The sequence below is a fragment of the Xiphophorus couchianus genome, chromosome 18, assembly GCF_001444195.1.
Source record: "Xiphophorus couchianus chromosome 18, X_couchianus-1.0, whole genome shotgun sequence".
In the NCBI taxonomy this organism is placed as follows: Eukaryota; Metazoa; Chordata; class Actinopteri; order Cyprinodontiformes; family Poeciliidae; genus Xiphophorus; species Xiphophorus couchianus.
Window position 1 is genome coordinate 18,162,865 of NC_040245.1, and position 576,716 is coordinate 18,739,580.

A 576,716-nucleotide genomic window follows, 5' to 3' on the forward strand; every position below is an offset into this window, starting at 1 on the left:
CACAACATCATAAAACAGGAGAATACTACTTCACAGTTATTAAAAGGAGATCTCATACAGCAGCTTCCCTGCACATATCCTCATGAGTTAACAAAAGAATCCATCTCCTATGAACCCACTGCTGAAATGCTAACACCACTGACATCCCATAATTCAGCAGAGCTTCAGTTGACTAGTAAAACGAGTCCAGTATGTAAATTAAAGGAAAGTCCCCTCTGACACTCCTGTAGCTTGTGTTTGTGTCTGATTTCCATCAGCAGGTTTGCCTGTTTGATGTTAATCCCAAGTGTTGTCCAGTGAAATATGCAAAAACATGCAACTGTTAGTGTAACGACTTGTTTGTCTGGATGCACGGAGGGCGAGAGGGTAAAGAGACAACTGGAGGATGTGCCGGGGGGAATGAAGCAATGCAGAAGGGTTTGAATAAATTAAAGACTGAGCTGCATTAGAAAAAAACATTTCAGTGTGAGGACTAAATCGCCATGTAAAAGATGTAATAAAACATTGATTTGATTAGTTTGCAATAGAGCCAAAGACAAACATGGTTTGGAAATATAACCTGCAGTCTGACAGCGAAGTGCTCTGTTAGGAACTTATGGAACAATCAGATCTCTGATGTATGATGGAACTTGACTATTAAGGGCTCCATATATGAGAAGGAGAATCTTAACCCCATATCTCTGGATTTAGTCTTTCAAGAAACATTAAGACTTTTATCAGAACTTTTTCGACCTTAAGTCTTTGTATGCAAATTCAATATGTAAAATAACTGCTGAGTGTCTCAAAAATGTGGTGACAAATGCATTCAAAATAAGAGTCCAAAGCTTTTTTGTAATTGTAAAGATACTCGGTGTTTTCTTTTTTTTATTTACAGCATGTAAGACAGAAGATGTGCCCTAAACGTCAGCTGTCATCAAGCACCCTAAAACACAGCAAACACCTGATCCAAACAGCAGGGTCAAACACAATTTATGTCCAGATGTGCCTTGAAACAAACCAAAAAAAAAGAAAAAAAAACAGAATATGAAGATTTGTGATTAAGTGTACTGTTTCCAGAAAAGGAAAACTTATCAGAGGGAGCAGGGCTGGATATTTTTTTCCCTCTCTGTATGAATGTGAACATTTCAGACATTTCAGAAAGTTGTGAGTCATGTTGCTTTCTGCTGTAGGAACCAGGCAACCATTGATCAAACTGATATCGGTTTCTAATCAGCTCGGACTTGTCGCAAAGTGAGTCACTGGGAATATAGTTAATCACGGCAAATAGATGTATTTTATAACATTCAGACATAAACAAAAAATAAAAAGTTAACTCACTTTAAATGAAAATGATGCATATAAAGCAGGGAAAAAAAGACATTTTATCAGTACATCAGTAAAGAAATCAGCTTGAAATATAACATGGAGTGAAAATGAAAATACAGAGAATATTTTATTCATCATAGTCATAGGAAAAGACATCACTTGAGGGTGCAGGATGCTTATGTGTGATTTGGGACAGTCAGTTTAATAGTAGATGGTTCAAACACTGACATAAATGATCTACCTAAGCAAGGAAAACAACTGAAACAGGTTACTGGATCTTTTTTTTTTTTTTTTTGTGAACTAATTTTGATAAGGCTCAAACAGAATTGTAAGTTATTTGACTTTATAAAATGATGGTGTAAAATAAAATCCTTATTGATTTGGCTTTTTGTTACTGGACACTGAGGCCCTCTCACACTTGACTGTAATGGTTTGTGTGAATATTTACTGCAGTGTAATAATCCATGACTCTGCAGAGAAACAGCACCTGCAAAACCTCTTTGTCAGAACAGCTAGAATCACAAGATTTCCTAAATGTCTGATATTATACAAGAAACTGGAGAATTGGACACAAGTTGTGTGGGTGTGATGCTAGCGTAATCCGCTTTATTTAGCCCAGAAACAGAGTTTAAGCTCCGAAGCTCAGTGAAAACAACACCTTTAGTACATACAAGGCTACAAGAGTTGTATTTGTTATATAATACTGCATGTATGCAATACTAACCTGTAATATCAACTCATAGTATGTTAACATATGTACATAGGACTGCTTATAAGATTTCACCCTTATGTATCTGAAAACTGATTTGTCTCCCTACATACATATTATTATTGCTTCACGTGGGTGCTGCAGGTGCTGCTTCTCTGTTATTACCTTGAGCGTGCATTGTTGTTCAAAAGCAGCTTTATGCTTTGCCACTATCAAACAGAAGCATGTTAATAACATTTCACTTTCTTTCAGTTTGACTAATGTCTTCACACAAAACAATCTACCAGCCCTGATGCTGAGCAGCAACTTGTCTAAGAAAAATTAATGCACACTAGACACAAATACTCACTGCTTAAGATTAGATCTTCTTACTGAACAATGGCACTAGTTTTGAGTTAATTGTCTTCTTGCAAATACTGGCATTACTAATGTCTAGATTTTTTTTTTCATCTGTGCTCACTTTTTCCTCCAATATGTCAGTTTCTTAAGTGTAATTTCATAATACAAAGCAATTTAAAAATAGATATGAGAAGATTTTTTACAGTAAGTTTGGATAACACAATTGGTATGAAAAACATTTTTAAATACTGTAGCATTTATTTAAAGCAAGATTTATTTTCTGCTTCATATAGTTCATGTAGACAAATATGAAGTTAAACCATTATTTCTTTATCATTTGGCACATACAGGAATGATAGATGATATGTCTTAGAGTTACTGTGGAGAGAAAAAAAAATCAATCAAAAATATAATATATATTTTTTAGATATTTTAAAAATACTAAAATTATCTCTATTTACTACTTACCAGAATGATAGGAGAGATTTTTAGAGTTTTTATTTCAGCTTTCCTCAAATTCAAGTTAACATATCTTTCCATAGTAAAATGTCAAAAGGTTTTGGTTCTCCTTTCATAAGCTTCTCAGATTAATTTGTCCCATTTTTCCTGACAGAACTGGTGTAACTGAGGCAGATTTGTAGGACAAGTTGCTTGGACCCAAATGCACCACGAATGTTTTACGGGACTGAGATCAGGAGTTTTGATGGTCCTCAACCCACTTAGTAATTAATTTGGCTGTGTGAGTAGAGTCATTGTCTATTCGGAAGTATTCGCAGCAAATGGGTCATTTTAAGGAAAATCCACATCACGTAATGTATTTTATTAGAATTTATTATTTTTATTTTTTTACTGTGTGTCACATGTATTTGTTCTTTCTCAGTAAAACAAATGTTGATTTTTGGACCTAAAGTATCCTCTGGAATATTACCTTTATTTTGATACCTGAACCAGTCAAATAAACCTTGTAGTTCCTGAGATATATGGAATTCATTTTGGGGCTGTCATTTTCGAGAACTCTCCAAAAAAGAGGCTCTGTTAGGAAGAGATTAAATCAATGACTTGTCTAAAGTCATTGATTTAATATTTACACATCATGATGTCATCTATTTTGTGAAACAACATGATGCTGCCATCCCCATACTTCACAGAGTGGACTATGTTTTTAAGCTTGTGAGTTTAGACATCCTTATGGTGTTTGAAGTTGGATATAATTGCTTGGGCAGACAAACATGGCACCTCCAGAAATCTGAAAAGTCCACTCGAGAAGGTACCAGCCCAGGGTTCGTTATTCTCTTCCCCATACCTCGGCCAATTTCTTTCAATTTTTTGCATTATGTTGCACAAGGAAGCAGTGTTTTTGAGTTGTAGCCATAACTACATCGACAGGTGGCCTTCATTTAATTAAAAGTTTATGAAATTATCTGTCATAAAGCCATGCCATTATCATCAATGATTTCCAAGTTGTTTAATTTGGAAACAATTTTAGTTTATGATAACTTTCATAAAAAGTTACATTTACTTCTCTCTCCCACTATTCTTGCATTATTAAATAGTAGTAATTTTAGTAACAGTAACTGATGCAATACAGGAAAAGTTTAGTCAGATTTTATACCAGACAGTGAAGAAAGAAATATTGTATATTTTTATACAGTATATGAAAATATATGTTTTCAGCTCTAAATGTAATCCATGGAAAGTCTTTAGATTTAAAGCTAACAATTTCCCATTTCACCATGTTTTACAAAAAATGGCTGCATGATCACATTTACTCACAACAATGTCCCTTCAAAGTCCAAATCCTCCTTACGCAAAGCTGTGTTAATGTGTTGATCCCTGGATAACATCTGTATTTTCAAACTCATCTGATGAAAAAGAATTAGAATACAATAAGCCGACCACTGCGGATAAACCACTGATGAGATGCTATGACTTTGACCCAAAACTGAAAAGTAAATCTCACACTAGAAAACATGAACAAGTCTGTATTTTTTAAATCTACTCTCACTTGCTCTATTCTCTGTTTAGTTTTATTAATAGTATAATTTTTTTTTACCATCTCTTTAATAAATCTGTATTCATCTATTTATTTATTACGTTATGTATGTATCACTGACAATGACATAATTCACCGCTCAGGTATGTTAAAAGCAGACACTTTTGTTATTCATTATTTCTTCTCTTCCAATAAAAAGTATTGCATTTTAAAGCTGGTGTCACTTTCCTTTACATTACTTGTGAAAAAGGAGCATATTAACATTGGTATTTTTTTGCATCCAACATACAGTAAGTGATTTTTCATATGGCATGTGTTTCAGGCTCCTACAATTAGCTAACGATCTTCCAGAATGACACACAGAAACCACGCTGTTACTTAGAAATTATGTCTAACCTGTGCTGGTGGCATCTTTGAAACAAACTGGCACATTTAGTTTGTTATTTTAAGTCCTGCTACATAATTTTGCAAGTTTATTTTTCTTTCAAAGCATGTATGAAGGATTATGGTTGTAGAAATGACTTTCAGAGAAAAAAACTCAAAGTTTATTTTAAACTACAACGTAAGCAAGCACAGAGGAATGCCTTATTTAAACCTATTTAACCACTGTCATTTCTGAACTTGTTATGGGCAAGTAGTGTGTTAAAAACAGCTGTGATGGGAATGTTTGAGTAAGTCTGATTACAATGAAAAGGTCTTCCTCTTCAACCAACTTTTCAATTTGTAACATCTGGGCTGAATTTCACAGGTCGTGAAAAATAGCAATTAAATAAATGCTAATTTAGAACACAACACAAATCTGTAAAGTCTCCAGTAAAATACTCTAAAGCCAAACTATCCAAAACCAATATTTCCACTTTATGATGACCAATTTTTAATAATCATGTTTGGATTTGTGTAGCACAGCCCGGGTTATTAACTCAGCAAGTTGAACTCAGTTTGCCAGCAAACAAGTCAACTTGAATTTTATTTACAGTTATTCCCAAAATGTATTCATAGCTCCACAGATTTAAGTGCAAAGTAATTTTTGAATTACCAGCAACTTCTTTTCCTGACTCACAGTAGTGTTAACATTTTGGTGTGGTCCCGCTATTGTCCAGAGTTGAATCTAATGAAAAAAATAAATAAATCATTGAAGGGAGCTAATGAGCGAATGACCAGAACGATGGCAAGGTGACCTTTCAACTTGAAAGACTAGGAGGTCATGAAAATTAAAAGTCTAAATCTGTGAGGGGCATGAATCATTTTGGGCTTCTGTATCTTGGTTAAATTTCCACAGGGTAAAACATATGCAGGATTTTTTTCATTAGTTTTTATAAACACTGCAATTAGAAAAAAAAAGTACATCTTTAAGTTGGCTGTATGTTCAGTAAAACCTTTGATTCAACGTTCTTTCATATCTGGACTGAGGAACTGTGAACTGTGTCTGATTCCTCCTGTCAGTTCTACAAACTAAAACACACAACAATGTTATTCCTGCAGACATGAAAAGGGACATACCTGCACACAAATACCTGTTAGCATTGATGTCACCTAAACAAGATGCAGACCAATCTGGGAAGGTCCATCCTAAAAGCAAAGCTTTTCAGACAATGCTACATGTAGCTAAAAATGCTGATTAGTTGAATGCAAGTAAGCACAAGCTGGTAAATGCTGACAACAGCTTATCTTATTAAAAAGAGACTAAAGCATGTAATACACTAAAAACAAATAATCACAGGTATAAAAAAAAAAAAATTAAAGAGTAGTTGCTGTGAGACATCTACATTTCTGTGTTATTAGCATTCTGTTTATCTCCATTATTATAACATTGTCTGCTATAGTTTGCTGAGGATCCAAAACAATCAGGGCTATAAGTTTGGATTAGTATGACTCTAGTTTGCATTCATCTTCCAACGTTTACCTTTTCAAAGCAAATCCTCTTGTTGTTTCCTTGACAAATCCCAGCCAGCTGGCCGCCTGTCAACAGTTTGGAGGAGCAGCTCTTACGTTTAGTAAAGCATAACATGACTTACAGACAGATGAACATGAAGGAAACGGAGAGTTGTATCGTTTTCCATTACAGGTCTTTGTCGCACATGAGGGCATGATGGACAGCAAGTCATACAAAATTCATTCTTCAGCACCCACCTTATAAATGAAAAGGGGTTTTGTTCTGTTTGCAAATGGCTAATGAGGGCAACAGTGGTCATGAGTGTGATCGCTGTGAGTTTTAGCTCAGTTCTGTTTAATGTGGACAAGGGTCTGGGTGTTGTCTGAATGTGAACCGCTGCAAAGAGCCAGTTCTGCAGCCGAGACATCCAGCTAGAACAGAATTTTTGTCCAAAGGTTTTTCCACAATTTGCTTATATCAGTCCACCTCTTGGAGGATAGATAAAGGACTACTGTAGCTGCTGTCCCTTAAGTCATTTGAAGAATATCTCCACTGCTCAGGGAAGAGATGGGGACAGTTGTTCTCTTTCATCTGTGATGAAAGCATATTTCACCAATCAGCTGTAAATTCCACTTTTTACATAGTGCATTTGCATAACCACAGATCTGCATGACTGGTTTCCTGTATGTTCATGTGATTCAAATCCAGTTGCTTACATTTTAAACATCTGTGTATGATTCTACAAACTGGTTTCTCTTAGAAACATTGTCCCAATGCTGTAGGAAACCTTCCTCATAGAGGCCGGAGGAGCCGAGCGAGAGCTGGTAAGTGAGGCGTGGCTGTGCGAAGTCCCTGCCTCCAGGAAGTAACACGTCCCTGGGATCTCTTTGGGAAAATTCTCTGGGAGCTCCAGCCGAGAACGGGGGATGAACGAAAAGGAGCGGTCATCTTTCAACAACCTATTGATAAAAGAACAGAATCAGCAGTTGTAAATAGTGTAAAACAGAATACAATAACATTCATTAGCTGTTTATCATGATAATTTCAGTAAATATGATCATTTCTAACCTTGAATTTCAGAGCATCTATTAAGTTAAGAAAAATAAATCCCAAATTAAGAATAATTTTTTCTAATGACCAGTGCCACCATTATTTGAAAGCCTAGCCAATCCCTTTTAAATACATATAACTAAACTTTTTCTGAAAGCCACTCCTCAAATTTAATTAATTATTTAATTTCCCTTTGGGATTAATAAAGTATTTTTGAATTTAATTGAAAATGGAAAAATCAGCAGAACTTGAGCTTCAAGTAATCGAGATGTGAGCAGAAACGAATGTTGCCTATTTCTGACCAAAGCAACAACTTATCTCATGTTTTATTGTTGTGGTTCTAATGCTGAATGCACCAGGATTCAATTTTGGGTGCATATATCTTGCAGTTCTGTACCCACTCAGAATAAAGAAAATAATAGAAGTCAGAACAAGGCCATAAAACTCCGTCTTTTGCTTGAGACACGGAAGTTTTGATAAACCTGTAGTCAGTTTCTCTGTCCTGCACACAGACTTTTATTTGCTAAGAAATCTATTCAATTTGAATCATTTTGTGATTCACAGTAGCTTTAACTACTAATAGAGACTGTTTTTGTGTTTGTTTTTTTACCATTACTGCAAAGCTAGTTTTGATGTTTTAAGGTAGAGTGTTGTTTTAAAGGGATAAGGAGATTAGAAGATTTTCTGAGGCCTTCGGGGAAAACATCTTTACTTTTTTTTAAAGCCTAGTGAGGGCTGTCACTAACACATTAATTTGAGTACCCACCATCTGGCATATCACTGATCCACATTTTTCTATGTCCCCCACTGATTCGAGCAGTTCGTTGGACACAGAGATGTGTGTGAAGCTTTACTACCAGCTAAGCGAGATATGCCATCCACAAGTACCAACTGATAATCTGATGCCATTGAGACTTGCCTGAGAAAATGTTGTGTTTCCGTCAACGTTAACTAGTTGTCTGTCCCAAAACACTGCTGAGAGGCTATTTGTCTCTGCAAACTCAAGAGAAACTGTATTTTCACACCAATTCTGAAGCTGAGCCCAGGAAATAGCCCCTTTCTACTACCTGCTGTTATTCTGACACTCAGTCCCGACTGGTAACCAGAAGCTCATTCATCCAGAGACCAAAGCCTGTATTTGGCAGTACGTGTTACCTACTCCCTCAAAGTAACCCAGGCTGGTCCTCAGTGAGCTGAGGCTCCTGACGAAGAGAGAAAGATAAAGAGCATCCTTTTTTCACTGCCTGCTTACTGTGAACCAGATACCCAGGCAGTGAGTAACTTGTGTTTCTGGTGGGAGAGGTGTGAATAAATCATTTATTAGTCCTTATTTTTCTTGTTTATTACTTTTTATTTTAACTAAATATAAGTAAAGACACATTAGTATTAGTTTGACTACTAATAGATTTGCATATAGATGTGATAATTAGTTCATGGTTATTTTCCTATAATATGAACACTGCATCATCACTGATTTGACAATAAATTGGAGCAAAGAGAAATTAAAGAAATATCTTGGTATTTTAAGTGTGAAATGGAATTATTACCTTTAAAAAGGAAAGATTTCACTTCAAATCGATGATTAGATTGATTAAGTCCTACCAACAACCTTTAGGATGAACTGAAAAATGGTTGCAGAAGAGAGGGTCTGTAACTCTGGTTGATGTTGAGAGATTGTGCAGAGGAAAGGTCAGAGATCCCACTCTATGTATGATCCATTGGAATGAACGCGTTATAGTAGAAGACAAATTGGTAAAAAACGTGTTGTATAAAGTATTAAGAGTAGGATTTCATAACGTGTATTAAAAAAAAAAAAGCATTTATTTCTTAACTTTTGAAATGATTCCATACTGAATAAATGTAATCATAGTAAAGGTTAGTTAGCTTTATGTTGTTTAAATATAGTACTGGAACAAAAGATTCATTCTATGGGTTTTTGACTCATCCCTACCAAGTACTTAAAAATGGCAAGCACCTTGTAACAGATGTGATCAAAAATGTTTCTTTATAATTTACCTTTAAATCTCTATGAAAAACAACATCAGGGCTTACTTTGTTTTATTAAAAACATGCATTTGTATATGCTGGTACTTACTGGTAGGTTGTTGGACTAACATTGATGCACCTTGGATGGCTTCCTGATTCAAACTTGCTGGCTAGAGTGACGTTGTTCCCAAACAGGCAATATCGCGGCATTTTAACCCCAACCACGCCTGCCAGAACCGAACCTGTGTGGATACCTATTCTTAACTAAGAGAGGGAAGGAGAAAGACAGAAGGGAAGAGCAATTAGACTCATGACATGTCATGAAACTCCTGTTGAAGTTCCTTCTAACAACTAGAACAGAATATTGTCCTTGGGTTTAGATAAGAAGGCCAATCATACATGAGATCTCATGTTCAGCTCAGAAAAATTAAATTAGACAGATATCGAAAATAGAAACTGAGCCTCAGTGTGTCATGTCTGCAGCAGAGAATATGGGCAAACTCATTTAATTTAAGCCTGAATTCAACCCAACCTGGCCTCTAGAGTGACATGACACCAGGCACTGCAGAGCGCGCTCACAAATTAGTTTTCCGAGCTGAGCTGAACTGATGGAATTAATTACTGTACAGTACAAAAGCATTCTTGTTTTGGGGCTAGAAGTACTGTGTATGCTTTGGGATGAGTAATGGACATTGTAGCGAAGAGATCATAACTACATAATAGCTTGGATGTTGTTATCTAATCTCATATATACCCTGCAGCAACGGGATTTAAAATAGCATGAGAGTGAGAGGGAAAATTATCAATTCCTTCTCCCCCTGGTAACAGGTTTATGGTGCTCAATTTGTAATCTAGTGTGAATCTATACATAACTGCAGGCAGTGTGAAGGCCATCCTTCCAATTCAGGGCCACTTGATCAACTATTGATTTATAACAATTAGTTAAAGTTTGCATGCTGCACATCACAAACCAAACCCAGAGGAACCCAGTAGATTGTTAACAATTAATCTCAACATGCATTCATGGCAACAACAGCTGAGGGTTGTAGTGAGATAACGCTAGCAAATGCAAAGGCAATGGAGAGAATGGCAAAGTGAACCTATAATTAGATTGTTGGACCTTGACGGTTCAGGGGGAGTGATAAAGAAAATGAAACAGACAGCAAGGGAGAACAAGGATGGCAGGTGCACCATTGTGACCTATTTTTGTGGCTAAATCGCATACAGACGGCTGTATACTCGCCTGTCTTTACAACAGACAACCACTCAGACAGACACATAAACATACACACACAAATCTGCATCTGTGCCCACTGTTCTCTTTATTTCTGAGCCTTAAAATACAAACAGTAATAGCCGTACACTCTTCCCCTCTGTTTCGCCGTGAGTCAGCATCCATTGCACATGGCCCTCATTGAAGTCGAAGAGCAAATGCCGCAACGGCACAGGCAGCCAATCACAGCATAGCCTCTGGCCATGCTGACAAACAGATAATAGATACAGAGATAGACTGAAAGGCATGCTTCTCCGCATCCACATGTGCCAGCTCACACGCTTATATTCAGACTCGAAAGCTGCACCTCAGCTTTCGAGTCTGGTGTCTACAGCTTTCACTCCAACTTTGAAGTGGCAACGTTCTGCTGCAGTGTTAACTGGCTATTTACAAGCCAAAAGAAAAAAACATAAATAAATAAAAGAACATGGGAAAAATGGGTGTGATTTAAGTCCTTCAGATGGCTGAGAAATAAATTACCCAAATGTACGTAGATAGCATTACATTCATTGCTGATCTTGTTTGTGCCTCTGATAATTGCTTAACCAGTAAGCCTTGCATGGTACAAAAGTAATGATAACATTTAAATCACAGAACCAAACATAAAACAGTGATTCAACGAACAACTTGAATGATCAACATGTTTGCATTATGTTTGATACTCTACAGTAAACATAGTTAGCTTAGCACAGAAGGGTGACAAACAAAAAATTGGAAAAAGATTTGTTTCTGACTTTTGAAACACCTCGTCCATAGAAGAACAAAGAGATGCAGAGTGACAAATCAGCAAGAATAAACTGAAGTACAGACAGCAGATTGAAAAAATGTCAAGTGGGTAAATTAATCTGCGACGGACTGGCGACCTGTCCAGGGTGTACCCCGCCTCTCGCCCGGAACGTAGCTGGAGATGGGCACCAGCAACCCTCCCGACCCCATTAGGGACAAGGGTGAACAGAAAATGGATGGATGGATGGATGGGTAAATTAATTTTCAGCTTTGAAAAATGAAACAATGCAAACCACCAATAAGATGAAGATCCTGCTGTATGTCTGCTGCCAAGGGAAGGTTTGGTCCAGGGCATTTGGAGCTCAAATCTATACATGTCAATCAAGCAGAAGTCTAAGATATTAACAATTTAGACCCCACCAGGTATGGAAAGCCACAAGTGCCACAATTCACAATTTAAAGGTCCAAAAATTCATATTTATGAATGTTAATATTTAGTTAAAACTATAGATGTTAAATTAAATAATCTTTATTTACCTTAAATAATAAATTCAGTATATAATTTGTAATTATTTAATCCTTTATAATATTATTTTATCTATCCACATCACTGATGACTCAGTCACTCAGTAGGGCAAACACTGCTATGGAAATGGTTATTGGTCTGCAGCAGAGATTTTGTGCAGGTTAACTAATCAGATGTTTGACTTTTTCTTCACTCAGACAAAAGAAGCAATTCAAGATTAATTATCCTCAGCGGTTTGTAAATATTAATTGATTCTCTGTAAGGTTATAAAGAATAAATCAATACAATTCTTTCTATTAACTTGCATACAGTAAAATCTATATTTAGCTCCTGGAGGGACAAATGTGGTGCAAACTTAAAATTTGTTGCTATGGCATAAACAATCTGTTAATCGCTTTGTCACATAAAAATGTATCTTAAAATGAAAACTATGGCCTTAATTCTCCAACCATGTCCTTTAAAAAGTTTCTTGCAAGACACAGTGCTTGACTGTACCGATATCCACTTGTTATGACATGTTTTCATGGAGGAGATGCAGATGTGTCCTCTCTGCAGCATGGACGGCATGCTATCTTTACAGCTTTGTAAACACTGGAAACTCTCTGTTGGACCAACTGAAATGACAGCACCTACAAATGCATCGTTGTCTGTATGTTCGGCACGTTTTTATAAAGCATTATGTAATAGCAAGTGTAAATGTGTTTCATGTGCTAGTATAGTCCCTTACGGTGTTCTTCATATTGTTACACGAGCATGTCGAATGGTGAGTTGTTAATGGGGTGAAAAGATTAGACTTTGCACTGCACAATCAAAACCTTTTGCTGCATACAGAAAGGCTGCAGTTGTTGAAACTGCATTATGACAGAAAAAATACACAGCTACTTTCGGTCAGCATGATCAGCCTCTGATCCTTTCTGAATGCAAACTGCAGCAGATACTGCAGATGTCTGGTAGATACTTTTACAAGAGTTTACTTATGAACTATTTTGTAGGCATTAAATTTCCTCGCCCCATCTAGAGGAAAAGACAAATGTTTGGCTCTGTTTTTGCTCTCTTAAAGCCATCTATCCATGCACTCATCCAGACAAACAATAAATAAATAACGTCTCATACTTTATAATAATAATAACATAGTGGAAGCAACATACAGTGTCTGATTACTATCCATGTTTTCCCCTTGACATTTCACACCTCAATATATTTCAGTGTCCTTGAATCACTCTGTGTCCATTTGTGTCTCACAAAGCATTTTCTCTCCATTCTCTCTCACATCTCTCATGCTAGTTTGCATAACAGTGAAACATTGGCTGGGCTGAGAGCACTTGCTGAACAGCATTTATCATCCTGAAGTGTTGAGTATCTGTATATCTCTGCTCTATGCCAGCACAAAATGAGTAGGATGGAAAAAATGGCAAAACAAAAATTCTAGGAAGGCAGAACAAGAACAAAACCCAGGGAAAATGTGTGAAAGAAATTGAGGGAGTGAGACACAGAAGATAAAGGAGCACCTTTTAGGAGGAGAAGAAGATAGAGAGGTAGAGGGAAACCAGAAAGAGAGAGAGCAAATGTAAGGGAAAAAGAGCAGGCCAGAAACGCTTGGCAAGGGCTTTCTATTTTGAGACAAATGGACCATGTTAGGACCACAGCGGTACACATAAAAGTGTCCTGTCTCTTTTTTCAGCAGCTCCCTTGTCTCACCTTCTTTCACACTCAGTTGTTTGGTCCCTAACTATGCTATATAGATTTTGTGGGAAAAAAAGACATAAATAAATGTTTTTAGGAACCAAATATCTGCATTTTCTTGAACATGTGGCAAAATTAATCATCTAAACAAAGACTGGACAAAGGTGAACATCTGGACCCTTTGTATCTTTTATGTACCTTGTAAACATGTTCAAAACGCTAGAACTGAATCACATTTTATCATGTTACATACACAACTTTCAGAGTACTAACAAAGCATGCTGGGCAAATCAAGACCAATATCTTTTCACAATACCTCAGGTTTTGTTTGACTAGATGAAGAGTATCTGCAAACAGAATTTCTTAAGTCTTGCTTCTTATTTGAATTTCTGACCCGATCTAAGCCATTCCATTGTAAATTTGGCTGTAAATTAGTCTCTTTCTCAAGTCATTTGTATGACTGGACCGAATGGCTATCCAGAATTTAGATCCATACATCTTCACACAAGCTCTGACCAGGTTCCCTAATACTGCAGCAGAAGGGCATCCCCAAAGTTTGATGCCACCACCATGTTTTACTCTGCACCAAGACCAAAAAAATTCAGATTTTGTCTCATTTGACCAGAGTACCTACTTCCACTGAGTCGTATGCTTTTGGCTTCTTCTCAACTCTACCACTGAGCGTTTTTTGGTCTTCCTGCTGCTGTTTGCTCACTAATTTCCTCTAATAAATTTCTGAGGCCTTTAGCTATTAAATTAGCTGCACTACAATTGCACTATAATGCAGACTAAATTATACATAGGTGGACCCAAAAAACTAATACAGTAAGGTGGCTTGGATACATATACAGTATAAGCCACAATTTTCAGATTTTTATCTATCTTCATGTAGTCCTAAAGAACATTTCAGCAACTTTCATAAAGTCAGAGGTTAACTTTGTATTTACTTGCATTAAAGTTTTTTATCAGCTGACTGTTAATAAAAGTCAGTGTCTTACATGATGACCAAAAACAACAAAACAAACTCCAGGACTATAGAGATGTTAACAAATGAGCTAATATCCCAATGATCACAGGACTAATTACTTATATATCATATTTACATAAGACTGCATGAGAGCCTGCTGAGCTTCTCAGGCTCCTTTCAAGTTTCATATGACCTTCAGGGGAACCGAACTGAGGACAAGCATTAATAAATCATTCTGTGTTTCTTTTATGTTCACCTAAGCTAACATGATGAATTCCTCTCACCGTGCTGTTTTATTTCTTCAGTAAATAAAACAGATGTCATTTTCTGCAGAGCAGCTCTCCTTCTGTAGCACCACAAAAATGGAAAAATATGTAGTTGTATCAACAATAACTTGAGTACAAAATGAAAGTGCACTCTGATTATCTGATCAGTGCTTCAGAACTATAACATGTTTAGTTTAGAATGGAGTTGACACAAAATTTCTAATAGGAAGTCTTTCAGAGGATCCTTTATGGTTGTTTGCTGGGCAGAAGCTCAAAGAAATTATTTTTGTGATAAATCATTACATTGAGGAAGCAATCTAGTCTAGTTACAAGGCAACCCCAAAACAGAACTACTATAGATTATTCAGCATGATTGACAGAACCAAAGTACTATGATGCACGCTATTGAGTAGAAAAAAAACTATGGTTTTACTTTAGGCTGACGAAAACAAAAAACCTGAGTTTCCCCAGATCAGCATAGATCTGATCAAAAGCAAATTACAAAAAAACATTGAGCCTGAAAACAACCAATATTTTACAGTCTCTACCAAATTAAAAATCTATCCAACTGCATCCACATTAGACAACTGTAAACATACAAACAAGTATGAATCAGTCAGACGTTTTTCCTACCAATAGGTGAAGTGAAATGAAAATTAGACCAATCTCATCCTCTATTTGGATGTTGTTCTACTTTGGAAAAGCAGTCTTCCTCTTAACAGGAAAGTAGGAAATGGGTCTTTCTTATCGCAGTATATTTTTTTGTCTGCGTATTAATTCATTTATTTACATTATCTCTTAGTTGTCCATATCTCACCATCAGTTGTTTTTCAGGTATTCTTTCCTATTTTGTCCTTTCTGTAATATTCTGCTTAATGTGTTGTATTATAATTTTGAGCCATACCAAAGTAAATATCAGTTTCACTTGATTGTACAATAATTCAGAATAGTATTTACCCGCAGCTGGAAAATTACTAAAGGAATTAAAGGTTCATGAACCTTAAAAATTAAATAATGTTGTTATCCTTAAACAAACCAAGCAAATACATTATTATACATAAACCTTTCATATTCTCAAAGTGCTAGATGGAAATCATTTTAAACTGCAGGATGAAACAATGTCTCATCTAGTTCAGTTATTTAACAACTCAATGTACGTGCATGGTAAAGGAAAAATGAAATTAAACTCACCTTGATAGGCTTCCCATCAGGCGTTAGTACTTCCTCAGAAAGCTCTATCATTTTTAGAGCCATGAGTGCAATTGGTTTTGCATGGCTTTCAACCTTCTTATGAAGTCCACCGGCCACACAGTAGGCATCACCTATTGTCTCAATCTATGTGGGAGAAGGAGGAGCATGAGCATTCATTATATGCTCTTTGTTAAGTCTGTTTAATTTTGATCAAAGCATAATGATGTGAAAAAGTTGTAACAGAGATGCAAACGTTTGTTTTAGTAGTAAATTGTGTAGAAAAACATTTTATTCCATTTTTTTTTATTTCATTCGCTAAGTATGTCATGCTCCTAGCATACATCTTACTGAGCTACACATAGCAGCACTAAAAGCTACATGTTCCTACCATCTATTAAAATATTTTAAAACTAAAAATAAAAGCGAGCTTCTTGGATTTATTATATGCAAAAAATAAAGCTAGAAATCAATACCAATGACAGACTCTGTAAAAAATAGATTTAGAGCAGACAACCAAAAAAAGGAAATCTGGAAATACAAACTGCTCTCATTAAAGCCTGCCACAGGCTAAATCATTTCGACAGTAACCATGACAATGGCGACATATGGGTGATTCACTCTCCTCTGGTGTCCTCCTGTTCCTGCTTGACACACAAACCAACTCCTCCATCGCAACACTCAAAACCCATCCTAATCACAGCCACTGTCTCCCTCCATCTCAGCATTTTCTCTTCCCATCTCTGCTATCTGCTATGTCACAGGTTTGACAACTATTACAAGAGAAGCCCATTTTTGTAGGAGAAGATGTCAGGAAGGTGCCAGAATCTTTGATAAGCTTTCACAGACTGGCTATTATTCACATTTCCAACACACACACTCACACAGTGCTTAAAAAGTATTTTGTCCACTCTACACTGACACTCCTAAATAAAATCAACAATTTTCCTGCAGAAGTCAAATGATTAAAAAGTAGACTTGTTTGTAATTTTAATCTCCATACAGACAAAGCTGTTCTATGAAGGCTGTAAGCGTTAGTTGGAGAACATTAGTGAACAAACAACATCAGAGGTCTGTCTGGTATAAAACAACATATCAAGCTTTAAAGATCTCGTGTACCACTTCTCAGTTCATCATTCAGAAATGGTTATAGCATAACTAGAAACATACCAAGACCTGGATGCCCAACTAAACTGAAAGGTTGGAGACCATTATTAAAGTGAAGAACGTGGAAAAGATGCATGCGTGTCCATTCACTGACCTTGTAAACATCCAGAATGCCACACTGGTAGTCGAAGCGCGTGTAAAGCTCGTTCAACATTGAGATAACCTGCATAGGTGTGCAGTGGGCACACACGGCTGTAAAACCCACGATGTCCGAGAACAGCATGGTGACATCATCGAATTTACGCGCTGGCACATGGTGGCCCTGCCACAGCTTCTGCGCCACATCACCCGGAAATATGGAATACAGGAGATCCACGGTCCTTCGTTTTTCTTCCTCCAGAGCCTGGTGTGTCCTCTCTAAGGTGGCCTGAGAAACGAGAGAGCGAGGTCAGGAGACTTGTTTCGCTGATGAAGCAGCAGATGACAAGAATGGTAAAAGCTAAGAGTAATGCGCCAAATGAAATCTGCCGCAGTACGTGTATACGTTTATTTTTAGCTGAGTATATCTGCTTGATTCTAACTTTTCTGAAGATCTAATGCTATAGTACTGTTCAAGCATGCAAAATATGATAGTTATTTATAGCTACAGCCTAGGGAAGGGAGGAGGGGTTGTTGCAGAGCCTGATGCATTGAGCATCCACTGAGTTGTTACAAGAAGCTTTGAAACCACATTTTTTACAGTTAACATGGCCGATGAATATCAGTTTAGTTTATTAAGTGAATTTACTGCGTATGCATTAGTGAGGTATGAAACATCATACTGTCATCCCAGTTACAAGTTGCAATCTGCTGCTTATTTCTTAGAATTAAAGTCAAGAGACCAGATCTTGTCTTAAAGAGGTGATTAATGTGCAGACTCCAAAAAGCTGCTATGTGATTTGAATAATTTTAACTCCTAATGCTGAGAATTCAATGAATATTGGATGACAAATGGTCCTACTTATACAGAACCAATGTTACACAGAAGGATCCAATCATCCTAAATCACTCTTTGCTTAGGAGCCAATAATTTCATTATAAGTAATAACATTTACAAGTTATGGTAATACATCAGATCTTAAAAATACAGCAGTCTGTATTATTAAAAACTATATCGCAAGAAGCTTAATGCTAACATTTCTTTCTATGCTTTTGTTTACCTTTAGTTTGTCCATTCTCTTTTTTAGGCCATCCTGGGCCTTGGCTTGCTCCCCTACCAGGATAACGTCTCGTGTGGCATCATGGATGGGGATGTCTGACAGATGGAGACCTCTGCCCATCAGCTCCTCTAGCTTATCAACACGCGGCGAGCCCAGAAACATCAAGGAGCAGGACTCAGGGACATGGATCATCTGACCTTTTAACTCCATAACCTGGCAGAAAAACAAAACAAGGAATAAAACTAATGCATTCTCTAAGTTACATTCACGTATTGGATCGTGGTTTGTGTTTAATGTTAACCTCTCGTTATAAAATAAACAATGAGGTCATGAATAGTTGTGTTTTGACTGCTTGCCTCCTACTGAAGTGTGAAGACAGAAAATTGTGGTCATTTTTTATTCAGACAATAAATTCATATCATGACTTATTACATGTAATACAACTGGTTTCAATTTTAACTTCTAACGGTCATGCTGCGTCAAGAACTCAGATATTTATAACATAAGTAAAATGACTTAAATCTGATTTTTCTTTTTTTTTTGACAAAGCACAAGTGCGAGCCTTATTTTTCTAAAGAATATTCTATGCTAAAAATATTCTCAACACAGAAACACAGCCTTGGAGGCTGTCTTCCCAAAGTTAGTTTTCTGACATTAGCTACTTTTATAACAAGATAAGGAGATACCGATAGAACCTTGCCCTCAAACATGCTAAAGCACTTCAGCAAATTCCCTTCTTGCTCCGTTTCATGTTTGATTGTGATATCTTAGTATTTGTTTGCAATCAGAGAAGCGGGACTCTAGGTATTGATAGCTTAAGTTGAAATAATGAATTATAAGTAACTCACAGCAGATTAACACGGTGATCACAAGCAGCAAAGTGTTAATATTTGAGCATATGCATTATACATAAGCATAAGTATTATTTTCAGATGTTTCCTCTGAGGGGGTTTTTGATGTGACAGTTTGCATGTTCCATAAGAAAAAAATACTGAAACAAGCATGTCTTATTTTTAAAAGGCTTGTCTGTTTTGCGAGCTGCTCTCAGAACTATAAATGGAAGACTTTTTAAATAGATAGTGATGTTATTCTAAAGCTTTCTTTTTTGGGGATCCAATATAATTTTAGAAGTGATAACACATCAGTGGAAAAATGAAAGAAAAATCGATTTAGAAGACCGGATCCTGGACTCTGCATGTTGACATTAACTTGTTTCCAAATAAAGGCGAACCAGCTGCAGTTTTTTTTTGTTGTTGTTTTTTATCCAATTCCAATTTTCATAATTTGTGAAACTATTAAACTAAGACTGTGCCACTCATCAAATTGATCTTTGAATTTAAAATTGGACTGCAAATGATCATACAGGCAAATGGACAGAAAATTTTAATTATTTTTGCTACATTCTTATTTTCAAGTGTATTTTTAATTAAATTTTAATAAATGTAATATGTTTTCTAATTTCAATATTAATCACTTTTTTTCCAATAATCAAGCTAGCAACTATAAGCTAAGCACCATGACTATAAATAATTTTTATAAGTTAGATCAAATTGAAAATGCCAATAAATAATAACCAGTTGTCTAATTGTTGGCATCATGGATCATCTTTGTTAAAAAAAAATAAATAAATAAAACATCATCCACTTGTCCAGAAGGATTTATTTTAATTAGCCATGTTACTTGAATGGCCTATTAAAGCATCTGCATTTGATTTAAGTCTGGACTTTAACTAGGCCACTGCAAAATTTGATCAATCATAATTCTGGGTAATTACTTTTTCACATGGAACCAAACTGGTTTGAAGGTTTTTTCTTGTAATAAATAAAATTAGAATTTCAAAACTGCATTTTCTATTTATGCAGAGTCTGATCTCAATGTTTGTTTGATGATGTGAAGCATAAGTGTGTCAAAAAAAAGTAAAAACAGACAAAATTTGTATGTAAGAAACACGCTTTCAAAGCACTGTACGCATAAAAAAAAAGATCACATCAGGTCAAGCTGAAAATCCGTTGATTCCGGTCACCACCCTGGAAATAGTTCATCCTCGCTACAGACTGTGTTTCTTACAGAGGGGTTTTCCCTTCGTGCTCAGTCAGCAAATATTTTCCCCTGAGAAAAACGTCATATAGAAGCATCCCCTAGAAGTTTTGTAGGCTAACATTTAGAGACATTTATTAAAAAACATTACATACAGGAGCGAGGAGCTCAAAACCAACTTTTATATTTTTGCTTAACGTACATGGAATAGCCTTAAACTACTAAACTAACAACATAGTCTACCTACATAATATCTTATTTTCTTTTACTTTCTCTCGTTGTCTTCTCAGTCCCCCTGTTTAAAATCCTTCATGAGTCTCTGTATCTATGCTCTTTTCTCCATCTCCTCCGTCCCCTCTCTCAGGCTTTCTTCATAGTGTCAGATAGATTATTCCGCAAGTGAGCACGCTGCAGCCCTGTTTTATTTATAGCACAAGTCTCTCCTATGTCTGCATAAAACATCCAGTCTACAGCTTAATGTGCACAGTACCTCTCTACAAACATCCAAACATTACTAAATAGTGTCTCTTACTGTGTTTCTTTTTATAGAAATGTAATATAAGTATAATTAGATGTGCAGCCTCCAACCCACTGGGTCTGAGCTGACCTAACCCAATAACCCCACATGCACTAATACCTTTACAGAAAGGAGAATTGAGAAATCATTTTACCAGCTTTGGTGATTTGATTTGATTTTACATACACTACTGGAGTTTTAGGAAATATTCCCAAGAGCAATACAATATCCAAAACACAAACACGCAGAAAACATATTGCTGACACGAACAAATGGCAGCGTGAGCAGCTGTTTCAGGAGGTTGCGTCTGGCCGAGTGGGAGGGCCACACGTCTGACATACTGAAAGCCATCTCCATGGAGACGGTGAAATCAGGGGAGCTAAAAACAAATTGAAAAACCTGCTTCAATGCTGCTTGGTCAAATAAATTAGCTCTCTCTGTTTTAAAAAGCTTTCCTCTGTTGGACATATGTATAAGAACAAAAAAAAAATACAAGATAAGGGGATTAATGCTGCTGTGGTTATTCATAGGAAAATTCAAGATTTAGATAACAGAAGTTATGTAAACAAAAATGTCCAGAAGAGCAAGCTAAATCACAGCAGAACTGAATCATTTCTGTGTAAGGAAATTCAAATATCTTAGGTGTCAGCTTACAGGTCATAGTGTGTTTAGAATATAATCAATGTCAGTTATTAGGTACATACATTTGATCAGGGATCTCTGACCCCTATTGCAAGATGTGTTTTTAAAAGAGACTTAAAAACAGAAAGCAAAGATGTCTGTCTAATACTTAAAGGCAACATGTTCCAAAGTTCAGGAGCCACAATAGAGAGGCTTGATTTTCTCTCAGTTTCTGTCATGTTCTGGGATAACTAAAAGCAGCTGGCTGGCTGATCTAAGGATCTGAAAAGGTAAATATGCAAGAGCATTTATGCATTTATAAGACAACATCAAATTAATTCTGAACAGGAGGCCAATGAAAGGAGGACATATTTGGTTGAGATGTGTTCATGTCAAACAAAAACATGACTGTTAATTGGTCTCTCCACATTGTCCTTAGGTGTGAGTGTGTGCATCGTCTCCCAGTTGCTGGACTGGTAATCTGTGCAGGAGGTAACCCATCTCTCACCCAATCACCACTGGAAACAGGCACCACCCTATTTAAAAGCAGAACATCATTACTCAACATTTTGAAGGTGGTTTTCCTTGGTTAAGCCTCATGTGTTCTAACTACTGAAGTGAGTTTGATGTTCTAAGCTGGAGGGGACAATTTTGTGTAATAAACAAGTTCAAATGTTTTTTTTCTGTACTTAGAAGTTATTCTAACAGTGGACTGCGTGATCTTCCAATTTGCATGTGCTGATTACCTGTCTAGGATGTGGGTATTTTTCATTAGTAGTTTTGTGATTCTTTTCCATTACAAATCTTCCCTTCTAAAATAGAAGTTGCTACATGATTTTAAAAATGCCTAGAATTGTTCAGTTCCAGAAACTTATTAAAAATGTTCTACGGTATCCAAAATACTAGTTTAAATACCCACATGTGTTTAGAAATGATAATTCAGAAATGTCACGTCAGTTTCCACACTAAACACTTGCCATCCTCATTAAAACTTTTAATCCCAATTGTCTTTCCTTTTTTGATGTATGTCCAGCAACATTTGTAAAACAAAATTATGCTTCAAGTCAAGAAAGTGTTTTTGTCACACAATATAATAAATTATTAATTTTAATAATTAATAATGTAAGAATGGCATCCTGCTTCGCAGTAAGATCCTACCGGAAAGTCAATGCCTCCTTTATTAACTGCTACAGGACTTTTGTGATTTGTCACTTTGTCTTTTGCTTACTGATGTGCTATTTTCTTTGTCTGATTCTCATACAGAGCACAGGATCTATTTTCCCTCTTTTGATCGCTGTTTTATTTATTTACAGTAGGCATAATTATGCTAGTGTCTCCCGACCTTCCTCTCAGTAATGGGTGTCTATTTCTCTTTGGTTCCCATTTTATAGCTTACTGTGTTGCAAACTTTGCACATTCACAGATGCACACAAATACGCACATCCCTGGAGGCAGTTGTGTTGGCCTAGTTGTGCGTCTCTGTTTAACTCGACACTCTTTTCTACTTCTGCCTGCGTCTCTGTCATGACAGCATGGAGAAAGAGGAAGTAAGTCAACTGTGAGATGGGAGGGAAAAGACACACAGCAGTGCAAAAAAACTACACAAGGAGGTGGAAAAGATGGAAGATGGGGTTGATAAATATAAAAAGAAAGACGAAAGTAATAAAAGCAAAGTGACACATAACGTGTCAACATTTTTAGCAGTAAATATAGTTCTAATGGGCTATTATTCGAAATTCAATAACAACCCAGGTGATGCACATATGTAAAGACATAAAGCACAGCAAGTCAAAAAGTTACTTTGCTAAAGTGGAATGACAGAAAGAAGGTGGTGCAAGTTAAGAGAATAAATAGCAAAGAGGCACAGAAACCAAGAATATAGCTGGAAACTATCAGCTTTTAGAAAGCTATCCTTCCTCCTATCATTACGCAGTAGTAGCAGCTGGTACTCCTAATCAATTGTCTAAAAAGAGCTTACTTATTACCATGGCCCGTGAGGAATGATGGGTAAAGCAAGTAGATCTACCTAGATATATACTGTACATCCTTATTGCCGCAAAACATACTGACAGATGATACAGAAATATTTCTAAAACTGTAAATGTTCCAGTAAGTTTCCTAGGGTCTTAATCGGGAAATTAAAAGTACAGGATTTGACCTTAATTTTGAGCAATGACCTCTTTCTCCTCAGCAAGACTCCGCTGCTGAAGAAAAGGTTTGCTGAAACTAATTTAACCTTTGATGCAGAACATTTGAGTCTTTGGAATACTGTGGTCTGCTCAGATGATACAAAATAACAGGAATATCACTTTAAATCAACCCAAAAATACAACACCAATATTTAGGTCTAGAGGTGGAAACATCACAATGTGGGGCAGTTTTTCAGCATTCAGACCTGGCAGGCTTATTCTTCCATATAAATCAAGGAAGAATAAAGGGAGAAATGTACCAGGACATTTTTGACAAGAAGATTAATATGGTGAAAGCCTAGAGAAGTGCAAAAAAAGAGAACCACCGTACTTTCAAAATTTCTGTAAAAACTGATATAAAATCCCACCTGAACGATGAATGTGGCTAGTGTCTCTATTTAATAACATCTAGGGGGTGGCCATAGCTAAAATCAATGTAATGGAGCAGTTCTCTGCTCCATTAGACTTTACTACATATTAAATATACAAAAATTCATTTGGATATCTTTTTATGTGTAGATTACTTGGATTCTAACCAACATCTGGTGTGGATTTAATGTTAATAAGCTAATTAGAAAAAATAGTTATGGAAAAAAGTGTGCTCAATAACTTTTTCCTGAAAAGAATGGTTGTTGGGTTTCATTTATATGAAAACATGCAAATATGCAATAAGATGAAAGGTCAGGATGTGGCCTTCAAGTCATGATATCTTTGAAACAGATTGAAACAAATTAGCAGTGTCTCATCTCAAGGACTCTGCTTAGTCATCAAAATATTTTTTTCAGGTTGTTCTGCACCAGTATGTCTAAAATCCCAGGTAGTTAAAGCAACTAATTCAGCTCTACTGACACAAGACAAAACTGCAATCAGTAAAGTGCAGCCAGTGGGACTAATGCTCAGACAACACATCTCTCAATCATGATGGGTTCACATTCTGCATGCATAAATGTTTAAAATGTTCCGATTCAGATTGCTTTTTCGCATGGCAATGCGGTAAGACAAAAGCAAATGGGAAAGCATGAAAAAAATCTGAGAAGGCGAGAGATGGAAGTAGTCAGAGAAGGAGAATGAGATGCAAGGACACAGGGAGAACAGACAGACATGAGGAGAATGAAACACACTGTACTTGATAAACAGGAATAAGGGACAGCAGGAAAGAGGAGGAGGAGCATTCCTTTTTCTAAGAAGATTCTGGGAGATGTCAACAGACTCATTCGCATGAACAGGCACTCAGCAGCAAACAGTCAATGAGTCAGCCTTTTACACACACAAACACACACTGCATACACACAAAGCTGTTTTTGTCTTATCTTGTCAGACTTTAGTGTGCAATTCCCTTACATCCCACTCTCTGCTTGAAATCCTGTTGTACACAGAAAACACACAAGCTCACGTCACGTACACTTTGTTTATGCAGAAAACAAAAAAACGCACACATAAAAGGGACCCCATCAGGACAGTGGTTATCATAATAATATCAGCAAAAATATTCTTTACATTAGCATTATTTGCCTTATCAGCCTTTGTTATATTAACACAAAAGATACATGTAAAAAAAATGTAAAAACTACAATCTATATTTTACTTTGTCTTTGTCAAATTGCGAAGTGTTGATTTAAATCTAAGAGTTCCCCCCAAAATACACTTGTGTTTCTACATGAAAAATTATTTTGACTGCGATTTTATTCAATTAATATGCAAAAAATATATTTATAATTGGCATTATATTTTGCTTTAATGTTGGTTTAATGGAAACTGAGCATTATCATCACCTGTTTTAAAGAAAAACATGCATCATATCCTCATGCTCTTTTTGTAGCTTTGGATTATTCTATTATTATGTGTTTGTTTATTTTCTGACATTTCATATGCTTTATAATCTTTTCTTGATTTGTAAATTTCTTTTCATTTATTACATTTTTTGTTGATCTTTCTTGGATGTGCCACAGGGAATGCTGAAGAAAATCAGCTGAAAAACAAATTCTTTCTTTAAGCTTATTTTTTTCTGTGCATGGTCCAGGAGAAATAAAGTAATACGGTTGAAAGCAATTAATATTATTAATGTGCTTAACAGATATAACATCTCCTTGTAGTCCTTCTGACTTTTCTCACGCTTCTTTGTATTTTCAAATAAAGACAACAGAAAGAGGGAAATGATTTTCAAAGCCTGCAATTCTGAACAAGCAGCAGCAATTTATCTACCTCAGATCAAAGATGGACACTGCTGACATCAACATTTTCTTTGTCCGAGACATGCAGGTGCAGAGATGACACAAACAAGCAAACCTCTTTCAAGGCTACAATTGCATTTGTTAGATAAAGGCAGTTACAGTGCAGACTCAGTAATTTTTCTCCTCTATTTTCTACTTCTCAGTCTATTATATAGAGTTTTGAAATATCTTTGCCCTGCCCTTCTGTTTGCTCCTGTTCACAACTTTTACCACCAGGCAAAGTTAACTGCAAGTCATCTAGATCCTGGAACAACAAAGTAGAATCAAACCTTTACACTAATACCACCATGTTTGGTGTCGATGCTCTGTTAGCTTTATGTAAGACTGATAGAGGGTAATCATCTATTGAAGAATTTCTTTAGATCTGGGGTATATACTGTATATACATTGCTTTTTGGAATCGTTTAGCTCACTTCATGTTGCCGGACAGGTTTTACTCAACTGAATTCTTGCTCGTGTTCTCACTAAAACCAGGAAGATAGAGCACATAACACCAGTTTTAAAGTCCCTACATTGGCTCCCTGTAGCTCAAAGAATAGACTTTAAAATACTGTTGTTAGTTTACAAATCACTGAACGGCTTAGCACCACAATACATTAAAGATCTGTATCAACCTTCCAGACCTCTCAGGTCTTCCGGTTCTGGTTCTGCTCTGCATCCCCAGAACCAGAACCAAACGAGGAGAAGCAGCTTTCAGCATCTATGCACCACAAATTTGGAACAAACTTCCAGAAAACAGTAAAACAGCTGAAACACTGACTTCTTTTAAATCTCAACTAAAAACCCACCTGTTTAGAATTGTATTTGAAATGTAATCAATTACAAATTTGTTGATGGAACTTGACTTAATGTTGTGTTTTGATTATTGATTCTATGTTGCTTTGTGTTTCTGTGTTTGATATGATGTAAAGCACTTTGAAATGCCTTGCTGCTGAAATGTGCTATACAAATAAAATTAGATTGATTGATTGAACTGAATTCTTGAATCATATTTCTAAGTCAAGTCTTTGGGGGCAAGTCCAACTCTTGTCCTATTTTCTGCACCAAGTCAGACTCTAGCTGAAAGTCTTATCAAATCTGGTGCACCTTGTAATGCCACGTTATGCAATAATGCCACAATATGTGATAATGTAATAAAATCTGGCTTCAAAATGTAACAAAACATAATTAAAACCACATTATGTAATAATCAACACAAAACGTAATAAAATCATTGAACACATTTGCAATACTGTCTGCCAAATATGTAATAACATTATTATATTTTGAACTGATTACTACAAAATGTGGAGTTAGCTCATTTTTTAGGAATGATAATGTAATAACGTGGTGCATTATGTAATAAACAATCACAAACTGTTTGTGTTCATCCTAATTATAATGCTTCTAATAACAACCATGTTTTAGAGCCTATGCACATTTGAATTGATTGTTTGGTCAATAAATACAGACTTTATAATAATTTAGTTGCCGTTTCAGACTCAAAGCTAGACCCCTGGTATTAACCTACAAGTCGTTCAAGGCAAAATGATTCAAAATGCATTCAAGGATTTTATTGCATTTTACTTCTATTGTTACATATTGCAGTTTTAATGATGTTTTATTACATTTTACAGCCCATTTTTATTACAGTATTATTTATTGCGGTGTTATTACATAATGCAGTATTACACACATCTAACCCTACATCACTGCAGGTTCCAAACATGTACTGTTTGACCTTAGGCCTAAATCAACACCTAAAAATGTAATCTTTAAATGATAGCTAAAATTGCGGATCAAAAATTTTTACAACAAAGCACTGTATAAACTAATAATTTCATATAGTTCATGAACAGTATAGGGTTAATGTTATGGAAAATAGCAGAATTAGTACTCTGCAGCTAAAAATCAGTGCAGGCTCCGACTAGCATCAGACACCGCACACACATTATTCACTTGTAGTTGGACTGACTCATCTTAGACAGACAATTGACCCTTTAACACTAAAGAGCCTGAGAACGCTGAGATATCTACAGGAAAATCCTCACCATGTAGGTGTTTCATGATTCACTGATTCTGTCTTGGTGAGATTACAAAAAAAATTAAATGTTGACTGGAAGTGAAAGAGAAATGTTAAAATACTAAAAACTACATCTTGTTTTTTTATGTCTGACAAACTATTGAGATATGTGAAGAAAAAAATAACACGACATACAATATCATGCAGAGCTTGGAGGAGAGCTTTTGACTGTACAACCTCTGTACCCTCCCTTGTGTGGTGGCCACCCTGTTCACACAAAGAGCAAAGAGACAGCCAGAGATGCAATTTGCCCTTTTCTGCGGGGCTCTAAATGTCTCCTGCACAGCAAATATCTTCAGGTGAAGAGAGGATAGAAGTCAAACTGAAAAGCCACCACAGGTCACTCAAACACACACTTCCAGTGCTGCGCAAGAGGAGTGTGGCCTCCTACCCCCGGCCTGTGGCTTTCTCTCTCTGCCTTTTCTCTTAAAAATGTCAACCAATTCTATCCTGGCTCTCTATTTCTTTTTTCTTCTGCTTCCCATTCCAGGTGACACAGGACTCGCAGTGAAAGGAATACGGAAAGCTATGCTTGCCCTCCTGCTCCACAAACACACGACGGTTTAAGCGCAGTCCCATTTCAAAAAGAGAGCCCAGACTGTGTGAAATATAAAGGCAAAGAGAACGTATAAGTTGTAATATTCGTTGCAATATTCACTTAAGATGATTATATACACTTTTAGCCATAATCAAGCTTTAATGTTTTTAAATGTGATTTTATGTGACCAACACCAAGTTGCACATAACTGTTCAATGGAAAGAAAATGCTACATGTTTTAAAAATATTTTTACAAACTAAAAATTTGAAAAGTGTGACTTGAAGTTGTATTGAGCTCGCTTTACTTGAAAACACTAAATAAAATCTCATGTAACTATTTGCCTTAAGAAGTCATTTTTTTATTTTGTGTTTTGTATCTAGAAATAGGAAGAAAACTAATTGCAATTTTCTTTTAACAGTTTACTGCAATGCATGAAGGAAGTTCAACAAACATGCAAAAGAAGATGCTCTAGCCATACAGCAAAACACTATATTGTTGGAAAACACTGAAGATCGATAGGAAATCACCACCCCACAGTGAAAATGGTGGTGGCAGCATCATGCTGTAGGGATTTATTCTTCAACAGGGAAAGAGGGGTTGGCAGAAGTAGAGAAAAGTGTTTCTACAAAGTTTTGACCAATGGGGAATGAATACAAATGAACATCACAGAAAATTACAAATCATGCATCACTGTGTGCTGGTCTGTAGCAAAGATCTTAATAAAAAGCAAATAGGTATGTCGTTGTAACATTATAAATTGTGATAAGGCCTAGAGTGTGAATACTTTTGTAAGTGTTGGTACAAATGGAAGGATTTTTAATATTAAGCACATTTGACTTTTATATGTGTCAACTGGGAGTCAAAACAGATTTTTAAAATGAAACCTGAGGCATACAAATATATAAATCACAGAAAGACTATCACTACTTAGCAGTGTTCACACATAGCAAATTGTGCGAGTTGATGTTAAAAATATTGTGCATTGAAAAGCTTACCATCTAACTTAGGAAAAAAAAACCCTAGCACTAGACCGATCCGTCTCCTCTCTGTCAGTACTGTTCTGTGTCGAGGTGTTGGGTTGTGTCACAGACATCCTGCGGATACCAACCAATCGATAAAGAGCAGGATATAGCACAAAGCTCCAATTGATTTGTTTTTCAGGCAAATTGAAAGCAATTCAATCTTCACTCCTCTTGTGAAAAAAGATCTGCAGGTTTCAAGAGTGTCATGATAACATTTCATTCAGATGCTACCTCCCCCAAAGTGGTGTAAGACTTTTCTTAATTTCTGTAAGCTCAGTGATTACATTTTGTTTACTTCAACAATACTGACATTCATTCTTCAGATGCTGAAATCTGGCTAGACATAGGACAAAGTGTACTTGGTGAAGAAACTTGTAACAAAGTGTGGCCTTCTTGCACATATTTAGTTGAGGATAATGTTTCACCTGATAGATAAAACAGTGCAGAGATGGCATATTTTTTTGGCTTTGAGGTGCATAAAGTTCGTGACAAAGTCTTATCCACCGCTTTGGTCATCAAAAGTGGACTGGGTTTTCATTTAGCAGAAATCATATATCTTAGGTTCCAGACAGCATAGCTGCTTTGAATACTTGAACACCAGAGACGGTCTGTACTTTTGGCGCAGCTATTGCTCACACATTTCTTTTACAAAGAAGGTGTTTCAGGTGAAGATTTACTCTTAGAGCATGAAATATGAGAGAGGGTGTGAAGAGAAACTTCTGCCAAGGGTGCAGAACATGGACCTAAAAGTGTAGTGTGTAGACAGAGCTGTGTTTCCCCTGAAGAACAGGAAGAATGTCAGATTAAGGTCCTTGCTTGGCATGGGTCAGTCAATTGACTGATGAGCGGATCTGGTTTTTGACTTGACCAGTCACCAGCTGGTCTGACACTACACTAAAAATAGCAAACCAGTCTGTGAACACGCTGCATCGGCAAGAGAATATCTGCATTCTGTTGGTCTTTCTGAGTAAATATGACTCAGAGTTACCTATTTTATTATTAAACAACTCTGCATTTTCTACAATATGTCTGCTTGTCCTATAGGTGACCACTCAAATTGTTAAAAATCCCCTCTACAAAGGTTACCATGGATTTAAGATCAGCTTTGGATGCACACACAGAAAAAGTCTTACTGATATGGCATAAATATTTATAAATCTGAACTTAAGTAGATTTCATACAGGTAATACGGAAGACCTGCTGTCGGTCAAGAAGGCAATAGGCAGACTGGACTGTATAAAGCATAAGGTTTAGTCCAAAGGAGATTATGGTATATGCCTCTTTTTCAGAACTTTGACCCTACTTCTTAGTTCAAGTGAAAGAAACTCTTAAGGTTTAGAAAATTTAAACATTGCAAGAGCCCCAACTTTGCAGCATATGGATCATTCCTAACTATTGAAAACAGTGGTGATTATCATTATGACTTTACCTTCTCCTTGGTGCCAGCCTGCATGGGATCGGGCTTAGTGCGGATAGTAAATGGGGATGCGAGTCTCAGCAGTATGCCCTGGAAAGAGGGATCCATCTTGGGTGAGACAATCTCAAAACAGTCCCTAAATGAAAGGATCCGGTGAGGCTCAATACGAGCCTGTTTCCTAAGTCCTTCTCCAAGCTGCAGGAGTTCCATCCGATGCCCCAGGACCAGGTGAAACGGGAAGGCACGGCAAAACGTAGCCAGGGAGATGCGAAGATCACTGGGGTTAGTTGATAGCTGGAGTGGGGGACGGTTAGTGCTCACAGATGCTGAATTTGGGATGGAAGAGAGAGGAGAAGGGCAAGTCTCTTGGAGTAAGAAGGATAGACAAACTGTGGGGACGGAGGTTGGAAAAAGAGATGGAGGGGACGGAGATGAGGAGGGCGAGGCAGTGGGGGACGCAGTGGGAGTGGGTGTTGTAGAATCACAATCTGTATGTTCTTCATTTGGCAATAGAGGAGTTAGAGGTGGCACCTCTTCCACTTCAACCTCTGAATGAAAGATCCGCCTGGCGACAGCTCTAATCAAACCTGGCATAACTAATCCCACAACAGGTGCAGGGTTAAAGCAATGAAGAAACAACACTTTCCCTCTTCCGTCTCTGCTGCCACGGTTTCCAAGTTTTTCCAATTTCCCTCTACCTTTCTCCTCTTCGCGGGGATCCTTGCACTGAAAGGAAGGGCTCTCGGAGGAGGCTCGGCGCCCCGTGGAGGTGCGAATGTGTTCTAAAATGGCGTCAAAACCATTGAAGAAATCCTGAAGGTTGCCGCCTACAGCCCGCAGTACTCGCTCATTCTCTTCGAAGCAAAGGCCAAAGAACTCTTCGCCAAAATGCTCTCGCAGTTCGCAGAATGGAACTCCTGTGAGAAAAGGGATGTAAAACGTCAGCGTCAGCAAGGCGGCTCTGCAGAATGAACTCTGCACACAAATTAATGTCGTAGATGACCTTTAGTGCCCACATGCAGGGAATCAAGTGAAACCACAAAACAGAATCAAGGGTGACGTGACATATATATTATTAGACTTTAAATAAGAAAACATGTATATTAAATGCTAAATTATTGCATGTTTGTTTTCTCTTATGTATCTGCCATGAACCTTGGTGTTTCAGCTCTTCAATTATTTGTTTACACCAAAATGAATGAAATTAAAATTATTTTAAGCAAATCGACCATAAAAAGTCACAAGCATAATCAAACATCAAAGCTTTGCTAAAATAATGAATATTGATAGGATAAAAAGATCATGTGCCTACTGACTAAATAATATCAGAAATAAACAAGATTAAAGGATTACAGGAAAACTACACATGCATTTTCATATAAAATGATATAATCATGCAGAATCATTGCACACTGGCATCAAATATAGAAATTTCAACATTAACGCTGTTTTAGGGAGGCTGAGGTGCTTCTAAGGCTTTCTTTACTTCTTCCTATGGATAGATTCCAGTCACTTTCAAAAGTAAGATGTTGGAGACCTCTAAAACGCTGCAAAGTAGACTAAAATAAATAGTATCAAAAGAAAAAATGACAGCTAAATCGCTGCAAAGGATTCAGTCCTACTTCACTGACGCAGAGAAGGATCGTGTTAGAGCAGAATGTTTAACAAGAAACAGCATTTTAAATAATTGACTACTGAAGTCAAATATATTTTGGTAGTGATGGTGTAATGTTTTCCATGTGAAATTATGTTTATTGATCTATTTTTGGAAACCGCTTTAAAAGAAACACAAACAAATCGGTGGAAGGTGCTTTTGTCTTATTGCCAACTGCTGCAAAAAGATCTTGAAAAACAAGGTAAAAAATGTTATACAAAAACAATTATTTTAAAATTAAGACATTATATGTACAGGTCATAGAAGACACTCCATTGTAAGTGTCAGGACAGACATTCATCAGGAAAGGTGAAGCTGGGGGGGAGTCTAGGCAAAAAGCCAGGGCAACTTACAGAATTTTACTAATCTTACTGCCAAACTTGTTAGTGGTCTAAAAGCTTGATGAGGCCCTTTCCACACTTACATATTTTTCCCATTTGTGATTTTATGTTGTGTGTGTACCACCTGTTCTAATTCAAACAATGTTTTGTGCATATTTTTATATACCACAAAACAAAACAAAAATCTTTGTATCCATAGAGAATACTCTATGGAACGGGTATTCTGAGGTTTTGAGAAACAATGAGGACCATATTATGCGTACCCAACATAATGTCTCTGATTAACTTCAAATATAAGAAGCAGAAATCCACAGTAAGAAGGAAATTTTTAAAGTTGTTATTGAAGAAGCTTTGGCCTATTTGTTTCAGCAAAGTACCAGTTTAAATTTTTTTTATCACGAGTAGTACAGCTGGGCCCAAGAATGTGATAGCCTCCATTTGTAAAGTGAATCTTTATAATTATTGGAAATTTAAGCAAGTTATTGATCCCAAATAAATGACCATATTAAAGCATAGCTGATAAATTGTTTCCATTTCAAATCACTGGATTTTAAATCCACTAAGTTTGTTTTTTTTATCAATTAAAAGATTCAATTACGGTACCCAGCTGTCTGTTTTCATTCAGGGGTCAAAGTAAATTAGATGCCCCTAAAATAGCCAAGCTTTACCCTAGGAATAAATTAGTTATTTTCATGTTGCGCCTTAGAGACAGAACAACCTTCCCCAAAGAGTAAAAGATAGCCTGAGTACATGCACATGTGTGCATCTATGCATAAACAGTAACATAATAGTTACTCCACTTAGTTTAAAGTACCTAGTATTTCCTATTTTCATGAAATGTGCTACAATGTATAATAACAGCAAGGTCTCGGATAAGGGCTTTGGTGTGTGACCAAACAAATGAAAATAATAAATTTAAGTATATAGAGAGGGGACATTGTACATGTTGTGCTCACCCATCAATTTACAATACAGATATTAAATTCAAAGCAACCAAGAAGTAGAACAAAAGTGTGAAAGCAACACACTAAATAGAAATGAGGCTAGATTTTTTATATAAAGCTACCTTTTTATATCCTTTATTTCTAAATGTCAAGCTCAGAACAGTGTTTTTTTTGCTCACATTACATGCCTACCCAATATTGTGGCCATGTACTGCAGAATCTGTAGGACATCTTCCTCTGAGCCAGAGTTTTCAAGAAATGGGCACTTCTCCTCTTTCTTTTCACGCTGCCTTTCACTACCCCCAACATCCTGGCACCTGTGAGTCACACAAAGCAAACAAGCAAATGTATAATCAAATCCTGGAATCAGTAAAGAAAAAAAAGAAAACCCAACATGGTGCTGAAACTGATAAAAAGCTAAGTTTTTCTCATCTAAGATGAATACATTTGGAGTGACATGTGGGTAGAGCAGAGAGGAGAAATAAAACATCATGCAAAATGCACATGTGGTGTAAATGTGCTGGTGTAGTTCCTCTGCTGGTGGTTGAGAGCTGGGATTAAGAGTATATTTGGATGCACTCATAATTTGAAAAAAACCTGACTAGTAAAAGAGATAAAAGATAAAATGTTGCAGAAACAGTGTTGTGAAAAAGTATTTGCTCCCTTACAGATTTTATCTGGTTTTGCTTTCCTGTCACACTTACATGTTTTGGATCATCAAGCAAATGTTAACGTTGGACAAAGGCAACCTGGATAAATTCATATAGAGTCAGGTAGGTTTGGGTTGATTTTACCCTCAATTATTGAAACTTCTGTTTGACAACTGCTTCTTGTTTTTACTCACATTTACAGTATATGTGTCTGATGTTAACATTTGTCCGATGATCTCAAACTTATGTATGACAAAAAAAGTCAGAGCAAAAGAAATTTGTAAAGGGGTAAACACTTTTTTCAAGGCGCTGTATTTGTTTTTCCACAGTAAGATGCTCCGAAGCACAGAAGTTACACCGACTGAGGCCAGAGTGTGAGATACGGAAGACCAGCTGCAGCATTTCTGCATCTTTATGCAGTATGTGTCATGTGAAGGTTGTCTGTAAGTGTTGTGCCTGGCTGAAAACCCTCCACTGAGTTTTGCTGTTTTGACAGGGCACAAACAAGAGGTGAAAGAGTGAGACTAGGTGTTTGTCTATTTCTTTGGAAGTGTGGCTGAGGGCAAAACAAGAAAGGGAAAAGTGGCGGCTGCAAAGCAAACAAGAAGTGGTAGAAACGGTGAAAAAATTGAGTGAACAGGTGTGTGACGTGTGACAGACAACTGCGAAAAGTACAAGGAACTGGATGGGAAGTGAACGACAGGGATACCTGAGATAGACAAATTGTGGAGAGGAGAAAAAAGCCGCAAGTAGTTAAAAGTTTATACCTCATTTCTTGTTGTCTGTAGAACTGCAGAGTTCGTTGAAGAGCCTCTTGAACAGTCTGTGTCTGCAAAGAAAGATGACATGATTAAACGTGTTTTTATTTACGTTTGATGAGGAAAGCTTTAATGATTTTCTTTTATCTTTTATGTAATTGTAAAACTGGTCCATTTTGTACATTTCTCCCTTTTCAAAGACATTAAGGATTGCAGCTGATTTTAAAGACGTGGCATTTACAAGACTACTGCTGCTACGCAGGCAGTGCATCAAAGGCACAAGCTGTTTCTAACAGCAGAGTATACCCATTATTCTGACTAAAAGAGGACTAGAAAGTGCATCATTAACTCCTTAACCCTATATGTAATACTTTGTAAAACATCTGGAATGCCAACTTATGTCTTTAAGTGCAGTGCATGTTCTACTGGGATTTTGCAAGTTCTCAACATGCTGGTGAAAATCCTCCATCCTTAAGCAGAAGACCAGTTGCCTTCTACTATTCACCATTTCTGGAATTTCTCAAAAATAAACTCATACCAGCAAAGCTGCATGGACTTTGAATATTATTAAAACAATAAAAATATTTAAAAAACATCACATTTAAGGAAAGAAAAAAAATAGCACATCACATCAATCACTTTGCTCCTGAATACCCTCCAAAGGCATTCACATTTCCTAAAACTTGAGCAAAGTCTATACAACACAAGAAATAATGCAAGATTAGGTCGTTTAAAAAATTAAAAATATATAGTGTTGTTACGGCCAGTGGCCTTGTATGTTGTCTTTTGCTCTTCCGTATCTGTATATCTGCAGCTTTCCAACCAAATTGACTCCACTGGGAAGTGGATGCAGCCCTCATCCTCCTGTGCCACTCCCTGAGGCCTACAGCAGAGCTCATTGGATCACCAATTGTCAGCTCCACCAATCTGTGATGACGCCTCCCTTTTTAAACCCAAGACTTCCTGGGAGAAGGCACAGCTGATTCTTTGTTGAGATAGCTTACTGCTTTGTTGGGTGTTTGACTGCTCTGAATAGCTTTGTCTTTCTGTGAGCTTTTGTAACCTTTGATAGCTTTTGTCCCTGTGTGGGTTTTGTGTCTCTACTAGAGATTTGTAGTTTGTTTAACCTTGTTTAACCTGGACAAAAGGTGCAGCTTTGCTTTGTTAAGATCTTTGGTTTACACCTCTGATTGTTTTGTGGATTTTGTTTTATTTAGCACTTTTGGTTGTAAGCCCCTACCTTTTGATTATTGTTGATTTTTACCCTTTAGCTCCTGGTCTTTCTGAGACTCTCCCTTCAGCATGTCATTTGACTTTTGCTGTCGCCGCTAGTCTGGTGGAGCTGAGTAACTAGGGAGTCATGAGGAGAAGGTACTCTGTGAGGGGGAAGCTTGGCTGGAGACTGAAGCTCTGAGGAGGAGCTTTGTGGAAAAGACGGCACTTTGTGGGAGAAGATTGAGCACCCCCAAATGGCTACTAAGGGACATTAGAGGATTTCTCAATCATGCATGAAAGAATCAAAGAAAAACTCCAGATATATTTTTGATGAGGGAAACGCATTATAGCATGATATAAGGATCAAAAAAGTGGATTTCATGTAGTACTGCCACCTTGAATTTTTTTCACCTTTTGTCACCTGTCTATGCCTATTCTGTATTTTGGATCAACCTTAATCTCAAAATTTTAATGGAGTCCCATCACTACTTAATTTATCACCCTGGAGCTTCTTTTGGCTTCTCGGCTTGGTAAAAGTGATGCACATAAGCCACCCAAAAAACCCTCATCACCTAACACAGTCATATTTAATGGGTACATTTCTCAAGGGACACTTTAACAAGTTACATTGAAGTAAAGGTGCGAACAAAATTAATCATGACTAAAGTCCATTTAGCAGTTCTGTTCTGAAGCTTTTTTTAATGAGCAAGCCTTTGTTAATATCGGTGAAGCTCTGAGTAACATAAAAAAACAGATCCATATTCAATTTTCACTCCTGAATGCCAGTTTCAAAGGAAAATCAAATTCATTTCCATAACAGGAAATGCTTTTATGAAGTGGTTTTTTTTTATATATTTTGCCTTATATTTGTACAGAAAATTTCCAAATGACCATAAGACACAAACCACTTGAATGCTTGTGTGCACAGCTGGCATGTTTAGCGCTGCTGGCAGTCTAAGCTTTAGAGGGCGGGTCCAACACGATTATCTGAGATACGGCTGAAATGCACGGCTGTTGTGACAATACTGGAACACAGTGTACCAGCTGGAGAGGTCATTCTGGGGTCACCATCCACTCTGGTCAGATACAGGAGAGATTCTTTGAGTCTGTGTCCATTTGTTTGCATTACTGTGTTTGTGAGAGAGAGCCAGAATGAAAATAGAGAAGATATGGGAGATTTTGGTCCAAAAATAACCCCAAGAAACCTTAACAGACAAGATGCAGAGGAACGTTTTTTTCTAAATGTTGATTTGCTTTACATGCACCACTTCCTGACACAAAGTTAAAAAAAAAAAATGTTTTAAATAGAAAGAAACATCGATGATTTTTTTCAGAAAAGACTTTTTATTACATACTGTATGTGTAGTCCAGGTGGACAGCGTGTCTGATGAAGTTGCATTCTAAGATTTGTGCATGTGAGAAAAAAACTGCTGCACAAACATACTGTTCTCTTACATCACAATTAGTCTGAACTGTAGCATCTCTGCTCCTTAAATTAATGTGCAAAACTACAAACTGAATACAAGACAATCAAAGTAATGGCCTCTATCAAATTTTAAGGATAACTCCAATGCCCTTAGCAACAATAAGAAAAATGTAAAACATGTTGCTGTCTCTTTTATTTATATGAAATGCTGGTTAGTCATGTTCTCCTCTGCAGAAGGAGAATCTGCCTTTTCAGCCTGTCAGTGTCCCTGATTTTCATTGAAACAAATGCATCGACACACATCTAACTAGATGTGTTACTCCCTTCCTGCTTTTATTACAATAATCTTATTGTATTTCATAAGTAGGTTGTAGGAACGTTGATTGATTAAATACAGTGCTGGAAAAACTACTTCCACTGTTATGAATTTCTTAAGTTTTTACTTCTTTTCTCACACTTTCGCAAACAAACTTTAATTCTGGATGGTTTGGATAATTATTTACCTTAATAACTGAAACAATGATAAACTATTTTCTCAAGTTTCCTTTGTCTGGTATTAAAATGACTGATTATATAAAACAGAAGACCTGTTAAAGGCTCTTTTAAGGCCATGGATTAAATTGCTCAGTTCAGAGCAACATTTTAAATTGAATTGTTATTTTAAGATCATTGTTGTCTTGGTCATTTATTAGGAAACTGATGTGGAAAAATTACAGTTAGGTTACACCTGCTAGTTGTATTGCTATATACAACGACAGAAACTGAACTACAATACATTATTTATTAAAATTTGTAATCATTATATTAACAGTTATTGTCAACCATAAAAGTGTGATCTGTTGCCTTAGGAAAGTTGGAAACGTCCTCGACTTTCCAAATAAAGTAGAATCTGATCCAGCAGAAAGGCCCCGTAGAGCTCAACAGTAATAACAATGTAACATATTAATGTCAATTACAAAGCATGTCCAGTTTCACCAGCATTTTTAACCCATCTATAAGCAAGGTCCAGGTTTTACTGATACAATAAAAGAGCTTTGTGAGTGAAACCAACTTTCTTACTATAATCAAAAAGTTTAAACCATGTTTTACACAGTCCAGATGCAGGAGTTGTTTGAAAGCCGGCCTTCTTTGGTTTTTACTTTTCTGTCTTTTATTTAACATTTCCTTTTTTCATTTGAATCTGACCAGAGACAAAAAAAATAGCTAATTGAAAAAACTAAACTCTTTTTCATCCTCATACATCACTAGGGAAAATATGGAAGGCAGTGATTCTTAAGTGTTAAGAATCACTTAACAATCACTAAAGCCTAACACTAAGATGGTAGGCAATAACCGTGATTCTGGTTTCCCCTGAAATGTCAAATCACAAAGAGAAACAATCTACTTGCGTTTATAAATGAAAGCAAAATAATATTCACAAATATAGTTAACTAAATAACACCCTGCAAATCAAACCACAACCTATTTTTAGTTACCAAAGGAAGAGGGATGGAAAAATACAGCATGTGCAAATGTGAAAGTTACAATATCATCATCAAAGCACCAGCAGACCCAGCTAACTACAAAATGAATGGGTTGCTTTACTGTATTCTTGACTTTGAGGCTATTTTCACTGTAACATTGTAATCGCAGACATATCAAATCCATGTTGAAACAAATAAACAATAGATTATGTATTAATGATTTAAACTGGTAAGAAGCTTACAAGGTCAACAAACACAGCTTTGGAGCTTTTACAGTATCGCTGATTTCAATAAACAATATTTTCTAGACAAGTAGGTCAAACATGAGCCACGTGGCAGGCAAACATCGTAACAGAGTCTTCCTTTATTTATTTGTGTAAAACACTATCTTTGCTATTCAGAAATATCCAAAACATGTGGATAGTCATGTAGTAGAAACTACTTGAGCCACATTCATCTCATATTAAGATTACTCTGTTTTGCAACTTCTGCTGGCAACCCAACTGCAGGCTGGCTTCTTCAGCAGACAGTTTGAATAATTAACCAGCTAATATAGGCTTATTAGACCACCAGTGTTACTCTAAAAAGAGCTAACCAGTAAACCAGTTTAATATACTGCGCAAAACCTCTACCATTTAAAAACTACAAATACATTTCTGTGCTTTTTATGCATATTTTGTCTGAGTCTACACCAAAATATAAATAAATCCTGTTACCATAACAGTACTTATCAATATGTTTGTTTAGTCTTGCCTTTCAATTGTGCATGAAAGCAGTTACAATTGCTTTCATGTACTGCTTTCACTACATGAAAGCAATTTTTTTAAGCACTTTTGTTTGCTTAAGAAAATTGGAGTCCTGGGATACTGTTAAAGCATATCTACTGTGAAATAAAATCAAAATGTGTCCTTCACTAGAGTGACATAAATCTGCTCTACAAAAAATGCACAATGACAATTGGCAAAAACAAGTCAAACATAGATGAAACCAGATATTTAAGTGCGCTGCCTAAAACGCATTTCCATTTTATTTTTCTTGTTTGGATATCAAATCTGTTTTAATTTGGTTAGGCTTTGAGATGTCTGAATTTCAAGAAGCTATGAAGCTACAAAAATTCTCAGATGAAATTCCTCTCTTTCTGAGGATTCTGGCATTTAGCAAACAGAAATGGTTTCCAAATGGAACTGAAACAGGAAAAGGTTATTCGGATTTAATGTCAGCTAGAGAGAGAAAAATTAAGGGTTTTTTTTCTTACACAGTGCAAGTAAATAACTTATTTAAGAGAGAATACAGTGAAACCGTATGCAGAAAAGTCTTACAAAGTGCAATTTCCATAAAAACTGTCAATACTGCATCATTGTGCTCTGCTAAAACACTGTGATCAAAATGCATTCTTCCCTAAAAACTACAGTGACCTGCTCTAAAATGAAAACACAAAAGGCGATCAGCCTAATGAGTAAAAACATACATGACTATAATCAAACATGAAACTGAGAAAAGAGAGCAGAAATGATTGTTTGGGTAGCTGCTAATGAGCGTAGGGGTGTGTGCACGTGTGTGTTGCTCCTGCTGGGCCAGTGTGGTCAGAGTTCACACAAACAGAGGCTCTGCTCCTTCCTGTCAGTCACAGTGAGCTGCTGTAAACATGCCAACTGTTTGCACTCCTATATGCATTTTGTCTGCATGAGTGGCATCTGTGCATGTGAGAAAGAGAGGTCAAGAAAAGACTATGTGTTGCTTGTTAAGACGGAGATCGTATTCATGGAGCTAGAAGCAATAAGACATGGACATTGTTAGGTCTATCTTAGGGGGATCGCAGCTCCTCTTAATGTTACTTATTAAACCAGCGATTCTCAACGCTGGACTTCAGGACCCACTGTCCAGCTTGTATTAAGTGTTTTCCTGCTGTCACGCACCTGACTTTAATGAATGGGTGATTAACAGGCTTATGCAGCACTTGATGGCGTGCTGAGGAGATGATGCAATCCTTTTAATCAGGTGTGCTGGAGCAGAGAGACATCTACCACATAAAGGACAGCGGGCCCTGAGGATGAAGGTTGAGAATCACACCTCTATTTGTTCATCTATCAATAATTATTATTTCATATATAATTAATCAAAGCAGTTGTGATCTTTGCATGAAGAAGAACTAACCCAAAATTTCTAATATAATTTATAGCATTTAATTAAAATTAATTATTATAACATTAAAGTTATCTTTATGGGAATTTCTCCTCTGGTAGACAGGTGGACAGCACTCTATTAAAACTGTGCTAGGAGAAGAACACAGGAGTGGAAGCTTTTTGAGTATGAGAAGATAGGAGAGGAAGCAGAGATGGATCCAGGGAAAGTTAGCGCTAAGAAGTGACTTCTTAAAGCAAATGTGCAGACTGTAAGCTGCAGCAATAAAACTATGTCACTAGGAACAGAGAGACAGAGTTTCCTAGTGACAGAGGAACTCTGTACAGAGAGGAACTCTGTACAGAGAGGAACTCTGTACCATAAACAAGTCAAAGACAAATCTGACTTTAATTCTTAATTTTATTTATCACTATCTCTATCTCTACTCTATCCTTATAGAGTCGATACTCTGTTCTGGGACTCATGCGCTGAGCATAGTTGCAAACTGGAGAAGCAGTGAGATTTACTACGATTGTACGCAGAATCAAGGGTAATGAGCAACACAAGTGCTTGTTTTTCACTAGGAGTAACCATTGGTAAATTTGAGGAAAAACATCCCACATCACACAGTAAAATAAAAACTCACTACTGCTATTGAAGTCTAAATCTTAATAGCTCTGAAACCTATCTAATAATAAAACTGCACTGGTTGGTTTATTTATGAATGAGCTGATATAACATCTATCCAGCTGTCTCTATCAGTAACAACATAAATGACTCAGATCTGTTAAAGATGAAGTATAGTTGTTGTCTCAAATGGCCTAATCAAAGCCCCAACCAAAATTTGATCGCATTTGTGCAGCAGATCTATAAACTAGTTACATCTGCTAGAAAACCCTCCAAACTGATAGAACTGAAGTAATTCTGCATGTAATAGATGAGTTACAGTAAATGCTTAATCACAGCTGTTGCCAAACAGGTTGGCAACATTGGACCAGTTTGGTTTAGATAGCCTTCTTCCCCTTTTGTGTTAATAAATTATAATAATTTGAAAACAACCTTTTTGCTTTTCTATTTTTCATCTAAGATTAAAATTGATTTGATCATCTGAAAAATATGAGTGTTGTCAAAACAAGAAAAACCTCTGAGGCAAATAATTGAGGTTGTAAAAACTAACCCTTGTTTGCTAATTTTACACCACTGCCGACTTGCCATAATAAGTTTGTGCAATGTAATTTCTAAATAAATCTAAATCAGATTTTTGATAACATTCTTTTATAATGGCTAAATATTAAAAAATAAACATGAAATTAAATATCTCCAGAACTCCAAGCAAAATATCTAAAACTTTTGAAAGTCCTCAATACAGCCCTAGGTTAAAACAGTCATAGTACAGTATAATAAAATCCTCATTATGAATGTATCATTTAACGAGTGAATGTTTCAGAGATTATGAAGTTCTAGCAAAACCTTGGAAAGTCACGTTCCGCGCATCTTAATAGTTTTTAAAAAACCTTAATTTAACCACCAAAGAAAACCTAACTGCAAACTTCCTTATCACACATCATCTATCACGACACTCAGTTGTAACAGCAGCTTTATAACATTACTGAGGCACAGATAGAAGATGCACCAACAAACACAGGTCTATCTGTCACAATCCACACATAGTTAAATATATACAGACAGAGGCCGGGGCATCTCTGACTCTGCCTCACAACAACATATTTAGTATTATATAATCTGCCAGATGATTCAGGCTAGCAGAGCAGAAGGGAAAAAAGAGGGGTTTTTCATGGACAGCACAGTGCACATCACATCATTGATGAAAACAGGGTTCCAAATGGGCCGAATATCTCTACATTCCTGGACTTACAAATAATATGGAACAAAAAAACACTGGATGGCTGGATAGGTGCACAAATGCATGGATGGATAGATGGATTCATGGATAGATGATGGCTGGATGGAATCATGGACAGATAAATACATTCACTTATGGATGTATGGATGGACTAGACAAGAGACAAGAATTAAGTGGAAATGTTTTTTCCCTAACTCTTCTTTTTTTCATACTTATCCAAAAAAAATTTATTAAATTCTTATTTTTCTTGAGTATATTACATAGTGCTCAAGAAATAATAATTATATATATAGCGCTCATCATGAGCTGTGACACAGTGCTACACATGTAGGCTAAGAGCTGTAAGCTTACCGTCGGTGAAGTGAGTCGTTTCAGGCTCTCCCCCAGCGAGTCCAGGTTCACCCTCCGCCGCCTGGTAGCCCTCTTGTGGGGTACACAGGGTCCCTGCTGCTCCTCGCCCGCCGGGCACGCCGACCTCTCAGCGGGGCTGCGGCCGTTCCAGAGCAGCGCTCTGTGGGACGATGGGAAGGAGGAAAACGGGCAACCCCGGCTCTCGTCGGCCGGCTCCAAAGCGCCATCCCCTCCGTCTCCTCCGGGGCTTTCAAGCCCGCAGTCCGAGCCCACTGAGCTGCTAAATGACTCGGATGAAATCTTGCGCGACGACGAGGACATGGTGGTGTTGAGGAGGAGGAGGATGGTGGTGTTGGTGATGGTGATGATGGTGGTGTTGTTGAAGAAGATGATGCTACAGTAGGCTCCGTACCACGTCCACCTGTGCGCGGGGGAGTCATCAGACAGTGGGGTGAGGAGAGGGGCTGGGTAGGTGAGAGGGGGTGAGGTCCGTCCGTGTTATTAGGACCGCATGTGTGACTGACAATGTCCACGTCTTTTCAGTGTGCGTGAAATGCGTGTCTGTTGTGGAGAAAAGCAGGAGCGCTCTAATGGCACGCAAACATTTATGTAAGGAGGAGAAGGTGGCGGTATCTCCTTTTAAAAACAGTCCTCCTCTCCCCCTTCAGTCAATCCACTTTGCTCCCAAAGGTGATAAAAGCTCTCTATGGTGGATATCTACAGAGAATTACAAAAATCTTCCTAGCATCCGGTTTTTAAGCGTCTATTTATAAAGCAGGCGCTTTTTAAAAAAATAACTAAGATGCAAAGAAATTGACAATATGGCAGTCCCACGGCAAATTATTTATTCCGCTTACCCGGGCTAGAAATGCTGGCATCATAAGAATGTTGCGTATCCCCCCTCTCACTAAGCCGAATCCCCCAAGTCGCCGCAGATGTGTCTGCTTCCCTCTCTCCTCCTCCTCCTGTTCCTCTGCGACAGCGGCTCTCCTCTTTGGCTGGTCTTCTCATCCCCTGTCCGTCCTCCTCTCCTTCAGCGTCCCTCCTCGTTTATCGCCCCGTGTTTTTTTCCGGGGTGGGAACATCGCTCGCACTCGGACTGAAGGTAGATAGACAAACAGCTGGAGTTGGAGCTGCGCGAAGAAGAGAGCAAGCGAGAAAGCGCGCGCGGGCTGTCAAGTATCGCCAAGTGCCGCGTGCACTGAGCTCGCGGTCTGAAGTACGCAGCGACGGCTTGATCAATTTTGATAGTTCGTGAAAATGTATTTACTATCAAAGACATGTTTTGTGTTTGTCTTTATTTTTTTTTTAAGCGTTTATTTTTGTTTTCAGATCACAAATGTTAAGCGAATGTTTGATGATCTGAAAGGACCGTCTAACAGACTGGAGAAATTAATTAAATGGAACCTTTTGGGCAACAAGAAGTAGCCTGAAGCTTTCCACCTCTCTACCTTCTATTTATCGGTATATCTTTTTTTTTTTTATTGGTTTAAGTCCATAAAAATATCATATCCCTTCCAGTGGAAATGGGGTCTGAAGGGCTCTTAAATGGTATTAAAGCTGAACATCCTTTGTTCTTGGTAATCCATACATTGTTCAACATTGTCCAACATCTACTTACACCTACTCTGGGACATCTTTTTCTTGTCCACTATTGATATACGAATATCTTAAACAGCAACGAAGAGACTACACTTAATAAAAAGCATTGATTTAAGAGTGACAGTTATGAAACTACAGTCAGGATAAGATGGGGAACATGCTTCTAGGGTTAAATACATAGAAAATGTCCCTCCAGGGACAGCTAATAGAGATGGCAGTGGCTTTTTGGCCCCTATCAGAAGACAGAAAGATGCTCTTGTCTGGCACTAATAACCACCACGACCTTGACCTCGACTGGCACAGCATGTCTGTTAATTAAGTGGCCCTGAGGGACCAACAGAGAGATACAGAAATAGACATGATGCATCATGCAAGTGCATGCATGTAGTCACACATGCATCCCAGTGTAATTTTCTGAAGGTTCCCACTAATAAATTTGACTCTCTGGAGCAACATGACCCCAATCCACTGCGCAGACATTCACTCTAACAAACGCCCACACACACTTTCTCTCACACACACTCTGCCTCTCTTCCCTTATCTAGTTGCTTGCTCTCAGCAATCAGTCTGCGGTCCACCGGTAATAATGTGGGCATTTAATAAAGTCAACACTAGAATAGAATAAATAATGTCCCAGGGAAGATAAGCCCACAGGCACAAGGGGCTGTCTCAAGCTGGCTGTCAGCCATGTACAGCCGAGTGCTGACAGGGCAACAGGATATAAAGGGCAGTTCTCTGTGTATTGTGGCAATTTCATTCTGGACACATATATCATAGATGACATCAAATTTTAATAACTTACAGAAACACAAAATAAAGCAATTGAACCCTGAGTCTCACTGGCGTAAATTAAAAAGAACTGTGTCAAAGTTGAAGAAAAACTGGATCCATATATGAAATTAAATACCATAATACAAAACAACCAAAAAATATTTGCTGCAAGTCAGAAAGTTAAAATGAGAATTTATGTCACAGACAAACCAAACATCAGTCAAACTGATTAACCTACAAGGAATGTTAAATATATCCAGTGTTCTTGACATATCTGGTCATTGAGATATTCGATATTAAGCTAAACAGGACATTTTCAGCAACAAGGAACTCAAAGAACTCTAAAAGTTGAATTTTCATGAAAAGTGTTAAATGGGAAAATGTTTCATAAGAAAAGCATGAAGGCCAAACTAAAGTCTACCAGGGAAAACAAAGACAAGCTTTCAGGACAATTGGAATAATGGTCTTTGCTCAGATGAGTTAAAAAAAGTAATTATTATGACACCAGAATAGAGGGCCTGAAAACAATATACCAGGAAAAGAACCTGAATTGTGAAGCATAGAAAAGGAAGTATTACTGTGGGATGCTTTGCTGCGGAGGGACCCGGCCAGCTCACCATCATAAACTCCATGATGAATTGTACAATGTATCAGAAGGTGCTTGAGTAATATCTGAGACCATCTGTAAAAGATTTGCCCAGAACAGAACTGGATCCTGGAACATGATAGGGATCTAATGCCGGAAAATCCACCAGCTGAAGATTAAGAAGTGGGAAGCCCTGGGATGACTCGAAGCCCAGATCTTAATCTGTTTGAGATGTTGTGACTTGAAACTGGTAGTACACACCAGAAACCCCTCAAACATCTCTCAATAAAGAAATAAAAAATTGATTGGATGTTCCAACCAATGAAACCAACAATATTTTACCTTAAAGACGATTCATTAATAATGAAATGTTTACCTATCAGGTGAAGTGCATTACAGTGGTACAATAATCAGGCTCATAAAAATGAAGAGCAGGAAATTGTGTGTGCGTGTGTGTGTGTGTGTGTGTGTGTGCTGTCGATAAATATATGGCATATTTCGTATTATGGTATAACATCTGTCTGCTTCCATCATGTTTTTCCATGAAGTTATTAATCAAATTAAATGCTCAATAATAAAAAATATATGTTAGAGTGAAGTTAGAAGTCCTCATCAACTGTACAACAAAAGAGAAATTGACATGCCTGTTGACGCCTGCCGTGAAAGTACACAAACAAGGCAGAAAGACTTCAAACTGCAGATATTAAGAGTGAAAGCACAAAGTACTTGTTGGCCTTACAGTTTAATGCCAGGGTCAAAAGAAAAAGGACGTGTGAGCGAGAGACAGAGATGCAGACAGGAAAAGACGAATGACTGACTCGGTCATAAATCCACCCCCAGCCAATCTAATTGGCCATCACCATACATCACTTCACACCATTGTTATTAACCACGAACCTGCATCCTCTACAGTACTTGTGTCATATAAATAACCGACATTGCTTGTCCACAGGACAGTGTCTGAAGCACAAGCAGGGTTAAAGTCTCTCGCAGAAATTGCAAGAGACTGGTTTCCTGCAAAATGGCAACCTTTCTGCAAAGTCATTTGCTGGAAGGGTTCTGACCTTTGAAAACACAAGTTGACAAGAGGAAAACAAAATAGAAAAGCAAAACAAAAAAAACTCTTACAAAGTTTATAGGACTGCAAATAACATTAAGTTTTGCAAAGAAGAAATGTGTATGTCAAACTAGAATATAATCGAAAATTTTATTTTTAATTATTTCAAAAAGTTAGATTTGAAAGTGGAAGTCACAGTCAACATATTTTAGGGGGACATTTGCAATAGTTTAACAAAGTAGACAATATGGAATAACTACACAGGTCTGCATGTACAAATAGTGCAATAAAAAACATCGTAGTAATCCTCTTCCATTACTCACACCAATTCACCAACAGTCAGCTGCATCCATGCATCAAATGGGAGTCCGAGATTAAACCTAGAAATAAGATCAGCCTCTGAAGTTGTGAACTAATCAAAGAGCCAATAGCTTTGCTCAAATTGAAAAATAAAAAAAGATGATGAAGTTGTATGTAAGGTCATCGTTTCAGATTGCTCAGGAGAAAAGGTGTGAGGTGGAGACAAATGCTTGTCGATATCCCTGCACAAGTTTCAGGGATGACACTTAAACCTCAAATTATTAAGTGACAGATGTGGAGAGCATGAGACCAGAAAGTAAGAAATTAATTTTATCGGATGGAGAGTGGGGAGCAGCAGACTGTAAATAAGGTTTATGACACAGAGAAGCCCTCTTTAGTTCATCATATCTTATCAAAATTACAAAAACACAACATTTAAAGTCATTTGATTTTCTTTTATTTGAGTAAAAGTGGATTACATTACACAATTAAATTCCTAACATCCAGGTAAAGCTGTGTGCTGCAGCTAGACCTCAGTCTTGGTACAGTCATATGGTTTCCACCACTGTGCAAACTGCAGGACTTTTTTTCTCTGATCATCAAAATTTTCTCTGATAAGCTTCCTCCAGCGTCGTGGCTCCAAGTCCATCATCCCTCCAACAACTTCCTATAATGGAAAGAGAGGTCAGTGCTTTTAGATTTCATTCAATTTAGTTCAATTCAATGTAATTCATCTATACAGTGGCAAATTCAAAACAAATGTTACATCAAGGCACTTTCTGAGATAAACAGTTCTGACTCCTTTCCAGAAATATACAGTGTTTCAATCTTAGCCAAAAAACAACTGTTAAATTCACTTGTTATAATTTCAACTAAGTAATTTATGATTTTTGATTGCATCAAATCTGACCTTGTGAGAAAGAAAACCTTAGATTCGATTATAACTACAACCATTCCCCCCTCTGTAAAGATGTGCAAAAAGCTTAAGAATAAATTGTTTTTTGCAGTTGCATAATCTAACAGCTAATTTTAACTTCTAGTTTATTAAGGTGTGTACATTTTTTTCTTACATCATAGTAATCCTCTACCATGAGTCTTTCTGGACTCATAAGAATTAACACTTAAAAATTACCATCTACCATTTTTGACTGTCAGGCTCTCTTGCCAATCTCATTTTGAAAAGTGGAGTACATGTCTTGTCATGCAACTTCTACTTCAAGGAGACAGGAAGTACTCCAGGAGTTCAGTTAAATCCATCATGAATTAGTAATATGGCACATGGGCAATTCTGTCTAGATTAGGGTGCTCTAACATCCTAACAAACTGAGTGGCCATGTAAGCAGACTAGTGAGAGAGACACCATGACACTTCTGACTACGCTGAAGGAGTTTACAAGTTTCAGCGAGATGGGAGAGACTGCAGACAACAACTGTTGCCAGGTTCAGAGTGGCAATGAAAAAGCCACTGTTGGAAAAAAAATATATAAAATCTTGGCTAGAGTTTGAGGGACTCCATGGTCAAGTGTAAGAAGGTTCTTTGGTCTGATGAAACCAAAATTGAGTTTTTAGGCCATCAGACAATATGCTGTTTGGTGGATACCAAAGACTGCACATCATCACAAACACACCATCCCCACAGTCAAGAATGGTGGTGGCAGGATATTGATAGGTAAAAAATTAAATAAATGCAGCAAAATATCAGGAAATCCTGGCATACAATGTGTGTATGCAAGAAAGCTACATTTATTTTTCACCTTGTAGCAAGAAAGCTACAAGGTGGATGTTCTGTCAAAGCCAAGATCTCAGTCTCATAGAATTTGTGGCTGGACTTGAAAAGGACAATCCACAGCCAATCGCGAGGCAACCTGAAGACGTTTGAACAGTTTTGCAAGGAAAAATGAAGTAAAATTGCAGCGTCAGGATGTGCAGCTTCATTGAGACTTAACCACAGAAGACTTATCCACACAGACTCTGTACTGTTTAAGGTGCATCTGCTAAATACTGATTCAATGGTGTGACTATTTATGCAATCACTTATTCTATGTTATATATTTTTATTTAGCTATCATTATTTTGTAAAAAATACGATTTCACTTTGACATTAAAGAATATTTTTTGACAAAAAAGCTGAATTTTGTTGATTATGACTGATTTGTAAAGCAATAAAAGAGTAAAACATCAAAAAAGGCTGAATACCTTTTTCGGCAATTAACTGTTACTACTTCACAAGAACACTTGCTTGACTAACACACTCCTGTTTTGTTTGTTTTATCTCGTATCTATACTAACATGACAAACTCAAACAGACTTGACAATACCTGGGATAAATAAAAATAAACTAAAGATTATGTGACAATATAAATGATGTTTAACAACATTTATACAACCAACCTTGCCAAAGTAATGAGGAAACTTCTGTTCATTTTCAATGACATGAGCAAATCCTCCTTGCAATCCAAAATCTACAGCAAAGTATGGCAGACCCCGAGGGACCTAGAAAGACCAAAAAAAAAAAAAGTGGAAAAAAAATACAGATGAGAAAAACTTGGTCAGATCTGAACAGAAAGGGAGGGGAATAAAGATAAAAGAGGACAAGAAATCAAAGGGGAAATGACATACAGCTCTCCGGATGTCTTTTGAAGAGAGGTCAACGAGCTTCTTGTTCATAGCCCACTCCTCATCACACTCCATGATAGCTTTCTGGAAAACACCAAAAATAACAACAATATCACACCTGAAAAACACATTAGAGAGGCTTAGAAAACTTAAGACATATCCTACACAAACCTTAAAGTATATGGGTGCCATGTCACCCAGCTCTCTGGGCAGTGGGATGCACTCTAGGACCATGTGTTGTTTTCTGCGAAGGTTCATGTATGTTTCCATAAACACACAGTCAAGCTCTTGGGACTCAAACATTCGCACCAAAGCACGCCGGAACAGCTGTGGACAGATAAACTTAGATTTTTAGGATAAAGAACCACATTACGACTGGCTCAAAGTCATAACAAAACGGGAGACCATGCAGTGCTTAAAGTGCATAAAAAGGAATATTTATTAACAAAAAACAACAACAATGGATTGTGGATGTCAGTATAAGGGGTGTAATGCAAATGCTTGGATGTGTTGTATGAGTGCATATGGAAATGTTGAGGTGCAAAAACATAGACACAAACAAATGTGCAAAAGGAGGGGAGATGAGGCCTAGCAACAAAACACCACAAGCGTCAAGCGGCAGAGCAGACGCCAAATGAAAGTTACTACTCTGACTTGAGTAGGTTGGATTGGACCTTTAAATGCCAAACCTGCATTTCTGACCAGACATCCTCATCCAATCCGGTGGCACAGGTGTGATGCTGAAGAGGACAGATGAGACAGTGGCCTTCCGTCATTGACACTCCTGCAGGCAGGCTCAGGTACACCTGCATTAAAGACGACGAGTGTGTGATTAGTGAGTGAGAGTGCTGGATGACAAATCAAACACGTATTTGAAACTAACTGGATAATAATTAGAGAAAAAAATTTATTTTGGTAACAACTGAGAATGCTTTTGACAAGTTGTATTGTTCTTAAGGGTGTAAATACTGTATTTGAATTTTGACCCATTTGCAATTTTTAGAAATAGTATCATTATTATACATGTTTTTCTGATATCATGTAGCCCTATTGCAAAATTCTCAATCTTATTTACTAAAATTAGTTACTTTTGGTCATACTGAACCCAAATTTAGGTGTGGGCTTTGATTGGACCATCTCAGACTTTTCTTCAAGTATTGCCCTGTATTTAGCTCCATTCATCTTCATATCAGCTCTATCCAGCTTGCTCGTCCATGCTGAAGATCAGCAGTCCCACAGCATGATGCTGTCACTCCCATGTTTCATGCTAAGGGATTGCGCTGGCAGTCATAAATTAAATGTCCTCCACACAGACTCTACTTAATAACTAGGTTACCTTTGCCATTCATTGGACTGGATTTAATTTAGAGGCAATAGGATTAATTGGGGTGAACAGAAAAGCATGCAAGTCTTTTCAAATTTTAATTTCTAACAGAAAAAATGTTTTAAACAAAGAATGTTTCTTTCCTCAGTCCTGTATACATACTGGCAACCATGTCTTACCTTGCTCCCTATGGCCACAATAAGATGCTTTGGGAGCTCTTGGCTGCTGAAACAGTGAGGACATTTTTCCATGGACACAGCCAGCCGTCTGCTCTCCCCAATAGCTCTGTTCCTCATCCTGTCCTCGTCCTTTCCCTCGCCCTCCCGCTGTGCAGCGCTCGACACAAACATGTCGTCCAGTGTGTAGTTGTCGCCGTCTGTCTTTCCCATCATCTGGACAAAGAACAGGGGAAAAAACTAAAGTTCATTTTTAAAAAACTAAATAAAGTGATGATTTATCAGCTGAATTGTTGTATTATTTTTCTATTAAGAATTTTTTTTGTTGCAATAAATTTAGTTAATTTACTGCCTGCAACATAACTGAACTGAAAAGAAAGCCATTGTATTACCAGGCAAGGATACAGTAAAAATAGCACTAAAAGAGCATTGTTTTAAAATGAGTCTCATAGAGCCAATGTTGCGAAGCGGGATGCAGTGTAGCACTTAAGTCTTGTCACTATGGTAACCAGGCAACAGGTTGGAAGGGGTGTGCATGTGAATGTGTGAGTGCATAGCTGTAGTGAAGAGTGTGTGTGACTCTCTGTGTAGGAGAGAGTGTGTGTGAGAGTTAAAAACTGGATTAGTTTAGTGACAGTGTAGGTGGGAATGTATGTCTGTGTGCGCACGTGACATATTGAGCATAACTAAGAATACACCCAAACGGCATTGTTTAATAACATACCATATTACTACAATTTCTATAGAAATGCCTTTACACAGACTTTCATGCTTGCAGAATAGCATAAGAAATAGATACCTTTCTACAACAGAAAGCCCGCGAGCCTTCACTTAAATGTTTCACTTAAATGTTTCATTTAAATGTTTCATTTACAGTAGTCAGCAACAACACACATATTTCCTGTCCAATTGAAATACAGTACATGTGAATTTAACAGCTAGGTGTAAAGAAAAATACATTTGTTTATCTGGTATGAATAAGATTTTAAAAGAACTTGCAAAAAGAAAAAAAAGAAAGAGGAAAGGAAGGAAAAACATGAAGGTAATAAACAACATTTTTACAAAGGAACAGAATTCTGGTAATATAAACGTCTTCCACAGTTGTATCCTTTTCCACACTTTGAAATTTGTAAGAAAGCCAAATCCAATTTCACACTTTTTCAGACTGCATAAGAACCCTAAGTTCAGTTCATTTTTCAGTAGAACAACCACCCTAAATATATAGAACAGATATAAATTGACAAGCAAGCAAGAAAGAATGAAAAATAGCAAGAAAGCAAGGAAGGAAGGGTGGACATTTATAGTAAGTCTTTTTTCTTTTTCTATATTTTTTCAGGAATTAAAATATTTAAATACAACCTTATCCATTTCCAGACTGTATATATGTGAAAAGGTTAATCCTCTATGTACACAGGAACACTGAATCCACTACAGCAAACATTGGAACATTATAATATTTTAGTCCTGTGAAAATTAAAAGAAGAAAAGCATGCATCAAAAACTATTTTATTGTTAATCATAAATGGATGGAAAAATGCAAAATAAGTAATAATTCCCTAATAATGGAACATTAGACAAAAATGGATCCAGGTACATTCATTATTGAACAATGCCAATGCCATAACAGAAAATGAGGGGATCAATAAAGTAGGGAAAATAATTGTCAACGTGTTTTCTTCCTTTTAATCTGAGACCAAAACAAGCAACCTTTTTTTTCCATTCAGTGGCTGCTTTGTTTGGTCTTGCGTAGCTCTCCATATAACTCCAGCCTTCCAACACAGAGCACATGGGACGCACCATTACAAGCAATCTGGCTACAATTGTGCTGAAAGATGGACAAGCACAAGAAAACAATCATAAGGGAAGGAGAGCAGTTGGTGGAAAAACAAATTAAAAGGGAATGGAGAAGCAACAAATAACACAGGGCACAATAATATCAGAAGCAAGGAAAACAGAGGGAAAATGGAAGCAGCAATTAAAAAACCTCAAGAAAATGCTAAAAGGTAGAGTGGAGGAATGAATTTGCAGCCAACAGCCCCACAGCTGCAGCATGACAATAGGGGACGTTATCATTCACAACACTGATAATCTTGTTTGTCTGAATTTTTTTTAATCTCTTAGCCTCAACAAAATTGTATCCAAGCATTCCTTTGTCAATGTTATGCTACACATATTGACATGATGACGAGCTTTGCAATTTGATGTGCTGAACAAAATCAGAGATATACATAGAAACTGTCTGGTGATCTGGATCAGTGAAATTTCAGCTCGAACTGCCCCGACTAGTGACCAGCTGTACTGAAACTCAAAAATCTGACTCTTTTCTGGTGAGTAAACACACTGTACCACAACTGGTTAACTTTTTTTTTTTATCAAGGTCAAAAAAATAAATAGAAGAAATTTGTTGGAAACATTATTCATATCTTGAGGTAAAAAAAGATAAGTGATAGAAAACTAGCAAAGAACATAATGTATCTAACCGCAGTTGTCGCTCCATTTATAATAGGTAAGATGAATGAAAAAGTGCTAAATAATATTTCTTGTAATGCATAAAAAACAAAATGTGAATAAGTTCAAGTTAAAAATTCACAATGAATTTAATATTAAGTTCACCTACTTTTTAAAAAAGTCATACAAATGTAAATTGAATTTCGGGAAATCTGCTTTTTATTTCCCAAAGAAATGTTAACAACACTGAGGTGAGTTGGTTTGAAGATATATAGTTGGCTCAGCAGACACACAAATACATTTAAATAGGACATTAATTTACATAGGTCAAAGAAAAACAAAGAAATTTCTTTTGTAACATTGATAAATGACTAAGAATGTTAGAACAAACACTGATTGACAAAACAAAACCATTTGAACAAAGGAATAAAGGATGAGATGATTAATAGTAGAAAAGAAGCCTGGAGAAATAAGAGCGTCCGGTGATGTTAGAAATCCAGTTTTCTCTCCCTGAACTCATCAATCTATAGTTATGATTAGTAACAGTATTTATAGCAGCCCTGCCATGGTAACTGTAGATTTATTTTTAGTCAACCTTTATAGGTGCAGAATGCCTGTTCACTAATACGCATGAATGTGTGGCTGAATAGAAAAAGGAGTGTGTGTTAATGTGCTACATGTGAGTGAATGGAGAAAAAACTAGGACAGAGATTAAGGGCTGTTTTTAATACTATGACAACTTACCCATCCAAATCTTTACTGAAAATTTCACTTTGTCATACAATTTGTAGCCATTTTCAAACTGAGCAGAGGGAGAAAGTAAGCATGTTTCAAACAGAAGAAACAGGAAGGATGTGACTTAGATTATAAAGAGGTTTAATCTGTCAAACTGCTGACAGACTCCCATAAATACACACACAAACAGCCAGTATACATCTACTCCTGGATGTGTGTTTTAAGACTTAGTGGATGAGAGTGAGAGTCAAACAACATCACAGGCAGCAATAGAGAGAAATGAAAACCCCATAAAACCTGATATGTGGCACAACAAAAGCTGAATGTGCATTATGGATGTTTCCCTGGCTGGTATGACAGAATAGAAAGCTTTATATGAACAGACAACTAAATAGTACCTAAGCTCAGCTGTTCAACAGTACTAAATAACACAAACAACTGCATTAAGTAAGCATGTAACGAGTAATTGGAAATTGTAAGTGCACCCCAAAATTCAATAGTTTGTAGTAGCCCTGGGTTCTATGGTTTAAAAACAAAATCTTCGATTTTTTCATACCAAATTCAATTTCCGATTTTAATAGTTTTTTTATTTGTTTGTTTTGTTTTTTCTGGCTTTGTTTTCTTAATAAGAAATTTAAAAACTGGCTTTTATTTCAATCATCCCTTCTGTGTTTTTTGTTCTTTTCAGTTATTCTTTTGTAGATTTATTGCTGTGTTTGAGAGCATTGCCCTGTTGGTGATTATTTCAATCAAGATTCAGTTGTCAGACAGATACTGCCACATGCAACTAAGAAAGACTCCAGTCAATATATTAGTTCATGATTCACTAATGACTGAAAGAATTTGTTTCTGAGGCAACAGAAAAATGTTGTGTCATCACCTCGCCACCACTATGTATAAGAATTGCACTGTAACTTTCCAAACAAGCAATACATGCTCAGTTCTTTTTTTTGTTTTTTTACATTTTACTGTCGATGACATTAATATTTAACATTCTAACTAAGGCTGGTAGAGTGTGAGATGGAGCTGTCGTTTCTTTGCATTTTCTTTTATACCAGTCTGACGTTGGAGTAAATTTGCAGGGACATTCCACACTGGGAAAAAGGTTATGTTATATAAGGTAATATGTTATTCTTTGACGTTTTTAAGATTGATGGATTTCTAATGATTAGGCATTACAATGGCCTTACAAACCTTTCAAGATTGAGGGGCTACAATAATTGCTTCTCTCAAGTTGGTCTTTTTGTCTTAGCACAAATCTGTTAGTATGCTTCAGAGCAGCAAACTGTCAAAACACCCAGTCACACTTGTTCTTCAATAATGAAGATAATTTGATAAACAGCAACTTGATTATTATTTTCCTCTTACATTTCGGGAAAGCAGGGTGTATTTCTTTTGACTGTACATATTAGGTTCAGTACACATCAATCCTCAAGTCTTCAGACATGTAAAAGAAACTACAGGGACCCCTCAGGAAAACGCATCTTTAAAGCAGCATGGTTAGAGGCAAGAAAATGACAAGAATACACACTGATAGCTCCAGGCTGATAAAAACTCTCTATGATATTTATTTTTAACTTATCTACAATAAAATAAACATAACTGTATGTATTCTACTGGTTCTTTTAGCATTACAATAATTTTTTTAATGATTCAAACTGCCCAATAAGATTTACATTCTCATAATTCTTTTTAAAGACCTGAAAAACTAAACCCTGAATTCAGATTAATCACAGCAGTTTTTATTTACAGCTACATAAATGAATTGTGCAAAAATGAGGTTATATCTTTAAGTCTAAAACCAAACGTCATTTATTCTAACTTGATTCTTATCAATCAAAAAGGGACTCGTTCAAAGATTTTCTTACCTTTGCTGCCATACGCGAATAAAGGGCATGTTGATCTTGTGCAGAGCTCATCTTCTCCCTCCTCACCATCTCCTGCAGTCCGATGCTGTCGTCATCCTGGAAGTAGCGAACACGCTCCCCATCAACATGGGTCTCAATCTGAGCGAGAGGTTGGAATAGAGACAAAGAAGAGAATTGTGATGAGGGGTAAAATACTGGAAATAAAACAAAAGACCAATTCTTCATATGAAAATAACAAGGTTTTTGATTAAAGTATGTCAGATGGGTCGGACTTTGTGGTACAGTACTGACTGGTCCGAATCTTACCTAAAGAACAGGGACTTCTTTGTATCAATAGGCAACTTCTCATCATAATGGACAGAAGTCACATTTGAGGTACCTCAAGGTTCAACCCTGGGACCCCTCCTATTTAATATCTACATGCTCCCATTAGCTCAGTTTATAACAAGACATAAGATTAACTATGATAACTACGTAGCTGATACACACATCTACATTACGATGTCACCAGGTGACTCAGAACCCATCCAAGTTCTGAACAGATGCTTAGAACATATAAATGTCTGGATGTGCAAGAACTTGCTCCAGCTGAACAGAAAGAAAACTGAAGTTATCATCTTTAAACCTAAAGAGGAATGATCAAGAGTTATCGGATTCAAAGTGTAGTCATAGTGAAGATGGACTCAGACCTGAACCTTCAGTGACATAAAGATAATTATAATGTCGGCCTTCTATCTCCTGAAGAACATTTCTAAGATTAAAGGACTAATATCCCAGAAAGATCTAGATAAATGTATTTATGTGTTTATATTTAGTTGACTCAATTACTGCAACAGCGTCTTTACAGGTCTGGCTAAAATACCAATTAGTTTGCTGCCACTGATCCAGAATGCTGATGCTCACATTCTCACTAAAACCAGTAGCTCAGAGAATAGATTTTAAAATAGTTTTGTTAGTTTATAAATCACTGAATGGCTTAGCACCAAAATACATTGAAAATCTGCTGTATCAATCTTCCAGACCACTCAGGTCTTCTGGCTCTGGTCTGCTCTGCATCCCCAGAACCAGAACCAAACATGGAGAAGCAGCATTCAGCTTCTACCCACCACAAATATGGAACAAACGTCTAGAAAACTGCAAAAATAGCCGAAACACTGAGTTCCTTTAAATCAAAGCTTAAAACCCACCTGTTTAGAGTTGCTTTTGATTCATAATATCTGGAAAATAAATTAACTGTGGTCTGAATTACAACTTTTCATTACCTTTTCATCACTTCTCTTTGTTCTGTTACTGTAATATGATAGTTCTTTTTCTGTTTGTTATTTGATTTATGTTTTTGTTATGTAAAGCAAATTTGAACTGCCTTATTGCTGAACTGTGCAATACAAATGAACTTGACTTGACTATGGATACACAATTACAGACTGCCAAATGTAGAGATATCGAGAAACTAACTGGGAAAAACATAATATGGACATTACTGCTTATTTTACATATAATTCAGAGTCAAATGGATTTGCTGCTGTCTTTTTACCATTTAACAAACCTAAAAAAACATGAAGTGATACTTCTATCCCCAATCTGCATTTCTCCTGCCTGGTTATATTAAGATCACAATGTTACATTTCCCCACTATTCTACATCCATAACACATCATCTTTACCGCTTTCTTCTTCCGGCGTCCGCCATGAGGCTCCTGGGGTCCAGACGGACCCTTCACGGGCCAGGCCCGACCGGACTCATCCGTTCTGAACAGTAAAACTTCCTTTTCTTCTCTTGAATGACTGCCAACCTAAAGAAAGAAAAATCAAAATGCACCAGGTTACAACAACGTGTCTGTTTATTAACTTATCTTTCAGCATTTCAAAAGATCAAAAAGGAGACAGAGATCAGAACCATCAACACGTCAGTAACGCGTTACTCTAATCTGGCCCCTTGTTTCAGTAACATGTATTCTAACACGTTACTATTTACAATCCAATAATCAGATTAAAGTTATGCATCCACATAGCATAATGACTGTCATTCCAGGACTGAACACTCACTTTATCATTTACCTCACAACTAGCAAGCTAAATACTCTGGTAGTACACACAGGCTACCAGATTCTAATATATTTTATTGGTCAAAATGCGTTGATATAAGTTGACTGGCAATTGAACAGGTTCTGCCTCTTTCTAAAACCGAAGTAAAAAACAGCTCATAAAATAGGACTCAGCAGTTTTAAAAATAAAGTAGTTTGACCAACAAAAATAAAATCTAAAAAACAAGTTTTGTTCTCCTTGAACAACTCTCTACATCAGTGCAACAGTTTGATCTACAAAATAAATAAAAATGATACTTTACACATCTAACAGACACCTTAGCTCCTCACTGATAACTCATTCTCACTTTCCAGCCCTGCATTCAGTAACTTACCAAACATGAGCCATGAAAAACACTGAGGCAAAAAGCCTAAATGTTTTTTTTTCTCCTGTCATTTTTCTACTGATATGTGTTTCTGTCTCTGCTTCCCTTTGACTCTCTGCAGCCTGATGTCCCTGCAAGGATTCATGTATTTACAACAGACACTACAGTAATGTACAGTATCAGAATGTGAATTAACTAAATATAAAAAAGTATGTTTTTATCATACAGAATGAAAATTTAAACAACTTAACAATTTTCAGATGTATACATTATTATCGATCTCAACTCTATTTACTGTGTAACCTGTTTCTGATAGCAAAAACTTTCACTCATTTTGTTTTAAACCTCTCCTCAAGCGCTTTTCTTTTCATGTCTCCTAACCATTACCCTTATAATGTGGAAATACTGAAAAAAATATTGAAACGTTGAAAGAAATCAACCTGACATCAGTCCTCACCTGTTCTCCTTTCTGGTTCTATTAATATAATTTTTATATCTTCACACCCTGAAACTCCACTTGGCTCTCCTATGCCTTCCCTGACCTGCTTTTTCTCATAATAAAATAGTTTAGTTTATTTAAAAATTAAAACTGGTTAATACATATTTCAATAAACTAAATGAAGACCTCACCAGAGCTTCTTCACCTTTCTTCAACATCATTCTAGCACTGCCACTCTCCTGAATATATAATATAATATAATATAATATAATATAATATAATATAATATACAGTAATATAATATAATATACATGTTAAGTGGTCGAGTATGATCAGGTGTTGTGTAGCCATTGCTCACTTTAAATAACAAAAAGGCTCATTTTGCTGCTGTTTCAGTCTCATTCTGCTGAAATAAAACATTGGGGCTAGAGTAGCTAACATTTAGACAAAGCTAGTAGTACAATTTTGGACACGTGAGTATTCCAGAATTAAAACTGCTTAACCAAAAAGATTTAGGACTAATTAATAATTAGAACTAATAATATATTTAGATTTCAGCTATGCTAAAGGCGCTGTGGTGCACCTTCAAAATAAAAGCACGCGAGAGAAAAATTTCAAAATTCTTCGCAACTGCGGTGAAATTATTGGGTGGGACGAAAGCGACTGTCTCCAATATTGGAGGGGACACGTCTGCCCCGCCCCCCCCCCGGTTCCTACGCCTATGCATAACGGTATGTCTAGAATGACGAAGCAGGACACACGAGAAAAAAAAAGAAAGGTCAAGAACTGAGGAATTGGTGAGCCAAAGTAGAATAGAATAGAATTCAACTTTATTGTCATTGCACTGTCACAAGTACAAGCAACGAGATGTAAAGGTGTGATGTGGCAAATTAAAGATAAATAATTACGTAAATGTTGATTACTGCTAAATATTTATAAAGTGCTAGCCAATAATGTTAAAGACAAGAAAAAGGGAAAATCCAACATTTTTCAGTCTCAGTGTTTGTTCTTTCTGAACTTTTCCAGACTTGGAAAATGGTTAAGTAAAATTTGAAAATACATGCTTTTTTGTCAACTTGTCAGACTTTGCCCAATGAGAGAAGGGTGAGAGATGGCAACGGATATCTGCCAGAATTTCAGGATGTGTGAAGTTTGAATGACTTTAAGAACATGCATACCCAGAAAAACACACATTTCTAAACTTTTCAAACACATTCAACCAGTGTCAAAGTAGTCTAAAATTGTTACAAAATAACTGGAATTAATCTTCTATAAATGTTTTCTGTTTATTTAAGTCGGGAAAAATGTGACTTGTAAAAGAACGTGAGCCTAACTTACCCTCCTTAGTTAAGATGTTCACATTCTGATCTAATTTAAGCTTCACTATGAATATAAGTCTGAAACAAAAATAAATGATTTTAAGTTTTAAAGAAATCTGGTTCAAAAGCGTGAAATGATTTATGCTTGATTTGTAAAAGAAACACATTTACAGCCTTTCTCTGTCTCTCAAACATTCTTCCCTTTGATGGAAGCTGCAAATCAGAAGAAAAACGGGCTTATGTAACAGCAGTTGGTCGGGTAAAAAGTGCATGGAGCAAACGGATAGATGCGTAAAAGGGAGGTGAGAGTAGCAAAGTATGGGAGGTTGTCTCATAAAAATAAAGCTGTAGTGTCATAAAAAAAGGCACAAAAGAAAATTTTCTGTACTTCAGTCAGACCTTTAAAGGATAAAAGTATTCAGGAAAAACAATAAATATTAAAGAGCAGAAAAAAAGAGTTAGACATTGAGCACTGAAGATGAGCCAAAAGGCCTCCAAAATAAGACACAAATGTTAAGTTTTAAAATGAACACAAATCAATGGACCTCCAGGCTGGACTGAACAAATACCTGTCAGCTGATAGGGAAACCAAAGCCAAAGAATTATGACATGTCAAGTGAAAAAGGTCTTTACATTAGACCTTTTGACTGGGAGAGAAAGATTATTGCCCTCCAGCTGTAAATGAGATTCTTACTTTAAATATAAAGGTCTAATAACATTATTATGATTTTTCTGTGTGTTTAGAAACATTTCTCGAGTCTCCTGGCAAAGTGCTCCATTTTCTCTGCTCTTTTAAAGAGCCCACCACACTTATTGGCACCCCTAGTGAAGACATGCCCAAGAAGCTTTAGAAACAAATTTAGATTTTATTAGCAAAGATCTCACACTGAAATTTTTATCACCCTTCTACCAACTGTGGCAACTGAACAGAACTGAGTCCTTCCCTGTAACATTTCACATAGCTGGAGAACACGGAGAGGGATCTCTCCCACACACACGTGCACAGGTTTTTAAAAGGGGGTTTTAGTAGGCTGGGAGGGAAAAGGTAGAGGTTGTGTCATGTGAATGGCTTGTGTTGATTTGGCCGGATCTTTTAGAACATTATCAAAGGTTTTTAGGAGATCCAATTTCTGTTTTCTATCACAGGGCACTAGATCTCTATTTTTATTGCTGTGGTGGTTTAAAGTGCCTATGATAACATTTAGTCTTGTAAGGGTCCCAGAGATTTTGGAAGACAAACACAGCATCACAGATCATCCAAAGTTCTTTGTAGTGGCTATGCAGTTTAATATTCACCCTCTCTTTCAACCTAAACATTGGAACGCTTCTGAAACTCTTGGACTAATCTGAGCAAAGCATAAAGTTCCAGTAAAAGCCTCAATAGCAGCAACAATCAAATGCTTATGTTCATGATAGCAGTAAAGAAATTGATGTTTCCTGTCAACTCCCAAATAACTCACTGTAGATTCTGGCTGGTTCTCAATGTGAGCCCTTCCTTATACTTGTGAAACATCACTGATGGTGTCACAAGTGCTGTTACAATTCTTCAATCAATTGCATAATTTTAAAGCTGCTCATCATCTAATATTATTTGTTAAGACACAAACAATTTCTAAGAAAATAGTCTTATATTCCTTTTCATTTTTTAGTAGATAACCATGCTTTACTGGTAACAATTTGGGAAAATTAACAGAATGGTAAACCATCATTATTTACTTAGTAAAGCTTTTATAAATCAATAATGAAAACTATAGTCCATCATTTTAAAGGTTTTCTACTCTGTATTAACATTTCTTCCTAATTATGTATATTCGATGTCGATCAAATTAACTACTTATTTTATTTGACTTTCTATTGTAAATGTGAAAATAATCCCATGCGAGAGTAAAACTGGACCATTTATTGAAACTTTGTCACAGATCTTAGCTGAGCGGCGACATCATCAAGTACGCTCCGCTCCAATTGCCGAACTACAGACCTGTGTCCTTGTGCTCGGTAAGAATGGACCTTCAACTGCAGCCAAGTACACAAGAAGATATTTGCGTACTTGAATATTGAGAATGACCCATTGTCTAATGGTTGTTATAGAAACCAGTGACCCTAAAAGGCTTCATCCAGCCTTTTTTGTGACAGTTCCAGTTGCTTTAAACTTTTTAAAAAACATATATCTTACGATTTATTTATGTTTAGCTATCACTGAGACAGTGGGTTTGGGAAAGTTTACAGTCAAACCCAGAAATTTGAAGAAATAATTTTTTTTGTCCTCCCTCTGTGACATTAAATGACAATTAACATTTTTAGGCCAGTTAGGATTGCCAACATTATTTTTATTTGCTAAATTCCAGAAAAATGCAAGAAATTAAAAATTAATTTAAGTCAATTAAGAGACTATTTTCTGTTTACTTTTCAAAGTCAAAAGTTTACATAAATTTCGTTAACAACAGCCCTTTAAAGCACAGGACATTGGCAAAACAGTTTGGGTATCAATCCACAAGCTACAGAAACTCTTTAAAAGTATAATTCTTAAAGTAGAATTTACAAAACCTAGCTAAATTTATTTCATATGAAACTATAAATTTATTTCATAATCTTTATTGTTTTCTGGGTTGGGAATATTCTACAGCAATGAGAGTATTTTATTTTATTTTTAAATATGACGTCTCAATAATTGTGTCGGAAACGGTCTAAGTGATGTCTGTCTAAAAAGATGTCATGCTACTGCTTCTCAATTTTTCCTTTAAAAAACACATTAAAATGAGGACACTCAACATTAGGAAGGCCCTGGTGAAAAATAAAGGGCATTTGCTGATCATTAGGGGTTCACTGAAGTGCTCAATAAAAGCAGTTTCAACCCAGACAGAAAAACAAGAGACCAAACTCACTTCAAACGGACTCCCTTTTAGAAGCAGACAGACATTAGAGTGGAGAGTTTAGTTATGTTTGAAGCAAAACTTGTGTGTCAGGCTCATATCTTAACAGCATGCTGAGTGTGATTGATGTGGCAGTTTGTAGCTCTCTTTGGATCTGAGGTTTAAAACAAATATAGGTTTAAGGCTTTCAGATTCGCATTCAGACTTTTAGCGGTAGTAAAAGATAAATCTGTGAGTGATGAGAAAGCTTATTTGTTGCCTGTGTGTCTGTCTACGTGGTTGGATAGGAGTCGGTTTTTCGAAGTGTCTGCACATACGTGAGTGTTAGCTGATAACTGCACTCTGCTGGAAACAGAGTATCGTTATCAGCACAAGAAGCAAAAGCTCTCAGGAACAGCTTGCATTCAGAAATAATAAGAAAGAATAGAACACGTTTAAAAGAAATATGTCCTGTCTTTTATTTTACCCTTTTCGCGTATTCAGTCATCGTGTCTATCGGTGGAAAGTTTTGCTTATCATGTTTTCTAATTCACAGCAGACCCATAAACACTGCAGCCGAAGTGAGTAAAAGGAGTCGCTAAGGGAGATTTACCAACCTGCTTCGACTTAGCTGCTTCATGTTCCTTCTTTCTGACAGCATGACTCTCCTTTGCTTTTTGAGCTGCTTCCAGCTGTGACTTCAGCTTCTCAACCATAGCCTGAAAACACACAAATCAAACAAAACAATGTGACCGCATACCAAATAGTGAGCAAGTCACTGTATCATGGAGTAAACTACTATAGGGCTGCGGTGGCATCAGTCCAGTCCAGCCCTCTTCATATTGGACTAGAACCACATTGTGACATCAAAAGCAACACAGAACAACACATGTGACGGGTCGTATCAGAATCCCAACTGTTTGAGCATCCATAAAATATCCTTGAAGCTTTTGGCATTGCAACAATTACATTCCGGCTCGCGCATTGAGTCTAACAGGCAACTGTAACAAACAATCCACAAACTCAAGGAAAAAAGAAAAATAAATCCTAAAGGCGCAAAGTTTGGGCCTCTGAGGCAGACATAGCACAAAGATCTGCTGCAATCCCCAAACATAACAGATCCCATCTGCACACATCTTCAAATTATACATATAGGCTGATTGCTGGGAGGCCAAGGGAAGCTTTATTTAGACTGCCGTTCTTCTATTTGCTACTCTGTCCAAAACAGAGTGTTGAGGAAGGCTGCAGATGAAGAGAAGGAAACTCTGATAAGGTTTAGAAAATAACTTTATGATACTTGCTGCTCAACCCAGTCCTTGAAGCCAACACGTGACAAGCTGGCTCAGTGATAATAGTTTGGAATATGGCATGTCATACCAAGCACACATGTCTTCAAACGGTCATGGGAATCCTGGACATGGTACGGTTGGTCCTCCCTCAATGTGAAGGCTGACTGAACAGGGTCACCTGAAGACCACTGTTGTGCTCCTTGAACTGTTTGTTTAACAAGAAGCAACAGTGATGCTAGAAATAAAGAGGGACAATTAGATGTGCACCAATAAATCAGCCAGCTGACAAATCGTCTCCAGTTTCCTTAATTTCGGAGATAAGTGATTGGTCAATACTTCCTTTTCCACTAATCTTATCTACCTCAGTAAAGGTCTAAAACTCAACCACTGTACTCTTCTGCTGTTAAGCGAGAGAGGTATGACTGATACATCCACCCACTAGGTAATGTCTGCCCATTCTCTGTTAACCACAGTCACCCCAATGTGCCAATCAGTGATTTTCTTGCTTTATTTAGCAACATTTCAGAGAAAAAAATAAGAATGTCAGGCTTTTTAAAGATCGGTAATCAGCGATCAGCCAGAGAACTGCAATCAGTGCATCTCTAATTATCAGACTAAAAGAGGCGACTACCATCAGTGGATGTAGAATCCAAAATTTCTCAACAGAACAGTAAGAATTCCCCATAGAGCATTCTCAGACCAGGTTTTTGCCTACAAGGATAAAAAGTTTTTCATATACTTTGGTGCACTCTAAAAAAAAAAAAAACAGCTAACCTTCCAGGACTTGTACAGATCTAAAGTCAGGAAAAGGTCAGCAAACATCTCTGCAGACCACACACATCCTGGACACAATCTGTTTATACCTTTACCCGCTACAGAGAACAATTTGCTTAAACCAGCTGCTATAGAGACAATTTCTTTCCCCAGACTGTCTCTGTGATGAACAGCCAGCAGTCGTCTCTTAAACAAAATAGGTGTATTTACACTGTCACATTTGCACATTTTCCCATTTTTTATTTCTAAAAAATAGATATCTTTACATACTATTCTTTATTTTATTTATTTGTAGCTTATATATTTATGCTTTATGTCTGCACTTTGAAAATCAAAGTGAAATCCCTTGTTTATGCTCGCAATCTTATCCAAAAAAACTTTGTCTGATTCTTTTTAACTAGGAGAGAAAACAAATTGAGAATACAGATAAAATAGAGAGATTATGAACACTTGAAACAACTGTGGCACAGCTTGTTCTCCATTAAAGCTCTTCTAGTGTTGCAGTGACCAACATCAATAAAACATTTTAAAACTCACCATATTTCCCATGATCTCTGCCTTTATCAGCTTTGACCCCAGTTTGTTCATCTCTTCCTCTGACAGCAGTGGAATCTCTTCTTCTGCCTCCTCCTCACTATCATTCTCAGTCCTATGGAAACTGATTGAAAAGGAGGTCAAAGGGCACAAAGAGATAAAAAATAACATTGGATTACACATCTACCTTGCTGACTCAGAAACATCCCCCCGCCCCGCCCAATAGTCTTCCATTCTCAAAATTGCTTTTGTAAACTTTTTAATTTAACCGTTTAGTTGTGTGCTTCTTCTCCCACTGTATATCTGATCTGATCCATTTGAGTTGTCGGGCCCCTCCAGCGATAATAAGAGCCTTGCCTGGGAAGCGTCGTTCTACGCTATTACACCCCTCACAGGATCATTTCCGTCTGCTCCCACCATATAGGCTCATTTCATGCTGCAGGGGGTTCTGACTGCCCGTTTACCAAAACAACTTAGTCTAATGAGGCGAAACATAGAAGGTTTTACAAAGCAGTGACACTCCGACATCTGGCCCACATGTAAGACCAGAACACCATGAAAACCTGAATCATTACTTTTTATTTTTAGGTTGTGTGTTTTTTGCTTTGAAATGTTATTTTCATTCTTATTGTTACCTTTAAAAGGTCTGTAAGCCAGCACTGCGATCATCTAAGAAACCTGAAATCTGTGAGCAGCAGAGCATTTTTGCGTTTGGGGAGTCAATGACCATTTACTTTTGCAAAAGAACTCAATGAAATAGACGAGTTTACCATGAAAAGTCACTAAATCGGTACATAAGAATAAATAGGTGTGTGATTACGATCTCAGCTCATGCCATGAATCTGGCCTTTAAGGAAAAGAGTCAAAAAAGCTGTTCTTGAAAGAGAGACAGTAAATTTGTGGAAGAACTCACTTCAGTCAGATCAGAGCTAAACTGACTTTGTTAGACCCATGTAAAATGCCACCTAAAACACTATCCCCATGCTGAAACATGGTGGTGGCAGCACCATGGTGTGGGGATGCATTTCTTCAGCAGGAATATGGAAGATGTTCAGAGTTAATGGGAAGACAGATGGATGAAAGAAAACTTATTAGAGCTGCATAAGTCTTGTGTCTGGGAGTTCAACTTTGAACAGGACATAAACATCTGGCCATGGAGGCAATAGATAAGTTCAAAGGAGATTCATTTTCCTCCTTTAAATCACGAGGGAAGAATTGTTTTCTGCAGCTTTCGATCCAAGAATCTCACTAAGGAGCTGTTCTCTTTATCACTGAGATTAAATATTAAATTATGGAAAACTTCTAAGTGTTAAATATTGAGCTCTCTTTTGAAGCAAAGTTTAAAAGTTTTTGTTATTTTTACTATATTTCCTTCGATTTCCTCTAGAGCACATTGGATTATATGTATGAATGATGCCAACTAAGTCTTACCTATTGGAGTGTTAGAATGACCCAGCTGCAGTCCTGACCAAAATCCACTTAAATATCTGTGGCAGGACTTAGAAATCAATATTAAATTGCTCTCCATCCAATCTGGCTGAGCTTTAGTTATTTTGCAAAAACAAATTAGTAAAGATTTCAGTTCAACAAGCAGAAAACCTCAGACCTTGCTGAGGAAGCAACATGAAGAGTGTCTCCAGTCCCTTCTGGCTGGGTTTTGTTTTCTTGAGGAGTTTCAGTCCTGTCGGGTTCCTGGCCAGATGTGCCGCGTTCTTTCCAGGCTTGGATACTACTCTGCTTCTGGGGAGAGTCTTCATCATCAGCGCTCGGTTTCAAAAAGCCGACGGATGGACGAGTTGGAGGAGGACGCTGATAAGCTGCAGAAAAGTATAAAAGAGGTTGATCTCACAGACAAAGACACATGGTATGATTAAACTGGAATAAAAAGTTTTCCTCTTTATTTCTAGCATCCCTGTTGCATCTTGTTAAAACATTTCAGATGCAATAACTTTATTCAACTTAAATGAATCAATTTTTACAGGATTCTATCAGACATCTGAAAAAAAGCAACCTCACCTTCAACACTATCATCATCCTCTGATGGTTTGAGGAAACGACCTTTTAGTGAACCAAGAGAGGAAGAGCGCTGATTCCAACTCTCTCCAGATGATGATGAAGATGCTCGTGTGCCGAAGTCTTTTTCTTTATCTCTATGCCTATCCCTTTCTCGCTCTCTGTCCCCATTTTTGTCTTTTTCGTCATCTCTGCCTCTGTCTCGTCGACTCCCTCTTTCCCTCTCTCCGTCTCGGCCTCTGTCATCCTCTCTTCCTCGATCCCTCTCCTTCGAATCTCCCCTCCTGTAACTCGCTTTTTCCCAGGGTGACAGGTCTCTTTCACTTTTTCTCCACCGATCTCGATCTTGCCTATCATCCTCTCTTGCTCTCCACCTCTCCCGGTCATCCTCCTCTCCTCTCCTCCATCCTTCTCTCGCTGAACGCTCTCTGTTGCCTCTACTCTCACCATGAACAGCTTTCTCAGCGCCGGCGAGTCTCTTCTGAAATTCCTCCATTGACTGATAAAGAAGAAACACAATAAAGACTTTACATATTTTTGGAGGACATCAAAAAGCTCTTCATACAATGTTCAAATCTTTCACCTCAGCTATAAAACCATCTGCAGATTGAATGCAGATTTGCTCCTGGTAGGCTGATTTTTAGTTCGCTTTAAAACTTTATACTTTCCAAAGTGCCGACTAATTTGCGCCTGTGAATGTGCGAGAGTGTGCAGAAGTCGATCCTCACCCCGTATCTCTGAGCGACAATATCGCTGAGGCTACGCTGCTCCCGCTCTGCTTGCTCCTTCATCCTCTGGTAGCTCTTCCTCAGCCAGCTCAGGCCGCCATCATTCACTACAGGGCCTGCTGGAATAAACACAGCAGAAACATGAATATTCACAAGAACGCAAATAAAACCGTTTTCATACCTGCTATTATTCGTGTGATATTATTTTTTTTCCATTTCCCACCCTACCACACTAAGGCCACTTGATTTCATGTAAAATAGATCCAAAGGAGGTTAATTAGATGCCACTTCAGGAGAGGATGTATCAGCTATTCCACCAATGTAGCACCTTAAAATGGATTAAAGGAGATTATGTATGGAGCAATCCAAAATAATCCTGAAAATTGAATTACCTCATATTCTGTAGTTTCAGAAATTTAGGTCGCATACCCATATTTGTGTATTTATAAATATGGGGAGAGAACAGAAGTGTTTTCTGCGTTACGGTAAAGAGTGAAGTAAGGAAAATATTGGCTGCTCTGGCTCACTTGCGCTGACAAACATTTCAAGTAAAAACCAACTAAAATCAGGCAAAATTTAGAACTCCCTGGGATTGGGCTTTGAGAAAAGGTATATTGCTAAACATTTTATCTTTATATCTTAAAGAAGCAATGTTATAGTTGTCTGGTTTTATCTGATTTATGAAAATACAACATAGTAAATATTGTGACAGTGTGTTAAAAATATAAAAATAAAAAATATATTTAATATAAAACTAAAAATCACACGAAATAAATAAAAGACAAGAGATTCTAAATAAACTTTTTTGTGAATTTTATAAAATTAGGATAAATATATCTTGAGAATGAAAAAGCGAGGAGAATATATAAAATGCACAACATGACATTTTTATGGACAAATCTGATTTGAAAATGTACAAGTATTTCGAAAAGTGAAAACTTCATTTTTGAATAAAGATTAAACAAGTTCAAAACTGAGAAGATGATTCTAAAACAGCAGGGTTACTGGAAAACTGAAAAAAGGGATGGAAAAGAAAACAAGAGGTGATTACAGGGGATTAAATAAATGTGTCTCATCGTTTTTGTGCAATGCCCCGTGAACCAGAACAAGACCAGAAGCAAAAATAAAATCGTATTTTTTTCTTATGTATAATTTTTGAGAATAATGAGTGTAAAAGAACACTAAAACAAAATGAGCGTACTCTGCTACCTTTCTTTGCTGCAGAATGAGCAACGGCCTCTGGAGGCAAACCAGTCCCTCCATCTTTCCAGTATGGGTTTAGCTCCAATTTGTGCAAACCAGCCTGGAACAACCAATACTACGTAAATACCACATTTACAAGAACTGGAACATGCTTATGTAAATAATCTATTCGAAAGGAAGCAAAAACAGCAGCATGAACAACACAAATGACAATATGGTGTTTTCCTTAATTCTCTTTAACAAACACAAATCAACGCTCCTCAGTCCCAAATACTTTTGGTTCATCTTAACTTTTTACAAGCAGAAAATGAAGCCAACCCATCAGTAGAAGAAAAATGCACCTGTTCAATGGCCTGAGCCTTGGCTCTCTCTTCTTCCTTCTGTCGGTCTTTCTCTGCTTTTCTCTCCGCTGTGGACGTCGTTTTCATAGCCAGGAAATCAAAAGTCATCCACTCGTCTCTCTTTGAGATGGAGACACAATCAGAGAAAAAGAAGCTGAATGAATTACTACGATCAGCAGAAAGAGAAAGAAATATAAACTGAAGAGGTAATAAAATGCAGAAATCACCAGTGACCTGGTAATGACTCCATGACAGTGTGTAAGCTGCTATGGAGTTTGTAGTAAACATACCTGGATATTCTCTGCTGGGCTCAGGCCGCCCTCTGAAGCCTTGGGCAGAGCTGGAACCTTCCATGCTTTCGCAGGCTGAGTCTGAGCCTCAACCCATTCCTCCTCTGAGTCCTGAAATGACGACAGGGGGGGAGGGGAGGTACAACATGAATTAACAGCAAGCCAAAATTCCAACCAAATGTTAAAAAGAAATCACATAAAGAACTGCTTTAGAACCGCTAAAAACATAGGTTTTAAATCTGAATAAAATACATTGCCACACTTATTAATCACAAGAGCCTAAAATATTTCAACTACGGCATAACTTTAGTCCAGAAAAGCTGAATTCCCATCTCTCTTTCAGGAGCAAATTTTGGTCATATGTTTCATGCAGGAGCAAAAAACAATTACCTGGGAACTTTCACTGGAGCCATTTCCTTCTTCAGCTTTCTTCTCCTTCTTGACTTTTTTTTTCTTCTCCTTCTTTTTCTTGGATTTTTTCTCTTTCTTCTTTTTGCTCTTAACAGAACCCTCCTGTTGGATGTTCACATTTTGCTTTAGTTCCCCTTTTTTGTCATTTACATTTATAGAGCTGTCAGACACAATAGCAAATATAACAGCCAACAAGCAAATCTTTTCATACTAAAACTGCACACCAATAATGCAATAAAGATGTATTTTTTCATATATCGTGCAGTGCAATATCACAGAGCAGGACACATTAATAACATTGGCTTCACAACAACAATTTCTGACAAATGAAGGTGTGGGCAAAAAAACCTGGAGATGGTTTGTAGTGTAGCTTCATGATATTTTCTTGCTTTTATTTTCTACCCAGAGATCCTACCAGACCCAGTCAGATTGGATTCAGGGTAAACACTTCCAACTCTTTAACTCATTCTCTCAGCACTGGACATCATTGCAAAAGATGAAAACAGCAGGTCTTCACTGGTTGATTATTTATTGGAACAAAATACAAGCACAAATCATTTTTGCAATTTACATATCTGGTAAAACAAACTAATCTAACAATTGACCAAGTGGTTATCCTTACTTCCTCCATCTGCTGCAGCCTCTGGTCCACTTCAGGAAGAATCCATGTGTCCTCCCCTCTCTGCCTCTTCAGCTCCTTTCTTCTCTCTTCTCTCTCATACTGCTGCTTTGCCTGAATTAAATTGGAGGACGAGAGGGGAGATTATAGCCTACACTAGGTATTTATATCAGCATCTAACATTCATCCCTAAACAGTAGTTGCAACCAAGAATTCAGTTACATATTCTTTGTGGAAGTCTGATAGACCAGATTGCACAAAGAAAAACTGGATAAAAGAATCACTATTAAATAGAGATACACCATTAAGATGGCAAGAAATCATAATCAGTCTATTTTCTCTTAGATCAAATCTTGTTTTTTTTTTAAAAAAAAACCAAGAACTTCCACCGAATTCATAATAAATACATTTCATAGTAAACATCAGCCATCAGCCATCCTTTTTTACATTTAGGAATATCAGATAAAGGTTGCTGCTTTGGTGCATAAATCAGGAATATATTATAATTAATTCATATTAAGGCAGATTTAAAACTACCTGTATCAGAGAACCTGTAGTGCATTTTTCTTTCCATGTTATAATGGGAAAAAATTGGAATTAGTCAAAATCACCATTAGCAGATAAAACCTTGAAGAAAATATTAGTCAGAGAAATGGGGCAAGTGGCACACTCTACGACTAAATGACATTATATTGTGATTCGTGAGTTGTTATTGTTGCTTATTTAGTTCAAACGGGAAAATACACATCACATTATAAGCCACAGAGTTAGCTACAGAGGCTAATTTTAATCTGTAGCCCATCCAGATGAAAACTTAAGCTTCAAAGTTCCAAGCTTATTGTTTAGAAATCAAACAGTTAACATCAATAAAGTCTTAACTCATTTTGAGCCAATCACACTTTAGCCTTAGCTGACATATTTCGATCCCGGTGTCAGATCAGACACCTGAGCTGAACAGATTAAGGCGTTCACAACCCTATAATGTCCCTCTACAGGAAGCAGCTACTGGTTTGAGAGGAGGGTAAACAAAGCTGCACTGCACACAGATAGCCTTCAGCTGTGAAGCTGTGTACATATGTGATTACAGCACTGACACTGGCCTCAGCATCAAACTGGGCACGATGGATGAATGTGGCTGAGGCATAAAACAAACGCTAAAATATAGCAACAGCTCTGCTATCTGCCTCATTCAGTGTTTAGCTAGTAAGTTCCTTCCTTTAGTCTGGAGTTATCTACAGATCCAGAAATGGTCAGGTCACACAAAAACTGTTAGCTTTACAGGGCAACAGAAAATTTCATAAAACAGACCCCACATATTAACGTTATGGTGTCGTCGTAGTTATTAGCCGTGCTAGCTGGTTAGCGTTTATTCGAACAATACCGGTATGGTTTAGACAGTACATGTATGCGTGATATAACTTGACTTTAACCAATATTGTTTTTCTCTGCGCTCACACCTTTTACCTTATCTATAGCCTCTTGTCGTGCCTGACGCTTCTTTTCTTTCCTTTCTTCGATGTTGCTGGAACACTCAAAACTGACCCCGTGCGTCGCCATGACACTGTCGTAAATGTTTTTGTCAAACGTCGTGACGCGTAGCTGTTTACGTTAACTATTGACCTGTGGTTGTTGTAGTTGAGGAAGACAGTCTAAGAGCCTCACAAAAACAGACGCATATGTTTGGGCCCCCTTGTAAAGATGTGCAACAAGTTTTAAAATGAATTAATTCTATATTCACCTTATTTGGTCCTTGTATGTGGTTAGAGGCTTAATTTGGCCTGTGTCACATCTTATTTGTACCCCAGGGAAACAAATTATTAATAACCATAAGACCTTACGAATCTCATCACAGGCTCAACTGACCAATTTAGAAAAGTAAATGATATATTCGTTACATTTTAATCAGATTGTTGGGGTACCAACAATAATACAATGCTGTTTTTATATGTTAAACAGCAATGACTTTTAGGATGGAAATCTGATAGTATTTGATAAAAAGAGGGCCCTAACTTTGCATCTTCATGTTGTGAAAAAATTATAAGAGATTGGTAAAATATCACAATTCTGTATTTTTTGTAAAATATTTTATGGCTATGCTCCACTTCTATTACAATAGTGTATTCAAAAGATTATCAGTGAGTGAACAAGGGCAGGTCCTAGAGTTTCTTAGGAAAACTGCTGTGAGTGAAACTACTTTGTTCTATATCGTGCATCTCATACTTGGAATACGATTCCAAGTAACATCAGAAACTTTTCAATTTCTATTTCATTTAGAAAACATCTTAAGAATTAGCTCTTGTCAAGCCTAAAATTTCAACATTATTAATATGTAAATATGTATAAATTTTATGGTAATTTTATGCATTTTCTTATTTAGTAGTGTTGTTTTGTGGTTTCATTGTTGCTTTTATAATATGTTTTAACATCAACCTTCCAATGAGATTAGAGATGCAAATTAGCCACTTGGAGATAGCTTTCTGTATTTATATGTAAATTGTCATCAATACTTATTGTCCCATTTCAAAAATATACATGAACTTGAACTAGACAAGGATCAGTAAGCTACAGTCTGTGCTTACACCCACAGCCCTGAATCCTGGCTTATATTGCACTTCATAATGATAAAAGAAAATGAAAATTACTGAATCTCTTAACAATTAGATGGCAAGCTGTTGTGTAATACATTCCTCTACATTTCATCACCATCCTAAAATAATGGCCTAAGTAATTTTTTGCCAAAAGTGACTCTTGCCTAATCATCTTCAGGCAAAAAAGAAAGCAAAAACCTATTTTTTTAGGAAGATGACAATTTTCCAAAAACAGCTCTGAAGTTAGATTTCTGGTTAGATAACAGAAGGTAAATTTGACAATGATCTTGTAGTTTTCAACATTTTCTTACATACTCTTCTTCATCCCAGTCAATATAAGCAACTGGGCCATGTATAATTCAGACCCAAGATTAGTTTGTGTCTGTTGATCCCAGAGGAACTACGAGCTTCATGGGTGATTTGACCTGAGCCTGATGACAAAATACCCTCTTGTTCCAGAAGGGCAAAGCTGGGACACACACATCACATTTGTGAATAGCCACATACATAATGTATGTTTTACATTTTGTGCTCAAAATTATACGTATTAGGATTAACTTAGAAGACGAAAGCAATCCTACATGACATTGTTTCTTTAGACCATGATTTGAAATTCAATTTTTATAATAATCATTGGTATGTTGATAAATAATAATGAAAAACAGCTCACCCTCTTGACACTGCAAGAGGATTGATTTAATTTCGGCTTTAGAAACATTCTTACTTAATACGTACATGTACAAATATGTTAGTTCCTCTCTGTTAATGACCAAAAAGCTCGCAATGATAACTGAAATAAGTTGAAAACGAAAGTAACATTAATTAACATTTTACTGAAAATTAGCAAATGAAAAGCAGACATTGCTACTGAGTTGTGGTTCAACAGATTCATAAAAAAAAAAAAAACCCTAAAGAAATAGGACTGGACAAAAGCAATAGTACCCATAGCTTAATATTGCATTGATCACCCTTGAGGCAATCAAGCAACAGGTATTGTGGTGGACTCTGTGGACAAGGTGCTCCTGCTGTCTCATGTTTGAATGGTGCCTTGATGGCTCCTTCCACAAATGCTCTGATTGATATTTTTACAGATATATATTTTTTTATATATATGTACAGAACAAAGGTGTTTACATATAGCAGGGTGCAATAATGTATAGCATAAACATATTGTATGCATCATTAACTTCAAGATGCATAACAAAAAATGTATAATAATAGTAATAAATAACTAAATTACAGCACCAAAGAACCCAAAATAATAATAACATAATGCAGGTTAGGTTTAATAGGCAAAATTTGTTAAAAAGCTGCATATGCATGTTACAATGCTCAGACTGTGAACTGATCCGTAAGATACAATTTAAGATATTTTCTAAAAAGAAAAAGTAGATTTGACTTATTAAATATGAGCAGATCATCCAGAGCCAGAAGCAACACCATATACTGCAGCCCTTTAACTGGAAAAGGTCTGGCAGAAAGTTTATACGGCTTAGTTACAGCTCAGTGATTTCAGAGCAGACGCTGACCTCAAAGACAAATTAAAAGGGAGTGGGGTACAAAAAGTAATAATAATAAAGTTGAGAGAATTATTGAAAAGCCTGTGCACTATGAAGAATAATCAAGAGATTAAGCTGGTTTCTGCATGAGATCTTCCAGCGCAATAGAAGTCTGCTTGAATTAGTTCCATTTATTGTCAGGATTTAGCATAAAAGAACTCTTCAGGCCATATACCCTTAAACCTTTATAGTTCTGTTGTTTTCTGTCACTCTAAGCTCATGTAGACTTAATTATAACCAGTAATAATCCTTGCAAATAAAGATGCACATTCAGTCACTGGATTAGTCAGCCACCACTAGGATTCAATGACAGCAACGTTATTACTGATCGCTTGAGAGATGTTCTAATTGCAACTCTTTGCCAACACCTATCTCTGTTTTTAAACAGTCTGAGGAGCAGATTTCGTTTTTCTAAAATAGGAAGAAAATAGCAGGATGAACAATTCTTTATGGAACTGAAATTGAGATTGTGGAATCTTAAGTACCTGTGTGATCGTCTGAGCAATAAAATGGACTGGAGTCAAAACACTGATGTTTTTTACAGGAAGGGTCAGAACAGATTCTACCGCTAAGGAGCCTGATATCCTCTGGAGCGCACCTGAAGACCTTTGACTCTGTGGTGGCATCAGCCATTTCCTATGATGTTGTGTGGTGTAGCAGCATCCTATCTACAGCTTAGAGGAAGCTGTTAGATCAGCTCATAAGGAAGACCAGAACTAGAGAACTCCTACAGCGAGACTGCGCAAAGAAGAGCTATTGCAGATCCCCACAATGTTTACATCCCTGACGTTATTGGCAGTTTTTCACTTCTTGTATTGTCTTTTTATTGCACAAATATATTTTTTTCTTTTTAAACTATCCTACTTAGTTGCACATTTCTTTTAATCTGCCATCTGTGAGTGCTTTGCCACTAACATTTTCTTGAATAACCTTGTGCACATTGTTGCCATCGATTCACATTAAATCCACACCAGATTACAAGACTTATGCATAAAGCATTCCTTGAAAACTTGTCTTTTATTGGCAGGACAACTAAAACCGATGAGTATACATTTCCACAGAAGCAAATATTCAGCAAGATCCTCCTTTCACTTATTTAGAAAGCCTCAGAGATCATTTATCCGAGCTGATTAATTTCCAAAATTGTTCAATTAAAAACTGCGTATGAGCACTTAAATTTAGTTTAAGATGTTATTCCTTCTGTAATATAACACACCAGTTTCCTTGGTCATGATAGCTGGTTTGCACTTCGACTCCGGTCACCTCAATGCAGAGCTGCTCCAGCTCCCCCTGCTGGAAGACATGGTAATAGCGATGAAAAACAGGGACTGAACTCCCACCAGGAACCTGAGAAGTGTCAACACTTGGACTGAGTTTAGAGTCTGGACAGTTTGTGGTGTGCAAACCAGAACTGAACTCTTCTTCCCCTCGTGTTTTCCTCCCTTTAAGGTGCCAGGGAACCAAAAGGTCCTGGGAATTAAAGGCTGTGCGGTTAGTGTGAACACTAAGCTTGCTTTCGGTCATTTTGCTGTCATCTTTTAAGCCTCCAATATAGTTGTTGTCCAAATGGCTGGTGGTGAGGACACTGGGCTCTTCATGCGGTTCCTGGCCCTCCTCTGGTTTGTCTTTACTTTTCTCTCCATTCTGCGGTTTGTTGTGGTCTTTAAGGTATTTAGATTTCTGCTTGTTGTACTCTTGTTCATAGGCCCAAACATAGATGAGCGCCTGACCTCCAGGTTTTAGAAGCCTGACCAGCTCCCTCACAGCTGCCAGCCGACGCTCCTGAAACACACACACATACGTTTAAAGAGTTAACATTTCAAGAAGTGGGGGAAAAAAAGGTATGTTGGTGAAGGATTGCCGTAGCAATTCTAAATTATTAAAGATATCAGTTGCAATATTTGTCTACTGTCTTCTTTCTTCTGTTTCTCATCTGTGCTTCCATCACTCTGTGACTTTTAACATTTTGGCCAACATCATTGTCTCATGACAGCATACTGGCCAAATATTACATTAGCAGAAATTCTCATGCAGAATGTCAATTGTATTTCAGTGGGATAACTTTCTGCCTAGTAAAGTTGTGCCCAATGCATTTTATTTGTTTGTGTTGATCATTTTCATACATTAAGTGTTTGAATGTGCTGCCCATACCTGTGTGGAAAAATGGTGTATAACAGCTATAGAGATGCAGGCGTCACATGAGTCCGTTCGCAGGGGGACGCTAAGAGCATCAGATACAAACGCGTTGAAACCTCTCTCTGCACAGATTTGGACCAGAGAGCTGCTGCGGTCACATCCCACCTGAGATCAGACAAACACAAGGAGAGCTAATGAGCTCAGAGCACAAAATTTAAGCATGCCATGTATGTAATAAAAACATCAAAATGATGGAAGACCTGAGGAAGTAGGGATTAAGATGAGAGAAAGCAAAGAGGGCTGGAATGAAATTGAAAAGGAGAAAGAAGTCTGGCTAGACAGTTCTGATAATATTTTAAAACAAAAGTCAATTCAATCAGGCTTCATGTGGTCTTCTCATAAAAAAAAACAAGGTGAGAAAATATTTACTACACACATGCACAAGAGCAGCAATTTTCCTTTCAATTAAATTCGAAAATGTTTATGGTTTCAAACTGCAGATGAGAAGACAGGAGGGCAGCAGGCCAGAGAGCCAGAGAGGAAAGGATTACTGAGCTGAAAAGAAGAATGCTGGATGAGGAGGAAGAAGACTGAATCAAACTCAGAAAATTGGTGTGCGACCTGCATAATCACAATGTTCTCACTGATGATTTATTACAGCTACGGTCTGAGTCAAGATAAGCCGCTTACACGCTTCTCCTAAATCCCCAAACATGAATATCCTCGTGTGCATACGTAAACAGAAAATTTGGATATTACCATGGAAACCGAGCGAATGCGAAGGATGGCATCCTGCAGAGACCGGAGCAAGAACATTGATCTCATTCTTTGCTTTGTTGCACAAAAATCTTTGCATTTCATGCGTTGAAGAGCAAAGTAAGATATTCTGTGTTACTGAAGGATTTCCTCTACAGCTTGAACTTGAGACAGCTTTTCTGTTTTGTTTTTTTTTAGATCAACAGCAAAACACAGGAGTCAGAAAGATCTCTGCTGACTTCTTAGAAGCACTTTCTAGGCCTCTTCTGCCGTGAAGCTAAAGAGTCACTGTGGGCTTCTGAGCTTTTGATAGGTGAGGAAAAATACAGGGAAAACCTTTAAAAAATACATTTTTGGAGTGTTTATAAAAATTCATAAAACTAAAAAAGAAAAAAGAAAATTATGCACAGGTTTTATCCTGATTTAAGACTTAAAGCTCATTAAACTTTCCAAATGTTATCTTCAAAAGAAATACAAGTAAGTTCTGTAAGCTAAGTTAGATAGCTTACAGAACTAAACATAAGAAAATTTTTGCGTGAAAACTAGAATTAACACAAATCACCACTTATAGCAGAAATATGAGGGTCTATCTGCCAATAAAATCAAAAACTGAGCAAATGCCTATAAATAATTTACACAATGATGCAGTTCTGCCCATGTGAATGACACACCAAACATACCAGCCAACCAAAAATCATCAAAATAACAAAATATTGAAAATAAAAATATGTAAAGCATGTGCCAATGCCAAAATAACATTTTTACTCAGGGAATCTCCTGCACGGCTCTTTCTCCAGTCTCCATGTGGTGCCTGCCCAAAATAGACAATTTTGTTTTTAATTGTTTAAAACTAATTTAAAATAACAACCATCCTTAATAACATGTTTCAAGTTTCTCAGGAAAACAAGCACCTTTAACATCCTGGGCAGTTTGGCTTTGTTTTTGATTTCAATGATACTTTTGGCCAAGTTAACAAAAAAATGGTTTGAAATAAGAAATCATGACTCTGCTGCTCCTTACTGGATATCTTCAAATTTCTGGATTAGTGAACGCTTTCACATTTTTTAAATGGCAACATAAATAAATCAATACAAAAGCTGTCCATTCAGGGGTCACAGACTCTTTCTTGAACTATGTGCATACCCACCGTGATCAGCTGCGGGTTAACCCCCAGGTACTTCCCGTTTCCACAGCCCACATCGGCCAGCACGCTTCCAGGCTGGAGCGCGGACAGGAAGTGGCAAACGCGGGGCCATGGAGTGTGGCGAGTGCTGCTGAAGTGAGAGGCGATGGCGTCATACACCCGGTGCACGTACTCCTCCTCCAAACGGGTTGCGTCAGCGTGGCAACTAGGAAGAGAGGGCTGAGATGGCGGGCATGGGGAGGATCCTCCCTGACTGTCACAGGCAGAGGGGAAGGCTGGAGTGGGGGGAACATGGAAGAGTCCTTTAAATCCATATGATATTCAGCTACAGTTTCAAACAGCAATGCTGAATGAAGCTTAGATTTATGAAAAAAGCTGTTATACATCTTTAAAATTTTGCTAATGAGAGACAACAAAGTCAGCTACTTTGTTCAAATTTAATTTGTCACAATACATGTGTGGAAGAACTTTAAAATTTGCTATTCACAGATAATCTCAACTGGGAATTGATATCCGTGAGTGTCTATTCTTAAATGACTTTGACCGGAATCCTGAGCAATATCGACACTGAATGCAAAGACATGCCGCACTTTTTAGATTTTGATTTGTAAAAATGTTTGAAACCCTTTTTCCTCACCCATCTCAGGTACACATTGCTTTAGGTTAATATGTCAGATAACATTTAATAACAAATATGGAGGTCTGTGGTTGTAACTTGAAAATACATCAAAGTTTAAGTTAATAAATAAACACTTAAAGTATGTCACTGAATTTGTAATGAATCAACATAGTAAAAGAGTTTAACCTTTTAAATTGAACATTTACTAACTTTGCTAAATTCTTTAAAAAATTTTAGCTAGACATCATCTGTCGCAACATTGCCATATCAGCAGTGTGCCAGTCTCACCACAGCAGCAGGGTTTGTGTCTGATTTTGCGGAAAGTGAAGGAAGTGCGGGTGCCCCTCTTGCTCAAAGTGAGACCGCCGTGGGAAACGAGGTTGGGCTCAGAATGATCAGCCGACTGTGTCTCACAAGCTGGCACCAGGTCAAACTTCCGTGGGGTAATCCTAACAGAGAGAGAATTATCCACAAACTAAAAAACCAGAAGGCACTTAAGTGATCAAGTGCAAGAAATTCAATTGTGGGAAGAAAAAGCCGGCACACTGAGAAACCAGTGAGAAAAATAAAAACACCATCCAGCTCACCCGTGTGTCCAGAGGTATCTGCTCTCCCCCTTCATCACCAGCAGGCTGCGTTCAGGCAACACAACAGGAACAACTCGGCCGTCTGGGTGACGAAACTCCATCACCGTCTGCATGAAGAGGCACCCAAGCATGAACAAGAAGCGAAAACGTTTTAACGGCTTAAAAGAAACTATTAATCTAAAAAAAAAAAAAAATGTCACGAAAAAGGCGGGTAGACAAAGGATGCAACTCATGTCTTCATCATGCAGATTCAAAGCATCAGGCTAACATAAAGTCCAAAGAAGTTAACTATTTTAATTATGTAGGATTTAAACCAGTTGATCTATGTCCTGCTGCAGAAACGTGTTATTCATTCCTTCATTCATATCAATCAACCAGACTTTATTTTTTTAAAATACTTTTGATAACTTTACTAGACCACTGAACCGCTCCCTGACATGACATTATGTGCTTGTTATATACCGAACGTCCAGGTATATTCCTAAAAGCTCATATTAATTGCCCTAAAAAGTCACCAATTTTGCAAGTTCCTAAAGTTCCATCTATGATTTTCTTGTAGCTTCCTTTGGATTTTCTCAGAGGCTGTAAAACTTGTAGAAGAATTAAACCTTAATTTTCCAAGGTACATTATTATTTATTTTGTAATGTTAAAATGAAAAGCACCATGTTTTTTTATGTCTCTTATTAGGAAAATGTAACCCAGGCATGTTGCAAACAGAATGTTTGAATAAAAATCCAACATCAGATCATCTTTACCCACATGTCCCGCATAAATCTGCCATCAACACATGTAGTTTATGTCTGCCCTCTGTTTTAACCAGCGGAGTCACCTTCATCCCGGCGCCTGTGTTTGATCCTAATGTTTCCGTACAGCACGCAACCGCTCGCGCTCTGCAGGGAAATTACATTCACACAACTTCAAACTGAATCTCTCCAACTTCTGACAGGAGGAAAATTGGATTCTGTGAAGTGATGGCGTGTGTGCGTGCGTGTGTGAGTGTGGGTGGGCAAAAGGGAGAAAGAAGGACATGGGTTTGTGTTTTCCTGTGAAAGAGCACGAGAGGCTCCAGCACATGATCAGATCTTTCCCTCGGACCACAGCTGAACTTATTCCTTCTTCCCCCAGAGAGGCAAGAAAGGTCTGCAATGTTCTCATCTGAAAGAAAATTAGCCAATCAGTGAAAGCGGTGGAATGTGACTGAGTCGATGATGATGCTGGAAGAATACGCTTTTCGATAGGACTACGGTACTCATCCTTCTCCCTCAGTCTCAGATACGCAAGCACACAAGTTCCTATGTGACATTTGAACATATTTTATTGGGATTCTGTTTGACTGATTTCCACAAAAAAGTGCATAATTGTGAAGCGGAAGGAATCTGATATATTATGTGTAGAATTCTTCAATTGTGGAAAAAAAACCCTGAAAACATGTGGCAGATGGTGCTCTGGTCACATGAGACACTTAACTATTTTGATTGCTACAAAACTGTAGCTGTACCTAAAAACAACACACACACCATGTCCACAGTAAAGCACAGTGGTGGCAGTATATTACTTATGAGATGCTTTTCTCCAGTAGGGAAAGGGTATCTGGCCATAGCCAATCTGAAAATGGATGGAGCTAAACAGATGGCAATAACTGAAGGAAACCTGCTAAGAGCCTGAAAGAGATGTTGATACCATAAGTTTTGATGTCAAAATGTCAGACTTTTTCCAGTCATTTATGATCATTTTAAAATATAAAGCAGTAAGATGTTTCCAAAGTGGGCAGCTTCGATCATGCATGTTTCATGTTTCAAAGTGGCCTAGTCAAACTCGAGACAGAAATCTGACTGAAAACTTCAGGTAAGAGTTAAGAAATGATGTTCACTGATAGTCTCCATCCAATCTGACGGAGCTCAAAGATGAACTGGGTCTAATGTCAGACTGTGGATGTAGAAAACAGGTCGAGACAAATCATGACTTTCATTTGGAAAGACATTTTTTAAAAACCACGTCTAATTTTCCTTCTACTTCACAATTATTCACCACTTCATGGTGATTTATCACATAAAATGCTTAGATACAATCCTGAAATATCTATATTTGTGGCTTTAACAGGACAGCGATGCAGTATTCAATTCAATGAACGGCTCATAGTGTATAAATACTTTGTATTTATATTTAATAATAAATAAATAAACAAACAAATAAAAACAATAATCGTAATAATAATTTTCTTTGGGACCAAAACTTTCATTCTCTATTCAGACGGGGTCTCCTTCTATAATATATCAATAACATGGAGTGGCCCAAATTCACAGCCCTGCAGCCACATAAAGTCTGCCTATCTGGTTATGACATTGTTACAGATGAGAGCAACTGCTAATAGATTAGCCACTATCACTCAAACAAGTGGGGTCAGTTGGGAGTCAATGTGCCACAATCAGCCCAGAGACAAACCCATAAAAAAAAATCAATACATCCTCTAAAATATGAACCATTCTTGCAACCATTAACAAAAGCTTGCAGAAAGCAAGTCATGAACCACGTTGGCAGAATGCCACAAAAACTATGATGGTGTGCCAGAGGGAGTAAGAAGAATGAGACTGAGCAACAAGGTAACAAAATGTTCTCAGCAGAATCAGAAGGAGAAGATCCAAGAATCAACAGCAACAGCAGCAGTCTGGGGAAAGGAATCACACGTTGATGAGCTGCTGTTTCATTCATGTCATTATCCCTGGAAACTAATGACATAAAATGTATTCCTACATCTTAAAGTTTAGAGCTCTTCAAATAGATCACTGCACAAGCTGAAAACCAGACAGAAAAGTTGGATCACAGGTCACAAAGGAGATTATTAAAACATGAGTGATTTACCTTTGCCCCGAGACTCAGAGATAGGATGGTGTCCTCAAAGGCAGAGTGGGTGTCAATGTGAGGGGGGATACCTGAAAATCACACAAATATGACAGACTTGAAAAGTGAAATGAATCCAGAACATTTTAATTAAATCTGGTGTGAGAAAAGCCAAGTATTGTAGACATTTCACAACAAATCAGACATTTCAGGCTAACAAGGTTTTTAAACCTTTAGGACATGCATTAAAAGAGCTCGGGATCCAAAGAGGAGAAACTATATTGGCGTGTTAAATACGCCACCTGGTGGTAAATAAAAAATATATGTTTTGTGCTACTTTGATGGAATTAATAGTTGCATGAATACAGTGATGTGGGAAAAAACTAGGACATCCTACAGCAGCCTGCATGTTTCTCTAAAATATTGGCATAAAAGAATATTTAATATAAATTTTAGTAATACTAAAAAATGTAAACATAAACAACACCACTTCCTTCTATAACACTGTGAAAGTTTCAAGAGGGAATCAGAGCTGCATACAAAAGCAAGAAATTGTATCAGAAATGTGATACTTGACAAGTGTGTGAATTCACAATCAAATGTTGAAAAATAACAATGTTGTTTATTACATCTTTTATTTTTAGTTGTAAAGACTTCCGCAGTGAGAAGTACTTACACTCTGTTTTTATCTTTTATTTTTGTTGTGTGTTTCTTATTCAGAAAATGTCAGACACACATTCTCTGAATAAGAACAACTTTCATAAAAAAATTAGGGAAAGATAGTAGTTATGAAATATAGTATAAATAATGTTTAAATAAATACCTAACTGAGTCTCGTGTGTTGTTAATGCAACCCATAGTTGCAATTGATAAATTGATAAACATCAAACATTAACCGGAAACTGAACACACTCACCCTGTCCAGTCTCATACTGGTTAACAGTCAGCTGGTCAGGCAGGACGTTAATGTGTCCATCCTGCAGACATCGATGCAAAACAGGCAGACACTCCTCAGGAAGACCTGGACAGATAAATTATTTACACTAAGATTTATCTGAGTCATAATAATGAGAATTATATTAAAAAAAAGACCTTTCATCAACTTCTTGAAATATAGACAATGGGATGCAACAAACTAAAACTAGAAACCATGCAAAACATGACAATCAAGTCATATTAAGCTGCTAGATTCTCCACCAAGGCTAATCCGTCGAGAATATGGATCAACACTTCTTCTTTATGCTTTACGGAAAGTATTATATGGATTAAAATGATTACCTGCAGGTAATGGTTTGTCCTTGTCCACATTGTTGTTGTCGTAGCGAAATTCAAAGCCATAATGCTTCACTCTCCTGTGTTTCAAAGCTTTCTGAGCTAAACAAACAAAGCATCAAAATATTAGATTAAAATTGATCAAATAAACATGTGACCCTATGCCAGAATCTGAACAAACTTTACAAAAGTTATGCATAGCTATTTAACACTAAACACTCAACAAGGTAAAGGAACCATACTTTTCCTACTTGCAACACTGATCTTGTTCTAAGCTTTTAAAGAGTTAAGGTTTGTGAAAGAGCAACGCGCTTCATTACCTTGGTTAGAAGTTGACCAGTCCACAGCAGCGAGGAGCAGAATCTCCTCCTCTGGAGACACAAAATCCTCCACTAGGGCTAATTCTTCAGGAAAACGGACCAACACTTCCTCTTTATGCTTTTCTGCAAACAAATATTAGTAACACATGCAGTGAAGTTATAGACACAGACTGCAAAATCAGGTTGCCTAAAGTAGATGATTTCCGGAGACTCCTTATCTAGTCTGAGTCATCACTTATTTCTTTGAATTTTGCTCCTGAGTCAAACTTTCTAACTACAAAGCAGTTTCTTCAATCTAATGAGAGTAAATTAAATGTTTTCTTTGGACTTTAGGTAGTTCTATGCCAAATATCGACATAAAAAATTAGGAAATCTGACAATCAGGGGTGAAAAGAAACACGGACAGTGCAAAAAAAAAAAATCTTTCTGCTACCAATGAAAAGCAACTGAAAGTCATGTTTTCAAGAAACAGGTGTAGCCCAGTACACACCTGATAAAGGGTTGTCATCCTTCAGATGATCATCTGCTTAATACCAGCATTTTTAGCAAATAACTGTATTCCTAAAAATAGTTATTAGGTTTTGGGAGCACTGAAAAACAGAAAATGTAGGATTGCCTTCTCAAAAGTGAAACAGAAGGATTACTCAAGGTTTTTTCACAACACTGTACGTCTGAGATACATGTAGCTACATATGTGATACTATCCAAAAATACGTACCTGAATCAACATAACTGAGATAAAGAGTAACGCTGTTCTCCCCAGACTGGAGCTTCTGCCCGTTAAGTTGGGTGTGAGCTTTCCGAGCATCATCTTCTGATCTGGTAGAGACAAAGACAATAAAACAAGAGAAACCAAGAAAACATTTGGGTCAAAGAGTCAATTTATTTAAATCAGACAGGATTTGGTAGACCTGATCAACAACAAAGATATCAAACATGAAAAAAACTGACTATATATAACATTTTCAAGAAACTGGTCAGAGTTGTTGGTCAAAATATGTTATTACATATTTGTAAAACAAGTTGACACTTGGAAATAAAATGAGAAGCTTTAATTTTAGTTTTTGTTGGATAGGTCTCAGTATTTAGAATTTGGTTGCTTTCTTTTTGTTTTCTCTCCAATTTTGTGTTTTTAACTGTTCATGTTTTAACTTAGTCAGGAAACTTTAATAAAAAGCTTGAGCTCGTTTCCAAGTTTTGATGAAGCTGTTACTTCTTTTCAGCTTTAAATAACTTCTTCACTGGAACAGATTGCTTTAATGATAAACAGCAGATTCTTGCTGCGGTGATACCTGTACGTGACAAAAGCATAGGGCTTCTGAGGAGGCATAAACAGACTTTCCACGTCTCCAAACTGCTTCATTGCGGCAGAGAGGTCCTCACGGCTGACACCGTTTCCCAAGCCTCCGTTAGCCACCACCAAATTCTGCAGGCATGACAGAAGAAGAGGATCAGCAAGTTTTCAGCCGTCCAGTGAGCTGAATATTTTACACATTTGTACACATAATATACACAATGGCTCCAAGTTGATTAGGCTTTCATTGGAGAATGGCTTACTGGAAGGTTACCAAAGGTTAGACTAGTTCAACAAGAATTACTCAGAATCCCCAAAGTGTATTGCTCAAAGAATATTAATTGTGTTGTTTCATATTGATGTTTAAGTCACTGATTTTACATGTATTTTACAAGCTACAGGGTCCCTGTCAGAGCTCCCAACACATAAAAGTTCTGCCTTAGTAAGCAATAAAGTTTAATTCTACCAAAAAAATATCATGGAAGGAAATAGAATTGAACTCTACTTAAGAGAGAGATGTATTAATCTTAAACCACCATAATGGAAAAGACCAAACCAAGGCCATAATGTAACTTTATCCTACAAATACGCAGGTATTTACTGACTTCTTGATCTTTTCTGCAAAAAAAAGGTTCTTCATCTTTAATAGAATGGGTTTTGGTTGAACAATTGAACAACTCTTCAGAAGCAGTTGTTTAATTGAACAATAGTTTTTTTTCTCACATTTTGTGGTCGGGTTTGTGTTATGATTCAAAGCAGAGCCAAAGGCAAAAATATCTAGTAACTTAAAACGGCACTTCCAACTTTTACACATAATGTCTACGGCTCCATATCGGTATTAAATTAATTCTTTTAATAAGCTACTTTTACAAATGCTAATGCATAATACCTATGTTAATTTAAACTATCCGCCCTTCGTCTGAAAGTAATGATTTCTCTTTGGGTGTTTTTTTTCTTTCCTTTTTCTTCACCTTGGTAGGCTGCGATGCTGTACTGATGCCTTCATGCTTTAGTAAAGTGTGACTGGCCTTCAGCTGTTTTCTCAGCACTTTCTTGACTTCTTTGCCTCTTCTAGCGGCGGCTTTCACGTTGTTTACCACTGTACAGTCCATGTTTCGCCTACCTAATCTGTCCGGGTACAACTAGCACCCTCAAACTATGGTTCCGCCTGTGACGTGTGATCTGTATTAGCTGAGATCAACCAAATAAAATAAGAAAACTTAATGTAAAAAATTTGAACAATATTTATCCTGGTAAGAAAAACCCTCAATGTTTAAGGACTTGGGTGAAAATGTTACTTTTTATCGAGTTAAGTCAGCGACTGTAATGCATCCTTTACAATTCTTGCTACTGTTTTTTCAAGGGACATCGTGTAATTTCTCAATGGAAAAACTAAGCATTCTATCGAAATCATACGTACAGATATCACAGTCAGGTTTGAATGTAGTGATGAAATGTTGTACTTCATACTTAATCTTATGATTAGGATAATTGCACATACATAAGGTAAAGTTCCTTCCAAAAGTCTGACTTCTATTAATAGACCTTGAGATACTGTAAATAACTACAAATAGAAAGACAGAATTCATACAGCTGCATCTCCAGAGCTTACTTTTGAATGACCCTGAATGGCAAGAATTATGCCATTATTGAATGATTATAACATGCTGTACTTTTGCATTTTTGTTGTAGAATATTGTTTGTGTTTGTGCTGATAAACGTTTTTGTCTTGTGTTTGTAACAAACAATATATAAATATGTAAAATAAATAAATAAATAAATAAAGGCAAAGAGCAATTTGTTCAAACATATTCTGGTCAAAGGCAGCTCAACAACACCATTTATTAAAATCACCAAAGAATAGCTATTCAACAATAAAAGTCACTACTGGTTTCTCACTGTTTTTATTTCACCAAGAATATAACCCCTCCTAAACTTGTAGATGCCCTTACATATAGGCTAAATGATCATTCATTATTTTAGTCAAATCACAAAACTTTATATGACCTGATGAGATGAGCTTCTCAGCAAAAGTAGTGACTCTGGGATCCCTTTTGGCATTAAAAAAAATCCTACATGAGTCTTTCACTTGTGGACATTTGTCCATCTTTGTGTCCAAATACATTAATAGATTGGGGTTAGTTGTGTAACTAAGCCGTCACCTGTCCAGAGTCATCTTATGTGCCGGGCGGTGAGAGCCCTTCGTTGTTGAAACAACCCGCTCTGTTTAGTCTGCAAAACAACAGCTGGTATGAGGGGAGACCACCCAAATTCCCTCTTGAACACAATAACAATACTCTGCATATCTTTCCTAAGCAGGCTAATAAAATTCTCTTTTGTTTGTCTCCATTTGTTGACATTGTTGATCATTACAGGAGTTAAGAGGTGCACAATCAACAAACTCCAGCTCACCGCATTTAGACGCATTTCACTTTATTTATTTTTTTTGCAAAGATGAAAAATAAAGTGTGAAAAAAGAGTTTGTATTAGCAAAATATGCCGAATAAATGTGCTTTGTTCATTCCCTTAGTATTGACATCAGGGCAAGCTGATTAAAATGGTTGTTTTGCAGCGCTCAAGTGCAGCTTCACCTAAAGTCCCCACCAAGCTCTGAAAAAGCTGTGCAACAGAGAGAAGTGGAGTGAAATCCCCTGCATAAGCTGATGTATGTCATCACCTTCTGGAATTCAAGGTCAGCAGCCAACCAGGCATCTTTGTATCATAACTGGCTTGGCCTGCAGAACAAAGATGGACAGACAAAGAAACCAGATACTCCCTTTTGAAATTGTAAACATGATCTGACTGTCTTCAATGACTGACTGTAGGAAGATATCAACATAAAGAGTAAGAAGAAAAATCAAATGAAGTGTTGAAATAAGTTGATAGAGAAAGGAAGCGAAAGCAGGGATGTGATTCTGAGGATGATGTGATTTGTGGCACTTTGGTTCCGTTGGTAACTTTTGGGGATTTCAGTTTGTCTCTAAAATGTGACAAGATGCCAGTGGCAAAGTGCCCAACAATACAACCCAGAATCGATTCTTTTCATTGTTATCTGCAATGTGTATAGAAGATCTATCCCTTCAGTTTTTGCTTGATTGATTCATAGATCAGCTATGTAGATTAACAAACAGGAAAATAGATCCTTCTGTTTAAAGGATAGTTATATTGTATGGGATGTTCATAAACACACACACTTTTAGTGACCTACAATGCATGGAATGGTGTCTATGAGGCTTTGTTGACACTCTCCATCTCGCCACTGATTTAGACAGTATCTCTGCCAGCTCACGTCTGTCTTAGATACGCTCACACCTGTTACAGTGGGTGCCCGCTCCACTTTAGTCAATCACCTTAGCACCGGATATCCATGACAATGGGAATCCCTGGGTCGCATACTGTAGTTATCGGTGTGGGGCTGAAAGAACAGGAGCAGGATAAAGTTACATTTATTTTCATCTGTTAAATCCTCTGGGAATGACCTTGGTATTCTTTGATGGAAGAGATCAAGGCAGCTGAGCCGGCGCCTTGTCCTGGTGTGCCCCTTCTGCGAGCAGAAAATGGTGACCGTTGAGTGCTAACACTCGTTCAGAGATAACATGGTTGTTAGCAGCTGTTGAGTGTGAGATGAGCTAAGAGGTTTGTTGTTGTAAACTGTCAAAGCTCAAGTATACAGAGGAGGCAATTTAAGGATGCAAAGAGAGGAGGCAACTTCTACATATGAATTTAATTGAAATGTCAACTTTTAATCGCTTGATCAAAAATAAAATTTCCATGCATTGAGCATTTAAAAAAAAAAAAAAAGCATCTGAACCATTTGCTTGTGTTGGTTGTTTTATACCTCCTTCTTTGGCTGTCTGTCAACCGGTTGCCAAGGAGATTGTTGGTCCAGGAGTATTTTCTCAGTTTGCAACTGGTTGCTGGTTAAGATATTTTCTTTCACTCCCTCAAGTTTCTAAGCCAAATCAAATCAAAGCTGCTACTTACTTTTAACACTTTACTGATTCATTCTGCAGTTTGAAAAGTAAATTGTCATGAGAAAGCTAAATAAAAAAATTCAGGTAATAAGGTTTTACATTCTTTTTATTTCTCTTTACTAATAATCATAACCCTAGATAACATGTTGTGTTGAATAGCTGTTGTTATTCAGTGATTTGTGACTTCAGAAGTCAGATGGTAGTTACGGTCGTCAGAAGGTGTACACCACACTTTCCAGATTTTTATTTGCAAATAATCTTTCAAATTAATCAGAACTTTGACCAGTTGTAGACTGGTATGGTTTGCAGCTTGTACCTCTACTCACACCCAGTGACCCAACGCCAAAAGAAGTGTATTCACACAAATGCGCACCACACACTTAAAATTTTTTATTGTAAAAAGTGTTGTAAGCCATGTATGATTTATTTTCCACATCACATTATCCAATTGTAGTTTAAATTCGCTAAGTGTGAAGAAGTCTGTTGGGCATGAATGCATCCACAAGTCACTTTGTGTTTTATTTTGGAGTCGTTGCTCTGTCATTCTCCTCTCCTCAGAGTATGGGTCTGACCTAGATACTGTTACACTTTCCAATATTCATCAGATGTTACAAGGATTGTTTTTGGAACAACTGCGACCCACCAAGTATCTTCAACAAGGCTGCCAAAATAACCCTCCTCTGTTGTGTGTGGAAGGAAAGGGAGACTCTGTAAGGTTATAGATGGAAAATAGTCCAGTGGACGATACTGTGGAAAATAACAGGCTCTGTTGGTCTTTCAGTTGGTGTGTGACATCAGTCTGTGTGTATTTGAGCCATGGGCGGTCCACTGAGAGTGGGCTACTTTAGGAGCAGAACCTATCTCCGACTGAAGCAGAAAACTGGCCAACAGTGAGCAGCAGAAGCTAACAAGGTACAGCAAGAAGAGGGAGAAGCTTCCAAGAAGCAGAGGACAAGGAGGCTGTATCAACAATCAGGCAGGACACAAAAAGAAGAAAAACATCTGAACAATTCCTACAAACATACCAGGTAATAGTTGGTCAGAGTATTAATTCCATCCACTTTCTTAGCAGTGCAGTAAAATCTGACTGTGATGTTTAAGACCTTTTGAGGAGCTAGTGCAGAGAAGATTTAATCTGATTTCATCAAAGCTACTGCAAAAAGTAATACAAATTTACTTCAGAAAGTTATGTATTAGGCTAATCATTTCTCCTAGAAGACCTCAGTTTGTGAAAATCAAGGACGTCTCCTCAATCTTTCTTCATGTAGCAAATGGTGTCTTCAAAGGATCAGTCCTCAGGGCTATTAATCATATATATCAACAATATGTATAGAGCAGTATCAAACTCAAATTTCCATTTTTATGTTGATGATATTGTTATGCATTGCTTTCCAGCTGCACATTAGGACCTGTAACAATCTTTAAAATTTCCTAAAAGCAAATCTCCAGCTCCAATTTAAAGTTTGTGAATCACCCATTTAGCTTCACCCACCATGTTTTGAGGGAGTCTCTGAAAACAAATACCCACAAATCTCAAGTGATGATTTTCTGAATGATCTTGATTAACTCCTTCTAGTCTCCCATTGGGAAACTGGTAAAAAAAAATAAATACAAAAATTTAAAAAAATAAATCAATCCTTGTTTTTCCCTTTTCTGGTACAAGTCTTTCTTGAGACAAAAGAATATCCATTAGTTTTACATAACTGCCAGTTTTATGCATTCCTCTTCACAGTGCATTAATGGTCTTGATTATAAAAACCACAGGGATGTGAATTTATGGCAAAGATTAAACCTCTGACCCATCAATGTACATCTCTGACTGTCAGTGTCAGAGAAAAGCAACTCAAACAGCAAGTTAAAAATCAAAGACATGCTTTATTTGCTGTAGATTATTCTTGCATTCAATGACTGGTCTGTTGCATGATGTTCAAACCACTGACATATCCTCAGTTCTAAAATCTTGCCCTTTTCCCTTCATATTTGACATCTTACATCCTCCAAAAAAGTGCAGCACGATGCTTGTTCACATAACCTTTACATAGTTGGGGGGAAAAAAAGCATTCATGTATGTTTGCCTTTATTTGTGGAATCAGCTGCAAAATCAACTGTAATCAGAGAAAATTGTCTAAGTACACCTGAAGAAATTTTAAATATTGTCGAAATAATTATTAAGAGATAGCTTGGCATTAATGTCCTATGGTTTAGTTTGACTGGGGTGTTGCTGTTGCACATCTCAATTTTTAAACAATGTTCTGTACTTGATAATTTGCAAAGGCTTAATGCAAGTCTTGTATTATGCTGCCTTGTTCCAGTGTTATTTCTTCTTGGCAAATTCACCGACTCTAAAACTCTTTCCAAGTTAAGCAAATATAGATTAAGTTGTTTATCACCAGGATTAGTGTTTCAGTGTTGTATCACAAACTTGGGATAATATTGTGGCTCTGCTGAGAGACAGTAACTGCATATCTGAGAGCTAGTGAGCTCTCTGACCTTTCTTTCCAAGACAGCAAACACTGGCACACACAGACACACACACTGATTACATGCTTATTTTTAAATGCCAGCTCAGTATATTTCCACCTCTCCTTTCTTCTAGATCTTGTAAGTGTTCTAAAAGAAGCTTCTTGCCCTCCTCTTCGCTCACCATGGACCGCTCGGCGCAGGAACTGTTTCTCAACTTCATGATCGTCCTTATCACTGTGCTTCTGATGTGGCTACTGGTGAAAACTTACCAGGACTGAAACATGGAGTCACGAGGCGAGAGGAAAGCAGGAGGCGGAGGGAACAAAGGGAGAGATGGAGAGAGCTGGTTCTTGCTAGATGTCTAAATACAGCGTTTACATTTTTTGAGTCTTTTTAGTCTATGAAATCATAAGAAGACCTATGCACAGTTCCAGTCTTCATTTAGGGTCAAATATTCTATTTATGTATCTGCTGTCTGAGATACATGAAGTTTCTAAAGTTATAAAAAAGGTGGAGAAGCACTAAAGAGATGGGAGTGTGATAAAAATAAAAAACAACGTACAAGCAGCATATGTCATAGACCTGGTCATATAATTTTAGGCACACTAAGGTATTTTTGTCATCTGTTTTGTTTTATTGACATTATGTGTGCTTACATATGTTCCTTAAACTCTTCCACTTGTGGGTTTTTGTTTCATTACACCAGCTAGTTATATCTCATTAATGATGTTTTTATGCTTGTGCTTTCTTAAACTAGATTTTATTATTTTTTAAAAAGTGTGTTTTGTTTGACGGGTACAGACAGAGCAGATAATACAGATCAGATCATTTTTATCTACCAAAAGCACAAGAACCAGGGCATGCATATCACATGAATATCCATCCATCCATTTTCTAACACCCTTGTCCCTAGAGGGGTCAGGAGGGGTGCAGGTGCCTATCTCCAGTTCCGGGGGAGAGGAGGGGTTCACCCTGGACAGGTTGCCAGTCTGTCACAGGGCAACACAGAGACAGACAGGACAAACAACCAGGCACACACTCACACATAGGGAGAATTTAGAGAGACCAATTTACCTGACAGTCATGTTTTTGGACTGTGGGAGGAAGCCAGACTTCACATGAAAGTGATGGAGCAAAACAAAAGCACGTTGTTTAATGTCAATGCTGACATGACTTTCTCCCCCCCAATCATTTTAAATGAACCATTTCACATCATTTTCTAACTGCCCAGAAAATGTTTTATAGCAGAAATTATAAGGAGCATATATGACTAAGAAAGACTCAATGTATAGATATCTATTTTCAGTGATTGTTAGATAAATTCAGCAGTTAGTATTTGCCTTGTGTTTAGGCCTTTAGTGCACGTTATGAACTGCTGCTAGTATATGAATCACTTAGGGCTGAAAAACAACCAAATGATAGCAGAAAAAAGCTATCCGTTATTAGACTAAATAAAGTTTTCTTCTGTAGGAGAGCTTATGGTGTCATGCAGTGCCTAAAATTCTGTTCTCTATTTGTTTTCTTCATCATGAAAAATAATCTGTTACTAAAATAAAACTTTTCACACAGCTTAGCAGGGTTCCTCCATAGGAGGACATGATAAAAATTAGGTGCTTTGGAAACGCAACTCTTATGATGGCTTACACATGATAAACAAAAATAATCATTTGGCTCAGGTGTGATGATCTCTGAAGAACACCAATTATCCTTCCTTTTTGAGATGTTTGCCATCCACAATGTGCAAATGTTTAAAATGCAGACATGCACATCCAGTAACATTTTCCTCCAGGTGTGTATGTAAAACGAGTTTTGTGTGGTGGGTATCATTCTGCATCACCCCATGGGTCTCTGTATCGGTTGAAGCTGATGATCTGGCAGTGGAACTCAGTGAGTCCTCTGGGCATGGGTGCCACTTCCTCCCATTGACTCCTCCCACTGTAGTACACCTGCACAAGTGGCACCAAAACAGGGATGTTGGGAAAAAATGTCTTACTTTAGCAAATTTTTTGATAATGTCAGAGAATATTCTAGTTTTAATTTAGTAAATTTATGCCTTTAATCATTGAAAATGCACCTTTTTTATGCAAATTGACAACTTTTTGACATTAGAGAACATCTTTTGTTTTCAAATAAATACATGAAATGAATCTAAAAGTATCAATATTTTTCGCACAGTAAAATCTAAGATAAATCTCATAAGATAAACATAAATTCTGAAATCTCAGTAAGATCCCAGGCATATTTTTCTTTCATTTTTAATAAGAACAATTCTGTCCAGTCATTTTGAAGTTTGTTTACACTGGAGATTACTCTTTAGCAAAAGTTAAAGTATAGTAGGTCCTATAATTTAGAGGTTGGAGTTTACCTGAACTTCGTCTGTGATCTCGTCCGGTGAATAGTCTCCACCCAGAATGTAGATTCTGTCCCTCATGCCTATAGCTCCAGCGTTGAACCCTGCACATTCAAACGATCCCTCGCCCTTCCACACACTGGTTTCTGGGCAGAAACTGTAAACCTGAATAGTAAAAAAGGAACAATTTCAGCCTAATAACTAAACTATCTGACTAATTCATACAAAAAAATAACCTAACAATGAGTCACACTGGTCACCTTGTACGTCGACAGATCGCAGAGATGGAGTGTATTGTTTATTGAGACTGCCTTAACCAGTGTAGCATGGAAAAACTGCCCAAACTCTGCCACCAGGCGGCTCCACTGGTCCTGCTGGGCTTCATAGCAGAAAAAACAGTCGAGTGAGGGATTAAAGGAGTCTGTTATCTCCACCTCAGACCCAAGCGTGTAAATCACACTGCCACAAGCACTGGCCTCTGGGTAGAAGATGGCAGTCGGCAGAGGGCTGACAGAGGACCAGCTCTGAGTCAGAGGATTATAATACTCCACCTTCAACACAAGATGGAAAAGGTACAGATAATGTTCGCCCTCTGCAATCTAAATACTTAACATTAAAAAGCTATGCTGATCATGGAAACACTATTATACCTCTAGCAGACTCGGGGCCTCTCCTCTGGTTCCCTCGGTCCGTCCTCCAATGACATAGACCCGGTCCAGGCAGGTCACGGCTGTGTGCATGGTTCTGGGCTTCAGCATGGCTGGTGCAGGCGTGCAGGTTAAAGTCACAGGGCAAAAACACCAAACCTCATCAATTGCATTGTGGTAGGGTTCGGCCACATGGAGGCGGATTGACCGGCAGCAGTTCCCTCGGCAACCCCCGGTGATAAACATCTTAGAGACAACAGATGCCAGAAATATGCATATATATGCTTTAAATGTTCATAATATTTTAAAAAGAATCAGCAACATCCAGGATTATGATTAAAGATGACTAATCCTAATTTTTTTAAAATGCACCAAAAATTTGATCACACTCACAGACCTAAACAAGCTCTGCTCTGAAGAGTACCTTCTCAGCATAGGTGGTCAAGTAAGACCCAGGTGGATCTGGAATATAAGTTTCCCCCAGCTCTGTCTGAAGCTCTCTCCACTGGTCCGTTTCCAGGCAGTAGCAGAAGGTGTGACGGTTCTGTCCATTCTCCTCTGTCTTATGAATGTAGATGTAGCTCTGAGTGGTTGCAGGCCTCGCATCACTGAACAGGCCGTTGTACTGAGTCTGTCTTCTCTGGGCCTCTGATAGGAGTGTGAGACAGGAGTCATCACTGCCAAGGAGCGGTTCTGACTCACGCAACTTCTATGAAGGTAACAAAAGCAACATAAAATAATGGTCAGATGGCAAACTTAATTGCAGGAAAGTCACCAGCTGAGTAAAATGACCAAGAAGTGTAGACATAGTTGTTAAAAGTTCTCTAGAATGACAAATAAATGCATCTTTTAAAATGACAGCATTACACTCAGTCAGACTTTATTTCAGTAGGAAGATGTAAATGTGAACAGAATTTTTCCACTTAAAAACATCGCAAGACTCCATCTATCTCCCTCTTTTTCTATTGCTGGAACCCTGATATATGGCTTTATCACTTCACACCTTGAGTACTGCAACAACCTCCTCCATGATCTACCCTCCATTGACTTTGCAATTTGTCACCTCTAAATTGGCCTTTGTCTCTTTAAGAAGCTCCAAATGTTGGGGATTATTGTCCTGTTGCAACATTCCATTGATTCCAATTTTCAACCATCTAGCTGTTGATTTGATTTGAAATAGAGTTAGTTTTCTTCATTTAATGTTACATAATATGGACCTTTACCACTGATGACAAAACAGTCCCACACCATAATGCTGCCAACCACAGTGCTTGATATTTGGTACAATGTTCTCAAGTTTGAGAGTTTCAATTTACACATCCAAACATGTTTCTATTTTCTACTTGACAATAAAAACAAATCCAGATGAAATGTTGCTTTTCCATTTGGTAGCTGAAACATTTAGTCAAGCTTAAATCATGGGAGTCATGATCCAATGCATTTTTAAAAGACCAAAATAAATATGACTCTTGTGTTCATGGTGAAGGGAAAGCAGAGTATTACCGGTAAAGTGCTTGAGCTTAAAAAACAAAACAAAACGCAAACAGTAAAAAATATATATGTCTAAGATATCTAATAGATTTTTAGTTGAAAAGCTGAAACGTTATTGTTAAAGATCACAACACATACTGTGTGGTTAAATCCTTAACAAAAAAACATCTAAATCTTAAAGACAGTATGAAGCATGAACCACTGTTTTTTTGGCTATGCCCACAGAGACAGTTTTTACCATCAGGGAAGCTGCAGGCAGGTGGTGCAGTCGGGTCAGAGACATCAGCTCTGAAAGCAGCTTCTGTCTCCCTGGAAGATCATGGTGAATCCATCTAAGAAGAGACATCACAGTCGCCTCCTCACTGGGAATGTTCAGAGCATCTGATCTCAGGCAGGCCTTTAGGACATCTTCCTAAAAACAACAACAGAAGCTGTAAAAATCGTGTCACAACAAGCAAAATACAGATTCATTTTGTGACGCATGATTTTTAGGATACAAAGAGAAAGACGAGCCTTTCTATGTAAAATATAATTACACAGTCCATGAAGGCTGGATTTAAATTTAAGAATTTTAACAAGTTTCAAGTATGTTAAATCATTGTTATGTCACTACAACAGGCAGATGGATAAATAGACTAAATTATAACACAATGTACAAAGATGAATGTTAATAAATTGACTTAAAAATAACATACTACAATTTGCAGACTATATGGCTAATGTTATTCTGCTTTAGCAGAAAAGCATACACATGATCACCTGCATGTCCAAGAACTCCTGTGTTTTGGACAGGTCAGAAAAGTTCCCAACCACAAACTCGCTGGCATTTTGAAGGAGAGAAGCTGAGCCGTATGCCTCGGCCAGGGACAAGAGGGCAAGACAGTTACAGAGTTCCATTGTTCTCACAAGGAAGTCACTGCATGCCCTGAACAGGACAGGAACCTAAGGAGACAATGACAATTGAGCTCTAAACATGATGTGCTGTAGCATTTAAGACACAACATCTAATAACTGCATCGTTACCTGCAGAAAAGAGGCGAGCTGGAACAGTATGTCAACGTTGCCATCAGTAATGAGTATCTCCCCAGAGTAGGCAAAATCCAGGAAGGAACCCACAGCCTCAGGGCACTGATTAGCAAGCGTTACTGAGCCATCTCCACGCTCTCGCATGTCAACCTCGAACATGACCCTGAACACAACAGGAGCGCACGCTGTCATGTTAAACCAATCATTAAATGGATATACATAGTGCCTTGTAAAGTATTAATGCTCCTTGAACTTTTTCCACATTTTATTATGTTTCTGGGGTTTTGTGGGAAAGGCTAACAGGAAAAGTGATGCAGGGTTATAAGTTTACAAATAAACAATTGCAAAGTGTGTCATGCTTTTGTTTTAACCCCGTTTACCTTGACGATCCTAAATAAAATCCTGTTGAACAAATTGCCTTTATTGCTGTATCAACTGTACCATAAGGAAAACTTAAATTGCTTACAAGTGATTTAATATCGAATTATCAGGACCATCATAATATCAGCGCCTGCGAATATGCAATGATGAATTACAATGATGCACTGAAAACTCCGTGTTCCCAAAACACTTGGAAGGACTTTTACTTGACCAACTTTCCCACCACTAGTCATCTATCTTGGAAAGCAGTTTAAAAATCTAAATGTGGAAAGCCAGCAAACCAATGCAGCAAATATCTTGCAACAGTATTTGTAGCAAAGGGTTGCCCCATAAAGTTTTAGCTCAGGTTACAGAACACATATGAACAACTAAATGTTCAGATTTTATTTCCTTTTCACAATCATGCATTACTTTATGTTGGTCTGTATCACCTAAAATCCCGACAGACAGACAGAGAGACAGACAGACAGATACCTGAAGAAATCACTACATGCTGCAAGAACACATCTGTGGCAGGGGAATTCATGCTCCTGGACTACGATAGTGAAGTCAAGCAGCAGACCTCGCTCCCTGAACGATCTGAGCACACCAAGGAGCTGCAGTCCCTGGGACTCAGCGACCCGCAGCTGCGTCCGCCGCTCTTGGGCCCCGTTGCATTCTGGGGTAATCCCAGGCTTACTACCAGCAGGGCTACCGCTGTTGGGGGAGGAGGTCAAACTTGCACAGACCCCTCGATGTTCATCCATATTGCCAAAATCTGAAATTATTTTTTTAAAACATAGATAAACAAGATTTTATGACAAATAAAAAAAAGATTGATAATATATTTTGTAATTTTAAATGTGTGCGTAAGCAAATCATATTTCAAACTTGTTTAACAGGTTTTAAAACATATTAACATGTTATATCTAGTATAACATATCAGAGATTCCAACGACTTTGGGCCTTACTCGTTCTGAATAGAATAAAATAAACATAACATAACGTACAAGCACACATTACTTATTTGTACACTATCTCATAACTGAATTCCTGTGGAAAAAATACCACAGGATGATTAATCTAAAGAAGGAAAAGCTTATCTTACAGTGTCAGCACCTCGGACAGTTCTCTTCTCATGCCGCTCTAACTTCCGGAAACTCAACTTCACGCGATGATTCAATAGGGCCTTTTTAAAAAAATAAAAATAAAAAAAAATCATATTTTATAATCAGACCTTTTGTTGTTAAAATTTCTGCAAGAATAGGGTTATTTTTAAACAGATGAACGTTTCACTTGTGTCAGCCGGCGAAAGCTAGCTAAAAACGTTTAGACCAATACATTGCAGTCGGTAAAATTAGAGACCGCGACGGCCGCTGGGAATTGTTGTTCTCTTTAATTAGCAGATCTACTGACAGTGACCGACAGGAAAACGCTCTGTTTATACTCAATTTGTCTGTATATCATTTAAGTTTGCCCTTTAACCAACCTAAAGAGTTCCCCTCTAATATGATAAATAAAATCAAGAAGTATATATAAAAAAAGTCCCGCTTGCCGTTTGCCACAAGGAATAAGGAATTTATTCATGTATTTTAGCAGTTATAAAAAATAATAACGCCAGGTATTTCTTTAAAATTATTATTATTGTTTATTTACTCAGCAGCATGAAGAATGTGAAAACCCAAAATTGCTCTCGAATGCAGCACATTCAGTAATCTGTCGGACGTTCTCTTACGAGCTGGTCCTTTACCACTTGATGGCGCTACTTTACTGAGTGCAAAAGTGTTTGGAAAAACTGAACCGCTCCAATCTAAACTTCCGATAATACTGCAGTTTCATTTGACCACCTGATCTCATTGCTATTTCTGACTGAAAACCACACTTTCTGATGTTAAGATAATAAAACACATTCCGGTAACGAAATTGTATAGCCACTTAAGAGCAACATTAATAATAATAATAACAAAAGACTAATGACGATAATAATGATAATGCTAATATTTGTAGTAGTGTATTTTATGCATTACAAATGTATCACCTTAATAACTCTTGTATATATTTTGTGATTTTGTCGAAATCTTTTTCTCACAGTTTTTTTTTATGAACTATAAAATACATTGATAAGATAATATCAGCCTATTAGACACCATCCACTTTTTTTACGTTATTGGTGGGTCATGCCCCCTCCTCTCTCCTCGCATCCCTGCATCCCTCCGTCCCTCCCTCGCCCGCCTCTCTCCCTCCCGGCAGTGCATCCCCATCCCCCACACACGGTGGCCGTCTCTCCGGGTGAAAGCTGTCTTCCCAGCGCTACTGGCCCCGACAAAGACGTTGCTGTAGCAGAGCCAGTCCGCAGCGATCCGAAGCTCAGCAGTCCCACGAGAGAAAGAAACACACAGAGTTTGTCTTTCACTGTTCCACCGAGTGGTTTTGGTAAGTTTAAGTGGCTGATTGTAGACGGGAAGAATGTCTCGTGTGTCGACTTTTTAAAGTTTTTTCCCCCTGCTTTTCTCTCTCCTCCGTATCCCTTCAATTGTCCTCCGCAAGGAACTAGCGGGCTATGCTAGGCTAAACGGCTAGCTGAAATAGCGGGATCATACACTTTGCGAATCGATTGCGGCTTTTCACTTTCAGTTGTTCTAGACCAAGGTTTATCGCTGCCACTTTCTTCCCCTGCGAAGCGACTGTTGCCAGTTTCTATTGTCATTTTTCTAATATTTCCCCCGGCTAGGTGGCTAATTAGCGTTTTGAGCAGATGGATGCGGGGATGCAGCGACTGGGCTAGCGCTTGTCTTTTCAGTTTAGCTTTCATGCTAAGCTAACGCTAGTATTATATGACTCGCAGTTTCCTGCGTGGACTGCTTTCGGAGTGGGTTGGATCGCCATTCCAGCGGTAGCCAATCTAGTGATAATTGGCAAGATGGCATCTCGGGGTTGTTATCCAGAAATCGGTGGATTTTTCAAAATGGTGTCTTAAGCTTGTTTGAGTGTGACCATTTTTGTCCAACCGTTGCTGTTTGGGCTTCTCTTTGCTATTTCTGGTATGCAGCGCACTGCCAGCGCATGCCACGCTCCGATATATAAACATGTAAACCACTGATGAGGTGGTAAACATAAATGTTTGCAAGCTACCCCGTGTTCCCCCCAAGGCTACAGGCTTTGTTTCTTATAAATAGAATCGTGTTTTGGAGTTTGATTTACGGCTTTCTAATATCCCTGCGTGCTCAGATCCGTTTAGTTAAAACTGTAAGCTGCAGAGGTACATGACTGCAGACTGCTTTCTAGCTGTTTTCACCAAAACGCATCATTTGGACATGCTTTGTATGCAGAAGATTAGGTTTGAAAGAAACGAGTATTTCAACATTTGTACACTCTTCGTGTCAAGGCCTGTTTAAAAAGAGACTGCTGAAATTTCAACATGAACGTTTCATTTTTAGCAATGCGAGAATCTTCCCCTGCTTTAACATGAGTCCTCTTAAGATTTCCTCACACAGGTGTGCAAACAACACATCAAGTCACCTGGGATTTCTCAGTTTTAAAAAAAAGTAACTATTTAGACAGATTAAACAGTGGACTGTTACATTACATTTTAATAACTTTTTGCAGACCTATTCATATGTCAGTACACCCCACATCTTTACCATCAGTGCTAATTTAATAAAATGTATCTCCTTTGCCAGGCTTGTATGATTTTCACTGAATAATAACATTGATTAAAAATACCACAATGTTGCATGTAAGTATAAATGTATTATGAGAATTCCGAGACATCTGAGCTCAATATTTCATTAACTGTCCATTGCGATTTACCACATTTTCCTCCGATTTCTCCATAATTACAGTATCTCCATATCTCTCCCTGGGCTGTCTGATCTGGATCACTAAGATCTTTATCTCAGTGATCCACTAAGGTGCAGTGAAAGTTCATCCAGGTACCAAATATAAAATTACCAAGTAAAATTGTAATGTATGCCACCTGAAACAGTCCAAACATTTCTTTCCGGTTGAAATGCTGCATACGCGGATGTTTTGAGTTAATGCATTGTGCAGCTCTAAAATCTATTTAAAAATAACAGAAAGATTACCATTATTTAGAAAGATTGTGCAATAACTTCACTAATACTGTTCTGATATTATGATATTGTCTGGTTAATTAGTTGGTCTTTCTGTGTGGGTGATCAACTCAGCGAGTGGCAAGTGCATTAGGCTTCCTAAAGCCAGCTGACTTGCAGTGCACACTTTAGCACCTTACGAGCCATATTAAACTATATAACATGAAATTAGATTTTTTATTATTGTTATTTAGTCTTGATACTTTATGTTCCTGGCAAGCAGCTTTGACCTTTGCCTGTATCTCTTTTTTTGTATTAAGGATTTACTTTTGTACCAAATAGTAACAACATTTAGTTCAGTTCTTTTGATTCCTACTCAGTGGTGTCTGCTTTTTCATTTTTTACTCATAAAATAAAATCTCTTCATCATGAGCACCAGAAGTTAATTAATTCAACTTGATAAACAAACGGTGGAGGGCTAATTCAATAGCTCATCCTCAGAATTGCATTTAAACGAAATGCAACAGTATTGCTTCCTTCTTGGAAATCGACTTTATCAATTTTTGCAGAGAAGGCGGCGGAGTCAATAAAAAGGCTGGCATATGTGTTTAATGCTTGAAGGTGATGAAGTGGTTGATTTCAATTTCAGCATCACCCTAAGGTGACCCCCGTTTGCCGCATGAGAAAAAGGGGGTGGGAGGTACGTGTGTGTGGACTTGGGTTTGAATGGTTGGTGGGATGGACAATGTAGCCGTAAAAATGTCAGACCATTGAAAGATGCAGTCGCTTCATGTTTTGTCAATCAGTGGCTCTCTTATAGACTTCAGCCTTTATTCTCTGTGTGATTTGAACAATTTAGTGATTTACTCATTACTGGTGAGTAAATAAACAGATGGCGCTGAGCTAAATTGCGCTTCCCTCTGGTTCACCTTGTCCAACTCGCACTCACTCAACCAAATCTTTTTTTTTTCTTTTTTTTTTTTAAGCCGCCAGATGGGAGAGTCTGCATTGTTCTACACTTGGTTAAGAAGTGTTATTGAATTTTACTGAAATTGTTTGTTGTGCTTTATTACTTGAAATTGAATATATAGACAAATGATAGAAAAGGAACAAAGGAATGTGATCGTTTTGTATTTTGGCTATATATTTTTTAGAGGACATACAGAGATTTCAAATTTGAGAAAGACATTCTTAACTGGTTTAAAATCACATACATCATTTTCCACACTAAAAACACAGACGACAACTAACTTTAAAAATCCAATTTCTTTTTTTTTTTACATCAGGGAAAATTGATACAATCTTTTTTGCAGAAAAGTCAGGTCTGGTTCTTAATACCTTTGTGAACTACAAATAACTGGCCATCTGTGAGTTGATTCCAATCATAACTTTTGAATGATTTCTAAATAAATATGTCAATACTGCTATTAATGGAAAAAGGGTAAATGTAAGGCAATTTACCAATTTTCATATAGAAAATATTTTGCAAAGTATTTTTGATCTATGGGCAAATAAACCTTTGTGACATCAGACATGTCTGTAAAATAATAGGCTGTGACATCTTTAAATAAACCATAATTTCTCATTGAATATCCACCAAGCAGGCTTTTCCTGGGCAGTACCAATTTCAATTCAATTTCATTACAGCTGCATACATTCAAACATTGTAATCAACTTAGAACAGTTTTGAATCCAACTTAGAAAATTTATGCATGAAAAGGTCCAAAATTATTTATATCTGGCCTCAATTTAGATTTAAAGTTGTCATTTAACCAATAATCTTGTTTCATCTCTCAAAATATGACAAAACCTTGTGAGAGGCCTAGTAATTTTGAGAAAAAAATGATCTCACTTTCATAAAAGTACATGAAAGTAGTTGTTTGACATATTTTTAGATTATAGTTTTTTTTTCTTCTTTTGGACATGTTTCAGTGTTTCCCTTAGGGACATGGCCTTGCGAAGCAGGGAGAGGGTTTTTAGGGGAGCGCAGATTGATCACTGTGATTTCTTTAATTTTGGTTGATTGACCATCACTCGTTTTACTTGATTGGTTTCACGAGTGAAACCAATCTTTTCTGCTACCACAAGTTTCTGGGAGGGGATTACCAATAGTTAGCCTGCTGTTGCCAACTTTGCAACTTTTTTTGCCTTTTTTTGCTTGCGATTTGTTTGTACAGAAACAAATCGCTGTAGGGCAAAATCAGTCAGGTATTTTAAATATCAGTGATCAGCCAGGAAACTAAAATTGGTGCACTCTTATTTTCTTTTAATAACATCCATAATAACAGTTACTCTTGCTGCTGCTTGCAGGAGAGCAAGCTACTGCTATTGAAAAGAAATTCAGCATGTTTAAAGAAATGCAGATATCCTTGTCTGCTTTGCAATTGTTTTTCTGTGCACTCTCTGTCTGCTGCTGTGAGCTAGAGTGTCGTTGACAGAGTAGAAGTGCGTGTTTTGGGGTTATTTTTTGGTCACATTTGCTTTTGCTTGAAGAACCATTATTAGTGGGATAAAATGATCTATTGTGATGAATCAAATAACTATAATCTAATTTAGTAACTGATTAATCGTCAACCGGAGCATATAGACTCTGAAAAACCCATTTGCTCAAAGAACACAATCAGAGCAGTAGTTAAGACAAAACTGTACAAAGCATTGCACTTAAGATAAAAAACCTTCTTTGTAAACATTTTACTCAGAATTTCTTTAGTTTTCACATTTTTATGTTTGAGATATAGTTTTCTTTAGCTAGACATGCATTCTTTTCTACAAATGATCAAACGTACACTAAAAGAATGCTATATTTTTGTATTTTAGGCAATACATTGTAAGCTTTTCTCTCTAAAAAAAGAAATGTAACTGTTTATTTAATGCATTTGAAATATTTAGTTGGTTAAATGAAAAATATGCCAGTTTGTTTTATCCAATATTTCATCTCAATAATCGTTAACTAAAATAATCATTTGTTGCAGCCCTATGATGTATACATATTGGTATGAACCTACAATATCCGACCACTGAGGAAAGTCTTTTGTTGATCACAATTTTTTTTTTCAAAACTGTTGCTCATTAATGAAAGCTGTATTTGTGCAAAGTTGAACACTGTTTTATATGCAATAAAATGCTCTTATTTTACCTTCCTCTGTGTGCTTAGTTCCACTTCCACCAAAAGCAATATAACCCGTCTTCTGCTAATATTGCTCAGAGTTATTGATTATTTATCTTGGATTTATCTCTTAAGACCGATGATGATGGTGGTGAAATGTGTTGCCCCCTTTCACTCTTGGAAACTATTCAGATTGTCATTTGCAATAGAGACACTTTTTGTACAGTCCAAATGTGGAACCTGTTGAACTGGTTTCAGTGTTTTCTGTCAATATTTACTATAGTAATAATGAAAAAGATACCTTTGCAAATTGTTTGCATTCATAATTGAAATTAGCATAGTCTCCTATCATCTTTCCAACAGTTTGTTGAAACAGTCTCTGAGATTTTAATAATTCTCTGCAGTTAAATATTTATTTAAATGATCTGTTTCTGCAAAATGTAGCAGAAGCGGCAATTGGAAAAACAATGTCCTGCTTAAGACCTCACATAAATAAGGAATCATCAATTTGCTAGTGTTTATTTACTGCTTTATTTTAATTCATTTTTAAAATTTCAATCCAATCTTAAGAAATTTAATGTGGAACAAGATTTGTTTCTCCTGCACAAAAAAAACCCCAAACTGCTGATTAAAAAGCAAACATGTTTGAAGATGCCAGCGTTGTTGCTTTCTGCTGGTGTATTAAGATGGAGTTGATTTATGCAACTAGAACCTGAAAGTTGCCCTATATTTTTCAGCTAAGTGTCTTTCTGGGTCAGGAAATTGTACCGATATGTGAAACTGCTCATCAGTCTAACGCTCCTAAGAATGGTTGTAAGTGGCTTAATGGACAGATATTGTTGTGATGGTTTTCTGAAGGCAGTGTGTCAGAAGGAGCAAGGAGCTTCTTAAAGTTACAGAGGCCCAATTTCCAAGGGTCAAATTGCGAAGTTAAATTTCTTATAAGTTGTGTTTGATATGGAACTGAACAGCTAAAGGTAACATAGTTATTTTACTGTGCTGTAAAGTGGCACTATGTGACCGGAAAATACATGCCAATTCTTGTAATATTGTTATATAGCTGATGATGACACTCGCCAACTAAACAATTAGATGCATTTCTCTATGCGTTTGTCACCACGAAAAAAAAAAACAATCTCACTGTGGACATTACTTTTTGCTTCAGCTAAAATGAAACAAGAGTCTACTACATCTGCTAGGTTTTGAGCAATGCAGTTTGAGCACTGGCAGTGCACAAACAGCTACCACAAACAGCTACCTCTTTCCTCCTTCCAAAATGCAAATGACGCAATTAATCACTTGTTTTCATCCGCCCAGTTTTACTTATTGGGTCAGTAAATATTTCAAAATAACGACCAACCTGATCTGATACTTTATTGCCGGTAAATTCTGCCTCCCCAGTCATCAGTTTTATCTAGAGAAGGCCCGATCAAAACAATTTCCAAACGCTGGTTTTGGATAAGTTCTGTCTTGCCTTGTATTGACTAATTCTGATTTTCCTTTTGAGAATAACAAAGCATTGATGGTACACAATCCAGTCAATGACTTGGACCACCATTATTATTATTATTTTATTTTATTTTTTTGCCAATGGAAAGGATACTTTAAGCCTTAAATATGGTTTTCTGAAGTCCAGAGTGCGGTATGTATGCTGACGGTTTTTATTGTGAAGGTTTGAATGAAATTGTCTCTCACTTCACTTTCTGTCTCTACTTTTATCAAATAGACGATTGTCTTTTCAGACTGGAGCGTAGGCAGACCCCCGCCAACTGTAGGCAGACCCACATATACAATGCTGGTAGTTCAAGCTAGAAACCAATAAGCAAGACTATTCTGAAAGTGGCATACAGCCGGCTAAAAGCGAACTTACTTAGCTTTATATGTAAGGCATCTAGTGGCTGCTAGAGGCTGACTCATGTTTCTTCTTTCTGTGAGGACAAAAGCACATTTTAAAAGCCTCCATGCACTTACAAAGTGCTAGATCGTAATGTATTTATAAATCATCCCCACTGTTCCTTTACTGTCTCGTCTTTGTGTCTGTTATGATGGATCTGCGTTTGATGGACAATCAGAAAGCGATACATAGTTGCCGAAGTTTTTTTTTTATTTTTAATTTCATTTTAAAGCAGTGATACTAAGTGAATACAGTGATACAAAAATGAAAACCAGTAAGCATTTCATCCCTAAAACAAGCTAGATAATGAAGTTAAGGAAAGGGAGAAAAACAATACTGATACATTTGAGCAAGACTGTGTCCCTGTAGATAACAACCTCCTTGCTTTGGTACATTTTTAGCACATTCTAATCCTTCATAATCTATAAACAGTATATTGCTCTCTTCTAACTTCTAGTGTTAAAGAAAGTTTCTTATTATTCATTGAGTTTTTTTAGTGCTTCTCTTCTCTACGGTTTTAGTGGCCATTGTGTTTTGTGACAGTCTGTTGTAGTAAACTTTAGAGCAGTCAACATTTAATGATTTTTGGATTTAACACGATTGATTTCTTTTTTTTTTTTTAGAAAGACGTGCAAGATCCATAAGAAAATGTGATTTCTTATAAGAAGCTGTTTTGTGATGCCACATCAGAATGTTGTCCTGAAAATGTGATAACATTGCTCCAAGGAAATATTCTTATGGTTTGATCCACTTGTTATTTTACACAGTATTCAATTATTCTCCAGAAGAAATGAATGAACTATAAATACTTTATCAATGTGAGAATTTCTAAATAATACAGAATTTGTTTGTAGCTTTATGGCTCTTAGTTATCAAGAAAAACAACATCTTACTCTCTTTATATTGATTTTGTAAATATAAGAATAAGCAAAAAAAAAACCCAAATCAGCAGCTTTTTAACATAAACTCCCCCTCACTGTTTACCTTTTCGTCACTGACTGGCATTTTATAGTAGATGTGGATGACTGATACAAACATCTTTTATGTCTCTTTGCTGGTTGTCATCCATCCAGCCTTCTTTGTTGTCTGCTGTCTAATGACTGCAAGGATATCTTTGTTGTTCACATCCAGGCTTTTGTTGCCAGTTAGCAGCATGTTTTCGTAATCAAATGATCATATTTAATCCAAAGTGGCGTGAGAGCAACGTTTTAATTTTCTTACAGACGTTGTGTTTTGACAGAAGAATCAATGCATCGTCATAAAAAAATGAAGAAAGTGCTTTTCTGTCATGATATATCTTAATAACACAGTTACAGAAGATGTAATTATTCTTTACAGTAATGTAGAATAGTAATCAAGGACCACAGCAGGGATGAGGAACAACATAGGCAGACTATGCATCATACTTAATGGTGCGAGCGCTATGTGTGCGTTATTCCTGTCCTGAGTGAAACGGCACAGAGATGTCGGTTTAATCCAGGAATGGAGACCCCAGGAGGTGTGTGAGGGATGAGATGATTTTATAGAGGAGAATAGAATGAGAGGAAGCCAGATCGTAGAGAAGTGGGAGGCAGTGTCCTAGATTGAAAATAGCCCAGAAGTATTCAGAGGTCCTTGTTACAGGGCACGTCTGACTGCGTGAAAAGGAAGAAGGGATTTATCAGGGAATTTTATCACACAGGGATGCGATGCAGTGGATTTAGTCTTGGACGTGTTTGTGCATAACCATAATGTAGGCGATCAGTAGCACACAAAGTCTGAGCTGCAAGTCTGTCTTATGGTGTTTGCCAATTCAGCTGATGTTTACCTAAAGGTTTGCAGATGCACAGATCATTTAACCAGAGACTCAATTTTCCCCTTTTCGACTCAGATAGAGGTAAATACAGGTACATTTTGAAAAAATTAACATTTTAATAATTGACGGCTAAAAATAACGACCATTTCCAGTCAATAAATGCATGAATTGATATCAAGTATTTTATCCTTTTGTCTTAATGTTTATCAGATTAAGTCAGATAAAGTTTAGGGAGATATGTTTTGATTCATAAATGGCAGTGATTTAGTAAATTCTTAATTTCTATTTAATTTAAAACTGCAACTTTGTATCAGAGAATGTTTTTTGGTCTGTTCTGTGTTTTTGTCTTTGTAATAAAATTGTTGGTCGGAAATTAGTTTTAGATCAGACCTAAAAAAAAATAAAATAGAAGTTTCTGTCGACTGGGAAAAGCATCAGTACAAAATAAATCTTGTTTTCTCTTAGTTGTTCTAAGTGAACAGGTCTAAAGACAAAAAAAAAAACAAAGCTCCAACTAATTGACCAAAACTTGCATTATTGTTAACCAGAACTGCATTGATGCACTGCTCAGTATCATCACATAGGCTGTAAAAGGTATATTAATAATAAAGAAAAGCAGAACAAAGGATATTTGCTGTTGACACATCGGATTATGCTCTCCAAGCATGTCTTTAGATTATTTTATCTCCCGTTTTCTCCTCATCTAATTCAAGTAAAACTCTTCTTTTTTTTTTCTGGAGGGCTGAAAATATAAAAAAGGCTTTCAATTCTATTCTCTCTCCCCATGTAGGAGTGTGATAACGCCCACCGGTTTTGATTTGTTGCTTAAAGAGTAGATGCCTGGTGAGGTATTATGTGGGTGGATAGAGTCGATGTGGGGGTTGTGTTGAATTGTATGCGTTCTTCAGGACTGGTAGATTTCTTTGTGTGTGTGTGTTTTTTTTTTTTTTTTTTTTGCGATTGTTCCCGCCTCATATTTTTCACCTTCTCGGTTCCCCTTGAGAGGCTCCTTTTTTATGTACTGAAACGGTCATTAATATTTCTGTTGCTGAACTGTGGGTTTATTTGGTTTTATATCCACAGATTATGTTCCGACTCATCAGCTTTACAGATACGCATGGTATTGAGTTACACATACGTTTTAGTTGTGTTGTTCTACTGAGGGCCTTCAGGCTACAAGCCTGTGAGTTGAGCCCAAATGAAGTCCCTCTAATAGAGTTTGAGCTGAACGAAGTCCCGAAGAATAAACCTGGTAAAGTCAGGCAGCAGGAAGGTTTCCTTAATAATGCCAGTTGTCCCCCAGATGAATCTTTGACATGTGAGAGTGTGTTCGTAAGGCGATGCATGTAAAAGCTTTCCTACTCTACCTAAATGTCATTACTATACCAACCTGAGTTAATAACGGCTTCAAAATTAAAACGGCTATTTATTTCTTGAACAATATGAGGTTGTTAGTCATCCTGTTATGAATACCTATTTTTATCCCTGCGATCTCAATGCTGAATAGTTTTCTTTCTTAGCTGTAAACTTTTATTGCCTGTATGCAGAGGAAAAGAAGTGATACCTGAATATAATGCAATCCCAGAATTGCTGATTAAATTACAGCTTGACATTAGAGAGAAGATTTGTCTTGTTGGAAGTACATTTTTGCAACAATTGAACAAAGATTTTTAAGTAAGTTGCCAAGGGGACATTTTCTTCTAACAACTGTAGGATAAGAACAATAGAAAAATGTAAATTTTCAATATACAATTTCACAAATATAGAATAGGTAAGAAATGGCCTTTATTGGAAAAATTCAAGTGAACAGCAGCATCATCTAGGTTCATACAAAAAACTTCCAAAAGTGTTAAAAAAAATATACAGAGAACAATAACAATAATAGTAGTAGTAATATATACTTTACAAGACATAACATAAATATGCAATTTATTTTTTAAAGCATGTCAATAGTGCACTTAAGAACAAGTTATTTCCACATGTTGCACATCTGGCTCACCGATTTCCTAATGAGTGATTCTAGAGGGAAAGGATTGAGACGAAGCTTCAAGTTTCATGGTTTTGGCAAACACCAAAGACGGGGACACACTGTATTATTATTTATTTTATGCCATAACTTACCCCAGTTCTAGTTGTGGTCAATGGAAGAGTGAGTTGGCACTAAACATCTGCTAGTGAGTGGTGGTGAAGACTAAAGTTTGCAAGTGGTCCGCCTTCAGCAGCAGGCAAACAAGTGTTTGATTTGACTTTTCTCAATCTGAAAGCAGTACTTTGAACTGATCACTGACCAAACTGCGTATTCTGATGTTGCAAACAACTTTAAAATGTAGTTTCAAAAGCTGTTTCTTTTCAGTCAAGTAGTTTGTTTAGGAGATGATAATGTTTCTTGGTACCCAATAGCCATGCTTTTTCCCCCAGCATGATGCAAACAGAAAACTTAACCATTTCTCCTTTTTTTTTCTTCCTGTGAGTAATCCACAAGCAACAAAACTCATTGGTTTACTCAGATTTTATAGCTCTTGGGTAGAAAGATTTTTTTTTCTTTTTCTTTTTCTTGCCCTACAAACACCATTGTTGCTTGAGAGAACACTGCAACGTTTGTGTGCGAAGCAAAACAAAGTAGGATCAGAAGAAGATTCTGATTGCAAACTGGAACAACAGATTGTAGAAGAAAATCTGTATTTACACCACAAACCTCTTTCACCCTCAGTAGGGGTGCACTGATTTGTCGCCGCCGATTTCCTTAATTTTGGGAGATGGGCCGATACGTACATGTGGAGCCGATCTTATTTACCTCGGTCTAAAAATCAGCTGTTGTCCTATTTTACTCTCTGGTGAGACGAGAGGTTTGATTGACACCAGGCCCATCAGGTCATGTTTGCAGTTAACAATAGTCGCCTCACTGTTGCCAACTCAGTGACTTTTGATATTTAGTGACATTTCAGACAAACATAAATTGGTACCAGGCAAAATCAGAATCGGTAGGCCAGGCTTTTTAAAAGATTGATAATCTGTGATATGCCTGAAAACTGCAATTTTTGCACCACTAACCTTCAATTTTGTTGGACAGTGATTTCTCGCACTCCGAGACAAACTCTGTTTGTCTGATGGCATTATACAAAGCCTGCCTGCAACTGTACTATGCTAAACCTGTGTAGACATGGGTGATATTAATGTCTACACAGGTAGACAAAAACTGACTCAAAAAAGCCCGTTTTTTGAGTCACATTTCCACAGGAAAAAAAAAAACTAATACTGAACCGCGAATAGGGTAGTCCACTTCATTTAATCAGGAGACAAAATTGTTGCTACTTTTTTCAAGTTATCCTATGAGCCACAAAGTTGTATGTTAAATAGAAAGAAACGCTCTGTTTGCGTTTGTTTCTACAAATACACAATAATCCCTTCTGCCTTTCCGCTGTGAATGATCTGTGTAAAATGGTCTTATCTGGCTGCAGCACAGAAGTTTTACTGGTTTAAAAAAAAAAAAAGAGAGAATTTTTATGAGTAGAGACTGTGACTGTTCGTCACCCTCCCCCCCTCTTAAAAAGGAAAACGCAGTGAGTTACTGTTGGACTCTCCCACTCAACACATGTTTCTGTTGTCCTCCTTTCCGCACATACTCCCTCATTAAAAGCATTGTGGAGCCCCTCTTGTTCTCACCCTTTCTCTTTTTTTCCCTTCACCTTTTTCTGCAGTCCAACTCACTGAATTAGACGAACACACCCGAGTCTCAATGCTCTATTCATGCACAGCTGTAATTGGGTATGTATGTGTTGGGAGGAGAAGACCTCTGGGTCTCTGTAGCCACCTGTCCTTGTGTTAATGGGCTTTGTTGCCTCACTTAGCATTTTTATATTTTTGTCTGAGAAATAACATTATTAATGTGATGATCAGATCAGTTCTCTTACTTGTTATGACATTGACTTTCTATCAGTTTTATTGGAAGCTTTATCATTTACCATTCCAGGAACAAAATAAGGACATCTTAAGCCTTGACTTGTTAGTTGAAGACAATAGAGGAGGACAATTTTATCACTTTGATCATAACTGTGATGACCAGATCTGTAGCTGTTGCTTGGTTATGAGTGCCCCAAGTGAGGTAGAAGTATGGGGTTTTGAAGTTTATGAATTATTGTAATACACTTATTTCTTTACTATTGAATGGAATCAGACAATTTTAATGTATTGTGCCAAAAATATATGTCAATCATGGCGTATGTGGTGTATTTTAAACCTGTTTAAATGAGTTAGAGGTTGTGGTGCTGTGTAGCTCGTCTGCTTGAGGAGAAACTCTAGTTCTTCACGCTGTTGTCTTGGATTCGATTCCTGGTCACATGTCTTTCCCTTTCTCTCTATCCTTTCAGATTACTGATCAGCAAAGGCTACTTGTGTTAAAATAATTGCTTAAAAAATATGCAAGAAGTTGCTGTGTTTTTTTTTTGTTTGCTTTTTTAAATTCAGACAAGTGACTTAGCAAAAATATTACATTGAATTTTTTTCTATAAAGCTACGGTTACGATTTTTCTCACAATTCCATCAGGTGAAAGGTCAAAGAGCATTTCTAAACAGATTTTAATCAGTTTGCACAATGGTGTCAAAACGTTTCAAGCACAGTTGAAATTAAGATGTCAAAACACTAAAGACTTCAAGTGCTGCGTCTCAGACTGTTCTGACTATGAAAACTTTGCATTATGATATTACAAATTCATCCAAGTTATTAGTCTAACTATAATTAAGATGATACTATGAGCTGTTGTAATTAGATTAATAGAGCTCAATTTGAAGTTCTTTATACAATGGTATGTATGTTTTCATACTGATGCTAGAAAACATTGTTTTGACTACCCTGGCAAAAAAAAAAAGCAAAACAAATACAGATAAGTCCTATAGTCTATTTTTAAATCACACAGTCGAAAAGTTAAGCAGACAAGTCAGGCCATCATAAAAAGCCCAAATATCCAACTTGGTCTTAGTAGAAGCATTAGCCCTCAGTCAGCTAGTAGTAGGTAGAACAGAAGTGGTCTGGTGGTTTCCTTCTGGTTGTTTTGTCACGCTGTTGGACCTCAACCTCAAAAAGACTCGTTTGCACATTTATAAAGTCCAAAGCTGCACTAAACACCTGGTTCCCTGTGGTGCCAGAAACATACCTGTTATATGTTTACTGCCGTTTGCTTTAAGCTGGAGCAACACATCTGAAATGATCATAAACAATCCCAAAATGACCAATCTGTAATCCGCAACATTTTAATTTGGTAGGTCAGTACTTAATAATAATAAATTGCAACTGACATTTGCCAAGGACTTGGTGTATTTCTCTTAATCTGTATCATTGGTCAAAAATGTGAAACCATATAAAAGTTAAGTTTATGCATTATACTGCATATTTTGTGCGTTTGTCATGAACATTTTAGTATCCTTAAGTCGAGGCCAAACCAGAGCTGTGTAGAACTACAACTTTTAGTTTGACTTTGGAAGCATTTGCATGTAAAAACGCACATTAATGTAGGCGGGGAAAGTAAACGATAAGTTTAACAAAGAAGAGCCGCTCGGGGGGAGATGAAAGGTGGGAGGCTGAGCAGAGCTAGAGGAAGGAATTAAATCACAAATGATGCAGTAGATTAATGAGGATTGTACTGCGAGATGTGTCGAAGCAGGTTAATCATCTCCCCTGAGACGTAATTTCAGTGTGAGACACCAGTTTAAGAGGCGAAATAGAGCTGGTGTGTTAACGCTCTTGTTTTACAAGAGCACTGGCACGCAAGTTTGGATTTTGGGACTTGTATTCCACCATAAAAACACTTTTTAAAAAAGAGCTCAAGATACATTTTAGTGCTTTTCATGTACTATAGTTTTTTGGATTGATGCTGGTGTTTCAGGACTTCTATAAACCCCATGTGTATGAATTGACACACTAATAGGATTCAATGGATTTGTTCTAATTAATGGACTTTTTTTTGTAATTATTTTTTTATTTAGAAAGACAGATTTCCATCACATTTGTTAATTACAGCTTTACCCATTTAAGATCGTACATGAGTATACAACCAGAGAGTCCAAGTGATTTTTGTCCATACTGCCTTTCTGGTATTTTCTTTTACAGACTATCACTAAATTTTGTTGTAAACGATAACAAAAATGAACAGAATTGAACAATAATGGGGATTGCACCATCTTGAGCAATAAAAACCACAAGAACATACAAGGGCAGGGCACATAATTCACAAGAACAATCAAATGAAGTCAGATCTAATTGGATTTACATACTCAGTCCATTTAATCCAGATCTTATAAAACTTTCCCTTTTCAACTTGGAGGGAAAAACAAATCTTTTCCATAGCATAAATCTGGTAAACAATTTCAATCCATTCATCGATAGTGGGTGGATCTGGTTTAGCCATTTCCTTGTGATGGCTTTCTTACCAGCTGCCAGTAGTATAGCCAGCAGTTTTTTGTCTATATTGGTCCATGTGTCCAGTTGTAAGTTGCCCAAGTACAACGTTTCACATTTGAATGGAATTTTTACATTGAATATATTTTCAATGTGTTTGTGGAACTCTTCCCAATATGGTTTTATTACTTGGCAGTCCCAATAATTAATGGACTTTAAAGCACAAGCTGAGGAAATAGCTCAGAAAAGACTTTAAAATACTTCTATTATTTTACAAATTACTGAACAACTTGGCACCAAAGCACATTGAAGACCTGTTGTTGTCTGAACCTTCCAGACCACTGAAGTCTTCTGGTTCTGGTCTACTCTGCCTTCCCAGAACCAAACATGGAGAAGCAGCATTCAGTTTTTATGCTCCAATAATCTGGAACAAACTTCCAGAAAACTGTAAAGATGCTGAAATGCTGAGTTTATTTAAACCAAAGCTACAAATGCACCTGTTTAGAGTTGCTTTTGATTAGTTATACGTGGACCATTGGTCAACACATTGGATGTGTATTTGCTTGATTTGATAAAATGCAATGTTTATTGCTTGTTTCATAATTAGCAACTGTACCGTGTTTTTATGGTGTAAAGCACTTTGATGTGTCTCGTTGCTGAAATGTCCTTTACGAATAAACTCGACCTGAGGGTGGATCCATTAATTTTCATTTAATTCAGTTTAAAAATGTGGTTTTATAAAGTGAGAAACCATTGACGGAGTACTCCTGCTTCTCATAAGGAACTGCTGAGGTTTGTGGTGTTAGCCACAGGATACTCAGCACCCTCTCATACACAGCAAATAACAGAGCTACTTTTTACAAGCACACTTCAAACGCCACGTCCCGTCTGTCCTGGGAACACATCATCTCGAATAAAACACACATTTCACACACAGACACGCACACACATTCCCCTCCTTTTTTTAATTTAGAACCCTTCAGTCCTCGCTCGGCGTCTTCTTTCAGCCTTGGTGTGCTGTGTTTTGTTTAGTTGTTGTGCTTGCTGTCACCTGCCTGCTCACTGGGTTCGTTGTGCTTTTTCATGGGCTGGTTCCGTGTTTGTATCGCCGCTTGTGTTTCTTGTTAAATACAGCACGTTTCATGTGTGTATACTCATACATAGTCATGGGTTGCTATCACTTTGATACACATTTTATAGGTTTTACAAGTAGCAACTGAGGAGACGGTTTTGGATCAGTTGTTATCAGCCGTTATCTTTAACTCTCACTCAGAAAGGCACTCGGCTCTGCTGCTCTCACTAACCATTTACCGTTGCACTGGTGCTTGCTTTTTTTTTTTACCCCGTTTTTCTTTGCTGTTTTTTTTAATTTTATAATTTCACTATGTTTTCCTGTGTTCATTGTAATCATGACCTCTCGCTGTTTTAATTTCAGATTTGCATATCCACTTCCACTCCTCCCTCATTTGCATACAGCAAGAATGGCGAGCGGGCATCCCACAGACAAATTCAGTTTCATGTATCAACCAGACACGCACAAGAGGTACGGGGCACGCATGAACACACACTCACATTATCACTAAAACACTTTCAGAATGCCCAAATTCATCTTCGGCAGGTAAGTTGGACAGAACTGAGGCGGAGTTCTTTCTTTTCTTTTCTTTTTTTTCTGCAGGGCATGCGGCATTAACAAAACCTTTACCCTGAGCCGGTTCTAGCACCTGAATCCATTAATAGGTTGCTCCATTTTTTTCCCCCTTCCAGTTGTGAAAGTCTGGCTGTGTGGCGCATTCAAGACCGCACAGAAGACGCTAGTTCTCAATGAATCCACACCTCCTTGTGCTTTCCAGCCAGTACTTGTGCTCCGTGTTATTTCAATAGTCTGAGTGTATTCTTACGTTGAGCCTACATAAGGGCGATGAGTCACAGGGCTTGATGACTTTCAGATTTGTTTTTTCCTCTTCATGCCGAATACCTTAGACGAATGTAATGTTAACAGTATGTGTGTCTTTCATCAACTGACATGAATTACATGTGTTGTTTCTGTTTTCCTTTTTCTATTTCAACCCTCTTCCCTCTGTTCCACCCCCCTCCTGTCTTTCTTCTTAGTAAAAGCAGGTTATCTTCAGCCATGAATCCAGTCTACAGTCCTGTTCAGCCTGGCACTCCTTATGGAAACCCCAAGAACATGGCCTTCACAGGTGAGACAGGCATCCACTGATGTGCTGGCTTCTTATGCAGTCTGGAATATAATGGAGACAAGTATAGAATTAGATTAAAGGGGCAGTATTATGTAAAATTCACTTTTTTGGGCTTTACATCGCATCACAAATGAGAGCTGCAGCTTCTGAGCCTCCGCCTCACAGAGCACCTTGCCCCACGGCTCCCACTCCCAGCTCTTTCAAACTAGCCAGCAGGAATTAGCAAACACTGCCCATCTGATGAACTCACTATTTGAGATATATATATATATCTCATATTTGATATATACAGCATTTCTATAACAACTGAATCAACTAACATAATTAGTTGATTGTGCTATAAAATGGCATTGTAGCTGGAAAACACATAATACTGCACCTTTAAACACATTTTATGTTCTGTTTGAAAAGAGGTATCCTATTATCTAAAGATACTACTTTCCACCTGTTTCTGTTTTTTTCCGTTTGGCTGTCCATCAATCTGTCATCTATACATGATTCATTCATCCATTTACTGTACATGGGTCACTTTTAACATTAGGTCTCCAACTGATGTTACTATAGAGTCAGCTAATCTGTTCAAGTTATGCTGATTGAAATTATTTCATTTCCTCCTTTTGTTGTGGGCTCACTTTCTGTTATCAATGCCAGTATGTGATTCACCCTGATAAACCCTCACAGTTAATTAAAATTAGCCCTATATGTAGTTTGTGATTTATAGCCCCTTTTCTCCGTCTGTAAAATGATATGAATTAAGGTTTTTGTTTTGCCATGTGAGATCAAGTCAGACAGGGAAGCTGCAAAAACGACTAGTTAAAGCCAGACTGGTCATTCTACTAATAATTTATGTTTTCAAAAGCAGAATAAAATGTTTAGAAAGAATCACAAACTGTTTACAAGACTGTCAAATAAGTAATCAGTTTAGGTATTTTAACTGTACCTATACTGGTACTGGTAACTGTATTTCATATTTTGTTTCCACCCAAAATATGAGATACTTTAGGTAGGATAACCTTGACTAATAGTGAACCATTTTGGTCATTTTGATGTTGATTGTGATATGTGGACACACATGTAGAGCTTAAGCAGCACAAGTACTGTCAGGAGGAGAACATAAAATGGCTGACAGTGAATAAAAACTTTCATGAGTACATAAGCGGGTGTGGTTTTTTTTACAATTTCCTCCAGCTTAAGACAAACGGTGAAAACTTCAATACTATTTACTGAATTTTGAAACCGTTTCAAATTAAATGTTTATTGCAACAAGCTGTAACAAGCCATTAGCTGGTTAATTAGGCTAGCTATTTGCAATATTGTACTGTTCTTTCTTGATTCTTTCCTTCTTGGTGTTTTTACTTCTTTCCTTTAACCCTTCCATTCTTCATTTCCTTTCTTGTGCTGCATTTTCTTACTTTTTCTGTTTTCTTCCTGTGTTCTCCCTATCATTCTTTCCTTCCTTTATTGTTTTTTTTTTTATTTTGTCCTCTTTTCATTCATTCTTCCTTGCTTTGTTTCAGCCCCCCCCCCCCCCCCCCCCCCAGCTTCCATATTTAAAGCATGTCCACTGTTCATTGCAATCCTTGTACTGTAAAATATTGCTGGTGTTTTAGAATTTAAAACGAAGACAATGAACAGAGAAGTCTGAAAAGTTGAGTATCAAGTCTATATCTTTACATAAAAGGAACTCTGTTTCTCTGTGCTTAGCAGTCTGATCACAGAGCTAGTGCGTTACTTAGAGTTGATGAGCTGGATGATGGACAAACTGTCCATAAGTATATGTTGGCTGGTCAGATTCCCCCAGCAGCCCATCCTTGATTAAATAAATATTACGAAGTTGTCGTTTGACCACTACTTCAAGTATTTTTCCATTAATAATTAATGAAATCAAACGGCATGTTAAGCAGTACTTTTAGAAAGACTTTTATGTCCCTCTATTACCTGTTTAAAAGGGAAATTGCCAAAATATAAAGGACAAATAATTCACATTATTTTTTACATTGGTCTTCTAGCAGAATTACATTTTCACATTCCAAGGTTTCTCTAAACCCGTAATCTTGGTGTTATTGACTCAAATATTCATTCCCTTTGTACACATAGGCCTTCACTCAGACCATTCAGGCAGAAAATTGAATACAATAGAACAAGATACAAAAGCAGACTGTTTTCCATTTCCTAAGCCTTGGTAGGCATCGCTGCACATATTAAACCATCCCTCTGAACTATTTACTTAGGTCTTCACCAAACCTCTAAAGACGCCACGAGTTAAATTCTGTGAGATTGAGGAGTTCTGGCTTTTAACTAGGTCATCAAAACCGCCTGGTGTTTCATTGAGTTTTCCTCTACGATCCCAAGGATCTGGTTTTAATTATTGTGAAAAGAATAAAAGTTGATTGAAGTGGGTTGCAATGCAAAGCTTTTTTCCCTTCTTTTTGGCAAACTTTATTTTAATGTAATGAAGTTTTTCCACTATTTATTTAACAGTTCACGCACAATTAAGGTGTTGCCTTTGCTTTATGATTTCAATCTGTGATCAGTCATGTTACAGGGTTTCCTTTAAGCTTTTTCCAGTTTGAGTGGGAGCCTCTTCAGATATTTTTATCTATGTTTCTTAACCTCTTTATAAAATTAGTTAAGGGGATATCGGTTGCCTCTCCTCTTCGCTCCTTCAGGGTTTTTTCACCAAAGTTGCTTCACTGATTGCTAGTTTGTTCTTCACTGGCTCTGTAAAACAAAACTGGACATTACAGAAAAAGGCTCTACAATGAGCATATGTTAAGTTTCTGTAGAGAACCACAGGCACACTGTGACTACACAAATCACAAGACTTGTTTCAGTTTCCCTACAAGAACCTTAATATCTCCACCTTAGCTTACTAATGTTGTATTAAACGATCTGATTGAAAGCTGAAGCTCTTACCTGTAATGTCCAGCCATACTGGAATTATTTAAAGCACCTGGTGATGATAAAATATAGAATGTTTTACTAAATGGATTTGGAAACGGCACTTGTCAGTACAGCTTTTTGCTGTAGAGAAATTTACCTATGTAGTAGTATGTGGCGAATAATATCCAAATTGAGCTCATGTTATTCTGCTGCATTTTGTTAATGTCATAGTCTAGTAGTTTTGTCTTTTTAATTGGACAGATTTGAACTGATAGAAACCCTGTGAGTTTTAAACATGGCACTCAACATTTTGATTGGTTGTTGATCCTCATGAGCTCAACTTTAGTTCTTTACTAAACTGATTCTCTTCTCCCACCCAGCTAAAAGTCACAACCGAGTTGGAATCAACAAAGTGTCACAACTCCCAAGGAATATATTTGGCATCAACTGTGGTGATTCCTCAAAATATAGAACATTTCTGAGATTGGGCCAAAAACTAGCAAATGGTTTTCCAGTTCAATCCTCTAAGGCTGTAGATGAGAATTAATTTGCCAGTAATTATACTAATTACAAAACATTTCAACATACACAACAAATTTTGTTAGATTCTTTGTTGCATGACTTTGTGTTTTTATGATGTAAGGCACTTTGAAATGCCTTGTTGCTGAAATGTGCTATACAAATAAAGTTCGATTGATTGATAGAATTAATGCTTCCTTCAATGGATTAACCAACCAAACAACCAGTTAACGAATGCTAAATATTAGTATCAATGGTTGTTCATGATCATATCTATCAAAACCGGATACATTTTAAAATGTTAAAACACATTTATTACACCTTTTTCAATTTAAGTTTAAATCATAAAGTAAAAATACAGTAAAAATTTAGTTAAGACATTTTTCGAGTTTTTGCACCTGGTGGGTTTGTACAAATTTCTAGGAAACCTGTTTAAAAGACATCCCAATGCATTGTGTACAAGACAAATTGATCCACTAGATATGTGAGACCCATAGAGTCAAATTTTACATAAATGAGCTCCTATAAGACCCCAGACCAGTCCAGTTCATTCCAACACAATCCAGTCAAGTTACATGCAGTCCAGGTCAGTTTTAGTTCTAATAAAATAGTCTGATTTAGTTAACTATTTAATGCCCTTTAATCAGAGAAATGTTTTAAAAACTATCTTAGATTCTATTGATTCTAAAGCAACACAAATAATCTGCATAATATAATTAGAATTCTACTGTATTTTGAAGCTTGCTTGTTTTGCTTCCTGTCGTTGCTTCTTGGTATCTTTCCGTAGCTTCACGTTACATCCCAGAAAACTCTTCATCATGTCGGATCTTTGTTGCTTTGCCCGACATGTGATTTATGACGCACAGCAGTGTGTGTCTACCCCCCTCACGTGCATCCTTATGCACGGCTAATGCTTCTGAATTTATCTCCTCCCACAGCATATTGGCAGGTGTGCCTTGTCTGCCTAATCGGTGAATGTTAGACACATTCAGCCGACTGTGTTATTGTTGCAGACGTTTTAGATTTTTTTTTTTTTTAATGACTGCCATCTGTGCACATCCTGCTTCAAGCTAAATACTTTGTTGTACACTCGTTCGTATGTGTGTTGTGTGTTCCCTGTGCTTATTTAGAGGGATTTTTGTAACATTTTCTTTTCCACCTGTGTTCTTCCTCTCTCAGCCTATCCAGGAGGGTATCCAGCCACAGCTCCCACCTACACTCCGAACCTCTATCAAACAGGCAGTCCTGGGTATCCACCAGGTGAGCTTGAACTCTCACTGTTCTACAAAGAGATAATAAAGCTGTCAGCTTTTATTGCTTTTGTTAAAGACATGTTAAAGGAGTTTTCTGCAGAGAAAAAAATCCAATAAACGGGTTTTGATGAGGTGGGGTTAGAGGGAAAATTTATTTTTCTCTGGTTTAAAAAGAAATAAAACTAGAACAGGCTGTTTGGAAAGCTTGTTACATTCTAATGTTTTTTTTGTCAATTTGTTGCCTCTTTTGTTAACATTTGTTTTATTATAATAATCCCTAGTTCAGCTGGAACAGATTCATTACATGTTTAGAGAAATTAAGAATAACATACTTGTTCATTATCTACTAGTTTCTAACTAGTTGAAAGTAGAGAAAAATGGGAAAGTTTGTAACACAGATTCTAACATTTTGTCCAAATGTCATAAGTAATTATTACGAAACTTAATTAATACTGCAAGAAGGCTTGCATGCCAGTGTCAAAACGTCCACTTAAGCTGACTGTTGTATTTGCTTTAAGGAAAATGTAATTTGACAATAACTGTATCACTCAAAGTATTTTTTGTAAACTTCATTCAAGTTTTAAATTTAAATCACAAGGATCGTAAAAAGGATACTTTCACTTACTGGAATAAAACATTATGTAGTTATTCTCATAAGCATTTAGAAGATTTTGATGGCTCTATTTAAAGCTAGAGCTGCACAATATATCTGATTACATTTGTCATGGCAATATTTAACAATAGTATTGCAACTGCACATTTTCCTGACAGCTTTTCTTCAAACTGAGAAATCATCAGTCGTATTCAACAAATTACTTTAGTTAATAAAGTAAATTTAGACTTGTTTGCCGTTTGCACCTGTTGATGCTAGACTGAAATAACAAGCAAACCTGCAGGTTTCCTTCAGTGCCTTTAATCAGTCTTTACACAGCATCTTACTGTGCTTCTGTTTTATTCAAAATGTTTCCGAGAACAACTTACCACCCAATGGGCAAACATGGTGGGCGTTGTGCAACAATGGGTCTGACTTGGCTGTGAATCACTAAACAATAGTTGAGGGTAATTATTAACAAAACCAGTAATTTAGATCAAAATTGCCAAGTTGAGGCACCACCTGAGCATCAGAAAAAAAATAACAGCCAAATAGTTTAGACTGTTATTGTTTTAAACAGCCAATCTCTATGTTCCTTAGGAAAAAAAGTTTAATTGAAACCTTTGTATTTTTTTTAGATGTCACAATTTATGTTTTACAGTCACTACACTAGTCTGAGCAATCTCTATTGTCAGATCACAAAACAAATCTTTAACCCACCATAAAAACCTTCCTTCACCTCTTGGAGGGACTGATTTTATGGAAGGAAATAGAATTAATAAGGATTTTAGGAGGAACTCTTAATTCTTCTACTGCTTTATTAGGCTTTGGCACTCGAATCATCAGATATGTTTTAGTTTCTTCAAATTCTTTGTGTGACTATGTGAGAAGGCCCAACCTCCTTCCTTGTATTTTCTAATAAAGCCAAATGCAGAGAAAGATCTGGCAGAGTTGATCCCAGACAGTGTTTTACAGCGATTTGTCGCGTCTCGGATCTTCCCTCCTATTCTGCAGAAAAGACAATCACGACTGGTCTGAATCCTTGCTAGATAGGAATTAAATAAACCTATCAGTTATTGTCTATGCAGTCCTGCTTGATGAGGTTTAGGTATTGAAATAATAGATGGAGAGATAAGCACAGTACTGACAATTTATTTGAGTTATTTTGAACAGGAGTACACCATAAATTCATGAGGGAACAAAACAAATAACTTATCTCTAATATACAAGATTACCAGCAAAAATAACTTAACATTAGAATTAAAGGGTTGTTATTATTGTGCTGTAAAATCACGCTGTCAACTGTTACCTTCAGTTGTGATGAAAATGCTGTATATCTTAAAATAATTTAGAAGTTTCACTTTGCATCATAGCCATATCTGACGCCTCTTCTCTTTAAGAACCTCGAATTTGGAAATGAGAACAAAATAATTCTCAACAAATTCAGATTAGTTTGCGCAATAATATACTGTGGGTTCTTCATACAGCATCACCAAAAGCATGTAAGAATGAAACATGAAGTGACTCAGAATTATATAGAAATACCACAGTTCAATATGAATATCCATGCTTGAAGACCAAGGTTTGTATTGGAGATTTTTTGAAAATGAGGCCAAATTAACACTAAACTAATTAAAATTAGTTTAAGACTAAGTTGATAACATCATTTGGACATGTGTTCAACCAACCATGTTACAATGCACAACTATAGTGAAGAGAAAACATTATTTTGAGAAATTAATGTGTAATAATTACCTGAATTATTAAACTTTTGAACTATTGATTCTTAGTTTACTGATCGTCACCACAGTGACTGATTGCAATGGATCTAATTTGGTATTTTGGGATACCAAGATGGCAACATAAACTGACATAAAGAAGTTATTTTAAACTCTCTCTCTTAAGTCCATTTATAACAATATTAACTGTTGTTAGACAGGGCAGCTATTATAGGAATGCGGCCGCTCTGAAGTTGCCTTAAGCCTCAGTAATTACCTTGGGTTAGCATTTACCTTTTGAGAAAACTGACATTTAACATTCTTAGCTGTATTTTACATTGACTAGTGGAAAGAGAAAAAGTAAAACGCAGGTAAAACAGAATAAACTTGCACGTCACGATTAAGACGATACTTAATCAGTCAGTTACCTTATCAAACACTGTTTATATCATAGACTCCATGGCCTGCTTCTCCACTGCTCAGCTCCTCCAGAGTAGCCAGCAGCAATTGGAAAACACCTGGCAGAACTGTGCATCATTATAGGAGCTACTTCTCAGTGCAATGCTGGTAAAAAAAAAAAAAGGAGTTATTAAAGGGTTAATAGATGAGCACTATTATGATGACTTCCTGAAGGCGGAGTTTCAGAAAGAACAGAAGTTTTTAAAGAGGCACGAGGCCCAATTTCAAGGCGTTAAATCAGGAAGTAAAATTTCTTTTAAGTCATATTTGATATACATAAGATTTTTATTACAAATGATTATGCTTTAAAATGACATGTGCCTGGAAAACACATTTCGTTGCCCCTTTAAGAACAGGGAACCTCCTAACTCAGAGGTTCGGAATAATCTACAGATCTTTAATTATTAAAAGAGATGAGTAACGTTGGAAGAATAAGCACACCCTCACATTAAGCAGCTGCAGGCCTGCTCCATTAAACCTTCAGGTGGATAAATGATCAACAACTCTGGGCAGTTGTAATTGTTTCAATCTGAGTCTCAGATCATAAACACCGAAATATTTTAACTTTACCGTTTAAAATCTCTCCAAGCATTACTCTTTCAATCCCCATATCCAGTTAGACCCTGAAGCAGATGTCCGACCTTTCTTTTAATTTCACCTTTCAAGTAAGGTTGGCTCATTACATCAATGTATTTAAATGCGAACGATGGAAAAAAATTTAATGTTGGTGTAATTGCAACGTAACAGAAAATATAAACTTCAGAGGAAATGAAGCTGGGAGGTGACTGAAATGCCAGCGATATAAGCCATGGTATAGCATTTCTTTGTTAAAAAAATTTTGTCTCATTGCAATATTCATATATTTTAAGAAACTGATATGTGGGTTATTTACTGTAAGTCTTAATAACCAAAATTAACATAAATAAGAGCTTTAAATAAATCCCTCTGTGTGTGAAATGAATAATGTTCCTGAAATCAATTAACTTTTTTTGACATTACCCTGTTGAAATGGTATTTATATACAATGCGATTTGACTCTTGGGTTTCTAAAAACAAAAAACCCAAATGGCTTCATTGTTCAAACATAGATGTTAGAAAATAATCATTTAAATACAATATGCTGTTCATTTCCAGACTCTATTAGTAATCATAAAAAGTAAGGATTTTAATGACAAGAAGTCTGGTTGTTATTATTTTTTTCCATTACTGAGCAGACCCAATTATGTGAGCATTAGGGGGTGACGGAGAGAGAGAGAGAGAGAGAGAACAGAGCAAAGGGTCAGTGATTTATATTCATATCTTATAAGTAATGAATGTCCCTCAATGACTTGATAAATTTGCCAAAACTGAATTCTATTAGCAAGACGAAATCAGTGTTTTCCCTTCAGTGTTTCGGTGTTTTCCTGTCCTCTTGGATTTGGTTTGTAACAAAGGAAGGAGCAGGTTTTATAGACTCCTCCTTTGCTCCTTCTGAAGCTGCCTCCTCTCTTCCTCTGCCTGAGCTTAGGCTCATCTTTTGGAAGTCGAGCAAAACATCAGATCTGCTTTTGTTCTCACAGAAACCTGAGCCTTTCTGTTGTGGCTGTGTTGTCTGATTGCCGACTCCTTTCTGCTGGGCTTGATTCATGAGGGGATTAAAATAGTTCATTTTCTTTTCCCCTCAACATGAATGAATCGCTAGATAAAACCAGTTGTGGTCTGATTAAAAACGCGTCTCGGTCGTTATTCATCGAGACCATTGACGGACAGTTTTTTTTTCTGTCTGCGCTTCTTTTGTGCGTCTGTCTCATACCATGGTCTCTTAATGCCCTGCGTGGACATCAGATCAGAGATTGACCGTGAAAGCATGCACACACACCCCCAGACACACACACACACGCTCCAGCATACAATCACAGGTAGCGAGAACAGCTCCAGCATCTCTTTGTTCCCTTGTCCTTGTGTAAGAGAAGGGCTTCTCAAAAGCTATGCAGCAGCTAGCTAGTAGCATGTTTGACCTTCAGGCTCCATCCTGTGGCTGCTCAGAGGTACTGCACCCCCTCAGAGCAGTCTACATAAGAACACAGCCCAATGAGACTAATACCATCTTTCAAAGAGTGATGTAATCTTTGTGAAGTGAGGATTCTCTGTTAAATTATTTAATGCCTACCATGTTTCCCTACAATCAAAGTGATGTCTTAAATTTAGCCCATAGTCACTGCTTACACAGCTTCTTTCTTCTTTTCTCTGCATACTAAAAGAAGGCTTTGATTCAAAGCTCCAGTTTAAGCCTGCTAAATCTGATTTATTTTTTTCAGGATAGATGGGTTTTTCTCTGCTGATTGTGAGGCTGTACTCTTCTTTAAATACAAACAGTCCCCATCTGGTGGTCTTTACAGGAAATGCAAATATTAATGTGGCAAAATTGATATCATTCATGGTCTTGAGACGCATCTCTTTCAAAGTTTCTTGGGGAAAATCTGTTTAATATTTGACTTTTTTTTTTTTTTTACTTTTGACAATTCTTTTTCTTAAGTTATTTTGACGTAATGGATTTATAGCAGCGTCTGAGCGGCAACAATGGCTCATTTCAGGAGCTATTTTTTATTCACGCTCAGCTCATAGTGAAAAGCCTGGTATAATTATCTGACTCTGCACTTCCATTTTTAGCTCCCTCTGAGGGTTTCAGCATCTTATCAGCAGTTACTGCTTTAGGTTTTATTGCTCTTATCAGCTTAGATTGAAGAAGCAGTTGGCTGCTGTTTTTATCTGGAAAAATGCTTCCGACTCCACTGAGAAGGAAAAAATAGAAGCAGAAATATTCAGCTCAAAACTCGAAATAACTTTTAGGCGCCACACGTGTTAACTTTGTTTACAAGATCCTCTCAAAGATCTCACGATGTTTCACATTTCCAGGTTTTCCCCTAGAAAAGATGGAAATGAAAACAGAATTTGATACACTTGTATAAATTGCTTTTAGTTGCTTGAGTTTTGTATTTTCATTTTAGTTTTTGTAGAATTCTCCTAACTTATTTTAATAATCAAAAGTCTATTTATACATAAAATTTTGAACTACTTAGCATTTGTTTGATTAATTTAAGCTGTTTTCTGGATATTTGCAGGATACACCCCAGCGGGAACCCCATACAAAGTGCCCCCCACTCAGTCAAATGGAGCACCGCCTCCCTACACCCCCACTCCCACCCCATACCCCACAGCTATGTACCCCATCCGCAGTGCCTACCCTCAGCAGAACATTTACGCACAGGTAAGGACATCACGGATGACATTGCATTGGAAATGTCTCTGTGTTTGCTGGCCCACCTGTTTGGCTGTCTCCACCATTTAACGTTTGTTTTTCCTTGCTGGCAACATCGTTTCTCTGGCTATTAAAAAACTATTTGTTGAAGCATTTTTGGCAAACTTGCGACCAAATGGCGTGCAATCTGTGCAATAGCTTGGAAATGAGACTTTTTGCAAATCTTGATGTTAAAACAAATTGTTAGAGGAGATTTAAAGCCTCTCCTGATTCGTTTTTCTTGTTTTAGGGATTTGCAGAATGTGTTCTTTAAATGCGATTGGATTTATTCAGCCGTTTATCTCTGTTCATATCACTTTCGTCATGCTCTAGCCTTCACATGAATATTTATTTAACGTTTAGTTTCAAACGTTGCCTTCAGAACTGTGATGAAGCACTTTAATACTGTTATAATTCTTCCACGCTGTACATGTGGCATGCCCCCATCGCTAGCATCACTAAGAGCTCTTTTTACTTGTTTTCTTTGACAGGGAGCATACTACACCCAACCAGTGTACGCTGCCCAGCCACATGTGATCCATCACACCACTGTGGTGCAGCCCAACAGCATCCCCTCCACAGCCCTCTACCCTGCCCCAGTCCCTGTTCCTGCCCCTCGTAACAACGGCATGCCTACCATGGGGATGGTAGCCGGGACAACCATGGCCATGAGCGCAGGTAGAACCAATACTCTCTCCGGAATGTGTACAAAGTGAGACCCTGCAACTGTCAACTACTATTCCTTGTAAAACCATTAATCTCCCTTATGCTTCTTCCACATTTTGGTCACTTTGCAACTACAAACTTTAAAGTTTTCTATTGAGTTTTTATGTGATGAAACAACTCAAGGTAGTGCATGTTTCTAATTGTATTCCAATAATTCTAAAGATTAAAGATTTAGTTTTCTATTAGAAAAAATATAATTGGGAGTATGATGTGGGCTGCTGAAAAGTATTTAAAAGTTTCCATTTCAGAAATGCATTCCGTTTTTTATCTGGACCTGGTCAGAGTGGTCATTTATTACAAAACATTTGAATTCAGGAAAATACTGCCAAGTAAAACAGAAATTATTCACCAGAAAGCGAGCATATGCTTATGGTTGTATTCAGACTTCACATTGTGAGCTGTCGTGGCTGCAGGTTAGAATGTGTGTTTCAGTGTGTGCGAACTTTAACAAGACATGCTATGGCTTTTTTTTTTTCCAACGACGGTTCTCGTACATTAATACCAAATTTGCGGAAGGCACAACCAGTAGTTGTTGTTAACGGATTCTCCCAGCTGAGCTGTGTCTCTCTGCAGCTCCTCCAGAGTGAGCGTGGGCGTATTGGCTGCTTCTCTGAGTTGTGCTCTCCATACCTGGCCTGTCGCCTTAGATGCAGGCTTTTTTGTGCTTTTTATAGTTTCTAACCTAGCCCTGCTTTCGAGAGCATTTGTGGTTTTCAATAAAGTATACTGAAGTTGTGGTTGTAACGTGACATAAAGGTTAGCAGGGTTTCAGTACTTTTCTAAAGCCGTGTATGAGAGAGGAGCTTCTTTCACATTAATGCTGGTGTTAAATGTGTGCAGGGACTCTGCTGACAACACCCCAGCACCCACCAATCGGAGCACACCCAGTTACTGTGCCAACCTACAGGCCCCAAGGGACCCCCGGTTACAGCTACGTACCGCCTCACTGGTAGAACCCACCCATCATGTGAGTATCCACAGAGGAAATCCCTCCGCCTCCTCTTCTCCTGCCATTTAGTCCTGTCCTCCTCCCCCACCAACAAACAAACTCTGCAGCCTCACGTCAACCCATGCTCTTCTTCTCTGCTCACCCCACCAGATCTGGAGTCCACCATCGTATGCAACTGCTCAAATGTTACACGAGCTCCCAGCGGTAACCACGAGAACTCGGCACCTGTCTGCAAGAACAAAACTAAAGTGCAACAGCCACTTTACTATTATTATTATTATTATGCGACATTCTCTAATGTTTATACAAAGGCTGCTTTTGTTTTTATTATTCTCTCTTCTGTTTATTTGCCAACCAGTCATTACGGTCTTATTTTATTTCCTCTCGATTGTTTAGTTTGAATTCCTCTATTTTTTTTTTTTTTTTTTGCCGCGTCTCTCCTTTGAACTCCAGAAAGGACTCTCGACCAATCGCAGGTGTCGGTCGGTCGCTCCTGTTTTTGTGTTGTGCTGGTGTGTGTGCTCCCCGCCTGCTGCTGCCGCTGCTGCTCAGTTTGCTGGAAAATATTGGACATCATCATCATCATCAAAGACTATTGACTAATGCTGCCAAATTTTCTAATAACTAGATATCAGCACAGGGTTTTAACATCATCTGATCATTTTTTTCCTGCTTTTAAGGGGGGTAATAATATTTCTAAATGTCCTTTATACTACCAACCTCGATTGCTTCACCTTTTATTTTTTCCTGCCTTCCTCTTCATCCCTATTTTTTGCCTGATTATGTTTGATTCTCAATCCGATCTCACTTGTCTTCCAACGCGTAGTAGCTGTGTGTCCGTCATCCCTTTTGCCACATTAGTTGGTGCTGTGAGCACTTTCAGATCACGACCCGTCGTGTTTTCACATTAACGCTGTACCTAGTACACACTAACGAAAAGATTCTCCGACTTCATGCTACTCTCTATGCAGGCTGGCATGTTGGGACACTATTGGAATCTTAACCTAGCTAGTTTGGGTCATAACAGTGACTCTTTTGTCTGTGGGTTTTTGCATTTAAACAAATTTAGGGGTTTTGGGGATTACACTTAAACACGCTCATACTTAGTGGCACTTACTGGACAGTACCTCCAGTTGTAAAACACACAAAAAGAAACATAGCTATCTGGCAGAAACTGCCAGCACAAAATGAGTTTAAAGAGATTGTGGAGGCGGGGGGGGGGATGTAACACATTGAAAGGCAGGCGAACAATTTCAAAGTACAAGACATTTAAGTGTGTGACGTTTCTCCTTTAAAGGCGGACGACACATTGTGGCTATTTTTGTACTCTACATCGATTTTCTGTCTTCTCTTCTGGCTGTGATCGTGCTATCTCCTTCCACTTCCCAGGCGAGGACTAATGAACAAACACACAACAGCTGAGACAAATTTAATGAAGGCCCAATAAAGTGAACGCACTTCAGCGTCATCCACTGCTGCTGAATGATGGGGAAACTTTTGTAGGTCTAACGGGAAACGTGACACACTGACTGTTGTGATTGTTTCTTCCTTGTTTGTCCTCGTCTGGGGAAAATTTGTGTAGAAGGTTAAAGACTGATTGTGGGGTTTTAATACTTGGATAAGGCCAGTGGCATTTTTTAGGATTTACTCTGAGGAAAATAAATCCCACTAGCATCTAGGCATAGGCCGGTTCCTTGCATCCAGGTGTAACCGGTGTTTGAAACCGCCAAAGTTTCCTGTCGTACTGTTCGTAAGGTGTAAAGTTTTTTACTGAGATGCAAGAGAAAGTGGCAGAGTCCCCAGGGTTTTTCTCTGATTGCATGGAGCCCCATGGAGCTGTGGATGTGCACTGCTGGCCAGCTGGCTGAAAGGAACCTGCTAAATCGCATAGGCTGTCTTGATTACAAAATGACAAAGTTGGCCAGTTGGCCAGGGATATTTGTAGAACAGGGCTGTACAATTTAGTGAAAAGATTAAATTGCAACATTAATGTTAAGCATTAGGATGATAATGACTAAATCACATTTTTGTTTCTCTTTGTCATTACAACTTTGTTTTTTTTATATATCTTTATGAGATTTGTATCAGGTGTGGGCATAAAAGGCGGCAACAATTTATCCAGCTGCTCACATAGCATTGGCAACAGTTTTGAAACATCGCCGCATACCAAATATTGCAATTCACTATTTTGTGTAGCCCTATTTTGAATATTTCCTGTTGCTAGCACTTGAAAGCATTTCCTCAAATATTGCTGTTCTCAACTTAGTTTGTGAGCGTTAAAGTTTATAAATCTAGTAATCAATATGTAATTAATAGCAGAAGGAATAACTTGCGACATATTTTAAATGAAAGCAATGACGCCATGTTTTCATTTCAAGTTTTTGTTAAAATTCAGAAGCTTTTTTTTCTTTTTCCTTTTAACTCGAGGTTATCATACAATCAGGATCTTGTGCCGGCCCATGCCTACTCGCATCCTAACTCTTGAGATCTGTACAGTGCAGGTCGGTATTACAAGAAGCATTTACTGCTGGTGTGTGGATGTAGTGGTTTGATTATTGCAATAAATGAAGGGCGTGCGCACTCCATCTGTTGACAAAGTAATTATTTTGACAGCCTTTTTGAGTTTGTTTAAAAAGAAATCGTGATATCCAAATAGGGAGTTGAGGCTGCCCGCGCTGCCAACGTTCAATAAGTAATACTGCAAAGAAGTCAAGAACATATCAGAACTTTGGGGTATTGAATAACCATGCAAGGAATTATTGCACAACATAAGATAAAAGGAAAAAAAACTTGACTATACTATAATTTAATGCTAAGTAACAGGTACTTAGGCTTTGTAGTGCAAAAAGGAGGAAAAAGCAATTTATATCATAATTAAAACAATAAGGTGGAGTGTTTGAATTATTATTAGTCAAGATGTTTGTACACTAGTAGGTTAATTCTTAAGACGATATTGCATAATGCCGCTGTTGGAGGAAAATAAAAATTTCACTGAATATGTGGTGGATAATATTGGAGTTTCGACCATGACCAGATCCTGTATATTTAAAATTGATTGTGAGACTGGATAATATAAAAAAAGCAGGATTTTCTTGCGACAGCAGCAATGTTACTCTACATTAGGATTATTTAACCAACCACTACTTTTGTCAGTATTTCTGAATTAAAATCCTCTTGTTTGCTTTGTTTCTTTTCCTTCTCTCCCTTAGGTCAGTTGAACGTAATGGGTTTGCATAATATTCAGGTGTCTTTCACTATAGCATTGGTTTTCTAGGTTTAAAAAAAACAACATGCAGTATATTTAAAGAGCGAGTGGTACAGTAATGTATTTCTAGCTAAGCATGGTTGCATTAATGTGGCAGCTACTGTTTGTGCTTTTTATTTAAGGGGTTTTTTTGTTGTTGGTTTTTTTACTGCATCCCTGTCCTCTACATATCTTTCACTTTGAGGGGAGAAGTTACCACGGTGTCTGTAGATTATTGGAAGTTGTGGAGTCTGGCACCAGATTCCCACAGGCTTTTTTATTTTATTTTTTTTAATACCTGCTGCCTGAATTCCCAGACACGCTGAGGGAAGTAGAGGATGAGTGACAGAGCTGAAGTGGAGGATAAATGTGTCCAATTGTCTGTCTGTTTTAGCTCCATAGCTGCAAGGATGTATTGAATGATTTCTGAAAAAACCCTCAGTCTCCATTCTTTTTTTTTTTTTTTTGTTTAAATTTAATTTTCCTGTGCCATATTTCACCAATTGTTATTCAGTAACTAAGTTTCTTCTCCCTAATAACTGGTGAGCTCTGAGTCCTTGTTACGTCTTGCTTCCCGTGGAATCTGTGTTTTCCTATTGCTGTCCTTTTTTTCTGTCGCGTTGTTGACTCTTATTACTTGTCTGACTTTTTAGGCTTACTGTACCCTACGTGTCTAACTTGTTTTTACTCCATGCCATTTTGCATCTCCCTTCGGACTCTTCATTTCTCCAACCTCGGGGATGCAAAATGATGTCTGTCCCCAGTCTTTTTCCACTCTTACCTCGATTGAACTTTTTTCTCTTGTTTTGTTTTTCCTCAGTTTGACCTTTGCTACACTCAACACCCTCACCTAAACTGCAGTCTTATTGAATTACATCATGATTGCTGCCATTTTTGTGTCAGCTGACCCTGTTTAACACTAGATGTCACTAGTGACAAAGTCATAAAGTGGCTTCGTAGTGGTTGAAGGCTTTGAGCCAACATGCATAGAAGAATTGGGTATCGTACCTTGAGCACTGGCACATTATGATCCAAATAGTCTTTTAAAGTAACAAAACAGGACTCAAGGTGATGCCTCTTATTTGCTGCACTTATAAGAGTTTTCTGAGCTGTGGACCAACCTGGTCTGTGCATGTTGTGGTAATTTCATTTTTCTCTTCAGAAACTAGAAAGTGTTTTTCTCTTTTCTTTTAATATGAATTTGCAGTCTATTTTTAATTTTGTCTTGTGGTCAAACAGATGAGCAGAAATTATTTTGTTTTCATATTTAAGTTTATATTAAGACATTGTAACATCAGTAGCAAAGAAAAACTACAATTTGGGCAACCTCAGAGGGGCCAACCTTTTTTTTCTGATCTACCATCCCATTTAAAATTCTGACTTGATTTTTTTTTTTTATCAGTTTAACTTTCCTCACTCAAACTCATCAAAATTGTATGCATTTGTTGTTTAGTCTGAGAATATAGTTTCTGTCTAGGAGTATTCAGAAATATTTTCATTTCCTTTTTGCCAGTACAGCAATTTTATCCTAAATATTAATAATAAAAAAATTATTTCTACTCATTTTTTTTAACCACAAAAAGAAAACCTATTTTTCTATCTAATACTTAAGGAAAATCTAATGACTGTGCTTTTAGTTTTTATCTTTATTGGTTTTTGATGAGAACATCCAATTACCAGGAGATGCACGGTGCCAACGTTACAGAGGCAGATCTACAGAGCTAAGAAACAGGACAACTTTTCTCCCAAGTATTCCTGTTTTACAGGGAAAGCAAGCGTGTGCCTGCCTATTTAGTTCGCTCCATTCCTCGTCTCGTTATTTTTCAATTTGCACTGAAGTGAAAAGTCGGAGGTTGGGCATTTTTGGTGTGTTCTGTGAGGAGGAACGTGTGCAAAGTTGTCTTAAACGCGAGTCTTTGATCATCTCTTCCTCTTTCCGTAAATCATCCTGTCCGCTGTAACATTTCCAGACCTTTAAAAGGTGAAAAAAAACAACCTGTCTAACCTTTTTCCACTTTGACAGTGAAAACACGACCAGAACCATATATTGCCTCCTGCATCCATTTCCCTTCACCTCTTCTCTCCCTTTTTTTTTCTGCCTTGCAGTTTGAGTCTTAGTTTTTCATGGGTATAAATTACAACACTACTATCAAAACGAATAGTAGGCTTTTAATTGTCCTTGATGTTCTTGCTGCAGCTTTTTATTTCTTAGTTTGTCAGAGGTCTCTCTTGGTTTTGATTTGACACTAAATGTGATGCAAAAAGTGGAAAATTCCTTGTCTTCCAAAAGAAAAAAAAAATGGAAAAAAGAACAAACACGTGTCCTCGTATTGCGCTTGGATCGAGTAATAGGAACAACCCCATCTTTGGAAGTTTTTAGTTTGGTACCCAGTTTGCACATGCTATGGTATCTCTGTTACCGTAAGGTTTGTGTTTGAAACTGAAGCCCAACGTCTGTTCAGCGTTGAGAGAAGTGAATTGTATGTTAGCTATTTGGTCCGGAGTGAAGGACCAGCGTCAGGCTTGTGATATGAAGTGTAAATCTGTTTATTTTTTTTTAAATGTATTTTTGTTGTTGTTGAGGGTTTTTTTTTTTTTTTTTAAGATCAGTTAGTGATCTTAGTACTATAACTAAGCCAAGTTTGTAATTGTATATTTACTGTAAAATGTAGAACATTGAATAACTATTAAAATTTTCCTATAAAAGGAAGACTGTCTCTTGAGATTTTTTTCAAAAGCTGTTATCACGTTTGTCAGCTCTAAATGTAAATTTGAAATAAAATCTGAAATTGCAGAAGGAAATGTTCCGTTGTTCATTTTCTACTGTCGTATTACACATATTGAACATGGATCTGTTATTCCCCTTCTGGTGAAAGGAAACCAAGTGGAGAGGAACACTTCACTTTCACTTCTCCTGTAACTGCAGACATCCGATCAACTTAAGCAATATCAGCCATTTCTCTGACAGATTTGCACAATGTTACACACTAATCCCATATTTTTGTGCACAAAACACAATGTTAAAGGAGGCTGCTAGTCTAGCGGTATGTGTAAAACGAGAAGGCAAAAAATGTTCAGGTTTCACAAGTAGTCTGGAAAAGTTTACGTATTTTTAAGGTTTGGGTGAGAATGGGAAAAGGAAATTGGAGAGAGGTTTTTGTATTTACAAACTTTATTTTCTATCTTCCCTCTCTATCCATAACTTCTTTCCTTTCTTTCTTCCTTATGTTTGTTCTATTCTTTTGTTGCTTCTACCCTTGTCTTTCTTCATTCCTCATCTCCTTCCTTTGCCATTTTTTTCTTGTTTCCTTCTTTCCTTCTTTCTTCCATTCTTTCCCCTTCTATCATACTTTTTTTTGTAAACTTGTAGTTTGTGTGCAACTAGCAGGTGGTGAGCATGCAGTAACAAGTTAAAACTAGTTGGCATGAAGTTAAACCTCGAGGACGAACCCCGTCTCATTATGTTCAAAGTGGAGAGTTTTAGATTATCCTTTGAACATTCTGTCAAAAGGTTTAAACATCCTGCTTTGGTTGACTTTTAAGAGCTCTCCAAACTTTACACATAAACAGAATTAACTTTGTCAGGTTCTACACAGATGTGACTCCAGTGGACAATCTAGAAAAACCAGAATCCTTTGGAGGCAGTCTTCTAAGGGCAGGCATTTAGCTGCTTTTGCTTTGAGCAAACAGTTTACCGTGAGCTTGAAGATCTAGCTCAAATGGTGCTCAGTACACCTTTTTTAAATGTTTTTTTTTTTTTTAATGAAATCAAAGTTTGGTTAAGTTGGTAATTTCTTTATTGGAAAAGCCTCTTTCAAAGAAAACCTTGGCAGGAAGAGTAAAAAGTTTGACAGATTTGAAGGTGTAAAAAGATGCTGTTCTTCAGTTTTGGGAGGGACAAGATCATGTTTATTTGCTCTTATCTTGCACGGCATTAGCAGGTTAATTTTTTACATTTTTTTCCTGCCATTAATGATTTTGTGAAACAGCTCAAACTATGGGTTGGGCCTAACATGACTGAGGTTGTGGTGTTGAAGGATCAGAAAGACAGACTTCTTTCAAAACTACACTTCTCTGTCCATACACGTTTCAATTCCAACATGACTAATGTTTCATCCTCAAACTTGTTTTGACCTCCAAATGTTCATTCTTGTGCACAAATAAGGCCGGCTCTGTTCTGGGGACGACAGAGAAACCTCTGGAGATGATGGTACAAAGAAGGGTTCTACATAAAATCAAGAAAACTATGGACAACTCTGACCATCCTCTTCACGAGACTGTGTTGGGGAAACAGCGGTCAGAGGCTTCCTCAAATTCACTGTAAGACGGATTGTGGCAGGAGATCTTTCCTGCCAATAGCTATCACTATCCACAATAACTCTTTGAATTTAATAAAATATTTTTGAATTTGAACTTATGCTGTTGTAACAGACAGCAACTATATTAATGTATCAAAGTTCAATCAGTCTCAACTTTTGGTGGAAGTGGAAATTTTATAAGCACTAATAATCACATTAGACCTGCTTACTAATTTAGATAAATAGAGTCAAACATTACTTAGAGAAAAGGTTTTCTGAATTAGAAATGAATGTTTAAGATATATCAAACTAATTCTACATGTCTTTCTTTATCTCTACCAAAAAAGGGTTTTTGCAACAGGAATGATTTCTAAAAAGAAGAGATAGAACTGGGAAGAGGGCCTTACTTGGGTCAGAAGAGACGATTTCTTTCTCTCTCTGAACCAAGTTTCATTTCTGCTCTGGAGTTCCACCACCCCTTGCAGGACATTGAGCAGCTTTAAAGTGACACTGTCAGCTCAGAAGTTATTTAGAAAAAGGCAAGCTGTAGTGCTCTCTCACCCAGACCTTCTTAATATCTTGATGTCTCCTCTCTTTGAATTAAAAACCAAATTATTAAAAGAATAATAAGGAAAATTGCTGGTGGAGCTAGATCTGCAGTCTCTCCAGTTGTTGCCAGAAAAATTAATATAAGAATCTTGCGGGAGTTAATAGAGTTTAAGTGAACAACGTAGCCAAATAGTTAATCCCAACCAAATCCTGACATGGTGATTAGTCCCTTGGTTCTGATTCTTTTGGTGTCTGAGCCCATTCCTCAAAACCCAGGTGTCTTCTGGCAGGAGAGGACATGTCCACAGGACCAGTCAGCCAACCAGAGATGGAATTGCTAATTTTTTTTTGTTTGTTTTATACTGTGGTTTTTAATATGTGATCATTGTATTGAATAAAGCCTACTGTCAGGTTTGACACCTATTAAAGACAAATTGAACAAACACAGAAAAGACAAGAGAGTTAGATTCTTTTGTACTTGCGAGGAGAACGGACAGAGATGTGTTTACAGTTACAAATCTCCAACAGCTCTGAAACACATTTGTCCGCTCCTCTCTTTTTATTACTTTCAGAGTCCCTATCACAGAGAGCACTGCAACTCTAAAGGGGTGGGGACAGAACATTTAGTTGCAGTGCTAATGACAATCACTAACTAAACACATGTTATCTTGCATTAAAACACAGAGTAAAAACAGAACAGGTCGTATATCTTCAAGGCGACGATTCGTCAGCTATCTAACCGTTCAAAGGAAGAAGAAGTCCTGGTGAGCAATGAACCCCGTGAGCACGGTTATCACTGCTTCTCTTCAGGGAGGCCCTCTTGTGAAGACGGAGATAAAGTAGATCAAAACATACAGAAACAGTCTTTATGTTGAGGGAAAAGAAAACAATCAAGGAACATCATATAAGTAACACTATCGTTATAAAGGAAACTACAAATATATGATAATATATACATTTCACCTAACACCTACATTCCAAAGTGTAACACATCACTCACTTTTTAAAGTTGGAACTAGTCACGAATAAACTGTTGTGTCATTCAGAAACGCTAAAAATAAGATCATACTTATAGAGCATATCGACATGTGTAAAAAGGCATCCAAACAGTTTAAGATCATTCAATCATAAGAAGGTCATAAAACATCTGTATCTTGAAGATTCCTGTTTGTAATCAGAAATTTTTAAGATAAAAACCTTGGTCCAGCAAAGGCCTTTTCCTAAAAGACCTTTCCTAAAAGAATTGAATAAGTAGGACACTACACTATCAATGTTGTGACTACTGTACATGGGTGGCACATGGTCAGGATAACCTGTAGAGGTCTGTAGCAACATGGGTCTGAAGGAATCTCCAAGTGAAGACACTCCATTGTTGTAAAGCAATCTCACCCTACAAAGTGGTTACTTTTACTCTACAGCTACAGAAGATTTCTGCAACGATAATAGTTTAGTGGAATGTTAATCATCAAGACAACCCCATCTTTTATATCCTGGGTTCTCACACTAACAAGTGCACTCTGATTAATGATACGTAACTGCAGGCAGCCTCTTGGGATAATGGGAATCATCCACTCTACTGGCTTCCCAAGCTCTCTCTACACACATGCAGACACACACTGTGAGGTAGGAAGCTGTAATTTAATCTACAGAGTCAATAGAAACCAATAAACAACTTTACAGCAGCTCGATACACTGACATTTAAAGAGTGATGGACAAAGAGAGGGAATCGTCTGTCTTCATAATCATACTGCTGTGGAGAGTCGAAGCCCACTCCTCTTGCGTGTGAAGTCAATTTCACACTTACCGAGTCAGAAATTAAATCTAAAAGTGACGACTCCCGATTTAACTGCTGACACGTTTGGCAATAATGAGTGATTGTGCTCTGAAGGACAAACACTAGTAAAAAAGGAGCAGACCTGGTTATGACTTGGTTCCTGGAGCACTGTGGACAAAGGCACTAAGAACAGTGAGTTACTCAATTATCATTAAGTAACAATTAAAGCGTAGGGGAACAAACTGATGACTTTTAGTTTTTACTTTTCACTCCCCAAACACTCAGTAATCATCACAATTATGTATCCTTTAACAAGATGCTTCACCTGTATTTCAGGAATCTAAAGAACAGATGGAAGGATCTTGTTTTCAATATATTTAACAGTTCAATCAAGCCACTGAATACAATCAGTAAGTGAGGGGAGAGTTAATTAACTCCCAGCAAAATGCAGCAAATAAACACTAACTTTTCTTTTTCTAAAGCATGTCTTAATTTGGAAAAACTTTGCTGGTATTCTGATGTCAATCAAGCTTTACTTTCTGACCATTTTTCACACAGCTAAGTGTAACACAAGGCGCTTTACAGAGGTTGAATGCAGACAGACATAAAACCATGACAGACACGCATTGGAAATTATCAAGCTAAGTAATTTGACAGCCAAAACAAATAAGATGAAGCAATAATAAGATGAATGAGAATTGTGTTTTTCACAACTGCTGACAATTCCTTTAATGTCATAAGATGTAGTAACACCAACCAACTTTACATTTATCCTGTACATGGCAGATGACACAGGATAGCAGCACTTGGTGACCCAGCACAAGTTCTACTTCAGATTGCCTTTAGCTTAACTCCAAAAGACTCACTGATAAGTTATGTTTTCTTCCAGGAAATCCTAGTCAAAATGTTGAAGTAATTATGGACTAAATTAAATTAAAATCATGTTAATGTGTTTCTGGGTTATTTCCTCTGTGCAGTCTGGAATATTAACTAACCAGGGAGAGGTGGCAGATCAGATCAGGCAAGATAAGAAAAAACAAACTCAGTTTGGTAACATCCTGTGTGTATTATCTGAAATAGTCTGGGCTGTGCTTTGGTCTTTGATTAACTGCCTGTTGCCGTCTTATGAAGCTCATATTGTTTCCACCTCATTTTCCACTGTCTGTTGTTATAGCTGCATTTATCAGGAGTTATAATAGTATGAATTACAAGTCTAGAGAATAAACATACATACATACATACATACATACATACATACATACATACATACATACATACATACATACATACATACATACATATACTGTACATTTGTATATTTAAGGCTGGCTGACCCTGAGACCAAAACTTTTCATACTCATCGTTTGTTTGTTTTTAGTTGGAACTATTTTTTGTAACTTTAAATTATTAGATTTCTGCCACAGTGCCTAAAAACAAATCTGTCCATTATCAAAGGGAAATGGAAGGGGCTCCGGCACCAATCACCACCCATTCAGTACGTTCCTGAATGGTTACTCAAGCTGTTCGATGAATGTTCGGGGGGGAACAAATTCGTTAACCCGTAGAAAGTCCAATAACCAGTCAAACAAAGGAACAGCTCTAAAAGTATTTGGCGTCTTAAAAGTGTAGCTCTAGGCTCATGTTTAAGTTAAGAAACTGTCCGCGTGCTTGCTGAACCGCGGTGTCGTAACTCTTAGAAAGCGCGCGCGCTGCTTCACGTTGTGGTGCAAAAACAACAAAGCGCGAAGTGCAGCAGGCAGGCAGGCAGGTAGGTCCGGGAGAGAAAGACAGATAAAAGACCTGCTCTCCCTCACTGCGGCTTCCACTGTGTTCACACTGACTTGTCTTAAGCGTCGATTTTGCGCCACGTTGTGATTCAGAAGAACCTCGAGAACGAAGAAATCGCTCATGGATAGTTCGAGTTCTTGTTAAGGTTGTTCAGGGTAAGTTCTGCTTAGTTACTTATTCTTTTCTCTTACTAATCCAAAGAGGAAGTGGCCTGATTCTAAGACATAAAACAAAAACAACAACCCCCAAACAAATTAATGCGTTAAGTGTTGCCACTGGTGAATTGCACAGAATTGTGGTTAAATACTAAGTTTTTTATGGGAGATTATTTTATTGCATTAGAAACTGAGAGTAAAAGTAACATGCATAAAGGAATACGTCTCAACTGAGATGAGCTGAAATAGCTTTTTTTTTTTTTCTGACAGACTCTTGTGAAATCACAGGTCTTATTCAGCACTATGCGAGAGTATTTACACCCTTTGAACTTTCACATTTTCTCACATTATAAGTATCAATTTCAATGAATGTTTTTGGGATTTCATGTGACAGAACACAAAGTAGAGTCAATCCCTGGAAGGTTTTAGTTGTGCGATACCCTTCATATTTACAGACAATGTATTAAAACAGAGTTTTGTGAAATGGTCAAAGCCTGGACAGTTGTTTTATAACCTAAACCCACTTAAACGTTTCCATGATGTTCGCCCTTTTGACCTGTCTGTCTGGATTTACACTGAGACTAAGAAGAATTTGATAACAGTGGATTTTATTTAGAAGTATAAGAGTAAAGGGGGCGTGTACAACTGACACATTTTTACAAACAAACAAAACAAACTTTTAGACTATTCTGTGTTGGTCTATTACCCCAAATCCCAACAACATCTTTTGAAGTTTGTGGTTAGAGTGTAAATTAAAAAATATTCAAGGGTTATATTGAACACGGGAACTTATGTGTGTTAGATGATGGCATTTTGTACAGAAAACTCTCTCTTGAGAACCTAATCCCTGTAGTCTGAGGCAAAAGAGTTCATTATTTAGCGAGCGCTACAAGTTCTGAAGTTAGACTTAAAGGTGTGATGACCTGAGAATGGAATGAAGCTTTTAAGGTCAGCCAGTAAAATCAAGCCAAAAAATTACACAGGAATGTCGCCATACAATTATCTCAGGTAGTTCTCATGATGTTTTATTTTTTTATTTTTTTACTGCTTGACTGGTTGAAAGGTGACTCGTATGCTTAACCCACTTTTTAAAAATACAATAACACTACTCTGTACTTACGCGTAGTAAATGGACTTGCATAGCACTTTTCTTGTCATTTAAATTTCTAGCCAATTAAACCTGCAACTTTCCAACTGCAAGACAATTACCTTTCCCATTTAGCCACAATCCTCATAAATGACTAAACTGCAATGCAGGGAAAAAAACATCATGGAGATTATTGGGAACTTCCATAACCTTGACAAGTGACTTACTTCTATGTAGTGTTCACAAAACAGCAATATTTCTTTCAAGCCAGAAAGAATGCAGTGCAGAGAGCTACACATAAATTTCAGTATTTTTATTATGAGTCTGGGAGAGTAATGGCACAAGGGAATAATTAAATTTGCCAGGATTCGAGAGTGTTATGGAATTTGAAATTGTCAAATAACTAGATCTTTGAAAAACTTTGTATTCCTTTTTTTCCCATATGAAATAATTTGATTATTTAGGGGTTTCTTACATTCTAAATGCTTTCATTGCATAAACACATGCAAGATTTTCAGACTACAATATATTTTTTGGGGTGTTTCATTGTAACAATAAGATGGGGTTTACTAAAGATAAGTTTTCACAATGCAAATTGTATAAGTGAGTAGTTTACATAGGCTAACATATGTTAAGAACTTGGCAAGCACTGTGGGAAACATTGGCATGCCAGCTATGATTTTATTGAAGATTGCTTTCTGCTTGGCAGTGATTGGGCTTCTGTGGGGGGTTTTGTCTGGGAGACGTGGATGAATATAATGCAGCTCTGGTTTGAAGGTGCTAAATTCCTGCAAGTGTGAGAAAAAAGAATAGTGACTATACTTGGTGAGTAAATAGTCTTAAGCCCATTATGCAGATTTATAGTCTTCAATGAGGACTAAGAACAAAAGTTGGTTTAATTCTCCAAGACTGTCTGTCAGATATGGACTGAGGAAGCAGTCAGAGTCAATGTTAAAGAAAGTTTCTGTGTTTTTTCTCTTTACACTCTCTGTTTTCACATTTGTCTGCTGTCTCTGCAGCAGTTTCATGACAATATCAACCACACAGCATCTATCTGGAAGCCTGTTAAGCTTCTGATAAGCTGTGTGTCTGGCCAAATGTGTTTGTAGAAAAGCTACAGCAACCCACAGCAGCAGACGTTAGGCAAAACATGTTTTTACCACTAGATTACATTCTGAACAATAATGATTAAGACAGAAAATAAAAACAAGTTCCCAGAAGATGATGGACAAAAGTATTTGTGGACTATCAGCAAGCCAGTAACGTATGCTATTATTTCTAGAGATTCACCAGTCAGTCGCAGATCAAATCGCCCAATTTTGCTTAAAAAAACCTATTTATCAAACGCAAAAAGTGTAAGAACTGAGAGTATTATCAATGTGTCAGTGGATCAATCGATATCATGTATTTTGATGCATTTTTTTTTTTAGAGTTTTTGTCCAATTAAATGGAACTATGCTTAAATAGCTAAATTCTTAATTTTCTGTTGGATCATGGAGATCTGCTTTTGATTAAAGTCAATTGTAAGGACTTAGCACTGTGAACAGCTTATCCAGATATTTCTGGTGTCATTGTGCAATAGGTTTGTTGTTTGACATAATCGTTTCCACAAAACAGGGCAGTGTACTTGTAGATGGCACTTTATTTATAAAAGTAGTGCCTCAGGGTTATTCCTGTGTACCATTCACTCACCGTACAACAAACATTAGTCATCAGATTCTAAAGAATAAGCGTGCGTTCTCTTCTGATGAACACACCAGGGCTACACCCACTGCACAGCATGACTGAACACATTTTAAATGTGTTGTAATTTAGAGAATGGAAGCCAAACTGTTTTGTGCACGTGTACATGCACAACATGTATAAAAGCTGTAAAAGTCCAAAGCAAACAGATTGATTAAAAAAATCCTAAAATGCAACCTTCTTGCAACTAAAAGGCATTTTCCAATGTAGTCCAGAAAATTATGGAATTTGAATTGATTTTCCGAGACTCTATTTATATCGGAAAAAGAAACTTGAATTTTAAAATATGTTTCAGTGTTTATTATTAGATTAGATTTTTAATATCAAAAGGATACATACCTGAGTCTCTGAAAAAAAAACTGAAATAAAACAGATCTCAGTTTGTACTCATTAGAAATAATTAGTGGAATAGTCCTTTTACACACCACTGAGTGATAATTCAACATTAGCGTAGTGCTGTTGTTATGATTCTGAGGTGTTAGTACTTTAGTTTTCATTGCTTATTCATTGTGTTAGTTCTCATTATTTGTGCTTTGAATTTGTTTCCTTAGATTGGTGTTTCTTTTTGTTTGCTATTTATGTCAGTTTCAGTTTTTTTCTTAAGTTCTGCTTTGTTTATCTTTCAGCTTTCCCACAGCCTGCCAGCTTGTTCCCCTTCTCTGCTGTTTCCTATCCCTTCATTTCCATCTGTCTGCACTTTCACTCAGCTTCTGCCCAATATGATCTGATTAGCTAAGTTGGTTTCTTTGTCACTTCCACCTCTCGTACGGCTTTTAAGCTCTTCGGCACATTTTTGTACTTTGAATAGGGTCTTTACTTCTAGAAACAGACCAAACACTTGAAAAAGAACCCAGCTGTTTTCTAGCAAATAAGTAGAGTGTTTTTTGATGCCTGGAAAATGAGCCGTTTCAAAAACCTCCCAATTATTAAGTCACAATCAGCTGTCACTTCCCCTTTTACCTAGCAACTTCAAGCCAAGCACAGCCGATTACCTAGAGTACAATGGCTGCAGGACAAGACAAGTATTTTGTCTTGTCCAGCAGCCATTTCTGGATGGTTGTTGACTTACCATCCAGAAAACACTTGTTGCATTCTTGTTAGTTTTACAGAAGGCTCCACCTCCTTTGGTTTTGGATCTTAGAGTCAAAGATATACAGCTGAGTGGAGCCATTTTCAGCTTTATAAAGTGCAAGCATAAACATTGTGCTTAGGGGTCGTGGATAGCAGCAGCTTATTTGGATTTAAAGTGACAAGAGGTCCTAAAACAGATCAGTTTGGAAAGGAGCTCAAAATAGACAGAACTGATCAAAGTGAAATCTCATTATGCAAGAATAATTTTATGCAAAAAAATTGTAATTAAGCATGTTTTATATTACATACAGATCTATCCTAACGTGTTCAATGAAAGATAATGTCTTAACATAAATATTTAAACTTTGGTGCTTCATTCCTTCTATGCCAGGAGTTCTGCATCGTACAGAAAATCTAAACCTAAAATGGTAAAATGTTATATACTTAAATGTTTTATAATGTTACTAAGTCTGACAAAATTCAAGTTTAAAAATACTTCTTCCTCTGATAATCTAAGTCAAATGTAAATAACAAGCTGATTTACTGTGCTTTTAAGCAAGACATGCTGAAAGGAGACTTTGTTTTGGGTGCAGATTTAAATGTCCAAGCCATCCACTTAAATACAACCCCAAACATTTGCTTTATCTAAATCTTTCTTAAGACTGCTGGTTTTAAAAGAAACAAAAGGCACCGTTTCCCATGTACGCTATGTTATTGAGCCCAAAATGACAATAAATGTTTTAATATTTAAAAAACAACTAGCACTTGATTTTCTTGTATCAGTGCTTCAGCCTCTTGTCAGTTAGAACTGATTTGGGTCGAGAAGCATGTAAACAAGTAATTAGGGGGAATTATAACAAATTAATCCAATGTCTCCCAATCTCTGCAGGAAATGAGCTAAAATGAGCACAATATCCTACTGAATATGAACCAGAGGCGCAGAAGGTTGATTATCGCAATAGAGGCATCATTGTGACCTGTCCACATACTTTGATCTTTTGTAGTTTCTTGTTTGCAGTTCATTATGCATACCTAAAAACCTGAGTTTTCAGACACATGAGCTGCTGCTTGTTATTCTTTCCATGTGGAATTAAATCTGTCCATATTCCAACATTGACAAGCATGAACGTGTTTTTTTTTTTGTCAACAAGTTACCATAGTTGAAGACATTTTGCAAAGGGACTTCTAGGAATGTGTCTCAATTCTTTGTGCATTTAAGAACTGGGTAAAGACAGGATTTAATGCGCAATATTTGTAGTCATCGAGGAAAATATTAACTTTCATGCTTTTAAATTTAGTCCTTAACAGCAAAACAATTCATGCAGATTCTCAGTCCGACGAAAACAGGAAGAGCACGTGTGCGACTTACTTGGATGTGATTGCTGTTATTTTTGGCAAACCTAGAAATGATTTTATTACTTTGATAACTTATGGTAAGCAGTGTGCTTGTGTCAGCACTCCAGCCCTCCTCATCACCCGTCCGTCTATTTATGGAGCTGCTGATTCGCTTAAACTGTCCTGCATAAAGGCTACATTGGCCTTCCTCACCACTGCCAGCATAGCGTTCGCTGTTCTAATCGGGGTGTCTGTTTTTCTGATTGAAACAAGAAACGGAGGCATGTGCCACATACAGCCTTGGGTCTGGTTTCATTTGCTTATTTGATTACTATAGTCATGTGTGATTCTGCATGTATAAATGAGTCTTTTGTGCATTTTCTAAAGTGTTTTTTGTATGTCAGCTTTATTCTAGATTAAGAAAAGACAACACGTGTGCCAGGGCGTGCATAGCAGTGTTGTTTAGTCAAGATTAATAGAAACAGAGGAAAGTCAGTAAAGGCGAAGACTTCCTGGCTTGCTTTTATGACCTCTTTGTCTTCCCCCTCTGGTCATTTACATTTCTGGCTCTGTGAAATTACGGAGAAACAGAGTCTCTGAGCACAAGGTCATAATTTTTGTGGCCTAACGGGTCTGTTGTTTATTAGATAACGCATGATGCAGCTGGTTAGAGGGAGGCTGCTGAAGTTTTGTATGTCTGGTATGTTGGTTTTTCCAGAAGATTTTACAAATTTATTATGTTTTGCTTCAAATGTACATTTGTTTTATAGTCTGACCACCTTCTCTGTTGATTAGTCACATTTCTGCAGATCTTGGAAATGTTTTAAATATTGTTTCACTTTCCAGTAATCAAAGTTTGAAAGTCATCATTCTAACACAACCACATATTTAGTAATCTAAACAGTTTGAAGCACTGCATTTCCCACCCGGTTATGTTTAGTCTTCAATCTGCCATATTTGTACTAACTTGCTTCTCCCCCACTTGCAACTCTAGTTTAAAAATAAATTTGTGTCACTCTTAGCTGTGTCTGCAGGCAACTCTCAAAAGTCAGTGCAGCATGACTCCTGTAGGAGTGTTTATAAGTGGATGGTAGAGGTCAAAATAGTTCAGGGAAAGACAGCGACCCTGGCATTGATTTGTGATGTTACCCTCCAGACATGACTCTTGTGGATCCCTCACAATCCTGCACATTCAGGTGTTTTTATTTGCAGGCTTTGCTTTGTGTGGGTGAATGAGCAGAAGGCTCAGTTAGCATGTTAGACCGGAACTTTGAATTTAAATCCTTTGTTCGAGGCAGAAAGCAGTAATTAAAGCAGCACAGAAGCACAGAATAATGCTTTTTCATCCTTGATCAAATTAGATACATTATTTTTGGTTTAGTGAAAATTGAGAACAGCACTCCTACTGTGAATATTTTCCATGCACTTTCTCAAAATAAGAGGAAAAATATCTTATTATCCATGTGAAAACCAAAGCTATTTTTATGTGAAAGCGCATTATTTCGATGGAGTACAAATGCTTTATTTAGCTGACTAGATGATTATGGTCCACAAATCAGTACTTATTTGATTTTAAGTTTGATCGTTCAGAATTGCTTTGCTTCAGACTAGTTATTAAAATTAGTTTTTCATGGCTGCACATGTTTACACACTTCCTGTTGTTTTCTTATTGAAGTTTTTTCTGTTGTAGCTATTTGTATTTTTGATAAATAGATGTCAGCACTAGGCAAGGCAAGTTTATTTGCATAGCTCATTTCAGCAACGAGAGAATTCAAGATGCTTTACATAATGAAAACATTAAACATCAGATCAACGGACCTTAAATTAATTGGGGTAAGATTCTAACTCTGCCTTCCATTTTTCATGCGTCCTGAGTACTTTATGCCAGATATTGAGATGCAAATGTTCACTCTAAACAGCTATATAAATTGCTACATTTCTTCCTGGAATACTGCCTGATATCACAGTCTCTACCGATAAGGCAGCCTCAGGAGGCAAGATTGTTTTTGTTTTTGCCTCTATGATGATAAAGTTGCCAAATGTAGATTCTTTCCGTTCTTTCTGCCGAATCTACAGGCTAAAACTATTAAGCCTGAGAAGCACTGATTTTGCACTCCTCTACTTGTTCCAACTGTAGTCTCTCATGAAAAGTTATTAAACCCTTCATACTGATGCACGGACTTATTACTGAACACAAAACTGAATATTACTCTCCTCTGTGTTGTGCTATTGCATAATAAACATCTGCTAAGTGACTGTATGTAGAAGTAAACAAGAAGTGAATGGTGGTGCATTTGGTACTATGTGCTCATGTGGGTCCATTTTGGCCCATTAAGGGCTGTTTAACCAAAGTTGCATATTAATATAGATTATAAAAATGACTAATTATAAACCCAAAAAGCTAGAATGCCATTGACTGTACCTTTTGTTAAAATCTATTTCTGCTTGATGGTTTACAGAAAACATGTGTAGACAATTTTAAACCTGACCCCAAAAATTTATGATGAAAACATTAATCATAGAGCAAAGACATAACAATCATATGGGGAACACAGATCATTTTTTGCACATGTTTTGAGCAACATTTTAGTAGTTTGGCCTGTCTTGAGACAATTTTATGTAAATTTTATTTGTATAGGTCATTTCAGCTACAATGCAGTTCCAAGGGCTTTACATCATGCAGTCACCAAGTGTGAAACAAGCAATAAACATTACATTTTGTCAAATGTCATAATCAAAATCATCAATACACATGTACATCACTGAGTTTATGTAGACGTAAAAAAATCATGAGTTCCACCAATGATCCTTCTTCCTTGCATTACTCTGCCAACAGAGAAGTAAACAATCGACTGAATCGACACAGTAGCTTAGAGCTCACATTAAAAGAGGGAAGTATTCTCACAAAATACAATCAGCTCTGCCTTTTCCTGTATACATTGTCCGTATTTAGGAGTCAGTTCAACCTATTGTCCAGATGTAGACCCAGATATTTGTATGTGCTGAGCACCTCTACATCATTACTATTTATGGTAATTGGCTGGAAGGGAAGTGTTACCCTGAATAGGTCTAGTATATCATTTGTTTTAGTGATATTGAACTGGAGTTTATTTCTCCTGCATCATGCCACAAAGTCCCCCACCAGTCTTCTGTACTCTCCCACCTCCTCCGCCTCCCTCCTGATGCACTTGCAGCATTGCCAGAGAAATTCTGGATGTATATCAGAGTTGTAGTTGAAATTGGTGGTGTACAGGTAAAAAGTAGGGGCGAAAGCACATTGCCCTGAGGCACCCCTGTACTGGTGGTTAGTGTAGTGCACCTACAGCCCTACATCTTAGTGAACTCTTGTGTTGCAGATGTACAATAAAAGTTCTCCCAGTTTTACAGCACTTTCCTTTGAACACCCTGGAAGCACACCCAGTCTGGATCTGTAGCCTTCCTGGCTTTAAGTCGTCTCAGGAAGGGCATATAAAAACAGAAACAATCCAACATAAATCAAACAAACATGCTGCAGATTTCAGAAACACCCTTTATACATTAACTTTCTGCTGAGGGCAGACTAGGTCATCACACAGAAATAACACAGTGCCGTCACTGGCAGTGTAACATGAGTTTATGTCCTGGATCTGTTTTCCTCCAGTCAATGTTTCCATTTGAACACATGTGAGGCTTACTGTAAACATTGGCAAAAGAAACCAAACAAACAGCAGATTACATCTTGTTTGTTTTACACGTTACTTTCAAAACACATAGAAACAATGTGTTAAAATCCTTAAAATAAACCATTATTATGGAGACCAAGTGATCCTACTAGACTTTTTCTGTAGTTCACTATGTGAAATGTGGAGATTTATCTTGGGTGGCTAGATAAACTCTGGTCTTCCAGCATTGTCACATGATTCAGCTTATAAGTATTAAGAAAAGCTTTATTCCAGAGATTGTCTATTGAAAAATGTTGATAAAAATGGAACAAGTCTTGATGCAAATTACGTACTTTTTAGTCATATGTTTTGAAATCCTGCCACTCCACTATGTTTTTCATCATTTTAAGACCTAAAAAAATATATAATGTAAAATAGTAATTCTTTAATGTAAAAAATGCATTCATCCTGTAAATGTTGAGATTGCCAGTTTTTTTTTGTACCCCTCCAGGGGGTCTTTTGTGGGCTCTAGTGTCCCTTATATTAAAGTAGGCTGACAGGAAAGGGGGAAGACATGCGGCAAACATCACCAGGTCCGGGAGTTGAACCAGCGACAGCCACGTCGAGGACTCAAGGCCTCCAAACATGGGTCACGCTATCCCCTACGCCACCACGGCATGCCCAGATTGCCAGTAAATCTAACGTCAGATACATATACAGTACAGACCAAAGGTTTGGACACACCTTTTAATTCAATGAGTTTCCTTTATTTTCATGACTATTGACATTGTAGATTCACACTGAAGGCATCAAAACTATGAATAACACATGTGGAAATATGCACTAAACAACAAAGTGTAAAACAACTGAAAATACCCCTTATATTCTAGTGTCTTCAAAGTAGCAACCTTTTGCTGTGATTACTGCTTTGCACACACTCTGCATTTTCTTGATGAGCTTCAAGAGGTCGTCACCTGAAATGGTTTTCACTTCATAGGTGTGCCCTGGCAGGTTAATAAGTGGGATTTCTTGCCTTATAAATAGTCATGAAAATAAAGAAAACCCATTGAATTAGAAAGGTGTGTCCAAACGTTTGGTCTGTACTGTACATATTAAATTCAAAAATAGCAACTTATTTTTTTTATATGGGGTTGCTTTCCCTCTTGAATACAATTACTGAAGTCAAGTTGAGATTGAGATTATGCTGCTGCAAGTTAAGGTTAATATCAAACATCTTATTAAAAGTTTTACACATATAAATACTGAGATCAGGATCTTTTTCACAAAGGTGATTTGGCTGAGAAAGGTGGCAGCGCAAATATGAAAGGTAACAAAGCAAATGTTTAAAAGTATGAAATATGAATAATTTTACCATACTTAGGGTTGCCAATAAATGTAAGATGTGCTGTAAATTGAAATAGCGGGGACATTTGGATCATAGAGCAAACATAAAAATCTATGTCATCCCTTTATGTTGTTAAAGGGATGAGATAACAACATATCTTAGTAGTAATCGCTCTTAGTTGTAATTTTAAAACAGAATTTCTCAATTTAAAATCAGTTTTCTTTGGGTCCTCATAATTCTCCACCTTTAAAAATTAATGAGGAAGATAAGCATCACCTTGTGCCTTTTCCAGTCAATGAATCTCTGTTGATATTTAACCGTAATTTGTTTACCGGTCATTTGTTGGAATAATTGTTGGAAATCCTGCTGGACTTTTCATTCTTGTTTTCCAAGTCAGTGTAGATAAGTGATTTCCTTTCTTTGTACTCAACATGCCTGACCTAGTGGTAAACGTTTCTTTGGAAATGAAGACAATACATCAGGTGTTAACTCTCTCCTTGACGACTTTCATTTCACAATCTGAAGGGTGGACATTTACAGTAAATGCAGTTTGATCAGGAGCAAATTTGCAGATTAACGCTAGTCGAAAGGAGAGATATTTTAAACTCCAGTGTATTAGTAGAAATGTGTTCTCTTTTCAATTCAAATTTGTCTCAGAATTATTTGAGACAAATTTGTCTCAGAATTTATCTCAGAATTATTTGAGACAACTTTGCTCTCCTTTTTTTGACGTAACAATTCATTGATATGACAATTTATGGTCTACCGGCACACTTCTTCTTGCCTCTTCCGGCGTTGCCAGAAAACCTGAAGTCAGTCGTCACTGTTCTTGCACCCACTCAGAGGGATGGGCCCTGAGGAACCCACAACCTCTTGAAAAAGTTTTAAAACACACAAACTCAGGCAGTTTTTAAAATGTCTCACTTGTCCTTACAAATACCATGTTGTGAAATGGCATGAGTAATGCTTTTATGGAGTTAGTAGCTTAAGTAAACCACTTGCTCAACTCCTTGCTTCCCTGGAAGACTTGGATGTGTCTGATGCTGGAATCCTAAATAATCATTATTTAGGATTATTTTATTAATTCCTTTTCTGCTCCAGACTGTGTGAGGTCTGAGGAAGAGTCTAGACAGACTATTGTGGTATTTAGTCAAAGAGTTTTGACACAAATTAAGGTATCATATTTTATACACCCAGGTTAGGTTTACTAGATTTAGTTTTTTCCATTGGCAATATAGAGCTTGCAAAAGTTTTCATAACCCATGTAATTTTTCTCATTTCCTTTACATCACAATCACAAAGTTTAGTGTATTTAAGTGTGATTTAGGTCCAGACACAAACACACAGTGCATAATTGTTAATTGGAATAATAATAATAATAATAATAATAATAATAATAATAATAATAATAATAATAATAATAATAATGTTTCTTTCAAAAAGGTGTATTGTGCTAGGAAAAAGCCACTCTGGTATTTTTTTTTTTGAAGAACCACCTTTTGCTGCAGGTACAGCTTCAAGTCCTTCAGAATATGCATGTGTTTACCAGTGTTGCAGATCTTTGGTGTAAAAATGTATAATAATAATGAGGCATGTGTGGTACACAATGATTTTAGTCTGTTTATTTTTGTTGGATTAAGTTTTGATACCAAAGAATCATAAATTAGAATCATGCACATAATAATTTTTATCTTTTAAGGCCCTAAAAGAAAGACATAGCATACAAGTTAATCAACCATATTTACCTCTCCTTTTCAACTCATTTTGTTTATTAACCACTTCAACATTCTTTCAGATACTGTTAGAGCTTGCTTTATTTTGCTCTATATTCTTTATCGTCAATGTAGTTCTTGTCTGCCCTCTGGTGGAATGTTGCTGTATCTTGAATATGGAGTCATCATCTGACCTCAGAGGAACTTTAAATGAATCAGTTCATATTGAGTTTGTTGTTTGTTATTGTAGAGGAACACAGAACACTGATCGGTTGTATAAAAGTAAATATCAACTCTGATCTTAACATTTCATCCTGTGCCTGTCTTGCAGGATGTGAAGATGCAACATTTTCTCAACCCCCCTCCTACTGAGTCGCTAATCTCAAGAGCGATCACTTTGGACCTGCTCTCCACCCATTTAGAATCAGAACCAAACACCACACATATCTATGTCAGCAGCTTCAGCAACGCCAGCTCCTTACGCTGCACATATAAAGAAGACTTTAAGAAGATTTTACTCCCTGCGGTGTACATTGTCGTTTTTGTGCTCGGCATTCCTCTCAACGCCGTCGTCATACTGAAGATATGGAGGACGAGGCCCCACATCTCCCGGAACAACATCTACATGCTCAACTTGGCCATAGCTGACTTTCTGTATGTGACGTCACTTCCTTTACTCATCTACAACTATGCCAGCCATGACTACTGGCCCTTTGGGGAGTTTGCCTGTAAACTGGTCAGGTTTCAGTTCTACAGGTAGGTTATCTGTTGCATTTTGGTTAATTTTCACTCTAGATAGAAATTTGCTGTGGTATTATTTAGGATTGATCTTTATTAAGTTACTATATACTAAGTAGTTGAGAATACTGTATGTATATTGTGGTTCTGTGTTAATGAGATAAAAGTGCTAATCTTCTCTATCAGTCTATGAAACATAACTGGGCAGTGCACTGTTGGGCACATTTATTTGCACCACTTGTAAAGAGAATGGGAAATTAGTGTATCTTCCATTGTTTATACCCATTAATCTCTCAGTATGGAAGAAATTCTGTGTTAAATAAATATAAAAACTAATTGCTTTTAGCAAAATCTCCTGCTAATTCTTTGTGAAAAATACTCTTGTTAATAGCTTCTCCTAGAGGAAAAGCTTCTCCTATGGAGTTTTTTTGTTTTTTTTTACAAAGTTTTAGCAGGAGATTTTGCTAAAAGCAATTAGTTTTTACCAAACCACATATTAATTCCTTATAAGTCATTAGTCATTTATAAAGATGCACAGTCCAATGATACTGACACATTTGTTCTCCTATTTCAGTAATCTGCATGGCAGCATCCTCTTCCTCACCTGCATCAGTGTGAATCGCTACGTTGGGATTTGCCACCCCTTCGCTGTGTGGCTGAAAGAAGGCGGCCGAAGGATGGCGTGGGGAATCTGTGCAGGGGTGTGGGTGGTGGTCCTCTTCCTTTGTGCACCAACTTTTAACTTTGCTGCAACAGGAATCCAGCGCAACCGCACCGTGTGTTATGATCTGAGCACGCCGAAGCGCTCAGTGGATTATTATCCCTACGGCATGGCTCTGACCTTCCTCGGCTTCTTACTTCCTTTTCTAGGCGTGATGGTCTGCTACTGCCGGATGGCCCACATCCTCTGCCGCCCCGTGTCCTACCACGGGGTCTCGGTAGCCACGGGGGAGAAGCGAGACAGGGCTGTGAGGATGATCCTTGTGGTGGTGGCCGTGTTCTGTGTAAGCTTTCTGCCCTTCCACCTTACTAAAACTATGTACCTCGTGGTGCGTACTTTGCCCAGTGCCCCCTGTGAGATGAGGAACTTGTTTGCAATCATCTATAAGAGCACACGGCCATTTGCCAGCATGAACAGTTTCCTGGACCCTATATTGTTTTACTTCACCCAACCGCGATACCGCAAGAGCACTAAGAGGTTTATGCGCAAAGTGACCACCCTCGGGGACAAGGGAACCTCAGTGTGAGCACATCCCATTTGACTACATCTGTCATTAGCTGTTATTTCTCCATTTTAACAACCATTAAGTAAGAAAGTCCTTGAAGACTGAAATGAATGGAATCCAGTCAAATTTTCAGCTACAACCAACAAGACTTGGGGTGTGTTCCTGATTTTCAAATGAAGAGACTGTAACCTGTAACTGATCAGCATTAAACACAAAAAAATATGACAAAGTGGTTATTTTGTCATTGCACTTGCTGTAGTAATACAGATTGAAATTTGAAGTCTTTTTTTGCAACTTAAATCTTTTTTTTTTCATTTGAAGATCTTTACATTTGTTCAGCACAAATATGTTGAAGCTGTAAAGCGTGTTGTTTCATGTTTTCACCACTGGAGGTCGTGTGTACTCCAATGCACCCAAACACTGGCTCTGTCTTGAATGTAATCAATATGATTTATTCAGCATGGATCACATTATCTGCACTGCAGTTAATTATGAACCAGTTACAACCAATATTCAGCTCGTAGTGCACTAACTTTGGCAGTTTGGACATTGTTTTATTGAAAGTACATTTTGATGTTGGAGGTGACATTAATACGTCACATATACTGTTAATCTAGCAAAGAACTTTTTCAGAAGTAACAAAATGGCGATTTATGGGCCTAAATGTAAGGCCTAAAGTAAGTCTAACCCTTCTGCTTCTAAGGAGTCTGTAAGAAAGACGTACCTCTGTACAAATACATATTTACCCCCCAACTTATCAACTTAAAGGAAGATATAGTTTTAAAAATGCTTCTGTTAAATATGTTTTGTAGGAAGTATTATTTGTTTCCTCACTGAATGAAATTTCTAAAATTACCTTGGATTTCTAAATGTTTCCATATGTGAAATTATCTTGGAATTAAATATGAAATCATTTGAAGGATTTTTTTCACATCTTTACCAGGGGTGCCTTTCAGTGGAGATGGTCCTATGTTACTAAGAGTTTCTTTATTTTACCAGAGGTAGTAGAAGAAATGCACTGCTTAGCATTGCACTGTTTTAATAGCTCTTACTGGACACAGTCTAAAATCCATTTGCATATAAAATTGTTCAATTTTCATGGTAAATTCCCGTCATACAGCATATTACAGTTTGTTTTTGCTTGTACTGTGTGATTTTCATTGCGAGCCTCTTTGTATTTCTTTTATCATATTATGTGTTTTTTTTTACTCCGTTTTGTTTGAAAATGCCATTGTAACTGCAGAAACTGTGAATCTGTGTCTCAATGAACAGTATAAAAACAATGCGAACAATGCATTTGCTGTACTTATGTTTTCCCAGCGTTTTCTTTTTTTTTTTTTGAAAATCCACAGTTTTAAGAATCACATTAATAAGGTAATGTGGTAATACTTCAGCTCCATCGTTTGCTTTCTGTGTTTAGCTGAGATAAACACAGAAAGCTTATTAAAGCTGGAGCTTTAATAGTAAAGCTCCAGCCAACTTAGTGTTTGACAAATATGTGTTTCACTGAATGTGAAATGTATGCAATTCATACGCATAAACATTTAAAATACAAATATGAAGTAATGTGCTTGAAGATTTGCATGTGGACAAAGTGTATTTTTAGTTATTAAATTATATAACTTAAAAAGTGCCCCCTTCCATGCTCTAAATATGAGCCACCATCACATCATGTGATTGATGTGATGGTGGAAACTTATTAAATCTGTACAGTGCCAATTTTATTGTGGCTGTTCGTAGTGTTTTGAAAAGTGTAAAGATTTTCATTTTAGAAAAACTGTAACATGTCAAAAAATGTTCGGTGTCAAAAATGTCTCTGTGTTGTAAACATTTTAATTTTTTAGACTCAGTTTTCTGTGAAATTGTTTTTGAACAGTATTGCCATGATTTAAAATAACTTGTAATAGAAGCAGCTGAAAAAGCAAATAAAAACAGATGCAAACTACATAACTTCTATGGACTATGATTTAAAGTGCTTCCATTACAGGCGTGAATCTCATTTATTTGAATTTGAATGTTTATACAAAAACCTGAATTAGTTTTATAAACAATAATTATGTACATGCAAGTTGGGTTTATTTTTTTTAAGTTTTTCATAAGTTTCTAAGCCTCACTGGGTCAAAATTACACATACAAGCTCAAATACTTGCACTACTATTTGGATGAATCTTCCATAATCCTGTAGAAGCCCAAATTTCTTTTGGAGGGCATTAAAAAAATGTATTAACAATACTTGAAAGTCAGGCAAGGAAACCAGGCGGTGTTAATTCTCTCTGTTAACTAATAAAATTTATCCAGAATTATCATTTTGGTAGCTGTAAAGCCTGTAATTTCTCTGCAACCTCCTTTGGGGCATTTTAGTCAAATAGTATTTGGGGTCCAATGTATTTATTCAAGACATATGTAAAATGTTAATCTTTATTGATTAGAGGGCTCTCACACATTGTGAGTGCTTGTCCTTACAGGGTCAGAGTGGTATCTATCTTAAGGAGTCAGGGGAGTACATCCTGTACAGATCACCACCCCATCACAGAGAACTACAGAACAAACAAACTCACTAAATCATAAGGGCAAACTATAGTAACCAAATAGTCTACTATTTTTTGACTGCAAGAGGATGCCTGAGTACCTGCAGAGAACTCGTACAAAAATGGGGAAAACATGCAAAAAGAATTGAGGTTACCAGACTTGCTGTTTTTAAGAATCATTTAAGTTGTATAAAAACCTCATTCTTGTGGGGGGGAAGAAATCTATTCACATTAGGTATGCAGACTCAGTGTTGTTAAAAGGCCGTAGTTTTGGCTTTCACTTTAAAACAGTAAGGAACATTTAACAGTTTAGCAAATTACAACCCAAATTCAGCAGGAGTCCTTTTAACACACGCAATACCAGAGAAAGGTCATTTAACATTTCTACCTTTGGAGTCCAGAGACGGGTCGACTGACCTGAAAGATTTTAGCTAGCAGGCGCTTTTGTTCTGTAAATAAGGCCATTACCCTGGTAATTACCCTGGTAATGGCCTCAACACATCTCACAGTTGTACAATTGTTCCTTAGACTTAGACTGACTTTATTGTCATTTTGCATGCACAGGGTGTATACAGAACGAAATTTCGTTGCATACGGCTCAGGACAGTGTTTTGAGCTTCCAATGTTGTGAGGTTACTCCAGAATAAAATAAAATACAGTATAAAATATGAATATAAATCTAAATATAAAATATAAAGTGCAGGACTGACAGTAAAATAGAAGTTATTTAGCTCTGTACATGTGCAAGGTATAAAGTGGAGACCAGTTTTTGAATGCAGTCCAGTTAAGAGTTCAGCAGTCTGATGGCAAGTGGGAAAAAGCTGTTTCAGAACCAGGTGGACCTGCACCGGATACTGCAGAACCTCTTTCCAGAGGGCAGCAGGGAGAACAGTCCATGGTGGGGGTGTGAGGGGTCACTGATGATGTTTCGGCCTCAGGACACGCATCCTGCATCGATGGTTGACCTGACACTTCGCCCTTTTGCCTGAGCTGGGTGTGGAAGGTTGTTGCCGAAGCAGTTTCTCCTTGTGTGCCTTCTTCTCACTCACATGAGTTACCGAACTCTTTTGCAAGCTCAACCAGGAAGTCCACCCGTCTCTCCTGCACCCCAATGCATGCCTGATAAAGCACATGTGCATTCAGTGCTGCCATGTCAATCATGTTTGCCAGGTTTGCTGAGCAGCTGTCACATAGTGATGGAACCTTGGTCACCCCCCGCAAGATTATGACTGAAATAAATGCCATTAGTTCTTGTGAACTAAATAGGTGAAGCAGTCACCTATTTATCCTCCACAGCACAAAAGGCTGCATGCAAATTTGCATGTGCAAAGTCTCCCAGATTTCTTTTGCTTACACTTTTTTCATGATTTTTTTGAGGTGGATCAACACAATTAATTTGGTTAGTTTATTTCTAAACTGTCATTTTAAACCCACTTAGCTTTATTTAAAAGAAAAACATTACTAATTTCTTTTAGAAAAACCTTTGCATATTTTTTGAAACAGATTGTATGTTTTGCAAACTCTATGTACATTTGGCAAAATGACCTGGATAATGCAGCACAACATCATGGATCAGCTGCAAAAGGTCACATCTCTCCAAAAACACTTCATGTATGCTTCAAAACTAAACTGAAGAGCATTACCTACAGGAGACCTGATCTCCTGTACGTATCATAGATACCCACCCCCAACATGGACTATTCACACTCCTACCTTCTGGCCTGACGGTCAATGGCCACATTTACAATTGAAGAAGGGATGCTAATTTGAGCCATCAGAGTCATCAGTTTGGACTCAGGGTCTTTTGACCCTCTTTCGGGACGTCAGGGGAGAGGTCAAAAACCCTGGTAATACCAACTTTCAACAAGATTTATAAATCAATAGTTTTAGTTTTTATCTTTTACTTTTTCATGTTGTTTACATCGATTTATTATAAATTTTCTTTCCCACTCTCTTTTTCCACAATACAAAAGAAAATAAATGTTTGACTAAACAAGCAAAATTAACTTCAAAATGTTTAGATATTGAAAAAAGTCCTATAGATTATCATATATGGCACGTGTGTCAAACTCAAGGCCTGAGGGCCAAATCTGGCCCGCCATAGCTTTTTATGTGGCCCTCTAGACTCCAAATCATAGCAATGGGCCCCTCCAGTTTTTACAAATAACCGCAAAATTTACACAAAAATCAACAGATCCCCTGTTTTCTGAGTTTATCAACATGTTTTCTGAGTTTATCAACATGTTTTCTGAGTTTATCAACATGTTTTCTGAGCTTATCAACATGTTTTCTGAGTTTATCAACATGTTTTCTGAGTTTATCAACATGTTTTCTGAGTTTATCAACATTTTTTTCTCAAAATTGACCATAAACATTTGAGTTCAAGTGCCTGCTGTCTCAGCCTGACCTGATGTCAAGTTATAGTCCATGACCGATAGAGCGATTAGTAAAAGATCACATTTAACATCATATGTTAGCGCAAATATTGTAAAAAATTCCTTACAAATATTTCTAAATTAGCGCCACAAAATCTGTGATGTTGATTGCAGAAAAGCACAAAAACAATCCTGGATGAACTGATTAGTGTGAAAAGATGTTCAATATTATGTTATTTTAAGAAACACTTATTGATGCTGAAACACCTATTTATTGATATTTTAACAATTTAATTGGTTTTTATCAATATGTTCTGGCACAACAGGCCCTTTATGAACATTCAGGTTTTTGATCTGGCCCAAAACGGAAATGAGTTTGGATAAAAACGAGTGAATCATGGACTATTTTGAATGTAAACAAGAATAAAGAGTGAGATATTTGGTGGTGGAATGATGTCACACCGCCAGCAAAGGAAGATTCTGTGATGTCACTGGCGATGCAGTCTGTGATGTCATCAACTCAGAATTGTATGTGACACAATTCTGCATATTTTTCATTGCTTGCAATATCACTGACCAGTTCAGACGTGCGCAAAGCTCTTTCAGGTAGTTTACCAATTGACAACTTTAGTGATTGTATTGAGGAGAAATGTTTCACTTATTTCAGCAGTACTGCAACAAAATGATGGGACCCCAGGCGAGAACGGGAGTCCAGCAAAACCCCCAAGGCAGCTTCGCTCCTGCACATCTGGATATCTTAGATGAGGAAACCCAAAGACTGGACTCCGGTCTGGAAATGGAGAGCGCCAGGTCAGAAGACAACCAAAACATGGCCGACCTGGAGGCGGAGCTGGAAGAGATGGAACTCCGGCTAAAACAGCGTGAAGCTCTCAGAGAAAGATTTATCAACGAGGTCAAAGAGGCAAAGAGAGAACTAGAGAGACTAGAGAGAGAAGAGAGGGAAGAGATGTCCAGTGATCCAGGAGACCTTAACTCTGATGTCACTGCTTCCAAGGTTCACAACGATGTGAAAGACATGAAGGAGAAGCCTTTGCAACAAGACTTTGAGGATTTGAAGTCTTGTTGCAAGGGGAGGTTAGAAGACGACCAAAACCCGGCCGAGCTGGAGGCCAAACTGGAAGAGATGGAACTCAGACTAAAACAGCAGGAAGCTCTCAGAGAAACGCTCATCAACGAGGCTGAAGAGGCACAGAGGGAACTGGAGAGACTAGAGAGAGAAGAGAGAGAAGAGATGTCCAGTGATCCAGCAGAACTTTACGCTGCAAACACTGCTTCCAAATTTTACAACAGTGTGAAAAACATGAAGAAGACCTTGCAGCAGGAGTTTGAGGATTTAAAGGTGGCTCACCTCCTCAGCCAGGAAGCATTTGTAGCTGGAATACAGGCTGAGAGAAAGAAAACTGAGGCTGTCCAAGAAGAACTGGACCAACTCCAGACTTCCTACAAGGAGCTGCATTGTAAATATGAAGCAGACATTTCTCTGGTAAGGCAGGAGGTGAAACGTGAGAAAGACGCAAACATAGAAAGAGAGAAAGAGAGTCTGAAGCTAGTCAACAACCTGAGAGCTGAGGAGGAGCTCTTTCGAAAAATGGCTAGAGAAATCATAATTCTGAGAAAGAGAGAGAAGCAGATGCTGAACAAACTGGATCAGGTTCACATTTCGCACGAGGAGCTAAAACGTAGGTTTGAAAGAGACAATATGGATTTACAGCAGGAGGTTGAGACATACCAGCAGCAGGTAGAGCAGGAGAGAAAAGCTCACCTGGAGCAAACAGAGGAGGACAAGAAGCTTCTAGACCATATGAGAGCTGAGAAGGAGGAGCTCCTCCACAAAATGTCAGGAGAAATCGAGACATACCAGCATCAGGTAGAGCAGGAGAGAAAAGCTCACCTGGAGCAAACAGAGGAGGACAAGAAGCTTATAGAGAAGCTGAGAGCTGAATATGCCATCCTCCAAGAAATCACAACAACAGAGAAGAAAATCCTGCAAGACAAGGAAAGAAGTGCCAAGGCTGAGCTGGAGAATGTTAACGGTTTGTACATGGAGCTAAACAGTCGGTTTGAAACCGAAGTAACTGCATTAAAACAGCAAGCAGAAAAACACCAGGAGGAGCTCATTTGTGTGAAAAATGATTTACAAAGAGCAAGAGACGATCTACTGCTGGCCGACACTCTGAGAGCCGAGGAAGAAGGTTTCCAACAACAACCCATCACAGTTTCCCAAGAGAAGGAAGAAAACTCACAGAACCAAGTTAAAGTCTTAAATCAAGAGGTTTCTTCAGAGGAGGAACTCTCAGGAGAACCTTTATCAGGTTCTTCCACAGATCCAGAATCCTCAGAAGAGACCGAGGTCGCTGGAGAAACCATCCTGGGGGATTTGGACAATCCAGATGGTAAAAAGAAAAAGTCTAAAATTTCGTTTTGGAAGAAAGTACGAAACACTCTGCGATGGAAGAAGCCAAAAAAGAAACAAACAAGTGAAGACAATCAAGAACGTGTCTAAAGTTCTTGATTTTGATATTTAGAGAAGGAGAAAGACGTGCAGGAGACGAACCGAGGACTGGAATCAAACGCATGGAGGTTGTACGGGGCTCCGTCAAGACCAAATTTAAAAAGTTTTTCCCCCCATTGACAAACTAGAAAATAGATCCCTTCCCAACCCAATTGGAAAAAAACGTGGGCAGCACGGTGGTGCAGCGGTTAGCGCTGCGTCTTCACAGACACCATCTGTGTGGAGTTTGCATGTTCTCCCTGTGTTTGCGTGGGTTTTCTCCGGGTGCTCCGGTTCCCCCCACATCTCCTAAAACATGTCGGTCAGGTCAGTTGGTCACTGCAAATTGCCCCCAAAGATTTGAAGAAACCCCAAACACATGTGCAGCTTTATTGTTAAACTTTAAAATTAATTGGATTAGCCGTACGTTAGCCCTTTTCCCTTCGCTGTTTTAGTGCCGCAGCAACACTGGGCTCAATTTTTATAGCAACAGCTATATATCATCACCCAATTCGCCAGATTTTTTGTGCGTCGTCATAGAGCACTGCCGAATGCGTAGGTGCATATCGCCTGGTGGACGGGTGCGGGAACTGTGCCAGAGGGTCTACAGTGGCTGGCGGGTGGCAGTGCCGGCACCCCGCGGTGGCCAATAGGCCGGAGCGGTGCTGATCTGCGAGGGCTGCACGACGCCGCTTGCAGCATTAATTTATTTTATAATTTTTTTATCCAATTACTCGATTAATCATAGGAATAATTGATAGATTACTAAACCACAATATTTGTAAACAAAATATTTGTTGTTCGGAAAACAATTTTGAAGAATTGCCTAGTAACAGAGTTTTTTCACTCTCTCCTCAGACTGAGTGGCTGTAACCTCTCAGAGAGAAGCTGTGAAGCTCTGTCCTCAGTTCTCAGCTCCCAGTCCTCCAGTCTCAGAGAACTGGACCTGAGTAACAACAACCTGCAGGATTCAGGAGTGAAGCTTCTCTCTGCTGGACTGAAGAGTCCAAACTGTAACCTGGAAACTCTCAGGTAAAATGTTTTCAATCCTAGTGAAGCCATATTTCTGTCCATTAACTGCTGCTATAGATGATGCAAATGTTATTTCAATAGTAGATTATTAAAATAAAAATGTCTGACTTTGATGAGGCTAATCATGCTAAGTCTTGACACATAAACTCAGCTGGTTTTCATTTACTCCAGGCTGAAAGGACCAGGAAGAGAGGAATGTAGAAAGGTGGGGATCAGGCTTTAACTGTTGGTGTAACGCTGGACACTTGACAGATTGCTGCATCCTCAGTGTACAAAGAAGCATTATTGCAGATTCTTCCTCCAACCAGTTGTTAGACTTTCTCGTCCCTTCTACAAATGATAAATGTTGATTTCTACTATCTACAGAATGAAATACAGCTTTATTACTATTCTATGTTATTAACAGGTGAATCTCCAGTTTCTTGAGTGTTTTCCTCTCGTGAAAATGATCAGTTCAGACCTTGGGTTCTACCTCAATGTTCTCATCATGTAATGAATTGTGTGTCTGCAGCTTATCGGGCTGTTTGGTCTCAGAGGAAGGCTGTGCTTCTCTGGCCTCAGCTCTGACCTCCAACCCCTCCCATCTGAAAGAGTTGGACCTGAGCTACAATCATCCAGGAGACTCAGGAGTGAAGCTGCTGTCGGCTGGACTGAAGGATCCACACTGGAGACTGGAAGCTCTCAGGTATGGAGGAACCTGCTGCAGGAGCAGAGAAGGTCTGATAGAGGAGGAAGAGGGAGAAATGTCTTTAGTCAGTCTGCTGGGAAACATTTAGAATGAAGATGAATATTTAGTCTCCAACTGAAATATTTTCTCTGAAACTGTGGTATTAATAAATGGATGAATAACACGGTGAAAATATAACTTGACATTCTGAAACCACTTCTGTCTCTTATGACAGTTAAATAAATCAAATTATTACTGAATTTTAATCCCACCAGCAAAAATTGTTGCCAGACATTTTTTCTAACTTCTAGAAGCTTTAAATGAATTATTTTGACTTTTGGCAGTTGCTTAATGTTTTACAATAAAATAATAGTGTGTCTTCTCTAAACAATATCAATTTCATGTATCCAGTGTGAAAGGTCACATGACCAGACCTCTTTACTTCCTGTGTGACGCTGGACATAAATGTTTGTCACAATCCTGTACAAGAGGAAGTCAGTAAAATATTTAAATAAACAAATATAAATAAAATATTTTGAAAAGATGTTCTTTCAAGTGTTTACTGCTGATATATAAAGAAAATCGTATCTTTTGATCATAAGAAGAGTGAATGCAAGCGTGGCAACAATTGTTTCACTGCAGACCTTCCACTTCCTGGTTCTGCTGTTCTGAAAGAAGAAACTACAAACCAGATGGTAGACATAACTGATTATGTACACCACATAATCAGTTATGCAACATTTATCACACCTTGACTTTGAACTCTTGAGTTATTCAAGTCAGGTAAAAGTCCAGTTCTGTTCCCTCACATCTCTGTGCAGGTGTGGTACCAGTCTGGTTCTGCTGTGGTTCAGTTGAGTCTCAGTTTGTCTCTTTATCGACTCTTTGGATCATTTGAACAAATTTTAAGTTTGATTTTTTCCTTCTTGAACTTTGACTTTAGGAATTTTCCTGCTAGTCTTTGCTCTCTGATGTTTAGAAAACATGTTCACTTCTGATTTCAGTTGAAAGTTTCATCTCTCTTCTGTTGGAAGGTTAATCTGGAGGATTATTAGATTATTTAGAACTGGAATGATGAACAGCTGATGTTTCTTTGTTTTCTTCTCTGAACAAACTGCTTCATGATTTCATTTCCTGGAATCAAACTCTGGCCTCCACTGTTAAACTCAGAAACAACAGTGTCTTGTTGCTTCTTTTAAACAAGATTGCATTGAAAAAACACAAAATTTTACCAAGGAGTTTTGCTTAGTTTATGGTGCAAATATCTTAGTAACTTAAAAATAACTTTTCAGCAAAATATAGGAGCTTGTTTTAAACCAGCATGCAGTGTCCTCCAACTCAGAACTGAAGTCGTAGGGAATCCACCGGTGGGGGGCGCTGCAGTGATAACCCCCTCTTTTCTTTGTGAGAGACTGGAGCACAGAATTCCCCTTTGGAACAAAAGGACCTGTTAAGCAGACAGCCACATGGGAAGCACCACAGAGAGGTTATTGTGCAGGAATGAAAACTTTTATCTTTGCCCCCCCAACCCCCTTCCTACAAATGCTGACATGCTGCTTCTGGAGCTCCTTACTGTGCCAAAGCTGTTGTAAAGTATGCAATGATCTGGCTTTTCCCCCCCTTTCTTTCTAGCACAACGCTGTAGTCAGAATAATGGTAGAGATCTGTTCTGTTTTATAGTGGCTACTTATTTGAGAACTTTCCCCCCCCCATGTTCTGACAGTGCTGTTGTGTTTTTCACAAGGGAAGAGGCTATAATTACATCCAGTTAGTCCACTGTATCTCCCCTCTATCAACAGGGGAAAAAAAAGCTTTTCCTCTCAGTTCCCCAGGGGGGTTATGACAGCCCCTATACCCCCTTAGTCCCGCCCACCCCCTCTGCCCTATCTCAAGTATTAACATGCACACGCAAAAACACAACATAAGTCACGGAAAAGCAAATGATGCCAAAATAAGGAATCCACAAACAGTTTTGGTGGAGTTCAGCGTGGTCGGTGTGCTGGGCCCGTGCAGGAGGATGTGCGCAGATTTACAAACAGTAGGAACAACAATGGAAAAGTTGTGTTTGTGAGGAGGTTGGCTGGGGAAGTTTTTGGCCAAACCCCCCCCCAGTTTCGCCTTTCTTTCTTGCACGGATGCGGTTTCGGCATTCGATCAAATATGTAAGTTTTTGATCAAGAGGTCTGCCCTCACCTTTTTCCCCCCCACTGCCTAGTCGTTTTTATACACCAAGGAGCAGCTTGGTGTTTTACAAACAGCTTCAATGAAAAAGTGGTTGTTGTTTGGGGTTGGTTGAACTGTAAGAAGAGGGGAGAGAAGAAGAATGGAGCAACAACTAGGAAAGGAGCTTTGAAGTGTAACAAAGAAAGACATGAACAATGGCTGAAAGAAAAAAGAAGAATGCGGCCGGGTATCGCAGCGTCTCTTTCAAAAAGTTGGGCTGCAGTAGGAGTGAGGAGCAGCAACAGAAACCAGAGGGTTCGGAGTCTGTCGGCGTCGCCCTCCCCCCGGAGCCCAGCCGAGCAGAACAGTCCTGGGCGACGCGTAATGTCAGTGTGTCAAGAAAAGTTTCCAAAATCTCCGCCACCGCAACCGCAGAGCCAAAGAGAGGCTCCTCCGCTCTTCCCTCCTCTATTTCTCCATCCATCCGCCAGCTCACGGAGAAGTTCAACAGCAGCAGCAAGAGGAGCGGCGGACCCACCAGGACGCAACAAGCCTCGCCGGGAGCCGGTGCAGCGGGGAGCAGCACTCTAACCCGGACCCGAGTCGACAGGATAGACGGATCTCCAACTCGTAAATCTTTCCACGAAGACAGCGGTGAGGGGAGTTTCTTGGAGAGCGATCCAACCACTGCAGAATCTCTCTCGGACAGTAAATCGCTGAAGTTTCACTCTGGCACCGATTCTGTATCGGGTTCAGATTCGGAGAAGTGGATTTTTAGGCGTTTCTCAGCTGAGAGCAACAAGTCTGGTAAGAGAGATTATTCTCAGATCTCTGCCGCCGATCTTAGAAAGAGTTTGACTACAGATGAAGAAGAGGATGTTGGTAGTAAAGAGGCTTCACTACCCTGCAAACCCCACAGAAGCTATCGCCACATCCCCACGCATTCTGAAAGGTGGCCCAGTGTCACCAAAATCAGACAACTTTTCGATGAGAAAGCTTCGCAACCACTCAAAACTGACACATGTGAGAGCTTAAAGGCAGCTGGCAGAGGCTATTTACATGACTCCAGCTGCATTGAAAGTGACAATCAGTCAGTATGCATTTCTGTTTTTGATAAATTCGTATCTGGAGAAGAAAACAGGGAAACTAGCTCTGCTAAAGACACTTCTTGTTATTGTGTGGACATTTATTTCAAAACTGAACATCCTCATCCGTCAAATGACGAAGAAGGAGATGTAGAAAATTCAGAATTATCTTCCAGAAGTCATTTTCACACTGAGTGTAATTATCACAGGAGTAATTCATCTACATGCAGATCTCATAGTACCAGTGCTGAGGCAGAAGCTACCTGTAAGTTCCCCAGAAAAACTGGATCAACACCTGACCCTAAACCTGACCTTCAACCCTGTGCTGCTCCGTCTTCGAGGCGATCAGTGGGCTTAGACACCTCCTCCTGCTGCTCCTCTCTACAGCAGCCAACAGAGAGGGAGAGAAGGGATATACAGGGGGTCGGGCTGCCCAGGGATAGTTTACATTCCTCACATAGCTCTTCTAGAGCACCAGCCCCCACCACCTCCTCCATCTCCTCTGCTCCAGCTCCAGATAAAGCCATTACCTCCTATTCCTCTACTATAGCTCCCCCCTCTGAGCCAGGAGCCCCTACAAAAGTTAGTTCTCCTCTCAGCTTCCATTGGAAGTTAAGCTCTGGAGACGAAGAAGAGGTGCACAGCAGGAGAAAGAGAGGAGGGGCTTGGGGTTATCCCTCATGTCCTGCTTCCTCTGTCACTTGTAGGGGGGGGGAAAGGAGTACCACTGAGAGAGGGGGCAGCTATTTATCCCGCAATAAAAATGGTCGTTGGGGTGCAAAGGTCATTGGCAGGTCCTCAGGCAGCGAGGAGGACAGCCCTGCTTCTATAGGCACCCACTGTAGAGAAGCAGTGCGCCGTCGCTCTCTAAGAAAAAAGAAGAAGATCAGCGGGGCTGCTCTAGCAGCAGGCCGTGATGATTACAATGATCAGTATGGTGAATCAGAAGACAGTGACAGTGATCCAGCCCTGACCATGGATCACACAGAGAGGCAGCAGCAAAACACTGGAGAAGTTACAGGGATGATACATCGGAGCGACTCAGCACGAGACCCTGGTGGTCGTAGCAATAAAGCCAGGGTGCAGCACTGGGAACGCCTTTCCTCGCCTACTATGTCCACCACACTTCCTGCTGTATCACGAGTGTCAAAGGTGAAGATACCTCCTTTTGTTTCTAGTCCTGGTGATTCATGCTGCAGTAGCAGATACTCCAGTACTGAGACTCTAAAAGAAGAGGACCAGGGGAATGATGGCAGCTGTGGAGATAACATGCTCTTTAACACCAGTGGATCAGAAGGCAGAACAAGTAGAACTGCTTCGTCGTCTGTGTTGAGTAAAACTTACCATGGGAATTTCACCATGTACCGGTCCCCTAGTTTTGGACATGGAGACAACTTCTCCCGGGCACCTGTCCGAGTGCGTCCCAAAATCTTGCCGACAGTAACCTTTATACCAAGTGTAACACCCAGAGAAAGTGGAGGATCTTCAGGAGTAAGAGGTCTTGACACTGTTGTACTAAGGAAAACAACAGGGAGAGAGGTTGCAAATAAGGCTAACAAAATTTCTATGTCCAACCCTGATATTGCATCAGAAACTATGACTCTCTTAAACTCACTGAAAAATGATGTGCCAAAACTCAAAGTGCGAAGACCAAGTGGAGGGGACCGAAACAGGGCTGGGGAATGTTCGTCGGAGTACTGCAGGGACTTGGGCCTTCTAAGTGGGACCATCTTACCTTCCGGTCACCGCCCTTCTCTGAAAGACCTCACAGCCACTCTAAGGCGAACAAAATCATTCACCTATTCGGACAAACTTACAACAGGTGCAAGATCTTATTTGTCAGGTGGTACAACAAAGAGGAGTTCCTCTGAGCAGCAGCTTGACTTGGATGAAGAGAAGACTGAGGGTAGGGTGGTGGTGTCAGACAGAGAAGTAGAAAGTGATGGTGGAGATTTTCGATTTGGGCAAAATCTTAGGACTTATGGACTAAAGGATGAGAATGATGATGGAGAAGTGATGCCAACTCCACTAGAGGAGAGATGTGTGCAGGAAGCCAGGCAGGTCATCCAAGATATCTGCCAGATGTGCAGTAGGGATGATGATGATGATGATTTAGCTTTAATGTCATCTGATAGTATTTTGGGGAATGAAGGTTTACAGGTCAAGCAAACAGATGAAGGGAAAGAAGAGACAGGAGGTGTTAAAGATCAGATGAGCACAGCTCAAGAGTCTGAGAACACAAAAGACAAAGATAAACATGAGCAGGAGAGAGAGAGCAAGGAGAGAGAGAGAAGTGAACAAAGTATGCAGCTGGAGAAACTAAACAGTAGGGGTACAGACTGCTGGAAGAAGTCCAATAGACAGACCAGAGAGATTGAGAAAGCATTACTGAAGGGCGACTCGGAGGAAAGTATGCTCTATGACCGCTCCATGGATGAGCTTTCAGGCCATGACTCCAGCTTAACGGATGAGGGGATTGTGACAGAGCCTGAATCGGGTCCCACTGACCTCTCAGAGAGATCTTTCCTGGGATCAGCTGGGGTTAATTTAGGGTCAAGAGTAGCAAAAGATGTTCTAGGGCAGCCACTGACTGGATGGAAGCAGTCAGCTCTTCATGAGATGAAAAGCTTCAAACAGGAGGAAAAAACAATGCCAGAGAGCAGCTTGAACTGTATAATCCATCTAAATGAAACTCGTTTTCCGCAGTCTTTGACCTATCCAGTATGTACGGCTCAGACTGACAACCATATTGTGGATATGGGTGCTGCTACTTTTATGAACAAACTTAACTTTGAGGGAATCAACACCAGCAGTGCAGTGTCAACAGAGTTAACATCAGCTGCAGCATCAGGAGAAGGAGGATTTGAATCTCCTGCAACCCCAAGTACAGTCCGCCGAAGGCGCAAATTCTCTCCGTCTGGTAACAACAACACAGGGTCCGATTCCAGTAATGGAAATCATGCAGATTCAACAACAGCAGCTGTAGTAAATGGTGAGTCCACTGTCTATCGCTCTCTTAGTGACCCCATGCCTCAGCGGTGTTGTTCTCTAGCGGAAAAAGGAAGCAACAATTTTTCTTCAGTCGACAGCAACCTTTTGGGTTCCCTGTCTGTCAAGGGGGGTGCTTCTCCTGAAGCCTCTGTTGCATCTACTCTATCAGAATACATAGGCAGCGTGGCAAGTGATTTGTCTGTTTACAGTGATGGCGGTTCACGTGATGACTGTATTCAGGATTACAGCAGGGTCATCAGGAACATTGTAGCTGAACCAGGTGCAATGGACAGGTTGATCACAGATGATCATGGCAATGGCAAGGCCCCCAAGAAGAAGTCTTTTAGTGACCCCAGTCGCCGTAGTGAGGCCCCTCCAGTGTCCCAAACTGACCCTCAAACTGGCAGCACACATCAGGTCAGTGAGTTGGATCAATCTGGACAGATTCCACCTTCTAGCAGTGAACCAATCCTAAGTGAGCAGAGAGAGAAACTTTGGGATTCAGAGGCTAACTGCACACAACCGCTTCAGGCCAAGATTGCTGCCTCCCAGTCAGAATGCAGTGCTGTTTCTGATAACCCTGATGACGACGATGATTCAATAGACCATGATCAAAAGGAGAAGTTTAACTTAGATCTCAAGCTTGCTGAGGTTCTGTCTCCTAGAACAACACGTCGGCTGGCTAAAAAACGTCCCAGCAAGTTACAATCTTTTCCTGACAATGTCCAATTTCATCCCATTGAAATGGGTTCAGATGACCAGGAGGAGCACAGCAACCAAAGTAAGCTAATATCGTCTCTTCCTGCATCACCACTGAAATCCAAATCCAAAACTAAACCCAAGCACATTCGCAACACCAGTGAACCCGCCTTCATTCCCATCTCCCCACCTGCACAGCTCCGACCCCTGAAAGAAGTGAACTTCCAAGCAGTGCCTCCAGAAGATGAGGTCCCATCTTTGGAGGATGTTTCACAGAAATACAATCTTGAGGACATTGAGGCCAGACCTGCTTTTGTAGCAAGTAATGGATCTCAAGGATTAATTCCTAGTGCAGAAGGCTCAGGTGTGACCAGTAACATTGGACTTACAAACGCTGGACCTCAGAAGATTGGCACAGAGGACACGTTATCTGCTTCTGCTCCACAGAAGACCAAACCCAAAGTGGTGAGTTCAGATTTCCCCCCCCTCCTTTAGTGTGCTTGTTATTGTGTCTGCTGCTGTGTGTTCTGTGTTTTAGGTTTTGATTGCTTACCTTGAAATATGCACACAACATGCAACACAGATATCCATGTGGTTTTCTTTTGTTTTTAATGACAGGAAAAAACTATGAAATATTTGGATATTGTGTTTAATATTATAAATAAAAAACACAGCAAATCTAATTGTTATGGTTTTACGGCACCATTCAGCGCTTGTGTTTATTTTCTCCCAACAAACACTTGCATGGCTATTTTCAGAGGCCGTTTGGGTTTCAGGATTACATGCCAGAACCTATTGAAAGGTCGAGGAGTGTTAAACAAACATTAGTGGATGTTATTAGTTTAATTAAACAAAACTCATACAAAAGATATTAAGGGGTAATCCAAGGTCTGCTGTTTCTTTTTTGTTTGTTTTGCCCAGAATCAATTATGACTGTGTTAGGGTTAGAGTCATAGAGAAGGCATACAATAAACAGTTCTTCTAATCAGAGTATGTTATGTAATGCTATGTTTAAAGGCTGAGATTTATTTTTGTCTTATTTGCAGATATTAGGTTGGCATATCCAGTGTTTGTAGTTCATAGTAACATAAATAAAGAGATTCTCTGTTATGTTATGTTGTTTAAACTTATGTTGAGCAGTTACTTGTTTAAAAGTGAATGGAAAGGGAATACAATTTTTCTGTGTGTATTTCTAACATCTCTATATAGAGATAATCTTTCCTGCAGATCCCTGACTCAGGTCAAAGTTATTATTATTTGCAGTTGTGGATGTGGCTGTGAGGTATGAAGAAAGTAAAAACAACTTTGGTACATCATGCAGGAAAGCTGCAACCAAAACTCAGGACTTTCGGTTCATTACATCATCACTGGGATAGCTATGTACCCCTGTGCTCACTTTTTGTTTTCTGGTGGGGATGCTTGATGTTGGTACATGGAATATTTTGAACGGATTATGTGAGACCAATAGGCTCTATGGTCTCTCAAGATTGCCTTTATGGTATTTGTATGTGCATCTGTGGTTGTTTTCCCTGTGTGACTTTTGTGTTACAATTTTGCTCATTAATTGCAAGACAGGGTCTAGTCACCCCACAACCCTGAAAAGATAAGGCTTATCTAGAAAATGGCAATCTGTACTCACTGTAACATCTCTTTGCTATATTATGCATTTGCAGTCATTCATCTGACTCCCCTGGAAATGGAGCCATCTGGCACTGGACTTATTTTTTTTTAATCTGCCATTTGTCAATTTGTCCCCGCAGCGGTGAGGGATGGGTTTAAAGTAGTTTTCTGAGAATTTACAGTAATTTTCTACAATCTACTCAGTCTAATGACGTTATGGGACTCCAGTGAATAATAGCTGCCAGCAGGAGGTTGCTCAGAGCTGGTTTAGTTTATTTACGAGTGAGAAACTGGAAACTGTAATATTTCATAGAAATCCACATTTATATATGGACCAGAACTCAAAAAATTTAATTTAAGGTTCTCTGAAAATAATTTACAAATAAATTACATTTTGTGAAACATTGGGACTAGTTATCTCCATAATGCAAGAAAATACTGAAGTGTAAAGAAAAAAAATAAGCTGATCCTCTATAATTTAAGTACATGGGTAAAACATGATCTGGATCCTTGATCAATCCCAAGCTTGCTGGGTTTTAATTTTTTATTTTCCTGAGCAAACACATTGGTTTTCTTGTAATTTTGCTTAACTTTATCACAAACCTAAGATGCTCAGCTGCTAAATTAATTCCCTTTCGTTACCTTGGTGCTCATTGGTTTTCCCTCCCTGTTGCTGCAGTCACGGAAGCGGTAGCTGGCAAGCGACCTTTCCGAGCAGGAAATGGGTTAAGGGAAATGGAAAGTTGTTGTGGTAACTGGAGGGTCTGACGATGTCCAGTGCGACTGGTGCTCATTGTTCTGTGTGTGTGTCATAAACTGGTTTCTCTTTTCCTCTGCTTTGTGTGTGTGTGTGAGCCTTTGTGCATATTGTTTGCCTGGAACATGTCAATGTCTTGTTCAAACGTTTGGAGCCAGCACATTAGGTTTAGAATGGTGTCCTGCAGTTCTGGTGAACTCTGACGGCCTGTGTGATTTGGACTGAATGGGATGACAATGCCAGGCTATAAATGAACCTTGACAGGTTTAGAGAAGCACAGAAAAAAATGATGAAATTGTATGGGGTTAAGGGAGGAATATTTTTCCTTCTTCCACTTTTACCTTACTCAGTTTTACCTATTCTTTTTTTTCTCTGCTCTAGTGTTAGTTATCCTTTTAATCTAGATACACTCTCCCTCCCCCTTCCAGATGTTTTTGCCAGTCTTTATTGTTTGCATGCCTGTAATGTTGTGCCAGCGTGTTGCCTTTTCACATCTCCATTTCAGTCTAATTCCCATAGCTCACGTTATCTTATTCTCTCTGCTATGTCTTTGGAGCATTGTTGTGAAGTGAGGTCATATCTTAGTGTAGCCCATGCCGACAAGCCAAATGTCAGGTAGATGGAGAGAGAAAGCAAAAAGAAATAAAAGGAGTTGGAGGGAAGTGTACTGGCTTAAAAAAGTAACAGGATTAAAATAGAACTGAGATGGAGTTAAAGAATGAAGCAAAAATGAAGGGAAGGGAAAGGAGACAGGCCTTTAATAGAAAAGTTAAGGAAAATGTTTAATTTTTGGTCATTCTTATGATCCATTAAAAATAATAGTGCAGTACTTCTCACATATCCATTACTATGAAATTAACTTCACAAGGACTTAACAAGCAGGTTTGAACAAATAGTACCATGAGATGTTACTGTAACAAGCAGTGTTTATTTGCTCAGAAAAAAAAATTAAAAATCTCAGTGCACATGCTGTTTTTGTGACATTACTGTGACAGATGAAGTTTTCTCTTGACCTTGTATGTGTGCATGTCTTCTGCTCATTTAAGCAGTCTTCACTTTAACAGGCAGCAGGAATGTGGTCCATTATCAGCCTCTCCTTTTGTTGCATAACAGCTCTCAACTTCCCAAAAGAGATAAAGATTTACAGTGAGTGTGTGGCATAATGACCTAATTTGGGCTATTTCATACTCTAGAATCAGAATTTCTTATGTTCTAATTCAGAGGTCTCAAACTCCAGTCCTCGAGGGCCGATGTCCTGCAACTTTTAGATGTGCCTCTGCTGCACCACACCTGAACAGAATATTAGGTCATTAGCAAGACTCTGGAGAACTGATCTACACAAGGAGGAGGTAATTAAGCCATTTCATTCCAGCATCTTGTACCTGTGGCACATCTAAAAACTGCAGGACAGTGGCCCTCGAGGACTGTCTAGAACATGAAATGTTTCATTTTATGAAATTTTGTTTGCTACCCATAATCATATCAGCCCACTCTAGTGACTTGATTTTTTGCATACTCTTTGCCTTGGACCAGGCATAACTGTGTACCATGTTGTTTAATATGATTTTAGTAATGAGGCCAGGACATGTCGACAGAAGCTATGAGTTGTGGTATTTAAGGAAGACAGATGGAAGAAAGGACATAACTGGAGAGGGAGAGAAAAGCTGGTGTAGATAAACTCTTCATGGATTAGGTCTAAAAGCAAAGTGTTTATGAGTGACTTTGTTTTATTTGACCACCCACATAGAATCAAATACTTTCCATCTACGTTTTCTACAGCCACTCTTTTATAATCCTTTGTTATGCTAACCAGACCTAAACAAATGAAAAGGTAGATCTAGGCTAGAAGCTCATTTAATGTTAACTTCATAGTTCTGTTGACTAAAACCCTTTACACACAATAAAGAGAGAGACTGACCTGCACTCTATAAGGACATCAATAATTATTGTTTTAAGGTAAATTAATACTTGCATAACAGTAAAGAAAACCTGCAGCTGTATACAATGTCTTTACGATGATTTTGCTTGTCTAATATGATGTACTGTGTATTTAGCTTAGAATAAAAAGTTCTGGTGCAAAAACAGGGACAATCATGCGATTGTCTAAATTTAGCCTTAATCAGTAAACTTACAAAACTTTTTTTTTACAGTCAATATTGCTTTTTTTGTTTGTTTTTTTTAGTGAAAAACAAAACGACAATGACAATCCATTGAATATACATATCATTCAAAGATATTCAGCCTAAGTGGTTTTGGGTGGCTGAAATCCACCACACACACTTATTTTTCACCAGAGTTGACAACCAGTCAACTCTCCTTCCGTTTCTCCTTTAAGGTGTGACGCGCTGCCATTGCTGCATTGGGGTTTTTTCTTAACTGAAGGAGGCTTTTTGAATTTTGTTTTTGCTTTGTTTAGCTTCTAAAATGCTACAGAATTTTTCAAAATTGCCTTCAGTTGCTTCTATCTGCTTCTGTTTTCTTTGTTGCTATTCACAACATCATAAATGGGAGACACAAACTCTGCATGAGAGGCTGAAATGACGGCAGCAACTTGGGATAAGGAATTATTGAACCGTTGTTGGTATTGTGAAAGAAAACGTTATAATTGGAGTTCAGATTTAGTGGAATAATATACTTTAAAGATTGAAAAAAAAAACTGACAATATGATTGGCATTGTTTGGCTCAGTTTTATAGGAGCTTCATTTAAATCACTGTATTTAGAAGAATGACTGAATGTATTTTTTGTGTACAGTTATAAAGAAGCCTATTAAATATTTGGGTAACAGTGTTTGTGTTTCTTAGACTCTGGCCACATGTGGTGATACCTGTATTGCCAATATACAATACTTTTATCATTATTGCAATAAATGTCAATGTGATAAAAAATTGAAGTCAATATTACCCATCTGCAGTAGCTATTACTTTGATTATTAGAAAGAAATATGATTGATTATTGTTTTGTTATGCCTTTAGGAACAATTAGTTTTATATACACCCTCCCACCAAATTCAGCAAAAGGGAAAACTATCTCTAATCCATTAATCAACTCTTTTTAAAGGCCAGCTTGAAAGTTGAATGAAAGGCCACATCACACGGAGAATATTGAGCTGGTGCCTGGAGCTCTTCCTTTACTTACAAAGGTCAGCGGAGGGTTGTGGTGGTCTAAAAAGTCGTGCAGCTGAGAGGTTAAAATGTGCCGGTGAGATGAAAGGTTCAGGATATGGTTTGTTCTGGCTCTGTGGATAAGTGGGAGGAGGTGGGATGAATCAGAAGATAAAAGATGCTGCTGTGAATATCTGGGCTATCTATGAGACATAGCTGGTGTCTGCTGGGGGACCTTTTACTCTGAAAACTGTTCCAGAAAATTCTTACCTGGGAGAATGAATCACCAGACTAGCTTTTGACTGGTATGTGCAAGACATTCTGACGCCACCACCTAAAAACCTTTGGGGCTTGATAAAAACCGTCTGATGAAATCTAACACATATCTGTATGTGCATAATTGTTTTTTTTCAAAAATCTTTGGGGCTTAGTTGTCCTTACGGAATAAACTTATCCCGTACTGAACAAGACCTACATTAATCCTTTTTTTGAAGTATGTGTTTTAAAACCAAGCAAGACACCATTCTTTCAAAATGGAATAATCTGTGATAATTGAAGGGCAACACATACAGTACATCATAATTTTTTGGAAAAACACCTTCAGTCAATAACTTAAAGTATTAAAGTGGCCTTACAGAGGTTAGGAACCAAAGCTGCCAGCAAATATCTGAAATCCATGATTACTTGAGATCGTCTGTAAAATGCTTGTAACTGTCTGTTTTAATAGTAGAAAAACCAAATATGCATTAATTAGCTCAGTGGAAAGCCAATATTTACAGTCTTTCTTATCTCTGCTCTTAGGGGTACAAGCAGTCAGCACCAAGGAAGAAGAATGGCACTCTTGAATTGATTGCTTTTGCAAATGCCAGCCGGTAGCGTGTCAAGTAGTCTAGACATTTCAGCTTCCCAAGCTGGATTTTCTTCCCAAATTGTATATCGACAAAAACAATCTGTGACTACAAAACCACAAATAAGCAGTGGGACTACTGGAGGTTTCTTTAGAACTCTTTCAGCCATATATTGCTATTGAATAGTGTTGGCCCAGTCTTTTTCACTAAACCTATTCACTTGGTTGAGGATTGTGCGTACTCACTCGGAAATCCCGCCACATAGTATCAACCAAGACGAGGTCTGTGTTTTGCAACTGGGACGTTGCAGCATGTCGATTCTTTTCTTTTTCCATCAGCTGGTAGATTTGCTAGTCTGTTTGGAATCATCGTCCAGTGCTGTGTGGGCCAAGCTTTGGCTGTCGGACAGATGACGTCACTTCTGATGCTAGAATACGTTGGCAAACAGAGACTGCAAGGTGCCAAGGTCCTGTGGCTGCAACATGAGCCTGAATAATAAGTTTTCCTCCTCCATTCTTGTCAATTAGAATGAGGTGTTTGTGCTATGTTATATGGCTGAACATGTCCACTTTGGTCTCTTTTGTTAAAACGCCGTGTTCTAGAAGGTTTTCTGCTTCATTTCGATTCAACTTTGTAGAATGTGCCATATTCTTTGAGCTTGAAATGGGGAACTTTTTTTTCTCTCTTGGGTCTACACCTGAGATGATGGGCAGCTGTCTTAATTTTCTTTTCCCTTGCAGTCCCTTTTAGATTGATGGATAGCTTTTTAAGGTGATCGCTGATGTCTTTCCTTTTCTGGGCAACACAAAGACATGCAAACCGCCAGATCTCCTGCTGATGCAAAGGCACAGAAGATCATTTATTTATGAATGTTTAAATAATAGCACCAATGTACTACCTTCCCTTCTACTAAATGCTGTGGAAACAGCAAGAGTAGACTTAGTTGTATTATGCACAACTTTACTTGGGATGCATCTTCTCTTTCTGCTTTGGCCTGGAAGTTTTCCAGCTTGACTAAAAGGTTTCTTTATACTTGAATCTGTTCCTGTCCAGACATCCCACACGGCCTTGTCACCTCTCTCCTTCATCGCTTCCTCTTGGCTTTCCTCTCGTCTGGTTCAGTTTTCCTCTACGGTACTTACACACAAAACGGATCCCGTGAGAAACATTCATATAATTGTTCTTTTTTTATGTATAATATTTGCTACTTCTAGTCTGACGGTTTTGCAGAAACTTGACCAGAAGTACAATAGGTAGTAATTGAATTGAATCTTTGTGTGGACCAATCTTTTGTTATCTAGGATTGTGGCAACAATGGTCTTTGCTTGGCAATATGAACATCAGTAATGGAGAACCTTTACAAGTAGTAGTTTGCTTTAAGGTATCAACTATAGTAGCAGCCTTTGGCCAAAGCTGTTATTTAAGATAACAAAGTTTCAGGTGGTAATTTTGAATATTTTTCAACCATTTTCAGCTTATTTTTAGAGTTCTAGCACTAACAAGTGGATGATTAAAGTTTTCTTAAGACATTAAAACGGATGTGTAGTGTCTCTCTGTAGTGAGGCTCCATCTGGTTTCTCACAGTGTCCATGTATATACACACACACACACACACACACACACACACACAAAAAAACATCTGTGGGAAAACACTGCTGAATGTCCTTGCTGGGTAAGTCACAGTTGTTCTACGCTTTGAAAATCTTTAGCATTGCCTTTTAAGGAAAGCCTCCCTTGGTTTTTGTTTTGTTTTCTGTGTTTTAGATTTTTTAAAATTATTCTTTTACTGTTGCCCATGTAAAAAAGAATTTGCTTCAGTTTGGTTGCTAGTCGTTGTCCATCTTGATTTTCCTCCTTGTTCCTGACTCCTGTCCCTTTCTAGCTCTCTTCTCTCGGCTGATGTGGATCCACCCAGTGTAATTACAGAGCAGTTTGCTTGTGTAAGGAAAGCCTCTCCTGAACCAGCACTTTCTAAGAGACTTGCCAGTTCAGCCGTTCTGTGTGCACTGAAAGATTTTGGCACAGTTCGTGTTTGCAACGTAAAAAAAAAAAGAGGCGTTTTTACTTGATTGTGATAAACATGTTCACCTTTTGAAGACTGTTTTTTCTTTGGTTCAAGTATGCAGGACATTGTGGACTATCTTTGGTATGCCCAGTGAAATTTTAGCCTTCCTTTTTGGTTTCTCTCTGAATCAGACATCTGCTCCCACTGTGGCTGCAAATATGCTAACGTGAGAAACATAGTATTCAGTCCTTGGATAACTGATGTAATGCTGACTAAGTTGTGCCAGCTGGAGAAGATGAATTTTTCCAACATATTTTAAAAAATATCCCCAAAATTCTGATTTTTTTCCCCTTTTTTCTTTGATCACTGATAACAAATATTTCAAATTAACTTTGTTAGATTAAGCATTACATAAAAAATGGTGGTAACTTCTCTGTTTTTTTATTCCCTCAGCTTATCTTTCTTTACTGTAGCTAATCTCTATATGCAGCTGGGATTACTAAGATTAACCTAGCTTTATTTATTACAAAGTTGCACGGCAAAGCTGCACCAGGTCTCATTTCTGAACTGTTATAATGTTGGATCTATTGTACTCAAGTTTGGGGTTTCAGTTTGAGTTAAAAACTGGGGTTGCACGGATCACCATGGGCAAGTGCGGCATGATTTCTATCCACCCTTTACTCTGACATCTCCAAATAAAATCCAGTATTATCAATTGTTAGAACCTGGACTTTGGGGTGATTCCACAAAGTATTGATGTAAGGATGTCAAATAGAAACACAGTGCACACTTCTCAGATTTTTATTTAGACAAAAAGTAACATGCATCTATGGACACATCATAAAATGAAATGGTAATTATAAGATACATTGAAGTATGGATTTATTATTTGACAAAATATAAAAAGCTTTGAATTACTGCATATTTACCATATTAGTTGGAAGGGAACCTTACCATAACCAACTAATCCACAGTGTCCAGCAACAGGTGGGGTAGGGGCAGCTCTGATATTTAATGCTACACCAGCACTTACTTTTGCATCTACTAAATGTCATACGGTTCATATGAACAGTATGATGTGAAATTTTCTTCTTTTATAAAACAAATGATAGTAACCAAAGAGTTCGGTGACAAGCTTTCAGAATGTGGGCATCTAGTTACATCACCATGCATCTATGCATGTAAGATGGGAATGTGCACTTATTTCTACAGGAAGTCATTGTTAAAACTTTCTGCCAGTTTCTCTCACACAGTGCTACGACTGTGCTCTCCTTGCATCATGCTGCATATTACATTGCGTGTTTCAATGCGTGGTTGGATGCAGGCACAGCACAAAAACGTTCATAGATGGACTTCAGGCCCCAATGTAACTGTGGGTTGGTTTGGCCACTGAGCATTCCCTCATAGCTTTGTCACCCAGAGAAACATGAACTATGCAGCGCTCCTCTTTTTTTTGTCTCTTTATCTTTCACTCACCTTGTCCTTTGTCTGTCTTATGGCATCTATCCGACGGTTCGGCTCATGCTCTAGCTGCAAGTTAAGAAATGTGCACAAAAATGGGAACGAGAGGCGGCGAAAGTGTCATAGTGCTGTTCCCGAATGGCTGCTGGGCTCACGGATCAAAGCTCAGGGAGAGGATGGTGGCGATGGAAAGATGGGAGCACCTAAGACCAGAGATACCCGACAGGCAGGTGGTGTTTGCTCTTTGTCTCTCCAGAATAGATTGAGTTTCAAACGTAATCATCGGCTTCTGTCTCACTTTTTGATTTCTTGATATTGTTGTGTAGGATAAATCTGGTTGTCTTGATCGCTGAAAACTTCATCAAAGGCTTTGCGGCTTTGTTTAAACATTTGGAGCAGCCTGAAAAGTGGACTTTGATATTTTATTGGAAAAATGTCTTGTAATATTTTGCTCTATGCTGCTGTTGTCATATTACTTCAACACTGTCATGTGGATTTTACATCTGTGCTGTCACAACATCATTCACAGCATGTGGCTTACATTACTCTAGGCTTGTTCATATTGTTCTTGTGTTTCTTTTGATCACTGTGATCAAAGTCACCAGAACCAATGACATTAAACACGACATTTTAACAACATTGATTTTAACATATACTCAGCTTTGTACTCTGCAAGCCAGTTTACTTTTGGTATGAATTTATGGACTATAAATTCATGAGTCACATTCTTAGTTTTTAATCTAAACTTTTAAGTTGTTATTAATATTTGTCTGAGCTCATATAGATCATTTTTAAGTTGGATTGAAATATACAAGTTGTTGAGGGTCCTGCTTCTCTTTTTATGTTAAATCATAGAAGTTTCAAGTTATTTAGTTCCTTAGTTTCTGGAGACAGAAACTAAAGAAAAATATTTCAAATGATCAGGAAATCAATTTCTAGTAGTGAATAAATTGGGACAGCCCCATATTTAAAATCACACAGGTACATCACCTCAGTACAGTCTGAGAACATTAGTTAGTATTCACCATTTCGCAGGAGGTTTGATTTATTTTAACTGCAGGACAATGATTCACTCTGATGTGGTCCTGACTGACGGTCATCACCATCTGTAGATCAAAACACCTGCTGGAGGCCATCAGAAATAACATTGTAGTGGCAGATAAGTTAAGGGAGTTCAAAGAAGTCTCAAAAGAATTTAAAATCAGCCATTTCTTTGTTCAGTCTATTTTCAAAACAACTGCTAACATATTTAGGACCTCCTGGGCGAGCTCAATCTCCAAAAAACCTAAATGTCATCTTAAGACATTTATCATCTCTTGCTACTCTTGAAATGAAAGTGCATGGCTGCACAATCAGAAAAAGACTTTATAAGTATAGCTTTAATGGGAGGCGTGTATGTACATATACATATTGGGCCACTTGGATGGACTTTCACCATCCTTCATGCTTTGATTTAAATCATCACACTAAGATCAAAAATCCTAGTGTGGTGGGCACATTGTGAGGATAAAAAAAGAGAATTGTGAGGAAAATCTTAACGTCTCCGTTAAAATTGTCATCACAAAAGTTGTCATACTTAATATCACAATGTTGTGCTAATATTCTGCATCCCAGCTAGAATGTGTTTGGTAAAAAATATTCATTCCATTATCTTTGCTTCCTATACCAAGTAGCGTGTGTGAGATTTACACTTGCTGTAACTGCACGACTTTTTAAAAAATTGTGTAATAATAGGAAGAATAATAATTGTTACCAATACCATATTTAGTCAATTCCGATTCCGATCTTTCTGGACTATAAATGACAGTATTTTTCTTCTGTCTGAACTGTGAGCAGTCAATTGTTAGACTGGAAGCAGAGGTGCCGTCTCGCTGTGTGAGTAAGGGACAAGTTGGGATGAAGCAACTGTTAGCTTTACATATTCTGAAATTACTTACTAATGATTTTGTTCCTGGTTTCACTGTGTATTAAATTCAAGTTTCATGAAAATAGATAAAATGTTATGTCAATTATATATAGCTTTGATATATTTTCCATATGGTGCAGGGTAAAATTGTTTTTTTTCACATCTTTTTTTTCATAATTAACATTAGACATGATTTGAAAACTGATTCTTTTTTTTTTGCTCAGGTTACTTTTTTCTAATATAAAATATTTTACATAATCTGGAACATTAAAGCATGGCAGAAAAGTAAAGAGTATAAATGTTTAATCAGGTAAATATTCATCTTTTCATGGCATGTTCTATATTTGATATATCTCTCACTGATTCTTTTTATTTTCTATTTTTTGAGTCCAGTGTATCTGTTTTGTTCCTCTGTCCCTTGGCTGTTTCTCACACCCATCCAGTGAAGTGGATATCTGGCCAAAAATAACAGCAGTAATCGCCATGGCAATGATGATGGTTAATGATGATGACTGCCATTTATCTGACCAGAGGAATGCGCTTGTGTTTGCGTGTGTCCCCTTAGACCTGCTGGAAGGGTTCACACGAGGCTCCCGTCACCCGGTGACAGCAGTCAGGGGGTTGTCGCTAACAGTTTCTCCTGAAACAATGTAGTCCTTCTTCACTGCTCAATGGGCTTTTTATTTTCAAGAAGACTTCAGGTTTTTTTTCCCTCTTCAAGTATTTTATATGGAATATTAACTTTGCAGTTCTGTTGTTGTTAAGCATAGAGGAAAATGATCTAGGACAATGTACGTCAATCACAGTTAAACTCTTCCGGAAAGCAAGGTTTCCAGTAAATGTCACAGAAACACTGTTGTGACTGATCTCCAGTGCAAAACAAATGGATGATTTTGTTTTTTGTCATCTATGGATATTTAAAAGCAATTCTTCAGATGAGACACCTGAATCAAGAATGAGTTGCAGTCTCTTTTACTGTGGTGATTTATTTTCTGTTTTGGGTGTCTCTGTTATGTTATTCATAATCGTGCAGCTACACCTTCAACTAAAATGTTTCAAGGCTCTAGTTAAATGTTGAGCAGGCAAAAAGTTCACGACAGGAAGACGCTAAAATTCTAAAAATAGTTCCAAATCTGAATTGGAAGTAAAATCTTATTTCTTCTGGATGATAAAAAGGGAAGATGTGTGCTTCTATGTCCATCAAGGCATTATTTACTCCTTTGTTCATTATCATTGCCTTTCTAGTTTCTAACTTGTTTTTTTTGTTTGTTTTTACACTCTTTGGCTTTTTTGTGCCTGCCTCCATTACAAGCTAAGCAAAATTAGATTATTTTATTTAACTAATATTTGCTTATTTGATTGCACAACGGGCTGCACAGTGGCGCAGTTGGTAGCTCTGTTGCCTTGCAGCAAGAAGGTCCTGGGTTCGACTCTAGGCTCGGCGTCTTTCTGCACAGAGTTTACATTTTCTCCCTGTGCATGCGTGGGTTCACCCCGGGTACTCCGGCTTCCTCCCACAGTCCAAAAAACATGACTGTTAGGTTAATTGGTCTCTCTAAATTCTCCCTAGGTGTGAGTGTGTGCATGGTTGTTTGTCCTCAAGGGCCGGTGTCCTGCAGTTTTTAGATGTGCCACAGGTACAAAACACTGGAATGAAATGGCTTAATTACCTCCTTCTTGTGTAGATCAGTTCTTCAGAGCCTTGCTAATGACCTAACTATTCTATTCAGATGTGGTGCAGCAGAGGCACGTCTAAAAGTTGCAGGGCAGTGGCCCTCCAGGACTGGAGTTTGACACCTGTGCCTTAGGTGATGCGCCAAGACTGCAACAGTTGGAGGAGAGTCCAGCAGTCCTACAACCAGGGAGCTCCTCTGTTTAAAAGCTATATGATGCAGAATTTTAACATTTAATTTGGCATACCTTGACGCAAAAGAGTCATGAAACGGCTAGTTACGTATATGAACAGTTTTCTGTCACTAGTAGTATGGGTAAAACTCATTTTTTACAGAATAAACTTACCAGGTGAACTTAGTTGACAGTAATTCTTAAATTTTTAAATTTTTTTTTTGTCCATGCATGTACAGTTTTCAAGGTTGCCGATTTAGTTTATTTTTTCCTGCAATCACAGCCTCTCATTCACATATATAATTTTTTTTCCAGAAACTGTTAGCCGTATCCTGAACACTGCCTAGTTATTTTTGCTTCAAATCATATAATAGAAAAGCCATCATGGAAATTGCAAAACAATTGGAAGAAACAGTGATGGGAAAACATTATAACCTATTAAATATTTAGTCCTCCCAGAAGAAATATTTACATCTGTTTTTTAATGTATTAAATTCTGAAAAAGTCAATGGGTTCTTTACAAGTTAACACCAAATATTTGTGTTGTTTTATTCATCAAACGAAATAGTATTTTACCCACTTTTAGTTGAAATAGCTTACGTGATTTCTTGTTTCTATGTTAAAATCATCCCACAACATCTCAATGCGATCAAGATCTGGGCTTTCACTCTGTCCAGGTCTTTCTATTTGTTAATTCTTAGCCAATTCTTGATAGATTGTTTTGAACCATTGGTACAGTTTAGCTCTAGTTCTGGATCAGCTTCAAATTGTACCATATTTTGTCACATGCTAGAACTCATAATAAAATCTATGATTGTGAGTTGACCTGGTGCTGCTGCAGCAGCAATGGAGTCTGAAACCATGAGACCCTCAGCTTCACGGTTAACAGTTGTCTAGAGAGTCTTTTGTTGGAATGCTGGATTTGGTTAATGCCAAACATGTTGTTTGTCCTGGCGTCAAAATGATTTAATTCAGACTCATCTATTAAAAATACATCATTCCAGATGTCCTGGTCTTCGTCTGTCACTGTTAAACGTTTGTCCGGTCTTCATTTTTATTCTTAGAGAGCAAATGATTCCTTTCCCATTAAAATTTAACGTGCGGTCTGTTTCTGACAGTTCAGGCAGGTACTTTCCTATCAGCAGAAGTAACAACCTGCTGGTTCTGAAAACTTCCTCTAGCCTCTTGCGTTCAATGTTCAGGGTGAATGTGCTTGGATGGTTAGATCCTCTTTCTCTCATCAAATACCTTCTTCGATCTCGCAGTGATGTTCACTCTGTCTTCAACAGACGGGAGTATAGCTAAATATCTGTCCCTCAAAATGCTGAATAATAATGTCCTTAGCATGTGAGAGTGATTTTAGCTATCTGAAATGGGAATAAATGTGGAGGGTTAGTAACTCTCACCAGGAATTATTTTTTTTATTTTTATAACATTTCATTGTAAAATTTCAGAATTGTTTATTCCAGATTTTGTTTGTTAATTTTTTGAGTGAATTAACATTATGTATGTTGAATAAACCCAGATGTTCTTATATTTTTACATGCCTCTAAATGCAGCCTGTCATCCCTCTCATTCTGTAGTATTGATAATACCAACATGAATGACATAAAAAGGCAGCAGAAAAGCAAATGTAAAATGGGATCCAGCTTGTTAATAACATGCAATTTCATGTTAACAGGCTTTCTGTTGGCCTCGCGGTTTTGCAGCTGGCAGCTTCTCACAAACTGTTTAACTCATCATCTATAAATCAAGCTGTGTTCACTCTCTAATCTGGTTGCACATTTTGATTAGTGCAATCTGTAGTTGAGTTTTTCACTAATTATTTCACTCTCAAATAAATCAGAAATTGCATTCAGATTTACAGCAGTGAAGCGCATATTTGTGTTCAAACTGAAGGCTGTGCTTTTGTCTTTATAAGTCCTCGTTTTCAATGCTCAGTTTTGTGTCGTTACTCAGCATCTGCAAGAACAAAGAACCTAATATTTAAAAACCTGCCATATTGGCTTTTAATTTGAAAAATGTGTGTGGAGGTGAAAACGACATGAATCCTGCCTTTTATGGAGCTATTTCTTCTGTGTTATCCTTCTAGCAAAAACCATAATTGTCTTCATTGAGAGGGCAGGGCAGGAAGTGGGTTTGGGGGAGGCATTTTCAGAGCATCGTGGACACACTTATGTACACACACACACAAATGCACACTAAATGGTTCTTGTGTCTGGTGAGAGGAAAAAGGAGAGAGGGGGTTTGGGGGAGCTTTTTTAAGAGTCTATAAGAGCTGTGTGCTTTTTTTGGCTGGTGAAAGTTGATGGTCACCCTTTTGTGTATTTTTCATCATCCATGGCATCGATGTTTTTTTTTTTTCCTTAGGAATGTGGTGACATCAGAGAGGCTAAAGTTTCAACTTAAGCTTAATGGAAAAGAAAGACATTTAGTGTCATTATGATAACTTTGTTTTACTCTTACTTGCCTTCAGCATTCACCTTTTAATATTATTGTTTCTGTTTGTTCAACTTGTTTCCTTTACCTTGTTTTGGTCTTTCTCTCTCCCCTTTCCTTTCACCTCTCTTTCTCTATTTTTAACTTCTCTCCTACTACGTTCACATCTGGATCTTATATACAGAGGGAACAGGCTTTCAGCCATAAAAGACTTTGTGTGCATGTGCTGGCGTTTGCCTTACAAAACATGTAGAGCTCCTAACATGAGTTATGTACCAAAACATAGACGGCCATATTTAAAAAGAAGAGTTGTTATGTACATTAAGAAAGAAATGAAAACCATGTCTTCTACTTTTTTTGCTAAACCTTATTTCACGTCTTGCCTTTTGAAGGTGGTCAAAGATCCAAATGGTGCTGGAGCTTCTGTCAGACTCTTCCAGGGCAACTATCACCACAATGTGATAGTCGTCACCACCATCAGTTTGTGACTGGTTGAATGTAATGTGAAGCTCTTTAGGATCCTCTGGACCCAACACATTGCTACACAAATACAGAACATTTACATTTTAAATTACAGTTGGTACCTTCATGATAAAGCAAGACACATTTTAGACTTAATCATACTTTTTCTTACTTTTATTTTTAGCTCACATTTGTTTGCTAATGTTTGCACACATCTAGTTCAAGTTTTCAGTGGGACCTTGTAGCCCAGCCACTTCTCTGGTTTCGGATGGGCTTATGTAGGTTTTTAGCCCACAAAAAGAAGAAGAAGAAAAAAAGAGCAAACATACGACAGCTTCAATGATTTCTTCAAATGTAAAGTTTTTCACCCCAGGTGAAGAGATTCCTTATCTTTTGGTGAGAATGAAGGTCAAAGGACGCATTCAGCTTCATGGTTTTTGTTTAAAACACTTTGACTCCTAATAATGCACAAGTCTGAACTGGAAGTGATCCACGTCATCTTTGTAGGCAAGCGCACCTCAAAACATAGATGGAGCATGTCTTCGAGACCAACAAAAAAAAAGTATAAGGACATTCTTGACCAAGGTGCAAAGAAATGTATATCAACAAAATCGCTGCTGTCCATATTGCCCCGTATGAGACAGAATGAAATGTCTTTAGTGTTTTGTCATATTTATCATTAGATCAGGTTAGCAGTAGGATTTTGCTATAACAATTTATGATTTTTATTATACGTCAATGGTGTTTTTGGGGGGGAGCATTGTCTTGTTGTAGTTATAAAAGTTTTTCCTCAACAAACATGAGGAGATTATACCAAATTATAATAAAATCCAGTATTGACTATCACTTCACAAATGAACAGATTAGCTGAATAATATACATGAATCCATGGTGAACTTATAATCAGTTTTCTTGCTTTCTTCACAGTTTAGCTTTATGGATGCACAGCCAATAAATTCCAGTTCAAGTCACAATTTTGTCACCAAAAGAAATAAGTTGCTGTCTCAGATCCTCATTGTTGCTGGTTCAAATGTCAGCTTGAGGCTTTATTGCAGGTTCTCCTCATGCATGACCGTCAACCTGTTGTTTACTGCAGTTTCCTCACACACTTTTCAAAAATCATAATATGTGAACTGGAGCAGTCACGTGACTACAGTGGACTGTGGACCTGGCCTTGACCCGAAGCTTAAGTTTTCTACCTTACCTCAGTTAATTTATAAATGTCTTCCATCTCAGAGTTGTTTTTGTAATTTTCAGTAAGCATTGTTGTCTTTGACACTGTTTTATTTTAAACATGCCTGGTCCTCCAGATCACTCTTGTAGCGATCTTTTCTTTCATCTGCAGGAATATTCCTGACCTCCTCCAAGACCTGTTTTATCACACGTTTTTGTGAGAAAACCAGTTTGTTTTTTTTTAGTGAAATGTGTTGTTGGCAACAGCCTTACAGAACAAGAGTGCTCAGAGAAATCCACTTTCATGAAGCCTGGCAACTTATTTAGCAGCTTCAATAAAAATGACCTTGGTACAGATCAGAATTTAATGGGTTATTTAATGGGTTCTTCTTTTGCCATAAACTTGACTTTGAGTGTTTTATGCAACAAGTTTCGTTTACGCATAGACTAATAATTATGCTGTTGTCTTTTTAAACATTTTTTTTTCAATCTTTGAAGTATAGAGACTGTCAGCCTTCAACTTGGTGGTCCACAGAACATCATCAATTTATCGTCCACCTGACTTTTGAAAAACTCTCCTCATTGCTTTCGGAGTGTAATAGGCTCCTCCAGATCTTTTAAACTCTTAACTCTGAGAGTGCTGAGCAAAGCACTGTTCTTACCCAAACTATGATTTAAGAACCATTGACATGATGACCTCTAATCTTGCTAATGGTAGGCTGTATTTCTGACAAGAAAGAAAAAATGCCTGGTTCCTCCAGAAGGCAGGACTGAAAACGCCCTGACCAGCTGACAGATTTTTCTACAGCTACATTGACTCTGCTTGTTTCAGGTCCCTCTTGAAAATGAGATCTAGATCTCAACGGGGTTTACCTGATTAAATAAAGGAATATATTTTGCTGGCTGTCGTTTTTAAAGTGTAAAAACATCCTTAAAGAGCTGACATGGCATTTGTCATCTTTTATTAGCAATTAGCATTATTAGCTTATTTAAAACAATCAGTAACTCAAAGTGTGTGTTGTGTGCTCTGGCAAAAAGCAACGTATGTGCTTTTGTAAAATGCTGTTGAATTTTGTAGATATTTTTATTTTATTTTTTTTGTCTGTTTAATATGCTCCATGAATAGAGTTTACTGTCTTGCTATATCCCCAATGTGAGAGTTACAAAAATCTGCCAACATTTGCAAATCCAGCATGTTCCAAGACAGACAGATTTGGACTTTTCAAAAGGATGCAACTTTTATCCTTTTGAACAACTTTGCCGTTTGAGTCGTCAGCTAAATTCCTTGTATTTTGAGAGAAAATATAGATTTGCTTGTGCTTCTTCTGATCTGACTTTTAAACTGCTCACTGATATCAAATAGCTCAGTCTTCTCGCAGTAAAAACATCTGCATGGAAGAATGTTGTCATTAACTCAACATGATGACGCTTTGTATTATATGTTGACTGTTAGGAAAAAGATCAGAGCTTTCGCGTGTGTTTAATTGAACTCTAGATTGTTTGTTTGGAAAGTCTGGTTTATTTTGGAAGGTGAGAATGTTTCATGGAACTGCAGATCTAAGAAGGAAACTCAGATCCACCAAAAAAAAATATTGGTCTTGGTCTGGTTCAGCTAACCAAATACATAAATCTAACCCAGGGCATTGTGGGTAAACACAACCAAAATCAAAAACAGTACAGCGAGATAACTGGGAGAAATGATTTTGTTGAGTGAGGATGAGGCAATAACACTGAAAGAAATGCATCCAAATCAAAATATATGGCTGGTAAATGCATGTTTGTTTTGCAGGAAACATTCTTAGAAAAAATAGCAGTTCAGGAGACAAAAAGTGCCAGATTCCCCAGATTTCCCTGGTGTGAAGAACTAGCTGCCATTATTTGTACTCAAAGCATCACCAAGTCGGAGACTACATTATTCAACAGGTCCAGTCCGTTTGACAAACTGTTTCATGAAAGAAAATTTGGATCAGCAACTCAGTGGCAACTCCATTTGAGTTGAGTCTCAAATCATAATGGGCCTTCAGGACTTCCTAGCTTCTATCTGGTGGATGACCAATCAGGGCCAGGCAACCATAAGAATGTCCGATTCTGATTGTCATCAGATTTTTCTTCCTATCTCTGGCTGTCAATGAATTAAATGTAACTATTGTTATCTGTTCTGTGCGTTGGGAGATCTGGCTTTAATATCCTGTAGTAAGTCCAGTGATTGAGTGAAGAGCTGTTGTTTGTGTTGGATATGCGTGTGTATGTGTGTGTGCTCTAATAATAGAGAAAGGAATGGTGCAGGCCTGGGAATGTTGTCCCCTCTGGAAAAACAAACTTTTCTTTCCTCCCTTTCTGTCCCCCTTTCTGTCCGTTGCTCTCCATGTGAGATGGGAATGACACGATGGGGAGGGAAGGGAAAAGGATAGTAAGATGGAGAAAGACTGCATGAAAGTAAGCAGAGCATAGATGTGGTGTTTGGAAAGAAATGATAGTGGTTTGTTTTATCACTGCTTAGGAGTTTTTCACAACAGGTGCTGTTTTAAAAAGTGATTTCAGGGTTGAATTACTGACACCAGTCAGGTAATCTGAGAAATTAATTTACCACATGTCAGAATCCAAAATAAACTCATGAACTGAAAGGATCTTAAATGGCCAATTAAAAATATGTGGCTTTTTCAGAGCAGAAATAAATATGACATTCTTGAGCCTAAATCATTAGAGATGATTAGAATAGGACAAAATGTTACCGCTTTAATTACTAGATTGGTGCTTTAAAGTACGACATGTTTTTACTCCATGCATTTTTCCATTACCTCTGACCAGCTTTACTGTTAAAGAAATCAGCCACACAGGATGATGCCACCACCACAATGTTTCACAGTTGGGTCAATGTCTTCAAGGTGATTTGGTAACATCCACACATTTTTTCTAAATGGGAAAAGATTTTCATCCTTTTTCCACATTGCACAAAAATGATATTTAGGGCACCCTCAACACATTTTTTTGCTGTTTTGTGAATGGATTACAGAGGGAAACCTTCACCCTCCTGCATTTGTGTGAATTTTTGGTGACATTTCCGCAACCTGTAACTTGACTTATAACCCCAAGAATGTCATATGCATCATACATAGCAACATTGGCGGATTCCATTTTTGTGATTGTCATGCAAGACTTTTAATTAGGTTTTGTGGTTTGCTGTTGTTGTTTTCTGCTTGCCTCATGTGGAGGCTTTATGCTCATGTCTCATACTCCATGTTTACAGTTCTAGTGGATTAAAAGCAGCATTTTGGGCTGTTCTCTGTGCTTCTGTGTAAATTAAAACATTTCTGAAAATAACCCCATATGGATGCAGGTGTTGTGAAAATGGCAACCTGTTCTGAGGAAAAAATGTTCTTGTGTGGACAAGACCTTAGTTTTCATCCACATGGTTGCCAACTTGTCTTGTAGCAATCTCCAAATGAGACTTCTTATTATCTTTTTCTACAACAGCTTTCTTTTCTGTAAATGCATACTAATGGAGTGCACAACTAACCAATTGAGGTGCAGATCTTAAAATCATAATGAATGATTTTAAAGTAATATCAGAGGTAACGGACATAAAGATGAGCAAGTAGGATTTCGGGGATAAGGTTTTTTCAGAGTTAGTTTTGGTTTTAGACTCCAACTTTTCAAAAATGTGAAGAATGTCCAGAGACATGTTTCTAAACTCTTCTGTTGCCCATAGCACCTGCTGGACTGATTTCTGCATGAGGACATGTTCATCCTTGGTCCAGTGTGCCTCTGTGCCTCCACCTGAAACTCTTGGAGTGGAAGAAAGTTTCTCTGATTTATGGTGAAGGAGCAAGAAGTTTGCAAGAGTTGCTTAGAGAGAAATAAAAGCATACAGGATCATAAAAATTCTGCAGTGTATTTCCAGCTGTGAGTCTCCCTGTTTTTGTTCCCACTTATGGAAATCTTCTACTCCAAAGTAACATCGATCACCTTGTTTGCTCAGGTTTTATGTCTGGGCTGGGGTTACGCATGCAAACGCATTCCTTTTTGTGCAGTATGTGTGGATGGATGCATTGTTTGCGAATGTGTTTATGCAGACATGCTACCTGGATTCCTGCATTCCAGTCCTGCATTTTGGGCTCAGACTACAACATTCTGGGAAGTATGGAGCAGGGAGGGGTTGAAATGAAAATATAAGGGAGGAGAAGAAGGAGTGAGAGGAGTCTTGAGTTGAGTTCCTTCCATTCTGAGGCAAATGTCCCAGGGGAATTATCAGTCCCTTAAACAGACTGACTGTGATGTAACTTCCCATGGTTTTTGTATTTTTATTTTCCAGCCTGTGCCCTGGGCCATGGGCATATTTTGTTGTACTTTGTTAGGTTATATTTAGCTACAATCCTAAAATTATAATCTAGATTCGCTCGCCTTGATTAAAAACTACAACATTTTAACCATGTGTGTTTTTTTTCTTTTTAGCTTAAACGTCCGATGTGCATGCAACAGTGATATGGAGAGCAGCTTTGGTTTGAATTTGGTCAGCAATTGTTTGCTGATCTAATCGCTCAGTTTGAGAGCAACGCTGGGACTGAGCCCGTATAACACACATTAATGCTGAGAGGCACACACACGTAACACTACCATATAAGGAGAGAGCAAGAGAGAATGGGACAAGGTTGAAAAGGAGGGTCTTCCTTTCCTTTCTTTTCACCACCTCTTTCTTAAACTAATGCCGTCCTGAAGTTCATTTTGGTCTACAAGCGTTCACTTTCACTCATTCATCCCTTTGTGTTTCTTTTATATACCCTTCTCTTTCATTCTCATACTTTCCGGTCGGAATCAGTTTCTCTCTCTCTCTCTCTTATCAGATGACGGCTGCACACCAAGTTTTTTGGGAAGTGCTTTTGCTGGCATTAAATGCTTTCTTTCCTCCTCAGCCTTTGCTCAACCTTATTCATTAACTAAATGACCGTCATTGATACCAACTGAGTTTAAACACATGGGCTGCCTAAAAATACATTTCTTAAATTTGTTACATTGACGATGAAGCATGAGACTGAGTGAGCAATACTGGAAGCCTGATGTGAACTTGACATTTTGTGTTTGAAGTGATTTGGCATAATTTAAATTTTATATTTGACCTTTTGCTTTTTAGCTATTAAACACAGTTTTAAGGACACTTTTTCTCAGTAAGAATCATTTTGTGCCAATTTTCCCTTTGCCATTGTTGGTTGCTTCTTAGCTGAAAAACTGGAAACCGAAATGTCTTCTGCGAGTGACTTTTCATATCCTTCTTGACAACCTGTGATTTAAAAGTGATAGAAAAATCATTTTTTTACTGAAAACAAATATGCTAACATCAGTCTGATACATCACGTCTATTATCATGGGGGTTATTGGGAGTTGTGGTAGTTTTAAAATTTTACAAAATTAGTCAAGTTGTATACCAGAATCAAAACCAGACTTACAAGAAAAAACAAGGAAACAAAGTTTCAAGAGCTCAGAGTAGACATTAAGTATAAATATATAAACTTTAAAAGAGTAAAAACAAAGTAAAGCATTTGACTCCACACTGTCTAAGGTTCAATTTGACAAACACCCTCTTAATTATGGATTATGGGGGTGGCATCATTATAATGTGGTGTGTTTTTTCTCTAAAGAACGACTGACTGGAGCACTTTACAAAATGAATGACATCATGATGACAAACATTATATGAAAATATTAAATCAGTATTTCAAAACAGAAACTTAAAGCTTGGGGACAAATCGGTCTTCACAAATAGACCATGATCCTAAAAATGTCACTAAATTAGTTGAAAAGGTGGTCGGAGAATAACAAAGTCACTGTTTTAGAGTGGACATGCCAAAACCCCGATCCCAGTATACAGAATTTAGATCTGAAAAGGTGTGTATAAGCCAGCCTGCAGACTTGACTCTGTTGTCCCATTTCTGTTCAGAGGAATGGGCCACAGCTCCAGCAAACTATTGAGAAACTGGTGGAACGATACCCAAAACATTTGACCAAAGTCAAAGGTAATTCTATCAAATATTAGAGAAATTTATCTAAAATATCTAAGTTGGATGAACGTAATTATAAAGTTTCTTTAAATGTTTTCTCTCATTATTCTGGCATTTAATTGACTAAAGACATTTTGGTATTCCTACTGATCCAGAACAGGAACGTTTTCAGTCTAATTTAATGTCAGTAAGTAAAGAAAATGTGTTTTTAACATAATGTGCAATAGTTTTGACCGTAATTGGGAATAGAGTGCAATACAAACATCCCCAGCAACACGCAAGTTGTATATGAGCAATATAAACTGTTTGTGAGGTACAAGTTAAATTAAATGTGAGATTTAAGCCTTTTGATTACAGTTTATCTCCACAGTACAAATAAAAAAGATTACTTTAAGTGCGGGGATTGTTTACAGGTCTGAAGTGAATGCTTCATTGGAAAGGTTTCGTCTACATCAGTGTGATGTAATGCAAAATAATGTGTAATATTTTTGTTCTGGACCCCACAGTGCCTTGAGGAGGAGTTAGAAAGTGGAGTGTGACACATTTGGTGAATATTTTAACAAGGCAGTAGTTAATGTGTACAGTTAAGGTGACTCGGAGCACCCCCTGCGGATCATATCCAGTTTCTGTGTGTTTGTGTTTGGAATGCAAGTGTTTCAAGCTTGGTTATAAACAGCTTCTTTTTCCTGGGAGTATCCGGTGTGTGTGTGTGTGTATGTGGGGGGTGGGTGTGTGGGGATGTGTGTGTGTATGTTGGTAGTCGAGATACAAAACAAGTTTCCCTTTTTTAGTTTTGTCCCACTGGGAAAATAACGTAAAAATGGGAGGGGGGCATTCATCTTTGGTATGAAGATCCTCCTCTGTTCACATAGACAGTGGGCTCTGAAGTTTGACTGCACTCTTCCACAAGCTCATGTAAAATCTAAGTGCTTGTTTACACAATTGCTGCTGTTAAAGAATAAGCCAAAGCACAGGTTATTACTTTAGCAAAGAGTTTTATTATTGCTGGTTTCCTCGATACCTACCAAATATTTTTATTTTTTGTTAATAAAAAACCTTTAAGGAATAAAATTGTCTTCATCCCTTACCTACTGCAATCAGTGATCAATATTGTGATGTTTTTGAAAAACTAAAACATTTTCCTAATCTTAACCAAACATTCAGAGTTCCTTGATATTATTAGGCGTCAAAGTAAAGCAAAGCTAACCTGGACGAGATCTGCAAAAGCTGTGATTTGAGCAGGAGTTTCACTATCAGTATTATTCTTATCTTGTCCTGTAGGAAATAATAATGATGGGTTTTTTTTCTTTATGCTATTATGTGTGACAAACTGGGATTATTTGTTTTGTTTAAATCATGCTGGACTTTATGTCAGTTGGAGCCAATTTACATCCACTAAGGATTTTTTTTTTTGGTTGACTTTGATTCCTTATTTAAACCGTTACTTAGGATATTAAATGACAGATCACTTTTTGTTGTTTTTAACAAACATTTAAAGAAAAATAACACTTCTGAGGTTGTTTTGACAGCACAGAGTAGTTTTTATGTTAGGGTTTTTTATGTTAGGTAAACAGCTGTTATAACTTGCATGTCAGTCTGGATGAAACTACCTATTATCTTGTATATTATATGCACTTGTTTTCAAAGCCATGCTAACTCATAATTAGCTTCATATTCTTCTGACTTTATTTGTCACACGTTGCCACTACGTTATTCAAAGAAGATCTATTATGCAAAATTTGCTTTTAGTGTGTTTTTGTCCAAGTACCTGGACTATTTCTAGTCCAAAGATTCAACTTCAGGATTCAACTTCTTCAGCTCTGCCTACTTTAAGCTTCTCTGAACTGTCGTAGGACGTCTTCATGCCCAGGTCTATTCAACGTTTACACTCGCACATGAAAATGGCTGCAAAGAAATGTGCAATTATGATCAACAATTTGAAGTGCAATTGCAAACATTTAGATTGATAGTGCAATTAGATTGCACATCTAATTGCACAGATGTGCAATTATGATCAACAATTTGAAGTTGATCTAAAAAAAAGTGAGACTCTTTTTTACGTTTTCTAACTGTTTGCTAGATTGCAATTGTGATTATTAAGTCACAATCGGCGAACACTGCCCCATTACCTAGTAACCCCAGTGAAGCTCAGCCCCTCACAAAGCAATCCAAGCGGTGCTCCAGCACATTTCGTTTTACCACTGTATACACTGTGCAATGGCTGTTGAATTCAGAAAGCAGTTGTTGCTGCATTCTGGTTGGTTGTGCAGCAAGCTCTTTTTCTGCTTTTCAAAGATGTATGGTAATATAATTGCACACCTGAAGAGCTGAAGAAGTTGAATGTTATTATCTAAGAAGGATTTTATGTAAAAAACAAACAAACAAAAAAAAAACCCATAATGACCTTGTTTTGTATTTCCCGTAGACCTATCCTAGCTTTTTCCAGGAAGTATAATGGGTCCTCTGTAATGACCTACCTCCTTCACAAAGACTTCTGCCACGTATCTGTTTCCATTCACTTACTGTATCTTTTGTATGTGTCAGACCCAGTTATTGGAACTTGACAATGGGACACATGTTGTTCCTTGGAGATTTGTGATGCAGCTGCACTTCCTATTTAGTGTTTTTCTGCAGTATTGTTATATTATATTGTTTGGGTGAGTATAATAATAACAGGGTTTTTTTTCCTTTTTTTGCTGTTTGCTGTCTCATTCATGCTTTTTGTACCATTTGCCTGTTTCTGTGGTAACTGGAGTTGCTGACCTGCCTGTAGGAGATGTTCATTACACAGATTTTGTTTTCTTTTAATCTTTAAAAAATCTCTCCTGTGGTTACATTTTCTTGCGTTTAAAAGGGAAGCATGTAAACTAACTCCTTTTTGCACCAAGTACAGCAGCATCTGTATTTGTGAAATTTACATTTTTGAACATGCCAACATGAGAAGTGACTCTCTCTTATCAATCTCATCTTTAGCTGCCAAGACCTAATCTTTTTTTTGTTACTGAATTGTGTCCATCCGTCTGGCATCTGGTTTACTCTTCCAGTTTACAGCTTCTTCCTTTCTAAGGAACTCTGTGGGAACTCTTCAGCTTTCCATTCACTTCCACACAGAGGTAAACTTCTGCAGTTGTGCTGCCCAGCTTTCAAATGGATGATGAAAATAAGAGGAAAAAGCTGATGACTCTCTAAAGCTTTTGGCATTTTGAGAGGTTAAGACAGAGAGAAAACTACAACATCCAGTAGGTAGTTTCATAAAAATGTGTCCCGGTTGGTTCTTTTACAAATCTATCAGATAATTTCTCAATGTTCTTGTTGTAAGATAGCTGCCACAGATAATCTGGAAATCTAATCTACACAGTTGACAAACATTAAGGATGTTGATGACATCTTCCTTAGTTTTGCTGTTTTGTTCTTTGCTTATTGCCACGGCTACAAAAACTGTCCCAGGGATTGTTTTCCGGCTAACCTAGTTGCAACTTTTGTCAAAGCATTTTTAAACAAAAGACATCAGAGGCTTAAACTTGACATCTTTGTCAACTAGGATTAATATTATGCTATTCTTATGCCCTGGGCTATGTTACTATTTTGGTCCTTTGGGGGGTTAAAGTTTTCTCAAATTTGTTCCCTTTTTATAAAACCCAGGTGTTTTTAGTTACCCTAGCTGAACTGAAACAGTAAAGGCTGAGCTAGAATTACAAATGATGATGGGTGTCTCATTTTCAAGAAACCATGTTTCTTGAAAATCATGGAAACATGGTTAATTTTCAAGAACCATGTTTCTTGAAAATGTGACTTTTCAAGACATTGAAATAACCATTGTACTCCTAAATGTAACCTCACACTTTTAAGGTCAAAGTTATGTGCTATTTGTGAAGCTCTTCACAACACAGATTTCATTGATCAGCTGAGTGGATTCTTTCAAGAATAGATAAAAATGGAGATGTAAGGTTTTTGCCCAACAGAGATAATGTGTTATTTAAGGTTCCAAGCATTTCAGTGATCTAAAAGCTTTTATTTTGAAGGTTTTCAGAAAGATATTGTAGTTTATCTGATATGAAAATTTATATTATTTTGACTTTCCCGTACTGCGGCTACAGTAGTGATACTCTAAGAACTTTCTGCATGTTGGCTTCCTTAGTATCAACTTGTATGAAGCTAATGGCTGCTGGAATAGTTAGAAACATCTTTTAAAAGCTAATATCCAATTGGTAAAAAATGTGACTTGTTGCTTTTTGATGGTTGAAATCCACCTTCTCTTCTTCATTTGCCGTCTGCTAGTTTCATTGATGACATGCTTCAAAATTGCATTCTTGAATAACCAAGTTTTACTTCCAATAGTGCTGTACCCAAATATGTTTAAAAAGTAATTTCATTTTAAGACATTCATAGTAACAATCAGCTTTTTTATTTTACTTATTTTATGGTAATTGTAAAATGGTTCACTCCTAAAATTGGCCGAAATTTGCACTTTTAACCCAGGAAGTGCATGCAAGGGAACATCTCAGTTTCACTTATTGGTTTCTGCTTGTTATTTGTTATCAAATATTCACAAGCTGCACAAATCTGAATGAGTAAAAACTGCAGACCCTGTATTTCTCATTCATTTTATTTCATTACATCACAAACTTTGCTTCCACGTTCACACAACTTGACGCAAACAAACATGACATTAAAACAACTTGGCCTTCTTGATAGCGCCAAAGTTTTAAAAATAATGTGACTGAAGTTTTTCTGCATCTAGCAGTTTTTCTCAGTATTGTATCTCACAAGATTCAAATCACCAGGCAGTATAAGTTTCGGTTGGACAGGCTGAAAAACCTTCTTCTAATTTGTTGTTTCTTCTCTAGCTGCCCTGGTTTGCTCTGACAGTGAGGTGTCTCTGTTTACATCGCTTTTAAATATTTTTCTCTTGATTAAACAAAAGCAAGCCTCTCATCACTCTCTCTTCTGATTCTTCCTGTACACCCTGAGACATCTTCTCATTTAATCTTACTTTGATTTGTCACAGGCCAACTCCCACTCTGTTTTATTGCTGGAGGTGCACCAAAGCTCTGTTTTAGCCGCCTTTTTAAAACCACAATGTTTGCATGTCTAACGACACAAGAGAAATAACCTCTTTGCTAGATACACAGGATTACAGGAAGCAAGGGGTCAGGAATGTTGTGGAAAGTAGGATAATGATGGAGAAATGGAGTTAACCAGGAAAATGGGTGAGGAAGGGGTAAAAGAAAAAGGAAGAAAGAGTGGAAAGTAAAGCATGAAGAGAGAAAAGAAAGTGATTACAAATACAGTACACTTTGGTGAAAATCACACATATGTTCAGACTGGATTGATAACTCCTGAATCAGCATTTCCTCCTGTTTCATCTTATCGCGTTCTTATCTCTCTCTGTTTTAGTTTCGAATAAATATTGCTGTCCCTGTGTGAGGACAGGCTAGAACGCTGTTGAGGAGCCACTGATGAGAAATTCAGCTGATGGTGCCTTTTAAAACTTTTTGCACCACTTGGATTTTCAAAAATAACTCACGACACGCAGAATAGAGATTTTGTTGTGTGGGAGGAACCGTGACAGGCAGGAGGGAAGTTCTTGTAAATTTGAAGAGAAAGGAAAGAGGCAGAGGGCATCAGAAAGGACAAACTGGGTGGGAAAGACAGATGCAGAGAAGGTATTTCCGGAGTGGTGTTGGGGTTAAAATTTCTTTGTGTGGCTGATGGCTATCGCTGGAGCCTGTTGCACTGTGGGACGGGGTGCCGGACAGGAAGTGGAAGGGATGTCAGATTACAGCTTGCTGTAAACCTTGAAACTGAAGAAGAAGATGCTGCAGAGTGGATCAAAGGCTCCTCCTGGTGTTATCACAGCAACGCTGTTCTCTTCAGAGGAACTTTATCAGGATCTTTCCACCCCTGTTCGAGCAAGACAAAAACTGTAAACTTGATTGTTTTTGATTTAAAACCAAATTGATAAGCTATTTTTGACAAAAGGTGTTTGGTTTGAAAATACTTTGACCATTTTTGATGTATTTAAATGGATGGATGTTTAATTTTTCTTCCTCAAAAACTGCGTTTTATGTTTATATAATAATGTAATAAGATATTGATTTATTGTTAACAAGATAGGAGCATTCTTTTTTGTGAAGTGTTGACCAGGTGATACCACTGTTAGGCTAAATATTTTATTTTCAAGTATTAGTCCCAACACTCTCTCAAACCTAATTTAAGGACATGGTTAAAATATGTCTTTGAGAAATGGGAGACTTCTTCTGGAAGCAAGATCAGTTTTTAGTAATTTCTTCTGCATATGATTTGAAATGTTGTAAATACTATTTGGTATATGGTTTTACCCCAACAGCAAGTATAACATTTTTTAGAGTACTTTTATTTTCTAGAAATTTTACTCAATTATTAAATGACAAATAACAAATACTGCTAGAAACTAAGTAGATAAATTGTTGCTTTGGTATCACTCTAGTCTTGTGCTTTATTAAGACATAATATCAGATGTTCACATGTTTGGACAGGAGTAAGGGAGCGTCCTTGTTCTGTCTGTCTGTGTGTTTGTATATGAGCGTCTGAGTCCTGTGGCTAATGCTGTCCTTGTTGAAGCCTCACCTCTCAGGGACAAAAGGCTCTTTTCACCACATCTCTCTCTGCCATACACACACTCTGATGCATGCCATCCCATAAGGGCGTATTTAGAGCACAGGAAGATCTTATTACCTGTGAATTCTCTGTAATGTGCAGATATAAGCTATTGTTTCTATAACTGGGGAAGCTCTGGTTTTATACTAGCCTCCATCATTTTAATCCAGTTTTCTCACAGTCAGTGATTTGCTGACTTTGGTGTTTTTACATTAACATTGTTTTCAAATGGGAACCTGACAAAATGTTTCCCTTTGGTCTGTGCTGGTTCCTTTTTTACTCTAAGTTACTTTTATCTTTAAGAATACCTTAATTTGTCACACCAGCTGGCTGTCATACTAAAGAATAGAAAACACAGCCAATTAGTAAAGATTTGTTCTTTTTATGAATGCTGCCCTCTTGTGCTTGTGTGTATTTTTCATATTAAGGAACATAGCACACAGAACCTCATCAGCTTTTTAGTGAAATGTCTGACCCCATCTCTGTCTAGGCAGAGATGGGATAGAAGTTTATTTTCTTTTATATAGAATGAAGAAATCCTTGCTCAAATATTTCTGCTCCCAACATCAACATTGGGAGCAAACGGGACCACCGACACACCAACACACTCACATGGTTCAAGCTGTAAGCCTGCACAGGTGCAGAATGAAAAATCTGTTTTGATCTGTTTGGACAACCCTCCGTTGACCTCTCCTGAGGTAACACTCAGTGTCTCCCACTCACACACCCACAAATGTGGGACCCGTGTGTGTGCTGACAGGTGCTGCATTTTTGTCACATGCTTATTGATGATTACGACGGCGTTTTATGGGGGTGACGATGACGGGTCAGGGGTTGGGTAGTACTGACTGACGCGATAAGGACACAGATTTCCAAACAGGGTGGAGACGGAGTCTGAGGTCTCTCTGGTGTTTTGTTATTTCTTAGTGCTGCTGATTTTGCTTCTCTGTCTACCATACCGTCAACACAGTTTCCTTAATGAATTTTTTTTCTTGTGAATGTGTTAATCTAAAACAAACTGAGTGCCTCTAACTCGTCTGGCTTTTTTATGTTGTTATAAACCCCCCTCCTCACCCTCGTCCTCTAGCATGCACTTGAAAGTAATTGGAACATCCTGTTCGCTTCTTGAAAAGGATGCAGTGATCTTCATTCAGCCATGTAGTTACAGTCTGCGTGAAGGATATGTGTGTGAGAAAGAGAAAGAAAGGGAATACACACCTCAGGGATATCTGGGTCAGCTCGCCACGTGCCCGCAGCACAGACTGTGTTCCCTTTCTTCATCTTAGTTTACCCACACACGTGCTCACATGCATACCTCTTTTCCCCTCCATCCTTTGTGACCCAGCAACTACATTAGTCCTAAGCTAAACAGGAAATGCTGATGAGTTGCTATGGGAACAAGATACCGCTGCTGTTGACATGTGACTCAGAGGACACATATGAGGATGTCCTGTTTGTGCAAGTTGGATGCAGCAAAATCTCTTTAAAGATGTTTTAAAAATGTCTTAAAAGTTGCTCATGGTTACTGGACAAAAAAGTATTGAAGTAGACACAAAATAATTTCATTTTACTCAGAGCCAGATGATCCAGCAGATGTACTTGAAAACACAGGAACATTGTTAACCCAAATTATTGCCCTCACTAATGATGATTTGAAAGAGAGAGTCTTAAAGAGCCAAAATACAAAGTCCACTTGCTCCTTCCGCACCACAAACTTGCACCTTTGAACTTTGTAAAGACAGCTACCTAACATGGCAGGGAGATCCCACTGGAGATGTTTCCAATGGGGCTCAAAGAAGAGAAGCATTTGTTATCTAGGAGATTTTTCCTCAATAAAAAAAAAAAACATCTACTCATGCAGGGGCAACAAATTGCAACTGCCAGTGTCATGTTGCAGCAACCATCTCTACCAAAAAATGGTGATTGGGGATCACCTGACCTCTTAACTGGAAATTGTTGTAGTTTAAAACAGTGGTGTGAAAAATTGGCTCTTTTAAGGATTATAAACTTCCTTCTATTCCTTCCTTCATAAGCTATTATGCATACTCACTAGTCCAAGTCCCATTGAAACATTTGGGGATGGATGTAAATAAAAGAAAAAAACATATTTGTGCTGGTGAACAAATACCCAGCAGACTTAAAAAGTCAAAACTGGCACAGGTAGGATGGTTCACAAAAACTTACATCAGTTCTGGACAAGAGATTATCTTCAAAAATCAATCTTTACCACACAGAGCAGCATTTCTCCATCTCACCTCATGTTGCTCAGACCTTATTTGATATCATCTTAGGACTTCTTATATTTTGCATTGCATAACGTAAACTGAGTTTGTGAAATGTTGTACTTCAGTAAATTCTGGATTCTTTTTTTTATAACACTTTATTTTTACACTCTTGCTATAGAGAAAATAAAAGAAGAATCTGACATGAGGAAAGAAAGATTTACGGGTATACTCATATATTCATTGGAAATAATCATGCTGGTTACCATTATTTAATGTCATGTGTAGTTTTGTTCAGACAAAACTACACATGCAAGCTGTAAAACTACATGAGCTAAAACTTAACTTTGGGCCAGATTATTAGTACAGAAAAATTGTCACCAGACCTTGAAAGCTGCTCTGATGTTCCTATGGCGACAGGGATTAAAGGCTATGTTTCCTGTGATGAACTTGACCTTTAAATGTCCCCCAGTGACCTTTTTGTTCAGTCACTGCCTGATCCCAGCTGGAGGAAAGAGTACTTTTTCATGTTAAAGTAGCTTGAAGCACAACAGAAAACTTAGGATTTGCTGTTATTTTTAGGTGACTCCAAACTTAAAGACCAAATGTTTATGAATTCAACTTGTAGTTTTTTGTAGGGCTCTGCAATGTGACCAAATCATGAAATGGCAATGTTTTTGGCTCATTTTGTGATGACTTTGTTGGTTCTAAATCGATATTTGTCTCCCTTCTTTCTCTCTCATCTGTGTTTCCAGCATTGTATAGCTTTTATCATCTCAGACACCATCATCCGTTTTAGGTGTGGGCATCTGAAGTGACCACATTTCATCCAACAGTCTGAAAATTGCATTAGCATCTGAAGTTTTAACTCAAGACACTTGACATATAATACCCAACAAATACTGCATCCCAAATGCCCATACATGGTTATTGTGGGGTGTTATTTATTATTTAGTTTCAAGGTCTTGGTGAGTGAAGCAAATAGCAGACAGGAAACGATACAAAGCATATCTTGTAGCAGTATTGCTGGATTGCAGGGTAGACATAAGCATAAAATATTTTTAAATATAACTTTATCGTAGAATAATCTTATTCTACTTATTTGCCTATGTTTTGTGATATTTGTTTGATATAAATTAAATATGATGAGAAATCATGTATATAGTGTATATAAACCTTTATATAAACCTTTGTCTGATGCTGTAGATGCTGGCTTTAAATTTAAAGCTGAAGTTTTTTTGAGTTCAGAGTGACTTGCATTACTGAAACTGCATGGAAGCAAAAGAAACAGATGTATTATAATGAATCTTTTTTTTTTGTAAGTTGAAAATTTCATTGAGGTTGAAGAAAAAGATCCTGAGACAATAATATTTTGTGTTTGTGAGCTTGAAGAAAAAGATCCTGAGACAATAATATTTTGTGTTTGTGAGCTATCAGGGCATTAGGGAAGGATTTCTCAGACTTCCCCTCACCTTTCGGTTCTTTATCCCTTTCCTAACTCAGTAGATCCATTGTGTTTCTGATGATTGGTCGAGTCTGGCTGGTGTGAAGCGGATCTAAGTGCTGCGAGCGTCTGCCCTGCTTGCTGCCTCCTATTATACACACACCCAGAGGGAGGGCTGTGACACACTCGCTTACACCCACACACAGACTCACATGCTGGGCGTCTCAGCCATAACACACCCACACACACGCGCAGACAGACACCTCGATGTGCGCTCCGACTCTGCTTACATCACTCATGCAGTAGAAGCAGATCAGACATGCTGAAGTGCGCTCCTTTGCCTGGCATTCGGGATGTGTGTGTGGCACAGGATACATGATTTGACGAGCTGCACAGCTGCGTGTACCTCCTGCAGAACAAACCCATAGTTTGAGGCTCACTGAAGACTCAAGACTTCATTTATGGAAGAGTGGACAGTATATAGAGAAAATGCTTTCCTGAAGGACTGAATTATAAGACTGCAATTGTTTTTGAGAAGAGAAAACCGAAACAGGGCACGGTGAGCTGTAAATACTAGTAGAGGCGTTAGTTCCTTGAACCCTCAGGTGTCTTATTTTTCATTTTACCTTCTTTTCTACACATAATGGCTGGAGCTGTGTGCATAAACAGTTAGATCAAAACCTCATTGCCTCGGTTTGTTTTAAAGTCTATGTGCCAAGCAGAGGGTGCGTTCGGGCACACGGAGCGGTCCGTATGCTGCAGATGGTTCGGACCCTAGCCCAGTTCAGCATCGCTCTGGAAGAAATGAACGAGAGCGGGGAGAACACAGGAGATGAAGGAGGTGGTGGAGGAGAAGGTGGTGGAGGAGAAGAAATGGTGGACAGAGATGCAGCGGATCTGTTCAGAAACGGCAGCAGTGGGAGCTCAGGTGGGAGTTTGAATGGAAACGGACTTTGCTCCTGGACCCCTGTTGGAGAGGTAAACCAGATCGCCCATTAGGATTTATTTTTGTTTTATTAATTTTTTTCCTGTCTGTGACATCCTCCTCTGGTTATCTGGGACACCATCACCTGCCTGTCCAGTTCAATTTAGATTGTACTCCATCCGGCATTCTCCTCCCATTAGGTCCCGTTTCTCCTCTCTTTAGCTTTTCTTTTCCTATCGACACTCAATTTCAGTCCCCTTCTTTTCTTTGCATCACTGTCTCGACTGGCTAATGTCTGTCTCTCTTTGGGAGTTCTGTCTCTTTTCCTCATGCCTGTCCTTTATATGATTAGAGCTGAGTAAATGAGATGATAATCTCCAGCACCTAAACACAGAGCCCTCACTCTGTAGTCTTACAGTTGGTCTTCCCATGGTGCTTCATAGATGTTTTGAGTTTTTTAGTCAACGCTCACACAGGTGGCTTTTTCTTTTTACATCAGGGTTGATTTGTGTGGGAAAAGGAACAAACTACAACACTAGTATAATTATATTCAAGATTTTCCAGTCTTGACCGCGGCTTATTATGCTGCAGTCAGGATGGGAGTGAGATAGAAAAAATACTGTCGCAGTATTGTTTGTTTGTTTGTTTGCATGAGGTAGCCAAATTACTATGTTAATTAGGGGTTTGCCAACACTTTTAAATGTTGTACTGATTGGTACTGCCTGTGATAAATCCACATTTATCACAATTCTAAATTCTAAATCCACATTTTCCTCATATTTTGTTTCCTCTCAAGAACTCATTCATTCCCTGTGATATATTTCCATTTATAATAATTTTAATCCAACCTTTAAGTTTGTTTAGGGTTAGATGAGAGATCCACTGCTTAAAAAGATAATTAAACAATACAAAAAAAGCATCTATTAATAAGAAGTTGATTAGAAATAATGCTACTTCTAATCAGAAGAAAACATGATGGTGAAATTAAAAGACCACTTCAAACCTAAATCTTCCAATGGTATGAATGGTTTAGGGCTAAACTTTATGTTCATTCAGCTGGTCAAATTTTGTATATCATTTAAACTTGAATGCATGCCAACACATGCTGTCCAAATATTACAACCAGGCAGTCCTTTGTCATCAATAATATCTGATATTGATAATAATAATAATAAGTGGGAGTGGATATGTTGCACAGTTTCTGTGTGGCTCAAGATTTCTTATGTAAAAGCAAACTGTCTTTGTTTTGCACAGTTCTTTATTTATATATATATATCTATCTAACTTTTCACATATTGAATACCTCTTTCAGCATGTTAATATCCTATTAAATTATCAGAATATTTGCAGCATAATTAAGGAGAATTAATGTACAAAAGTCAGGTGTAAATTTTGAATAAGAGTGGCAAAATCTGAGGCATACTTTTTAAGATAACCTTAAAAAATCCAGCATTTAAATGCTTCATCCATAAAACATGAAACATTTTGTGTAAAGACTGAAAGATGAGTTCATAATTTTGTCATAAGTGATATGACAGTTCACAACATTATGTTCAATTTATTTTATTTTGCTATAGTTAATTAAGAGCTTAGGGGATACAAAGTTGTTGCAGGATTTATGGTGAGCTTGAGCTGATTTGTAGTTTGTGTTTATATTAGTGTTGATCGGTACAAGTAGGAGGTACATAAATTTTACCAGCTTAAATCTCCAAGTCAGAAACTGAAGATGGAGTTATAGATTAGGATTCTAACTTTTAGATGCTTCCACCTTTGACAGTCCAGGTCTGAGTTTTTCAGAGGCAGAGCGGTGCTACATGGTAAATGGTCTGTACTGGTATAGCATTTTTAACAGAGAAAAACAGAGAAAGCTGTGGTTGAAGTGTTTCACATTGAACTAAGAGGCTGCCTGTTGCTGCTTTCACCAAGCTGTTGCCAAGGGATACAGTAGCCAAGAAGGGGAGGATAAAGGAGAGGCCGAAGGCGGAGGTGGGAGATGTGTGACGAGAACAGTGACAGGAGGACGGAGTCTTGTTTTAATCACTAAAGCTTTTGGTAAAATAACTTTAGTCAGAGTCTGTATTCCTAAAAGGATTCTTCAGTCAGTTCCTCCCGCTTTCATGTGAGGTTTGTTGATTATATGGAGTGTTTGCAGTGTGATCCTCTGCCACAATGATGTTTTTGGTCCTGGGTCTAGCGATGTGCAGCAGAACAGATAGTCACCAAATATTTAGCATCTTCAGTTGTATCATTATGTGGGTGTCTGACAGAATCAAACTTGCTCTCCCATGTGCATTAGGACCATATCGCCACTGAAGACTGCGGGCAGTGTGGAAGCAGGAACTGATTGATTTGTTGAAAGACTATATTGCATTTAAGTTGTAAAATTACAAAAGGATTAAATACATACTCTTCTCTTACAGAGATTTTTCCAGGAAAAGAGCAGAAAAAGGCTTATTGCAAAGCGACTCATAATAGTGCTTTTGGATATTTTGTCAAGAATTACTTAAAGGGGTACTATATATTATCTGGATGGTAATTCTTATTTTATAAACACAGACATGGAACCCTCCTCTCCTGTATTATACCATTAGACATAGTTTGGTGACTTTTGTGCTGTATGACTGTCACCGATTTGAGCTTTGTCACCCAGAATCGGTTAGGTGCTTGAACACCTGCTCCTCTGTTTAAGTATTTTATTGAGTTTGGAAACCAAGAGACAGATAAATGAAACAAATTTTAATTATAACCTTGTATGTTTTCAGCTGGTTTTGGAGAGATAAAATGCAGTTGGGATTTGATGAGAGACAACTGGTTACAGCGGCGATGCTCACAAAAATGTACAAGGGGCTTCAGGGCTATTATGTTTTAGTATACCTGTTCATTTATTATACAAGGGAATCTAGTGGGGAAGAAAGGATTTTATTTTTGGTAAAAGAAAAGCCCATTCAGTTTTGAGAAGTGTTTTTTTAAATTATTTTATTTTGTCTTATGCAGATTATTGCAAGCCATCAACATTTTAGGAATGACCATGTGAAAGTGGCTTTGTCGCTCATGCTGTTTGGCTGAGTAGAAGGGAGGCACACCTCTGCATGTATTTCAAGGAAACACCTCAAATACACTCCCTTCCTATTGGCATCATGGAAAACTCAAAAGAAATCAGCCAAGATATCAGGAAGAAAATGGTGGACCTCCTCAAGTCTAGTTCATCCTTATATCCAGGTTCTTGAAGAGTGAAAGTGCCACTCGACCCTGTTCAAATAATATTCAAATACCAACAATTAAACAGTTTTATTAAACAAAGATTATTCAGAGACAAACCAAATATTCTAGGAAGATGTTGATTGATTCTGGTAAGACAAGAGTGTGTCATTATGCACAGTAAAACAAGTCCTGTTCAGCATGGGCTGAGCGACCACTCATAAAGGAAGAAGCGGTTTCTTTAAAAGTAAGATAAAGGGCCAGATTTTAGTTTACAAATGAACATGGGGGGTCGTGATTGACAACAGACTGCTCGTCATTGCTGCATTTACACAAATCCATATAAATACATTTTGAACAAATGTAATGTAACTGGAGTCTTTTGACTTGACAGAGCATACAAATGCAGGTAATTTACAATGTGAGAAGGTCGTGGAAGGATCTGCAAAATATTAAATCCAAGTCATGCAATTTGAAGGGAATTTATACCAAACATTAAAGAACTGTATGGTAACTTTTGAGTTTGAAGTAAAATTATAAAGTAACAGTGAAAGTTTAGTCTGATTTATTGTCAGGCAGCAAAAAAAGGTCAAAAGTCTTTTTGTAATGTGCATGTGGATTTCTGGTTTAATTTGTAAAAGCTGTCAGAGATTATTTTCCTATGTTTGTCATGCAGTGTTCCTACGGTCTCTTTTGCCAGGAATATTTGTGATAATTTCTTCTTTTTTTTTTTGACCGCTGTGTCCACATTATCACTAAAGCTCATAAGAGGACATGTGTAACCTTAGGAGAACATGATGTTCTAATACACACACACACACACACACACACACACATGCAGACTGCTGAATAAGCTTGATGTTAGACACTGTGAACGTATTGGAGGAAAGAAAAATCCAACCTGCAATGTTTTATGGCTCTACGTGTGGATGTGAATCCCCTCTCACACAGACTGTGATGTACGGACTTGTCTGGCCAAAATGATTACCCCTCCTCTGTTTGTGGGGCGATTGAATTACACAAACAGACTCCATCTTTAAAACCACATCATTCCTGAGATATGCGGTGCTGGCATAATGAATGCTCTCCGATTTCATTTTTAAAATGAAGATGACTCATTAGTTCTGTTGGGTGTGTTTAATTTAGATGAGGCTGATTTAGTCACACGTATCCATTTTTCTCTTCAATTTGCGGTAATATTTTTAAATATGTATTTGTGTCAGGCATTCAGGAGAAGATAAAATTGCCTAAAATTGAATAAAAATAGGACTATGACTGTGTAAATCAACCTGACACTGGTGGGCATAAAAGTAATCCTAGTTCTTTTGAATTCAGTAAGTAACTCCAAATTTCAGTGTTAAAAAAACAAAAAGCCTTTATATTTTTCTAATTGTGTCATTTTTTTTTTTTTAGCTTGGTGAGATGCGAAGTGCAAACAGTGTGAAGCAGCTCCACTTAATATTGGGTGGAGAAAACTTACAAAGTGAGGGTTTTTTTTTTCCTGCTTCAGAAACTTTGCTTTGAATGTTCTATTAGTCAATGTCAATTTAATCACAGCTGCTTGGAAAAGTGTGTCAGATGTTTAAATTCTCGACATTACAGAAAGAGAAAAAGACATTTGTTGGAGGCTTTGCCACAGAAGGTTCTGATTGGATCCTTATATGTGTTTCCATGGCTGATGGATCAGTGGTGTTCTAATGGATCCTGTTTTTTTTATTAAGTAAGTTTGGTCTCATTTTAAAAAAAACAACAACATTGTTGGGGTTGAGTGTCAGTTGAAACTAGAACAAAAGATACAGATTTTATAAGCTTGATTATACTTTTGTCTCCTGTTTAATAACTGGCTTCATTTCTTTTTAAGTATGCACTACTCACACATGCGCTGCAGTTTATAGGTGTAATAATCAGGTCTGATTGTTCCCTTTCTGACAGCTTCACAGAGGATCTTATCTTGTTTTTTGTGCTTACAATAAGAACAGAGTAAAGCTCAAATGAATCAGTGTTGAATAGAAATTTTAAAATATTACAAAATGTAATCATGTTCATCCAATTATATTGTCTATCACAAATATTCTCTCTTGTCTCTTTGTATTGAGCTATTTTTTTTGGTTCTATTCCTCCTTAGCTTCGTGAGCTGAACATTGATTGTCTTACTGTAGTGGTTCCAGTGTTTTGTGCGGACGTTTGACAGAAACCGGACTAAACGTAGGCTGACTTTCGTCCCAAACTACTGTCAACTTCACAGCGAATCACTTGCCGTCCCATGATTGTTCAACCTCTCAGCTGGGGCTGCTATGGTAACCTGGCTCATGAAATGAAAGTGACATTCCTAGCATTATTTCTCCATGTTCTGATATGTGTGCGTGTGCGTGTGTGTGTGTAATCTAATAAAGACAACCAAGGGAAAATAGAACAACATTCCTGTCTTTAGGGAAGTTCCCCTCTTTTTTTCTTCATAGCTAAACGTATCTTACTGTATCACTCGTCTTCCTGCCCGGTCATTCAGAGAACATTATCATCTCAGCACCTCTTACAAAAGATCTGCAAATCCTATAGCAGGACTTGCAAATTCCTTTTATATATTCTGACTCTGAATAAACAGCAACCAATCTAAGTTGTTGATTTTAGTTTAGCTCCCATGAGGAAAACGAGATTTGCAATTATTATTGTAATCATTGTAAACGAGGCTTAATTCAAATTAGAAATTCACACAGAGGCAGCTGTGGTCCTGCACGGAGTGTATTTTATGCGTTTGCATTTTGCATGCGTGTATGCCGTTGTTATGTTTAATAAGTTTAAGAAGACAGTTTGATACTCCGTGACATGGGTTTGTCCTCTGAAGCAAAGCTGCTTTTGTTACCATGTGATGTTCTTTTTTTTATGAGGTGCTGTGTTTTTATACTTGATCTAACTGGGAGCACATTGACTGACAAGTTCCACAGTTTTCTCTCCAGTCCACACATTATTTTCCCAGAAGTCTTGGGGATCAACAGAGTGCTTAAAGTATTTACTCAGGCTGAAACATTTAAGAGTGCCAGAAAAGAAAGGAAAAAATAAAACAAGATGTCTGTGATGGAGAAAATCCTTCTTTACCACACTTTGAGTGATTGTTAAGACGAAGACGTCTTAATCTTTAGTCCTGCTGCATAATATAAGAAGGTATTGGAGCACAAAGCATTCAGAATAACTCCCCACCTTCAGGGCAATTACGGAAAATAAAGAGATGATGATTACTCTGTATAGTGTGCTTCACCCTGTAGCCTTGTTTAGTCCTGCTGTTATTTCCTTCACTGTATGTTTGTTTTCATATGAGCAGACTGAAATGGCAACATTTAGGTAAATAGAAATTAACCTGACAAAGGAGAGAGTTGAGTACAACTCTTTCAGCAAAACGTGTTAAGTACTTTCTTCCGTATGGTACAAAGTAATTTTCTCACTCACTACCCCCGCACCCACAACGATACACATTCCTCCCATCCAAACACCACCTTTCGGCCTCACTTGGAACCCCTCAGTGCCCCTGGGACCTCTTCAAATGCCAAACACTAAACATACCCTTTCTGGGAAGTTATTGTTAAGGTTATTTATAGGGCAAAGAGCTGCTGGCAGAGTAGAGCAGGCGAAGAGGGGAAAAAAAAGTCCTCCTTAGTGTAGTTTTATGCAACCTCTCCTTCTGAGACGGGGAGAGGGAGAAAGAGCCACTGTGGTTGGACAAGCACCACACGGTTCTGCCTGTGGCTTCCTCTGATATTTATCTCCTGTTTGGTACCAGAATATTTTGGGACCTCCCCTGAGATCCACCCAGATTATTCATCTCACATGTTCCTCATATCCCTCAACCTCCCACCCCCCACACTCCTACCCCTTCACACACACACACACACGCGCACACACGCCCACCCACGCACACACACACGCCCATGCCCTCTTCACTTGTCATTGCATGTTGTAGTCAAATAGCCACAAAATTAAATGGTACAAGTAACACAATTATATTCATCGAAGCAGATTATTGGCAGATTAGATTATTTACATGTTATCTGTGATTGAGAAACACAAGTACAGTTCCTTTTAGTTTTCCTTTAGTTTTGGTCATTGTCTTTCTACGCAATTTCATTTCATTCTCATCTCTCTTCATCGCTCCATCTGGGATTTCTGCCTTTGAGCTGGATTTCTTTAATAATTGAATTTCAACCAGGCCAATTAGCGAACAGAAGGAGTTGTGAATGATTGATATCAATTTTCTGCATTGTTTTTGAATTGTAGTCTGCCTATATTGGGTTGATGTTTGGGAATAGCAGCGAAGGAAGTGAACAAAGCCTTTCAGTCTGTACTGGCCACGCTTCCAAATATTGAGCAATTGAAATCGCAGTAAGAGGAGCGTGTAAGACATTTTATTGCCTGGCAAAGATGACGTAGCCTTACTCCCTACGGTGTTGTTCACAATGCACACATTTTCCGTTAAACTTCATTGAGCTTAAACGGGCCTGGTTTGTTATCAAGTTTTGACAGTCTAGGTAATCAAATCTGACCACATTATCCTTGCTGTGTCTTTAAGTAGGTATCTTCCGAGGTGCAAGTCTTCTGGGGCAAGACTCTACCACTAACTTTGCACATTTAGCGACTGCAATTTCTGGCCGGCTTTTGCAAAATAGCTCAAATTTATTCAGAACCGAAAACATTAGCTAACAACACTTTCTTAAGTCTTCCTACACTTTCCCTAACAGATATTGGTCTGCACTTAAAGCTTTGATATGAACCATTTCTTTGTTGCTCTGGTTGTAAGTCCAAAAGGAGTCTCAGTTTCTGCCTTAGCTTTAGGTATACCATGTTTTCTTATTGAATTTCCATGTGTTTAATAATATCCATATTAAAATCAACTCTGACCAAGTTCCTACTTCTTGCTGGCCAGAAGTATTCCTCCAGCATGATGCTACCACTATCATGTTTCTCAGTGGGATGGTGTTCAGGCATATGTTCATTTATAGTTATGTCACACACAGCATTTTTAAGGTCTTAGTTGACTTGTATTACAAAATAAAACATTAGAATTATTTTTCAGCAGGACTCTTATATTCAGTTACAATTAATAATGGATAGAAATTGATGGGATGAGAATCTCACAATATGGTCAATTTATAATAAGTAGGAAAACAATGGGAATGTAACAGCATTTTGACTGAAGTATATTTTAAATACAATATGCGAAATTAACAGGGAAGGTATATTGTCATCTTGATTCTTGCTCTGTGGAAGAATTTCCTGCATTTCTTTTTCTTGTCCTTGCACTTTCCGTTCTTTTTGTTCTTATTTCCTTCCTGATGTCTGTATGTTGGAGAGCAGGTTGTTAGCTCACATCCACATATCGTCTTGAGTCACGGCAAGAGTTTTTAGCTGAGTCAGGCTTTCTTGTGGGCATTTATGGCTTCTGTCACCTCTAATCTGGAGAGTTTTTTTGTGCTTGCTGTGCATCTGTATTCTTGCTATAACTTTTTACCCATGAAATCTACAAGAAATAGAAAACTATTCATCTTATATATTTCTAGCAGGAAGAAGATTAATTTGCCTAAGTTACAAAAGCAAAACTTTATTTTATTCAGCCTTTTTGATTTCTGCATTGACAGCTCACACCAAAAGAATCGAGAATCGAGTCCAATGATGCATATGGCTGATGTGGTGTTTGAATATTTGGGCATCTAAAAGCACTCACATTTTTAAGTTATATTTTACAGATTTACTAGTTTTTGCATATTAAGGAATATTTTAACATCAGTTTCTTATGAGCTGGAAAATGTGTCGACATGCCACTGTTTGTGTTCCCTCGTGTTTTATATTCTAAATTGATGGTTACAGTTACATAAATCAGCATTGATTGTGTTTGTAAGAAATGAATGCAGTGACTAATCTTCATTTATTCACCTTGTCTCTTTGTCTTTGTAGGACATGAGAAAGCATGTAATGATGACCCTCCTGGACACAGAGCAGTCATATGTTGAGTCTCTACGCACTCTTATTCAGGTGACACACTCAAACACTCATCTGCTGATATTTCTCAGCTCATAAGCGAGCATTGTTCTCAGACGCACATTATCTGTACACACAGAAGGCAAAAACTACCAACCTGCTTGTAAACTGAGGCTGAGGCAATGAATAACAAATGTAGGTAGCAAAGATGTTATGTAATCCACTTACTGTCATTCATTGGGCCAGGATTATCTGCTAACCTTATCACAACTCCCTGTCATCAGCAGTATCTGCCCACACACACACACACACACACGCACACGCCCATCCACACACACACACACACCCACGCACACGCCCATCCACGCACACACACACTCACACACAGTAGAATGTCTGGAAAACCAGAGAAGTAAAATCATAACAGCCTTTTAAATTTAAAACACACTTTCAGTAATATTCTAATTTATTAATGTAATATGTACACTGCCTTCTGTACATAATAAACCTGATTTCCCCAAAACTGATGAAAGTGCTGATACTATTTAATCAATTCGAGCAATGCTGAAATCGACTCTGAATGCACAGAAACATCACAGACGCGCACACGCAAATCCACTCTCCTTATGCATCTCATACCTGTCTGTGCTTTACCACCTAACTAACCTTTACCACAAATCTCCAGCAGTACGATCTGTATGTCCCTGTAGCACAGTTACACACACAGATTCAAGTATAAACCTCAATCACTTGGTTGAGCAGCCCATCGCTGTTTGTTGTATATGTTTGTTTAAGTGCCCTGCAGTGTGTGTGAGAATTGTTTTTGTAGGGACATGTTACATCCCACATGCACGCTGACCGCGCTCTTCTTGCTCATGTACTTCTGAGTTTGTGTGTGACCACAAAATGAATAATCCTCAGCTGTGTTCCCATGACGACACTGGGAAAAAGATGCGTTACCACGGAGACTGCAGAGTGCAGATCCTTGAGGGAGGGTTTCTGATGTGCTCCAGCTTAGACCGCTCTGCTGGTCTAAGCTGGAGCACTGCCGCCCAAGACTCAAATCGGACCTTTATTTCTTTATTTGGGACGTTTTGGAAAACTTTTTGTGAATAGCATATTTAGTTTGAGTAATGTGGAAAGCCACGATTGGTCAGACGTCTGCTCTGACATAATCTGTAACCAGGTGCATTCATTAAAGCTGCTCATCTTAAAGTGTAACTAACTCCCAAATGAAATGCATTAAGCAGTACTTTTGGAGGTGTAAATGAATGCTGGAGAGCACATGGATTAATAAGTGAATTACGTTTATTTTTCATCACACATTTTCTTTTTGTGATCTCTGAAAAATTGTTTTTGCATAAAAATTTTGCTCACATACTTAACTACTTTGTTCAACATTATCATCTATTATGATGGTAGGTTGCAGATTGATAATTAGCTACAACTGGCACTTGAACGTTTCTTGAGAATTATGCCATCTGTATAAGAAAAATGTTGATGCAAATCTGAAAAATAATCAAATGGTAAAGCAAACTTCACAGTTTAAGTTTTATTAAACAGTTAAAGATACACATGCTCTAAACCTATCTTACATAAGATTATATAATTCACAACCTGATTCTCTCTGGGTACTCCGGCTTCCTCCTACAGTCCAAAAACATGACTGTCAGGTTAATTGGTCTCTCTTCTCCCTAGGTGTGAGTGTGTTCGTATTTTTTTTCATTATAGTGTCTGGAGATTGAAAAAATAATGAGATCTTATGTTACACACAATAAAAGCACAAGCTGAATCAGTGCTGCATTGAAAGAATCTCAGTCCTGTCTACATTTGAAATGGAGTAAACTGCAGATTGCCTTGGTCATAAGCTATAAGGTCCAGTTTCTGTTTGTGGTGCCTGGAGGTAAAATCCGGCTAAGTCCACTTCTGCTTAAGTTGAATTTCCTAAATTCCCTCATGTTTACTGGTTCACAGCATTTGTCTCACTTCTGGAGTTATGGTGTCTGACTCAGTTACCAGTTTGACCCCACAATCAATAAAAGTGGGAGACAAAAAAAGACAACAAAAAAAGGAATTCAGATAAAATTCAGGATAGTTTAGTTGTGGAGGGGTTCTCTCAGTCCACACTTTAGACTCAAATGATTAGCAGTTCTGACAACAAAAGTCAGAACTACGCATCATGTGGCTGTTCAAACCTTCATTGATGAAAACAAAATAAAACCCAGTATTTAATATGGTAAACCTTTTCTACTGTAATCCATTTGAGTCAGTAAAACTCCAATAATCTTAATGTGAATTCTGCATCTTTGTTCAAACCGAATCATTCAGATTGAGTGAAGAACATACTGATGTGAAGAAATAGAGACATGAATCAGTTTATGTGTGGATGGGGGCTCACCGTAACAATCCCCTGGTTTAACAAACAGCAGATTTAGCCCATTGATCTGTTAAAACCAAATGAAAGCACCCTGTGGCTTATGCTCAGCGCTGCTGTGTTGGACGAATGGTGATGGGAAATAGAAAAACTGATCCCAGAAAACAAAACAATGGAGATCATAACAGAGGTACAAACAATGTTTATTTGGGATCTTGCAGATCCTGTTGTGCTGATGTTCTAACTCTGAGCTGAGTTGGTGTTTATTGCTGCCTCTGACCAGACATTTTGGTGAACCTTTAGCTACGTGTCATGACACTTGTCATCACATGAGAATCCCACTGAATGAGCTCCAGCAACAATGCTTTGCAATGGGGTATAAATTTCATACCCAGGACGTTTTCTACATTTTATGACATTAGCCACAAAATGTGATTTTGGACAACTTTGTAAGAGGGAGTAATATAAAGTAGCACATAACTGAGAAGCAGGATACGTGGTTTTTGTTGTTGCGACTATAAAATGGAAACATGCAATTGCATTCAGGCCTCCTTTTACTCTCACACTTTTAAATAAAATGCACTGTAGCAAATTGCTTTTAAAAATCACCTTACTAGTAAGTACAGTGTACCTGTGTTTATTTTGATCTCTATAAAACAGTGGTTCTCTAGTATCTTTCCTGAATGGTACACAGAATAAAGCTTAGTGCACATCATAGTGAACATGTTACTCCTGCAGAGGAACGCAGACATTAAGAATATGTTCAAACTTCTGGCAAAAGTGGCCTAAATCCGCCAATTTTCCCCATCTTACTCGTTTCTTTAAAAAACATTTTTTATTTTGTGACTGTGTAACGGAGCCCCTTATGGGACGTGGAGTATTTTTTTAATTCTTTTGCATTCCCTCACAATACTTTTACGTTCCCTCGCAATAATTTATTGATCAGTTCATGTGGCTTAATTGAATACCTTAAGCCTTTCTTACGGTGGCCATTGTATTTTCTGCTTTAATATTAGGTTATTGGAAGGTTTTTCCATGTTAATATCTTGTTGTGAAATATCTGAAGTTTTATATCTTTTTCTTTAGAAAAAACACCACAAACTGTCCGTTATCCTGCAATAGCTAGCCCCGCCCACTTCATCACAACCCTCCGGGGCTGACTACTGACCAGTTCTCTGTCTAACAGGTCCGGAAAATCTCTAAGACCTGGGTATTACCCTAAAAGAGATCTATAAGAGATAATCTATTTAAACTGGTGTCGAAAGCGATTCGTCTAGCTCTAACTACCTCCAATCCAGAAGTTACGACCCTTTTCAGTTAAGAAACAGTCAGCTGAGTAGCCCTCACAGCTGCGTAATTCCAATAACCACTCTTGTTAACGGTAGCTCGCTTTCTAAAATATAACTTGCTCTTGGAACCGGCTAGATTAAATTTAGTGACTTGGATGTAAGTCCCTGGGTCATTATTTTACTCTCGCCAAAGGAAATTATGAAGCCTCCTCTTTACTAGAACCATGTACCTTAGTTTTACCTTTATTAAAAGAACTAAAAAAATGATTAAATGACTCAATTAATTCCAATGTCCACCAACCTCATTAGAATCTTAGAGTAAGAATTTATTAAGCAAGCTTAAGCAGGGATATGTGACATACAAATCAATAATCAATTGTATACAAGTCAAGAGCAGTGTAATAAGATCAACATGTATAATCATACCTTCCTGTCTCTTTCCCTAACCTATGTCACAGATTCTGAGATAGCTTTTTAGGAAGCGAGTTTAACTCATACCCAGTTGGTGGTGGATCTTTGGCAACAGGATCGTCCGAAAACCTTGGTCTGAATCTTTATCCTTTGTGTGAAAAAATCCTCTTTAGAATGGAAGCAAAGTAGAGAGGGTTCAATTGCTTTTGAAAACCCAACTCTTTAATCCCTCCGGGACCTTTGTCCTTTCTCCAAGTCTGTCGCAATGTTTGGGTTGAGGTGAGACCGACGATCGAATCAGGAACCCGGGTTGGACGATTGGAACTTGTCTCCCTTTGGTGGCACGAAGCTTCAGCTTTCCCCGTGGCTCCAGGGTGTGGTCTGCTCAATCTGCTTCTTCTGTTAGCTCTACTTCGGTGCCGCAGACAAAGAACCAGAACTTCTCCTTTTCCGTCTGCTTATATACAGTTCTCTGCCATATGTGTGTATGGGGAGTGTTAGTTTACGTGGTTTCGGCCCCTCCTGTCTACTGGCTGGGATGGAAAGTACCGTCCTTTCCTCAGCGTGTTGTTCTTAGCCAACCATACCACCCCACCCATCCTGTGCGTCTGGCCATCTGTTCAGAACTGCTTGCGACAGCAGGAACTCACAAGTTTCCCTTCTCCTTTTAACATTAAAAACTGTGTGCTTTTCTCTGATTAACTTTTAAACACAGTCAAATTTTAAAAACTTATGTGCTGATTTCCATTAAGCATTAATCATAAGCATTAATCACCTCTTTCACTTATTATATATCATCAAACCTTAATCATTTCATTGTCGTCATGCTATTACAGATCATGATTCGTACACCTCAGAATCATTCAGTAAATCATTCAGTGATTACTTACATACAGTCATTTTACCTATTGTATTCATCCATATTCAACTTAATCATTATCAAAACATTCAATCATTATAAATCAAAACACAAGATTGCTTTATTTCCCTCAGGCTTTCATGCACCTGTTTCTGCATGTACCTGGATAGATCTCAAACCCCCTACCAGTTTTCTTGACACCCCCTCCTTGAGATCGGACGGTGCATCGCAGAAAACACAAAGTCCGAAGTTAAAAGAGGTCAAGTCCATCACCGCAATCCGCAGTCAAGATGTCCTGTTCGTAGCAGGCAACCGGAGATGATGATGGTGTCCAGGTATCCACAACCTCATACTCTGTCAGATTGGACGGCGGAGAAATCCAGCATTCGGCGTCCAACTGTGGAGGAAGTGGAGATCCTGCTGATCCGGGAGGGCTAATGTCCTCCAGGGAAGACTGCAGAAGCGAAGACAGATCCATCTCAGAGTCTGGCAGTGTTGGTGGGTTGTTACAGTATCCCTCCAACTCAGTCAGTAAATCCTGAAAATCCATATCGGTGGAAGGCGGATCTGGTGAAGGGGATGACACGAAGAGGGTGTCTTCTGTCTGGCACGCTTGGTGAGATGAACTGAGAATCTCAGTTTGGGTACCTTTTCTGTGAGTCGCACTGCTGGTTTGGCATCCGACATCGATAAACATATCCGGCGACACGGGACACGCTGGTGGAAGGTACTCGCCCACTGCCACAACTCGTCCATCGAGAAGGTGTAGAGTTGGCAGGCATTGTCGAGTAAGCTGGTGCTCCCATAATTTCTGGATCACGGGCAGCAGGAGTCCCGTGTGCATTGGAGATGTTGTAAGGTCGTCGTCTTCTTGGCCAAAGGCAGAGGTCCACACTATTTTGTGCACCCGTTCCAGGGATCGAGATGTGGAGGCCGCTATGTAAGGCAAATCTCCTTGCCCTGTGGCGCAGAGAATTGCCGTTACATCGGTGATACGGCTGCTCACGCAACGGTGACACCAGCGGGAGGACGATGCAACCCATATGAATCCATAGGACTCTGCGGCGATCCCACATCCCACACAGCAGGTTGGTGCCTGAGAAGAAACAGCAACCTAGGTAACTTCACGATTAGGGTTTCGGATTAACAATAACACAACGAATATGCAAAAGCGAGAGCAGGGAGTGTAGCTGGTTTAAGGTCGTGTGCCTGCTTGGGCTGCCAGCCAGGGAGAATTAATCACAGGAACCGGAATGTCGTGATCTGGAGCTGGTTCGCCCCAATCATAGACATGAGCGGAATCATGGAATATTGCAGCGTAGGTCATCATCCATACAACGATGGCTAGGTCAGAGGTTTCCTGAAGCCAGTAGAGGACCACCAAGATCCCCCAAACCGTTGCCCAAAGAGCCAGAACTATCCACTTTTGTAGCCATATGCGCCTGCTCCGACCTTTGATGGACAAGGCTTGGCGCGCTAAGTAGACGAGGATAGATACTGCAAAGAGCCCTTCTAGAATAGCTGTGAGGATCTTAAGTGGGGCGGTTCGAGTTGCTTGACGACCCCCAAGGACCAACTCCATTATGAGGGCTGTGGTATCGGTGACGAGCCATAGACAGACCACAACGCCCCTGCGCCAGTTGATGCGGGTACGGCCCATCAGGTAACAAGCGAAGAGGGATGAAGCTAACCCCCACTTCTGGAGGATGATGGGTCGTAGGATAAGCTTGACATATCCTTGTAGCGCAACGAAGATCCTCATAGGATGTCCCCTGGGCCAGGAACCAGTGTGGCAGTAGAGTACCCAGGCCAGGGTAACCCCTAAGTGCTCAAGGGTACTCACTTGAAATGGAGCAAAAAGTGAGTTGGGGTTCGATGTGTTGGTTGAAGAGTTAGATGCCATGATGTCCGATGGTGGTTCTTTTGGTTCCGATGTTGTCGGCAGCTGCAGCGAGGATTGAATGGCTCGCAGGCACACGGCAGCTGTCTTTTATGCAGGAGCAGGCTCCTCCTTCGGGGGGAGGGGCTGGTACTCCCTCTTCTTGCAACGACAAAGTGCTTTCAGCCACACCTCCAGGACGACTTTGCCGACGATTAAAGCCACGGCCACGCCCAGTAGGCCCAAGATGTATGGCCACAGCAGGCTCAGAGCATCTAGCAGCCACTGTCCGACGATGTGGAGGCCTCCCTCTACAATGTTAGCAACGCCTTCCACGACGTCGGTAAGGGTGGTCACGATAGCTGATCCCAACGTCTCGAACCAGTAACAATCATGTTGGTCAGACCCTTTTCCACATTTTTCCCAAATTTCCTTGGAGATTTCGCAGGTGAGATTGGAATACAAAAGGTTAGGCCCGACCCAATCAAACCCTGGGTCTGTGTGCCCATCACACAGATTCTTGCGGAAAGCATGTCCTTCGGCGATGGCCACCAGGGGATTTGGGATGAACGGAACAGGGAGACCCAGAATGCTCTTGCGCTTCTGGAGATGGTATCCCAGAATTGCGTCGGTGCAGGTCCGTCCGCTCACTATGGCCCTCCGCCAAGTACCATTGATTTTGCGCCAAGTAACTTCAGAAGAGTGAGTGTCATACTCGTCGGCATAATGTTGTTTGCAGTAGCTTTCCCAACCTCGGACCTCGTGGCAGGGTCTTCTGGCCAAACTGATGACACATTCAAGGACTTGTCGTGTGTTGTTTTTACAAGTCATGCGCCAGGGTCTCGGGTTGACGTAGTTTTCAGGTCTCCAAAAAATTCCAGGCCAAATCGCGCGGTCCTTAGAATAAACTGTGGCGAGGTACTGGTACTTGATCCAATAATTGGTGGACTCACTAAGACATGGTATAACCCAGGCTTGAAGTTCTTCCTGTTGGAGTCCCCACCATTCCCATTCGCAATCTCGATAATAATCCTCATAGCAGGCTTGTAGAGCCCATTTAGCGGTAGGAAGGGTTTCGGGATCAGGGCAGTGATACTTCCATACGGAAAATAAAGTATGGCTTTCTTGTAAGAGGTCACATCGTGGTGAAGATAGGGTGTTCCTCCAATAAGTATCGTTGAGGCTGTCAAAAATCCTCTTGGCGACACACTTATCAATCTTTGCAAAATCACCCTTAGGAGCATGAAGAAGATCTTCAGGAGTTGGAAGGCGTTGGGTACGCAAGTTGGCAATGTGTAGCTCCTCTAATCCAGCAGGAGAGCGAACCGCCCCCTCTGGGAAGTCTCCCACAAAGAACGTTTGGTCCGTTGCTATATATGTCCATGGGAATGTGTTATTCAGCCAGACTTCAATTTCTGTACGTACTGTGCGTACAGAATGCCATAAATCCGTCCAGTATTCTTCTACAGCTGTTACAATGTAATTTTGGCCCCTGCATTTGACGAACTTATTCCAGAGGCAGGCATTCAACCACCTAAAGTGGTGCGTATAACAATGTTGTTGGTCAGCTTGGTACATAAACCGTGTCGGACCTTGTCGAATCAGGAAAGCCGTAATATTAGCCAAACTATTGTTGGGGGGCGGCCTCGTGACCCAGTCACGAAAGTCGTTTCGGGAGGTTCTTTTGATCCGCGCTCGCTCTGTGATGTTGGCATCTTCTCTGCAATTTAGGTGATAGTCTCCCCAAAACTCCCCTCGTGGGAGCCAGGTTCGACAGCCTGAGGACCTGTGCGGGGCCGGGTATATAACTTCGGTATCCCAGTATCCCTGTTCAGGTAAAAGTAGTAGCGACCGACAGGCCATATTGCAATGCCATTGTGGAAAGCCTCGATCCGGATGAATCCAATTGCATCTCACGGTCCGTCGCTCCTGGCGCTGTAGAACCCGTATCCAGCAGAGCGCTCCGGTGTCGAGGAAGTCATAGGCGTAGATCTCCCAGGTCCGATTCAAGAGGTCGTCTAGGGAGGAGTCGTTCAATTTGTAGGCTCGGCGTTCCACATACTTTTTGCCGTTGTCTTTGGCGAATAATGCGGTTCGATTCTGGGCAGAAGTTTCGTTGTCCCATGGCATAAAAATAGCCGTGGTGCTTGTATTCCAGCAGTTGAAGGTGGCATACTTGGAATGTCCATAAGTGACCTTTGTATGCGTAAGGTACCACGGTCCAACTCCGATGAAGTAGAAGATCGTAGCGAGAACAGCAGCAGCAAATAGCAGAGCAAGAAGCGTCAGCAGCCCTTTCAGGCAAAGGGATTTTCCTGTTATCGTAGTCGTTTTCCGTAGCAAAGGTTCGTTAGAGGTGTCCGAGTCGTCGTCAGTGTCAGAAGAGCTGTCCGAATCCGATGTTGAGTCCAGCCAACCCTGGTCTGTAGGCTTGCGCCTCATGCCGATAGCATCCATTCTGGCCAGATTAGTGATTCTCTGGGATCCGGTGCATCAGGCTTTGTACAAATTTTTCTCAAAGCCTTGATACAGCCTTGGTGAGCCGGGTTCTTTGCAACCCGTCTGGTGGCTCTTCTTTGTTGCAAGGCTGTAAATATAGGAGAGGGGTAGGGTAAGTCGGGCTCCAACCCCCTCCACACCCACTTCCAGTGGAACACCCTCCAATAGTGCGGCCGAGGAAACGGGCCTTGGGCGGTGCCGTTTTTCAACGCCTGGTCATACCAAGATTCGTGATTGTACCCTATTGGGGCGGGTACTGAGATGTAGGTGTATAAAGGTTGCCCATGCAAAGTTAGTCTGGTGCGGTACCCCCAGGTTGACGGGGTAAAAATCCTCTGGTGTGGTGGGTTGGGGTAGACCCTGTCTATTTCCAATTTCAATGGAAGCCTGGTGTTATTAAATATATAACATTCTGGATTCATTTCCCTCTTTACTATGGTTTTTGCCATACTTGGTGATGTGGTCCAAATAATCATGTCATTAAGTGAAATCTCACAATACAGTCCTTGCAGTGGTTCAAGGTAATGGGGACCCCACCTTATCCGTAGTTCGATCCCCTGTACCCTGTGATACACTGTATTAAAAGTCCATGGCAGAGATCTTGGGCTCATAGGTGAAATTGATGCATAATGGACCGTGTTATTGGACCCTCGTCCTTGCCAAGCAGGCGGTGCGGTGGGGATGAATAAATGTGGCTTCGTTGGAGGGGGTGACGTGTACTCTTCACTTTCCCCCACCTGTTTGGTGTTCTGAAAATCAGTGGGTCGAAGATATATGAGGTACTTGAGAAAATATGCTTCGGTGAGCGGATTGGAAGGAGTGAAATCTTCTCTTGGCATATCCAGGAGAATAGAGGTAGTAGGGAGTCTCAGGAACGGACCTTTATCTGATAGTCCCGACGAGACTCCAGCTCCTACTTTGAACATTTTAGTTACAAAAACCTTTGTACCTGTCCGTCTTGTGGGTTTTGATTGACGTTGGGACTTGACGACTCGTTTTCCCCCTTCCGGTTTATCCGTTAGTCTTGGTTCTTCTTCCTCCATGGAAATGCTGAAGCGAGCTTCTGCCAGGCGTGGGTCTTGGGTTTCTTCTTAGGAGGCTCCGGTTCGGTGTAGGACACGGTGGCGTAATTCTGCTCGTCTGGCACCACTTTGATGGCTGCTCCGACGGAGTAGATTCCTTTAAAGGGGACGGTGATCATGCGCACTGACAGCTGAATCTGGCAGGAGGTGCTAGGATCGGAGGGCGTACCCGCTCTGTGGGCCACTCCTCCCGCGTGTTGCAATACTCCATCCCGAAACTGGGACTCCGCTGTTATCCAGTACAGGCAAGACTTTTCCTTAGGTCTTACCGCATTGCTGCCCCACCCGTCCACCTCAGTGGTGTAGTAATACATATCTGAGCAGCGTACTCCATCTTCCCTTGGCACGTCCGGTAAATCCACCACAGGAATTGTGCAGTCATTGATGACTTCCAAAATCAGATGTGACCATGTGGTCAGCTCCCAGGGGCCTGTCCAACCCCCATTAATGGCTTGGTCTCTGGCATCATCTGGGAGTGCACTTAGCCCCTCAGCTGATGGTTGGTACGCGTGAGGACGATGTACCCGGAAGATCACAGGGGAGTGGCTGGTGTTCAATGGTGGAAATGACAGGGATGTTCCGGCAGCTTCATACGGCCAGGCAGCATGAACAGAATCCCACAGGACATCATGGGGCCCTTCTTCCCTCCTCCACACCCATGGATCCGCTTCTTCTGGGGTGTTTGGGGGAGCTGAAGGTCCTGGTAATATTATTGGTATGGGGCTCCCGTGATTTGGTTGTACTTGTCCATATGTTCTGTAATATCGCAGCGAGCTGTAAAACCTCGTCACCTGCCATCCCTCAGCCTGACCTGTCAAAGTCAGTTCTCCTCTCCCCAGCTGGTCTTCGCAAGTAGAACAGTGGTGGAGATCGTCCCCATCCCAGACGCAATAACAGCTTTTTGGTTCTTCATTCTGCCAGCTCCATTGGGTCTCCAACTGAAGTCGGGGCAGGTAACCTACCCGGCAGTTCCCACAGATGGTGTTGTTCAAAACCGTAACCGGAGAGACGCGGAGATGTTGTAGTATCTCTGCGGTGGCTCCTTGTTGCCTGGGTTTCTCACGGCCCGGTCCCTCCCAGGTGATGGGGAGCGGGTTGTTTACTAAACAAACCGGACAGCGACTTTTAGCTCTTGCCCATATCAGCATCTCTCGCTCCTCCGACAGGACTCCCTTTTTAGCCCAATCCAATTTCTTCAGGGCTCGTCCTGCCCAAATCCCTGAAGGTGTTCTTCTAATTATAACCACCCCTTTCACGGTGGCCAGTCCGATATAGGGTGGAATGGTACATGATTCACTGGCCATTTCACCGGCTTCTGTTTCACTTTAGTCAGGAACTGGCTTGAGCTGCTCAACTCCTTGAATCCCTTTTCTTTTCAGCAATACTGTGTTCCTATCCAGTACTTGCTTGACGATGTCAGTGGTCTCAAACTTGGGTTTTACTGCTGCATTTACAGGTTGCTCTCTTGCTTTGACCCACACGCGCTGTCCCTCTCGGAATGGCACTCTGGGCGTCGGCTTCTCCTTTTTGTCGCTGGAGCTCCGCCCCACTTCCTTCGTGGTGAACGGCCGTTGGTTGAGCTCCATTGCAGGGGCGGGCCTCTCGGCTCTGCTTCTGTCGTTCAGGGCCTGCCCTATTTCCACCGCCTGTGTGCTCCAACTGTTGGTATTAGCATTTTTAGCTATCCAGCTTTTCACTAACCCTATGGCTCGTTCCACCACTCCGTTAGCTTGTGGGGTATAGGGTGGAGAGTAAACTCGCATTACTCCAAACTTCTGGCACCATTGGTCAACCTGTGAATTACGGAAATGAGTCCCATTATCCGTGCGCAGCTCTTTCGGGATTCCCAGGGCACTGCATACTTGTTCCAGCATGCCGACAACACTATTGCCGTTTGCTTTCCTGGCTGCTTTAGTAGTTACAAACCCCGACATAGAATCCACCAGCACTAAGAGGTACTTCTCACCTCTTCTTCCTGTTATCCCCATGGGGCCTGCAACATCCATGCAGACTGAACCCCAGGGGACCGTGCTTTTGATGGATAACCCCTCCATCCGCTGCCCTCGGCGACCTGCGTTGTATTGTCCACATACTCCACAGTCCCTTAGCACGCGTTGGACTTGTTTCACTGGGATCCAAAGATCCTGCTCCTCCAGCTCCTTACGGGTAGGTCGTACGCCTGCATGTCCAAGGGCCTCATGCACGCTCCGCACGACCTCGACCACGTACTCTTCTGGGACCTCCCGTCCTCTGGGAGTACTGTCCCACTTCTCGGTACCGACAAAGACGATCTTTCTTTGCTGGACATAACAGTCTACTTCATCATTCCCACGCCAATGAGCTCCCTCATGCGTGTGTGCTTTTTGATGCTCAACATCTATTTCCAATTGTAGTTTTAGCTCAGCAATCTTTTTCCACAAGTCCCTGTGTGCCACTGGCTTGCCCTTCGCTGTCTCGAAACCATTTTCTTCCCAAATGGCCAAGTCTTCTCTAAGGGCTTGAGCGCAGTAGTAACTGTCGGTTACTAACCTGGCATTCTTGATTTTCCTTTTCACCAGTTCCAGCAATCCTTCCAGTACGGCCGTTACTTCTCCGGCTTGAGCACTACCGGGAGTTTTTCCTTTCTGACGGCATTTTTCTTTGCCGTCTTGCTTCAAAATAAATCCCCAGTATGCCGACTGGTCGGACCCCTTTCTGGATCCATCGGTGTAGATTGTCCATTCTGGTTGTTTTGGCTTCTCAGATGTCTCTGGCGGTTTCTTCTTACTGGTGGGTTGTGCTGGCCCAATCTCAAGCTCCGGGTCCAGCAGGATGTCTTCCCATCTTCCCCACCGTGTGTTAGTTGCTTTAGTACTTTCCACGGTACCTTTTCTTAGATACTTATGAACTTGGCTCTGTGTGATGACTTTAACTGGTTGTCCTTGTGCTAGATCCTTCAGCACACCCCAGTAACGAGCTAACACCGCTAGTTCTTTCTCCTCCTGCGGATATTTCCTCTCGACAGAAGTCAGGGTGTAACTCCACAGGGTAACCAAGCCTCCATTTTCATTACTCACTTTGATCATGGCATCGTCATTCTCACAGCTGATTTCTGCCACCAGTCTTTCCGACAAACTTCTTGGCTCCAGTCTCACAGCTGCTTGAATGGCTTTTCTCAATTCTTCTAGGTTCTGTTGATTCGCTGCTGTCCAAACCCAGGGTCTTTTTCCATCCTTCTCGTCCTCCTCACTCTTTCTCAGGCATTTGTACAAAGGCTTGGCATACTTCTGATAATTGGGTACGTGGTCCCGGACGTAGTTGCATAGTCCTAATATTTTCTGTAAGTCATTCTCTGACTGAGGTGGTTGAATGTTCGTCAGCTTTTCTCTGTACCCGTCTGAGAGTCCCAAGTCCGACGTGACTTGGAAACCCAGATAATTCACTTGGAACTGTCCAAATTGACATTTCTTGAGGTTTAGCTTCAAGCCTGCCTTGGTGAGGTTTTCTACCACTTTTTGTAGTCTTTGTAGGTGTTCTTCTTCTGTGTCATCAGCAATAAAGACATCATCAATGTACACAGTTGCACCTACGTCCCCCAGTACTTCCATCACTGCTGACTGGAACACGTTTGGGGAGTTCTTGTATCCCTGGGGTAACCTTTGCCACACATAGCTCTTGCCTTTGTGGGTGAATGCAGTTTTACCTTGCGATTGTCTGGCGAGGCGTAGAGAGAAAAATCCATTGGCTAGGTCGATGCATGACTTGAACTTCTTGACTCGAAGAGTTTTCAGCGCTCCTTGGGGATTGATTAGACTGGCTCGGTTTGCTATTGTTCTCCGATTCAGGGCCTTGAAGTTGATAACTGGTCTCCAACCCCCTCCAGCCGATTCAGGTTTCTTCACCGCCTGGATGGGGCTGTTGGTGATCGGGTTGAGCTCCTCTCTGATGATTTCCAGGGCGCTCAGCTCCTTCACTATCTTGTCCATCTCCTCGACTGCTCCCGGATTCAGCGGGTACTGCCGAACAGGTGGATGAACCCCACCTTCGATGTGATGAACAAACTTTGGACCCAAATCCCCACAATCGTTCTTGAACCGTGCCACTTGCGCTGTAACGATGATCTCGCGCAGCTTCTCTTTCCCAGCCGGGGAGAAGTCACTCTCTGCGATCTTCTGTTCTGTCACCGTTGGTATGTCAATCGGTTTGTACCAGTCCTGCTGCCCGGATCCGGCTTGGGTCGGGCCGACTTTCACCAACCTTGCTTTCAAGCTCGTCAGCCTTCGCTCTAGTCGGCGATGTGTGCCTTTCTTTTTACTGAGTTCATCTAAGTCTTTTACTGTGAGTAGATTGTAAGGACCTTTCACCCACACTACTCCTTTCCACGTCCCGTATGGCATTTCTTCTATTTTCCCATTAGCAAACTGAACCTTCAGGTGTCCTGCTGTTTCTAGGTCTTTGCGGGTCATAGACACCTCCGCTCCGGTGTCCACCAGGTAGGGTACTCCCTCCACTTTGGCGTAGATTTCGTCCCCTTCCCAGTAGGCATTTTCTAAAATGACCCGCGACCTGGACGCCATTACTTTGGTGACCCTCCGGCCCCGGCTTTACGGGACTCACGGAGGGCCGTCCTTTGTTCTGGGCTTAATTTCCTATACTCCTCATCCGTCAGGAACTGACCTTTCCCTGGCTGATTTTGCGAAGCCGGCGGGTTGGTCGGTCTTCCTTTTGGTCCTGGTGGTTTCTGCTGGAACGGCCGGTTTTGGAAATTGGATGGTGGTGCTCCCTGTTGAAACGGCCGGCCCTGGAAGTTGGATGGCTGTGTGCCCTGCGGGAACGGCCTGTTCTGGAAGTTGGATGGCTGTCTGATGTTGACCCTTCCAGGTGGCTTGGCTGGTTGGCTAGCCTCCTTCTTCCTTTTGTCCTCGTAGTACTGCTGCTCCAGGTCGAATCCCTGCACTGCCACATCCATCTGGGCCACGGTTGTGCTTCTCACTGGTAGTTTCACAAACACAATCTCTCCTCTTCGTCCCTTTGTCACCTCACGCAGTACCTTCACGTACCTCGCGGGAGAAACGGTTTGCTTTAGTGTATGCCAGAGCGGCTCCAACCGGCTTCCTTTGTCCAGCCGTCCTCTAGCTCTCTTCACCTGGGACTCTTCGTCGTCCATGTCCTCCAACACCAATCTCTCATAGTTGCTCTGTGCTGACTCTGTTCCAACCATCGGGTCCGCAGTCACGCTGGTCAGCCACAACTTTTTGGCCCCTTCGTGGTTGGTGGTAGATAGCACAGTTGGCCAGACATCTTTCAAATACTCCTCATTATTTTCATCTGCGTTTTTACTCCGAATCACCAGCCTTAGATTCTTTAGTTCTGCGTATGCATCTTGTCCGGTAGTAGTGGCCGGTGGCTGGGCTGACACTCCTTGTGGTCCCCGCGGGATCTGTGGTCCTGGCTCTGAAGACGTCGCCTGCGGCTCTTCTTCATCAGCCGATACCTCGTCCAGCTTCTGTCGAGTCTCCCTGGAGTACTTGTAGGCCGCTTTCTTCAGTCGTCGCAGCATCACATCATACATAATTCCCATGTATGCGTTCCTGAAGTTGGTGGTCAGGGAATAGTGTGCTGTCAGGGTAGAGCAGGATGGTGTCATCAGGATGTTAGCCCACTCCCCGACTGTCGCTTCTACCTCGAGCAGCACCTTGTCTCCCAGCCTGCTGGCCCATCCTGCCGGAATCTGGTACTCTGTCTGACCGACCTCTGGTACATACGTACGCCGTCCGTCTTTAGCCTGTACGGGGCCCCAGGTCACGTCTCTCGCCAGTCTCTCAGAAGAACTCTCGATGTCAAAGGTTTCTATTTCTTTCTTCTTTCCTCGGTGCTGTCCTGTTCGGAGTGTCTTATGCCCTGTCGGTGGTTGCTTTGGGTCGGAGAAGATGCTGCCGTGATCACTCTCTTCTTCTTCTTCTTCAGAATGTTCGATCTCCTGTTGCTCTTCTCCTTCCTCCGAGTCGCTGATGTCCTCATACTGTTGTTGTCGAAGAGGTTCCCTCCTGGGGGAGTTCAGCGGTTGAATCTTGGCTGGTTTCATCGGTCCTACTTCTCTCTGGACCGTCAGCTGCTCATCCTTGACTCTGTCCGCGTTGGGTTGCCTCAGTTCACTGCTGCTTCCCTCGAATGAGAATTCTTTGACGTATCTTGCTGCGTGGGACTCTGGCCCGACTGGTGCTTCCCTTAACTTTATCCGGAGTGGCTCCATAACCTTGGCCTTGCCGGTCTGGGTGGTGTTCGAAACTCCACTCTGGGGTATTTTTAAGGGATATTTCTTAATCTCCTTCGCTGGGTGGCTGATGCGGCACTGTTCCTCCATTTCAGTTGCCATTCGCACACCTTGCTCCGTACGGAGTCGATGCATACGGGGGTCAACCACCACCACCACCTCTTTGAACACAAAGAAATGACTGTTGGTCTTGGCTATGTTCACCACTCCGTTCTCTGTGACCGCCCTGGCGGTGTCCCCTGGCAAATCTGCCGATCTTAGTCCCTGCACGCTCACCATCACCCTTCTCATGCTTTCGTTGCTGGCGGTCACCAGGCCCCTTTCGAGTCCATGCCACATCTTCTTCCGATATTCCTCCAGACTTTCTCCTTTCTTGTAAACATCAATTGGGACCAGGATTACGGCACCATAAGGAAGACTGTAGCCCTTCATCATCACTACGTCTCCCCTAGTTTTTTCACTACAGGAAGCTTCCAACACCTTTGAATCCTTTTTGTAATATTTCCCAGCCTGGTTTTTAAGGCTGCGTCGGAACTTTCGATTGTGGATCTTGTATTTGTCATTGGTGAACACAATCAGTCCGTCACCTTCAAGGTCCCATATTCCTCCAATAAACTGATAAATTATGAGCCCGGATTGCAGCCTTATGCTGATGGTTTCTGATGGTATTTTGGCCAGCTCTCGGGCCATCCTCCATACATCCGATTTCTGGGTCTTTTTCTTGGGGCGGCCGGGGTCCCACAGCTCCTCCTCCGATTCCTCCTCGTCCTCGTCAGAACTGCTGCCCGCTGGAGTCTCCGTAGGTGGCGGTGGCTGCCTTCTCTCCGTGCTGTGGACTCGGGGATGAAACCCGACCCCCCGATCCCGTTGAGGGGACCAGTCCCTGGCCGCTTGCTCCAACTGCTCCTTGGTGAAGCCGTCGATGAGCGATCCCTCATGATCTTCCTCTCCTGACTGTTCAGAGGGGATTTCGTCGTTTCGCGATGATCCCGGTAGAGCTGGGATGTTGTCGTCGTCGTCCGTCAGGTCTATCAGGTCCTGCGGAGCTTGCTTCGGCTGGTTTGTCGGTGTTGTGGCTCTGCTGGGCAGTTGAGAGGGGGCCTCAGCCACCTCCGATTCCGCTTCGTCTGGGGCCTGCTCTTTTCCTCGGGTCTCTTTGAAGGCCGAAAGTCTCTGCAGAACCTCGGCATATTCTTTGTATTTGCGCACCCCACTGGCGAGAGGGTTCACCAGGATCCCTTCGATGCCCGCTGCCAATGTAGCTGTCTTCACTAGGCTGTCATATTTCTCGGAGGGGCTGTAGACCATCCGCAGCTCACCAATCGTCCATCCTTCAAGGAGTTCAGCGAACCATTCCAGCCATTCTCTGATCTCCGATTTCTTGGTTACCTTTAACGGGCATTTAACGACTCCCAGTCGGTGACCATGTTTAAGCTGTGTGCAAAAGTATATCCGAGTCTGCACCAGGTACTTCATTAAGTTCCGTGCCATGTCCTCTTTAATGGTGTAGTGAGATTCAAAGAAAACCCTCCTAATTACCTCAATCCAGGAATCCAATCCATCACCGAGTAATATCAACGATACAGGCAATTGTGATAATGTGGATTGGGAAAGATGGGATTGATGACTCTCTCCATCCCGGCTGATGTTGCTTGCCTCTTGTCCCTTTGCTGGCTCTTGCAGGGGATCCAGTTCCCCCCTTTCTTCTTCATTCATTGTTGTCTTTGTCTTCGAGTTGCCTATTCCCCAAAGCCTCTCTTTGCGCTCTCGAGTAGGGATGGGTCCAGGCTGTGTTGGCTACTGGCTTCACTGTCTGGATACTATCACTTATCCTCAGTAGAAGCTGTCCCTCACCTGCATGCTATACAGTTACTGCAAGGGTTGTGACTGACGGCCTTATCAGTCACCGTTAACTCTATTCCCTCAGAGTTAACCATCCAAGTGAGCTATTCAGAATCATACTTCTGTTTTTACTGACTTGGTTTATTAGGGCCCGCCTACTTGGCTCCGCCCCACGTTGGGCGCCATGTCCGTTATCCTGCAATAGCTAGCCCCGCCCACTTCATCACAACCCTCCGGGGCTGACTACTGACCAGTTCTCTGTCTAACAGGTCCGGAAAATCTCTAAGACCTGGGTATTACCCTAAAAGAGATCTATAAGAGATAATCTATTTAAACTGGTGTCGAAAGCGATTCGTCTAGCTCTAACTACCTCCAATCCAGAAGTTACGACCCTTTTCAGTTAAGAAACAGTCAGCTGAGTAGCCCTCACAGCTGCGTAATTCCAATAACCACTCTTGTTAACGGTAGCTCGCTTTCTAAAATATAACTTGCTCTTGGAACCGGCTAGATTAAATTTAGTGACTTGGATGTAAGTCCCTGGGTCATTATTTTACTCTCGCCAAAGGAAATTATGAAGCCTCCTCTTTACTAGAACCATGTACCTTAGTTTTACCTTTATTAAAAGAACTAAAAAAATGATTAAATGACTCAATTAATTCCAATGTCCACCAACCTCATTAGAATCTTAGAGTAAGAATTTATTAAGCAAGCTTAAGCAGGGATATGTGACATACAAATCAATAATCAATTGTATACAAGTCAAGAGCAGTGTAATAAGATCAACATGTATAATCATACCTTCCTGTCTCTTTCCCTAACCTATGTCACAGATTCTGAGATAGCTTTTTAGGAAGCGAGTTTAACTCATACCCAGTTGGTGGTGGATCTTTGGCAACAGGATCGTCCGAAAACCTTGGTCTGAATCTTTATCCTTTGTGTGAAAAAATCCTCTTTAGAATGGAAGCAAAGTAGAGAGGGTTCAATTGCTTTTGAAAACCCAACTCTTTAATCCCTCCGGGACCTTTGTCCTTTCTCCAAGTCTGTCGCAATGTTTGGGTTGAGGTGAGACCGACGATCGAATCAGGAACCCGGGTTGGACGATTGGAACTTGTCTCCCTTTGGTGGCACGAAGCTTCAGCTTTCCCCGTGGCTCCAGGGTGTGGTCTGCTCAATCTGCTTCTTCTGTTAGCTCTACTTCGGTGCCGCAGACAAAGAACCAGAACTTCTCCTTTTCCGTCTGCTTATATACAGTTCTCTGCCATATGTGTGTATGGGGAGTGTTAGTTTACGTGGTTTCGGCCCCTCCTGTCTACTGGCTGGGATGGAAAGTACCGTCCTTTCCTCAGCGTGTTGTTCTTAGCCAACCATACCACCCCACCCATCCTGTGCGTCTGGCCATCTGTTCAGAACTGCTTGCGACAGCAGGAACTCACAAGTTTCCCTTCTCCTTTTAACATTAAAAACTGTGTGCTTTTCTCTGATTAACTTTTAAACACAGTCAAATTTTAAAAACTTATGTGCTGATTTCCATTAAGCATTAATCATAAGCATTAATCACCTCTTTCACTTATTATATATCATCAAACCTTAATCATTTCATTGTCGTCATGCTATTACAGATCATGATTCGTACACCTCAGAATCATTCAGTAAATCATTCAGTGATTACTTACATACAGTCATTTTACCTATTGTATTCATCCATATTCAACTTAATCATTATCAAAACATTCAATCATTATAAATCAAAACACAAGATTGCTTTATTTCCCTCAGGCTTTCATGCACCTGTTTCTGCATGTACCTGGATAGATCTCAAACCCCCTACCAGTTTTCTTGACAAAACTCATGATATAAACAGAAACTTTCTGTAAGTAGGACAGAAAGAAAAACAAATACATTCAAACAATTTTTTTTAAAATCAGACCTCGGTCACTTTCATATAAGTTGGAAATTGGATCCATATCAAATCTTTATTAAAACTGCCTCCTCAATTTATCTAAAACTGTTCAGTTGTTGAGTTGTCATTTTCTTCCTTCAGGGCTACATGCGTCCTCTGAAACAACCAGACGGCAGCTCCATTGTGGACCCCCTGCTGGTGGACGAGATGTTTTATCAGATCCCAGAGATCCTGGAGCATCACGAACAGTTCTTGGAGCAGGTTGCAGGCTGTGTTAGCCAATGGCACGACAGGCAGACGGTTGGACACCTCCTCATCCATTCAGTACGTGGAACTAAAAGTTATGGGTTATGGGTATTAACAGATGTTCTAAAATTCCCAGTTTTAAGCATGAATGAGCTGACTGATGATCAGTGTTCCCTGTGCCTTACCCACATTGCAAGTGGCCTGCTGATGCAGCCAAAGGCATCTTTATCTGTCCAAGGAATTGATTCCCTCTGATTAGCTGTCAGAACCTTGTGGATGTGAGGATTCTTCCCTTGCAGGAATTCTGCCAGTCCCATCCTGCAGTAAGACTGCTCACATTATCATGTTGCCTCCTGCAAAACTTCACTTTTGGTGTTTTACTGGCGATATGCAGAACCAACCTTCCTTCAAACATAGTGTGAGCAATGGCATCCAAGTTGCTCAGCTATGATCTCATCTGTCAGCAGCATAGTGTCCCAGCATTTCTATAGCTTGTCCAAATCTTTTGCAGAAATGCTAAAACAACCATCAGCTGGCTTTTCTTCAGCAGTAAAGTCTTGCTCTGTACATGCTCTTTCTGGAGCTCTCTGCTTCTTGACAGTTGAACAAATGTTTTGATCATTGCTTTGATTCCTCTGTCAGAAATATTACGGCACCTGACCGTTCATAATCATTTAAGACCTTCCCACCTCCAGATTTTGGTCCCACAGCACTGAGAAGTTTAGAAATGCAGCTGTAAGCAATGCCATTTGCAATAGTAAGATTAGCTTTTTTTGTGGAGGGACCTTTGCTTTTGCTATTCACACTACTCTGTGCCACACTTTGGGACTGTATATTTATTTAATTTCTGCAATTATATTTAGTACCTATTTCCTTTATCATTCCAGTTGTTTACCTACAACTTCAGCTGTGAACATATTTGCCCTCATTTCTTTGTGAATTGCTTGGGTTATGGCCCACATCTGATTTGGATTTTATGTCAGTGGCCACCTTATAAACATTTGAAATGAGAAAAACATACATTTGTTTTACCGAGTCCATTTATAGAGGCTGAACTACATGCTACATTTATTAGACAGTTATTTTCTTGTGGAAGATTCACAAAAAAAGGTTTATTGTCAAAATTTGTCTTTTGTTTGACACACTCGACTTACACACATTTGTTGTCATCACTCTATCTGACATGTGAAATTTAAAAGACGAAACTTTTTTAAACCTGTTTATAATACTATGAAAATAAAAACAATATAAACTGTATAGTGTAGGGGGAGTAACAAACAGTACTTTCTCATGTATTGCTTTTATTACATTCATCAGAAACAAATTGCTAAATACAGTAGGTTTCCAATTGCTAGTTGTATTTTCTAAAGTTTCTTTGAGGGTAAAAATGCAATCTTTCTATTTTATTATTCTGTTCAGTTCTTCCTTGCTTGAATGATATGTTCTCTCATCTTTCCCATATTGACAAGTAGCATAGAGAAATGACTGTTATATATTACAGCCCACGGAAATAGAAAGTGGTGGATTACCGATTAAAAGTTCCCAGATACTGCAATCAACCTAAAATCTAAGTAAGAAGCTTTAGCTGCATTAATTCTACAGGAGCTGCTTGAGCTTCACCCAACTGTGTCATCTGTGATTTCATTTTAAGCAATTATAGCTTTATTCTTGCTAAAGAAAAGTACTCAGATTGCAAGCTGGATTTTGCAGACTTTTTCAGTGTAATTCAATGCTACTTCAACTTAGTATCAACATATTTACCAAGGAGAACCAGTCAATGTGGAGGATGCTGTTGATTTGTTCATGTAGAACATTTACTAAACCTGCATAAAACTGTGTTTTAGTTTGGTTAATGTAGATTTTTCTGACAAAATTCATACAGTGTTCAATTTCTGTAATGAATATTTAAATTTTAGTGGCTAGGACGAATGTAGTATGTTTAAATTGGATGTACCTCTGAAAAGACAAACAATTCTTTCAACGAGGAGAAGCTGGAATAAAGAGAGGCGGACTACATGTGGCAATATTTCAGGACTGTTATTTTCTAGTGACTGCTCTGTGCCCCTTTTTAAAATTTCCCATGACCTAATGATGGCTCTAGACCTAGATGATAAACAAACACTGTTCCAAACGATCAACGTCAGCCTAAATGTTAGGTTTGGTCTTTGAAAAAGTCGGGAAAGAGAAATACTGAACAAGCAAGGAGAAATGTATTCTCTTGTAGACAAATCTATAGTTTCTGCATTAGATTTTCCCCCTTTTTAGACGTGAAGTGATTATAAAGCCTTGATAAATTCAATTAAAAGCAACTTAGGAGCATTTTACCATTTACATGTGAAATTCAAACACTGTCTCATCTTTTTTTATTGCTTCTCAAAGATTTTTAATACTTTCTAATGCAAAACTGGAGCTACATGGTCTCTATAGCAGGTAGTTGGTGGTGGCATTTCTCCCCCACTAGCAGGCACTGTTGCATCACCCTTTTCCCTGCTTGCACCACCTTCCCCCGACTAAACGGAAGCAGCTATAGTGTGCTGCAGGCCTCGTTGGCGCAGTAGGCAGCGCGTCAGTCTCATAATCTGAAGGTCGTGAGTTCGAGCCTCACACGGGGCAAGTTCCTTTTTGTTTTTTTGACCCCTCAGCTGTTTCAGTTACGACAGCAGTCTTTTTCATTTTGCTGGTGCTGTCTGTCTTCGTGTCTCTGTTAGTATCAGCTTTGTCTCGTCAGAAAATGTGCTATGAAATGTCATCACATAGTTGGACAGTAATCCTTCAGTTATTTCAGATAATTTGCATGGCAAAGTCTTAGAAACATAGACACATTCTGTATTTCAATGTACATTTGTAAGTAATTCAAATTCTCTTTAAAAGCTGGGACTGCTGTAATAACGTCTAGATGATAGAGGATAACTGTGTCTAATCATTTACGTTTAAGTTTCATGTTATTGTAGAATTAGGCAAATTGTCAATATATTGGTCATATTGTGTCAAGAAGTTGTCAAAAATCTTAAAATAAACATAAGATGACTTTTGTTCTTTCCCTGGCAGCATAGTGCTTAAGTTTCATGAGGAAAGATAATATTATGATTTCCAATATATATATTGTTTTAGCAAAATCACAAAATTTGGATTATATGATTTTAATCCTGTTTACAGTTTTCCACACACAGTACTTTATGTATTGTAAAAAACTTCAATTAAATTGATTGCAGTTTGTGGTTGTATTGTGATGACATTTTTAAGGGTTATTATTTCTGTAACATAAATATATGAAGTATGTAGAGCTCATGTATAAAAAAAATAAGGAATTGTTACATGTACGAAACAAAGATTTTTTAGCACCCAAATTCTTAGTGGAAGCTGCTCTTAAATGAAGCAGCAATAAAACCGTTTTACTTTACCCTAACTTGTAATTTAAAAATGAACTTGTTCATGAGCATAAACTACGCTTTAAAAACTAAAACTTGCATCTTGATATAACAAAAGCACACAGCCCAGACATGTTTTGAATCTGAAAGTCGGTGCTTAAAAAGATTTTTTTTCTTTGACCGTATTAAGTGTGCAAACATTAGGGGATTAAAAAGTTAAACACAAGGCATTGTGTTATCGACTCACTGGCAGTTCACAGTTTAATCTTCTTGTTAACATTTAGACAAGTGGACACTCTTAATTAAAGCTAAGTAAAGATCAGAGGGAACTATACTTAGAGGAAAAAAATCTACTGGAAAGAACTTCACCTTTTACCTCATGTATCCTCCACAACTCAGGCTTTTGTTTTGACGTTGCTTGTGAGTTCCCAAAGTCAGAGAAGGAACAAATTAAAGAGGGGAGGGCATTGGGCATGAAAGGTTGGGAAAAGAAAATCTGAGATAATTAGGAAAATGTCAACTCATATTTGATAGAGTGACAAAAATCTGTTTACTCTGTAATCGGGTTAAATAACAGCTTCCTCCACACCCTCCCCTTCTGTTTAGATTTGTGCTACAATTTCATCTCTCTCTCTCTCTCTCTCTCTTTCTGTCTCCCTGTTGGTCTTCAACCATTTGAGGGAAAATCAGGTCAGGCTGAGTCATTTGGGTTCATGTGTGTGATTGAAGGAGGCAGAAAAATACAAGATAAATAGATTGACTGAAGGATTTTGTTTTTTCTCAGAAACCTGGCAAATTTAGCTTACGGAAAATGTGACGTGTCTTAGATTTGCCCTGGTTTGTGTTTCCTGTAACTGGTTGGAAGTATTCCTAAAGGCAAAGAGAAATTTTGAAAATAATCTTTTTGAAAATTAAGAACAATAACTGCGCCTCTTGGCCGAAATGTCTCGCTTTAAATAGGTAGGGAAGGGACAAGGGTGCAAAGAAGATGGATGGATGGATGGATTGATGGATTAAGAACAATAGAAAAAAGTTTTAATGCTTTTTATACCTACCTGCTTGTTTTTGCAATGTCAAAGAGCTACATTTTCATTTTTAAAATATTCATTTCAAAATGAATATTTTAAAATTTCATTTCCTTTTAAAATGGTTCACTTAAATTACAGTGTGAGATCTCAGTCTGAAAAGTTTTTTTGTTGAGGAAAAAAAGAAAGTAAACCTGTTTTTGTTGCTTTATTATTAGTAATGGTGTTTTTTATTTTTATTTATTTTTTTTAATTTTCTTTTACATATTTCTGTGTCCTCGTTTCAAATTGATCTCAAATTACTGCCTATTTCTTTCAAAGTTAAAACATCATTTTCAGGCTGATATTCCTAAAGGGGTAATCAGTGTATTTTTGTCTTCCTATAGTTCTCCAAAGATGCTCTCGCTGATATGTACTCAGCATACATTGACAATTTTCTCAATGCTAAAGATGCAGTTAGGATTGCAAAGGAGGCCAAACCAGCATTTCACAAGTTTCTGGAGGTGAGTGTTTGACCAAGTTTCTGGTGTTTCTGTTACGTGTGTCAGCAGCTGCTCTTGTTTGTAGGAAAATTAGTTCAAACTTTGAATTCTCTGCTTAGGCAATCAAACCTCTCATCTGAAACATACTGTAATGATAATTATTAAGTGCAGGTATGTCGATACGCAAGATTTTTTAAAACCATGTCTGCTGTGGCACTGCAGTCAGATTTGTGGACATTAGAACCAGTTCGCCATCTTGTGGTGAAGTTGTGAAGTTCACCAAAGATCAGATTTTAGGGAGTTTTAAATTGTAATACTTATGTTACCTGCAGTAACATAAGCAGACACACCAATCAGAGTGTCTTCAGGAAGGTGGGCAGAATTCCTAAAAGTACCTCAAGCATGACTCTTTTCTAAAAACAGTTTTTATTCTCAGAAACAAGCTCAACACGTCACCCAATTATTAGAAACCTTCCAACAATTATTCACATTGTTGTAGTTTTTCTGGCCAACCAATATTTCTGCTACTTTCACTATGCGGCATGTAATGCCCTAGGTTGTCCTCCCATATTGTCCCATTAAAAAATTTATTCAAGCTGCTGTTATGGCCTGGCTCATAGACCAAAACCAAAAAACCGGAAGCAACACATGGGTGTAACTTAGAATTAGATTTATTTTAATTAGATTTGGCTGGTAGAAGAAGAAAAAAGAGCGAGAGACTTCCAGGAAGTGGTGTGCCTCTTAGTTTTATCTTGACCAGCTGCCTCCAGTTCCAATCAACACCAATCTACCTGGAGCTCTGAAACACAAACACATTAATCAGGAGGGAAGGCCTCAGTTAATTTCACCACTTATATGCTCTTTTTTTGTGTGTCTGTGTGTCGATCGTCTCTCTCCCTCTAATCCAAAAGCAAAACATGCGTGAGAACAAGGAGAAGCAGGCTCTGGGCGACCTGATGATCAAGCCGGTGCAGAGGATTCCTCGATACGAGCTGCTGGTTAAGGTGACCACTTTGTCTTCGCTACACTGCTAGAAGTGAGACTTCAGCCGCACTCGGGTAGTTTAAAGAGGGATTCATGTATTTTTTTTTGTTGCTTGTTCAAGGACTTGTTGAAACACACGCCGGAGGACCATCCAGATCATCAGTTTCTGCTGGACGCGCAGAAGAACATCAAACGACTGGCGGAGAAAATCAACAAGGGGCGTCGCTCCGCTGAGGAGGCGGAGAGGGAGGCCAGGGTTATCCAGGAGATCGAGGCTCACATAGAGGGAGTTGAACATGTGAGATGTTTAGACTTTTACTGTTTCTACATCTACCAACCTGAACTAGTTTTGTGCTGATTTAGCCTTTTTTTAATTGCTGCTTTTTCTTTGACAGATTCTAAATCCACAGAGGAAATTCTTGAGGCAGGAAATCGTCATGGAGGCGGTAAGATTAATGTAGCAAACTCTTTTCTGATACGTTCAGTAGTATCAAACAAACATTATAAAAGGAATGTGGCTCAGATCACCAGAGCTGTTCCTGTCTCTCTGTAGAAGACTGTAGGGGGTAAGAAAGACCGATCCCTCTTCCTCTTCAGCGATCTGATCATCTGCACTACTCTCAAGAGGAAGTCTGGCTCGTTGAGGCGCAGCTCCATGAGCCTGTATGCAACAGTCGTGCATGCCATCACAGTATGTCTCTAAAGCCCACTGCCCCCTGGTGTTCAAAAAAATGAATGCATCCTCTCTGTTTCAGATACTCTGCTGCCAGTGTGATAGATACCTCCAGCAAATACAAGTTTTTGTGGAAGCTTCCTTTAGAGGACGTGGAGGTGGTGAAAAGTACGATTTATTATTATTATTCTTTTGTAGTTTTTACTTTTGTGTTATTGTATCAATTCACTGCATGCATGATAAGGAAACTTATAACCCAATGTTTAAATGTCTCTCATGTTTCTCCCTAAGGTTCTTCTCAGGCAACCAACAAAGAGAGCATCCAGAAGATGATTACCCGTTTAGATGAGGATCTCAGCACTTTGGGTCAGATCAGCAAACTATCGGAGACCCTTAGCTTCCCACATCAGGTACGTGCCACAAGCACATGTGGCTGTGCAGAGTTTGTATTGGAAAGTTTAGAAAAATATAGAATTTGCTATTAGTTATTTCAAGCTCTGGAGGATGAACTAGAGAATCTGTAGACCTCAGTTGTATTTATTTATTGATTAGCCTTTTTTTTAAAAAAAAAAGGTTTTTTTTTGGGACCATAGGGGTACAAACACGCGACTGAATAGTTGTAATTATTATTGTAATGCAACTAAGTATAATAAGCTAATAAGTCAAGGACACTTAATAAAATTACATAAATAAATGATTAATAGAGCTCTTCTTATATTTTATGGATATAAAATAAGTGTTTACTCATAGATTTATCAGTTTTAATTATGCAAAAAAAATTTTTTTTTAATTGTAATGTTTAAAGTTTTTTTTACTGCATTAACCAATGAGTTTTTGTTGTTTTGTGTTTTCTCTAAACTTCCTCTTCTTTTCATTTGCTCCTCTCAGTCTCTAGATGAGGTGATAAAAGATCTGATGGCTTCAGTTCACAAAGAGCTCTCAGAGAAACAGTCTTTGGCCTTCAGCATGACTTTCTTGCCCACAAAACTGGAGTTCACAACAGCCTCCGCTGAGAGCACCTTCGTCTTTGAGTTCAGCTCGCCCGACGCTCGATCCAGCTTTGAACAGGCCTTTGAGGATGCCAAGAAGAAGTTGGGTCAGTGAGAACATGTTTCATGTGATCAAATAAGTGCTGTCCTACAAGAAACCTACAAGAAATGAGCTGAAGGGGATGAGATTCTTTTAGTAAACATTTACGTCTACCTGTAGCTGAGAAGCTACATTTCCTTTCAATTTTGCAAAATCTAAGAAAACTTTACAGTTGAATTCTTGTGTCTCATGAATCAGAGCAGTCGGGCTCTACTTGTGTTGTTAAAATCTTCCTGATTATTATTTGTGTGTGCTTTTAGCCATGAACAAGGACCAGTGGGACCCAGAATTCCTGAAGGCAATCCCTATTATGAAGACCCGCAGTGGGATGCAGGTGTGTTTCTTTTTTACACACAAAACAAACTATTGCTGTGTGTGTTTGTCCATGTTTGGATTTTGCAGATTTTGCTTGTGCCAAATAGTCAAATAATGAGGGGGAAAAAAAACATGTTCTAAAAGATATATGTTTTGTTTTATGATTTGTTTGTTTTCTAGTTTTCATGTGCCTCGCCCAGCCACAGCTGTCCTGACAGTGGCTGTGAGGTTTGGGTGTGTAACAGTGATGGATATGTAGGCCAGGTAAGAGGACATAGAAAAAGATTACCCAATTACTGATGGCAAATTCAATTTGCAGCCATTTTGAGTGATGTAATGTCTTCACTCCAGGTTTGCTTGTTGAACATCAAAGATGAGCCCACGGTGGAGGCCTGCATCGCCGTCTGCTCTGCCAGGATCATTTGTATTGCTGCGGTTCCAGGACTCAAAGGAAGGTGGGAGCACAGTTAAAGGAGAAATGAGCAATAGTTTATTTTTCCTTATTGACATGTATACATTCAAAAATGTTCTGCCATCCTCTTATAACTGGTGTAGATGTTAATGTTATGTTTCATGTTGTTAAAAACAAAGTAAAGTTTGGCGCATAAAATATGGCATTTCTCAGTTCTACTGCACCTATGATTTGTAGCGAGCTGACTTTAAGATTGAGCTTTTTAGCAATAAACCGTCTGGGTCTGGAGTGAAACAGAGAAGGTTTCAAAATAAAATTTGTGGGATAAAACATGCCAGATCAGAAAACACAGAGATGTGTTCTTGAAGACGACACGTTTGGTGGTACATTTAATTAAAGATGGCTCTGAGAATTAATATTTTGGGAAATCAACTGCATTTTATTTTGCTAAAGGTATAGAGATCCAGCATACATTTCTAGATAGAGCTGAAATATTTGATGAGTGTGATTGTAAAGCTTTCACCATGTTGTTCTCTCAGGGATCGTGTATCAGAACCTGTTTCGACCTCCGGGCCTCCTACTCATCCACAGCAGCAGCTCGACATCTCCATCTCACCTACGACCTTGGAGCTAACAGAGCAGCCTACAGGTTAGCTACTTCCACCAAACCCTCCTGCAAGTTCAAGTTTCTTATAGTCTGTTTGAATTATGTTTGTGTGGGCAGTGGGAATACTTTAAGATTTAAAATCTCCATAAACTTTAGCTTTCATAGTAGATCGCTGTCTGATAATTTGCTGTATAGGTGAAAAATAAATTCAATTGCTTTGCTAACTTATTGCCCCCATTTCTTACAATGTGATATAAATTTAGTTAACAAAAAGGCTCTGAAACTTAAGAGATTGTTTTCCTGCAACATCAACCAACTTGTACATGATGGTTTTAAAAAAATAAGCATCTAAAGTTTGTCATTTGTGGACCATAAGATCAAATGGGATCTTTAATTTCTATTGATGTGATAAAGTACATTATTTGGTTCTTTAAAACAACTTCAGTTGTAAAATAAAAAAGCCTTCCTTCAGACTGTTGGCTTATCTTCTCCAGGACCAGGGGCGGAGCTTGTGCCCTTTGACAGTGATGACTCAGATGATGAAGATTCACCTAGTCCTTCTTCAACTTTGCAGAGTCAGGCCAGTCACTCCACCATATCGTCAAGCTATGGCAGTGAGTAATTGTCTCAGATTTAGCCAGTTAAACCACCAGATCTACCAGTTCATCAGACTTTACTCTGTTCATTTCCTGAAGACGACGAGGGTCTGAGCTCCAAGGACATGGCCACGGAGACCACCAGCAGCGAGGAGGAGCAGGAGTTCCCTGTCCCAACCTCCTATGGTGCTCCTGGGATGCTAGGAGTAGGCGGAGGGAGTCGCGCCCACACAGAGAGTCCTATGGACGGCCGGGCCATGCGCCGGTCCTCCAGGGGGTCATTCACCCGAGCGAGTCTGGAGGATCTGCTGAGTATTGACCCGGAGGCGTATCAGAGCTCTGTGTGGCTGGGCACAGAAGATGGATGGTAGGAAAATGAACTCTTTTCTTTTCTCTTATTCCCAGCACATCCATCCAGCCATTGTCAATACATTAATATCCGTGCATTCATGGCCACATGCAGGCCGGTGCCTAAAGGAAGCGGCTGTTGGATGAGAGGCAGCCAACATCGTGGGCAGGTTTCTTGATTAATTGTACCATCTCTGTTTGTTTCAGCATACACGTTTACCAGTCCTCAGACAACATTCGAAACCGTAAAAACAGCATGAAGATGCAGCACTCGGCCTCCATCCTCTGTATATTGTAAGTCTGCCTTTTCCGTTACGACTCATCAGTCTTTGAAAGTCGTTATTTTGGACGTGCTGTGGTGGCGCAAAGGATAGTGCGACCCGCGTTTGGAGATCTTGAGACCTCAATGCGGCTGTCGCGGGTTTGATTCCCGGACCTGGTGACATTTGCTGCATGACTCCTTCCCCCTTTCCTGTCAGCCTACTTTCATATAAGGGACACTAGAGCCCACAAAAGACCCAATGGAGGGGAGGGGGAAAAAAAGAAAGTCTTTATTTTGTTTTCTTTATTTATTTGACCTTTAATTATACAGGTTGTCTCATTGAGATCCAAGATGTCATTTACAACTCAGAGTTGTTTTGATACAAAGGAAAAATAAAATCCTGTTTTACTGATGGTTCAGAAACACAGACTATGAAGGTTGAGTCATTTGAAGCTTATAACTTTATGTTTTTCATTTCACCTTTGTGTTTTTCCTCTAACATCAGGTACTTTGACAACAAAGTGTTTGTATCATTAGCAAATGGAGAGGTTATCGTCTATCAGAGAGAAGCAGGTGAGCTAATGACTAAAAAATATTTTTAAAATGCTGAATAGTTTTTTTTGTTGTGTTGTTTTTTTTTATACAGCATTTTTCATTTTGAACTCAATCTCCAGGTAGTTTCTGGGATCCTCAGTCTTCCCAGATGTTAGTTCTTGGCACGCCTAGTAGTCCAGTTACCAAAATGGTTCCTGTTGGCAGGAAACTGTGGTGTGGCTCACAAAACAGAGTCCTTATCATCAACACTACTACACTGGTACAGGAGGTAAGCTTAGCAAAGCTCTAGATAAAGACTTTACAGACATTACACAATGGCAAACGAGAGTAATGGAGATCTAGATCACTGGTTTTTCCTCCCTCCTTTCCAGCACTGGTTCCAGGTCGGCACTGACAGCAATCGCTGTGTTACATGCATGGTGGCGTATGGTCAGGGTGTGTGGCTGGCGCTGCAGGGCAGTGCACAGGTCAGGCTGTATCACACAGATACCTGGGAGAGCCTGACGGAGGTGGATGTGGCACCGGCTGTGCACAAAATGCTTGCAGGTGAGCGCAGACAGTTTCTGAGCTTATACAAAGGGTTTTAGTTGTACACAGTGGCTTGCAAAAAGTATTCATTCCCTTTGAGTTTTTTTTATGTTTGGTCACAGTACAACCATAATCTGTGATGCGTTTTATTGAGATTTTATGTGACTGTCGAGTAGTAGTGGAGAGGTTTAAAGCAGGGTGAAGTCATAAAACGACATCCCATGCTTTGAACATCTGACAGACCACTCATCAAAAAATGGCTTAAAAGATCAGTTTGACCCTCATGACCGCATGTTTTTTATTTAACCTTTATTCAGGCGCAGATGCAATCATTAGACAGCACAAAGCTGCCTGCCTCAGGATCACAGCCTTGTTGGCCTGCAAGGACCTGCTGTGGATCGGCACCAGTGCAGGTGAGGACACAGAGTTTGTCTGTTCAACTGCGGTGGTCCTACAGTAGCACAATGCTAATGAAACAATGACTACAGAAATACATCATAAATCTGCACAATAGAAAATCAACATTTTTGAAGTCGGATGGAACCCCGTCCCCACCCTCCACAGTAATAAGCTTTCTTGCATTGTATTGTAGTTTGCAAATTTTCGTTGGAATTTTAAATTGTAATTCTGAAATCGGCTAACATTTCTGGCCTACATCCGCAAAACACATGATTTGTTGTATGAATTCTAAGTTTGAGTTTTTGTTTAAGTTTTTAAATTCAAGGACCTTAGGTGGTAGACCCTCATGTTCAAAGAGATTTAATATTCTTCAGGAGTGGTCCTTACACTGGCGATCCCAACAGTGAGCACAGGAACTGGTGCCGGGACTCTTAAGTCACCTCTGGTTCCAATCGGATCGGCTCATGGGCACACAGGGCATGTTCGGTTTCTGACTTCAATTGAGCTACCAGAAGGATTTGACATGAACTTCCCTCCAACAACAACAGACTCCACAGGTACTTTCTTGTTTTAGCAAAAAAAACAAAACTCCTTCACATTTACAGTGCTGTGAAAAAGTATTTTTAAGTTTTTGCTTTTTTTTTTGCAATTAAGTATTTCAGACAAGCAAATTCTATTATCAAACAAAAATAACCCTAGTTTTTCTGGATCTAGGCAATCAGCCTCCGAGCAGCAGCGTAGACGATAAGAGCCTACAGAGGCGAGACTCCGCACACCGCAGAACCTCCACACACATCCCAGTGAAGACCAATCATCTTGTCATTTCTGGCGGAGATGGCTATGAGGACTTTAGGCTGACCAACAGCAGTGAAACCATTGGTCGAGATGACAGCACCAATCACCTATTGCTCTGGAGAGTCTGAGCCAATCAAACACCCAGTCTGACCAATCTCCCTCCAGCACATCCAGGCGTTGATTTTTTGCTCAGTCCATCCAGTGCTATGACACGATTCCGAGCTCCCTCCTGGATTTATGAATGAATACTACTACATCAAACACTCAGCTTTTGTTGTGTTCCTGGTGATGTGTGCATTTTTGATCATTTTTTTTTTGAAAGAGATAAGAAAATTGAAGAGCCAAAAATAAACTTGCACAGATGGACTTATTTTCAAACTGAGGACAAATAAAGAACTTCCACAGGCGGATCTGGATTCTTCAGGGTGTCAGTGCACAAAATAGGAGGATTGAGTCATGTGATGTAATTAATGAGGAATTGCATTTTCTTTGAAATTTTGTCTTTTTGAACTTGAAATACTTCAGTCCATCGTTTCATCCACAGATGAAGATCAGCTGTAACAATGTAAATTAAATGTAACATAGCTCAGAATGGTAGTTTGAAATTCTTATTTTATTTTAGTCATATTTTTTCAGCTGAAATTTAATGGTAGCCTTAATATCAGATGTATTGTCAGATTTTTCTGATTCCAGTCAGGTGGTGATTATCCTTTTTCACAATGGCCAGTCATAGTTGTGGAACTGCCAATGTCACCTTTCTCCAGTAGAGGGAGCATTACGGTGAAACATTGCACACATATAATGGACAGCCTTATAAAACAATAAAAAAAGAACATATGATTTTTGCAGAAAATCACATTTTGTTGGCTCAGTCAGTTTTACGTTTGCTGTCAGTTTAAGCTTAGATTGTGTCTCACTGGGAAGTGAAATATAAGTGCGTTCCTCTTTAACACAGTCATGCCAAAGCCTTGTATACGTTTAAAGAACTTTTTTTGCCATGAAATGTCAGTTGAAGTTCTGTCATGTCTGGACAGAGCCTCTTCATTGATGACGCCAAGCTGCGGATGCAGAAATAGTTGTGTACAGTATTTATGCTTTTAATTTTAGCGCCTTCTTTTACAGCACTTAATTTATAGAAGATGTAGCCTTCACTTTTTTCTGTTGGAAATGATGAATACAGAGGCTCTGACTTGATTGTGAAAGTGAATTAAAACGAGTAGTTTAGCTCCATTCCCTCATGGTCACAACAGTTCATAGTGCAGGGTTTGGACTAGACCAAAAATGATGCTTTTCGCTGTAGGATAAATGTCCCACAAGGTTTTGCCTTGTATAGTATCAGAAAGCAGCTTTTGGACTGCTTGAGCACAGTCACCCTGATGCCTCTATGTGTGCCAAATATGCTTCATAGTTCAGATCCATTTCTTGCACAGAGGTTTTTCTATCTTACAAAAACCCCATATCCTTTCACACCTGGTATTTACAAACAAGATAGTATGTCAGTAGGACAAATGCTTAGTGCCTACGCATTTCTTCAGGAGGCTTAAAGGTTAAGGCCATTACACACAAGTAAAAGTCACCTGTCCTTGACTTCTTGTCCTTGCACACGCTCTCATAGGTGTTAGCCTCAGGCTTTGGGGGTTAAGTGGTGATTGTCTTTGATCCCTCAAAGCCTTGGAAACCTCATTGCACTTTATCAACCATCTGGGCTCTTCACCTCAAGAATCTCACTTCCAAATACATCCACATTAAGCTCTTTCTCCCTGTGAAATAACTAAGAGAATCAGTTTAGCTGCTAACTAGCTTATGAGCATCTGTTAGCGTAGATGTGGATTAATTTCCTCAAGTGCATTTATTTAGGTAAGATGAATAAAAGGAGATGCCTTTTTTTCTGTTTTCTGCCCACTTTGCTGGTTTATGAATTGGGCTAAGCTATGCTTACTACCCACATAGTTGTCTTCAATTTTACCGCTAACCTTTTTTTTCCCACCCCCAGCACAGACGATTACTTTCAAGAAGAATCCATAAAGCATTCCTAATTGTTGATGTAAGGTAAATGTTTTTTTAAACTGCATGATCAATCAAAACGTTGACTTTTGTGTTTTCTGTATGTAAAATATATACGTTTATGCTGGCTATAGGAGGTACACATACTGATCTTTTCAATGAACTCCACAAACAGGGTGGAGCTTGGTAGCAGAAAAGCACTCAAAGGTGGTAGCCTATTGTGTTTTCACGTCCTCTGACCAGAACTTTAGTTTTGGCTGTTTTTTTGCATTGTGGTAGTAATAAATAATTTCAGTTGAATGTTTTTAATAGGTTCAAATGAAAAGAATTCAACAGAAGTAACACCTATTAATAATTACAGAAGTAGATGGAAATGAGTGAAATGAATCTGCTAAGACTCCTTATGAAACTTTAGATCCTAAATATGAAGGTATGAATATCATTCTGCATATTACGTTATACATGACTAGGAGAAGGAGGCAAATGGTAATAATCGGTATCATCCCAACTTTTCCATAAATCTCACTGACATGTACGTAACTACATGTGAACTAAGTTGTATTGATGTAAATATTGGTATATATACTGCTTCATTTCTGTAAATGGTGCACTCACGGTCCTCAATTGTTGATATAAGTCGTATGGCATATTTTTATATGTTTCTGTGAAGTTTGTCTCTATGTATTCCCCCCTTTAGTCCTTTGCATGCGCCTTCAGTCATAAAAAAAGTTTGAACTGTCAGAAAATAAAAATATTGCCCCAGACTAAAGCGGTGTAATAAACAGATTTCTGTTTTAGTGATGGAGTTGCATTTATGGCAGCTTCAAAATGTTTGCTTTGTTGCTTATTTCTGCAGGGGGGGAAAAAACTTACTCTTAGTTTTTGCTCTGCTGACCTTCTGTTTCCCTCTGCCCCTGGCTGACATATTGTCATGGCTGCAGTCTCTCAGAGTTTCTTCCTGTATGTAGCTGCTCTAGTTTTGTCACTTTGGTTTCCTCTGTAAAATAAATAATTTCACTGGGGCCAGCTTGTGTTTGTTCTCTTAACCTACAGCTTTATCTTAATACTTTATTCTTGGTTAGAAGTGAGAAAACTACTGAGAACAGGATTATGAGTATTTCCCTTTTGTAAAGCACTTATATTTTTAATACTGAATATTTATTGAAGATGCTTGTAATTCAAAAATAATGTATATCATCTGTCAAATCTTTCAGGACAAATAGCTGATCATCAATGAAAAGGCATGTTTAGACAATAACTATAGCAGTATTTCACATCGTTGTGTGAAAATTGTTTTACTCTTTATGTTGCCATTTCTGTTCAGTTAACAGTTTTACAACATTTGCTTTTGCACTGATCTTTTAACTATTCATGGAAACAACCTGGTTATTTTCTTTTTCAACAATCCAAAATCATCAATCTTCTTTCTGAACTAATATTCTGTTTGTTTGTCTTTTTTTTTTTCAAACGAATACTATCCAGAATCTTAAAAACAATATCCTGTGGGCATTGCATGGTCTGTTAAAAAAATCTCCCTAGATTATTTGTGAATGTTAATTAGTAATTAACAAACTTTAACATCATTTTTTAACTGTAAAATTATGTACTCATTATTTGTCACAGATGTTTTAACATTTTCTGGGTTCAAATACAGCGATCATCCTTAAACAACAATATCTTTGTTTTATGGTGATAACAGACATCCGAATACTAAAGAACAGCAAAACTAGAAAAAGTGTCAGAAGGAGAAAAATGGCACTTCTCTTGACAAATGAAGAATAAATAACAGCAAGATTTGGCATCATACATGAGATTATGCTCTTCAGAGAAAGTTTTAAAGGGCCTAATATGATTTGCTTTAGTTTGGCTGCATTAAATTTCTCTTATTCCCTGAACTGTACTATTGAAAGTGGATATATAGAATATATATATATATATATATATATATAAACGCTAATACAAATTAGAAAATAAATGTCCTAAAAAAATAGCTGCCTGAAAGACTTCTTTAATACATGTTTTCTTCCTTTCACTCTGTTTCAACTCTAATTGGTGCCAGTTAATTCAAATCAATGTTCACATTCATTAAAAAGCAACTCAAAACTGGACACAAAGTTACCTCTGTGGCTAATTTTTTCAATGTAACTCAGCAAAACATTTAAGCCCACTGACCCACAATAAATTGCTTTGTAACATTGCAGTCCAACAAACAACTATTCCTTCATGAAGACTCACACATGCTCACAACGGAGATCTGTAGGATGACTAACAAGGCTGGAAAAACACCAGCACAAAGCTTCATCTGTCTCATCAAAATGAGCAACTGATACTGAAAATCATTCACTGGTAGAATTCTTTCATTGACCTATTTTATATTTTAGAGTATTTTCAAGCCTGAAAATACTCTAAAACATGTTGCACTCAGACCACTGAACATATTTGGAACATTTTTAAACTATTGGTACTATACTATTGGTACAAATTGTCGCAATAACTAAGTTATATATGAGTCTGCAGAAAGGCTCAGTTACTCATTTGGAAATTCTGGGAGGAAATGAAGGAAATTTCAAATGGGAATGGCTCCAAGTTGAAAGAGGCAGAACGGTAGTCAATTCAGCATTTATGGGAAACTCGATCAACACTAAGAGGCCATCTTTTTATGTGCTTCATCTCAGTAAAAACTTTTCTAATAGACCAAATTAGTGAATATACAAGTCATCTGCCAAAAGTAAGCGAAAATAAAAACTTAAATTAGTCTGATGTGAGTTCAAACATTTTTTAAAGATTTCGAAATGTGAGCACAGCTGTATATCACTAATTCAGAGCATCATGAAGTAACTGATGAGATAACTTTGGCCTTGTAAAAGATGATAGGTCAACACCAGCTTATGAAATGGCTCCCCAAATCATTACTGAAGCAGAATTTCCCTGGACCTCAAATAATTTGGGTTGCGTCTCTCCACTTTTGAGGCTCTGGGACCTTGCTTTCTAAATGAAGGTCTGTAATTTCTGACCTATCTGTCAGAACAAGGTCGACTGCAGTCTGTGTCCCGGAAACATTTATTCTTGTGACTCTTGAACAGTTATCCCAGATAATTATGCAATTTTTTTTAAAGAATATTTTTTCCTTCAACTTAACTTTTTATTATTATGTTTGGATACAGCACTCAGCGAGCCTGGTTCTGTAGGAATTGTTGTTTTGTCGTATTTTCTTTAACTTTCCACATATATTCCGCTTTATTTATATTTTTGCTTTCTGTGTTTAAAATTTTGGCTCCATTTGAATATTTAGTCGATATTGAGTTCTTTGCGTCTGTTTGACAACTACAAGCTGTCATTATGCAGCAGGCTGTGACCAGCCGCCCCTTGCCTGGGAAGCGCACGCACAGTGACGCACCGTGAGCACTTGACTTTGAGCCAGCTCAGCGTTTGTGCCCTCTCTTTCTCTTACACACAGTCACACACACACACACACACACACACACACACACCGCAGAGAGACAGAGAAAGGGAGGGGGTGGGGGGCGATCCTCGCATATACCGGCTTTGTGGTTTTCATCCCCTATCAAGCGTTTTACCAGCATCTGCCAGCTCAGCTCAGCCGCCTGGAGCCGATGATGATAATTATGCTCGTTTTTAACTATTAACTTCAGCTACATTCATTCATCGAACCGGTAAGTTTGTTTGAAGTTCCCTTTAAACATTTAAGGAAGCAGGTAAAGGTCTGCTGAAGTAGGTAGTTAAGTTTTCTCTTGAGGGATGTCATTCCCCACAGAGCCTGCGCAACATCGGCATCACCGTTTTTACGCATGATGGTGGTCTGACTTTTCTTAGGATTACACGGCTGGTCTGGAGTATAGCTTGTAGTAACGGTAACGATAGTTGGACTCCGACTCAGAGACGGCAAAATATTTTTTGAGGCCTTGAGGTATTGTGGTTGAAAGAGTGTGGGGCGATCCACGATTGACCATTTTTGCATTTAACACAACTTAAGAGGTGACCCATTAATTACTTGCATATAGACTATGGGATTATTTGTATTGGTTTACTTTACATTTTACTTGCCTAAAAATTTAACGATAAGACGAAGGAAGTGTACTTCATTTGAAACTTGTTCGTTGAGTCATTAAAGAAAAAAAAATCTTTTCAACTGTCTTCTGGTTCATAGGTAGCAACAGTCACATAATTCCATGGCTGAAATAGCTAAAATCACACATTTTCATAACACATGATCTTGAGGTCAGGAGTTGCAGACCCCTGAGTGACATGAAAGGTCTCGGTCCTCATCAGCCTACCACAGTGGTAAATAATCAGTTGTGACAAAAATGATCATTCAAAACTCTAAAATGTTGCCAGCATTCAGGTTAGATGTCATTTTTGCTCCTGTTCTGACAAGCATTGTTACTCTGATCCCCTCTCATTTTCCCAACCGTCCCAGCCAAAATACTTTATATTAGGGAATCATGCAGTGGTTATACAAGTCTCTCTTTTCTCCACATAGGGTTTCCTGTCTTGGAAATTCAAGTTTTCTACAGGCCAGGAGTGGGACCTTGAGCAGCTTAAAGGTCCACTTGTACTCCAGGTCAGCCCTGCTTTGACAATAGATTCACAATGCTTTCTTTGTAATGTAAGAACTGTACCTTAAAGCAGTGGTCCACAACCCCCAGGCCGCGGACCGGTACCGGTCCGTGGACCAATTGGTACTGGGCCGCGCAAGAAATAATTCAATATTTATGTACTGAGTCTGGAGGATCTTTTATTTTTGAAAATCCTTTAACCGGATTCTGTCGGTTACGTCTTGAGTGCCAACATTGAGCCCACAAGCAGCAGAATGATTTAGAAACAGCAGCAACAGCATTGGTGTCGGTGTGTGCAACCCCCCCGCGGTCCGCAGCAAATTTGCAAAGCCTTGACCGGACCGCGGTACTAAAAGGGTTGGGGACCACTGTCTTAAAGCACTCGCCATGAAGTAATCTCCAATGAGAGGGCGAGTATCTTATGGTGCATCGATATGGGTAGTCTATGTAATGACCTCACTAGCCATGTGATCCTCCTCCTCCTCACTTTTTAATGAGGTTTATAGTCCAAACTTTGGCTCAGACTGTATTGTTGGGTATCGTTGGCTCGAGTGCATCTAATCAGTTTAGTGAGGCCAGCTGTAACAAATTAAGAAATTGTTCTAAGTATAAAATACAAAAAGAAAATGTTCGGTTTTTTACAGTAAATTTTTACTCTTGTATTTTCTAATTTACTTTGTCTCATCATTTACCATTTCATACTACAGTGGTTTTGGTAGGAAGTACTACTGACCCCAATGAGCATGCTCACACTCATTAATCCACCCCAGATGAGATTGTCATCTTTAGCAGCGGGCATCCATTGTCTGAGTTTAAATTCCAACATGCTGGTTTCAGTAAGAGGCTCCTGACCTCTCTATTTCTCTCACACATCTGGAGGCACACACACAATCTGCACACATCCATCAGCAGAGGCCCACGTAGTTTTGGTGATCTACTAATATCTTTACACAATGTTGGTGTATGATATTGAATTGTTTTGGATTGATGATGGGAAAAAAATCAGTAATTTAGCATTGTGACCATTTTTAAAAAATGTTTTCAATTTCAGGAAAGAAATTCATCTGAAATTATTTAATTCCATGTTTTTTTCGCAACATTTTTTGTCCTTAAATATGTTAATTCAGTGATTACTTAATAAGCAGCAAATTGGGATAGTGATATATTAGCTTTCCAATAAAATAATCAAGAATTTCTAAGTTTTAGCTAAGCCAAAACAGTCTGAGGCCTTGTGAACAAATCAGCCAGGTCCTTATTAAAAACAAAGATCTGTGCCACATCATTTAAAGGAATACTATTGTACACACAGGATTGGTTTCAGAAACGTATTTGTCCACATGAACGCACACAACATGACAAATACATAGGGAGCAAAGCTAAAATCTATGTTGATGACAAACAATAGAGGGGAACATCGCCCTCATTGCTGCAAATGAGTCCCAAATTCTTCTATCCATTTCTTGCATCATTCTCCCATCAATTGTTAACGAGACATCAAGATACTTGAACTCCACTTGAGGAAAAACCTGGCCTCTGAGGTCAATCAGAGCCGCCTTGTCTTTTTCTGAGTAGCTGGCTCAGGGAAGCATGGATTCATTTCAAGAAGCATCTTCTTGTTTATTTTAGTGTGTTCAGTTGAGATGCAACATGAGTTTTAGTTGGAAGCATACACTCTTGAGCAGTTTCAATATCACATTAAAGTATCAATACCACATAATAAACAGTACACCCTAAACTATCTCCGCTGTTCCAAGTGCTGCCCTCTATTTGAGCTTTAAAGAAATTAGTGCAGATCCATAACTGAACATGAGCAGGGTTATTTATTGAATTGACTTTGTTTCATCTCTGATATCCTCTGTGCTAACCTTAAATGTTGGAGGTGATCATAAAGTTAGGTGGGCATGTATGCACTGCCGCATCTCTATCTGAGCGCGTGCAAGGGCATGTAGGAGTCAAAGACGTGAACTAAGCTCTAATTAAGCCATCAATCCTGTCATCTGTCTCTGCATTCTTTGAACCAGTGTGGTTGGGAATTCTGCCCGCCGTCCTTCCATGCCCGTGCCTCAACTGCCTGCCTCTCCAATGTCAGTCGGGGATTCTGTGCCAAAAGAAATTCCCTCTATATTACCAGTCAACAGATCCTGATCCAAGCTTGCTCGGTCAGCATCCATGCATGGTGAAGGGTTGGATAATTACAGGGGGCAACCTGAACAGACGCAGCTATGAGCGTGCATAGCTCACCTCCTGATCTCCTTACTCACAGCACACATGCAGGGCACACACAGGCTTAATTAGAACACTGACAAACATTATCTGTTGCACATTTTCTTTCCTTGCATTTTTCTAAAAGAACCACCTTTTTTATTATGCATGGGATATTCTTTTGCAGTAGGTGGGGAAAATAAAAGTCACTCTGCTGAGGGTTTTCGTCTTACTTTGTTGAAAATCAAGCTGTGAAAAGTGAGTCACTTCCAGGATGTGCCTGCTCTTCCTTAGCTGAAGTTTACCCTTCCTGAGTGTGTTGTGTTTTGTCATATTTTACCGCTAGTTTTCTTGGGAAAAAAATGCAATAGCAGCTACATACAAAGAAGGCATAACTTTAAGGGTGTACATTTGCAATAGGGTTAATGTCGGGGCCATTATAAAAGTAAAATGTTTGGCTGATTAATTTTTTCTAAAATCACATCGGATGTGCTTAGGAGACTGTTGTCATTTTGCAACAGCTATTCATGTCTATCTAGTGGTTGCTTGGGGATATAGTCAAAGAATATGCAGGTAGTAGATCTTATTATTATACCATCACTTGCAAAATAGTCCCACAGCATATTGCTGCCACCACTATGCTCTTTTCGGCTTTCAGACCTTTTTAGGTTTGAAAGCCTTACTTTGAGTGCTTCCAAATGTACTTCTAGTCATTCCATCCACAGAGATCAATCTTTGTTTCACTTAATAGTGAATTTCTCCAAAAGGCATTTAGCTCACATGGGCCGCCACCATTTTCAGACCAATATCAAGTTGTTGGGTTTTGAAACAAGGTTTAATTTCTTGGTCACAACCCTTCCATTCCATGGGGGTCCAACAGAAAGTGCCTGGTTTCTCTGCAATGTCCTCTAAATATTAGTGGCAGTGTATGTACAGTATAAGTATTTAAAAGTGTGTGAATTGGGGAACTTCCACTGTAAATTAATATTTTGTGCCAAATTTAAGAAAAAAAATAATTTTGGTTGTTCTTATTTAATCATTTAAGAGTTCAAATGCACCAAGCAGACCCAATGCGGCGTTATTGTTCAAGACCAAATTCTATTACACAAGAGCACTTTACAAATCAGAGAAGCTGAAAAAATAGTACATTTTCTGATTAAGGACAAACAATGTTAACAAAGAGTTTTATTTATTTTTATTATTATTATTTCTTTTCAAGATATGCAGAAGTCACAAAAACCCAAAGTAAAGTCACAAAGTGAAACTTTCAGCAGTTTATATACAGAAAGAAAAAATGTGTTTTTTTTTCTTTCTAAAAGTAAATAAACCCTTCCAAACAAAATTGCTGATTTACATGTTGGCAGGAAATGACCCCTATTAGAATTATACATTATTTCTCTTTTCATAGCAGTTTATTTTTCTGGACTGCCATCAACATAATTTGTTTTAATATAGTACCTCTAAAAACCTTTGCAGTATATAATTCAGAGTGAAAGCAGATCTTGCTTGACCTAATAACATCTGCTCTCTTTCTGACCTGTCTTCTTTGTCACACTCTACTGTATCCTATTAACTCACACAGTTATTTAAAAAAAATGCAAAAGAAGCAAGGTCTGGTTAAGGACAAGTAGTTCTGGGTATAACCACAATCTACCAGTCGGACCTGCTGGTGACCTGTTGCTGGCTTTAAGCTGCCAGAGCAAATCATATAGCACATGCGAATCAAGTTCTTTATGACAAGGCAGAAGTGAGTGGGAGAGCCAGAATTTTCAATGTGTGTGTGTGTTTGTCATGTTTTGATGAGCATGCAATCCCTCATATTTAAAGTGCTCCAGATAGCCTGCAAAGTATTGGCAATGTGTCAGAGCAGTGCAGGAAGCTGGTCCTCTCATTTCTGTTAGCTGAAGTTATTGAATCAAATTCAAAGCAATCCATTTTTAGACCTTTAAAGATATGTTAACGTACATGTGTTTGTCTGTGGTTGTTTTTTTGCTCATTGGGAGCAAATAACAGGGCTGTAAAATTATATTGTTTCACCTCTGTCAATATTATTTAATTCAGATAATGATTCATTTGCTTTTCACAGATAGTACTTATTAAGGTACTCTGGTTAAGGTTTAAATTGTGATGGTTTGATGGTGTTTTGCAGTGGTTGGTACCTACAAAATGGTTCAGTGGAATACAAAAGAGGCACGTGGCAGGATCAGGAAGAAGAGTGTTTTTCTGTGAAATAATTTTCAGGCCTAAGAGGTGACTGGCTCATCAGCTGCTTCAAATTTCCAAACAGTTATTACGGGTTTGGAGAATTAATGCTTTGCTTCTAGCTTTTCTCCTGTCACATATCAATGTGCCCCACAGTGTGACTAGAATAACACCGCATAAATCTAGTCCATCTACCATTTAATTTCTCTAAATTATCCCAATATTTACACAGATTGCTGCTAAAGACTAGCAGTTAGAAAACAGTTTGGTAGTTATATCCTACTTTCTTTTTGTAGATTGTTCCTATCTTGTCTCATTCTTTCTGTTTCAACCACACATGTGTTTTCCCTCTTTTCAAACTTAAAGATTTAGAGATGGATGACTAATGGAGATGACATGGTAAAAGTCCTGTTTTCCTCACTGGAGGTCAACTTCTTAAAAAGATTTCTCCCATGACTAAAACAATCATTAACTAAATCCTTCATATTTGTTTCACAAACTGAGACAACAAGTTTAAAGGGCTATTTTCACAGGTTTGTACATGTATAATTGAGAAAATAAGATTTGTTTTGTGTGAATATGTCCTGACATAATGTAATTGTATACTGCTGAAGTCAACAAAAGCAGAGCTGATTTACATCATCATCATTTACATTGATAACAACAGCTGTGAAAGAAGATTAAATACCAATTCATAAAACAAGTTGGTTATAAATAATAATTAGACTATATATATATATATATATATATATAGTTGTTCTATTATTATTTTACATATTTCTCACATGCTGCAATTTCAGTCGTTATGGAATATCTTGTTCGAAATCAGCTTCTTACAGATCACCTTTGGTTTATTTTAATCCCCTTAAAGAGCCATTTATTTATTTATTTATTAGTGACATCAGCATATTTTTACACCTTCTCAAAATGAAATGTGAATCTGGACATCCACACTGCACAGAACATCATGTGCTATAATAGCATGAATGCAATTAATATGGCGTAAATTTTAAATAAAACTAATTTCCCAAAATTTCATAATTATTGTACATTTCAAGACCGATACACAACAGCACAACGGATTTCTGACCTTAAGTTGATGATATTAATGTAGCTGTAAACTTATAGCCTCCAATAAAATGTAGAATCTCCTTTGTAATGATGAAAAGTCAGGGATCTTTTTTGGACTTGATTGTTTTGTTTGCATGCTATTCAAATTGGAGCAACAAATACTAATGCATATCTGATACTGAAATATTATCTCTTGTAAGGGTATGTTCTACCCTTACCGTCTCTTCTCTACTCTCTCTGATCAAGTCAACTTCTTTTGTTACAGCTGATAATGCAAAGCGACAGACGCCAGCAACAGTAGAGAGGGCCTGTTTATCACTTCATACTGGTGCACAGTTGCAATGGCAATCATAAATGATGCCACACAGGCCTAGAAGAAGAGTGACAGAGAAATGCAAGGACTAATGACACGTGCCCATTTATCAGACTTGCTTCCCATAATGAGACATTGTCTAAACACCAACGTACAAAGTGTTGGCGTAAATCAGCCTTTCTTTTGCCAGTAATGGGCACCTCCATGAAGTCAAACAGAGGGTATGGTTCTCCCAATCACGTCGTTGTCATACATGTGCATATTATCTACACGTCCACCAAATGTCTGATGAATGGCAGAGTATAATTACCTTAAACCTTTCTTTTGCCACCTCAGTTCTTTTCCATTGTATTTTCCCACTTTACAGAATAAGCTCATGCTCATGTGCATCACAAGGAGGTGTTCCCCAAGGCTATGACATTGTATGTGACTTGGTGGGTTTATTGGGTAGCCTCTGCTGACATCATTTGACTTACTTGCATCATCAATGTGAAGGAAATGTTTCAGTGGATAAAACTCAACATGGTGGTTCAATTTTCTTATCTTTGCTTTAAAGTTATAATAGAAGAATTAGGAAAGCTTTCCTCTTTCTTATTTTAGCTGACTCTGAGATCTGTAAATGTTTGTGCATTTCTTTATAAAGGATGGTGCGCAACCCTTTTTACATAATTTTTACTGTAAATCTGTGTGAAGGCCCATGTGGCATAAGGGTTCGAAACTGACCTACAACCTTCAACCAGTGAGGATTGTAGTCATAATGCTAAGATGGTAAGCAGGTGTGAAGTGGGGAGAAACGGGACAAGCAGAGTTTCATTATATCTCTCACTGGTTCTTCTGTGTTGGTATATTTTGTGGAATATACCAACACTGAAGAGCTCAATGATCACCGTTGGACTCGACTTTTTGTAAGTGTTTGACTTATGAAAAGTCAAGAAAGCTTAAAAAGTGACTTGTCTTTGCAGCCATTATGCATGACCATCTGAAAACAGTGAACACCCTGGACAAGTTCCCAGTCTCTCATAATCTAAATCTCTACAACTTTTCACTTCTTAGGTTGTTCCTTTTACAAATGCATGTTCACTGTTGAATAGTACAGGATATTGTTTTCATAAAATTTAGAAAAAGCTTAAAATTGATCTTTTTGAGTTTAATTTTTATGTGTGTGTTCTCACAAAAACCTGGTATTTTAGAATGTATAAACTTTCAAAATTCACAGATTTAAAAAAAACTGTGTTCTACAAATAAAGCTTACTTACTTACTTACTGACTTTTATTTTCATCAAAACACAATTTATCAAGTCGGACCTATTCATTGTAATAGTTACGGCATGTTTCAGTAAAATATCCAGAAGACAAAGTCCCATAGGGCATAACTAAGATAAATGCAACAAATCTCCTCGCAAAGTATCAACAATGTAGTTGGCATCTGCTATTATATAATTGGAAAGTCGTATAAGTTGTTGTTGGGCTTTTATTTGTAACTAAGCTGTTTCATCAATCTAAGCTCTATAATATGTTCATCCAAACAGATGATGTTAGATGTCGCCTTAAACAAAAAAAAACTTGGGAGCTCATTTTACCAAAAGGTAAAATGTCTGGTGTCCAGCCAGAGTCTCCTCGTCTGCTCAACAAAGACAGCTCAGTGCCGATTTTGAAAGCCGACAGAGTGTTAGCCTGACCCATGATCTTCCCCTGCTGCTCCGTCACCTCACATTCAAAGGCCTGGAAGTTCCACTCATTCTTGTGTTTCCTCTTTTGTGGTCCCTTCTCTCCTTCACAACTTCATCCAGGAGGATTTCTCAGCTCAGCTGCGACATGACATCAAGAAGCCAGAAAAAGCTCCCAAACACATTTTGCTTGTCCTTGCCTCCAAAGCCACCACAGAAGGGAATAATGTCCCTGTTTTTGTCAACCTGTTGACCATTGCTTCTTTATTAGTGCTATATTTAGCCCTCCTGAACAAAACAGAAAATTTGACATGTCATCTGACGTCGTAGCGGCTTGTTATTGGGATGCGTCAAACAGCAGAGCAGAAGGTGTCAGGTAATTACTGTTTTAACAGCATTTAGGAAAATTCACCACAAGTTGCTCTTCCTCCTTGAATGTGTTTTCTGGAATTTGAATTGTGTTTTGCTGATTTTGTACCGTCACATAAAATGACAACAGCACTGAGGGTGCTATATTCCATAGGAATTTGTGTTGTGTTTGCTGAGATATTCTGAGAGGTACTAATGTCTTTGTTGTATGCCACTTTTCCACCGCCTCACACTTTGTATCTGTAGCTTTTGTCTGCTCTCTCTTTCTCTTTCTTCTGTCTGTACCCCCAACCACATAGCCATATGACTGCACCCTCCAAACCAAAGCACATGGCAGACCATGGTGCATCTGTCTTCAAAGGAAGGCTTTGAAAAGAGAAACACTAAATTGCAATTATACAGGACTGACAGCACAGTCAGGCCAGCAAGAATGGAAAAGGCACGTGGAAGACAAGTGAATGAGTTCAAAGATGTCAGTCAATGCTATAAGAAGCAGACAAAGACCTCAGACCTCTTTGATTATGTAAGGTCTGTGCTGAAAGGGGCTGTAAGTCTGTTTTAGTCATGCCTCTAGGCACGTTTTACCTGCAACAGTAACAATTTATCTTATTTGGAGAGTGCCTTAGGTTTTGTTAGAGACCATTAGGAAACATTTAGCATCACAAACCACCAGGAAACATGCCATACTGAGTCAAAAACATGGTTAGGGTATAAAACAATATCAAAATAGAGTATTTATCAAAGGTGCAGCCAAATCACCGATTTATTCAAGAACCATAAATACTCACATAAACTTCAACCAAAGCCAATCAATTTTGAAGCTAGAGATTTCCTTCATAGACACTCGACCTGAACTACTTGTTCAAACTGGAATTAGACTGGGTTCTCCAAGACAAATGTTGGAGTCTTGACCACTATCATAAGTTCAATTCTTTGAGAAGTGGCTAGGCGCAAGTAGCTTACTATGTAATATGTGGCTACCCACAAGGAGACCTTGTATGCTGGCTTTGATGGAAGCACTCATTCCAACTGTTAGAGAAGTAAAATCATAGTTATAGTTTTGTTTTTTTTTCCAGAAAATATTACATAGCATAATTCTTACAAGATTCTAAGAGGAAACCATGTTTCATTTGAAGAAAGCAAGAAAAGTATTTACTCCATATTAATTAATTTACTGACAGATGTAGCAGTTCCAACCCAGCTCCCATTAAGCTCCAAAGAAACTTATTTCCTAAAGTGTGATAATGTTTTACATATTAAAAATTTTACTTTTTAGAGGCAATTGTTTGGGAAAGTAAAGAACAACTTTATGAAGACCAAGGCATTCAAGGACATGAGTGCACTCACGTGTCTGTGAGTGCAACTGAAGTCCACATGTGACAGTCTTTTTGTAGTGGGTTAGTTGGGAAAACCTCAGGCAAACTGGTTTGTAAAACCATCACATTTACAGACACTGAAGGCTTTGATTGCCTCCAGTGTTGCAGTGGTTGAATAAACAGTTTTTGGGGGCACCTCTGTATATTTTTAAATATAGATACTCTTTACCTACAAGTGTTTTTTTACAGAATCCACCTTCTGTGACCTGACTGATTAGCAAGTCCTGTATCCGATCACTGTACTCAGTCACTCAGCTGCAGATGAAGTACTGCTGCCTCAGTGCTCTGCTGGAGGTCAAACGAGGCTCTTTGGAGAAAGCCAGCATTCCTGTAGCCATGTCCAATTTGTTACTTGACACGTTCCAAAAACAGAGGCATTTAATTGTGGGTCCCATTTTCGTTTTGCTCTCTCTATCATTGCCGTTTTATTGATACGTGTTTCAAAATTTTCAGCTGCATGTGATGTTGCATGCCTGGAGTTGTGTGTAAGTGGATGCTGATGTCTGTGCGCATGTCTGACTTGTAATTAGCTTTGTGCTCTGGTCTGTATGGCATTTTAACAAATGCTTCTATATTTATTTATATGGACATGCTATCAGACTGATGTTTTCGCAGATGAACTCCATCCACCTCCTTTGCTTTCCGTCCCTTTGGGTTGGGGCTATGTTTTTTTTAAGCTTTGTGGTTTCTTTGTTCCCCCTTTATTTTTTTTCAGTTCTTGCAATTCTGAAAATTATGTCTCAGAAGCTTTTCATTGGCACAAGGATTTTGTCCCCCAGACAGACTCACAAACGCATTATAATTTTTATTTTGCAGTTTGTGTAAGACACAACTTGCCGTTGACAGACTCCGTACCGTTCAGATGTTTGAGTGTGTCTTTGTGTGTATTTCCCCTTTATGAAAAAAAACATGTGGAAATCAATTATGTAGACGCTACATACATATAATACTGTGCAAAGGTTTTAAACTATTATTTCTTTATTCTTTGCTTTGAAGAGGCTACACTTTCTGGTAATCTTTATAAAGTGGTTCTGATGGATAAATCCCTAACATCTGTATGTAAAATAAGAGGAAGGCGGACAAGTGGAAAAACTTTACTTAAAAGACAAGTTTTCAAGAAAAAGGAAAACATTCTCAGGCCCTGACACATGTAGCTCTCACCTTCCCAAGAAAAAAAGTAAAATAAAATTAAACTTCGATATAATTGGGGTACTATCACCTCTTCATCTCGTTAATGTGGCAAATGTACAATAACCGGAACCAGACGATCCAGCTCTTATGACCAAAACTTGGAGATCTCAGTGATCCAAATTGAAAGGAGTCAGTTGAGGTAGTTCAGATATTTGGTAAGGATTTCTACTGGTTGCCTCTCTCTGGTTATTTTCAATTTATGTCTAATTGAAAGGGAAGGAGAGCCCTAACTCACTGGAGGAACTAAATTTCTCTTCTGGCCTGGGAACCACTTGGGAACTTCCAGGATGAGATGGGGATTTTCCCATGGGATAAGGCGGTGTGAATTAATCTCTTAGACCTGTTATCCTCTTGAATCCAACCCTGGAGAAGTGGAAGGCAATGGATGGATTGAAGTAATAAAACCCCTCTCTTGAAAAAAGTCAAATCCCGACTAGAGATGCCAAGATTAGAGTTTGCTGTCAAATTTCCAATCTCAGATTTTTGTGAAACTTTGACTTGTCAATATTCATACACCTCTATATGGTATAGAGGTAACCTATAGACCTCTAGAAAACCAGAAGAACCTTTGCAAACTTTAAAACATTGCAAAATAGTGGACTCAAGAATTTTGTCCAATATTGTGTCTTTAAATATAAAGTATATAGATTTATCAGTCTAGCAATTTGATTTCTGTGTTAAAAAAATAAGAAACCAGAATAAATAATAAAACATTTGTTGATTTTCTTGTTGCATGGCAGTGAAAACATGTGTTTTTCTACTTGCTCGATGGTTAAGAGGATCATTAAACAAGTATCACCCACACACATGCACAATGTGCAGGTTGACTGTTTTGGCAGTGACAGACGGGGCATGTCCAGAGGGTGCGAGGGGTGTGTCTGTGGTCAGACTGACCGTATAAGACACGGCTAGGTACTCTAAAGATTTTCATTCAGCTGCACTGAAGAGTGTAGATCTCAGTTTTGACTAATTTCTGCAACTTCATTTCATGCTTAATTTATTTAGTTCCGGTTGAAAAACAACTAGTTTGTCTTTTTGAAGTCTTTTTTTGTCTCTCAGAACATTATTTATTCAAGTGTTTGAGTTAGAGAGAAAACTGCAGCATTTTTAAGTTTAGTATTGATTCAGCATTTTTAGTGAGTCAAGCATCCTTGCTGGGTTGCCTCAGCAACCGTGTGGGTCCACTGAAAGTCTGGGGTGAGTATGCAGCTCAGCTGGATTTTCCTGCTCTCCTTCCTCAGCATTATCTCTTTAGTTTGTTTGGTTTAAATTTGGCGGAGCCCCCTTTGTCATCTACTGTTTTTAAAGGAAAACTGCACATAGAAAAGTACATACCTAACATTTTTGTGTATCTGTTATTTTTGCAGAAACCGCTCATCATTTTTCAAACAATTTGTGCAAAAAAAAAATCTTACAGCAAACACAGACATCAGTTGCATATTTTTGCATATTTGAAGTAATATTTTAAACCACAAAGTGCCTATCTGTTTGGTGGCAGGTTCAAGTCCATCATGATAATGCCAGGGTTTTGCAAATTCACAGCCCTATAATTGTGGCTTTAAATGAGAGATCTGTGCAGAGGAAATTCTCTCTGCAAATCTTCATGGTTTATCTTGGGATTTGGCCCAATTAATGATGTTTTAGTTCAGTAGGGGTGACATTTAGCATTTGTTTTTCACTATAATATTCTGGTATTGGCTAAAATATTAGTAATGTTATGATATTTGTGCATGCTTATGCACACCCAGTAATAACAAGTAATAATTGACTTGATGATTGCACCTGTCGTGCAATTCAGTAGATTAAGAGGGAAAAGTGAAGAAAATGAGCCAGTTGATTTGCTGGGTTATCATAATCATGATAAATTTTTACATTTGATTAGATATTTAATTTTATTTGTATTTCAAAGACAAAAGGTGTGTTTTGTTAACCCCTATAATTGCGTTTAAGTACATGGTGCATTTATAGGATCATATATGAATGTGTCATCACATTTTAAAAGACTGATATTAATCATAAAAGTTGCCATATGCATATAAAGCTTTAATCATCATTGGTTTGTTCATAAATCCTTTAAACAAATACACATATGGAGAAATCTGTGAATCTCAAATGTCCATGCCTGAAGCTTGGAAACAGAAAACACTGTTTCCAGGGTCAGCTGATGTCACGTGTCGAGAAAGTCAGCATGTGTTAGCAAATGAAGGTGTTGCAGGATGAATCATTGGATGAACTGTGTGTATGAGCATCTGCTGCCCAAAAATAGCTGCAGAAAATCCCTGGTTCATTCACAGGAGTGCACAAAAAGCTCCTGAATCATAGTAAATGTTATTTACAGCTACAAGAGGTGCTTCTTACCGATCTGTGTCCAGAGTCTCTGAACTTTTGATCACTAGCAAAAATGACTCAGCTGTTATGAACATGTACTGTACTAATTTGCTCCAAAGTGATGGTTATACTTAAGGTGTCATGTCATTGTTTTTTCTTTTTGTGTAATATTTAAGCTTTCAAAATGGTACATTTATGTCCACCTTGTTTGCTCTGCTGCAGATCATATGCACATAGAAGAATACATTGAAGAAGATGAGGAACCACCTTTGCTGCTCAACTCTCGTCCTTCTCGCGGTATAATTCATTACTTTCACATGTCTTAATATATGCAAATATGTTTGCGCCTCCCCTCACTCTGACTTATGTATCTTCCAGGTGATAGGCTGTGGTGGGACTGCAGTGGTGCAGTGTCGGTGGGGAGAAGCGTGTGTGTGTTTGCAATGCCCTGCAGGCCAGGAGCCATCCAAGGTGAGCAAAAGAGCCAAAAGAATTGTTGAACATTTTTTAAATGGTAAATTAATTTTCTCTTCTCCGTGTTGTTCACTATGCTTCCTTCAATACATCTCCCATTGCTTTTATAATCCAAATAAAATATAAATGTAATGAAATGTGCTTATGCATGTTTTTATCCACAGTAATTCTGTGGATTCATTCACTGTAAATAAACAAACAACAAAAAAACGATTTATTTTTGAGGTGCATTGTATTCCATCCTTATATTAATGTATTATTATATCATATTAAAGCCTGTAAAAGTCAAGAAATAAAGGCCAGCATGTAAACTTATTTTATTTTTTGGAGACTTTTATCATATTTACAGTGTCTTTCCCAAGTATTAACAGCCCTTCATCCTTTAAACAGCTTGTGATCCCACCATTCCACCATTTCCTCCACTTGTGATGTGTGTATGTAGCCTAAAACAGTATAGTGACCAGAGAACAGTTTTCCACATCCACTACAAGGTTTTTGACAAATGTTAAACTGGACATCTTAGTGCATTCTTTCAACAATAGGTTTCTTTTTGTACGTCCTTAGTGTAAAATAAGTTGAAGGTTGTGTTTGTAAAATAAGACAAAATGTGAAAAAGCTCAAAGGGCACTGCACGTTTAAATAAGATCAAGAGTTGTTGCATTAAGTAAATTTTAATCACTCATATTTACTGCCAAAACTGTATAATACTTTATCAGTAAAATCATGAAGAAAATATAAAACACAAACTTTCTTAGCTAATCTTGACATTGTACAGCCCAAGAAAGAGGCTCTAGTGTGTCTTTTTTCCGTTTTATCTTCTAGTGTTTGAAGTCTTTTCTTTCTCTTCAGGCTTGTAGGCAGATCCAGAGTTCAGCTGAAGACGTGAAATGTCAGTTCTGCCCACCTGGGAGCTTTTCAGATACAGTCGACTCTGAGCTCTGCCGTCCGCACACATCCTGTGAGATCCTGGGCAGAAACGTTTCAGTGTCTGGCACTCTGACCTCAGACGCTATCTGTGGTGACTGTCTGCCTGGGTGAGTACTGCTGCTTCTGTCTCGCTGCTGCTCCACATGCACCCACAATTTAAACTTGTCTCACTTTAATTTTGTTCCTTTTTTTGTTTTGTTTTGTTTTGTTTTGTTTTCCTCATCCAGATTTCTCTCTCCTGATGGAGGACAAGTTTCCACTAAAAGCAGTTGCATAAAAAGTAATATCCTGCACCCCTTAATTTGCTCCCTGGTGTTTATAGGCATCTATTCCTATAAACATTTGATTCATTTTGCTATTCTTGTCTCCGTCCTCCAGCTGAATTGCATGTCAGAAAGGTTCGCACTGTGGGAAAAGGTTCCTCGAATGGGGCAGGAGGACCAGCCAATAGTACGGTGGTTCGAAGCGCCGAGGAAAAGACGGCAGAGTACGCTGTGTTCGCGTTGGTGCCTGTCTTCTGCATAATGGGCCTGTTGGGCATCCTGATCTGCAACATCTTGAAGAAGAAGGGATACAACTGCACTGCTGAGAAGGAGGGGAGAGACGAAGAGACTGCTACACCTCAGAAAGAAGGTGAGAAAGACAAAAAGTGCAACTTTGACCACATAATGTCATTCAATCCTGTAGTCACACAATTGGTGCTGTGATATGCTCTAAAGGCATCAGCACTCAAAGGAAGTGGGGGCTTTTTTTAATGCCATACAAGAGTCAATTCAAGAGTCAACAGAGCAGAAAAGTTAAGATGGGAAAATCAAATGAGGTAGACAGAAATCAATAAAAGCTATTAAAAGTTTAAAGTGGGAGAAACTGAAAAAATGATTAAGGGTGTGGGGGAGGGGCTCTAAAACAAATATTGATTCATCACACCCACTCTATACACTTTGTACCGACTACTTTTCAAAAGAACAGCCACTTTGAGATGGTATTTCTAAGCATAATTCTTAGCCTTTGACCCACTTACACGCAAAAAGAGCTTTGCAAGTTGTTGATATAAGACAGTAATTGACATTACATTTACAATGTCAAGGTCACCCACACTGCTTTGCATGTAATGTGGTAAATAGCACCCACTTCTCCATTATTCTCCTTTTGGATTTGGTGTACTGTGGTTGTTGGGTTCTTATTCTTGCAAAACACATGGGATGGATTCTGTTTTCCACAGGGAGTTGAAAGGACAAATGCTAAAGATTGTATTGAGAGATGGCAAAATAAAAAGGTTTATCTTATGTAAGAAACAATAAAAACGTTTCTTTTTTTAGTCTACAAACTGAAACCTGATTGTAATCCAGCATCCATGAAAAACAAAAACCATATACAAAAGGTAATATTTAATAATTAATTACCTAGATTGTTTATTAGTTCTATGTGCTGCCAAGGAAGAAAGAGAGGGCCTTTAAAATGTGAGCCTTAACAGATTTAAAGCTGGCTAAGCTGGCTTCTTCTGTTCTCACCTGATGGTGCAAAGCAGAGCCAACAAAGTATTATGACCTACCAGGAGTGTCAGCTGGGAGCTCAACAGATCCTGTTAAAAGGCTGTTTACGTCTACACAACAGCTGTTGCTTTTAGGTTTCTTAGTGACTGACATGGAGGAAGAGTAGGGTCTGCTTTCTAATTTATTCAATTAACAATTATTCCACAATTTGGAGACATGCATGTAGAAATCATTGAACCTTCGCCCCAAGATGGGGAGAAAAAGAACAATAGAATTGAAAACTGTGCAAAACTTCATATTAAACAGTTAAAATTAAATAAAAAGCACGTTTAGAACATAGAAATGAACATGTGTCCACTCTAAACTTTATATTAGTCTGTAGTGCTTTGCATCATTGATACTTATCTGTGTTTTTATGTTCTGTGAAGTGACAGACCCAATGGATAGCTTTTCTTGCTCCCTACAAACGTTGACAGAGCCTTTCACTAAGCTGAATGTCTGCTCAATGTGATCAAAACCCAGTTTTATAAGCATAGAGGATGCTATTTAATAGTGGCAAGTGCTTCAGGTATCAGCGATGTCTGGTTTTGTGTTTGTGTAGCTGTTGCCTCAAAATTTAAATTGCTCCTGATGCTGCAAAGGAAACTGAACCTGAACCTCCTTCTCTCTGCAGCTCCCTCATTTCTTCCGTCTCCTCTCCATTTATCATAAGTTTCAGTTGTGTCTGGAAAAGAACTTGACACCACCAAACCCTCTCTCCTTTCTCAGTCAGATCAATTATTTATTTAATCAGCTCCTTTACCTCATTGTTAATGTCTTCTGTTTCGTTCTCCTTGGCCAGGACGTTTTAGTTGCTTTCTGCTCTCAATTCTAAGACTGTTTATATTTACAGTGAAAGAAATGCTGCTAAGTTGAATAATTTAATGTTTTAGGGATACATTGAGAACTGGGAGCAATAATGAATAAATGTGCAGTTGCACATTCATTCTTTCAGGTCTTTTCAGGTCTTGATGCAGCTACCTATGAGTAGACTGTGCTATGCTAAGTGAGTTAAAGGAGAGAAGGAGGGTGTTTATGCAGGGAGTCAGGTGAAAATGATGGAAAACAGGAAACGTGAGAAAGTGAGCAATGGAAAAAGTAAGGGCACGAAACAGAAAACCTCATTAACAGAACCTGTTCCTGCTTCTCTGCCAATACTGCTACATTATGCACTTGTGACAGTCTGTCAGTCTCATGATGTCTTTGCTTGGCTAAAGTTAGACAAACTTCTTGCTTCTGCACTTTTCTGACCAACTCTGTCAGGGAGAATACCCCAGAGGCTGAATTACAACAAGCCATTTGCCTTGTAGGACTAAAACGGACTTGCTAGCAGCTCTGACAAGCTGGACTTACAAATTTCAGGTGTAGAGGCATTAATGGAAGTAATATCTCTAAATCTATGTTCAGGCAGAGTAATGACTCATTTAAAACTCTAGTTCTCCAGTTCTCAGTCAAATGCTGCAGTTGAACTTGGTCAAAGAGTCATGGTGTAAAGAGTGCCACTCTGTGAGAGTGATGCTGTTATTTTTCCATAGCAACAATCACTGTAGAGACAGAGCTATTGTTACGCTCTGGCAACAGCCTAATGCTGCTGATGTAAGAGATAGAAATAAAACTCTACACACACACACACATATACTCAGAGACATTTCCAATCAATACAGTTGAAGTTCACACTTGGCTCAGTGTCGCTTGGCATTTCACACTACAGTGCACTGAACGCACCAACACACTGAGCTCTGTGTGTTCCAGCAGTGCTGAATGGAGGAGAACTGCTGAGTGAGTCTATTCTGTCCCCCCCAGGCCCTCGCTGCCTTCTCTCACTGTCCTCATCTATTATGGGATGGGGTTGCCATGGAGGCATTTATATTCTTTGCAGTTAATCTGTCCTCGTCTATCCTCATCAGACAGAGCGGCTGAGTATGAGTGACTTTGTGAATTTTGGGACTCCTATTTAAAAAAAAGAAAATAGTTTGCTTACTATTTACCCTCCTATATGGAAAAACATTTCATCTGTGATGGAAAAAAGGGTTATTTTTCAGATTAAAAACATATACTTTTGCTTACCAGATAATTTATCACTTTAGCTGCTGGTTACAATGGTTGCAATCATCTGTGTGGGAAGTGGGTGAGTTGCCAGATCTGCAGCACCCTCCAGTGGTGGGTCAAGGTCAAAACAACTGTGAAAAAATTAGTAGTAACTGTGTTGATATTTTATGTTACCAAGGATTTTACTTGACTGTCCAATAACAATGGCTACTGTGATAAACGATTCTCTGCCATTGGGCAGTAGGCTGTGACTTACAGTTGAAACCAGGTATTTATATAATTATGCTGAATAAAAAAAATACACTTTTTTTTCTCACTGTCAGAAGATTAATCAGACCAAACCTCTCTTGTTTTAGGATGCAATTACTAAAATTATTTCTATTTGCTAAATACCAGAAAACCTTGGGGAAATATTTTGCAACTTTGTTCGAACTCAGAAGTTTATCTACATTCGGTCAGTATCCAAAATAATTGTCTTTTAAACTGTATGGTTAGGTTCCAACCTTTTGGGCTTCCTTTTACAAGCTTCTCACAATAGTTTGCTGGAGTTCTGGACCATTCCTCTTGACAGAGCTGGTGTAACTGAGAGCATTTTGTAGGCTATCTGACTCGCAACTTGCCCAAAACGTCTAGGGTTGAAATCAGGGCTTTGTGATTGCCATGCCAAAACGCTGACTTTGTTGTCACATTGATACATGTTGGCTGTTTGCTTAGGATTATTTATTGTCAATTTGGAAGACCAATCTGTGCCCAAACTTTAACTTCCTGGCTGATGTCTAAAATTGCTGCTTCACTATTTCTACATATAATCTATTTTCCTCGTGATGCATTTTATTTTATGAGCTAGCTAATATGTTTCCCCCTGTCTTTTAGGTCACAACTGCCCCTACATATCTGATGACCTGAATGAAGACACAATCAGTGTTCTGGTTCGCCTCATAACAGAGAAGAAAGGTATATAACACATCTGATTTGATCTGAGCCTGTAGTGCAATCTTATTAATCAAATAACAAACAAAAGAACAACTTTTCGCTCCCTGGTAGATTTCTTTCGTTTTTGCTGCCTGTAAATTTCAGATCTGACAAATGTTAATATCAGACAAAAATAACCTTAGCTTTATGCAAAATATTAGATTATTTAATCTTGTCAGAGAAAAAATGTATCCATATCAGCCTGCCCCTCTGTGAAAATGTGGCCGCTCTAAATGTAATATGTGCTTTTCTTGTTGGTAACCACTTTCAATTATTTATTTACATTATTGTGGAGGAAATCTTGTTTTTCTTTTAACTCTTCAGAGCTGGATTTGCTGCTTTTGCTTTGAATTAGTCACCTGCTCCATAACACAAGTGAGCTTTAGCTGAAGATCACAGTTTGATCATTGGACATTCTCAGAATTTTCTGCTAAAGAGAAGCTCCTGATGCAGCAAAGCAGCTCCAGACCATCACTCTGCCTCCATGTTTTGTTCATGATATTGTTCCAAATAGCAGAATATACACATTCCAGAACATTTTTTATTGCGTCTTCCACTTTTGTCTTGTCAGTCCACACAATATTTTTTCTAAAACATTGTCCTCAAAGTTTTGTGATCACTTTATTACAAAGGGATGTGCTCATTCTGATAGCTTTTGCTTCAAAACATGCAATTTCCATTTGAAAATAGCTTCTTATATTTTAGTCAAGTTACTGTGTATTTGTCTCATCATTTGAAACATGAGTGTTAAACACAGACCAAAAACAAGAACTATTTAAGAGGCAAATAATTCTTCAAAGCACTCCGAACTGGTAACCCATATTATCTTTTACTTTTTTAACATGATCTAATTTTATGTCAAGCAGAATGTGAAAACTTATGCAACCAAAAACATTAAGAGGTGGTGTTTCAATAAGCTGATATTGTCTCTGTTTCAGAAAATGCTGCTGCACTGGAGGAACTGCTGCTGGAGTATGAGAGCAAACAGATGAGCAAAGGCTCATCAATCAAGTAAGTGTCATACACACATACTGTCACACATTGACAAATCCTTGCATGCTTTCACTAAGTTGTGCTCCTTGAGGTCAGATTTAACAAGAAGTCAACTTCACTCCTGTAATTTTCTCTCTAATTACTTAAACTAATGACTAGGGTGACCAAACGTCCGTATTTCACGTCCTGTCCCGGGCGTCCCGGGTTTTTTTTAGAAAGTGAGGAAATGTCCTGTTTTTTAAATTACCTTCATCGGACCATTAAATTTACAGGCACTAGGGCACTGCACACGGCGCTGCGTGTGACGTAATCCCTGAGCCGCGTCAGTGCGGGCAGCCCTGTTCTTAATCAGAAGATAGATAGCATGGCTATCAGTACGCCAACAACATGCCAAAGCGCAAATTTATGTTTATCGACGATTTACAAAAGAGTTTCCCTGCATTCAGAGCCCCCCCACCCCCGCTCCAAGGTGTCCTGGTTTTCCCAAATGAAAATATGGTCACCCTACTAATAACATTTGTAATTCACAGTTTCCTTAAACTTTTAAAACAAAAAACAGACTGCTTTGGCTGCATTTTATGAGTAGGAGCAGTTTGACTCTTGGCAGTGACTCATTCCCACAGGTCTGCAGCGAACGTCTTACACAGTCATAAAAACTGTCCAATTATGAGACTTGAACAGTCATTTGGTCTCTGAGCTCACTGGTGGCCACATAACTTATCAAAGTCTCAACTTTTACACGACCAAGGGTGGTTGTGGCTGGAACTTTAGTTGCTGTGGCTTTAAGAATCACTCTAGTAGTCAGAATTAAATTCAAAATGTCAGTTTACAAAACTGTGCCTCTCTATTTTCTTATATGAGATCTTGCTTATTTTTTTAAACATATGTTAACATTTCAGCCTGGCATAACATTGAAAAAGATATTGTTATAAAATCTGTTTGTAGTTAAGCACTAAGGGAACTACTCAGAGAACAGAACCATTCCTTGGATATCATTTTGCTGTGAGACCTCAAGCCTTTCTAGTTTACTGTTCAAATTTTGCATTTATTTTTTTATTTTACAGATGCATTCACAGACAGTAGGTTTAACTATGTCATAATTTAAAGGATCTTCCGACTGCCACTGCTGGATTTTAATTTAAACACTACTACAGATAGCATAAACATCTTCTTTTGTGCACAGAACATATTATGTTGTAGAGTTTAGTAAGCTGTAAAGTGCATTTAAACTAAACTGAGTTGCACCACTGTGCTGTCCAGATAACAGAATTAAAAGAAAGAAATAATTTTAAAAACTGTTAGAAAACTGTAGCCTGTGAAAGTCATCGAACTAAATAAAGGACTTTATTTTACTCATCTTTGGATTTTGACCTGCCCACCTTACTTCCCCTCCCAAATTTGTTCAGTTCTGATTTTTATGTATTTGCTTTTAGTGTGAAAAATTGTGTGTAAACCAGTGATTGGAGGTGTCAGTGGCTGGAGCTGATACGCTGTTTCTCAATGGGGCCACAGAAATACATAGCTACAGTTTCAGGAACATTCTGACACACACACAATGTCCACACACAGTTCTGGAAACCTTTTAGATAGATGCGGAGCCCATGGAAGGGGCTATGTGGGGTCAACCTCTTGCAGCAACAACAGAGACATACAACTGTCTCTATTTTGCTCTTTACTTTAATCAGCACCATATAACAATAAAGAAACCTTCACTTCTTTAACATCAAAATTGCTGTATGTCTACACAGTCAATGTATAGAGCTACTTTCTGAAACAATTGAACTTCATCTTTTATTCTTTGCCTTGTTGGTATATACAAGCAGATCTAAGACATCCGGCCTCTGTGCAGGAACAGAGACCCTTATAAAACATGCAGGGGTATTTGAGGACCAGGTTTAGAAACCGCTGAACTAGATGGGAGAGTGAGAGGAGTTGGCCCATCATAGGACAGACATTTGTACATTTAGGATCACTGCAACACAAGGCCAATTTGTAAAATTTATTAATTAAAAATGCAATAGTTGATGATTGTAGTCATCTTGTGATTAGACCGAGGTTCGAATAAACTTTCTGACCATTTTTCCTCCCTTTCTCACCAACAGGTTCCCGATGCTGTCTCCCTTATCCACCTTCCGCTCCATCCCCAAGTCTTGCCCCCATCAGTCCCACCTCCACACCATCTCAGGTCTCTCCGGTCTCGCTCCCAAACACGGCTACCGCTGCTCCCGCTGCGCTCAGAGAAAGTGGCCTCCTATATTCATTCCTCCCCTGGATTCTCTCAAAGACCCTCTGAAGCCCCCACGGGGTCTCATTCTGCCCTCCTTGGACACACCTGTTAACCAGCAGAAGAACCCTCTACTGGGGGCGGGTAGAGACACTCATCACCCCCAAGCCACTGTTGTGCCAAAACCTGTTCAGAACAAAGTGGACAGCAGTGAAGGGAGGGAGAAGAAAGAAGGAGAGGTGTTGTCTGTTGGGAGGTGAGTTCGGCTAAATGCAATGCTATGTTTGCTTTTTGTTTTTTTTTAGCTGTTTCTGGTTTAAAGTCTTCTTCAACTTCACATCGGAACTGAAAACTGGCCTGAACAGCACTATGTTTAAAAGCAGTTTCAGATAATCTACTCTGGTTTCTTCAGGTGTTTTTTCACTTGTCTTTCTGACACTAACTTTGGATAACTTTCTGTTTTTAATTTAAAGATTTCAAGTTGCTCACATACCTGAGTACAAGCCTGTTACCACAGAAACAAAAACATCATCCCAGGAACAAAGAAACTCCCTGTTTGGTGGGAAACATTTTCCCTCCTGTTCATCATCTGGCTTCAGGAGGTACGGTCATAAAAACTCAAAAGGACACCATGTGTCATCACTTTCTTTCTGATTCTTGCTTCAATCTATGTCTCTGTTGTTTCTTTATACTTGATTAAATGGTGAATGTGTGTTGAATTGATTGTCAGTTCACTGAGATTGAATGTAAATAACACAAGATAAGTCATGTGTATTAATTATGACAGAACATTTTTTAAATGTTGGATTAAAAGACAAGTAACCATCTTCTCCAACTGTCTGACTATGTCAGGTTACTTAGAGGTACCGAGATCATTTTTCTTTTTGTGAAATGACAAAATAATAGGAGTGAGAATATCTCGGAAAACCATTTAATGCTTCTTCAAACTGAGAAATCAACTTTCTCAAGTAAAATAATTTGAGAAAGCCCAGATTATGATGTTCTAGCTTTGTGATCTTCTGGTAGGTTATTCAAGACATTTTATATTAAGTTTAGGCACAGCATTTGGGAACAATATCTTAGAGACATTGCACTCAGACGCGCCACTTATTAACAGGCCCATAAATACTTTTATCTGTCCTGCAGATTAAAAAGTTTTAGACAGAAGACAGTGCTTCAGCATCTGTCCCAATCCAAAATATTAAGACATAGCTGTAACAAGCCTTCAGTGTTGTTGCATTATTAGCAAAGGATTTTAATGGCTGATTAACATTACCATTCCCTTTGTCTTATCAGGTAAAAAGATGCAGAGAGGCTGCGTGATTATCCTACCTCGTGAAAGAAGACTTCAATATCTGATGGCAGCTTAAATGCCAGGATGGAGATGCTCTTCAGAAAACTTAACCTCCACCTGCTGGAAGAAGAAGGAATTGCTTCTCATCGCATGATAAGACGATCTCTTGACGTCTTAAGCTGTCAAAATCTTGACAGCTTGATCTTATGCTGCTCAAAGCTTAATGCCCAGTCAGCAACGGTGCTGGAAAGCTAATGAGTTTAATGCAGGAGGAGGATTTGTTTAAACCAAACATCAGTGAAACACAAGATGCAAAATCACAAATTGTTACAGATCAAAATATGGTGGTTCTGCTGCCTTGGAAGCAACTTTTGTGACCTGTTTCCCCCGTTAGCTTTGGAGAAAACCAGACAGCACAACACAGTCAAAAAAACATAAATAATCTTTGCAACCAAGTGCCACATAGATTAGAGGTAAAAATGTATTTGTTAACAACTGGTTCATACAAAAAAGGCTTGTTCTTCTCTTTGGCTTGCATAGAAATTACAGATGAATTAAGGATTTGGTTTGTTCTTTAATTTGTTGAATGTATTAACAGAAACTCATCGTATGCACTGAAGTAAGTTAATCCGGTTGGAGGGTTTAAACCTGACCTCTGAATTGTACATCTATAAAGGTCAATATTTGATAAATGCCAGCTATTGGAAATCTGTCACAGTCCCAGGGGTAAACGTTTCTTATCGAGTTGTGCCATGCAATTATCTATGCCGATGCCAGATCAACAAAATCATTTCAGTCTTCCAGATTATAAACAAGGGTTCAGTATGTTTCAGAGCTCCTCAGGTAACCTGTGAAAGTCTTTTTAAAAAGTTCAAAAATGTTGCTACCTGTCACAGGCCTCCAAATTTTATGTTGGATCACATTGAAGCAGCTTTTGTTGTATCAATTATTGATTTAAACCCTGATAAAAGACACATTTTCTTTTCAACTCTTGTATAGTTGCGATGTTTAAATGATCAATTCAACAACTTCCCAAAAGCAGAATTAAGAACCTCTTGGTACGTTTTAGTTTTTAGATAGAGTCCAGTGTCGCCCCAGGTTTAGTTGGAAAGGAGTTTTTTGTATATTTTCACTACATTTAAACGATATTGCAGCTCCAATCTTATTGTAAACAGCTAATATCATTTTGGACCACAGGTCAAAAACTAAATATTGAGAAAGACCACAATTAAAAAACAAAACATGTATATAGGTGTAAATATGTAAATAAGACTGAGAGCATACACAAGTAAACTCTTTATTTTGATTTTATACTCTAAAACCTAGTACGTATGAGGTAATTGCAGCTGCACTGCACCAGTGACAGGATTCTGTCATTCATATAAGCTGAACTGCTGTCTGAAACGGTTTTCTACCCTTAATCTATGGTTAAACATATCAGTGTTTTTTCTCTCATCCTGAGCTACACAAGCTCACATTTTAGTTCCTTAATAAACTAACAAATTGCAGGTAGTCCGGACCCTTAAGCAGGCTTTAGTTTACATTCTCATAGGTTTCCAAGATTGTGCTATTATCAGATTTAATTACTTTATTTTGCTCATATTATGCTGTTAAAAATAACACAACATATGTGGAGGAGAGGGCATTTATTATCCCAAGCTGATGATCATGTATTTTCATCTGATTTTATTGCTTTGCTGTTGTCAGCATTAAATGTTTTCAAACTAGGCAGGAAGGAAGAAAAACGTCTCATCAGATTTTTGGTATTTATTTATATCATGCTTCATTTTATTATATCACATCTATTTCTGTATGCTGTTTTTACTCATGAAATAAAGAAAAGCTGTATTTTAAACTGTTTCATTGTTGATGATCCATAGCCTAATGTTGTTTGACATGTATGCATGTGAGATATGTTTGTTGTTAGAGTGTGTGAGAGGAACAGGATCTTGAAGAACCAATATTCCTTCATATCTACCACCCCCTACTGCTGATCTCTACACATTACAAGGACTTGACTCATGATTGTCAAACCTTGGTACCATTGGTGGTACTTTAGGTTGCTTACTAGAGATTTCCTTTGGAGCTAACAAAAATAAATGAAAGTATTGACTATTTACATATATGCAAATCAATTGGGATATTGAGCAAATAAGCAGCAATAGTCAAAGATATTCAATTAGTACAGTCACAAAAGCACTTGCTGGTTTGGAATTGTATCTTCATATTGAAAATATTATTTTTACTGTAAGTCCTACTGACATTTCTAACAAATCAAAGCTTTGTGAATTAAATTAGTAATTCAATAATTTATTCTTATTTTGGCTATAAACAGACATTATTACTTCACTGGCAAGACTTGTATAAGGAGGCTTTATGTCCTTCCAGTTGGAACAGGCGAGACAGGTTACTGGCTGTGTGGATATGGGTCTATCATAATACATTTTGTTCTTTAAAAGGTGAGTTTTAGAGGTAGAAATCAAATATCTTATAAATGATGCTCTCTGTCAGGAAGCAACTTACAAAAGATCAGACAAATGCCAGGCTCCACGAAGATGTTCCAAATATCTGAGCTGCTTTAAAAAGCTGCATAAGAATGAATCCACTCAAGTCTTAGACAGGGGATCAGAGTTTTGTGGTCCGAAAATGGCACGTGGTCGGTTTCTGTGAGGACAGTTTGCCCTTCTTGGTGAGAGTGCTGCGAGCGTCCCGTCCCGCCAGGAAGTAAAGGATGGGGTCCACGCAGCTGTTGGCGCTGGCTAAAGGTCGCGTCACCTTGTAGGCCACACTGGCAGCCTCCAGCAAACTGCAGCTGATCTGATGAAAACATATTGAATATCTGAGGAGTTTCAAACAAACTGTAAGCCAATTAAAATCAGAAACAGGCTGGGGACTTACCTGTGATGGATTCACTTGTCTCAGGTATCTAAATAAATAGTAAAGACTTCTGGTCAGGTGAAAAGGAAGGAAGCACAGCATGAACGCTGCCAGCACAATAATGATCATCTTCACAGACTTCTGCTTTGACTGTTGTGCCTTCAGACCACCTCCTTCACCTTCACCTCTCTCATTAGACCCCCAGCCGGGCTCCAGAAGCTTCCGAACCATGAGGCCGTAGCAAACCATCACCACCATGAAGGGCAAGGCAAACATGATCACTGACACGACTGAGCTGTATACCAGGAAGTCATCAAAAAGCTCTGGACTGGTGGTGTCATAGCAGATTCGCTCTGTCTTTACAGCCCTGGAGGAGAAAATACGTAAACACATTCAAAGTTATAGAAGCAAAATGGCCGACTGTTCAGTTTTCAGTTGTAGGCAAGACGTAAAATATAGTTTAATCACCTTGTTCTTGAAAAGTAGAGAATTGGAGCCTGGCAGAATAAAACACATGCCCACACTGCTACAGACACCAGCCTGGCCCGACGAGCACTGACCCAGCTGAGCGAGCGGACGGGATGGCAGATACCAAGAAACCGATGGAGACTGATGCAGCACAGGAATAGAATAGAACCTGCAAAGCAGATCAATAATTGTATGTTCTTCATAAACATTAATATGAGTAAATATTCTATAACTTAATAGTAACTTGGTAAACATTTTCAAACCTTCTGGACATTTTAAGGATAAATTAAAATTTATAGGATTTTTTATGACTGATCAACAAAAGGTAGTGCATCATTTTGAAGTGGCAGTAATATGATACATGCGTTTAAAAATTAATAGAATGTATTTTTTGGAAGGTTAAAGTTGTACCTTTCTTTTTTCTATTTCCTGTTAGATAAGTTATATTTGATGAGTTTTATTAGTTGGGTTTCTAATACTTTTTTTAACCCAATGCTTTTTTAAAGTTGTTCTTCATAATGCTATTTGTTCAGAAATATTCTCTAAAAATCTCAGAAAACTTCATAGAACAGCTGGGTTTACACTAATATTAAATCACACACAGATAAACCCTATGTGCTAATTAATTGACTTTTTTTTTTAGATTTTTCTGACACTAGTTTTCTTCATTGAGAGTTCATCAAATAGGCTTCAGTCCTGCAACTTTTACATGTGTCCTTTGTCCTGTGCACTGCTTTTGAATGGTGAACCTTCCTCATCAGCATTTAGTCATGTTTCTCTGCTAAAGAGATGATATTTGAGGCAAGGGCAATAAAGCAGAGTGACATCTACATAAAAGTTGAAGGACTCTGACTATCAAGGGATACAGTTTGAGACCCCTGGAAAGTCTATAAAATCTATAGAAGGCTAACATTAAGAAACTGGGTAGATATTGAAGCTATTGTTGTATTGAATCTCCATAATTTATTGCACAAATGTGTTTGTCAGAAAAAAAAAACATTAAGTAGTGATTTGTGGATTCTTCAGTAACAGACCATTGAGATACTGTTAAGATTTCACCACACCTTGTTGATTATATGCAATGCTAACACGTATCATTATGTAGTCGTGATATTTGCCAGTAATATATCATATTATGGCCAAATGGCAAATATGGCATGATTTTACGTTGCTCTACCTCTTCCTCTGTGTATCAGATTTCAGATATGTGTGTGTGCTGTATCATAGGTGTGTGTGACATACCATACAAGTTGGCATAAAACAGGAAGCGTATCAGCTTGCAGATCGGCTCACTGAAGGGCCAGTCGTTCTCATCGGCATAGTAGAAGATGAGGAAGGGAAGAGTGAAGATGTAGAGTGTGTCACACATCGTCAGGTTGAACATGTAAATGGTGGAAGGCTTCCATCGCTTTGTACGGAACACCATCACAAAAAGAGCTGTGGCGTTCAACGCCAGACCAATGACAAAAACCAGGGCGTAGCTGACGGGAAGGAGAATGAATTTAAAGTCTTCGTTAAATCGACAGAAAGAGCTGGAGTTGGAGCGGTTGGTCATGTTGATGTGAGAGTAGGCCATGCTGATTGTGACAGCACCTGAGGGGAAGATTTAGACTGGTTACTTTAATATTCAGGCATTATTCAGAGGGCATGTAGACACAGGAAATGTGCCACTGTCCTAGGACGCTCATCTTGTTTTGATTCAGCAGCACAATTCAGAACAAATCATACAGAGGGATGTTCAAAGTTACTCAGCAGAGATTGAGTCATTTGATTGTTGATTTTGTATTTTCTATTCGAGTGGGCGCTAGAATTAATGAGAGAAAAATATGAAGTCCTATAAAATTGGGAAAGTAATTAAAATGATAAATATTATATGTGACTGTAAATATGGATTTAATTAAAATTCATGAATTTCTTCTGCTCTCCTGAATGAGTACCTAGATTTGAACATTTCAAGATGTGGGATTTATAGGTTTTACAACTAAATGTAAGGTGTTTCTTTATCTATTTATACAAATTATACTGTTGCAACACAATATTTATTGCAGCCGTATTTCCATGCAGATAATCAACAGTCACCCTCACAATCTGCATGCCTACGTTTTTGAAGACTCACAGCTGTGCAACAGAAGAGAAAAATAACTTTCTAACTCAAACCAGACTCAGTTTCAAAACTGTTTGAAGACTTTATCTCCCGCAAACAACAACAGTGCCTCACTCAGCTTCAGCTGGCATTTCTGTGCAGTGACCATCTTAAATCAGTCATGCATTAACATAACACAAACACAATTTATTTATGCAAATATAACAGCAAACCTTTTCCCATGTCAGTTTGGGGAAACAAACTGTAATTTTGTTGTTCTCTTTCTGTTTTCTTTGTAAAACAAATCTTCTGTTCCCCATGAGCGTTCCCCTTACAATGTCCTTTTGAAACTGTGGAAGGCTAACTTTCCCTGACAACATTTAAGAATGAGCCACTTCCTAAAAAATCTACCCAGTTCTCCTAAATTTCAGTGTGCAAAGCGGGAAAAACTAAGCACATGCAGCTATGCAAGAACATCCTGTACTTTCCAGATGAAGTAGTTTCTCACATAGATCCATAAAACTGATAAAATTAAAGGGCTACTCACATTAAATGAGAGTTTTAGCGCTGCCTCTCCTAAGCGAGGTATCCTCAGCGTGCTGCTTTTTTGGCTGAGTGTACAAGTAGGAACTTTAGGTTGGTAAAGAACTTGGAGGTGTGTGCTAGACTGACAAGCTGCAGCCTGCACACTTTACCCTGAGGGCTCGAATACTATTTCTCCCATTTACAGCATTAATCTGTCCAAGTCTTAGATCTTACATGCATGACATCTCAAAAATATATCAAATTGAAAGTCTTATTAATTGTTTATTCTGCCAAGACACATAGAGAAAAAAACATGGATAAATGAAGACAGAGTCCACAGGGAGCAAGAAAATAGTATAAGAAAGTTGCAGGTGTGCATAATATGGTTAATACATAATGTATTTCCTATACAGATATAGGAAATACATTCTGGCAATATGGCAATTTAATGTTATTTATAGAACGTGAAATATGGAATTTTGTCTTCATTTTTGTCATACCACAATTAAGTAATCTATATAGGAACGTTTCATGTTTTGCTACTTTGTTAGAACGGTTTTGGCACGTTAGTGTAATTGGGTTTTTGTGTGTGTGTGTGTGTGTGTGTATTTCTCTTTAAAAATCTATAAATAAAACATAACTGTTTAAATTAGGAAAAGAATAACAAAGAAGTTATTATAGACACAAACACTTCTTTGTTAGGAATTTGCTGAGATTGGTTAAAATTAAACCAGTCTAATTTCAAAGAGACTGGTCTGATGAAGAGACTTGTTTAAAAAGATGGTGGTGGTGACACCCCCATCATCACAGTGCCTCCACCAAAAGCTGTTTGACATTTGTTAGTTTTTCATTAATACAACCCACTTATTCAATGCATTTTTGTTATTAATATGGCACTATTTAAGAGGACTTAAACAAGCTTTTCAACAGTAAAAACGTGTATCCAAAAAGTACTGTTATATCAAAAATAAAATCAACCAAACAAACATTTATTTGTTTTTGGGCTATATTTATAAAGGATTTTTATTTTTATTATGACTATTGCAGATTTATTGCTTAGATATTGCATTCTGTCTTCTTCTTGTGCACACTTGATATCCCCATTGACACCGCTTTCCCACTTTATAGCTAAGCCACTACTGTTACAGTTAAAGGAAGGAACTAGAGCCTAAACCACTGTTTTTCTCATGAACCCTGAAGGCAAAAATATTATCATTGCTGATCTCAATCTTCTGAAGTAAAACAATAATAATATTGTCCACATTTAAAATACAAGGCTTCTAAAGTTATGCTGCTGTCAAATATCAAAACATGTTCACCACCACAACCATATTTCTATTTAAACTTTTATAAAACTGATAAATCTTTGGCAGGCAAGCTAGGAGAAGGAAAAAAAACAGTGTATGCCAGCCAACTGATGTAACACGGTGTACTCATCCCCAAGGTGCACTGTTTATTGCAGCAAGAGTTTGTCTGCCCTTGATGTGGTGCAAGATATGAAAATGTTTCTTGAGATTGCTTTATTCACTGGAAAACAAACAAGCTTTAATATAGGAGATACCGTGTCTAGAATATAGTGTATAGGATCTGCTTTCTTACCTTAATTCGGCCAAAAGAAAACAAACCATACATCAAAATAATTGTCTCAGTATCCTCTCGAAATACAATATCATCTAGAAATGAATGTCATCCATTTTCTTTCCTGCCTTGAGCACTAACTGTAGATGTGTTTGGCTTCAATGAATAGCCTCGTGTGGGTGTATGTGAGGTGTTAATATCGAAAAGGAAGGTGAGAAGAGGCGCTTAATGTCTTACCTGCTTTTAGAAACTCTGCGCATTAATCATTAACTGTTCCTCACCCTTACATGTATGCCACCATAGAGGGCATACACCTTGCCTTTTCCTCTGTTAGCCAATATTACTATATCACTGGAGCCATACTGTCTGGTCAAATAATTTGATAATGGCTTTATGAGAATTCTTTAAGCACATTTGCTCTGAAAACCTTGAAATTAAGATGATCTGCTTTGGGAGAGGGGGAAACTTTCAGAATCAGATTAGTGAAAAGGAAGTTCTTTCCATGATTACTAACACGTATTAATCTTGAAGGGCTTGGACCATTTCCTTTACCAAAGGTTACATTTCACTGTGGAGAAAACGTGGTGGGATGGGAGGAGTGGTTTAAACTGTTCTGAAGCATTATAGTCATATAATTCAGAGGTTAGGAAAGACAATTTGCACATAAACTTTATGTATCTTTCTTTTTTGGTTTAGATTTTTTGTATTGCTTTTTTAATTAATAACAACAATGCAGGGATGTTTTTATTACCTGACAAATAGATTTTAATCAGTTTTATCAAGCTTTTTAAAAGGTGTGTTTAGAACTATTCATCCATTCATCTGTTTTCTTTGCACTGCTTATCTTTGCAAAGCTGTAAGGGGGTTCCAGCAGTCATTGGGTGAAAGGCAGAGTTAACCCTGGACAGGTCGCCATTCCATCACAGGGCAGCACAGAAACACTCAGGACAAAAAAACCCCAACAAATAAACAAACACACACACACCCACACCCCCCCACACACACACACGCACCCCCACCCCCGCACACACCCCCACAAACTCCTAAGGGCAATTTAGAGAAACCAATTGACCTAACAGTCATGTTTCTGGACTGTTGGAAGTGTCCAGGGATCTTTTTATGTGACCAACATGTTTCCTCTGATTGGAAATAGTAACAATTCCCCAGACAAAGTCCTGACAAGAATTTGAAGAAGATGGGAGGCTAAAGGCTAGTGATGGCACACAGCTCTTCCAACCTCAGAGATTTGGAGCTCATCACCCAGTATAACTGGCTCCGACCAGTGAGAACACACAAACCTGGTCAGCAGTTATAAGAAGGAGTTGATTAGGGGAGCAACAACAAAGATTTTTACACCACTGTTTGAGGATGTCTCCCCCCATTTACATTTTTCTCTTAAATTACAACACAAAAATCTTTAATAGGAATCTGCTGCCTAAAATTTGAGTTATTAAAAAAAAAACTATTTAAATTGGAAAATGTTTTTTTTCACAAATTTCACAGCTTCATCCTAATTGGAGAATTGGAGATTATATTATATTATATTATATTATATTATATTATATTATATTATATTATATTATATTATATTATATTATTAAGCGATAAGAGCCATTTTCATTGTGTATTTAAAAACGATCGATTTTTCCTTGATCGACTGCGGTTTCTTGTTGCTATGCAGCTCCGTCTCTTGCCTTTTCTTCTTACTCATGCTGATAGACGTTCGGGAGCGAAAAAAATAAATATACTTTTGTTGGATAGCCCCGACAATAAATTGCAGTCAGTATCTCCATCAGTCATCTAGTCTTCATGTTTGCCTTCAAAAAATATCTGCGGGCGCGTTAATCGAGGTCATGCCGGTGGAGAAACAAATAAATTGTGCTGTGCCGCTCTTGGTGTTTGTTTTTTTTTTCTACTACCAAACAGATATCACTGGTGTCCACATGGTGGCGCCGTTGAGCTTAATTTGCTGAAAACACTCTCTCCTTCCCTCTGCTCTTTCTTTCTCTGCTGCCTACAACAGTACAGTACACTCTCGTAGTGGCAGCAGCCAGCACAAGCGTGTGCAGTGCCTCCTCGTAGCTTCGGCTCTCAATAAAACTGGCCATTTATCATCAATCATGGCCGCCGGAGTACAGATTTAACTCTCCGTCTTCTCCTCCCTGTCGACTTTTAAAAGGAGTAGGGGGGATTTCTGTTTGAAGAAGGCGAAAGATTATTATTGGCCCCACACGGATTTGGATTTCCTCCTGGAATTACAGTACATCTCGCAAGGGAAATACCATTCATGTCAAATCCCCAACATGCAGCCGCCGCCGAGGAAGGTGAGTGATTCCCAGGGTCCGTTATGTTTTTAGCTGGCAGCTCGTTCACACAATGACAAATAACGGCGGTGTTAAACCTCAGAAGGAAGTCATTTATTGAGCCCACACAACGAGCGTTTGTCAACACAAGGTTAAAGATATCAGATGGACGAGCTAGCATGGCGAGTTAGAAACCTTTATTGACATTAATGTGCATCTGTCCAGCCGTCAAAACGTCTAACCGCGTTAGCTACAAGGCGCTAGGTGGTCTGCTACAAGACGTTTTAAACAAAGCCCCACACTGTTGTATTGACTGTAACACCGTGGCTGTCATTTTAACGCGCGTTGCTGTGGAAATAACTTTAAATGTGGTGTTTATTTGTTGCATTTAAGTGCACAAGTACCAACCAAAGCCCAGTGTTGTTGTTCTGCTAATTTATGCACGCTGTCAGATTTGTGACAGCTTTTGTTTCCAGAAGGTAGAACGACAACGGGCTTTTGTCCAATGTGATGCATAATCTTTTTTACTTTAGCGAAAGAGTATAAATCAAACGAGGGTCACATTGGTTCAGCTGTAAGGAAGCTGAGCTTGCAGAAGCTAAAAATCACACGCCAGAGCCAGGTCTGATGCTGGCTTATTGATTTGTGTTTTACTCTAGAGTGGAGAGACGTCTCTACAGCACTCTGAAGCACAATGCTGTCTGCGAGCATCGTGTTTAATTTGAAAACTAAAGAGAGGTCAAATAAGGAACTTAAATACAGTGGAAATGGAGTTGTTCTTACAAGCTTTAAATCCTTTGTTAGTATTTTTAATTTTTTAAACGAACACCTTCAGTTAAGCTTAGTGTATATGTAGAGCACCAATTGACAACAAGTTCATCTTAAGTCTTTTTCAAAAGACAAAATACATATTCCAGTGCATTCCAGTATTATCAGATTGAAATTCATATTTAATTGCAGATTTGTTAGTTTCATCTGATTGTAATGCACCCCTACAGTTGGTAAAAAGTATGGGTACACCGACTGCTGTCTTCTGGACGATCACCAGCCCCTTCTAATTTTGGACAATACAATTTTTTTTTCTGAAACGTGAGTAAATATTGTGACAAAGTCATTGAGTACGCAACAGTGGGGTGACGAACATTTAGATGTGACCTGGAGCGCTGGTCTGTGAGTCAGCCCTCTGGCACGGGCGAGCAAAAGGTTGATTTTCAGACGTTTGCAGAGGTAGATAAGACCAGTGGATAAAATTTATTCCTCTTGCAAGTATCGGCTGACCGCTGATCTTCCAAAGTTAAAGAAATCAGATTAATTGAGTCTTCACATCTGTGTTCTCCCTCAACCTGAGTAAGCACATGGGGACAGTGGAAAGAAACGGTTCCCCTTTAATAGAGAGAAACCTCCAGATGAACCAGGCTCTAATTGAGGAACCATCACTTCAACCAACTTTGGGTTGAGAGGAAAGGAAGGAGACAAAGAAAAACGTAATGAAGCGTACCTCCATATTTTTAATAGGAAAGAAAAAGAAATTGGGCACAAGTAGTTAATGGCAGTAAAAACTATGTTAAGGGATTAGACCCATGGATAAAACAGGAGTACTTTCTAAATGCACAAAAAGCTAACACAAGATTAATGGTATCAATAGCGCCATCAAAAGCTCCTTCCAGTAAAGACACTCAGAAAGACATAATAAAGCACTGGGCTAGGAATGGAAGGAGAAACATAAAGAATGCAAGTGGAGTCGTCAACAGCTTTGTCAATGACTCTGTCAGGGAAAGAGATGCAGAAGCACTGGGGTGGGAATGCTTTGTACTGGAAGGAAAACTACACGTATGATTCAAGTAATTAATGGTCACAATAGCAGCAAAAGTTTTGTTCAACAGTCCAAAATGGCTAAGCACTGAATCACTGGACTAGGAGTCATTTCTACTGAAAAGAAAAATAAAGAGAATATCAGAAGTTAATGTGCAGCATTAAGTGTGAATAACCCATAAATGGAGAGAGAGTAAAGATAGCAGAGGGAAGAAAGTTGGTCAGAAAGTCTTCTAGTAGCCTATGCCTCCCACTGCTTATCTATAGAGTTAGGGTACGATAACCTATGCCAAAGAAAGCCTAAGAAAAAGATTTAGGCCTACTCTTAAGAGTAGACTGGACAAAGACTGACTGGTTCTATTAGAGCTTGACTGAAAGATCACCCTCTAGATTCTGTTTTCTGAAGTCTCTGTTGGTGTTACGGTGAGCTTAAACACAGCTTTGTAGGTTCAATACATATTATACAGGTTGAACTCTAGAACAAAAGCAAACTTGGAAATATTCCGATGAATAAATCGGAGTTTGACTATTTATTTTGATGAGCGGTAATGTGAGGGAGCTTTAAGTAAGCGACTTCTATCACAAGCGCGATCGTTCTTGTGACAATGATGCAATGTTTGAGCGAACTGGTAATTTCTTTATCTCTGTTTTTTTATCAATTGGTTTTTATACTTTTAAAAGTGGGAAACGTCCAATTTTGCCTTCTATTTTATAAGAAGGCAATAATGGAAATACAGTAAATGCATGCTGTATTTGCACACAATGGACAGTGACTGGAAGTATTTCTCACTGCTTTTTGTTATGTGGAGTCTTAAAGCAGATGCATGGTAGGCAGTGTTCCCCTGTAAGTCTCTGTGCAGATGTCTTTTAATTATCACATATCTCCCCACTGTGCTTCTTAATGTGCTGCCTTTCTACATGTCAAATCATGCCCTTAAAACTCACCCATTTTACAAGGTTCTTTCATAAATGAGGCCATGGTGAGCAGAGGCCACTCTTTGCTGTCTTTTTGATCAATTTTATGTCAAAATTATTTCAAGAATTAACACAAATTAACCAAAAGTACAGCTTTTTCTTTTTTAAACACTCTGCCAAGGTGGCTGACACACGCTATCCTCTCAACCCGCAGCACCACAGCCAGAGTGTATCAGTGTTTGGCTGTTAGATACAAGTATTTTCTCCCTCCCACAGCGACACATCCAGCCCCTGAAGTGTTTTGTCTGTGTCTCAGCCCATCTGCTAACAAACTGAGCTATTTGAGCCCCATATATTAGTTTGATGTGACTTAAATTATAGATGGCTGCTTCTGGGTTAACACAGACTAATAGATTAAGAGTGTCTGTGTGAGGCAGAGGCGGGAGTGAACCCAGCAGAGTAGCTTTTTCTCAAAGATATGATGTATTGATTAAATATTTAGCTTTTATTCTCTAGCAATTTTAACGGGATATAAAAACTAACAAAAACGTATGTAAAGGAGTTAGTTGTGGAGTGTGTCTGAAACACAAGGGGGGAAAGTGAAAAATTACCTTCAGCAGATGAACAGTGTAAAAGTACTGACAGTGAGAAATACAAAAATGGAAGCAGATGCCTGACATTGGACCTGAGAGATGGAATATGCATCATTCAGATTTCAGCGGAATGATGCTGTGCCTTGCAAAAGTACATGTGCTTGAACTTCCTCCACATTTGCACATGTTGCAATCACAAACTTCAATTTATTTGGCTGTTTTCGAACAACACATTAGTGCTTTATTGTAACGTGAAAGAAAAATTCCAAGTTTTCATAAATGTATGCATTGTACAACATTTGTCCACCAGTGGAGCTACATTTCTATTTCACTATTAACAGATCAGCTTGCACACCAAGAAAACACATCTAGGAAAGTATTGTCTTCATTCCTCAGCTGAGGTAGACTAGCTGGAAAGCATTTACCTTTCCAGCTAGCCTGGAAAGGTAAATGAATGGACCTCTATTATTAACAATAATAGAAGTCCATTATTGTTCTTTTTAAATCAAATTTGCCTTGATCCACAAAATGAAGATGAGTTTTCAAGTCATTTAAGTACCTACCTTTTAACATTTTGTCTTGTGATTAAAGAACCATGCATCTATTACTGTTTTGGGGTTTCCAAATAAGTGGATCAAATGCTCAGAAACTTACTTTTTTCTCTGTTGCACCAAATGCATTCTTGGCTTATGACAAACTGCAAACAGATCTTCTTCTAATGACTTTCTTCATTCCACTTTTTTATAACGAACAGATTAATAAAGTGCAGGTCTGTGGAACATAAGGGCTAAAAACCATCGTACACCACACTTGTATTCTTATTTTTTCACTTTAAAAAAGGTAACATAGGGCATTTTAGTGTCCGAGTCTGGTATTTCTAGACACAACATCAATTTATTCATCTAGTTTAGAAACATTTCATGTCTGAATAATTCATAAGTCTGAGTTAAGTACCTTTCCAAGCCAATTAAATAGCTCTCTGAAAATGGTTAGGTACTGAAAAGAAAGTGGCTAAAAAGCAGCTGAAGTCTAAAAGAAAATTTGGAAACATATTTAGGGAGCCTGAAGAAATACTGATTAACAGCAGTTTTAAAGTATGACTAGAAATTTGAATTTGAAAGCACAACAAACATAAGTTAGGAAACATTCAAGTCTTTTTTATAACGTACACAGGGATGTGTTTTGAGATCAGTTTGCTTTGATAATAAAGAGGACTGTTGCTTCAACTGCTTTTATTATATTTTCTTCATTTTTTTCAAATCTGTGTCTACAAATGTCTGTGATTTTAATCAAAATCTTTAATTTGCTGGTTGTCTCTGACACTTTTTAAAACATTTGTTAACTTCTTTATCTTACAATTCAAGTTTAGTGGACAATCAGAGTAAAGTGAGACAGATGTAGAAAAGTCACCTTCACTCCTTCACTGTTCTTGCACTTTCTACTGCAGTGTAGTCCACATCATTGTTTTATAATCTCAATAATCTTGCTAAAAACTGTGTGTGAAACAGAAGTGCACATATTTCAGCTTAGCAAAAAATGCTTTGTGTTTTTGTGAACATGGCCCAGCTACTTTTGTATCCTCAATTTGACTTTCAAGTTCACATATAAACAACATAAATGTCATAATAATTTTACATTTTTAGTGTCACTTTTGAGCCTTTTGATTTTTGGGTTGATCAGATTCTGCAATGGACAACTGAAGTCCATTGTAAACTGGAAAGAATGTTTTATGCTTAAAGGTCTGGTTTACAATGTAAATAATTGATTGTAGGAGCAATAAAAAAAGAAATATCTTGGAGGAATCAAATTGTTTTGGAAATTGAGGTATTTTCCCAATCAAAACTCCATCGATTGCCAGCTTAGTTAACATTGTCATCAAGAGTAAATGTGTCCCTTCTTCCTTGTTTCTGGTCTTTCCATCTCATTCTCTCTTCTTCTGTTTTCATTCATTTCCTTCCTTGCTCTTCATGTTTCATGTCCTTTTCTTCTCACACCCCGCTTACCTCCTGATCCCCATATGACCTGCTTCTTTTTTTTTTTTTTACCCCTCACTCCTCCTGTGGTTCCCTCTGAGCAATAGAAGGTGAAATCAAGTGAAGTGCTTTAGCCCTGTTAATGTAATGAACCACTCCCCCCTTATCTTCAGCAGAGCAGCTGATGGAGAAAAAGGAAGTTCCCTCTCTCTGCCTCTTTCTCTCGTTGTGTGTAATGTGTTGTTGATTGTTTTGTCTAGAAGCGTCATGAATTTGCCCACTGTTACCGTGGTGAATAGATGATGGAATTCAGGCCACAATGCTCGGTGACCTTCTCTGTTTGGCTGGAGATGTGCGGTTGTATATTAAGGGTCTGCTTTGTCCCCTAATAAAAGCAGGGACAAACACACTGTCCTGTTTTTAGCACAGGACAGTGTGAATGGATATGGCTTAATCAGCAAAACCCATTTATATGTGAGATTAAACTTTATGCATCTTTTTATGGCACTCAGTAGGGTCTATCTGTTTCTTAATGTTGCCATCAGAGTAGCTTCTGTTTCATCAAATGGCAAAGAAACTGCAGTCATATTTTGTGAACCACATCTTTTTAGTCCAATATTTGAATTTAAATACCTTCAGATGCTGACTTTTTTGATCCAGAATGTCTTTAGAATGTGTTTTCGTTCAGATTAATGAATAAAGCACACAGTTATGCTACTACAATTCTTTAATTGATATTTATGTTTAACAGTCTTGTCCAGTGTGTAATTACTAAATCTGATCTACAGACTGTTGAGATGGAGAGGCTAACCAAACACATCAGAACATACTAGAAGTAAAAAAAAAAGTCTTTGTCATCTCTAATCCCTTTCAGAGAAAAAAAAATGTTGAAAAGTTGCTTAGGGAACAAAATTATTTAATAATGGAATTTACCAAGTCTTTCTGCCCTGAATAAACATTGTTGTGTGTTTATTTTCTAGATTATAAATATTATTACTTCTTGTGCCCCTGTCTAGGGCTGTTTAAAATTAAAAAGCAAATAATTGCACAACTATTGCTTAATATTGCAACCATACCTTGGGCTGCCAGCAGACTGCATGCTCATAGCAGACTTCCTTAGCCCCAACCTGTTGCTGTTTTCTACATTTTCATTTGGCTTAGAAGTTGTTATGCTTTGCCCTTGGTAACAAAATGACAAATTTGTCAGTCAGGATATATTTCCACAGATAGTCGAGCTGTAGAAACTAAGTCTACATAATAGGAAAAAAGTCAAAATAGTAATAAACTATACAGATAAAACTATACCTGGTATATTTCATATGTTCAACTGTTTTACTTTTGTGCTTTTGCTTTTAAATCTTTGGTAAAACCCAGTGAAGCCATGAAGCTCAGGTATTTCAACTAAAAGACATCATACTGTGAATTAAGCCGATTGCAATTAATTAAGCACATGATTAATTAAAATGAGCTCAATATTTTCCATACTGACGATTAATATTTTTTGAAGGGCAATTTTGTTTACAGAGTCATCATAATACATTTTATTTATGGTTTATATGGCATGTGTGTTTATATATTTGTTTATTTTTTATTGTTTTTGGTTGCTGTATATTGGATATTTGAAATGTTTTCCAGTTCCAGTGGGGAGTGTTCTTTTCAAAATTAAATTAAAGTAATCATTCCATTATCAATATACTACATAAAAATATTACAATATTTTCGTTTAACGCTATAAGTTCTGGGGCAGTTTATTGTCCAACAAAGTTTTTTTTTTTTTTTTTTTGTTTGTGACAAGCCCAGTGTTATTCTAAAAGCAGCCCATGCCTCTTGAACCTAAGGGCATCATTCTTTCACATGTTTTATTTTGTGACTTTTAGCAATTTAATCTAAACCTCAATCCAAACGGGTGCAATAAAGGCATGATGAGTTGTGAACTGATGAATTATTACATATTAAGGTGTCAATATATGCAGCAAAATATTGCATTCCTTTAACTGTAGATGTTTTTGCAATCAAGAAAGATGTTAAGAAATCCTGTTTCTCGTAAATAGTATTGTAATAAAAATCAAGAAAGGAAAACTAAGAATTCTTGAGAAGGGTTATCAGTTGGTGAGTGACAGTCAGAAGATGAGATAAGATGCCCCCAGGGAAGAGAGATAAGGAAATGATTAATCTCTATTTTATTTATTTATTTTCTTTTGCTGTTTTCTGCAGGTCAAAGTGACGCAGGAACTAAAAAACACTCACACGGAGCAGATGACAAGGCTGCACTTTAAACATCAAACTGAATGTGACCTGCTGGAAGACATGAGGTATGACGGATCTCCGCTCTGCGTGAATCGCTCTAACACGATCCTCTGTCAAAGTATGAAAAAGGAAAAGCTAAAGCAAAATGGCAGATGTTTGGAAATCTTGTCGTCTGACTTGCACGGCAAAGACGCGCTTACACAGAAACACAAAGAAAGACGGAAAAGGAGGCAGCTAAGGAATTAGAGGGAAGTGACGCGTGAGAAAGACATAAACCGAGGAGGGAGCTTGTCATATTGTGAAGGAATTTCCAGCTGTCCTTTTTCTCGTCCATGCTCGTTTTCTTTTCAAAATATCAAATCTATGTCACCCAGATCCTAGCATATTCTATGTCCATTCGCACTATCATTCAATCTGTTTCTTTACTTTTCCTCATGACACACGAGTCGACAGTTTCATCCGACAGCCGAAACTGTCCGGATTTAGGATAAAACCTCAATTCCCTTTCTCAGTTTCAGTTTCTCTGTTGACTAAACATTGATTACTTATGACAACAACAAAAAATAACTGAGCCTTTCTTCTGCCAGTGCTGTCCTCTGCTCTGTCTCAACTCTCCTCTCTGTCTCCCTCCCTCTCTCGGGAGGCAGCTCCAGCTGTTTTGGGACCAGACTGGCCTGTTGCTGCAGGGGTTTTGGAGAGTGAGCAAGGCTCAGGTCTCACTGGTGGGAGATTGTGAGAGCCAGTTAAACACATGCGACCACAACGTCTCGGTTGTGTAAGTCGGCGCGAGATCAAGCTTCATACCTCTGGTTAAAGAGCTCAAAACTTGTCCTTGTCATCCTCATCAGTGGGGGAAAAAAGAAAGCTGCCTGTAGTGTTTTCTCAGTATGATACTCAAGCTTTTAATGTTTTGTAATTATTTGTGATGATGCACTTTGATGGTGGTAAAATGGGGAGTAGCGGGGTTTTGTAGTGATTGGGGAAGTCGTCTTTGATTAGGTGGCTGGGGCCTGGGCCCCCGCAGTGACCCGCATCTGTTTGCTGTTTGTTTCCTTAAGCAAGTCATTATGGCTATTGTCATAAAGAGCCACAATTTGATTTTAATACAATTCTGCAACATACCAGTGATCACATTGATAGATGCAGTGCCTTGCTTAAGTGTTTACCACTAAAACCTTTTGACATTTTATCTTTTATACAGCAGCCAAACAAAGTTTATTGGGATATTATTTGCTAGAACGACACAAAGCAGTGCATACTTGTGAAGTAAAAGGAAATGATATATGCTTTTTTATTTGTTTTCAGCCCCTGGAGTCAATACTGTGAAGAACAACATTTTGTTACAATTACAGAGGAAAGATTTTTGCTCTTTGCAAACAACTGGTGCTGGGTCAGACTGGATGAACGGCATTTTGAACAGCAATTTTCAAATATTGCCACAGATTCTAACTAGGCATTTCGTCTGCACTTTGACTAGGCCATTTTACATGAACAAGCTGCGATCTAAACCATTGAATGGTAGCTCTGGCTGTGTGCTGGAAGGTGAACTTTTGACTCATTCTGAAGTCGTCAGCAGATTCCAACCAGTTTTCTTCCAGGATTTATTTTAATTAAAAATCAAATAAATAAATAAATACTGTGATTAATAAATAATTAATAAATATGCCATAAGTTAAATTAATTTTCCTATGAAATAAAATAAGATAGATAGATAGATATATCGCTATATATTTTTTTTTACTTTTTATTGCAAGCTCTTTTTATTTTATGTTCTTATATTCAGATGAGAGTGTGGAGTTTTCTTCCTGTTATTCATTAATTCAATTAATTTATGTTGGTTCTTCCCATAAACTCTCATAAAAATAAATTGAACTTTGTGTGTGTAATGTGACAAAATGTGGCTGAGTTTGAAGAAGTTTTACATTTATAATTAATGTCACAGTAAAGATGGAGTACATCCTTTTTAGGTTTTATGTCATTTCCAGAATATTGAATCTGTTGGTTTAGTTTTTTGTGTACTTGTGGACAGTAAAATTGTTTGTTTTTACCATGCCTGCGTATATGAAAAAAAGGCTCATCAGTTGCTTGAACTCTGTAAGAATTAATCCGATAAAGTATGGAGACTGACCTTTGAAATGATTGAAGCATACAGCAGGGCAACAAAACGTCTGGCCTCATGAGACATTTTTTCAGAGTTGAAAAGTGCATATTTTTCCACATGAAGAATACATTAAATGCAGCGCCTTAATCCCAAAAGCTGCTCTGAGGTTTTGCTGAGGTTATTTACTCTCATCAGACCACTGGGGAGCTTGAATAAAAACACTCTCTGCACTTGCCCGCAAAATCTATAAGGTTCAGGATGACGGTGGAAGACTAAGCAATGCTGGTGAGAAGAAAGATGAGAGAGGGATGGTGATGTGTTTAATCTTTTAGTTTGATGTCTTGTGCAGGAATGGTCAGAAAAAGACAGGGAGGAGAAAATGATGTGTAGTCAGTGGGTTCAACTTGGTGTCCTCAATCCACCTAAATCCCCCTATATACTCTTATATCTGACTCAACAGAGATACACTCATCACTGTACTGCTGCTGACTGTTAAAATCAGCTCACAAACAGAACGTGTATGTTTGTATTCCTCTCATTTTGGTTACACTGGCATTCATCATGCCATTTTGCTGCCTTTCTGCAGTGTATTTTATGAATGACAAGAACATGTTTTTCTGTCTTTAAGTCTTTAAAATGTTTCGGCTCAAGGGAAATATTTTTTTGAGAACAGTTGCTCAACGTTTATATTTTTCTGACACATCAATAATCATGAAATAATCAGTAAAAGAGCTGGTGTTGATGGTGCTGATGGTGCAGGATTTGACTGGAATCTCAATGTGATTCCCGTCCTGACCTGCTGGAAGGGAATTATGAAAACAATAATTGAAATTTGCGATGCACACAGATTTATTGACCGATTCCTGGGATTTATCTGTGCATATCATTAAAGCGTAATGGCTCTCCATGCTGAGTAGTGAGATGAAGCTCACCACTTTGAACCCAGAATTCTCTCAGGGTCCTGTTTTGTGCGTCTTCCATAATTTAAATGCACGGGGAACAGAAAATCAAAACCTCAGATTAATGCAAAACTATTCTGGAAAAGCAATTAGGTAGGATTGTCTTTGTATTTCACAGAATTATGCTGCAGAAAACCTCAGCTGCTGCTCTAAACAGCAGAGAACTTGTAACCGATAAAGTGCTATTAATCATAATCAGCATTAACACAGCCACCCTATTCCCATTTCACTTGAGTCCCTGTAAGAGCAGAGATTGATTATCTTTGGCTACACTGTGTAGAGGAATTGTTACACTGTAAAAGTGACAATCCCTGAAAATAGCTTTTTGAAATGAACGATGAGTCCATGTATCCACAGAGATCTGTTTAACAGGTTACATTTCAGCAGCTGTGACTGATCAAAGCAGTAGTTGACTGTGATATTGTTCTGCTGTAGTTTGTTTTTGTCAGACTGTCGTATAATAATAATTTATTTGATGGAATGGGAAAATTGTGTAAGTTATTTGTTTGGAGCATTAGGAGTTGGGTTTTTACTAATTACAATATATTTTTGTTTAATCTACTAGCTTAATTTTCTTAAATAATCTAAATGAAAAATCAACAATTTTCTAAGAGTCAAAGATTTTGCGGCAACCATTTCAGCAGATAATTTTTAATGCAGAGTGTTTGTTTAGTCGATGTCTGCATAAGTAGCATCACTTTGAGCTTTTCTTTGTTTTCCACCTGTCGATTTAGAGAGCGTTCCTAAATAAGATAAAACCCTTCTACGTTCTAGCAAAGTGTCTACGTGATCTGAAGAATCTCCCGCGGTGATCATGCAGTGTGAAATCACAGCAGCTCTCTTCTGTCTCTATTTCCGTCTGTGACTCAGGCGGCTGATCTCAGTCAGTCTGCTGTTAACCAGTGATTTTAGCTGTTTCCTCATGTTTAACTCCTTGTTTTTTTGGGGGGGGTTTACCAGAGAACCCCTTGCCCTCATTAAACTAAACACTCTTTCATCCTTAAGAACATGAACATGGAGACACTCATCCACTTCTTGGCCACTCTTTATGCACTCAAGTATTTCCCATCAGGCACATTCACTCTTTCTTTCCTTGTTTTGCACTTCTCGCACAGCTGATGCTGACATGATTTCCTGACTCATATGCCTTGCAGTTACAACGATGAATTAATCATAAGCAGAACGAAGCAGAAGGAGTGTTGGAGGAAACAATAGTGGAGGAAGAATAATAGAAGCAGAGAGCAAAAAATGAGACAAATTAAAAAAAAAAGAAAACAAGAGTACAGAGATTAATGAACAGCATGAGCAGGTTTTAAGATGTGGAATAAATCTGATGAGTACAACGTATTATTGCTCACAATTGTTAAAATTTTTCCACTGCTGTAAGAATGAGTAGTGTCATATAAACATGTAAAATCAAATCTTGGGCATAACTGGCTGCCCATGTTTACAGGTGCAATCTCTGCTGTAATGTCACCATGACATCATGAATGGTCTAGACATGCCCAGGGATCCCAGCGTGATTTGTTTGCTGATGTGATTATTGACTCTGAACTTGTGTTGGTTTCTCTCCTGTGGTTTTGAGGCACCTTACTAACACAAGTATAAAGCATTGAAACTTAAAAGTCGAGCAGAGAGAATAAAAACAGGCAACATTAAAAGAAAACCATAAGAAATTAGTTTGCGTGGGTCAACATCTTGTCACAGCACAGTACATAACTGTAGGATTTTATAAGAAGTGGTAATTGCATAGCCTTAGGGTAAAAGGTTTATATCCAGGAAGTCCTAAACCAGGGCTTTTCAAAGTGTCGGGCACCAAAGTTCTATGGGGGGTGTGTGAAACGTGGAAAAAAAATTAACCAGATAAAGTAACTGAACATTTAGCCAACTTCACCAAACCTATGTCAGATACAAAATGGATAGATTTTTAGAACCGAAGGCTTTGGTAAGGAGACAGTCAGGGCAAGCAAAATGAAAAGACTGAATTATATGACCATGATGACTTAAAATATTTTGGCTGGATCTGAAGATGCTTTCCATTGATGAGGTTGGATACATCTATTACAGAATATGTCTATGCCTTAACATGGGACAATAGGGACATTTCATGGCATTTTTGTTTTACTTGTTGAATTTAATTGCTGAAATAAATTAACAATATCAGTAGATGTTTTAATCACCATTGAGGGGGCGGGGAGAGGGAACTACATGTGGATATATTCCAAAACATTTATTGATTACAAACAAGAACGAAGGCTTTTTGATAACTGAGGACTGTTTGTTGGGAAAGGTGTGGTGAAACCTAAAAACAACTCTGATGTAGGTGTTTGTTTACTTTGTTTTGAGTAAATACACCGGTATTACAGTGTAGATAAGAACTGCTGTTGTCTGCTGATGAAGTCTTGGTATAAATAGATTTTCAGGAAATAACGCACAATTATCACTTCAAGTGTGGCTCACATCTATTTCTGTTCAACTGCTAAATGGTAATTGCTGATCCCACACACTATATATCAAGTTAAATAAAGTTCCAGTTTAAGAACTGCTATTTTAGGCTGCAGGTTTTGCTTTTAGATAACAAGGTGTAACTGTCTAGTAAACATGAGCTGCAGAATAGATAGTGGTACATAAAAGCTCCTTGTATATTAACATGCCAAAATGTATGTAAATTATTTGTGGTGGTTTTATTTTATGGAAAGGTATTTATCTTTGAGAACATAGCTTATGGTTTTGATAGTTTTTTCCCCCCCAAATGCACCTATAGCATAATAAAGATTTGGAAATATTTATCTTTATAATGATTGTCAACATTTAACACATTAAAGCACTTTTAAAGCATCACAGTGATACAACTCTCATCATAACCTACTCACATTGTCCTTGCTGCTCTTTTCCATCATCACAGTGTCCCCACCTCCATATGGAAATTTTAGAATCACAGTCACTAAAAGCTATATCAGGGGTGGGCGTTTGGATCATGCATAGTATAATATTGGTGTCCTGACTGTCATTTCAGGTAATATGAGATATAAGAATCTACTAAGTATTGCATCCAAGAAGTGATTCTTGGACAATTGGGACTCTTGTCTTAGTTGGTGATGCCAAAGGTGTTGATTTTGAAGTTGAACAAAAACATACTTTACTGTGCTGCTCTTCCTGTTTGGTGAGCACCATGTATTGAGTGATCGCCTAACAAAAGCAGGGCTGGGCACAACAGACCAACAGAGAACATTATTGCTGTGTAAGGTGTGTTTTCTTGTGGAGCAGGCTTGTGTGGCGCTGTGGCTTAGTTGGTTAAAGCGCCTGTCTAGTAAACAGGAGATCCTGGGTTCGAATCCCAGCAGTGCCTTCTTTTTATACATATATACGTCACGCCTTTTCCTCATTTTCATGCGATAACTCTCGGAATAATCAGAATCATTTTTATGCCAAGATTGTGTGCCCAAGCAAGGCGTTTCAGTCTCACTGATCTGATTGCTGCTCAGAAAATTAAAGCAGTCTATAGAGTCTGGAGATTGTCTGGATGCATTTTGATGTAAATCAGTTGATCAGGCTCCTCCTATTTTAAATTTCAATGGTTGTTTTACTTCACTGTCGAATGCGGGGTTTTATGTCAGCTTCTGGTTGATGAAAGCTTCCACATTTTCCCTTTTGACTAAAGTATCGAAGTTGGAAGCCTAATTGATTTGTCAGTCTGTGTTTATTTAGAGTGTTTGAAAGGAATTGTGTCGCTATAAAAGTCTTGCCCCGTGTGAGGCTCGAACTCACGACCTTCAGATTATGAGACTGACGCGCTGCCTACTGCGCCAACGAGGCCTGTGAAGTTTCTCTTTCAGTGCTGAAATCCACAGCCGGATGTGTCTGGTCTGTCAAATTTCAGCTGATAGAGACCGAGGGTGGGGTGAACTGAACATTAACTGCTGCGCCTGACTGGAAGCAGAAGCTATATATATATATATAGCCTTTATATTTATATTATATGTGCTTGACCTATTGAGTCCGTTTTCTACTTTCAGTTGGTTATTGCTGAAATCTGAAGTCGACCATGTTTAAAAAAATGGCTTTAACATGCCAAAGGAAACGTTTGACAAGGAGAACTGGCCTATTTGTCTGCTCTGTAATTTGGAGAGAGAATTGACTGTAATTATGCTGTCTGCACTGCTGTTTCTGTTTTTATGAGTCTTCCTCCACTGTTTGAATCCTCTTATGGGTTTGGATTCTACATGTTAACATTTAATTGCTCGCAATAATATTTAAAGAGCATAACACCTTTAAAATATCTGTGGATTGCCTTTAATTGTTGATTTAGCATACAACATACAGAAAATGAGTCATTCAATTTATTAATGTATTTGAGTAGGGCTTGCCTTTACTTCTTTAAGCTTTGTATAAAGTATGTTAGTTTCTCAAGTAATTTCATTTTTAACACATTGGCTTTTTTTACTTTTAAAGAAGTGATTTAAAGACATATTTTCATGTAGATTGGGAAATTGCTCATGTCTCCATGTGAAAAACAAAAAAGGCAACAGTGCTGTTTCTCAGCATTCCGGAAAAACAAATCTTTTTCAGTTCACCCTTATCCTATTGCTCCCAAACAACCTGAGATTTACTCTAGTTTTTTTTTTTTTTAATAAGTCAGGAAAAACTTTGATCAAGTACTTTTGGGTTCTGTTTAAACGACAACATTTTGCATTTGCATTTCTAAATACTTTTGTTCTGACTGTGTTTATGCTACATCACCAGGAAAGTTGACGCTTTGTTGTATTTTGGCCTATCATTTATACAATAAAAGTGTTTTGGATGGGGAAAAATGCTAAAATTTGACAATAGGCTTCAGAGTGAAACTTTTTAGAAACACAAAGTGAATCATTTCCTGGTGAATGAAAACTGAAGACTTTTGGAAACAGGTTCCAGCCTCTAAACTCATGTGCCATTTCACATTTGTCTGGGGTTGAAATAAACAAAATCCAGAGAGTTCTCTTATTTTTTCAATTTGTGTTTATTATTATTTCTCAGCTAGATTTCAGCTTTTTTTGATCAGGAAGCTTTTTTCAAAAATCTGTAATGACTTTAATTTTTATTTTTACAAAAAAAAGAAGTGAGAAAAAAGGCTTTCTTTGTTAAAAATCCAAGATTATGACCCAGTGTAAATAAGCTGCAGCTTTAAGGAGTGTTCTTTGGTCTTGTAGCCTTTTAGCTTGTAATGTTAACTTTTTTGGGTCTGTCACATTCAATTACGATTCTGAACTTTTCCCAGGACCTTTACGCCTCGACTTGCATGTTGTGGCCCTGATTATACAATGTGTGTCAGCATCATACCAAACTAAAATATACAAATGAATTTCAGAAAATATGTGGCATTCTATTGCTGTTGTGGTATTGCTGTTTAAAGTTCTTGACATGTAAACTGCCAGGTTTCATTACAGGTATTTCTTTTCATATGTGAAGTCATTACAGCAATTCTATTAAAGTTAAAAGGATGGCTTATGTGAAGTACACACGTGTAGTCAGTGTCTGACCTGCCTGGACAGATCAGCAAGTTTGGAAAAAGATTCTTGCTCTGTCTTTGCATCAGCGAGTCAGGAAAACTCTAGGCTGAGAAGATGATTTAACACACTGATGAGAATTATGATATATACTGCACATACGTCAGCATGTGCTGAATGTGATGAGACATTCAAATCCTTTTTTTTTAAAAATGCACTGGGGCCGAGTGGCAGCTATAATTAATTTGAAAAGGGATATTTTGTTGGAGTGTGTAGAAGAATTGTTTTAGCAGTTAATCTGCTCTTTTTTTTACAGAAATAGTTAGCTGTTATTTTTATCTTTATGTGCAATCACACTAAAATGTTGTGCTTCTCATGGTGAACATTCCTGCGCTTTGATAAGGGCGTCCATCGTCTCTGATGCCAGGATGTTGTTTGTAAAAGGGAGGGCATGAGAGCAGGGGTTGGTGCTTTTTTTGTGGGTCAGAGATGTTGTAGTTATTTTTAGAACAATCTGTTCGGATCTACTTACAACATTACGTTGAAATGTTTGAAGTTGTGAAAACACACTAGAAATTTCTTTCTTGAGACCAATGTTTCTGCAATTAAGGCTTTTAAAACTGTGGTGGGAAATGTGTGTTTCAGCATCAACCCAATTGGGTTTCAGTTTTTGTTCATCCGTCTGTAGCCAGTTGCTTAAAAAATCTGTCTTTCTGTCTGCAGGAGCTACAGTTTGAAGAAAGGACAGCTGGAGAGGGACTATGCACAGGTAAGACTGGCAGGGCTCCTCTTAAATAGAGACACCTACCTTAGTTGCTGTTAAGGAATCATGTGGGCTGTGACCATCACTTGTCAGATCATGTTTACCACCATATTATTACTATCGGAAGATATTGCTATTTTGTAGGGGTGCACCGATTGCAGTTTTCTAGATGACCACCCATTACCGATCTTTTCAAAGCCCGATCAACTGATTCCAATTTTGGCCGATAAGATCAGTGGATGAGAAAGTACTGGCCGATCACGATCTTCCAAAATTCTGGAAGTTGGGGCAGATTTATGGGCACACACCCACTATTTTGTAATAGATGATCTGTGGAATGTGTCACAGATTAGGGTGATGGCCTGCAGACCTTACAGACTTGGAGCTCATCACCAAAGATAAATCATCAGCAGTGAATTGAGGCAGTTTCATGTTAATTGCTATTTCCACGGAAACATTTGAACAGCAGGTAAAATGAGGGTTTTATTTACCACCAGTAAAGATTTTTCTATCTATTAATTGGAAGGGTTTTAAGGTTTAACATGACATCATTTACAGTTTTAACTGAAAATGTATAAATGGGATTTTAAATTTTTTAATTGACCAACCTCACATCTACATTGCCTGCGCTGCTCATTGTCCTTTGTGTGATTATACAAGCTGAAATTGCACTGTGTGTGATGGAGTTCTACCAAATACAGGCAAAACACTTACTGAGTTTCAAAAGTATAAGAAACTAAATGAAAGCAAAAACTGCTATATGCAGGCTATGGTGAAGATTATATAATTCTTGATCTGTTCTCTAATACACGGTAATATGTTGAATAGTAGTTAACATGATAAAATTTGAAATGGTGCAGACAAATTTGTTTTGATGCTCTTTATTTTCTCCTGGCACGTGGTTTTAATGTGCTGCAGGTCAAGGCGGTGAGAACACACCAAATGTTTTGGGTTAGATAAGTGAGGTGGCGCATACTGTTTTTGTTTTTCAAGGTTTTGTCCCACTTGTAGCTTTCATTCATTAGGTGAACAGGAAGAATGGTTGAGTGAGAACGGGAAGGCATGCAGCAAATGGCCCGGATCCAGGTCCAGTTTTAACCTTTAGATCCTGAGTAACTAAAACTGTTTTGTGCTTCGAGTTCAATGGTTCATCACAAAGAAAGATCACAACTGTCAAGACATTCAGCATTGAATTTCCTTACTAAAATAAAATAAATATAAACAGAGCTGCTGACAGTTGCACTTACCACATTTGAAGATGCAAAATCATTGTGAGAAAATCTTTAAAAAATTTCACATGAAACTTGCGGAAGTATTCATGTGCTTTTATTGTAATTTTATGTGCTAGCTTGACTTAATTACATTAATGTATATTTGTGAACTGGAAACATGATAAATGGTTTTCAAGATATTTCTTCAAATGCAAGAGTGATGTGCATTTGCAATTGGCTCTCCCCAAGTTAACACTTTATAGAGCAGCATTTGCAGATATTTAGTGCTTTGTTTCTATTAACTTTTTGTGTCAATAGAGCCTAAAATTTAAGCCATTCTTCATAACCAGTTGCTAAAGCTCAATCATATTCTATGTAGAGTTTCTTAGGCAATTTTCAAGCCAGGCACAGATTATACTCTAGAGGCTTGACCTTTGATCTTTAACACATAAATATTCCTTCATCTAAAATGTTTAGGTTGCAAACTTTCGTCCCAGTTTCAGGTCTTTTGTCCACTCTTAGTAAGTTTTCCCTGTTTTTAGCTTCAAAAGCTCTCCCTAGTTTTCTGGACCTGTTTTGAAGAAAAGCATCCTCGCAGCACCACACTGCCTCAAATGTACTTCTCTGTGATGATTGTGTTTTCTATCCACATATAATTTTGTATATACACCAAAGTGTTTATGTTCAGTTATCTAACCAGAGAATTTTCTACCAGCCTTTCATTGTGTCCCATAAATGACTTGTGGTTCCATGCAAATGGGACTTCTTATGACTTTATTTCAACAATGGATTTCTTCCTACTTCTCTCTCATAAAAGTCAGATTTATAAAGACAACACATTTCTTAACTAAAGCTGTGGATTTCTGAAGTTAATTAGGTGACTTCTGAAAATTCTTGGTTTTATTTACGACTGCCACAGTGAAGGTGGTTGAATACAAAATGAAAAACCACGCTTTATATATTTTTAATATAAAAGCATGTCACTGGCAGGTTTTTCTTCCACTTGCCAGTTATCCACCACTGTGTCTTGGTGTAATAAGTGAAACCGCAACATTATCTGGCTGTAATGTGGCAAAATTAGTAGTGTTTTTTTTTTTTTTTTTACCGCCAGTTTCATTACAGACACAAATAAAGGGGGCGGCAGAAAGGAGCACAGTAAGGGCAGAATACTTGTGTGTGTGTGTGTGTGTAGTGTGTGTTCTCATTTGTATGGTTCTTGAATGATTTGGTTTCCTGTGGTCACACTGACAGAATTCAGACGCTCATTATCTCCCTCCATGCCCACATTGGTTTGCCCGTCCCCCGCCTTGGGATGCTCTTCCTCAGCACTGTCTGCTCCACCTTAGGGATGGAGGCTGCCTAGCAACAAGCCCTCTAATCAGTAAGACAATGGAGGTCCTGCTAATTGTAGGTGTGTGTTTGTGTGGGAATGTCTGAGCACAATGGACTTTAAGAAAGAAAAAAGATTTTATGAGGGGAATCCTTAAAATAAATAAGCTGATTTACCCTCTCCTGTCATCAGAAATTGTAATTTTGCTCCAAGTGTATCTTCTGCCTTTTGTTGCTTTTTCCCACAGACACATTCCACTGAAGAAGGGGGAAACATTTAGGGGAATTTAAAGATGCTTAAAAAGATGAAAGCATGACATGTACAGTCAAGATAATAACTGGACCATTTGAGTGGGAGGACCACAAAATGCCAAAGAAAGTGACGACGTGGTCATTTAACCTCTGTCCCTTCAGTTTGTCAAAGCAGGCGTCTCCCTGTGAGAGAGTCGACTGCAATTACCAGCAGCTAATTAAGGGATCCATGTCCTCTGTGTGTGTGTGGGCGTGTATGTGTGTGTGTGTGTGTGTTTTACATGTAAGAGTTAGCTGCTTGTCTCGTGTTTCCCCTCCTACGACATCAACATTACAGGAATAGTTTCAAGCTGAGGTCACACTTCACTGTTCAGCCCAACACTGAGCAGCGGCCCGCTTTCTGGGCCTGCTGCTCCCTTACGCCGTTCCTCTGCAGACACGCCGTGACATATATCAGAATTAATATGATGGGGGAGTTGAGGTTATGTAAGGTCTGCAAGGTTATTATGCATGTTAAGAAGTGGAACTCTTATTTATAGTGAATGATTTCCAGGAAAACAGTTTTTCTTTTTTGTAACTTTCAATTTTTTTGCCCTACATCAGTGTTATCATTTTTGGCATCTCTTTTACATTTTCTGTATTTTTTCTGATAAAATGAGAAAAATACATTTTCTCACTTGCTCTTCACATGTTCTATATAGTTAAAATTAATGCAAACATCCAGACAGCATAATTTTGAGATTACACAGTTTGATCAGTGTTTGCTTGCTCTCTTTCCCTGCTGTTGAGTGGGTATAAAACTTGGGTAGAAGGATGGTTTGTTGTCATTTTATTAAAAAGTTTCATTTCAGCTCATTTGCAGAAAAAAAATTGGTCTGTTTCATTCACTGTTTGAATGCACTGATCTATAAATTTGTACTCAATCACTATAGACTTTTGCCAGTAATTACTAATTGTTTATCATATACAAAATTAGGGTTGCAGCTAACAATTATGTGAGTAACTGATTATTCTATTATTATTCTATTCTGACAATTAATCGATTAACTGGGTGAAAAAGAGTGGTCATATTCTACCGATTTTTAACTTAATCAGTTTAACTTCATTTATGCAGTATCATAAATGCAAAGGAACATGTAAATAAGCAAATCTTTCAATTCATTTTTTAAATAACAAAAATATTTTATTATTTTGTTCCTTTAGTGTACACTTGAGCCTTTGTAGTAAATGATGTACCTGCAGCAAGAAAAAAACAACAAAAAGCACAATTATCAATTTTTATCTATTCTCTGTTTTATTAGTATATAGTTCATCACAGTTTTTACTGATCTGAGATTTTGTTTCTCTAGCAATATTAATGAATAACTAATACTAAAAAAATTAACTGTCACCTCCGGTAAAGACATGCAAAAAGCTTAATTCATATTTATTTATATAGATTTTTTTTATTTTTTAAACCTTAGTGTTGTTTCACCTTTATGAACTCATACCCTCCATAGAGCCTTAGAGTGCTGTCTTTTCCTAAACTAATCATCTCCCATTTCTCACTCTGCGTGAGTCCTCTTCCATTCACACTCTCCTCCATCAACGGTGACTTTACTTCAGCTCTTAATCAGCAGATGAAGAGGTCAGGGTCGAACAAAACCAACACACACGGCTGCAGGAGCAGAAAAGTGCAGACAGGAAGAAAATCGAGTTTGTTGATTGAAGAGGAAGTTGAGGAAGTGAAATAGTTGAACAGAAAGCCACACTAATATCAGGTAGAAATCAGAGACGGCAGGTAGGGACTGAGACAGAGCGCAGTGAGTAGAGCAGTGAGAGCAAACACAATGTAGAAGTATCAAGATGACTTGAGATTGTTCATTAGCCAAATGGGAAATAAAAGAACAACAAAAACTTCTTCACTAATTAAGTAAACTGCACAGAGTAAAACTGAGTGCTTTAACAATAGTGTAATCTATTTCAATCTAGAAGACTGTTTTCTTTTTCATCCACTTATGTGGAGAGAAAAAAAGCTCTCAAGGATAGATTTAGTGTGTTCCTGGAAAATATGTTGTTTTAAAGAATTTTATTCTTTTTGTCATAGCTTCCACTTTGTTTAATACAAACTGCCAAAAATGACCCGTTTAGTGTATTTTGGGATCAAATTTTATTTACTGTATTTTGTTCACACTTCATTTTTGCCGTTAAAGAAACAAAAATATGTTTCCCTCCAGCATTTCTTCAAATTGTTTTTGGCTGGTATGTAACTAAGTAAACCTCAGACAATTCCTCAGGATGTGTTCTTTATTGTCAGGATGAAGTTAATAATGACATTTATAAAATTAACTAAAGAATTTTATAAAATTTTCTATTTAATATGTGACTTCTATAACTTTATAGGAGTCAATCAAAGAAAATTTGGGTATTTTGCACTAGGTGAAGCCATTCACACACCTACAGATTTTTCTTATCTTTTATTTACTCATAAACAGGCTTTTAGTTGCTAACGTTTCTATTGTTAATGTATATTTGTATGAAAATTAATAAGACAGAATTTTTTGTCTTAAGTAAAACAATTGACAAAATTTATTTAAAAGTGACTTCAACAAATCTCATCAAAGTTAATGCTGTTCCCAATATTTGAAACTCCCATATAAACATAGATAAAAGTACCTACTTCCCTCTATAAGATCCATTTTGCATGTATGGAAAATAAAAAGGGGTGGGGAGAGCAAAAAATAAATAAATTGTGTTTTGTGAGTAACCTAATGTCATCCTACTATCACAAGTAATTTGTAGTCTCCATCTTGCAGTACTGAAGGAAAACAAGCAATTAAGTAGTTGTGAAAACTTTGGGATAAGAAAAGTTTTATGTGTAAAGAAAAATGAAAATTATTACAGGATGTAACTGCTCAAATTATTTTATTATTAACCTCAATCTCCTCTTTTGTTTTCTTTTCCTTTGTCCATCAACCTTCTCTTTGGCACACACAACACACACACTTGTGCAGTCCGGACATCCTGCTGTCAGGGCACCATGTTTACCACCGTGACCACAAAACAGGATGTGTTGTAACTTTGTAACATTGTTTAACTCTGAGGTTTTTTTTTAAAAAAGAGTTGTTTGTACCTCAGCTCGGACGCATAGGAAGGACTGAGAGGTTGCCATAGGAACATGCCATTCAAGTGACTGTCAGGTGATGACAGACAAAAGAAGGATGAAAGAAGGTGAAAAAAGTATTTTTAAAAAGTGTGTGAGAAAGTAGAGCTAAGAAAAATGGCCATCTGGATGAAAAATGTAAAAGATATGAGGCAGCAAGAGGTCTCATGGAATGAGACAGAAAATGAAAGAGACATGGCAAATGAGAGGCAGATGTAGGAGAATGAACAAGCACTAAGTTATTAAACGTTCAGGCTGTCAGCAGTCTGTCTTTGCCCAGATTTTCACTCTTTGCTCTCACTTACAGTAGATAACAAGTCTGTCACCATAGGACTTACGGTGCCTGCTGGCTACAAAGAGATTCTGAGACGGCACACAGAGGAGGTCAGTGACTGAGTCTGACAAAGAAGTAAACGGAGACCACAATGCTACTGCTTTGTGACGCTTTGACTTGTGGACATACTTTTAAAAATGTGCAGTACATTGCAGAAGCTTTTCTGTGGCCTGATTCTTTTCTCTTCTGTGTTTTATTTGATTTTCTTCTGACAGTATGGACAAAAAAAGAAATTAATACCAGAATGAAAGATATTGCTGCTGTTGTGTTCATTTTAACTAAGCCCTCTTTACAGTGACAACCCTAAAAAAAAATCCAGTACAACCAAATCCCCTTAGAAGTCACCATATTAGTAAATTGAATCTCACTGTATGTAACAAACTTTATAAATCTAGATGTTCTATGAAGATCTAAGAGTTTTTTTAGAGAACATTGGAAAACATCATCATCATAAAGACCAAGTGAGGAGACCGGTCAGGGCTGAAGTTGGTAATAAGCTTAAACTATTTTAAACCATCTTGAATATTTTAAACATTGCAAAGATTACTGTTCAGAGAGCATGAATTGAAGAAGCAGTCAAGAAGGTCATAATTTTTGCATACATCATCTTTTTGGAAGAGTGGCAAGAAGAAAACTATTGTTCAAAAAAAAAAAACAATAATGTCTGTACGTTTTTTAAATCCTGTTCAATTCACATAATTGACCTCAGGTGGATTCCAATTAAGCTCTAGAAAAATCGCATGGATGATCAGTGGAAACCGTACCAGAGCTCAGCCATGACAAGCCTTTTCCACACTCTCAGTATAGGTTGTTGTGTGCAGAGTTTGAGGGAAACTAAAAAAAAAAGGATTTATGGCACTGAAAAGTAGAGAAAATGAAGGGTCTGTACAGTGAATTATGAAAGCGGCAATGATCAACATGCACAATGTAAGCTTTGCCTCCATGATTGCAAACTGATCAAGTGGTAAAATAGGTAGTTTCATTTGTATGTTTTGGAAAAACAATGCAAGATTTTTGAGATGTTTAGAAATTTCTGTTGACTTTTTATCTAAACGAGTTTGAAAGTTTAGTGTGAAGTTTTTGTCTAATTGGTGAGGTATCGTTTGAGACTGCAGCTCCGATGAGGAACTTTGTGGAAGCAAGCATTAAGGCGGCCTCGAATGACTGCGCCAACCAATCCAAGAATTTCTCAAACATGCATGACAGAATTAAGGCATATGTGTAGGTATATTGTTGATGAGGGGATGACATTATAACAAGGAAATTAATTTTACAAAATAATCTGCCATTTAAATTGACTGCAGTAATATAATGGCAGACATTTTTATTAGAGGTGACCTCCACCTGATTGCTAGTCAAGAATCAGAAGTCAACATAAATTTGTAACAGTAAATTTGAAGAGGCTTTCACAAAGATGCAGAAAAATGCTGGAAATTTATTTTGTGTGTTTCCTGGCATCTTACCAGTTATTGTTACACATTTTAAACCATAACTTGGCATCCTTGAAAAGTTTTTTGATAGAATTTTATGAATACCAGCCTGGACACTATTTATGCCATGAGTTATATTTACAGAGCTCTGAAAAAAATATTTGAAATTTCCCATTCTTCCTTTTCTGCTTTCTCTCTTTGTGAATAATAGTTCTCACGTCTGTCCCAAAGCCTTAGAAATTGATTTGTAACCCTTTCCAGACTGAAGTGGATGTTATTTTCTCATCTCTTCTTGAAGTTGTTGTTGTCAGACAGGTTTAATTGTTTCTCGAGTCTACAGGTCTGACATTGATCAGGCCTGGATGTGTGTATGAAAAGGTATTGGGGGTAAATATTATTTTCTAGCATTTCTTGGATGTGCTTCTCTTCGTACATTGGTATAACTCATTCATATGCATGTCCATGCATTAGGAAGGACGTTACATTTTCTAGTTCTTCAGACTCACTTTAACAAACTTGCTCACAGTCTGTGAAACTTTCATCACCACTGTTCCCACCCACTCCACCCTTCCCTTCAGGGTCAAAGAGGAAGAAACGGTGACTGTTCTTAAAGCAAACATGTTTGCACAGGACAGAGCAGTTTTTGTGCAATGGATTTTGTTTTGTATGTGTCTTAATTCTGTTTGTGTAACATTTTCACTTCTCTTTGGCACTGATCACCTCTGTGTTGCTTGTCAAAGCAAACTATAAGGCAAGACGTTTTCTCCGTTTTCTATCTAAAAGGAGTCAACATTAAAGTGCAGTCCCCAGTTCAAGATGCAATCTCACACTGACTGTACAGTGAAGTTATTGTACTGTTTCATGTTTTAAATATTAAAATTTTAGAACAGCAAGTACTCACAGCAAAAAAGTGCCAAGACATAAAAGGTGAAGATTTGAAATATGTGTTGCTACAGGAACGCTAGTAATCATTATTTCACAGCAAAAGAGAGAAGAGGGAGAATACCCAGAAAGAATTTTTGCACAGATAATGTGGAGGAAGGGAGCCCCAGTATATAACCTGATAAATTTGCCTTTGAGAAGCATCATTGTTCAGACAGACAATAAAATAACTACTTAGAAAGGGGGCGGGGGGGGCATTTCTAAATGAGAACTGAGACCTGATTTACATGCAAATCTGAAGAATGGAGCATTCAATGTCTGTTAGGGTGCAACTTCTCTCCTAGGCTGCCTTTGCCTGGTTTGGGTTGTTGTGCTTGCTCTTTCCAGTTTGTTAATGACTTCTTTATTAATGAGTGTTTTGCACAGCCACATGGAGATACTCACAGAGACGCAAGTGCAGTGTGTCTGTGTCACTGTGCTGACACACTGACCCAGTCTGCAAGATGTGAGTTTGCCTCTCTTTCTGCCATAAAGTTTCTGCTCACACACACCAGGTGCTTATGGTAGGTTCAGTTGTGCTGACACAGATTTGACCCAGTGTACCATTTAATTAAAAAAATACACTTGAAATCTGAAGCAGAAATATTCAGCTTACTCCATCCATTCTGTTGAGTTGATGTAGTCAGAGTTAAGTTGAGACAAGATTAAACGGCTAACACTGTCTTTTTGTGTGTGACATGGTGATGAGTTTGTCAAGGAGGTCAATATTTACCTGATTCCATCATTATCAACTCAGCCTGCCATCAGTAGGTTAAGCTAATGTCTATTCTTAAAGTCACCATGAAAAACTATTGTTGAAAGAAAGCACTTTTTTATTTGCTTGTGTAAACATTGCCAAATACAATGTATTTAAGGTGTATACACTATGTGTTTCAGGGAAAAAAAGTAATTTTAATTTGTAAATGCAAATGCTGTGAACTACATTTTTTCTTTTTTAATTCCTTAGATTTCAGTTAGCTTCATGTGGGACTTTTCTTGACTCCTTTCACACCTTTCCTTCTTCATAATGTGCCAACCACTCTTTGTCTCAACTTTTAAAAATGGACATAAAGTGTGAGTAATAAAGACAGTGAAAGTCTTACAGGGCTAATGTATTATTGCATGCAGAAATTGTCTGCATAGCAAAATATAATATCCCACAAAATGGCGACCAACTTTGGGATTGCGATTTTGCTCACACTGACAGTACTATGACAATTTCTCTTCAAAATGCTGCTCTAGTTACAAAGTATTTCTCTTAACTTTTTTTAATCTTTGACTCCTTCTGGCAAGCTATTAGCAATTTCAGTTTACTTTTGCATTACATAGAATTATGCAATGTACTATTTAATATATTTATGGACTTATTCATTGGCTTATTTGTTTATGAGACACCAAAGCCAAATATCCTAGAATTTGATAGAACGATGGCAATGAAGAAGCAAAATATTGGCAGATACTAGTTTTACTACAATAAAGGTTATAAAATCAGAAACTCATTTCATAACTATCAAAATGTATAATAAAGTGAAAATGTGCTTCTCTTTCCCAAATGACATCAAGTGATTTAGTATCTTCCTACAGATGTAGAGAATCAAACAATAGCAGGAGTAGTCTTCACTACTTCTTTTAAGCTTTACATGTTTTGAAATGGGCTGCACAGTTGGTAGTACTGTTGCTTAGCAGCAAGTAGATCCTAGGTCTGACTCTTGGCCTGTAGTCAGACCCGTTACAGAAAGACGTTGGTTACAAGTTCCATGTCAAGCTAGATTCATTGATTTATAGAGGTTGCCAGGGGTGCAAAATCATTAACAAAAGTAACAAAATCACTGCATGTTCTTGACTGCAGATGAACATGGTGCTTATACATTCATCTATAAGCACCTAATAGTAGGCCTTATACATGATAGTATAAGGCCTACTATTAGGGTGTGTTGTTATGGTTTCACACAGGTCAGATGTAAGTGGTTGTCAGCCAGGTGTTTTGCAATCGAGCCTATGTCTCCAAACACATTGGGTTCAGTATCTCCTCACTCGGACAGCTGATTGCCTCCTCAGCAGTTGACCACATAGCTTCTCTATCATTATATTATGCTTTATATATATATATATATATATATATATATATATATATATATATATATATATACAGTATATATATATATATTAAATCTGCATTGTACTGTAGTTCATCAGCTGAAAATAGACCTACCTCTCCATGAGCAAACTTGAGACCTGCCCTTTTTTTAATATACATCATTGACTGCTATGTATTATTTAATTTCATTACTTGTGTTTGTCATGGCATCAAGTGTAGTAATCTCTCTGAATTATTAGAAAGGTATTGTGTTATCCTGCTTTTTATGAAGTTCCCTCTTGTTGTGCTTGTGCTTTCAGGCTTTGCAGAAGTTGGCAAGTCAGTACCTAAAGAGAGACTGGCCTGGAATCAGCCCCGATGACCAGAGAACAGATTATAGGTGGGTTTGCCTTTATTTTGTTCTGTACAAGAAACTGGATTCACATAAGCACAGAGTAACTTTTTTTTTTTAACTCAGTTTAAACTTAGGTATTTAGACAATTTTACAATATACCTGAATGTTGCCAAATGTTATCTAAAATAGAGCTAAAATCTAATCTCTGAGGAAGATACCTAGATCTTTACTGTGTTAAAAACAGAAAATGCTTTCATATGTCCTATAATTTACTCTGAAAAAAGCTGCTCATTCATCTCCTCTGTTCAGCTGAAAATCTAATCTAAGCTCTGTTAGATGAGCATATCTGTCAGGTCTCCAACACACCACAGAAGAACAACAAAATATATACAACTCAGTTTTTTGAGTAACATCTGATTTATAAAAATAAAAAAAAATACCTAGTTTACTGTACAAACCCTTTACACTGTGCTAAATCAGATCCTCCTAATGCAAAAGGCTCTTGGGGGTGTACACTGTTTTTTGTTTCTCCAACCAGGAATGTGTATGCTGTTTGGAGAGCCTATTTAGAGGGAACTGTTCAGGTGAGCCAGTCGAGACTGAATGTATGTGACAACTACAAGAGTCAAATATCAGAACCTGCCAAGACTGTTAGACTCTATAAGGAACAGCAGCTCAAGAAGGTGAGTCAATGTGTAGAAGTGATAGTCAAACTTTGTTCTCCTTTACTCTTAAATCCTATTAAGCTTTTTCTTAACATGATTAAGAAATAGCTTAATCATGGTAATTAAGCTCTTTCTTTGGCAACTCAACTTTCTCTCTGCTTGCTCCTCCCAGACCATTGATCAGTTGAGTGGCATTCAAGCAGAGCTGCAGGAGTCGGTGAAGGAGTTGGCGAAAGCCAAGAAGAAATACTATGACTGCGAGCAGGTTGCACACGCCGTACGAGAGAAGGCCGACATAGAGGCCAAGTAAGTTTAGGAAGGCGCTGCGTGTATCAGGAGAACTGTGAAAAAAAAACAAAAAACATCTGTGCATCATATTCACAGTGTATGATGCACATATCTTTTATTTTTCTTGCCTTTTGAGCCTAACAGGATTTTTCATTGCAAAGCCAACTGAGCAGAAGAGCATCTGAGGCTTTGCCATCTCACAATTAGTTCCAGATTTTGACTTGGTGCTGATGAGTGTTGCTTTCCTACCACCTCTTGGTAGCAGTAGCTATGGTGACATTTTCACTTCACTGAGTTCTCAGCTCTGGCTAGCGCTCGCATCGATTGGATGATCTGTTCTTTATTACTTAGTAGAAAGCCAGAGGCGGTGGAAACACTTTTAAGAAAGGGTGATGATGATGAGAAACTGGAATTTCACAGGCACAATCTTTATACTTCAAAGTGCAAAGATCAGAGGAAAGTGTAGGACTGACATTATAAAAGGTGGAAACAGATGGATAAAAACCTAAATACTCAATGATTTTATGACAGAAGTCTCTTTATTTCATCATTAATATACTGTACATCATAATGTATAGACAAAATCTGTTCTTCTTATCTGTCTTATTTTGTTCTTTCAGGTCCAAACTTGGACTTTTTCAATCAAGAATTAGTTTACAGAAGGCAAGTGTAAAGGTAAGAGGGTCTCACTATGAATGTTATTGCCTTTAACACCTTAGATATCTTATCATATCTAACTTTGCTTCTTTGTGAAACAAAAACTTCACACTCAAATATTTCTGATTGAAAATTCTCCAATGTTACTGAATTAATTACCGTAATTAAAACGACTCAGCAAAGGAGAGTTGGTCAAAATTCCTCTTGAGCTATGTTAAGTTATTGCAAACATTAATAGCACAAGTGTGTTGGCAGAAGTTGCTTTCACATTCTGTCAGGTTAGTTTTCATAGCTATTTCTGTTTAGCAAATACTGAAGTTTGTTTGGTGATCTAAAACATTTTAGTGCAAATAAAACAAAAGGCAAAGCACAAAAATCTATAACGTTCTTTTTTTTATTGCAGTTGAAAGCAAAGAGAAGTGATTGTAACTCCAAAGCGACACAAGCCAGGAATGACTACCTGCTAACGCTAGCTGCTGCAAACGCCCATCATGACCGCTACTATCACACAGACCTGCTGCACTGCATACAGGTACATACCTAAAGATGAATTAAGAGCTGAAATATTAGATTGTGAAGAATTTTGAATTTAATCCTTAGCTTCACAAACCAAAACTTATGTACTGTTTATTAACTGTTGTTAAGCATTTCAATTAATATGCTTGCTTGAGTCTGACCAAACATTTTGAAATGGAGAGTGTGCATGTTTGATCTGAAAGTATGTTTTTTTTTTTTGTTGTTGTTGTTTTCTTTTTACCAAAAGTTGACAAAATTATACAAGTAGGTAAAGATTTGTTCAACAAGACTTTTTGACCTGAACACATTTATTTTTAGGGGCAAAACTGAGTGATATAATTGAGATAATACATATCCATAGACTGATGAGTGGAGTAATAAAAAATTAAAATGAAAATAAATCCAACAAAAAAAGATTCAAGTTTGTTTTGCTACATCAACATTTCTACTGCTGACTTTAGACTTACATTTGGATAAAACCTAGAAGGAGTTTTTTTATTCAGCAGAGCGGAAGCATTTCCAGGTTCCAAGGTCAAATTGGACATTGTTATTTTTTAGGAAAGCATCTTCAATGTAAATCTGCAAACTGCCAGAAACCAATATGAAGAAAATAGGCTGAAGGGGAAAAAATGTGCCTAAAAAAGTGATGATATCACAGTTTTTGAGGCTCTAAAGAGAGTTGCAGTCTTCCAGGGTGTTATGATTTGAAATTCATATCTGAGTAAAAAAATAAATAAAATAAAAGCTGTGTAAGGGATTTTGATTCCCACTATTGTCACAACCGTGGTTGGTTAAAAATGAGAATGTTCATATAAGCATAATTGCAAAATAAAACAAACAATAAACGACTAACCCGTAATCTTAGGTTTTGGATAGTTTATTACTGAAACGAGTAGTTAATTGAACTCTTAGTAGTGAATTTAGGTCCTATAAACCAGGTACACTGACTGAGACACTTTCTTCCTGCCCGTTTCTGAACAAACATGCAATTTACATGACTAATAAAGTGACTCGAGAAATAAGTTCAGCTTTGCGAACTGAAACATTTCTGAGAACCTATTTCTAGCTTTCAGCCTTGCTTCAGTTTCCCTCTGACACACTGGCCCTCAGGCATGTACAGTGTGAGCATCTCCACTTGGAGGCCTCCCTGAATAATAGATCCTCAGTTCACTGCAACAGAAGGACAGAACTGCAGGGAAGTATGGATGTACACAAATATGTTCACACAAACACACAATGAGAATAGGGGGACACTGCTAGGAGGAAGAAAGCTGTTCCTACTGTCTGCTTATCTTCTTTTAGTTGTGGAGGTTAGACAGTGTCACATGGAATTCTGTAATAAATGTAATTTTGAAAAATGGTACCAAACTGACAGAGCCATCACCTCAGCTTTCTTTTATTACTTTGTTTGTGCAGTAAAGCCTGGCAATATATGCTTTTAGATTCTTGAAGTTTTGCAGTGGCTTGCAGAGTTGTGTGTATCTTGTCACATTACAACCACTAACTTCACTGTGTTTTAGTGGGATTTTATGATAGACGAACAAAGTAGACCATAGTTGTAAAAGTGAAAGAAAAATTATATCTGGTTTTCAAATTGTTTAAAATAAAAATTTAACAATGCTTTGGTTTTGTGTTCAGCCCCATTTAATCTCGTATCATTTTGCATCAGCATAAAATCAAGACGGTTTTTGAACACCCTCAGAGGTTTATTAGAGGATATTATTGAACAAAATAGTGTTCTCTATGCTGTAAATAAATAAGTACTGCTCAAACCTGGAAAAAAAAAAAAACAGTTTAAAGATACAAAATATTTGAAACTGAAGCCGAGGTTCGCCTTCCAACAGGACAAAACCCCTATAACACAGTATGGGCTACAATAGGATAGTTTAGATTCTATTATTTAAGTAATAGCCTCAACCTAAATATGATTGAGAATCTAAGACAGTACTTGCCATTTTCTGTCCATAGACACTCTCCATGCAGTCTGACCAGTCTGACTGACAATGTGCTAGTTTGTAAACAAGATGTCGGAAAAAAATCACTCTGTAGATTTGAAGCTGGTAGAAATGCACCCTGTCAAAGACCGCTATTTAGCATTACCATTGAGTTGCTAAATACGTACTCCGCACTTTTCAGATTTGCATTTGTAAAAAGTGTTAGAAACCATGTACTCTTTTCCTTTGTTTTTACATCTATTTACTGGTATTTGTTTTTGTATCACATGAAATCCCAATAAAACACATTAAAGTTTGCAACTGTACAATGAAAAAATGGGAAAAAAAACCCACAAGGGGCTTGAATGCTTTCCCAAGGCATGCAGAGCTTTGTTTTGATATATTTATTTTGAGTATAATTTTTCCAGTTATTTAGTTTTAATATGAGTCTGCTACTAATTTTTCATGAGCTACGTTTTTATTTTAAATTACCACTTTTGAAAGGCACTATATCATGAAATGTGGCAGAGGGAGGTTGTTGTTTATTTAATTAGAACAAAAATCTGTTAAAGCTGAAATGTTTTCTTCAACAAAATAAAACTACATTAACTATCAATTTATTTTACATACGTGACAGAAAACAAGGGTTTTAGGTACAAGATATGTTAGAAAACAGCATAGTTTTTTTAATTGTTTGAATTTAAATATTCTCCTGAGTGACTGTTCTGGCATCTGGCTGCAGCAATAACTTACATCCTAAACATAAACACTGTTGTCCTTGTAGATGCAACAGCTGTAGTAGGAGGTCAGGAGCAGCTCCACATCTCCCTCTGCTGGTCGAAGCTGGTGCCAATAGTTACTTTTTGCACCTCTGTTCTCCTGTGTGCTCTGCTTTGCTCTGGCCAATGCAGTCACTCGCCTAAAAACACACACACACACCGTCCAACTGGCAGCTGTGCCGGGTCTGAGCTTTTTCTGGAAGCTGACTCACTTTGTTTCAGCACTACCATAAATGGCTAAAAAGAGGAGGGGAGGATGGGAAGAATGGGTGAGAAGGAAATGGCCAGACTGATGAGGGAACAAGCAGAGTGAAGTCAGCCAACTGCCCACCCTTGATGACATAATTTCCTTGTCAATATCCTATTGTTTTATGATGCTGTGGTGTGTGCGCAGGGGTGTGTATGTGTGTGTGAAAACATGTGGGTGCTTTTAATTTTGTACAGCAGCATTTCAGAGTGTTCTGTAAGGATATCAGAAACACCAAGTGAAATAAAAGGGACAATTAAATAGTTTGGACATCATAATTTCAAACAGATCAAATCAAATATTTTAGTATTTTTCTTTGACGACTCAGGCATCTGATGACATTTGGCAAGACATTTGGCCAGATTCGTTTATTTGTGCCTGAATATTTGAAAGCTGAAGTGTGAGTTAGTGTGTGGTCATTCTGTTGTTGAACTCTCTTACCTTCCTCTGCAGCTGTGTGAACTCTACACATCTCCTAAAAAAACTATTTCACTCATTCATCTTCTTTTCTCTCACCAAATAATGCTGTTAATACCTCCTCAGTTCCTTCCCTCTTCTCTCCATAAGCTTCAATCTTTTTTTTTCTCCCACTGGCTGATTTGTGTGTTTGGCAGTGTGGCCTTCTTCTTGGCTGATCACTTGAGCCTCATACCTCATTAAAATGTCCTTCTGCCTGTTCATCTAAACTTCTAATGGTTGCTGTCAAGTGAAAACAGCTGCTTCGTTTTCTTTCTTACTTATAGTCTTCTTTCTTACAAATGCGACACAAAGGAAATTAACAAGCTTTCCGAGGGTATACAGTTAATTGCCAAAAAGCATTGTTATAACAAAGAAACAATACTTACTTACTTTTCTTGCTAAGTATGTGATACACAATATTGTGAAATTCTACTGAACTAACACTCTTCTCAGTGTAACCCTGTTATCTTTTTCTTTGTCTGTCCTCCAGGACTTGGATGGGAGAATCTATGAGCATGTGAAGGACTACCTGGTGGCTTTGTGCCGCACTGAGCTGGAGGCCTCGCAGGCCACTCACAGCACCTTCCAGTTCCTCTTAGAAAAATCTTCCAGGGTGAGTCAACTTAGTTTAGAAGTTCATTTTAGGATGAAGGAACGGAGATTAAAAGGGTCGTGGTGTATAAAATCTTTTATCAGTTTATTTGAATGCAAACTCTGTGAATGTCTGTGAAATTCAGTAGGAGCGGTTGGATTTAAATGTGATGTTTTCAAACAAAACCATAGACCTCCTGTCTCGTGACTTAACGTTCACTCAACATATGAACTGCAGAGGAGGATAAACTGGGTGATGGCTGCTGCAAATTTTCAACAAATGTTTACCCTACTTTCACCATACCCTCTCACCCATTAGTTCATAGTCTATCCAAAAACTTTTTACCTTACTACCAAGGTGGTTTTCATAGTAGATTTGTAACCTTTTCTGCCTGATTTGGCAAATGGAGGATTCCATCCATCCATCCATCTTCTTCCGCTTATCCGAGGTCGGGTCGCGGGGGTAGCAGCTTCAGAAGGGAGGCCCAGACTTCCCTCTCCCCAGCCACTTCTTCCAGCTCCTCCGGGGGAATCCCGAGGCGTTCCCAGGCCAGCCGAGAGACATAGTCCCTCCAGCGTGTCCTGGGTCTTCCCCGGGGCCTCCTCCCGGTGGGACGTGCCCGGAACACCTCACCAGGGAGGCGTCCAGGAGGCATCCTGACCAGATGCCCAAGCCACCTCAACTGGCTCCTCTCGATGTGAAGGAGCAGCGGCTCTACTCTGAGTCCCTCCCGGATGACTGAGCTTCTCACCCTATCTCTAAGGGAGAGCCCAGCCACCCTACGGAGAAAACCCATTTCGGCCGCTTGTATCCGCGATCTCGTTCTTTCGGTCATGACCCAAAGCTCATGACCATAGATGAGGGTGGGAACGTAGATCGACCGGTAAATCGAGAGCTTCGCTTTTTGGCTCAGCTCTCTCTTCACCACGACGGACCGGTACAGCGCCCGCTTGACAGCAGACGCTGCGCCAATCCGCCTGTCGATCTCCCGCTCCCTTCTTCCCCCATTCGTGAACAAGATCCCGAGATACTTAAACTCCTCCACTTGGGGCAGGACACCCCCCCTGACCCGGAGAAGGCACTCTACCCTTTTCCGGCTCAAGACCATGGCCTCGGATTTGGAGGCACTGATCCCCATCCCGGCCGCTTCACACTCGGCTGCGAACCGATCCAGCGAGAGCTGCAGATCACGATCTGATGAAGCCAAAAGGACCACATCGTCTGCGAAAAGCAGAGATGAGATCCTGAGGCCACCAAATCGGATCCCCTCAACACCTTGGCTGCGCCTAGAAATTCTGTCCATGAAAGTGATGAACAGAATCGGTGACGAAGGGCAGCCCTGGCGGAGTCCAACTCTCACCGGAAACGAGCCCGACTTACTGCCGGCAATGCGGACCAGACTCTGACACCGGTCATACAGGGACCTGACAGCCCGTATCAAAGGGCCCGGTACCCCATACTCCCGGAGAACCCCCCACAGGGCTCCCCGAGGGACACGGTCGAACGCCTTCTCCAAGTCCACAAAACACATGTAGACTGGTTGGGCGAACTCCCATGCACCCTCCAGGACCCTGCTGAGGGTGTAGAGCTGGTCCAGTGTTCCACGACCAGGACGAAAACCACACTGCTCTTCCTGAATCCGAGGTTCGACTATCCGACGGACCCTCCTCTCCAGGACCCCTGAATAGACCTTGCCAGGGAGGCTTAAGAGTGTGACCCCTCTATAATTGGAGCACACCCTCCGGTCCCCCTTTTTGAACAGGGGGACCACCACCCCAGTCTGCCAATCCAGGGGAACTGCCCCCGATGTCCATGCGATATTGCAGAGTCGCGTCAACCAACACAACCCTACAACATCCAGAGCCTTAAGGAACTCCGGGCGGATCTCATCCACCCCCGGGGCCTTGCCACCGAGGAGCTTTTTAACCACCTCGGCGACCTCGCCCCCAGAGATTGGAGAGCCCAACCCAGAGTCCCCAGGCTCCGCTTCCTCAGTGGAAGGCATGTTGGTGGGATTGAGGAGGTCTTCGAAGTACTCTGCCCACCGGCCCACAACGTCCCGAGTAGAGGTCAGCAGCACACCATCCCCACTATAAACAATGTTGGTGCTGCACCGCTTCCCCCCCCTGAGACGCCGGATGGTGGACCAGAATCGCCTCGAAGCCGTGCGGAAGTCTTTCTCCATGGCCTCTCCAAACTCCTCCCACACCCGAGTTTTTGCCTCAGCAACCGCCCGAGCCGCATGCCGCTTCGCCCGCCGGTACCCATGAGCTGCTTCCGGAGTCCCACAGGCCAAAAAGGCTCGATAGGACTCCTTCTTCAGCCTGACGGCATCCCTCACCGAAGGTGTCCACCAACGGGTTCGAGGGTTGCCTCGAACAGGCACCGACAACCTTGCGGCCACAGCTCCGATCGGCCGCCTCGACAATGGAGGCACGGAACACGGTCCACTCAGACTCCATGTCCCCCACCTCCCCCGGGACGTGTTCGAAGTTTTGCCGGAGATGGGAGTTAAAGCTCCGTCTCACAGGGGATTCCGCCAGACGTTCCCAGCAGACCCTCACAACACTTTTGGGCCTGCCAGGTCTGACCGGCTTTCGCCCCCGCCACCGGAGCCAACTCACCACCAGGTAGTGGTCAGTGGACAGCTCCGCACCTCTCTTCACCCGAGTGTCCAAGACATACGGCCGCAGATCCGATGAAACGATGACAAAGTCGATCATCGAACTGCGGCCTAGGGTGTCCTGGTGCCAAGTGCACATATGGACACCCTTATGCTTGAACATGGTGTTCGTTATGGACAATCCATGGCGAGCACAGAAGTCCAGCAACAGAACACCGCTCGAGTTCAGGTCGGGTGGGCCGTTCCTCCCAACCACGCCCCTCCAGGTCTCACTGTCGTTGCCCACGTGAGCGTTGAAGTCCCCCAGCAGAACAAGGGAGTCCCCAGGAGGAGCACTCTCCAGTACCCCCTCTAAGGACTCCAAAAAGGGTGGGTAATCTGAACTGTCGTTCGGCCCGTAAGCACAAACGACAGTCAGAACCCGTCCCCCCACCCGTAGGCGGAGGGATCCTACCCTCTCGTTCACCGGGGTAAACCCCAACGTACAGGCGCCGAGATGGGGAGCAACAAGTATGCCCACTCCTGCCCGACGTCTCTCTCCCTGGGCAACTCCAGAGTGGAAGTATGTCCAGCCCCTCTCAAGGAGACTGGTTCCAGAACCAGAGCCATGCGTCGAGGTGAGACCGACTATTTCTAGCCGGAACCTCTCGACCTCACGCACTAGCTCCGGCTCCTTCCCCACCAGAGAGGTGACATTCCACGTCCCAAGAGCCAGTTTCTGCAACCGAGGATCGGACCGCCAGGGTCCCCTCCCTTGGCCGCCACCCATCACACAGTGCACCCGACCCCTTTGGCCCCTCCCACGGGTGGTGGGCCCATGGGAGGGGGGGCCCATGTTTCCTCTTCGGGCTGAGCCCGGCCGGGCTCCATGGGTAAAAGCCCGGCCACCAGACGCTCGCCATCGTGCCCCCCCTCCAGGCCTGGCTCCAGAGTGGGGCCCCGGTGACCCGCGTCCGGGCGAGGGAACACCAAGTCCAAGGTTTTCCTTCATCATTGGGGTCTTCGGGCTGCACTTTGTCTGGTCCCTCACCTAGGACCTGTCTGCCTTGGGTGACCCTACCAGGGGCATGAAGCCCCAGACAGCATAGCTCCTAGGATCATTGGGGCACTCAAACCCCTCCACCACGATAAGGTGGCAGCCCATGGAGGAGATGGAGGATTTTCCTCCTAAAAATAATTTTGAAGTGGAATCACTTAAAGGGTGCATTCACACCGCCCAGTTTAGTTGGCTTTAATAAAACTCTGGTTCACCTGCCTAGAAGGTACAATTTGTTTGAGGAGGTGAATGTACAATTGAGGTTTGATGCAGGACAAAAAAAGCAATCTCTGGTCCATCTAAAAATCTAGGTATTGGTTCAGTTGAAGTGGATTCGGCACGGTTTGAATGCATATGAGGATGCAAGCGGACCAGAAATCCGCTATAAAAGAAGGAAGCAGACTATAGCACAAGGCTTTCTGGGTAAATGCATCCAAAACAAAAGCAATAATCTAGCACAAGAGGTACTATCAAAGACAAAAGAGAAATCCTACTACAGCTAAAATCTGCATCAAGAAACAGGTTCTTGATGCAGCACCACCAAACCTTTGAACAGGTTTTTCAAAGGATTTTGTTGATTTGACAGAGTGCAGTGTGAAAGCAACTCACACTAGCTGAAATTTTAACAAATGTTCCTATTTTGCGCTCCAATTTAAATGAGTCTACCAGACATCCAAAGACAACCTATTTCCATTATTATTTGCCATAGTATTAGCTCAATGATGTGTCCCCACCTGCAAAACCAACTTCCAGAGTTCTCAGTATTTACTCAGTATTTAAGGGACATACAAGAAACTACTCGTGTTACAGTCACGTGGTTTAAGGAGTCAAGCTCAACAGTCTTACACACATAGGTAATATTATTTTTGAAAACTCATATCTTGTTGTTTGTTAAGCCTTTCTTTCACACAAAACACAATTTGTGTTCTCTGAAAATTTACCTCCTGAAAAACCTTTTCCAGAAATGTTCTCCCTAACTGTGCATGCTGGCTATTTACACACTAATATTAGTAATATATGTACAAATATTAAGATAAGAACAAGTGGAAAATAGTCTTGCAAGTAGATAAGAAGCCTTATCTGGATGCTTTCTTTAACAGTCAAACATAAATAAAAAGCTTATAAAAAGCTTAGACATCTACAGTCAAAACCTTTTGCATGAAATCCAACAGATGCTCCATTCGTTGAATACCACTGAGGTGATTGTCAAAAACGTCCAGCTCAGACTTGAATTATAATTGTGAAGCACTTACCTTGTGTGATCTTGAATGAAAAGATTTGGTGTTTCCTCCTCCCCAGAAATCAGCAGCTGGAGTTAGTTAAGAGTTACTGACGTTCCATTCGACTGCAGTATAGTCAAAATGAAAGCATTAATAGTCTGCTCTTGTTTCTTCCTCAGATAATACAGGAGTTCAACCAGCAGTTGTTCATGCAAGAGAACCCTGTGTTTCACAAGGCACACGACTTCCAGTTCCAGGCCAGCGAATACGATATGGTGAGAGTCCCAAAGCTGTACGCACTGATGATGCATTAATACCTGTACACGTTAAGGGATGCTCTTTTATTATTTGTTTATAAACCAGTTTTCAGCAGGACAGTAACTCTATATTGTGTAAAACAACAAATTGTGACTCTCTCTCGGACTCTTGACATGAAATCAGCCTCCTCATTTGTCAGGTGTGGCATATCTGATCTGCAATATCACAATTCTTTCTGTACACTGATGATCATGGAGAACTGCATTAATACAAAATAGATTGAGAAGCAACTCTGATCAGTCTCACTTGTGCATTCTTTATACTATACACATAAGATGGCAGCGATTGAGCTAAATTGTGTCTGGTGACAACTGAACAGAAATGTGAATCACCTCTTTGTTCTAAGTTTAAAATTAAATACTGTTTGTCCATTGGGAGCTTATCTTATTAGTTCTTTAATTTTATTTTACATGAATTTAGGCTAAAAAATTTTTAAATTCAACTGGTTGTTGGATGTTAAAAATGTTTAAGAATTTTGTCAAATGATCAGAGGCTGTGTGATTAAATCATCCAGAGCTGTGCTGTTTCACTCCTTTGGGATCTTGTTACGTATTTTATGGCTACAATGAAAAATGTTTCTGTGGACAAAGTTCCTAATTCCACTGTGGCACAGTTCCAGAGTCCATTTCTCTTCTGTGTGAGTCACTTTGTGCTCCCGTGTTTCTCATTTACTTTTTGTGCCTCTTCGGCCAGCTTTTTAGTCCTTGTGTAAACTTTTTCTTCACTGCCATGCCAAATTATTTATACCTCTTGGTCTTTTTGTTTTACATTTTTTACCATTACGACCACAGACTTTATTGTATTTTATTAGAATTTTATGTGATGGTTCAATAGAAAATGGTGTGTAATTGGGAAGTGGAATGAAAAGGGTACATGTTATTTAAAGTAAACCTTTCAAGATTGTGGTTTGAGATTGTAATCATCCCCCTGGAATGCTTTGATGAGAAACCTTTAAATGCAAAATGACCTCTGATTTTTTATTTATTTATTTTTTTTGTTGTGGCTTTGCCAACTTTGGACATCTTGGAGACTAAAATTATCACCCGTTCCTCATTGCAAAAGAACATCTGTGAAGATGAGTTTATAAGTCTTGGTGTAGATTCTCTATTGAGTTACAGTCCAGATTTTGACAGGGGAACTCAAACACATGAATATGCTTTGATCTGAACCAATTCACTGTATCTCTGACTGTATGTTTTCGGCTTTGCTCCTGTTGGAAGCTGAATTTCTGTGCCAGGTTTAAGTCTTTTACAGCCTCTAACAAGGTTTGTTCCAGCAATGCCCTTTACTCAGCTTAAGTCATACATCATTTTCCTTCTTCTACTTAATTATGGGCTACTTTAGTCAATCAAATAAAATTCCAATAAAAAACATTTATGCTTGTGGTTGTAATATAACAAAATGCTAACAAATTCAACAGGTATGAACATTTTGTCAAGCAGCTATATTTCTGCATAACAATGCTCTAATACTGCCATGTATTCCCCGTTTTTCAACATTTTCTAACACTTGTACCCTGATCTATTTTCTTTCTGATTAACCCCTCCCTGACTCTGTGTGCTTTCACTGCTGCTACTGGGGTGTGTGTGTCTATGTTTGGATGCCTCCTGTCTATGTGTGTGCCTCTTTGTGGGAGCGTACTGCAGACTCTGAGCTCGGTGCAGCAGCTGGTGGACATTGAGCCGTCGCCCGTCAGTGCCATGAGAATGACCCTGGCACAGGTAGTTTTATCAGCTGCTAGCATTCCCATCCTCATTCCTGACACAAACCATCCACACCACCATCATCATATCTGACTGCTGTGGTAATGCTGTATGTATTTGAACAAGTATTCAACCTGTAGTAGTCAACTAAAGCTTTACTGAAAGCGTAGTTAGTTGCCCCAAGTGACTTTCCTCCTGGACACACATTTTGACTGCCTAGGTAATTATTAAATTAAATTAATTTGCTTTGAATGGATGAAAGGATGATGTTATAGCTTCTATTGCCTGCTTCAGTACAGATGGAACTGTTAGTGTTGCCATGTAGAACATTTTTGTATGGAATCACTTTAGAACAGGGGTGGGCAATCCTGGTCCTCGAGGGCCGGTGTCCTGCAACTCTTAGACGTCTCCCTGGTCCAACACACTTGAATCCAATAGCTGAATCACCTCCTAAGTGCAGTCAAGTTCTCCAGAGTCCTGCTAATGACCTCATTATTTGACTCAGGTGTATTGAAGTAGAGATGCATCTAAAAGTTGCAGGAGACCGGCCCTCGAGGCCTGGAGTTGCCCACCCCTGCTTTAGAAGCATTATTTTTTATTGTGTAAGCCTGCACAGTATTAGAGAATTATGAAGTTGCTTTAAAACCACTGTTTTCTTCCCTTTCGTCTTTGTCATTATGCTGCTTGTTGTCTTAAGGACATTTAGCATCTTGAGGCCAGTTCCAGTTATGAAACCCTGGACGTTTGTGCTGAAACTCATTTTTCAGAAACTTCAATTTACCCTCGTAGGTTTCAACGAGTTTCCAATGTGAAGTCCAAAACAGATTCTCAATGTCTGCAAACCCCAGGCGGAAACTCCCACTGCTGTGGTGTCTCACTCAGCAACTTCAAGTGGGAGAAAAACTTCCATGGCAAAATTTAAAAGGCAGAATTTTAAGCAGTAAAACTGTAATTGATGATTATGGCTCAGCAACTACTATTCTTTGTAACTTAGATGAAACCACCGCTCAAAGCTCACCGGGAAGGTGTAACTTTAGCCAATTTTAAAGGGACTTTATTGCCTCAAACCTTTTGGTTTAGTTACTTTAGAAGCACAAGAGAAAAACCAGAGCACTCAGGATTACAACCAGGTCATAAACTTGTGATCATTTTACTGTGAGGAGGTTGTAGCATTTATTGATATGTATTTATTTTAATAAGAAAAAAGTCTGACAGATGTGTCAAACAAAATATGCAGGGGAACAGCACATCATTTGTTTGGTGTTGAGGCTCCAAGTGAAACCATCTTCAGTGGATTGATTAGCTTTGTAGGTAAGCTGCTGCTCATCAGCATCTGGGATCACATTGGCTCTGGTGTGATCCAGAAGCAGTCTCTCAAAGCATTTCATAATTTTTATTGCATATTCTTGCAAGATGCAAGCTTAAAAAATGTCTCTAACAAGATGGAGATCTCTTGTTTTTGTCTTCCATTCTGTTCTTTCTGTATTGAACCGCCATTGAAATCCAACAGAATGGTGAAAATAAAAAAATCAGAACTGCTTGTTCTTATTTTGGGGTATTTATGTTTTGATGTGTGTTCAAAGAAGTTACAGACAGACTCAGAAGACATGAGTTGCAGTTTGTACTGCCATATAGTGCCCAACACAAAAAGGTCAAGTTCCTAAAGGGATGACATAGTTCAGAAATTGGTCTTTGTTGGCGTTTTAGTGCAGCATTATTCAATGTAGAGACAAAAAACAGAATAAAAGTACCCATACTCTACCGCAGACACTCTGGAGTCTCAAGCCCCATTTGCTTTAAAAGGAATCCATTAAAACAGCTCTTATAGAAATGATGATGCCCTGAGTTAAGTGTGATGCATGTCTTGTGATAAATTATGTTTGTCTGGGCAGCGCTACAGCTCCACCAGCTGTGGTGACAGATCCCTTTTTTCTGGGGAAACAGGACAAGACTATGTGAGCTCTAAATGTTCCAATTAAAAATGGGTGTAGATACTTAGAGCCACAATCTAGGGGGGGGTTTCTATTTGGGGCTGCTGTTTACTCAGAATATGATTAAAAACTAAAGCTACACATGGTCAGAATGAGAGGATGACATGCAACAAGCAGCAATCTCCGATGAATGTTTACACTTTTAAATTGAAGCCTGAGTCAGCAGATTCATTGCTGCCCATTAACGCACACTACTGTTTAACCGAGTGCCTTGCCATCGCTTTAACCACTGTTATTTCTACACACTAATCCAAATGAGTGTTATTATGACAGCTGAGCTTTTTATGGGAGTGCAGTATAATTCTAAATGCTTTGAACCATCCAAGTAGTTAATGTCCTCCACCACCAAATGTGTGAAATGTCTCAAAACAATTTTGTCTTTTAATTTAGCTGCATAATCTTGCATTGAAAAAAATTATAAAAATCCAACCTTTAATTTGAGAAACATTATTCAAAGGAGAATAAAAAATCTATTTTTGAAATTAGAATGATTGATTAGATTGATTAGAGTCAGAGGGACTTTTCAATTAGTAAGAGAAATTAGCTTCAGTATCTAGGCGAAGACGATGGATTAAAATTCCACTCATAAATATTTTGTACTTATAAATATGAATGTGTAATTGTGAATTGGGTTTTGGAACCTTGTACAATAAAATAGTGGAGAATTTTATTTTTGTGTATCCATAGACAAGAACTGATGTGTAAAAAGATTTGTATTTGTAAAAAATAATAACATAGGTTATATTTGTTTTGTTAAGGTTTTTTTTTACAAATACAAATAAAAAACTGTCTAAAACTCTGTTAAGATTCTCCCAATTTCACAGAGAGAACTTGTTGTAAGTGCTTCAAGCTGCTAGTACAAATTTTGACCTGGATTTTCTCGCACATAAACAAACTCAATAGCACCAAGGTGACCCAAACACTGACAATCAAATCTGAATTCATTGATCTCCTACTTTGTAATAAGATTTGTATGTAAAAGTATGGATTTGTTTCCCCCTATAATGGAGTCAGATGTCGGACTCGACCTACTATCAGGTCCTGCAAAAGCTAAACAATCTGTAATTTTTTTTGTTTTTCTAATTTTTTTCATGCTCTTTTGGCCTTTACTGAATAGTACATAGACAGGTTTTCTAAAGCTGATGCAGAAGGAGAACCTGAAAACAGCACTGTCCTCAAGGAGGACCTTTGAATATTTTCTGCACCAGCATAATGTTTTTTTTGTTTGTTTTTTTCTGCATCCAGAAAGCTTATAGAAATTGACCCAATAATTTCAGCACGCTGGTAAGGAACAAATTAGCTGACCCTCTTTCCATGGCATTTTATCTCACTGCCACTGTTTTTAATCTAGAGATCTGCTTTGGTTCCTTAACTCCCCTCGAATCTCCAGCGCCCAAATGTAATTAAGCTGTAAATCTCCTGTGTAATACTTTCAGCTTCACACTTATACTTAGCTGGATTAATGCCCCAGTGTTACTGAATCAGCACTTAATTAATAGGTATGACTTGCATGAAAAGACACAGTTAAAATATTCTGTATAAGAGCATGACGCATATTTATTATCAAATTATGAGTACCCCATCTTATGCGGTTTATGAACACAGATTAGTTATTAATATTTGTGCATCCTAAGGATCGGGTTTGTTTTCGGGTTTTTTTGCTTTCAGAGGTTTTTATTTCACATTTCTTTTCAGTTTTTCACACATAAGTACCACATTTTTTATATATACTTGTAAATGTCAGAAGCTCTTAGTAATGACTAGTTTTACTTATTTTATCAATGGTAAGTAATTGAGACAGATGGTTGTAGTTAAGCATACATATTTTCCTGCATTTGTTTAAAACGGATCAAAGCAGCATATAAACAGAACTGGACTGTTTCTCTTCACCTCCTGCTCTGTTCATTTGTTGCTGTGCACACGAATACACACCCCTGCATTTTTCACACACTGTCAGTCTTCCACATGTGGTTTTAATAGCAGCTATTTTGATCTGTGAGGATAACAACAAAGCTTTGCAACACATGGTGTATTAATTATTTGAGAAGGAAACATTCACACTCGCATTTTCCTCAGCTTAATAACTAGCCTCAGCATAATCACACGCCTTGAGCATCTACAGTGCAAAATACAGAATCTCTTGACATTTCAAACATCTGATTACGTTGCAGCCTTAAACATACCTACCGTATTTTATTGTGGTTTTGTGTGGTAGACCAACACAAAGTAGTACATTATTATGTGATGTAGAAGATAAGAATTAACAAATTTTCCAAAGTCACCTAAACCCTTCAATTATGTTGACTTGTGAATGCAAATGTCTTTGTTGGATTTTACCTGTGGGTATAATGCAATATGGGCTAAATAGAAATGCATGCCACACATTTCAGATTATAAAGCATTTTGAAAACTATGCATCATTTTTCCTCCCCCTGCACAATTAAGCACTACAGTGTATTTCTCTGCCACATAACATTCCAATGAAATACACTGATGTTTGGGGTTATAATATGACAGAGTGTGAAAAAGTTCAGTGAGTATTAATTATTTTTCCTGGAACTGTAACACTGACTTTGTTCTCATCTGTGTTTACATGCCTGTGGCTGGATGCGTGTGTGTTTACCTATGCTTGTTTTTGTGTGTGGCTGTGTGTACCAGAGTCGTCAGCTGGAGTCTGAGTCTGGAACGACCGAGGAGCACAGTCTGAACAAAGAGGCCAGAAAATGGGCAACCAGAGTGGCCAGAGAGCACAAGAATATTATTCACTGCAAGCGAGTAAGGGCAAAAATGTTGCAAACATGAAGTTGTTAAACTCTGCCAAGTTTATTTTTGATGTAAAAAGCACAAACACACACCTCTAATGTAAATATCTTCGTTTAGTCTCTGGAAGAGTGTGAAAGTCATGGCCTGCCTCCCACTGAGCAGGGCAGACTAGATCTGGAGCTAAAGATCGAAGACACCAAAGAGATAATGCGGAAAGCTGAGGTGTGTAACTCCAATGAGATTTAATTCCTGCTTTTCAGATTTGTCTTTTAACTTTATATTGTGTAAAGTTTTTGGACTTGGATGGCTTTACCCTGACACTTTTACATCATGTTACATTAGATGAATTAAAAACACCTAAATAGGACTTGACATAATTATTTTGCATCAATAGGAGCATTTATTCTGAGCTGGTCTGTCACAGGAGATTTGATCTTTTGGGCTCCTGGAAAACAATAAATTATTAAACTCTTTTCTCTTAGCAGCATCAGTTTAAATGACAAATGGAGACATACTGTCAAGAATAAAGTATAAAACATTATTTAGAGATTTTTGTTTGAATTTACATGCTGATGCTGAAATACTGTGAATTTATGATGCAGATATTCACAAATAAGTTTTGTTTCTCCAACACCCATTGCAAATATAAGCATTCTACTCAAGTGCTCCTGCCACCTGCTAACTGGTCTTTGACCATATGGATGCAAATATGGTGGCTTCCTTCCTAACAATCGACTAATCACTTAGTTTAATCCTCCTAATCACCCAGACGAAAGTCAAAACTGTGATTCATGTCATTTTCTTGCTGCACATTCAGATCATTTAGAGAAATTTAAATGTGAAAACAAATCAACTCTTGAGATAAAGAACTATGGTGAACATATCTGAACAGTCAGTCATAATCTTTTTCTCTGACTCTTCTTTCTGCAGGAAAATCAATTATTTATGCATTAATCATCACAGATGAGACATGTCTCACCATTAATTAGGACATTGTCGTCTCCTGTCTTTTCAACTAGATTCTGTCAGTTTTTTTTTGTTAACTCTTCATGGTCTAAATGTCTGAATTCTGTCCTTATTTCAACTTTATAGGTCCCATTTTTTGCCAACCTCTGTCTTTGCATGTTCAAAAATGAACCATGATGCCTAATTTTACCCTTGTTCATTGTTGGATCTTAAGAAATTTGGTCTACAAATGTTAATTTAGAGGCAGTGTTGTATTAGTGACCTTGTCCAGCTGTTAATTTTGGAACCTATTTATTATAAAGTACCACAATTTGTTCATATACCCTTCATTACACTCTTCTTTCCCCTGTCTAAAGTTGAATTTTAGCTCTTTTGCTCTTGCAGGCGATCATTTCTCCCATGAATAAGTTGCTAAATAATTGATGTGCTCATTTCATACAGATGAGCTAATCACAGAGTTCTGAGTTTATAATTATAAAGGCAGGACAAAAGATATTACTTAGATTCAATTAAAGCATAATCTTGATGCTGATTTGACCACCCCTCCTTCTTCTGAGGTCAAGTATTAATCTCAAATGTTCTTCTAGTGTTGGTGTTGGCTCTTTGTTAGAAACATAGAGACATACTGTTTCAGTCAGAGGATTACATGCACTCATCGTGGACAATTATCATCTGTTAATTAATCTAATGGATTTTTAAAAATAATTTTTCTTCAGGTGAAACGTTCCTATGCCATGTAGTTTCAGTGGAATTCAGTGGGTGCACAAGTTTGAGTTTATTATGGATTCGCTCTAACCTTCACATTGTGAAAATGATAAATACAGGCTTAAATATATGCATGCAGCCTCTATCTTGCACCTCAGTCATAGCTAATTAATGAGGTTCAGTCATAATTCTGGCTGGGTATTTGACCAATCTTTCGGGCAGATGCTAGATTTCATTTGAATTCACAATGCTGAAAAATCTGGAAAGGTTATGGAAATAAGAAAACTCGGTATGAAATTTTTTTTAATTTTAATTTTTTCCTCTTTCATATTTTGAGGGACAGACATCTTTTACATAAATTCAGTACACAAAATACATTAATTAAAATTATATTGTTTAATAGGCACTGCTGCTTCACAAATGTTTCTATTTTTGGGCTTATTTTTGTCATGGTGTTTGTCTCAGAGTGGTTTGAATGGTGTCTAAAAAAGCTGGACATTGATGATTTGTAGACATATTTGGTGCTTCTCTCCATCATTAGGTTTATACAGGTTGGATGAGAAGGAGATACAGAGAGTGCCTCCATGGTAGTTTTTTGCTGTAGCACCCAACAAACAATCTGTCCTTGTTTAAATATTTATGCTGAGGAAGGTCTTGTCCTGAAATCCATTTTTGTCAGTACAAACACTACTAATATGTGCTCCTGGGGAACCGATTGAAAGTCTCATCTCATAATGAGGTTGCATCAGGCTGGTATCAACACAGTTAGTAAGTTAAGAGGAAGAGACATGAGCACAGTTATGAAAGAATGACACCTATATTTTGTCATTTTGATCAAGCATGTGGCAGTACACCTCTCCATCTAAAGTTAAAGAGCTACTTTTTTATATAAAAATTTAAAAATTATAAAAAATTATATAACATTTTTTTTATATAAAATTGTCTTTTTAAAAGACTAGTGCCTATGTACATTAACTTACACACAAAAAGCTTCCATTTCATAGGTTAGTGTATCTGTGCATTTATGTCATTTGAGGTTTTCCCTTCAGGTTTAGAATTCACCTGAATTCTGCCCACATTTACAGTCCTCTGTCCTGATGTCCCTGTTGGTTACCATGTATTGTCTTCAGTTGTATTTTTCTCCTGCAGCCACTCTCCCCTGGTCTATCGTTCCATCTAGTTTTCCACTTTCTTTCAGTGATGATTGCATCGATTAACGCTCCTCAGCCAGACTGATTGTCTGACTTGAAGCTGCCTGCCCACCAGCGATCACTCCCACTGCTAGCTGCTTCTATTAAGCTATGCTAATGATGCACTCCTGATAGCTCTCTAAAGCAGCAGCATAAGGCAGTGTAAGAGACGATGTTTCAACTTTTCCTATCAATTTTGTATCTTTGGGGTCTAGTAGAGTGAGCCAACTATGGTCTTTTTCATCTGGTGTTCATTGCTGGTAATAGAAAAAAGCAGTACACTTCAGTGGAGCATGTCTCTATTGATTAAAGTAAGCGAGTCTGACTTAAGTTCCCTGTGCTATTAGCCTATCAGCTATCCGTCTGCTCTGTCAGCATTAGAGGGAGAGGAAAGAAGCTGGAAACAAAAGAGTAAATTGATAAAAAAAACAGGTGAGAGAAACCGAAACTGAGGAGAAAGGATCAAAGATGGAAGAACCTCCTTCATGTGAAAACCATCAATCACTCAGCTGGCTGTTCCAGCGTTATTGCATTCTCTCATTTAGAGCGCTCAGTGTTTACAGCGCATTAAAAGAAACTGGCAAGTATGATTTCTTATAAAGGTCACAACATGGGACAAATGTATCACTTTTGAGGTAAAATTAATTCACAGTTTCCACTTAGGGGGAACACTACCAAAACAGAAAATAATTCAGCAGAAACTGAAATATGTTTTACCTTTTTCATCACTTCTTTCTCCAAAGACAATAAAGTTGAAAGCTGAGGCTCGATTGGACCTTTTGCGGCAAGTTGGAGTGGCTGTAGATACCTGGCTGAAGAGTGCAATGAACCAGGTTTGTGATTGGGGTTTTTTTCCGGAGGTGTGAAAAACACACAAGATGTCTGCGTGCATGTGCTTCACCTTCTCACTGCCTGAGTTGTTAAATTAAGTGTGAAATATAGGGTGCTGTATGTGTGTTTTATCAAGACCTTTTCAGTGAGTGTGTGTGTCCCTGTTTGTCTCTCTCTGTGCATGCTGTAGGTGATGGAGGAGCTGGAAAATGAACGCTGGGCCACCTACACTACCCACGATCCCTCACTGTCGGTGAGACACTTCCCCCTCACTCTCTGTGTTGCTCCAAATCAGCATGTTTGAACCTTTTGTTATAAAATAGGGAGTTTATTTCTAAAATGTTAAAACTGTGAAAGGACTTGGCAGATCCAACTACTTTATGACTGCACAGATGTTAATAGTAATTTTTAATTAATATTTATTTTTAACACCTTTATTAGAACACAGTGCAATGCACATCCACACAAAAGTACTACAATACTAAAAGTTAAAGGTTATAAAAAATATTAGACAAAATAAAAAAAACACTGTTCTGTGCAGCCTAGGAGATGGTTTTGTTCTTTCAGTAAAATTTTACTTTGTACATATAGCTCTATTTTTTTCAGTCAGCTTCAAAGAAATAGTTTTGAAAGTCCTTTTTTTTTCTTTTACTATATTAACTACATTTGTAAGGCAGTTCCATTTCAATTAATCCAAAACCTTAAAAGCATTTTTTTGTACAATATGTCCATTGATCCATCCATCCATCCATTTTCTGTACTCCCTTCTCCCTATTGGGGTTTGGAGGGGTGCTGGTGTCTCTCTCCAGTGAACGTTTTGGGCGAGAGGCAGGGTGCACCCTGGACAGATCGCCAGTCTGTCACATGTACAGTATAATTTATGGCTTTTCAAGGCAAACTGGCATCATTTTGTTTAGAAAATAAGAGATTGTAAATTAACTCCATAGTATCTGAACAGCGTATTTCATTTAAGAGATGATGCTTCATCGTCAGATCTTGACATTGTGTCATTTTCCTCCAGCAAGGCAACATCAAGAAAAGCTACATTTTCGGATGTTTATCTTTTTGCATATTTTTTAGTCAACAAACTGAATTAATCTAAAAGTGCAGGGTTTCTTTTTAATGTTTGCACATGTTTGCACATAACGCTGTTCCCACATGTGCAGCTGCGCTCAGGAATCTCATGTATAAATGTATGTGTAGATTATCCGTGTCATACAATAATATAATAGCAATTTTAGTAAACCCTGTTTTTAGTACAGCGAGATTTTTCTCAAGATTGTGGAAACATTGGCGTCATCATTTATTTGTGGCTCAGTGACTGTCATGTTTCTTTTTGTTTTTTTATTCTTTTTGTTTTACTATGGACCTCTTTTGTGTCTGAAATAAAGATTGATTGATTAACTACATTTAAAAACAATCAGTACAGTCTACAGTGGAGTGTTTTTTTTTCACTGCATATGACAAAACTGTTAGGGTTTTCACATTAGCTTTACTTTGAAGTAAGTACTAGAAGAATTATCCCGTAGAGAAATTTTGTGTTTTTTTTTTTTTCTTCAATGGACGTGTCTGCATCTGTCAGTCAAGGTGACTAAAGCGTAGTCTGCCTGCTCTGTGGGAATCATTTGGCATTCTGCTCACAGGATATTGCAGCTATCAGCAGAGAGGAAGAGGGTGAGACATTGGGATGTAAGGAGAACAGAGAAAACACAGCGAGAGGGAGGGAGGAATCTTGCAGGAGATAAATGGAAAGAAGTGTGGACAATAGGTGGAGTTGTGCGCTGCAATGGAAGAGCGGTGAGGAGACAATTACTGAAGCATGACAAAGAACGAGAGAAGTGGTGTGATGAGATGCAGAGAGGGAGCGGTGAGGTGAAGGTAGCAACACAGTGATAACGCTGAACTGAAACCGGATGCAGGGGTGAAGAAAACAAGAGAACAACATAATGCCACTATATGCTGCAAAATCCATCCTGCCTGACCCTAAACATTGCACTGAGTTACAGTCTAACTGTGTGACAGTTTCAGAGTACTTCCAAGTAATCTGCTAATATTAAATAGATTGTTTTATGTAACTGTATCATAAAGTACACTACAAATGTTGTCTGATTAACAGTATCCTGCTGATGTATTCATACCTCTTAGACGTTTTCACATTTTATAAAATTGCGATGTATTTTTTGGGAGATTTTATGATAGACAAGAGCTGTGTATAGTTACCATTGCAAGTAAAAGCTGAAAAGTTGTATGACTTAAAGTTCCCAAGTCAATTCAGGTATGACTGACCATTTCTTCCTAATATTACAGATTTGTTAAAGATTGTTTTTCAGCAGTTTTAGGTTTGAACTTTGACTAGGCCTTTCTAATATATCTCTTTGATGCTTTGCTCTAAAACATCTAAAACACTTCTAAAAAGGTTCCGTGAGCACTTTGTTACCAGAAATCGCCCTCATCTCTTAGCAACAGATCAACAACAAATATTATTGTTTAAAAAACATAATATTTCCTCTGCTCTTTTGAAATACTACTTATCTTACACTAAGAATTCTGCAGTTGGTGAATCTTGCAGAAAAGTGAAAATGTTTTCTGTTTGGTCATTGGTGGTATTTATATTATAAAATAGACACTCAACACAAAAGTAAAAATCTGATTTATACTTTGTTGCAGTTACTTACCAGAAAGAAACGCTCCTCTCTTAACACCAAATTAATAACAAGTACCCATATTATTATTGTTAATAAAACATAAGCTCTTTTGAAATACTGCTTATCTGCTTAAACACAACAAATTTAGAGTTGGTAAATTTTGCAAAAGTAAAAATCTATGTTTACTTTGTGGCGCTCGGTTACCAGGAAACTCGCTCATCTCTTAGCAACAGATCAACACCAAATATTGTTATTGTTCAAAAAACATAAGATTTCCTCTGCTCTTTTGAAATACTACTTATCTTATACTAAGAATTTTGCAGTTGACGAATCTTGCAGAAAAGTGAAAATGTTTTATGTTTGGTCATTGGTGGTAAATACTGTATATTATAAAACAGACATTTAACACAAAAGTAAAAATCTGATTTATACTTTGTGGCAGTTCGTTACATGCTCCTTTCTTAACACCAAATTAATAGCAAGGAATATTATTGTTTATAAAACAAGCTCTTTTGAAATACTGCTTATCTGCTTAGACACAACAAATTTCGAGTTGGCAGATTTCGGAAAAGTGAAAATCATATGTTTATTTCCTGGCACTTGATTACCAGGAAACTCGCTCATCTCTTAGAAAAGATAATTTTTTAGTTTTTATTTTTGTCATTGGTGGTGAATATATTATAAAATAGACATTCATCACAAATGTAAAAATCTGATTTATACTTTGTGGCAGTTTGTTACCAGAAAAAAACGCTCATCTCTTAACACCAAATTAATAACAAGTAATATTATTGTTCATAAAACATAAGTTCTTTTGAAATGCTGCTTATCTGCGTAGACACAACACATTTACAGTTGGTAAATTTTGCTGAAGTAAAAAGTCAGATGTTTCCTTCGTGGCACTTGGTTACCAGAAATTGCCCTCATCTCTTAGCAACAGATCAACAACAAATATTATTCTTTAAAAAAAACTTAAGATTTCCTCTGCTCTTTTGAAATACTACTTATCTTATATAAAAAATTCTGCAGTTGGTGAATCTTGCAGAGAAGTGAAAATGTTTTTCTTTTTTGTGATTGATGGTAAATATCTTATAAAACAGACACTCAGCACAAAAGTAAAAATCTGATTAATACTTTGTGGCAGTTCGTTACCAGAAAAACACGCTCCTTTCATAACACCAAATTAATAACAAGGAATATTATTGTTTATAAAACAGAAGTTGTTTTGAAATACTGCTTATCTGCTTAGGCACAACAAATTTAGAGTTGGTAAATTTTGCAAAAGTAAAAATCTATGTTTACTTCATGGCGCTTGGTTACCAGAAATTGCCCTCATATCTTAGCAACAGATTAACAACAAATATTGTTATTGGTCAAAAAATATAAGATGTTACGCTCTTATTTTGACAGCCCAAAGTTATTGTCTGTTTAGGAGCATCAAGTTTCATAAGTCATATGTCACTTACTTTTTTTTGCTTTTCTGAAGGTGGCGTCACTGTAGTTATAAAATTCTGCTCAGCCATCTCTGTAGTTCTCTGCTCTCCTCAGTGTTCTATTTCTATGGTAATTAATCCTCTCTGAAAACTGTCATGTGTGAGTGAGACAGAGGGGCGGACAAAGTTCTATCTCTGTTTTGAGCCTGACACAAAACACTGTCAGTTAGGAGTTTTTTTTGTTTTGTTTTTTTAATTTGGCTCGTTTTCCTCTAATTACTTCGCCATGGTTACTTGAAATGCCAACAAAAGGCATACCTCACGGGATCGAGCCACACATTTTGAAATGTACATTGCGAGGCACAAACCCACAAGTCTCTCAAGCAGGCACTGCCTTCATTACAACATAACTTTCATAGTTATTACCTCCAAGACCAATAAAAGCTGCCATTGGTCTTGCTCTCAGCAGCACCACTTGCAACACTGAGATCTGATGGGTGATTTTTATCCGGTTATTACTGAAATACATGCTGGATTTTTTGCTTCAGAGTTGGAATTGGATCTGTCTCACAGACAGAGCTGCTGGTTTCTTTGTTTGTTTGTTTTTAATCCACTTTACAGAGTAGATAAAAGTAATCTAACACAACAAACTTGCAGACACCAAAATATGTCCTCGATAAATAACTGGACATCAGGTTATGCTTTATCACAGCCAGAACTTCCCTCCTCTCTTCTTCATCTGTAACTTCCTCTTTATAGTGTGGTTTCTGTCAGTGGTTTAAAAAGTCTTCCACATCCAAGGAGAATAAATTGGCTCTAAATGTTTAGAGTATAGTTAAAAACATTATCTCCTTCAGTCAAGTGTGTTACATCTGAACTTGCAGAGTGCATGTCAGTCTCCGATCCACCAGTCAGCCAGCCAGATTTCAATAATGGGCTCTAATCTGATCGGCGTGTCCAATACTAAAAACATTTTTGCAGCACATAAAGCATTAACCAACAGCATGTATGTTGTGGCACATTTGAAATAAAAACATCACATAAAGGTTCTGATTAATAGATGGGGATAATTTAATTATTACTATGGATTACAATAGAGTCTTTTAAATTTAAAGACTCTATTGTATACGCTTCAAAAAAATCTATATTACCATGGCATGGTCGTTGCGCAGGATTAAAACACACGACCCATGTACAGAGACGTCAGTCCTCTACTCAGCCATCATTGGTTTGAGTCCTGACCTGTTGACCTCATGTTTTCCCCTCTCTCTCACAACTTGTTTTTCTGCCACTTCACTATTGAAGAAAGGCCACTAGAGGCAAAAGATCTATATTGCTATCTCAGATGTGGGAAAAAAAGAAATTTGACTGGAAAAACCTGATTGGTGGAGCTTCAAAGCCAGAGCTTGTTTGATAAAAAATGAAGTATCTCATGTTCTTGTCATAAATCTTAATGGTTGCTGTAGAAATTTGCATTGAGTCTAGCTTGCTGTGAAAATTGATCAGATAAAAAAGCAATTATTGTAAAGTTGTTCCAAAAAATTGCTTAATCACAGAAACTTCATATGCTCTGTGTTTTAGCCAGAAAAATGTGCTTGCTGGATTCATGCCAAACATGGTTTGGTTCAAAAGAGAGTGTTACTTAAACTCCTTCTGTCAGCCAGTATTATTACCTCCAAATAAATAAAATCCTTCATCATCGTTTTGCATCAAATAGACTTCACAGGTTCTTGTTTCTCTCTCTTTTTTTTTTTTGTCATAGTCCTTTTTTGTTCAAGGTTCTTAAAACTGTGTTTTTTTTTTAGTTTGTGTGCAATATGTTGATCTGAAGTGTTATTTAGCCTTTATAATGATGTTTCCAGTGAAAGAGACTATATTGGCTGCTTTAGGTAATACAGTCAGAGTGTGTTGTGATTTTTCCCAGAGCACTGCCCAATACTGACATTGACCTGCTGACATGCAACGTCGATACAGGAGAGCCTGCAATACTGATACAATACTGATACTAATGTAGACCATGTTCTTGTGAAATGTAGTGTAAATGTATTTCACGTCACTTTAGAATGTCAAATTCTTTTAAACATTATGTAGCTTTTTTTTATTATTACTGTCCATTTGATAGGAGACACAGATCAAAACAATTTGACGTCGGTATCACAGTGTTTACCTATCCTAGAAGGATCTTTAACAGCTGGTTTAAGTGAAAAGATAAGATCAACAGTAAATACAACAAAATGATCAACTGTAAGTATTTTTCTTAACCATTGACAGTGGAAAGCTTTGTGCCTTTTCTGTTTGTTTCATTCCTTCAGACCACACCTGAGGGTTGGACATGAACTTCTCTGTTCAGGAGATCAGTGCTGGAGATTAATCCATGTACAAAACACACATGAGTTTTGTTCTGCACTGGTGCAGAGTTTACCGTGTCAACAGAAATGTGTTGTCTAAACACAATCACCCAAAAGCAAACACACACACCCACACACCCCTGCATACACAATCTATTGTTATTGACCTAAGTTGGCTCACTCTGTGTGTGGTGGATCTTTCCATTAGCTGGGATCATGTGATGTTCATGTGAGCTGGGAAACACATGGAGGGGCTGTGTTATATCAGACAGCGGGGGATCAGCACCTGTTTCTAAAAGCTACAGAGCAGAATCTCAGCAGGAATAAATGGTGATGGATCATCTTTATGGGGTTGTTTCTGAGGCCAGAATAGGTAAAGTTCTTAGTGACATGTTAAATTGAACTTGTGTTTTTACACCTGGATGTTTGATTCAGAGCACAGCACATTTTTTTAGCTATTCAACAGCGAGAGAAACTTGTTCGTCAAGTTCCTCCTTGCTTTATCCCAGGTTCTGACACGGTCTTTGTGTGTCAAAAGGGTACAGTGGACTTGGAGCGTGAAGAGGGAGAGGAGTGTGAGGAGAACATGGAGGTCTTTGACGACAGCAGTTCCAGTCCCTCGGGAACCCTCCGCAACTACCCGCTAACCTGCAAAGTGCTCTACTCCTACAAGGTAGAAAACAGCACAGAGACACTTATTGACTGCTATACTTTTATCTTTATATTTATCTCATTCTTGGTCTTCCCTGCAGGCATCTCAGCCAGATGAGTTAACCATTGACGAACAGGAGATGTTGGAGGTCATTGAGGATGGAGACATGGAGGACTGGGTCAAGGTATTCACACACACACACACCCCTGCGCACGCCTCTCAGTAACATGGAGGAGCTGAAGCAGGCTCTACCTTCCTAAATGGATTCTTATCCTGCTTGTCTTTCCCAGGCACGCAACAAGACGGGTCAAGTGGGCTATGTGCCGGAAAAATACCTCCAGTTCCCGACTTCCAACAGCCTGCTGAGCATGCTCCAGTCCCTGGCCACGCTGGACGCTCGATCACACACCTCCTCTAATTCAACCGAACCGGAGCTGCACTCTGGCTGCATCAACGGAGACACAAACAGTACGTATTCTAGGGAGCTAAAGGTATCAGATCATTGCCATTAGTCAGTTCCACTTGTATCACTTTAAAGTATTTTGTGTTTTATTTTTATTTTATTTTTTTATCCCTGAGTATGTGTTGTATTTATTGCTTTTCTGGAATCCAGATGAAGAAAACACAAACTGGGCTAAATGATCTGGCAGTTAGTTATAAATTAAAAGAAATTAAGCAAAACCTATTAACATTTAAAGAATTTCAATTTAAAGAAAAAGTAGTTTAAGCAAATTATGGCCTAAATCAGACTAATCTAGAGTGCTTGCAGAAATATTCATACTGGGTAAACTTTTTATTTTTTACATTTTGCCACTATAACTACAAACTGTGTTGATGTTTACTGGGTTTTATGCAACAGACCACTGCAAAGTAGTGTATAATTGTCAAGTGGAAGAAAAATTATAGCATTCTTTATCCATCCATTTGTTTTCTGCCCTTTTTTCCTACCCTAAATCTATTGAATTTAAAAGTATACTAATTAGTAAATATGTTACATCTATGTGTAATTTAAGCTCATTGTAAACCTTTCTTTGAAGGCCAAAGATGTTTGTTTGAGAGCATTAGTACAATACGGCATCATGAAGTTCAAGTACCACAGCAGACAGGTCAGAGATAAAGCTGTGGAGATGTTTAAGGTGGTGTTAGTCTGTAAAACAATGCCTCTGGCTCTTGATATCCCATAAAGTGTGGTTCAGTTGATCGTCTCAAAATGAAATTGCAGAACTGCAAACCTGCAATAATCTGAAAATCCACCTAAACCTGTGGTCCCTAAACCACGGTGGGCCAAAATCAGCAAGTTGAAAGCACTCAGTGACCTTAGAGTGAGAAGAATTCACTAAAATGATACTTTGAGTTACTTTGAACTTTTAGGTGAGAACTGAAAAACGCAAAATATCTTTAAGTTCATTTTTATCTTTTCATTTGCTAGACAATAAACATGCATTAAATAACATGCAGTATTTCAATGAAACAAAGTTAAAAAATAAAAACAGAATAGATGTTTGCTGAATTAAAGAAATTTATGCAATTTCATAATTTTGTGGCCCAAATGTTTTCAATTTTGTTGGTCTGGAAAATGCTTTCAGCCTATTCCCAGAAATAAAAAGGAGAAAAGCAACTTATTGTATTTTTTTTTTGTACTGTACTGTATTCAGTTTCAGTAAATGAGTGTGCGATTAAAAATCTGCTGGATGTTTCTGGTTCTCACTATCACAGTAAGATGAAAAGAAACTAAACACGTTTAATGTTTTATACTTCTCATTTTTCATTTAAAATTAGATACATTTGTACTTGAAAATCTCATTCTAAAAAATATTACATAAGGTGTCCATCTGCATCCGCTCCAAATTTGTACCATTCTTGAGCTGAGGTCAGGGGCCTCACAAAATGAATCTCATTGCCACAAATGAACACCTCTGATCTAAACTGACAGGGCTGACAAGGACAGCATTAATCAGAGAGGCAGGCAAGAGAACCATGGTACTTCTGGAGGAGCTGCAGATTCACCTATCAGGTATGAGATTCTACTGACAAGACAACCTGTTAGTCATGCTCTAATGGAAGAATGGCAAGAAGAAAGTCATAAGAAGTCGCAAAGTTTTGATATGTGGAAGAAGGGCTTAGACGAGAACAAACAAAATGGAAAATGACAGCACAAATGGAGTAACATACAGCCAGAACTATAATAGAATGATTCATATTAAAGCATGTTAATATGTTAATAAGTATGTTAGAATGGCCTAGTCAAAGTCCAGACCTAAATCCAATTGTTTATCTGTGGCAGTTGCTGTTCAGGGATGCTCTCTGAGCATGATGTATTTTGTAAATACATCTCTAGAAGTACAAAACTGGAGGGAACAAGCCCCAAAAGAGTTTGCACCTGTAATTTCAGCAAAAGGTGGTGGAAGAAAATAAACTGAAGATGCAAATGCAGGCCACACCTTTCAGATCTGTATTTGTTGAAACATATTTCAAAAACCAAGTACTCGTGTTCTTCCGCTAAAAACACGTAAACTGCTTTGTTTACATGTGTTTCCTGTTTTATTCTAGAAGTCTCTCATGCTTTGCTTCCTGCTTGTGTCGGCTCCATCTGCATGTTTAAAACAAACGCCTGAGGAAAACCCATCTCATTATTATCCTTACTGCTGTCTGTGTCGTTTATCTCTGCCTCTCCAGCCGGGTGTACAGTTTTCTTCATAACAAGGAGCAAAGCAGACAAGGAAATATATTTTATTGAGAATAATTAGTCCCTCTGAGTGACACTGATTGCTTTCCTGCCTGTCCTTGTTGTTTTCTCTTTGTCTGTTTGTAGCCGCGTACGTCCGTGCGCTTTACGATTACGAAGGCCAGGCGGATGAGGAGCTCTCCTTTTCCGAGGGCGCCGTGATCCGCCTGCTGAACCGCGATACTCAGACGGACGACGGCTTCTGGGAGGGCGAGCTGAACGGCAGGGTTGGGGTGTTCCCCTCCGTGCTGGTGGAGGATCTGACTGAGAACGGGGAGACGAGTGGCGGAGCCCTGAATGACCCACAGGTACGGCAACACACAGGGAATTGCCTCACAGATAACAGAGGTTGACCCTTCTATGTCCAGATGGAGGAATCTCAGAGGGAAACCATGGGAAGCAGCGATGGAATTGAGCTTCATAGATAATCAATGCCTGAGCTGCACATTCAGCGCTATCCTCAGGGCTGGGAAGGAATGTATATGCTGTGCCACTTTGTACCAGGACCCTCCCGCTCTCCCTTCCTGTCTGTTCTCCAGCTAATCTGCCAGCAGAGTTCACAAACAGTGAAGTGGAATAGTTGCGTTCCTGGTACATCAAAATCCGGCTTTGTAATTAGAGAAAAATGTCCTTATCTGTGGCACCAAGCGCTGCCCGATTAGAAGTTTGGCAACAGGAAGGATGTAGCCTCTCCCTTCCTTTGAGGCTGTAGACCAAACATAAGAGGTTTTTGTTACTTTTAAGTGTTACATGAGGTAATGTGGTTGGGTAATGTAGAAGTGGTTTAGTTAACGGCTTATATACTGTGGAGTTAGTGATGCGAGAAATTTAGAACACTGCCAGAAAGTTTCACTTATCAACGGTTAATCTTCTCTGGAAACCGAAGTAATTTAATTACAGGTGAGCACCAAAATAATCTGTTTTTTTAAAATAAATAGAAATAAATACCCCACCTTTTAGTAGCTAGTCTTACCTCTTTGTCCTTTATTAACTCAGTGAGAGGTTTCTTGTAGTCATCTGTTCGTCTCTAAAACTTGCCCCATTCTGAGATGTTTCAGGGGTTTTTTGTTCAGCCCGTTTCAAGTCACCCCACACCATCTCAGCAAGATCAAGATCAGTTCCTTATGTCCTGATACATAAAAAAAAAAAGACTTTTTATGTAATATCAACGCCAGCTATAAATGTGTAGGTTGCTGTACTCTGTCAATGAAAGAATAACTTCTTGCTGTACAATTTATTTTTGTTTTTAATAAATGATACCAACTGAGTATTTATCCGATGGATTCCATTAGTTCATGTGATATAATCTTTTCTTTGGTTCTCTGCAATTGAACAAAATGACGACTGAAGTTAATTTTAAGACAGGCAAGAATGAGCTTCAACTACCGTAATTACTTTGTACTTAAGTCTGTTTTATTAATATATCATGTCTTATAAATTTAGTGCTTACAGAACTATTTGGAGACGTCCCTTTAACTCTGCCCTTCTGTCACTTGTTTATTTTAGATTTCTCCATCTTCAAAGTTGCCATCTTCCCTGCCGCCTTTGCCTCTGTATGAACAACCTCCCATCAGCCCTTTCACCAGCCCGGAGACCTCCACCCCCCCTCCTCTGCCGCGATCCCCCTCCACTGCACTCAACGGGGAGCACAAGCTTCCTCTGCCGGCCTCCTCACACAAGGGACAGTTGTCCTCTCACAGTGAGATTGACTCAAAACTTTCTTCAAACACCATATCGACTGAGAGAGATGGCCGGGTGGAGAGCTTTTCTGATGCTGTATTTTTGTCCGTGTGTAGATCAAAGCTCTGGCAGGAGTCCAGTGTCTCCAGGATTTCCTCAGACTCAGCCTCTACGATTCACAGCTGAAGGAGGCGGGCCGGGTAAACTACGGCCGGTCGGTATCAAAGACATCCAGGATGTCATTCATATGTTCACGTTTTTTGGATGATAAATCTTTAAAAGTATTTCTTCAATAATGTTTTCCTCACAGTTTTAATTTCACAACCAAATAAACAGTATTTATTTAAAAATGATCTGCTCTTTGGGCAGGTGGATTATGTACACCAGCCCAGCAAATGTTTTGCAATGTATAATGTGACACAATTACTTGCAATAGTGTTAATATGAATCAAATATTAAATTTGTATGCCTAACATTTGTTGTAAAAGAAAAAGTGATCCCACACAAGGTTTAAATGATTTGGTTTTTCATTAATAACGTAAAACTTAAGAAAGGCAGAAAAGAAGATAAATCGGAAATATATTTGTTTTTGGAAAAGTTAGCCTTCTGTGTGATTACCTCGGCGTTTCTTCTAACTTTAATTCGTTTCGTTGTGCTGCAGGTGCGAGCCGCTCCGCCTCCACCCAAACAGCAACCTAGGCGACCGCATGAGAAAAGCGACAAGACGGAGGAAGTGGAGATCACCCTGGTGTGACGGACGAGCCTGGCAGGTTGATGACGTTGCACAAAAGACGGAAGCAGACCTTGATGCAGTGAGCGTGAACTCGCTCTGGACTGATGCGAGCGCAAATGAAGCGATGAGAAGTTAATTCGATCGAACCACACTGACACTGCCGGACGCTCTGCATCTTCTCTCATCCCCGAGCCGAGGAAGAGAAGGAGCAGGGAGCCGGGGTAATGCTTGGCGTGTCCAATTTAATCAGCTCCATTTTAGCCCCCTAATGAAGTGCAGCATTGCGTTCTTTTGGCCCCCTCAGACCCGTCCTTCCAGTCTGGCCTTAAAACGTCGCCTCACACAGCAAGTTAGAGCGGGCTGAAGAGAGGAAGGAGAGATGGGGAACACTTATTGATGGGGCCTTTTGAAGCTCGCAAGATATGTAAGGCAGTTCTTCTCCTCTGCACTTTCTAAACCCCTTCAGGACTCTAAATCCTGGAGCATCAGCAACATCTCAGAGCCCAAAACCGGCAAAATATTTAAAAAGTCAAGCAAAACATACAGCTTGAGATATTTATCACACTATTAAAATTTATTTTCAGGTATATTTAAAGCTCACCAAAAAACTACAAATTGAGATTAACTCAGTCATCTGGACGAGCTTTAGGTCACCAAACAGTCTGAGTACTGATAGTTATAACAAAAGGTTAACGGACATTTACCGTGAACATGATATCATGTTAGTTTTTGGCCTTTATTAACAATGAGTTTAAGCGACTTTTTCTTTCCGAGGTGGAACAATTCTAGTGATTTTTCTTTTTTTCAAACAGAAAGTTGGTGCACAAGTTTGAGTTTGTTGGAATAAGCAATTGTCTTCTCATGAAATGATTGTGACAACATACTGAGAAAATTAAACAATGAAAAAAGGAATGTGCCTCAAAAACACAAGTATTCTGTCTTTATGTGCAACAGTGCACATACCAGCTCACGTATACATTTAACCCTAGAAATATTTGACTAAATATCCCACTAGAGAGTTTAACTGTGTTCTTTTAATGACCATCAACAAACTTCTGATATAATTGTGGTTTGATATTGAACGACTCCTCTTGGCAGAAAACATAGAGGGTCTTTAAATTGGTTGGCTTCCAGGTTCGGATCCAGCTTTGAAGATGCCCCGTACGTTTTCAGACGGATCGAGGTCAGGACTTTCCGAAGGGGAAATAATGCTAGCCAACAGTTTGTCCCGTTGGCGAACCAGTTTGTGATACTTCTGACCGTGTGAAGGCCACACCAACTTGTGTGCAGCCAAGTCTTACTTTTGAAATTAATTTATTAGTAGTCATTGTATGATAAGCCCACCCATTTTAATTCATCCTTATAGGCTGAAAATGAACACAATACATGTTTTCCCGCCTTTTCTCAGGGACCGCGTCTGATGTTTTGCAAGTTTTGAGGCTCTGTTATAAAAAAGAAAAAAGAGGAGATGTGAGGGGGGATAAAGAAAAAAGTCAACTTTTTGTCGGGGTGTTTCAAAGTGCAGAGCAGGGCTGAGGGACGTGGACAGAAAACCCAGACGGTGGGTTTACTTCCGGCCTCTCTCTCGCGCCATATATAGTCATTATCATTATACGTATTTAATGTGTATTAGTACAGTACATTACTGTTGTCATAGGAATGTTTATGCACATGGTTTCATATAGACTAACTGAACTGAATGGAATACCCTGTCTGATATGTAGTGGAAGTTTTATCTTCATCATGTACTGAAAAGGGTGTTGTAAATAACAGCAGGAAGGAGAGACGGAAGGAGAGAGAGGAGGAGAAACAAGAGCCGAGGGAGGCTGGATCCTCTCTTTTCTTGTGCTCACCTCTCCTCCTGTCTCTGCTTCCTGTCTCTCCTCTCAACCTTTGTTCTGTCATTGGGCAGTCGGTGTGAATCAGTGGCTATAATATACATTCATACAGTTACAATATATTACACACACGAGTTGTTATATCTTCTCTCATTCTGTGCGCTGTGTGGTTTTCCTTTTAAATGACTGATCGAGGAAAGTTGCTGGTGCTTTGAAACGCACCGAATCTGTTGGTATTCACTATGTGCTAGCAAAAAAAACAAAAAAAAAACATTTGTTTGAAACTTTAAAAACTGTTTAGGGCCAGAAACAAAGACTGAAGTTTTCTTCATTAGAGATCACAACTCATGTTGCGTTGCTTTTCTTCATCTGTTCAGCTTCAACATTCATCCATGTTTACTTGACATGATTTTGGTCACAGGACTAAAAATAATGCAAATGGAGCCGAGTACTAATTTGTGGTAGGTTTTTTTGTACTCAAAGTAAATAAATACCCCTCGTCATTTACTATTCATGCCTTTAAAAGTCCTTCCCTAAAGGGCGTAGTAGCACTTTTATTTATTGGTACCTTCCCTGGAAAGTAGCAGTACCCTCTTCTAGCATCAGCATGGTTAGAGACGACTCTTATAGGCAATTGTAGCGACACATGCAGACATACGAGTTTCATCTTTTCATACTGACTCTCTAGATGGTCTTTAATTAAGGGTGACTGATGCTTAAAACAATGATACACTCTTCAGAAGAGATGACTTTTTGTAATCTCATTTGGTGTGTTTTTTGGACTCTTGGGATAATGGGAGCTGGTCATTTTTCCCTTTACGCCTTAAATATGTTTGCAGTTTTCATTGTTTTGCATGATTTTGTACCCAGTTCAACAACCAGTGATTTAATATAATTTTGAACTGAACCACAATTAGCAGAAATAGGATATAGTGTGAAATATATACACATAAAAAATATACAAAACCATTACATTATACATGTAATTATTATATATATATTTTTTATAAATCATTAAGTCATCAAATTACATTTACTGTCGAGATAAATAAACTGATATTTAGTGGTGAAAAATGGGGTGCCTATGAGGCAAACTGACCCGAAGCAGGAAACCTCTGACTGTTCAAAAAATATTACAGCTTTAAAAGTCCCTCTTTGAAACACACTGTGAGGATAAATGCCCAATTTGGTTTAATGGGTTTATTGAACTGTAAAGCTCCACAATCCAACACCTCTTCGCAGCACAATTGCAGCACAAAACTTTTTTTTGTCCTATATGGTTCCAGAAAAGGAAGACAATTGGCAGTATATGTGTTTTGATTTCTCTTAGTGAAAATTATTATCAGTAATCTTCCAAAGGTGAGTACATTTTCATGTTAACTGAAGCTCTAGTGGGAAGACAAACCTCTTCCAGTAAGATCTGGGTTCAGCTTAACTGGTTTCCTTTTTTATAAAGCAGATAAAGGTGATGGGAGGGATATACCAAAACATTAGCATATCAGCCGGCTCCCCTTGTTCTCTCTGAAATCTCCCTACAATGGTTTTCAGAGCTGTTATTGAAATCTTCAGATTTAGAGTGGTGCAACGTTTGACTTTTTATTTGCTAGTCGCCACCTTGAACATGCCTAGCTCTCCTTCTTTTGACAGTCTCTTTTATCTGCTCCAGGGTTGAGATATTTGTTACTTTGTGTTTTTTCTATGTTTTTATATGATTCTATATATCTGATTCGGAGCAGCGCAGCCCGCTAGTATCAGTGATGCGGTGAAACAAACTGGCCTTCTCCCTTCATAGACTGTTGCCGTTGTGACAGTAATGAGAACAGGCGCAAAAGTCTTTCATCGTATTAATATTGGCTGTACAAAAATAGAGTTTGTATTTATTGTGTACAAAAGTTAATTAATAAAAAAATGTTTAAAACACTTTTGTCTGATTTGTTTGAATAATTGCATGGATGGGTTCAATGTTTGAATATGTAAAAAAAATATTAAAAAGACTCAAACTTTTAAATGATTTGCTTCTTATTTTATTGTCAAAACAATTTCCACAATGTAAGCATGAATAAAATTCTACGTAGTTTTCAGAATTTGGGTGTTCCCGCAGCAAAATGAGAAGTAATATGAATTGTGCAGATTCACACTTGGGTGCAAATGTAAAAACTGAAACATTTGCAGAAGTGGGCGTGGTCAGGATATCACAGTCTGCAAGAGAAACCAAAGGCCAGAGTTTCCTCACTGGAGGCGACAAAGGACCGCCAGCTCAGAAGAGAGGAATCGACGTGCTAGTTAGGTCGCTTATTATATTCTCAGAAATAGTTTTACTCTCTATTTTTATTCCATTTGAAGGACATAGACCAGGCATGCCCTCCAAAGGAAAAGGCTGGCACTCTTCATATTCCTGCTGTGGCTCATCCTCTGTCAAAATCTATTTGTGCTCCAATCCAGAAGGTACTGTTTTTACATATTTATAAATCTACTCTAATCTGAGCATTTTGTCAATTAGTACCTTTATTTTTACTTGGTTACAAGTGATTCCTGTTTGTGTTTATGTTGCATGTCAGACAGCGTGATCGAGCGAAGAGCTCTCAGAGAGAAAGTGTTTCCCAGGTTTAGAGAGCACTGTAGGAGCTTACTGGCACTAGATGTCAGGGTGAGTACCCGGCTCTGAATCAGTCTCACTGCACTGAAAACACAACAGCTATGAAGAATATTATTCTGTGACTAAGAACACAAACTTTAACTGTACACCAGTTATTTTGTAAATTGTTTTTTTTTTTTTTTAGATAGAAGAAATGTAATACTTTATGTCTGCGTTTGCTGTTTGTTCCTCTTCTTATTTTGCAGAAATGTACATCTATTCCTTTAATGTTTGGGATCAAATTAAAACTGTTGCCATTAATTAAGTTTCCATCAGTCAACTAAAAAGCATGAAACTTGAGGTGTAAATTTTATGTAGTAACTGGGCCCAAGCAGTGGGAAAAATAAAAGAGCTGCAAGTGATTATTACCAGCTTCATGATTGTATCTTATTTTTATTTATTTATTTATTTGTATTCCCTGCCTGAAGCCACTCCTGTGAAGGTACAATCAATTCTGCTTACCTTCACTTAATCACTAATGACAACAAAGACAGTGAGCAGCTGCAACATGACTGCACTGCGTGCTTTGTGTGTGTTAAGTCACCCCCCCCGGACAAGTCCATTGTGAAACTCATTCTATTCAGCAGTTTGTGTAATTAGGCGCAAACACAAACATCATATATCATTCAGCCGTTTCTTGGTTGTTTGCGGTAGATGCTTCTAATGAAGTTTTCTGCATCAACTCCCAGTTATGTCTTTTATGTCGTTTTACTGTATGTGTGGGTTTGCTTCTGCAGCTGATCGACCCATTTGAGTCCAGCGATCCTAATTGTTGGCCAGATACAAACACCAGGCAGCAGCTAATTGAAGAGTGCAGAAAGAACTCAGCTGGACCGTTTTTACTGGTGAGTGAAACTGCACTGAAGAGAAACTAAATGCATGCTGAATATTGAGATCAAAGCTCACTCCCACAAGCATTAGGAGCTCTAAACTAAAGGACTACTATAATTAGGTAGCTTCATTACTTGAGCTTAAAGCTGGGGTTTCATCAGAACAAGGATCAATGCTTTGGTCATGATTTTATCTCAATGTATGCCTGTTCAATTATGGACTAAAGGGGGGTATTATATAAATCAAATTTTTCGAGCTTTAGGATATACTATAATGTTTTTCCCTCATCAAAAACAAACTTGGAGCATTACTTTGATTCTTTCATGCATGTTTAAGAAATCTCTTCAGTTCCCATAGCAGCCATTTGGGGGTGCCTAAACGCTTGCTCTCGCAAAGCGCGGCCTGTTTTCTTGAAGTTTCTCCTTGGAGCTGCAGTCTCCAAGATGAGCTTCTGCCTCACAGAGCACCCTTCCCCCACTTAGCTCCTCTCGACTAGCAGCAGCAGTGATTATCAAAGACCTGATGGAACTGCACACCTGCTGAGCTCTTCTTACAAAATATTCTCAGTCCAGCACACCTAAGAACAGTTGTAAACGGCATGATGAAGGAGCATTGGTTATGACGTGCTGTAGGCTGAGGGTCAGAAAGAGACAGACGCCAATTTTAAGGCATAAAATTGTGAAGTCAAATTTCTTTTAAGTTGTGTTTGATACAAACAGCATGTTTATAACAACTAAAGGTAACATAGTTACTTGATTGTGTTATAAAATGGCACTATGTGACTGAAAAGTATATAATACTGCCCCTGTAAGAGAAAACAACTAAACTATTACCTTTTAAAATAAAAAAATAAACAAATATAACTCCACTCAGAGTAAGTGCTTGATTAAATTAAAGACGATTAAGTAAATGGCTGTTTAAAATAGAATTGTACAATACAATATAGCCTCAGACTACTTATTTATTCAAAATGTTGTGACAGAAAACTCTGCTATAAATGATTTTACAAAGCTAAAAAAAAAAAAGAAGCTCATCCTAATCGTAGATTCACAGTAAAAGAGTTTTCACTCCTTTGACTGCTATTGCTTTGTGTCCACATGTTGGTGCTACAGGCTCTAGTTGGACACCAGTATGGACCAGCCTGTCTGCCCACCCAGGTGGAGGTGTCGGAGTTCCAGCTGCTGCTGCAGGAGAGCCAACAGGCGGGCGTGGGCACCCGACAGCTGGAGAGGGCGTACCAGAGAGATGAGAACGCCGTTCCTCCTTCCTACCACCTGACGCCTGCCGTGAAATCCATCTGCAGTCCTCTGGTGATTATGGTCAACCTATTTAATTTGTTGTGTGGCTAACTTTAATTACATGATAGGATTTTATTTTATTTTTTTAATCAGGAAAGTGTTTAGATATACATCTGTTCACACATACATGTGAAAATTAATCTTACTGTGTTTAACGATAAGCCTTTTCAAAAGAGACAAAATATTTTAGTGTAGGTGTAAAATATAGAATAAAATATAGTGCAGGAAAATATAGAAGTCAGTCATAACTTTAAAAATTTTAAATATCAAAGTGTTTTTGCTCAGCAGAGAGAAGAGACGGGAGAAACGGAGAATAACATGTTGTGTGATGAAGATTTGAGGAAGGTGTTGCAGACGGCCGTGAGTCTGTGTGTCCAGAGCAGACATATGAGTGCAGAGAGAGCCCAAGTCTTCTACAGATCAGGTAAAAACAACAACAAAAGAACTATTTTATTCTGAAAGATTTGTGAATTGTGTACAGAGTCTGCAATCATGGCAGCCTGTGGGATCCCTGACCTTACCTTAAACTTTGTGGGGCATCCAAGACGTGTCTTGTACAAAGACATGATCCTCCCCAGAATATTCTGGGACTTTGGTAATAGTCTCACATTTTCAAAGTGTCTTCAGGGTGTAAAAACATAAAAATAAAATTACATTTCTAGTAACACACTAATTTTTCCATGTTGTTTCCATAAACTGCAGATTTCATATTTGATAAGTAATGTCAGTCAGTGGCTTTAACATTTCATCTGTCAGTATTTGAGTTACTCACACCTGTTTTTAAAAAGAACCAATTCACAGCATTTTTGTTCTTTAGTCATCTTGAAATCAGCATTTTGTGCTAAAGCTGTGATTCCTAAACTTGGTCTGCTTTAGATGCCAACAAAGCACAGAAGCTGCTTTTTTTTGTTTTACAGGTATTAAATTTAACCAATTGTGCTTTGCAGAATTTAAAATAAATTTTAAGAGAATGCCATCCTGAGCTGAATATACCTGGTTCTGGTGTTTTATTTTTGTCTCTAGCTCTTGATTCAGATCTTCGGTTTGCTCTGGAAAACTGCCCTGTTCTGGACATTATCAACAGATGTATGATCTACGTTCACAAGGTCGTCAATGCAGATGGAGAAAGAGGAAAACAGCAGAGAAACACAAAGCTGCAGCCAGCATTGAAGGTAAGAATTTATCTAAAAGGAGATATTTCAGAAAGATCTCATATATTTTTAGTGGCGGTATCAAAACATTATAGTTCAAAGTTAAATCAAAACATAAGTGAAATTTTAAATGTTGACCAACGTACAAATGCGACAGGGGTTGATTTTCCTTTATGTCCTTTATTTCTTTTATTTAAATTTGCAGGCTGACCCGTGTGAGCAGACTGTTTTGAAGACAGTGCCCACTCCATCTGAGTTATTATCACAGCTGTGTGACAGCTTCCTCCCTGCTCTGCTCACTTCCCGCCAACTTATCCTCTACACCACCACCACCGAGTGTGACCGCCGCCACGGCTACACCACAGCCAGGAGGCAGGCCTACGCAGACTCTTTGTGCCAGCAGGTTTTCTCAGACCTCATGGCGTTGACTGACAGCTTGAACATTCCTCAGGTCAGAGGGCAAGCTCATGTTATTGATGCCCCATCCAGAGAGCGGGCCGAGCAGGAGCAGCTGTGCTGCATCCTGGCTCAGTTTTACAAAATTATTCTGCCAGAGGAGGAAAAGGTGAGGATTAAATTTTTTGTTGCATGTTTCATTATTGTGGTTGTTGTCATACTGTAATGTAATATGTAACCTGATGCCAAATGATGCTTCAGTCTGCTTTTTCCTCTTTTTGGTTGTAGATCAGTGCTTATGTGAAAGGCATGGATCAACAGCGCCCACTAGTGGTGAGTGGAGGACCGTGCACAGGGAAGACTGTGTTAATCGCACACTGCGCTGAACAGGTCAGTGGACAGTGAAATGAAACGTGATTCCAAGAGGAGACAAATATATTTTAATTTGCTTCACGAAATAATAGGAAATACATTTAGTCCATATGAAAAGAATAGTCTTTGTTAAGTTGTTTAAGTTTAACATAATTTATATTTTGGTGAAACAATTTTTTTTTTCTTTTACTATAATTTTTACACTGTGGTAGATATTTGCCATTTTAGGTTTAACTATTTAATAATGTTTTAAGAGAAAAATGTTGATGCAACTTAACATAAACTGCTTTTCAGATCTCAAACTGAATCCCGGTTTTATGTGTCACAAGAATTCTTGTCAAGATTTTTTGTCATGTTAAATTTTAACGTAAATAATAAAACAAAACCAGACCTGAATTCAAGAGAACAATGTTGATTTTTAGTAATAAACAAGTTTTCTGTTCCACAGATCAAGGTTTGGCTACCAGACTGTGATCCAGTGGTGATCAGCTGTTTTTGCAACCTTTCATTCAGTACATCTCCTAAGCATCTGCTCTCCAGTATCTGTCACCAGATGGCTCACAAATATGAGGAGCAGTCACTCAGCCAGCTGCAGCCTGAGTCCTGGCCCTGCAAAAACCCAAATGAGTGCAGCTGTAAGACTAACTACACCTCAATATCTGCTGTGGATCCTCACAACGACTGCCACCATGGAAAACAGATCTGTGATAGTGACCCAGGTTTCTGTGAAACACCAGATTCTCAAGGACTCGATTCTAGCATCATAAAAGTGGATGTATCTCTGTCTGAACTTGAAGAGCATCTTGTGTTCATTCTAACCCAACTTCCTTCCGCAAAACATCCTCTTGTTCTCATCCTCGATGGCTTGGATCAACTGGAAAACAACGTTGGTGCTCAGATTATCAGCAGCATCCCTTCCCCGCTCCCGGATGCTGTCAAACTCATTATCACAGTCTCCTCCAGCAGAACAGGTCTCCTGCAAGCCATCAAGCTACACTATCCCCAGCAAGGCAGTCGTTCTTCCTCTGCATCAGATGACGACAGTGAGGAGCAGAGTGGATGTGCTTCTATACAGCTCCAATCAGAGGACAGGAAACAGTGTGCGAAGCTTTTGGAATCGCTACTAAACAGTTCAGGAAGAAAGGTGACATCAGGACAACAAGCGCTGGTGAACCAGGCGCTGACCTCCTGCTCTCTGCCTCTCTATGTCCGACTCCTACATGCACACACTTCACTGTGGCACTCTGGTATGACTAAAACAAAAGCTACCTGTTCCTACAGAAAACGGCACCCTGTTGAATATGTTTTTTTATGTAATATGTAGTTTGTTCTTGATAGGATTTCACAAACCGAAGAACTGAAAATTTTAAAGATGTTATGGAAATTATTCTAAAGTTTACCTAATAAATAGAAATATGCATCAGCTTTTCTGTGTTTTGTGCATATGCACTTTAAAACCATATTTTTCTTCTCAATGATTTTGTCATTGAAAGATTTCAGCAAATTATTTAGTTGTAATTTCTTTCAGGCTTTGTACACAAATGACAATTTATGTTGCTTAATGTACTGTTCATGGGGTGTTCTTGCATCTACATTAGTACCAGCAGTGAAAACATTTTATATCTAATTTGTCTTTTCTTATCAGATTCAGATGTGAACGAATCGTCTCTCCCGGATGGCGTCCATTCGTCTATTTCAGCTCTCTTGGATCACTTGGAACAGAAGCACGGCTCGTCCCTGATGGCTCGTTTGACCTCATATGTCTCCCTCTCCAGGACTGGCCTCTGTGAGTCGGAGATTGTGGATCTGCTGTCCTATAATTATGACAGCCCAGCTGAATGTGGAGGACCAATTTCACAGGTTGACGTTGAGAGGCTTCTTATGGATTTGAAAAACTTTCTAATCAAGCGGCCAATCGCTGATTTTCAGGTTCTGTTTTGGGTGAGCCGGCATTTCAAGCTTGTCGTGACTAAAAGATATCTGGGCACTCACGGAGTGAGGAGGAAAATCCATTCAGAGATGGCGGACTATTTCAGTGGAAGACGGGTTGGTAGAAATAAAAAACCATTTGTTGTAAGTCTTGCATCTGAACCAGAACATGAACAAGTGAGTCAACCATTTATTTTCCCTGTTACTGAAGATGTTTGTCGGGTAAACATGAGAAAGATCCTAGAGTTGCCACATCATTTGGAACAAAGTGGGAGGTTGGAAGAACTGGAACTTGAGTTGTTAATGTCTTTAGGGTTTCATCAAGCCATGGTTCAAGGTGACATGCTAAGTGATCTGGTAGCCATGTTAAAGGCGTATGAAGGCTCAAGAAAGTTTTTAAGAGAAAAATGGCTTATAGCAAGCACATTAAAGTCCTCTGCTTGCTTCTTGCAGAGCTCACCCCTGCAACTGCCTGAAGTGATGGAGACAAACCTCCTCCCTTACCTGGATGTTTTTCCTGCCTTTGAGGGATACATAAGAGACATCAGACAGTACAGGAAGAAGAAGGGAAAAGGAGTTGAATTGGTACTTTGTCCCACTCCCTCTTCCATTCTCCCCATTTGCTATGTAGGACCCAATATTAAAACCAGAACAACCAGAGTCGCAGAAATTGCATGTACAGAATGTGATGTTGTGGCAGAGGTCATGGATGATGGTTCTGCCTGGATTTGGGAGGGTTCAATTTGTGATTTTTACAAGCTATCACTTATCCAGGATCAACAGGAGTTAAAGTTTGCAGGAGTTAAAAGTAACTGCAAATTCCTATTGCTTTCCACTCAATGCAGCAAACTCTTTGTGTGGGACGGGGCAAATCCACAGAGTCTTATAGAGGTGAAGGAATCTATGAAACCAGAGTCTGAGTCAAGTCAAACTCTGAGTACAATTGAAGGATTCATCTCATGTCAGGAAATTATATGCATCTGGAGGAAAAAGGAGAGATTTTTCAGTGTGTTTGATATTGCCAACAATACTTCTACTCGTTTTGAGTGTGAGAGCTCTGTTATCTGTTTGGTTGCCTCCTTCAGGAGTTTCAGCCTTTACTGTGGACAAGAGGACGGCACAGTGTCAATATTTGATCTGACAACCAGCCGTCTTCTTGGCACCTGTTTAAACTCAACCAACAGTGCAATTATGCAGATAATCCTCTGTGAAGAGGAACAAGAAATTGCATGTGTGGACAGGAGTGGGAGTGTAGCCTTGTGGGATGTTGCTGATAAAAAACAAGCACCCAAACTTCTCAAAGAAAACTTCAATCAGGGTAAGTCTTCCAGTATTCTCAACACAGATTATTCCAAAGCCACCAGCACTCTTTTGGTGTGTCAAATTCACCAGGTGACATTGTGGAATACATTTAACTGGGAGATGTGGGACCAGTTCTTGGCTCCGCAAGGGAAAGCCTTTTCTCAAGCGGTGCTCTCCCTGGATGGACACCTTTTCCTGGCTTTGTTGGACCATTTCACAATAATCTTGGTGTGGAGGGTCAGCACCGGTGATTGTGTCCTTTCTTTAGAAACAAACAGACAGCCCCTCTCGCTAATCAAAACAGCCTCAGATATTGTTTGCGTGAGTCATGATGGATGTCTGACAGTCTGGGACTCAGAGATGATCAATGCTGCAGGTAAAGCAACAAAAATGAGGAGTGAAGTTAAAGGCATGGCAGTGGAGCAAACAGGAAAATGCTTCTACACCACAGATGGGTCAGAGAATGTCTGGAGGTGGAGTTTAGATGTTGGATTTCCACAATTTACCTTCCTGCATGCCGGCGATGTGGAAAAAATACAGCTTTCTCCAAACAACAGCCACCTTCTCTCTCTCTCTGCAGGGGAAATTTACGTCTGGCAGACAGAAACAGGTGAGAACATTGCCCGTATCAACGGCGGCAGTGCTGCAGATGTGCTGATCACTCCCAGTAGTAAATTTGGAGTGAGCATTTCTAAGCATGGCCTCTCTCATGTTTGGAAGTTGCCACATGGAGCTATTGTGTGCAACATTCATCAGTACCTGTCAGACGCACAAGTATCAGCTGAGGGGACCTTTCTTGTTGGCCTCTGCAATGGAGACCTACTGGCTGCCAGCCTGTGGTCTGGTTCAATCAGTAAGCGCTTCTCATGTGTGGAAAACTCAGAGCATGTTGTTGCTTTCCAGTGTCTTTTAGACCATCCGAACTTTGTGGTGGTGCTGACTGCCTCTGGAGCGGTGTACACCTGGAAGCTGTCAGAGGAGACGGTATGCCGGCACTTTCAGCTGCCACGTAGGTTTCACTGTCAGCCACAAGACTTTCAAATGTTGCCTGATGGGAACTATGCACTGCTGTCCATTGATCATAACTCCATTAACTTCTTAGATCTATCTCGGGTCAGGTTGTGCTCCTTGAAAGCTGAGGGACCTGTCATCAAGGCTTGCTTGGACAAAACTGGGTGCTATGTTGTGTATGTATGCAACCCAAGTAGCCAGGAGCAGAGCTGTGCATGCTACCTGCACTCTAAGCTCATCCTTACAGTCGTGCGGCTTTCGGACAGAGAGAGAATAGGAAGCGTACATCTGCATAAGAATCCGTCAGCCCTGACTGTTAGCAAGCAGCAAGGCGTGTTTGTGGGTTATGAGGATGGGTCTTTAGGTGTGTTCTTTGTTTCTGATGCTACAATTGATAACGAGTTAGTCTGGGACAGAGAAATTTTAAAATCAGAACCAATAAAATGTCCCTTTGACAGCGAACCTATAAGGTGTTTTTATCAGTCAAAACCCAATATTACCTGGTCATGAGCCTACTGTATCTGCTTACATACAGTGTAAACAAAATGACTGCAGGTCTTTTTTGCCCTTCACCTGTTTTGTAAATTTTTTCCTGTTACCATATCTAGTTTTTTCAATAGGGATCCATCTGACATGGGACCTTTTAAATTAAATGGGTTAATTTGTAGTCATCAAGAAGATGTTTTGTAACCACTTTGACAACCAGAAATTTAAAACTGTTATTAATTTTCTTATATAGTGTTTGAAAGCACATTATGCCTTATTGCATGTTAGGTCTTATTATAGTTTTTGGTCTTAGAAAATTTAATTAATATAAATAATGTTTTAACATTGTTTCTAATGTCCCTGGGCCAGGATGCAACTGAAAACTGTAATCTATTTTTCTTCTTGTGTGTTTGTGTGTGTTTTCTTCCTCACTGAGTGTCCTTTTATCCAATATTGGTCCAGGTCAGTACAATGGATAATGTTACTATCTTACTAACTTCAACTAGAAGCTTCATGTGTCTTTTGCTTTTGTCCTGGGACAAAAGCAAAAGACACAGGAAGACACAAAAGCAAAATCAAAATGTAATCAACAATTTGATTACATCAAAAATGTTAATCTCTGGGAAATTGATATTGGTACCAAATGACCTATTAGTACCTTACAATTCCTCTGGACTTTTTCAAATTGCTTAGTAATTTTAGTTTAAGTAAATGAATGAATTTAAAGAATACATTTCTTTTGTTGTTGAAAAAAATTCTCTCTCATTCTTTGTTTTAGCAAATAGAAATTATGTTTATAATACTGACTGATGTAAAATGGGAGGACAGTGAAGGAACACAATTGTCTTCTCTCTGTAGTGCATTTAAGCTAAATGCAACTCTCAGTTTGAATTTGTTCAGTTTCATTTTGCCTAAATGCAGTTGTATTTGATATGATCATGCTTTTTGCAGTATTTCATTAGATTAAAAATTATCATAAAACATCTGTCTTTCTGTCTGTCTATCGATCAAAAAAGTGTTTAAAAAACATTTAATAATTTGGTGATGATGACAGTAACTTCCTACATTTACTGTAGGAACATTTACTGTAGGAAGTTACAGTAGGAAGTTACTACATAAAGCAGAAACGTTATGTATATACACTGGTGCTGCCTTCACGTACCTTCATGAGCTCGTACTACAGTTTAAAGTTATTTCTTTTTTGAAAATAAACTATAAAGCTGAATATAATTATCACATTGAATTGGATCTTTTACCTAATCCAGAGTGTGCCACTGTTTTCAAAAGGACTACGATAGTGGAATAATATTTTCCTAACGCACTTACAAGAGGAGTCTTATAATTCCGACATCATGTGAAGGCAGCAGCTCCAGCTGAAGTAGAGCGCCACTAGTCGCTCCGGTCAGTCTACGAGCAGACATGCAGATGTTTTGTTGGGGAGACAGTTCGAGTGGACAGTTTGGGGTCCAGGCAACCCTTAGCCCGGTGTCCTGGACCGGGCCCGGAGTCCTAACCAACATCTGCTGCGGAGAGCAGCACACCTTATTCCTCAGAGAAGACGGAAAAGTTTTATCATGTGGACACAACTCGCAGGGCCAACTTGGACGAAGGAACCAAAGTGGAAAGATGCTTGGTAAATAATTACATATTTTTTTTTAGTATGTATAAAATAACTTGGTTTTTATTTGCAAGGAAATAAAAATGCTCTGACAAATAATTGACCATAAGCTAATAATAATTATGTGGTCAAAAAATAGCTGCGGGACAGACGGAGTTTTTGTATTTCTTTTAAATTATCCTCTACAGGTTGTTATTGCCTCATGCAAGAGTCATGAATCATCTGACAGGCATAGCATGTAGGCTAATTTATTGAGTTAAGTTTCAGTTTCGTTTCATTTCAGTTTATTCATGCAACGAAACTTAACTTAGAAAGGTCATTGAGATACAATTAGGTAGGGTGGGGAATTCTTGAAGTTTGTTTGTTTTGCTTTAGGAAGTCCCTGAGGGTAAAACTGGGTGAAATACCCGTTTCATGATGCACTAGCTCATACTCCATTTATTTAAAGATCCTCTTGTGTTGATTTTTAGTGTATAGTGGTCACAGTATGCAATAAATCCTACCATACTGACTCTTTGTTTCCTAATCTTTAATGTGATAGTCATTGGTAGTGTGTTGAGATATTAGATACAAGTCTCTCTTTATTTTAATTTCCATAATTCCTTTTTATAATTGTGTCATTTACTTTAATGCTGTAATAAACAGAACACGTTATGTTTTAGATTAAACTTGATTGGTTAGTTTTTTTTAATTTGTTTAAAATGTACTAAGATAGTACACATTAATACACATTTCTTTAACTATGCCAGCCTAGACAAATAGGCTAATTTTCAGCCATAGTCTCTGAAGCAGGTAACATGAACATTGACATAATTAAAATGCAGCACTAATAATATATTAAAATACAATGAACATGTAATAAAAAACATAGAGAGCACAAATTATCATACACTTGACCATCCCTCAACCATAATTTAAAAAACTTTTTCAAAGAAAGTATAATGCTCCTAAACACCATTAGAGGAATATTTCAGGTATGAGTATCTCACCAAAAAACCTGCCCGACCAAATGCAGTTCTTTTCTGTCGAACAGTCCTTTCTACTTACACATCTGGTTTTCTTGTCAGTAGATGTTTTCTGTTGTATATCTTACAAGTAAGACAACAATCTTGGAATTTAACAAAATTATTCCAATATGTTTTGATTTTTAATGACACAACCATGACGATAAGCATCCGTCAGTACTTTTACAGCCTGTGATCAAATTACGTGTACCAATTTTAAACGTGTACAAGATCATTGTGCCTTACTAGTCAACATGACAGATGTGGCATAATAAAATAATTAATATATGGTGTTGCTACTTTTGTTGGCAGAGAGTTTCTGATGTGATCGAAATTTGATAAGTGAAACTTTGCTGTGTTCACAATTCAATTTATCAATTTTATAAATGAAAGACTTGAATAAATTTTTAATCCTGTTATGTTTTTGTATCATTACTTTTCTTTCTCCATATTTTAGGATCTGTGGAGGGACTCAGTGATGTTGTTGCCATGGCTTGTGGTCAGGACCATTCTCTGGCTTTATGTGCTTCTGGACATGTGTTTTCTTGGGGGGCAGGAGATGATGGACAGCTTGGGCTTGCACAAGGGCACCCCAGCAACAACCAGAGACCAAGGCAAGAACTGAAACTCACAAGTAAACACGCACTATTTAGTGGAAATATGTGTAACCCATTATTGCCTCATCAACTTGCAGTCGAGTGCCCATCCCAATGCCCATACCGGTAATCCAGGTGGCTTGTGGAAACTCCCACTCCCTTGCATTGACCAAAGGTAAAGTTACAAACATGCTGAGGAAAGCTTTATGTCTTCATATGCGTAAGAGACAACTCAGTGTTATATTTTGTTTTTACTTTGTTTTTTTAGGAGGAGATGTCTTCTCCTGGGGTTTAAACAGTCATGGGCAGTTGGGCCTGGGGAAGGACGTGACACTGCAGCAGAGACCTGTCCTGGTGTGCGCCTTGACCGGAGTTGCAGTAACCCAAGTTTCAGCAGGAGGAAGCCACACACTGTTCCTCACGCTCTCCGGCCTGGCGTACTGCTGTGGGGCCAATAAATCTGGCCAGCTGGGGCTCAACAGGGTGGATGAAAAAGGTAGATTAGGTTAATCTTTTTTTGTCGTTAAGATGGGAACTAACAGGTAACTCTCAGACTCCTCCATAGAAAGCACTGAGTGTCCAGCTCTTTTTGATGTTATCTGTTCCAAAACAGGCAGGTTCAACGTCTGCATGGTACCTGCTCTCAGACCTCTGGGTGTCTCTTCCATCAGCTGTGGAGAATCGCACACTGCTGTGTTGACAAAGGTGCTAATGCTGCTGACTCAGATTATTTACATAAAGTGAATAAACCCTTCTAACACCAGCCTTTTAAAAAAATAATCATTCTTTGTTTTTGGGTGTCATGTGATTCTTGGATTTTGTAGGATGGGAAAGTTTTCACTTTCGGAGACGGGAGCCACGGTCAACTCGGTCACAACTCCACCACCACCGAGGTTCGGCCCAGGCTGGTTGAAGGTCTTGGAGAGACGGCATCCCAGGTTGCATGTGGAAGGTAAATGTGCCAAATTGCTGTAAGATGACTTCGTAAACCTGTTCCAAAAAAACCTCAAGACACCGTGCCATTAAATACTGCCTCATTAAATTCTGACATGGTTCTGGCCTTCCAGACGTCACACTCTCGTGTTGACTTCTTCTGGACATCTGTTTGCTTTTGGTAATGGGGACAAAGGCCAGCTGGGGACAGGACAGCGAGACAGCAGCTCGTCCCCCTCCCTAGTTCAGCTTCCATGGGCCTCTGACAGTGCTGCTGCCACACCTAGTGGTGCGTATATAGTCGCCTCGGATGGCATATGATAGTTTGAATGATTTAAGTAGTCTGTATTTTTTTTGATTGCCTGTCAAGGAGTCTATCTTAGTGAGATGAATTTATTTTTTTCTGGCATTTTGGCACAATTTTGAGATTGGAATCCAACCAAAACAACCTTTAGACTCTGAAAAAGAGGTTTTGCATTTCTAATCCACCATTTTCAAACACTGATTTTAATCATTTCTTATGTTGTCAAGCAGACTTGAAGTTATCAGCTGGATGGGACACAAACTTCATTTACACTTCACCTGCAAAGGTAAGGTGGTATCAAATCAAAAAATACTTTTTCATTAGCCTAAAAAGGAAACATAAAAACTTTACTGTTTCTAAACGTTTAAGACCTTCAACCATGGACAAATAATTGGCCGGTTGGATGAGAAAAAATTGCAAAAGTGGGTGGCAATGAAGTACAGTAACATCGAGGCAAAAAGGTAACCTAATAATTTAACTATGGACTTTTATGTTGCTATTCTGCTTAAAGTTTTCTTCTGGCTTTACTTTTTTGTCACACCTTAAAGTTTTAAATGATCAAAAATATATTTTTTCTGTCTCCATTAATCAGAGTAAATACAAAATAAGGTTTTCAAATGATAATTTCCTTTGTTAAAGATAAAAGCTATTCAAATCAATTTGGCCCAACGACTAACTGATCTCAGAAAGTAAAACATCGTGCCCCTATCAAAAGAAACTAATTAACATTTGAAAACCAAAGTTGCTGACATCATTTGGTCTGGAAAGTTTATAAATTAAATCATCATTTGAACACAGATATTTGTATTTTATTAGGTTATTTTTGTTTGACTTTAAAATAAGCGTTTAAAAACATAATCTGATTACATCTGAAGCAATAAATGTTTTTTTAAACCAAAAATAGAAGAAGTCTGCAAGGGATTAAATTGTATAGCATTTTATTGTCTTTAGTGCCTTCTGTAGTGACTAATTTAAAAATATATATTTTAGTGTTTATAAGTCCCTTCTCATGCTGTCTTCTTTTTGTGCAACAGAGAAATCGAGTCGATGTTTTACACAAGTTCAAGTCTTGTTGCAAGTTTCACAAAACCTGAGTAAGTATGATTTTCCATCGGCTTTGGAATTTGGATTAAAGAAGTGTGTTTTACAAATAAATAATTCCCACAAGTCAGATTTCTAACACTGCTCTGGCCCTGATACCAGAGGGGCTCCGCTGGAAGCTGGTGCTCTAACTGTGGACCTGGAGGCTGCTTGTCAGGCCTTCGACCAGATGCTGGCAGTCCCATGGATCAAGCAAACAGTTAAGGAAAATTTCTATGCTTTCATTCATTTATTCAGCATAACTGAAATTTTACGAGTTTGGATGACAGCTCGATTCAGGATTTAGATATGCTGCACGTTTTGCACAGCTTTTTAAACAGATTTTTCCCATGCAGGTAAATCTGGAGCTCCTGATAGAATTGCTCATTCTCTCAAGACATCCTTTAAAGTCTCCGGAGATTCTCCTGATTTTGCTGACATGTCCGCTGGTACAAGAAGACTCAAACATCATGAATGTGGCTTTGCCTCTGGCTATCATTATTGAGCATCTCAGTGAGAAGACTCTGGAAACATTAAGTAAGAAACTACTGGACTTATATTGAATTTTCATGTTTCAAATTAAGGTTTAGGAAGATTTGCCATCTCTCAGTTTAACATTAGTACTGATAAATATGATTTGTCACCTTTTGACTTAAAATAAATGTACCCCTCTCTATTTTTTTAATTCATATTATTTTTTCTGCAGAAAGCTATTGGTCGTCTTTGTCGGCCACCATTTTGATCAGGCACATCATGGTCTTCAAAAACGCCCTGACTTTCATTCTGAAGAACGGCCTGTTGCACACCCACAACCCAGGAACCAAACTGCTGCTGAAAGCCCTGAAGCTCCTTTACAAAGTCAGTGCTGAATGCTTTCTTTTAGTCAGCTGTGTGTTTCATTTAACATAATGAAATTAGCATTTCAGAATCTTCTGATCAGCTGCTTGACCTTTAACCTTTGAGAAATATTCACTACTACCAATGTCAAGTCTACTAATAGATGCTTTGAAATCACAACCTCTACTGAAAGTTTGACATCCAGTCTATATAATTACTAAACTCTACATTTCACTCTGTATTAATAAAATAAAAATATTGTTTCTGGTTGCTTTTAATATGATCCATTGTTTTGTTTTGCTTTGTTTTTCAGGCGAACAAATCTGGACAGTCTTTCAAAGTCCCACTGAGCAACTTTTATCTCAAGGAAAGCACTGCTATGGAAACTTTTAATGCATTTGTGGATGTCGCTCTTTGGTTGTCGCTTTCCAAAGTAGAGGTGAAAACAGTGTTATGTGGTGTTTAATATGATCTGCTCATATTTTGCTGAAATTCCTTCTTGACCACTTATTCTGACATTTTCTCAAAGGACAACGAGCAAACACCCGCCATTTTCTGCCGCTACCCCTTCGTTTTCCCTCTGATTTGTAAAGTTGCTGTCTTCAACATCTTGGCACGTGTGATGAAGGTAATGTGCTTTATAAGCTCTGCATCCTGTACGTTGCTGCAAATATTTTGCTCCACAATTTTATAATAGAAAGAAGTTTTGTAACTGCAGGAATCTCATCATGTTGTTCATGAAATGGGTATGCCGTGGCCTGCGGAGTTTCTTGGAAACACCCTGGACTCCCCTGTCCCGGTGCTGCAGCTGAACCTGAGACGAACTCACCTGGTGGAGGACACCTTCAGACATCTTGCTGCAGCCGATCACGCTGCATTTAAAAGAGAGCTTGTGGTAAAAGCAACATAAGAAAATGGACATTATTAAAAATCTACAGTTGTTGAGTCTGTGGAATTTGACACAAACACGTTAAGTTAAAAACATCCAAAACTGCAGAGCTTGAATGACAAAGAAAAAGTGCTTACATCACTGAAAAATAATTAGTAAAACACGTGTGAAATTTTATTGAAGAAGTTTATAATTTCACCTGTTTTCTTACTTGTAGCCTAAGTTTAGATAAATTAAAATAATTATTTTGGAGAACAAGTTTTTGAAAATGGAGAGCAGTTTGGATGCTTTTTTTCTTTTAAAAATTTACAGAGCTTTTTTTTTTTATCTTTCTACCTACCCTAGGTGCAGTTTGTAGATGACAGGAAGATCATGAACGTCAACAAAAAAGACTTTTTCCTCCATGTGTTTGATGAGCTCATGGCTCCTGAATCTCAAATGTTTATGTACAATGAGAGTCAAACTCTGGCTTGGTTCCCACCCAAGGTAAGACCTGCATCACCTTTAAACACATGACTTGTTAGTTTGTAGGTTTGAAGACTGACCTTGTGTGTACAGCCAAGGATATAAATACAACATAGACATAGCAGACATACTGTACATGTGAATTGTGTTGGATTTCAGCTTTCCCATATTCTTGTTTGTTTTTCTTTTAAAAACCGATAGGTTAAAGTGGAGGAAAGGAAGTACTTCCTGTTTGGCGTTCTGTGTGGCCTGGCTCTTTACAACCACAACATCATTCACCTGAAGTTCCCGCTGGCGCTCTTCAAGAAGCTGCTCAGAGTCAAAACGTCCCTGGACGACATGAAGGAGTTTGATCCTGTCATGGCAGAGTAAGAAACATTTTTTTTAAATCCAGGGCTGAACAGATCTATAAGCAGGTTGTACACATAAAAAGGCACTTAAGCACATTTTCTTTTAAGAGAAAAGACTCACAAAAATGTTGTTCTTTCTTCTTCATATTTGTCATGGTTGAATTCAAACATTATCAGTTGTGAATGCAGGTTCAAAGTTTGAAATTAATTTTTCTAAGTCAAAATAAGTACAGTATGAAAAAAAATATTAAAAAAGAGTAAAATGTTTCCAGACCATCCTATATGTTGTTGTCTAAGAAATCTAAAAATAGAAAATTCTGAATAACAAAGTATTTGCTTTTCTTGACTTTGTTGGATTAAAGATTTAGACTGGACCTGCATATTGGTTTAAATTGCGAACAAATCACTGAAATTTCTATTATTTGGACTAAAGCACATGGAAAAGATATATTAACATGTACAAATGGTGCTAAAATAAAACAGTGCCCTTAACCAAGATCCTGACCTGAAGACCAGCCTCAGCATTGAGGAGCTTCATGATTTACAGAAATCATCAGATAATGAAAACTAAACTTTATTGTTTTTATCAAAAGTTCAGAAAAAACGTGAAATTTTATAATGGAAAACAAACAACTTTCCTCACCGTTGTTTGTGTGTTAAGGTCATGGAGGTGCATGTTGGAGGACTACACCCCTGAAGTTGTCGAAGCCATGGAGATGACTTTCACTGTAGGTTTTCTAAACATAAACTGAATTGCATCCAGCTGGATTTATCCTCTTCAAAAGATAGATATTTAAAAAATATTTGTGCAGGTTCCTAAACCTTTTTATCCATAATGACAAAACAGGTCTCTTGGGGTGGTGAGAAAGCTGAACTTGATCCAAAAGAACCCGGAAAATCTGTCACTGGATCTAATAGGTTTGTTTTAATTTGCATTTCCATCTGTTGGCATCTCATATTTATGTGAAAAGTTGTTGTTCCAGCCATCTGTGGAAAGGTTCCTGGAATACAGTTAAGATGAACAATTATGCAAGAACCTCAAGACTTAATCTGCCAGTCAGTGTAACAATTCCTTAGATGCTGTTTGTAATATTCTTTATGTCTACAGGAAAGAATTTGTCGCTGCCTTTGTCAACCATGCCTTTAACAAATCAGTGGAGGGAGTGTTTAAACTCTTCAAGGAAGGGTTTTTCAAAGTGTGCAACATAGATGTTGTGGAGTTCTTCCAGCCTGAGGAACTTCAGACAGTCGTGGTGGGCCAGGAAAACTACGACTGGGAGGTCTTCAAGGAGGTCGCCATACATCTCCTGATTTTAATGTTTTAGTTTCATTAACATGCATTTTTTGATATTTGTTCTAAAGGAATGTAAATAAAATCAAACCTTAAAGATCAGTGATGTAAGTTGAGTTGTAAAAACAATTCGAATATTCAGGTATGTTATTTTTAAATTCACAGAACACAGTTTATGAAGGAAACTATCATGCTGATCATCCAACCATCATCACCTTTTGGAAGGTGTTTGAAAATCTCTCGGCAGAAGAGAAGAAAAAGTTCCTCTGTATGTTTTCCACTGTTCATTTTGGATCAGTTTTAGATCTACCCAGGGTTCTGTTTCATCCATTTTGTTTTTGTTTGTGGTCAGTGTTCCTCACAGGCTGTGACAGAGTCCCCTTCTTGGGAATGAAGTGCATCAGGATGAGAGTGGCCATGATGCCAGATGCCACAGAGATCCACTTGCCTGAATCCCTCACCTGCCATACCTTGCTGCTGCTGCCCAACTACAAGCGATACCCAGTAGAGAGGACGATGGAGGCCAGGCTCCTTCAGGCCATTAATCACAACAGAGGCTTCTGGAAGAACTAGAAATCTTTCTACAAGCATACCTTATTGGTTATTTGGTTTTCCACAATGTGCAACATCTAAAGATTCATTAACCTTTTAAAGACATTACTGCAATATTATCTAAGATATACACACCTGTAATAGTTGTCATTTACAGATGAATGTTTCCAGGCTCAGTTCTTTAGAGTTTATTTAAAAATGTAAAGTATTACACTTATTTATCTGTCCATGATGGATGGATGGGAAATGGGACACTGGAAGAAAAGAAGGAAGAAACAAAGTGGATAGAGACTAGGAAGCAAAGAATAGGACAGAGGGACAAAGAGATCTAACGACTTCAATTTACAAAAATACAGGATGGCTGGAAAAGACGGAAAAGTCTGGAAATACAAATATTTTTCATACTTATCCAGATATAAGAAACATTGAAGGAAGGAGTAAATTCCAGGCTGTGTAGAAATCCTGTCTAAATAATGCTGACATATTCTGTTTCACAATAACTTTGTAATTATTGATGTAACTAGAACACAATAATTAGATTACACCTTAGATCAAGAGCTCACTTTATACACAATTAAGTAAAGCCACAACAAGCTTTAAACATGTATCAGAATGTTTCCACATAAAAGCTCCAGCTTTGTTGAATTACAAACTATTTTTTTTTTAACTCCAAAAGGACAAAATAGACCAGCATCAACGCATAAGTCTCAGTGGTGATTCATATTTAATCCACATTTAATTTCTGGAGTTCAGACAATTCAGGGGAATAACATTTGAGACTTTATCCATATTTGTTCTTTGCATTATTTTTCTTGTACATTGAAAACTCTGCTTAAAAAAAGAGCAATACTAGTTATTTCTGCATTATAAGAGTAAATAAACCTTCAACATCAGCAACGTCTTACAGTTCTTTATTTTGACAAAAAATATTAAATAAACAGAACAGTGATAAAAATGTACATCTGAGTCCAACATGGTGATGTGTAAATTCTGATTTGCTTCACGGGTCTGGGACAGTTTTTATTTTTGCAAGAATTCAGCACATTTGGGGCATTTTGTTGTGCAAATTTAGCTACAAACAGTTTAAAAACCAATTTTTACATCACTTTCATTGTTCAGTTTCTTCATTTTATCATCTTTCCTCCTTCCGGTAAACTTCGACTCCCAGTCAGCATCACGTCGCAGCGATAAAAGAATCCATCTTTCTAGGCAAAATGCTTCATATTTAAATAAGTGCTCATTAAAAAAAGCTTCAGTAGCAATGAAGTTTCATGTCAATGTGAATTACACCTGGGCTGGAAATAAGCCTTAATATTGGAAACATAAAAATGTCTGATATTAAATTACATTTATTCAGCAGTAAACTTCTACAGTCTATCTTTGTGTTTTTGCATCTAACATCGTTCCTTCCAGCAGGTCTCTGTCCAAGACGTCCGCTCTTACAAACCTCGCACATGTCACGGAGCACAAACTAAAGGGTTAAACATTTGAAGCTGCATTCGTCATGTAAACTTTTTCTCCACAGGGTCTGACATTTCTCAGTAAAGAAGCGACAGAAAAAGTTACACAAAATATTTAGGAAAAGCTAGCCGATCAGGTAGCAACCTGGATTAGAGTTTGCTCATAGCATCAGGTGGCGGGGTAAATGTGAGGCTAATGTGCTTTCTTTGTGCAGTCTTTAATAAAACACCTGCGACGACCAGACGAGCAAAATCTGCAACGTAACGACTTAATTCACAGACGTACATAAATATTTATTAAAAAAAAATCATAGTAAACATGCAATTATGCAGTAAAGACGCAGAGCAATTAAAGCCACATGTTCTTGCTACAAAATATGAAGACATTTAATGTAAAAAAAAAAAAGCAAAACTAACAACGTGGCTGTGCTCAGAGGTGGAGGCAGAAATGTCTCACCTCTTTGTTGTTTGGTAGCGAGCGTTTTGCCCGGTGAGTTTAGCGATGTGGTTCTGTGTTTGAGGAGAGTTTGTGTTTCTGTTTCTGAGATGATGTCATGCAGACAGCAGAGTTCTTCTCCTGCAAAAGTGAGAGTTGAAGCTTCTATCTGATGAGGTGGTAGGTGAGCCAGTACATGAAGACGGGCTGCGCTGCTGCGATGGACATGGTGAGGTACATCCTCAGTTGGTTCCTGGCTCCTCTCACCAGCTTCCCTTCAGCAGCCGCCTCGGATAAGAGCTTCAGACGCAAAGTGCGGATCTGCTCGGAAAGAAGAACAAGGCGAGAAATGTTTCTACTCCCAAGTGAACTGGTAAGTACTGTGATTTCAAAACTGTAATTCCCCTTGAGTTGCCAAAGCCACTCCTGATCAAAAAGAACACAAAGTTCAGAAATAGAGAACTTATATAAATATTTTGTGGCTTAAAACTAAAAGCATCTCAGAAATAGAATGTCACAGCAGGAGTCAAACAATGGAGGTAGTGTGGTGGTCCTCCCTGCTTTACTGTGTCAGGATCTGTCAGTAATCTATAAAAGCATAAATTATTCCTCCTAGCAGGAAATCCTGGAGATATCCAGCCATCATTTTGTTCACTTTCAGCTTAAGCTCAGGTGCTCTTGGGTTATAAATTAGGGGAAGATTTAAAGCACTCTAACCAGTCCACCTGAGTAATAGCTCAACAAAAACACTCAATCGGTCCTGACTGAGATGCTATGGCATGACTAAAAAAGACTGCTCATGCTCAGAAACTCTCCAATGTGGCTGAAAGAAAACGATTTCTCAAAGACAAGTGGGTGAAATTTTCTCCACAGAAACATAAAAGACACATCGGCCATTTTTACACTTTAAGGTAGGTGTTGTCACCAGAGGTAGAACAACAGCAACTATTAAGAAGCTTTTCTACTTTCACATAAAGTCAGGCTGATGTAGTTTTTTATCTTCATGCATTTGTCTAATATAGAAACTAGTTCCACAATCTGAAACATTTAGTTGTGACAAACAGGACAAATCTTTAAGTGGGTAATAACAGCAATAAAGCTGGACGACAACACGATGAGAAACGCATCAAATCATTGTAACTACATTGTAACAGTAAAATGTATTAAAGGTAACAAAAAGGGTTCAAAATAAATCCAGAGCAGGATAAAAAAAAAACAGTCCTGCAACACTCTGTAACAACTTTCATTTGTCATGAACATGCTAGGCATAATGTATGAACTGCGACCCGGAGTATGAGGCGGAGGTACAAGCACCGAAAGAGCAAAAAATGAACAGATTAAAATAATTAAAAATGCTTCAGACTCACCATGAAGACAAAGATGGCGGCACAACACCACAGCAGGGAGAGATAATACGCTAGCTTTCCAAACAGAAGACCAGCGACAACGCCTAAAATCATTCTGGAAAAGCAGGCCGTCTGGTGGTTAACTAAAGATACTGCAGAAGAAATAATGTTGACAGAAATATGCACCAGCACATACCCGACATATTTGTAACCTGAAAAGGCTAAAAGGTCTATGGTGGTGAGGTCTGTGTTGACAGTGATGAGGTAGAGTGAAAGCAGGACCGCCAGGACCTCCATGATCAACCACACCAACGCCGAGCTGGCCTGAACTCCCAGAAGCTCTGGGGAAAACCTGAGGAACAAAGGAAACAGTCACAGTGATATCTTCAGCCAGCCTTTATCAGCTCATTACAATAAGTCATATTTGTGGTTTTAGCTACTAAAAAGACTATTATTCCAAAAAATCAATCAGCTGTAGATTGCCATTGAGATCAGCTGTATTGTCAAAGTTTCTTTGAAAACTTTTTTTCCCCCCACCAGATGTGAGAATCAATTTACTCCTTGTTTGACACAACAATCAGCAGCTGCAAACTGCAGCTTGGACACAAGTAAGGCTTCTGTACCTGTTCTGTGTACCAAGAGCCAGACCAGCCACCAGGATGTATGTGATGAAGCCCATAGTAGGAATGTAAAGGTCAGGAGCGTTGACATCAAAACGCGGGGCAACAGGGATGTCCTGCTGATAACTCACCTCCCAATTCTGCAGAAGAAAACACATTTCACACAATTATCAGGTCTGTTCAAATTTAGCTCAAGTGTTTTATGGCTTATTCTAAGTCGTTTGCAACAATAGCTAGGATTGTTAAGCAAACTTTAAATACAAAAGAAAGATGTTCTGGTTTTTGTAAGTTGTGCTAAAGGGACAGGTATCCTGGTATCAAAAAAAAGGGAAGTTTTTTAATAAAAAAAAGTTATTTTTATCAAACAAAAATAACTTTATTTGATAAAAATAACTTATCATTTAAATAATTTATTTCTAACTACACATGTCCATCAAAAGTACATCAATTACAATCCAATAACTGCCTAAAAAACTTGACTTAGTAGAAAACACGAGCTTACCTCATGCATGTACGGAAAAACTAAAATTCCAAGCTTCTTTCCGACGTACACCGTGTCAACAGCAAAGTAGTATTTCAGCTTGGATATGGGAATAAATCTGTCCAGCTGAAATACACAAAGACAAAGAAGTGCACGCTTCATTTAATGTCCCTGCAGTAGATTTCATTAGAGCCTTGCTGATAAGCTACATCTTTCGCCAGTCTTACATTTTTGTCCACCATTTCCCTCCCCTGGGATGCCAGTGAGCTGCCGTAAGCCATGGCCAGGTTGGACATGGGGTCCGCCAGGAGGGACTGGCCAGGAAGTCCTCCTGCTGCTTGAGGGCCAGCCTGCTGATTTCTGTCAATAAATTAATGAAATATGATAAGAACCAGAAACCAAAATCAAATTTTATCACTTCAGTTGCCGATTCAACAACTGGTCAATATTCAGTGAAATATAAGCCAATCCAAGGACAGATCCCACCTGTAGACTCCTTGAGCCCCTCGCCCTGTCGCACTTGTGTCGTCAAACAGCTGGCTGCCATCTGACCCATCCATTGAGCTGTTCCTCAAACGCATATTATGCTCTGTGGGGGAAAAAAAACAACATTTAAATAGGTATATGTAGGAATAATTTAATTGCTTAAATTAAAGTTGAGCAGAATCAGCAACAGTGAGCCAAGAAGTTTAAAATAACCCCAGCATGCACTTCTTCCAATTGCTTATAGGCTCTAAAGCACAGATGTTAAACTCCAGTCATTGATGGCTGGAGTCCTGTTTTTTTTTTTTTTTTTAATCTATCCCTTAACATATCCCTGCAGACTATTGGTATATAAACTCTACTTGCTGACAACATACTGGCCATTTGGGCTCAACTGTACATATTGAAGAGAAGTAAACCCAGCATGGAGCCCTGTGGGACATCAATACTGTGTCAGATCCTTCTGGTAAGGAAAGACACTAATTGGTCTATACTTACAAGTCAGCAAAAGATCAGTAATGTAGGGTTGACAAAAGTAGGTTTAGATTAATTAGGGGGGGGGGGGGGGCTTTTTAATAAAATATTGACTGATGAACTAAGCTCAATAAGGATGATGGTATTTGTTCAATATAAATAACCTTGAATATTGAGACAACATATCCTTGTATATCCTCTGTACATTTAGTCAGCTGAATGGACTTTAAACAACTTTAATTTTTACAAACTAAGCTTGAGAACTTCACACTTATAACAAAAAATAACAATAACTCCATAGTGACGCTAGCTGGTTTAACCGGTTTTAAAGAGAAGTTAGCTAGTTAGTAGTGTTGACAAAAATGACAGTTTGTTAGTGAAGCCGTAGAAAACAAAAAGATAATAAAAAATGACTAAGAATAGGCATTTTACGGGTTGTCTGCGTATAATAAGTTCAACTTATTGTTAGCTTCAACCCGGTACAACACAGAGCTAGGTGTAGAAAGCAAGCAGCAGTCTCCACTGGGCATGCTAGCTTACTTCTTTATTCGAGTCGAAATCACGTACGTAACTTACGCTGTCTGAACCCACTCTGTGCGGCAGTATACTCCATCTGATTAGGCCCTGCAGGAGCAGCAGCTGTCAAACTGTCTACCTGAAATCAGATGGAGTTAAGACAAGTCAGCTAGCTACAGGGGGAAGTGATTCATAACATTTACACGGAAGTGAACGCTAGGTGTTCTAAGAGCCGACTCTAAGCGTCGAGTCAGTTGAAAAAAAAAAATACCGCCACCTAGTGTTCAAAAGGGTAATCTTCCCCTCTGTCTAAGGTCAGAGCCTGTTTTGGGCAATTTGGCCAAAAAAGTAGCATCTTTTAGCAACAATTTTGAGTACAATGTTTTTCCAAATCTAAATAAATTTATATGGAATTAGAGAAAGTTTGCCTGTCAGGACTCTTTCCCAGTCACCTGATAGTTATGGCTTTGGTTATGATTATTTATACATTGTTTTTTTTTGCCCTGTAAAAATAGGAAGTGTTCCTTAACAGCTGGTAAAACCATGTTCAGAAGTAATGATGAGCAGTAAGGGAGGATATTTCCTCCTTAATGCAGGGCAAATCATGGCGAGAAGAGGTGTCTCCCTATACCATAGGCTTCGTACTGCAAGAGTTTAGGATTATTTTGTCACGCAAGGATCATCAAAGCTGTCAAGATATCATTTGACTTATGTGATACTGTATAAAGCTAATGGGTAAGAAGTAATATGATTACAAACAAGGCAGACAGGGAACTGGAACACTTCTTGTTTTATTGTATCCTTAAGGCACTGATCCAATGATTAAGGCAACCGAGCTAAAGTCATTAGTCATTTAGGCCACTGTTCAACCAGTCAATTGTTATATAAGGACATGTACTGATGATGTTGGACGTCCTGTTCAAGCTTATAACGTTGACTTATTGATTAATTATTATAATTACTGATAAGCTCTGGTTACATGAGATTATCATGTAGTGAGATTCATGGTGGTTTAATGCTATTCAATTCAATTCAGGTGAGCGATGAGGGTAAATAGTAAAACTGTGTAATAACCAAAGAATTATTCTTCTTTTCGGGAAACAGGGATGGGATGACAGAAAACCTGTCATCCCAAGGAAAACAGGTTTTCTGCAAAAATCTGTTTTATTATTGAAGAGAAGAAGATTATATGCCTCTGTAGGCAAACCACAAACATAACCATTTTAAAGCTGTGGGGATCTTACCAAACTGTGTTGATATATAAAATATTTAATAGTTACAGAAAAGACAAAACTTTCAACATTAAAAAATCATATTCATCAGTAATTTTACAGGACAACAGATAACAGCTTTACATGTTCAATTAGGAAAACACTAGGGAGTGATGAACTAAAACCTCTGATTGTGATTCTTAAAGCTGCTGAAAATGTTATTTTGTGCTGTTGTCTACATTGTGGTTACCTCTGAAATGTGTGACATGTCATATACAGTATATTGAGAGAGTAAAGAAAACACAAATACTTCAGAAATGTGAGAATTCCAAATATTTCAATGAGATTGACAGGGAGAGAAAGAATTTGCAGCAGCTGACATGTCATTCTGCATCATGCATCACTGATTTATATTATATCTCTAAAAATAAAGGGCTTAGTTTTTAAATCAGAGGAACATATTTTTCTTTTTCTGTAATTTATGCCTGTATGATTACCTGGACCTACCGTGAAATATGCTATGAAGTAAATCAACGATTCACATCAAAAACACAGCACTAAAGTAAACTTTGATACAGATAAATAGTAGTATGAGTATTTGAGTTTTTTAAAGACTGAAGCAGTATGTCTGAGTCAGATATACTATTTAGAAACAAAATATAAAGCTCAGCAATGTGTTGTCAACTATTAAGAAGCTTTCATTAGCATATTAATGATGAGCTGCTGTTTGTTGCTGGTTGGGACACAATTTATGCCACTTTCAATAAACAGAAGACGAGTAAACAAGATCACAGCTTTGAGAACATCATGTTGGTTGAGTTAAGTTTAAAACAGATCAAATGTATAGTGTTATTTTATGTTACAGAGTCAGAGCTTGTTCATCATTCCATTGATTTAAATTGATTTATTGAAATGCCAGAACATGAACAGGACAGCGCCTAAAAGTGGGAGGAATAAAATGAGGATCAATAGAAACGCATGCCACACTTTTCAGTTCTTTGAATAAAGCTTTGTATCACTTTCTCCCCACTTTAAAGTGAACTTTTTTTATGACCTTGCATGCAAAATCCAGATAAAACACAATATAGCGTGACAAAATGTGGAAAGGTTCAAGGGAAATAATTATTTTTTCAAATGAAGATAAATAATACAACAGGTCTGCAATGAGGATTGTAAGATCAAACAGTGGTGAGACTGTGAAAGGAGTTGCGGGAGTGTAAAATGCACTTTCATGTCAAAACTACCAGCATTAATAATTTTGTACAGTTTGCATATCATGCTACACATGAGAAATCCCTACCTCCCCAAACCTCCACCCCTCAGAGAGAGATAGTGAAAGATTTGCTGAGTAAAGAAATTCTTCCATGAATCATAAAACATCATTATGTCATCGTGAATCACAACTACAACAACATTCTCCACCACACAGAGGTCCCCTTCTTTGACTTTCTGTTTTGCCAGCACTTATCTTTTTTGTGGCCAAAGCTGTAATTTGCTCACACTGAGGTTGGAAATTGTTGAATAATGGAGCCATCACTGACGTCAGTGCAGGTAAGATATCAAAAATGTTGAAAAAGAAATTTAGAAATTTTTGCAAATGCTTTGTTTAAGTATTGGTTTTGCCAATGTTTATTGCATTTTCCTTTGGCTATGTTGATGTTTTTTAGGTCCTACACTCAACCAGGGCATTCGGAGACTCAGACGTGTCAAAGTAAACAAACTGAAATCATGAACTGGAGAAAGCTGAAGTATTTTCAACATTATTATTTGAACAAATTCTTAAACATAATCCGTCATAGGTTTAAGTAGGAATATATAATTGTTATATCACCATAATATAGAATCCTAAATGAAGTAAGATAACAGCTGAAAGATTATAAACTTTTCTTTAAGTATGTAGAACTGCTTTGCTTCACTAACCAGCTTTCTTTTTTCAGAGACATCTGATCAGTTCTCAGTATCAGTCTGCAGAAACAGCACCACAATGAATACATTTATATGTTAAAGTAACTGTATCTTCTTGTCAGAAACCAGTGATATAATTGTAAGTGACTTGAAAAAACTTTAACAACAGAATAGGTTATGAAGAGCAAAAAAAGACAGGCAAGGGAGAATGTGGTTTTTAGTCCTGGGGGAAATGAGGTAAAATAATAAGAGTTTAGTAATGAATAACATGGAGCAGGTGATGACATCATGTGTAACTGGGGACATCTAGTGGCAGTGACGAGAATCACTTCCAAATCAAGACTTACATGCGCAACAATATAACAGAATAGTGTTGTTAAATGAATAGTTTAACAAAGCAGATAAAATCCTATTGATCATAATACAAATATCTAAACACATCCTAAACGTTTAAAAGTGTCTCCTTTGAATGTTAATATCAGTCTTCATTAAAAGCTAGAATATAGCAGTATCGAACACTAAATCATAGTTTTAAACCTCATCCAGCTTCTTGTATTGTTTTTTTTTTGTGGTCTTTTTGGACTAAAGCAAATTAATTTTAAAAGGCATTTTTAAAATCAGACTACTGACGACATCTGCCAGGGAACAGAAGTGTTTTTTAGCATTGAAACCCTGCTGTCTGGGTAATTTGCCTGCTTGTGTGTGAAATTACAGCATCTGCTCGTTTACACAGTGAAAAATATAAGAAAATGTTCTGACAGGCCAACTTTAAACCTTTTGGAAACAATCATTTGACCTAAACATGCAAAAGTGGATTCATAAATTAGCTCCATTTGTGGCCCCGACTAACATTGAGATGTTAAAATTTGATGGCAAAGTTAATATTTTATGACTTTACACTATCAGTGGAGACATACTTTGCTGCAATAATGACTTAAAGTCTAGACAGACTTTTCTGTAACATTCATCTGCTGCGCTAATGTAACTTTTTACCTATAGAACAAAACATTATTACCAGATCTTTATTTTCTGTAGATGTCACATGTGGTCTGGTGACACCACAAATAGCACAGAGCTTATTAGAGTGCTAATTGTGCTGGTGATTTTTTCCCCCCAATATATGTTTTCATTCAATTAATTTTAAATGTGTTTACGTGCATTTCTTGTAAATGCCGTAAATAGTTTTGCATGAATTTCTGGAAAATTGTGCAAAAATATAACAAATGGAAGCAGTTTATGCAGAAGACTGGACAGATTTTACATTATCATTAAGTTTTTACAATGTTTCCAGCGGAACAACTTCCCATTACGTCCATCCAAAACAACCACTAGGCAGGAAGATTGTATGAACACAATGCTAGCAGTAAGTCCCACCCTGCATTAACCTGCAGTACAGCTTGCAGATTCACCATCACTCTGGTAAACATCAGAGGGAGGAAGCAAGAAAATGTGTCAGTGTTCTTCTATTACTACTGCACTGGCGAATTATGTATCTATTGAAGGTCATGGAGGCAGTAAATAACATTTACTAATTTTACAAGAATGCAAAGAAACAAATAAAATGGAGAAAATCAAACTGGAATGTATGTATTCCATGATCATCATTTTCTTAAGCTGACCCCTTTGCAACTCCAGTTAAGCTTGAAGACTTCTGATTTATTGCCAAAATTTCAAGAAATTGTTCTCAAGAAATATTGATGGGCCTGTTCCTTATGCCTCTTATGAGCTCACTGACCTGAATACATACAAACCAGAATTAACATATTTTTCCCTTTAGTGTGGTAGTGTGTGAAGCACTTTGGTCAGCTGAGGTTGTTGTAAATGTGCTATTTATATACACTTTGACTTGACTTTAAAAAAAATCATAATAAAAAAACAACAAAAACATTTTGTGATTTCTGGCATTTATCAATCCATGTTAGTGAAAATATACATCTGAAAAACCTTGTGAAAGTGCTGCATCATAAACATCATTAATTTCTAAAATATGTAGTAAAAAGCAGATAAGGTGTTCAAACTGAGAGGCATTACTCTTTCATTTTCTACTGTGAACCCCGTGCTCAAAATGTGAACCCTGCCCGACTGAAAGAGTTTGATGAAGAGCTTCATCTGATAGCCATCTGTTCCCAGACAGTTAATCAGATGTGCTCAATGCTTGGTCTTTAATCACCCTGAACTATCTGTCTCAGAGCAATCTGAGGTCAGCACCATAACTCTGTTACTTATTTAAACTTTAAAGAAAAGCCTAAACTTGTGTTATGATTTTTTTTTTTTTTAAGTCAAGACTGCCGGGGCGATTCTTGCGCTGATGATGGATGTCCTGCTTTCTCGGCATGAAATGAGCCATAAAAATATAGTCAGCATCTTTTTTGACGTGCATGTGTACACAATGTGCATTCATTTCAGATTTATTTTCAGTTCTTATTATGATAGTAAGCATCGTAGATATTGATGCTATTTCGGTCGTTTCTTCTTGAGCAGCGCAATCTCCAGGAGTGAGATTATCTTGATAACTCCTTTCTATTCTTATCCTCAAGTCTCATGTCAATACAAGAGAGGGTTTAATTAAGAAATGTCCATCAAAGTGTGTATAATGTGGTCTTTGGCCACATTATCATCTGATAAAGAGTTTATTGATGAACCTCAGCTAGACAGCAAACCGGATCAATCAGGAGCGGGTCTTTCTTTCCAAGGTAATCCAAGAATTTGTTTTATATGTAATCCAAAAAGACCAGCATCCCTGTCTCATTAACCTCTCACAGTTTCATGACATGAATGTATTAAAAAGTACATTTTGTGTTTACTTGTATTGTCTTTGACTAATACTTAAATTGGTTTAATATTTTGAAACACTTAACAGTGAAAAACATGCAAAAACTAGGAAATCAGGAAGGGAAAACGATTTCTTTTTCTGCACCACTGTAAATAGGCCCTCTAACAAAGGTTATCTTGTCTACTTTTCTGTCTACTTTTGCTCTATGAGCAAGCAACAATTATATACTGTATATTTTTTTATTTAAAATGGCTTCTGAATTTTCTACTACTTAACCGTTTAGCACAAACCACAATGATCTGGATCTGGATATTGATATATAAATGTGTGTCTGTTTTTTGAGCGTGAATTTGTCTGCAAAGCACTTTGAATGGTAAGAATGACTGGAAAACTATATAAATCCATCTTATTTAGCAGTGTGAGAGTAAGCGTAATATAATTTTCCTTAAATGTTCCTATAATTTTTCTATGTATGGAAAAGTAATATTAACAATCAAACCGTTTTCTTAGTATCTTAACAGCCAGATAGTGACCACTCTGTGTAATATTTGCTCATCTGACTTTGTCACATGCAGGAAGAACCCATTTATGGAGAATACCAATAAAAGCAATCAACACCATTTACACATGACACAAGTAACTGTTGCATAATTCATGCAGATGGAAGATGTTTTTTGGTTCCCGACCTTTTAGGTGGTAGCACTGCCAGGATTCATGAGATTACCAAGAATGTGAAGTTATAAGAAGCACATAGTTATGCAAAAGGTTCTTTGTCTTTTATTCACATGTATATATCCCATAATACCTGGTACCTTCTGATTAGAGGTTTTGGAAATTAGCTGCACAAGTTTGAACAATACCATCCTTCGGTTGCATTTATTCCTTGAGTTGTTTGGTTCCAGGTTTCCTCATTCACTAAACCCTGGAATTCATTATATATTTATAGGACAACACTAAATGTTTCATAGGTACAATTTTGTATAAAAGGGCTATTTTTGGAACGGTTTCTTGTTGAATGAATAGACCAAAAACAGTTACACAACTATGAAATCATATGCTGTTCTGTTTTGCTTATTTTGTAGTGCAATCAAAATAAATGCCCTTCAAGTCCTAATGGAAAACTAAAGTCTCTGATAAAGAGCCCTGAGGTGAGTGGCTCCTGTTATGATCTGATCAGTTTATGTTTTTTATCTCATTATCTATAGCATCTTGGCTTTATTTTTAAATGTCTGTGCTTCAGTTGTCAAGACGGTTTTGAATCCGTTGATGTCCCAAAACACACAACTAAGTCTAGTTTGAACATGAAAGTTGTTTTGCTTAAGAGAGTTACATGGGCAATTTAAAAAAAAAGAAAACTATCATTGGTTGGTTATAAATTGATGCTTTGTTTACCAGCCAATTTTCCCACTCTGTACTATAAGCAACAATATCACCAAACCAACTTATTAAGTCTTAGTGATCCTAGAATGTAATTGAAGACAATGTCTTGTTTCATGTGTCCGTGCAATGATGTCCTTTTTTACCCTAAATAAGATCATGAGACTTGTGCAAGTGCCTCATTTTGAACTCACTTGCTTCTCTTTTCCCTGTAATGCTTGCTCCCTCCACCCCTGGCAAAAAGCCAGGCAGCTGAGACTCCTTGAGGACTTCCTTATGCTCCAGCATCTTCTTGTCAACATACGGCTCAATAGCTTAAAAGTTATGAGGATCACTTAAAGCTGCTACTACTTTTTGATTTAATTTACTTGGTGTCCATTATTTCAGGGCAAATGCCCATCTACTGTGATTCATTTGAGTTTAATCAAATTATATATTATGCATCACAAATGCACGCAGCAGGCACGAGAGACATATTAAAAAGGACACTATATTAATAAAACATATTTTCTTTTTTAATCAGATGGCCATTTGGTGAAACTTAGCATTAAAGAAGAGAATGGAAGTTATGTGTATTCTGGTATACTTATATAGTTTTAAGTTTTTTAAATTGTTTGCATTCATTTATTTGGTATGTTCTAATTTTACCCTTTAATTGTATATTTTCTAGCATATTTATTTTGTTTAACTCATCAGTTTTTGTCAGTGGGTAGGAGCTATTGGTCCAGGTTTACTGAAGCAGAATAAACATATTTGTCACAGGTCATAGAGAGGATGCTTCAATGCTTTTCAGCAAGCAATTCTATCATACTTATATTGTACATATTAAACAGGCTTGCGTCATGTGCAGGTCAGAAGTAACATACAAACATATTTTTTTAATAAATATCTAAATAAGCATGGAATAATTTGGAATGTTTTACCATCTTCTTTTTGGCCCTTCTCATGTATATTTCCATTCCCTTCATCTGCATTCTCTCTGCATCATTCTCTGAGTCTCCATTTTTACGACAGATGTTCCACAAAGAAGAGGAACATCTGGCTGCTGGGAGGCTATTTGTTCACCCTTTCATGTATCTCTTTTCTGTCCTTGCTGTCTTTTTTGTCATCTTCTGTTTTTTTTTCATGTATTTCTGCCGAAATTGTCAAATTTGGAGGCCCCGTAAATATTTGGAGACTTGAAAAATAAAATAAAAACTGTAAAAACATAAACAGTCCTCCTTGAAAAAAGAAAATCAGAGCTACTATACACATATTCACTCATGCCTGTGATGCACTCTTATGTGCACACACAACAAAACAAACATGAGCCTACCCTGTGCACACATGCATACACATTAACAGATGCAGATACACATACCCAGGGAGCATTTTTTAAACTATTGTTTTGGTTACTTTTCAACTGCAAGTGTAGAGGGTCCCCTGTGTAAACTCAGAAAGGCCGATTATTTTTTTGCGACTGAAGCTTTCTTGGTCCATGACTCTGTGGGACTCGGTGTCTGCATGTCTACTCACCAATGTCACGGAGGATCATTTGGTCACACAAAAAGCACATTCAGCACTGTTTGTGTTGTGACTCAAAGTGATTCACTCATGACAGCACACAGCTGAACAACTCCCCTTCCTCTTAACACCAGCATGAAGGTTTGCTTTAATATCTTTGTTCCTTTCACAGATGAACTTGATCATGAGAACCCACTGCTCTCAGGCTCTCCCCACTGCTATAGAATCACAAACATATGGAAAGAAATGAAATAGCTGTTTCAGGAAAATATGGATGAACATGACAATTACATAAATAGATATTTGACTACATATTTGAAAACAAATCAAGTAAATGTGCATATTTAAAATGAATATGGTTAATAGAACTGCTTGTTAAAGGCAAACAATCAATTACAAAACAATCTATGTTGTAATTCTGTATTTATTTGTCATTGATGTAGTTGCTGTCTTCCAGAAACATCTGGATTTTGTTCCTCAGCTCACCATTACCAAGGTGAACGTGTTTCATATGTAGTGAGTGTGTGGGTGTGAACGAGAAATAGTAAAACATACTGCCTTTTGAACATACCTAAGTAATGGGCTTCATAAAAGCATACCATTTACTCTGTTCTACTTTTACATTTTATAGCAACTGAAGGAAACATAATTACCTGATTGTGTTATAAAATGTTAACTTTGTGCCTGGAAAATACATAATAGCCCTCACTTTAGGTATGCTAATAACAGTGTATAATAAATGCTAAAGAAATCTGTTTATTAACAGAAGTTGTACAGTATTATGTGTAAGAAAAATTTAATGAGAAACAAACAGAAGGCAAAAAAAGCATCAGTTGTCTCAAGGTTTTAAAAACACAAATGCCATACACAATTTTCTTGGTAAGAAACCTTCCACATTTTCTATTTTTTCTACCTCTGAACTTATAAATGTTAATGTTGGCTAAAGCTATGAACACAAATGAAGCACATCTTTCAAACAAACATACATCGCAGGAACATTATGTTCTCTGTTTTTTTTCTTTATGAGAAAACAGGGCAAGCTGAAAAAGTCTGAGCCCCAATGTTTGTCTCACAGTATTTGAGATGGTATTTTCAAAACCAACAAAACTCTGACTTAACCCTTTAACTCAGATATATTAAATATCTGAGTTAATCATTTGTAACTTTGGATAGGAACGTTTTATGTTTTAGCATCTTTAAAAAAGCTTTTAGGTAATTTCATGCAAAAATCATAAAAAAATAATAATAAAAAAGTTTTTTTCATGAGCATGAATTGCTCCAATGCAAACAAGATTAAAATCAAATACCTCCCCACCCAGTTTCCAGCCATTGTTCTAAAATCCTAATGAAGGACTTCATTTTATTATGCCATAGGTCACATTACATGCCACCACTGCTCAATTAGATGTCATGCCTCCTCTGATTACACAAAAACAACATCAGGTCAACACGCACATGAGCAAGGTTACTTAAGGTTGACTGGCTCATTGTGAATGAAATAAACATCATATATGTATCTCTGAGAAAGTTGTAAAAGACGCTTTTCCACCTGCGTGTACACCCCACCTGATCAGGTCACACAAGACTTACTTTTATTTAGGAGATGTATTTAGTTGAGCTAAAATCTGGCATCTAACAAAGCTCAGGCTATAATTTCAATACTAACGGTTGCCCTGATGTCAGTCTAAGCTGTTTCCAAACATTTAAATGCATCTTCCTGAACTGACTCAATTCACCGATTGTGTCCAGACAAATCCACAGGATGTTCACAAATCTCCCCTCACACACACGTGTATTAACAGCAGTACTGTCTCACAGCAGGATCTGTCACGCACACTCATGATCTCACAGTGTATGCTCTGGCTATGGCTGGGAGCGATGTCTCTCCCTCTTAGTGTACACTCCAGCTATCTCCCTCTGTCTCTCAGATGGAGTTATGCCTCTCACTCTTATGAAGCGCTACCCTAGCCCTGTCTGTAGATGCTCCCCCTCCAAGTCAGAGAGTCGGACGGAACGCGCTGAACGCAACAACTCATCTTTTTCTTCTGACAGCAGCCGGCAGTAGGTGAAACTCTTTCTGTATCTTTCTTGCTTTTTCAAGATTATTATTTTTTTTTTTTAAATCAGTATCTGCCTCGTGTTTTAACATATGTAGCATGAAGTGAGGAACAAATTTAAAACCAAATTACAAGTAGCAGATAACCTATGTAAATACCTTTGTTAAATCTAATTGTATATTAATTAAGGAATAACATTTTTGAAGAACCTCTAATGATTGCAGTTCTCGATCCTGACAAAAACAAGCAGTGTGAGATACTTTCTAAAGAGCAGTTTTACATTTGACATGCAAATATTATGTGGGCTTCATTACTGTGCAAAGCAGAACACAAGAGAAGATGTTACTGCCAATAAAATGTTTTTCAAAGGAAAATGATTACATTTTATTTCTGTTACTTCAGAAATAAAGTGTAATCATTTTATTACTGATTAAGTGATTCAGTAAAACCAATAAACCAACTTTATTGGTTTTTGCTTTATTTGAAATAGTGCTTTCTTTTCTTCTGCATAGTTTCTTTGCTTTAGATGTCCAGAAGTGACTGATGTAAAGGTCTACCTTCGTAGTTTTCATCAATTGCAGTTTCTGAGTGATTAATGAACAATAAGCTACCTTAATTTACTGAATTTCATAAATTGTATTTATGCTTATTTGTTACTTTTTACACAACAGACAAGCAAAAAAAAAACAACAAAAAAACTATCAATTTTATTGATTTATTTTTTTTTGGGGGGGGGGGTGGGCTCTTATTTATCGGATCTCTTGTATACTAAGCAAGTTTACTTGAGTCATGCATGTTTTTAGAATTATACAAAAAATATTTTGAAAATATTGTCTAACACCTCTTAAGATGATTACTGGCCAGCTGCAGCCATGTTGTTAAGATGTGGTGAACTATGTTTCCATTTTAAAAAAACGAAGCTGTGGCGGATGCAAAAGAGGTCAGTTACTTACATAACTAACTTAAGTCTGTGTGAACAGATTGCAGCTTTTCTACACAACTTAGTGTTGATACTCGGTGCAGTGAATTTAAACATGTTTTTATGTCCGTCTGTCTGGAAGTGCTCCTCTTCATTTTTTATTAGATTATACAAGGAAGTGAACGGCAGCGAGCAATTCACTTCTTCTTTAATGGGCAGTTATTATTGAAATCATTCCTTTCAGAAAAATCATCTAACAGACCTCCAACCTGGAAATCTGCAGATTTTTATTTGAGTGAGATTAGAGGGGGGTTTGCAGGCATATTGGCATTATAATTTGAAACCAATGACTTTCAAAACATTACAGTACTGCACCACACAACTTAGGTAATTATGCATTAATGGATGATTCTCCATTAGTTTTTTACATTATTTAGATTTAAAATAATAAGACTGTCCCAATTTAGCGCAAACACTTTAAAAGTCCTTGAAATGTTCTGTATTTCACTGTATTTTTAAAATACACTCAAAATCTAATAAAACTTTGATTGGTACATAAAGCTGCAAAGACACTCTTGTTAAGAATTTGATGGTTCAAAACATGGGTTAAGTTGTCAATATATCAGCAAATATAGATTCCTTATGACCAGTGCATGAAACTGCTTGTATAAATTATCATTTTATCTGAGCGGCAATATGCAGTAATGACAAAGGAGTGATGGAAATTTTGCATTTAGCCTTTTAAAAGCGGACAATGTCTAAATGCAAAACTGTAGTTTGTATTCCAGACGTGTGACTTAATAATGCTTGTACGTGCTCTCCAGAGGTTCTGCTGACCACCTTTGTTGTCTCATTTCCAAATACAACTCTATCCTCAGGCAGAGACTTAAATATAAAGCTAAAATTCAGTGGTCTCTCTTTTAGAACACATTTCTTTTTGCCCTAATTTTCTCTCTGAAGCAACAGTATGTGAGGTGAACTTTTCCAAAAGATCATTTGAAGACAGGAATTCTGTCCCTTATTTACTTTATGAAAACTAAAGTGAGGCATTTCAAACTATATATAAAGTTTAACTAGCTGGTCTGAAAATGATTTTCCCAGATTTCACAAGAGGATATAATTAGTACAAATGTTTGTTGTTTTTAAGCAAAAGAATTATGCATGCAACGTTCAGGTGAATGTCAGATTATCTGACACTGGAAGGGATAACCTAGCTGTGGAAGCACAATGACAGACAATCACATCAATAGGACTTTATAGATATCATGAGAGGTTTTCAATCCTCTTAGCTACATTGCAAATGCAAGTCAGGAAGCACCATCCTAACTGATGCCGCCATCCCCAAAGTTTGGGGGTAGCAGGGTTTACAGTTTTTTTTATGTTTTGACGCTGGAGAGGCTTGTGCGGTTCTCAAATTAGACAGCATTGAGGGGAAACAACTTTACCACGAACCTCACTGATTTAAACCAGCTTGGTCAGAAGGAATTGGTCAAAATTCCAGAAAGTTCCAGAGGTTTTTGTAAGAAACTTGTAGGAAGATACTCAGAACATTTGACCCAAGTCATAAAATTTAAAAGCTATGTCTACCAAGTAAGGAAATGTGAGGTTTCTGCCTTATCACGACCCAGTAAACCATTGAGAATTTTAAAACTGACCCTCCCAATAATCACACACTGCATAAAATGGAGTTCCAACAAATGTGACACACATACTTCAGAAAATGGAAATAACTTTTCCATGTTTAGACTTATGCAGCACAAGTTTTTCAAATTGCCAGCATACATGGCAAGATGAATCTGTAACTGAGTCTCTAACTTTGTGTCTTTGTAGTGATAGGTGATTAATGCATGCGGACATTATAGCCTTGGCTTGGAGAATCATCACTTTTAGTACCTTAACAAAATATAAGATATGCTCTTTATTTAAAATGACTCAAACTGATTACTGCAGGTCTTTGATGATAGAGTAATGTTGGTTTTAGTTAACCTCGGTCTACTTCGTAAACTGCTTCATGTGGTTCTTGCTACAAAATTATCCAGAAGTCCAGGATTTTCAAGTATAGCTCAGTTGTTTTCTAGCAGGCTAAAGGAAACATCACAGCAAGACTGATTTGTTTAAAATCTAAAGAAAAAATTACGGATGAATGCGGTTAGTTGTATTATAGCTGCTGACGTGTGCCTGCTGTGACATCAACATGTTGTGCAATAAGATATTAGTCCAATAAGACAACATTAGTTTGCCACCAATGTTGCTATCTTATTGGTGGCAAACTTTTTAATATTGTTAATTAGTGTAAGTATAACTAAGTAAAACAAGTTTGTGTTTGTGTTTGTATTAAAGACTATTTTACAATGTATTTTTGAGAAGGTGCGAAAAGTTACAGAAGATTAAATTCACACATCTATGCTTTAATTAAGCATCTGCGTACCTTTATTTAGATCCAAAGAGCTTACAGCAACACAAGTAAGTCATGAACTGTTTTGTATTAAAAAGTGAACACATGAATAAACACACTTATTTCTTTCATGTGGATTTGTTTGGAATAGAAAAAAGATAAATTGGTTCTCTTTTCTGTGTTTTCTGTGTTATTTCTGTTTGTGCCTGTCCCTGTGGCTTTAAAGATTCTGCATGTGAAGCAGCACACTTTGTTTATACGAACATACATTTTCATAAACTTTAACTTCTCTTTACTTTTAAGGAGACAAACTCATGTGTCCTATCAAAGGTACATTTATCTCTACAGTGTATGGTGGCACAGTGGTTTCATCTGTCACCTTTGTTTATATCATCACTGGGATGTAGAGGTTGTGTGGTGCCTCTGTGCCTCTGTGGCTTTTATCTGGGTAGTCTGACTCAGTGAAAAAAGTCCAGGGTTGGTTAACTCGCAATACTAAATTGATAGTTGGTGCAGTTTATTGGCAGTGTTTTAGTAGCACATAAAGTAAAGTAGTATATAAATGGGTGTTTTTTTTTAACAGATTTGTTCCTACCAAAAAGCTAGTTACCTTTCCCAAAGTGTGTAGCTGGAAGAGCAGAGAAGGAATAAACGTCTGAGGAGCAATTCTTGTGAAAATATAACAGTGGAAAAAATATGTGATGACAAACATATGGCTGCTGTTTTGTTATTTTTATGAAATGCATAATCTAAGCATTTCATGTTTCTACAAACAGTGTTTTATTTGTCAAAATATGGTGACTGGTAACTAGTAATCAACACTTAAACCATCTGTAGTTTATGTTCTTATCTTCAGCTTTAATTTATCTTGGTTTAAAATGCAACTTTTCTTGACTATTTGACGCACTATATTATTAAACTATAGTGTTTCTTTTTTAGTGTTGAAATGAGTCATCTGCCAGTACTGAGTCCCAATTTGATTTGATAATCTTTCCCCTAAAACAGGAAGAACTTTAGGATTTGTTTGTGAAGATGTATCTCCCTTGACTCATAAAGCTGCAGTATTCAACTCAGAACTGGAATCTGGTGACAATGTTTTAATGCAAATAATTTGGTAAAATGCTAGGCAAATGGTTCTGTTTCTTTTCTGTTTTCATTAAACTCACTTATAATACAGCTCCTAACATATTTAGAGGAGTTCCAGTTAATTGTGTTTGGATAAAACATTAAAAAAAGCTTTGCTGGGACTGGGAGCTGCAGCAGCCAACACAGTCATTTTCAAATTAGATATTAAGATGTTTTTTTTTTTGCACTTTTGCAGCTGTTTTTCTCCAAACTTTTAAAATGATTTTGATTTTCTTCCTCATTATAATTATATTACTATTATATAGACAGCTAAAGTCACCCAGTCTATTAAATATCTTATGTCTCTTTTCTCCACAGCATTTTCCAGTTGTGAGCAGGGCCTTCATGGATTCTCCTTACAATGGCAATGCGTCCTTGCAGACGTCCACATCCAACCTCAACGCCAGTTACTCACGACCTTCAGAAGCTGAGGATGATGGAAAAGTGTCCAGTGACACCATTTGGCTGTGGATCGCCGTGCTTGCGACCATTGGGAACATAGTGGTGGTGGCTGTGGTGTGTGCCTGTGCCTTCTGACACAGAAGAGGAGCAAGGCAGGAACATGACTGTCATCAAACGTTCAGACCTTCTTTGAGTTTCTTTCTTTTTCTTGGTTAAAATGAAAACAAACAAACAAAAAAGGTTTCATTGGTAAATCAACGCAGTCATTGATTTGTTTCTTTCATAGAAATATAACTCACCAACCTTTTAAAACAGTAATAAAAAGTATGAAACCCATTGAACATTAGCTTATTTTTACCAACAAAGTGCAACAACTAAAATAACACAAAAATAGGTGGAAACTTCAAGACAATCAAAACTAGCATTTTATGTTTTAGTAATTTGTGATATATAATCCTTTCATTTTCAAGAACATAGAACTATATTGGGCTGCACAGTGGCGCAGTTGGTAGCACTGTTGCCTTGCAGCAAGAAGGTCCTGGGTTCGATTCCCGGCCGGGGTCTTTCTGCATGGAGTTTGCATGTTCTCCCTGTGCATGCGTGGGTTCTCTCCGGGTACTCCGGCTTCCTCCCACAGTCCAAAAACATGACTGTTAGGTTAATTGGTCTATCTAAATTCTCCCTAGGTGTGTGTGTGTGTGTGAATGGTTGTTTGTCCTGTATGTCTTTGTGTTGCCCTGCGACAGACTGGCGACCTGTCCAGGGTGTACCCCGCCTCCCGCCTGGAACGTAGCTGGAGATAGGCACCAGCAACCCTCCCGACCCCATTAGGGACAAGGGTGAACAGACAATGGATGGATGGATGGATGGATAGAACTATATTCACATCAAACTGTTAAAATTAAGTCTGTAGATATTGGTTAGTTTTTGTATAATTTATTTAAATACAATTTAGAGGAACAATGATGTTGACCCAGTTTAAAATGCATATCTTTTTTCCCAGAAAATGGTTCAGCCTGTATTTGGAAGAACATGTCATGTCTCCAGGTCTGCCCTTTATAGCCGAGCAATAACCAGGTCACAGAAAGGTCGTTTTCAGTTTCCACATGAGTTGCTTATTAACATTTGTTAAATGAGCCCAAAGCAAATACCTGCATTTTTTCTCTTTGTCACAGGTATTTAGTTCGAAACAAAATGTGACCTCAGAATAAAAACATCATGCGTGCTGCTGGTTATGCAAACGAGGCCACGATTTTACAAATAAAAGGTATATCAGTCCATACGTTGGTGACTGAAGCACATGTTTAACAGATATCGTGATTAGAGCAGATGAAACCTCAATCTCTTTGAAATCAGAAAACAGGCCATCATTCAGTTATGATAGTAAGTATTGAAACAGTGTTAACAGTGTTTGGGAATTCAATATTTCAATTAATGAAAACATTAAACGCCATCCTGCTTATTTCTTACTGTTGTTTATTCCTTTAGTTTTTAGTGTTATTTTTTTCAGCATCCTAAACGCTATTTTCTTGACTGACTGCACAGTTGGCCTGGTTGAGTCTGAAAGACTTTTTGACCTTACAAAGCAGTAAATCCTGATCATAACAGCTGCATAGCTACTGTGTCTGCCATGTTTTTGTTTCCTTCAGTGTTGCATGCCTTTCACTCTATAATGTCATTGTTCCTGTAAAGTTCTCCTCTGAATTTTCCCCAACTGGACTAGAGCAGTGCATTGTTTTGGGGGATTAGAGGGAGAGTTGCATTGGGTTTATAAAAATCTGTAATTATCATTTGAAATCTATGTGTGTGTCTTTCATGTTAGTAAAGGAGTAATTGAGCAATTCCACTGAGAGAACAGTGTTTAAAGAAAAACATAGATTTGGAAAAATTATATGCTGCCTTTCAGATTTAGCCACATATATGTAAATAAAGCTTCAAGGGAGACCTGATCACTATCACATCTACAAAATCAAGAAATCATTAAGTAAAATCAATCAGTCTGACAACATGAAGTAGGCTGAAGGTTCATGTCCTCAAAAGAAGTGAAAGAATGTGGGGAACAAAGTTATTGACAGCCTCATTTCTACGGCTGTAGGACTCCAGCAAACGAAAGAGCCGTTATCCAAAAATATTAAGAAAGAGCACCTCAGTGACTCATATAGGGAGTCACCAAAGAACCCATCACAATATCTGGAGCACTACACAGTTCTTCAAAACAGCGGATAAGCCTGGCCTGCAAAAATTAGTCCAAAACACAGCAACAGGGTCATATTGCCAACTCCAACCACAAGGAGATTTAAGGAGGAGTAGAAAAAACAAATGAGCTGGATTAGCAGTGCATATCAACAACTAAATGTGTCATCCAGGACACTTTGCAGTGGAATATGATCTCTGCTGCCCAGACATTGCGCTGTTATGTCATGATAGTCACGTGACTGTCATACAGCAATACTCTTCAGTCAGAGGTTTCAGATATGTTGCACGACTGACTGCTACTGGAGATCCTTCCTGCCCACAGTACCGACATCCTCAACAACTTTTCAGATAGTTGGATTTTAAAAGTTACAATGACAATTAATTCCCCATTGAAGTAAAACATATTTTTGAATGGAACTGAGTTGAATTAAGAGCACTTATTATATAAATGAATTAATCATTGTTAGATTTTAAAATGTGTTTGATGATCTGAAACAGGCCTGGAAAAAAAAAAAAAAAGCAAAAACAGAACAAATCTGCAAGGGAGAATTACTTTGTTACAATATTACACATCAAAGAATTAAGAAAAATAACTTTTTCCATTTTCTGTATCTGTGGCTTTTTATTTTCTATTTCTCAATATTTCAGCAAACTCAAAATTTTTCCAACTCAAAACGTTCAGCTGACACATCTTGCCTAAAAGGAGACTAAGGTCCAAAAAAGCCAAATGGATAAAAAGCGATTTCCCAAAGACAAATGGCTCAATTGAACTGTTACTTATTGAAATTTAACTACCAAGATAGGGCTCACATAGGGGCACATCTCTCTGTTAAGGTCATTTTTCTCCTCATTATTCGAATACACGTATCATTAAAACTTGTGCTGTGACTCGAGTTCCAGTTCTGTCTAGATCAGGGAGACTATTAGCGAGGATGTTAGTTTTTAAACAGCCAATGTGGAAGAATAAATGAAAGAAGACACTGAAGGGGAGAGAAGTGGTGGAGACACGAGAATAATGAGGCAAGATTAAGTCACAGAATATCTAAAAACAATGGGAGACTATTTAAAACTCTGCTCGTTTAATCAGATGAACTCTTGTGTCAAGAAGCACTTTGTCTTCAGTACCGCAGGGAAACCATCAGAGTAAATTAAATGTTGTTGGATCTTTTGCACAGAGATGTTAAGATGACCCAACTCAATAGTTACAAGAATTTGATTTACATGTAAAACCCAAAAGTCCAAGCATCAGCTGTGAACAGTGACCTCTACTAAAAAAAGCCAAATCAGTTTATATTAATATTGTGAGAACTTTGTGCTAGATGAGAACTTTATGCACTTTTTTTTGTAAAATACAACCAAAATCTTTTAAATGAGTATCATTAACAAGGATGCATACTAGTTTTTCAACAGATGAAAGCATTTCACTTTCGGTTTGACCAGCATTCTGTTGCCCATCTCAGATTAATGAGCTGTAACGCACCTCTAGAGCATCCCATCCATATTATGTCATGTCCTCAAATTACCTGCAACACAAGACATACGAAGTTTCAAATGTGTATGCACTTCATTGTGGTTAACGGTTAATGACTTTATGAGAATATGTAGATGTAAAATCTTATTATAAGTGCTCTATAATACAGGCTGGCAACCTGTCCAGGTGTACCCAACTTCTTGCCCAATGACTACTGGAGATAGACACCAGCTCCCAGTAGCCCTGCAAGGATATGAGGGTTTAGGATATGATACCACAGAAGGGACACAAATAAATGCATGCAAATGAGAACATTCATATTTGGAGGCAAAGGTCAGTGACTCATGTTTACTCTACAACAATGAGAGTTAGAAAAAAATTTAATTACAAAAACAGGAAGCACTCATCCTATCAGCTCAATGAGCATTGTGAGAACATGACATCCGATGAGAGAGAGGAAAATAGAACTGAAGAATGATGATGAATTAGAGGAGACAGAGGAAGAATACGAGGTGGTGTGAGGAAGATATCTGAAGAAAAGTTGTCATCACTGACTACTGTTTGTCAGGATGACAGGGAAGGAAATTGAAAGGGTTATAATTTGAGCTTTAAGGAGGTAATATGAAAAACAGTGAGGGAAGAAAAGTAAAGAGCACAAACAGGGCAAAAGGAAACAGGAAATGGAGTTGCATTTATTGAGAACGAACTGATTGTCTCATTTTTCTTTCAGTTGGCTTATTTTTACTACCTCTGTCAACAGGATTAAGCTTAAATTTATTTAGGCATCCAAAATCTTGTTGAAGACTAGCTCTTATTGTAAAGGTTTTGTTCAACTAGTGTTCTTAGCTTCATCCATCTTTAAATGAACACTGACCATGTTCTCTGTCTCTGCTGAGAAAAAGCTTTATGCCACATGAAGAGCGTTCTTTTATGTTTGCTGTGTCCCCCACATGACTTGTGGGAAATTGTAAGCAGGACCTCTTTTGGATGTCTTACAACAACAGTACAATCTTGTAGTTTTTTTATTTTCTTGTTTTTTTTTTTACTTTGCTGTGATCTGTTTTGTGAGAACAAGGGTTAATATTTCATGACTTAAAGTTACATTCAAAATACACCTAAATGATAGAGGGGATGCACAGCTTCTAAGAGTATACTCGTGCAAACAGGGCCATACAGCAGCATGCTTATAAGGTATTACACAAAATCCTCACAAGAAATGGATCTCTATGGAAAAATGAGCAATGGTGTGATGTAAAAAACAGAAGCACATCACTGTTCAGATTAAATAATTGAAATAGGTCACTTTCAGTATTTAAGTTGCTAATATTGCAGCCCATTCCCAGCTGTGGATATGATGTCTTTCTGACTCTTCACTTTGATGGACAAACTCTTCACAGACTCACAAATCTATTTCTGTTTTCACTTTGATATATTTCAATATGTTTATACGTTGGTTGTCATCAGTACATTTTATTAGACAAATGTATATCTATTGCTCCTTCCATGCTTTTATTATTTAAGTAGTAAGACCTCAATGGCCTTACAACCTAAATAATAAAGATGACCAAGAATCTGAGCCAGTATGGTGCTTTGGATTTGTTCATTCACTGACTTTCACCAAAATAAATACCACTATCCCAGTATCACCATTTACTTTTTTTTAAAACAATCAATTGACATATAAATGTGCCTTTAAAAACTTCAAGAGTCAATACAGACCTTTTCTATTCCATATTCATCCATGAGAATATCATACCTTATATATATTTGCAAATTATAACTTTCCTAACCCCATTTTGCAACTGCAGGTACAGTTAGTGCCTGCAGTTTCTTGTGATTGTTAAAAAGTGGTTTGTCTGGCAAGGGCAATTTTTCACTCACCCTTTGAAAAAAAAGGATAAAATGAAATTCCAACTCCTGCTTCCTGGAGAGAAGTCAGAATACAACCTGAGTCAAGGAAATTGCAGCTGACAGCATAGTGAGTTATTATCACTAATCATTTCTATATTAACAAAGAGTTGTGTAACTGGCCGTTTCCTTGTCCCCGGACAGTTTGAAAGGTCTGATTAATGACATTCAGTTTATGATTTTATCTTAAAGGGAATAATTTCATAGATGTGAAATGACAGGGTTTAATTCTAATGTCACTCAAATATTGAATAGGAATGTGATTATATAATCGTTATGACTACTGCTCCATTATATAAAAAAGAAAATTCATCATGAACCTACCACAGGATATCTCACATAAAAACTTTTATTTTCCTTTAAAAAAATGGATAAAATGATTCTGCAGCAGAAATATATGAAACTCTCTTAATGATCATTTATAATCTGGCAAATTTAAAATGAATAAATGACAAAAGCAGTGTGATGAAATTTTAAATGATGATTGTGCACTGTACAAAGAGGCATGTTTTAAAAAAACTAATTTTCTGTTTTGTTTAGCCCAATTCACCAACATGTAAAGTGGATAGCAATGTAATCAAAATACAGAGATTTCTTTGTACTTTTCTTTGTTACTTTTAATCAGTCCTACACATTCAATTTATGATTTTATCTTAAAGGTTAAATTGACAGCAAAAGACTCTGGGGTCATCGTGGGGCTGAAAATGTTGCTGAAGGAGACTTTGAGTCAAAGAGGTCCAGGATCCATGTATTGCCCCACTCATTAACAAAATCTTATCTTTTCTCTGAGCCAAAGCCACATCAACTCCATAGTATCACTATCCCTGTAATCCCCACAGAAATAGTAAAAATAAAAGTATTCCAGGTGGAGATGTTTACAGAAATGTTCTCAGGTTGCAGTGGGGTTTAAATGAAATGCTCATTACCTTGTGTGAATGGGGCTCACATTTTTGAGTTATGCAATAAGGGGCAAGTCTGAATTCACACGACATCTCTGTGGGTGTAATAAATGTGTATTTGTGTGTGTGTTAACACTTCTGGCTATCCCAGACACTCCATCTGGAGTTCTGCCAGGCATGATTGTCTTTGGGGGAATGAGGGACCCTCAAACACACAGACAAATGGGTCATTCAAATACACAAACACAACACATTCCTGAGCACTAATCCATCTATCATCCGTCCATCTAATCCCAAACAAACACACACATACATTATTTTAGTGATTTAATGTCTTATTTATCCCCTGTATCAAAAGATTGAAGCTACGTTTATAGTTGACGCATTGAATCGGGTGCAAGGGGACGTGCGTTGGCCTCAAACTCTGCCTCGTGCCTGGTCAAGCACGGATGGCACGCGCCACTGTTCACTCAAGCTGGGCTGTTTGGAAAGTGCTCTTACAGAGCCAATCACCTAACACTGGCATTTTTACAATCCCTCTATAAAGGCCCATTTGTGTCATGTTTGTGTCAAGTATAAGCGCCACACTTCTTGGTAAACGGACACAACTATAGCTCAGCTATAGCTCAACTATAACTATAGCTCATGATTTCATTCACCAACAGGCCTGGCCCAAGGCACAAGCAAACTAAGCAGCTTCTTAGAGTCCCGGGGCCATTAAGGGCCCAATAAGTGGAACAGATTTATTTTATTCAAGCAACAATTTCTATGTGATTATATGAACAAAAACACACAATTTTAGTATAAAGTTGGGATTTATTTTACAATAATATATATTTCATTGTGCAGAAATCACTTTTTATGCTGTTAAAAGAAAAAATAAATTGTTCTTGGGGTCCCCCTAGTGGCTGTGGTAGGTCATGCTTCACTGGTAATATGAGCTGCTGTGCAATTGTGTCAAATACAAAAATAACTCTCTTCAATTGTGGATGGATTTAAAAAAACAAGCAATCACTTAGTATGTGTTTTAAACACATATTAAACAACGTGTAATATATAAGGTTTAAACAGCATAATTGTTGTGATTTGCTGACCTTTCTCAGGATGAGTCAGAGAAAAAGGGAATTTGTGAATTCACTCAAGTTATGTGAGTGTCCAGAAAAGGAGACTGAGACAAAACGCATTTGGTGACTGTCACCACAGATGTGTGCATTTCCTACCTTGTAAGGACCATTTTTCCAACAAATACTTACGTTGTGAACACTCAGTGCTTTTTATGGGGCCCAAGGATCAAGCCCCATAAGAAGTGCAGCTTTTAGTTTATGGGTTAGGATTATAACTAAGGTGTGAATTGAGCTTAGCCTTGCACTTGTAATGGTTTGATATAAGGTGAGGGTGAGGATTAGGCAATAGAAATAAATAAAAAATGAAAGAAAGTCAAAGCGAAGAAGATTGCATTGACTTAATTATTACTTATGTGTGTGCGTGGGTGCGGGTGTCATGAATTTGATGCATTGTGGGGATCGTTTTGTTGTCACATATTATATTGTGGGGACTCACTACTTTGTTCCAAACAAGGAGACATTATGTTTTTGGGTTAGGAGTTAGGGTTAGAACTAAGGTGTTTGGGTTAGGGTAAGCGTTTGATGCGCGTGATGATTATGGTCAGGCTGTAGAAATGAATTGAAGTCAATAGAAAGTCCCCGCAAAGATAGACAGACAAACATCTGTGTGTGCATGTGTGTGTGTGGTTGTCTTTCCAGTAAAGAATGACTCACCCTTACTCATTCTAAAGATTAGCACACTTTAAAAGCCAAGTTTAAACGCCGTCTGCAGAAGATACTTTCATGCTTCCTGCCAAAGCTCTAATCAAGTCTGTGGATATAAACTATTTACAGTTTCAGAATAGACCTAGGATTTCTGAAAATTCAAACTGAGCAGCAGCACATGTTCGAATGGGCTCGCTTTCATTTAATATTAACTAAAAATCTGAAAGATATATTTCCATGTAAGTGCTGGAACTCTGTTACACTGCCTACAAAGAGTATCAGATGAAGGAATGATCACAGTAATCCAGGGTGTACATCTTGAACAAACAGGCTATGCACACATGAAGCGCTGTGGTACAGGAATGGTTTTTGGCCCTTTAATTAAAAAAAACATAATCTTATTCTCTAAGCTGTGTATTTATCCCAGAAAACCTCCAGAGCCACTTTTGAACGTTACACCCCCAAAACCTAATTCAGTTCCACGTCATGTCATTACGACTAAATTTATCCCAATAAGGGTCACACTTCTATTGGTACACTTTGCAACAAAATACATATTAAGTTTCATTTCAGAAGCCTGAAATTTACTGTAATTATCAGGTACTTGTCTTTTCTTGCATCATCTTTGCTTTCACATTTTCAGCATGCAGCTTTGATTTTTGTTTTACTTTTCCTCTTGCAAACCTTCTTAACCCTAAATCTAACCTGGTAGAAGATTCAGTAAAGACTGAATCTAAAGCTATATGTCAGTATTAACATATGTACAACATATGTTGTTTAGAGTGTATTTCTCAAAACAACTAGTACACACCGTGTAAGAGTCAGATCTTAGTGACACTACCTGAAAATGTGCAAGACGGATCTATGCATTATTTACTCAACCACTTGTAATCTAGAGTTACAATAAGTGAGGCAAATTAGTATCAATCAGTGAATACATGTTTCAGATTTTTACTGCATGTGCTGCTTCCAGTTGTAATTTGTTTATGGAACTGTACAAAAACAAAGTACATTGTTTTTTTGGTACATACATAAGAAACTCTCTTTGGCTGAAGTTATGCTCAACAAGCATCATAAGTGAAAGCTGAGGTTCACCTGATAGAAATTGTTCAGTCTGGGAGACATTTTCAGGAAAGAATGAGTAAGAAATGCATAAAATTCTTACATTTTGACAAATAGTTCATGCCTAATAGTATGCAGTTAGTGCATACTATTAGACATGCATAAGGACAGTTCATTGCAACACTGCAGATGATGTTTTGTTCCTGTTGGTTCTGAGTGAGAAACTGCCTGGTAGCTAGTCAGACAGCAGACAATCTATGATCTGAAATACTGAGCGAGAGATCTTAGTGTGATATTTCTACTTCAAAAGGGGATGTTCACATGAATATTTACTTATGGAGAAAACTGATTTAATTAACTTGATTAATTCATTTACCTAATGATGTAATGTTTTAAATTTCATTAATAAATGAAACAATGGAGGAAGCCTTTTATGTCACATAAATTAAGAGCCTAAAAGCTTTCAAAGTGGATCCATGTAATGTTTTGTTAATGCTTGTGTGTGTGTGTGTGTGTGTGTGTGTGGGGGGGGGGGTAAATGTGCGCATGGGTGGGGATGTGTGTGTGTGTGTATGGCAGGAGGGGATTTGTTTAGGAGAGACATAATTGTGGATGTGGGGCTGATTGTTTGATTTTTGGCATCTGTATGTCTGGGAAAAATACAACTTCCACACAAGTTAGCACATTTTAAAATTTAAACTTAAACTTTATTTGTTATTGAATATAACACACTGCATGTATACAGGAAATTAAAAAAGCACTTTAAATATTCTACAACACTCTTTCTCATTACAACTTTGTCAAAAGCCAGGAGTTCTGCAATATTTTATTTTTGCTAATATTTGTAAGCACAGTCGAAATGCATTTGATGTGCTTTTACAAAATTTTACCCAGGATGCCAACAATGTGGATGGCTCATGATTTGATCACTTTCTCCAGTTGCTTATTGTGATCAGGCTCTTTGATTTTCTTTAACAAATTAAAAACTGTTTATTTCCACATTTCAAGTGGGTTAAATCCCTCAACAGCTTGCTGCTATTAATGTGTCCTTGTGTGTTTCAGCCTGTAAAGTTACTTACTTCTGCTGCAAAAATGGCCATTTATTGTCTTCTATACTGACCCACTTCCATAAAGTTACTTGCAAGTGTTATGTGTCTGCTCCAAGACAGGCCAGGCAACAGTTTCCAAAATCAGAATATCTAAAGAAAAAATAATTAATTCAAAATATTTAACTGTCTTTACATTTTGTTTTGATACTGTTAAATGTTTTTTTATTACTGGAGCTAGAGAGCATCCAGAGCGCAAATGTAGCTCTGGATGCAAACGTTGGCTAGCTGTGTGCTTTAAAATGAGATTCAGGTTTGGAATTGTGCCTGGAGAATCCATTGGACTTCACTTCCAGCACACGTCCTGATTCATCTGACCACACACATACACACAGAGCAGTACCCACACACATACATAAATACACACAAACAGCGGCATGAGTCTGTCTGGAGGCGGCACAGACAGAGAGGAGGTGTGGGAATGCAGAAGGTTGTGAGGGGGAGCTCAGAGGGAGGAAAGATGAAAAGTTGCAACTCCAGGGCTATATGTGCCACATGCTACGGGAAGGAATGTCTTTGTGAGGGGAGTTAAAAAGCCAACGAAGAGAGAGAAAGGAGGAGGAAGAGGAGGAGTGAGGACACACAGTGGGAAGGCTTTCAGCCAAGGCTGCAGCGTGGCTCCATGTGGAAATGAAAGAACCTCTCTCACACTTTTTCTGCTGTCTCTCGCTATGCATGGCTTTCACTCACTGCAGCAAGTGAGAGCGTCCAGAGCAAACATAGGGAGAGTCTCAAGATGACCTCGGTCTGGAAGTAAATATTTTTCTGAAACCTTGGACGAAGGTGAAACTCTATTTTGAAAAGCCTTCCTTGAAGTTTTGTATCCTTTTTAAAGATTTTGTATTATGCTGTGGTTTCAGTGTCTGAAAACTGACTGAGATGCAATGCACTCTTGAATTCAGCTACTGCATGATTTGTGTTGTGATCCACAGGTGTCTTTGCTGTCTGGACTGAAGCACGAAAACCTTTGTAATAATAAGAATCCACTGGATCTGAGTCAAGCTGAAAATATTCTATGACATTTGCACATGCAGTGGGGAAACTGTATGAGTTTTGTGAGATGATGATGTAACCCATTGTGTACCTTCTGAAGTTCCCTTGCAGACAGCTATGATGCTGGGCTAGTGTGTTTCACACGTTCACGCTTCTAGAGACCAGCTCTGTAAGTTCACACATCATATGAACTGCTTAAAAATTTGTTTATATGTCAAATTAATGTTAATCATTTTGCATCCAATATTTGAAATTCAGTACATGTCCACAATCTTGAACAAAACTGGTTTGGTTAGTTTCTCATCTTTAATGTTTTTGCTAGTAAAGACTGCTAAAATAAATGGTGAAACATTGTGTTTTAGTCTTTTAAGAAGACTAAAATTTTTAGTCTTCTTAAAAGTTTCAGATCAGTAAACAAGTTGTACATCAGACAAAGTGAACTGGATAATATTAAAACTGGAAATTCAAATGACGACTTAATTTGTTACAGCAAAATAGTGAGTTTATAATCCAATTTGATCTTTTGTGAAAAGGTAATTACCCCCTTAAAATGACTTTACCATCTTTTGATGCAACAACTACCATCAATTGTTAGCGATGACTGGCTATGTGCCAGTTACATCCTTGTCAGATGCTTGGCCATCCCACTTTGCAAAATCAGGAGGTTTTAGGAGAATGAACATTCTGTTTAAGGTCCCAGTGCATAATCTTAGTGAAATTTAGCTCTGGTGTTTGACTAAGCCACTAGTTAGGCTACTTTATTTAGTTGTTTTTTTTAAAGTTATTTGGGGGTAAACGGGCTGGTGTGCAACATTTGTACTCTTGATATAAAGGGTGCAACTGATGTTGTCCTGGGTTCTCCTCCGATATGGGTTGTTGGTGTGATCTTGGAGTTATATTGGTAAGCTGCCCACTACAGTGAAAGTTAATCTCTTTTCCATTTTTTCCCCATTTGGGGTTAAAAGCCTTTGCTGTGGTTTACCACAGTGAAAGCTTTAGAAAAGTCTTTGTCACTGATTCAGTGACTTTGCTTTTGATTTGTTCTTGAATTGTTTGGATGAGATTTTCTGTTTTTCTTTTTCTTTTTTTTTTTTTTTGTCTTTAGTTCTGTCAGACCAAATTTTTTGATGTTATAGATAAGGCAATTCTCTCACTTGGTTGCAGCTAGTAGATATTATTTTATGACTTAGGGTCACATTAAATTAAAAGCTTTTTTCTCTTAAAAATCAAAATAAAAAAAAAATTATTATCAGCCAGTTTTGTCTGATGCCCAACTTGTCAACCAAACTACGATAAACTAACTTTTATCATCTGCATCAAATCACAAATGTCCAGGTTTCTCCTTGGATAACAAAATAGCAAATATCAGCCTCCTTTAATTCAAAATTAATAGAATCAGGCCCGTCATTTAATAAAACATTCAATCGTGAGATTAGACAGTCACTGACTATGGAGGTTCTACATCGAGATCCACCAAATACAACTGCTAACCAATAACTTTAACTGTCTCATCTGTGTTCCATAGATCCTGTTGGAGACTGGTATATTTTCACATCAAAGCTGCAATAGTTACTTTTTAATTCCTTTCCGGGTGAAGGGAAAGACTATCCTGAACAGAGTGACAGCATGACTCTATATTCCAATGATTTGGTCCATCAGAAGATCTTGCAGCACACAGGTTTCGCTGAATATCTCCCCTTTATCCTGATGCTGCTCCTCCAGGTCTGGAGGGGCAGCTGTCACCCCCAATGCTTGGATTACAAACCTCCATTTGGGCCTCAGCAGCCATTAGTCTTCTGCAAAGAGTATATCAAGTTTGGATGCTGTGATTTGCAGAAGGATGAAGAGATATCAAGGAAGTATGACTCAATTATGGAAAATTTTGACACTTTAGGTTCAGCAAAATGTGGTGCATATATACGCAGCATCCTCTGTCAGGTGAGAGAACAGTACCTTCATGCATCTTTGCAATTATTTTACATGTCTTAATGATCATTTTGTAGATGATTCTTCTGAATATCTGAGGTTGTTGTGTTCTACATATTTGTGATTTTTGCTTACCCTACATAGAAATGCACAAATGCCACCAAAGGTGAAAACCCATGAGCTCTTGACCCTTTGCACACTATCCCCATTCACTTCCCATAGCAAACTCTTACAAAACCTTCTGCCTAGCATAATTTAGGAACATCTGTTCTAAGGTGCTAATTTGTTTTGTTTTCATTTTCTTGAAAAAGTAAAAAAAAAATAGTCTGAGAAATAAATTAAAACATAAAAAAACCATTTAAAACATTACAAACCAAGTTCAACGACTGCCTCCAGCACTTATTTTACTTGCACTTTTTATTACAGTTATGGCTCACAATTACAGCCTGAAATGTATCTCTAATTTTAGAAGTTAGTGTGATAATCCTGCTTCTGCCATAGTCTTTGTTTGGAAAATTATTTCATCCACTAACTATTTCTATTTCCGTATGCTTTAGTTTCCCTAATCTTAAACACATCCTGGCACTAAAGCCCAACCTCCCCGTCACTGGAATGAGCCTTGAAGTTCACTCCCCTCACTGATTACATAATTACGTGCTGACTTTGCAGCCCAGATGCTAGCTACGTGCAGCCTTTGTGTGGAAATTGAATGATAGGTGCGGCACTAATTTGCTGTAGCCTTTATAGATAAACTGAGCAGGCTAATATATTTTCCTTAAATATCATGAGTAACATAAACAAAATGGTTTACATTTTCATATTTTTGGGGGGGTACCACAATGTTATGAAAATACTAAATACATGTCTCTCTTGAAGTTCAGTGCAGCATATTCTATGTAAAAGCAGTGACAAATCACCAAATCCTAAAATATAGGTTCTACCGCTGTGGAAATTATAGCCCACAGCAGTTCTTTCCATGCAGGGCAGGCTGGATTGTGTGTGTAATAACAGTGCTGCAAAGTGTCTACGAGTTTACTCCTGTTAGTGAGGTTTTAGTGTTGGCTTGCCTCTAAGCAGTGTAAATTCATAAGGTTAAGAAGTGATTTTATTTTAAGTTAGGTTATAAAACTTTCACTGGAGGAATGCTAAAAGGAAATGGGTTTACTATGACCAGCCCAAAAAAGCTGGTGTTGCTTTAGATATGATAAAAAATTTTTTTAGAGTGTTTGGTATAGAAATAGTCTTTGATGGTTTGAAATAAAAAAAGAAAGCACCAATTGGTACTCAAGGCCTGAGTTTTCAGCTGGGTTAACCCACCACACACAGGTTCTCTGTTTGAGAAACCTGGTATTACTGACTTACCACAATGATCCAAACAGAGAAAGAAAGTCCTGAATATTGTGGTATAAATCCATTATTCATTTCTTTGAACTGAACTATGATTGAAAAGTTGGTATTTATAATGAGAGTTGTGGGCTGCAACTTCAACCTTCAATATATCAAATATATTAAACATTTTTTTCTGAACTAATGCAGTTAAGGCTTTAGGAATGTTGACAAGGATTATATGCTAGAAACATTTCTTTATTCAGTTTTAATACTTAAGGAGAACTGCTCACCTCTCAGAATGTTGTTCTACTGTTTTTACATTTTTATCTAGGTAACTGGATATTTATTAACCAAAGTATGAATGTCAGTGCTGGGGAAGTAGTCCGTGTTATAGGGTGAAGAAACACATACCAGGAGAGTAACGTGTCTAGATTTGCTTCATCTTTCCTAACAATGCAACAATAACATCTCTTTTACTGTTGCACACCTGTCTGCAGTCTGTCTGGCAGCATGGCATGCAGGCGGGTATTGTACTCAGCAACAATGTCTTGGTAAACATAATATTGCATCTCTGACACTTTCTGTTAAGTGTATCATCACTAACGTATCATTAGTTGACCTCATTATCTCCAAATATATAATTTTCCTCATTATCTTCAAATATATCATTTTAGATGAAAAAGGTTTTTCAGTCTGGTTTTCAAATCCCAGAATCTGAGTTGATTAGGTTTCTTAATTATATATTTCTGGGGACAAATACAAATCCTATAGTTATTTCTGATACAACTAGATGTACCAGCTGCATGTGCCTCTGGTGTAGGCCTTTTTGCTGTCACACTGGAGTCATTTAGATTGTACCTACTTTTAATAACTTTTTGTTTTTGGTCTATATGATTTCAGAATCCTCTCCTGCTGTATAGTTATACAAGAGTGGTCAAACAGTGCTTGATGTTTCCATTCCATCATTTCAGTTCAATCATTGTAAAGTTTAGTATGTTCATGTCAAATGAGAAGTCAGCGTAACCACAAAACGTCCATAGAGAGGTGTGTTGGAGACATCTTGATCAGATGCTCAAACTCCCTCCCCTCATTCCATTCAAAGCAGTGGAGCAGCTTTGCTTAGTTTTTTCTAAGGCTGCCCCTGACCACCATGTAGAAGAAGCTAATTTCGACCTTGTATTTATATCTGCACAAACTGTAAAATATTCACCCTAAATGCTTAAGTAGAATGCAACTGGACTTCTACTGTCTCTTGAAAATGTTTTGTCTCATACCCAAAAGGCTTTTTCAGTTTGCATGAGAGATGTAATGTCTTCAAGAAACAACAAAAGAAGTTAAATTTTCTTCTGTTTAAGCTACACACCAATGTAAAATATTGCAGTATGACTTTTTTCTTTATCGCTTTTGCAGAAACAATTTTATCAATGACTACCTGTTCACTTTAGAACCCATTTTAGAATGTGCTATTTGAAAGCAATTTCCTTGTCAACATTCCTAGATTTGTTGTCCTGGTTTAGATTTTCCCTTTTGGGCTTCATCCTGTGTGACAGTCTCAAATGTCCAGTGGTTCGCGTGTCGTGCCACTGAATTTCCTCACTATTCTGGGTGTGGACAGTGTGGTTGTGACTTAATAACAAAGTGGACCTGCCTTGCATTCATTTATACTGTAGCTGTATATAACCCTGACCTGACCATTGAACAGTATGGCACAGAGAAGCTCTGGCAGTATTTCTACAACACTGTCATGGGATTCAGACAGTTTATAATCTCCACTTATGAGATGAAACAAATAATATGGTGTACTAATAACCTGAATTTCCACAAACGATTAATGGGTTCTGATTTCCTTTTTAAGGAGTGCTCTCCATATGCTGCCCACCTATATGATGCTGAGGATGCTAACACACCAGTGAGGGTTCTGCCAGGACTATGTGGAGATTACTGCTCAGACTACTGGCGGGACTGTCGATACACACTCAGCCTGCTCCTGGAGGATAAGGGGAACCCACAACAGTTTGCAAACTTGACTGCCGCAATAGAGGAGGACCGCAGAAGTTTCTGTGAATTTCTGGAATTCAAGGACAAACAGTATTGCTACCCAAATGTTTTAACAGATGCAGGTACGAGTTAATGTATTAGCCCTAATCTACGTCATTAATTATTCCTCAATATAAAGCTGGTTATATGCAGTTTCTTTTGTCGCCAGAACTGAATGCTAACCTCGGATTAGTACAAGAGGATTCTAAAGGCTGTCTGGAAGTCTGCCTGCAGGAAGTTGCCAATGGTCTCCGCAACCCCGTGGCCATGATCCATGCAGACGATGGAAGCCATCGCTTCTTTGTTGCAGAGCAGCTGGGTTATGTGTGGGTGTATTTGGCTAATGGCTCCAGAATCGACCGTCCTTTCCTCAACCTCACCAAGGCTGTGCTCACATCTCGATGGACTGGAGATGAGAGGGGGTTCCTCTGCATTGCCTTGCATCCAAGGTTCTTACTTCTAGTTCTTCATAAAAGTTATGAAACACAGTGTCATTTTTTGCAACATTTTTGGATGAAAATTTAACTAAGACTACATGTGAAGTAGAAATAAGACCGAGCATTGCTTCTGTTCTTAGGTTCAACACAGTCAGAAAGGCATATGTTTACTACTCAGTGTCTGTCAAGAAGGAAGAGAGAATAAGAATCAGCGAGTTTATACTCTCAGCACATGATGATAACCAGCTAGATCATTCCTCTGAGAGGTACAAACTTAACATTTTATCTGCATGTTTGTCTTAAAAGGAGAAGCATATTTATCATTTTCATATGCCATCCTCATACAGAATGATCCTGGAAGTGGTGGAGCCAGCTTCTAATCACAATGGTGGGCAGCTGCTTTTTGGCCATGATGGATATCTCTACATTTTTACTGGAGATGGCGGACGAGCCGGAGACCCATTTGGAAAGTTTGGCAATTCACAGAACAAGTTAGAATAATTTCGCTAAGACATTTTCACTTAATTCCATAAAGTGATTCTGACTGGACAAAAATAGTAATTTTTATTTTACTTTTACTAATGACGCTTTCATCACAATTTTGATTCTGAAAATTAAAATTAATTATTAAATATGCGTTTTTGGGGTTTGTAGACAAAATTATTGTTGTTCATATTTAAGTTCCTCTAGGAACAGGGTACCGGTTACTTTATTAGGTATATTCACTCTACACTGGCATGCAGAGACAAAAAGAGAAGTAGATAAAGAGATAAAGAGAGAAGAAAAACTGGAAAATTGTGACAAAAAAATATTACTACTCAGGATGAAAGTTGGAAAGTAGAGAAAAACAAAGGAGAAGATTTCAAACAGGGGAAATATTGTGACACTGATAGGAAAAATGTAACCATTTTAGCATTAATCAGAAAAAGAGAAAAGTATCATCTTGGCCTCCAAGTGTATGTCAATCTGTTGTTCTATCTTTGTAATTAACAGATCAGCACTTCTCGGCAAAGTGCTCCGCATTGACATTGACAACAGCAATGAAAGCATTCCATACACCATTCCCTCTGACAATCCATTCATAGGGGAACAGGGAGCAAGGCCTGGTAAATCCTTTTAATTCTAATCAAATCTGATATAGAAAAAAATTTCTAGAATATCAGATTCAGATTTTAGCTAAGCTATATGACATCTTATTTTGCATGAGCAAAGCAGCTTTTGTTTTCTTTATCCAGAGATGGCAATTTAGGCTTTCGATATATATATTTTTTTCATCCAGCCCATAAAAAAGTGTGCAACTATCCTGTCGGGTTTATTTCTTTGCAGAGATTTACGCCTATGGAGTTCGCAACATGTGGCGATGCTCCATTGACCGCGGTGACCCTGCTACAGGCGCAGGCAGAGGCAGGATGTTTTGTGGTGATGTTGGCCAGAATAAATATGAAGAAATAGACCTCATTGTTAAAGGTAGGAGGTTACAGGATCCTGTTTTTTTTTTCTCACATTGAAGTCCTTTATGTTGAATGTGTGCAGATGCTGAAAATAGCCATGCTTTATTTCTTAAAAAATAATGGAACAGCAAAACTTTGTTTAGTGTAAGACCTACTAACATTTTTCAGTCCAGAAAAAGCTAAATAATCTCATAAAATGAACGCAAGAAACTTCAGTTACTCCATAATAATTTCGTGATGTCAGTATATGAGAAATGTGTCTAAATGGCATCTACAATAATCCAGGCTTAATTCTCTTCTGATCAAAATAGACTATTTAGATTTTCTACAAAATTCAGTGCTAATTGAATAACTAGCTTGTTTAAGATGGATGAATAAGCAAAATGTTAATTTACTAACAGAGTAAAAAGGAAAATAATGCGCTGTGAGAAAACACATGAGCTACATCGTAAAGTTTTAGTGTTTCTGACAAACAGAACAGCGTGCACTGGCAGTCTGCAAAGTCTGGATGAACAAAACAAAAGCAAAGAAAGATGAAAATATCAGTTATAACCAGGTTCAAATATAACTAAATATGGAGGAAAATAGTACCAAAATCTACTGTGTCCCTGAATTGGCAGATATGTCATTATTGAGCCTATAGAGGCCTGTATGATGCAAGACAAAACTAAAAACAAATAAAACTTCTATTTAGATTAGCCTATCTTTGTCCTTGTTAGTCAAAGTGCAGACGGAGATGAATGTTTTTAGTGCTCAGAGAAAAACAATACACATCATTTCAACCACATTTACACATTGTACTTTATAGACTGAAGGAAATAGTATTGCTTCTGTGTTTTGAACAAAACGTGGCTTAAAAACCTTAGAAGGACTTTTCTGTTGCTAAATATTTACGATGATCTGATTTGTTAATATTTGGAAAGAAAACTGATTTGCCTGTAAATCTCTAAGACTCTGATAACCCTTTTATTTGAAGGAGGAAACTATGGATGGAGGGCCAAAGAAGGCTTTAGTTGTTATGACCGCAAGCTCTGCCAAAACTCATCTCTGAGTGAGTTACTCTGCAATGTTCAAAGGACAATAGAAACGCATAATCTGAACTACTGAGTAAAAAGAAAAAAAAATGTGTTATGTAATGTGGTATGCATTTGATCTGTACCTCTCAATTTGCAGACGACGTTTTGCCAATCTTTGACTACCCCCATAAACTGGGAAAATCGGTGACAGGCGGATACGTCTATAGAGGTTGTGAGATGCCCAACCTAAATGGACTTTACATCTTTGGAGATTTCATGAGCGGGTAGATGTTAATATCATTTATTAAAATTTTCAAAGTTGTTAAAACTTTATAGATATTTTTACACTATCTGGATACACTCAGACAACACTGAACATGCCAAACAAAGAATAGCATCCCAAAGAGGAATATTATGTTAAAACTATATCAATGATTATGACTGTTGTGTTGTTAAAATGTAATAAATACATTTTTGAACAAATACATTTTATAGGTAGCACCTTCCTAGGGCTAATATTGATTTCTTCATTTATGGGAATATTTATTCCTTGTCAAGTACAGGATTCATGTGGATATTTCCCTTACATCCACATACAGTGATGAGAAAAAGAAAGGTTTCATTACTTGGTTCTAACTGTAGGGTGAACTTGATGTAGATTTTGCTGGACTCTATTAGACAACTATTTTGTCTTCTGACCGTATTTAATTGTCTCCCTTTTTGTTTAGGCGTCTAATGTCTTTAAAGGAGAATGAGGCTACAGGTGAATGGCAGTATAATGAAATCTGCATGGGAAGAGACCAGACCTGCAAATTTCCCAAACTCATTAACAGTTACTATAGATACATAATCTCCTTTGCTGAAGACGAAGCAGGTAATAATTTTGTGTGTGAATATTCAGTATTTCCAGGTTCTCTGGTAATTATTATTTTAATTATTGTTATTTATGAATCCTACATAGAAAAAAATCTAGTCATTTTCAGAAAAGAAGGTCCTTGAAACCCACACATAGGTTATAACATACTGTGTCTTGTTTTCTGATGAGTAAGGAGAGGCTTATTGTAAAGTCTGTTTTGAATTAACAGCTGCTGATTAATGAGGTAAAATGTTGCCCACGCTGTTACTTTTTTTCCATTTTCTTTTTTATGATGCTCTTGAAAGTGGGACATTTAAAGTTATAGCAAACTATGAATGCATTTTCACAGATATTTCTGGAAATTATATTATTTATATGTCACTTCAGCAATAATGTTATTACCTTTATGATACTGGGCTTTCTTTTGTCTACACTTAAAGTATATGATTTCTTTATTCTTCCGTTCTGTTCTCTTGCTGTTTTCCATCTGGTTCCTTTCATCTTCCCTCCTATGTACGCCTGTAACCCCCACTTTCCTCTGTGCATTTTCCAGGAGAACTGTACTTCTTAGCCACAGGAGTCCCAAGTGCCACAGCCAGATCTGGAGTCATCTATAAAATAGTGGATCCTTCCAGGTAGCAAGATGCAACAGCTATACTCCCATAAATCCTTTATTTAATGTTCTGGATAGTGTTTAAATTAATAATTATCTATAAGCCTCTGGTGTAAACACCAAAATAAAAGCATCATAGAAAAAAATTGATTTGAATAAAATCATTATGAATTCTTGATTGGAGGAATTCTTAATTTTAAAAAAATATATATACAGTATATATACATAAATAACTCATCTAAAAACTTAATCAAAATACAGTAAATGTTTTACAATGCAACAGTAATAAGAAAGACACAGGCTGTTATATTTTCCTCAATATACCATATGAAATAAATTTTTAAGTAAGTTCTACATGACCTCTTAAAAAAGTTTGTAACCCAGAGAACATACAGTAAGTTTTCTTATTTTTATGGTTAATATTGGGTTCTTAGTCATTGTAAAATTGTTCTGAAGTACACTATGTCTTAATTTATGACTTTTAGCAGAAAACAATGCTTTTGTCAAAAATGCAAAAAAAAAAACAACCCAGAAATAACATTCATATTTATAGGTCCATTATAGTGTAAAGTTAACCTAACATGAGTATCTTGGCAATGTTAGGCTGTTTGTATGCTAATGGATTTCTATGCAGAAAGATTATTTGCTAATTTATCCCCTCTAATCATTTATCAGTAGAACTGATTCATTTGCAGTGCAGCCATGGTCAAAAAACATGTAGATGCCATGCAATGACTGTGATTTGATTGAAAATATACAGAAATTTAAATGGTCTTCTCTGCTCTTCTTCCTGCTTTCTCATTCTTTTGACTATGCAGACGAGCACCACCTGGAAAATGCAGCATCAAGCCTCTGCCTGTGAAAATAAAGGGAAAACTCATTCATTTCTACCCCAAAGAGGGTATGTAGTGGAGGGGATAGCTGTAACATTGTTTTTACATTTCAGTTAGTAGCCTGCAGCATGTTCAGCTCCACATTCAAAATATGACAAAAGGTAGTTAGTCCACACTTCTCTAAAACCGTATTTGCTTCTTTAACCCTCCCTCAATGGTAGCGTGACACTCAAGAGGAGAACGACAAATGTCACAGACAGCGGGGAAGCTGAGGGGTTGTCTCAACAGCCTGTCAGTTCCTGAAACCACACAAAAAATCCTCGTAAAAGCACAAATGGGGTCGATGCAACCTCGCTGGACTGCACACAAAGTTAAAAGCTTGTGGAGTCCAAATTACCTCCTCTTTAAAGAGGGTTACATAGTGACGTTGAGCAGGGGTCAGTACAGCACAGAGAAACAAAACAATAAATTCCTAACCTATTTTAACCTAATGCCAAAACTGAAGGATTCTGAGTGGAAGCTTTTGGAAGGTGGATTAGGCTTTTTATACACCAGTCAGAACCGAACTACGCTAAAGACCAGACTGATCCAGCCTTTGAGAATTGACTTTGAAAAGTTTGTATGTTTCACAGGAAGATAATGTTGCCTCTCAAGCAAATTACTCACAGAATACGTTAGGAACTTCCCTATATGCTATAACTCAAGTTGTCACTAATATGTTTATAGCTTGAAAATAGAAAAAAATACCTTACATAAATTGTGAAAGTCCAGATCTGTATTTTTAATTGTCTTATAGCTTTTTTGTCTGTCTTTTCAGAGTTTGTAGTCAACAAGAAACCAACCACGACACCTCTTCCCACCACGACCACTCCAAAATCTACAACTACGAAGAAACAGACAATACGAAGACCAATAATTATAAGAAAACCTCCGATGCCAACAAGACAAACAAAAGGGAAAATAGCTCGACCGCAGCCAACAAAAGCAACAGAACGAAAGACGACACAGTCTGCACCAATAAAGACTACGTCAACCACAACAGTAAAACCAACAACTGTCCAGAGGGGCGCAACAATTCCTGTCACAACTCCGTCCACTGGTAGGCCTACTGGTGCACCTGTTTATCATCCTAGCTCCACTGCCTATTCACATTCTGGCTCAGCTGTTAACACATCTTCTAAACCCACACACAGAGTATTTCACACCGAGGCGCGAGGACAGGGAGCTCGCATTAACACTGGTGCTTTTCTATGCTGCACTACGTTGTTGCTTTATACTATATCAGTGCAATGACTGAGTGAATTCTAACTCTGAAGGTGACTTTAGAAATTATTCTTTTAAGTCAACACCCAGACTGTGATTTGCTTAGCATCTTGTTGAATAACAAGAGAGAAAGAAAGACGACGTTGTCTCCTCCTGATAGAGGAGACAGTTGCTGTGTTAGACAATACTGTGCTCTCGGTCTTTCAGCTTCAGGGTTCTAAAAGATCAAATATATTAGCTTTTTTTGCTTGGTAGGGTTTTTATCTAATAATAATTGTTTTATTATTTAGTATCAGAGTCTAAGAATATGTCGATATGTCTATAGTGAGCATTTTGACAAGATTTAGATTTTTCAGGGGGATTTTGGTGTTTTTTACTTTCTTTAGGACTTTCTGAATATGCAATAGATAACAGATATTTTTGTGATATGGAAAGGAGAAAGGATCCTATAGCAGATCTTATGTTTCAGAACATCATTTTAGTTTCAAAATGCTCTTTGGTGCTTCTTCTCTGGTTCTTGATAAAAGTAAGAAATGCCCCTCTTTTCTCATGGTCAGCAATCGGTTGCACAAATTGTCAATGAGAAAACTTGCCTTTTAACTTCGAACGCTCAGTTTAAAGTGATAATTGATAGAACACAATCTAAAGAAAAAGCTACTCCAGAATTTTTGATGTCCAGGTACATTTTTTGACAAAAAATATCACTTTTGCTAATGAGTTTGCAAGTAAAGGTGATAATAATACTTTTCTCTGTCCAAACTGTTCAAACAATCGTTAAATTGTATGCTCAAAAACAAAGAACATTGAGGAAAAAGTTCATAAAGCACTACTCATTTGGCTACAAACTTTGTTTGATTCACCATCAAACTCACCTGTGGGGTTCTTGGGTGGGCAAATCTGAATTTGATTTCTGATGCACACCTTTAGAGAAGTTAATGGTTAGCTAAAACATTGGGAACAATAAAATTTGTCAGCTCACTGTATATCTCAAAGGATATGATGTTGGTGTATCTCTCCTGGATGTTGTGAAATTTTAGGAATTAAGAAGGTGCTAAGATCTGGGAATGTAAAGAATTGGCAGGACCTTTGCCATTCATGACTGAACCTGTTTTCAAATAGTTACGCTTCACATGATACTGAATATAACCAGAAATGTTTCCATAAAAATTATTCACATGTACAAATTCAGTTACTCTATGGGAGGTTTTGGTACTAATATTTTACTACTATATATTTTTATATACAATATACTCTTCGATGCAGCTCTTCAATGTTTACCTTTTTTGCGGGGTTAAATAATTACTCTATTGTTTATAAGTTTAAATGGCAAAAAAGTTAATTAAATTAAGGTAAGTTATTTAAAATAATGACAGAAGAAGTTGTTTATGATTGTGTTGTTCTTTGATTTTATTTTAATATTAATAGGTGCTCAAATACCAACTTGAAACACAAAGACTCAAGTAGAGAGGAAAGTTAAGTGACCATCAATTCCTGCTTAGAACCTGCTAACATGCTTCTCTTTGGCTGGTACAAAAGTTTTTGTTGCAGGACAAATTCTTATTTATGTTAGATATTTGCACTAATTTAAATCAAGTACTGGGGCTAATTTATTTTGAATAAATGTTTCTTCTTCAGTTTCAGCTCGGACAATCCTCCTTGTGTGTCTGTGTCAATGTTTTCTGTTTATGGCTCTTCACAATAACATCACTCTCAAAAATATTGCAATTTGGTTTATTGGGAAAAAGTCAGCATTTTCATGCTCAAATACCCTCCATTGTGGTTGAATTGAAGCAATTCAGCTAAAAAGACTGGGCAAACCCAATCAAAAAGTTAGGTGATAATACCTTTTGAACATTTAGTCATGTTGTTTTGGGTAGGTTTTTATACTTAATACATAGAATCCATTTTCGAAAACAGCATTTTATAGTTACTCACGATCTTTTGTATCTAGTGATAAAATTTGTTTGATTATTCAAATGTGTCAAAAAAGTAAAAATAGATATTTGGAAAGTGGTGAATACTTTTCACTATATTGTTGATAAAAATCACTGCTACTTACAAATTATTCAATTATTCAACTTCATATTCAAATAAGAACATGCAGAGTCATTGATATACTTGGATCATTGTCACAAAAATTATGGAAAAATAATAACTCAAACATTACTTTTTCTCTTAACTTATTTGCATAATTGTGTTGCTGTAATGTATTAACAAAACTCTGATGAGCTAAATGTCCCTTTAGTCTCTGCAGCTCTTGACTTAAAGCCTTAAAGACTGATTTCTCTGCTTTACAATGTTTCATTGAGACCTTTTTTTGTTAAAACTGAGAGAAAGGAAAAGCTTTGAAGAACCATTTTAGACTACCATTAAATATCCATCCATTATCTTACAAGCTTATCCCTAGTGGGGTCGTGAGTGGTGCTGGTGCCTGTCTCCAGCGGTCAACGGGCGAGAAGCGGGGTACACCCTGGACAGGTCACTAGTCCATCGCAGGACAACACAGAGACAGACAGGACAAACAACCATTCACACACACCAGGACAAACAACCATTCACACACACCTGGACAAACAACCATTCACACACACCCAAGGATCAATCAACCTGACAGTCTTGTTTTTCGACTGTGGGAGAAAGCCGGAGTATTTTCTTGTAAATTTCCCAAACTAAAGGATTTTTATCCTAGTTTTTAAAATTTAATCAAGTAACGCAATATCTTACTTATTCATCATGTGCACTGGTCGATGTCAAGTGATTCTATATAAATTTTATAGAGTTTTTAATCCAGATGTAGTTGCATTTTAAACTACAAAGATACAGTTATCTGTCAGCAGATAGATAACAGGATGCTTTCGCCACACACTCAAGCTAACGCTTAGTACTAACAACATCGCTCACTACTAAAGGGGAACTCACATTGGGTGTGCAGTGGTGTATCATGCTAAATGATACACATTGGTTGGCACCTTTAATGGAGTGGATGCATTAGGCTGAAAGGCCTAGCAGGGGTGTCCAAAGTATGTCCTCAACTTTGGACATACTTTGGAGATGCCGGACACAACATTTGGTGTCCGGCATCTCTTAGCTCCTTCCCTGGTGGTAGTTTGTACTTGTTCATCATGTCAATGCTCTCTAGGGATCTGATCATGAGCCTTCATTTGATCCATGTGTGTTGTACCGGGGCTGGACATCCTAGATATATACTGCCCAATTTTTATCTCTTTCGCAGGACTCCAAGAATATTCCTGCAGCCTAGTTTAGGAAGTTCTTGCAACTTGTTCTTGACACATTGTCTGGGCAGAAGTTTTCTCTTGTGGGCTGCCCAGTAACAACTGTGTTAGGAATTGTGAGTCCAAAATTTGAAGTGGGTGTAGTTATTGTGATAATGACTGCTGGAGTAGGAGCGACCGATGGGACTTCTCCATAGTTCTGTACTTAAGTTCTTGTGAAGTATTAAATGCCCTGGCAAGAGAGAACTTTGTTCATATTCTTTACCACTTTAGAACTAATTTCTTCAAAATTTTCATTAGTCAAAATTAGATAAAGCAATAACATATTTCTGGACTTCCACTGAGGATGGATCAGAAGCTTTTCCACTTTGGAAAGGATGAGTGCTGGCACCAACCTGACCATACTGGTGTTTATTTAATGGAAAACAATAGGGGAATATTTTGCCTTTTGCCCCCAATGTGTGTTGCCTTTATGAGTGGCTTTGCATCAATTGTTAAGATAAGATTTTTAAAAAGTCAATGTCTGTCAGCTTTAGCTCAATATTAAATTATATTTAAATAAAGAGGGTGATTCTGTCTCTCCCTCAGGTTATCGTGCAACCATCATGACTGCAGTCCGCTCTAGGATTTCTCAAACCTCAATCAACAGCACAACTTCAACAAAAAGATATTGGAGACCACCTACATACCCTGGTAGTTCCACCTCCTCACCTATAAACCCACCACAATCCCCTTCTCCAACTACATTTCAGTCTCTGACAACAACATGGGCACCTTATACAAGCCAGACAGCCAACAAGCCCCCAAAAACACCAGTCAGCACCACATTACCTAAAATCCAGAATGAAAAATTGTGGCCTGGAGCGAAGCCACAAAGTGTTGGAGAGAGCAACCAAGTCAACAAAAGGCTAAAAGGTCGAGGACGTGGTAACAAGAGAGGAAAAGGAGGAAAAGGGCTTCTTTCTGGCTCTGTGCGACTTGTGAGTGCAGACGGTATGCCAGATCGAGGCAGGGTGGAGATCTTCATCAGAGGAGAGTGGGGAACGGTGTGTGACGACCTGTTCACGAGGAAGGCAGGTACAGTTGTATGTCGGCAGCTCGGCTTCACAACTGCGCTGATGGTGATGAAGAGGGCCGCGCTGGGCGAGGCCAGCAGCAGGGTTAGGATCCTGCTGGATGATGTGGAGTGTGAAGGTGAGGAAAAATCCCTGCTGGAATGCAAGAGGTCAAAGGTGGGAAAACACAACTGTTCTCACGAGGAGGATGTAGGGGTGATCTGCGGTTAGGAAACATAAAGAAGAAGAAGAGGCTGTCACACCTAAAGTTTTACTCTCGATATTCTGAAAAGTGATGTGTTGTTTCTCTTTCTGAAAACTAGAAATGACCTGGTATGCTTGATCCGGTTTCCCAATAGGCAAGTATTGTTTTCTGTATCGTCTGGTTTCATTCTGGACTCCCAATTTTCTCAATTACCTCAAAGCCGTGGTTTTAAACTGGGGTTTATGAGGGCTGGCATCCTGCAACTTTTGGATGTGTTCATTGTCCTACACACTTGAATTTAAAGGCTAAACTGCCTCACCAGCATTACAGTCAATCTTTGCAGAGCTCTTCTAATGACCCAACATTGTAACCAGGTGTGCTTAAGCAGAGAGATATCTAAAGTTGCCAGACGCCAGCCTTTGAGGACTGGAGTTTGAGATCGCTTGCCTTAGAGCAATGTTTCTCAACTCCGCTCCTCACGCCCCCCCTGCCTTGGCTGCTTTAGATGTTTCCTTTTTGCCACGCACCTGGCTTGAATCTGTGAGAGATTATAAGGCCTCTGCAGCGCTTGATGACTGCAGAAGAGGTCATCCAACCATTTGAATCAGGTTTTGTGGAACAGAGACACATCTAAAATATTCCTGAGGACTGGAATTGAGCAACACTGCCTTAAAGCTACAGCAACGTAAAGAACATATGTTTTGTAAAGTGGCAGTGACCCAATGTGCCTCAGGGGGAAATGTACTTCATGATTTTAATTAACACCAGAAACTACTTTCAAATAAGAATGCAGATGATTTCAAAGTGAGATGTGTGATTAAAAAAATGTCTAACCCACTATAGAAAACACATGTAAATCTGGAATCCAGAAACTTGGCAAGTTGTCTTTCTGTCAAAGTAGTTTTCTACTGACTGCTATGGACGTTTTTTTTTTTTTTTCTTTTTTTTTTTTGCTATTTCTGAGTCAGCAGAACAAAACAAACACACAAATGTTAAATTTTCCAGTGTTTAAGAATTTATGATTTCTATTTTTTTCATGTTTGTTTACATGCACATTTATTTTTTCTAATTACCACTGTTTGTCATATTTAAGTTTTCTATTAGCCTCTTCAAAATCATGGAATAAATTTCATTTTACTCCATCAATCTGCTGTTAACTAAGGTAACAATTTGTCAAAGCAACAACAGAATTATATTCACTGGTGCAGAATCTGCAACAATGCCACCATTTTGATAAACTCCTTGATTAATGAAGAAACCAACCAAACCAGTATTTCAAATAGAAAATGAGACATAAATAAATTGTTTTATTATTAAAAACCAAGTCTTTGTGTTGGAAAATATGTATTTTTACAGTTTCAGAATACTTTGTACACAAGTTGTAAATTGTTATAATAAACATTCTGAAACTCTGAATCCTTTGCACAGTGAGTGGAATAACATTTGATTACAGTATCCACCATATTATTGGAACTCCTGGTGAAAAGGAAAAAAACAACTCTTTTAGCCTCAGTCTCACACTGAAAAGTAAGAAAAGAAAATCAACCTCAAGGTCACATTTATTTTGGTCACAAAATCACTGGTGGATTGCCTAACATTTAGGATTCAATAAACAAATGTGGCTGAAACGCTTCTGTTTAAAAACAGAAATGTGGCTTTAAACAGGAGCCTTTAATCAGTAAGCAATTACATTCTACTTTCCTTGGATAAAAATTTGATTAGCAGAAAATCACACATCCCTTATGAATTTGAGGTTTTGTCTTCCGCACTGAGTAAATATAGTAAAATTAAATCAGGACATAAGTTTATGCTCCTGCAATAAAAGATTCAGGTCTTTACTTCAAGTGTCAGTAGATGCAGGAGTCACATTCCTCACTCAAAATGGGAACAGCACGCCTATGAATAAATTTATTGCAAATTCTTATTTTCTCATTGTCCTTTATTTCATACATATGTGTTCTTGAGAGAAAAACATACATGGAAACAAAGAAACTGTTTTTCTTGTATGCAGTCATGTCTCAAGCTCAGTTCTAATGTTATTGGTCTGCATTACTTTTCTATCATTCTCGACAGGAAGTGTTGCTAGGGTCCATGAATAATAATATGTGAAGAATCTTGGCTTTCAGACTTATCTTAATCATAAGATAAAGATAAGTATCTTTATCTTTCCAGTCATCAATTCAATTAATTCAATCAGTTCATGTTATGGCCAGAGTCAAAGGACAACCACACATTATATCAAGATGGGGCTTTTCGTAAAAGGCCTTTGTAGAGGTTTAAGCACTTTTTTAGATCTTCATTTTAATGTTCAATGTTTTTTAAATAGTAATCCAAACTATGAGACATTGTAGTGTTTCAGCACAAAATGCAGTTCAAACTGGGTCTCAGGTCAGTGAGATGGAAAGCAATATTATTGTGTCGCACCGTTATTCTTTTATGTGTTGCCTAAGGAAAGTCAGGTGAAATATTCATTTCATTCTCAGTGTATATATTTTTAATGAAACATCATTTGGCTTAATTTGTGTTAGGTTTACTGTAAACTTGAAACAAAGTTTACAAGCATTTTGTTTTGATAAATGTACAAATGTATCAAAACAAAATGCATTTTGGCCTTAAGGAGGCAGTTTATTCCAGTCAATGTTTAAAATAATAATAATAAAGAATTTGATGTTAAAATTACCTACATTTATCTTAAAAGATAATAAAACATGTTTGTGATATATTTTTTTAACAAATAGATATAAAATGACTGAAGGCTCACTTTCAAGAGTTTATATGATATAAGCATCAGGGTAAACACACACTAAGGTTAATTACTAGAGGTGCTGCATCTTGCATAAAATGTCCTTCATCAACAATATTCATCTTCAAAAGCACTGATGACAAAGTCTTTCTGAGGTCAACACTAATGTGTAATGAGCTAAACATACAAAAGTAAGTATAATATATGTCGTAAAATACAATGCATAATATGAGGGTACCTTAGGATATAGTGGAGTTGAAAGGAATTGTTGCTTTTTTTAATATCTGAATATGTTTTTCATTAATTCCTCAATTCAAATGCTTGCTGTTGGCTTTCTTGTCCCATCTACTTGCTGGGTTGTGCTGATAAAAGCTTCAGGGAGAGCATTTTATGCTCTGGTTTATCCAAGCAAAGCTACTGAGAATACTTTTATCTATGGTCTCAAAATGGATTTTCCGTGCTGCATAGTTGATCACAGCCTTTAACAACAGAGGAACTTCATTCAGTTGCATCCCTTAAGCTCAATACTGCCGCTAGTGTCTTAAAAGTATGTCTTATCTGCACAGGAAAGATCTTTGCAGGCAAGTCATTTATGCGGTTGCCTAGGACTCCATCTGCTGGAGGAAACAATGCAAGATAAATTAGTACAAATATGTAATTTATTGTTTAACATCCACTACTTATTCTTGCAAAGGACTGTCTCAAAAATAATATATATACTGTATATATATGAATACAGAAAAAATATTCCAATTTTGGGTATGTTTCTATCAAATATTAGCAAACCTCTATCACAATATTCACATCATAACATGTAGAAATCAACTTGGCCTGTTGGCCAGAAAATCTTAATTAATTTGTCCAAACATGAATGCTTGAAAACAACATAATCAAAAATTAACTGAAACATAATCAAAAATAAACGGAAACATTTTTAAAACATTACTGTGCGTTCATAACGACAAAAAGCAAAGTAGTTTAATGTTGCATCTAAATTGATCCTAATTTTCCATTTAGATGCAACATTGCCAGATATTGTAGTCCAATAATTAATCATTATGAAAGGCTGTCTTAAATTCTTCTATTAGAATCGTTAAGGTAGAGCTACACATGAAATATTGATGGGAAGCTTTAATATTTATCAATTTTGTCTACAGGATATGCAAAAGCTACAAATGTCTATCCACATGTTTAAATATTTAAGGTCTGTAATGCAGATGTTGTCTTTTAGTATTTTGGTGGTGGGGGAATCTGTAATTTGCATAGGGCACCATAATGAATAAGCTGACACTGGTTGTTTCAAAGGCAAGTCTAATTGAGAAGCTGATAAAGCTGGAATAATGTATTTATTGATCCAGAACTGGTCCAAAGTTCTCTAAAGTCTTGAGATAAAATGCCAACCTCAGGTTAAGTCCACCGGGAACAACAGCACTACTGACCTTAATTTTATATTTTTAATGTACCAAGCCTTGAAACTATTATTTGACAGCAGTTTCATCCAAAGGGAATACGATTAATTACACTGAATACATTGAAGCATGGGTTGTGCTTGATTATCATACCATTCACGTAATACATCTAATAAAAATAATTAACTATTTTAATTTAGAAGATTTTGGAATTTTTAAGCTTTTAGAAAACTAAAGTTTTACATATTTCAGGTAAGAAACAATTTCAGAAAAACACTAACTCTTGCTGGTCAATTTACAAAACCGTTCAAATGTGTTTGGAATATTTTGCAAGCACAAGCAGCAGAAATAATTAGTTTAGTTTTAAATTATGACTATTTTAACGTGTCACTGATACGTTTAATTTCTCAAAGGGTAAAAGCTGGTGTGATATGCATGCAGCACATTTAATCTGAAGACTTTCCTGCAATTCAAGAAATCAACACAAGAGAGAGCCACAAGCTCATGTGGAGGTTAGCTGCTGACCCCAATTTGAAGAACAAGAAAAACGAACTACACCTGTGCTCTGCATGTAAGCGAAAATAGCTCTATATATAAATGTTTGTGTGTGTAAACAACAATTCACAGAAGATGACTTAAATGTGACATTAATTAGCTCTAACATGCATTTGTATGCTTAAGACAATGTAAGACAGTGGATATCTCTGATTCCTTTTAGATCAAATAAAGGGATTGGCATGAATAAAGAATGGAATGTCTTTACAGACATTATCACTCTTACAGTTATGTAGCCAACATTTTTGTATGTCTACATAATCTTAAAATCCACTTTCTAATCCGTTTTATTCTCTTCTAATGTTGCTTTAGAGTGCTGAGAAAAAATGTTTTCCCCAAAATCTCCCAGAAAAATTGAGAGCGAAAACAAGAGAAAAATGAGTTTGGAGGACCAAAGTGGAAAGACCAAGTTTCAACACATGCAAAATGTAGATTCACATGGGTGCATACATTTCCTGGCCTATTTGATTCCTAATCCACTCATATTTTAAAGTATTTATAGGACTGGTGGGAATACATTCTGCAGATTTTTAGTATTCTTCAAGAGGATTTGTGAGGTCAGACAGTGATGTTGGACAAAAAAAAAATAACTTGACTCACAGTGTCAAATAAAAAACATGTAGATTATAAATATATAACAGAAAAGCAACGAAAAAAGAGAAAAACTTTTCAGTCTTATTTAATAAAGAGGAAGACCAGGTAAATCATCCTAAAGATGTGCTTTCGGATTAAGGATACAACTTTGTAAGTTTGTAGCAACTTCTTCTACATTATTGTACAATTATGTTTGAAAAAACACAAAGCATTTTCTAATTAAGTTTTATCTATATATCAAGTGAGCAATCATAGCAAAAGCTGTAATTCCCTGCTTGTAAACATAAATCTTATTCTTATATTTTATACGAAGAAAGGTGAGAGCATATATGATTTTCAATTTTGATAAAATAAAATATCAGACCAAAAAAGAAATTGAATTAAAAAGAATTAAACAAAATTTGACCTTATATAAAACAAAATGTATGTATATTTTTGCTATCATTATATAGCATAACAATATGAAACTGATTACTTAAAACCGTTTTTAAGAAAGTCATATAAATTTACATTTCATCTTGTATTTCATTTTTACTTATATTGAATATATTATTTGTTTTCTGTACATCATGTTCCTGTCGCCCAATAATTTCCCAGACTCTGGGATTAAGAAAGTACACTTTATGTAATCTTATTTTAAAGTTAAAATACTATTTTGGATTTTATATATTTGCACATCCAAATCCAGAGGTGTCAGTTCCTCATCCCTCATGAACCTCACAGCAAATCACTGTCTATGTCTCACTATTTAGCAGCATGTTTTCAACTAGAAGGATAAGTGGGCCAAGTGTCAATTCTTAAATAAAAAGAAATGAAGTATAGTCAAATGCATAGATTAGAAAGGAAATGAACATAAAGTTCAAGGAAAAGAGTTTAAAAACCCAAAGAAGAAATACAAGCAATAGCACAGGCTTTTAGATTGTGACATTTAGACAGACAGAATATATTTAGATAATATGAAAATTTGCTTAACAAACTTCCTGTTCTAACAACAACAAAAAAAATCCAATTATGAGGCAGCAAAATATTATACTAATTATCATTTAATTAGATTCTGACTCATTCTTTTGTTCCTGGTCGGGGCCATAGCCTACAACAGGTAAACAAACTCCTGATAGGAGAAATGAAGCTAGCTAGCTGAAAAAGGAGTTATGAACACATTTTTTACAGCTTGGTGTCATGGTGCTGCAAGCTCCCGGGCTGAGTTCTACTGTATATGTTCACTCATACATTAATAATGTGCTTTCAAGGTTAAGACAAGCTAAAACAAATTGCTCAACAGAGAGGGAGATTTGATTCATCACCCTTTCCACCTCTTAAAACCAAGTACTATACTTTTGTAAGTTATTTTTAGCAAATCCCAAAACAGCATTTTCAGAAAAAGCACCAAACTTTTTGATTGTGTCACCCTAAGTTTAAAAGAATATATTTAGATTAGCACAGATCACATTAAGATCTGAAGAGATTGTTCTAACTAAAGTAAAAATAAAACTGCCTACTTTAGGCTATTTGTATGTAGAAAGGCAGCTTACTTTCTGGCTTTTGAGTTGACCCAAGCTCTTATAAAAATCAATTAAAGATTGGGCTCACTAGCCAGAGGCAGCCATTGTGTAGCTAAAATTGGTTTCTCAACTTTTATTTGAAGAAAAGCAGAAGGATATATTGATTTCATTTTCCAATAAAGTAAGAAAACTCCTTATATAATGTTATCTCTCACAAAATGCCCAGATTGTTTTATGTGCTTAATAAACTGCATATGTTTTCAGTTGCTGAAAGCAAAATCTATGGGGAAATGTTGCCTGGATGGCTACAGGTTACTCAATTATCTTGTCATTAAAACGTTATTAAGGGGCATAAATGTGTGTATGATAACAATTTAGAGGAAGATGTGAAGACTATAGTTGTATTGGCTATACGTACATCTCACTTGTACCTGTCTGAACATTTTGAGATGTGGCAGTAGTTCTTAAGGAGTGTTAAGGAGCACATTTATTTAATGTTGTTAATACTGTTAATTTTGACAATATAATGAGATTGATATGTGCGTGCATATTAATATGAGCAAACAGTAATGTGTCCATCATAGGTTCAAAACTTAAAATATGATATTTATGTTTTTTACAGTGGTCTTGTATGAATACATCAGATTTCACCACATGTCACTCCTACTCTCATGCGAAGGATACATACAGGCCACACTGGGCTGGCCGGGCTCCGAATAAATTACTAAGCTACTGACGCCTCATTTAATGTCAAAATATACTTGGAAGTCTGAATAAATGTTTGGGAAACAAGAAGCCCAAGTACCCAAAGTACCACACTGAAATGCTTCAACCAGCGTCAAATTTCTCTGTACTAGAGGACAATTTTGCTCCACCATGAGACCCATTCAACCTGAAATGAGATTTGCAAATATGTTGTGACCAAGCCATGTTGTAATTATCAGCTTTCGATCAAACCTGGGAGGCCACAGAAAGTGTTTGATAAAAACTGGGAAACTGTGAGCTTTGTTGTCTTAATCTATATGTGAACAAAAAGTTACAGGAAACCCTGGAAATTCACAGGATTTACAATGTCCTTTTTCAAAACATCTATAAAATTGATTCCTGCTGTCATATGAACATTATCAAAATATATTTCTATTACATATTCCATTCAAATTCAGTGGGGAACAAAAGTCTGAGCACATGAGGCTGTGTCATAGATATTGCTCAGGTATGTATGCATCACAAAACCCTTGCTTCACTTGTCAGGTTGTTCAACTTGATGAAGACATGCATGCATATGAGAGGACATGCATGTGTTTATATGTGTTTTATTCATAAGGCAGAGTAATGCTGTTCCACATGTCCATAGAGCTCTCCTCTCCCCAAGTCTGTCCACTGTGTTCTCGAAGCTTCCCTCAGAGAGGGGGGATGTAACAGCAAGCGTAGGATGGAGGACTAGATGAGAGGGAGGTGGAGAGGAACTGATGGAATATGGGGAGGAGGGGGTGGAGACAAGAGATAGGAAGGGTGAACATATGAGATGTGGAGACAGAGGTACAGGCAGAGGAGGACAAATATAGAGAGAAGCATGGAGGGAAAAGAAGGGAGGGAAATGAGAGCGATGGAGAGGAGGTGGAGAGAGGGAAGAGAGATGCTGCTTTTCAACGATACAGCGCTGGCAGCGAAGGCTGCAGCAGCAAACAGAGAGCGATGAAAGAGCAAGAAATTAAAAAAGGAGGAGCAGTATGCTGTCAAAGAGCGGACAGTGGTTCCATACAGGTAAAACATCAACCAGCAAGCAACAAACCACTCACTGAGGATCTTTCCTATAGTTACAGTATCAATGAATATAATGTCAGAGGGGGCTCTTCTGAATAGGTGAAAGAAAAATTTCCTAGTTGAGGGGCAACCCACCAGCCAACTCATGCATATGCGTTTGTTTCCATCCTCTCATTTGGTTATGTGCCTCTGTCAACAAGCTCTCTCATCTCCTCATTACCCTGCAAACTCCCATGTTCCCTTAACTCTCCATCCATCCACAATCTGGTCTCCTTTCCACCCACACAAAATATCCCTCCTCCTCCACTCTTTTCCTCATCTCCTTCCTCCTCCCCCTCCTCATCCTCCCCTTTCCTCTCTCCGTTTGTATCTCCTTTGCTGTCACTTCCACACTTCCTGAGGGCATTTTGATTTTTCATGCACATGCTTCTTCCCCGGTTCTTCTGTTTTCTCTTCAGAGCACCTCTCCGTTATTTTGTTGTGTATTCAGGCAACATTTTCTGTATTGTATTTTTTTCCCCCCTGACAGCCACTTGAAGAACCAACAGCAAGCTTTAAACAGGTAGGGAGGGAAAACAAAGCCATAGCTGCACCAGAGGCTACATAACACACACACACCCACCCACACAAGACATTTGTTCAGCAAGAGATGAATTCAAAGTAAGACAATTAGCAAAATCGTGGACAAAACAACATCACAAATGTTCAGTCAAACTCCTGTGTCTCCTGGCTTACAATATTTGTATTTTGTCTGTCCAGAGGCAACCCTTGGCTGAATGATGCAAACACGTTCCTCTGGTGTCAAGGATGGAAAGACATGCTGAATGAATCCTGATGGGTTCTTAGAGAGATGAGGCACCACCATAAAAAAAAGACAAAAAAGGAGGGTAGGGGTGTGATAGTGGTGGTAGGGGGGGCATTGCAAGCTTCTGGAAGGAAAAGGGAGGAGAGAGTGAGCTGTATGACTCAGAGCTCAGCAGCGAGGAGACACTGTATTCTGCATGCAAGAGGAGCAGCAGAGGCAGTGCTAAAGGATCGCTAAGGAGGAATATGGAGCAAACACAGAAGGGGCTGGAGCAGAAGTAAGCTGTCACCGGACAGGCAAAGGACAGCTTGAGGATGGAGCCTGCTGTGCTGGCGGGCAGCGAGAAATAGGCCAAGTGAATCAGTTTGCTGGAGGGTGAGTTTAGGAACTTAAGTGTTTAGTATGACTGAAGCTGGCTGAGGGAAGGTTGAGTGAAGGTTTGCAGCAAGGACTGTGGAAAGGGAGCTTCAAAGGTCAAGAGGGCTGTGTTAATTAACAATTTCTTCATTTCCCACTGGAGAAGTCCAGAGTCACTATCTCCCAGCTTGAGGGAGAAGGCAAACCGGAGGTCTGCAAATGAGAGAGAAAGTTTTTTTCCACTTGTCCATAGACACAGGAGACAAAGGTAGAGAAAAAGTGACATAAGCCACACCAAACTTAATGATTTCAATAAGAATACAGAAAGAGTTGAAAAAAGGAGGGTTAATCATCATGAAGACTGGAAATCTCAACTGTGATACAAATACGTCATAAGGTGTTAAACATTTTTGACAAGCCAATCTGGAAAGAACTTGTGCAACTGCTTTTTTTTATTCTACTGGATTTTTAAAGCTCAGACAACCTGCGTCACACGATGGTCATAAAGAATGCTGCTGCCTAACATTGGCACAAGTTCCCGACAAAGTAGCCAGAGTTGGCTTCTTGGAGGACATTTGGCCAGCTATGAAACCCCTTGTAGACACTGGAATGACTAAAAGAAAAGCTGGATGTTGACGTGGAACAGCAAAATTGAAAGGACGAATCCATTTCCATGAAACAATGTGATCACCGTCCTCTTTTCTTTGAGGATAATAGAGATGAACATGCTGGACTGAAATGCTACTCTGAATCTCTGTCAGGTGAGATTAACTGATGTCCCTGAGGCTTATGTTATAATTATATTGTCCTGGACTGATTGGAGCAATTCCTGATCTCAGAAAATGGCCTCATTACAGAGATTTGGCAAGTGGAGGACCTCTTGAGCACACACGCGAGGAGATTCTTTAATCAGCCGTGGTGCAAAGGATCGTTGGACGGGTGGTGAACTTGTGCTCTTTGCTTTTGTCTCTAAGGCAGTTAATGCCACCAGGGTGTTAAGTTAGAAACTGCCTAGTCTCTGACTAGAATCACTTGCATCTCAAGGCGATTACGCAGGACGACACAGTGCCACGCTCTCCGTTCAGCTATGGACAAACCAGCTGTGTGGTAATGCGGGGCAGCCGTTATGGATTAACTGTTTCCTTTGCACATATGTGGGTGTGACTATTGATTAGTGTGTGTTCACACTGAGCTTTGAAGACGATTGTGTGAGCATTTGCATGGATTCTCCTCACCAGTGACAGACCTGGACCAGAACAGCAGAGGGTGGAAGGGAGAAAGGGAGGCGAAGAAAAAGGAGAAGGAGCAAGCGGAGGTGACAGAAACACAATGGACGAAGAGGGGGGAACCACAACGAAAATGCTCAGATAAAGAGAAGAAACAAAGGTCTGCTGGTTGCCACCCTGGTGCGATGTGTGGTGAGTACACATCACTCCCTTTATGCCACACTTTCATATCAGAGTCCTTGCATAGGTGTCAGTGAGTCATTTTTTCTCAGGTCCAATACAGACGACAGAGCTCAGGGGGTTTATTGGATGAAGGTCATGTAATACTGTAGAAACCTCAGGATGTCAAGGTCTGGTGTGTGACACTTTATTCTTCCACACTGTGATTCAAACTGTTTAATCTAGGTCACATGATGGTGGTGTCCATGGGTCACATGACACTCCTGCCTGGGAGCAAAATGAAGACCAAACATTAGAAAGTCAGAGTGGGAGGATTCCTGAAGGTGTTCACTAATTAATGAAGGGATACGTAGCAAGATGACTGCAATTCCCTAAAATTTCAGGTTTTGACACAAAGTTGTACTCTCCCCTTTCTCAGTCTATCATGAAATCACTCAATCTTACACGAGACACATTTTCCACCCTTTATTGCCCCTTTCCAAGTCATGGGCTCACATGGAACAAGCAGAGCTGTGGCTGAAGAGAAGTGACAGTTGCTTGACGGCCGCTGGCTCTAAATGCTCGTAGAGCAGGCCAGCCGAGCTCGTAATGAGACTGTGGAACATTCTAGTGTCACAAGGATCCCGCACCCACGCCATATCTAAATCAGTGGAGTGTGTGTATGTGAGCTTCTGGAAGGGGGGCGGAAAAGCTGGTGCCTCTCTGCTAAAGATGCTGAAGGTTACTGCATCTTAGAAGTGTCTTGAAGCAGCTTGTTCTGTGCTTTTGTCTCTCAGTGATCTCTGTGAAGACTCCACTCTATTGTCGAGACTTTCTGTAAAGTCAATAGCAGCAGCAATCAATGACTCCAGACAGTACGTCCTCTCCCGGATCACTGCCTGATGAGCAGCTTAATAATACAGCCCAGATAGACTGTTTATGTTTGACCTTCTCATTCTGTCGTCTGGCAGAGCAATAGTGGCACTGTGTACCTTGGAACGTGGCCAGGGTTAAAGAGGTCACGGGTCTTGATTGAAAAAGTCGAACAGTGAGGTTGGACATACATTCCCCTGCAAAAGAATTCACACTCTGAACTTTTTCGTCTTTACATTTTTTGAAGTTACAACCACAAACTTCTGTATGTTTCATTAGAATTTGATGTGACACACCAACACAAAGTAGAGCAAAATGTTTTTCTGGAATTACAGTGTAAAAGGTGTACATTTGTAAGGTAAATTCAGATTTGTCTTCATTTGCTGATATGTTTAGTCATTGTTTGTGTTCCTTTTTATTTAACCAGATGTGCAGATGTGGAGCTACTTGTGCAAGTAGAAATCTAGGCGATGGGCAAGTCTGAAACCATTTTACAGAGCAAACATGTTTTACAAAGTTTTCTTTTACATTCAGAAATTCAGACTTTAAAGCCCAAACAGTACTCTGCAAGAATAGAGATTTCTTTGCTCTCTTTGAGCTAAACAAAGGAACAAAATTGTTATGTCAGCTCTTGTTTGAGAATTCTTTCAGCTTGTTCTGATGTATATCCTGTGTGGTGTCCAAGACTTATGAAGTGAGTCTGCTGCAGTGGGGAAGGTAACCTGGTCGGTAAGATCTTAGCTCTCATTATTACAATCTCATGTAACCAAAACAAATTGTTCTCTTCCTGAGGAGTGTGTACAGGGCACTAGAAAAGGTGTACTCCAATAATTTCTTTAAATATTTCCACAATGTTTTTGTAACAAAAATGTTGTACATATAACATACCCAACATGCTATGAAAGGCTGCAGCTGGGAAAAGGTCTTATGGCGGGACATGGCACACATTTTAATAAAACTCCCTGTAGTTTCAATAATCTAGAGGAAGGGATATGAAGGACACTTAATCATTTTCTTGATAAACAATATTCTCTCGCTCTCAAGTCCTCTAATTCTATACTTGAGCCTTTCACTGTGATAACAACAACTAGTTCTTTGGGATATGTCTCTACCAGTTTAGTTCATCTGAGGACAAAAGCTTCTGCCCATCATTCCTTGTTAAAGAGCTTAACCTGACACAGAATGAAGAATGTCTGCTTTTAAGTCTCACTACTGATTCGCAAATGGATTTAGGTCTGTACTTTGTGCCACTCATAAATATTGAACTAATGCTTTTCATTGGAGTTCTGGATGAATGAGGTGGTTGTCCTAATGGGACGTGAACCTCTGTCTCAGACACAAGTCTTTTGCAGGTTTTAACTTAGATTTTGGTATCTGGTTATTTAACTCCCACTAACTTTCCATTGACTCTAACTAGTTTACACAAAAACATTCCCAATGGATAATGCTGTAACCACCATGTTTCACAGGGATGGTGTATCCCAGATGATGTGCCTTGTTAGCCGTCTGCCACACAGCTTTCTACATGTTGGCCAAAACTTTCCATTAAATCTCCAAATAGAACTTCCTTCAAAATGTGTGTCTGATTTATTCTTTTTCTCTCAGAGATTGTGTCGATGCATATGGTACCCCAGGCCTTTTATGAATACTCTAGCAATGACAGCTTTTAGGAACGGTTTCCTGCTGCAGGCAAAACTAACTTTTAGGACGAATCTCTACAAATCTGCCTGTGTGTTCCCCAATAGCAGTGCTCCTTAAAATGTTTGATTTGCTTTCAAAGCACTTTAAAAACTTGAAAAACAAAATATCAAAAATAGGAAACTTTTATTAAATATTAACAAGACTGCAATTTATGGTTCAGTTAAATTCTCAGAGAAATCCCAAACTCCCAACCAAAAAAGCATGTTTCTGCAGAAACATATTCAAGACCATGGAGTTTTTTTTGCCCCAAGGCAAACGTTTTATGCCTTGCTTACTGTACTACTGCAGATTTGAATTATATTCCGAGTAGATCCATAAACTCATAACTATGTATGCCATCACTAATAATACATAAAGCAAACTGTTTTATTTATGAAGGGTGCTGAGATCACTTCATAACTTTAGATGACTGATTGCACCTGCAAAAAAGTGACAAAAAAAACTCCCTGATGTCGTAACTATGAGCATAAATTAAACAATAATATTGTAATATTAGATATGCATTTGACAAGCTGTGAGATTTACATTCATGATGGTTTGTTGCTTCCCATGTGACTTCTCTCTTACAGTTCCGGTAGCACACATTGCAAATAGATGATGTTCATAGAAATCATATTGGGTATAATGTGATCTGACAGGAAGAAGAGGCAGAGTGGCTATCTGCTCCAACCATGATGAATAATATGCATGAGTTTCATGGGGCAGAATGCTTGCCTTTGCATAGTCAGTGGGGAAGCTAATGAGGAATTCCCCTGTTTCTACTGCTCTGCACAGTAACTACTCTCCTTGTTTAATTCAAAACCGGCTAAGCATACTCCCAGTTTGTCATAAATATTCAAAATTATGCAGGACTAAGTCCTAACAAGCAATGTTGCTTAAACCTTGTCATTATTTCTGAAGAAAAATAAATAAATAAAATTAAAAAGATGCTGAACCAACTTAGAGCACAATCTGTTAGTAGTCATACTGGAAGAGTAAAACAAAAAGCATATCCAATAACTGCTTACAAATGCTACAAACATAGCCACTTCCTGTTTGATGGTGAAAGATTAATGAAGACGTCCTGTGGTGTTTTGTAAATGCCGTTTAAAATTATAGACATATAGGTTGATATTTATACAGACTGCCATGGAGGTTCATTCACCACAGGAATCTGTTTAAAAAAATGTCTTGCATTTTTTGCTCTACAGTAGATTTTTAATAGTTAAAAAATAAAAGGGAAATAGGCTGGAGCAGAATTATAACATCTGACTGCTCCTAATTACAGTAATGAAGACGAGTCGTAGAGGCTTGACTATACGGGTTGTCTTGAAATATTAATTAGAACTGACTTAACGCTTGAGTTGCTGCAATTCATTATGATGTGTTTCTGAAAAGAAAGGAGAGGGGGAGAGAGTAGGAGAGGAGAGACAGTGTGTTGGTCCAATATCTTGATGCATATTTGATGCAGCAGTGGTCCAGTGTTGAAGCCTGTGCCCGGAGGGGAGTGTAGAAGTCAAGATACATGTATGGCGTACAGTCTGTATATGTCCAAAAATCTATGTATTCTCAAGAATATGAAGAAATCTTTACACAAGAAGGACTTAACTAAAGCAAAAACAACTGATTTTTAAAAAAACAGCAGGTGAAGGTGATTAAAGGACATAATTTTGAAAATAACTTTGACAAGCGATTTCATCCAAGCAAACTTTGACGCAGAAGGTGTCATGTTAGGCTAAAGTTTGAAAAGGACCCAAACACACAGACTGACTGTGGCAAAATTGACTATTGTATTATTGAAATGACTTTCAGATGGGGACCCACAAAAGGACCAGAGCAGGGAAAAGGCAAAAACAGACAGTTTATGTCATGGAAGAAACCAGTAGGAAATGACAAAACATGAGGGGCTTAAATACTGGGGAGTTTGATTACAGACAAAAGACAGGTGGTTGATTGGGAACAGTGCAGCTGTGAGAGAAACACTGTGGGAAGATTGATAATAAAGCACACAGGGACTAAAAGGATGTAGAACGAAACTCCAGTCCTCAAGAGCCGGTCTCTTGAGGACAACCTTTAGGTGTCTCTTTGCTTCAGGACACCTGGCTCCAATATTAGCTCATTAGCAGAGCTCTGTAGAGCTTGACCACATGCTAGTGATGCAGTTTAGCCATTTAATTCAAGCGTGTAGAACAAGGGGGGGAAAAAAATCTAAAAGTTGCAGGACTCTGGTCTCAAGGACTGCAATTTGAGATCACTGATCTAGAACTAAAAGGGAAAAAGCCTGACAAATAATTCAGGACAATGTTTCCCAATGCTGGTCCTTGAGGCACACTGCCCTGCGCGTTTTACATGTTTCCTTGCTTTATGGCAGATTAACAAGTAATTGCTGAACTGCAATCATCTGAATCAGGTGGCAGTAATGCTGGTTAACATTTTTTGCCAACCGCCAATAAAAAGAAGAAGAAGAAGAACATGCAGGGCACCTTGAGGACCAGGGTGGGGAAACAGAGATTCATTTAATACAATTCCAAATAAGGCCATAACATAAAATGTGGAAAAAAGTGAAATGCTGTGAATACTTTCCAGATTCACTATAACTTACAGGTGAAAAACGGTGGGACTAACATTTAGCCGTTATTTTTGTTTTTTGCAGGCTGGTTAATGAAGCATAATGAGAATGAATAAGACTTTGTAAACTGCAGGGAGTGATCAGATTTCTTTGTGTCAAAAAATGAGGGAGCAAGTTTGCACCCTCACTTTGCTACTCCACTTGCTCCATTGTTCAGGCGTCTATGATCTCATCTGCAGGGCAGCGACATGAACAGAACCTTCAAGAACTTATTTAGAGTGCAATACTTCAGCGTTTTTTTTAAATGACATGCACTTTTTAAGAAACTTTAATATGAAGTATTTAAAATTTCTTTGACAAAACTATGCTCTATTTGTAAGAGAAGTTGAAGGGTTAAAAATATTGAATGAAAACAACAGAATTCAGTGGTTATGGAGGCTTTTAAAGGCCTGACAACCTGAGAGAAGTATGACAAGAAGAAATGTTTATTTAATCTTTTTATTTTTTCCAGATCAGAAGTCAGCCGGACATGTTTGTTAATGAAAGTCACTCTTTCTCAGAAATATTTAACCTAAGTTCTCTTTCTCTCTCTTCTGAATCAATTTGCTTTCCTTTACTTCATCTATATCCTCCTCTCCTTTCTTTGCCACCTCCTACATATTTCTTTTTTTTTTACCAACCCCACTCCCACCCACAACCATCATCCGACTGTCCCCAACAGGCACTGTGCCCTCTGGTGGTGGGGTTCTGTGATGGTAACCATGATACCCGGCAGCCACTATGTCTGCAGCGCTCACACCAGAGAGGATGACTCAACTAATGACCGCGAAGAGCGAATTTTAGCTGTGCTGGGCATCATTGGAACCATCCTAAATCTGTTAGTGGTTATATTCGTCTACATCTACACCTCCGTCACCTGAGGCTTCCCACAGGACCTCAACGAAAGATGCTGGTGCCAAAGCCTCCTCCTGCCACTGCATCCCTGCCTCTGGAAGTAGTCATACTTTTAGAGGGTTGCTTCACTGGCTGTTGACATGCAAAGTTTAGACATCTGCAGGAACACTAACTCCACTACAGCATGTAGGGCAACTATGTGGTGTTAAACCAAAACTGTGTTTTCACATTTTATAAATATTCACATCTCTAATATTCTAATAATCAAGACTAATTAAGAAAAAACAGGTTTTTGATTTCAGAGATTTTTGTTCTGAAATCTGACTGTGAGGCCTAATCTTTGCTGTGGAAATGCTAAGATTTGCGCTTTTTTGTTTGTTTATTTTTTGAAAGAGTTGAGATCATCACTGCCAATAGAACTGCCAGCCAATGTTACAATTGAGCAACAGGAGAGCTTTGAGCTAACGTGAGAAAATTAGAAAATGACACCATTACTTTTGACCAAAATCTAAACCTTTGCCAAAATCTAAATGCTTTGAGTCAAATAGCACCTAAACATTTCCTCAAACTGTACATTTGTGTAATTTAAAAAAAGCATAGCCATTCCAAAATATCCATTCCTTTTCATTTGGAGGAGCTCAAAAAGATAGTTTTACATGGAACTGACGTGTCCGCACCCGAGCACACCTGAGGAGAGATTCCTGGCTGTGCTGGGAGTTATTGGGATTGTCTTAAACTTGCTACTGCTTATCTTTGTGTATATTTACACCTCCATTTGATGGAGCTTTGTAAATACATATTTCAAGTCGTCTTCTTATGGTGGGTTCTGAGATTACTTGCACATCTTCAAATCATTAAAATTTTCATATTGCAACCACAATTGTAAATTTTAAAAAATAGCTTGGTTCATAAGTAACATCAGGTGAATTTTAAGTGGACTTGAGCTAATATGAAAGTGTTGGATATTTTAATGAAACAGCAATGACATACAGAGTGCAAGTAAAGGAGCTATTTTTAGAAGTTAGACACTTTCTTTGTTTGGACTTCTCTGTGTCAACCTATTCTCTACAGTTTGTATTTTTATCATCCAGAACTTCATGTATGATCAGTAAACTGTTTACCTATGTTTGCATTGCCTAAGTGAAATATTTTTTCACAAAATTGGATCAAAATTGGAGAAAACGCTAGTTTTCTATTTTTTCTACAGGCTTACTGACACTGAAATCAGACAAAAAATAAAAAAATAAAAAAGGAACAAAATACTGTTGGTGATTTGATCCATGCAGAAAACCTGCATATCATTGAAGATCACTCTGCTAATGTTGGGTGCCACAGAGTGATGGGTATTTTTATGCTGTCATGTTTCTTTGATTGGATTAGAAAACCAGACATGGAGGAGCAGCATCGGAGAGAGCAGGCCCTGAACTTGAAGCAAAGCCACTTGGATTTAGACGACAGAGTGTTTTGGCTGACCTCAAACAGCTACTATAGCAAAGTCGAAGAGGAGCGGCAGGCAACGTCTGAAAAAGGAGGACAGAAAAATGCTGTAAAGGAGTCCACTGTTTGTTGCAAAACTAACGAGGGGGTTAAGAACCCGTTTCACTATGCTGGAGCGACATACCTAAACAGATGTGAGTTTAGTTTTAAGCAGCGCATATCTAATGTTGAAGTAGACCTAAACACAGCTGACAGGAAAGCAACACAGACCGGGCTGAATATACACTTCATCCTGGTCGTTCTTTTCTCCACTGACAAACTAATACCTGAGAAGACATAATAACTCATCCTTCCCTGCTGCTACTTTACAAACTGTTGTTAAGGAAACAGATACACACAAAAAAACAACTGCCCATGTGTCTATGTGCAATTTAACATGTTGGCTCATGTGAAAAAGTGTTAAGATTTTTGAGTAATTCTGTTAAATTGTTGTCACGCAGTGTAGTGTCTCTCTTCAATTTCTCCTTTGAGTTTCTTTGGTTTACAAATCCAGAGGCCAGAATCCCAGCGTTGAACGATGTTTGAACTGAAAGTGACAACAATATATTTTTATAAGGTGTTGAAGGTTCAAATGGGAACACCATCAACAAAGAACATTACAAATATTCATGTGAATGTTTAACATAATACGTTTAGTTGTTTAACTTTAGTCCAAAAAACCTAATGCATCTATTTTATACATTTGAATTTTCATAATATTCAGAGGTAAATTTCAAAAGATCTCTTCCACATTTGCAAAGTCTGGAAGATCCTCATAGATATACTGCCTGTGCCTCATTTGGATTTACTTCTATGAACATGCGGTTGGTTGATTACTTGTATAATTACTGCTGCTCTGTTCAATGTTAAATTTGCAGCAACAGAGTAACAAACATAAATGTCAGAAAAACTAAATTTTTCATTTCCCTCTTAAGCTTTTAAGGCTGAACAATGCCTAAAAATCCTGAAATCATGCAGTTAGATCTTTACATAATAATCAACCTGAATGCCCAATTAATTTAGGGCTTTCACTGATTTTTATTTGAACAGTTATTTAACCAACCTGTAATCTCACATGCAATTTTAGTGATTTTTAAAAGTTTGGGTGCACATACACTAGATTTAATTCATAAATGTACCTCAGTAATACGTCTGGCTGTGGCCTCTGGCATAATTTATGTCAATAGTTGTTCATGAGGAAATCAGGAACAAACAAGGCGTATGCCAATCATGAAAAATGTTACAGTATGCGAGTAACTCTAGATAGTGAAGTGTGGTAATGCTCTAAGATGAAGTGCTGAGCAAGAAAGAGGCCTCGTCTGCAAAATACCTTAAAGCATGAAAGCAATTTGCATCTGCCCAGATGGATGAGCCAGAGGCCTAATAGAGAAAAACTTGAGAGACTAAAGGTATAGAATGACAAAGAGTGTTTCAAACCCCCTAAAACAATGTACCACATCTTAAGTTTCAAAACGACAGCCTTGTAGGGTCGGTGTAGCTGACAGTGGTACTAATGCATTCTTTGATTTTAGCTCAAATCTTCAAAAAGATGATTGAAACTCTGACACGGGATGACAGTCCCAAATGCACAATCAGAACGTTCTTTATTGTTATAGCCAGCCAACATTAACCGTTTTGAACGCTGTTAAGAGTTGGTGAATTCCTAGTTTAAAAGAAAACTAGGAAGGAAAACAATTTATTCAAATTCTTTTTCAAAGTTAAATGCTCCAATAACCAGAATTATGGCAGACGTTTGTTTCAGAATACAAAAAACAAATGTTATTGCTCTGCAACATACTACTGGACATTTATCCAAATATTAGTGTGGGTGTATGAAGAAACATTTAAACTTCTATGTATAATTTTAACTCAAAGTGGATTATTGAACATCAATGCAAAAGTCAGACTTGAGCTGCTAATACTTTGAAAAAATTGTTCCCTATTGAAATAACAAACAGAAAATTATATTCCAGGAAAATCAGCAAAATTAGCATAACACTCATGCTGATGATGTGGATATAAACTGCTGATGAGGAAACTAAAAATCATAACGCTTTGAAATCAGTCCTTTGAAATGATACGTATAGATATGTTTATGTTGAGATTGCTTTTTAATATGGATTCAATTTTTGTATATTAGGATAACCTTGGCTAAACCGATTCACACTGAGATTACCAGTTTTGTTTGGTCAATATACTGCCTTTAAAAATAAGCTAAACGTTCTCCACTCACTATTGTTTCAGATCGATTAGACCATCAGTACAACTTTGATGAGCTTGTCATCTTTTTAGATCACTTTGTAAGAAAGCTCTTCCTTTCGAAATGACAACATAACCTATTCATGCGTAGGAACAACATGCTTCCAAAAATATTTACGCTTCCGATAATTAGCATAAAGCAAATAAAATAAAGGATCTTCCAATAGACTTCAAAAACAAGGTCTGATTCGTTTTTATAACAATATTGATGTTTCACCTTGAGCACTTTGAACTTTCAGTTCTTGAATTATCAAAAGATATGGAAAATTCAGCTTAAAACTAACATACAGTATGTAACAAAGTAAAGCACTTCACTCTAAAAAATTATGTAGCAAAAAAGAATCGTTGCACCTAATATTGCATAAATATCTGCATATTGATCACTTTTAAAAGCTGATTTATTACCATGGCTGCGTCCAAGCTGTATCAAAATGCAGTTCAAGTTTTCCCTGGGGACCAGTTTCAATGTGTGCTCTGTGGACCAATAAGAGGAGAGAGCCCTGAGGGTGAATCCTGACCATCTGCTGCCCAAATAGACAGACACCATGTGAACGCAGACACCCACACGCACACACAGCATGGGTTTCTTTTTTTTTATCAACTAAAATCCTCACTTGTCACTATTTTTTTTTTACTATGCATGAAACCTTTTTCTCATGTACCTGTATTTTACCAGAAAACCTAGAAAGAAGTCTAAAAGTAAAAAGGATGTAACCAAACTAAGCAAGCCTTCTCTTGATGCATGACACGATTTTCATTTTCAAAACATTTTGACACTGACTGCACGAGGGAATTTAGACAACCAAGTTGTATAATATTCATTAATGCTGAAATCTGGCAAAAACAAGTGCCTGGTGGGAAAAATTTGGCCATAATAGATTCCTTTTAAAAGTAAATACTATTTTCTGCATTCAGCCTCACATCTCCACCCAGAGGAAAAGCCTTGATATGCATGACAATTTCTGTCATCTTGTCATTTTTCATTTAAATGCAAACTATGTTATTAGTTTATCAGAAATGGACAAATAATGAAAGGTAGATGATATTATCCATTTGCCAAAGTTTTATATAAGAATCCGATTTTTAAAGTGTTTTTCTGGTAGATGAAAGATGTCTGCAATAACTACCGGATTGTTTACGTTTGCCTTCGTGAGCAAGTGATAAAAACTAATTTATTTGCAAAAAGGAGAATTTATCAGATGACTTGACAACATGCCGCTGTTTTTTGACTAAGCTGACAAAGAACAAATGTTTTGAGATTTGATGTACTTTCATATGTAAAGGTGTAAATATCTACATGTATAGTTACAGAGATGTCCATAAAAATAAAAATTATTCTGTCAAAACAGCCTGTTTGAATACATCTAATTTATAGTCATTTCATTTTGTTGTTGGCCGTTTCTCTGACAATATTCAGCTATTGTGACAACTTGAGTATGAATGTTGCACCATGTATTTGGTGCCCAGTATCACCGACACCTTTTAAAATCTAATAGGATGTAAATCCTTTTTAAGCTGCTCAAGCAGTGCATATGCTGCTCTTTACACTTATGTGCAAGTTGACAACTTGGCGTTGTTATTTCACACCACCCACAGACGGACTGGAGACAACTTATGGAGGTTAATTGATTCATTCTGTATGCTACTAATCGGTGTTATACTGTTTGGGAAGTGGTAAAGATTGTGACTTTGGTTTAAGAGTCGGAGTTGTGTTGCAAAACCAGAGACTTAAGATTTGGCTCACTCTCTTGGCTGATAGCAATTCCGGTCCTCAAGAAGAACTACGCTGCATATTTTAGATGTGTTTCTGTTCCAGAACACATGATTCAAATGACTGAATGCACTTGATGGCACGATGGCCATCAAGTGCTGCAGAAGCCTATAAATCACCCATTTATTGAAGTGTGGTGTGTGGCAGACCGGGCTTTCTCGGTTGCTATCCTCTGAGAAAGGACCTCAACTTTCTCAGAGATGCGGCCTGAGAAGGTTGCTCTTTTGTATGACAGCTAGAGACCTCAGCTCTGACAGGTTTGACATGCATATTCTTCTGCGAAAGTGTACGCTTTATTTATTCGCAATTGATAATCATAAAATCTGTTTAACATTAAATGACTTCAGGATGTTTTGTTAGAACAAAATAAACTTAGCTTGCCTCCAACATCATGTTCTCTTAGAATGAGGATAAGAAAACTCTCCAAGTCCTATTTAGTGAGGTATTTTTTAAAGAAGTCGACAATATGAAGTGCCCGGGTTTGAATCCTGACCTGGGGTCTTTCTGCACGGAGTTTGCACGTTCTCCTTTTCCATGGGAGACATCTCAAACAGGTAAGACTGGATTTGGACTTTGTTGTAATTTGAGTATTAAGCCCCTTTTGCACTGCACCGCTGGACCCGGGTCGGCCCGATCGTTGTTGCATTAGCACTTCCAGTCCGGTACCATCGACCTCCCTGGAACCCCGAGAGCTGTGGTTGCAATCGGGCTGGCCAGACCGGGCCGGTTTGGAGTTAGCTGTTGATTGGTTCATTGGCTGCGGGGGCGGGACAAAGATCAGATCTCTGGATCAGAGGAGCACTAGACTTTCTTGATGGCTGTCATTTCAATGTGCTGCACCAATAAATTCCCGTCATAATCTACCGTATTCTTATCCTACACTGGGACTACAATCGCCTCTTCAGCCACAGATTTTAATGGTAAATGTAAATAACATTTCTCCAATTGAACCGATCAGAAGTCGGCAAGGCTGTGAACAAAGAGATTTCCGCATCTGGAGTCGCTCCAGCCAGGAAATCCCGCCTACTGCAGCGGTAGTTCAGCTGGCTGCAAGTCCTGCTCAGACACAACATTCAGATGAGATTTTCTTTTCGTTAAATGTAAAGCTGAGGGAAACATTTAACGAAAAACAAATCAAAAAATCCCATCCCATTTTTTCTGACTGAAAAAATGGGACGGGAGACCCAAGAAGAAAACTGTTCTGCGGCTGCTGGGGAGATCACCGGGGTAGCTTTAGCAATAATTAGATTTACGTGACTTATCCTGCTCAATGCAAAACGACCAGGGGCATGGCACCAATAGGACTGGGTCGGACAGAGCCGGGCTGGGCCAGGCCGGACCCTGCAGTGCAAAAAGGGCTTTAGAGTCTAAACCGAGTCCCCAATCCAGGCATCGGGCGCCGGTGTCCTGCAGGTTCTAGATGTGTCTCTGTTTCAACTTGAGATTGAAACAGAGACCAGTTTAATTAATTTTAAGATTAAACTCTGTAACAACTTGTAAGCACGTTCCTATGGCATGGCCTTTGATTTCCTCCATTCTAACACAAGCAAGTTGCAAACATAACACCTTCAGGCCCTCCAATATTTCCTCTGGAGACTGCAGTCATGCATCTTTTCCACCCACACTCACACAGTATGACATGTGCCACAATAAAAACAGTTTCATCACTTATGGCATTAACTCTTTCATCTCTGGGAGGTTTAGATCAGAACCTAGATCATCTCATGTCTGTGTAGAAAAATCCTGCACATAGAACCCCATCTGTGAGCTCCACACAGCAGTGAAGTGATCTGTGGAGATAGAGCGATTACTGTGACAAATGTGAAGAAAGAGCGCTGAATCCTTTTACAAAAACAATGACACCCCCCACTGCTATGTTTTAATCTGTAAACACTGAGCCCCCCACGGCTGCTTATGATCTCTCTCTAAGTTCCCCCGTGCCCCTTGATTAACGCACAACAAACGTTAATGTTTTACTATGCAAATTATACAAAGCATTTTGTGAAAATAAAATTTTGTTAGTTTTTGTATTTTTAAAATCCAACTACTGAGCATACAGACTGCTGCTGCCCTACTTGTGACCGAACGGGACATTCTTAGGAGGTCAGTGAATTGTAGGAAGGTACCATGACTGGACATCACTTGTGTAATAAGTCCAGTTTGGAAATTTTCTTACAATTACATATTCCAACTGTTAGTAGTACATCAAAGTGGAAGCAAGGCAGCCCTCTAATCAATATAAAATATGTAAACAATTACTAGAAAACCATCACCCTGTGCTTGTGGCCAGGCAGCCCTGGGCATGGAGCCAAATCAAAAGCCACCACCGCTCTTTTCAACAATGACTTTTCAACAATGACTTTCCAAAATGCGAAAATAGAGTCTCTAAAGCAGAAAACAGAGATGAGTGGAATGAAACAGAGGACTGTCAACTGAGAGAGGAAACCAAACCAAAACTGAAGGCAGACATTTGGCTGCATGAGGACGGCTTAAACCAACTAACCAAAAGCCGACAGGATTCAGGTCTGTCTCAAACGTCGAAAGGAAGGTCATTTTCCTGTTTGGAGCTGCCAAGCTCTTGCAGTCATCATTTTTCTTTGTTCTAATTGGTTTCTTTTCTGAATATAACTGTGTCAAAACTTTATTCATGACAATCTATACATCTGTTCTTATAGTTCACATTTATTGTTAAATGTTCTGTTTAAGTTTTTTGTTGTTGTTTTTTTGTTTTTATGAAGTTTGCCTTTTATTTTGCATTTACAATTGTTTTTCTTTTACTTTTACAAATAATACTCACAAACAAACTAAAACTATTTCAGTTTGTCTGATCTTTATTTGATATAACGGTGGTACCATCCAGAGCCACCAGACGAACATTTCCAACATGAGATGAATTTTGGATGAAGGAATTTTGAATCTCCTTGAGGGAGAGAGGACTGAAACCCATTATTTTCTCTGCTGGGGAGCCGTGCAGAGGCATTTAATCACTTGGATTGTCAAAGCAAAGCTCCTTTTTCCTTTGAAATATAGTCCATCACAGAATATGTGCTAGCAAACTAGATTATTAGATAGAGAAACTGTGGTGTATGTAAAAAGGTGTAGAAGAGCGGTCTCCACACCTCTTTACATACACTGCACAGCCCTGCAGGAGAACAGCTGCTCCGTCAGAGAAAATATGATGGGCCATTTTACATATTTAGCTGTTTAAAAGCAAGAAACTGAAGGGCTGTGATCAAGTGGCAGATACGCTGCAAGAGACCTAAGCTGGGTTAAAGCAGAAGGGATGTCGACAAACATCGAAAATACGTCGTTGTTTTGATTTTTAAAAAATGTTCCCTTAACTCATCCGGGTTGATCCCTGCTTCCTTGCTCCTCTGGTTCGTTAATCCCTTGTTTTATCTAAGCTGTCTTGAATACAACAGAAAACAAGATTATCACCCAAAGTGGAGGCTTAGCTTAAAGCAGTTGCTTTGGCAAACCTGATTTGTTGTGTGCAGCCATGTTCAGCCAGCCATATAAACTAACAGTGTGTCCTGTGGCTCCCCATGAGAGACCCACTGACCTGGCTAATATGGAGGCTGCCCTCTGAGCACCACAAACACACACAGACCTATACGCATTATAGCAGGCTATTAAGAAAGGACCTGAATCCTGCTAAAGTTCATAATCCAGTCTGATTTGACAACCTAGTGTCCTCCCTGTCTGCTCAGCGCTAGCCTCCGCTATGTACTGCAAACATTTATGTTCCCTCCTCTGTGCCCTGGTGAATTGTTTGCTCTGTTACTATTTTAGACTTTGGTTAGATTGCCATTTCAAGCATGAACCCCATCCCTTATATGTGAGCCTAAAGCCACTGTCAGCAGAACAAGAGAAGATGTTTTTTTATAAACAGTAAGATATTATGTCCTACTTGCCTGTTGAGCGTGAGAATTTACCCCGGAAGTGCAGCCAGTCTTAAAGGAACAAATCAACCATTTCTTTGTTCATATTTCTAACTTTGAGAAGACTGAACTTTCTGCTATAGTACTTTACACTTAACTTACATATAAGTAAAAAAAATTGACTAAAGGAACACAATTGTCCAGCGTGCCTGATTTAAAACATAAACATAATGTTAAGTAGTGATGCTGACTTGGTTATTAGTGCTAATGAGGAAGAGATGTGATTTAAGCAGAAACCAGGCCTGTTCCAGCCTGTTCTCTGTCACTCTTACAGGACAAGGAAAGGAGTTTGCATGTACATCTGAAAAAAGAAACAGTAGCCAGACTCTGCAACCTGGTTGTTAAACAGGTTCAATAAATTCGGGGACAACTGAAGAATATCCCAACTCTAATCAGAGAGTCCATGAACATTAAATACTACGATTTTGTTTTTCTTTGAAATTTAAATATGCTGTGCCACAGAGGTTCTTTATTTCTTAGGTGCAGGTATCGTGATCTTGACAAGTAGGAAGATGGCTGCAAGAAAACTGTCTAAACTTTCCAATATCTGTAGTCAGAACATTAATTAAAGAGTTTTAAAAAACTGGAGCAAACGTGGACGGACAAAGACCCAAATTAGTCTTGACACAACACACAGTGAGGCGTTCGTAAGGGAAGTAAAAGCAAATCTCTAAAGCTCATTGGTAGAGAGTGAAAGTAATTTCTTTTCAGTATGAGACTATGCTACTTTAATAAAAGATTAATCTATATTAATGTTTCTTACACAAGTTTACCAGAAGTTGCAATGAATGAAGAGCATGCTGTATAGCAATTAAACTGCAACTTTTGGATTACTGAATTAAAAAAATGGCTTACAGTCAAAAAAGCAATTATGCTGTTTTCAGTGTCCAGGCACTCCAAAAGGATTTCGCTGGAGGAATACAGTCTGATTATGTTTCTCTGTTTACATGGGGGGAAAGTTCTCATTTGCCTGGGCTCGTCAGTGCTTTGGTCTGTTTTTGCGTATTCTATGCTTTAAATAAGCCGTTGTTGAATTTGAGAAATATTGAATTATACACTTATTTGGAAACTAAATGTATTTATTCAATTCACTTTAGTTATTTTAAGCATTTATTTTAAATGATCACATTAAAACTGCAAAAATTTGTCTGTAGATTTGAATTTAGAAGGTGGGTTTTAGTTACGTAAGATTTCGCTGAGATTAAAAAGCATTTGTTATTTATCTCTGCAGGTTTCAATTAAATCTAAATTTCAGATAAGAGTCACATGTTTCACAAATATTGGGTCAAAAACTTGCAGTGTGTTATTTTTCTCAGTTATTGACTTAATTTTGCTCTTTTGATCTTTTTTTTCTTAGTCGCTCAAAAAGCCTTTAAAGCCTGAAGCTCGATCAGCACAACTGGGACTGATGGATAGCTACGCACACATTAACACACACATCAGAGTGAGATTTAAAAAATATGATGGAAGAAATGTTTATTTCCCTGTAAACTTTATTTTAAAATGGATGGTTGCTTTTGAATCCTGTATGTCTTATTATATTTATGTGGATTCTGATTGGAAAACTAATATTCAGAAAAGTTCTCCAACCAATCTGACTGAACTTGAACTATTTCGGAAGGAAAAATCTGCTAACCTGTCTTTCTCTTGACATGGAACACTGGTGGAGATATACCACAAATAGACTGTGATTGCAGTAGTTTTACTAAGTAGTGACTCAAGAAGTTTTATTGACATAAAATAATCTTGGCTCATCTCATTCTTTAGCAGTAATTAAACATATGTACACACATCCAGAAGAGTCTCTGAGACCCTGGAGGCCTCTTGATCCTCTTCTATAACACTCCCACTGGACAAGATGCACACAGGCACTTATGAGCCAACTTTAACGTGACTTTATGCCAAAGCTGTTGGAGGACAGCTGAGAAGTCCCTTTGCACTGAGCGGCACTCTGTGCAGTTAGCTGCACAATAAGTCAGACCTGCATCCCTTCATAACCCTCATTTATCACAGACCTGTGAGCCTCTTCAGCCTGGGGTAGAGAAAACACAAGAATTAAACTCCAACAGCTACGAAAGCTGCGCTCACTCTTGCTCATCATAATCTGCATAAACGATCAGACCGTATTTTATTGGGAGTTGCTGAACTCTTGCTTTCTACTACTTTCAATTTGGAAAGGTTTCCAGGCAAAGACATGGAGCCCACAGTGGTGCCGAGAGAAGACAGAGGACGGAGGAACACTACTCAGGTAAACTCAGAATGTTACATTTAACATGGATAGTTTTCAGATAAAGTACTAGATCTAAGGTACATTATCTAAAAACTAAGGTTTCAAATAATTTGTTTATCCTTTAAAGTTAATTGGCCAGAAAAATGCTAAACTAAATTATTCATTCTTTTTTCCCCCCAAGTAGCAGGATTTCTTGTGCTTTTCTTAAGTAGTCTGAATTGGTTGTTCTCCAGGTTTTCTAGGCATCTTTCAATCAATCAATAAATCAGATTTTATTTGTATAGCACCTTTCAGCAACAAGGCATTTCAAAGTGCTTTACATCATAAAAGCACAAAATATAAAGTCATAGAACACACAGTCAACATTACATTTTGCCGTCATTACACATTAGATTATTTATTAACGTTTCATAATTATGTTACAAAGCAACTCTAAACAGGTGGGTTTTTAGTCTAGATTTAAAGAAACTATGTGTTTCGGCTGTTTTGCAGTTTTCTGGAACTTTGTTCCAGATTTGTTGTGCATAGAAGCTTCAAAATATTTTGGGGACTTTAGCTATTTTTTTTTACTCATTTTACAGCCCATCTACCTAAATATGACAGCCTAGATTATAATGTAGATTGACTGAAAAGAAGAGGAAAGTCGACAAGTAGAACCAGAGAGCTCAGGTCTGAAACAGCTATCTAACGAGTGACCTCTATCTAAAAGTTGTTCCTTTATCAAATTATAAAAACCTGACACAAGACTTTGTGACTTTCAATGTATGTTGAAAATCACCATATTTTGCTGAATTACAAAATATTTTATGTAAGCTGTGGTTTCCGAATTTTTCTTTCGATTAACAAAATACATAAGCACAAATTGTGTCATTCCTGTTGTAACAAAGTTTCCAAAGATCAGCTATGGATCACTGTAAATAGAAGATGTAATTTGTATCACAAAAATATGTGTGAGAGGAGGAGAAAGAGGGATACAGTTTTCTTAGAGGTCACTACATTCAAAACCTTTTTCTTGGTCATGTGTGAATGTGAATGGTTTACTTGTGCAGAGCCATTTTAGTGGTCTCTGGTATGTAATACTGCACACTACCATCTACTGGATAACTAGCGTAAGTGCACAATAAACTCCCATCCCATATCAAGCCAGAAATCCCATACACTGCTTTAATTGATTTTTCATGAGCTGGAAATTCCAGTTAATCATATGTCCATTAAAGTGGACATCATGCATCACTGCTTAAATCTACCTACTTGTTCTTTACCAAGAGCAACAAATACCTTGTTCACAGAGTATGAAGAAGAGAGTTAGAAAACGACTCTCTCTCAGAAAAAAAGGGATATGGAGGAATTAAGCCGAGGATTTGCTACCCGATTGCTCAAATGTAACTAACACATTATACTTTTTATGGTGGTCATGGTAGTGGTAGTCATGGTGTCAAAAATTGACATTCAGTTTTTACCTTTTGTCAAAAGTTATCAAAAACTAGATTTGCAGCCACACAGCCAAAGTTGTACAAAGACATATTAAAAATGTTCAGAAACCCTCAGTGTCTGTTAGAAAAACAATTGTTAAATTTCTTATATTTCCACTGTATAGGTGGTGTGGTGCTCAACTTCATAAGGGCTCTGGTCATACAGAGCACTATTTGCATGGGGCCATCAATTCTACAAGACATATAAAATGTGCATCTATGCTCTACTTTCTATTTCAGGCAGCTGATGCTCAGAGTCTGCGCCAAAAATTGGAGAGGTGCAGAGTTGACCCCGATCATTTACTTGGGATTGTGGGTATTGTAGGCACCGTTCTCAACCTGCTGGTGGTGGTGTTGGTGTATATCTACACCCCTGTTTAACGAGTACAAGGAAACGCTTACATAAGTAGATCTACTGATGGCTTGCAGTACATTTTCTTGTATTAGTATTTTGTTCGGCAGATGTTTGTAATTGTGACTGGTCATTTTAATCTACTGTGTCTTATTCAAACATCAGTTTAAAATATATTTGGTGTGTATTTAGTGAAATGTGAATGCGCGAGATTCAGAAGTCGTAAACATGAAATTATACTGTGGTGATATTTAATAATGTGACAGCATTTGCAACAGCGCGTGTTGTTTGAACTACAGAGTTTTATTTTAATGTCTCTTTATGTGAATGTTTCTTGGTCATTTACTGAAGTTTTGTATTATGATGTTTTTTGTGGTTATTAATTTTGTTTGATTTTTAGCTTATGATTTTCTTTTAAGCAACAATATTCATCTACCCTAGAAGTCCCTTCTGAAAAACACCAAAAATAAATACATGATATATTCAACCCACAAACAAAATAAATCAAAAACCTGGACAGCATCCATAGAAATCAGAGACTACCATTTTATTTATAATCCTTCAGATTTTAAATATACAATTTATTCTTTAAAAAAAGTAGACTTTTTGTGCTTTAAAGGAAGAAAAAGAATAACATGTTCGGTTAAATTTCTATTAACAGAAAGCTACATACAGCCACTTGTATTTAACTGTCAGTTAAATACAACAAAAGGCAACTTACAAACACTTTTTACTTTTATATGCAGGGACAGCTTGCATCCACTTAAGTAAAACAATATACTGTTCCTCTTTGTGTCTTACTCTGAAATTACTAAATGTATATGTGTGTATGATGCTGTTTGAAAATATGTCATCATTTCAGTCAGTTGCAATGCATTGATTAAGGTGTAGGTGAAGTTAAATAATCATGGTTGATATTAATATCAGGCAGTATTTGGCAGCTGGTGATAATGTCGATCTTCTCGGACACAGCCTTCAGATCGTCCAGAATTAATCTGATACTGTGGGAAGCATTGATGATGGCACTCTGGGATGTATTCAGCTGAGATGTCACACTGTGGACCTAATTTACAAACACAAAGTTAACCAATAAACTGAGAAGGTACTTCTTACTGTATGGAAAGAAATTCTGTCGGCTCTAAGGTGCATGTCTGCATTGCATGTCAGAACTTTTACTTTATTAAACACAAAATAATTCATATCTCTGGGAGAATTTTATTGGAAGTAATCTTTTATTTTGACCAGCATGTTTCTTCTGATTGAAAGAAATATTAATGTTTTTGGAGTGGGCCAGTTAGTACCGACTTGAAACTGATCTCAGCTAAAGATCAGGGTAATGGCAAAGAGGCCATCCAACCTCAAAGGCTGTTAAGAGTTCATCACTAAAGAACATTCATTAAATTGCAAGTGGACGCAGAGAAAGCCGGTCAGCAAATACAAGAATGATTTGAATGTTATAATGTCAAAATAGATTTTTCCAGTAATTACTGCAGTGATAAATATTTTGTGATGTGGCATTTTTACACATAAAGTAAAAAATAATTTTTTTATTCGTCTTATTTTGCTCTATTATCTTTTGAGAGATGCCTGTCACATTTCCTATCAAAAACAAGTTAAATCAAAAATATTCTACACCTGAAATTGCCAACAGTATGAATAATTTTGATATTATTATTTAGGTGTGGAATTGTTTCATCTAAATTAGATGACAGATTATACCAGAAGTGGTGCAACAGGGAAGAAAGACTTTAGATAAGTATTAAGTCATGCATTGACAAATTATTGGTTCAAGTTGAAACACAGCATACCTCCTTACTGGCACTGCCGTAAACCTGTCGGACCCTCTGCCCCACATCGGTATACAGCCGGCTGTTGGACTCCAGCAGCTTCTGCTGTAGAAGGGTATCTCCTGCTAACAGAATTATAAACGGAGCAGGGACTGAAACTCGACAGCTACCTAATAGATAAAAACAATCAAACAAGAAATTTTAATGGACAAAGACCTTCTAAGTTTGTGTGATATGGTTAGGTTGATAACATAAAAATATGTAAAGTCAGTAATGAATCTTTTGTTTCACCGTTATTTGTCACAAATAAAGTTCTATGAAATTAATCTGATATTTATGTCTTTTTTAAGTTGTCCTTCCCCATACAATGCCACTGACATGGTGGTATCTGTAAAAATTATTTTACCTTCTGCAATAAATAATTGCAGAAGGTAAACCCCAATAAAGTTCTGGATCAGCACCATTACACCAAATTGTGTAATAAATTTTTAAATATCAGACAGGAAACTTATCATATACTCCTCTTAAATTCAGTGAAGGAGACAGTGTCTGGATCCATCTTTATTATATGACTAATGCAAATGTAGTCAGGCTTTTTAACATTAGCCAACAAATTAATACTAAACGCTGGACTTGGAGACGCCCTGAGAATTTCATTGGTGACCTGAATTTTAAGCTTGAGCGACCCTAATCTGAGATGAACTATAAATTCCCATTACTGAATGCACCATGCTAAAGAACTGCGAGGTTATTCTAACAACAACACCAATCATAGCGGTTACCGATGTTATTGAGGGAAAAAGACTCAAAATTACCTTCTTTCAGGATGAAAATGGTGTTTAAAACATCAGTTGCAGTACAGAGATGCACAAAGCTTAACGTCAATACATTATTTCACAATGGCATGTTCTCCAAACACTGTTCACATACAAACCAGCAACAAAACAGGGATTAGATTGGTGATTTTGTGCTGTTGCCTCTGTGCATCAACACAGAGCTGTGTATGTGTCCTCACCATAAGGCTTGTGTGAAGGGCTCGGCCTGTCTTCTACTATGGACTGCACATCGGGGTTGTCTCTGACCACAATAAGAGGGGGCAGCTCTCTCTTGAGTATCTGAGCACTCTCCTGAGCCATTACAGAGGATCTGACCGCCTGCTGCGGATCATCTTCACTGTCCGTCTCCGAGGCTTCCCCAGGAACCTGACAGCATCCATTAAACGCATTAAGAAAAATAGAGCTCAAATGCTCAAAGTTTATTTGTATTTCTATTTGTTAACCTTGGCTCCTCCTGCGGTAGTTTGGTGAGAAGTTAGAGAAGTGATGTAGACTTCATCATCGGAGTCCGTTTCAGACGCTTCCCCCTGCACCACTATCGGGTATCTGCTGCTGGACATGGCTGGAAACACAACAAAACAACAGTGGATGGGCAGCGAAAGGACTCAATTTGAATTTGTCACTTCATTGTAAATAAAAGAATGGGGGGTTTTGCATTACACAATGGATACATGAGCAGAATCAAATTCAGAAAATGTCCAACCTTTCCTGTCGAAAACAAATCACATGAGCGAGGAAGTAGCTTGCTTTCTAAGATCCAATCAAATCGGATACAGGAAGCGCATGAAAAATACGCTTTGTATTTTGATTGGTTCCCTGGTATGTTACAGATGTTTGTGTATCACGCCGGCGTACTCGGAAGCTACATCTAGATGTGAACCTGCTGTTTATCTGGTATCAGGGAGGCTGTTCAATCACTAGATTATTTTTATTACTTACCTTGTCTTTAGTAGCACAAACAGGGTTCTTCTCCTGTTGATAATCCATATAAATTGATCCAAGTACCTTTAACTTCGCCTGCATACTTTTTACGGGGTGCCCTGGCGGATATATCGAGTGCAACCTGAGAAGCAGAAGTAGGCTAGCAGAGTACGGGAGGTTTGACAAGTAAGCTAATATAGTGAAAATTTGAATCTAATGCGATATTTGTGGTGATTAATTTCTATAAGTGATCCTTCTATTGTTTTTTTCTCTCTACTACGTTTTTGTATAGCCCATTCTGTTAGGCTAAGAAATATTTCATTACCGGTTGCTAACCAAATCTAGCTAGCTAATGCTAAACAGAAGAACAGGATTTTAATGTTTACAGCTGATTTTCTTAATGTCCCATCCTGTCATAGAGCTTTATGTTAATTTTGAGTGTTTTTACAGAATGGCAGACGACTCCTTGTTTGAGTTTCTCCATATGGAGATTGTTTCGCACATTTTCAATGAGCAGCAGTCGAGTAAAGGAGAGCTGGACAACAAGGTCTGTTTATTTACAAGCTTGAGTCAAATTGTTTTTCTGATATAGAGAAAGCCTGTAAGCAATTACATAGCCCTAATCCATTAATATATACAAAAATAAAAACTGTAAGATAAAATTTAAAGCTGCAAAGCTAGCAAAACGCAAAAAATATACTTCAATTACTTTTGGGCATGTAGGATATTAATACATACCAGGTAATTGCTTAGTCTGTGTTCTCTCCTCTCTAAATTCTGTGTAGCACAAGTTTAGCATTTACCACGTTACAAGATATTTAGTTGCATTTTTAACCAATTCCCTTATATGTCTATATATTATTTCACCCAAGGACAGAGCGGCATGTATTTCTCTCTTAGAAGCGATGGGCTTCAGGGTGGGACAAGGTCTCATTGAGAGGTTGGTGATATTCATAATAAGGGATATTTAACAGTGGATGCATATCCGACCACTGATCTCCCTTGTGATATGTATATGATTTGATGTTTGCTTGCAGACTGACAAGGGACACCCCCAGCTTTAAGGATGAGTTGGATATTATGAAGTTTATTTGTAAAGACTTCTGGACTAAGGTGTTTAGGAGACAAGTGGATAACCTCCGGACAAACCATCAGGTAAAATATTGTTGAAAAAAATCTGGTTCACAGAGAAGAGCAATGATTAAATGTAATTTTATTCATGGTGCTGAAGACAGTGTCAAACGAGACACTGCTTTGTAATATTGTAATATTGACATACAGAAAGCAAAGCCTCCAATTCTGCCCAAGGTTCCAATAAATGACAAACAGCATTTGAACTAAAACCAAAAGCCTGTAAAGTTCTTCTTTTTAAAGAGGTTTTAAAAAAAACTACTCATGGAAATAGTAACAATTCTAGAAATGTGTGTTCAGAAGAGCATTAGCAACTGTGAATGTCCAGAATAAAATATAGCGCAGTCTAACCATGTATTTTGCACCACAGGGGACCTATGTTTTACAGGACAACAAGTTTTCTTTTCTGACTCAGTTTTCCGGTGGGAAACAGTATCTGGATCAGGCCCCCAAGGTACAGAATTATCACCTTGTACACTCAAGTAGATGTACACTGCTGTTAACTTTAAATTTAACATAAACAGGCAGATAAAATGTTTATGACACGCAGCTTATGAAATCAGTTTGTTTTAGCTAAGCTGTAGCTGATCAATCTATTATTTTTCTCAGTATCTTGCTTTTTCTTGCGGTGTGGTGAGAGGAGCTCTGTCTAACCTCGGGCTGGAGAGTGTGGTGACAGCTGAGGTCTCCATCATGCCGTCATGTAAGTGTCCAATACATGACTTCTATTCCTATGTGCAGGACTAAGGTATAATATTTTCACAGATTCCAAGCAGTAACTAAAGTGGTTAGTTATAGTAACTAAAACTCACAAGCAGCTAAATTGCTTGAGTTGTTTTTTGAACAAGTAATGGTTCTAATTATAAGCAAGCAATCAAGTAACATAACATCTCTGGGTAAAAGCCTGATTAATGATGGACTAGGGTGGACAACCTGTTCACCAGGTGGGCTTCATCAGCTGATACATAGCTGTCCGATAAGTTTGTATAATGCTACCTAATAAAAGAATGTAAGAAGATTCTATTAATTTGCCCACAACTGAACCTTGTGGAACATCACAGATTATGAAAATTGATTTAAGAGACATACTCTGAGATAACAGGCATCACTATTGCCTAATATTGGGGGGGAAAAACTGACACTAATTTTTTTTCTATCTGTGCAATTTGAGAAAAAAGTGTTTTTTGGGGGGTTTTTTAACAGGTGACTTGAATAAAACTTGAACTGATTTTATCTGTTTTTGTGGATGTATGTTTTTTGTCTGCAAAGGCTTCACAATGTTAGAAAATTTTGTGCTGGTGATTATATTGGTAAATATTATGATAAAAATATCAGTTGCCATATTCCCATTTTCTTCTTTCCTCTTCTTCTCATTTGTGCTTCCATCACTCTGTGACCTTTAGCATTTTGGACAACATCATTAATTTCCAGTATGAGACTCTGTTGCTTTAAGACTCTAACAGCAGCAGTGTTATTACTTCAGTGTGAAAACACAACTTCAAAATACTTGAAAAATATCACTGCACTCCAAAACAGTCCTTTGTGATATTAATATCACAACATATTTGAGATTTATATCTATACCTAAAAACTCTCAATGGAGTGCTACTTTAGTAGGCCTGACTGTTGAGACTCAGAATTTACAACCTACATAACCAGGATAAACGTGACAGTTTTAAATGAGACCACTGGAGTTTGAATGTGTGTCTCATTGAGAAAAGAAATGGCTACTGCTACAGGATAAATGTGCTCTCACTGATCAGTAAGCCCAGATCATCTCATTAACTGTGCTGACCATTTTTGTTACTTTACTTTTGTGTAGATTATAATAATGGTTCCCTTTTTTTTTTGCCTCTTGTTCTCCTAGGTAAGTTTCAGGTGGTCATCCAGAAGCTGTAACCCGGTTGCCTTGGTTACCCAGGTACACATAAATGGTGCCAACGTGTTGGGAGGAATGTACCTGTATTTCCACTGATCATAACGGACATTGGAATATATGATCACAAATGGGTCAAGTGGGTGATGGATGGGTCAACTATGATCCTCCAAACCACTGTTTGGACTTCAACAGCCCACTTTGGAGGCTCTTTAGTTCACTTTTGGTTTTGTGCATTTTTTTCCTCCTTTTAAAAAATTTTTTGAAATGCTTGTCCATTTAAACTGTTTAATATAAAGTTATCAGTTCTTGTGTGAAGTATTTTTGGGGGAGACTGGCACTGATTAGCTAAATGTTAGAACAATTTATCTAGTGCAAACTTATGACTAAATCTGTCTGACTAAACATTCATAATTTTTAAAAGCTTGCTTCAATGCACTAACTGGGAAAGCCTTGCTTGGGAACAAAACTGCTGGACCTAAATATTAAATGTGAAGAGTTGCTTATCAGCAGATGTAGTGAAAAAACAAACAAAAAAAAAAAATAAAGCCAATTCTATAACTAGTGTGTTAGAAATTCCTCCTATATTTTGTTCCCTGATTGTCAAAGTTAATGTAAACCTGATGCAAGTTTAGTACATCACTTGAAGTTCCTATGAAGCTTAAACAGCAGTTTGGTAAATGTTGGATGCTGTTGGTGTATGTGGCCAGTGATGGTAAAGTTTGTGAACAGATCAGGTATGAGAAACACCACATGGCAGAACTGCTGCTATGTCTGGTGTTTTTGGTCATCTTGCCTCTCTGCAATCAATTAGTAGTAATTTGGATTCATGTTGCTGGCACATGGATTAAATGGAATTAGATCTTGTGTTCCCAAGTCAACCGTGCATTAAAATGTATAATTAGAATCAGATCTTGTTTGTGGGGGACCCTGATCTTCTAAAATGATTGAATGTTATTATACAAGCACTACTTCTACCAAATACTAGATTGAGAATGCTGACCTGATTTCATGTGTATATATGTTTTCTCAGTTGGCTGTAAATCATGTTTGTAAAATTTTTTCTTGAACTGCGTTATGTTCAATAACAATGTGTTTGTTCTCTGTTCAGTCATAGGGTCTTAAAACAAGACTTCTCTATGTAAACTTAATAAAACTGTGATGTAATAGACAAAGCTACGCTCCATGAAAATCTTGTCATGTTTGGTAGAGGAACTCAAAGCAGTAGTTTCTTTAAGCCACCAGATGGAGACACATGACACAATCATTATACATTTGAGGGTTTATTTATTCACATCTCAGTTATACTTTACACAAATACTTGTATTCCTTTTTTATCATATGCTTGCTGAAGACATTTTTTTTTATTAAAGAAGAGTAATACCAGTTGTGCTCTTGTCAGGTTTTCCTTCAGCAACATAAACGTTCCCCAAAGGAGATTTGGTTTGGTTCTAGGGAGAAAGACACATATGGGACGCATACTTAAAATTTTCCAGTTTCAGTGAAGAGTAATGTACTCTTTATTGTTATAACTCATAAAATAATATTTTGCTTGATAGGTTTATGTTCTGTAAGATGGGCAATGCACAATTCAGGGTTTTAAAGATGATCTAGTGAATTGTGAATTTTTTAAGCCTTGTTTCATTCGATTTGTATTTTTTAATTGTACGTGTGGATGATAAAGATTTTATTGCTTGACTACCTCTTTATTTTCAACGCTATTGTCTCAAACTGCCCTCATAGCCCTGCTCTGTTCTCCTGTTAGAACGTCTCAGAAACAAGTGTGCTTAAGCTATCTCAAGTTTTCAAGACAAGTTCAGGAAAATTGCTGAATATACCATAAATAGTTACTTTTCACTTGTAAATCTGCACAGTGCAATGTAACCCTTATGAAACTTTTATTCAACCATAGAAATCCAGAGGAAGAGGAAAAAACAGACTAGGAATCTCAGTTAGTTGTCTGTATTCCTTTGCAGCCAAGCTCAGTGTTTTTCTGTTCGTTGCAACCCATTAAACAGCCCAAATCCTCTCTTGAGAGGAGGAAAATAATCAGGAGGAGGGATTAGAGAAAGACTGAGAGGGGGTAGAGTTTTAGAAAGTTGGTGGAGGAGGAGATTAGGAGAGTGGGCAAAAAAGAAAAATAGATGGAGAAAATGGAGAGCCTGGAAGGAGGCTGTAGGGAGAAGAAAGGAAGAAAAGAGACTTTCATTGGAGGTTCTTGGAAACAGAGAGTTAGGAGAAGGAAACAGAAAAAGGTGACAAAGGTGTAATAGTGGTCTTCAGGCAGTGTTTCCTTTCACCTGCAAACAAATTCCTCTGCTGAGAAGTAGGGTTATATGGAGACTGATTCTTCCAGTGAAACCGAGGGACAATAGTTGCAGCTCAGCAGGGACATTTTGTCTCCTTTTCTACACGTCTTTTCTTCCCTCCCTTGTGTCGCCCAATAGACTCAGAAAGGAGCCTGAACAGAGGGGGCCTGAACGTAGGGGGCTCAAGAGCTGCACTCAGAACCGTTCATGTTTCTGTAACTAAAGTTCACCAGACAAGTACAAAGAAATATGCTGTCCAGACTGAAAAATTACTCACCTGTTTATTTCCGACAACAAGGAGCCTGTGTTTCCCTGTTAAAGATTAGGGTTTTCTTGACTGTATTATGGGTAACAGATCTTTAGTTCAAGTCTTCTTGAACCCCTTATATTGAGTAGAGGTTTCTCTTCATAGATTCTCTTGAACTTCCCTAAATCTTTTGTATGATAAATTGTGACTGCTTCACTGAGTCCTTCACTTTTCAAGAAGCAAGAAAAGGTGGGACACACAGAAAGGTCCTGGATGCATAAGTGATTGCCTCCTGAAACTACTACTTTGCTAAATCACCTATTTAAATCATGTTCAGCAATCAGACTTTTATAGTTAACACCTGCCATCAGTTAATAGTGATACATAAGAAGCAGAAGTCAGCAATCTCCAATATTCCCCATATATCTGGACTAAAGAGTACAGTCTTGCATTTCAAACAAAACATCCAGATCTTGCTATAGTTTCCCAAAACCTTGTGGGAGTTTTGGTTATCGCTCCAATTAGGATAAACCGCTACTACTGTCACCACCATTGACTGTCAAAATCACAAGTTTGACACAACTGTGAACGTTGCCAAAAGCACACTCTACCCACAGTGAACCATGTTGGTGATGGTATCGTGATTACTTTTCTTCAGAAGGAACTGGGGTTCTGTCAAAGTGTGAAATTATTACCAGATCTAGACACAAATAAGTTTTGACAAAAAAAAACTAATCATCCAGGTGACTGGTAGAAAGCTGAAAATGAAGACAGATTTTTATAGCATCACAACAAATCTTCATTAAAATTAACAGAAGAAAAAATTAAGTTCTGAGAGATTTGACATCAAACAGCATCACAAACCAAGAAATCATGATCTGACATAAATTTGTTATAAAGGTATTGCTGATTAAACTTTAGCTTTAATAACATAAAGTTACATAATTATTAAAGTTTAATCAGTATTACTTTTATAACAAATTTATGTCAGATCACGATTTCTTGGTAAATGTCAAGTTGTCATAACGAAGACATTTTTGCCTAGTTTAATAACAAGTTGTCATAACAAAGACATTTTGAATAACGTCAACTTTGTATTAAAAGTGTCATGATTTACCGAGTGACACTTTATGACAACTGTCATAAATATTCATGAAGACTTACTCATGTTCATGATAGGTGTTATGTCATGTTTATGACGGTGTCATCATAGTCTTATTCACAACCTGTCAAATAAAGTGTTACCTTGCAGGGTTGTGCTAACAAGTCCTCATACACCCATATTGCTGGGCTTAATTTGCATTATCTCATGGGAAGACACAAAGTTTCTTCCTCTCAAACTCTCCCACAACTCTTTTCTCACCAGTTTTCATCTTCCCCCACCCTTACCTTTTTTTCCCCTTTCTTATTTCATTCAACCTTTTCCACTCATGCATGGCGGGATGCTCAGGCTCTCAGACACACAAACACAAACTTTGTCTCTATGGCCCATATGTTGACCTATGGTGGACCTGAATGCAGCCATCTGCCTGCCTTTCCTCTGTCCCGCAGCGCAGGAGTGTGGGATAATGTCTCTAGGAAACAATGCCACATACCCATACAAGCACACACATGCCTCTGAACCCTGCACAGCTAACCAATCACTCCCAGGAAGGCTAACCCATCTGCTGTTGTAGAGACTAGATAATAGAGCTTGAGTGTGTGCATGTATGAGGAAAAAATAAAGACTTCTTGTGAGTCAGTAATGAGGATCCTTAAGAAGACCATACTCTTATTTTATCTGAATGATAGGCACCGATACATTTTGTGCCGAACATGGCAGAGGCTAACTCTGCCATGTTCTAACCAAAAATACTTGAAAACTGAAAACTAAACAATTTGCAATCATGTTTTGGTCATTAGACTAGAGATGACTAAACTAGGTCAGCTGAGCAGGAAGAAAGTGAAAAGGAATGTAAGTGGCAGTAATATCAGAATCAACATTTTTACACATCTCTGTATTTTGTTATGGTAAAATCGCAAACTGTTATATTGGGTTATTTTTGAATATTATGTTAGAAACCATCAGAGACAAATACATAATTGTGTGTAGGAACAGCTGAGTTACATGGCTTTCCAGTGTATACAAGTAAAAATCTGAAAGGTCTTCATCTGTTTTATATCTACTTCATCTTCTATATCTACTCTTTGATCTGATACTCCTATTTAAAACTATTGCATTCGATATATATTCCACCTGTGTGTAATGAATCTTCAGTATAAGCAGCTGTTCTGTGAAGACCTCAGGAGAACATAAATGAACAAACAACATCATGAAGATCAAGGAATAAAGCAGAGATGTTGTGAAAGTTGTGGAGAAGTTAAAAGCAGGTTGTCCCCAGGCTTAAAGCACAGTGCAGTCATTGGAAAATGAAAGTGTGGCACAACTAAGCACGTAAACTAATTGGCCGGATAAAGAATGTATTAACCAAAGAACAGCCTTGAGGCCCATGGAGAGGCTAGAAAAGCTGCAAAAATCCTCAACTCAGTTGGAAAAGATTGTTGATATGACAGACATTAATCATACAATCTGCAAATTGAGCTTTAGTTCATTGTGCTGAAGAAAAAGGCATTCAATAAAGTAAATCACAAAATTTTTACCAAAATTATCACCTTACAGTTCTGCAGGAAAAATATTCCTCTGTGGCTTTATAATTATCCTGATCAACAATTTCTTGTAAGTCCTGGGATCCAACAAAGATCCATTTTGGGAACACTTATTTCTTGAATATAAAAATGATTTGTCTAATCCAATGCATTAGTGTTTTTGTTTCCTGTACTTCCTGCTGATGATAGCAATTTGTTTTAGTTGTAAAATTTTCCTCAGCTATCATCACTAAACTAATGCTTACTTGGAAACTACGTGAAGTTTAATCTGTTTCTTGATCTATGTAAATCTGAACTGGAAGTTATTCAGTATGGGAGGTCTCATTTTCTGGTTTTTTTGGTGTGTTGATAGAAAAACATATAAGTTGGAAACATAATTTTCATTTTATTTCACATAAATGTTTCCAACTTATTAAAATCATTAGTGTTATGGTTAACAGCTCCACTGTAGATTTATCTATCTCATAGTCTAATATTAAATAAGGAGCTACCTATCATGCCCATTATTTATCTGTTTTGCAAAATACATTTTCTAGAATTTTTGACATAGTAATAATTCACACAATCATCAAGCCAGACATAGAAAACATCTTTTTATAATTTGTTTGACAACTCTGAAAAGAAGTTGAAAAGAGAAACCCGTCCCTCTGCTGAACTTTCTAGACTGAACTGCAGCATCTCAGTTCAGTGGCAGTTCCACTACATACTACCAAGAGTCGTGAGGTCAGCATACGAAATCATCTGGGCTTAACCCCCATCTGTCCAAGAACCCCCTATTGCCAGAGCAGATCATAAAAGATTTCACTCGCACTGCACATGGTTTGTTTTAACTTCTATCCTCTGGAAAATGTAACAGCAGTCCAGAACAACCAGGTTTAACAGGATCTTGTTCCCCCATCCCGGGCCATCACAAAACCAAACTGTTAAATTTCTGTACATTCTTTATGCATGTTTCATATTTGAACTTTTTGAACACAAGGGTTTAAATTACTCAAACTTACTGTTACCATCTTGTTAATTTGGTTACTCACTGCTTTATTACAGTTTATACTCATGCAGTATAACAAAACGAGTGCAATACCACTATCATGTGAACAATGTGCAATATTCCCTTTCTCATTCTAATAGGCTGTGTTTTATATAATTTATACTGTAACATTCAGCTATGTTGTATAGGTTGAATAAGTTTACCAATCTTAGCAATATTCTTCTTTCATTCATCAGTTTATTTTTTCCATCAAAATTTTTTTTGCCAATTTGAACAATTCAAGTTGCAGTTTTTGAGTTACTTGAGGTGAATCTCACAATAAACTCTTTGTTTTTTTCTTTTTTCACTTTCACATTTTGTTATCTTTTTGGCTCCGTTTGATTTTGAATTCTACAGACAGAATAAAGAAAGCCGATGCTGAAAGAAACCCACAAGATAACAAGTTTGTCTTTGCATACAAGGAACACAGAAAGCCTGTAGAAGAAGGTGCTCAGCTAAAAATGACAAGATCATAATTGTTTTTGTTCATATACAACAAATGATGTGTAAAACAAACATCATCCCCAATATGAAACAAGGTGTTGGCAACGGCATGCTGTGGGAATGCTTTTCTTTAACAGAGGCAGGAAAGTTACACTGTTTGCCTCATTAAATCTTTTGATGGATCCATCAAACGATTTAATGTTGGGGAAGATGCAGAAATTCCTGACAAAAATTAGTTTCTAATTTTGCAGAGCTATCAGAGACAAAGAGCTAAAAGACGAAACTGCAGCAAAAAAAAGCTTTCCACATATTGGCTCATATATAGTGAATGCAAATTAATATTGTGATGTTATTTATATTGGGGGACACCATGTACCATTTCTCTTCCTGCTCACACATAAACAATCCTTTGATACAGGACTACATAAGCTCAGTAGTAAAGCACATCTAAAACTTAACAGTGGATTCAAAGTGAGTATTTGGTTATTGTTTTAAAATGCCAAGATTAACCGTTTAAAACCAACTTGTGCACTTCTTACTTCATATATGCACTTTGGCAAGAACAAGAATGTAATGTGATGTGTACTAACTGCATGCTGTACATCTCACCTTTGAAAGTTCAAATAATGGTATGAAAAAGCAAAAACATGTCACAACATTTAAGCAAAATGTATTTAAAAAGAAAAATCTTCTAATTTAAGAATGAAATGTTCAAAGAATAGTCCTTTTGTGCTAGATGGTCACAGACAACTTTATAATGTGACCAATAGTGGTGAGTGCAAAGAGAGAAAAATAAAAGTCAGTCAACTATAAATCTAAAATGTAAGACAATACAAATTTTCATTCTACTCTAAATCTCTATATTTTAACCTAAACCATTCGTGGTCACTGGAGAAATGCAGTCAATACTGAAAACAGATATGACAGTTAAGTCATTTCCTGCTTCCTTCCTTCCTGCTGCACCTAAAAACCAGAGAATGGCTGCAGATGCATGCAGTCTGCAACAAAGTCAACACTTATGTAGATTATGCTAAAAGATGGAGCAAACGGAAGGCATACGTTCTGCCTCATTAGCATATCTGTTAAGTGAGAAACAAAGAAACAAACTATTTTTAAAAAAGAAAAACTTTATTTTCAGTAGAAAAAGGCAGAAGAAACCCAAATATATTAAACTCGATACAAGCATTAACTGAGAAGTCCTCTATAAATACGTTAAAATAAATTAAAGAAATTAATTTACTAAAGATGTTCACCTTTATATCTAAACAGGTCTCAAACTTGTCGACGAAAAAGGCGATTCTTAAATAGACCAGGAACATCACGACGCCTGTTCGTCTAACCAACTACTGTAAACACACACACGCACACAAAACAAAACAAAAATCACAAAAAAAAAAAAAATACAGCCGAGTAATGTTTCTAGAACACTAAGCATACGTACTCTAAACCTCTACAGTCTAATTCAGTAAGGCAACAGGCACATTTCAAGTGGATCTTATCAGAACAGTATGAAGGCGTAACAGCAAGGATTAACACTGAATGATGGAGAGATGCAACAAGACGAGAATCACTAAAACATTTGATGAAACTGTAATGGTGCACCCGTGGATGAGAGCAAGAAAGAAAAAAACAAAACAAAGACTCACTAACAGCAATGTCTGTGTCAAAGATCAATTCAAAAACACCATCAGCACCTAAAATGGGGGTGTTTGACGAGAGCTGTTAAGAAGGATTTGATTTAAATATGTTAAAGCCAAATGCCAATAGCAGGCATCTTGTTTATGCTTCAAACTGTAGCTTAGACTTGCTGGTTAGGCATGCAACTAGCGCCCACAAGCTGGCAACGCATACCAAGACAGTTTGAATTAATGCTTCCGAGAAAAAAGGTTGAGACTCACCTCCATTTCCATCTTTCCAAACAAATCAGAATCTTGGCTCAACAACAAAACGGGACCCAATAAAAACATTACAGGCACATCTTTTAAAAGAAAAAAAAAAAAAAACAGACAACCCTCTGTCTGACTTACAGGTTTAAGGCCAGTAATCTAAACATAACCTCAGACTGCACATTTACAAAGAAAAAAAACCCCAAAAAACTATTTCACAAGCTTATAAACAACACTGCGTACAGTTATTGGAGCAAACTCCTGAACATTGGCCACCGTTTGTTCGACCGTAATTAGGAAGTCTGAGCTGCAAAAACATGTCCTCTTTGGCTTTGTCACATACTGCAAACCATTCATAAAACATTTAGACAAGTGAATGATTGTGCGGTTGAGCAAATCAATCGTATGACACTGATTTGGCTTTTTTGCTCTTTGTCTTCATGGCACATATTAACTATTTAGGTAAAGAATAAAAGCCCATTTATTGATGTAAAACTATTACGGTGATGTGTATTCTTTAGTTTAAGCATCAGTGTGGCTTGTGCGTGTCGGGGTAATAATTTGGCCACATAAATCTACACAGGGAAATCTCTATAAAGTGTTTTGAATCTGCCATCAAGTCCTCATCATCTTTAATGCCACACAGTTTGTAAAGAACGTCTTATGTGTCATTCAGGTGAAAATATACTGAGGTTAAAGGTGAGAACATTTCATTTCAAAGACCTCTGCTGCTTTTAGGCGGAAGCCAGCAGCAATCTTATGGAACAGAGAGCTGGCTGAACACCGCCAAGCGCTTCCCGTTGCTGTCGTTGCTCCCCCCGCATGACTCGGAGCTACTGAGGGAGCTGGTGGAGCTGCCGCCGTCCTGATCCTGATCTGACAGGGAGGTATAAGACGGAGAGCGGGCGCCAAGCGACCCCAGAAGATGGTCAGCGCTGCTGGGGCTCTGTTGGAGGGAGGGTGAGCTGGTGGGCGACAGTCCACTGGGAGAGTAGCCTGAGTCGGGGGAAGGCAGGAAGTGGGAGCGCAGGTCGGTTTGGACAACGTGGCCCGCTGAGGGCTGGCACTGCTGGACGCCAGACGCCTCGAAGGCGGAGTCCATCTCCAGGAAGGCGCTGGAGAGGAGGTCGGTGATGTCGGCACAGGAAGCAGGAGAGCCTGATGAGCCGCATGTAAACGAGGCGGCGGTGGCGGCAGGGGGAGGGGTGTGGCCAGTCAAGACTGACTGGAGGACATGCTGAGGAGCGGAAGGAAAGCCAGCGAAGCTAAAACTCTGCCTGATCAGAGGCGGCCTGTGAGAGCGCAAGGACGAGGGAGAGGAGGAATCTGCTAGCTGGTGAGAAGCGTTAAGGGTGGAGGAGAATGATGAGGACGAGCGAGAAAAGGCGGGTTTCTTCTCTTCCTCGCTGTTGTGGATAAAGTGACAGCGGATCCCGTACGGGCAGAAGCCGATGGTGTGAAAGGTGCGACAAGGCTCCGTCTTGTATTTAGGATGTCTGTTTAGATCACGTAGCTCTTCCGGGCCGTGGGCGAACTGGCACTTCCCGCCGTACTTGCACAGGCCGTTCTCTGTGAAAGATCTGCAAAGTTCGGTTTTGTAGCGTGATGAGGAGCTGGATGATGAAGAGGCAGCGGCAGCTTGTAAGGCAGTGGGGCTCATGTCACTTTCGGATGTCTTCAGTTCAGTGCTGGGCCAGTCTAGGCTTGCTGCCGGCATGCTCCTCGTCTCCACCAGGCTGACAGAGCGTTGGGAGAGAAAACCAAACTTTCCCCACTGGTTGGAGTTAGCAGCAAGCTGGGAGGGCGACAGGCTTTCTGACGGCTGCCCCCATTGGCTGGAGGCCAGAAACAGGCCGTCTGACGAATCAGCAGGGAGGCTGGACAGAGAGAACGAGGAGCTTCTGCACAGATCGCTGGCGTAACCCGGAGAAGTCATGGCCAGGTTCACAGAGGGAGGCGGTCTGTTCTGCTCTCCAAGGTCAAGACTGAGAAAATGCTGTAAAAAACAAAAGAGGAAAGAAACGTGTTCAAATATTTTACCACAACATTACTACTACTTTGACCCTGTTTAAGATCAAGCTTTCTGATTTGAGGCAGTCTGAATGGTCTGGGCTGCAAATCCTTACAATTTTATTTTTTGTTTACTTTTACCCAAAATGATTTCACACAAAAGAAGCAGACTTAAACTTAAAAATCAGTTCTGTACATTTACAGCTGCACTCAATTCTTTTGGAAATCGTTACGTATTTCAACCTGTTGCTGTGTTTCAACAACAAAGCATCTTTTATATGCACAATTCACTCAGCCACAGATCAGAGTTGGTACATTTCCAATTTTAATAAGAATCAGCAGGTCAAAAGCAGAAAAACCTGAAGGTTTTTCTTTCTACATCAACAGCACATATGTCACTATATGTTCTTAATATGCATTTGACCTAACCAGCTGGGTACATCTACTAATCATAATGAAGAGCGTGAATGGCTGACGCTCTTGTGTGCATTAGCTTATTAAGTCATAGATAAAATGTTATATTTGGTTGATTATGTACAGGCATCCAGCCTTTTGCTAACACACATTGTCCTTCCACTCAACTTTTCATTGTTATGCTTGCATCTAGCACTCAATAGGCAGGATGCATGGCAATTACCTTTTAATGCGTTTCGTACTTTGTTTAGACTCAAATTTCTATAATAAAAATCTCCATTATGAATGCAATGCAAATTTTGACTTATTATTAACTGCAAGCCAGAATTGGCAAAATGTATGTGGGTAAATATTTGAACTGCATCATCGTGCAATTTTTTAAAATTACATACTGAAACCAGAGATTTCTCAAAATGCACCTTTAGTTCTATATAAAAACTTAGTGAAAATGTTACTGTTCTCATTTGACATTTAGAGGATAAACACTTTTATTCAGAAACCAGTTCATCGCTGTAGATTAAAAGAGTTTTACGTTGCTTTTAAATTCATATTTCTACAGAGTAAATATTTGCAAACCTTTTGGATTTTTTTTCTTTAAAGTTATTTAGATACTGCTCCATGGCAGCTAGCGGCAAGTCCTTATAGCAACTGGCTGAATAACACCATGAAAGTGTTGTTATAAAGCACTTTTTAAATATTAACCAATAGCCTTTCTCGGTTTACTTGGCAAAAAAGGTGAGGCAGTGAGCAGTGAAGTGCTGCTGTAGCTGTGCAGATGTAGGAAATCCACAACAGTCAAATGTCCGACAGCTTCTGGCAGCAAGGCACCTATCCCTGTGCAGCTGAATTAACAACTAGCGTTAAATCCCCTGAAACTTTGTGATCAATAACCTACAACCTACAAGCCTCGGAGCAAGTAGCTCTCTTACTCCCCATCTATGGATTTCTCTCCTTCAGAGGAGGTGGAGAACATCTGTAAACAATACATGGGTATGAACTAAAAAGGTTCCACTTCCAAATCTCCAATTAGGTTTCCTTCAACAAAGCAGTCACTCTGTATCCATGACACTACATCTGTGTTATTTTAATATTTTTATGAACAACCACAGTGCAGAGAGAGAGGATATATACACATCCACATTCCCCCTGATACATTCCTTCTTATTGAGTATCTCGACCTATTAATGGTGTTCTAGACCCAAAGGTGACCAGTTCTGATCACGACCTGGAGGAAGCATTTAAACAGTATCTGAAGCTAAATTTATTAACATTATCTGAGGATTTTAAAAGACTAACAATGTGGAAGAACTGAGTTACAAATGGTCTTCCTGGAGAAAAATCACTCCCAGTGCAGTTCTCGGTGCAGTTTTAAAATTAAACTGACCTCCTGCAGGATCAGAAGGCTGATGCTGAGCCTGAGATTATCCAAATTCTTCCCTTGTTAGGTTTAGTGTTTTTACTTAATTGAGGCTGTGCTTAGATAGAAATTCAAACGTGGTGATCAAAACACTTTTGATTGGTTGCTTTACTCCATGAGCCTACCTCCAGCGCCTGATGAAAACAGTCCTTTCCTCTAGCTCAGCTCAAAGTTGAAGCCAAAACTTCACCAGTTTATTAGTGCCAGTTGCTATAAAGGAAACGCTAATAACTGCCCCACTTCAGTGCAAAAAGGGGGTCAGAAATTGAGAAAGAAGGAAATATTCCTGTTTTACATTGTGCATTTGGCAGAGATGCACCAAGAAATTAGCTAATATCTGGAACTGGATGATTTGTGGATGCTCCATCCTAACCTGGGTGGTTAAAAGACAACAAATCAGATTTTTTTTTTTTTAAACTATGGCGTTTAAATCAGAATCAATCAAAGATTATAAAAGCTGATCTCAGTCACCTCAGCTACAAGAAATGTACACAGGAGAACTAAGTTGTTTTCTTAATAATCAACAAACATTGTTAATACAAAGTCAAATGCAATGGATGGTTTGTAAAGCCAAAGGAAAAACACACATTTTCAGAGTTATTTGCTGCTGCTCTGGACATAAGCTTAAAGAAACACAGAAACCTGGGTATGAAGCTAAAACGAGCTGCAGTATAAGCAACATAAGCAAAGCAGAAATATGAACAGGCGCACAGTGACTGCAGCCCAATACGAAGAGAAAAATCCTAAGTTACAGCTCAGTTTGGCTTTGCTGTTTTGAATAAACTTTTTGGCAGTTACTTCTTCAAGTCGGCCACTTCACTTCAGATTCAGTGTGAAAAGGCAGGGACTAGTTTGAGCGCTATATTAAGCATGAAGAGTTGTAAGAATGTCGCTCAGAGAGTTTGATGATAGGCCGCTGTTGTGAAGAGGCGCCACAACGCTCCGACTACTTAGCTTCTAGTTTGCAGACAAAACAATAAACAGCAACAGGACTAAAACCGGCCTTGGACCCCGGAAAACAACTTTTTTTTGTAACGCAAGAAAAGAAAACCCAAAGTCACAAGTCAGTAAACTATCTGTAGAGTTCGTGGAGCAGCTAAAAAGGCTAATGTTAGCACCCTCCAGAGTTTTAGCTAACCAACTTGTCCTGCGCTCAACTTTTCTTTTGCGCGTTTCCGCCCCCTGTTCCGTTTACCTTGCTCATTACGTCTTCCAGTTCGGAAAACTGGTTGAGAGGGTGAGATGGCATCCTCGCCTCTGTGTGGTCCAGTTTACCCCTGCCGCGGCGGACGTGTGCAGTGCGCTGGCATGAGTTTCGTCAGAGGTTTTCAGCGATACGTCGTTGGTGCTAAACAAGCCCTGAGACCGAGACCACGTGTGGATTTAAAACCTAACAGCGCCGCGTGGCTCCTCCCACTGGAGTCTGAAAGTATGCAGGAGACCAAAGCAGCGATCTGCTTTGATTCAACAGGTAAAACTCTTTGAACGAAAATATGTATTTATTTATTTTTCAGAGTGATATAGTTCATATGAAGGAGACTGCTGAGGTATTGAGGAAACCCAGGTTGATTTAATAGGAACTTTGAGCTCATCTGCATTGTTGGATTTGGGATCTATCTCCTCTTGGTCTTCACAGGACTCCATAGATTCTCTTAGCCCATTTTGCTGTCCAGTCAAGCACGTTTATACCATAGTTATTAGATTAGACACCAATAACTGAAAAGAGCCGAGTGATACTGGAAGATAGCAGGAGGAAGCAGGAAGTGCCACAAAACACAGTGGACATACAGCAGCATTAAACATGACTCAAATCATGACTGACTTTTGAAATGCAAGATTTTATTTAATCTAAAAATAACACAAAAAAACAAAGCCACTTTCGCCCCAAAACAAAAGATATTACTGTATGTGTGTATATATATATATATATATATATATATGTATGTATTTATTTATTTTTTTTACTGATTTTGAGATAAGCTATTATACGAATGTACATTTTTGAGGTTTTTTTTCTCTCAAAGAGGGTGTCCCGTGCATATAACAGCATTGCCACACCAAGAAGCCTGAAAACAAAGAGCTACATGAAATAGACTGAAGAAATGTAGCAGTATGTAGTCACACACCAGAAAGAAACAGAAGAAAACAGGCAGATAAGAAGACACCTGGACATATGGTTAGGAACGACTGCCTCTGGAGACAGCCTAACAGTCTGAGACAGATGAAAGGAAACAATGTCTTTGATTTCAAAAGCACAGGCAGATGTGTGAAAATTTCCACTGCAACTGAGCTGAGCCATGAAAATATAAGTCACACTTTCACACACATACATGAGTTTTTTTTCTGGAACGTTAGCAAAGGAAATATATATTATAGCAAGTTAAAATTTTACATCAATGTACCTAGAACCTACAATTCAGTCTTGAAAAACACCACAGGACTTCTAGTTAGCCTTGTGGCTAACTAGAAGCCACAGAAAACCTAATCTTACCACCATCGGAGGTGATAAGGCTTGTTTTTACAAAGGCAGTACAGACACATCCAGACAGGTTCACTAGGAGGGAAACTACCAGATCTCTGGCATTACTGGGAATTTACAGGAGCATGCTCACAAGCTTCATGAGAAAAATAATTGTCTCAAACTTTGTGAGGACTATTTCAGTTTGCAACAACTCATACTAAGGAGTATAGGCATCATGGAAGAAACTGGGATCTCACTTTACAATTAAATAAGCAATGTTATGATTGTGACAACATTTCAAAGTACGAGGTTATTCTAATTTTTTTTTTTTCGGCCAGCACATTAAAATTGTCTAAGAAAAATAAATGTAACATTTGAAAAGCATTCTGCTGTGTCTTTAAATGTTCTACTAAAAACGTCTCTAATACTTCAACTCAGACCTCTAAGCCACCTCGAAAAGATGTGATCAGCTGAGAACAAAGCCATCCAAAAAACTTTGTTTTACCCCAGCCAACTGGTCCCCATTAAGTGTGTGTGTCTCTGTGTGCATAGGGGTGGGCATACTTGTGTTTGTTAATGTCGGAAAGTGTGTGTTAAACCGTTCCAGAGATGAGTGTGTGTCCCACTGGTCAAATCTACATAGCCTAAAGGATGTGATCAGCCATCTTTCTGTTCTGATTTCCTTTTGAAATATAAAGAGTGCCACAAATTGAAGACTATCTTAGTATACCCATCACTTCATTGGTGGACTAATTTGCTTTAATTTATATGTAAATGTGAATTACTTGGGTTGTTGCTGATCCCTGGTGTAAAATGTATATCACATTGTCAAAGTACTTATGACCATGTGATATTTCAGTTTTTCTTTTTTAATAAATTTGCAAACATTTACATATTTCTGCTTTTTCTGCTAAGAAGGGATGCTGAGTGTACGTTCATGGGGAATAATATGAACTTTATTGATTTTAGCAAATGCCTGCAAAAAAACAATGAGTGAAAAATTTAAAGGGGTCTGAATACTTTCCGTACTACCCACTGTATATTAATAATATCACATGTAATGTTTCCAACATTAGAAATGAGGGTTTATGATTTGTGAAAGTTTATTTTTGAAGTGTCACTCTAAACAACAGGACATTTGCACCTTAAAAAAACTTGTACCGTGTGTTCATTTGGTAAACCAACAAGCCTGGGCTGTAAACAAGCTAAGTGGATTTACATTTGTAAAAGAAAAATAAAGTTTGGTGAGTTGGGGATTACTCTGGGTAAGGGTTGGAGGATTATGTGTGAGTGGGTAGGGGAGTAGAGTGTAACAAAAAAGGGGGAGGGGACGAGAGAGGAGGTGAGAGATTTGAAAGAGAGTTCTTGCTTCTTGTTGAGTCCAGCTGGGCTGGAGGGCCTTTTGAGTACAATGAGCTCAATGAGCTGCTGAATCAACTAACAAACCAATGGCCCGCCTTCTAAGACTCCTTCTCCATGCACACACACAGCATAAAAAACAGTATATGGGGGGTACGATGGGTCTTGTTAGGAGAACAGACATGGGGAGAGAAGGCTAAATTGGGGCTATTTAAGAGAATGAGAGGAAGATAAAGAGAAAGGATTGTTGAAAGTATAGGAAGGAGTGAGTTTATTCTTACTGGATGTGCAAAAGTTTCCACTATTATTTCAGATAAATAAACAAAATGCATTACTCTGTATCCTGGAACACATTTAGTTTTTGCACACGTAAACTTACTTATCTGAAATGACAGGGCAAGTTATCAGAAAAGGTATTTGCTGACACATCTATTTGTTTGGTAAGTCTCAAGGGTAAAGTAAAAAAACAAAACAGACCTTGAAGAAACTGCGTTTCATTGTGGAGATATATATTTCTAAAACACATTAGACAACCTTAAAAATACTGAAGAAATTCCCTACGTTATGACTAAGTATTAGTCAGAACCTTTTGGAACAATACTTATCAAGTGAAGTCATTCCTTCACAGCCAAGCACATCCATCTTCAGATAAGTGGCTATTAGTACCAGTGAAATAATGAAGAGGATGAAGATGGGGGTGGTGGACCTCTTGAACATCTGCTTTTTAGCTCCCCACCCCTCACTACTTTATTCAGTTTCCACTGCTCTCTCACTCGTTGCTGTGTCTCCATTTCCTCCGTTTTCACTTTTTGCCACACTTAAATGTTTCAGATGATCAAATTTTTTATATCAGATGAAGATGTCAAATGTGAATACAAAACACAATTTTCAAATGTTTTCTAATGCTAAGGGAAAAGGAACTGGCCCTAGGTGGAAACGTAATTATCTCCTAAACCTAATAACCGGTTGTGCTGCGCTAGGTGGAACTACTGCATTCAAGTGTTTGCAATAAGTGGGAGAAATCAGAAAAATTTTTGACCCCCTCTTTTAAATAATTCAGTCCCTTTCGATGGTGTTGTAACATGAATATCTTGTTGAAAGTCATAGCAAATCACCTGAATCAAATACAAGTCCAGACATTGACTAGGTAATTCTTTATCCTTCTAATGGTTGGACTTTGTCCTATAGAATTTCTGATTTCATTCGATATGTGATGTTCGAAAGAAACACATGAGTCCCACCACCATGTTTTACTATTCAAATGATGATTTTTTTTCTGGTATGCTGTGTTAGTTTTTCGGGAGATGCAACGGGACATAAATTTCCATTTTGTTGTCTCAAGCCACAGAATCCTTTCCCAAAAGTCTTGTAAATCAGCAGGTTGTTTAGTGGCTGTGGGTTTCATGGGAAGAAAAACAAAATCTGTTTGAATTAAATAAAAAAGAAAAGTGTATCAACGTGAATGCATTTTACTGTGGCATAACATAATAAATGATTTCTGACACCTTTACAAAAAAGTATGTCTCTATGTATGTATATTAAGCCAAAAAATTTGGACTCAGATACACACAAACCTCTAAAAGCCTCACACAGTGGGCCTCTTCTCAGAGGTTGAAGGTCAAAAAACAACCTTAGACCTCTGACACAACCTCCTTGCTCTTCTGGTCTCCTGCTGTTGGAATTCAGTCCTGTGGATTCAATTAAGAAGCAAGAGAAGTCAAATAGCTTAGAAAGCAAGATAACAGTGACAAATGTCTATAAGAAGAAGCTGTTGAGGGCATTGAGGCCAAGTTGATGTTTTGTGTAGTGAAGAGAAAAGCAGCTGATTCTGTATACTTTGCTCAGACAATTACAATTAGCTTTCTCTCTGAGGGACTTGAAGCAGACTGAGTGTGCATAGCCAGAGTCTAATAACTGCTGGGTTAGTTTGAGTATAGATAAAACCTGACACACACCTTCCAAAAAGTTCCACTTACAGGACTGCCTAACTTACGTCAGCTTACAGAATATTTCCTCAAAGTCTTACGGGTCATCATGATGTTTTTGCAAATCCGAAATGGGCTTTTTAATCTTTTTGGTCAGCAGTATTTTTTGCCTTGAAACCATGAATGCATTGCATTAGATGTGAAATAAGTTATTTTAATAAGATAAGTTTGAAACAACTTATCTTGTTTCAAAATAAGTTGTTTCTTGAAACAAGAAACAATATAATAATTAATATTTTATTATTAATATAATAATAAAAAACATTATTTCAATTTAATGCTTTTAGTCATTAAATTGAAATATGCAAATTGAAAATTTGTAAGAAAACACAGATGTCTGCCTTGAGGAATAGGGGGGAAGAGCTCTTTGGCGTTTGCTGTGTATTTCTGCCCTCTGTTGGATTAAAGTGTATTTGCAACTCACCAAATCAGATCTGACTAAAAATGTTTAAAGAATGACATAAATTCAATTTAAGCGATAGTAAAATAAAAGTTTTAAAATAAAAGGGGAGATTTTATGAGACATGAATGCAACAATTATTCTAATCAAAGTTGTCAGACTTTCCTTTTCTTCTAAATAGACCTTATTTTTTAATGATCAATCATGCAGTTTTTAATGTCAAACCATGCATATGGTTAAATATTTTCTCTGAAATATTAAACAATGGCTGCATTGTATTAGTTTGATAAAACTAAAACAGGGTTATTGTCATGCGTGGTGGTTTGAGGTGGTAAAGATGCAATGATGATGGCTTTTAATGAACAAACAATACACAAAATCCAGGCAGCACAGATGAGCAGTAGCAGTATGGAGAACAATCTGTGATATGTGCCACACATTTATATTCAGCCCCTCAGCATTAACACCTGTTAAGACCAATTTTCATTCTAATTACAGTCTCAGCCTGTTTTACATATCTGGATATTTTGCCCAATACTCTGCCGTTTTGAAAAATGGACTGAACAGTGCTCCATTAGATGTCTAAACTTGTCTTCTATTCATGACCTACCTGCTGTGTTCTTTAAATTACACTGTTATAGACTTTATATACTAATAACATCTGAAGACCTTGTATTATTTAGGGGTATCAAAGTAAAGGCTGCTGAATACAAATGCACACATATAATAAAATTACAACTTCTCCTTAAATGAATTTCCAGCAGAGGGAGGTGCTGCTCCATGACTACTCTAGTGCTTTAGTGTGTCTCACAGTGAAAAACGAATTAGGTCAGTTTGCTTTCCCTTTAGAAATATCTTCCATCTACACATGCATTACTTTTTCATGCCTAAACTCTTTCTTTGCCACCCAATGAACACACTTTTATTAGCTCACTTTGTGTAACATGAACTAAGGCTCAGGTTGACAGCCACATTTGCAGAGGAAACTCTGACAGATGGGGGACCTTTGGGAACTTTACCTGGAAGGCAGCTACTAAATGTTTGCAGTTCTTAGTGATCCAGCTAAAGCCACAACAAAACACATAGACATAATATGATTCATCACTTTGCATGGTCGTCTGCTCAGTGTACAAAGGTGTACTAACAAATGCTGCTCAGGAGACAGGGAAACGTATAGAAAAAATGGAACCAAAGAGTTAAACTCAAATTTCAGCTTGTTTTCATTGGCTTTCAGTGGCTTTAGCTATAAAAATGGAATACATCAGAAATCTGTGTAAGAACAGTGGAATTCCTCAATTTAGGGGAAATGTGGTAGGGTAGAGGCAACAGAGAGAAAGCCTTAGAATTTCCTAAATAATAGTTATGTATATTAAGAAGCTTAAAAATTATGAGGCTGTGTGCGTGACAGCACCTTGAGGGTGTTATGAAAGACAAAAGGAATGTAGCATGAGCTGTTTATCTCTATGTCCGCCTAGCAGATGTACATAGAAACATCTTGAACTCGCTGCTACTGACTTTCAAAATGCACCCCTGTACATTCCAATATCAATCTTTTATCAGTAGTTTGCATCTTTCATAGACTGAGAGAGGAAATGATCACTAACGTATAAAGAGTCAGAAGTGATGTAAGATGTTTGCATAGCGACGGGCGGGCAAATGTAGAACAAGCGTCACGAGGAGACATGTTGCAACACTTGTATTTACAAAAGAGGAACACAGATGAGAAAAAAAAACATCACTGTGCTAATTTGCACTGTCAGTCATTTTTATGTGGAAAACTTCCCAAAACATTTTACCACTAGATTACTGATTTCCTGCCAGGACTGGTGGAGATGAGGAAAGCACAAATTCACATCATCAATATATTTTTTTCCCCAAAAAACTAAAACTGAATCAGAACAGTTATGAAAAATTGCCAAATATGGAAGACAGTTAGCATGCACCACAAAGCTTTCAAGTGACGTTTATGACTTTTTTCCACTTCATAAAATGATCAATTTTGCATTCTTTTATTGTTGTATATTTGTAATTTTCCTGATGCTTAACTGTTGTGTTAAACAGGGTTACAGAAGACGCAACTGTTGTGTTGACGCAGTTATGCTAGTTATGCTAGAGCACTCTTTATAGAGTTTATATCTATGAAGTTAAATGTTAAGTCATAGAAACTTGAGAATTTGGGTGTACCTCGCTAGACAGGAAGTTTTCTCTTTGAATGTCCTCAAAGGGTTTTCTTAGAACTATTAACTAAGAAGGTTTTTGTTCAATAGGGGAGCACCATAAACATAGAGGAGACAGCTGTCAACTGTGAGGAGATTATTTATGCTGAGTCTCCAATGCTAGAAGTCAGGTAATGCTGGGCATGTTCATTTTCAAGTGTCTACATGAAACTGAACATGCCCCTCAGAGGTGAGTCCTGGAATACTCATCAAGCTGTCTCGAGGTGGCTAATTGTATTGATGGGATTATGTCTTTAAAAGTTATAGAATATTGGTAGATTCATATTCAAAGGGTTGTGATCTGTTTGCTTATTTTTGTATATCAGTAAGCAGGGACCAGCTTGTTAAAAAAATGCCTAAGCTGTGTACATTTGTGCAGGTTTTGCATATGCATTAAGGGGGAAATGTATTTAGCTTCCTTGAGCTCCTACTTGGAAATGAATCTATATGAGGAATGTGTTGGATGTGTCATAGGAAGTGTTACTGCAACACTGTTTCCTTCCTCAGTGCTTTCCATACTTTGTACTACCCTGTGAGTCTGTCACTGTGTGCCTAAATTATAGGAATGACTTTGTTTCTTCATGTCAGTCATATAGTCTTGTATTTTATGCAGATGTAGAAACTTGCCTACATTGGATAAAGCTGATTCAGAAATATTGACTATATTCTTGTCCAAAATAAAAACATGGCTGAGAAACATGGCATAGCCAGGGAAACACAGGATGATTAGCCACTTAGGATTCAGTGATGTGTTACTTTTAGGAATCTTTTTACCTACTTCATGCTGTCAGACAGATGCTGTTTAAGTAATTTTAGTGCTTCTACAGGCCATATTCATTTCACCTGGCAGACATTTTTTTTTACTGGCCTTACAGTAATTTGAAGTCTGATGTGAGATCCCAAAAATGATTCATTTACCACAACCACACAAGAGGATCTGCTTTAACACATGACTTGTCCCCAATTACTCCATTGTATGTCTGATTTCTGGAATCAGTAAATATTTTCAGTAAGGTCAAGACCAAAGAAGTTGGTCAACAAAACCTTACACTATAACTCAGAAAATCATTAGCTGGCTTTGGTGATGAATGCAGTCACAAAAAAGGGTTATCAGACTTTCCCAATTCTTATTACAAAACTTGCCTGTGTTTTCTTTTACTGTAGGCGTGAACACACTACAAGTGTTTAGCAACACTTGTAGTTATTTATACGTCTATTTTGACCAGAGTGACCAAACGTCTTTCTTATTTCTGAGTTTGTATGTGGGATGTGTCTGTCTGTTAGTTTTAGAACAGCTATAAGGAGAGTAGTAAATGCAAAGTCATGATGAATTGTCTGAGTTGGTAAACTGTGAAGCTGGACAAAATGTGCAGTCAAAGACCATCCCAAAGGCAACAGAAAGATGGGTATACCCGGGGAACAACTGTCAGGAAAAGCCCTATACGTTGCATCAGCTTTCTTAGCTGTTAAACAGAGCGCAGCCATATTGTGGTTGGGCTCTGCCCAGCGTCATAAAATCCTTTGTTTCCTCTTTTTATAGCCGTCACTACCTGTAATTGTGATCCAGCTCGCTCAGGCAGTCACTTCCCAATAGAGCGGCCCATTTGTGCGTGCACACCACGTGCGTCTAGTACTGGATGCAAAGTTCCTGATGTGGACTGTGACTGTTCACAAACAAGTCGTGTCAGCACCTGCAACAACCACTTACTTTTGCATGAAACTGTACTATTACATATGTTATGGGATTTCAATTGTTAGTGGAGAGGAACATCTCCAAAAAAATCATGTTTATAAAATCTCCTGTCCAACACTTATGGTCACACCTAAAAAAACATATTATGTTGCGTTTTTTGAAGCATGTAGCATTGTTTAAAAAACATATATGCCCTTTGGCATGTCCTGGAACATCTAATTTGTAATTAATCTATCCCTCTACACAAGTTAGGTATGGCAAATGAGTAAAAAAAATAAACTTCTTTAAAGAGCACTGGAAAAAGAAGAGTAGCCTGAATGACCAATTTTCCATAATATTTACAACACAATCCACATACCAGCCAGCTGTTTGGTAGGCATGACAAAAATACTGTTTTTGTCATTCAATCATTAACATAATAAATTTGTTGAATGCTACAGAGACTTAAACCACAAATATTAAAATCTGGGTGAGCCATAAAACATCTAATAAATATGAATGTGTCTCATATTTTATGCTAGACATGATGGAGGTCAAGAGATGCTGTTGGCCAGTATCCTTTGAAGAGGTCCTGGGAAACTTGTGAAACATCACAATATCATGGACTATTTGAAATATGAGAATATTTTAAAGTAAGAAAACTGCTGGATTCACAAATCTTATGGTAAACATAACCAGGCCCTGCCACGCAGTTACCAATGCAGCCCCAAGACTAAACAGCCCCAAACCCCCTACTAGCTCTAACCTCAACTCCATGTACCTCCAACCATCCACAAACCTCAACATGAATTCCCCCACAGAACTACCCCATGTGTTTGGGGAACACATGCCCCCAAACACAGACCCCATGAATCTCCCATCCAAATAGGAGGCATCCCCACAAGAGAGCTCTGCCCCAAAAATGACGATGAGAACACATCAACACAGCATGAGGTCCGCACACAGCCCCTGCTTCAGTCCCACACAACAGACCCGCAGGTGTCCAAGTATGCCTGCAATGCCCCCACCCTGACACCACCCAGCACAGCACACCCCCATGCCAACCCCTCTCCAAAGTGAAGCCATGCCCCTGATTATCGCTGCCACACACCATTGACAACCAGGCACATTAAACTAATTTATTTTTCTTTTCTTACTTTTCTTTTACGTGTAGTGTCCGACTGTGTACCAATTAAATTAAAGTAGTTAATCTATCAGATTTACTTTCACAAGAAGAGCATTATGGCTTGTGCTATAACGCTGCAAGTGAGGCATTTGACACTGTAATAACAATAGTAACAGCATTTTATCAGTGAAGTGTGATAACAAAAGGGGAGGAAGAAAATTATGAGTCTTGAGCAGACTGTTAACTAACTAATTTGACCTTATCAGATAAGCTGTGATGATCTTATAGCATCAGATGGCACATTGGTGTCATAAAAATACAGACTGTGGTTTTGTTGCCTAAAGATGATAATGAGATCCAAACGAGTACATCATGTTATTTTTTTATTTTTGCATAGACGCATAATAACTCATTGTAACAGGCCTACTTTGTTTGCTCACCATTAACCCCTATGTTTGTATTCGTTCCTGATTTTTTTTTCCCTCCTGTTTTCTTTGTTTCGACGATGCTTATTTTTATAGGAAGGAATTCTGCTGGTGTCGGCGCTGCTAGTGTCCCTGTGGTATGTATTCCTGGGAGGTCAGCCAAGGCTAAATACACACATGCTGTATCCATTCCTTTCCTTTTTAATAACCAACCCCACCAGAAACACACCTACACGCATACACACACCACTCACTTTTTTCAACCCACCTGTTCAAACACCACTGTGTATATGTTCATACACGTGCAAGCTCACAAAGAGGCCTATTGTGCTCAGGTCTTCGATGTCCATGCTGTGTCATGAATTGACTCGGCAGCCACAAGCCCTTTGCTGATTTTAGCCTAAATATGAAATAAGGGCCTAAAATAACAGGCATTGACAAAAAGGCAACTGAGCCAAAATTGTGCCCCATCAGCATTGTGAGTTTTAAGGAAAGGACTTAAAATACAGGTCATCTTGGACACATAAGTTATGCAGACGGATGTTTGAAATCATATTGGAAATCAAAAATAAAGAAATGAAAATTTTCTTTTCAAATATGCATTGAAGTTCACCTCTATTTTAGATAGATTACGGCAACTACACAGAAAGCATGCCACTATCTCAATTATATTTTGTGGATATTTCACAGCTGTGCTGCTTTAGATGTTCCTAAGATATATGCATATCAATTCAAGAAACAGCAAGTGCTAATTAGGCGACTGCAAAGTGCTTCTCATTATGTGCTATGGGATTTTAACTTGCACTGATAATCTCATTATGTGTGTGGCCATTTCGGGACATTTTCTGGCAGTTATGTGTAAAACAAATTGCTGAATAACTTGCAATTCATCTGTAAATGACGTGTGTACAAAAAAGGACGTCATGATACTCATTTTCACATGTAAATGAAGACCTGTTTCGCGTAAATAATCTGATGAATAGAAACGCAACGAACAATTTGGAATTTGTTGAGAGTATTGGAGACACCTTTACAACTGAGTTGGGCCACACATTTTAGCAGAAACAAGTTTGTAAAAAAACAATTTAATCCACTGGAGGGAACAACCGTTCCACTCTACAAATGAAAGTCTTGCTTTAAAAATTGATCATTTTTGATGGTAAGCAGTCACTGAATCTGTCAGCCTTTGGACATTTTTTAAAGACTATTATCAATAGCTGTATGATGCTGATATGATGATACACTACTTTAATTAAATAATGTCTTTATACATCTGATAATTAAGAAAAGATGATTCAGAGTACCAACAGACTTTTTCTGGCTTGTCAAAATGGAATGTTGCAACTCAAAGGCACCACATATGCTGCACTTAGATGGCACTGTTACAACGTGTACATATCAACTCCTCAAGTCACACCACACCAACCTTCAAACTGAACTGCACAATCTTCATCCCTACACAGGCTCAACATACATCACGCTTCACAGCAGTGACAAGGCTTAATGTGTCACAGACTGCAATATATTTCTCCATATTTAGACCATACAAGAGCTGTTTTTAGATACACCAACATGCTTAACAAGAAATGACAGTGTTACTTTGGCATATGTTGCCAAGTGGTGCGTATTTGTGAGACATTCACACCCAATGAACTTGGTGAGATTCTACAGCATAACAAGGTAGTCAAAACTGATACTTTGACCTGTTGGGGGGGAAGTAGAACTGGAATGACTTTCAGGGTGTTAAACAGTAACAGATGCTTTCATAATAATTAATCTTTAAGGTATTATTGTTCTCTGTAACTTTGTGTGTTGTAAATTTTCTTTATGCTCTCGTTTAAATATTGGTTTTGATTTGACAACACTGATTCCTGTGCGGTGTGTAAATCCTTTATTCCCTTGGTAAATATTAAGCCCAGTTTCCTTTGCTTAGTGCCAGGCCATTGGGCTTGTGAGACCTCTGTTACTCCTGGTTTTCAGCTCTATATAAGTTTTGGTAACACTTTATTTGATGGGTTGAGAATAAGACTGTCATGACACCGTCATAAACATGAATAAGTCTTCATGAAAGTGTCATTTGGTAAATTATCACACTTTTAATACAAAGTTTAATACAAAATGTCTTTGTTATGACAACTTATCATTAACCAAGAAATCATGATCTGACATAAATTTGTTATAAAAGTATTACTGATTAAACTTAAAAAATGATGTAGTTTTATGTTATGAAAGCTAAAGTTTAATCAGGAATACCTTTATAACAAATTTATGTCAGATCATGATTTCTTGGTTAGGTTTGCAGTTTTTCTTTTGCTTAATGGTGGATTTTCCTGTTTATGTAGCCATGTTGTGGTTTGCCTTCCACTTGAGAATTAAACATTCAGATATTCTTTGCCTGCTGTTTTCTGCCAACTCATCATGGATCCTACCACACCAGTGTACTGACAAATCGGGGTAAAATAAAACACCACAAATAAGAGTACTATTCAGCTAATAAGTGGTAAGATCAACTTGGGAAGGAACTGCTGATGTATTATGGCCCAGGCTTTGGAAAATGTCAAAGAGATGCTGAAAATTGCAGGGAGAAAACATTTTGGTAAGGACTAACAGTGCAGCAGTGACATGTTTATACAAACTTTCCATCTATGTTGCATTGCCCCCCCTCTAAATTTTCAAAGAAATAGGAAATTAAATCTTTCAAGTTTGTAAACCATAAGTTTGCATAATGAGAAAAAGTGCTTTGTACTTTAAGACCGAACCAGCCCTCTCCAGCACTAATGTCTGCAACATTCAGTAATGTGCCCTTTTACACAGAAAGCTGTTTTTATTCTGATGTGTCACACATCTGCTGTCGATAGACCCACCAAAACGGTTATAATGTATTTTCATACGATCATGAGAAAAGGAAATAAAAACAGGAAGTGCAAAGTCTAAAAGGAGAAGTACCAGTTGAGGCTTTAGAAACAGGAAGTGTGAAGTGAACATGTATGGGCCAGTATGTTTTGAAAGATCTATTTTAATAACAGAAATAGATGTGAAACTGGCTGACGGGACTTTCTTTTCCTGCCCAACACCCAGAAGAAACACATCAGGCTATAAAAGGCTAAACACTGAAAAGACAGATGAGGTCCTAGGGCGGATATGTGTATATATATACAAATATATATATATGTGTGTGTGTTTGGAGGTGGGGGGGAAGAAGGGTATCAAGTCAAGGCCCAGGGATATTAAATAAATGTAATTATGTCACTAACATTTTCCTATGATGTTCCATAGGTTACAAAATTTAATTCTACTGAGTTTCTATGCAGCATAGAAGATATATCTTTTATTAATGAAATTGGCCAGATATATTTATATCCAGCGACAAGCACATTATGAGGTTAATTGAGTTTGTTTTAATTTTTTTAAATTAAATTCCGTATTTTTTTAGTCATAGTGTGTAGTAAAGAGATAATTCTCTGAGCCATAGAAAGCTAAAAACTAGACAGAGACACTCAGCTAAATTTAGTTATTTGAAACTATTAAACTGTAAACATATCTATTTAATACACTATATTAACAGATTTTAAATGTCCACACTTTCACAAAAGACTTTTAAATTATATTACGGGCCCTGACAACGTCACTTTAGCATGGTGACATGGACTAGCTGTCTAGCTGCTAGCCTTTCACAACTGTTTCTTTAATTTTGTACAAACTTATTCAATAAAATGTTTTTCTATCACAACAAAGGGAACTATTACAATCAATAACTGTTATCTTCAGTTATATATCTCAAATATGACTTAAAAGAAATTATCTCTTTATTAATGTTATGCCTTGAAATTGGATCTCTGTCTCTTCAAGAAACTCTTGCTCTTTCACTCCACCTTCAGGGAGTCATTACTAGTAGCTCATATAATGAGCTCAGCAAATACACTGTTTCAGCTGATGTTTGCTAATTGCTGCAAACTAGTTTGAAGAAGCTGAGTCAGGGAATCGTGAAAGATGGCTGTTCTGTGAGGCAGAAGTTGATAAGCTTGGAAATTGCAGCTTAGAGTAGGAGCTTCAGCCTCGAAGGCAGTAACACAAGGTAGTTTGCACAGCTCAATAGGATTTCTCAAATATGCATGAGAGAATCAAGGAAACATCCCAGATATGTTTTTGATGTAGGAATAACATTTTAACATGATGTAAAGCTAAATAAAAGTTGATTTTGCATAATACTGCCCCTTAAAAACAAAAGACTCATTACCTTTTGTCAAAGTTAAAGGTCTGACCTTTAACTTTGACTTTATGACCTCATACCTCATACCTCGTGATGTCCAACTTTACTGAGTTGGACATCGCGTAACTATCGTGTGACAAACATGCACCATTGTTATGCATTGAGTTGGAAATATTGGTGGTTGGGAAAAAGACAACGACCAAACATTAATGAAGAGGAATCTAAAAATGGATGCAATGTTTTGCTATTAATGGTCAACATTACAAAAGCTAGAGAAAGTCTAAGACTATAACTTTTCTTCACAAGTCAGAAAAAAGTTTTCATTTAAAAAAATAATGAACATTTAGGAAGAAGGTCATGCATCTCAGCTTGATTAATTACAACCGTATCATGTACCTATGCTCCACAGTTCTGTGTGTTTTGCTTTGGTTAACTAAGACCCACACTCACTGATGTGATCATCATTAGATCAGGTGTTGAAATTATCTGACCAACCACCGCTCCTGTTCACGCCACCACTTACCAATATTTGCACAACTGACATCAAGTTATAAAACATAATACTGTAATAAACTGATTGTTCTGTTTGTGGGTTTTATGTTCCGTTCTTTGCTTGGGAAATTCTCGCATGTTTTATGGTTTTGATGTTACTGATACACTTGTACATTATTTCTTCACTGCTGCCTAGTGGAGTTGTTATGTGGTTGCCACAGCAACAAATGTGTGAGCGCTGAATATAGCTAATAGAAAGAGAGTAACAAGAAGAATTCATTGTAGCACTACGCAGCCACAGTAAGTTGTGAAAGTTCAAGAAGTGACAAACCTAATTTGACTAATATTCATAACAATAATCAAAAAGGATAAGATATCTCATGACGTATTTAACAAGCTATGGTTCCTACAGCAACAGTTATGTAAAATTAAAGTAATTGTCCAATATAGAACTGAAATTTGTTTAGACCTCTCTTGCATCTTGACAGAACTAACAGAAACCAAACTGTTTATAGATTTATTTCCAGGGAGACACATGTTTTACATATTAAAACATTTACAATTTTCTCAGACAAAATATTATAGAAATCATACAAAAAATAAGGGCGCTATGACCATTATTTCTTGTATGTGGGATGTATGACTATCCCACATTGCAATGAAAAGTATGGTTTTCTCACTCAGTGAATAATAATGGCGCCTGCAGGTGCACATCACTAACTATCACAGCTAATATATTACTGAACTGGACAACTAATAGGCGCTGTCCAATTCAGTAATATATAACTCTGGAAAAAAATAAGAGTCAGTTTCTCTAATTCTACTTTTCAAATGTATATGTTTGAGTAAAGTGAACATTGTTATTTTATTCTATTAACTACTGACAACAATTCAGTATGTATTTGCAGAAAATGAGATATGGTCAAAATAACAAAAACGATGCAACAATACTAATGTTCTAACTCAGGAAGAGTTTAGAAAACAATATTTGGTGGAATAACCATGAGGTTTTCAATGGGGTTCAGTGCAGTGGACTCAGAGCCATATGTCAATGGATATGACCTCAAGCTTATCTTGGCAATGGGTTCAGAGTCAGTTTATCACAAAGGACTTTATGATTATGAGTCTATTTAGCCTGATCAAAGTTTAACCCAAATTTCTGATTTACAAGACATAAACTCTTGGAAGAGTACAATAAAACTTGGTCTTGGTTATATAGTCTTTATAGCATCCGTCCATTTATGACTCAGCAGTCTGACCAAAGACTCTAACTCAAGGAACAAATCTGGTTTTTTAGAGTCCACTAAAGTCTACAGATCTACTGTTTTGTGCTTTTCACAGTGCTTCATTCATACTTTATTTCTTGTTTTCATTAAGTAAGGAAACCAAAGTGAATCAACTTAAGTCAATAGCAACATGTGCTGTCACTTATAACTTCCTACTACTACACATGTTGTTTTTGAGCATACCTATATGTGATTATTAATTCCTCATCTTGCATGGTACTTAAAAGCAAAGTGAGACTTGAAATGTTCAGACTCCAGCATAGTGATACTTTATCATTAAAATGTCAAAAATATTTCCTGAGGCCTTGCTTTAAGACACATCAAAATCTCCATAAAAGCGTGCTACTGTAAATGGGAGATTGTCCTAAATCCCTCCAAGGATACCTTTAGTACCAAAGAGACCCACTAGTGAAAGTAAAATTTGAGAGAGGAAGAGTGGATCATCAGGAACTGAGAAGTGGTGAACATAGTCGACAGAGAGGGGGGGAAGTTAGGGGATTTTTACTCTGCCTTCACCCTCACACACTGCTCTACTCCTCCACCTTCCTCCTCCTCCTCCTCCATCTCCTGTGTCTGCTCTCTGTTGTGTTTGCGTCACACAAGTGGAGTTAGATTACAGCACAGTAGGAGGGGTGAACTGGAGCCTGTAGCTGAGGAATGTAACTAAGTGATAGAACATGGCTATAAAAGGATTGCACTTCCCCTCCGATACTCTGATGTCACAACACAAACATTTCCTCCTTTCTTCTCCTCCACTTCGCAGTTATTGACACTTCTGCCAGTTATCCATAATTTCTCTGGAGCCCACATGCAGCTCCTTTGACTTTCCTGATAAATCAGTCAGTATTTACTGTAAGAGAGGAATAGTTTTGTGTTTTGGTAAATCACATTGGCAGACAATGGTCTATGTGTTGTGCCCACATTATTTTATACCCTGCTGTTAAAGCTATCATCAGGGACTCCAAAGCAACACAACATAAAATGATTATGATATGCCTGTTTTTTTTTGTTTGTTTTGTCATGCAAGAATGTGCTTCATTTTTAATTTTTATTTTTCCTTGTGAGTGTTTGCTATTGTGTGTACATTTTGTAGTCTGCTATTAAAGGAATTGCCTTTTGGAGACAATACATTATGTCAATTCAGTTTAAAAAGGGTCTTTAAAAGTCAAACAATTTATCAATGTTGTGTAATAGCCAACTTATTAAAATATTATTTAAATCAGATTTGTAGCCATTTTATTCATAGCACTTTATCACATTCAGTTTATAATATGAATCTATCAAAAGTCTGAATTACATTAAAAGTTTCAGAGATGATTCTGAAAAAGTTGTTACATATTACATAGTAGTTCTGTAATGTTAAAAGCAGATTCAGCCAGAACCCAAGACGCAGCCACAACAAGAGGATGGTAACCAAAAGGTTTTATTACAAAAAAGTAAAAGGTGTTGAAGGGTGTGGTAAGACTGGTGGGTCAGAGACGAGGAATCCACAGGGGTCAGGAGTCCAGCCGGGGGGGGTAGGGGGAATGGACAGGGGGAGATCTGTGGGGGGTCTGAGGGGGCAAACAGACGATGAGGACAAAATCCACCAACCGGAGACAAAGTCGTAAAACAGTCCAGGGTCATGCACGGGAGGTTCTCAGGCAGTGAAAATCCAAAATCCAAAAGGCAGGAGGCAGGGTCAGAAACAGTCAGGGTTCAGCAACAGGACTCTCTACAGCAGAAGGATCAGGCAAAAATCTGTGGTCAAAAACAGGCAGGATCAGAAACCAGAAAACTCTTTGGAACATGGGACAACAAGGCTTGAAAGCTGTGACAGGGGCAACAGACGATCTCGCACTGAGCTGGTGACGAGCAGCTGTTTAAGTAGGAACCAGCTCAGTGCAGGTGAGGGCAATAAGCAATCAGCACAGCCAAGGCAGAGCTGAAGGGCTGGAATCATGACATCACCTCCCCCTCAAGGGGCGGCTCGTGACGCCCCTCTGGGCTGGTCCGGATGCAGGCAATGGAAATTGCGAATGAGGCCCTTATCCAGGATCAGGCGAGAAGGCACCCAAGACCTCTCCTCAGGACCATAGCCCTCCCAGTCGACAAGGTATTGGACGCCACGGCCCCAACGTCGGGAACGCAGCAAGCGTCTGACAGTAAAGGCAGGGGCTCCATCAATGATTCGGGGGGGTGGAGGGGGTCTGGAAGGAGGGCAAAACCTGGATGACCTCACAGGTTTGACCTTGGAGACATGAAAGGTGGGGTGTACACGCATCGAAGAAGGCAAATGGAGACGCACCGCTGCTGGGTTAATAACCTTGGTAACAGGAAATGGGCCCACAAAACGGGGTGCCAACTTGCGATTCTCTACCTTGATGGGCAGATCTTTGGTGGATAACCACACCTTCTGACCCACCAGGTATCGTGGGGCTTGGGATCTGTGGCGATTGGCATTGCGGGCATAAACAGCAGAGGTCTTGCAGAGAGTCGCTCTGGCCTTTCTCCAGACTCTGAGACAACGACGTGCTGATAAGTGGGCAGCAGGAACCTTGGTAGCCCCTTCCTGAACAGAGAGCATAGGCGGCTGATAGCCAAAAACGACATGAAATGGTGACAGACCTGTGGCACTTGATGGTAATCCATTGATGGCGTACTCAACCCAAGGTAAGTTCTGGGACCAGCGACTAGGAGCATCCATACAAAGGATGCGCAACTTGGACTCAACCTCCTGATTCATCCTCTCTGTCTGGCCATCCGTCTGAGGGTGAAAACCTGAAGAGAGACTGATGTCAATGCCGAGAAGGGTGCAAAACTCACCCCAAAAACGGGAAACGAATTGTGGTCCTCTATCAGAAACGATGTTGCGGGGGATGCCATGAAGTCTGAACACTTCTCGGGCCATCACTTCAGCAAGATCAGGTGCTGAAGGTAACTTGCGTAGAGGAATGAGGTGGATCATCTTGGAGAATCTGTCAACCACTGTGAGGAGTACAGTGTTACCTTGAGAGGGAGGTAGGCCAGTGACAAAATCCATTGAGAGGTGGGACCACGGTCGATGTGGAATAGGCAGGGGCCTTAGTAGACCAGCTGGAGGACGTCTGGAGGGCTTTACTCTGGAACACGTGGCGCATGCTGACACAAACTCTCGTGTGTCCTTTCTGAGAGTGGGCCACCAGAATCCTGACTGGACCACTGCTAGAGTCTTGGTTATACCTGGGTGACAGAAAAGTTTAGAGCCATGACAGAACTGAAGGACTTTAGACACCATCTCTTCAGGAACAAACAGAAGACCCTTAGGACACTGAACTGGAGGTGGCTGTTTCTGATGACTCCTCTTGAGCAAGGTCTCAATACTGGTAAGAGCTAGCCGGGTCTTGGAGGGAAGGATGTAGTCATGGTCAACAGAATCAGAAGGACAGACAGAAGATTGATGAAGTCTCGAAAGGGCATCTGGTTTGACATTCTTGCTGCCAGGTCGATAGGCCAGGGTGAAGTCAAATCTACTAAAGAATAGTGCCCACCTAGCTTGGCGTGGATTCAGTCTCTTGGCAGACTTGAGGTATTCCAAGTTCTTATGGTCTGTCCACACAGTAAAAGGATGTGTGGACCCCTCTAGCCAGTGCCTCCATTCCTCTAAGGCTAACTTGATAGCCAACAGTTCTCTGTCTCCAACGTCATAGTTACCTTCGGAGGCAGAGAGCCGGCGAGAAAAAAAGGCACAAGGATGTAGCCTGGCATCATCTGCGAACCGTTGAGACAGGACTGCGCCGACCCCAGTGTCAGAGGCATCAACCTCCACCACAAACGGGTTAGATGGATCTGGAAAACGTAGAATGGGAGCTGAGGTAAAAAGATGCTTAAGCTTACAGAAGGCTTGTTTAGCCTCTGAAGACCACTTGAACTGAGTCTTAGAAGAAGTGAGTTGATGAAGGGGGGCAGCCACAGAACTAAAATCCTTGATAAAACGGCGATAAAAATTAGCAAACCCAAGAAATCGTTGAAGCTCCTTCAAACTGGATGGTTCTGGCCACTCCAAGACTGCTGCCACCTTAGAAGGATCCATGTTAATCCTGCCAGGAGCAATGACAAACCCCAGAAAAGATACAGATGACTGATGGAATGCACACTTCTCTGCCTTAACGAATAATTTATTTTGGAGCAGTCTGAGGAGAACCTCCCGCACATGCTTGATATGGGCAGGAACATCCTTTGAAAAAATCAAGATGTCATCAAGGTATACAAAAACGAACCTGTTTAGCATGTCCCTTAACACATCGTTAACCAATGCCTGGAAAACGGCTGGGGCATTAGTGAGCCCAAAGGGCATGACCAGGTATTCATAATGCCCTGAAGGGGTGTTGAATGCTGTCTTCCATTCATCTCCTTCTCTTATGCGGATCAGGTGGTAAGCATTACGCAGATCCAGTTTAGTGAACACGGTACTACCTTGAAGGAGCTCAAAAGCAGAAGTCATGAGAGGCAGAGGGTACCTGTTCTTAACAGTAATTTCATTAAGGCCTCGATAATCGATGCATGGTCTAAGAGAGCCATCCTTCTTGCCCACAAAGAAGAATCCTGCTCCTGCTGGGGAAGAGGATTTTCTGATTAGACCTGCCTTGAGGGCATCAGAAATGTATTCCTCCATTGCCCCTCTTTCTGGGCCAGAAATAGAATACAATCTGCCTCGAGGTGGGGTGGTTCCCGGGCGAAGGTTAATGGCACAGTCGTACTCTCTATGGGGAGGCAGAGAAGTGGCCTTAGACTTGTTAAATACCTCACGCAAATCATGATAAACCCTTGGGACCCTAGACAAATCTGGGTAATCATGGATGATCTCACATGGAGATGTCATGATAGGAGCTTCCCTTAAACAAGAAGTGGGACAAGATGGTCCCCAAGACTGAACCTCACCAGTGAACCAGTTAATGACTGGACTGTGTTTGATGAGCCAAGGGCGTCCCAGAATCACCGGAATCTCAGGAGACCTGGTCAGTAGAAACGTGATCCTGTCGTGATGGTTTCCTGAAATCAGTACAGAAACAGGTTTAGTGCAGTGAGTGATAGTATCAATGAGGTGCCCATCTATGGCAAAGATCTCACGTGGTTTCTCTAGAAGTTCCAATTCCAGTGCGAGCTTATGAGCTAGGTTGACATCGATAAAGTCAGCGTCAGCACCGGAATCAATGAAAACAGGGACTCCACTCCCTTCAGGTGAGTCAGGAAATCTGATGGTGCACTGATTATGGGGAGGATTCTGATGTCTGAGGATAGGGCTCAGTAAAGACCCCCCGAGCTTTACTGAGCCTGTCCTTTTGACGGACAGTTAAGAGCTCGATGGTTCTTCTCCCCGCAGTAAAAACACAGGTGGTTTCTGAACCTCCTCTCCCTCTCTTCAGCAGAGAGCCTGGTCCTTCCCAACTGCATGGGCTCCTCAGTGTTAACAGGGGGGGACGTAAAGACTTTGGGCATGCTGCTTGGACTGACCTGAACAGTTGAGACCCTTCTTTGATAACTAGATGAAGACTTCTCCTTCTTACGTTCACGCAGGCGTTGGTCAATCCGTGTGGCAAGCCTTTCTAAGGCCTCGAGGGTCTTGGGAGGGTCACGGGTAGCAATCTCATCCTTGATTTCATCTGACAGGCCCTGGTAAAAAACGTCAAACAGGGCCTCACTATTCCAAAGACAACTGGATTTCAAGGCATGGAAATTTATGATATAGTCCGTAACTGGATGAGAGCCCTGTTTGAGAGAAAACAGTCTCCTGGCAGCCTCTCTCTCAGGACGGATAGGATCAAAAACCCTCTTCATCTCATCAGAAAACTCTAAAAATGAGTCACAGCTGTCAGCATCATTCTCCCACTCAGAAGTTCCCCACAGCTTAGCCTTACCAGATAGTAGAGAGATAGCGTAGGCCACCTTGGCTCGTTCAGAGGGGAAGGCTGAGGGCTGGAGTTCAAAAAGCAGAGAACACTGGGTTAGAAAAGGTCTGCATTGTTCAGGATCCCCATCAAAACGCTCAGGGGGGGGAATCTTAGGTTCGTTGTTAGCGTTAACTGTGGGAGTGGCAGAAAGTGGACGTGGCTGCATAACTGAGGGCCTAGCTTGGGCTTGGGAATCCCTTAGAGAAGAAAGTCCCCGTAAGAGCTCCTGGACATTTCTTTCTAGGCCGGTAATAGCATCCTCTACTTTAGAACACCAATTGGGATTTGGCTGTGGTTTCATACTGGCGAGATCGTACTGTAATGTTAAAAGCAGATTCAGCCAGAACCCAAGACGCAGCCACAACAAGAGGATGGTAACCAAAAGGTTTTATTACAAAAAAGTAAAAGGTGTTGAAGGGTGTGGTAAGACTGGTGGGTCAGAGACGAGGAATCCACAGGGGTCAGGAGTCCAGCCGGGGGGGGTAGGGGGAATGGACAGGGGGAGATCTGTGGGGGGTCTGAGGGGGCAAACAGACGATGAGGACAAAATCCACCAACCGGAGACAAAGTCGTAAAACAGTCCAGGGTCATGCACGGGAGGTTCTCAGGCAGTGAAAATCCAAAATCCAAAAGGCAGGAGGCAGGGTCAGAAACAGTCAGGGTTCAGCAACAGGACTCTCTACAGCAGAAGGATCAGGCAAAAATCTGTGGTCAAAAACAGGCAGGATCAGAAACCAGAAAACTCTTTGGAACATGGGACAACAAGGCTTGAAAGCTGTGACAGGGGCAACAGACGATCTCGCACTGAGCTGGTGACGAGCAGCTGTTTAAGTAGGAACCAGCTCAGTGCAGGTGAGGGCAATAAGCAATCAGCACAGCCAAGGCAGAGCTGAAGGGCTGGAATCATGACAAGTTCTTTGAATATTTGTTCCCTTTATCAACTGATATGCCAACGTAAAGACGAGACAACTAGCAACTTATAAACAATGTTTTCGGCAGTCACTCAAACGAGGTAGCAAATAATCAACTATTGTTTGATCAATCTGTCAGCAGCATGAAATAATTTTGCTCAAGAATTTCTATTTGCACACCAAATAGGAAGCTACAATTCACTGCAGGGACACTGAATCCAAGAGCATTTACACTCCCAAATGCTGATGCTGATCTTTCTACCTTTATCAGTTCCCCTCCCTTTAAAAGCTTTGACCAACTTACTTAGATGCCCAAATCTACCTCGTTGAAGTGACTCAACACTTGTCATTTCTCACTTTTTCCTGGCGCACAACATAGAGCATTAAAAAAGCATTGAAATCAAACATCACAGGGTAATAATAAGTAATTTGATATGTCAGATTTGGTTATTACTGCCACCTGTAATGACAGAGGATTTGTCTCTCCATTGGTAGTGTCACACATTAAAAAACAGCATCTCAAAAATACAGGATCATACCAAGTGAAATGTGTGCTAACAAACTGAGCGGTTTCTTAGTATTTTAGCATGCTCTGACCTCTTCCATGTTATTCTTTTCCAGGAAAAATAGTGGTATTTTCCAATGACCTTGTTAGCGAGAGGTAAAGCTTACATAACGGACTCCGTCACACTCTGAATGGCTGACGATGTTTTAGAGCTAAAGGATTTCTCAACCATAAATGTTTAATCCGCAGGTTGTGACAGACATGGTGGGAGGACGGGAGATAGAGTATATGCTAAGCAAACGCTGCAAGTAGACAGACAGACACCCGCACACAGGCCTACACACACGCATACAGATAAATACTTGGTTACTAGGTTCTAACTATCAACAGCAAAGCCTGAAAAAACTGCTGACTGAAAATCCCTTCATTATCCAATGGGAGAAGAAAAAATGTTAATGCTTCACAACTTGGAAGATTTTCTGAGATTTATGTCTTATAAACCAGTTGTTCCTGCGATTAAATTCTTGGGACTCTGGTTTAAGATTAAAGTGTATAAATTACCTGTCTGTTTGTTTCAAACTTTTACTTCAGCCTATTCAGACAACTCTGTCATGTAGTTTCATTGATAATGTTGTACTCCATAAAGGGCAGCAGCTTTAACAGGCCTGTCTGAGTCCATGTATAGTCTTTAGATCAAGTGACTTAGGGGAAAGACTGTTTTGACAGAAGCAGGTTTGTGGTTGATTATTAACAATTTCTGTGTGGGAGTTACTAAATCTATGTTAAAAATCTATGTGGTGCAAAATGTGACATGGAGGGAAAAAAAGCTGAAGTCAATCAACAGCTAAAATACTATTAGCTTAAAAAAAGTCCATGTTGTTGTAAATAGTTTAACTTGAAGCTCTTTATAAAAGAATGCTTCCTTTGACCAACTTGCTGTCACCAGGTTCCTGAAATGTCCAGCTTTGTGGAGCTTTGAGACATTTGCCCTTTTGTTCCACGGGGCGTTTAACCAGCCTAGTCCCGTGAACTGGCTGGTAAGTTAATGTTTGCGAACAAACAAACACATGCCTGCTTTTTTTTTTTTTTCATTCTGGCTTTGCTGTTTACACTATGTGGTCATTGTCCATCACCATGGCAACACATCCTGCTATGGCTCGAAAGGGGAACTGGGTTTAAAGACACAATGCGCAATTGTGGCTTAAGTTGAGGTGTATTCAGGGTCCAGTTTCAATAGGTTTCTTCGGAAAATCTGCATTCCTCATGCATTTGTAATGCATAGACAATGGAAATAAATCAATTTCGGTTGTCTCAGCTGTGTTCGGAGCTCAGCAGATGGCATGATGCAGCTTGAGTAAGATATGTTTATAGCTCTAATTTAAATTGATGTTTTCATTTTATTTACTAGCGAAGAGCAACACAGCAACGTAGAAGCAAAGTAATTGCAAATGCAATAGCAACAAGGAAAAGTGTGGTAAATAAAAAAAACCTAATAGAATCATGAAAAGATAATTAGAATGCATTGCACAACATGCTCTGTGCTTTCTCTATATTGTATGTTCAACCTTGGTTACATATTAAAGATGTGAAAAGTTGTAAGTAACGACAAAAAAAAGTTAAATATTATGAGTGGTTTTGTCTTACCTTTTTGCAAAGCACATTTACCTCTTCATACCCTGGATGTTGGGCAAAACCACTACAATATTTTTCAGTTTTCATGTAATAATATAATTTTGTAGTATTTGGGCCAGTCTCACACATGCATGTATGTGGATCTAAACCATTCCACTTCAGTTTGCTTGGATGTTAAGGGTCATTGTCCAGCTGTAAGGAAAACCTCTAGTTTCAAGTCATTTGCATGCTCTAATAGGTTTTCTTCCTGAATTGCTCTGTATTTAACTCATTCTGTGTCCATATCAGTTTTAATCAGCTTCCCTGTTACTCCTGAGAAAAGGATCCCAGCAGCCCACCACCATGTTTCAGATCAGGGATGATGTGTTCAGGGTGACACAGAAAATTGCATGTGGGACAAAATGTTCAGATTTTTTCCTTTTTGGCTAAAGCATGATTGCTGTGTTTCCTTTGCTGCTAATTGCAAACTGTAAAATGACTTTCTGGTTTTCTGGTTTTCTTGTTGACATGTTATTCTACAGTCCAGATTTGTGGAGATAGGTTCTCTCACATGAGATCTGGACCTCTGCAGCTCTTCCAGACCAACCATGGACCTCTTTACTTTTTACAAAGAGAGCTGGACAAAGCTCTCTTTGTCCAGCTTGTTAGTTTTGGTGGTTGGGTGGTCTGGATATGTTTGGTATTGTGTCAAATTATCCATTTTCAGATTTTAACAGTGCTCTGAAAGATGTTTGAAGTTTAGGGACATTGATTTATAGCTTACTCTGCTTTAAAGGTCACCAAATCATAGATTCTATGAAACAGTGTCATTGTTTTTAAATTGTTTTTATTGTTTTATACTTGTGCATATGTATTAATTGTTTTTATCTTGTAACCAGGTTGCTATGTATTGCACAGTTTTTGCTCAGGTCCCTCTTGAAAATGAGATATGAAATATCTTTATTTCTAACCCTGATGTTGTTCTTTTACTAATGTTCTCTAACAAATCTCTGAGTCTGTTGCATTTGTTAACATTAATTTATAGACAGGTTGTCTCTATTTACTTCAGAAGGCAATTGGGTGCACAGTATTCCATGCAACTTATTAGAATAAAAGGTGCTGAATATAAATACAACTCAGATTTCAGAAATTTTAGCTATGAAATGTTTTTGGGAAAAAAAGAGAACTATTTCCTTCTTTTTGAAAACATAAACTCTTTGGTGTTTTATGTCTACGACCTAAAATCCCAACAAACAATCCTAGATAGAAGATTGCATTAACAACATAATAAAATAGGAAATAGTTCAAGGTTTTAAACAATAATAACATGCAATGGCAAGATCTGTGTGAAAGTGTAAACCAGTCTTAATGAACCTCAGAAAAGTTATCAAACTGTAAAAATAACTAAACCACAGTACAAGTACTCTCTTCAAAAATGTAGAAATGGTTTGCGGTTTACTCAAACAAAGTTGCTTAACAAAGGTAATTTCATTGGCTTTCTAAATTTAAATTTGTCTTCCATTTTCTCTGGAACCATCATGAAAGAAGTTTCCACAAGCATGATTTATCTGCCCACAATGTAACATGCAAAGGTTGTTTTCAAATCTTTGTCAAAGGTCACATGTCAGGGTCATGTATGCATACAATACATAGGCTATTATTACCCACTGTAAAACACAACCATTTCTAAATCCAACACAGGAAATCTCAGACAAATTCAAGCATGGTGCACTAGCCAACGTTCCAAAGTGTTTTTAGTGGCAAGATTTTTAAAGCCTTTCTTTCAAACTCTGAGAGGGTGGTGGCTTGTTTGTTGCACAACACATCGTCTCACAGGGATTTTAAAGTGGAAGTTGCAACAGGGTACTTTTGTGAACTTCTGCTTAACATATAAATGCTTCTTGCACAATCTCTAGAACACTTAGCTCGCAAAACATAGATCAATCAAGGCTGGAAATGACAGCAGATGACTTGCTTCCTGGGAAACGGCATGTTGTGTAATTCCATCTCTTTCCCTGTTTCATGTTTGTAGTATTTAACTAGGTTTTAGGACATTTCTAAGTATTGAAAGGGATGGATGTATTCCACTGCTGCAGTTTACATAGTGAGCCATTCTGGTAAATCAGCTTTCGTGCAGTTTAGAATTGTCTTCAGTTTCCTGAATAATTTTAGTGAAAATGAGGCGGAAAAAGAACAGTTTCTGGTGTCAGCCACATGAGTGGAGAGGTGGTTACTGCTATTGTTTTTAGTTGCTTTTCTTGGCAAGCTCAGTCAGTGTTGCACATCTACTAAATCTGAATAAAAATGTCAGCAAATAAACATGTTTGTAATTTACATATAAGGTTAGTTTCCTGGTGAGAGCCAGTGAAATCTGAGTGTGAGTATCTCATGCAACTTAAAAATCTTGCAATGAATTTCAAAAAAAAGATTTCTTGAAAGGAAAATATTCTGACTTTTCTTGGAAACAGTTTGGATTATGTATTTTTAACTATAAAATCCCATGTTTATTGCAAACATTAGAATATGGCAGCCAAAACATACAACCTACTAAAGGGATATCCGTCCCTTTAGAAGGTTTAGGTTTTTTCATAGTAGTGTGTTAATGGCTGACAAAAACATGTAATGGAACTGATCCAAAATAATTAATTCATGCTTTCCTTCAGTTTGTCTAAATTTACAATATGTTTTGGTTTATATATTTTTTTGAGTTGTGATGTGCAGAAAACCCAAAATGTAAACTCCATAAAAAGTCAACAAAAAGTTTCTTTGTATTTAGGAATTTATTGTTTGCTTTTCAGGCAATTAAAAATATAATATTTTCTTTTTCTGTTTTTTTTTTCTCTCACATTGCTATTTCACCGAGTTGGAAATATCTCTCCATAAATAAAAGTACAAAACACATAGTTTCTTTTTTTTTTTTTAAACATGAATAAATATAATAAATACATTAGTTTAAGTTAACAACAAGAGCCAACCAATAACCAAATGGAATACTGTGGTGTTCCCTGAACCAGGCTGTCAAACAAACAGGGGGGAAAAAAAAGAAAAAAAAACTATAGATGGTGTGCAATTAACAAAGGAGCAAATAAAACAGAACGTTTTACAGAATCAAACACCATAAAAGCATGTCAGGATACAAATATTCAGTTCTAAACTCAACAATCTATTAGCATACTTTGATTCTTCAGCATTCTGCAATATTTACTCGCACCCGAAGTTTTGAAAAATAAACTCAAACATTCTTACATGCATTCTTGTACAGTCACTCATTTTCCATACACACTGAGCAGAATTACAAATGAAGCTTTGGTTGAATGCTACTGGGACATTTTCCCCATTTGAATTAGCTGTAAAGTGCATACAATAGACACGTCAGGTCTCGCTGATTAAGGCTACTGAATCAAACATACTGCTTGTGGCAAAGAGGATGGAAAAGTCTTTAAGGCACAGGCATCATTGATTATCGCTAAAAGATAAGCCATTTTTTTAATCACCACTGATTTGCAGTGAGCCAAAGTATGTGCTGGTAGGGTCAAGACCTGCAGAGGAGGTAATTCTCTTGGAAGACTACATACAAAGGTCTAATAGGCTAAGCCATATTTCTGAGTATAAAAATAAAGTCTGATAACATTCGAGTTCTAAAATCATCTTAGTATGTGTAGTTTGTAAAAGATAAGTTACATTTCTACAAGTGTTATTAAGTTGTCTTGTTCTGAAGAGTTTCAAAAATAGTCAGAAAATAGAAAGGCTACGCAAGTGTCACAGTTCTTTCTCTTTAGATTGCGTTGTCCGATTTTATCTTTAGTCAGACAGGGACAAACGCTCAAACACAGTCAGCCTCTTGCTGGCCGACCCATCGAAAGTTGGAGATTCAGTCCCGCTGGAACTGCTGCTGCTGTAGCTGTCCTCCAAGGAGTCTTCGGAGGAGAAACGCTGCAGTCCAGTGGACCTGGTGAAGCCCCCGGTGTTGCCAGGATACAGCAAGCCACCATCATGGTCCACTATGCTGGGGAAGGCTCTAGATTTATTGTTGGAAAAGTTATTTCCGTGGTTGCACATGCAGCGCGCAGACTTTGACTCCAGGATGAGAGGAATGTCTCCGGTGCTGGTGCGGGTCTGGTGGCTGCCAAACTGGAATGCTGATGTCTCCCTCTGCATAGAGTCTCCAAACACGGGGGAGAGGAGATCTGCAGGAGGAGGGGAAACTGAAGGAGCACGGGTGAATCCCAGGTTGGGATCATTGAAGAGTGAAGAGAAGGACGGAGGAGAGGAACTGCGGGATGGACCCATGAAGCCAGCAAAGCTGACACTTTGGCGTAGCTGGTGACGTGGGTTGTGGCTGCCAGATGCAGAGGGATTTTGCTGCTGCTGGAATTTGGCAGATGATAAAGGACCACCACTGATTTTCTCCTCATGGATGAAGTGGCAACGTGAGCCATACGGACAGTACCCAAAGTTGTAGAAGGTTCTGCAGGGCTCGGTTTTATACTTTGGGTGGCGGTACATTCCTCTCAGTTCGGCTTCACCATGAGCAAACTGACACTTGCTGCCATACTTGCAAGTGCCGCTCTCCTGGTAGCCACGACACAACTCAGTCTTGTAACGGTTAGAGGAAAGCATTGGTGGTACCTGGGCTGGGAGGTTGGATGAGGGAGGAAATCCTGGTGGGGGGGCCACTGTAGTAGCAGGGCTTGGGGGGAAAGGCTCCAGGCCTTTCAGGTGTCCGATTGAAGGAAGCAGGGAGCTGCTGGGCTCGGTCAGGCTCATGGAGCGGTCAGGCCGGAAGGAAAGCTGTTTTTTGTTGGAAACCAGTGCCTGACTCCAGATGTTCGATGACCAGATAGAGCTGCCATTGTCATCATCGTTAATGTGCTCTGAGCTCGAGCTGAGGCATGAGGAAGCAGGATGGGAGGAGGGAGAGAAGAATGAGGCCGATCGGTTCAGTCGGTTTTGCCCTGGGTTCTTAAGCTGTACGAAGAGCGGCTCTTCATTCAGGGCCAAGTTTGGGAAGTTCTGTAATAGATAATGTAAACAGTTACCACAAAGCATACAGACAATCTGCGAGGCAATACAAAATGTCTCAAATGAGTAAAAAAAAACACTTATAGATATACTTTTTGAACTTCATAAAGTTTACCAAAAAATAAATAAAGAGAAAAAACCCCCCACAAAAGTTGTGTTTTTACTCACTTTTGCCAAAATGTCGTCAAGCATATCGGACATGCTGTATCCCTTTGACTGCAACAAAAAGACTGGGCTCTGATCCTTGGTTCAGTGTTAAATGCCTGCGTGTAGACTTGTGTTAACCCTGCTCTTTCTTAGCTCCTATTTTAAGGGGTGGAAACCCCTCCCTCCCTTTGGAGGGAGGGGTTTCCACAGCACAGGCCATGTTCCCGGATGATCCTCTTTCTGACAACTCTTTCTCCTCCCCCTCCAGAAAAACAGAAAAAAAAAGAAGAAAAAAAAAACGAGAGAGAAAAAGACAGAGGAGAACTGAGTATTTTTAGCCAGCTGTGTGAAATGTTTCAGTTTCGTAGGCATGTGAAGCCGAAGTGGCTTATTTACATAGCTCTCGAAGATACTCTTCTTTAGGGCACAGAGCAAACCAAATGTGCTAATGCTCTCACGCACAAAGTTCCTGAAGGAAGATAAATCCCTCCGAAATTTGTGAGACATTTAGAAATCTGAAGCATTCAAGCTTCAAGAAAATGCCAAAATAACTGCGTTTGAGTCTTTCTGTATACATAAACCTAATTATACTTTTACAGTATTTGACCTCGTTCCAGTGACTAATACTACACTGTCGGGAAGTGTGATAAATGATCACACAATGTATAGTTTCTAAGAGTTGTTTTTTCTTTTTGTCTCATAGAGAGCAGAATGTATCACTGTACATTTGAGTTTACCAGAACATGCCCCCTCCACTATGTCTTCTGGTTTCAGTGATGATTACATCACAGCCGCAAATTCAGGTACAGATTGGTCAAAGGGAGAAACCTTTGGTTGAAAACAAGACATGAGCAAATAAAAAATATCAGCAAAGACCAAAAAAAAAAAAAAGAGTGAAATCTAATCAGATAATTCTTGAACACTGGTGGCTAAGGATATTTACGTTTTAAAGCAATTGGTGCTGTTGTAAGCTTTTTTTTATTACTAGGTTTGTTACATAAAGTAAATGACTTGGTTTTAGAATCTAATTAAATATAATTTAAAAAATAACATATTAATCAAATTTTCTCCAGCCTTCTTGAGAAACTGACAAAAATCCTTTTTTTGTCATAAGAGATATTCGTTTACACGGAAAATGTCTCCCTTTGAAGTTCATGTCCCAGAGTGGAAACATGTCAGTCTTTGAGTTCAAACAGTTAATGTATTTACCACAACCAATATGCTTTCAGATGTTTTTAAAAATGTAATTTTTACATAAAAAAATTGCACAAACTGTCCACAAAGTACAGTTTTACTCTACTTTGCGCAGTAAAGCTAAAATTTATTTGTACTCCTTTATTTTTATTTTATTTTTTACTCTGTGACTAATTTTGTTTCTCATAGGAAATGAGAGAGAGATCTCTCTCAAAAGATAAAACAATTTAAAAGGTGAATCAGGATTTTTAGAAAAAAAAAATGTCTATGTTTTATTAAGTATTAGTAGGTCATTTCATTTCATATACCTCTCACTTATCAATGTGAAATAAACAAATCTTTATCTGCCTCCACTGACTGTCGTATTCAAGACTTAGGCTGGTTGACTCCAGATAAATTATATATCTTCCAGTTAGAAGAAACATGTTGTTAAAATTAAAATGCTACTTCAAATCAAAATCTAACAAGAGGGTGAATAATTTTAGGCTGTACTCTACATTTATCTGATGTTGACATAAAATGTTATTTACACTTTTATGCAACTGTAATAAATACACATACACATTGTCACTTTTTTTGAAGTATTCCAAAGTTATTTATCAGGTAATTCTTAAATAAAATGAAAATCCCAGGCTGACAGGAAATGCAGACAGTTTTGTCATTGGTTCTGCTGCAATACTGGAGTCATCAAGCACACAACTACAGCAATGATAGGGCACACAAAATCTAGATTACATACAGTAACATTAAATGCAACTGTCAGTTTCCTTCAATTTTACAAATTTCATATCAGATAAAGAAATCATGTTTTTTTTCTCTCTTCACTGCTGCTGCTCTTGCATGTGTCACCCACTTGCATGAGTCATCCTGAATCCTGGCAATGATGGCACGTATATTCGAAGCAATGTTGTGTAAGTGTATAAGTCACTAAGAACACTAATACATGTGACAATGCAGCCAGATTAATGTACGCATCTTATTAGTGCAACCAGTTTTTACTTTACTTTTTATTTTTAACACCTATCCGTGTTGTAGTTATTGTCATATTGTCAGATGCCATCAAAGTGACCTCCTGTTTGAGAAGAAGCAAGGAATTATGGGGTAGAATTTTAGCTAACACCTACTTAAATAGAGAACCAAAAGAAACAATTTTGATATAACTGAAAAAAACAACAACCTGGGAACAAATGTATTTTTATACAATATAATATTTGTATGATGTCCTGTTTACATTTTTTGAACCAAACAAAACATGATGTGTCTCTTGACTGCATATTGGTTTTTTACATTTAAATGTTTTGTAATAATGATGTGGAGGTAGTCAAGTTTCAATCTATTTTTGACAGATTAAACTGATTTGTGGTATGTAAGTAAATAAGTAGTGTATGTTTAAATTAAAAAACCGAAGTGATTCTGCTATGAAGACTCATCATCTATTTTCTTAAATATATCATCATAGAATTTTACATTATCCATATTGCTGCCCAACTATCATTCAAGTCTAGCTCTACTAAACTTTATTAAAGTTAGTAGCCCTGTCGCCTTGCAGCAATAAGGGTCTTGGGTCCAGATGCAGAAAGGCTTGATAATATTATAAGTCCTCAGTCAACCAATGATGTATGGAACAAAATTGCTATATTTTTATGTTGTCGTTGTTTAACAAGGATAAACTATGTAGATAGCTTTATGTCTAACATAACTACACACTTTTATAATACATCTAAATGTAATCATACATGACCTCGTATGAAGCAAAAACAACAAAAAAGCTAAAGAGGAAACCACGGTGATTGTACTATTTAACGTATCCCTGTGCTAACAATTCAGATCAAGTCAAAGCTGTAACAACCATCTTCAAAATATTTATAGTAGTACTTATAGCTACTGATAGTATTACAAATCAAACTATCAGTCTTAGTCAGTAACAGTTCATGTTTTAAATTTGCTCCTTAAAGGGGTTTGATAACAAACTGAGTTGTGAATTTAGTACCAAAGTATGCACTGAACCCTGATTTTCTTTGAATTCCCAGGGGCTAATCAGCACTTTGTTCAAACACAACTATTTTGTTATGTCTTAATTTTTTCAACAGATCAACAGTTTATGGGCTAGTAACTCATTAGAAAATTAAATTAATGAAACGACCTCACATGCTCTTCACCTTAACATGATGATGCACTGACATCATGGCTGGGAAAAGACTAGCTTCTCATGTTCAGCTAATAATATCTTTGGCTAGATATAAATAACGTTGTTTATTATAAGCTTGACAGATTATATGAGCCTGTCAACAGTGTGTGGAAAAATCTGACCCCTTCTTTAGAAACATTCCCCCCTCATCAGACCAGGAAATTGGCAGGGATACTTAGGAAGCAAAATTACATTCATATGTGTGTATGTGTGTTTACATGTTGGTGTGGTTACTTTGATCGGCTCCTTGGTTTTGCTACGTCTTTTGGTGCAGTTGCAGGGAGTAGCTCTAAAATAGGGAGTGGCACTCACATAGCCTACTCGTAGCAATGTAAGCTTAAGAGAGTCTTCTTGGTGACGGTGACTTGCAAGTTGCTCAGTGTGAGGTTTTTCTTTCCTTTGTGACTAAGTGACTGGGCTCTCAGTTTCCAAGTTTTCCACAGCGCTTTTTCTTGGATGACATCTCAGTTTCTACACAGCAAAGTTTTGTAACAGGTCAGGGCATGATGACAGGCGTGAGCTGGTCCATAAAAAAGTGTAATTGGAGAAATGACATACAATGCAATCCTGTTACTTATCTGTGATTTTTTTATTTTATTTTAAGGTCTATTATTATTCTCAGCCAAAAGCTTAATATTTATTTAGATCCAACACTAAATGATGTGCACTTTAAAATGTGAAAGTATATTTTACTTTTACTTTCTTTTCCACTGTTGATTGAATGAAACAAAAATAATGCAGGTTTTGAAAATAAATGTACATATCTATTTACCCTCAAACATAGATGAATAAAAAGAAATACTATCATCTGATGTCTAGACTTCCTAATTGGGTTTCAAAATGTACCCAATGTTCATGGACGTTTATCAGTGTACTCTGACTGTGCACATTGATAAAACAAAATGGTTGGATCATTAACCAAAAGGCCTTTGTTCAGCCTTGTTGATGATGTAGTACCTGCTCTTACACAGAATTGACTCAAGTGCCTAAAAATCTGTGGTTAAAAATATACTAGACACGTTCAACATTATTTGAACTTATCTCTGGTTAGATCATCCCAAATGCTTACAAAGCAAGGTCCAGGTTGCCAGATTACATATCCTGTTATTTAAACTTTGGCCTAGGTCTAAGCTCTTTTCACTTCTTGTAAGTGGTGCAACACATTTTACATTTACCAGAAGCTGCTGATATATTATACAGAAAGCTTTGATGCCATCTCCCACATCTTATTACTGCCATATGTTCCCAGACCCAGCAATGGGAAGTGGAAAAAGGTTAAAAGGTAGCTACTTCTGCTTAAATGCTTGAAACATTTTTTTTTTGCAGTCCTATGCATGGCAGATTGATCAGATTGATCTTGCATTCATATGTGTGCATGTATGTTATGAAAACAATAAATCAAACTGCATATATATTGTACATCCAAATAAATTAATAAGTTATGATACAGTGAGACTAAGGATTTAATCCTAGTAAATTAATTTCAAATGATTCTACACAGCCTAGACAATCACAACAGGCTCGTTACTTTCCTTTTGTATTGATCATATGATGTGATGACTTTGGAATTTATTCTATTTTAAGTTTAATAACTTATAACATTCATGTCTAATGATTTATGTCATCTTTAAAATTTGCATGTGGAAAGAATATGTCCTAGTTAATTAAAAATAAAGGAAACTTAGCTCCTGAACATCCATAATATTCAACAATTACCTAATTTTACTGCTAACTGCCCTGAATGTTGGTGTAATGATTGTTATTTTCTGATATACCTACTTCTTGGTTGAATGAAAACAAAATCTAAATCTGCTGGAGTCATAGATAATTTTCACTGTTAGAATGTCGCATCTCAACTCCAATCAGAAAGAAAAAAGAACACATGACATTTATGACAAATCTAAAATGAACTACCGTACTTTGCCATTTTCCAACCTGAGACTTCTCTACAGACCTTTAAGTGCACCTGTATGAGGGGAACTCTGAGAAACTTTTTAGGACTCTGGCTCATTACTAGGTCCGAACTGCCAAGTCACCATCACATGACTCTCGATGACAGGAAGGATTAGTCAACATTGAAGAAGACACTCAACAGCCAGGGAGGTTTCCTTTCTTGCCAAAACAAAATTTATGCTGCTGATAATTTTACTGAGCTATAGTTTCAAACATTGTTTTTATTCTTTTTTTGCATTTATGCTATTATATATTTACAATTCACATCAGATTATGCAGTTTTTAGACTCACTGACAGTGTTAAAGTTGATCTTTCAGGTTCTAACTCCTTCAAAACTCTCACCGAAAGACCTGGATAAATACAGTTTGGCCAGCCTGTGTCTACATTAACTAATACTCGGCAAATATTTAACAATACCCTACATAGCGTTGCTATGGTGATATGCCAAACACTGAACCACTAAATGAGCACAGGTTAAACAGTCACTTAGCAACAGTTGTGCAGCAGGTTTGTCAAGCTAATAAAGATGTCAGAAATATGATTAGCCTGAGCTGCTAATACCTTTGAGTTCACTGAATGATTCAAGAACAGAAACTCAGGAAAGACTGAAGGATAAATGGTATTCTTACTGCAGAATAGGGAAAGTGAGTCAATGCTTTAAGTGAGAGGCCTGTGTTGACATTAGGAGTGGGGGGAAAGTACCCTCCTCTCCAGACTTCTGGCACATTTATATGAGACATGGCCGATACGGAGGCTTCTGTGTAGGATCATTAACAGGTGGGCTGCTTTTGGACCAGTTTTCAGGGTATGAGCTGCAGACTACTACATGTAATTATATTGGTTAGACCTTCATCTTAATTTAAGAAGGACTTCAACTTTACACGTGTTGAAGGCAAATTTATATTTTCACCAAATCTATAAATAGATATAGGAAAAAACATCATAATTAACAAAAATAAAGGCTTTGCAACATCAACCTGTATGTGTTTCACTTGGTGAATTGAGATTTTAAGTGAATAAACTTTTCAAAATAATTTTAACTTATTGAATATGACTAACTTTTCCATGTTATCTTTTTTGATTATTGATATTTAATTTCCTTATAAGTCAATAAATTATTCTTGAATTGAACTGAATGTGTTTGTGTTTTCTTGAATGGCAATACATTTTAACCAGAACTATTCTGAACTCTGGTTTTGTGGCATTTAATGCAGCTGTGACATATAGCTTCTGTTTCTCAACAGGCAGATGTCTGATTACTAATGACTGATGACTAATTTTAATCTCTCATTCTCAGTGGATTACTGGGTTATTTCCTGCTCATATATTAGAGTAGTATTTAATGAGTGGGTTGTTTTTCTAGAACTCGATCACGTCATACTCACATTTATTTAATGATCCAGTTTAAATATTCTTTCCAATCAATACTTTCAGGAACTGTACTGTAATAGTGGTTTTACCTTTTAACTGGAAACATGCTGACAAAAGCACATTACTATTCATGGTTACAAGTTTATCACAACCTTCAGCTGTCAGTTACAGTCAAAATCAGATATTTCCATAGTCTGTATAAAAAGAAACATGAGCAGATTTTCTTATCGTAGTTTTTCTTACCTTTCTTATAATCCGAGGAAACGTGTTATGCTCAAGGTAATTTTGGATTGGGATTTTTTCATATTATTTTTTTCAGTGTCAAAGGCTTTAACTAATATTTGGAATAATTGCTTTTCAATCGTACGACTTTAGTTTGCTGGACTTTTTCCGAAAAGACAAAGTATTGACTTTTGGGTACAACATCAATTCTTTGTGCCCTAGCATTGACTTTTTGGCTGTTATTGAAGTTGCTGCTTCAATGACGTGACATTAGATTTTTTTTTTATTCATGATGACATGTCTTTTGTGAACCCTATTCAACCTGCAGCATTAGATTCATACAACATAATGGTGTCACACTGATACTTCAAAGTTTAATTGGTCTTATAGGTGAAAACCCAAGGGGAAGAATGACAAATAAACAAATTACTACTACTGCAGATATGTAGAGGGTGAAAGGGGCATATAAAAGATAAGTTGGCAAACGTTTTGAAATCTAAATATCACAAATTTCTTTGAAAACATTTCTGAAGAATAATAATACAGGAATAATGCAGTTCTTCAATAGTGGCCCATTGAAAATGTCAGACCTTTCCATAAACAAGAGAAAGGTTGGAGAAGTCAGTTAGCATGTGACTGAGATTAGAGTGTGGCCCGACTGGTTAAACTTGTTTCTTTAGCTTTTCCTTACAAGGCGTCATGGTGACAACAACTCAAAAGTAAAATGTAATGCAGTGCAGTGACATAAAAAATTATTTGCTAACAATAGAAATAAATACCAGTCTTTTAATGTACTGGCATAAGCAGATACAGTGCTGCAGAAGGTACTAATCTCCTTACAGTTTTCTTTTTGTTGCTTTTATTACTAATAATAAAAGCAACAAAAACGTGATTGATTTGAATCAATCACATTTTCATTTGAGAAAATTCATTTTCAAATGATGATTTATATTTTTAGGGGAACAACCCTATTCTAACCAGCATGGCCGTAAGGGAGAAGTAATTACTCTCTTGTTACATGTTGCTTAACCCAAATAGTACAAGGCCTGTAGGATCAAGTCATGACTGTAATGGAACCATCACTCGGCAGGATGAAGTACGCTAAACAACTAAATAAGCGACATACAGTTCTCTGACTGATGAAAATTCAGGAACAGATCAGCAAGATCAGTCACATCTATGAGACTGTATAGAGGTTACAGTCATTGGGACCTCAGTGAACCACAGTCAGAGCTTTTATCCACAAAATGGAGAAAACATGGAACAGCGGTGAATTGCCTGGAGACGTCAGACTACCAAAATTATTCCAAGAACATATTAACGCCTTTTTCAGGACATCACAAATGAACGAAGAACCAAATGTAAACCACTGCTGGCCTCCCAGTTAGCATCAGTGTACATAACTTAACAGTGAAAAAGGGACTGGATACAAATCGCATACACAGAAGAAATCCAAGGTTCAAACCACTGCTGACCAAAAAGAACACAAAAGCCTATATTGCACTTACTAAAAACGGTTTTATAACCCCTGAACTCTTTATTATAAAAGTGGTAGTTCAACAATTTGTTAAAACCTTAAAGCTAAAAGGAAAATCTATAGCATTTTTTAAAAATGTATTTTACAAGCTCAAAGACATTTTTGCCATGCTTCCTGTATCAGCTGTGAAACGTGGTTTTGGAGGAATTTCTTCTGTGAGCAAAAAAGCAGTAATTATATTACTGAAACAGCTGCGACTGTAATCTTGGTTGATACCACACACAATTAATGCTGAGGTTTTCCAGTGTGTAACTCAAGAATTGTTTATCTGACTTTTTCTCTGGCAGTGAGAAGTGGTGGTTTTCCACAAAGGAGCAAAACCCATAATCTGTGCATATGTTCCTCTGTTCTGAAAGCATAAAGTCACAGCTAAATTAACCATTTCTGATCTGTGTTTCATATAAATTTTCACAAATTAATTATTTCTTCACTCTCAAGAACAAGGAGGCACAAAAGAAAAAAATAAATAACAGATCCTTCACATAAATGAAACCCCAAGTAGTGCGATGGAAAGTAATTGTTTTCATAACATGTCTATTGTACAGTAGGGAGTGTTAGTTTTTAAAGATACTAAAATAAAAAGACGAAAATAATCGGGTTGTGTGAATGAATGCACATTTGGCAATAGAACTCTAGCCAAAGAAAAACACAGTCAAGCATTTTTTGCAGGAGAAAATTATATGAGTTGTGTTACAATGCATGCAGTTGTCAGGCAACAAGGTATATTTAGAGTGTTTGAAAAGATCCGGCAATAGCTCTGGGCAAAATGTAATCTTATGTTTCAAATTCTTTGACTGGTGTCCTGAATTAAAAAACAAAGGAGGGAATTTCCTATTTGGTGAAAAGTTGAATTTGACATTTCCAGTGACCAGGGCAAACTCGTGGTTCAGGTTTTGTTTTATTTCGGAAGAGAAATAATAATAAAAAATATTTTGAAACTGGAAAACTGGGAGTTTCAAATCTTTGTGTTTCAAAGTCATTTCTGATGCAGTGCCTGGAAAAATTATTCATAGGTTTGCAATGTTGTGTTTTGTTTCAACCACAAACGTAATTTTATTTTTTTAATGTTTTTATTTGATAATCTAACAAGACAGCAGTTGTGAAGTGGAAGAAAAATGACACATGATTTTAAGATATTTTTTCACAAATAATTTCTATCTGTTACATGTTTATTAAGCTTCTCTTATTCTCGCACCAGCTAATAAAATCCAGCTCAAAATGAGAATAATAATAATAATGTGACCAATTTAGTAAAACTGTAAAGTTTGTCCATGTGTAATTTCATCTCAGTATAAATCCAGATGTTCTGTGAAGGCCTCTGAGTTTGTAGGAAGACATTTGTGAACAAACAGCATCATGAAGACCAAAGAAAGCAGGGAGAAAGTTGTGGAAAGTTTGGAGAAGGGTTAGGGTTACAAAGCAATATCCTAAAATGGCACAAAGACACAATATATTTGAGAATCTGTTGTAAGATCTGACAAGGGATTTTCACAGATGTTATCTGTCCAATTGTTCTGTGTTTGACCTAATTTGCAAAGAAGGGAGGTCAATAATTTCAGACTCAAGATGCGCTTAGTTAGCAGAGTCATACCTCCAAAACTGTAATTGTATCAAAAAGTGGTTCTGCAAGTAACTGATTTGGATGTGCTAAATACATATGCTCCCCGTAATTTTCCTGGGACTCCAAAGTGATAACATGGGAAAAGATTCAAGGTATATGTTTAGGGCTTATGTGTTCCTGAAGTGCTAACTCACATGGACCCTAGTAAAACAAATGAACAGTTCTGAACTTTCTGTCAGAAAATATGCCTTTAAAACTCACCCATCCTGGTAAAACATTGAAAACGGGCAGAGTAAGTGCTTTGTCAGTAAGTAGTCGACCCAGCCCCCTTTTGTAAATGTTTGTGTATCAGCTGGGTGTTCTTCTGTGGTTCAAGGTCACTAGTGTGGGCTTTTAGGGTGTTGTGTGTGTTTGCTGCTCTTTTACTCTGTGGCAGTGACTAAGAACTCACAGTGTCCACTGAGCACATCATTTTGCTCCAAAAGCTTAACAGATGTTTGCCGCTGTCATTTTTCAAGCTGTGCTTTTTTTCCCCCTGTCTCAGCAGAAAGAACATTGGAGATTTCCAGATCAGAAATCATTGACTTGCAGCTTCGTCATGTAAAGTGTCAGAGTTGAGCTCTCATGTAGCCAGATTTATTTAAAAAAATATGGAGGAACTTATTTGATGGGAATGAAATAGACACAACGGAGAAAGCTGAGAATACTTTTTTTTCTTCTCATTGTGTCTCTACTCATTATCTAATTACTTACAGTAAATCTGTCAACAGACTAAATTCTAAGAAAACGTCTCCTTCTCGAAACCTCTCTCCTTCTTATATTTCCCTTATTTCTTTTCCAGAGTAGAGCAACTTTCTTCCTTCTCACACGGAAATCAGGACAGGGTGTAGAAAGCCAGAAGAATGAGGGTGGGAGGGAATGACGGGAAGCCACAGTAGGAAAATGAAACAAAATGTTCTCAACTGCAAGCTGGAGTGGCTGCCAGGAAATGAGCTCGGAGTAGTGGCGAAACTTACCCCGAAAGTTAGTGAAAAACATTCCTAAAAACATAAATAACGCCGTATTTGAGCACTCTGAGCTATAAAAAGAAAGATAAGAGAAGAACAGCAGCAATGGAAGAGATAGAAAAGACACAAAACCAGCAGAAACAAAATAATCTTTTCAGGTTTTGTCCGACTACCAGACTTTTGGTGGTCTTTTCAAACTTTATATTTATTCAAGACACGTATTTTAAACCTGCACAAACAATGCTTCAATTAGTAAACTTGCCTGTAATTGCATTTGAAAATTAGAAACAGTAAAGTGGTGAGATACAGATGTGATCAAGACACACAGAAAGCAACAGAAAGGCAATAAAAAAGTATTTTCCTCTGAATTTGAAAAACTGACCAACTCAAATTTCTATGTAGAATTTAATTTAACCAGTATTAGATTGCAGTGATGTGATAACATGGAAACATGATATGTTTCTATGTGACGGAAACATCTGATGTTTCCGTCACATACATGTGTAACTGTTTTACATAGCTGCTGTTGTTTAAATCAGAGGAGCAATACTAAAAAATACACTAAAAAATACTATATATTACAGTTGTTGCTGTTGCCTTTACTGTAATTTTGATTTTACGACAGACTAAAAAGATTTAAACATATCTTTTTTTATTTTATTTCATGAATAATAGCACCAGGTTAACTAGCTAATTAGTCAGGTTACCTGCAGTTAGCTGCTCAATAAAAAAAAAGAAGTTTGATCCTCATTTAGTTTTCACATCCACAATGTCAATAATGTCTACAGCTGAAAAAATATTCTAACAAGCCCATTTTCTTTTCTGGGACTAACGAGAAGTGAAACACCGTCATTTCACAGTAACAAGTGGGGAATGGGCAGCGTTTGTTTAGCTGTGTGCTCTATACAGCTGCAAGGCACTTTTGTCACTCTGACACATTGTCTGACATCTCATTCTGAAAACTTTAAATCATAGAAATGGTTGGTTGGAAAATTCACCTTTCTGATATCATTAGTGAGTGTCTTTTCAGAAAATGCTTTGTCATTTGTGATAATCAAGTAAGTTCAGACAAAACACAGGCATTGCACACATTGTATCTGTCAGGTTCACATAATTTGCAACTGCAGGACTAAATGCGCAGCTTTTGTCTGAAACATTAACCCAAAAGGCTGTGGAGATGAAATCTCACTGGAATGAAGTCATGGCACCTTTCAGAAGCAAGATAAGGCTTTTGGAAATCATCTTAGCATTTCAAATGTAACTTTTTACAATTATTATTGATGTTTTTCTTTTTGCAAGACAACCTGAAAAATGCAAACCTTTCACATTATTGTTGTAAGTAAGACCGGTGTTGTTTTGGTTGGGTTGTACTTTGACATACAATAGGTAATGCCTGGGTTCAGTGCAACTCAGATAATTGAAGTAAGTCCACTTAATACTTTATAATCCTCTTTGACGTCATAGAAAACCGGCTCCGTTCATCTTGATCTCATATCTTCTTTTATCTCCCAGTCATGCCTCGCTGCATGCCAGACTCGGCAGATAAAATCCATTACGTTTCCAACCTTTATCCACGTTTTCTGGCCCTGCCCCTCTGAGCGTTTGCCAAAGAAAAAGTTTTACCCCACTTTTTCTCTTTTACTCTGCTGCCTCTTTCCTGTTTCTTTAAAAGGAAAAGTATGTTCCTGACTGGAACACCACACACACACTCACACAAAGACGCGCCAAAATAGAGAAAAGGGGAGTTTTGCAGATGTGTCCTGGAAACAGACGTAGTAATATGCAGAAGTTAACAAAGTTAAAATGTTTGTCTAATCACGTCACTCAAGCTTTTTTTGTGCCCCCACAGTTCACACAGGCACAACAGCTAGCTGCCTCAATGGATTTTAATCTTATTCTTTTTGTTTCAATGATTCAGAACATTTCAGTGTCTACTTGTCTGTTCCCACAGTTATAAGTTTGCAGGCATCATCTTGTTAGGTTCCTAAAAACAACAGATGTGATCATAACTTGAGTTACGTTACTTACTGGTTTCCGGCTGTAACCTGCCTAGTTTCTGTAACGATAAGTGTACTGGTGGCATTCAAAGTTTAAGCTCAAAGTACTCATGGGCCACAAAATCAGCATGTATATTAAAATTAAAAACATGAGAGCAATTCCATTGTGATATTTATCATTTTTACCCAATGAGCAAAAAACTGAACGTTTTGATGAAGCATAGTGGTTTCGTTTTTTTGTAAAGCCAGGTCTCTAAGACAAAAATTATCTTACATGTTTGCCATTTTAATATACAGACATATAATATTCTCATAGGATTTAGGAAATAAATCTTCAAATCCAGTCCTCAAATGCCATTAAAGACCTTAATGGTTGAAGGTCATTAGGATTTAATCCATCCTAATAACCTCATTATTTGACTCAGATGTGTTGAAGCAGAAACACATCTGAAAATTGCCAGATTCTAGTCTTGCAGATTCCCGTTTTAGGTTGTCTGGATTGGGTTAGAAATGACTGGAAATAATAAAAAAAAACGACAGATACAATGTGTTGCACATAACATTTCCTATTTTTAGAATATTTTAATGCATATTCTTTAAAAACCTTACATCAGGGAAAATATCAGCCTAAAGAACAACCTTAACAAGATGTTTGTGCTGGTGGGCCAATTTTTTGTCATTCCTGAAATGTGTTCGAGTGCCACACAAAATTCAACCAAGGACCCACATCCACCAATGGCCTCTCTGGTTTAGACATTGAAAATACAGAGAGTGCAGAGCAAGTTTTGACTCAAGAAATGAACCAGTGTTCATTGTTGCAGCTTAGTTACAGCATAACAGATCTGCACTAATATATTGAACTAGTTCAATGTAGCTTCTGACCGATTGTTCACTATCACTCAATTCTTTTCCAAAACAAAGTATATTGAAGCATGAACAAGCCAAAATATTGCTCTAAAATCCACAGTGTTAGGGTTTTCCCATTTAAATTAATCTAGAAAAGCCATAAAGAGTGTTTGAATAGGTGGAAATATTCAAACACATTTAACACATGAGCATATGTTGTCACAGAATCACACCTAAATAAATAAGGCTACCAAGGAGATGAAATACAGGATGAGACACTGAAACTTCTCTGTCCTCTGTTCAGCTCCCACAGCTCTCTCTGGCTCTCTCAGGTACACTTTGTATTTCCCACTACACCACTATTGACACACACACACACGCACACAGCCACGGCTGCAACCCTCTCACACAAACACTGCGTGCAACGCTCCATCCTTATATTTGAAAGATGGTCTTGGGAGGTGTGTGAGACCACATGGAAGTGTCTATGTGTGTCTATGTGAGTGTGTGATTTCAGATGTCTGCTGAAAACACAAGATCATGTTTGTACGTCACATTCCAGGTCTGCCGTGCAAACCCAAATGGAGCAAAACAGGCAAAGGACAGTCAAAAAAACAGATAAACGATTTCCACGTTTCCAGCACTTGGCAGAAGCTCAATCTCTTATATCCACACCAAAAGGATGGTTTGATGTGGATGAAAATGAACGCGATAGGTTATAATAGCAATTATGAAGACATATTTCACTGTATTTTTAGTGTCAACTGTTTCTTGCTGAAAAGAGTTCTGTTACCTAAAAACAACTGTCAAGCATGTGGGTGGAATGATTGTGATTTAAAGTTGTTTTGCATCCACAATCATTGCAAGCTTTGCAGTCAGTGAGTCAACCTTGAGTCACAGGAGTCAATTTACAATTCAAAACATCAAGCACACCAGTGAATCACTTAACAAGAAAAACAAATTGTTTTAATTGCCAGATTAAAGGCCAAATTCCAGCTTTTAATTGCTGTCGTTGGGCTGTGCATAACCAAATCCACACTGACAAACTTTAGATGATATGTGTACGCAAATACTCCATCGGAAAATGTGAAAAACTGGTAAAATAATGAAAATAATGGTTGAAACTGGAAGCAGTTGGCATGTTTAGGAAAAATTTTTACCTTCATAATGATCCTCCTCCTAGTTTCTGTATGTAGCACCAGATTTCAGATTTCAAGATTATTTCCAATGTTAATTTGATCCTAGTTGTATTATCAGAGCTTTTTGCAGATATAAACAAAGAAAACATAGTAACAGAAAAAAAAACCGATACTGTAGTGATCCTATTATTTCTACAATGTTTTAACGGGGTTCATATATTACTGTATTTTTTGATAGAACTAAATTTGTTAGATATTGGCTGCGAGAGGTTATCTTTGTATGTTCTTTATCTTCCATTACTTACATTTACTTTTCTTTTCAGGTTTTTTTGTATGAACATTGACAATAAACGAAAATGTTTTACCTCTTTGGATGTGATTGGTTCACATATGGAGCCACTTTATATCTACAAATGTTTCATGGCGCCTGATATAGAGTTAGAGAAATGCTACAGAATCAGTTTTGATGTTCAAAAAGTAACAACCCCAAATAACTGAGTCATAACACTGTGGCTAAGCATTGGATTTCTATGTAAGTTTACAAAAAAAGTTAACAGAACTGCCCTAAATCCAAAATATGCTAAATTGTACTGATATTGACCAATCTCAGTTCTCACAGATGTCTTTCTGTTTGTTTATTGAGCCTAGAAACATGTTCCAGGGTGTGACCTAAGATTGCTTAAGTTTGAAAAAAGGTGAGGTCGAATGACATAAGCAGGTGAAACCGGTTTTCTGTTGCTGTCAGGAAGTGATGCAGGTACCAGTATTGTGTTTGTTATGTGGGCACAGAGTCAAAACAGTCCCTTTTATGTACATGCAAGCTATGCAGGTTAAAACAGAGTATCTACTAGCTAACATACACTGCATTTCACAACAAATAAGAAAAAAAATAGTCAATTTGATTGCAGGCTAAACTGAGTGACACTGTCTTTTCCACTTTAGAGACACCAGATGTGTTTTGACTGGCAGTTGGAGATCAAGTAATCCTTATATAACACGTTCTGAGTCAGTCACTTGTTTATATCTCAGGCAACACACAATTGTGCTTGCCTACACTGCGAGAGCCAGTGAGAGTAAGGGAGCTAGACCAGAAGTTGTGAAGATACACATTATACACAAACATGCACACGAGCGCACACTCTTAAAGCTGGTGAGTCAGTGAGGAATGTGAGCTATGTGGGCCAGAGCAGAGCAGAGCAGAGCGGGCAGCATGTAGACAGCTGTTGGGACCCTTCAAGCTGGTGCTTGACAAGCTGTAAAGAATTTTCAATTCCTCACCAATGGAAACTTGAATTCAAACCTTTTCATACGCAATGAGAAGTTGACGGGAAATTAACCAATTTTGTTTGAGCTTTAAAATTTCCCCTCTGATTTAATCAACATGACACTGAGGCTGCACATGTCAAATTGCATGATTCTACAAGTTTTGGCTTATTAATAGCTTAACAGACGGTAATTCTGAGCATAAGTCAGCTGAATTTATTTGAATGAAATCTTGGCTATTACACTTAGATGCAGAGGTGAGGAACATAAAAGAAAATCATGAAAACCCTAAGAACAGAACAAACAAAACATTTTAGGACAACATTTTACTGGACTTAAGACACTGAAAAATGCCACATGACATTTGAAATTAACAGAGTAGTCAGAATGTTACATATATCTTAATTTCCTCATTTTCATGTCTTTTTATCGGCATAATTTCATTATGTTTCAGTGTTTGAATGGATTCAGCTTTGCTCAGAAAAAGCTGTGATGTTCAAACTGCCCAGGATCATTATTTGTGTTTATACACCACAGCTGGTACTGATTTCAACATATGAATGAAGAGTTTGTAAATCGAGTTGAACATATAAGTTGAATATGACAAGCTTCATCAAACTATTTGTGTGTGCATGTGCGGATGGATGTGGGAGGTTCAGTTATGATTATTTTTTTTGATTCCCTATGCACTGTTTTGCAGTATCTTACACAAATTGCTTCCATTCCACATTATTTCACAACTACAAAATGTATAAATATTTTTAGGGATTTAATGTGATAGAGCAACACAAACATGTGAATTACCGGGCAGTGATAGCATAAAGAAACTTAAGTCTTTTCTTTTTATTTATTTTTATATACATGAGAAAAATGTGACAGGCATCTCTTTACAATCTCCTTTTTATGACCACATTTTGCTGGTTGGACATGAACAGCTGGGTTTATACAGAAAATAAATTAGATCAATTTCCTAATCAGGTGACCTTTGAAGGCAGATGAATCCATGTATTGTTCTTTTCTTGGTTTTTCCATTTCAAAATAAAGCAACAACAACAACAAAAACAGAATAATTGGGTGTTTTAAAGACAATAATCTTTATGGGTAAAGCATAGACAAGCTTTACATTTTCTTCAACATTTAGGACCTTCTGATGGAACAGGAAATCATGGCCTGAAATGTTGGTGCAGAAACAATGAGCCTCCTCTTGTTTAAAGGGAGGCGACGGATCTCACTGAGAGCTGATTATCTGACCGTGAACAAAATTACCAATATCTTTATGAATGTTTCTGCATTTAAGTCGTTTTCCAGCCACTACAAATTCTTCTTCTTTGGTGTCTTCTGTCATTTCCAGTATCGCTACATAATAAAACATATTTAATTTTGGATTTAGACAGCTGAAGCAAAAATCAAACTTTATTTTACAGACTTCGTTTGATTTTACATATTTCGCATTGAGGTTTTGAAAATTGAAAAACATGGTTATTTTGATTTTGCAGTTTTGTTTTGAAATGGAAAAGGCAGAGAACAAACCACATGAATTCATGATGTTGCAATTGTATTGTTTATTTTTCGTTTTGCATTTTTTATTCTGTGAAAAATATCAAAAGCTACATACTTTTAATTTTACTCACATTTCTTTGTTTTGGTTTATCACATAAGAGCTTAATAAAACAAAATAATGCTTTTGAATGTGAAAAATGTGAAAGAGTTCAAAAGGTATTGCATTTCTTAGCAAGTCAAGTTACCCACCACAGTATTCTATAAATAAAACAAAACCTTGTGACATACTGGTGACTGAACCTTGCTGACAGAAATAAGGCTTATTCATAATGTTATCAGAGTTTAAACCCAGAGGTTGAGTACTTCGTCAGATTTAACCCATCGTGAGTAATTTTCTCAAAGCTGCTGCCTGGACCAGTTTGTAGAACGTCTTGACAAATCTGCAGAGGAGAAAAGAGCTAATCACTGACTCAAGCTTTCTTAATTGCAATGTCCTTGCAGATGGTGAATCACCAAAAACTAAGATAAACCTGAGTGAGAAATGAGTACCTGTCATTGGTTTCAGCGAATTACCTCCCGAGTTTGAAAAAAAAAGAAGAAAAAACAAAGAACACTGTGACTATTAACTGCTCCCTTTGTTGATCTGCATCTGTTTCGGTAAATGTTTGGGGAACATTTTATGTCACGGTTCATTACCGCCTCAGTGGAAATATCTAAGTTTAAGTCTTCAAAGAGAAAAGAGTCGCAAATACTCAGAATAAAGACGTAGCCCAACCAATTAATTGTTTTTTTTATTTCTATTCTATTCTATTCTATTTCAACTATATTTCAAACATACAAACATGGATTGAGTACCTGATTGTGGCCACACAAGTGAAACTTGCAGTCAGTCTCTTACATTGCTGTGGAGAAATTTTGAACTCTTTTGGCAGAATATTTAATTTGAAGAAAAATGACATCTACATAAAGCAGTGCTAACTCCACCATGTCTTAAAACACATGCAGTGTTTTGCACATTTACTAACCAAGAAATTCACACTCACATAAGTATTTACAGCCTTTGCAGATTTAGATCAAAACTGAACTGTTGCCACTGATCAATCTTGTGCTGTTTCTACAGCTTAACAGGAAGTCCATCTGTGGTAAAGTCAGATGATTTAACTTAATCTGGAAAGGTACACACCTATCTATATAAGGTCCCACAGTTGACAGTGAAGGTCAGAGGTCAAACACCAAGAATGAACTCAAAGGGATAGTTTGTAGACCTCACTCTGTCAATTACTGCTCCAGAGTTTCTCTGTGGAGAGAGGACAACCTTCCAGAAGGACAACCATCTCTGCAGCAATCCACCAATCAAGTCTGCATTGTAGGGTGGCTCGGCCAAAGTCACTCCTTAATAAAAGGCACATGGCTGCCTGTTTGGAGTTTGCCAAAAGGCACCTGAAGGACTTTCAGACCATGAGAAACTAAATTCAGTGGTCTGATGAGATAAAGACTGAACTCTTTGGTGTGAATACCGGATGTCATGTTTGGAGGAAACCAGGCATGACTCATCACCAGGCCAGTTTTTATAGTCACAAAGACTTGAGGCTGTAATTACTACCAAGAGTGGATCCAAAAAGATTTAAGCAAAGTCTGAGAATATTTTCATAAATCTGATTTCTTGGTTTTCTATTTTTCATAAATGTGCAAAAATCTCAAGACAAATTTCCACATTGTCATAATGGGGTAGTTGAATGTAGAATTTTGAGGAACGAGGTTAAAATTGAATACAATCTGTATATAACAAAATGTGAAAAAGGTGAAGTGCTGGTAATACCTTTCAGATGCATTATGACATGGCTTTTTGAATAAGCAAAAATGTTTGCAACATTGTGACTGTGAAATGATGTCTTAATGACATGTTGTTTTGGAGCCCCCCTAAAAACCTTTTCAGTTAATCTGACGTCACAAGCACCAGTTTCCACTCTGACTTTCTTCTTTCATGTCAAAACAGCACCCATTTTAGACGTACATTGTTACCCGCTTTATTCCAGCTCAAAGTCTGTATAACAAGCTAGGAAATTACAGAAAAGTTTCCCACCACTTCATGGTTTATTTCCCCCCCACACTTGTTGTGATTATACAAAGAGACAGTGCGCAAACTCTAAAGCGACAAAACCACAGTGAAACAGGCTCACATGACGGGTGCCATCAAAGAACTAAGTACAATGAGTCATAACCACAAACTTTTCATTTGAGGCTTAATCACATGAGGCTGTGTAGCTTCTCACGTATTCTTCAACAACTTTGCATTCATTAAATAAGGTAAAAGTATGAGGGTACTACAAGTCACAGCTACTTATTGTCTTTTCTTAAATATACTGTCTGTTAGAGAGCATAAAACACTTTATATAAAATATAAAGTAACTGGTTGAGAAAAAGCATAAGTTAAAAATTGTTTAAGCTAAGAATAAATACTGTAGCTCAAGAAAGCAGGCAAAACATTTGTAGCAAATCACTCACACTAATAGCTAAGCCACACTAATCTAAAATATATTGAATATATATTATGTAAGCAAAGAAACACTCAAAAACACTCACTCTTTTTTTAAGTGGGGAGAGGAACTGCAGGTGGAAGGAGAAGTGCAGGGAAAATTGAAGGGGGTGTGATGGGCACCAAAAAAAAAAAAAATTAAAAAAAATCCAGATTTACTGAACCATGCACACACCAGAAAGTTTTTGTATTTACCAGCACTCTGCATGCATAATGAAAGGAACACCCCCGAACAAGGTAGCAGCAAACTGCAGGGTCAACTGTATGCAAGACACAAAGCCAAACTATTCCTACATGTGCACTCCCAAAATGTAACTAACACACCCTGAGTTATATATCTGTTAGCCACCTTGTGTGAAAAACTCTTGCGTTTCCAGTATCAAAACACCTTAGAGAATCACAAGTGGAAATCAAGCAGTCAGCAAGTTGTTTGTGTACATACTTGTATCATTATTTTCAGTTTTAGGACTGATGCCATCACCTGACTCAGCCTCACATGACCACACACTCATGGAAAAGATGACAGGACAGCTTTTAATAGAAACAATGCCACAGATTAGAGCAGTAAAATGCACATTAATGTAAGTCATGATGACCATGATGTGATGATGCTATATAAACTGATTAGCATTGTTTTTCGTTTTCCATTATGGAAACAATGTGATTATGTCTTCCTTGATTTGTATCTTTATTAGCAAGTGATGTGTTTTTATAATGTTGACATCTGTCTGAGCCCTTTCTATTAGTACTTGCCAAGATTAGTGTTATTATCACTGTAAAAACTAACTTTCTATTCTGACTTCAACTTTAGGCTAGATGACCTCACAAACAAACTTCATACTTCAGTCACTGGCTGAATGTAGCTCAGGTCCATAAGGATTTCAAAGTAATGACAATGAAACAACAAGCTGCAGTATATAATTTTTATATTAAAAAATATGTTTTCTACATATTTATCAAAATTACTATTATGTTGTGACAGTATGATGTAAGACAAACTGAAAAAATCGAGCTCCTCTGCCTTCTCCCACTACTCTCTGAACTAACTGCCTGTTTCTGACCACTCAGTCAGAAACAACCAATCAGAGCCAGGAGGTGGGTTTTAGTGATGTCAATCACCCTCATGCTCACCCCTCCTGTTTGCTCCTTGCTAAGCTACAGCTGGTTCACCACAACACAGCATCTCACCAATGCTAAGACTAGTAAGCTGAGTCACAAGTTGTTTTTCCACCATTGGCATATTGAGCAGCATAAAGTAGACTTACTGACAGCACTAAGACGCTCCTCGTGGCTCGGTGCATCTTTGCGAACCACAATAGTAGCACTGGAAGGAGGTGGAGGAGCTTGATTTTTTTCACAGGTTATCTGTCTATCACCACACTGTCACGACATGCTTACACTTTTAACAAATATGGAAAAGACATATTTTTGTAAATGTTACACACTGCAGCTTTAAGTGTGTATTCACAAAGTCCTTTGGTCCACTTGTTTGGTCTGGATCAAAAGCTATTTTTGTTCTTTCTTTGGTGCAGTTTACTTTCACATAGTGTTTTTTTTGCAAGCGGAGGATAATAATTTGTAAAGAAACTTGCTCCTATTTAACATGAATAATGGCAATAGGGCAGAGCATAGACAAGGAAAAGACAAACCTTGAAAATCCTACTTACTGCATTTCTGTTGTGTACATAAATTTGTGCTTTTACTACATCTACAACTTCCTTTTGAATGTCAAGAGCAGCTAGTACAATGCTGGCTTCACGTTGGGAGTTCTAATTTTGGAACGGTGTAAACGGATGGTGCAAGCTGAATGAGATGCTCTTTGTATCCTGACCAACAACATGATAGCAGCAACATTGCTAAATCAAACATTTCCATATTTCCTAGCAACAGTGGTAAGTGAATTCCAAAAAGATATATTTCCTGGAGTTGGTTTGAACTGTATGCACACCAGAAGCAAATCACACAACAGTTAGTTTGGAAGGAGTCTGAGACAACCTCGAAAAGTGGGTTTCGGTCTGATGTTTTGGTCCGCACCAGGGTTCAGTTGAATGTATTCTCGCCTGCACAAAAGGCCTGGAGCAACGAGGAAAACAAGCTCTAGTCAATTTACTGCCTACGTAATTTGTTATTTAGAGCAGTGTTTTTGTAGCCTTCTGCAGTGCCGACAGGGGAAGCTGTGGAGGCCTAAGAAAGTTGGAGGAAACATGAGAAAAAAGTGCAAAAGAAAAAAAAAGAATCCAATAAATTTTTAATCTTGAATTTTTGGTCTTTTTTGTTTTTCAATCATTTTTTCAAAACATAAAACCTAAGTGAAAATAGATCTCTTAACATTTAGGTGGGATACAAAATATAAGTCATTCATTTACTTTATTTTTCTGATTAGCTGCCAGTCAACTTTATCAAGTTGCTTTTCTCCTCAATTTAGCTGAGCAAGCAAAAAGACCAAAGAACCGTCCAGCAGCCCTGCTGTAGAAGATATTGCTACGCACACACACACACACACACACACACACACACCCCGCACACACGCAAAACAAACTGTGGGATTAAAATAAAATCTGATGTGAGTAATATATAATGTTGTATATTGTATACATCTACATAATGTAATATACGTACATAATAATATGTATCATATGGTAATAAAGTCATTTTATCTGATAATAAAATTTTTCTCCGCAGAGCTCATGGTCAACTAAAATCCAAAAACATGAGGCAGCATTTATGCTAAATAGATGCAATAATTATAGACTGGTGAATATAAAACACTCTAAAAGTTGATGTTTCTTTGCATATTTTGCAGGGCTGCAGAGGTTGTTCCCGGCTAGAGTTTAATGCTCTTTTCTGGGCAAAAAAATTTGTTAGTGAGATATACAGTATACTGAGCAAAGAGCTGAAAGTATCAAAAGACAAAAAAGAAAAACAAAAACAAAAAAAAACTAAAGCATTATAAAACAAAGATAAAAAGATGAAACAATCCAAACAAGACACCTTTTATGATAACATATAATTATAAGATTAGGAGCAGCAAAAACTGATGAGCAGAAGGGTTTTGCTGTGATGCTAAACCATTGATTATTCAGAAGGACATAGGCTATTTTGAATTTTTGCTTTAAACATTAATAAAACTGATACACCATTTGCATGGTTTTTTTTGTTAGAAATTTTGTCTTGATTCCTCTCTAATGCTTTGTAGCATGAAAATAATTTTAAAACAAAATGTGCCAGAGGTGTGGATAATTTTGGACTTCACTTGAAGACATTTTCAACCCCAATTTTCTGAGTCACTAAGAACCATATATGATACATGCCCCTACAGGACATGTATCATATATGGAAGGATTACAAGTTGAACTGAACTGCCTGAGGTTGATCAATAGGCTGTATGCTCTAAACGGATTATTACAAAAAAAAAAAAAAATCACATTATTCAATAGAATAAAAGACCAACTAGTAAATTTTAAATGGTTGGTGTAAATGATGTAAATGCAAGTCAAAAGTACAATTCTTTGCCCTTCAGCAATGACAGGTAATACTTTGGCCTGTGGAAATGCTCTCAAAAATGAGATTTTATGCGTCTTTGAAAAAAGTAGACGCACTGTAACTAGAAAAGGTGTGGGTGTGAGAGCTAACGTGTGCTCCTGTTCCATGTTTGAAAGGAACATTTTTACAGTCAAATAGGAGAACTGCTGTAATGGAAGCTTGGTAAAAGGTTAACTTCCTCCTGGCTGTATTCATTTTTAGCCCACTGGTCAAGGTCATGCTGTTTGTGCAATTCAGTGTTGAAATGTCTGTTCAAGTGTCAAGCAGAAAACAAGGAAGCACATTTTCTTTAATCTTGCAGATACAGCTCTTTAGAATCGTTAGTCTTTGAAAATGTTAGTGTAATTATGAGCAACAGCAAAAAATACTGTAAATGTATTAGCATGTCACTGTCTGATCATATCTTCTTGTTGTGTTTGAGTTTAACTTTGTTTTTTAATCAAACAAATCCTTTACTAATTTATGAGCTTCAGCAGATTCCTCTTAGCATATACAGTACCTAATAATTACATTTGAATATCTCTTTAAAAAATACTCAAGTGGAACCGGAAGCAGCTGCGTGGGTGAAACAATCATCTAGCTTCTTTTTGATAATTATAGGTCACAAGCTGTTCCTCTGTTCTCTGGAACTAAATGACATTAACAGTCTGCCATCAAAGAGAGAAATAAATTTTTTTTTTTTTTTTATTTTTTTATTTTTTGCAAAGATAATACATTAAAACCCAAATGGCAGTTACGAAGAAAAACAACGGCTGCTGTGAATATACACACTATATTGGATAACTTAAGTTATTATAAGAGTATGCATATTTAAAACAGTGAAATGGTGTACAGTAGTTCTCATATGTGCACACACAGCTGTTAAATCTCAAGTTTATGTGATGTAAAAAATAGACCAATATAGATTATATCAAAACATTTTCCTCTATAATGCAGAAAAAATATATATCTGCTGAAGCTTAGCTCTGAATGCTTGCTTGTCCACTTCAAAATATTTACTCTCATCAAGCAATTCTCTTCTTGATTTGGATGTAAATTTTGGGTCACGGTGCTGCTGACAAGTAACATGTGACCCCTTTTCATCCTCATCTATTTTAGTGTTATAGAAGCTTTAATTCCATCCACTTTGATGTAACACAGTTCTGTCTGAAGGAACCCAAGAACATGGGTCATGGGAGGTACTATGTTTTTTTTTTTTTTTTCTGTGACGTGCAGTGCCTTTTTCTGAGCCAAACTTATCTTATAGTACTGAGACCCAAAGCTTCAAGTTGGTTTCTTCCATGACGTTTTCTGAGGTATTTACCCAGGCCTGAATGTTTTTCTGGAAGAAAATAATGTTCTTAATCCTACTTCTTATCTTACGCTGTCTCTGTTGGCACCTTGCTATCCAATCTGACAGGTTTTTGTAGGTACCTGTACTAGTGCATGTGATTCTCTGTTTTCACCTGAATATATATATATATATATATATATATATATATATATATAAACAGAGATATACTCTTTTATACTGTACACTTAATATATTCTTTTAGTTTGTTTAGATTTTCCATAGCTGATGGTCTCAAATACATTTTACTGGTGTTTTACATACACAAGATATGGTTATAACATTATAGTTCATTCCATTCCAGCTTTATTCATAAAGCACTTTAAAAAATAACACACTTCACCAAAGTGCTGCGCACCACAAACAGAAATAAAAACAAACAATACGAATATAATTACCACAACTATAAAAAGCAGCACTTCAAGCTGAATTAAAAGCCAGTGAGAAAAATTAAGCTATAAGAGATGCTTATATGTGACAAAGGTTTGAAATTATTGTTTAAAAAGAGTCTCCTTTTTTAAATCACAGGCATTTTAGCAGAGTGTGAGATCCACTGTATGTTGTTAACTAATTATTTAGACAAAGAAAAAAAACAACTTTTTCTTCAATAATTATTGCAACAACACGTCAGCAATTTTTAACCCTAGGGGTTTTATCTTCATGAAACTGGTTGAGGATGTGCAGTAAATGTCAGCTGACGTAAGTGTCTTTCATGAGCTGTGTGCGTGCCTGTGGGGGTGCGCGTGTTTGTGTGTGTGTATGTCCATGTTCATAAGTGGGTAAAGTCCATAGGGTTTATTGCTTTCTTCCATCCACGTTAAACTGTTTTATGATATCAAAAGTCAGACAGAGATGTCTGACGAAGCCTGAATCACCTCTTAATTTATAACCATTTGTCTGAAGAGATTAGGTCAAAATAGGAGTGGTAAAACATACAGAAGCTTTATTTTAAACAAAACTCTTGCCTTCATTAAATGCTTTTAGCAGATTTAGCTATAAAAATGTTTACTGCCACAGGGATGGGGCATCTTTAAATGTTGAGACAATAGCCAGTATTTTCAGCATTTGTCCTCTACACTTTGTGTGGATGATCTTTATTTTTTTTACATTCTACTGAAGCAAACACAGATGATTGTTATGTCTTAAAGTATAACAGTTTTACTGCTTATGAATACTAGTATTGGGAAGTCTGAGCATACTTCTCAGACATCGTCAGATTTCCCACTACAAAGTGCAGACTATGACATGGGGGGATTAAAATTTGATGAAAACGTTCGTAAAGACAAAGCAGATGTCCTAACTGTAAATCTTGTAAAAAAGTCAGATTGAAAACATCTACTCAGATAAGTAGTTGGAAGGTGGCATGGGTTGAACCTGGTTTTTCACTATGAATCACTATGATTAGTTTTGTATTCATCTGTTGACTGTATCCGTTTTAGTATATAAGAATGATTAAAGTAAAGCTATTCACATATTCATGTCTTTGCTCATTTGAGGCATTCTCTACATAGCTGTTAAATCTTTTTTACACATCCATTGCAGCATGACACACTCTGATGGTTTTTTTTTTTTGGTTTTTTTGGCTTATAAAACAGCGTGATGTTTGAATTTGACCAAGAAAATGTGAAAAGATCTGAGTGTAAAAACTCAAACTCTCATCCGGTTGGTTAGTGTTAATAAGAAGCCAGGTGTCTATTTAATAACCAAGAAGTTGGCTACATGTTGGCTATTACCAAGATATAGCCTTCTTTTCAAGTAATCAGTGAACAAGTACCACTACCAGAGTACTGTATATAAAGCTGGTTTGGAGGTATCCACACACATTAAGGTGTGTTTTCTTACCTGGTGCCCTAGGTTTTCAACATATTAGCTGATCTTTAACATTAAGTTAATTTTAATTCTTATCTGAGGTCTTGAGCAGTACTTATTACTTTTATGAGAAAGTAAAGTTTTAGCCTCACATATTTTTGAAGCCATGACTTAAGCTACTATAGCTTAAGTTGTGGCTACACAGTCCACTCAGCTCTACAGTCTAATTCGCCCAACTTTATGGAGGCGTTAGATACTGATCAGTTATTTTTATCAAGGCACAGAAACCCTCTAAGATGGTTTCACTCTTATTTTGTCAAATAACTTTATGGTTCAAAAAATAACTTGTGTAAATTACTGCAAATAATCAACTGTAGCTGTCTATTAACTTGCTTACTACCAGGCCTACACAGGTAAAATAATAGTAAAGTTCTGATTGCATCAGAGTGCTTAATCTGGCTTGAGTATGGATCCTACAGCTCATGACATTATCTTAATATTTCTGAAAAATAATGTTCAAATAGGATCCTTACTCTGTCAGTCAGCACTAATATCAAAGTCTTTCAGGTTGTATTTTGTGCAATGCAAATAGTTTTTTTTTTCTTATTTAAGGGTTTTATGAGGTTAAAAGCCTTGTAAGTGCTCTGCTTTTACTTTTGTTTAGCATATCGCGCACTAAAATACCACAGCATGAGGACTTCTTTTGTTTACTGATCACATCACACCATGGAAACACAGAAAAAAGGAAGTCTGCCAAAAAAGGAGGAAGTGTGCCCATCAAAGTGGCAAATTCAAGGTACTTTATAATTCCTAGCACATTTTCCAGACTGGTCGCTTATGACCCCTCTATCCTGATTAGTCATGAACAAAACAAACTGTTTCATGGTGATTAGGACATAAATTATAGTCTCCAAGGTCAAAGTCCTACAGTACTGTTAAGCTCATGAGGCACCACAAATTGTTGTGCTGAATGCATTTTCCTAACCCAATCATCTTGCCTCATGGCCATGGTGTTAATTTTCAAGATTGTACTGTAAAAACTATTTGCAATAATTTTCTTGAACTAAAAATATAAATAGCAGACAGGCATATCCAAAAATAGAAAATGTAAAAAAAAAAAAAAAAAAAAATTAATTAAAAAAAATTACCAGTTCTTATTTATATTTTAAAAAGGGTTTTCATGTTTTCATTTTTATTTTGACAATTTATCTTTGGTGATGAACTCCAGAGTATTTGACTTTGAAATGCCTTCTTGATGTTACCCCAACATTTAGCTTTCTCCCAGATTCAAGTCATTACTTGCAGTCAGAAAACACATTTTGGTAGAGTTAAAATCTTCTTAAACTTGAATTTCCCAGCAGTATGAGTAATTTTGGGCTTAACCACAAACTCTTTTAAATTTGGTTGAGAGACCTACAGCAGATCAGTCACATCCAGGGAATAATTGTAATACACATCCTTTATGAAGTTTTTGATATCCTATGAATGCAATCAGGTTGATTTTCACAAAGGTCTCAAATTCTTAAATGCATGGTTCAGGTTTATGTAAATTCAAGTTTTTGTTTGTTTGTTTTTTCTGATTGGAAATGAGAAAAGTATTTCTCAAAAGACTAATGTGATGCCTCAACCAAGAACTCACAATTGACTCATCCTTCAAAAATGTGTGTGAAAGTCCAGTAAACATTACTACATTACATCTCCACAAAACACAACAATGTGGTTTCAGAATAATTCAGTGAAAAGCTACATGACTGCGCCCATTTTTTTTTTTTTTTGGGGGGGGGAGAGAGTAATGTATTCTAAGAAAATAGTCACAGTTTTTGAAGGTTGTGCATGATAGAACTCAACCATCTGTTTGTGTTTAAGTATTTAAATATATTTATTGCTGCTGTCAAAGCAAGTTTAGTATTTGTAGGTTTTTTCACATGAATTTAGAGGGCTTCTTCTTAAATCAGCCTCCAAGTGCCATTAAGTGTGGCTTAGAAGTTTTTATATAATCTTGCAAAGAGCAAGACAAACAGACCTGGAAAGATGAGATAATTCCAAGGTGACTTTTGACTAAAAAGAAGGAACAAAGGTGTCACACAGAAATTAGTACAAAAAAATGAAACAAAACTGTAGAACAGAAGGTTTAACATGAGCAACTATGGGTGGTATTATTCTGAAGTTAAATTTTTATCTACTTAACTGTCTCACAACATTGTGCGATACAACTACAAACAGAGTTTCACTATATTTAGAATATTATAAAATCTCTCAGAAAACAACAAATTGAAGTTTGGGTACAAAAACACGACTGTCAACTTTAAGCTTAATACTCTTAATTTTACTTTCCTTTTTAAACGTTTTCACTTTTGTAGCATCTTGCTGTAAGGCCAGATCTCAGCACCTAAAGCACAACTTTAAGTTCTGGGCAGGGTAAGGCCACATTTGAAAGCTGATTACATTGCAGCAATGTGACAAAGACTATCCAACAAGGCCTCTCCAAATGCAACCGACTGGGTTTGAAGGAAGGGTCTGCTGTATCTTTAACAGACCACCCTGTTGCAAGATTCAGGGAAGATTTTTGTTGTGTGACAATGGTGAACAAAGTGAGAGACAGAGCGGGTATAATAACTGGTGGTACAAAAGTTAAAAGGTAGAAGCTAAAAGAGAGTGTGTTGTTCGGCATTTGTCATTTGCGTAGATAAGTTATTTAATTAAAAGTGTAGTTAAATAATTAATAAATGTAATCCAATAAAATGCATTGAATAGGTAATAAAACCAACCTCAAAATTTAGAGCTCCATTTGTACCTGCTTGTTTTTAATGGCATCATGGTTGCTAGGCAACAGGACCTATGTTGAGGTAAGGGCAGGAACAAAGCAGAAGCCTAAACCGTCCAACTTCAAAGCCATTCACTTTCAGTATTCGAGGTCAATGAAGGACCTACGTTGACTGGGTAGGCCAGTTCCTTTAAAAGATGCAGCCCTGAATATAGACACACCCAACATCTATTCTGCTAGACATATTTTCTTCAGTAACTTCAGAATGAACAGTTCCCTCCCCTCTCCAAAAGACAAAGGAAGAAAGTGATCCTCAAGAGCAGTTACTTTTGAAGTAAAAAAAAAAAAATACTGTACTATTTATACTGATAGTACAGTAAGTAAAATAAGTAAGTATGTTAGCAAACAAATAAATAAGTAAATACACAAAAAAGCAGGGAAGTGAGTGAGTACAAAATCAATAGTAAAGATTCCTCATTGTTATAATAGGGTCATCTTACTCAGTGAGTGAATGTGTGACAATGGTCATGTGTAACATTGATGTAACGAGTATTGGATTGTATACGGAGCTGTCACATTGACATAAAAAAATCTGTAAATAAATAAATAAATAAATAAATAACAAGTATAAATGACACACCATCTCCATTAAATCACTTTTAACCACAGGAGATGTAAAGACAGAAATAATGACATCTTCTACAGCTCTGGCTTCTTTGCATACTATTTAAAACATGTTCTCATCAAAGAAACATAACAGTTCTACCAGTTTAGACCTGCTGACCCTGAAATACAAAGAATTAAGTAAATGGTGAATCAACTTCTCTAGTCACACAGACCATACAGATTGCCTTACACTTGAAACCACATTCACCCAAACACACAAGTGTGCATTGAACATTATGTAGATTGATAGATAGCTTGAAGTTAATTAAGTACCTTGCTCAGGGTCACAAAAACATGTGATGGGAGGAAGCTGGAATCAAATCCAGCTACTTTTCTACAAGTACTCTCCTGAGCAACAGTCATCCCAAGTAGGTTTAAGTAAGTAACATGCAACTGATAATAAGGAAAGTAAATAAGCAAGAAACTAGGTAAACAAGTGAATAAGTATCAAATTGAATAAGTAACTAAGTAAGTAACGAAGTACATTTATGAGTCACTACGCAAGCAAGTAAATAAATCAGTAGGCACGAAAGATAGTAAGTGGGTAAATGAGTGACTAAAACAGTCTAAGTAAGTGAATAAGCAAAGAATTGAAGTCTAAGGTCACTAAAGTAAGTAACTACAAGTGGACAAAATTGCTGGTACTCATAAATAACTTGAAACTAACAAAAGTTTAAAAAAAAGTTACTGAAAACCAACCAATCTGGAATTGATTTTTAGTTCAGAATCATTTAAAAATAAACAAACTAATGAAAAAAACCCGGACAAAAATGATTCGACCTACAACTAGTTTGTTGCGCAACCTTTTGAGGCAATCAGTGCAATCAAACAATTTCTGTAACTGTCTATGAGACCTTTGCACTTGTCCACAGGTGCACTCTTTGTGAAGAAGCTGCTCAGGTGTGAAAGATGCCTTTTCTAGATGGCGTGTTGAGCCATTGAAGGGCTCATTGAAGGTCACATCAGAATAGTCCAACGTTTTGCTCTTAGTCATTCTTGAGTGTTTTTATCTCTTGTGTTTGGGTCTTTATCTTGTTGGAAGACTAATGACCTGTGACTGAGTCCAAGTTTCTAACACTAGGCAGCACATTTCTCTCCAGAATGGCTGGATACTCATGAGATTTCATTGTATCCTGCAAAGATTCAAGACACCCTATGCCAGATGCAACAAAGCAGCTCCAGAACATGACTGGATATCCTTTATGTTTCACAGTGTTCTTTTCTTGGTATGCTTCATTTTTGCATATGTGAACATAAACCTGATGAGAATGGCTAAAAAGTTCCAATTTCATTTCCTCTGTCCTTTCTTTCAGCAGCTTGCGGTTTGTCAACGTGCATTGTGGCTAATTCAAATTTCCCTTTTTATGCTTTGCTTTCCTACTGGGTCATCTCCCATGAAGTCATCTTTGGCTCAGACAATGACGGGTGGTGCTATCTGATATTGATGTACCTTGAACTTGGAGTTCACTTTTAATTTCTTTAGAGGTTGCCGTAGGCTCTTTGGTTATCAGTCAAATTATAATTTTCTTCAATTTGTCATTAGTTTTCCTCCTGTGACCACTGCAGTGGAGGTTAGCTGAAGTCCAAACAAGGAAAATAATATAAGCAAGTAACCTACTATGACTCATAGCGTCCAAGTAGGCAGATAAATAAGTAAGTAATTAAGTTAGTATGTAATAAATAAGTAATCTAGTACAAAACAAAGTGGTATAATAAGAAAGTATACACGCAAAAACCTATATTGTTGCATTTGCAATTGTGATTGGTTGATTTTGCCTGTTTTACCCTCACCATCCCTCCTGATCTTCCACGCTTGTTTTGAATTATAAAACAGAAATATTAATCTTTCACAATTTTCTAGACATAAATGACTACTTTACTCCAATTAAATCTCCTATAATGTAAAGCATAACTATTTCTAATGACACACTACAACAAATAGCATCTATTTAGGTTGGAGGTAGATCAGTAAAGAAAACAGTTTCTCAGCTCGTTGGCTCAGAAAGGGAGTGAGGGAGGGTGTGGGAGCTTAACTGTCTTAATGTACAGTACGTTATGTACCAGATGGGCTTTTGCTTTCATTTGAATAGCATTCTTCACCCCCACTGGAACGTCTCCTAAGCACTAAGAGGCCTCCCTTCCTTTTCTTAAAGCTTTTCCATTTCCTCTGTCTGAGGCAGAGTTCTGCCTTTAAAGAAAAAACTTGTTCCACTTGACTTAACTAAGAATGCTCAGAGTGTCGTCATAGCAGTTCTCTGTCCCTGTCATTTATTATTGCTGATTAAAACCATACAGTCTTTAAAGTTGATTATTTTAATTAACAACACTTTTTTTTCTTTTTTTAAAACAGAGCATTGTGGAAAAATACAACTAAAAAGCTGCCAATTACTAAGGCTATTGACCTTTAATAAGCATGTACATTCTAATTTCAGTGGACTGTAAATGTCCTAAATTGTCTAGAAGGCCACCATACACAAATCCGACTTCACACAAACTGAATTCGTGGAAATATTTTCTCTCAAAATGGGCTTTAATGTCAGCTGAGTTTACCTCATAACACTTCTCAATTCACGGTCACTCACCCACAACAACAACTCAGGCCTGTGTGGAGGGAAAACAAGATCACGTGAGGCAAAGCAGAAGCCTTATAGTCGTATAATCTAATTATACTTGATTAATTTGGTATGGAAAATAACACATATTTCAAGGAGGGTGAGTGATGAAGCAGAAGTACAGAAACTTCTGACATTTATGGCCTTAAAATATTTCCTATTATGCTTACATTTTATCTATCTGCCAAGTCTACAAAATCTCTAAAAAATCTGCTTAATCATGACATGATTGTTCTCTCAAAAATGCAGGTCTAACTATGTATAAGTCACCTGTCATCAGGAAATCCTGCATACTACAACACTTAGCATTCACCAATTAACTGGGTGACCAGCTTCTGCTCTACATGAATCTACACAGTGTGTGATGTACGGGCATTACTATTCATAATTTCTTGCCACAGTGCAGATTATTTTTACTGTTATCAAAACATTCTTTAAGAAATGCTTGTATTGATATTATATTGATGCTGCTCTACTTGCATGTAATGTCTTGTTTGCTGATGCACTGCTGCCCCCTGCTGTCTGAAAGCAACCAAGTAGCAGCTGGAGGGGTGCAGTGACTCACTGCACACTACATCGAGTATTCGTGCAGCCCACAATAATAACATACCATTTACAAACTCTGCATTTAGTCATGTATGTGAAGTTTTCAGAAATTTCTTTCTTATTTGTGATTTCTGAAATCTTCATCACTTAAAGTCATGAAGACAAACTCCACTAAGAACTTCAAAGACACAGAGGATAAAATTTTTGGTGTATCAAAAAGAACAAAAGACCTGCACATAATGATAGACTTTTAATTTTCAGATGTACATGGTGGGTCATTTTTTTTATGTGTCCTGTCTTTGGTATTTCAGACATATCACATAGAGAAGATGTTTATCTATAGGTGCCAAAGCAGATTTACTCAATAAAATTATATCTGAAGTTGGTATAATAATTGAATGACTGACTTTCTTAAATCAAGACAGCATCCTTCATCAAAGTAGGCAGGGTACATTGATGTAGTAGTAACTTGTGTTTGTATGACCTTCCAACATTTCGATTATATACGTGTTGGTGTGAGGGTGTCTTTTAAAAAATACATTTTGTTTTTGTGTGTCATTAATTTACACACTAGCACCCTTTTATTTTAGGTTTTAAGAATCACCCGTATTGATGTCTGCTACATCTCCAGGAATACCTGCGTTTTTCGAAACTGACAGTTTACTGTAAACTTGTGAAATCGTTTTGGTCAGTGGAAACAAAGACAACTTTTCTCAGTTCCTCTTGAACACATGCATATGCGCAGAAAAACAACCAATGAAATAGAAAAAAAAGGTATGATTTCTTTGTAGATCCATCAGAGGGCCAGCTCAAAAAAGGCATTTATGTATTTTTTTTAATCAGTTTTGCTTTGCATAAAGATATCACCCCTCTTGACTTTTAAAAATATAATTTTCTATTTAAAATCAGTAATTTATCTGAAGGGGAAATGATAGTACATGCCAAACTATCATTGGGCTTTAGTACCACGCTTATGTCAACTTGAAATTTTGACTTGACTTTAGGGGTAATAGCATGCATGTTAATTTCTCCAAAGTATTTCTGAATTTGCCCAGAGATAAATCCTTGAACTGTTGAAGTTTCACCCAATATTTGCCCTTGGAATAAACTTTTCCTTGTGTATGACATTTAGGGTTACCAGAGTTATTTTTCCTTCTTAAATAACAAAATAAATTGACAAAGAATAAGGTACAATACTTTTAAGAAACCTTCTTCAAATTCAGAATTTCACATAGAGTTAAGATATACATGCCTTCAAACAATTTGGAAAACCCTTATTATGTCATGGCTTTTGTGTTTCAGATCATTTTAGTGACACTCAGGCACACCTTTGAATGGTTTTGTAACAGGCAACTCTTCAAAACACACTACTTTTCTGTGTGACTTAATAGAAAAATATCAATACTGAAACTTAGGAGAGAATTTAGGATCTCCATTGGCTATGAAGGTGCCAGATTCATATGAATGTTTCCACAGTTATATGAAAGTATAAACAATATAGTGATATGAACCAATCGTACTGTTTAGGAAAGAGTAGGTCCTGACTGCAGCTGTAAAGAGTGTCATATATATATATATATATATATAATACATTCAACAGAAATTTCTTGTCAAACTCAGCCGACACTTTATGATTTAGTTACTGTTTCGTCCTATGGGGTTATGATGATGAGCTCTGCCAGCTCAGTATGAACTGAAGTCAAATGAAGAACTCAGACCTCACTTCATCTGTTAGCTAACTTCTTAGAATTGCTTGTACTAAAAATATATTTATGCAGCTAAAAGAAAAAACAAACTGTAGCAGAATGATGGCAGCTGGACAGAGGGTAACCTGAGTGTATGTTCAGAATTGCAATTAGCTCCCCCACATAAAGGTTCTGAAAGGCAAATGTGTTTCCTTACGTTGGGGAACTGAGTCATTTCTACAACACACACGTCTGTGTTCTGACCTTCTTAGTGAAACCGAAATGGCTCATACAGTTCTGCAGGTGTGGATGTGCATGTGTCTCTGTGGGTGTGCAGTTCTCAGGCTTCACATCCTACCCACTCGCTTGGCCTCGCCACTGTTTCTCCAAGACTTTGATTGTTGGCGGTGTGCGTATTTGTGCTGGGGGGCACAGAGAGGTGTCTCAACTCCACATGGTGTACACCCCCTTTCTGAGCAAGCTCTCCAAAAACACCCAGGAACATCTGAGAACACATGAATCAGATGTGAGAGATGCTCTTACAAAACCTCCTCACCACATATTGACTTATGAACTGTTACACAATCTCATCCGTGTACTCTAAAAGAAAAGAAAAAATCCTGGACCCAATTGGAAACCTCCTGAGTCTGTTTCCTGTAATCAGTTATTTGGTAGCAAGCCAGCGTGTAAATAAGGGCTGAAAACTGAGAAGGAATTACTTGTGCCAAGAATCATGGGCTTACAGTATCTGACACACAAACACAGATACATTCACAGAATCAGATGGAATAAGTATTATCTTGAAGAAAATGTAGTTGAATGTTCAATTCAAAAGAAATCTGAATATTACTAGGCACAAAAAAGAAAAAAAAACTTTTCTTGACTGCAATTAAGCTTTTAAACGATTAAAGCCCAAGTTAAATGATGCTTTACAGAAGTATTAATAACCCTTAAGCTCAGTCAGACTATCTGTGTAATGTCTGTGAACAGCCATTTTATCACATACACATGATTTAATCTAAATCATTCTATTGTAGCTCTGCATGTAGTTGCTTTAGAGTTGTTGATCTGCTCAAGTCTTTTTCAACTTCTTACATGTTTTATTCCATCTCCCTATTGACTCTGACCTGCTACTTTGTCCCTACTGAATAAAACCATCTTCACAGCATGATGCTGCCACAGTCATGTTTCACAAGAGAGACTGTTGGTTCAGGGTACTGTGCAGAGTAATGTTTGAGCTATATAAAGTGTCTCATTCTCTCTGACCTCTGTGCTGTTAGGGTTAGTGGGTATTTATACCTGTATTACTTAAATTAAATTTTGTGTAGGTAGACTCGGTTAACCAAGGCAGGTGGTGGGACTGAGTTTGAGTATTACATATAGTAGACATGTCATACCTTTCAGGAGTTTATTTGTTAGAAAAAAAAGTTTGACAAGATGAATAATTTTATTAGCATTGTAATGTGGTGTCAAGCTCTTCTTAGTATTGGTCTATTGAAGAAAATCCCCAAAATACATGGCTATCAGATGTCAAAATGTGAGTATGGATACTTTTACAAGGTAATCAAATTACATACACAAGAGCTTTGCATCTTTGTATAACCATATCAGTCATCTTTCATTTACTCCATGATATAAAGACTGTTGTGAAAATCTAATCCCAGACTGTACCATGCAAACACAAACTTTGTCTTTGTATGTAAAAATAATTCCACATCTAGTACAACAGCAGTCTGATCATGTCTATAAAGAAATACCTCTGCTCTGTTTGTGATCTCTTTGTTTGTTGAACCATATTTGTGTCTTTGTTAGGCAGATTCTTTCATTCAGACATCCATGCTGTGCTGGATGACTGCACTTAACAAAATAGATCCCAAGAGAGTTTAGAAGCATGAAGCAGGATGGTTGTGATCATGAATAAATAAATTCATAAAGGGAACCTAAGCGCTTTGCTTGTTTGGCTGCTCAGCAGGAAGCTGTGTAGCAGGGCCCAGCAGCTCACTCTTAGGGGTTTGGAGTGGTTCGTCCAGTCAAGACTTATAAATAATTGACGTCACCTTTCAAGTATCTGTGTGACATATACCGAACAAAGAGAAGAAGCTTTTATCATGAAGTGACAGGCAATCAAGTTCTATTAAGATGAGAAGGGACACTTTCTATTAAAATGCGTTAACTGGTACTTCACCACAGACATGACCTCACCATTCTGTTTGAGTCAGAGTTTAAGATGTTTTGTGCCATTAGTAGACTATTTATCTCTGTTGAATTCAATAACTATTAATAGCCAAACATAAGTCAAAAACCCAGTAGAAATGTTGGAATAATCTGATTAGAAGGGAATTTAGTACAGATGTAGATTAGCACTGGAGTATGAATGATTAGATTTTAAAGGTGCCGACATTTGTAAAACGAACACCAGAGGACATATTGTGGTGGCATCACGAGCAGGGAGAATCTGTAATTAAGCAATTGCCAAAATGCCTAACAGTCAGTCAAAATAGTGAGAAAAATATGTCTGGCTGGTGGCATTATGCAATCTTTCTGCACATGTTCATCCCACTTCCGTGGCAGTTGCACAACAAAGTCTCATGGAAAAACAGATAATAACACTAGATCACATAGTGGTAATGCGTCTACAAGGCATCCTATGGGTGAGATTCACACACTGTTCTGATTGAGTTTAGGATGCTCTTGCTACTTTCTGAAAGCCCAGCTCATGGTGGCCCACTTAAACTTGATTATGCCAGTGGTACACTATATTGTTGTTGACTGTAATTTAAAAAAAGTCTGGATCATTTCCCACATGAAAAAAAAGAAGAGTGCAGTGGGAAAGAGTTGACCACAACTTCTGAAGAACTCATGTTTGTGCTCTGAACATTTCTCTCCAGACGTCAGTTGTACAAGCAAAACTGATGAAGGCTCTAACAGGTGGACGTTACCTGTTAGAGGTAGCTAAAACTAAATGCTGTCCTGACAAAGTGCCTAAACCCCACTGCTGGTTAGTGAGTAAAGAACACTAGAGAAACATCAGAGACAGGCAATGCTGCAAGCTCTTCTTAATGATAACAGAGCTATTGCTATTTCTACTGCCACGATACGGAATGTGAAACCGCTGTCCTAACACTGGGCCAAAGACCAAACCCTAAATGGATGTTACCGGACCGAAGACTGAAACAGAAACAGAAAGAGAGCATGTCAACCACTTACTGGATCCATTTAATGTTTTACCAGCCTCAGAACCACAAATATGTAAGACATCAACATTTCTCAACCAATAAAACTCAGGTTGTCCCACACAGCTACCTCTGCTATTTTCAATTGACTAGAGTAGAAAGGTGTGTTGTAGTGGTTCAAGATAAAAGCTTTGAGATGGCAAGATTTTATATATATATATATATATATATATATACAGTATATGGACTGTGTTTAAAATTTCTAAACTTATCCAGTTTGGCATCATATTTGGCATATTGGTTGTTTATTTTTTAAAGTTTTATTGTTTTAAATAACTTTCTATGGAGAGGTCATGACCATTTTGTATTTTCTCTGCGGGTGTTATTGATCTTAAACATCTTCAATCTTCTCTCAGCTAAATGCAATGTTCAGATATGATGGGGTAAAAGAAAAGCAAAGCATTTCGAGTAAATCCTCCCTCACTGACAAAAAAAAGGTATGCAATTGAAACAGAATGACACCATATAATTTAGTTTATTTTACAAGAACATATGCAAAAAGGTGTGTGCTATAAAAACTGATTAATAAAGATAGATAAAGCAAATAGTCTAAATAAGTGCTTCTAATACAAATATAATTTAAAAGATCACATGATTTAATCCGAAAAACATAATTGTATCTCGTAAAATTAAATGTACCTTCAATGAAAATGCATTGTTCTGTTTAGTTATACACATTCATTATAGAGCTGTAGTGAAATAAAATAAATTTATAAATATATAATAAATAAATACTAAAGTGTGAGCTTCTTGATGTTGTTAGATAGTCTCACCAATGTTCTCTTAACTGTCATAAAATGTAACACTGACCTCAGCAAAATTAGCTTTTGTTTCGTGCAATTGAAAATCAACAGATATAGGCATACGCTGGAAGAAATTAGCAAAACTGTCAGAAAAGGGATGATTATCAGCTCTAGTGAGCAGAACAGGCAACATACAAGCAATTTGGTTGTCGAGCAAGAGACAACTGACAATCAAGAGACCTGAGTCAGTCTCCCGTCACTGGTGACTGGTCTGATAAGAAAGTGCTTAAACACGCAAAATTTAAATTACTTTAGTCAACAGTTCCCTGCTATGCAGTTCTGTATAATTTATTTAGAGTGATTTGTTTTTGTGACTGGTAAACTAATGTTTATTAAAGGTTTTAAGTTTATGTTTCCCTGTTACAATAAGTTGTAAACCTCTATTAGAAAAATATGGCGCTCTGGTTAATAATATACATAGCTTCTATTAGCTTCTAAGACAAGTGCATCTAAAGCCAATGAGCGTGCTGCTTATATTGGAGATTAACTGATTTTAAACTAATTAAGCTGTGCATAGCATTTGTTGACTTAGTGTTTAATAATTTAAAAAAGCTAAAACATCTCTTGTATGCACTTTTCAACACTTGGTCAAACTACAACTGTGAATTTCAAGCTATTTGAAAATTACCTTTTATTTCCAGCTTCGTAACATGTTATATTGTCTTTCTCTCATCATACACATACCATGAGTGTTGTATTTTTGACATCCTTAAAGGGATTCACAAAATATAAAAAAACTTTTGTGTTACTTTGTACAGCTCTTCATCCTTTGAACATCGTTCTTGACAACTAGTCTGAATTGCTTTTATCACGTAAGGAGTATTCCTAGATCGAAACTACGGTTGTCAAAACACTAATTTAAAATTGTGGTTCATGCTTTTGTCTTTTCTCTTTTTGACTATTGTAATAAATTACATGTCTACATGTAGTTTACATGTCTTAGTAAGTCAGCTTTAGATTGTATTCAAACTCTACAAAATGCAGTGGCAAGACTCTTAAGCTCCTTGTACAATAGAGGAAACAAATGTCAGAAATGTTACAAGGTTCTTACAAGACACAGAGCAATATAAAATAAAAAGAAAATAAAACTGAAATTAATGCAGTTACATGATTGTGCTATGAAATGGTACTATGAGCCCTGAAAATACATAACACAGCCCTTCCACTTTTGCAGAACAACGGGGATTGTTACAGTTTCTGTCTTCTAACAACAGAGGCCACAAATTCAGAGCTTCTACCCTATCATCAAAAATCATTTATTTTTAAAATTGGCAGCCTCAGTTCCGAATATGCTTTCATTAGATGAAGAGATGAATCAATAGTTAACTGTCCCTTTCCTCAGCTTTGTTAGAAAGTGCCTCACATGTTGTGGAACAGCTAATTCAAAATAAATGTGTTTTTTTTTTCTTTACATAGGAACTTATTTGTTTCCAGGAAGGTAAGCAGAAAGTACAGAACAGATTTTCAAGTTGTTTTGGGTGTAACTTGTGACACCAAACAAGCTGGACATAGATTTGTCATACTCTGAAACACCGCTGGGCATCATAACATGATGTGTGACTGAAAATGCAGCATACTCCAGGAAAAAAAAAAGGAAAAAAGTTGTTCACACCTGTCTGAGTCTACAAGCCTTAATTGGTATGCAAGCACAGCTTACACAAACTGACATGGCTAAACCCTCTGAAATGCCTTGATCTCTCCAACACAGACACGCTGAGAGGCAGCAGCATGTGCTCTGAATTCTGTTATTTGTTCTGCTTTCATGTCAGCCAGGTTTAAAAGACAACTTTTCTGAAATTGTCAAACCCTTTTTGATTCACTGTTGTAAAGAATATATTGTTTTTGATCATACTGTACTCCTTCCAGAGTAAACTCTGGCAGCTATTGCTTTAGTCCTAATCAAAAGAATTTATATTGAAGAAAAGGTTTAACTGCTGACAGGAGAACTGCAAACAAACTACTAAATAGAAACATAGTATTATGTTTACAGATAAACATTTTCCGATATGCTAATGCTCATACTTTAAATAAAAACTAAAAATCATTAGGATTTTGTGGCCATGATTTGAAGTATATTTTTCCCCATTCCAAGGCTTATACACACCACTTTATGAAGTACACCTGGGCTGAACCTTTCTTTTTCTTCCATAACTGCCCACATTTTTTATAATATAGACTCAAGATGGCATCAGAAATATTTAAGACATTTTGGTCCATAGACCTATTGACATGACAGTATCTCACAGTTGCAAACTGTGAGACATGCCAGCCACATGTCTCTGGTATGAATCTTTCAATCCATCACATCACAAATGTGCTCTATTGGAATAGGATTTGGTGAATGTCATGGCAGTCTACTGATCTCTTTGTTCAACAAACCAGTTTGAGCTGATTTAAGCTACAGTATATGACATAGTGAATCATCCTGCTAGAAGCAGCCATCGTAAAATGGGTCTTTTGTGGTCATAAAGGATGGACACAGTCAGTCAAAATACCTGGTTTGGACTGTGAAGCTTAAACAATTCTCAGTTAGTACTAAGGAATATTTTCCACACCATTACCCTACTATCTACTATTACTAGGCTGAACCATTGATACTACCATTTATCTGGCTCAAGTGGTCTTTATTTGATAGTGGTCAGACAGGAAAGTCTGTTCTGAGAGAGGGGGAAGACATGCAGCAAAGGCCAAACCTGGTCAAGGACTAAGGCCTCCATATATGGGTCACACACTTTTACCCCTGCACCACTGTGGCACCCAGGAGCTGTTAAATTTGACACCTCACCTTAAGCACCTTTTCTAAAGGTGTTTAAAACATTGCTCTTAGACCACCAAATGTAAAATGAAAGGGAAAAAAATATGGTTCAAAACAAAGCCTAATGTCTAACACTGAAAGATCCTTGGCATAGTTCATCAACCATCTGAACCTGCATTCTGCTCATTAACTTTCTCTGTTTCATCTTTCTCAAAGTCTTCTGACAAACCTTGAGGTGCTTTTCTGAGTTGTTCCTCCCTGAATTCCTTCAGGTCAACTCTGCAATATCCTCCTAGTCGTAGCTCCATATGCCCACTACTTTAAAATCCCTGATTCTTGTAGCTCCACACCTTCAGGCTGACAAATGAATCCACCTTCACTCACTTTTCCCTCACTTGAGATCAATTTCCCCCCACCAGTCTCGCCATCAATGCACCAGAAACCTCTCCTACACTGGAATAATTTTCCTACTTCACTCAAATAAAGAGAGCTCATAAATATGACCAAATTGATCCTCAAGCACTCTTCTCTGAAGTTTTTCTGTTTCATTAGTTACATCTGTGCTCCAGAAGCCATTTAAACTGGTATTTTGTGTAGATGTTATGTTTTGCAACTTTGCATTATCCTAAGTAGATGTAAATTGAACAGTCTTAGAAATGACTAAGTGCAACAATTCCTTAGCCTAAATAATAAAAAACACAAATAGCTGTGAAATGTTGAGGTGTTGCACAAATCCAACAAGATTGTTATTTTAACAAAATGTACAATTGGTTGGCTGTGTGGGTTGGCCAGAACAGAGTGTTCAGACACGTTTCCATTCAACGTCATCAGGACATGCCTGGAGCAAAAACACACACAAAAAACCTGAAAAAACTAAACTGGAATGATTAAGAAGTTTGGTTGGAAAATATGTCATAATATTACATCCATCATGTTTGTTTTTCAGGTATGGGAACAAATGTGTAGAACTAGGTGCAGCCGAGGGATAATTGTTGAATCGTAAAACGTTTGCTTGCAGTTTTGGATGATTGAGTATTCTATGGTTTTCTAGGGGTTGACTTTTCCATAACAACGTGCAATAAAAGCTCAAGCGAAGCTAACACGTAATAAAAAAATAATAGATGTTAGCAGATGAACATATACAATTTTATTGCAGAGTGTGCCGCTACTTCTAATTAAACATATTCAAACATTTTCAAAAGTGTTCATATACCTTGAAATGCTTCACATTTTGCTAGGTTATAACCTCTAAATTATTGGGATTGCTAACATAATTTTGGAGGACTTTATGAGGTGGACCGATCTGAAGCAGATACTGTGCTTGGAGTCTTTTTAAATCTGTTTACCAGTTTTGTTATCAGTTTTTGCACTATAGGTCAACTGGATCCAAACTATCTCTGAACAACAATTTTTAAGTCTTTCCACATTTTTTTTTTTTATGTTACTTGAAAACCATTTTAGGATCACCTTCTCTTTATCTCTAGTCAAAATTGAATATAAATACTTTTTCCAAGTCCATTTTAAATATTTTTTGGAGACAACATCAGATGTTCACAGATAAGTCCTAACATTGCCAGTAATAGAAAAAATTAACTATAAACATACGGCTCTGCATGCTTTCAGACAAGCATAAGGACTCTGATATTTGTCCCTATGAAATTTGCAAGAATTTTAAAACATGAACCGTCTATGTAGAAATAATTTATAAAAAAAATAAAGTGGTTTACTTCCTTTTCCCCTTTTTTCTACTAAAACCCAGAATTCATACATGATGTTCATTTTTTCAACACTAGAGGGCAGTAATATATTTCAAAGAGTAAGATGAAGTGCGGAAACCAACCACTAGGAAAGACGGCAAAAGAAACAGGGACAAGGTAGCAAATTAGAAAAGTGAGATTTGAAGCAACCAAAGTTTTAAACAGTAGTCAAAAATAGCAATGGTGACATAAAGGAGAGCAGAAAACTGAAGATAAAAGGCAAAATAGATGAGATGGACACTGACAAGAAGGCAAGGAGGGGAAAAAAAGTAAAAAGCAAAGTGAAGGGAGAATCAAATAAGATCAGAGACACAGAGAGGGGTGGATAAGAAACAATCTGTGTGGGATGTTAAAAAAAACCTAGCAGATTGGGAGATAAATGAATGCAGAGACATAAGGGGATGTTCATGGCAAGGGCAGAGATAGGGAACATATCTGATTTGAAAGTGTTTCTTTTTTAAATCAAAATCTGGGTGTTACGCTGTCAGCAAAGAAAGAAATTATCTTCAGTCCCCCTCTGATCTGATTCATTTTTAGTTTTTCATGTTTGCCATTCCCCTTTTTTGCTTCCCTCCCGTTGGTAATCTTTCTACATTGCCTTTATCTTTTTTTTCCTCTTACAGGAAGGATTTTTAGGAAATTACAGTCATTCTTTAAAACACTGCTCATATATCAAAGATACAATCTCAAAATTGGAAAAATAAGGCATTGGTATGCAGGGAAGTTTTAGGCGTCCTCCAAAAAGTTTAGCCTTTGTTTTACCATATCTGGGATGCTCAGGAGTAAGAAATAAAAATAAAATAACAACCAGAAGCGGACACTGCAACACCTGTCAGGGCTTTGACAGAGTCTGACACATCATGCAGCGCCACAGGGTTAAGTCGAGCAGAAGTTTTCCAACATGCCTTTTGCCTAAACAGTTAACATAAGTAGTACTAAAAAAAACTATTTTAAGATTTTGCAAAGTCCACATAAAATGCAAAGATGTTGCAAAGAGCAAAACAGTATGTCCTTCTGACCTTGTTTATTTTCTTTAACTTCATTTACTAATCCTAAGTTACTGAAAAATATACCAAGATCTCTTTTCTGTTTTTAACACTTTATTAAAAATTGGGGAGCTATTCTAACTGCCAGTCTTGCTATGATTTTAATGAAGTTGAAGCAGTTTTGTCCACGCTCACTAAAAAACACCTAGAGTTTCTCTCAGATTCTATGTCATGTCTTGGCATAATATGAAATGTTGTTACATGCAGAATTCGAATGCTTCTCTGCAACTCACGACGGTTTAAATAACCATTAATCTGCAATCATCTTCAGATGGAACTAAAACTACCGGACTTGATTCCATTGGGGGAAATTAAGATGCAGGTCAAAAATACAGAGAAAATGACAGTAGGCTACTGCTTAAGTCCCTAACTAAGCTTTGCAATTATTGTCTTAAACTTTTTGACAAAGTACCTTAATATATGCTCGTACTGTTGTCTTGTATGTAGAGTTTATGATTTTATATAATGTTGCAACAGTGTTCTCCTGACAATGAAAATTGATGTTAATAAATGTCAAATAAACAAAAATAAAATAGAATACATTTTCTAATACTGGACATCACAACAAGAGTTTCAGTTTTAGATGTTTGTCATTTGCAATCTGGAAGATGTGCTGAAGATAGGAAGCACCTTTTTGGTGACATCCGGTCTTGTTTGAACATGTCATAATACTGGAATTATTCTATTTTCTGAAGTGAATGTATGTTGTTAGGTTATGAGTGAATGAAACTCTGCCTCAATTAGTTAACCTTCATAGTAACTTCATCTGTAAAATGGAAAATAGTTTTTGACTTACAGGATAAACTTATACCCCGTGTCATGATAAACCACACTGTCAGAGTTTTAGGACACTCCCTGACACTGCAGTCATATTTGAGACATACAGTTTATTGCTGCACATAAGAGCCACTTAAATAAATCTGACACAAGTGCTACTGAAATGTTGAAAAGGGCTTGGGGGAAGAGAAAAACAAATTGTGGCAGGCTATACTTTTCATTTCTTTACTGTTACACCAACATAAAACATGTGTAAGATGTTGGTGTAACAACAGCTACTACTGTACTGCATATATTTAGATAAGATAAGATAAGATAAGATAAATCTTTATTGTCATTGTCACAAGGACAACGAAATTCAAAGAGTGCCATCAGTCAGTGCACATGCCCAAAAACAAAAAATAACTGTCTCACAATTCACACACAAGGCAAGAATCAACATTTGGACCTGAAATCATTCAATTCCTGTTGTAAATAATGTTTACTGGCAAGATACTGAAACTACAGGCTCGTAATAAACAAATCAAACTGTAACACTTTCTATTTAGTCATCCAAATTAAACAAAAAATGTCACAGCAGTTATGTAATTATTCAACTCCTTTATTCAACTACAGTAGATATTATAGTTGTCTGCTTAGACATAATTCATGGCCAAACATCAACTTTTGCCAGCATCACTAAAAGGATATTAGCCCACCCCTCATAGGCAAAGGCCTCCAGCTTTTAATATCCTCCGGGCTTAATTTTTAAATCACAGCAAACACAGTTAATAAAGCTCAAGTCAGGGAACTAAGATGGTCACTATGGCATCTTCTAGGAATTTGTCTGAAAACAAGCCTCGGTGGACTTTGAGATTTGCGTGAGATTACTGTTCTGTTTAATTAATTGCATCCTTTACATGATTTGTACAAGAAAATGATCTCTCCTCTATACTTCTAACATGCAATGGAACATTAGAACAGCCCAGGACTTTCAGATTTTCTACCTTTACAACTGATACAACTGATGAATTATTTTTGTAGGTGTTTCACATAGTAAAGGTATTTTTGATGACTAACATTGTCTTCAGCGTAAATAGCTACCTTTCAAAATAAATAGCATTGATGTCCAAGCACAGCAATGGTTTAAAAGTTCATACAGTGCTGTTTGCTTGAACTACTGTGACGATTTGGAGATTGGGATTGTTCGAAGATGGGGTGTTGCAATGAGCAGCTGTTGCCTTTAGGCTTTGGAAAATAAATATTTATTCATACAAAATCAGAGTTTCAGCTCTTGGTTAGACACAAACTTCTCAATAACTTCTAAAAACAATTCCCACTCCAAAGCATCTCAAGTCCTCCATTTGAAGAAAAATAACCTTAGTTCTTCAAACTGCCAAACTTTAGCAGCAGATATTTTATTTACTTTCAGGTTTTATGATTTTTCAGTGATTTCACAATAAATACCATTTCACATGAAACACATGACACAAAGGAAGAGCTTAAACATAACTGAGCTGATTAAAAGGAAATTGATAGAGTTGTAAAAGTTTTGGGATGAATTGTTTCAAGATGTACAAAATCTGTGTTCCATGATTCTGTAAATGCTACAAATGATTTGCCATTCTTCTTAGCTCCTACAAAACATTTTCTTTTCCAGAGGCACATTATCCAACACCTGGAGGTGAAATCCCTCATCACATCCATTTTTTGAAAAGGAGGGAATGTGTCTCTTCAAAGGCACTGAGATGTCCCTTAGCCAACTGGCCTCAAAACCGCTGCCAGTGCTCATCAGACCTGCGGTGAGGCAGTGCCACACTTCAGCTTCGCTTTACCTCCAGCACGCCAGCAAGCAATATTAAACCCTGCTGATCATTTATCTCCACAGAAAAAAGGCTGATGGGACAATTGACCTTGCTGATAGTCATCTGACAACTTGGCTGTCCATCAAACGATGTCGGCGTGTTTGAGGGAAATGCAAGACGAGGCTCGACTTGAATGATTTCTGATGTGAGAATTGTGCGAAGAGAACCACCAAGCATATGGTCCGCATGTTTGTATATGTAGTCACCGACACACGGTGTGTCAGTGACACTATGTTTTACATCTATTTACCTTTACAGCTCAGCATTTAATCCAAGGTGATCAGTGACCTTTTTTAATATCTACATTTTTACTCACTAGTAAATTGTGAAGTGATTATTTTGAAGATGTGATAATTTGGGTTTGCATTGCAGTCCCACAACCTGGGCACTGCAAGGTGACCCATTAGCTTTGAATATTTACCCAAATGTGTTCACCTTAGTCACAAAATAGCAATGTAAAAATACTCTAGAATGAAAACTTAGCTGACAAAAAGCTATTTAATTTTAAAATGAATTACTTACTTTTACAAAAACATTCTAATGTCCTCTAAATTGAATGCGTGTGTTAACTTTCAGCAACTCCTAAGACGAAAAACCCCTTTCTGCTTTGATTGTCAATTATTAAAATTACATTTTATGTGTATCAAACCAGCCAGAACCACACACTGCATTTGAGAAATGAGAGAGAAGAATGACCCTGCCTTCATTATGCTATTACTATCTGTCTAATGTGTCAAATCCTGCTTATTTGTTAGTAAGGACTGAAAACCTGTCTCAACTTTCATAGCTCATTTGATTCATGATTAATTTGTAATTCCAGAGTGAAAATAATATTTCTCTGTGACTGAGCTGGGGAGACAACCGTTATGGTTTCAGCAAATTTTCTGACCCAGCATGGAGGGAGAGGTGGATTCATGGAGGTAACCGACTGTGATTGGACGGATGGTTGAATGAGTGACTTTCTTTAAACCTGAATAGAGTGGCTGGAGAGCGGGCTGGGTGATGAGCACTGAGGATGGTGGAGCTGCAGGGGACAACCATAGATGATGTAGGATTGGAGCAAGATGAGGATTGAAAAGAGGAGTAAGTGGGGCGAGGACCACCAATAAACCAACGTAGGAGGGACAGAGAGTACATATATAAGGCTGTGGAACCAGGAAGGCATGAAGCCCAGGTGGCTTTAGCTTGATTTCTACCAGGTATGGTTGATCATCAAACACCAAATGGTTGTCTCACAGCTCCTTAAAACAAACATAAAGGAGTTGATTATATGCAGCTGCAGCAGGGATGAAAAGTTTATCTTGCCAGGTGATAATTATTGATCTGACAGAGTATCATAAACAATAAATGCTAGAAATGACATTTATAATAAAATATAAAGAGCAGAATTTAATTATGCTCATGAAGCTCTGAAATTTTAAGATGAACTGCACACAATTATTACTTATAGTAGGAAATTATGTCATCATCTTGTGGTTTCTTTTTCTCCCGGTGTTTTATTTCTGATTATAAACACAACCACATGGGTTGAGTTGATCATGTTTTGCAGTTATCACAATGGTTATTCAAACACACTAATCTAAACTACAGTGTTCCTTTTTTTCCACATTATTTTAAGTAAATCAAATAGTTCACTTTGCCTCAGAGAGGTCTGCCATATCAAATGAATCAGAATGATTTCATCCGTATTTCTGACAAAAGCAGTTGAGATAGTAGATCAAGGCTCAATTGTTCTTTGAAAAAGAGCCAAGGAATTGATGTTTTCCCATGTTCACAGAGCCCCACTGTTAGAACATATAAAAAATATTTTCCAGCACAAGCTTGATCTCCCTTGTGGAATATTCTGAGTTTCTATAGTGGACCACAGTAGCTGACATTATATACACAGATTATAGGATTTGTATGGTTCTCTCAGTGTTTGTGAACATTTTGTACAATGCCAACATTTCCAGCCTCTGATTTGTATTCATATTTTCTTGTTTCCCTCAGGATACTAAAATGTCAGCCTGGATAGACGGGTAAGCTGAAAATCATTCATATCCCTGGTAGATTTAGGTTTAAAGTAATCATTAAATTTAATCCAACATGTTTCTTCTGACTGGAAGTGATAAAATTTTTTGAGAGTTTTAACTTATTAGTTCAATAATCTAATGGAAAAAAAGCTATCTTCTTGGTAGCTTTGCTAATTCTTAAATGTGTGTTTGTTAAAAATAATTATGTATTACCACAAAAACTAATTAACAAATGCAGTCAAGCTAAGGTTTTTTTTTTTGGTTTTTTTGTAAAGAAAACTGTTGCTGCATTGAAAGATGAGTTTTATAGTAAGGCTTTATTCACAATTTTGCCAGAATGGTGAGAAGATTTTGAGGGAGCTTAAATGTAGGTGTTTTGAGATTTTTGTTGAATCATGATTACTGAAAGTTTTCATTTATAAATCCTTCTCAATGTATTTTCCACTCAGTGCTGAGGCAAAGTGCTGGACAAATGTATTTTTCAAAGAAGCTGTGATTCAACACCTTAATGTCTTAATTGTCTAAAGACTGAGCTTTTTCTTTGCCTCAAACATGCTGCTCTCACACTTCACACACCAACATTAAATTGCAGCAAACTTGTTAGGATCTAGCTGTCAACTCACTGTACTACATCAACTACTCCTTAGAATGATTGTTTTTGAAAAGGAATTTTGAGCGTGATGACATATTGCACATGGTCTGCATTTTGCTTTAGAAAATATCTAAGATGGCGTTGCTGCAGAAGCGCTCCAAAATATGGTTAATTTCACAAAAAAAAGACAACAGTAGGGCCAGTTGCAACATATTCAGAACTTTAAATCACAATAAAAGCAGGACATGCCTACAATGTCCTCAAACAGTTGAGCAAACAGGATGGAAACGATTTGTACGCAACATTTACAGTCATATAAAGAAAAATTATATATTTTCCAACATTGTTTGTTATATTAAAAGCACCTGCACAAAAACAATTGCTGTGCAGAAAGTTGCATCTCATGTTAAAATCTTCATTTGAGTTTTATTTTTTCAGCCAGTTTTAATTTTGTTTGAATCGAAAACAACATGGCGCACATTTTGAATTAAAGAGATTATTTCCAAATTCAATCAGAATTTATAAGAGAATCTATAAGGAATTGAAATGATAAGTGAGATTGATCATGGAATTGGTATTGATAAATTATTATCAATTCCCATCTCAAGTATTATGTTGACTATTTTTCATACAACAGTTGTGCTGATTAGCACCACAACTGTGTCAAATTGAACACAAAGGTTTTCACTACGTTTATATGGCCATTAACATTATTTAATTTTCCTTTGGGATCAATAAAGCATATTTGAATTTGAACACATCTGTTGTCAATATATTGACACATCATGAGTATCAGAAGCTTATAAATCTGTGAACATTGTAAACTGGCCTTTCTTAAATTGTTTACAGACATGGTAATCTTGGAATGCATAATTTTCTGAATTTGAAGAAGAAAAAAAATCTACCTCATTGTTTTGGTATTTAGCCAATAAAACTATAGGAAAATTGTAGTTTGAATTAATGTTACCCAGTAAGAATGAAAATGTTTTTTCCTGTATAAAACTGTATATAGAGCTCTATAAAGTTGCATAAAGTGAGACATTGCCATGTCATAAAATAACCAGAGCATGAGAAAGAAGAATAAAGTCAACTCTGCTATGAAATCTATTATGTGGATCACATGTTTGGAGCACTTTGATCAATAGATATTGATGCCATAATCATATAGATTTATGAATAACATTTATTTTGCAGAGCTTCACAACACACATCACGTGGAATATGGGAATCTGAAGTAACATGTCCACAAAAATACCCTGTGATCGCTCATGGTCAGTCTGCTCTGCCCACGCTAAACATCAGCTACCAGCAGCAAAATGAGTCTAAATTGTTTGCTGCATGATCACTTTATGCTATGTCTTATGCTAAGCTTGTTTTGTAATGATGTCTTTCATATCTTATTTTATTGGTTATGACTAAGATCAGGTTCTACATATCTTATTGTTTTGTAATCCTCCTAATCCCACCCTGTGGTATACAAATATACAAGTCCCTGCAGGAAACAAAAGTACAAAATTAGGTGACAAGGGTTGGATTAGTAATCATTTTCTCCTTACAAAAAGCATATGCTGGCATGTGTTCATTTATTTATCTTCTTCCTTGCTGTTAACAATGTTCTCACACATAAGTTATTGTTCCGTGTGTGTTTATTTGATAGATGGCCTTTCATAATGATGGAACATGGGGCAGAATGCACACAAGCATGCTCACACACTTGTGAGTCGCATAATTTTAAATAACTATTTGAAAAGAATTTTCTTGTTCTTTTATAAAAATCTTTGAGTGCTTATGCAAATACATGCAGCCCAACAACTTTCTTCCAGGGACAGAATTTATTTAATTCACTCTAATAAGTGCTTTTAAATTAAGGCTTTAAAAAAGTGAAGATAAAATTAAACTATGAAGGTGTTTTATGCCTCATCTCTCCTTTCATCACCGACAGCAGCTTTTCAACCAACTCTGGCTTCCAACCACTCATTTTATTTTGTTTTATTCTTATGGCTAAAACAAACAGATGAAGAAAATATCAAGAAATCAGACCCAAAAATGTTTTTATAATGGGTCTAGCAATGGAAGATGGATGTATCAGGCTAAAAATGTAGACTGGTGTAATTATTTTTCCGAGTTTGTCAATTCTGCCCTTCAATTTGGATTTAGTTGGCAGAGACAGTACCCTTTCATACCAAATGATCTAATATGTATTATAATAACTGTCATGATTCTAACCCAGGACATTTTGCAGGAAGCAGCACTGCCATCAGCTGCTCCACCATGCAACACATGCTGGCATTAATAAAAATGCAATAATTTAGTGACCCTAACCCAAATCGGGAAATTTTAATGCCGTATACCAAAAAAATGTTTGATGTATACAACGAAATAATGAATTAAATTTATAGTGTGTAGGCGGATGTGCATGTGTGTGTGTGTGTGTGTGATGGGTTTTACAGAAGTTTCTGGCAGTCCCCCAAAGTGCAGGGCATATGTGAGACTAAGACACTGCACGGACCATGGGCAGATAAGGGCCTTCCCTTTGTGTCCCTCAAGCTTGTGGCATATTGACAACTCAAACAACAGCCCTGCCCAACTGACTGCAGCCAAACAAAGTATCCCGTCACCACCTGTCAGCTAATTCACCGCCTGCCACCCAAAATCTCCCACAAACCTCCAGAGCACAACCTCAACCAAATAACACAAACACCATCTGCCAACTACACCCTTGCAGGTCCTGCTGCACGCAAGTGATTTGGTGACCCATTCTGAACCCATGCCTTGTAGAGGCCCACAAGAAGCTAACATTCTGACCCAAAACACTAGACAACGCATCCCTCCACCACTTTCATCACAAATCCTACGACTCTGCAAGGTTGGCACCCACCAGGAGTTACCTCAAGACTCAGGACTTTTTGTGGGATTTAAGGGAAACATCTAATTTCAAAAGACAAAAGAGAAACTGGTGAGTAGGAAAATAACGTGAAAGGGAAAATCCCTATAATCAAATAAATAATGCTGTGATAATTTTAAGCCAGAAGAACCAGGTCAGTTTCACATTTTACAATTATATCTTAGAACCCACAGGGGAAATTATGGTTACTTCTCAAAGCATCTTATCTCAAGAGTGATCACATTTTTCTTCTTTAAACAAAGAAAAGGTTCACCCAAATTTGCTGCGAAGTTAAAATGAATTGCTTGCTAATGCATTTATAGCAAAACCAGCCTAAATAATGATTGCACCTACATATTTTTTACATTGTTCATCCTTCTAAAACATTGTGCTTCACTGGAGGTATTTATGTTTGAACCAAAATCCTCAGTGGGTGGTTGACGCTATAAGAAACAAAGAAAGAAGGGAAAAAAAGAGCTTTTTTAAAGCTTTAAAATGGATGGCAGCAGGACAAAAGCCATGTTTAGGTATAGGCAAACAGAGAAAAGCTGCATATGAAATGAAAGGAGGCTCATTTTGGGAGAAAAACTGCTAGAACATGGAAAAAAGAGATAATCTGAGAGAATGTGAGATCATAAATCCAAAGGACATGCAGAAAGCTAAATCTGAACTAAAAAAATAATAATGGGTACACAACATGTTCCAATGTAGTCTACAAATGGCTTTGTGAGTTTGCATGTCTGTATTTGTAAGTTTGTGACATATTCATGTGATACCTTTTGTCTCTCTGCCACAATGTTTTCCCCCCCAAGGAAAAGGCAGAGGTGTTAGTAGAGGTGTTGGTGACAACAGGAAGTGGGAAAAATGTTTGAAAATGGAAAATAGAAGGCAAAAAGTCACTCAAACATCCTGCTTTAGAAAGTCACAGTATCAATGTCTCCAACTGATCCAATCTGCTCCTGCTAGCCCAGATTATAATAAGTGATATTATTGTTGAGCATGTATGCAGATGATACACAGCTCTACATTATGATGTCACCAGGTGACCTATCCAAGCACAAAACAGATGCTTAGAACAAATCAATATGTCTTAACTTTCTCCAGCTGAACAGAAACAAAACTGAAGTTATTATCGGTCTTCTATTCCCGAAGAACATTTCTACGATTAAAAGATTAATGTCCCCGCAGGATCTAGAGAAACTCCATGAGTTCATCTTTGGTCACTTTGATTAGTGCAACAGTGTCTTCACAGGTCTGCCTAAAAAAATAATTAATCAGACAGCAGCAGTTGATCTAGAATGCTGCTGCTTGCAGTTTCACCAAAACCAGGAACATAAAGCAGTTTTAAAGTTCTTACACTGGCTCCCAGTAATTCAGAGAATAGACTTTGAAATATTTCTACTATAATGGGCAGGCAGTGTTACAGGCCTGCTAAGGCCTGAAACACTGCAGGATAATGTCACCGTCAGGATGACTCACTGCCTTGAACAGGACAATGAGCTCGTTATTCTCCAATGATCTTCACTCACCAGATCTGCATCAAAATAAGAACCATTGGGATGACCTGGAACCGAAGATTTGTATCCTGTATGTGGAACAGTGTGAGGCTATCATGTCAACATGGACCACATTTCTGGGGAATGTACTCAGCACCTTGTTGAATCCTTGTCAGAAAGATTTAATGCACCTCTGAAGACAGAACAAGTGCAATCCGATACTAAAGTTTAACTATAAAGATTAAAAAAATATATTTAAACATACTTATCTTCATTTCCTCTCTTCACTTTTTATTTTACCTTCTGAACTCCACTTAACTTATTTCAGTGTATTATATCCCACTTTCTGTCAGCTTCATTTTCTCAAACAAAAGGCATTAAGGAATGATTAGGGAATAAATATACTTTCCACTTGCTTCACTTTTCACATTGTTAGGTGTTTACTCATAAATGATTACCAACAACGTCAATATATAGAATAGAGAAAGTTTTTTTTTAATCAACCATTTTGTTTAGCTCTCTAGAAGAAACTCATGCATTAGTTAGTCTAGATCAAGTCATGCCTCACATCTTCTTTTTCCTTGTCTACATTTTCACTCCACTAAGCAAATCTAGTTGCCTCAACCTGCACTCCCCCACCTTTCAATTATTCACTGTCTGCATCAATAATATAAAGGTTCTGTACTTTGTGACCCGACATCTGAGGGTTTTCACCTGTAATTCCAATTTGCTTGGAGAGAAACCTCTACTTCTTCTATGCAGAATAAAGATGCATTCTAAGAAAAGGAGTCAAAAATCTAAATATGTTTGGTTTGGAAGACCAATACAAGAAATCTCAAATAATATCAGCGCACAATAACTTGTTATGATGGAAAACCAAAATAAACTTAAAAACAATTTAATCTGGAGAGAAGTGAAAATTTATCCCAACTAATTATCTTACACGGATCCCTAGTGATGCTGCGAGGGATGCTGGCGCTTATCTCCGGCGGTCCAACCATCTTTTCATCTTATTTAAATCTTTAAATTAAAACTTTATCTTTTCATTTAAAATTTGCTCTTGGGTGGACATAATCTAGCTTTAAAGTCATGGAGAGTCTTTAGCATATATCACTTTAAAATAGGGATTTTATGAAAGAAAAACAAGTCTTAAGGTAAGCTATATTTCAGACTCAAACAATACCAAGGCATTAATTAATCCTTTGAGAATATTTACACCCACAGTCATTACATTATGCATTGCATTTGCATGTAGTCCGTTTTGGCTGCTTTGTAAAAACTTGCTTAACGAGGAATTTAAATGAGCAGTTCTTTATTAATGATTGCTGTAAAGGGTTGTTGAAGGCCTATTCTTTGCATTCTAACCAGTTATTAAATGACTAAAGCCCAATGCAGTCAAATGTCCATATTATTTTAGAACTGGCAAAGTTTCAATAAAATATTTGTGACATTTATGCTATTTTGTTGTAAGACGTTAAAGAAAAGATCTTGAACTACCTCAAAAAGCTAAAAAAAATCTTTTTAATTTGATCCATGTCTTAGAGTTTAGGATAAAACAAAATGTTCCATCTGCTAATGCCAAGCCTTTGACATAGTATAGCAGATGAAAAGCATCTGAAAGTCACATCCTTTACTGAAGAGTAAATCTAGAATAAATTTGACCCAAAGGATGCAACATCCTTCAACTGACCCGTCAACCACATGCCAGATGTTGAGCGATTGTGTTTTTTCCCATTCGACTGTTTAAAAAAAACACTGTTTTGTGCCTGAAAAATCTTATAATTCTTTGCATTTTTGTATATACTGCTTTAGAAAAGAACAGTTACAATTTCATCTGAACAGAGATTAGCCAATCAGAATGTTGTGACTAATTTACAGGTTTTTGTTTAACGTTGACTACCAAAACCAACTTTGTCTAATTTAGATTCTTGTCAAGCGCTTCAATCCAAGAAGATACAAGAGATGCATTCAAAATATATTTTTCTATCATGTCTGCAGGGGTATGTTTAATAATTGTTTATGTTGCAAGCAGAGGTGGCATAAAGTCACATTTCCTGCAGTTTGAGATTAGTAATGAATGCAATTAGTATTTCTCAGTGCAACTTCCAATTATTTGCTTTCAGTCTCATCTCATCTGCCAGAAAGAACTGAATGTATGTTTTGACATGTTGTAAAATCTTATTTTGAAACAAGCTTTTCCATGCTCTATTTAATGTCACCTAATTCAGAAAATACCTAACGTTGCATCTGCTTCACTCAGGAACTGTGTTAGAGTTACCTTACATATAGTGTGTTTGATTTTTATGACTAGTCACAGTCAATCGTGCTAAAAATTTTATTTCCATGAAAGTCATTGGCACGTATAATCACCAATCACTGAACTCAACTGAACATTACTTTATGAAATTCCTTGCATATGTTTTTGTACTGAACATTCTACCAAATACTATGTACCATATATTACAGGCCTAGCTGCTTAACAACAATAAAGGAGCATCTTTATAGCTTAAACCTCTTAGAATGATTTTAGTGATATGCCAGGATTTGTTTCAACTAGTGTGCACAATTATATATATAAAAAATGCTATGGATAATGGAAAATTTTCACATCAATCCTTCACTGAGAAATTTTCTCCAACTGTAAGCTAATGAATCTAACCACTTTACCACATATACTTGTAATCTTTGGGGTCATGTACAGTGTCCTAAAGGTCAAAGTTAAATGCAGCATAGTGGCAAAAAAATACATATTTGCTACAACAGTGCAAAAAGCATGATATATACGCAAGTACATGCTTTAAGCTACGATTACATTTTCTTGTTATTTTACAGGGTTCATGTCAAGTCAACGAGCTGTTGACCTCCATCAGATTAAGTCAGACTACAACTAAAATACTGTGCAGAAACCAGAAAGGACTTATTGATTTACTATTGACTGAGCTGGCAGAACATATAAATATGCGAGGAAGACTTAGCAGAAACAGATACAACCAACAAACTGGATAAGAATAAAAGCTCAACATGTTTTATTTCTAAAGGTTTTGGCTTTGATTTCACACAGAGACATATAATCTTTCTATTTTGAATTCACAAATCGTGTGAACCAACATCTGAGTAAATGTCACCATGTGCCAGTTATATGGTTCAGACTAAACAGATCCTAGATTATTAAAATGACATCTGTGACATGTCATTTTAATGACCAAATGTATTTTAGACATTTGTTATTTTTTCTTAAAAAGTGACCTTTTCTCACTGCCAAAACATCCTCTATAGTTTGACATGGATGAGCAGGTTGGAAGCTATAAGACTACTAACACAAGGTGTTGTTAATGAAGTTACTTTACCCTAGAAAAACAGCTAAAAGGTTTTTAATTGTCCCTCTGAAAGATGAAAAAAAACTTCATAATCAGGTGAATGTTCATGTTTGGTCTGATAATGTTCTTTTTGTCCCATGTGCCTCTAAAGTCTTAAATTTCTTATTAAGAGGAGGAGCAAGTGTAGGACAAAGGGCCAGAGGTCTCAGTCTGTCTAAGTTTTTAAGGGGTTGATAATGTCATCCCTTTCTCTGTGTTTATTATACCTTTGGTGCTATTTCAAGGCTTTCTTAAAATGGATATAAACAATTGAAAAAAAAAAAAAAAACAGCACAAGCACACCTTCTTTGGCGACTCTGGAAGTTTTCTTTGAGCTATGATGCTTTAATTTATGTTTTAAGTAGAACAAAGAAAATAAGGGTAACTTGAGATGAGAAGGATTTTGGTGGATGACACGTTTTAGAAAAAGCTTGGTTGAAAACATGATAGGACAAAAGACGTCAACACGGGAACAAGTGAGAGAATGACAAAAAATAGAAGCCAGAAAAAAGGACATTATGAGTAAGCATTACATAGAACGGATAGCCATTGGCCTGAAGGGGAGAATGTTGGGAACACTTTGCCACAACAACAGCCAAAGGTGCACAATCACTGAACAAATACCAAGCTGTAAGATGGAGAGAGAATATTGTGTGAGAGAGGGGTGAAAAGATAAGAGACAATGAAGAAGAGGAAGGCACATTTTGATGTGTGACACTGAGAAAGAGATGTGCCAGAGAAAACCCAAAAGACTGTGAGGGAAATGTGTTGGCAGTGGCCAACCACTTTCCAGACAACAAAGAGGTGCACAAAAATATCAGAGCAAAACTCACAAAAAAAAGTCCACAGTGAGGCAAGAGACAAAGATCTTGCTGTTTCAGAAACAAACAGTCTATAGATTTTGTTCAAATTATGTGACTGACAAAAAAACAGTGCTAACAAATAAAGAAAATATTAAAAATACCTCTGATGTTCCATATTGTATCAAATTCCATAAGTTTATATTCAGCATAAAATAGATTTGTGCATACGATTCTGTAACTTAAATAACTACTACTGGGTTAGTATAATTGCTTGGCTTTTTCTTAAATAAAACAAAATCTCAAAGAATTACCAAGAATATTATTTTTAAGAACTGGCAATTGCAATTCTTGCAATCAATTTTTACTGCATCACTAACAGTAATGAGTACATAGTGAGAATAAAAATAATTCTCACTATGTACTCAAATACATACTCATTATTTTTCTCATGCTAATTAAAGAGTAGCTCGAACAAGCATTTTTTTTCTCAGGCTAAGAACATAAATGAGAGCTAATAACCCTTCAAAGTTGGCAATGCAAAAAGAGTGAATTCTCTTTTTGAATCTTCTTCCTGTCTTTTCATTGTGTCTTTAGTATGACAGTCAAAATAAAGTCTGAAATCTTGAAAAATTAAAGCAAAAACCACGATAATTTTAAGAAGCTGTGTGTTTTATTCCTCTGGAGATGGAAATTATCGCCAGAGAGGGCAATGCTAATGAGGCAGTCTGTCCACCAACAGCAGGCTTCCTAAATTGACATCATTATATTTAAAAACATCTGTTGAAATTGTCTATAGTTCGAATTTATGTTTTATTTATGTTTATTTATGTAAATAATATTTTTGACATGGATTGAAATCTGTCAGTAAAACTTTTTTTTTTTACCAAGGTATTTTCTGTTGTCTTAATAATGTGTCATTCAGTCATTTAGCATTAATATTGTAAAATACTGTCCCCTGTAGAGAGCCGGATGTCATGGGAACAAGATTGTTTACACCACCACATTGGCAGGAAACAGAGTTTGGGATGCAGAAAACTCAATGGGATGAAGCAGTCAACTTTTGAAAAATGATACACATTGATACACTACTAAACTTCACAAACTAATCAGTGATCCATATATAGATCCTGGTGTGCCTGTGGCAGGCACCACAGGACTCCTGAATTGACAAAATCCTGACATTTACATCTAATGTCAGTAGCTGCAAACTAGTAGCTGAAATAGAGTTTTATGGCTGATTTCTGTTACAGGTGAACATTCACAAAGATTAAATAACCCTTCCCTGAAATCATGGGCAGAGGTGTGTATTGTAATTGCACAGCTGGACAAGGGGAGTGCTGCTCTCATGTGTGTGCCGTGCTGTTCAGATTATGATAGCATGACCAAGAAAGGAAGGAAGGGACGAGATTTAATTTCCCTCTGGGATCAATAAAGTACTTTACTAATGAAAGCAAGAGAAGTAGATGTGTAAAAACTGACAGAAAGTGAATGACGTAATAAGGTAAAAACCTGTTGCTGGTTACATCAAATTTATCACTTGAGGGAACAGCAATCTCAGTGTCCAATGTGATAAATCCCACATCAGAAACATCTAATTAACTGTTCAGCGACTTCATCAGACAAGGTTTTAATGGAGCATCTCTGTTGTCATTATATGAGAGGAGTAATAAGGAACTTATCTGTAATAAATTGTGCAGTATGAAGATAAGGTTGAGATGCGGGAGCTTTTTTATGATTACATTTATTTAATTAACTGTGAAGTAGCCTATTCTCTTGAATGTTGCTGTGAGTGCTGTTAAAGAACAATTTGCCTCATTAAAAGATTCTTCTGTTTTCATTTTTTGGCACTCTTAAATGTTTCAGGATAGCAAGTGAGTTTTAATGTCTGAGAAATATCACCAGAATAAATACAAAAAGCCAAATGTTTTCATTTATTGATTTTATGTGTCAAGGGAAAAAAGCTTTCAAAATCATTCTAGCCCTATTTGAAAATGTGATTACCACTGATGTCAAATTCAGTTTATGTACACTACCAGTCAGAACTTTAAACAGATTCTCACTGATTTAAGTGAGTAGATGTGTCCGAACTTTTGACTGGTCGAACATAAAGACAGCGCTTAAAAAAACTTTTTTAAATGTTTTTAATTATTTTTAATATAGTTCACGTTACTGAATTTAACAACTGAATGACTTTTGGCAATATTTCTTATTTCACAGCCAAGAATAAAACACTTTGGCATTGAGCTTCTTCATTATGATCCCTTAATTAAAACACTTGTTGGGTAAAAGGTTGCTGTGCATAAGGGGCCTCTTCGCTTACAAGTCACATGTAATAAACACTTCGACCAAATTGTTGTTTTATCAAAAGAGGAAAAAGAAGACGGTAGCTAGGTTTTTGTAATGACAGCATTACGGAAGGCAATCTGTATCGCTACAAAAATGTGACCTTTTTGTCCTCAAAATTGCACAGCTATGTATAGGTCATTGGCTGGATTGTAGCAAAGTGAAAACAGCAGGGCCGTTTGTTGACTCCATGGCGTACTATATCTTTATTTTATATATACAGTACAGACCAAACGTTTGGACACACCTTTTAATTCAATGAGTTTCCTTTATTTTCATGACTATTGACATTGTAGATTCACACTGAAGGCATCAAAACTATGAATAACACATGTGGAAATTTGCACTAAACAAAAATGTGTAAAACAACTGAAAATACCCCTTATATTCTAGTTTCTTCAAAGTAGCAACCTTTTGCTGTGATTACTGCTTTGCACACACTCTGCATTTTCTTGATGAGCTTCAAGAGGTAGTCACCAGAAATGGTTTTCACTTCATAGGTGTGCCCTGGCAGGTCAATAAGTGGGATTTCTTGCCTTATAAATAGTCATGAAAATAAAGAAAACCCATTGAATTAGAAAGGTGTGTCCAAACGTTTGGTCTGTACTGTATATATATATATATATATATATAAAGGTATGATTGAAAAAAAGCAACAAGACATTATTTTTAATGTTTTCTAATTTGTGGGTCTTTATCCAACTACATTTAGCGTGATTATTTTAAAACATATTTCAGGGACATGGACCTCTTGTGCATTTTCATGTATTTCACAATAAGCAAGATAATTTCCCTCTTGTTATGTGTTACATCGGTTGGATTTCTAGATTCTGAATCCATTTTCCATATGAATAAATTTACTCAAAAAGGCTCTGTAGAACTGCCATATTTAACCATACTTTCATTATGGTTGTGGAATAAGTCTAAATAATAAAAAAGTCAATTTAACATTGGAATGATTGCAAATAATGCTACTATATTTCCCATTGTTCACGTGTCAGTACACATGTTAAATCACCCACTATTTCATAAAAATACCTTGTTTCTTTAATCACAGAACTTGATGGTTTACAGAACTTGATGTACAAGTATAGTTCACAGCTCCCAGCTTGCCTGTTTGTGCATTTGTTCTGTCAGCCAGGCCATAGCATGTGTTAAATTGTACTACTACCAAATTGTGAGTATCATGAGCTTATGATAGATGCATAGATGATCCTAGATGCAAGTTGTGTTCGAAAGGCAAATTGTTTTCATTCTCTACTGACTTAAATAAAATACTTCCTTCACATAATTAAACAAAGAAATTAAAAGTCCATAAATCCATCCACAATGTCTCACCTAAATCTCTGCACACAGACACAGAAAATAGCAGCCCAGGTAAACATAATTAGCACTTCTGTTGTTTCCCCTAACAATGTGTTTGATTTTATTGTTGCTTAAAAAAGCATTGCCACACATTCAACATGCAATTTTCCAACATTTTATGCTTGCCAAAATGAAACCCTTCAAGTCACTCAAATGCATATTTCAGACTATATTATACGGTTCTGTTGTGTTGCTGTATTGACTTGTACATGCAGACATTTTCATTGTTTTTCTAGTGTTGAGGTCTTACAAATTTGTTATTTTTATTTACACGCACTGGGTTGTAAAGAATCAATTTGCACTTTAGTTGTGCGAAATACAGCTGCGTGTCAAAAATTTTATTTATGTGAACATTATTTGCCTCAGCGATTTAATTCACAAAGAAAAACAGCCTTGAGAGCATTGTGAACCGCAGCTAATACAAGAGTTTGTGAAAGGTTTATATGACATGGTTTGCAGCTAAAGTTAGTGGTTGAAAACATCACACTGAGATGTAGCCAGGCCATAGGCTATAAGTATAGCATTCCTTGTATTAAGTCAGTCCTTAGCCACAAACTGCAACATCAGCATTTTATACTGCTAAAGAGCAAAACTGGCTGTTGCTCAGTCATCATATTTCACTTTTCTGAATGGAAGAAATTTTTGCAACTGACTTGCAAATCAATGTCCCAGAATATATAGCATGATTGGAAATACACAAATTTACCAATACTGCAATTTACCAATTACCAATACTGTTTTAATTACCAAAACACTGTGCCTGATTGACCAGGAAGCTTGTCTGACTCCAACAATCAAGCAGAGGTGGCCAAGTACAGTTCTTTGGAAAAGGACATGTCAAAAGAAAAACGAGAGACACGAGAGTCAACAATGCAGACTAGCTGAAGGCTGTTGTTGAAGCAACCCAGCCTCTCTTAACAGCCCACAGACTGTTGGACTCCATGCCACACTGCATTGATCCAGTAATTTGTCAAAACTAGGCTCAACCAAATACTGAGTGCATACTGTTTTGTCAAGAAATATTTCAAGAAATAAACTTAATTTCAGGGACCATTTTCTCTTTCCTTATTTAATTTTCTCAGATGCTCTTAGTGTGTTGAAGTCCATCACACTTGTTCAGTGAGCATTTTTAATCCAGAATGAAATTCTGAGATAAGAGGTTTCTGAGTTTTAGGTTCTTTGACAAAATATACAGATTCAACACAGCTTTTAAAAGCACACTTAGAAAGACACAGCAAGTCTGAAAGTTGAACATAAGTACTAAACCTGTATGCAGAAGATAGAGAAATGAGGGAAAAGATGAGAATTAATAATGTGTTGCAATTGCAAACATTGCGTCTTTAGGGATGACTGCGCAGCACGACGAGGATTAAACTCCACACCTTTAAATTTGCACATTCATTGAGTAGCAGCAAATCAATAATGATGCAATTCTTACACTTTTAAAACATTCAGCTCCTGACATTCAAGGCGAAGAGGACGTACTTAGATACATGTGCAGTTCTCAAAACAGATCTTTAATCTTACATTTATAAAGAAGGGAAGACCTTAACCACTTATATTGAGAGCAGAATGAAACATGAGTCAGAAACTTGCTTCACACAGCTCTTCCTCCAGCAGTTTGTGTCGCTTGTGCTGCTTCTGTGTAAGATTCTGTACCAAAGATAATGCATATCGTTTCCTGTCTGAAAACATGTGCACCACATTCATTCTGACTAAATTAAATGCATCAGTAAGCTAAATTATGAAAGCAACATCTTACTTTGGAGGGCAATTTGAAGAAATGTACTTGCATGCAAGCAGTAGACCGTATAATACAGAGAAAAACATAAATGGTATTAATTAATTCTTAATTATTTGGGTTGGACAGCCACCATATACTGCTTTATGGCTTATCACTTGATGTGAAGATCAACTGTGAAAAAGCAGTTTCTTAATTAGGCACATAGATGCCTCAATCAATGACTGCTTTAATTACCAAGAAGTGTGGAGACGCAAGTCGAATACATTTCTTACATGGCACTATTTTATGAATGTGAGCTAGCATAAATTTAATTTGTTCTTTTTCCCAAGGTAATTTCTGTTAACTTAGATGTGATTTCTGACTTTATCCCAACAGGAGTCTATATCTCTGAATCATTGTCAGCAAAATTCAGCCCAATGTGCAGCTAAAAACCACTATTGTTTTGAAATTTTGGGGCACTGGGGGACAAGACGTAGGGTATAGAATATGTAAAAAAAAAAAAAAAAAAAGAATGCAGATTTAGGGCAAATTACTTCAATACCTGACTTTTAGTAAAAAAATAAATAAATAAATAAACGTGTTACAGCTGAAAACCCTAATAATGTCAGATTCTAAGTTCATTCGACAGACTATTGGGTCACTTCTGATAGGATTTATGGTTTTCAAACTTATTGTATTGTAATTTTTTCATGCTGTCTTAAGAACATTACAGTAAACACCAATTTAGCTGTTAAAAGGAGAACCTCAGTTACAATTTGTTAAGTTATAAAGTATAAAGTATGTACTCTCCAAACAATTTCAAAAACCCAGAAAAATAATGCAACTTCTATGTAGCACACATAAAACTTTAGCGTCAGGTTAATTAATCTCCCATTCGCCAATTTATCCAAGAATGTCATCCAAATATTTTCAGCTCACTGGCCTTCATCAGAGCATGAGCCAAGTTATTGGACATCAATTTACTTCATTTAGTCGTAAATGCCAGATATGAAAAATTAAAAATAAATAAAAAAGGTAAGGTTAGATAAACATACTGTATGCAATGTGGAGACCTGCATCTATTTTTATTATTCAAAGTAAACTGTCGTTAGAATCTCCCTGATGGAATTCTGTTATAAAATATTTTTGGTCAAGTTTCTGATCTTATGAAAATAAAATAACGAGTTGATATATAGTAAAATCAGGAAGTCAAGTGTAACATGATCTATTGGTGTTTACTGTAATCTTTTTCATTACTGTGACAGATTTCTGTCATGATAAGAATTTTGATTTATTGTGACGTTGATAAATTTAAATGAATGATGTTTGAAAACTCCTAAAACTCACTGTGTAATCATTTTATTTTCTATTTTCTCCACCGTTTGTCCCATGAGAGTGTCAATAAAAATCAATAAAGTCAACATTATGATTAAATACAGGTGCAGTTTAGCGATACAAATCGCACTTGTTTATGGAAATGGTGTCTTGAAGAAACCCATTTCAAATGGATCTGTATTTCAAGAGCAATATTTGTGTTTTCGGGCTATGATTGCAGTGCATTCATAGTCAAAGACTGCAAAGTAGTAATAGTTTAACATCACTTTAATTTTTATCACAACAGTAACACCTCTAATGAGACTTTTGTCAAACAATCACTTAACAGTATTTGTTTTTAATATGAACTCATCTGAATTTTTGTTCATGCTCTAATGGAGGTAATTAGGATGAAATGTAAATAACATATATTTAACTCTGATGACATTATATAAACATATGCATGAAACATTGATACTTTGAATGGAATGGGAGAGCTGTTTCTGTTTCTTGGCTTTGCTAAGTTACATCAAATTTTCAATGACGTTAATGTGGGCATTAGAAACACCGCTGCTGTTTGCCTTGGGGACCAATGCAAGGATTTAAGACCACATACAGGATTTAACATATTGCCCAGCAGCAGCAACAGAGTGCCTCAAGAAAAGGCTAAGCGAGCTCAGAGAAGATAAATAGCAAAGTGAAGCTTAAGAATCTCTTAGTTAAAGGCAATAAACTAAATGTACTTGAATTTAATCATCTGAGCTAAGAAAAAAAAAAAATTTTGTACTTTATGTCCTCTGCAGGAGAAAGATGAACTTTTCTTAAACCTCTTGGGTCATGCAACTTGAAGGTGTATAAAAAGTAATTTACTCTTATTTATGTGTACAAGCTTCCTTTGTTGTGCTGTTGTATCTGTTCAACCTAAAGTTGCACTTTTAGTTTCTGTGTTTTGTGAACAAGGCAGCTTATTGCTATTATTATTTTTATCTAGATGCTTTACAATTGTAGGACAGTACATATGAGAGGCACAGGTCATCAAAACACAAACACTTAAAGAAATAAAGACCATAAATATCTTTAAAACATTACACACATTCTGCTATAGCATAATCTCATTGTGGAAAGATACAGACAAAATTTTCTACATATGAGGGAGTGCAGGACAGCCTATCTGAAAGTCAAGTGTCCAACTGGTTCCGGTGAATATGTTTTATGCTCATGCAATTCTTCCATGACCTCAGTAAAAATGTTTTAGCAATCTGTCACTAACAATCTCATTTATGTTCATAGCACATAAAGTGAAACATTCAAGTGAACTGCTGCTCTGCATAAAAATTGACCTTTTTTTCCTTACCGTCACGTTTTAACTCCAGTGTTCTGATAACTATCTGTGTTCATGTAAACAATAATGCAATCTGACAGACAAGCATATAGACTTTTTTTTAAATTTGCACAATTTTTCTGAACATAATTCAGCAATAAAATAATGTTATACTGTCAGAAATAACTATTTGTTAGCTCTAAATTACAATTTGTTTGACTGCGTTGTGTGATTATGGTGGGTTGGACCAACATGCTAAACTGACCTGACTCCACTGAGCAAAGTTATAAAACAAAGCAAAATCTGCTGCTCAGACTAAGATATCAAAGGATCTGATGTAACAGCTAGGCTTCATATTCAAATACAAGGGAAAAAGAAAAGGATTTTTATTTTTTCCACATCAGTTTTGAATGTGTATTAAAAGTAGGGCTGTCAATCAATTAAAACATTTAATCAGATTAATCATGCTCTGGCGCTGTAAGTTTGAAATATAAATATGCATCCAGCCTAGCGACCAGCATAGTTCGTGCATTTGAAATTATGAGCTAGTACAAATGTACTCATGCAGGTTAGCGACGCAACGCAAGAAAGTTGAAAATGTTCAACTCTTATTGCTGTCACTTGTCACTTAAATAGTAGTATTTTTAGTAATCGCCATTAGTTTAATGCATTAAAATGTTCAGATTAATTGCATGCTTTAACAAGTTAATGTTGACAGCACTGATGAAAAATAACTTTTTTAACTGCAAACTCTATTTTGATTGTTTTTGTTCTTTGTTGTTTTTTTTACAGAAGTACATCTGTTAAGTTCTGGGCTGGATTTTTTTTCGTATGCAAATTCATAAAAGTTTTTTGTTGCTCATGCAGGGCTAAAGATGTTATTTTTATTTTTTGGTTGGCTGGAGAGGCTAACGAAAAAGTCAAAATCAGAATTAGAAAAATTTGTAGCAAAAACCAGAAAACAGATTGAAGTAATACAATTAAAGCACAACCAAACTGAGGCTGACACTAGTACATCTTGTGAAATTGCAGTGTGTGCCTCACACCATGTTTAAAATGCACGGATATTTTTCTCATTGGTAATGAGCACTAACTACAGGAACCCTGCTGTGTTTGAAGTGATTCATGCAGAGATTAAAGGCATTTTTGACTGAGCTTTTAAACGCCCTTTAAGTTACAAGATTACGTCACTAATCTGAAGATAATCCTGTAACGAAGAAAATGTTTTGTCATGGTTAGAGACCGAAGCATCTAAATGTCGTAAATGGTCATGTGTTCCTCTCTAAAATAAGAGTAGATATCAATTACATAATCCAAGACTACACCACCAGGGATGGAGACAATAGAAAAATGTTGCTACTGGTTTTCCTTTATAGACCAAAGAAAGTTTATTAATAGTTATGAAAAAGTTAAGTTGGTTTTCTTGTCATATCAGCACATTTGGGTATAGCTCTAAACATTGTTTCCAGGCAAACAAGCAGCCTATGGAGCACCTTCACTCCTAATAGGAGTTTTTTAGTAAATGTTATTCAGTTACGGAGAAACAATGACAGTGAGCAGGAGGAGAAACAAAGTGCCTTTTACCCAGTAGAATGAAGACGGACAAAAAAATTAATAAATCACAATGACTAAAACATAAAATAAAATGCACTTGGGATTGTCAACTAGGATACACTTTTCAGCAAAATATATATGTTGCCAGGGTAGTTATTTATTCTGCACTCTAACCTCAGTGGAAAAGGCACAAGAAAAATACATTTGTGAAAGAAATGATAAAAGTCCAAAACTAAACAAATATTAAGTATAGTTTCCATACAGTGTTACATCCGACAGAAACTGAACATTGCATATTACCCAGACCATGCTATTGTTATAACACATGGCCGGGGCTTCATCTGGTGTAGACACTTTTCAGCAGGGATAGAGAAACCAGTTAAAACGGTGTTGATCTAACACATAAAATTCCATTAAATCCTAAAAATACATTGAGGTTTGAGGTTGTTCCATGACAAACTGTGAAAAGTTTCACACTCTTAAAAGCCACTGTGGAAATCCCCTCAGGCCTGGGAATGCCTCTGGATTCCCCAATAGAAATTCAAGATACTATCAAGATGAATGACTGAGTTTACTTTCTGGATCCATTATCTCTGTAAGTCAACCTCATATTAATGGGTTGTTTACGACACCAAAGAGGAGGAATTTAGAAGACTATAAATGACATCCAGACATGTTTTTTATTTTATTTTATGAACTATCAGAAATTAAGGCATAAATAAATTTCTCTCAAAAAGAAGAATACTTATTTGATGCAATTGTATTATGAACCACGCTAAGCAAGAGGCAACCTCAAAGAACATCATAAATAGACTAATCTATAAAAACTTGTTGACTATGCTCCAAATCTAAGAGAATAAATAAATCTCACAAAATTTGTTGAAGTAATTATGAAAACTGGGAACCCTTATTAGTTGTATAGAATAAAGGGATTGCAGATTGTCAAAACCTTGGGACTCTTACATAAAATTTTGCTTAACAGAAACCGACTCAACAAGCCCATCAAAGTACAGGTAATAAGTCTAATGGAGTTGCCATTACACACAATTTGTGGGTTTAGCTACATCTTGTGCTTTACACAGGATGTTCTGTATTCAGATAGTTCACTCACACAATGTAGTAAAATGATGCAGTTTTTTGATTGTACTAAAACATCAGTCACATTATTCTGATTTTAATTCAATATGGAATAGTCTGTTATTTGATTGATTAGCTGGCAGTTTGAACTCAGAAAAAGTTCCATTTGCACTCCTTCCCCAAAACTGTACTTAAAGAGAAATTACTGTGAAGATGCTAATGATGGATGGTATAATTTTGGACTGAGATACTAGGTTCTCTTTTAATAAAGTGAACTTAGTGATACTTGATACATGTATGTTGCTAATGTTTTGTTTCAGCTTCATGTATCTCCCTAAGTAGGTTGGTTCAGTGCCAAATAACAATTTGGATTTTAAAAACGCCAAACACTTAAACTGTTTGGAATCATGTGAGTGTCATGTGTGCTGTGAGACGTCCCTGAAGACAGACTCTTCAGGATGGTGTGATCCACTAGAGGCAGCAACCACTCCTGGCGGCAATTTAACCTTTTGTTGCTGTGGCTTCTTAAGCTTCTTAAGGAGCGTCTGCACAACCAGTCAGTACCTGATGATTGCCATGCCTGGCAGAATCAAGTCACACAAATCTGAAGTAGTATCCAGATTTGTCTTCCTTGTTCTCTCGTCTCACCTCTTTGCTTTTGTTTGGTGTCAGATCTAATAATCCAGGTGGTTCCCATACCACACCGGTTCTCCAGCCTGATTTCCTTTCGAGTCACCTTGGAGCTTCAACCTCTGGGTTGTCCTCCAGACAAGACCCCATCATCTCCTGCCTGCCTGCTGTCCCACTTTGCCTGTTCAAGACAGAAGACACAATCCTCATCAGCTCACAAGACACTCACCTTCATAGATCCAGATTACTCCTCCACACTGGGATGCTGCCACCAAGCTATAAGTCACATTCACATTCATCCTACCGCAGGATGAGCTCAAACTCAGTTCCTCATCTAACATATTCTCCTCCATTTCTAGACCTTGTCTCCAGTCCAGTTGTCTTATTGCTCTTTACATTCTGTAAAAATAAACTCTTCAGTTATTTTTTTTAGACTGCATCCCCTTGTGATTCTGCATGTGGGTCAGGAGACTTTCTGAAAGCATGTCATGAATACATTTTCCAAAATCCCTTTTCGTTATCATCTAGGTTTTCTTTCATTGTTGTCTCCTGTGACATTTATATCTTATTTGTTCAAAATATAGAAAGATAAAGAATTATTTTATGCTAATTTAAAAACTCCTCAGGTATAAGTGAAAGGTGAACGATTGAATGTATTGTGAAGGTCCAAGGAGACTAGATAAAGTGTTGTACAAGTACAGGTCATTTACCATCTCGGTTCAATCTGCTCACTATTTCCTTTGATCCCCCACAAAAAATAACAACCTGCCCTGAAATGTCTCATCTCTCCTGTCGTTTTTTGTTGTCCAGGTATATCTCTGTTTAGTTTCCAATCCCTGGAGCTAACTCCATATGCCAGTATACATCTGAGTTTCTGCAAATTTTGATGCATCGGTGTGCGGACATCCAACCTCCGTACACCGCTTGACCTTGCCCAACCATCCGTATCCCATTATTTTCCCACAGGTGGATTGTTTTTGGTGTCTTTATGCACTTGTATGTTGGCACCCATGTTAACATGCAGCATTTGTCCTTGTGCATTCAAGCAGATGAGCTATTTTCATAATCTTTGCACAGGTGTGTGTGTGTGTGCGCATTTGATAACATGCATGTGTTTAAGCCAACAGGACACCTGCAGGCACAGTCTATTCAATTTAGCAGGTTTAGGAGAGGAGTGGGTCACCAGTCAGACATTGTTTAGTCAACACACATCAGATTTACACAGCTACACACACATCCTTGAAAACAAGGAACGATCTTGCAAATTGGATTATACAAACTGTAGGCAAAATGAAAACATCCCTAAAGTTGCTATTTAAGGATAGAGTCTCTTTTTATACCTTTAAAATAGGGCCTCTAAAAACACTGCAGGGATTCCACCTCATTTTTGGTGTCCTAATCCAAACTCCAGCCCTAGTCATTAACTGTAAAAAATGCATTTCTATTCCTAAATTAAATCATCTGCAGTCACACTGCATGTCTAAAAATAGTCAGGGTACTGGAGATTTATTCTCACTTTGGCTGAACTTTGACTCTGTCAGGCTATGT

At 37.9% G+C, this 576,716-nt stretch overlaps 19 protein-coding genes, 2 long non-coding RNA genes and 3 other non-coding genes across 42 annotated transcripts; 14 read left to right on the plus strand and 10 right to left on the minus strand.

The window, feature by feature from the left end:
* Positions 1–832: 832 nt before the first annotated feature.
* On the minus strand, positions 833–44,860 carry gucy1a2 (guanylate cyclase 1, soluble, alpha 2). The gene is made up of 10 exons (XM_027998973.1): positions 43,613–44,860; positions 35,182–35,243; positions 33,957–34,081; positions 30,838–31,742; positions 18,191–18,403; positions 17,146–17,418; positions 15,888–16,031; positions 9,365–9,519; positions 6,936–7,178; positions 833–6,810 (listed from the first exon to the last, which is right to left on the minus strand). Exons 1-9 carry the CDS (start codon positions 43,931–43,933, stop codon positions 6,959–6,961), a joined length of 2,418 nt encoding a protein of 805 aa, XP_027854774.1. The 5' UTR covers positions 43,934–44,860; the 3' UTR covers positions 833–6,810; positions 6,936–6,958.
* Positions 44,861–48,362: 3,502 nt separating this feature from the next.
* On the minus strand, positions 48,363–73,924 carry cwf19l2 (CWF19 like cell cycle control factor 2). Of its 2 annotated transcripts, none has more exons than XM_027999090.1 (19): positions 73,777–73,924; positions 72,316–72,426; positions 71,673–71,795; positions 71,283–71,393; positions 70,993–71,112; positions 70,658–70,751; positions 69,449–69,564; positions 68,724–69,219; positions 68,314–68,524; positions 66,711–66,822; positions 64,728–64,829; positions 58,758–58,886; positions 57,095–57,232; positions 52,047–52,259; positions 51,233–51,349; positions 50,715–50,870; positions 50,547–50,627; positions 50,319–50,420; positions 48,363–48,595 (listed from the first exon to the last, which is right to left on the minus strand). In XM_027999090.1, exons 1-19 carry the CDS (start codon positions 73,867–73,869, stop codon positions 48,455–48,457), a joined length of 2,766 nt encoding a protein of 921 aa, XP_027854891.1. In that variant the 5' UTR covers positions 73,870–73,924; the 3' UTR covers positions 48,363–48,454. The 2 variants fall into 2 exon arrangements, with proteins under 2 accessions (XP_027854891.1, XP_027854890.1); XM_027999089.1 differs by having other exon boundaries at positions 69,449–69,567.
* Positions 73,925–77,443: 3,519 nt separating this feature from the next.
* Positions 77,444–88,559, minus strand: alkbh8 (alkB homolog 8, tRNA methyltransferase). Its single transcript, XM_027999679.1, has 12 exons — positions 88,398–88,559; positions 87,425–87,558; positions 86,851–86,951; positions 86,133–86,255; positions 85,819–85,914; positions 85,457–85,561; positions 84,562–84,632; positions 81,702–81,808; positions 81,403–81,563; positions 80,499–80,770; positions 78,611–78,760; positions 77,444–78,241 (listed from the first exon to the last, which is right to left on the minus strand). Exons 1-12 carry the CDS (start codon positions 88,536–88,538, stop codon positions 77,651–77,653), a joined length of 2,052 nt encoding a protein of 683 aa, XP_027855480.1. The 5' UTR covers positions 88,539–88,559; the 3' UTR covers positions 77,444–77,650.
* Positions 88,560–93,996: 5,437 nt separating this feature from the next.
* Positions 93,997–94,430, plus strand: sln (sarcolipin). The gene has a single exon (XM_027999723.1). The coding sequence runs from the start codon at positions 94,046–94,048 to the stop codon at positions 94,139–94,141; it is 96 nt and encodes a 31-aa protein (XP_027855524.1). The 5' UTR covers positions 93,997–94,045; the 3' UTR covers positions 94,142–94,430.
* kbtbd3 (kelch repeat and BTB (POZ) domain containing 3) lies at positions 94,336–100,925 on the minus strand. Its single transcript, XM_027999721.1, has 10 exons — positions 100,846–100,925; positions 100,233–100,515; positions 99,375–99,540; positions 99,111–99,293; positions 98,590–98,763; positions 97,285–97,569; positions 96,864–97,106; positions 96,474–96,764; positions 96,229–96,378; positions 94,336–95,809 (listed from the first exon to the last, which is right to left on the minus strand). Exons 2-10 carry the CDS (start codon positions 100,502–100,504, stop codon positions 95,687–95,689), a joined length of 1,887 nt encoding a protein of 628 aa, XP_027855522.1. The 5' UTR covers positions 100,505–100,515; positions 100,846–100,925; the 3' UTR covers positions 94,336–95,686.
* Positions 100,926–101,970: 1,045 nt separating this feature from the next.
* Positions 101,971–136,819, plus strand: fam168a (family with sequence similarity 168 member A). 3 transcript variants are annotated; one of them, XM_028045378.1, is made up of 8 exons: positions 101,971–102,170; positions 118,411–118,518; positions 119,094–119,176; positions 123,758–123,838; positions 129,702–129,847; positions 130,369–130,555; positions 131,444–131,570; positions 131,703–136,819. In XM_028045378.1, exons 2-7 carry the CDS (start codon positions 118,457–118,459, stop codon positions 131,554–131,556), a joined length of 672 nt encoding a protein of 223 aa, XP_027901179.1. In that variant the 5' UTR covers positions 101,971–102,170; positions 118,411–118,456; the 3' UTR covers positions 131,557–131,570; positions 131,703–136,819. The 3 variants fall into 3 exon arrangements, with proteins under 3 accessions (XP_027901179.1, XP_027901178.1, XP_027901181.1); XM_028045377.1 differs by having other exon boundaries at positions 101,972–102,170; positions 119,085–119,176; XM_028045380.1 differs by lacking the exon at positions 118,411–118,518 and having other exon boundaries at positions 101,972–102,170; positions 119,085–119,176.
* A 6,128-nt stretch (positions 136,820–142,947) lies between these two features.
* Positions 142,948–158,555, plus strand: p2ry6 (pyrimidinergic receptor P2Y6). The gene is made up of 3 exons (XM_027999648.1): positions 142,948–143,361; positions 155,627–156,051; positions 156,608–158,555. The coding sequence occupies exons 2-3, from the start codon at positions 155,636–155,638 to the stop codon at positions 157,278–157,280; spliced, it is 1,089 nt and encodes a 362-aa protein (XP_027855449.1). The 5' UTR covers positions 142,948–143,361; positions 155,627–155,635; the 3' UTR covers positions 157,281–158,555.
* A 9,723-nt stretch (positions 158,556–168,278) lies between these two features.
* arhgef17 (Rho guanine nucleotide exchange factor (GEF) 17) lies at positions 168,279–253,413 on the plus strand. Of its 2 annotated transcripts, none has more exons than XM_028045483.1 (24): positions 168,279–173,776; positions 217,292–217,369; positions 237,845–238,027; positions 242,729–242,845; positions 243,736–243,828; positions 243,930–244,106; positions 244,204–244,254; positions 244,362–244,471; positions 244,564–244,649; positions 244,773–244,891; positions 245,370–245,577; positions 245,831–245,904; positions 246,066–246,149; positions 246,237–246,340; positions 246,837–246,946; positions 247,399–247,518; positions 247,600–247,867; positions 248,056–248,142; positions 248,616–248,683; positions 248,785–248,933; positions 249,037–249,211; positions 249,511–249,606; positions 249,967–250,149; positions 250,307–253,413. In XM_028045483.1, exons 1-24 carry the CDS (start codon positions 168,752–168,754, stop codon positions 250,513–250,515), a joined length of 7,974 nt encoding a protein of 2,657 aa, XP_027901284.1. In that variant the 5' UTR covers positions 168,279–168,751; the 3' UTR covers positions 250,516–253,413. The 2 variants fall into 2 exon arrangements, with proteins under 2 accessions (XP_027901284.1, XP_027901285.1); XM_028045484.1 differs by lacking the exon at positions 168,279–173,776 and adding an exon at positions 207,430–208,206.
* On the plus strand, positions 240,490–240,562 carry trnam-cau (transfer RNA methionine (anticodon CAU)). Its single transcript has one exon. It is a non-coding gene; the product is annotated as a tRNA-Met (tRNA).
* A 2,516-nt stretch (positions 253,414–255,929) lies between the features above and the next one.
* Positions 255,930–282,001, plus strand: relt (RELT TNF receptor). Of its 2 annotated transcripts, none has more exons than XM_028045456.1 (11): positions 255,930–256,065; positions 269,910–269,984; positions 270,066–270,158; positions 271,011–271,195; positions 271,316–271,368; positions 271,467–271,721; positions 275,543–275,623; positions 276,580–276,652; positions 278,737–279,114; positions 279,332–279,460; positions 280,155–282,001. In XM_028045456.1, the coding sequence occupies exons 2-11, from the start codon at positions 269,943–269,945 to the stop codon at positions 280,156–280,158; spliced, it is 1,293 nt and encodes a 430-aa protein (XP_027901257.1). In that variant the 5' UTR covers positions 255,930–256,065; positions 269,910–269,942; the 3' UTR covers positions 280,159–282,001. The 2 variants fall into 2 exon arrangements, with proteins under 2 accessions (XP_027901257.1, XP_027901256.1); XM_028045455.1 differs by lacking the exon at positions 255,930–256,065 and adding an exon at positions 268,290–268,556.
* Positions 282,002–282,625: 624 nt separating this feature from the next.
* p2ry2.1 (purinergic receptor P2Y2, tandem duplicate 1) lies at positions 282,626–329,071 on the minus strand. Of its 4 annotated transcripts, none has more exons than XM_028045459.1 (5): positions 328,936–329,071; positions 284,740–285,090; positions 283,498–283,666; positions 283,051–283,396; positions 282,626–282,969 (listed from the first exon to the last, which is right to left on the minus strand). In XM_028045459.1, the coding sequence occupies exons 2-5, from the start codon at positions 285,071–285,073 to the stop codon at positions 282,778–282,780; spliced, it is 1,041 nt and encodes a 346-aa protein (XP_027901260.1). In that variant the 5' UTR covers positions 285,074–285,090; positions 328,936–329,071; the 3' UTR covers positions 282,626–282,777. The 4 variants fall into 4 exon arrangements, with proteins under 4 accessions (XP_027901260.1, XP_027901261.1, XP_027901259.1 ...); XM_028045460.1 differs by lacking the exon at positions 328,936–329,071 and adding an exon at positions 287,705–287,916; XM_028045458.1 differs by lacking the exon at positions 328,936–329,071 and adding an exon at positions 286,128–286,719.
* fchsd2 (FCH and double SH3 domains 2) lies at positions 289,623–355,343 on the plus strand. 4 transcript variants are annotated; one of them, XM_028045451.1, is made up of 23 exons: positions 289,623–290,007; positions 297,494–297,591; positions 306,796–306,841; positions 317,852–317,931; positions 318,425–318,569; positions 318,724–318,857; positions 319,460–319,514; positions 319,900–320,028; positions 323,922–324,044; positions 329,082–329,177; positions 330,867–330,941; positions 335,573–335,689; positions 335,795–335,899; positions 339,282–339,371; positions 339,560–339,622; positions 346,334–346,468; positions 346,548–346,631; positions 346,738–346,915; positions 348,381–348,461; positions 349,260–349,480; positions 350,679–350,871; positions 350,969–351,066; positions 351,514–355,343. In XM_028045451.1, the coding sequence occupies exons 1-23, from the start codon at positions 289,987–289,989 to the stop codon at positions 351,604–351,606; spliced, it is 2,460 nt and encodes an 819-aa protein (XP_027901252.1). In that variant the 5' UTR covers positions 289,623–289,986; the 3' UTR covers positions 351,607–355,343. The 4 variants fall into 4 exon arrangements, with proteins under 4 accessions (XP_027901252.1, XP_027901253.1, XP_027901254.1 ...); XM_028045452.1 differs by lacking the exon at positions 330,867–330,941 and having other exon boundaries at positions 289,638–290,007; XM_028045453.1 differs by lacking the exon at positions 348,381–348,461 and having other exon boundaries at positions 289,640–290,007.
* Positions 303,862–303,935, plus strand: trnat-agu (transfer RNA threonine (anticodon AGU)). Its single transcript has one exon. It is a non-coding gene; the product is annotated as a tRNA-Thr (tRNA).
* Positions 304,330–304,402, minus strand: trnam-cau (transfer RNA methionine (anticodon CAU)). Its single transcript has one exon. It is a non-coding gene; the product is annotated as a tRNA-Met (tRNA).
* Positions 355,344–355,635: 292 nt separating the features above from the next.
* LOC114162057 (NACHT and WD repeat domain-containing protein 2) lies at positions 355,636–366,166 on the plus strand. 2 transcript variants are annotated; one of them, XM_028045808.1, is made up of 10 exons: positions 355,636–355,868; positions 355,982–356,070; positions 356,796–356,903; positions 358,002–358,199; positions 358,473–358,611; positions 359,211–359,359; positions 359,544–359,903; positions 360,023–360,124; positions 360,555–361,353; positions 361,752–366,166. In XM_028045808.1, exons 1-10 carry the CDS (start codon positions 355,781–355,783, stop codon positions 364,856–364,858), a joined length of 5,139 nt encoding a protein of 1,712 aa, XP_027901609.1. In that variant the 5' UTR covers positions 355,636–355,780; the 3' UTR covers positions 364,859–366,166. The 2 variants fall into 2 exon arrangements, with proteins under 2 accessions (XP_027901609.1, XP_027901610.1); XM_028045809.1 differs by having other exon boundaries at positions 358,476–358,611.
* A 36-nt stretch (positions 366,167–366,202) lies between these two features.
* Positions 366,203–376,511, plus strand: LOC114162058 (probable E3 ubiquitin-protein ligase HERC6). The gene is made up of 23 exons (XM_028045811.1): positions 366,203–366,467; positions 367,914–368,070; positions 368,151–368,227; positions 368,321–368,548; positions 368,666–368,757; positions 368,877–369,004; positions 369,120–369,274; positions 369,520–369,575; positions 369,659–369,750; positions 370,324–370,383; positions 370,493–370,589; positions 370,726–370,906; positions 371,076–371,227; positions 371,520–371,645; positions 371,736–371,834; positions 371,925–372,101; positions 372,441–372,581; positions 372,762–372,928; positions 373,572–373,638; positions 373,758–373,828; positions 374,019–374,202; positions 374,367–374,469; positions 374,554–376,511. The coding sequence occupies exons 1-23, from the start codon at positions 366,254–366,256 to the stop codon at positions 374,772–374,774; spliced, it is 3,045 nt and encodes a 1,014-aa protein (XP_027901612.1). The 5' UTR covers positions 366,203–366,253; the 3' UTR covers positions 374,775–376,511.
* Positions 375,649–380,786, minus strand: yif1b (Yip1 interacting factor homolog B (S. cerevisiae)). 3 transcript variants are annotated; one of them, XM_028045812.1, is made up of 8 exons: positions 380,621–380,786; positions 379,583–379,685; positions 379,324–379,456; positions 379,118–379,222; positions 378,619–378,755; positions 378,192–378,347; positions 378,017–378,110; positions 375,649–376,970 (listed from the first exon to the last, which is right to left on the minus strand). In XM_028045812.1, exons 1-8 carry the CDS (start codon positions 380,664–380,666, stop codon positions 376,815–376,817), a joined length of 930 nt encoding a protein of 309 aa, XP_027901613.1. In that variant the 5' UTR covers positions 380,667–380,786; the 3' UTR covers positions 375,649–376,814. The 3 variants fall into 3 exon arrangements, with proteins under 3 accessions (XP_027901613.1, XP_027901614.1, XP_027901615.1); XM_028045813.1 differs by having other exon boundaries at positions 380,630–380,785; XM_028045814.1 differs by having other exon boundaries at positions 380,594–380,778.
* An 8,452-nt stretch (positions 380,787–389,238) lies between these two features.
* LOC114161390 (uncharacterized) lies at positions 389,239–396,572 on the plus strand. The gene is made up of 4 exons (XR_003599007.1): positions 389,239–389,479; positions 389,782–389,834; positions 391,267–391,399; positions 396,153–396,572. It is a non-coding gene; the product is annotated as an uncharacterized LOC114161390 (long non-coding RNA).
* A 10,493-nt stretch (positions 396,573–407,065) lies between these two features.
* Positions 407,066–425,317, plus strand: LOC114133416 (HHIP-like protein 1). Its single transcript, XM_027999305.1, has 16 exons — positions 407,066–407,430; positions 407,580–407,809; positions 409,166–409,578; positions 412,751–413,015; positions 413,102–413,381; positions 413,510–413,635; positions 413,717–413,860; positions 414,363–414,475; positions 414,696–414,836; positions 415,797–415,871; positions 415,994–416,120; positions 416,565–416,710; positions 417,246–417,327; positions 418,124–418,206; positions 418,956–419,237; positions 423,223–425,317. The coding sequence occupies exons 3-16, from the start codon at positions 409,267–409,269 to the stop codon at positions 423,918–423,920; spliced, it is 2,874 nt and encodes a 957-aa protein (XP_027855106.1). The 5' UTR covers positions 407,066–407,430; positions 407,580–407,809; positions 409,166–409,266; the 3' UTR covers positions 423,921–425,317.
* Positions 425,318–433,379: 8,062 nt separating this feature from the next.
* Positions 433,380–446,107, plus strand: LOC114161910 (uncharacterized). The gene is made up of 2 exons (XR_003599102.1): positions 433,380–435,041; positions 440,852–446,107. It is a non-coding gene; the product is annotated as an uncharacterized LOC114161910 (long non-coding RNA).
* Positions 446,108–455,134: 9,027 nt separating this feature from the next.
* bloc1s3 (biogenesis of lysosomal organelles complex-1, subunit 3) lies at positions 455,135–457,988 on the minus strand. Of its 5 annotated transcripts, none has more exons than XM_028045557.1 (5): positions 457,852–457,988; positions 457,592–457,710; positions 457,328–457,514; positions 456,334–456,434; positions 455,135–455,588 (listed from the first exon to the last, which is right to left on the minus strand). In XM_028045557.1, the coding sequence occupies exons 2-5, from the start codon at positions 457,706–457,708 to the stop codon at positions 455,406–455,408; spliced, it is 588 nt and encodes a 195-aa protein (XP_027901358.1). In that variant the 5' UTR covers positions 457,709–457,710; positions 457,852–457,988; the 3' UTR covers positions 455,135–455,405. The 5 variants fall into 5 exon arrangements, with proteins under 5 accessions (XP_027901358.1, XP_027901356.1, XP_027901357.1 ...); XM_028045555.1 differs by having other exon boundaries at positions 456,334–456,437; XM_028045559.1 differs by having other exon boundaries at positions 455,394–455,588; positions 456,342–456,434.
* A 106-nt stretch (positions 457,989–458,094) lies between these two features.
* Positions 458,095–462,251, plus strand: trappc6bl (trafficking protein particle complex subunit 6B, like). The gene is made up of 7 exons (XM_028045561.1): positions 458,095–458,255; positions 458,520–458,616; positions 458,942–459,009; positions 459,107–459,224; positions 459,571–459,654; positions 459,810–459,903; positions 461,068–462,251. Exons 2-7 carry the CDS (start codon positions 458,521–458,523, stop codon positions 461,097–461,099), a joined length of 492 nt encoding a protein of 163 aa, XP_027901362.1. The 5' UTR covers positions 458,095–458,255; position 458,520; the 3' UTR covers positions 461,100–462,251.
* A 6,605-nt stretch (positions 462,252–468,856) lies between these two features.
* On the minus strand, positions 468,857–474,880 carry LOC114133604 (mRNA decay activator protein ZFP36L1). The gene is made up of 2 exons (XM_027999645.1): positions 474,672–474,880; positions 468,857–471,631 (listed from the first exon to the last, which is right to left on the minus strand). The coding sequence occupies exons 1-2, from the start codon at positions 474,723–474,725 to the stop codon at positions 470,393–470,395; spliced, it is 1,293 nt and encodes a 430-aa protein (XP_027855446.1). The 5' UTR covers positions 474,726–474,880; the 3' UTR covers positions 468,857–470,392.
* A 27,964-nt stretch (positions 474,881–502,844) lies between these two features.
* On the minus strand, positions 502,845–505,370 carry LOC114133164 (mRNA decay activator protein ZFP36). Its single transcript, XM_027998837.1, has 2 exons — positions 505,235–505,370; positions 502,845–505,057 (listed from the first exon to the last, which is right to left on the minus strand). The coding sequence occupies exons 1-2, from the start codon at positions 505,265–505,267 to the stop codon at positions 503,846–503,848; spliced, it is 1,245 nt and encodes a 414-aa protein (XP_027854638.1). The 5' UTR covers positions 505,268–505,370; the 3' UTR covers positions 502,845–503,845.
* Positions 505,371–576,716: the final 71,346 nt, after the last annotated feature.

Bases quoted from the DNA above. Each gene is read 5' to 3' on its own strand.
- gucy1a2 (XM_027998973.1), bottom strand. From the start codon at position 43,933: ATGTCCTCGTCGTCGCGCAAGATTTCATCCGAGTCATTTAGCAGCTCA. The intron at 17,419-18,190 runs GTAAACAAAAGC...CTCGTTTCTCAG, and splicing joins AGAGAATGGACAAACTAAAG to GCCACCTTAGAGAGGACACA. The intron at 16,032-17,145 runs GTCAGTGAATGG...TCTCCCACATAG, and splicing joins GCATTCTGGATGTTTACAAG to ATTGAGACAATAGGTGATGC.
- cwf19l2 (XM_027999089.1), bottom strand. From the start codon at position 73,869: ATGGCGACGCACGGGGTCAGTTTTGAGTGTTCCAGCAACATCGAAGAA. The intron at 64,830-66,710 runs GTGAGTTTTAAA...GTGTGTTTTCAG, and splicing joins CAGAGATCATGGGAAATATG to GCTATGGTTGAGAAGCTGAA. The intron at 50,421-50,546 runs GTATGTCATTTC...TGGTCTTTCTAG, and splicing joins CAAAAGACATCCGGAGAGCT to GTCCCTCGGGGTCTGCCATA.
- alkbh8 (XM_027999679.1), bottom strand. From the start codon at position 88,538: ATGGACTGTACAGTGGTAAACAACGTGAAAGCCGCCGCTAGAAGAGGC. The intron at 86,952-87,424 runs GTATCACCGCAG...TGTCTCTACCAG, and splicing joins TATGCTTTTGTCACGTACAG to ATCAGAAGATGATGCTCGGA. The intron at 78,242-78,610 runs GTATGGGCAGCA...TGTGTGTTTCAG, and splicing joins TACACCATTTTTCCACACAG to GAGCGTCGGCTGGCAGCTGT.
- sln (XM_027999723.1), top strand. From the start codon at position 94,046: ATGGACCGCTCGGCGCAGGAACTGTTTCTCAACTTCATGATCGTCCTT.
- kbtbd3 (XM_027999721.1), bottom strand. From the start codon at position 100,504: ATGGATGAACATCGAGGGGTCTGTGCAAGTTTGACCTCCTCCCCCAAC. The intron at 97,107-97,284 runs GTACTCTTCAGA...GTTGTCTCTAAG, and splicing joins TGACCACCTATGCTGAGAAG to ATGTTTATCACCGGGGGTTG. The intron at 96,379-96,473 runs GTGACCAGTGTG...TTTACTATTCAG, and splicing joins GCGATCTGTCGACGTACAAG to GTTTACAGTTTCTGCCCAGA.
- fam168a (XM_028045377.1), top strand. From the start codon at position 118,457: ATGGCGAGCGGGCATCCCACAGACAAATTCAGTTTCATGTATCAACCA. The intron at 119,177-123,757 runs GTGAGACAGGCA...TTCCTCTCTCAG, and splicing joins CAAGAACATGGCCTTCACAG to CCTATCCAGGAGGGTATCCA. The intron at 130,556-131,443 runs GTAGAACCAATA...AAATGTGTGCAG, and splicing joins AACCATGGCCATGAGCGCAG to GGACTCTGCTGACAACACCC.
- p2ry6 (XM_027999648.1), top strand. From the start codon at position 155,636: ATGCAACATTTTCTCAACCCCCCTCCTACTGAGTCGCTAATCTCAAGA. The intron at 156,052-156,607 runs GTAGGTTATCTG...CTCCTATTTCAG, and splicing joins GTCAGGTTTCAGTTCTACAG to TAATCTGCATGGCAGCATCC.
- arhgef17 (XM_028045483.1), top strand. From the start codon at position 168,752: ATGGCTGAAAGAAAAAAGAAGAATGCGGCCGGGTATCGCAGCGTCTCT. The intron at 246,341-246,836 runs GTGGGAGCACAG...TTGTTCTCTCAG, and splicing joins GTTCCAGGACTCAAAGGAAG to GGATCGTGTATCAGAACCTG. The intron at 247,868-248,055 runs GTAGGAAAATGA...TGTTTGTTTCAG, and splicing joins CTGGGCACAGAAGATGGATG to CATACACGTTTACCAGTCCT.
- relt (XM_028045456.1), top strand. From the start codon at position 269,943: ATGAGGAACCACCTTTGCTGCTCAACTCTCGTCCTTCTCGCG. The intron at 269,985-270,065 runs GTATAATTCATT...TGTATCTTCCAG, and splicing joins CAACTCTCGTCCTTCTCGCG to GTGATAGGCTGTGGTGGGAC. The intron at 276,653-278,736 runs GTAAGTGTCATA...TCTCACCAACAG, and splicing joins AGCAAAGGCTCATCAATCAA to GTTCCCGATGCTGTCTCCCT.
- p2ry2.1 (XM_028045457.1), bottom strand. The intron at 283,667-284,739 runs GTATGTCACACA...TCTGCTTTGCAG, and splicing joins GTTTTATGCCAACTTGTATG to GTTCTATTCTATTCCTGTGC. The intron at 282,970-283,050 runs GTAAGTCCCCAG...TGTTTTCATCAG, and splicing joins GACAAGTGAATCCATCACAG to ATCAGCTGCAGTTTGCTGGA.
- fchsd2 (XM_028045451.1), top strand. From the start codon at position 289,987: ATGCAGCCGCCGCCGAGGAAG. The intron at 319,515-319,899 runs GTAAGAGGGTCT...TTTTTATTGCAG, and splicing joins TACAGAAGGCAAGTGTAAAG to TTGAAAGCAAAGAGAAGTGA. The intron at 320,029-323,921 runs GTACATACCTAA...TCTGTCCTCCAG, and splicing joins ACCTGCTGCACTGCATACAG to GACTTGGATGGGAGAATCTA.
- LOC114162057 (XM_028045808.1), top strand. From the start codon at position 355,781: ATGCCCTCCAAAGGAAAAGGCTGGCACTCTTCATATTCCTGCTGTGGC. The intron at 359,360-359,543 runs GTAAGAATTTAT...TTAAATTTGCAG, and splicing joins AGCTGCAGCCAGCATTGAAG to GCTGACCCGTGTGAGCAGAC. The intron at 361,354-361,751 runs GTATGACTAAAA...TTTTCTTATCAG, and splicing joins CACTTCACTGTGGCACTCTG to ATTCAGATGTGAACGAATCG.
- LOC114162058 (XM_028045811.1), top strand. From the start codon at position 366,254: ATGCAGATGTTTTGTTGGGGAGACAGTTCGAGTGGACAGTTTGGGGTC. The intron at 370,907-371,075 runs GTAAGAAACTAC...TTTTTTCTGCAG, and splicing joins GAAGACTCTGGAAACATTAA to AAAGCTATTGGTCGTCTTTG. The intron at 373,829-374,018 runs GTTTGTTTTAAT...TTATGTCTACAG, and splicing joins TCTGTCACTGGATCTAATAG to GAAAGAATTTGTCGCTGCCT.
- yif1b (XM_028045812.1), bottom strand. From the start codon at position 380,666: ATGGAGTATACTGCCGCACAGAGTGGGTTCAGACAGCGTAAGTTAC. The intron at 379,686-380,620 runs GTACGTGATTTC...TTTCCCCCACAG, and splicing joins GTTCAGACAGCGTAAGTTAC to AGCATAATATGCGTTTGAGG. The intron at 379,223-379,323 runs GTAAGACTGGCG...TGTGTATTTCAG, and splicing joins GGGAAATGGTGGACAAAAAT to CTGGACAGATTTATTCCCAT.
- LOC114133416 (XM_027999305.1), top strand. From the start codon at position 409,267: ATGACTCTATATTCCAATGATTTGGTCCATCAGAAGATCTTGCAGCAC. The intron at 413,382-413,509 runs GTTCTTACTTCT...TTCTGTTCTTAG, and splicing joins TGCATTGCCTTGCATCCAAG to GTTCAACACAGTCAGAAAGG. The intron at 414,476-414,695 runs GTAAATCCTTTT...ATTTCTTTGCAG, and splicing joins GGAACAGGGAGCAAGGCCTG to AGATTTACGCCTATGGAGTT.
- bloc1s3 (XM_028045555.1), bottom strand. From the start codon at position 457,708: ATGTCCAGCAGCAGATACCCGATAGTGGTGCAGGGGGAAGCGTCTGAA. The intron at 456,438-457,327 runs GTGAGGACACAT...TAATTCTGTTAG, and splicing joins CCCTTCACACAAGCCTTATG to CAGGAGATACCCTTCTACAG. The intron at 455,589-456,333 runs GTATGCTGTGTT...TTTGTAAATTAG, and splicing joins ACGGCAGTGCCAGTAAGGAG to GTCCACAGTGTGACATCTCA.
- trappc6bl (XM_028045561.1), top strand. From the start codon at position 458,521: ATGGCAGACGACTCCTTGTTTGAGTTTCTCCATATGGAGATTGTTTCG. The intron at 458,617-458,941 runs GTCTGTTTATTT...ATTTCACCCAAG, and splicing joins AAGGAGAGCTGGACAACAAG to GACAGAGCGGCATGTATTTC. The intron at 459,010-459,106 runs GTTGGTGATATT...GTTTGCTTGCAG, and splicing joins GGACAAGGTCTCATTGAGAG to ACTGACAAGGGACACCCCCA.
- LOC114133604 (XM_027999645.1), bottom strand. From the start codon at position 474,725: ATGCCATCTCACCCTCTCAACCAGTTTTCCGAACTGGAAGACGTAATG. The intron at 471,632-474,671 runs GTAAACGGAACA...TGTTTTTTACAG, and splicing joins TGGAAGACGTAATGAGCAAG to CATTTTCTCAGTCTTGACCT.
- LOC114133164 (XM_027998837.1), bottom strand. From the start codon at position 505,267: ATGTCCGATATGCTTGACGACATTTTGGCAAAA. The intron at 505,058-505,234 runs GTGAGTAAAAAC...TATCTATTACAG, and splicing joins TTGACGACATTTTGGCAAAA to AACTTCCCAAACTTGGCCCT.